General features: G+C 40.2%; 17 protein-coding genes and 1 pseudogene across 30 annotated transcripts; 9 read left to right on the top strand and 9 right to left on the bottom strand.

The window, feature by feature from the left end:
* Positions 1-642: 642 nt before the first annotated feature.
* Positions 643-67,701, top strand: AGK (acylglycerol kinase). 5 transcript variants are annotated; one of them, XM_084896772.1, is made up of 17 exons: positions 646-847; positions 1,195-1,284; positions 4,849-4,963; positions 27,961-28,000; positions 30,687-30,766; positions 38,128-38,203; positions 40,086-40,178; positions 42,449-42,481; positions 43,727-43,821; positions 46,314-46,383; positions 49,939-50,018; positions 52,531-52,588; positions 57,058-57,205; positions 57,640-57,737; positions 63,764-63,834; positions 65,606-65,690; positions 66,645-67,701. In XM_084896772.1, exons 3-17 carry the CDS (start codon positions 4,863-4,865, stop codon positions 66,780-66,782), a joined length of 1,266 nt encoding a protein of 421 aa, XP_084752898.1. In that variant the 5' UTR covers positions 646-847; positions 1,195-1,284; positions 4,849-4,862; the 3' UTR covers positions 66,783-67,701. The 5 variants fall into 5 exon arrangements, with proteins under 5 accessions (XP_084752901.1, XP_084752898.1, XP_084752899.1 ...); XM_084896773.1 differs by having other exon boundaries at positions 841-897; XM_084896771.1 differs by lacking the exon at positions 646-847 and adding an exon at positions 854-1,088.
* A 2,062-nt stretch (positions 67,702-69,763) lies between these two features.
* On the bottom strand, positions 69,764-110,984 carry DENND11 (DENN domain containing 11). 2 transcript variants are annotated; one of them, XM_084896769.1, is made up of 9 exons: positions 110,602-110,984; positions 93,562-93,661; positions 92,429-92,587; positions 81,931-82,084; positions 79,690-79,828; positions 78,662-78,793; positions 78,341-78,491; positions 77,691-77,759; positions 69,764-75,732 (listed from the first exon to the last, which is right to left on the bottom strand). In XM_084896769.1, the coding sequence occupies exons 1-9, from the start codon at positions 110,861-110,863 to the stop codon at positions 75,537-75,539; spliced, it is 1,362 nt and encodes a 453-aa protein (XP_084752895.1). In that variant the 5' UTR covers positions 110,864-110,984; the 3' UTR covers positions 69,764-75,536. The 2 variants fall into 2 exon arrangements, with proteins under 2 accessions (XP_084752895.1, XP_084752896.1); XM_084896770.1 differs by having other exon boundaries at positions 92,459-92,587.
* Positions 110,985-118,330: 7,346 nt separating this feature from the next.
* Positions 118,331-138,884, top strand: WEE2 (WEE2 oocyte meiosis inhibiting kinase; the record flags this gene model as incomplete). The annotated part of the gene is made up of 11 exons (XM_084897323.1): positions 118,331-118,699; positions 124,035-124,231; positions 126,169-126,220; positions 128,240-128,412; positions 129,823-129,944; positions 133,159-133,305; positions 133,889-133,996; positions 134,121-134,206; positions 134,816-134,986; positions 137,094-137,236; positions 138,728-138,884. The coding sequence occupies 11 exons, from the start codon at positions 118,331-118,333 to the stop codon at positions 138,882-138,884; spliced, it is 1,725 nt and encodes a 574-aa protein (XP_084753449.1).
* A 5,335-nt stretch (positions 138,885-144,219) lies between these two features.
* On the top strand, positions 144,220-160,246 carry SSBP1 (single stranded DNA binding protein 1). Of its 5 annotated transcripts, XR_014796148.1 has the most exons (9): positions 144,220-144,314; positions 145,037-145,099; positions 146,274-146,334; positions 146,891-147,031; positions 147,250-147,337; positions 148,641-148,729; positions 153,703-153,776; positions 159,170-159,321; positions 160,078-160,246. XR_014796148.1 is itself a non-coding variant. In XM_084896957.1 (8 exons), exons 2-7 carry the CDS (start codon positions 145,076-145,078, stop codon positions 153,744-153,746), a joined length of 447 nt encoding a protein of 148 aa, XP_084753083.1. In that variant the 5' UTR covers positions 144,220-144,314; positions 145,037-145,075; the 3' UTR covers positions 153,747-153,776; positions 160,078-160,246. The 5 variants fall into 5 exon arrangements, 4 of the variants coding, with proteins under 4 accessions (XP_084753083.1, XP_084753080.1, XP_084753081.1 ...); XM_084896957.1 differs by lacking the exon at positions 159,170-159,321; XM_084896954.1 differs by lacking the exons at positions 159,170-159,321; positions 160,078-160,246 and having other exon boundaries at positions 153,703-153,853.
* LOC311629116 (putative inactive serine protease 58) lies at positions 153,965-211,164 on the top strand. The gene is made up of 6 exons (XM_084896953.1): positions 153,965-157,547; positions 202,158-202,476; positions 204,461-204,602; positions 208,597-208,844; positions 210,107-210,243; positions 210,643-211,164. The coding sequence occupies exons 2-6, from the start codon at positions 202,440-202,442 to the stop codon at positions 210,790-210,792; spliced, it is 714 nt and encodes a 237-aa protein (XP_084753079.1). The 5' UTR covers positions 153,965-157,547; positions 202,158-202,439; the 3' UTR covers positions 210,793-211,164.
* On the top strand, positions 168,284-169,840 carry TAS2R3 (taste 2 receptor member 3). Its single transcript, XM_084897250.1, has one exon. The coding sequence runs from the start codon at positions 168,469-168,471 to the stop codon at positions 169,417-169,419; it is 951 nt and encodes a 316-aa protein (XP_084753376.1). The 5' UTR covers positions 168,284-168,468; the 3' UTR covers positions 169,420-169,840.
* Positions 183,877-184,338, bottom strand: LOC311628773 (large ribosomal subunit protein uL15-like; annotated as a pseudogene). Its single transcript has one exon. The product of its transcript is annotated as a large ribosomal subunit protein uL15-like (transcript).
* On the top strand, positions 185,183-186,073 carry TAS2R5 (taste 2 receptor member 5; the record flags this gene model as incomplete). The annotated part of the gene is made up of 1 exon (XM_084896289.1): positions 185,183-186,073. The coding sequence occupies one exon, from the start codon at positions 185,183-185,185 to the stop codon at positions 186,071-186,073; it is 891 nt and encodes a 296-aa protein (XP_084752415.1).
* Positions 193,891-199,262, bottom strand: PRSS37 (serine protease 37; the record flags this gene model as incomplete). The annotated part of the gene is made up of 5 exons (XM_084897322.1): positions 193,891-194,031; positions 194,582-194,718; positions 195,325-195,575; positions 197,241-197,382; positions 199,250-199,262. 5 exons carry the CDS (start codon positions 199,260-199,262, stop codon positions 193,891-193,893), a joined length of 684 nt encoding a protein of 227 aa, XP_084753448.1.
* A 10,964-nt stretch (positions 211,165-222,128) lies between the features above and the next one.
* OR9A4 (olfactory receptor family 9 subfamily A member 4) lies at positions 222,129-225,574 on the top strand. The gene has a single exon (XM_084897266.1). The coding sequence runs from the start codon at positions 224,376-224,378 to the stop codon at positions 225,318-225,320; it is 945 nt and encodes a 314-aa protein (XP_084753392.1). The 5' UTR covers positions 222,129-224,375; the 3' UTR covers positions 225,321-225,574.
* A 4,155-nt stretch (positions 225,575-229,729) lies between these two features.
* CLEC5A (C-type lectin domain containing 5A) lies at positions 229,730-242,991 on the bottom strand. Of its 4 annotated transcripts, none has more exons than XM_084896814.1 (7): positions 242,838-242,991; positions 242,240-242,340; positions 241,200-241,259; positions 239,019-239,078; positions 237,047-237,183; positions 233,810-233,916; positions 229,730-232,643 (listed from the first exon to the last, which is right to left on the bottom strand). In XM_084896814.1, exons 2-7 carry the CDS (start codon positions 242,319-242,321, stop codon positions 232,529-232,531), a joined length of 561 nt encoding a protein of 186 aa, XP_084752940.1. In that variant the 5' UTR covers positions 242,322-242,340; positions 242,838-242,991; the 3' UTR covers positions 229,730-232,528. The 4 variants fall into 4 exon arrangements, with proteins under 4 accessions (XP_084752940.1, XP_084752943.1, XP_084752941.1 ...); XM_084896817.1 differs by having other exon boundaries at positions 233,814-233,916; XM_084896815.1 differs by having other exon boundaries at positions 233,843-233,916.
* A 7,782-nt stretch (positions 242,992-250,773) lies between these two features.
* TAS2R38 (taste 2 receptor member 38) lies at positions 250,774-251,775 on the bottom strand (the record flags this gene model as incomplete). Its single annotated transcript, XM_084896438.1, has 1 exon — positions 250,774-251,775. One exon carries the CDS (start codon positions 251,773-251,775, stop codon positions 250,774-250,776), a length of 1,002 nt encoding a protein of 333 aa, XP_084752564.1.
* Positions 251,776-260,614: 8,839 nt separating this feature from the next.
* Positions 260,615-333,651, top strand: MGAM (maltase-glucoamylase). The gene is made up of 48 exons (XM_084896952.1): positions 260,615-260,639; positions 269,555-269,681; positions 271,339-271,430; positions 279,561-279,681; positions 280,604-280,713; positions 281,228-281,379; positions 281,891-282,062; positions 282,778-282,877; positions 285,102-285,214; positions 285,734-285,859; positions 287,143-287,274; positions 287,421-287,537; positions 288,384-288,497; positions 290,145-290,229; positions 291,562-291,679; positions 293,044-293,215; positions 294,438-294,554; positions 295,106-295,260; positions 296,559-296,643; positions 297,696-297,752; positions 298,230-298,354; positions 301,774-301,862; positions 302,553-302,602; positions 303,087-303,254; positions 306,277-306,429; positions 306,787-306,987; positions 309,068-309,222; positions 310,321-310,489; positions 310,739-310,835; positions 311,679-311,791; positions 312,738-312,863; positions 314,110-314,238; positions 314,475-314,585; positions 314,888-314,950; positions 316,525-316,659; positions 317,360-317,447; positions 318,256-318,394; positions 319,224-319,357; positions 319,467-319,501; positions 319,595-319,711; positions 324,671-324,819; positions 325,395-325,479; positions 326,361-326,417; positions 327,391-327,515; positions 328,515-328,603; positions 329,906-329,955; positions 330,557-330,727; positions 332,704-333,651. Exons 2-48 carry the CDS (start codon positions 269,555-269,557, stop codon positions 332,779-332,781), a joined length of 5,466 nt encoding a protein of 1,821 aa, XP_084753078.1. The 5' UTR covers positions 260,615-260,639; the 3' UTR covers positions 332,782-333,651.
* A 10,353-nt stretch (positions 333,652-344,004) lies between these two features.
* MGAM2 (maltase-glucoamylase 2 (putative)) lies at positions 344,005-424,432 on the top strand (the record flags this gene model as incomplete). Its single annotated transcript, XM_084897321.1, has 46 exons — positions 344,005-344,110; positions 346,527-346,606; positions 352,201-352,324; positions 352,943-353,052; positions 353,383-353,537; positions 354,400-354,571; positions 355,910-356,009; positions 356,726-356,838; positions 357,338-357,463; positions 360,067-360,198; positions 360,294-360,392; positions 362,519-362,632; positions 363,523-363,604; positions 365,556-365,673; positions 372,080-372,251; positions 372,772-372,888; positions 381,824-381,978; positions 382,120-382,204; positions 383,102-383,158; positions 383,655-383,779; positions 384,634-384,722; positions 385,489-385,538; positions 387,538-387,693; positions 389,137-389,292; positions 390,449-390,715; positions 392,039-392,193; positions 393,440-393,608; positions 394,762-394,858; positions 396,432-396,544; positions 397,211-397,336; positions 398,887-399,015; positions 400,529-400,636; positions 403,515-403,649; positions 404,421-404,505; positions 405,553-405,691; positions 408,545-408,678; positions 408,951-408,985; positions 409,085-409,201; positions 409,759-409,907; positions 410,015-410,099; positions 410,554-410,610; positions 411,166-411,290; positions 414,760-414,848; positions 417,546-417,595; positions 419,170-419,343; positions 421,358-424,432. 46 exons carry the CDS (start codon positions 344,005-344,007, stop codon positions 424,430-424,432), a joined length of 8,406 nt encoding a protein of 2,801 aa, XP_084753447.1.
* A 5,472-nt stretch (positions 424,433-429,904) lies between these two features.
* Positions 429,905-437,008, bottom strand: LOC311629611 (putative DBH-like monooxygenase protein 2; the record flags this gene model as incomplete). The annotated part of the gene is made up of 13 exons (XM_084897886.1): positions 429,905-430,066; positions 430,340-430,454; positions 431,180-431,310; positions 432,182-432,241; positions 432,378-432,474; positions 432,758-432,849; positions 433,155-433,321; positions 433,497-433,599; positions 433,774-433,941; positions 434,718-434,801; positions 435,048-435,209; positions 435,701-435,847; positions 436,700-437,008. The coding sequence occupies 13 exons, from the start codon at positions 437,006-437,008 to the stop codon at positions 429,905-429,907; spliced, it is 1,797 nt and encodes a 598-aa protein (XP_084754012.1).
* Positions 437,009-443,914: 6,906 nt separating this feature from the next.
* LOC311629469 (putative inactive serine protease 58) lies at positions 443,915-450,501 on the bottom strand (the record flags this gene model as incomplete). The annotated part of the gene is made up of 5 exons (XM_084897574.1): positions 443,915-444,064; positions 444,151-444,290; positions 447,541-447,797; positions 448,012-448,150; positions 450,462-450,501. 5 exons carry the CDS (start codon positions 450,499-450,501, stop codon positions 443,915-443,917), a joined length of 726 nt encoding a protein of 241 aa, XP_084753700.1.
* A 6,728-nt stretch (positions 450,502-457,229) lies between these two features.
* On the bottom strand, positions 457,230-462,366 carry LOC311629361 (serine protease 58-like; the record flags this gene model as incomplete). The annotated part of the gene is made up of 4 exons (XM_084897320.1): positions 457,230-457,379; positions 457,779-457,915; positions 460,491-460,741; positions 462,242-462,366. 4 exons carry the CDS (start codon positions 462,364-462,366, stop codon positions 457,230-457,232), a joined length of 663 nt encoding a protein of 220 aa, XP_084753446.1.
* Positions 462,367-466,551: 4,185 nt separating this feature from the next.
* LOC311628710 (cationic trypsin-3) lies at positions 466,552-471,172 on the bottom strand. Its single transcript, XM_084896201.1, has 5 exons — positions 471,021-471,172; positions 469,228-469,387; positions 468,259-468,512; positions 467,332-467,468; positions 466,552-466,800 (listed from the first exon to the last, which is right to left on the bottom strand). The coding sequence occupies exons 1-5, from the start codon at positions 471,058-471,060 to the stop codon at positions 466,651-466,653; spliced, it is 741 nt and encodes a 246-aa protein (XP_084752327.1). The 5' UTR covers positions 471,061-471,172; the 3' UTR covers positions 466,552-466,650.
* Between the last annotated feature and the right edge of the window lie 16,415 nt (positions 471,173-487,587).

Raw genomic sequence — 487,587 nt, 5'->3', positions numbered from 1 at the left:
TTGACAGAATGATGAACTGAAGGAGGCAGGAAAGAAGCCTGGACTGAATGGGTTGGTCTCCACACCACCTGGGGTTGGTGGTGGGGAGAGAAACTGAGAATTAGAGCGGCTGGTTTATGGATAACTTGTTTCCTAGAATCATTCACTATATTGTGGCCAGAGAGACGTGTAAAATGTAAACCGGATCACATCGTTCCTTGGTCTGAATGCCTTCCCATCCCATATGGGATAATGTCCAAACCCCTTACCACCTTGCCCATCTCTCCAGCTTCTTCGCTACCCTTTACCCCTAGTTCCCTTGACTTCACCCGCAATGACCCCTGACCCGCCAAACTGCCTAGGGCTTTAGAGTTTTGCTCTGGCTGTTCCCTCCCCTGAGCTCTCTGTTCCCCTGGATCTTTGTTTGACCTGCTTCTCCTCCCCTTTCAGGCTTCAGATTAATTACCCCTCACTCAGGGAGGCCTAACTTCTCCAAATTTAAAATAGTTCACCTGCACCCCGCTCCCTTTATATCACCTGGTTCCGTTTCCTTGCAGCCCTTAGCACTAACATTGCCCTGTTCATTGAGTTATTTCCTTGATGTATGCCAGGTCCTAAAATTGTGTTTGCCTTGGAAGGCTTTCCAGAAAATATCATTGAGCGACGGCTGGGTGGATGGCAGGCTGGATGGATGAATAAATAAGTGAATGAAAAATGAAGCCCCCAGGTGGTGGCCTTTGCACTCTGCACTCCTTACGCGGCAGGAGCCGCGGGCGGAACCCGAGGGCTTCGGCAGCGGTTTCCCTCAAATGAGCGGAGGGATCTGGAGGGCGCACACCGGAAGGCAGGCGCGGAGCGGACGGCGGCGGTGAGTACGGCGGGGCCGGCGCGGGAGGAGCACGGCCCTGGGGACTGGGCGTGAGCGGAGCCCGGGCGGCGGGTCGGAGTCGCGCTCGGCAGGCCGAGGGGACCCGGCTTCGGGGCCGCGGGTGCGGCGGCGCCCCGAAGGCCCAGCGCCAGTGTCGGGGGCAGGGCCCCGCGCAGATGGCGGGGTCCCCGGTGGTCACGGAGGGAGTCCGCCGGCCGGGGTTCTGGTCCCAGGGCTGTCGGTAGCTAGTGTGACCCTTACTCACTGTCTTCCTTGGGGCTTCGGCGTAGTCGTTTGCAAAATAGGGTGAATAATTTCTGATCGATTGGTTGGTTCATTCATTCCAGGTGCTTTGCTAGGTTCTGTTCGATAGAGGTGCATGGGCCAAACCAGCCTGTGTGGGGTTCACGTCTAGTGAGAGCAGCCCCGCCTTACAGGTGAGGAGGTCGAGTACAGATTTTAGCAATTTTTTTGGGGGGGGTGTGTGTGTGTGTGTGTAAAGCCCAACTCTGCTTTTCAGGCAAGGGATGTTTATCAGAACATATAACATTTAGACTTTTACTGAGACTGGAGAAGAACTGTGTTGGGTAGTTGGAAGGGGTGTACATTGCTAGCTAATATATTGCATATTGGGATGACAACATAAATGCTTATAGAAAAATATGCAGAGTGCATTCTCAGAGCCCCATCAGATGTGATCCTTACAGCCTAATTAGTTAATCAGAACAGGTGGTGTATCCTCATTTATTAATGAGGAAAGTACATTCGCAGCCCTATCAGATGCGATCCTTACAGCCTGATGAGCTCATTAGGACAGGTGGTATGTCCTCATAAGGACGTAGGGGCAGAGGCTACAGGACCCACCCAGGCTCTCACTGCCAGTAAGTGACAAAGCCTGGACTCGAATCTAGGCCTCGGGGCCCTTGAACCAGTGCTCATTACAATACCCTTGGCAGCCTTTTTGTTTCTAGTTTTTTTTTTTAATATATGAATTATTCATTGGGTTATAAATGACCTTTAAACAGTATAGGGAATCTTAGATGCTTCTCGCTTCCTAACCTCCAGATGACTTTATCTGCACTCAAATATGACCTTCATAGCCAAGAGTCCCAAATTCCTACCTTCTACCCTCCTAGCTTCGAACTGCTAAGTCCAAACCACTAATGTTTCTACTTGGATGCCCTGCAGCATCTCAAACTTAGTATGTCCTAAAGTGCACATACTACCAAATGTAAGGATTGAAATCATTATTATCCAATTAGTCACCCAGGTACGATCTTGGCTTGATTCCTCCTCTCTCACCTCTTACAATTAATCGATCACCAAGTGCTGCCAAATTCTATTTTATAAAGATTTCCTAAATCCATCCTCTACATCTGATGCTCCTTCCTTCCTTTTGGTGACTGGAGGTTATGGTAATAACTTCCTACTGGCTCTCTCTAGATTAAACTCAACCTTATCCAGTCTAGTTTCCATTCTGCTCCAAAATGATGTTTCTACAGTTCAAATATAATCATATCACTCACTTGATGAAGTCCCTTCAAGGTTTCATCATCTTCAACATAAAATTCCAAGTCCCTTGCCATGGATTCAAGGCCCTTCCTCATCTTTTCTGAACCTCCTTTATCTCTCAACCAAGTGTTTCTCAAAGTGCGGTGTGGTGCTGACTTCCCTTAGAGACTCCTGTGTACTTGTTAAAAATGACAATGATCAGCCCAACCAGAACAAATCTGGATCTCGGGGCTAATGCTCAACCATCTGCATTTTACACAAGTTCTCAGCATTTTAGCAACTTTTACACTGGCATTAGAGAGGCCTTGTTCAAAATACTCTCCCATATTTACCCTCTCCTTTATCTATACTGACTACCTATTTGTATTTCTCAGAACACACTTTGGTATTTTTTTGTGTCTTTGTGCTCATTAGGCTCTTTAACTCCTTTCGTGGTAACTCCTCCGAGACTCAGTGTGATATCATGCCTTCTGGGAAGACTTCCCTGCCATGCACCACTGTGTCACCTCCAGTCTGTTATCAGATGTGCCTTTGGGTTCCATTATGAGCTAGCCTGGACTGTGTCCCCGATTCATAGGAGGCTGTGCTTTCTGGCCTAGTCTCATTGTTTCTAGCCTAGTCTCATTCTTGCCTTCGGAGGAATTTTAACCAATGGTGAATTGGTTAAATTGGGGGGAAAAAATATTTAGTAACACTTGTTAAAGAATGGTAGGGCAGACTTTACTCAAGGGGTGCAGGGGGGGAGAGGCGTCTCCATGGAAGTAGAGAACACTGTAATGGGCATCTTGGCATAGGGGAAGAAGATCGACTCAGCTCCCACCACCGAGGATGGGTGGGGGTTGGTAGCCAAGAACCAGGTGGAGGTCAGTGAGTGAAAAATGACTTAGAATATCAGAGATAAGGGATTCTTATTACAATGACTCAACAGAATTCTTGCCTGGGTGGTCAGATACCAACGGTAGGGGTTTTTTTTGTTTTTTTTGGGGGGGGGTGGGGGGAGGTGTGCGCGCGCGCGCGCACACTAACCTAACTTAACAAAATTCTTATTCAAACTGGATTCTGTTAGGACAGAGGGAAGCCAGAGGCTGGGCCTCCTCCAGCAGAGAGCTCAGAGGAGCCTGATTAGAGTTAGGCCAAGAAGAGAGTCTTTGTCTGTGGTTAGAGGGAGTAATAAGAGAACTAGAATTTTCAGTGAAAGCAGGGTTTTTTGTTTTTTTTTTTTTACTCTTAGTTTATTTACCGCATGCACACACAGTCATAAAATTTTTTCTGCTTAAATATTTATCTGTTTAGAAAATGATTTATGTTTATTTTAGAAAACTTAGAAACACATTGCAATTTAATAAATAAAATGAATGTGGCCCATTATCCCACAAACAAGAGCAAACTACTTCAATTTTTTTGTGTTTATTTCTAATGGTATTTTTTCCATTTATATTTGTGCTTGGACGTAATTGGGATAATACCAATTATATATTGCTTTTTAGCTTGCTGCTTTTACTTAACATTGTGTTTTGAGTTCTTTCTACATCAGTAAAAATTCTTAGTGAAGAAAAATTTACTGTAGGGGAGGAAATAGTTCTACTTGACCCTCATAGGGTCCTAGCTGGGGGTCTGTAAATTCACCTGATAGATTAACAGGAGAAAAGCATGCACATTTATTAATGAGTTTTATGTGACACAGGAGCCTTCAAAAGAAATTGAACACCCAAACAGACAAACCTGAGTATTTTGTGGTAGATTTGAGAAAGAGTGGGAGATATGAACGCATAAGTAGTCTGAGGTAACTATCCTAAATCAGAAACTTAGCAGGGGCTGCTTGCTAGGATTCTTCTTGGCATCCCTTTGTCTTGGGAGAGAAGGATGCTCTTTTCCTCTAGGTAAAGAGAGGGAACCTCTCACAGGGTTTTTTGACTGGTTTCAGGCTAGTTGGTGAGGTAGGGGAGGAGGTCAGAGTGACCTTTCCACTTCTACCGTTTTCTCAGACTCCTTCAGACTCCTGCGGGATCAGGCTGAAACTGGCAGTCTGACATTCCCTAAGGGGTCCTGGATTGTGCGAAGGCTCAGGCCAGGCCTAGGGACCACACCAGTGCACAAATTCGTGCACCAGGCCTCTAGTATACATATAATAGAGTGACAGATAACTCTCACAGTGACTGTAAGAAGAAAAGAAAAACAAGAAGCCTAGAATTTCCTCCTCCTTTTTTCTGCCTCTCCTGCCTCCTAAGGTAAAAGTGATCAGAGAAGGAAACAATGTTGTTTTAGGTGAGAAGAAGTAAAGAAAGAAATTTTAAAAGGTAGGCGGGCAGATGAGGAGATGAAGACTTGTGAGACTAGATGGGAAGAGGCCAGAGAGGCTACAAGAAGGAAAAGAGCAAGGGAAGGGGGACAGGGAGAGGATGAACGAATGGAAGACTGATTCGTAGGGACTGTGCATGCTGACCTTGAATAATCATGTTTATTTTTCTTTTTCTGCCTCTGTTACCTAGCAAATCTCTAGAAGATGACTATGTTCTTTAAAAAACTTCGAAACCATTGGAAGAAAACTGTAGCTGGAATCTGCCTGCTGTCATGGGGAGGCCATTGGATGTATGAAAAACACTGGTAAATAACGGGGAGCCCCCTGCCACCCACCCCCACCTTCACCTCCCACAGCAAAACTGTCCAAAGGGCCGAAGGTTAAAATCTCATTCAGCTGGGCTTGTCTCTATAAAACATTGCGGTGTAAAAAGAAAAACAGGCGTTGAAACCACGAAGACAAAGGCTTCTTGTAACCAGTTCTATAAAATGGAACTACGTATGTGGAGCTACTAGCACTGATGCTGCAGCAGATGTAGATCATAGTTGGTAGATGGGAAGGGGAAAAACTTAAGGCCCAGCCTAGAGAGAGAAAAGTCTCCTGCCAGGTCAATAGTAGGCAGGGACTGGAACTCAGGCTCCTTGCGGTTTTACTTCTTCACTTTCTTACTATAGCCTCTGGGTCTCATCACTCTGGTTGCTGGACCGTTACTGAATCTGCTTCCTCCAACCTCAGTGACTTTCCTCATCTGTCCCTTTAGCCTGGGTTAAATTGAATGAGACAAAGACTTTCAAACCTTTTGTTTAAATAAGGAATTCTGCAGAGCCCCGGTTTTATCAGTCTTCAGGCCTAGAGGGAGGAGAAAGTGCCTGCGCTCCTCTTCTGATTTCATATGGTAATAAGATTTAAATAAACAGAGTTTTGCATAAAAAATTATGCAGGTTATTAAAAGAACCAATCAATTGACAGGCTTTTGGGGGATTAAGGGCTACATCTTAAGTACATAGCAAGTCTCTCTGCGATCCAGGTGTGTTCAGTGACTGCTTATCAAACTGAAGACAGAGCGGCGAGGCTTTGTGTTAGAAAGGAGATCCGCACTGATGCTTCTGTGAATGGTCTCCGTTCTCCACGGCAGGGATAATTTTATGATGCAGCACAGTGTCTAGTATTTTGAAGTTGTAGAGAAGATGGAACATCCCCTCCTTTCTCTCTAAGTATCCTCAGTGCTAAGCACTTGAATTCCATTAGCTAGTGTATAAAGAACAGGCCCGAGGAGCTTAAAGGTGGTAATAGATAAAAAGGAAAAGGGTGGAGGAGAGCTTTAACAATCGGAATAAGAAGCATATGGTGTTTGCCTTTTCCTCCCTTTTCTGACTACGCTTGAGTCCTCAAGGAAAGGCTCTGTTAAAAAACAAAATTCAACTGAATAAACTTGAAGATCTAATGAATTCAGAGATTCTAAGACATGCAGCAAGCACCCCATCTAGCAACGAGAAGACTGCTCTGAAGGGATGTATAAGGGGGAGGGGGGGGGGAAGCTAGTAACAAAATAAAGGATTCATTTTGCTCCAGGATGTTTTTTTGGGAAGGATAGTGGTGGAAGAGAATGGGAAGGGTTCGATCATGCCTCTTCTATGTATGGGGGATGGAGAAGGTCATGTGACAGTTAACTGGTTCTTGACCAGAAATTCTGAGTAATTTAAGATTATGTTTCTGGGCAAAGTTGAAACTGCAGTTGGAGCAGGTCTTACATTTGGATTTGGTATCTTGGGCATGAGTGACACCATTTGGGGCCTGGGGTTTTCTCCTTATCAGCTCCTTACACCTTCTGCCATGGTAGGAATTAGGGTTTCCTTTACAGGAGCACCCATTGTAGTTCTTGGCAAGCGCCATCAGGAAGAACCTCCCCCCACTGAAGTTACTGCTGTTTCTTTTACCAGGTGAATGAAGATTTGAGGAAATAACCACGTCCTCTGTTCAGGATGTCTTTTAGAGGCGCCACAGTAATTTCTTGTCAGTGTAGTCCCGTTAAGTCTCCAGCATTGGAGGCCTCATTTTTTTATTTTTATTTAAGTACCCAGTTCGGTGGTATTAGGTACATTCACAATGTTATGCAGTAAATCTCCAGAATTTGTTCATCTTGCAAAACTAAAGCTCTCTATCCAATGAACAACAACTCCTCATTTCCTCCTCCCCCAGCCCTGGCAGCCACCCTCCTGCTTTGTGTCTGTTAGTTTAACTACTTTAGAATATAAATGGGATCACATGACACTTGCTTATTTTTTTAGTGTAATATCCTTAATTTTCATCCATGTTGTGGCATATGGCAGACTTTTCCTCCCCCCCCCCCCTTTTTTTTTTTTTTTAAGGCTGACTAATAATTGTTATGCATATATTATACTACATTTTCTTTATCCATTCATCCACTGATGGATATTTGGGTTGTGACTAATGCTAATACAGTGAACTAGGGTATGCAGCTGTGTCTTTGAGATCTTGTTTTCAGTTCTTTCAGGCTTATACATATATATATGGCTAATCTGCTACGTGTTTGACCGTTTGACTGGTCGCTATGATGGTGCGCACTGGCACTGTGGACCTGGTCCCCACAAGGCAACACTCAGCTTCCCCCAAGTGGGACACAGGCCCCACCACCACCCCGGAGGGACAGCCCACCAGATTACAGCCAACACTGCCGAGACCCCACGATACAAAACGTGGCCCACGGCCCAGCCCGGAAATGGTCACTGTGGGCCCTGGGTAATAACCTCGTGTAGCAATGCCCGGCTTCCTCTCCCTAGCAATGACTAGCCTCCTTGCAATTTCTTCAGCCCAAGAACACGACTTGCTTTATAGCCAGGTGCAAACATTTCACACTTTAACCAAATGTTTTCTGTGCCTCATCTCATTTGATCCTCACAGAAGTCCTGGAGTTGGTAGATAGGAGACTGGGTGGAATCCTGTTTTCTTTTTATTAGCTGGAAAACGGAGATTTAGAAAGTTAAGAAACTTGACCCGACTGAAAAGAAGTAAAAAAATGGTGGGCCTTGAAAATGACTTCAGGTTTTCTCACTGCACAAAATATAGTCAAACACTGCTGCAGTTAAATATTTAATTAACTCTTTGCTCTCCCTGTGTGATCTACAGTAATAATTTGCGTCATATTGACATTTATTGCTGTGTTGTTGACAATTACCTGAAAGAGAAGTTGGGTTGCTTCACTAGGCTGGAAATAGTTTAGCTACATCAGAAAGCAGGTTTAATTAAGCAAGTTTATTCTATATCTATAAAAGGCTAATTTGACTTGCGCATATAAAGCTCTCACTGGAGGCAATTGCACATGTGTGTTTTGATCTGTCATTGTCGATCATAAATTTGATTGACACTTCTATTATAGAGAAAGGGTGAATAGCAATACTAAAATATTTCTTCTAATTAATTTCCTTTCAATGTGCACGAATCTGTGCACCAGGCCACTAGTATACTCAGAAGTGGGATTGCTGGATCATATGGTAATTCTATTTTTAATGTTTTTGAGGAACCTCTATACTATTTTTCATATTGGCTGTACCATTTTACATTCCTACCAACTGCACAAGGGCTCCAATTATTCCACATCCTCACCAATACTAATTTTCTGTGTGTGTGTTTTAATAGGGGCCATCCTAATATGTGAGATATGGCATCTAGCAGTTTTGATTTTCATTTCTCTAATGTTTACTGATGTTGAATATCTTGGTCATTTATCTTCTCTGGAGAAATGTCTAAGTCCTTTGACCATTTTTAAAAAAAGGCAGGATATTTGGTTTTATGTTGCTGAATTTAGGGATTGTTTAGTCCCTCATGATATATCTGACTTGCACATATTTTCTCCCATTTTATAGATTGCCTTTTCACTATGTTGATTGTAGTATTTGATGCACAGAAGTTTTTATGTTTGCTGTCATTCCATTTATCTGTTTTTGCTTTTGATGCCTCTACTTTCAGATTATCTCCAAGAAATCATTATCAAATCTAGTGTCATGAAGCTTTTCCCATGTGTTTTCAGCTAGAAGTTTTACAGTTTTAGGTTTTACATTTAGGTCTTTTTTTAAAAAAAATACTTTGATTTTTTTACAGAGAGGAAGTGAGAGGGATAGAGAGCTAGAAGCATCGATGAAAGAGAATCATCGATCAACTGCCTCCTGCACATCCCCCCGCTGGGGATGTGCCCTCAATCAATGTACATGCCCTTGACTGAAATTGAACCTGGGACCTTTCAGTCTGCAAGCAGGCCGATGCTCCATCCACGAAGCCAAACCAGTGTCGGCTACATTTAGGTCTTTAATTCATTTTGAGTCTTTCCCCAATTGTGTTATTTTGGCATCCTTATTGAAGATCATTTAATTATATATGCCTGGATTTATTTCTGGGCTCTCTATTCTGTTCCATTGTTTTACACATCTGTTTTTATGCCAATATTATTTTTTTGATTACTGTAACTTTGTAATATTTAAAATTAGAAAGTGTGAGTCTTCAAACTTTGTTATTTGGGGTCCCATGCGATTTGGATTTTAGATATAAATTTTAGGATTTTTTTTTTTTTTCCTATTTCTGCCAAAAATGCCACTGAGATTTACATAGCAATTGCATTGCATCTATAGATCACTTTGGGTAGTATGGATATTAAGTTTTCCAATTTATGAACATGGGTTATCTTTCCGTTAATGTGTGTCATCTTTAATGTCTGTCAGCAGTGTTTTGCAGTTTTTAATGTACAAGTTTTTTGCCTCCTTGGTTAAGTTATTCTTAAATAATTTATTATTTGTAATGCTATCATAAATAGGATTATTTTCTTTTTCATTTATTTAAATGAAATTTCTTTTTTATTCTCACCTAAGTAATGGTTTTACTGATTTTAGACAGAGAGGAAGGGGGTGGGGGAGAGTGAGAATCAGCGATGTGAGAGAGAAGTATTGATCAGTTGCCTCCCACCCACGCCAACCAGGGACCAAGGATCAAACAGCCACCTAGGTATGTGCCTTGATCAATAATCAAATCCACAAACTTTTGATATCTGGGACAATGCTCCAATCAACTGAACCACTCAGCCAGGGCTTATTTTCTTTTTCAGATTGTTCATTGTTAGTGTATAAACATGCATCTGATTTTGCATGTTGATTTTGTATCTGTCAACTTTGCTGAATTTATTTTAACTTTTGCTGTTATTTTGCGTGGAATCTTTAGGATTTTCTACATATAAGATCATGTTTGCAAACAGAGATAATTTCAGTTCTTGCTTTACAATTTGGCTGCCTTTATTTCTTTTCCTTGCCTAATTGCTGTGTAGGACTTCTAGTACTATGTTGAATGGAAATGGCAAGAGTGGGCATTCTTGTCTTGTTCCTGATCTTAAAGGAGAACCTTTAAATCTTTCCCTGTTGAGTGTGATGTGAGCTGTTAGCTTTGCACATTTGGTCATTATTATGTTGAGGTAATTTCCCTCTATTGTCTTTTTTAAAAAAAAATATATATATATCCCTAACTTTGTCATATAACAGTCCTCACATTCTTTCTTTATACTAATCTAGTTTCTTTTTCCCTGAGAAACTTTATTAAAAAAAAAAATATATATATATATATATATATATATATATATATATATATATATATTGATTTGAGAGAGGAAGGAGATGAAGAGAGAGAGAGATAAACATCAATGATGAGAGAGAATCATTGAGCAGCTGCCTCCTGCACACCCCCTACTGGGGATCGAGCCCACAACCCAGACATTGCCCTTGGCTGGAATCAAACCTGGGACCCTTCAGTCTGCAGGCCCACGCTCTACCATTGAGCCAAACCAACCAGGGTTTTCCTGAGAAACTTTTATCCTACAGCTCTTTTGAGTAGAAGCTCCCTGCCTCTTCTATGGGTTGGCATTCTCTTAGATCCTCAGAACCTATTCCAAATCATTCATCTTTCATCTTATAAAAATCTCTCCTCTTTTGAGGCTATATCATAAAACTGTAAACCTTCCATCTTTCTGGCATCTCACCTACATTAGGCTTAGGTGCCTGAATTATCAATGTCCTTTCTTTCTAAGTGTTGTTAGCTTCCTGGATGCCTTGAGCATTCATGTGCATGACCAATCTGACACTCTAACTTCATCTATTCTTGGGGCTCTCACTATTATTCTGCCCTATTTCAACTCTAAGCACTCTCATTGGTTGAACGCTTGCCCTTGTTCCACTTCGGAAATATGAAGCTTCAGTATCGTAGTTTCTCATATGACCTTCTATTAGTCCAGTTTTCTTCCCTTCTACTTGCAATGTTATCAAGACCTTTTGTCCCTTGGACTCTTCATTTTTGTCCAAATATATACCCTTTCATTTTCCTATCCTAGATTTCTCGATTCAGCCAACACCTCACTCCCTAACTCCATTTTTCTTTCACATGTTCTCTCGTGGCTTTTTCAGTCTCTTATTTCCTCCTCTTCTTTCATTTAAAGTTTTTGAATAGGTTTTCTCTGTTTCCCTATGCTTCTCATCATCTTCATTAGAATTATTTTCACCAGTTTTATTTTTCATTCTTTTTGCTCACGCAGTTTTAGACATAGTTGACCCTCCTTAAAACAATTTTCCTTGGCGTATAACTCCCAAATTTCTGTTTTTCCTCCTATATGTTTGGATGTTCTTTTACTCCATTTAGCACAGTGGTCGGCAAACTCATTAGTCAGTTGTGCCAAATATCAATAGTACAACGATTGAAATTTCTTTTGAGAGTCAAATTTTTTCAATTTAAACTTCTTCTAATGCCACTTCTTCAAAATAGGCTCGCCCAGGCCGTGGTATTTTGTGGAAGAGCCACACTCAAGGGGCCAAAGAGCTGCATGTGGCTCATGAGCCGCAGTTTGCCGACAACGGATCTAGCAAGTAGTAGGGAAGTGGTTATCTTGGACTCTGCCCTCAGCCCTCTTTTCCTTACATGGTCTCTTCCACTCACAATGGCTTCAATTTGGCTGTATGTAGACAAACCCCTGTTTTGAGGTCCATACCTATGTATGTATTCGACTGCTTACCTTACCTGTCTAGTTGGATGCTTCACAGGTGTTTCATCCTCATCAGACTAAAATATATAATCAAAAGCTTTCCCATTCAACCTCTTCCTTCTCAGTGATTAGTACCACTCATCACCAACTCATTTCCCAAACTAAAAATTTGAACATCATCTCCCATTTGTCCTACATACTTATTCCCCACATTCAGGTTATACATTCTAATAAATTCTGCTTTTTTTTTTTTTTTTTTTTTACATCTTTTAATTTGTTCAATTTCTTTTGTCTTCACTGTCACCATCTTTGTCCATATTACTACAATCATCTCTGGCCTGGATTCTTATTAAATGGCTCCTTACTGTTCTCCTTGCATCTACTCTTGTCTGTTTCTAATCATTTTCGCACACCATTTCTGGAACATATCAAAGGTGCAGATTGCTGTTGCCTATAGGCTCAAGTTCAAAATTCTTAGCTTCACATGAATTGGGCCCATGTGTATACATTGTAAATAGAGAACTTTCAAGTCTTGCAAAGTGACATGTTCTGTTTCAGGGTTCCTTGAAGGGACTTTGCATATGGTGTTCTCTGATGGAATTCTTTCCCGTACTCTTCCCATTTCACGTAACAGCAGTCCTCTACCATTTCTCCAGGCCTCAAATATTTATTCCCTGTCTGGGGAGACAGTGTAGGTTAGTCAGTCTTCCTACATTTTCTTCATAGCACTATGAACTTCTTCTGTGTAATGCTCATTACTATTGTAATTATTTGTTCCATTTGTTTCTTCTTTAATATCATAATATCAAAGAGCAGGGGCCCTGTTTATCTTTCTCAGTGTTGTTCCCAAGGCCCAGCACAGAGAAGGTACTTGTCATATATTTTATTTATGAGGAAGGAACAAGTATGAGAATGTAGGTCTGAGTCAGAGGGGCAAAATCCCTGGCCACTTCTGAATTTACAACCCCAGGCTGTTGGATGTTTCTGTGGAGAACTAACTGTACACGAAATCCATAGCCAGGTGACTCATTCCTTTTCCACAAATTTACTTTGGTATATTCCCAGGTTTCTTCAGTTTCCTGCTCTGCCTTCTCTGTATTCATTCTTAGACAACATTAACTCCTATTCAAGGAGAAAATAAAGAACACTGGACAGTTGCCCGTGTGCACACTTTTGTTCTTTGTCGAATTGGATGAGGTTGGTATCCTCCTGCCCAAGGCCAGCCCTGCCAGCCCTGAACTGCATCTCATTTCCCCTCTCATGGTTATCCTTTTCCTCACTGTATCCTTACCCTCATCTTTCCACTTATTCTCCCCCCCCCCCACCTTGTCAAACTTTATAGCTTATGTCATTTCCCAACTGTGTATTCCCATTTATTTACTACCCCTCTCTCTTCTGTATATACCATTTTTGAAAGTGTACTTCACACTTGCAATCTGTCTCCATTTTAGAATAAGCTTAGTATAGATTGGTTTCTATGACATCATTTGGTTGAACCTGCTCTTGACAAGGTTAGTGATAGCTTCTTAATTAATCAAGTCAATGGATACTATTTTTATTTTTTTAATTCTCACCCAAGGATATGTTTTTGTTGATTTTAGAGGGGGGGGGGATGGACGGAAGGGAGGGGGAGAGAGAGAGAGAGAGAAACATTGATGTGTGAGAGAAACATTGATCACTTGCCTCCTATACACACTCCCACTGGGGATCGAACCCACAAGCTAAGTATGTGCCCTGACCAGAAATCACATCCATGACCCTTGGTGCATGAGATGACACCCAACCAACTGAGCCACCGGCCAGGGCTCAGTGGATACTTTTCAATCCATATCTGCCACATTTTATTGGCTTTAACCATATCCTCTTCAGTTCTCTTTGGGGTGTCATTTTGCTCTGCTGGTCCCTTAAATGAAAGTTGGTGTCTCCCAGGTTCCATTCTCACTCTAACTTATTAGGTGATCATAGCCATTTTAGTGTTTTCAGGTGTGATATGTAGATTTTGGAGCCAGAATATTTCTCTAGTCCATGTCTTGTTTCTGGTGACATTCTATGTTAACTGTGTCCCTTGGAGTTGTATAGCCATCAGAATCTTTCTAACTGAGAACTCTGACCCTGTCACTCTCCCACTGACAACCCATAAAAGGCTCTCCAATATCTAGAAGATAACTACCCAGTTCCTCAGCATGGCATAAAAGGCCCTTCCTGATTCTGTCCTTGTCTTCCTCTCTGGTCTTTTCTGATCCCTTCTCATCCTCCCTCCATAACCTTAAACTCAACCTCTGTGCTCCGCAGTCTTTAAAAGAAGGCCTCTCTGCTGCTGTTCCCAGCTCTGTCTTTGTGCACGTTCTTCCCTCCACCTGGAATGCTTTGCTTCACCTGACCAATAACTCAGAAAATGTGTCACAAAACTATGTTAAGCAATGATGGCATTATTAGAATAGGAGGAAAGAAAAACAATATTTAATGAAGAATTACTTTGTATCTGGTGCTGGGCTAGTCATTTCCATGTATATGGTCTCATTTAATCCTCAAAATCACCCTGCGAGAGAGGTATTAATATTTCTATATCACCGATAAGGAAATTGAGCTTCAGAGGAATTAGTAACTGTCTGAAGTCATATGGCTACTTATTCATGACGTGGGAATTTGGACCCAGGTAAATCATGCTCCAAATCTCACATAATTTCTTTGCTTGTGACAACTTTGGAGAACAATGTTCACTTTAGTATATACACTGTGCTATTTATTGATGACATTACCTTTTAAATGCCTTTCATATAACTTTATCAGAGCTGTACTGTTTTGTTATGTTCCTGCTGCATTTTTGTTGTGGTTATTCTTAATCCTCACCAGAGGTTATTTTGTCATTGATTTTTAGAAGGAAGGGAGGGAGAGAGGAAGAGAAGGAGGGAAAGAAGGAGAGAGGGAGAGAGAAAAAGAGAGGGAGAGAGAGAGAGAAAGAGAGAGAGGGAGAGAGAAAAAGAGAGGAAGGGAGGGAGGGAGGGAGAGAGAAAGAGAGAGAGAGAGAGAGAGAGAGAGAGAGAGAGAGAGATCAATTGGTTGCCTCCCTCACATACCCCAACTAAGCTGGAGATTGAACTTGCAAACCAGGTACATGCCCTTGACCTGAATCAAATCCAAGACCCTTCTGTGCACTGGCTGATGCTCTAGCCACTTAGCACACTGGCCAGAGCCTGCTGCATTTTTAACTGCTCAGATGGAATAAAGCTCCTTTATAAAATAAAAAGCATTTATTAGCATTTAATATAGATTAGTGGTGGCAATAGGCACTTTGTCCATGGGCCAAGACACTCATTGCAAAGTGTTTAGGTTTTGCCCTAACTGATTTGGCTCAGTGGATAAAGCATTGGTCTGTGGACTGAAGGGTTCCGGGTTCGATTCCGGTCAAGGGCATGAACCTTGGTTGCGGGCACATTCACAGTTGGAGGTGTGTAGGAGGCACATCGATGTTTCTCAATGATCTTTCTAACTCTCTTTCCCTCTTCCTTCCTCTCTGTAAAAAAATCAATAAAATATATTTAAAAATATTTTTAAAAGAGTGTTTAGGTTCTTACTCCATGCCCTCAGGTTTCTGTATATGTTTTAAATTTATATTTTTGTCTGATTTTTTAATTTGTTCTCCTTTTTACTTCCACTCTGCCTTTTACTTTTTTGTCCTTTTTTTAGCTGCCTTCCCTGTTTGTCAAATATACTTCCCTGGAACAGAATCAGAAAAGCTCAGAGAACATGCATTTTAAGAACCATAACCTTTTGCTGAAACCTGTTTAGCTCAGTGGTAGAGCATCGGTCTGCGGACTGAAAGGTCCCAGGTTCGATTCCGGTCAAAGGCATGTACATTGGTTGCAGGCACATCCCCCATAGGGGGTGTGCAAGAGGCAGCTGGTTGATGTTTCTCTCTCATCGGCGTTTCTAGCTCTCTATCTCTCTCCCTTCCTCAGTGTTCCTTGGTAATCTTTGTTCCTTTCATGGATGGAGACCTGTCCTCGCTATCCTGGCTCTGGTCTCTTCCCCATGATTTTGGCTATTGAGCCTTGGTGCACACAACTCCACTAACCCTCCTGGCTCAGCAGCTAGCAGTCACAGTGCTCTTGCTTAGTTCTGGCTCCTGGTTCTCAGCTTATTCTTTCGTTTCTGCACTGCTGACACCAATTCGGCCACCCACTTTGGCCTTGACCCAGGATCCCCTCCTGCTTATTTCTGTGGTGCCTCTAGCCTTGGAGATATTTAAATGTGTAGTACCACTTGGAGATATTTAAATCCTAGCAACATCATAAATCCCTCGACATTACTAGTAAACTTGCAAAGCAAATGTGATTCTGTAGTGATGCACCTGGTTCCCAGGTCCCTAGGGCTTGTCTAATATTGGAGGTTTTTCTATCCTCTGAACATAGGAACTTGAATCTAGATTACTATGCATTGGCTTTCATAAACATTGGTGGGAGCTCACCTTTCAAATTCTTAGAAGACATACAAATAAATGGTTATGAATTTGCTGGAGGGTGGGTTCAGAGTTATTCAGTTTTATTGAGAACTTAGGAATAATGACAATAATAGCTAACAATCAGTGCTTGTCACGTGTCACCCACGACTCTAAGCACTTTACATTATTAATTCATTTGATCTTCCTAACATCTTTATAAGATGATTATTAATCTCTTAGTAGTTTGAGATTAATAGCCCTGTACTTAAGATGAAGGACAGCAAGATTAAGTCATCTGCCCAAGCTCACCCAGCGAGTAAGTGTTAGAGCCGTGATTCAAAACCAGGCAATCCTCAAAATGGCTCCGATGTTAGGTAGTGTGAGAGAAAGGAAGAAGTATAAGCGGAGTTCTTATGCCATAAGCCCCATATGGCATCGATAGATGTTTTAATATCCTGCTTCAAATCTGGGCTTCTCAGTCAGTCCGGCCTGGGCTCCAGCCTTCCCTTTGCCACCTGCTGGATGTGTGCTTTGGGCAGGTTATCCCAGCTTGCTAAACTTCACTTTTATTCACACACAGGAACTTACTATATTATTGTGACACCTAAGTGAAATAATCACTGCTCAGGGCACATGTTAAAAAAGCAGCTGCTTTTGTGATAGACCTAGAAGGCCCTCTGTGCTGTGAGTTGTTCAGTCCATGGGAGGGCTGCCTAAGGATAAAAGGATTAGTTACTTTTTTGTTATGGAAATTTTAAATATAAAGATTAGAAAAGTATAATGAATCGGCATGTTCCATCTTTAGCATATAGCAGCATTTTACTAATCTTGTTATGTTTCTACTTTTATCCTGGAATATTTCACATATTCTATCTCTTTATCATTTCATCCATAAATACTTTAGTACCTTATCTCTAATAAGTAAGGACTTAAAAATTCACAATGCCATTATCATGAACCTTACAGAATTAAAAATCTCCCATCTCACTCAATAGTCAATCTGTTTATATTTCCCCTATTGTCGCCCAGTTTGTCTGTTTTACAGTTTTGTTCACATCAATATCAAATCCAGTTTCATAGATTGCATTTGGTGTCTGTCTCATAAGCTATACCCTCCAGCCCTCCTTGTTACAGGACTGATTTGCTTTAGAAACCAGGCAGGTCTCCATTGCCCTGTAGAATTTTTTATGCTCTGCATTTGGCAGCTAACACAGTGTTCAGTGCTGTGAAGCCATACTAGAGCTTGAGACAAAAAGAAAAATCAGTGATAGTGATTGCCTTTATTTAAAACTGTGATATTGGGTGCATCTTGGGGCTTTTTGGCATTCATTTAAATTTTTGTGTTAAAGAATTTATCTCTATTACTGTGTGTGTGTGTGTGTGTGTGTGTGTGTGTGTGTGTGTGTTTGGCATTCTTTTGAATTTTGCACCTGAGGCGAGCGCCTCACTCCCCTCCTGCTAGTCCTGGCCATGAGTTAGTTGTTTATTTCTCTGTTTTATTAACTGGGAATTAGGGCCAGATTCTAGGCTTTGCTACACCAAGCATAGGTGGTAGTCCAGCAGCATAGATTGTTCCTGCGGCTTCTTAGAAATACAGAATCTCAGGCCCCACCCCAGACCTGCTGAGTCAGAATCTGCTTCAGCCAGAAGGGGTTTTAGTGCACATTGCAATTTGAGGAGCACTGCTCAGAGACATAATCAGATTCAGGTTTAATTGTTTTGGCCAGAATGCTTCGGAGCATGTGTGGATTTCTTGCTGTGTCATGTTAGTAAGTACACGGGTCTGGTTGTCCTGCTTTGGGCGATGTTGAGATTGAGCTGTGGATTCAGATGGGGTCAGCCTCATCCCCCCACTAGAAAGTTAAGAGAGGGGCTCCTGAGAGTTCACTAGAGTAACACAGTAAAGAGGAGGAGCAACTGTGTGTGTGGATTTGAAAGTGGGCTTCACACTCACCAGCTGCGCACCCTGTGGGTCAGTTCTCTGTCCGTAACAGCAGCACCCACCTCACTGGGTGGTCATGCAGGTTTCCTCATGGGCCTGGCACACAAACTCCTCTGCCAGAAGTAGCACTTTTCTTTCTCTTCTTTTGGCTTTTCCCTCCTCATCACAGAAAGTATCCTAACAAAGGTGTCTTTTGCATGGGGCCTTGAGGAGCCAATAGGACAGTGTTCTTGGTGATGTTAATGACCTGAACAATGACCAGGCAGGAAATGGAAAGGCATAGTATATCTCGGAGATTGGCAAAGAATTTGACTTCACTGTAGAGTTGCATTTTAAAACATTTTTATTGATTTCAGAAAGAGGAAGGGAAAGAGATATAGGAAAGACTGATAAAAGAGAAACATCGGTCAGCTGCCTCCTGCAGGACCCCTACTGGGTATCAAACCCACAAATCCAGGCATGTATATGCCCTGATTTCGAATGGAACCAATGATCTCCCCGTACATGGGACATCGCTCAACCAACTGAGCCACGGTCCTGGCATAGAGTTGCATATATTTTTTTTTTTCAATAGAAAGTCTAAAGGTTGAAAGGGTATCTGTAGTTTACATATGAGGTAAGGAAGGCCAGAACCAGAGTGGTGGCATTAGAAGTAGGAAAAATGGCAGGTATGAGGTTGTCATGGTGTGAATGATACCTGAGCGTGGGCAGTATATATAGGCACATACACTTCTGTTGGGCTTGGGTTTTGCTACTTTTTGGCTATGTGACCTTAACAAATTACTTAATCTTGGTAGTGGGGATGATGGGATCTGTTTAGCAGGTTGGTTAGAAAGGTTGAGTGAGATGATGCATGTTAGGTGCCTGATACTGGGCCTGGCTCATAGCTACATCTCAGTAAATGCTAGCCTTTAATATTACTAGATGACTGGATGTTTGGGTCAAGGAGAGGAAGGTAGGAAAATCACTTTTTGGTTTCAGGACTAGGATAATTGGCTAATGAGGAAAATTGCCAGGAGAACTGGTTTAAGGAGATGAAAGTATATTTCCTTTCAGAAATGTTGAGTTTGAGATCCTGATAGGATACCCAAGGGGAAATATTAGATTCCAGGGGGAAATTATGCATGCACTTACAATAACCATTAAAGTAGGGGTGGGTGGTGGGTAGAGAAAGATTGACTAGATCTGTTTTTTGTGTTGTTTTGTTTTGTTTTTGGTATAGATCATGATTTCAGTAATGTCTTGTACTTCATATGTATCTCTGGGATTTTGGGCAAAGCAGATGTTTTACGTGATGTCGGAGAATTAAGCCCCTGGCTTGGCAGTCAGGGGTCCGGGCCTGGCTCGTTCAGCCGTAGCAGAGGGCAGCCAGAGCTTCTCCCTCTCATGATTCCTCTTCATTTCAGATTTTGTTGCAATTTTAAGAAAGCAGTTTGTTTTACTTTTTAGCTGTTTCAAGTTTTGTGTGTCTCTCTGTGCGCAAGTGGATGCTGAAATTTGGGGTATTAATAGGTACTATTTAAAGAAGCCTCATTTATGCGCAATTAAATAATATGCCTATCAACCCAGATTTGATTGGGAATCAGGGAACCTTTTTTTTTTTAAGTGCAATGTAATTTCATTATGTTCCCTTTTCTTTCAGTTCTTTTGGCAGATTATTTAGAAACAGACTTTTCTTTTAAAAAAGAAATCTATATTATTTTGTTTCTTCCTCATGTTTATTGGTATTTGGCGGGGGGGGCGCTGAGATGGAAGGGCAGGGGATATATTTAAGCTATAGTTTGTTTTGTTGATGTTACAATTTTTAGTGATATTTAAATCAGCGGTTTAGCTGCTCCCAGCACTGCAGATTGAATAATCATAGCTGATGCTAAAACTGACCCCTCTCCAGGTAATAACTGATATCTCAAATATGTCATGCCATGGAACAGCACATATACCGACATTATAATTTGAGTTTATAGATCAGAAGTTGTCCAGATCTACCCTGTATCCTGGAGCCCAAAATAAATACCCCTTATGCACACTGTTTATACAGAATAACGTGTTGGGTGGGAGACAGCTTGTCTTCTTGAATAGCTGTCATAATCTCCATAGATTCGAGTACCTTGTGTATAATTGACACTCAACATATATATGTGTGTAGTTGTGTATGCAAATGTATAATGGTCAATAAAACAGAAAGAGCTAGTGTTTTGATAGCCTAGTAAAGTTAATGTTATACAGTAAGTGGAAGAAAAGTATCTGACATAGAATGTTTAAATTGAGGTGTTGAGTGAGAATGAACAAATGGGAAAAAGAATAGGAAGTAGAAGAAGTAAATGAACCATAAAAGAATACCACTGGGATACTTAGGAGAATTATATTTTTACAGAGTGCGATATGAAGATATAGGCCTTTCCACTTCCATTTTTTCTCAGTAGAATGGGGGGATAACCTACAGAATCCATTTCCATCTTTTTGGTTGAGGTGAAGTTCTGTGGAACAGACCAAAATGATTAGCTGAGTGATGTGAGAGACCCCTCAGGCAATGCTATTTTTCATTAAGTAATTTCCTATCCTGAATTGTACAGGGAGCAAATTGTTGTGGAGAAAACCCAAGAAGTTAGGAGGTACTTGAAATGCCTACAAGCAGTGGCTTATTACATTGAAGTGCATATAGGTACAGGGTGGGGCAAAAGTAGATTTACAGTTCCTTTCCCTCCCTCCCTCCCTCCCTCCCTCCCTTTCTTCCTTCCCTTCTTCCTTTGTAACCCAGCAAATTGAGTATTGGGGAAATGCTCTTGCTTGCTTTATATTATTATGGTTAAAAATACTGATTTTTGCATTGCCGAATATACCACCAAACTAAAGAAATCCATTCGGAGGTACCATTTAACCTCAAAATTCCTGAACACAAGTGTAATTACTTTTCACTGGCCCAGATGAAAGCAACGCCACACACTCATCCTTTGCATTTGATGGGAGACATTGTTAACTTGCTTTTTCTTTTGCTACACGTTTGCCATCAGCAAGAGATGATGGAGTTTTAAGGCCAGTGATGGCCTGTGGGGCTCCTATGTTCTCCCTTTTTTTTATGCACTCTAAAGGGTATTGAAATGAAGACAGTCACCACTCACTGTATGGTAATCAATAGGATTTCTTTCTGACCCTTTATACTTTCATGACATTAGGGAAGTTCTTTATCTCATTGTGCTCTGGACAGATATGAAGATATAAATTCTTAAGTAGCAGGTGACATGAAGGGAGTCCTGGGGAACAAGAGGAGACACTATCATCCTTTGGTTGGTGGAAAGACAAGACCGGGAGGCCCTAAAATCCTTGTAAAAATCATTAACATTTTTACTGCTATCTTAGAGTTTCTGACCTCTCACACTGCACATTTTCTCCTTTCCGAGGGAAGTCTTTAGGTCTAGAAGGTCAGTCATTCTTTCTTAGCATTGTCATTTTCCCCTTTGTACTTGTCTTTCTCTTGGGCAGACGTGGTCAGCATTTTCCCATGGATGCAGAGCCTCACTGCCAAACCGTCTGTGTGGGTGGGGAGCGGGTGTATGGGAAGGGGGGGGGGGGGGGGCGGGGATGTGTTGTTTGAAAAAGCTCTCCCCCTTTGCACACAAGAGCATCTCTTCTCTGAGGTTCATTTTCATCTTTGTTTCCATTTCTATCCCATTCCCGCTGTTACATGGGCAACCAGTGGGCATCGCCCATGGCAATGTAATGATTAATTATCCTGGGAGGCTTGGATAAGTGGAAGTCGTTGCTGTAAACATCGAAACTTGAAATGTGTCTTTGTGTGAAGCAAAAAGTATTTGCATACACCAAGGGAAAAGCGGTGGTAGAAATTGTGTGACCAGCCTCTGGACTGAAGCGGGAAATACTGGTTTTAGGGAGAGAGGATGGATCAATGCGATTTTTCTCTCTGTGTAAAGTTGTTATTGAAATAACAACTTATCTTATCTTGCAGTCCTAAAGTCATAAATAAGACATTTATGGCTTAGACTAAATCGAGAGCGTCTCATTTCCTGTGGAAGCAGGCATGGCCGGGTGCTTTAAAGCCTCGGGCTGAGTGACATCAGCATGCTTTTTCATTTTATAATCCAGAAGCTTCTAATTCCTCAAAAAGAAAACCCGCATTTGAGGACTGAGCAGGGCTTTGGGGACCCTTTCTGATTTGACTACATCTTGTAGCACCTCTGTGTTTAACCGCAGTTCGCCCTGGAGACAGCATGGTGCATTGCAAAGAGGAAAGAACGTGGGCTTGGAATTGATATACAGTACTTTTTTTTTTTTTTTTTTTTTTTTTTTTTTTTTTTTTTTTGTAACATGGTCTTTAGCTCACATTCAGATTCTTGACCCATGAGCAATCAAGGATTACTGTGATGACCAGACTCAGCCACGGGAACATTTCTTGTGGTTCCTTTTAGAGGATTCTAGTTCCATTACCCTCTCCCCAAACACACACTCACACACACTCACTCACACCTCTGGGTCATCTTGCTCCAATAGCACTCCTGAGACTGTTTAAGTTTTTAATCCTCTCCTGCGCTCAGCACAGTGATGCTTCCTCTTGCCTTTGGTGGTAATCACACTGAAGGACCATCCCAGTTGATCCCTTGGTCCAAGCTTGCCAAATACTAGTACTCACACAAAGAATAACCTTCAGTTTTCCCCACAGGACAAAGGCAGCCTTTCTGAGCACAGTGTATTAGTCTCTCCTGTTCAAACATTTGCCACGTATTGATTAAACGGGTATTTATTGAATCCCTTCTATCTGTGAGTCTGTGCTATAGAAGACAAAGTGGTGAATTAGCCAACCCACAACTTCAAGACACAGTTACGGAAGATAGCTAAGACAATCAGTGTTATGTGTGGTGGGGTAAGGGTGTGGGTGGTATGTGTTCGGCCTTCTATTTCTTAAAGATGGAGGGATAAAATGGTCAGTCCTTGGAGGGGTAAGTCATTGTGTCTTTTAGGAACAGCAAAACATGCAGTTTGTGAGAATAGAGGCTGCATCAAGGGGCAGATGGGAGATTAGGAAAATGTGCTTAGCCTTTTCCTCTGTTCCACCGCATTTTCCCTTTGGCTTTCAGATGAGGTGCCATGTCAGTTTACCTGGGCTTCAGTTGGTGTTTTCTGACAGCTGTCCCAATGCCCATCGAACCTCTTTCTGCTGCTTCTACTACTCACCCTATTTGTACAATCTTATCCACTCTCATCCCTCCTCTTACCATGCATATCTTTAGTCAAGATGGCAGACTGCACTTCCAGATGTGTTTCCAGCTGTACCTGGACACCTCCACTTGAAGTCTGCTCACTCTCTCAGGTCAACAGAACCAGAGCTAAACTCAGCTGCTTCCTCCTGGACCTGTGCCTACCTCCTCCTGCATTTCATCTCTGGAAAGAGCACCACCTTTGGTCAGATGGGTCAAGGCAGAAACTCGGGCACTGTCTTTGATCCCTCCCTTTCCTTTAATTTCCACAAGCCAGCTCCTAAGTTTCCCTCTTAAATACTGCTGAATCTGCCCTCTTCACGCTGTCCCTTATGCCAGGCTCCGGGTTCCAGTCATCATTGCAGTTATTACCGACCTGCAGTTCTGGAAGAACCCTCCCTACATAGCCTTCCTTTGACCATGTTCACACCTCAACCAGAATGATCCTCGGGTATGAATGTAAAGCTGATTACATCAGTTCTTAAGATCTTCCCAAGGCTTTTTGTGGTCCTTAGGATAAAATCCAAATTCCTTAAGTAGCTTAAAAGGCTCCTGACTCCTCAAACCTCTTCTCTCACTGCCCCTCCCAGGGCTGCTGCCTCTAGCTGCCCCACACTGCCTGCAGGGTCCCACATTAGTTCTGTGCTAGCTCTTGTGTGCTTTTCACCTGCTGCTTCCTCTGCCCAGATTTAAATTCCTTGCTATTTTTGCCTGGTTACTTTTGATTTTTCCCCTGGATCTCAACTTCAGGGTCACTTCCTCAAGACTAGGTTAGCTACCCTTTATAATGTGTCTCTTTTATGGAGCAGATGGAAGTCAAATCACATGATGATTGCCTGCTGAGTTGTCCTTTCTTCTAAACAGTAAGCTGTATGGAGATGGGGAATGTTGGGCTTAGTTGCCAGTATATCCCAGACACCTAGCATAGTGTCTGGCATATTATTTATCAAGAACATGCCTTTTCTAACCACTGATTTTTTACCTAAAGCTGTTCTTTGTCACTTGGTCCAGAGTTTCTTCAGGACAGGACCAAATCGTGTTTGTTGTACTGTACCTGGCACTTTGTGTTAAATGAGTTTGCTTCACCAATTACTTGGGGCAACTTTATGCACCAGAGCTTATACAAATGTTAAATAATGTATATCTAAAAGTTAGGTTAGATAAGACGATAAGTAATGTGATTAAATGAATAAATGTCCTATAAAGTATACATCCAAATGATCATTGCCCATCTGTATTGTCTGACATTATGAAGAAAATGCACTGAAGCATTTGTATCAGAGTCAGGTTGGCATGGGCTTAGATTTCAGCTCTGCCACTTAGTAACACTGTGCTCTTGGGCATGTCCCTTTCCTTCTCAGGGCCTCAACCTCTTCATCTGTTAAAATGAGAATATGATGCCTGCGGTGCCAGGTTGTTACGGAGATTCAAGGTTTATGAAACCATCTGCTGTTGGACCCAGTACATGGTAGTTGCTCTGTGAATTTTAACATACTTTCTCTTTTATTCCAACAATGCTGCTGTTACGGGAACAGTTTTGGAATTTTTTTTTCTTGAAATAGTTTTCAGAGCTTGCTACAGACCACCAGAATTATCTCAGTAGGAGAAATCTTTTTTCTTTGAGAATATGTTTGATTTTTAGAAACAACTTGGTTCACAGAGGAAGGTCAAGGTGGTTAACACTATTTTTGATGTTTAATAAAAGTATGATTTAATGAAGTTTTCTGTAGTATCTAAATTGACACATATTCTGGCTTTCTCACAGATAAGACTGACAGCATAGTCCATTTGACACATTAAAATTCAGCAAATTAACTATCAGAAAAGTCTTTTGATTTTGACAGCACTGATAAAATAAGTTGTTGGTAAGCTCAAGAGAGACATCATTAGTAATATTCTTAATTACAAGTTATCCATCAAAATTTTACTTCTAGTGAAAAAGAATTGAGGAAAACATGATCCAAGGTGCTTGCCCATATTCTTGTCAGTATTTGGGACTGTTCTCTTGCCAGCGAGGTCCACAGGAATCAGTGAGGCAGAAATACCGGGAGGAAGATGGTCTCTGCTGTGATCCCGTGGAGCGGGAACCTTCGGAGCCTGTCCCTCGGAAAAGGGAGGAGCCGGCTGGGGAAAGGACAGGGACATAGCGACAGGCATTCTCTGCTCTTATAGAAGCAGAGAGGACTTGTACAACGTAATCCTCAGGATATGTTTGTAGGATCAGAGATTGGAGGCACAGGTTAATCCCTGTACTAGAAAAGGCATCAAAGCAGGTAGGAGGAGGAGCAGTTGGCCAGGCTGGAAGCGGCATCCTCGGGAGGGGGGAAGCTGGATTGGGGATTCCAGTCCAGGGGGATCTGGTCACAGTGCTCAGGTTAGCACACGGAGCCTAGTTGTATTCTGTGATGCATGGTTGCTGAGGACTCGGTATTTTACCTTGTCATTGTATAAAAGATTATGAATGTGAGGGATCAAGTCAACTATAAAGGGTTGTGGACATGTTAATTATTTTAAAATGTGTTACTAGTTTGTACCCTGAATTTTCCTCCGTGTGTGTGTGTGTGTGTGTGTGTGTGTGTGTGTGTGTCTGTGTGTACACATATGCATATATGTACCTGTATCTGTTGATGTTAGAGTAATTCACTAAGGGCTGTGATGGAGAGGGATGAGGGTTGGAGAGAGGACTGCATGAATATCAGTGGATCTTGGGTGAGGGCGGAGAGGAAGCTTGTACAGCTAACTCCCTTTGCCACCCATAGTCGTGGAGCAGTGTCACTCAGTCAGCTGGGGACTGAGCCTGGCAATAATGGTCCCTGTGAGTGAGACTTCACAAATGGGTCCCTATGTGTCCATAGGTCTTGGTTACACAGCGTGCGCTTTGAGGTGTCATTGTGGTTTTAAGGGCACACGAATCTGAGGTTAGATGGGCAGCACTGATGCCTCCCCTTGGCTAGTGTTTCCTGATTGGAGCTGAATGCTCTCTGAAACCCGACACTGGCTCTGCAGCCAGGCTGTGGGAGAAACGTCATTGGGCAGCCTTTGACTGCACCGTAGCAAAAAGCAAGTGGTGGTTTATTTTAATGTCTTTTAGTGCATACTTAAATACCAAAAATAGATTTGAATTACTGTAAAAATGCAAAATTTGAGGACTTTGATGTTATGAAAAAGGTCTGAAAAGAGAATTTAAGTGAAATACCCATTTCTCTTAATTCTTTTCTATAAATTATTTATTGGTCACCCTTTCTGGGTACTTGTTTTCTTAACTTCAACCTAATTAAGAACAGGTATCTTAGCAGGGCCAGCAACATGTATTAGAGATGTCTCTTACAAGTGTGAGGTGATACCTCATTGTCATTTTAATTTTCATCTCTCTGATAGTGATGTTGAGCCTTTTTTTTATATGTCTCTTGGCCATCTGCAACCTTTAAATAAATAAATAAATAAATAAATAAATAAATAAATAAATAAATTATATATATATATATATATATATATATATATATATATATATAATATTGATTTCAAAGAGGAAGAAGGAGAGAGAAAAACATCAGTGATGAGAGAGAATCATTGGTTGGTTGCCTCCTGCAAGCCCCCCACAACTCAGTCATGTGCCCTTGACCGGAATTGAACCTGGGACCTTTCAGTTCACAGGCCAACACTCTATCCACTAAGCCAAACCGGCTAGGGCATCCGCAATCTTTTTGATGTAGGGATGATGCTCCAACCAACTGAGCCACCAGTGCAGCAATCAGCCATTTAAAATGCTCTTTCGATATAAATAATCACATTTTAAAGACCTTGATGTTAGATGAACATATTTTGATGGTTTTTATTTTTGCAAGCCAAAATTTTGCCCCATGCCACAATTTTCCATTTATGATTAGTGAATGTTTAACAGTGTTATATAAAAGAAAAAAAAGCGAGTTAGGTAAAACAGTAGCAGAAGCAACTAAATGTCAGATTTATTTCTGGTGAATAACCTAAGGATTTCCACTGGTAAGAAAATGCAGGGTAGGTGCAGAAGTTTTCTATGGCTGCCCTAACCAATTATGAAAGTTAGTCATTTAACCCAACACAATTTATTATTTTAACAGTTCTGTGGGTTAGAATCCAACAGGTCTCACTGGGCTCAAATCAAGGTGTTGGTAAGAGCTGCACTCCTGGAGGCTCTAGGGAGGAACCCATGTCCTTGCCCTTCCAGCTTCTAGGAGGTATCCACATCCCTGATGTCCGTCTCCAAATCCAGCAAGGTTGCCTCTCTGAACTTTGTTCCATAATCGGATTTGCTGCCCATCACAGCCAGCTGAGGTTCCGGTGATTAGCTTAGGCGCACCTTCACAATCCATAATAACCTGCCCACTCCACCCCTAAACTTAACCATATCTGTAAGGTAACATACCCCCTGGTTCTGGAGATTACGATGGATGTTTTAGGGAGCATTAACCTGCCTGCCTTATACTGAAATAATTAACACAGTGTTTCATTCGGAGAAAAGTATTTTCCATACATGGCCATGATTTGTTATAAGGTCTTGAAGAAACCTTCACTTGGGTATTTTGTAGGGAAGGTTGTACATATCTAAAAAAAAAAAAAAAAAAAAAAAAAAAGCCACAAGTTTTATTTGGATTTTGACCTACTTATTAAAGCTAACTTTCACTATCTTTTGTTTACTTTGATAGTGATAACCTGCTAAGGAGAGCAGCCTGTCAAGAAGCTCAGGTAATGCCATTTGCTGTGGAACAGTTAGAACCGCCTTGTCTCCATCGTGCAGAAAACTGGTGCTATTCAGGGCACTTGTGCAGTGCCTTGCATCTGGGAGGTCTGGCTGTTTTTCCCACCGTCGGGACGAATCAGGCTAAGAGCCAACTCTGAACAGAAGCAGCGGAAATGGACCATCTGGTGAAGAGCAGTTCTAACGCCCACCTCTTTAGACTTGTTTACTTCTGGATTAGTCCTGAGAGCACATGGGAATTGGTTCCCATCTGCAGTTGTCCTTGAGGATGGGACATCCTGAATCATCCCTGATCCGAATAACCCCCAAAAGATATCAGTTCAGAACAGGTGTTACTTCAAGTCAAACTTCATAAAACCGTTGGTTCCTATTTTTAAAGCCTTTCTCTTGTAGCCCAACTGATTCATACCATGTGCATTGTTATCCAGCCCATAGAGGGTGCCCTTAAATATTCATGCATCTCGCTGTGTTAGTTACAGTTGGCTTGTGAATCCTTCTAAGTTAAAGACCATATTTTTGGTCTTCCCTTTCCTCCAAATTTATACATTCTACCTTGCAGATGAATTTCCATGACTGAGTTGCCCTTTTGTTATATGTCATTTAAGTTTGTGATGTCAGAAATACCAAAAAAGAAACAGGAATTCAAAAAGGTATTATGCTTATAGTAGGAGACGTGGGTGGTGAGGTACTGATTGTTCCTGAAGTGTTTTCATGGATGACAGTGGCAATAGGTACTATTAGTAAACTCTCTTTAGTGGTTATCTAATTGTTCTAAATTTGTATTTCCAGAATTTGATAACTTCTTTGCTTGTTTTATCTCACATGACTCTAGTTGTTTTGGATATCAAACTTCATATTCAAGTTGAGGTGGTCCCCACCCCAAACTAATTTGCCATTAGCAATTGGAAAGTTCCTTGGGACATGGAACCTTTTTCCTCTCTAAGAAAATAGTGGTCGTAGGCTCCTCCCTTTCTTAAGGTAGATGCCTCCACCTCTGTTCTGAATTCCATCTCCTCTTACTTTTTCAGAGACTCTGTTCCTTGAGTTGTTTCCTCCCTTCATATATTTTACCCCTTCCCACTGTTCTAATTCTCCACTTCCCAGCACACTTTTAGCTCCTCTATCTGAAGTAAGTGAATTTATTCTTATAGCCGCCTGTGGTTACTTTTCCTGTTTATGTCCTTCCCTTCACAGTCTAAATTCTTTAAAAAAATATGATTCTTTTTTATCTCATAAAAACTTAGCTCACTGTAGTCTTACATAAACACATTTACCAGCTGTAAACTTGAGACTTGAGTTGCAAGTGAGAATTATAGAGACTAGTAGCCAGGACAAAGAGGAATACTCTGGAACTATAGATCTGGAGTCGTGTTGGCATGGGAACTTGGTTCATTATATTCTTTCTGGCCACATTACAGAAATAATATGGGTAGAACAAGAACAAATTATAATATTTGGAGATTTGGCAGCAAAATGTTAAGGTCTAATTCAGTAAGAGTGAGAACAGTAGAAATTATAATGTACCAGAATTTATTATTTTTAACAAAGAAATAGTATATCTTCCTGAAGTATTCAGAACAAGTTCATTTTTTTTTTAAACAGGAAATAGACATTAGTGAGAAAAAATCTCCAGTAGACTTTCAGGGTGGAGGTGGATTTAGAGACAGCTATTTAATAAAAATCTTATTAACTTTCACTTTTTTCCTATATTTACTTTGTACTTCTATAGTTGAATTCTGCCTTCTTGGCCCAGATCTGCTTCCCACCATCTAAGACTTGGAATTTTGCCCTTTGTGGTGCTTTCTTTCTCTCATTCTTTTTGTTGATCTTGTCTAACCCAGACACAATAGCAGTAGCTCCATCTAGTCCCCAGGCTTACACCTCTGCTTCTTCATTAGGCCTCATCCTCGATCTGCTCTTTAGAGTTGATAAAGCAGGAAAAGTTTGGGTTTTGGTGTTAGATAGATGTAAATTCTAGGCTGCAATTTATTAACAATGTGACTTTGAGTTAATCTTTCTGAGTCTTGTTTTTCTAATCTATAAAAATGGGAATATTTAAGACCTCTGAGGTTTCTGAGAACTAAGAATATGTGAAAGTGGCAAATACGAGGTGCTTAGTAAACATTAATTTCACATGTCCTTTCCCTGTGACAGATGATACTATTTAGTTATCATACAAGGTTATCATCCTCATCAAAGAGGATGCAGATAGCATATTAGGTTGTTTGATATATATATAAAGATATGAAGATTAATTAATAACACAAAGATTCTTCATGAATAAGCTTTAATAATAAGTTGAGGTAGGAAAAGGTTATACTCTGAAATCTAAAGACAAGTAGATTAAAATTCCCTTCTGACAGACTGATGTCTTACTCATCTTGGGTTAATAATAAACCTAACCATATCATATGGAGAAAAGAAAAGTTACTTCTAGAAGATAAAGTAGGGTTTGTTTACTACAATATAAAAGTCAGCTTATTAAATAATGGCACACGTTTGTGCTGTTGTTTATGGTGTTTTGTGAATATGAAATCATGAGAACATTTTTTTTTCTGCTGGAGTAGATATTATATCTTCTGGGAGTAAATTCTTTTGCAGCGAAAAAATATATGAGATCACTAACTGAATAAAAAGACATTGACTTACAACTTGTCTTTTTTCCCTTTTTAGGTGTTTGGCAATCAGCTCATTCCTCCCAATGCACAAGTGAAGAAGGCAACCGTCTTTCTCAACCCTGCAGCCTGCAAGGGGTGGGTAGCTTGTTACATATTCAGGCTTCATAAAGTGAAAAAATCACAGATTTTTTGGATTGTTTGGGATGGGAAGGACTAGGTTCAGTACTCTTCTAGCAACAAGAGATTTATTTATAATGGAGAAATAATGGTTAATGGGATACAACTGTAAAACTAACTGATGTTTAGCAAACTTGTCTAATTGAAGTTAGCTAATCATTCCAGAATTAACACTTGAAAATAAGTCTTCTCTGCTTGACAGTAGCCCCTTGCAAAAACTCCTGCTGCTGTGATGTAAATTATTAGACCTTCTCTCTTACGAGATGTTCAGAGATGGCCCAAGGCTCTGTGGGCTTGCAAGGTCAAACACACTCTTTCCTAAAGGAGTGATCCCTGAGCCAGGTTTTAGAGGTCAGTAGAGGGAGAACACTCACTCTTTTTGACTGAGGACATGTCCAAGGGACAGGGGCCTGGAGACAGGAGTAACTAATCATGTCTCTTGCTGTGTTACAGCATAGTCAGTGAACTGGCCTGGAATGATCATGCGAGGAAATTGTGGCAATTAAGTTGTGAAGAATATTTGGATAATACTTGGATAATAATTGTGTCCATGTTCATTTATTCTAACAAATGTCCCACATGGTGTGGGTCGTTGAAAGTGGGGTAGGCTGAGTGTATAAAGAGGCAAGGGGTTTGAGGGAACTCTTTGTACTTTAAAAAAAATTTTTTTTGGGTAACATTGACTAATAACATGTTTCAGGCATATAGTTCTGTAATACATCATCTGTATATTACATTATGTGCTCACCATCCAAAATCTAGTCTCCTCCTATCACCATTTATTCGACCTCCTTTTCCCTTTACATCCTTCTCCCCTCTCCTTTCTCTCTGTTGTCTGTTAATGAGTTTACTTTTGTTTGTTTATTTGCTGTTTTCTGTTTTATATCCCACACTAGAGGCCCAGTGCATGAATTCATGCACCAGTGGGGTCCCTCAGCCTGGCCTGCAGGATCAGGCCAAAACCAGCACTCTGACATTCCCCAAGGGATTCCAGATAGCAAGAGGGCAAAGGCCAGGCCAAGGGACCCCACTGGTGCACGATTGGGTTGGGGAGGGACGTGGGAGGTTGGCCAGCCAGAGAGGGACTGCAGGAGGGCTCCAGGGCGTGTCCAGCCTCTCTTGCTCAGTCCCAGCTGGACCCCAGCAGCAAGCTAACCTACTGGTCGGAGCATCTGCCCCCTGGTGCTCAGTGCATGTAGTAATTGAGTGGCCTTAGCATGTCATTAGCACATTACACTTTGATTGGTTGAACGGCTAATGTTCGACCCGACACTTAGCATATTAGGCTTTTATTATATAGGATATGAGTGAACTCATATGGTTCTTGTCCTTTATCATCTGACTTATTTCACTTAGCATGATACTCTTAGGATCTATCTATGTTGTCAAAAATGGCAGTATTTCATCTTTTATGTCTGAGTAGTATTCCATTATGTGTATGTACTACATCTTATTTATTCAGTCATCTGTCATAAGGTTATTTCCATGTCGTGCTATTAAGAATAATGCTGCAATGAACATATGGGTACATATATCTGTATTAATAAATGTTTTCACATTTTTCAGAAAGATACCCAAAGAGGGATTGCTGGGTCATATGATAGCTCTATTTTTAATTTTGAGGGACCTCTATACTGTTTTCCATGGTGGCTGTATACATTTATATTCCCACCAGCAAAGTCTGAGGATTCTTTCTTGCCCACATCCTCTCCAACACTTATTTCTTTGTCTTACTGATGATGACCCTTCTAACAGATGTGAACTGGTATCTCATTGTATTTTGATTTACATTTCGCTTATAGCTAATGAAGTGGAGCATTTTTTTAATGTATCTGTTGGCCATCTATATGTCTTCTTAGGAAAAGTATCTATTCAGATCCTCTGCCCTCTTTAAAATAGGATTTTTTTGTTAAGTTATATTAGTTCTTTTTATATTTTGGATATTAATATTAGCCCCTTATCAGAGGTATCATTTGCAAATATCTTCTCCCTTTCAGTTGGTTGTCTTTTGTTTTGTCGATGGTTTCATTTGCTGTGCAGAAGCCTTTTAGTTTGATGTAGTCCCATTCATTTATTTTTGGTTTTCTCATGCCTTTAGTGTCAAGTTCACAAAAACCCCTCTGAGACCACGGTCCATAAGTTTAGTTCCTATGCTTTCTTCTACATATTTTATTGTTTCAGGTGTTACGTTTAAGTCTTTAACCCATTTTGAGTTAATTTTTATGTATGGTACCTGATAGCAGTGTCTCGCTTTATTGTTTTGCATGTGGCTTTCCAATTTTTCCAACACCATTTATTGAAGAGGCTTTCCTTTCTCCATTGTATGTTTTTGGCTCCTTTTTTGAAAATTAATTGTCCATATATGTGTGGACTTGTTTCTGGGTTCTGAGTTCTGTTCTATTGGTCTGTATGTCTATTTTTGCTAACATCGTACTGGGTTTTTTTTGTTGTTGTTGTTTTTTTCTAATTTTTTTCTTTTCATTTTTTATTACGGTATTATATGTGTACATATCTTACCATTGACATCGTACTGTTTTGATTATTGTAGCTTTCTAGTATAGTTTTAATCAGGGATCATGATACCTCCTCCCATTTTGTTTTTGTTTTTTTATATCAGGGAGCATGATACCTCCCATTTTGGCTATTTGGGGTCTTTTGTGGTTCCATATGAATATTAGGATTAGTTCTAATTCTGAGAAGAATGCCATTGGTATTTTAATAGGGATTGAATTGAATCCATATGTTACTTTAAGTAGTAAGGATGGTTTAACAGTATTAATCCTTTCCATGTATGAGCAAGGTATATTCTTCCATTTATTTGTATCTTGTTTAATTTCTTTCTCCATTTTCTTATAGTTTTTGGTGTACTGGTCTTTCACCTCTTTGGTTAAATTTAGTCCTAGGTATTTTATACTTTTTAGTGCAATTGTGAATGGAATTGCTTTTCTTATTCGTTATTACCCGGTTTCCCTGAAAATAAGACAGTGTCTTATATTAATTTTTGCTCCCAAAGATGCGCTAGGTCTTATTTTCAGGGGATGTCTTATTTTTCCATGCAGAAGAATACGGTACACATTTATTGTTAAGTGAAAATAAAGGAAATTTATTACCTGTATACGGTACGGTAGTATGGTAGTTGTCAACACAAACCAGACAAACTGAATCCTACAGTATCAAGAATTTACTCATTTATTCAATGGCAATCATGTCATCATCTTCTAGAACATCATCATAACAATCCAATTCCTGAATTTCCTGGTGAATTTCTTGTGACTCCATTTCTTTCAGAATCGGTAGACCAAATCTCTCATGTTTAGCCTAGGGGGGCCTTATTTTTGGGGGATGCCTTATATTTCACTCAGAAGGAAACCTGTAAGTAGGTCTTATTTTCAGAGGATGTCTTATTTTCGGGGAAACACGGTAGTATGCAGAAATGCAGTAGGATTCAATATATTGATTTTGTATCCTACAACTTTACTAAAGCTATTTATTAGTTCTAACAGTTTTTGGGTGGAGTCTTTCAGCTTTTCTATATGTAGTATTATATAATGTCATTTGCAAATGATGAGGGTTTTACTTCTTTCCCCTTTGTATGCCTTTCATTTCTTTGTCTTGTCTGATTGCTGTGGCTTGGACTTCAGTGCTGTGCTGAATAGAAATGGTAGAAGTGGTGAGAGTGGGCATCCTTGTCTTGTTCCTGATCTTAGAGGAAAGGCTTTCTGCTTCTGAAGTAAGCCTCTCTAGTAATCTCTTAGGACAAGTCATGCCTTCTTTTAATACAGCAGTTTAAGATACTTACCTACAGATTGTTTAAATTGTCTCCATTGCTCTGCCTAATTGAACCCTATTTGCCTGGCATCGTTAAAGCCACTTCCTTCCCCCATAAACACATCAGTCATAATGCTTATGATCATTCTTCTGTAACCACATTATTACATAATACCAACAGGTGACCAGGTCATAACACAACACAACGGTAACTAAGTGGTCAGTGGTGGTCTGTGTCAGAATGCCACAGAACTCTGTGGGCTTCATAGTTGGAAGGGTTACATCTATAGACTGTTTTCTGCTGTGTGATACTATGGGAGCTACTTAATTTAAATGCTCAGCATAGTCATTTGTAAAATGGGAGAATAGCCCATCCCATATAAAATTACCATATATAATAGGTGCCTTTGGATTAAATGTGATGATCCCTTTGAGATATTTGACTTATTTACATTTCATAGTAAGCATGGATAAAAGGAATATAAGCTGCTGTTAGTGCTATTTACCAGTAAGCTGAGTTCACAACATTTCTACTTGGCTCTCCCACCTTTCCCAGAAGTTCCTGGCACCCTTCCTGCTGCCTACTTGAACTATTCTAGGTCCTATTCCTTTAGAAACCTAGTAAGTTAGCAACTTGCTAATTCTGATGAAGAAAAATATATGGCAATACATTTTTGAGCTATAGTCAGTTATTTTGAGTTTTTCTAAGAGATAAGTACATTTTTTAAAAATTAAAACTATATATGTAAAAATGAAAACATTTTACATATAAATATATTTGGATTTTTAAAGGTAGATTATTGTTTAAAAGTGTAGCATCTTTCTTTAAGGGTGAGGCTAAGGAAAGGCTTTCTCTCCTAACGTCACTGTCCCTTTAGCAGGCGAATCCCTGCACAGCCCTGGGAAGCAGCCACTCTGGAACTCTCCAGCCTCTTTCAAGCTTTCACCAAAATTGCACTCTTTGTCATCCTGACTCTGCCCTGACACACAATTAATAATTTGTTGTGTAGCTATTTCATCATGTACTAGTTTAAAAATACATCAGAGCTTTAAGAAATTAAATGGCTGTGTGTTTAGCATTAATAAATAATACATTAAGGAGTAATTATTTTTTTGTGCATGTATGAATTTAGAAATTGTTACAGATATATAAAGTTTTTATTTCCGGTGCTGTCTCACCCTTAATTGTATAATAAATAATGCATTTCTTACTGGTAGCACCTGTTTTTCAACCTTTTATATGGAACATGAGAAGGAAAAAAAAAAGTCTTCACTTTTATTTCAGAAATCTTCTGTACCCATAGCATCACACAGAAGTGTGGATAAAGTCCAAATGTTCCAGTCTTACTTCTTATGCCAACATAAAGGAGTTTACAGATTTTCTGTACGTGAATATAGCAGATTGAGACTTTCCCAGAGTCTTGCTTCTCAGAGGTAGATCCAGTCCACTTCAAGCAGATCTTATCAATCTAGTAATAAAAGCATCCCAGGAAGGAGAAATATTTGCATTATCACTGCCTCAGCCCATTATTGTCTGGTTAAGGCCCAGAAATGGTGATCTGGGAAAGAGAAACTTCTTTTTAGTTTTTCATGTTCATTCTATTAAGCATTCAGAGCAGCAGAATATAGATAGGGGGCATTTGTTTAATTTGCTTATTACCTGCTCGGCTAGGCCCTGGGTTTGAGATATTCTTTTGAATGGTTCTTGTGAACATGTATCCAAACTTCTCAATTTCCATTTAATTCATAATAGGAAATATTGTGTTCTGTCTGCATTGGTGGTGGTTCTCTTTAGTGTAGTGGGTGTGGAGTTTGGTCTATCCATGATCCTCACTGGCTATCTCTGCATCTCTTTCTAGTATAAAACGTTCTTTTTTTTAAGTGAGCTGAGAAATGTGGATGCAAAGTTAGATGTTTGGCTAGTTGACTGTTTTAAAAGTACTAATCAGTTGACCTGTCTTTTACCCAAACATTTCTCCAGGGATTTTATTCTACTTTGAGACTATGCCATTGGGGACTTTATGCAACTTCTGCATCCTTTGACTCCTAGGTGTTTTCAAATCCTTACAGGACTTGGACAAGAGTCACTATTGGAATGATGTATATGATTTCTCTTGTTAAAGACATCACAATCATGTCATTTCCTTTTCCTCAGAATTTACGGGCCTGCATTTTGGGGATGGGGTTTATTCATTCATTTGTTTATTAACTCATTAGATACTTACTAAATATGTTCTACCTGTGCCAGACATACTCCTGGAGGCTAGGGAATTCAGGACCCATAAGATTTGATGTCTGTCTGTGCAAAGCGTCAAGTCTAGTCCTGAAGATTGTCTTGCAATTCACTAGTCATTTGCTGTGAACGTTCCCAAGACAGGTGTGCACATAGTGCTGGTTAACACACAGAAGGGCCTGGTGGTGCCTGGAAGTTTGGAGCAAGCTGCTGATTATCCTGTAGTTAGATAATTTCTAACTTTTCCCTATCCCAGCAGAAATTTGGCCCTCATGGAAAAAAAATCGCTCTTCAGAGATTTTACTGCAGGTTTAAGACTTAAGAAATGGATATAGTACTTGGAATTGTTACAAATGGTGTGCTTCTTCAAACCCAAAGGTTGTGTCCACTGGGTTAGAATTAGGCAATATTCTGTTGGTTCGCTCTGTTCCCTTGGGGCATATGAAAAATGTTACAGTAAATACATTTTCTTCCTTCCACCACTGGAAGATAAATAAGCTTCTTGAGGATTTAATACATTATACTTAGGTTACAAGTATTATTGTCTGCTTTGTCATGTGGTATCTCCAGCTCCTACACATGTCTAGCACATATAGGTACTCAATAAATACTTGTTGAATGAATCAAACATTGCTTCCTGAGCGGAGCCATATCCCATGTACATTCTTCTCTAGAGCAGGGTTGGGGGACTTTTTTTTCTACCAAGGGCCATTTGGATATTTATAATATCATCTGGGGGCCATACAAAATTATCAACTTAAAGATTGGCCTATTATATTTGGTCAGACATTTAACTAACTCACCTCTAATGCCTTGGCAGAGCCAGACCAAATGGCTCATGGGCCAGACATTTCCCACCCCTGCTCTTGAGGAATAAATAAGCTTCCCAAATGGATAAGAGTTTATTGTACCAGTGTTTCCCAAAGAGTGGTACGCGTACCCCCAGGGGTACGGGAAGAGTTGGGTGGGGGTACGTGTTGCACCGGAGTTTGGTGGGGGTATGCACTGCACCGTACTTAGCTGCCTCTAATTCTACGTTCTCATGAGTATGAGGGATACTCAGCGTTACAAAAATTATAGAAGGGGTACACATATGTCAAAAGTTTGGGAAATACTGTATTAGACAAACAGTAAACTCCGAAGGCCCCTGAGTGAGAGAGTCTATGCTTCTATCTGTAAAAACTAATTTCTCAGTGTTATTTGAACAATGAGTCTTCCCTAGTCTGTCTTGTTCTACCCTAGAGAAGGTGGTTTGGCTTTCTGTTCATCCTCTTGACAGCTCATGATAAAATTTTTGTACTTTTTTCTTTGTCTACAGCAAAGCAAGGACTCTGTTTGAAAAAAATGCTGCCCCAATTTTGCACTTATCTGGCATGGATGTGACAGTCGTTAAGGTGAGACTGCCCCAGAGTGTCAACTTGATCCCATCTCCTACTCCTGGTAACATAGCCTCTTCTCCTGACTTGTTTGCAGAAATCACTTATCACTTAAGAGCAGAGCAATCAATGTTGTGTACTTGTTCTGATAATTAAGGCAATTCTGTCTTTGTAAAGCATTGTCAGCTTTTCATCTTCAGAAAAGGATTAGATGGAGGCATAAGCTTGATTTCCTTTCATGTGAAGATAGGATGTGGAATTATTGTCTCTTAGAAGATGAAAATAGTGTGTTTTTTTCCCAAAAAACAAACAAAAAAACGCTGCAAATCTGAGTAATTTAATTTTTTGCTAGTTCCACAGACAGGTAAACATTTTTTCTTTGATGAGGAATTATCTCTGGTGAGGAATTTAAATGGTAAAGCTTCAGAATTTACATGATTTAGGTAAGGAAAACAGGTGACAAAAATAAGTTTGAGGGAATTGTGTTGTCTCAGAAGATGCTTAAAGACTCTACTTTTGTTGGCTTTTTAAAGTGATATGTGTGTGGTGTGTACAAGGAGTACATATTTGAAAATCACTGTTACCATGTTGGTAAGTCTATGAACAACCTATTTTTAACATTGCACATTTTCAATAAATAACAGAGTAAAAGGTCCTTTAGTCCAATTTACCATTTCATGGTGAATTCTCTTCTCTAGGTTGTCTGCCTCCAGGATGGAGGAACGGGGAAAAGAACTAACATTTTTTTAAGTACCTGTAGTGCATACTCTGTGTATTAGAGATCATAGAATGTTTACTTAACACTACTATTACTTGTTCCTGGGATTTTTGGTTGAACTCACAAGTAAAACAATCCGGGCCTGGAGCTTTCTTTGGGGATTGATTTATTTATCACAAACCATTCTTTTAATTAGGATTGGCATATTTTTTAATGAAATATTTGAAAATATATAATTATAAAAACAGTCATTCCAATTTTTAGAATAAAGTAGGACCATTCATCATAAAATTAATCATGTTAGTTTAGGGACTTCCTTTTTCCTTTGTGTTAACTGTGATTTATTGGCTTGGGTGCTTTAGCCTATCTGAAATTCAGATCTTCAATTTTTACCTATTAGTTTAGTATAGTATCAGATGGAGGGAGTATTTCCTTATTTTAGCATTAGTTGCACTATGTCTATTAAAATTCAATGTTTGGTTTTAGAGGTGGTGGCTTAGATGGTCCATTAAGTCTATGTATGTATCTGAGATAAAATATTATCAATAAAAATGATGATGCCTAGGTGCATCTTGACTAATTTGAATCATACCTGTATTTTATGTACAATATTCCTATGTACAGTAATAACCTCCTTTGATTTAGTACAGGACCAGTTATGAGCAGTTACTTTGCTAGTTGCTTTACAATGGTATTATGGGGAAGCTATGATTATCCCCTCTCCTAACACACATACTTTCATTGATTAGGAAATTAAAATCTGAGAGTTTAAGGCTACTCAGCTAAAAAGTGGCAGCGTTGAGACTTAATCTATGTCTCTTTTCATCCCATTTGCTTCTCCTTATTTGCACTTGTACTTCCTGCTTTCAGATAAAGGCACTAGTAAATGATGTCATAGACTACACTGGACTGGAAATGGGTTCTCTGATGAGCTTATTGTTAACAGATAAATCAAGTAAGGAGCTGACTGGTTTCTGAGGTCCCTTCCAGTTCTAAAGGTATAAACTATAAAAACTGGACAGAGTTGCTTTGTTAGCTATTTAGTGTTTCATGTCTATCAATTATGTAGAATTTTTAAAAAAATACTCAATGTAAAACTTTAGAGCAAATAACCTATATTTTTTCATCTTTTACCAGTGGCCCTAGGATGATAAATTACCCAAGGCTTCCTTTGTATTTCAGACAGACTATGAGGGACAAGCCAAGAAACTCTTAGAACTGATGGAAAACACAGATGTGATCATTGTTGCCGGAGGAGATGGGACATTGCAGGAGGTATGGCTCTTTTCCTGTGTGAAACCATTTGGGTGAAGGAGATAGAAAGTTGATCTTAGAGCAGTGGCATACAGTGGGTTATAATTTAAGGAAATTATTTCTTTGTAATCCATTTTTGGGGATTGTTTCTGAAACAAGTATAGCATTACTTTTTCTTCATACACTTTTTTTTTAAAGTCTGATAAAATTGAATAAAATAGGAAATAAAATGGTGGTGGGTATGGTAAGCTTTTTATATTCTAAAGACTGTTATGACAATCATAGTTTCAATTATGAGGAAACTTTCTTATAAAAGTAACAAATACAGAATCCTTTAAGATAGGCATCTGTCCATTTTCACTTTATTTCTTTCACGTTTCATCTCCTGAGAGCACATTAGGAGGCAGAGGTCTCCATGTTCAGATGTATGCATCTACCTTTGTTCTGAAGTTCCATATCCTTAGAGCTTACTTTGGTCCAATAAGGACAGGAAGTGTATTGTCCTGAACTGCTCTTCTTTTCTGAGCAATAGCCTAGAACCTCCATTATACATTGGAAACCCCTGATGAGCCTGGCACAGGCAGCCCTTCCACTCACCTTCCCATCCTGTGTACAATTCACATCTATACCTCTTCTCTGATTGCCTTTTGTGTTGTGTTTTTTTTTTTTTAAATATATTTTATTGACTTTTCACAGAGAGGAAGAGAGAGGGATAGAGAGTTAGAAACATCGATGAGAGAGAATCATCAATCAGCTGCCTCTTGCACACCCCCCACTGGGGATGTGCCCCCAGCCAAGGTACATGCCCTTGACCGGAATCGAACCCGGGACCTTTCAGTCCGCAGGCCGACGCTTTATCCACTGAGCCAAACTGGTCCCGGCTGCCTTTTGCCTTCATTTGGTGGTTTCATCGTGTTCAGGAATCAGGAGCTCACCCCAGTCAGGGCACTGTCCTATGTGTTTGTTTTTTTAACTTTGTTTTTATTGATTTTAGAGAAAGAAGAGGGAGACGGGGGTAGAAAGAGAACATAGATCGGCTGTCTCCTGCATGCTAGCTACTGGGGATCAAGCCCACAACCCAGGCATGTGCCCTAATGGAATCAAACCCAAGACCTTTTGGTGCATGGGACAATACTCACCCACTGAGCCACACCGGCCAAAGTTATCCTATGTTTGACTTAACAATCATGTGAGCCTTAATAAGCTTCTTTTAAAAGATTGTGCTAATGATCTTGTAATTGTTTTTATGGCTTTTTAATGAAGTGTGAAAATACTGATAGCATGCCAACAAAGAATGAAGGAGACCTCTTGACAGCCCCATTTAATCCTAGAATGCAGTAAGGCAGGAGATGAAAGAAGAAGATGGGCATTAGCCTTTACTTTACAGAATCTTTTTAAGAAAGATACCAAATTGTGCATTTGGTATGATCCAGTCATAAAAATAGACCCTGATAAAAAAGGAATTTGAGGGCAATGTACCAAAATATAAATGACTAATGATAGTTATTCTTCATAGTGGGTTTATAAGGAAGTAATTTTTCTTCAGCTATTTTTCCATTTTTACAAAATATATGTACCATATTTTAAAATGAAAAATAAATTATGTAAAATTTGAAATAAAAAGTATCTTTTCATAGGGGGACTGCTGTCCCCCGTGCCTTTACCTTCATCAGTGAGAAACATTTGTGGAGAGCAGGCATCTCGGAGTGCAGCCACAGGGTGTGTTTTTCCTATATGTGCACTGCATTGTGGCAGATGAGGCTCATGTATACAATTGATGTGAGCACACATTTAGACCCATATTCAAGAACTAAAACATAATTTTGCTAATATAATGTGGAGATTTTATAGTTATTTTATCTGAGTCTGGCCAGCATGGCTCAGTGATTGAGCATCAACCTATGAACTAGGAGGTCAGAGTTTGATTCCTGATCAAGGAACATGCCTGGGTTGCAAGCTAGATCCCCAGTGTGGGCCTTGCAGGAGGCAACCAATGATTCTGTCTTGTCATTGATGTTTCTATCTCTCTTCCTCTCCCTTTCTCTCTGAAATCAATAAAGATATATTTTTAAAAATAATTATTGTATCTTAGTCTTGATTGTACTATGGACCTTCAGTCAATAAAATTTAAGTTAGCTGTGATCCTATTGGAGAATACTGTGTGCTTCCATAGCCAATGCATAGTTGACATAGTTTCTAGGAAGAAGTTTGTGGCCCATAAAAATTGTATCCAGTTCTTTTATGATAAAAGAAATACATGTTGTTCATAATTTTTTCTGTAACATCTATAGGTTGTTACTGGAGTTCTTCGAAGAGCAGATGAGGTGAGCTTTTAAGAAGAGTCATTGCATTTTAGTTTTATGTTTCTGTTTTTTTTTTTTTATATCTCTTTACTTCTTTTACCTTTCCCCCCATTTTGTATTTTAAGGCAGCACAAGTGTGGGTCCTTGGATTTTAGAAAGACACGTGGGGCTGCCAGTGTCCTTGGACACCTTTATTAGTCCGTGGCGGACTTAACTGCTCTGGGAATCCAGAGTATCCAACAGCTTTCACCAGGAGTTGTTTAAAACATACAACTTTTTATACAATCTTTTTCAGAGGATTCCTTTATAAATGAATTGTGGTATAAATATTTACATGGTGAAATCTAAAAAAAAATATTAAGTAAAAAAGGCAGGCTGCCAAAGTATATTATACATTTCTGCAGTTTGAAAATGTAGAAAAGAGAAATATGTTAGTGGGTGCCTGATGTAGTAAAAGAGCAACAACACAGCCTTGGGATAAGGCTTCCTGGGGGCGGGGAGTGGGGGGAACGGCGAGAGGGGGAGAGAGGGAGAGAGAAATAGGATGAGAAGCAACTTCAGTTATTTCTGTGTCGTTTTATTCCTTAAAACATCTGAAGCAAATACGGCAAAAAGTAACATTTGTTAAATTTGGGTGATGGGTGTATGAGTGTTCTACAGCAGTTTAAAATATTTTGCAAATAATAAGGAGACCCTTCCTTGTCCCTTTGAGGATAATAGATCATCCTCAACATAGTCTTTAGGGCCTTACTGTGTCTCTTTGTTTGTGGCATTTAATTCAGTGGCTGTGCCATTACTTTCTGCTACATAAACTTGCTGATCCCCTTTGCCCTAGTTATACTCGAGATAGTTTATAAAGCACTTTCCCTGTCATCGGATACTGTACATATGTTAGATATTTTTAGTTGAATTTTATCTGCAACTTTTTCAAATGTGACAACATAATACACTGTCACAAATGTGCATCCATTTAATATCTTTAAAACCCTCTTTTTTTTTTTTTTTTTTTTTTACTAGATTTTGTTAAAGCAATTGCTATTAATGAGCCCCAAAATATTTCTTTCAGGTTCAAAGTCCTGTCATTTTCATGGATGGCCTCCTTTTAGACATTGCGCTAGGCATGGCCCGATTGCTGGTCCAGGGCCTGGGAAGGGACACAGGGAGGTGGGCCCAGGTCACTTCAGTTACTTGTCTCATAGTGGACACATCTGTGCCTCTCTGTTCAGCCTGCTTTTCTGACCATGACTTTCCTCTTCTTTCTCCCAGGCTGCCTTCAGCAAGATTCCCATCGGATTTATCCCACTGGGGCAGACCAGTAGTTTGAGTCAGACTCTTTTTGCCGAAAGTGGAAACAAAGTCCAGTATGTTGTCACTGTGGGATGTGGCATTTGTGGCTGAGCAAGGCTGGAAATGGGTGGTTCCCCTGTGGGATATGATATTTGTGTTCAGTTTTGATAGCGTGGATCCTCAAATCATTGAGAACACCTAGATCAGAGACTAACCTGTCAGTTCATTGGGAAGTTTCCTTGTTGGGTTGTGGGACCCTGGTGATGTGACATGAAGTTTCCAGGTCAGGTATGGAGGTGAATACTGAAATCCTTTTCAGTCATAAGAATGGCCTCCCTGATTCAAACTCTTTGAATACTTTTGCATTGTAAGATTCCCTAGTGAAAACAGGTGTGCACTAATCATTTGTTTGCTTTAAAAATACCCGATGACAAATAGCAAGTCCCTTGTAAAAATGGGTCCAGTAGCCATGGCTTCATTATCTTGATTGTATAAGTAGCTAAAACAAGGAAATTCAGTCGCATCCTTTGAGGAGCGCCTGACGTGGAAGGTGTATGGATATAGCAGGCAGGATGAGCAGTGTAGCCCTGACGTCTAAATTAAATTGCTGTGAGTCTATCAGTGTCTTCAGGAGTTGGGCAAAATGTATTGTTCGTTTCCATCCAAAGCATTGTGTAGGAAAGCCCTTGTCTTCTGGGGAGATAGGAATCATGAGTTCAAGGCTTGAATTAGGGATTAACATGAACTGGAGCAGATGGTTCCCAGGCTCTCCTGGTCAGTTGCCTGACCTTTACCTAAGCTTGGTGAAACCTGCGGGACGGTCAGCTGAAGAATGTTTGTGAAATGAATTAATTAAAATCTTATGATGTTTTTGGTTATAAACCTTTAGAATCAATACCAATAATGATACGCAGGTGACTTTCTTTCATTTTCTTCCCTTCATATTTGGATTAGGCTTGTTTTGTAGATTTATTTTTGCTATTGTAATTTTAGAAGTCATCTTATATCTTTTAATCCTATACATTCTCTCTTTTTTTTTTTTTATAAAAACCTGGGTTCGCATATCAAACACTAGACATAAACATAGACATATATCAGAGCCTTCATTGAAGCGTGTCAAACCTTAACTAATAGGGAGTGTTTAGCTCCTCACAGTCATGCTGAAGCCCATTTCAGTTCTCTGTCCATTCAATCCCAGCTTAGAATTTCTGGGGCAGTAGACATGGCAATGAATGACTCGAACAGTTTTGTTTACCCAAAATAAACCCCATCTGGTTTAGGTCTTGGTTACTGTAGAGAGCTAGACTTTCCCTTTGTATCCATAGTGACTATTTGAACTGCAGAGCCAACATTCTCAAATATGTCACCGGTCAGGAGGGAGCCCATGTCCTCGGAGAACCCCTTGCCAGTTTGTGCCCAGTGTGGCCACCCTGAAAGTCTTTATAGCCTTCGGCTCTGGGGAGCTGATTTTCCCTGTAGTTATTATGTTGCTGCTTCTAGCGGTAATTTAAAGATTTAGGAAACATAATTCAGAGCACCCCCCAGGGCTCTTAGGTAATTAAGTCAGTCTGCCCAGCGTTCAGAATTGGGTGGACTCTGAACATGGCAGATGCCTGAGGCTATTGGTAAGAACAGCCTGTCAAGATTTGTACTGCTGTCAAGATTCGCTGTCCTACAATTAGTGTGGAAGGAATCTTGGATTTGAAGATTGCAGGTAAATTATCATTAAAAAAATAGCTGTAACGTGCTACGATGCTGATCTGTTTAGAACTTGACAGTTGTTGCTGGAGAATAAACTTAGGTTGGCGTTTTAGCTGTCTTCTGCCAAGCAGTTTTGAAAAAATAATAATATAAGAAGGCTTTTTATATATATATATATATATATATATATATATATATATAATAGTTGCAACATTTGTTGTTAAGGTCAGTCTCTCAGAAGCACTTCCTAAACCCTCGCAGTGTGCTAACTACTACGCAGAATACATACAGTGACTCCAACCCTTCCTACTGACTTCCTTCACAATTAACATATCACATCGGGGTCATCTAAACTTGTGGTACTGCATCTTGCTTTTTCCTAAATTGAATCTTATTTTCTAAACTGCTATCCACTTCATAGATAGTATCTGTGTTGGAAGGGAAAAATGGGGTAAAGGCACTGTGATAAAGAAATATGAGAAAGTAAAATAGGTTGTTTCTTATGTCCCAACTTGCTTACTAAGGAACCTAGAATATAATCTAAGCATTTACATTAATTGCATGTTCTTGGGTTTTAAGGTCTCTGAAGTTGTATCTAACTTTGTTAGCAATACTCAGTCAAGTGGATGTGATTCAGCCTGACCACACCGAGGGGGAGGCCTACAGGTCTTCCACTATGTTTGTGTCAGTCGTTCTTTTATACTTCTTGTTCAGTGTTCTCAGTCTTTTGAAGAAGTATGTGTTTTTTTCCTTAGCCAATTATTAGTACTGTGGGAGGGAGTGTGTGTGTGTGTGTGTGTGTGTGTGTGTTAGAGGAACTGTTGCTTATTTTTCACAATGTGACCATTTCCTTCTTATCTTCCAGGCATATTACTGATGCTACACTTGCCATTGTAAAAGGAGAGACTGTCCCACTTGATGTCTTGCAGATCAAAGTAAGTCCTTTCTTGTGTTGGAAAATATTAACAAAATAATACACATAAAGAAAACAAAATGTAACATTTCAAATGAGATAATGAAAACTGCAGGCCCTCTTCTTACCCTTTCTTACCCCAACTATAACTTCCCAGAGAAAACAATTTTTGCCTGTTTTTTCTAGTCACCACAAATAAATATGCTTATGATGCTATTTTTAAAAATTGTGCTAAAATATACATAAAATTTACCATCATAACCACTTTTAAGTGTCCAGTTCAGCACTGTTAAGTATGCAATACTAGTTTTTGACTTATAAATTTTAGACCTTATCTCTTGGTCTTTATTATACATAAGAATTGCTCTGCATCTCCTCCCAATACAGTTGTCACTATTTTTAGTTCCTTTATTGATTAACTTGGTACCTCAAGTATTTCTCTGCCTCACATGGCTGTTTTGAGTATCAAAAGAGCTAATAGCTCTGACTGGTGTGGCTCAGTTGGTTAGAGCAATGGTCAGCAAACTCATTAGTCAACAGAGCCAAATATCAACAGTACAACTATTGAAATTTCTTTTGAGAGCCAAATTTTACTAAATAGGTAGGTACATTGTTATTAACTTAATTAGGGTACTCTTAAGCTGGCCTTTGCTAAGAATTCAAGGGGCCAAAGAGCCGCATGAGGCTCACGAGCCGCAGTTTGCCAACCACTGGGTTTGAGCATCGTCCCATACCCTGAAAGGTAGTGGGTTCCAGTCCTAGTCAGGGTACATACCCAGGTTTGTGGTTAAATCCGCAGTCAAGATGTGCATGGGAGGCAACTGATCAATATTTCACTCTCACATCAATGTTTCTCTCTCTCCCTCTCTAAAATTAATTTTATTTTAAAGCATGTTCTTGGGTAAGGATGTTTTTTAAATTGAATAAAAAGAGCCATTAAATATAAAGCACTTAGGACAGGGCCTGATTTCATCTTACCTATTTGCATGGTGGCCTCCTCTTTCTCCCATGTTCTGCTGATGGTAAAATCCTTTTTTTGTTCCATCTGTCCTTTTCTGGGGCTTGTCATTCTTTGGAATTCGGGTTATTTGGTTGTCTTACAATCTCAATCTGCAGGTGGGCATAAGAAGTATTATGATTTTGTTAGATTATCTGGCTTTTCCTCATTTTGAGGACTGGAACAATGTTCTTTGTAACTTCCTATATCCTAGATGGGAGCAGAATTTCCCATTTTTCTATTGGGCTGTCTCATGCTTTCTGAGTGATTTGTAGATGAACTCATGAATTGTGTTAGAAATATATTTGCCAGCTATGCATATACACTTAGTGGTCAGATTATTATCACTGAACGCATAATAATCTGGCCACTCAGAGTGTGTGTGTGTGTGTGTGTGTGTGTGAGAGAGAGAGAGAGAGAGAGAGAGAGAGAGAGAGAGAGAGAGAGAAAGAGACAGACAAAGAATTAGGGTACTCCTAAGCTGGCCTAGTGCATGAATTCATGCATGGGTAGGGGGTCCGGGCAGCCTGGCCATGGGGAGAGGACATGGTCAGTTGGCCTACCTGCCTGCTGGTCCAACTCCTGGTTGAGAGGACAATTTGCATATTAGCCTTTTATTATATAGATATACACTGAGTGGCCAGATTATTATGCATTCAGAGATCAGAATAATCTGGCCACTCAGTGTATATTGCTTAGAACCAGTAACACCCAAAGCAATGAGCATCCTAGCACCCAGATTTTGGTCTGTAAAGCCATTCTCTAAGATGAGTTATCAGGACTCCGTGAATGGCTGGCTTTCAGAGGCAGGACAAGGAAGTACTCAGAAACTAAGAGAGGCAACACAGAAAGATATAGAAGATAGCCTTATGGTACCCAACTGGCCAATTTTGGAACATTTGGAACATTAAAAAGAAGTATAATGCAATGGATAATACATTAAGTAAAAATGAAAAATCCATAGTGATATTACAGAATAGTTGCCAGTTTGTAAATACAGAAGGAATGATAGAGTGAGAGAATTACTATTTTGTAATCACCATGAAGTCATTGATTCAGGCAGAGATCCTCAATAGCTGCTAAAACTATTAGATAAATGGTTGTTGGGGATCAAATATTCTTACAGTATCACAGATTACTTAGTAATTACAAAGGGAACATATGCCTTAATATAACTGCCATCCTAAATTTTACTATTAGCTATATAGTGTAGGCCAGTGGTAGGCAAACTCATTGGTCAACAGAGCCAAATATCAACAGTACAACGATTGAAATTTCTTTTGAGAGCCAATTTTTTTAAACTTAAAATATATAGGTAGGCACATTGTTATTAACTTAATTAGGGTACTCCTAAGTTGGCCTTTGCTAAAAACTCAAGGGGCCAAAGAGCCACATATGACTCATGAGCTGCAATTTGCCAACCACTGGTGTAGGCTGTAGGCATATTTACAATTGGTGAACCCATGAGTTTGCATTGTTCTTGGTATTTGGACTCTCCACCTCATTGGTTACAATAAACATAATTTAAGTTCCAATTGAGTCTTTGGCATATAATAAAGCTAAATTGTTCTCACAAAATGGAAGGACTGTGCTAAAATTCTAACCTAGCAAAGTTACTATAGATCAGCATCTATGAAGATATTTAAAAATATTATTACTCAAGAAGGTGAATATGGACATATCTTAATAATTGAGTGATTTAAAAGTTTGCTGCTTCAGGTTGGATCCCCAATCGAGATGTGTTTGGGAGGCAACTGATAATAGATATTTTCATTCTCATATTGATGTTTCTCTCTCTCTCCCTCTCCTTTCCTCTCTCTCTAAACTAATGTCACCTTGCACCTGCTTATCTGGTACCAAGTGTGAGGAGTAATGCATTCCAGAGTAACTAGGAATTAACTGGAAATGATTTTATTATATATCTTGGTATATATATTCATACTTTAAGGAAAGTCCATCATGGAGCATAAACTCTCAGAAGTGGCTCCATTGTGTATATTTTCTATGCATAGCTTATCTCACTGACTTACTGGAAACTTGCTGATTATAATATGTATATGCAATATTTCACCATAAAGCATTGGACCAGATTCAAATCACTTTGTGTTCTGACTTACTACAACAAGCAGCTGGCTGTATTTTCACATATTCAAGTGAACTCTTCTAGAGTGCCAGGATTCTAATCTTACTTGAGAGCCCCTGTCCTTTTAAAGGGGATGCAGGCTTAAATCCTTTGGGGCTCAAGCAGGTGTATGAGCAGAAGTTCTGGCAGATCCGACATCTAAAGGGTCCAGGAACCAGAATAGTTAGGTACGCCTTAATTTCCAGGCTGAAGTATGATAACATGTCCCCTTGCCAGCTGGTTTATGATATCTAATAGATAAAAATTAGTTTCATTTAGAGTATGGTTTATTCAAGTACTTTTCCTGAACACTCACAGAATTGATTTCTTAAATTGTGAACATCCTTTTAGAATTTGTTGGATGAAAAGTAGGCTGTGATCATTTGCAGGGTACTTACCTATAGACAGTTCCAAGTTATTGTCAGCATTATTTTAAATTACATGTGTTTTACTTCCAGGGTGAAAAGGAACAGCCCGTGTTTGCAATGACTGGCCTTCGGTGGGGATCCTTCAGAGATGCCGGTGTCAACATTAGCAAGTAAAGGATTACTGTATGGATTGTGATGACTTTTTTGAAATCTTTTTATTCTGTTCCTGTCTCTAAAGTTTCATTATACATTGATCTTCCAGGAATAGATGTGGTGGGTCTGCAGGTTGACTTACCTATGATTAATAGTCAGAGGTTTGCATCTTGTGCCCAAAGGTTGGGGGGAGTTCTGGTTTCCTCTACGCTAGGTTGGTGGTGGCCAAGGAGGAGGAGGGGACCTGTTTCTAGAGGTGCTGCTCAGGCTCACGCTAGACTGAAGGGGAACTAATGGCCTGTCACCCTGAACCTGCTTATCTGTTACCAAGTGACAGGCACTGCTGGGCCACAGCCTCGGCAGCTTCCCCAGCCCTAGCTGGAGGACTCCCTGAGAGCTCTCTTGGAAGGCTGGCAGGTTGGGAGACCACAGGCTGCCTCTTGGAAGGAAAGGTGGCTGCTTGGTTGTTGGTAAATGGAAGGAACAGACCTGTTGAGACAGTGACTAGAGGGCCGTCACTGGCTTTTAATGGGAATGGACTTAATTTTGGAAAATTCATGTGTAACATGGAACTCTTGGCTGGGAAAATGGCTGCATCCTGTCTGTTTGAGGGGGAAGGAAAGGGCAGGCAGAGGTCTCCTGAGACAGGACCCAGAGAGCCGCTGTGTGCGGCTCATGTCACACCTGGTGGGTGTTGATTTTGAGCTTTCCAAAAAACAGGCTTACAATTTCAGAATAGTTTGAATGGATTAGGATGGATCTCACACACAGCTTTATCTTTCACTTCATGGGCATTCCTGCCACAATTTCTCTGCAGATTTCTCTTGCTGTTCACTCATTATTCCTGCTAATGATGTTCCCGACACTGGAATGTCAACAGAGATGTTACTGTGTTGTTTGAATCTGCGTTATTTGATAGTTCCCATCTTTTTATTTGCAAGTCTGCTAGGAGTACCTTGTGCTTGATCTGTAATGTCAGATAATACCAGCAATTTACTGAGACGAATAGCTTAGTTTTCCCAGAAAAAGTCTGGTGAGGACAAATTGCTTTCAAGTATGTTGATCAATTGTTACACACAAGCATAGGTCAGCCCCTTTTAGAACTATCTCACTCACATGCCCATATTTTGATTGATTTCTGAACAATGGATTTTAAAATTCCACTTGTTATGTAATACCTCAACTAGGACCATCCTCACAGTTGCTCTGTGTATGAAGAAACACAGAAGGGGCAAGAAATGACTTTTAACTGGCCATGCGAGGTGACCAGCATAGTGACAAAATTTGCTCTTGGTAGATTTGAAGGGAACTACAGACATTTGGAAATAAAATGCCTTCATCGGATGTATTTCTATCTGGCTATCCAGGAGACGAAGCAAATCATAACATTAGCTGAAAAATGCTTAGCATGGCTCCCCATGGCTCCCTGGATTGTCTCCTCAGTCTTGCATTCAAGGCCCACCTTAGTCCATCACCACCCCTGATTGCAGTTATATATATTTCCTTTTAAGTTTTTGCTCTGCTCTTATCCTCAATGTTTCCTGCACCCTGGCCACTCCTTTTGCCTAGAATGAGTTCTTTCCTCCATCATGTATGTATCTAAGTCCAGTGCCTCTTTCTAAAATACACGCTATACTGTGTGCTCGTGCCATTTGTTATACATGCATGGCTGTTCCAGTGGTTTTAAGCCCTTAATGATTTCTGTCCCTTCTTGACTCTCCTTTCCAATAAATAGTAATCAGTTTATATGGTATCCTATATATTTATATAGTTGTCTACTGTTTTCTGTTACTTTTGGGGGCTATATTTTCTCAGATTATAAGCCCTCAAAGGCAGGAATTTATACTCTATATTTCTTTAGTTTTCTCCACAGCCACTAAATAAATGCATATTGATGAGAATCAAATAGGGAGCAGTTAAGATGGGCTGGTTGGAACATATAAATTTTAAGAGGAATCTAATTTTTACCACTTTTCCAATTCCAAGGAGGCACCTTTCTCTTCAGCAGCTTTTATGTATTTCGCAATATGAAGTAGACCCTCTTCACTCCCAGGTTTTATATTTGCTGTTTTAAAGTTGCATAACACGAGCAATGTGAAATTATGTTGCTTCATAAATTTTAATGGTATGTTTGTGTGAAGAAGACACATTTAGCTTGTGGGTAACACATCAGGTCACCAGCACTGCATCTCATTGTGGCTTTGTCATGCTTTACTCAGTGCTCCTTGGATGTATACTCAGCTATATTCTGTGGTTAAGGATGCATTACAGCGATACCTATGAATTTAGAGATTCAAGGAGACTCTGATTATATATCCCTCCTAAATTGCAAGGATCTATCTCCTGTGTAACTAATTGCATACTGTTTGACATGGCATTGAAATTCAGATTTAAAATGTTCCATAATACTCTTTTATGCTGAGCCATAATCCCCAGGCCTCAGCAGACACTCTTAGTAGGGGTGTAATTTCTATCATGTTGATCATTCCTTTAATATTCTAATTAGATTTTTATCTTGATCTTTCTCAGGTACTGGTATCTTGGGCCCCTAAAAACCAAAGCAGCACATTTTTTCAGCACTCTTAAGGTAAATGCAGTTTATAATTAGAAATGTTCCCTGAGTTATTTTGTTGTTATAGCAGGATGTGTATATTTGGATATTTTAAAAATTATTTGTATCTGACAGATGTATCTGACATGCTCTAGTATTAAAATGGGGGATATTTACTTACATACAAGTTTAGAAAGCATTTCTCGTGTACCAACTCATTCCTTCCATTACCATTTTCTATTAAAATTTTTTTAATACGTTTTTGTTGATTTCAGAGAGGAAGAGAGGAGAGAGGGAGAAAAAAAAAACATCAGTGAGAGAGAAGCATCGATCAGCTGCCTCCTGCACACCTGCTTCTGGGGATCAGGCTGAAACATGGGCATGTGCTCTGACTGGGAATTCAACTGGCAACTTCCTTGTGTCTGGGACAATACTTAACCAACTGAGCGACACTGTCCAGGCGTTAATTTCTTTTTTATATTTTACTTTCCTTTGTCTCTTCATTCACTCTCTCTGGTCAGACAAACCTTGAACAGAATGACCTATATCTCATCAATCATTTGCATGTCTGAATTAGTATCTAGAAATGAAGATTTGTGTCTGAATATATATTATCATACAGGTTTGATATATTTCCATGATTAAGACTCAATTAAGTTCCCACTATTGTAATATAACGGGTTTCAAACCATGCTAACCTAATAGGGGTGGTGGTTACTGTATTGGTCAATCCAGATATAGGACATTTCCATCCCCAGAGGAGGTTCTATTAGTGGTGCTGCTCTGGACTTTATACTGAAAAACGTTCACATGGAAAAAAACTGATCAGTGTATGTGAATGAAAATACTAATATGTATCATCCTTACATGTGGACTACACAGTCTTCAGCTTTTATACAAATCAAAGTAGTATATTCACAATTTGACTGGCTGATCTGAGGACAGGCAGATGAAGTGAAAGGTTTGGTTATGTTAATATTCAGATTATCATGTGGTTTTCTAATTAAGGAGGTAGTATATGTCCATTGCAAAACATTGCTCCCTTTACCTTTCAAATAAATTTCTTTTAATAAAATGCATAATTACTATTGCCCACAGGAATCATTTCATTGGTGGAATAATGAGTCCATTTAGAAAGAAATCTAGTAACTATATAGTTAAGTTGTAGAACCTGAGAGAATCAAACTATTCCAACTTATTTCTTCATCAAACAATTATTGAATATCTGTTGTGTGGCAAGCCCTTCTATGTGCTTGGAATGTAGAGTCCAATAAGATAGGTTTCTGCCTTCAAGAAGTGTGCATGTGCTGAGAGTGAAGTACAAGTAAACCAATTTGGCAAGTGTGATGAGAGAAACATAGAAGGACTAAGATGGAGGAGAGAGGAGGGTGCCTACCTCTGAGAGCAGCAGTCTTCACAGGGCACGTGCCACTTCTAAATATTGAAGTATCTGTAGGACTGGATAAGGGGCGTTCTTGGTGGGGGGCAGGAGGGAGCAGGGTGTTTGAAGTCACAGCGATGAAACCTGGTCTTTCATATGGCTGTAGCATGGCCGGAAAGGGACTTTGACATTTATTGATAAAGCACTGGTGGGGACTTATTGAGTCTTAGGGAAATAACATGAACAGATTTGCATTTTAGAGAAATCTTTTGGCAGCAATGAGGACAAGAGATTGTGTGGGTAGCTAAAGGCAAGGGCATCAGAAGATTTTTAAAGTAATCTGGGTGAGAGTGATCATGAGGTGTAGACTGAGGTGGTAACAGTGGGCATTGACAACAGAGATGGATTAAAGAGATGCTGAAGTGGAATCCTCAAAGTTGGAGAGTCTAGGATTCTTAGATTTCTGGTTTGATGGACCACAGTTTGGTAACTAAAAGCTTTCCATTAATGTTGATATTATTGGCTTAAGATCAAGTTGGTGAAGGAAGATGAAATTTTCAGTTTGGCACATACTGAGTTTAACATACCTTTCGTCAGACAAGTGGAGGTACAGTTGTGACTTAGGTATAGAATTCAGCAAAGAGATGTGGGCTGAAGAAATAATTTAAATGTCTGACACATATGAGTAGCATCAGATATTTAAATGTGGGTTTGGTGAAGTTACTATTGAGAGAATAGATGGTCAGAAATAGCCCTTAGTAACCAGGGAAGATGCCTGAGAAGTGCTCAGAGGAAGTGAAGGAGAGAATACTGATATAAGAGCCAATGGAAGAGAGACTTTCAGGAAGAAAGTGAGATTTCAAGATTCAATAGCAAAGAGTAAGTAAAGACAAAAGTATCCATTGAATTTGGTAACCTCTGAAGGTTTGGTAAGTGGAGGGGCTGAGCCATACTGAAGAAGATCAAGGAATAAACAGGAAGGTAAAGTGGAGACACCAAGGGTAGGCAACTCCTTTAAGAAGCTTGACTTTGAAGGGAAGTGAGAAAGGCAAAAGCTAGTGGGAAAAATGGGATCAAAGGAGTGTTGATTTTTTTAGATGGAAAGATATGCATGTCTTTATACCATGAAGCAACAGGGGGAAAAGCGGGGGAGGGGAAGAGGTGAATGAAAGAGAAATAGCATGACTGAGTTGGCAGAATCCGTGAGCAGGTATAAGGGCATGGGATCTAAAGTACTGGGTTAGCCTTGGACAGAGGAAGAGACACTTCTTCCTTGAGACAGGAAAGAAATGAAGGAGTGGTCCAGATGAAAACAAACAGGGAGAGTTAAGGCAGTTTTCACTGAGATCCTGGTATTCTCTCTGAAGTGTAGGAAGCAATGTGACCTATTGAAAATGAGGTGGTGATAGTGATGATGGTAGGGGGAATTTAAAGATGAAGAAAATAGAGAGGTTTAGGAGGATTATCCGGTGACATTGAAGAACTTAGACCAAAAATTGGTTGTGGCACAAATATGCTTGCTTGGGTGATTGTTTTCCCTGTGTCAATGCTTAGCAGGAATATTTTCCCCCTCCAATAATGCTGAGCCCTGATCAAGTAGTTCAGAAACCTAGTGACAAGATTGATACAGAACTGAGGCTTCTTAGAGCATGTATTGTAGAAGACTAAAGACATGAGAAGGCCAAAATGATGGAAAAAGAGCATTAAAATAATTCACTGACACTTAGGTGCTGAGGGAAAATGGTGTGGTCAGGGACTGGACTTCTCCGTGTGATAGAAAACTTGGGTGTGGGCAGGATCTTGAGGGGCGAAAAAATAACTTCCCTTCCTTCCTCTTCTGAGTTTGAACCAAGTTATAAAAACAAATACAAGAACAGGCAGATGGAGATGAAAATGTTAGCTTTAGAAATGTCAGCAGGAGTGATGTTCACAGCTGGGATGTGTGGTCACTGTCTGATTTATCAATACCCCAAACGGAATTTATCCATTCGATACATTTCCTTTAGGCAGACTGCCATAGTGAGCTCATTGAGTGACAAAGCAGCACACGTGTGAGGGGCTGGATCCATGCATTGAGGAGAAGAGGTGGAATGAGAAAAATCAGAGTTGTTTCTCTTTTGTAATTCACCCATGAAAACTTGAGAACGGGGATTCGTTGGCCCAAAAAGATATATTGGGCACAAAAGAATCAACCAGATAAGTAAATTGTGGGGTATGATTACTGGGGTATAGATGCCCAAGATGGAATAATTTTGGGTGGCAGGAAGGACCAGATGTGGCTGTGGAAATGAGCAGCTGTGGTAAGAGGTGATGTTGAGGGCTAGGCTGTTGTTTTCGTTGTCCTGTGCACACTGTTGAAACCCAGGACGACACTGGACTTGGGGTGCAGGAAGTAGAAGACAAACATCTAGAGTATGAGCATGATGGTCTTTGAAACAGGAGGAGCCTGGAACTGGCTTGCAAGGCTGGGCTGCATCATTCTGGCAGCTGTGGGGAAGATGATTCCAAAAGTGAAGAAAGTATTGATGCAACTGAATTCTTCAGTTTCTTTTATGTGTCATCATAGTATACCAAAGATAAATTTGTCCCGGGTAGATTCTATGCTCATTCTTATTGGGGTTTATGGACAAGTATAAACAATTGTTGATAATCTATTTTGATCTCCTCTATTCTCCACGTGACAGATCAGTGGAGGCAGCAGTCACTGAGTTCATGGTTTTCAAGATAGGCCTTTAATGGGAAAAGAAAACCTGAGGATTCCATACTCCAAATTAGAGACAGTTCCATCCAGTGAGAAATTGGTGCTCTGACCGAGTTGGCTCAGTGGATAGAATGTCAGCCTGAGGACTGAAGGGTCCCAGGTTCAATTTCGGTCAAGGGCATGTACCTTGGCTGCAGGCACATCCCCAGTGGGGGGTGTGCAGGAGGCAGCTGATCGATGTTTCTTTCTCATCGATGTTTCTAACTCTCTTATCTCCCTCCCTTCCTCTCTGTAAAAAAATCAATAAAATATATTTTAAAGATATTAGTTGGCTTTCTAGCAGGTGTAGGTAGAATACTAACCTTTGCATAGAGAAACTCCCATGTGTTCATGACAAATGTTTTTCTCTCTTCACTTTAAAAGGAGTGGCCTCAGATTCATCAAGCCTCTATTTCATACACGGGACCTAAAGAGAGACCTCCCAGTGAAGCAGAAGAGACCCCTCCACGGCCCTCTCTGTACCGGAGAATATTGCGAAGACTTGCATCGTACTGGGCACAACCACAGGACGGTGAGCGGGTGGTCGCAGATTGAGAGCTCTGGTCAGTTCAGGTTTGCCTAAAGCAGACTCCAAAATCAGCTTCAGGCTGACCTGGAGCAGATGCCTCTCAAGGCCATTGTAGTCAGCTTTCTGTGCGCCACACAGCAGGGCCCAAGCCAGTACAATGTCCTGTGAATGGGACACCCAGGGACATTTGAGACAAATAGTGGCTCCCTCTTTCAGGCACTGACCTTTATGTATTTCTGGCTGTGTTGGTAGGATGTTTCAGGCAGAGACTCATTCTGAGCCTGGCACGTTATCCCATGTGTAAGAAGTATGCAGTGAAGAAAAAGGTGGAGTCAGCAGACCACCGGAGGCCAGCTAGCAGCTGGCATCTGGCCGTGGGTGGTGGAAGGTGAAATGTTAATGGGAGAAATTGACCTGTGTCTAATACATTAACACAGGCATTTCCAAGGAGGTAAACCCTGAAGTCTGGAGAGATATGCAGCTGTCCACCATTGAACTGTCCATCACAACACGGAACGACCAGCTTGACCTAACGGTAAGTGTGCTTTCTGTTGGTATCTGGGAGAAGTGACAAAGGTGACATGCTCTTCCACCAATTCAGTATTTTTACTTTTACCCTGTGGTGGTAGAGAGGAAGGAAAAATAGCAGTAAGAAGGAACAACTGAGTAAAGTAGTGGCTGAAAGCTTACGAAGATTGATCACATATTCTGGGCATTGCTTAGTAGAAAGACTGAGGGCCAGAGACCTTTAGAATGAAGAGTTAGCCTGCTCTGATTTATCACAGGAATAAAAAGTCATGGAACTTTCACTTGAGTGGCTATATTAAATATGTACCTTGGTTGCAGGCACATCCCCAGTAGGGGGTGTGCAAGAGGCAGCTGATCGATGTTTCTCTCTCATTGATGTTTCTAACTCTATCCCTCTCTCTTGCTCTCTGTAAAAAATCAATAAAATATATATTTTTTAAAAAAGAATCAAATGTAAAGAACTAGAACCATTAAAGCCCTAGAGCAAAATCTAAGTGATTATCAATATAAACTTGGGGAAGACCAGGCCTTTCTGGAACCCAAGATAAAAACCATATTGATATATTTGTCATGTATTATTAAAAAGAAACGATAGACAACATGTTTAATGACAAATTGTGGGAAGTAATAGAATGTGATAGACCAGGAGTTAATAGCTTTCCTTGATAACAGACTCCTTAGGATAAATCAATAAGAAATGGACTAAAATAGACAGTAGGCAAAGGGCAAGAATAAAATAGACACTAGGCAAAGGGCAAGAATAGAAATTCACAAAATAAAGCTGGGGGAAAAAAGCATATATTTACTGAATATATACCACACGCTATGCCCCGTTTTTAGAATTTTACATATCAACCTTCATGTCTACATTAGTAGGTAGATATAACTTTTAGCTGTATTTCATAAGTAAGGAAACAGAACAGGTGCTCAACATCCAAGAAATGCAAATTGAATAGTACTATTGAACTGTCATAGATTAAAAACCATGCTAGTGTTCAGTGTTGGCGTGGCTAGGGAAATGGGCAATCTTGCATATTTCTGATGGGAACATAAATCAGAACACTCTTCCTCAGTGGCATCTTGGCTGTATATATGAAGCATCTAAAATATAATCATACCCTACATTAGTCATCAAACTAATATTTAATGTAGACAGTCCCTTATTTCTTACAGCATGGACTTCTGGAAACGTTAGTGAATGTGAATGTATTATGGCTTAAAAAGATAGGTTCTGTTCTGGAGGGATTCAAAAAAGAAAGATAAGATTTCTAATTGTACATGTCCTTTTATACCCAATCTCTGATAATATGTATTTCCAGTACTTTGTTCATGTTCTTTAACACCGTTTGTTCTTTTCTTTGATGATTGAGTTCAGTGAGTGCGATTGTGGCTCCAGATTAGCCACATGCAGCAGGCTGAGTGAGTGCTTTTATCTCTGTGGCAATTATAAAAGTATATGATACTGTGCGTCTTATCACTAGTAGCAGCACATTCATTTTTTTTTCATAACTCTGTAAAAATAAAAGCAACTGCAATAAAATATTCAGAGACAATGAAGCTGCCAAGTCATAGCTCAGAACGTTCCTTTATCATTTAAAGATGTATATTCAGAGTCTCAAAAGAAGCGTCAGGGGTGTGGAATGTGTGAAAATTAGGATCTCTTGTGCGACTAACTATGCTCTGTATAACAGCAGAACATATGAAACAAGCTAATCGGGGGACTGATTCAATCCACTTATTTAAAAGGTTGTCTCTGTATTTACTGACATGGAACGATGATCATCATGTATTGTTAAGTGAAAACCAGGTTAAATTGATTTACACCAAATGATTCCATTTTTATTTTGAAAAGAAATACTTCTCCCTATAAAGCAGTTTTGTGAATGGTAGAGGTAAGGCCCCAATTTTATATTCTTTCCATGTAGAAAGCTAGTGTTGAAGAACCACTTATTCACATGTCTACCTCACCTCACACACACACACAACACTGATTGCAAAACCTGTCAAACATTAAGTGTCTGCATAATAATAGTGGAAATGTCTGTAGTTTCTCTATTCAGTTGCTCTATTTTCCTATAGTTGCACTAGTTCTGAGCTTAATTAGTATTGTTTTACAGGTCCACTTTTTTCTTATTTTTAAAGAGTCTCCTAGCTATTCTTGACTCTTTGACTTTTATAAACCCCTTGGTTTTTATCAAGTTCCACATAAAAATCAGTTACACTGATCAGAATTACATTGAACCTGTAGATCAAATGACATTTCTACAATATTGACTCTCCTATTGACTGAATGGACATAGCTCTATATTTTAGATTTGTATTGTTTTATTGAATTTATTGGTATGACACCGGTTAACAATTATATAAGTTTCAGGTGTAAAATTCTCTGATACATCATCTGTATATTGTACTGTGTGTTCCCCACCCCAAGTCAAGTCTCCTTCCATCACCGTTTTACTCCCTTTACCCTCTCCTAGCCTCCCCCATCCCCTGCCCCTCTGGTAATCACCATACTATTGTCTGTCTCAGAGGGTTTTTGTTGTTTTTTGTTTCATGTTTCTTAATTCTTCCACCTTTTTCCCCCAGTCCCAAAACCTCCCTCCCCTCTGATAACTGTCTGTCTGTTCTGAGTCTATTTCTGTTTTGTTATTAGATTCCACATATGAGTGAAATCATACGGTACTTGTCTTTCTCTGCTTTCACTGCCTCATTTCACTTAGCATAATGCTCTCCAGGTCCATCTATGCTGTCACAAAGGGTAAGATTTCTTTCTTCTTAATGGCTTAGTATTACATTGTGTAGATTTTCAATGTCCTTCAATGAAGTATTATAGTTTTCTTTTATAACATTTTGTCTTTGCTGTGTGTGTGTGTATGGTAATCTTTTTGATATGACTGTAAACAGTATTGCCTAAAGTTTCATTTTTTAACTATCTGATTTAGTAGAATTTATAATTGATTCTTTTTGTATCGATGTTAAATCAGCAGACTAAATTCTAGTTATATTAAGTTTATGGATTCCTTTGGATTTTATATTGATTTAATTACATCATCTGCAAATAGTGCAAGTTTTGTTCTTTCCTTTCAAATACTTAGTCTTCTAATCTTATTTTACCTACCACATTGGCTAGGACCTCAGCAGAGTGTTGAATAGAAATAGTGGTAGAAGCATTACTGCCTTATTCCTGCTGCGGAGAGCAAGGTTTCATTGCTTTGTTCTTGAGTGTGATGGGTTTTTTGTAGATGCTCTTTATAAGATTAAGGAAGTTCCTACTATCCTCGTTTGCTAAGAGTTTTTGTCATGAGTGGGTATTTAACTGTGTCAGGAACTTTTCCAGCATCTATTGAGATAAGGTTTTCTCATTTATCTGTCAATGCAGAACACATTGATTTTTGTAATCACACTGTTTGCAAAGGACAAATCCTAGATTTGTATGTATAACTGTCTATGTAACCTGTCCTCTTAGATATTTAATACACATTTCGATCTCAGCATGTCCAGAACTGAGCAACTGATTCGTTCCCTGAAACCTGACTTATCCACTCTTCCCTACAGTTGTGGTTGCCTGTAATTCCAGTCTTTCATTTGTTTGGGCTAGACATCTCGGAGTCATTCCTGGCTGCTCTTTCTCTTCACATCAGTCTTTGAGGAAGTCCTGGTGGCTTCACCTAAATACTTTCAACTCTTCACTGGATCTCCCCGCTACCTGATCCAAGCCAGGCAGCAGGTCCCTACATGGTCTCCCACTTCTTCCTTCTCCTCCTTTATTCTGAACATGGTAGCCTGAGAGATCCTGTTCACATGAAGCCAGATCTTTCTCTGCTTAGAACTTTCCTGTGGCTCCCATTTCACTCTGCCTAACAGTCGATTCCATGGAATGTCTATGAGGCACTGTGCACTATTTCCAGTCTCCCCTGGCTTCACACAGGTATCCCCTCACCATCTCATCTGGCCATGCTGGCTCCTTGCTCTTCTTTCATCTTTGTGTGGATCACTCTCCCCTAGACTAGTGGTCGGCAAATCTGGGCTCTCAAGCCACATGCGGCTCTTGGCCCCCTGAGTGTTCTAACGCCACTTCTTCAAAATAGACTCATCCAGGCCAAAAACTGACTTCTACACATGGGCCATGAAGTTTCAATCACACTGTACGTATGTGCCCGCATGTGGTATTTTGTGGAAGAGCCACACTCAAGGGGCCAAAGAGCCGCATGTGGCTTGTGAGCCGCGGTTTGTCAACCCACTGCCTTAGACCTAGATTCTCTAAGTGTGGGCCTAGATCAGCAACAGCAGCTTCACTTGGGATCTTTTGTTAGAAACAAAAATTCTTGGGCCTTGCCCAGATCTACTGAACCATCAACTCTGAGCATGGGGTTAGAGTCTGCTTTTTAACAGGCCCTCCAAATGATGCTTGCTGAAGTTTGAGAACCACTGCCCTGGATATCCACACTAATTTTCTCACCTTCAGGTGTCTGCTCAAAGGCTATCTTCTCAATGAGGCCCATGTGGACCCTCTTTAAAAGTATCAGTACCACACCGTGTCACTTGGTGTTCCTTCTCTCGTTTTTCTAATAGACTCTAACACTCTGTGTTTTAATCTCTATATATAGAAGTCTAAGCAGCTGTTCTACCAATAACATGCACTGACTACCAGGGGCCAGACATTCAATGCACAGGCATGGAAACATGGAACAGACTGATGAATTTCAGAGGGAAGGGGGAAGGACAGAAAGCAATCATCCAAAGATCTTATATGCATACTAGAGGCCCAGTGCATGAATTTGCATACCTGTGGAGTCCCTCAGCCTGGCGTGGGGATCAGGTTGAAACCAGTAGTCTGACATTCCCCCGAGGGGTCCCGGGTTATGAGAAGATGCAGGCCAGGCCGAGGGACCCCAGTGGTACACGAATCCATGCACCAGGCCTCTAGTGTACTCTATAATTTACCATTTATGCCATATATATTCATTCCACAATTTACTATTTTTATACTGGTATATTCTAGCATACTTCTAATATGCTCTAGCATTTGTATTTTTAAGTTATGGTTGCTTTTTTGTTTTGTTTTTATCCTTTCCAGTCTCTCTGATAGAAAGTAAGTACTTCATAGGCAGAAATTGTTGGGGGTTTTTAGCACCTAGAGGAATTCACTCAGCAAGTCGGTTGATGCTAAATAAAAGATGAATTTAGAGCAAAGTCACCTCTATGTTTTGTAATTGCCAGTTGAGAGATAAAGTTATGCTCTCGTCTGGCTTTTAATCTTTGGCAAAAGCTATCAGAGGCCTGCGGGTTATCCTGGGGCTACAGATTTTGAACCAGTCCACAAAGAAACAAACCTCTATTTAAAGCAGACAAGGAAGGAGTGACAGGACTGAATTTCAGAGGGCCCGGTGTATACTGCTAGCCACTGACTGCTAGTAAGTTGGGGGAGTGATATTAGAACTACGTAAGTCTACTTTTATAGCCACTTCCTTGTAGCTCAGCTCTCCCAGAACTTTCTATGGTTGGAATGGAAAGTTCTTAAAGCATTACCATGTCATAAGTGGATTGCTTCTCCTAAGCTCTGGCTTCACACCAAATCTGCGTGTACAGCATTTAAAGAGAGACATGGAGCCCTACCCAGCACGCTGCTGAAGCAGGTGTGGTGTGATGCTGACATAGAATAAGACTTCGGGGATAGTGGGCTGAAAGCTTGGCCTGCAGGGAGTGAATCCTAGGGACTCTTAACAGCTTTGATTATTTGTGACAGAACTTCACAAACCTCCCACTCTTAGTTTTGACAAACCTCCAAATCTGAGTTTTTATTTATCTTGTATATGTTGCAAAAAACAGTGGAGATGAATTTTATGGTATGTAAATTATATCACAATGAAGGTCTTAATGTAAAAAGAAAAAAAGGAACCAAAAATATATTCAGGATTAAGTCTCCCTCCCACCCCCCTCCTTACACAGCTTTAAAATATGAATCTGCAGGGCTTAAGGAGGCAGCAGGTCGCGTCAGCAAGAATTCAGAATATTAATGTCTTAATCTTTCAGAGCACAGAAGACTTTATGAATATCTGCATTGAACCCGACAGTGTCAGCAAAGGAGACTTCATCACTATAGGGTAAGTAGATTGCGATTTCATAACTGGAGGTAGGTGGACTGGTTTGGAGGCAATGAGGCTGAAGTCATTTGTCTTGTATTGTGTTCAGAGTACCCTCGAAGTCTACGATAGAGACCCAGCGCGGGATTTGTTTGAGAGTGACAGCATTCTTTGTTTCACTGGGTGGACATGTCTAGTGCTCTTTTCTCTTGCCTTCCCTGTTCATTTTGGAAAGATCCGAGGATGGGAACAGTTTTGGCCTTTCAGTGAAATGAAAGAACTCAGTGTAGCATGGCACAATGTCTGGGATTTCAGCTTCTGGGTTGGAATGGCTGGATTCGGCCACTTTCTGGCCTCACGATTTGGACAAATCCTTACTTCGCTGAATCATTTTCCCTGTGTGTAGAATGGAGTAATAGAATCTCCTCGAACTCAAGAGTGTTTCTGAGTCTCAGGTGAATGTGGGCAAGCCTTTTTCATTGTGACAGACTTCACAGAATCACTGCAGTTTGTCAGTCCACTTGTCTATTCTCGGGGTGCTAATGAAAAACCTGAAAAGGTATTGAGAACTTTGGCCATGTTCCAGGTTTCCCCTTTTCCACCAGAAAACACCCTTCCAAGTCCTGTCTGATTTGTTAAGCCCTCCCTAATGCTGCCAGGGTTTTATTAAGAATGCTCGAGCCCTCCCCCATCTTCACAGCCTCTGTGCAGCGCCTGTTACCATGCCCACTGGTAATCTGCTCAGCGGTGTTTTCTGTGCTCTGGCTCAGAGCTCCCTCTCGTGCCCATTGAAGGGTTAGGCATTTCTGCTGCAGCGGCTAGGTTTCCATGGCTACCTCATTATCTGCACCGGCAGTGGCAGCACAATGTCTTTCATTGGTTTGTGGTGGTTTTGCCTTTGCTACAAATTCTTCAGATGCTGTACAGCTGTTTGTGCAGCCTTGGTTTACTTGCTGTATCTGTAGTAAAAGGAAAACCATATCCTTCTTCTACAGAGAGTGCAGAAGCCATACAGTGACTTAAGAGTCTGACCAGTGGGGCCAATTATATTCAAATCTCCTTTGGTACTGACCTCCAAAAGTAGGAAGAAAAAATGATCATTTTGCTTAAGTGAAGTCATTATGCAATAGCACAGTCTCTTGGTCTCTACGGGAAGTGAAATCGGGTAATGTCTGTTTCCTCTAGGTGTCTGAATAGGACATTGTGGAGTTGCTCTAGCAAACTGATTACTGTTGTCAGTTAATGAAAAAGAATGGACTAATTTGCTTGGATCAGGTTTTGTTCTTTTTCTACTTCCCATGTCTAGCTGTGAAGCAGGGACTATGTGTGGATAGTTATTTGGATAGTTGACTAACTCCATTTGGTGAAGGTAAAGATGTATCATGCTAAGTAGGCATGACTCAGCAGAGAGCTTACTGTAAAATGGGTGGTTTATATATGGTATATATAAGAAACATCTACCTTAAATTAAGTTTCTCCTTTAAGAGTTGACTCACAAATAACAGACATTTAGTACTTTCCCTAAATAATTTAATTTCATTCTTAATAACCCAAGAATTGGGTACACATGGACAATTTAAAATTAGGACTAACGACATGCACAGCTCTCCACAGCAAGTAAACCTTTTCAACCCAGAACGCTGAGCAAGAGTTCTCATGGAAAAAATTACAGAACTTCACGGTATTCAATGGATGAGTCCTTAATCTCATCAAAAACAGAAGGAACTTGCTACGTACCTGCATTCTACTAGTCACCAATACTAGTTTCCAAGCTTGCTTTTTCCCCTAACAGAAGTAAAAAGGTACAAGATCCCAAGCTGCGTGCTGAGGGCACCGAGTGTCTCCAAGCCAGCCAGTGCACCCTGGTCCTGCCCGAGGTAAGCGGCGTGGCTGGCCCACAGCTCTGTTTTCTTCCTCTGGGCTTTCCCTCTCCTTTAGGGACCTAGGCTGTGCGGAGCACTTTGCCAGGCTCTGGGTCATATAAGGGAGACCTGGAAGATGACAGAACCTAATGTTTTTAACCCAAGGTTCTCTGAAGTGATCACTAGGTCTCCTGAACTTTTCCCCCAATATGTAAATTATGCAAAGTGTTACTGTATTATCACACAGAGAACATTCTCAAATGTTAACTGTGATTCTACCTTCACACTTGTCATGAAGGATCTGCAAGCAGTTTTCGAAATGGCACTAAGTTTTCCTGTGCCAAGCCTAAGATTAATCTATGTAAGTGGGGGGAAAGTTGGAAATTCCATCTAAGTTCTGTTATTTTATTAGTGACATGGCAGGAGACAAGCTGCTGCAGACTGTTCTGTTTTACCCAAGAAGCACTGCAGAGCCCCACAGTTTCAAAACAGAAACGTCATTAAATGCATCGACGGAAAAGCCAGTAGACTCTGCAGTGTTGCTTGCTTCACCTTAAGTACAGAGCTAAGGAAATCCTAAAGGGAATCTTGAACAGTCAGGTGGACATGATGGCTCTCCTAGGAGAATGTGCTGTCTCGCTCACTTCTCCTTTGAGAAAGACCTGCAACGTGACTATGTTTATGAATTCCTTCCTCCGTCTTTTAATATATATTTGAAGATTGTAACCTTGCTACTCAAATCCAAAAATACTGTGGTAGGAGATAGAGATAAAAAAAAAATAATAATAATCTTTGTCATGGATGGCAGAATTGGGATATTTCCAGAACCAGCATGATGCCCATAATAGACACTAAAATATTTTCCTAAAAGAACATTAGACTAAATCCTCAGGATGAATGACTTGCTCTGGTGCTGCCAGGACTCTGCCAAGTGTGGTGTGCGATGGCTGAACAATCTCTTCCTCGCAGGGCACGGGGGGCTCCTTTAGCATCGACAATGAGGAGTACGAGGCAATGCCTGTGGAGGTGAAGCTGCTGCCCCGGAAACTGCAGTTCTTCTGTGACCCGAGGAAGAGAGAGCAGCTGCTGCCGAGCTCAGCCCCGTGAGCAGCCAGGAGACGGGGCCCCCAGGGCTGCACTGAGGCCACCAGTGGGACCAAAAGGGGACAAATGCCTCAGCTGTCCCCACAGTGTTGTCAGAGGATCCCCAGGGCATTTCCATGGCAAGTACCTCTGCCCTTCGCTCATTGCTTCCCGAAGTGTGCTCCATGCACCTGCTTTCCATTAGCGCATGCTCTCGACTCAGACAGTCCTTCCCCTAGCTAAGGTCAAGGACACTCACCCTCAGCGGCTAGAAGAGGACTAGGCTAGGCTTTGTCATCCTCCCAAGTGCAACTGCAGTGGCAAGCAGGCTCCCAGACTCCCTCCATCCGTCTGTCTTTTGGCCATCTTAGGACTTCTGCTCCCGAGTCCTGGCTGCAGGCCTCCCCTGGGCGCTGCGTGGTGAGCTCTGACCTGGCTTGTTTCAGGTTGATTCTCAACCCTAAACTGTAGGTGAGGTGTTTTCCTCTTCAGCCTGGGCTGAAATACTGTAAAATACTTTTTTTTTTAAGTAATGTTTCTTAAATGTTTTCAATGTTAGTTTGCATGACAACCAGCAGGGGTGCATGTTGAAAATTGACTTACTTAGGGTCCAACCCAAACCTACATAACTCAATCTGGATGGAGCCCAGGAATCTGCATCTTCCTAACAAGCAGCCTCCCTCCCCTCCCAGGTAACTGTATTCCAGGCCACCCCCCAGCCTCACCTGGGCAGTGTTGTAAAGCCGTGTATGTCCTAGAAGTTCTTCCAAAACCAGGTGTCCCATCCCACTTTAAGTTGATATCTAAAATTGTTCATCGGAAGTTGCCAAAGCATGTACTTTCTGCTGTCCTGTAAATATTGATATTTTGAAATAAAATCTATTACTTCACTCTTTTAAACATATCCATTTATAAAAATAAAGTTATTAGTTGAAAATTTAAATTTTTTTCTCCTTGTATATTTCCATACTACTTTTCAGCAAAGAATGCTACCATAATGCAATCTATTTTTATGCTTGAATTTTAGTTCTTAAGTGTTAACTCAGTACAGAGTAAATGTTATTTATAAAATTGATAAAAATAATTTGATAATAACTAATTTTAAGATTTAACTAACTTTATTAGAATGTTCTTTATCCTAATTATTTCATTTATCCAAGAACACATTATTTGTAGCTAAAAATGGGATAGGAATGAACACTATATTCTTTGTTCTGTTTTTCATAGATTTAAGCACATCAAAGGAATTTGAAGAGCTGCATGACACTATTATATGTCAAAAATCAGGGATCTGTTAGCAGCTTGCTGACATCTCCCTTTAGTTTGTTGAAAGCAGAGAACTAGAAACTCTTGGTCTGCTAAGGATTTGTTAGCCAGCCGTCTTCCTTTACTTTTAATCTCAACATCACCCTTGTTCAGAGCCCCCGAGTTCTGTATTCTAGAGGGCAAAACACCTCAGTAAATGGACAAGACACGCCTTCTTTTGTAAAGAGAAAGGAAAAGTGGGAGGCGGCCTGCAGGCCTTTGCCGCGGGTGGACCCACTTCGGGGCAGCATGTATGCTTGTGAGCCCCTTGCTGTCTGATGCTTTAAAGCGGGGCTGGGGACCTTTTTTCTGCCAAGGCCATTTGGATATTTATAACATCGTTCAGGGGCTGTACACAATTATCAACTTAAAAAGTATGTTGCTATGAAAAAAAAAAAAAATCCTAGATTTACTGAATTTCTAGTCCCACCTGCAATTACTTTGGCAGGGCCCGACGTCTCTCACCCTTGCCTTATAAAGCTGCTACAAAAAGCCGATGTGTGAAGAGCACAGAAAACAAGCTTACCTATGCCTTCTTCAGAGAGGTGTTGAAAGCTGTGCTTCTGCCAAAAAAAATAACAGGTGGGTCTGAAAAAGCAGAGTAAGGATCATCGACTCACACTGCCCATGGAGGGGAGGAGATGCTGTGACAGAAGGAAAAAGTTTCCATGAGCCAGAGAATTGAGCACATGATTCTAGAATACAGTATGAAGGACCAGCTGGAATCTGGTAGGCAACCAGCATGTGTGTGTCTGTGCTTCTATTCCTTCCAACGAAATGATGGAACTTAGCATTGGGGAGGATATTTAATCCAGATTCCTATTTTTAGTCACTTTAAATATAAAAATGCCCCCATCTAAACTATATCCTGTGGGACTATGGTTTCCTTATCTGCTGCCTTGTCCTTCCATATAATGTCCATGCAAAGGCCATTTCGCAGTGCAGCCAGGAGAGGGTCATCCTTGTGAGCCACACCTGGGATGCTGAGGCATCCAGAGAACGGGAGCCCCTCGCCTCCTGTTGAGTACAAACTTTCTGTCAGGCCAACTTCACTCACAAGCTAAGGGTATTTCTATTAAACAATCTAATGTAAAGCCTTTTGCACGCATGGTTATCATTACTATGTGTCTGGTGCTTTACACAAGCAACTGGTTCATTCAGTTCTCATAGCAGCCCTAGGAAGTAGGTAACATCATGGTCATTTAGCTTGGAAAATAGGAGCCTGACTTAAAAACAAATCAACAATGTTAGCAATTTTTACTGCCTTAGGTTTAAAAAATCAAACAAACTTTCGTGTCCTCATATACACCCATATCAGATATATATATATAATACATTTATATATAATACAAATATATATAATACATTTATGTGAATACATATATAATATAGAACATCTTAAAGTAACCTTTGTTACTTTGCCCTCTAGAATACAGACCTCTGTGGGGTGGTCCTCTAGAAGTCATCTGATGGGACTAGGGTTCGAGGTGCTGGCTCCTCCGGATGGCAGTTATTCCGGCTTTGGTTCCCATTGCCTGGAGAATGCCTGTCCTTGGCCTCCAGGAGGACAGGCCCCAGCTCTCGTGTTTCCCACACTGTCGTGGGAAGTGAGCTCAGCCGTGAATTCTGCACTTGCATTGGGCCGTCACTCTCTACTACAGACACATTTCTAGGGCTAGGTGAAGGACTGCACACACGTGTTCATGTTAAAATGTGAATTTTAATTGTAAAAATTATTTTCTGTAAATATAGTTATATCAACCTCTCTACACACAACTTGGTTCAGATATATACAGATAATGATATACACAGATGTTATTTGTACCACAGAACAAAATCAACTCAAGAAACACTCTGAAATTCAGGATAATCCCAACTTTCTCTGGGCCTTTAAAATTATCATTGAAAACAGAGCAAGAATAACATACCTATAAGCAGTGGTACTCAGGGTAAAATTTATCAACTGACTTACTGATATTGATGAGGTAAAGACTTGAAACAAAAGTAGACTCAGTTTCTCTTATTGCTATAACTCTTATACTGGGGTGTTAATCAAAATAGGTGACAGGGGATGCTATGCTTTTCCTAAATAGGAAAATCGTTTTTTCCAAAGCTACAACTTTTTCAGAAAAGGTTTATTTCTCAGACCCACAAAAAGTTTAGCCCACAAGCTGGGGGTAAAGAAAGGATGTTATTTTGTTTCTACGCTATACCCCTAACGGCCCCTCCCACCCTGTCTGACAAAAGCCCAGGATCTACACCTCCCCTCACCATGTCTTCCTGGGCACGCTAGACCGAAACTCTTTTTCTGACGCCACAGGAAAAAAAGTTTGTTTACATTTTTATCTTTGCTTAATTCTCCCAGAGGAAGTTTTCACTCGAATGTCAAATTAGCAGTCATCTAACTCAGTGACCTCTGTGTAGATTTGTCCTTTTTTGGATCATCTCTGGCCAATCTAATCCCCTGCCCCGCCTTCCCAGCCATCCTTAGAAAGCAAAGCAAACTGATCTTCAGGCTAACTGGGCTTTCCACAGCAAACAGGTGATTCCCACCGCCCTCCCAGTGAGTAATTACGTTTCTGAACTTAGGTCCTACTGCCTCTGAAAGCCCGTGCTGCGCTGAGCTTCTATAATAAACGGGAGAAATGAAAGCAGAGCTTTACTTCCCTGTCATTACCTATATGGCATTAGGAAATGCTGATTTCCTTTCTTAATGTGAAGCTTCGTCCAGCTGCCCCTGTTCTCCAGCTCCAAACGTGAGTTTAAGTGCCAGTTACACTAGTAAAACTGCTTTCCACAGTCAGGAGGCCTAGTCAGCATGATTTCAGTTGCCCCCTTGGTACGGGATTTTTACTTAAGGTTGGGAACTATATGTTATCCTGCCTAGATGGTCAGGATAACATATAGTTCTCTCTTATCTCCTACAGAGAGCTATTAAGATTTCACAGTGCTGCCCAGCCAGGGTGGCCCAGTGGTTGGGCATCGATCCATGAACCAAGAGGTTACAGGTTCGATTCCGGGTCGGGGCATATGTCCAGTATGGGACACACAAGGAGGCAGGTCAATGTGTCTCTCTCTGTTCCTCTCCCTTCTCTCTCTAAAATGAATAAAAACACATGTATAAGAAAAAGATTTCACAGTCCTTGTTCACTCTCCAAAACATCTTAAGTCATAAAACTTTTATGGGGTCTCAGTTGCTTCCAAATTCCCAAACTGCCCATTTCTTCTAGGTAGGATTACAGTTTGGAAATTTCCTTCCATTCTAACATCTGCATACTCATTTCATCACACAGTAATATTGATATAAAAATAAACTTCAATTTCTTATAAGAAAAACATTAACTAAATTCACAGCCTTTCCTCATAATACTCAGTACTTGCTCCTGGGAACAGAGGTATATTAGTAACACAATGGAATATTAAAAATTCACAACTAAGGAGTAAAAGGAGCTCGTAACTCCTTCTCTTCTGCGACCTGCATCAGAAAACGGTTTTCCTGAAGTGCGGGGGGCAGGCCTGCAGAAATAAGCATCTGGGTCTGCAGGAGAGCTGAGCAGAGCTGGGGAAAGCCGGGGACTGGACTTTTCTTGGACCCTCCGCCCACTAGCAAGGAACCTAACGGAGATAAAGCTGTTTATACGTGTTGGTCCCCAGATTAACTTTCTTGCTGTTTTCTGTCATCACACTATGGCAAGTTCACTGCCGATCAGAACACTGTCTTATGATTTCCTCCCCTCCTGTACCTCTGCAAGAATGAGCTGCTCTGAGCCTGGAGAAAGCATCTCAGTCCATTCACTGGGCCTTGTAGTTTTCATAAAAAACACACCAGAAAAACAAAACGGTCCCTGAGGTCCCGGCCTCTTCCTGAAGGGCTCCTATACCACCATGAGAAGGTTAATTTGTTACTGCCCTTTGCAGAAGTTTCCCTAAAGGCCTGTTTAAAGGTGAATGATCTCTCTCTATTGTGCCTGAAGGGCTCTCAGTGTATCAAGACAAATAGCTGGCTGCTCCTCCTCGCCACCAGCAGGAGAAACAGTGATTCAGCTGTGATTTAATTGAGCATCATCTTTATCCTCTAGCTAAAATATCACAGATCGTTACACTGATAAATGAATCTTCACACACCATATTTAGAATTACCTACACCCTGTGCTACACTTAAACGTGGAACCAAACAAGGTCAAGTTACAGATGCAAATTCCTATGCTAACATTTCCTCCAGTACATCGATGAATTTGGCTTCCCTGCCCCCTGCCAAATGCAAGAAGAGGGGTCGCATGGATGACGGAAATGGGAGGCACGTGCCTCCTAACTCAGGGCAGTTACAATCTACCGAGGCCCAGGGCCCCAGCTGGGGCTCCTGTGTTGGGATACATCTCCATCAGCCTGGGCAGGTCATGCTCCATGAAAGCCAAAACAAATTCTCAACAGACAACTTGGCCCGGACTTTTTAATTAGGAGGCGCTATGCCCGACCATTTCTGACTCCTTCAACAAGAGAGTCCTGACTAGAGGACAACTGGTCGCAAAGGCTGAATGCTGCCATCTGCCAAGCCTGCAAAGTTGGAAAAACCCCCGTTAACAGCAGTAAGCCCCACGCCTGGATTTAGGCCTCACCAGGATTCTCGCGACCTGGGATTTCTTCTAACGCCATCTCAGGATATCAGAGCAGCCCAGGAGTCTCAGGCCAGCAGTTCCCAGGTTGGTTCACGGCTCTCAGCACAACACAAGCTCAGGCTGAAAGATGCCCAGGGGACCGGGCAGCTGGGGCAGGAGGGCTTGCTCCAGCAACAGCACCCAATCGAGGGGCCACACCCCAGGTTAGGTTCCCAGCAGGTTCCAGAAGGTCAGTGGTCACGATAGACATCCCTGCGCCCCATCCCCCCCCCCCCCCGCTCCCCCCCAAAGCTTAAAGACTGAGAAGGCAGGACCTTGAAGGATGCTCACCAACATCTTCCAAACTATAGCGAAGGTTTCTCAGTGTTTCAACAGTGACAGAAAGCCAAACCCAGGTGGCTTCCGGCTTCTGCTGCTGCCAAGGATTCCTGCCTCAGACCTCACAAACTCAGTCCCCTTCTGGGAAACAGGCGGCGAATGATGCTGGGCTGGGCTGCCCATCCGAGACAGTGGGAGGAGACGGGGATGGCAGTCAGGTACACAGCAAGCTTTCGAAGGGGAACCTCCATATCTCAATCCAAGCAAGAACTGCTCGGGAGATGACAAACTGCGACAACAGTAATACAGAGCCAGTGCGCACCTTGGTCAGCCAAGCAGAGGTGGCACACTGACTTTCTGGCCCCATGAGGAAGCTGCAAGGAAGGCAGGCAGGGAGGGGACAGACAAGTTCTGCTTTGGGGGTCAGCTGGGCCCAGGTTCCCCTTGATCTAAGACATGACATGGCCTCATGGGTATGTTCCCCACTGGGGCACCCAGACCCCAGCCCTCTGCATGGCATGAGGGTGGATGCACGGACATGCCAGACAGATGGCTGCCCACAACAGAGGAGTTGAGCGAAGCCCAGAGCCGCTGACCCACCATTCAAAGGGGACTCCAGGAGCCTCATTTTCACCCACCACCTGAACCTCAGCACTTCCGAGCTCCGAGTTACGAGACCACAGACACAAGTGTTCGCATGCACACAGACCAGAGCCCAAGTGCTGAAAAAGCATTCTTCCAACCACTCCCCAGCTCCATGGAAACAGTGTCTGCCCGTGTCCTCCACGGGAACCTGCCCTGCCCTTCCACCCCAACCCTGCTCCAACTACCACCCCCAGCTTTGTACCCCTGAACCTCTCACATGCCACTGACATGAGAAGGCGCTCCTCTAGGAAGACGGCAGGGCAGCTTCCGCTTGCACACACGTTTCTTCTATGAACATACATACGATTGACATGACTGCAGAGAGAGAAATGGACTGCACAGACTACCTCTCAATGCCCACACTTATTTACATATTTACAGAAAAGGCACTGCCTCGATGGCTCGATGCCTGTCGGCGGTCCCAGGTGTGCATTTCTGTAGCCTGGAGTTCCTTCGTAAGGAGCCGCAGTGAAAACATTGAGCTCAGTCATGTGACTCATCCACCAGAGGGTTTTTTCTCTCTGCTGCTGTGTGCATTAGCCTGGCTGCAGCCTGGCTACACACGATACACTGACGGCTTTTCCAGTAACAGCCGGGCAGGAAGGGGGCAGGGGAAGGAATTATTTCCTTAAGTCAAAATCCTAAATTACTGCCCTCACACTACTCACAGGAGCCTGCTTCCTAGGTCACCGAAGCTGACATCCATCCAATGCCCAGCCAAAGCAAACAGGCAGGGACCGACGGGAGCTGTCTGGACTGAAACCTCTGAGAGGAAAGCAGAAACTCACCTGATACTTGGGCTCCCGACCGCTCTCCCAGGAAAGGCACTGTCATATTTGCTAACAACCTGATAGGTCCCTGTCCCCAATTACTTAGCTCAAGGACTGTCCTCTCTGCAGGAGGAGCTCTGCGGGGCTCCATGCTAGCCCACGGTCTTGCTAACGTGCTCTCAGCTCCGTGTTAACCAGCTCAGATCCCGGCTGGATCACAGCATCCAGGAGGCTCTGCTTTGACCCGTGGCTCTATTGGTCACGCCTCCAGAGGGCACAACCAGATGAAGGCACAACTTCTATCCTGCACCTCAATTCCTCCATCTTTGGGCAACAAATGCTAGTCTTTAAATATACCCAAATTATTCTAAGAGGATAGGTAGCCCTTAAAGGAGACTGAATTGGAAAATGGATTTGCCAATCCATCCCGAAAGGGGGATTCTGAGGAAGAGGAATTCTACACTGAGTGGCCGCCAAGAATTGGGAGGAGTCCCAGCTGACTAACAAGGAGCTTCTCCCTGTCGCCCTGTCCCAGAAGCTCGTGCTTGGGGTCAGACACATCCTTCTGTCCCACTTTGAGATCTCTCCTCACAGGAAGACACAGATTTGTTTTAATAAACAGGAAAATAGGTCTGGCCCTCAGACTGGACTCTCAGAAGCGATGACCTTGAAAGGTCACCTGGTCTAGCTTCCACCCCGGGACACCCACCACCACACTTAGGGAAGACGTGGTCTCATCCTTGAATCCATCTCGGGCCACAGGCCACAGAGTGTTCCGGAACAGTATATCTGTGTCTCCAGAGATCAGCCCACTCCTGGCAACACTTGGCCTTTGCCGCATCTCAGGGCATTCAACAAGGAGATGAGAGAGTTCCCGCTGATGAGAACACCCGACACCAAAGCAGGCAGCAACTCTGGGAGAAGGTGGCAGGCTGCAGTGGCCTACGGAAGCCGCACACAAAACCACGGCAGTCTCATCTTACCTCTCCAGAGCAAGGGAAGAACGGCGATTGCAAAAATTACATCAGTTGGAAAGTATAAACAATGTCCCTTTGTGTCCACTTAATAAAAAGTGAGCCCTGGGGGGCCTGGCAGAGTCCCCGCAGCAGCTCACGGGCTCTCCCCTACGGGCAGCAGGGGTTGTCGATAACCAGCATGACGTCGATGCCATAGGCCTCCAGCAGGTCCATGAGGAAACTGCGGTCGCCCTGCGGGTCCAGGCCCATGCCCCGGGCATGCTCGGCTGTCAGAGTTTTGTCTTGACTGGCAGACACCTCCAGCAGCGTCTGGAATATCCGGTTGTTTTGCTCGAGGAAAAACCTGCATTCCCAGGACCAGACACGGAAGAGGGAGGGCAGAAAAGACAAGAAGCTCACCAGGGAGTCCACGCCTGGGGAACCAGGCCACACTGTCTTGTTGAATATACCTTCCAATGGTTTCAAAAATCAGAAATCTCTTTTAAAGAAAAAAGAACCAAAGTTAAACGGAAGGTATATTCAAGTAAAACTAAGATTGGCAAAGAAAACACTGGCATCAATCCGGGTGTGAGTAGGGGAATTTCTGAGCAAGCGCTGGCCTGCTGAGAGGGGACCAGCAGGTTAACCACGGCCTGGGAGGGAGGCCCCTGTGCCATGCTCCTTTCTCTGCTTAGTCACAGGGGCGTTAAGGCAACAACTGGAGCTCCGGCTCTGAGGTCAGGACTTTCAGAGAGAAACAAGTGCACCTTCTGAGCCTGGGCTGGGTAACGGTGGCGGCAGGAGACTCTGAAACAACAGATGCCAGAGCCTCTGGAGGCCACGCTGGCGGACACGGATGCCCACATTAAAGGTGCAGCTCTGAGGAGCTGGGGCGGGCATGGGGCGCTCTGAAACCAGCAAGGCTGGGGTTGACAGGTGAGGGAGACACAGAGCGACGCTGCAGGAACCAGCACTGCCACAGCTGACCATCATCCTTGGTGTTTGCTTCTCATTAATTACTTTTTAAAAATTATTCACCGAGCATGCTCTCATGTCACTGATTGGCAGAACCACACGAGTATATGAACCGGGTCCAGGGAAGGCATTTGGTGTCTAGACTGCTCAGCTGTGTCCCACAGCACTCTCGGGCTCTACAATGGCGCCTCATGCCCAAGGACGCTGTGGACGCCCAGGAAGTCCAGGTGCCTGGAGCTGACACCCATCGAACGCCCAGCCAAGGAGACCGTTCCCAGGTACTGTGACACCTCAATAGCTTGTAAGTGGACGCTAGAAGGTTCACTTTCTCAGGATCACATCCTGCACTTTGTTGAAATGTCAATATTACATTTTCAACACCAAAGCCAGAGAGGGTTCTCGCTGCAAGCTGTTCCCCATCCGACCCAGGATGGGACACACGGAGACCACAACCCACCCAGGACCGGGCAAAGGAAGCTCCTCACTGAGCACTAGTTCAAAGCTGCTCAGGAATGAAATGGATACTCTGATGGATACAGGCTGGGGCTCCCACCCTGACTACCAACAGATCTGGGGCGGATGATTTCATTAGGTTCAAGGGTTAAGTTTTCAGAGTGTCCCATAGGATTCAGTGCAAAGACTGCTCTATCCCAAGGCAGCAGTGGAGGAGAAGTCCCTGAGTCCTGAGGGACAGATAGCTCCTATGCAGTGGGCAAACCCCAGGACCCTATTTCCTCTTACTGACCTTCCCCTGCTTCTTTCCTTAACTCCTCTGGGCCCCCCACCAACAGCATGTCAGGGTTCAGGGCTGACTGTACGGAGCAGCTCTGAGTGCCCTGGGCAGTGGGAAGGAAAAGGGGACGTACAATAAACCTGACAAGCTCGGAGGGTACGTGGCGGCCTGACAAGCTCACTGACCGAGAGTGACCCCACGAGATGGTCTGACCACCAACTGTGCAGGTCACGGCAGGCTGTCCCACCCAGGCTAGGGCTCCTCAGCAAAGGTCTGACTCTGCCTTATGTGAACTCTGCCCACTGTTGTTGTGTAACTGGGACAGCACAAAGTCAGTGCGTTCCATGCTCTGTCCTTCCGTCTCCTCCTTTGATTCGAATGCATAACATCAGCTGCAAAACTGCTATTCTCCAGAGCATTTGAGATTTTGCTTCCCAGCAATTGTCTGTTTGTCTCAAAGTCAAAAATTATCTACAGGTTTGCATGTTCCTTACATGGACAGCAGCAATGTGACACCTCCCTGGACTGCAGTGTGACCTGGGAGGGATCCGACCTACAGCGCTGGTGCTAGTGGGGCTCTCAGGGAGGTCCCACCGCCCAGCCCAGCGACTTACAGCACAAAGAGGTCCTCTTCACACGGGCCGTAGTCCCCCTCCACCTCCTGGGAGTACAGCAGCGTCTGCCTGTTGTGGGGAAGCACCATGAGACTCTGCAGGGCTGCAAGGTCTCTGTCATCGGCTAGGTCTTTGTGAGGGCATCCACAGACCGCCTCCACCCGGAAGGAGGAGGACCCAGAGCAGGCTCCCATCCAAAGGCAGGGAGAGAAGGGGCCGGACAGGAATAAATAGGGCTGGGAGTCAAACCCTGGGTCCAGGGCTGGGTCTGGTCCTGTGTCCCCTCAAGCAAGTGGCCATCTTTCCCATTTGCCCATCAGGTGGGATGCTGATGAGGCCACTGGTTTTGCAGGACAGTGAATTGTGGAGCATGATGAGGCAGCTCAGAGCTGCAGTGCACATGCCAGATGCTCCATGCCTGCCTCTGCCCTGGGCTTCACAGATTCAAGGCCATCAGAAAGTAGGCCCCCCCGCCCCCATGCGGATCTGCTATGCTATCAGGAGGCTGTGCTGGGCCCTGCTTCTTCACCGCCCACCGCCAAGGCCTGCCATGTGTTCTTAGGGGAGGGTGGGCTGGATGGGATGGCAGAGACCCCCGGCCCAGGGGTCCCACCTGGGGACATCTCCCCGAGGGCGCTGCCGGGCTCTACCTCTGCTCGTTGAGCCGCCGGTACTTCTCCCGGTCGGCGCTGTTGATCTTCAGCAGGGGCTGCAGGTGGTCGTGGTGCGTCTTCACATTCTGGTTGTCCACATAGACATCGTACAGCTCCCGCTTCTCCTCGAAAATCTTCTCTGTGGTGCCTGTGAGACCCAAGGTCAGGAGCTGGGACCTAGAGGCTGTCACCCGCTGGGGAACCGGAGCCCGGGAGCCCGGGTCCCTGAGGAGAAGAGCCTCTGGGGAGCTGGGAGGCGGTGGGAGGTACTCGGGGCGGAGGCATGTGGGCAGGAGGCGGGGAGGGCCCTGTACTCACAGGCCACATAGGACACCTCTACCTCCAGGCTCTCGATGTCGGCCACATTCACGTAGAAGAAAGGCTTAGACTCAGGGATGGTGCCCCCGAGGCCAGGCAGGGAGACGTTGGCCAGGCAGCAGCAGCAGTATACTGTGGGGACAGAGACGGTGAAGGGTAGTCTGTTGCTCCCGGTCCTTCCGCCTGCGAAGCCGGCCCTCTCTGATCCCTCAGCCTCCAAGAATGGTATGGAGGGCTTTGCTCTATGCTGCCCAGGCGCCTGAGTAGCAGGTGGTCCTGATTCCAATGAGGTGATGGGAGCCTGTTAGGTACTGCAGCAGAACTGAGTCCTCAAGGCCACACCAGTGATGGCCTACGAGACCAGTGAGTAGGTCTCAGTCTTCCCCACACTAGGGCTTGCTAAGGAGGGGCACTGCTGACCTGACTTCCTCAAAATTCCCGCCTACTAGGACCTCCACCTTCTGGCCCCTCCCTCCTGACAGTCTCATCTCAGTCTCCTCTGTCTTCCTCCTTATGATTCACCTCCTGAGCTTCTCATCCCTCCCTCTCCCCATGGTGATCAACCCAATATTCCCCAGGGTCCTGACACAATTACACCAGTGCCCGGTGGACATCTGGAGAAGGCCTCACAGCACCCACTCACCATGTCCAAAGTTCACTCTCACACCACCTCCTCCTCTGGTGGCCCCACCATCCTTGTCACCCTAGACTCTTCCACCATTACAACCTCATACACATCTGAACATTACAACCCAACCATGCACCAAATGCTGTCAAGCTTATCTCTTAACTACAATCCATCTTCTCTGCTCTAATCCAGACCCTTATCTGTCATGGCATCATTGGTACGTCACCCAGTGCATTTTCTGCATTGCCACAAGTCCACATTCTAAATCCAGATCCAACCAGATCCAAACTCTGGCCCCCTCCCTTGATAAGTTTCCTTCTGAACTTGGTCAACAATGGAAGGACTCAAGCATTTGCCCTGGGGAACTCAGGAAGAGCCTCTGACATTGGCCTTTAGTTACCTCGATAGCATACGACACCCACAGGAGGGGGAGAAAATATCAGAATGCGCTTTCTCAGTAAGGCAAATTTCCAAAGAATGAGGATCTGTTCTCCAAAGAACTTAATAAACTGAGACATGCAGCCAGCTGGGTGTGTAATCTGAAAAAATAAAAAGGGAGGGATAGCTTGTTAGAAACATCATTCAAAAAATATTCAAACAATAAAAACAATCACAATAATTCAAACACTTGTAAATAGCATGCTCATTAAACAATGAGTGGGTTACCAAAAAAGATCAAAGAAATAAAAAACATCCTGGAAACAAACGGCAATGAAAACACAACAATCCAAAATCACTGGGACACAGTGAAAGCAGTCCTGAGAGGGAAGTTCATAGCATTACAGGCCCCACCTCAAAAAACAAGAAAAACTGGTAATAAACCATCTAACTCTGCAACTTGAAAAATTAGAAAGAGAGCAACAAGAAAATCCCAATGTGAGCAGAAGGAAGTAAATAATAAAGATCAAAGCGGAAATAAATGACATAGAGACCAAAAAAAACAATACAAAATTCAATGAAACCAAGAGCTGGTTCTTTGAAAGGATAAACAAGATCGATGAGCCTCTAGCCAGGCTCACCAAGAAGCAAAGAGAGAGGACCCAAACAAACAAAATCAGAAATGAAAGAGACAGAAAAACAATAGACCCCACAGAAATACAAAAAATCATAACTCTATTCCAACAACCTGGTCAACCTAGAAGAAATGGACATATTCCTACAAAAAATATTCGATACAGGTGTGTGTGAACCCCTCTAAAATAAACACCAAGTATAACCAACAGATGCAAGGATAGTTACTTCCACATAAAGTGATAGTTTCCTCTTTCAAAGTCCCATCTTTAAATTAGATGCCTATCACTCAACAGCTCTCCTGACATACTGAAATTTGAATTCAAGGGTCATTAACTACTTTACTCAGGAGAGACAGGTGCTGGGAAAACAGGACTGAACAAAACTTCTTAAAAGTCATAAATAGAAGTATCTGATGTGACAGTACACCCCAGGGAGAATATTTGACTCACAAACATTACTGGGTGCTGGAAGGTATAAAATGATAAGCATAGGGTCCCAAATTAGGTCCCCAAATATATGGGGACCCAGCTGCTGTGCGGAATGAGGTCTCTGCGAAGCCTGCTGGCCGCCTCTGAGCCCCTCAGCCTCCAAGGATGCTATTGAGGGCTTTGCTCTGTGCTGTCCAGGTGGTCCTGCATTCTGAGCTCACCAGGAGGAGGACCCACAAGGAACAGTCCACTGGACTTCAACTGCAACCATCTCTCCTTTCATGGTAAACACAGAAGCCTGTCACTCAGTCAGTAAGGTATGGAGGCCCTCAGTCCAAAGCCCTCAAGGAACTCAATGCTCCCAACAACTATGTGAGCTCAGAAGTGGGTACACTTCCCTAGTCGAGCCTTCAGATGAGACTCAAACCCTAACTGACACCTTAACTATGGTCTCACAAGAGATCATTAAGCAGAGTACCCAGCTAAGCCGTGCCTGATTCCTGACCCACAGAAACTGTGAGATGATAAAGATACACTGGTTTAAACCATTAATTTGGCAGCCATTGTTAGCCATGCCTTCCCTCAGTTTCGAGTCAGCATCCCTCACTTTCTGCCTATCCAAACACTTCAGAGATCACCTCCTCTTCCAAAAATCCTTCCCTGATTTCTCACTTAAACTCATGATGTAATTTCTCTATTAGGAAGCTCAAGGTTTCTGATGTACCATGTGACTACCTACAGGGTCACAAGTTCATAGTCATCGTTTTCCCTCCCAACACCTAACACTTGGCCAGGTGTTTTGTTAACTGTAAACAAATATATCCCTCGTACAAAGGCACGGTACTTTGGGAAAAAACAAACAATAAAGCAACATCCAAAACACTCTAACAAAAAATATATGACTTGAAAATGTCTGAATCAATAGACTCAAACCCACCTCTTTCCCCCTAGAATCCACCCGAACTGGCCTATCAATACAATTTTGCGCAAAGATTTTGAAGGGTATAGAAAGCACAGTGTTTAAGGTAACTTGCTTTACATTTTAAAAGAACCCAAATACTAGTTAGAAATCCTACTCTATCAAAAGTGGATGTTGGGCACGAGCCCAAAACATAAATTCCTTATTAATTAAAAACACAACTAAGCACTACTGTATGCAGACACAAGCCTAGAATGTGCGAGAGTACAGCAGACCTCACCTTCATCTCCGGGTACATGTACCGGTGGATGGAAGGCAGCCAATAGACGGGGGGCAGGCTGCCGCCTCTCCCGGGACCAGCATGGAGCACCCCTTTCTTGTCCTCGTAGAAGGCAGCCAGATGGGAATAGTGTCCTGGTGTCTCCAGTTGGTGCCTGCAAACAGACACATGCAGGGTGAGATTGAGACCTGGTGGCTGCCACAGTTCTGTCCCTTACCGCTCCCCCCCTCCCCCGCCCCTTCCACATCCCTGTCCCAAGGGCTGCAACACTTGGGGCAAAGGCCCTGATAATCTGAAAGATCCCTTTTCTGAGGTTGCCCAGGACGCCCCCTCGGGGATTACAAATCCTCAGGAAAAGCTCCAGCATGGGATCCGATACTCCCCGACAGGTAGGGGACGCTTTTCCTGCTTACAGGGAACAGGCAGAATTCTCAGACTGTGAGCAATGCCTATCGTTTCTGGGCGAGGTGTGCTGACCACTGTGTGGGGCTGCCCAGAGCCTGGCTGTGGGCCTGGGAAGACCACGATCCCTGTTCTGAGCTGCTCTTTGTTGAGAAATCATGCTTGCGGCTTTGTTGTTGTGAGAGAATAAGAGGAAGCAGTGTCTCAAACAAGAGGAAACAATTATCGGATGTCACTAAGGGCTCAGAATTTCTGCACCAAGTAAATAAAAAGCTCAGAATCTCTTCCTCCCCTCCCCCTCTTTCCCTCTTGGGATGGCAGGGCCTGGTGGTGACCATCTGACCCCAAATCACGAAAGCTGCCTGGAGGCCCTGGACCACTTAGACAACAGGGATCCTGCCTTCACGGTGAATGCAGGAGTGCAGGGAGTACTATTTGGCACTATGTTTAATGGGGGTGTTAAAGGTTGAACTGTGTTTCCCCCCCAAAATATGTTGGAGTTCTAACCCCCAGCACCTCAGAATGTGACCTTATTTGGAAACTAGTGACCTTGTGCATGGATTCATGCACATTGAAAAGCAATTAATTAGAAGGTGGCCGGCAGGGCAGGACTGGGCTAGAAGGGCCAGACACGCCCTGGAGCCAACCTCCCACGGTCCCTCCCTGGCATCTGTGGAGTGAGCAGGGTCCCCTCTGGCAGGTATGGTCCCTCCACCTGGCCTGTAGGGATAGGGTAGAACAGGTTCTCTGTCATCCCCCAAGGGGACCCAGAGTACGAGAGGGCACTCTGCAAAGTGGCTGTCATACAGGGTGTAGGATGCAAACGCAAGTGTGCAGTGAACCAGATTTGAGGCTGACAGTGCCCCAGCAACAACAAAAGCCACGGCCAAAGGTGGAATCACCCAGCCCTGTGAGGAAGGCTCCCTTCTCTCTGGTTTGGGGATACGTCACCTGAGAACTGCCTAGCTTAGCAGCTCCTGCATTGAGCGTCTGCCCCCTGGTGGTCCATGTACTTTATAGCTAGGTTGGACAGACACTTACTAGTAGCATATTAGCCATTTATATAGATAGATATATAGAAAGGGTCTTTACAGATAATTAAGATGAGTCTTAACCCAATGTGACTGGGTTCCTTATAAAAAGGAGAAATTTGGACACAGCCACACACATGCAGGGAGGACGCCTGGAGAGGATGAAGGCAGAGAGCAGGAGTGATCATCTACAGGCCGTGAGGGCAAGGCCGCCAGCAAACCCCACTGCGGAGAGGCAGACACATCGCCCCTCCCTGCCTCACAGGAGTCAGCCCTGCCAGCACCCTGATTTTATTCTCTGACCTCTAGACTGTAATAAACACATTTCTGTTCTAAGTCACCCAGTTTTTGGTACTTTGTTAAGACAACCCTAGGACATAGGGAGGAATAAGAGAGGCACCTACACCTTTTTAGCTTATTTGTTCTTTCTCGGCTGCAACAAAAAAGAATCCAAATCTAGCTTTACCGAGCAAGGGGAGGCCCCTCTAATTATGGCTGGAACATCTCCCCAAACCGTCAGTGCTGCTGACCACAAATGTGACACCAACCACTAGACCCAAAACTTTCATCGTCCAACCTGCTCCCCTCCAGAGTGACTAGCACCCCAGCCTGAGGCCACGGCTGCCACTTCACCTTGAGGTCCCAGGCAAGTCACTCCACTTTTCTTTTTTCTTTTGCTTTTTTAAAAAATATATTTTACTGATTTTTAACAGAGAGGAAGGGAGAGGGATAGAGAGTAAGAAACATCGATGAGAGAGAGTCTTCGATCAGCTGCCTCCTGCACACCCCCTATTGGGGATGTGCCTGCAACCAAGGTACATGCCGTTGACCGGAATCGAACCTGTGACCCTTGAGTCCGCAGGCCGACACTTTATCCACTAAGCCAAACCAGTTAGGGCCACTCCACTTTTCAAAACCCATGATCTCTTTCCTTAAAATGCAGATGGTACATTTCAGTAGACATCGGCACCACTTAGATTACTTTGAGATGTAAATGAAATGAAGTAGAAAAGGTGCCTCACGCCATTTGTGACACGTGGGTCACACACACATCAGTCCCTGTGATCCTATAGTGGCCAGCCAGGCGCACAAGGAGGGCTCAAAACCAGGGGATGGGGAGGGTTCTGGGCAAGCCCAGGAGGAGACCTTTAGGCAAATTTACATTTTAAAAAGAAAACAACAACAACATTAACTACATTTAATGAATGATTACTAAAATAAGTACCTCCTGAGTATTAGCTCTGTAATTCGGGGGTTCCTGTACTTTCTGCTTTAAGTTTTGCCCAGGAAACTTACAGTCACTTCTCGCGCTCTTACAGAAAGGTTCCCGTGGATGGGAAACCCGCCATGACTCACTCAGTTGTGTTTGTCTATCGGAGCAGATGGCAGATTTCAGATACTCTTCAGGGCTGTGTATCAAACTGGTGCAAGTATGATTAATACAAAATAACACAAAGACGAGATTATGTTCAAGGGTGTTTTCATTAGGACCTAATTTCCCTAAAGAGAAGAGTGAGATTCATTTACTGTTTTTTTAGTACTGTATTTTCCGCATTAAAGGGGGTAATTTGTGTAACGATTTATTACTTTCTCGGTTCATTGGTGATTTGCTGCTCTGCTGACTGTCTGTTTGGCTTGGCTGCATTAAGTGCTATGCTTGAACCAAGACTCTAAAGAAAAGCTCTGAGTCAGGGTCTCTTAGACAAAAAACTGGCTTCAGAATCCTGTCCTCTGACCGCCTCAGACTCTCCCAGCTGATGGAGTGGAGTGGGCAGGAATATGAAAAGCAGAATAGAAACATCGACATCAACCCAAATTGGCAGTTCCTGCGTAACTTGTAAACAACTGTGGTATGAAAGCCTCAAAATGTAAACACTACAGATTTTGCAATAAACAAGACTGATCATCAAACCATAATGCCAAGATAAATGGAAAGGAGCTGCAACAAAGCTCAGAGCCAGAAGGTAAAGTGGCAAACAGATTATGCAGGAGACCTCTTGGTGATCTTACCTAGGAGGATGCTCAGATTAACATTACCACGTGAAAATGTAGGCCACACATCTATGCAGATGTCCAAGAGGCGTGACATGGTAAAAGCTGACGAGTAATTGACACAATACTAGTACATGCTATTGATACGAAGCTCTGGCTTCTGGACCAGATCAAGGATCCTGGCAGGACCAGAGGCACTGGCACTCTCCAGAAACACACAGCCTCCTCACGGATTCGAACGTTTATGAGACCATGCAGACTCCCACTTCGGCTCTCCCCTCCTTCCCCCACCGCACCCAGCAATAAGGCATTGGTGTAAGAACGAGAGATGCTGCTAGGCAATGACTACACCATCGCTGGGTGTGCACATTACCCTCTGAACCAGTCTGTCTCTGGCTTTGCAAGTGCAGGAAAGCATGCATTTCCACGGACTGCTGGTGCAGGTCCACATGGTACCATCTTCTGCAGGGTCACTTGCAATGTCTAGTAAATTGTACACTGTATATACCCTTGACCCTAGGGTTCCATTTCCATTTCCTAAAGAACTCCATATATGGATGTGAACAAACATTTACCTACAGGGATGCTCATTTTATACTGGTGGGGGGGAAAAGCAATCTAGAAGCCCCCAAATGGTGAAATAGTTACATAAATTGTGATCATCTATATGCTGAACTACAATGAAACCACCAAAATGATGGTGAGGATTCAGTTATTATATACTAAAAGGATAGAAAATTTAGATTTAGATAGTGAATGACTTGTGTGTTTTTTTTAATAACATATATGTATGTGCTTATTTATAAAAGGGCAAAAGACTAGAAGGATATAAATGTTAACAGTAGATATGTCCAGCTGGTGATGTCATGTTCATTTTTTCTTGGAGTTTTGTGTCTATTTTTCCAAGTTCTCTATGTTAAGTATGTGCTACTTTTATATTTAGTCTTTTTAAACATTTTGTTATGGAAATTTTGAATTATATGCAGAAAGTAGAAAGACGAAAATAATAAACCTTCTCTTCATCACTTAGCTTCAACTATGATCAATATTTTATCAATACGGTTATATCTATATCCTGTTCCCCTCCACTCTTTTTCCTGAAATGTTTTAAATATTTTATTACATTTTACCCATAAATACTTCAGTGGGCATCTCTAATGGATAAAATCTAATTTAAAAAATAGCATAACCACAATGCCATATCTCATCTATATTTATAATAATACCTTACTATAAACTAGTATCCAGTCCACATTCAAATTATACCAGCTGCCCCCAAAATGTCGTTTGAGTTGTTTGTATGAATCAAGATCTAAGCAAAGTCCCAAAATGTAGTGCCGTGTCTTAACTCTTTCACTTTACAACACTCCCTCTTCCTTTTCTCATTGTTTTATCATAAAGCAGCTCTCCAGCATCTTAGAATTATTAGGGAAGAGTCACAGAAAGGAGTTATAGATGAACCACTAATAAGTAAGTTTGGGATAAAAAAAAATAAGAATGAATATAAAACAGAGATTAGATGTTTTCAGAAATCCATTCTGGTTAGTTTATATAAATGTCATGACTACAGTTTAGTATCACCCCTGCCTAGACCCGGGCCTCCCTCATGATGCTTCTATCTTTTCCTCATAGTCTCTCCTTCAAGTCTCTTTTCTCATGTTACCTCAAGCCCTCTTCAACCACCTTTCTAGCTATAACTCAAAATCTGAAAGCCAGAAAAAAAGATTAATGATTCACCAAAGGAGAGAATCTGCATGACAAAAAAAGTAATGTTAGACAATAAATGACAAAGTGGAAAAATATTTTCAATTTATGTCACAAAGAACAAATCTCCCATTGTACAGAGAAATCTTATACATTAATTTTTAAAAGGCCAACAATCCAAAACAAATGTATGGGAACAGTTCATAGAAAAGACAAATAATTCAAACTCAACCTCACTTGTAAGAATAAAAATGCAGCCCAGGTGGTATGGCTCTATGGTTGAGCATCGACCTATGAACTAGGAGGTCACAGTTTGATTCCCAATTCCCAATACCCAGTTGGGGCACATGCCCAGGTTGCAGGCTCAATCACTAGTAGGGGGCATGCAGGAAGCAGCCTATCAATGATTCTCTCTCATCAATGAAGTTCTATCTCCCTCTCCCTTCCTCTCTGAAATCAATAGAAATATATTTTTAAAAATGCAAATTAAAACTACTCATGTACCATGTTTTACCTACCAGAATGCCCAAAATTCAAGGCTTTTATCTTTGTGTGGGCAATGTGGCGAGGAAACAGCAACCCCCTGAATTACTGTTGGGCATGCAAAATGGTACAGTCTCTACGGAAAGCAATGTAACAATCTCTCTTAACATTAGAAATACATATACCCTTTGAACTACTAGTTTTATTTCTGGGAATTGAATGAACACATATTCTGCTGACTTATGAAGTGATACTTGTTCATGGGTGTTCAGTGCAGTGTTATTTGAAATATCAAAAGACTGGAAAGAACCAAGTGCCTATCAATACAGGACTTGACAAAGAATACATGGTTCTTCTATACAGGACACATTTACAACTGTAAGAAACAAGAAAGAAACATCGTTGAAGATATGAAATATGAGAAGACCTCCCAAATATAATGTTTAATGAAAGCGGCAAGGCACAAAACATGTAGAACACGTTACCTTATATATGAAGAGGGGGAAATGAGAGTCTACATTTGCATTTGTATACACATATACACAAGGTCTAGAAAAATACATGAGAAATTGACAGTGATTACTGGGATAATTGGATGGATGTGGGAACTGTACCAACTTAATTGTTTGCTAGTGGTAGAGACTGTCATTCTCTTATTCCTTTAGTAATAGGACCTTCCAAATTTTAACTGCTCACATAGCCACCAAGTTTAAGACCACATTTCCCAGACTTTCTTGCTGTAAGGTGTGGCTAGTGATTAAGATGGGGCCAATGGAATGCGAGCAGAAGCAATGTGTTCCTGGGACGTAGGACATGTTAATGATCAGCAGGCTTCTACCATGTGGATGAAGACAATTCTCTAGCCAAAACCGGTTTGGCTCAGTGGATAGAGCTTAGGTCTGTGGCTGAAAGGTCCCAGGTTTGATTCTGATCAAAGGCATTACCTTGGTTGCAGGCATATCCCCAGTAGTGGTATGCAGGAGGCAGCTAATTGATGTTTCTCTCTCATCGATGTTTCTAACTCTCTATACCTCTCCCTTCCTTTCTGTAATAAATAAATAAATAAATAAATAAATAAATAAATAAATTATATATATATATATATATATATATATATATATATATATATATATATTTAAAGACAATTCTCTAGAAGATAAGACAGAAAGACCTGGGTCCCAGGATGACCCAGAACAGCCACCTACCATCCTGGAGGGCTTTTCCCATTTGGGACAATCATGCTAAAAAAAGAGCTGTATTTTTACTTTGTTTAATTTGCTGCATTTTGGATTTCTTTGTTAAAGCAATGTAGCCTAGCTAAAGCAAAAAAATGACATCTAGAAATGAGTAGCCACAGTGTCAAAACCACACGTGGCACTGGCTTAGCAGCTGGGAAGGGAAAGGGGTAACAAAATATTGCAGACTCAAAAGAAAGCTGGTGACCCTTATTATATTGGAACATAAAATTGCTAGCACTTCAATAACTTGGGAGGCAAGCCCTGCATCATCTGAGAGGCAGCAGTGGGAACCAGAATGTTGACTGCTCCTTGCTGTTGTTAGTGAGCTATAAATTGTCACGTGACCGGCCTATAAAAGTCTGACTTTTCAACCTTCAAAGAAACCACTAGACACCCCCAAATCTACACCAGCAGAAAAATGTGTCCTAAAACTGGCAACCTCAAGAAGTGGTTGGGAAGTGGTCATGAGGGAGGTGGACATGACCTTAGAAAGAAGCAAAGCCTAGCCATGGGCCTCCGCTCTGTTGGGACAAGGAGCCTGCAATCCTGCTCGGTGGAATCTCACTGCTGTTATGGACTAACAACTGCCTGTACTTCCTCTCTTCCCTTTCCCAAAAGGAGTTTACATGGTGGTTTCAACTCTAGCTTCTATATTGTATCTGGGAGTTGAGGAATGGGTGAATCTGCCTATTCTTTGATAGGTTTCTCCTAATGAAAAGGTCTGCCTCAGATCACATGGAAACCCTCGATCTCAGCCCGGAGGCATTAACAGAACGAGCCTCTGTGAGGTCTCTCTTGGGGTGGGAAGAAGAGCACATGAGGGTGCCCAGTGAGCTAGAGGGCCAAACAGAGGAGGGGTTGCTAATTTCCCTTCCAAATCCATTCTTTCCTCTTCCTGTTTATAACAGAAGCCCCAGAATTTTAACTGGTCTCAAGGTCACCTACCTAGCAAAGGCCCTTCCAGTCTCCCCTGCTGTGAGGTGTCTCTGTGACTGAGAACATGATAACAGAGTGGAAAGTGATGCAGGCAACTCCCAGGCCTCCCTGTCCGCTGGGCTGGATGGAGCCATAGTATTGGGAGCAGCTCTGAACACTGAGGGCCGCTCAGAACACAGAAAACCACTCTGAGAACTTGGTGGGATACTGAGAGAGAAGCAGCATGGGTCCCTGACGATCATGTGGAACGCAGGCTGCCCGCCCTCACCACCTGTCTCTCTACAGATTGTTCCATGAGAGAAGGAACCTTCTATCTTATTAGAGCCATTGTATCTCTTATCACCATTGAGCCAGGGCCCTGATATCTTTGTATAACTGTAGAAGGTACTGGCTATTTGGGAAATTAATATTTTCAAAAGGAATAATAAATTTTAAAAAGTGTCAGGATCTGCCCTAACTGGTTTGGCTCAGTGGATAGATTGTCGGCCTGCGTATTCAAGGGTCCCAGGTTTGATTCTGGTCCAAGGGCATGTATCTTGGTTGCTAGCACATCCCCAGGCGTGCAAGAGGCAGCTGATTGATGTTTCTCTCTCATCCATGTTTCTCACTCTCTATCCCTCTCTCTTCCTCTCTGTAAAAAATCAATTTTATATATATATATATATATATATATATATATATATATAGTGTCAGGATCTGATAAGAAATGTTTTTCTTTTACTCCATAATATTACTTTTGAGACTCAAAACTGAAGGAATATTTAAAATAGAGAAAAAAGATACATGCAGTGTTCACTGCAGCTCTAAAACATAGAGAAGCAGTTAAAAAAAAAAAGTTAGAAACATGCTAAATCCTCAGCCCCAGGGAATAATAAAATAAACTGTAGGCCAGCTCTAGCATTATAGAGCTATTAAAATTATCCAAATAATAATACAGAGAGAACATATGCATGACTGGTACCCCTGAAGAAGGAAAAATTGAATATTTTATTATAGAAGGAAAGATTCCTGAAATTAAAAATAAAAGACATATCTGTATATCAAAGGGGGCAAACTATCCCAGAAAAAGACAAGTTCAGAAACATCACAGATAGAGAAAGAACCTAAGGTACCGAGACAGAAACAACTTCTCCAAAACAATATTAGGAGATAGGCCAGCATCCTGAGATGAGAAAAGGAAGACTCAAGAATCTTATAACCAGTCGAGAGTACAGGTAACAGACCAATACGATTAAGCAAGTAAGACTTCAGAGAAGGCAGCACTCAATCCTTTTATGGGGGGAAAAAAGTGCTTTAGGCAAAAATCCAACCAACCAAGAAATAAATCACGTCGGAATTTAGGACTGTAGTAAGCCATGTCGAGTCCTGAAAGAGGTAAGAAATCTGCAACTGAGAGTTAAGAACTGAGGGAATTATAATTATATAACTTCATGTAATAGATCTTGCAAACTATAAAAATTGAGATGGGAAGTAGGGGAGAAGAACTGGGAAGGAGTATAAAATAATGGACTCTGTCAGCAGCTGAAATGCAATTTAAAAACCAATGACACCTATACAAAGATTTCTTCACTTTACTGTACATGTTATTCCTCAATAAAAATAAGAATGATACCGCATCTTCATGGTTTTCATCTTTTTTTCTTAACTTTGGAGGAAGAGATCAAGAAATAAGATATCTTATTGTGGAAAAAATATATATTCCCTTAAAGTCTGACAATTCCTTCAGTTTCATTTATTCTGTTCCTAATAGATACAAAATTAAATATACTTCATGAAAACAGCCTATATGATAAAATTAAATCCTTATAAAATATTAATTGCAGTTTTATAAAATTATTTCTATTTTATAATGGTATTTACTGCATATTGAAAATAGATCTCTCGCTGAGTGGGAGGATTTTACAAAATGAACATCTCTCTGAGTGTTTGGAGGATTTTAAAAATTCATTTTTATTTCCATATAAATTTTTAAATAAACAAGCCCCCCCCCCAACAATAAATTTCATGTTGTTCCAAAGATAATGATCATAAGAGATTATATAAAAAATAAAAATAATGATACATTTAAAAAGTACAGGAGATAAGTGTATGTATGTATATATATTGTATAATGACAGGGATATATTTTTTATAGTATACACACACACACACACACACACACACACGTCAGAAAGGAGGCAAATGTACTAAAATTTTAACAACATTTTAAGGATTAGGGATAGATTTCTCCCTCAAAATCTGAAATGAAATTGGAGTACTTACATAGTAAAGAAAAAAGAAAAAGTTAAGTGACCAATAGTTTTGCTACTTCTGCAAAAATTCCCTTCCTATTACCCACGTAATAATTCTCCTAAATAAATGATTAGGCTTTTAAAAAATTATGAGTTTGTTTGCCTTCCTGGGGCGAGGAGGTTATTATCATGGCTCCAGGAAACAAAGGTCATGCACATGGCAGCAAATTATTTAATCAGACAAAATGGATGACTGTTAAAATAAGGCAAAATCTACCCCAGCTTTCATTATAGTATGAAGAATTATTAGGTGATACCTTAGCTGAAACAGAAACACCACCACCTGAGGGATGAAATATGATCGAGGAGGCTCTTGGAAAGGTATCTGTTGCTTTGGCACACAACCTTCATCGCCAAGGACTCATCAAGACACCAGCTGGCAAATTCCTGCCGCCCCCTCACGTGTATCTAAGCCACGTACCGAACCTGGTTCTCCAAGAAGTGCATGTACCGGTAAAGCAGGGTGTAGGACGGAGACAGGATACCCACGGACTTCATGCGTGCTCCGCGCTCCAGCTCGCTCTCCACGGGCATGTTGGCGAAGCAGGCCAGGCCGAAGAAGGGCCCCTTCCGGAAATAGCTAAAATGGACCAAATAAGCAGTGTGGTTCAAAATCAGGGAGATTTTGTTTTGCTTTGTTTTTTGTTTTTGTTTTTTTCATTTGAGATGCAGTCCCCAAGAAAAGAACAAAACTGTGTCCAAGGCTTTTTGTAAGAAAGCTCAGCCTAAAAATAACACCTTCTTAGGATCACAAGGGAACAATTAGCCTAGGCTACTCAACCTCCGAAACAAGACACCCAAGCTCTAAAGAAATGATGGAGCTCACCAAGGGGCATCCAGCTGAAGCCAGGACTGATCTCTGGCAAGCCTGCTACCCAACTGCCCAAGACCATGAATATGTCCCTTCTCCCCTCCTGCATAATTAAGAACTTGATGGAAGACCTAAGTACATAGATTCATCTCCAGGCCTGTCTGGAACCAGCAATCCGTGTCATTAGTGTAAATAGTGTTGACTCTTTCCTCTCTTCCTGAGGCTCTGATCTAACAGACCCTGTGACCAGAGCGGCTACATTTCCTTCCTCTTTCTCACACTGCATCAGTCATGCGTTCAGCCCAAGGGGAAGGTTAAAGCAACTTCGTTACGCTAATGTTCCTTTCCCTTTGCTCCTTCTCCCAAGAACCTTAATTACACAGAATGATAACCTGGCTTGATTTAAGGCTGGAATTTCAAGCTTTAGTACATAAATATCTTGGGTTAACTGAAACAAAACCAAAACTCCATGCTTTCATTCAAGCCAAACCTTAAGTGAGGGCCAACAGTTTTTTAGAAAGGGAGAGGACCTCTACATTAAAAGCTCTTAACTTCGTTGGGTCATGAAACCCACTGAAAACTTAATGAAATGTAAGGACCTTCTTGCTAGAAAAATCATATAAATGCAAAACTATATATATTTTTTCAGGGCATTTATACGCACTATCTAAAGACCACCTTATGCTTGGGCAAAGTACAGGGTGGAAAGAAAATGGAGAATACTTACATTCAGAAGTACTTACATGAAATCAGACTGGATTTTATGGGACCCACTGGCCATAGACTTGAACTCAACGCCTTCAAGGTCAATATCTTGTGGTAAACACCATTCCACCATGTTTCCTGTGGGGAAGGGAGAACACAGTTAAAAGAAGCAAAGTCATTCAAAGAACAAGACTGAATGAGTGCAGGGCTCAGCACACCTATCCCCGCAAGAAACAAACTCAATAACTTGTTAAAGCTTTAATTTACCTAAATTCTGTACTGTGTAGGTACAGAAAAATACTATACAAAGTGCCATCATAACTATTCAGCTCAATGGGTTTTTCCCAATGTGCATACACCTGTAACTAGCACCAAGACCAAGATGCAGAACAGATCTGTATGTCACCAACCCTCTCCTGACTTCCAGCACCATGCATTAACTTTACTGTTTTTGAAATCTGTATAAATGTGATCATCATGTCTGTTCTCTTTCGCTCAATAATTTTTGCAAGATTCATTCACCTGGGTGCGTGGAGCAAGTACTTCCACCCTATGCATATAACACTGTTTATCTACTTAACTGTTGATATACATTTATGGTTAATAGCTCATTCTCAATTTAATGCCATTACAAATATCACTCCTGTAGACTATCTGGTGGATACAATTGGAGGCCAAACTCCATTTCTCAGAACTCCCTTCCCTGTGTGTTTCAGGTCCACATGGGAAAATGGAAAGGAAGCAATCAGCTGTGTTGTATTCACAACAGAAGGTGGTGCAGGAGCACGAGGCTGCTCCCGGTGTGGGGTGCGGCCACCCTCCCCTGGGTCCACCTTCTTGGATCCTCTTCCAGCTCTCTGACTCCCAAGCCAGGAGTGCCTTTAGTTCCATAATGCTGGGCATTATCTTCATCAGGACACTCACGTGCTAAAGCTGGAGGCAGCGACGGGCTGACCCAGGTTCACATTCATCCAAATCAATTCCGGCTTGTTCTCTTTCTCCCCAACTTTACCGCCTTCTTCCATAACTGCTCACTAGTACACTCCGAGCTCCATGATCACACACAAAGACGACAGCCGTACACGTATCTAACCAGCTCCCACGCTGTGCAACACCACATTCCTGAAGTAAATCCCTGTATGTATCTCCGGGTAGTTCTCTCTTGGATTAACCTCTGACTGACACAATAAACACACATTGCTGTTGACTACATCACGAGAAGAAGTGCTGTAAAAATGCTCCCATCACTGCAAACTAGAAGACATCAATAGTTCCCCAAGTAGTATTTCCCAAAGCTTAGGTGGACAGGGCTTCCGCAAAAAAAATAAAACAAGGTTTTGAAAAGGGATTTGAGCCAAATAAGTTATATAAAGATGGAGAGGACAGATTATTGCAGAACTTCTCAGAGCCTTTATATGTTACTCTGCATTGTGAATCTCTATGAAATGAATATGGTGTTTAATGTTTCCACAATTATTTGGCCAATAAACCTATTTTTAAGGGGCATCTAAGGGAAATTTTATAGACATGCTACTAGATAAGGGATAGAAAGCTGGCCCTTAGTATCCATTCTTCCTTGCTCCTAGGAAACAGACCCTTCTATGTTTAGCTTGGCACATGGCCTTCCAAATGATAATTACATTTCTCAGCACCTTCTTGCATACGGGGATGCTGTCTACGTAAATTCTAGCCATCTCATTTACTCAACCAACGAGATATAGACAGAAGTGAGGTGTGTGGTTTACAAAATGTGGCTTTATCGGCAGGAAAATGATGCCCCTTCTTCTATCCTGCTGCTGGGAATGTGGATACAAGCTTTCCTGAATTATGAGGGGGCTGGCGTCCGCCTACTTGTCATAGAGGGGATGATGGAGCAAGAGCCACTGTGAGTCTAGGTCCCTGGATGACCTCGCGGGTCTGAGCCAGCATTCCCGCCCTGGGCCAGCCATCTCCTGATACATGATAAGGAAAAACTTCCTATCTTGATCCAGCCACTCTTAATTTGGGTCTCTGGCATTCATGGCTGAACCCAAGTTTTATCTGATGCAGCTGACCTGTGGAAGTAAGCAACCATCCTCAGCCTGGTTCTCAAAGCCTCCCTCCTCATTCCTCTTGTGTTTGGTCATGCCTTCTCGTATAGAAACGGAAAGAATCAGATGGACTAATGACATCCTGTTCACATCTAGACAGACGCAAGCACGTCAGGCCTGGGCAGAAAGGCACATCAGGCTGAGGAATCAGGGTCAGAACGCAGGCTCCCAAGCAGCACTTGGAATAGTTCCTTATCCAAAGGGAGAGTATTCATGCTGACACCCTCCTGGAGTGAAGGGAGGTAGATAAAACTACTGCAGCCTCATCCCAGCCTATCACCTCTGTCTTAGATGTCTGTCTCTCCAGGAGTCTGAACTTTAAAAAAAAATGTTTTTTATTAATTTAAGAGAGAGGGAGAGAGTAACAGGATCAAATGAGCAGCCAGGGTATGTGCCCTGATTGGGAATTGAACCGGTGACCTTTTGATGCATGGGATGATGCTCAACCAACTGAGCCATACCAGCCAGGGCAGGAGAGTTATTTATCTTCACATCCCAACATAGCACAGTGATTAGTACAGAATTGGAATAAAAATCAAAAGAAAAGAAAAAAAAATCCTCAGCTTTATTGAGGGCAGGCATGTTTTCTGATAAATTAATGTTAATTACCCTGGGGTCAATAATAGTGGTTATATAGGTAAATGTCCTTCTTCCTAGGGGACTTATACACAAGTATCTAAAAGTGAAAAATCACCATTAACTTTCAAAAAGCTCAGGGGGAGAAAAGGTATATCTGTAATATAATAAGTTCTGATATAATGCTGACTTTGGGTAAAACAATTGATATTTTAGGAAGAATTTGAATAGAGGAAATTTCACATTGCTTATGCTATTGACTCAAGGCAATTTCAGTCAAAACCACAGCAAATTATTTTGTGGATATTAACAAATTAATTCTAAAGTTTATATGAAAAGGCAAAAGGTCCAAAATAGCGAGTATTATGCTTAAGAAAAACAGAGGACTGATACTATCCAATTCTACAACTTACTATAAAACCATGGTAATCAAAACAGTGTGATATACAAGGGAAACAAAAGGAAAAATAAAGATAGGGAACTACACTAAACTAAATCTTTTGTACAGCAAAGGAAATCATCAAGAAAAGGATGCCCTAACTGGTTTGGCTCAATGGATAGAGTGTCGGCCTGTGGACTCAAGGGTCGCAGGTTCGATTCTGGTCAAGGGCATGTATCTTGGTTGCGGGCGCATCCCCATTGGAGGTGGTGGGGTGCAGGAGGCAAATACATTTTTTTTTTTAAAGAAAACCGACTGAATGGGAGAATATATTTGCCAATGATTCACCTGAGAAGGGGTTAATATCCAAAATTTACAAAGAAGTCAAATCAACACCAAAAAAAACCCACCAAAAATCCAATTTAAAAAATGGGCAGAGGACCTAAATAGACACTTCTCCAAAGAGAACATACAGATGACCAATAAACATGAAAAGATGCTCAATGTCACTAATTATCAGAGATGCAAATTAAAACCACAAAAAGAGCCCCAGCCTGTTGGCTCTGTTGGTTGGAGCATCGTCCCATCTACAAAAAATTTGTAGGTTCAATTCCAGGTCACAGCATATATGTGGGTTGTGGGTTTGATCCCCAGTTGGGAGGCAACATATCCTTGGGTGAGGATTAAAAAAAACACACACAAAAAAAACTACAATGAGATATCACCTCACACCTGTCAGAATATCATCAATAAATCAACAAATAACAAATGTTAGCAAGATGTAGTGAAAAGGGGACCATTGTGCACTGCTGGTGGGAATGTAGACTGGTGCAGCCACTGTGGAGAACAGTATGAAGTTTCCTCAAAAAAATTAAAAGTGGAGCTGCTCTATGATCCAGTGATCCCACTTTTGGATATATGCACAAAGAAACCGAAACAATAATTTGAAAGAATTTGTGCACCCTTATGTGCATTGCAGTGTTTTTTACAATAACAAGATATGGGAGCAATCCAGGTACTCATCAATAGACAAGTGGATAAAAAGTGGCGCTACATTTACACTACGGAATATTATTTGGTAATAAAATCTTATCATTTGCAATAACATGGATGGAACTAGAGAGTATTACACTAAGTGAAATAAGTCACACAGAGAAAGAAATACAATATATAATTTTACTTTTATGTGGGAGCTAAAGAAGAGAAAAAACAAACAAAACTGAAGCAGACTCATAGATACTGAGAACAGTGTGATGGTTGCTACAGGGGAGTAGGGTTGCGGGACTGGATGAAATAGCTGAAGGGATTAAAAAGTACAAATAACCACAAAATAGTCACGGGGATGTAAATACAGCATAAGAAACGATGATATTGCATTAAGTGTATATGTATGGTATCAGGTGCGTGCTTTGGATAACAGGGGAGCACTCTGTAGGCTATTCCATATGACTGTCTACTAAGCTGCACTCCTGCAACTGGTACAAAATAGTACTGAATATAAATGGTAATTTTACAGCAGTCTTCTTACATGAAAATCTATTCTTTTTTTAATGCATTTTCACACACACACACACACACACACACACACACCCGTAGTTTATTCTCTTCATTTTCTAACTTATCTCATGTATCTACATAAAATATAAATGTTCTTCAAAGCCTGCTTTGCTTTATTCCTCAAATATTGCTATGTAATGTTTTCATATCATTCAGGTTTAGGTATTTTAAATTTGCATTAATTATTTAGCAATGTGGTTTTACATTTTCAAAATACATGAGGAATTTTAACAATTTATCTATTTACATTAACTTATAATTTTATTATGTGGTAGTCAAAGATAATTCCTTATAATATTTTTTAATTTTTTTATGTGTTCTCTATGACTTGTTCATATCAATTTTTATAAATGTTCCATGTATAGTTGAGGAAAATGTGTATTTTTAAGTTGTTAGATATAAAATTCTATGTATCTAAAAAAAAAAGGGGGGGGGGGAGGAATGTGGTATTGGCAAAAGATTAGACAAGATTAAACAGATCAACAGAACAGAAGAATCCAGAAGTAGACCCACAACAATAGTCAACTCATCATTGCCAAAGGAGCAAAGGCAATACAATGAAGAAAAGAGTCTTTTCAACAAACTGCTGAAAACTGGACGTCTGCATATAAAAGAATGAATCTAGACAGAGACTGCACCTTTCACAAAAATTAACTCAATATGAATAGTACAATATATCTATATATAAGATGCAAAATTATAAAACTTCTAGAAAATAATATAGGAAAAAAATCTAACAGACCTTGTGTTTGGCAATGAGTTTTTAGATATAACACCATAAGCATGATCTCTGAAGAAAATTGGTAAGTTGTACTTCATTAAAATTAAAAACTTCTGATCTATGAAAAACACTGTTAGGAAAAAAACAAAAACAAAAAACAAACAAACAAACAAACAAAAAACATGCCACAGACTGGGAGAAAATATTTTCAAAAACATATCTGATGAAGGCTTATATCCAAAATACAAAGGGATCTTAAAACCCAACATTAAGAAAACAACCCAATCTTTTAAATGGGCAAAAGATATGAACAGATATCTCACCAAAGATGATATATGGATGGCAAATGAGCATGTGTAAACATACTCAACATCATATGTCATTAGGGAAATGCAAATTCAAACACCATGATACTACTACATACCTATCGTAATAGCCAAAATCTGAAACACAGAGAATTCTAAATGCTGGTGAGGATGCGGAGCAACAGGCACTCTCAGTCTTTGCTGGTGGGAGTACAAAATGGTCTGGTCACTTGGGAAGACAGTTTGGCATTTTTTTACAAAAGTAAACATATTCTTACATATGATTCAGCAAGTGTGCCCCTTTGCATTTAACCAATGAGCAGAAAACTAATGTCCACCCAAAAGCCTTCACATGAATGTTTATGGCAGCTTTATTTATAATTGTCCCAAACTATAAGCAAGCAAGATGTCCTTCAACAGGTAAAAGGATAAACAATACATGGACTGTCTATACAATAAAATACTATTCAGTAATAAAAATAAATCAGCTATCAAGACACGAAATAACTTCAATGTATATTGTTAAGTAAAAGAAGCCAGTCTAAAGATAACCAAATATTATATGACTAGAGGCCCGGTGCATGAAATTGGTGCATTGGAAGGGGTCCTCTCAGCCCAGTCTGTGCCCTCTTGCAGTCTGGGACCTTTCAGGGAATGTCCACCTAAGCCAGCAGTTAGACATCCTTTTCACAGTCTGCTCCTTACCACCTGCCTGCTCGCTGTTCCTTACCACTTGGCTCACGGCTCCTTAGCACTGCTGCGAGGTGGGAGAGGCTCCTGCCACCATAGCTGTGCTTGCCAGCCATGAGTCCGCTTCTGCCTGAGCCGTGATCCCACAGCGCACTGACCACTATGGGGCAGCTCCTGCATTGAGCATTTTCCTCCTGGTGGTCAGTGCTCATCATAGCGACTGGTCATTCTGCCATAACAGTTGCTTAGTTTTTTATTATATACACTAGAGCACATGTGTCAAACACAAGGCCCGCGGGCCAAATCCAGCCCGCCAGGCCTTGCAATGTGGCCAGCACCGCGCTGTCATTACTGCACTCCGCTGTCAGTTTATGACATTGTCAGTTTATGACTGTTCAGTAACCATTCGGCCCGCGATTTAGGCTGGATTTTAGATTTTGGCCCCTTCTCTGATTGAGTTCGACACCCCTACACTAGAGGCTCGGTGCACGAAATTCATGCATGGGGTGGGGGAGTGTCCCTCAGCTCAGCCTGCACCCTCTCCAATCTGGGACCCCTCGAGGGATGTTCAACTGCCTGTTTAGACCCAGACATCCCTCTCACAATCCAGGACTGCTGGCTCCTAACTGCTCGCCTGCCTGCCTTCCTGATTGCCCCTAACTGCTTCTGCCTACCAGCCTGTTCACCCCCTAACCACTCCCAAGCCAGCCTGATAGATGTCTAATTGCTCCTCTGCCAGCCTGTTGGCCCTCAACTTCCCTCCTCTGCCAGCCTGGTCACCCCCAACTGCCCTCCCTTGCAGGCCTGGTGCCTCCCAACTGCCCTCTCCTGCTGGCCATCTTATGGTGGCCACCTTGTGTCCACATAGTGGCAGGATCTTTGACCAAGATGGCAGCCATCTTGTGTGTTGGAGTGATGGTCAATCTGCATATTACTCTTTTATTAGATAGTATAGAGGTCTGGTGAATGGGTGGGAGCCACCTGGTTTGCCCTGAATGGTGTCCCGGATCAGGTTGGGGGTTCCCTTGGGGCATGGGGTGGCCTGGGCAAGGGGCCTGTGGTGATTTGCAGGCCAGCCACACACACACACCCCTCCTCCCCCGGCAACCCAAGCAGAGGCCCTGGTATCCGGAATTTATTTACCTTCTACAATTGAAACTTTGTAGCCTGGAGCAGAGCCAAGCCTCCTGCTCGCTCTGTGGCTGCTGCCATTTCTGTTTGGATTTGTTTACCTTCTATAATTGAAACTTTATAGCCTTGAGTGGAGGCCTAGGCCGGCCAGGGCAGGTGGAAAGTTTTGCTTCCTCTGTTGCCCAGGGAAACCCTAGCCTGTTCTCTCCAGCTCCATGGCTGCTGCCACTTTTCTTGGGATTTATCTTCTATAATTGAAACTGTATCCTTGAATGGAGGATTAGGCCGGCCAGGGTGTGTGGAAAGCTTGGCTTCCTCTATTGCCGGGAAATTCAAACCTCTCAACTGCTCTCTGTGGCTGCAACCATCTTGGTTGGGGTTAATTTGCATACTTGCTGAGTGGCTGGTGGTCGTGGTTTGTGGGCATAGCTTGTGGATGTGGCAGAGTGATGATTAATTTGCATATTACTCTTTTATTATGTAGGACTAGAGGCTCAGTGTATGAATTTGTGCACCTTGAAAGGAACTGTGGGCCATGAGGCTACAGTTGGCACAGGGGTGGGTCTCGGCCCATATTCCTTGCCCCTGCCGGGCCCCTCCCGCCTTGGCCCCCAGTCCCCTGTCTGATGGTAGCCCCACTCCCACTGCCACCACTCCCACATACTGACAGCACCAGCCTGCTCACACCCTCTGACAGGGCAGAACAATTGGGGCTGGCACAAGCAGCAGGTGCCATCAGTTGATGAGTGGTGGCTGCTGCCCCGATTGCCCCTCAGGAGTAAGGGGGAGTTTGAGAAGCCCTCAGGGGCAATCAGGGCTAGCAGCCATCACTTGCACAGCGCCAAGTGATTGGGACTGGCACCAGGCACCAGCAGCAGGTGCAAGCAGCATCTCTGGAACTAGCGCAGGTGTGAGTGGAACCAGCACTGGCAGATGTGAGTGCTGGGAGGGATTGTGGGACGCAGGAGCAAAGACTTTTCAGTAACCACCAGAGGCTCACCCTGATGACAGTGACTGGTGCCCCGCTTTGGTCTGGCACCCCTGCTCACATGTCCCACCAGCCTGCCGCGGCCGACACCCACCACGTTCTGTGTGTGCCTCCTGGTGGCACACAGTCCACATCATAGCGACCAGTTGTTTAGTTGTTCTCCATTCGGTCTATTTGCATTTTAGAGTTTTATATATATAGATGATATAGATTCTAACTTTATAACATTCTGGAAAAGAAATATACTATAGAGATAATAAAAAGATCAGGGGAAAGAAAACATGAGTGGTTGGAGCACAGGGGATTTTGGGGCAGTAAAGCTATCCTGCATGATACTGTTATGGTGGATACATTATACATATTCAAAACCCTTAGTAAGTACAACAAAGAGTGAACCCTAATGTAAACTACTGGCTTTAGTTAATAATATATCAATATTAGTTCACCAACTGTGACAAATACACCACATTAATGCAAAATGTCAATATTAGGGGAAACAATCCTATATAATAAAAGGCCAGTGACCATAACAGTGTAATGTCCAGAACAACTGATCGACCAGTCGCTATGAGGTGCACTGACTACCTTTCAGTCCCTTTCCACAGCCCACAGGCTCAGATCACTGGATGGTGAGCGAGAATCACAGGGAACTGGGGTGGGTGGCAGTGGGACAGGACTGGGGACTGGAGAGTGGGTGGAAGGCAGACCTCTTGGTTCCTCCCTGCAGCCTGCTGGCTCTGATCACTGGATGGTGAACAGGGAACCACGGGATCTAAGGGGGGTGGCAGTGGGGTAGAACTGGGGACTGGTGAGCAGGCAGAAGATGGCCCTGATCAAGGCTAGGCCTAAAGACCCTACCCGCACACAATTTCATGGGCTGGGCCTCCAGAGGTATATAGAAACACTGTATTTTCTGCTCAGTTTTTTATAAGCCTGAAACTGCTCTAAAAATAATTTTTAAAAAAATTAATATATAAATTAACCGAGGTTAATTAAGCCTGGGCAGTAGTGACATTGTGGTTTTGCCTTATTCATAGGAAATTTATACTGCAGAATTTAGAAATGAAATGTTATGATGTCTGCAACTTACTGTCAAACAGTTCAGCAAAATAATTTTAAAAGCTTATTTATACATAGTCAGTTCTGCTATAATGCTGGCTAAGTTTGTTCCACATTAACTGATACATTAGGAACAATCAGATCACAGGGGATTTCATGTTTGGTGAGGTGTGATTTCAACCACAAGGCTCACAGTGTGAATGCAGAAAACTACATGCAGCTGAACTGAGAAACATATGAGTATACAAATGAACCTCTACCCATACAAACCTCAAACGCCTGCCTGTTGCCTCAGCTCACTGTGTGTGATGAGCCATGGCCATCACCTCTAGCGTTACCACTTTCCACCAAATTTCACATGGCTCTTCACCCACTATTTCACAATAACTCATAAGCTCAATCCCTCAACACTCACCATCATATGAAATCTCAGGTCTCTCTTAAGATCAAGTGTCATATTCTGAGTATTTGTGAGTATAACTATTGACCATATGTAAAACGGTCCTACCATTTTTATTAGATTCCATCATATTTTTAATGGGTCACTGGCGGGTTTTGAGTGTTGTGCCCCTGACCCCATTTTTCTCCTAAACCTGTGACTTTTATTGCATGATTTTCATAGTACAGTGATTCTTAGGAATGGATATTTCGCATTACAGCAGAACTGATTGCATAAGGATAAAGCAAATAAGGTAAAATGCCAACAAATGAGGACTCTCATGAAGGATATATAGGTTCTCACTGTACCATTCTTCCAGCTTCTCTGGGGTTTAAAATGTTTCAACATACACACTGGAGAACATAACTGAAATAATAGAGATGTGTAAAAACATAAGGTAAGCATAAGAGCCTTCACAAAAGTAAAAAAAATAAATAAATAATTGAGATAATGTGTTATAAACAGGGGGATGAAGAGGCATCATGACTAAAGATCATCCTTTAACAGAAATATTCCACCGTTCTCAGATATTGGAAACCAGTTTGTATAAGAAACTTGTAGAGCTTAAAGGAGAGTGATTTTTCGAGCATAGCAATCCTGGTGGCAAGCCATGTAATGCTAGGAAACCTGAACACTCCCTCTCCCAGGCTCAGTCTTCCCATGCCAAGCCCTTTGGCTCTGCAAACATGCTCACTGCACTTCCGGAGCTCTGCCAGGCACCTGGGGCCTGGATGGATTCAACAGAAGGGCTCACTCAGCGGTAGTCAATCAAAGAGAGATGCATCACGGTGATGGTGCCTTTTTTCCTTAATTCTCTCTCTTCCATCTCCACATTCACCCTTTTCTGGGCCGATGGCAGATACCTACAGACCCTGCCCAGCCTCTAGCTGCAAATAGACTTCTGAGGAGAGGTCCACATGACCGCACGAGGCTGTTCCTTTGTAAGATGACAATCTGCATTGTATACACTCAGCCTGTCATTCAGCAAATATTGGTGGAACATAACTCGTGCTCCTGCAAAAGCAAATAAGCCCTGTTTAAAGAAACGTGGACTAACAGCTTATTGGGTTGGCAGCTCAATTACGCAGGGGGCATTGCTGATCCTGGCTGAAGACGTACCTGCCACGCCACGGTCAGCCTGGCAGCTCTGTGTGAGGGCCTCCCAGGGCTGATGTGTCACAAGCTCCTACGCTAGGTCAGGTACATTCTGACTTCTCCACATACAGGGTTGCCTAACGACCACACTCAGGCATATCTGGGTTTCATCAACCACCATTTCTTTAGGGAAAGTAGATATTAGTTGTTGCTGCCTGTTAGAAAGTTCATCTCATATATTTAAAGTAGAAAAGGCAATGATATTGAACCAAAATGATCTCTTTCTAATGGGAAATATGTGACTTTCCATCCTCCTTCTCTTTTGTTGTTGGGTGTTTCCCAATCAAGAATTTCCTGTTGATGTCTTCATTTCGTAAGCAGTGGCTGCCTCAGCAGAAGGTCTGGTTACAGCTCCCTGTAGCCAGTTTTCCCCTCTCCAACATACACCTTGATTTTTACTCTTTCCACACCTTCCTCTCATTAGCATATACCCTGAGTGGCCAGATTATTCTGATCTCTGAATACATAATAATCTGGCCACTCAGTGTATATCCTACATGATAAAAAGGCTAATATGCAAATTGTCCCCTCCACCAGGAGTTCAACCAACAGGCAGGCTGGCCAACTGCCTATGTCCCCTTCCCCTGGCCAGGCTGGCCGGACCCCACCCATGCACAAATTCATGCACCAGGCCTCTAATATATATACTGACGGGCCAGATTATTATGCGTTCAGACATCATAATAATCTGGCCATTCAGTGTATACGTGCCTTAATTCCAAAGGGGAAATAGAGGAATCCTGTCTAGTGAATAAAAGCAAGAATGCATGGCCCCAACACCACATGGAAGAGACTTCAAAAGATTTGGTTCACAATCCAACACCAGAAAAGTAAGTAGCCCATATCACTTGATTTTTGTCCTTAACCAGTTTTAAATATGTAGTCTTAAAGTCACTTAGAATGAGGAGATTTCCAAAACAAAGGAAGTGGCAGTTTAAAGAAACTCGGGGCAGGGAGAAACTTGTCCTGGTGATTTTGAGTCAGCCACATGCCATCCAGGCCTGCATTCCAGTGCATTCAACTGTCATGGAAAAACCTTTCCATTTTTCAGACCCAATATCGTTTTACTCTGGGCCGGGCGGTGTGGGGAAGGAGGTCAGGCACTGGAGACAGGCTGGCCTGGATCGCTCTGTCCCTCTCCACCCCGTGAGTAAGATGACGTAGGCTCGGTTCATCAGTTTTTCTCACCATTACAGTCTAGATTAGGGGTGTCGAACTCAATCAGAGAAGGGGCCAAAATCTAAAATCCAGCCTAAATCGCGGGCCGAATGGTTTACTGAACAGTCATAAACTGACAATGTCATAAACTGACAGCGGAGTGCAGTGATGACAGCGCGGTGCGGGCCACATTGCAAGGCCTGGAGGGCTGGATTTGGCCCGCGGGCCTTGTGTTTGACACATGTGGTCTAGATTGTTGGAAGGATTAGTTCCTGACACACGGTGGGCACTCAATACCCAGTGGGCATTAGAATTCCCACTCCTGCTTTACCCTCCTTAGACTTTCAAGAGAAGCAGCAGAATTCACAGCAGATAGCCACAAACTGACTTCTCCCTGAAAACCACAGTGGCTGAGTCACCTGGGAAAGGCTCCACACTCTGGGACTAGTGAAATTAACCACAACTGTACTTCATTGGCATCAGATGGAAACTTCAGAGAAAGGACACATCAGAGTTGAATTAAGAGACCTTCCTGTTGGCTCTCAGAACTGGCCTTCTCTTGGCCTCTTTCAGCCAGCCATTGTCAGGACTGCTCTTCCTATTTCAAAGTTACACTCCAAATTTTCCATCCTCATTGCTCTTTGTCACCTTCCCACCGATGGCCGGAGCCTTGTTTGCACAAGTCAGATGACCTGGGCAGTATCCAAGTCATGTCCCAGACACCACACCTAGCCCTAATCCCAGTGCACCTCCACCAACTCCACTGTTCAAAAGAAAATCCTCATATGCTATTGACTACACAGAAAGCGCATGCAGACTACAATTTGTGCAGTGGTTCTCAACCTTTCTAATGCCTCGACCCTTTAATACGGTTCCTCATGTTGTGGTGACCCCCAATCGTAAAATTATTTTCGTTGCTACTTCATAACTGTAATGTTGCTACTGTTAATGTAAATATCTGTGTATTCTGATAGTCTTAGGCTCTACTGCAGCGGTTCTCAACCTGTGGGTCATCTAAGACCATCAGAAAACACATATATTTACATTACGATACATTAACAGTAGCAACATTACAGTTTTGAAGTAGCAACGAAAATAATGTTACGGTTGGGGGTCACCACAACATGAGGAACTGTATTAAAGGGTCGAGGCATTAGAAAGGTTGAGAACCACTGAATTAGTGTTAGTGATCTTTGTACACTCATTTGACATAAACACAGAGCATTCAGATGCACTAAACTAAATAGGTGTTTAAATGTAATTTAGGCACTGATAGAGACTGAGGGAAGACCAGGTAGCAATTCATCCTTAATCAGGAGAACAAAGGGAAAAGAAACATTTTTAAAACCTCATTGGATTCTCTTTCCCTCAGCCATCCTCCCCTCCCCCCCCCCCCCCCCCACACACACACACACACACAGTACAGAAATTTCCACACCCACACATCTACAAAATACCTCTGGGGAAAATGTAGCCATTCAAAGTGAATCTCATAAAGAAATAGCCCAATGGAGCAGATTCACAGGTGTCATGCTTTGTAGGCCCAAAGCTGTATCTGCCTCAGGCCTACCCACACACAAGTCCTCAGTCTCATGGTAAGACAGCTATGTCACTTCCATAGACAAAGAGAGGCATGATTTCCAAATGTGACAATGTCTTTTCCCTTAATTAAGCAGAGAAAAGAACATTTTACTAGAAACCCAAATTAAAACTTTAAATCAAGGCTCTAAATAAAGGGTTGAACACGTGAAAAAGCGATATTCTGGCTGCCGACCTTTCCCACCAGCTTGCATCATTAGCATCTGGGCCCAGTTTCAATAGCAGCTTTGTAGCCCAGATGGCCAGCACTGCCATTCTAGGGTCTCCCTGCTCCAGATAAAGACGGAGTGTGTGAATGTCTGTGTGTGTGTGTGTGTGTGTGTGTGTGCGCGCGCGCACACACACTCACAAGCTCCTAAGTCCTCGCATCATTTGTAGATACAACAACTATCATTTTCAACCATGAAAAGAACATCTTTTTATGTCTCTCGGATTTTTCCTACAGATGCCCAACCCAGCTTTCCAAACCTTGTATCTAAATGTATAAAGGAATTACTCTCTTCTGTAACCAGAAGAATTATACTGTCATGTGTAAACTGGGTATAAATGATCACCAAATAACAGTGGTGATTAGAATTAAATGAAACATTGTAGTAAAACGCCTGCCTATCTAGAGTAAGTGTCCAGGTATCATTTGCAATGCCTTCTTTCCACACTATCCTTGATCTGAAAACCATTACATATGCACACCTGTGTCTACATCACACAAACCCACAAACCAGGGGTCTTCAAACCACGGCCTGCGGGCCACATGCGGCCCGCAGAGGAGTCTGATCCGGCCCGCCAGGTTTTTTGGGCAGTGAGCGCAGCCGAGGTGTTACAGTAGGAATTAGTAGTTCATATAGTCCGGCCCTCCAGCTCTCTGAGGGACCGTGATCTGGCCCCCACTTTAAAAAGTTTGAGGACCCCTGCACAAAACCATGCTCACCAGCTGTGACTGACAAGGAAGGGCGGGTCCCAGCTCTGCCTTTCAATTTTATCAACTCCACCTGTGGTTAACACAGGATTTTTTCTTTTCTCTTTCCCCTCCCTCCACTCTACCATCAGAGCTACCACGGCTGAATCACTGTTAACATCCCATTTCTCCTATTACTCTTTAATACTTTCCAGAATGAATCTTACGCTCCCATCAACTGTAGGCCTCACTGAACATTGTCTCAAGGGTTGTGGAAACTGTGACTTTAAAGCAAAATGACATACAACAAAACCAATTTTACCGAAGGCTAATTGATATAAAAAAAAGAATTAAGCGTCTATCCCATATTTCTGGTAACAAAAACGTCACCAAAGTTCTAAAGACCCAAATGTTTCAAATATCAAACACTGAAATAAATGTTAGCTATACATGCATTTAGGGAAAATTAATACAAAGGGTCCAGTTAAGGGTGGCCGGTGGCTGGAGCCTCTCCCGGCAGCTCAGGGCACAGGTGAGAACCCACCATGGACAGGATGCCCTTTCATGTCAGGACACGCTAATGTCCACACACTCACACGGGGGCCATTGAGAAATGCCCTTCACTTCATGTGCGCATCTCTGGGGTAGGGTTAGGGGTGGGGGTGGGGCTGGAGTTCCTGGAGTAAACCCAGGAAGAGAGGGAGAATGTGAAAACTCCACAGATGGTGGCCCTAGTCAAGCCAAGAACTGATAACCCCCACCCCACCCCATCAACGTTATTTACCAAACTAGTTGAACGAAACAATGTTACTTGAGGTCCTGCTATATTTACTTGCAGGTGATGGGGTAGGGCATAATGAATATTATTAGTTACAAAGTTATCTGTTTTTGCCTAACAGGAAGGGTTACTTTGGTTAAAAAAAAAAAAAAAAAAAAAAAAAAAAAAAAAAAAAAGTAGTTTTTCAAACTACTGGTATCTGGAAGGCCTAACTATATGCGAATAGCACTTAAAAACATTTTATTTTTTTTTAACAAATGGAATAGGAATATGCACTACATATAGAAGGGATTGGTACTATTTCATGAAACATTTGTCTGAGTTACATATGTCTCCATATGAAAGTATTGATTGTGATGTAAAGTTAATTTCATAGGGTGGGTCATAGTAAAAAAAAAGTTTGAAAGCCATTGGGATGGGGCCAAGCAACAGTCAGAATGGCCTGGTCTCCTCCCCAAGAACTGTCACTTCCTGTGTCTTGTTGGCTGGTAACCCCTGACCAAAGTTACAGCACCCTGCCAGGACCTACCTCCTGCCTGCCTGCATCCCCACCTCAGGGTCCTTACTCATTTTTTGTCCTCTGCATGGCACCCATAAAATTCTTCCTAATAGGATCCCTGCTCATTGATGGAGGGCCAGGAGGGGGATTCCAGAAACAAGTGCTATCTATACCCTTCATTAATAGGCACTCCACTTTCCTGTAACTCCGCCGGAGTGATGGGCACAAAGACACACCTGGGCTTTCCTAGACCACAGAATCACGGCCTCCGCTCTCCTGCCTCCAATTAGTAACCACAAAGCAGCTCTCTCGGTGAGAGGCCCCTGGCGGCCAGGGCCGGCTGAGAGAGGATCTTCTATTCACTCACCCTGACCCCCCGGGAGGTCCTCCACCAGGACAGGGCACATGCACTTCCTGACTGGGTGGCCGGCTAAGGGTCATGTGCCCATACCCTTTAATCGCCAAATAACCCGGCAAGAGCCTACCAGAGTAGGCTTCCCCTTTCTTTAATCGTTCTCCGGCTCAGCCCCTCAATCCTACCCCTTAATGCCGCCGGCATTAATTCCTAAACACAATAAGGTCAGAGAAAGTAAAGTTGGCTGCTGGCAGAGTTAGGGACAGGTGGGGAGCGAGGGCGGGAAGCATAGGACGCTCAGATTCAGGAGGGACGGTCCAACTCTTAAAGGGGGAGAAAAAAATCCCTCTTCTTAGCCCAGCAAGAAAAGAAAACAAAAGCCACAAACAAGACCCTCTATCGGCGCAGCACAAACACGCAGCGAGGATGGGCGCGCGGACTGCGGGCAGCGGAGCAGCAGCCTGGCTGGGAGGAGAGGGGGTCTGGGGGCGCCGGGAACAAAGCCCCGCGTCCCGCGCCCAAACTCAGGGGGACACCCTGCCGGGGACACCCGGCTCCCTCCGCAGGAGCCCGCCGCGGGGTGCGGTGCAGGTGTGTAGGTGCGGGTGCGCGCGCAGCCAGCCCCTCCCCCGCCGCCGCCCCCCAGCCCTGGTTTGGGGGCGACACCCCCCCTCCCACCCCGGGTCTCTCGGAGAGGCTCTCACCCGAGCGGGGATCGAAGGTGACCACGAACACGGCCACCACTTGGTCCTCCTCCACGTCGCCCAGCTCCAGGCGCCCGGGCTGCAGCAGCACCTCGGGAGCGCCCAGCTCGTGGGGCTCCCGCCGCCTCGGCGCCTCCGCGGGCCCCCGGCCGCCCCCGCCCCGGCCCCGGCCCCCAGCCTGCAGCTCCGGGGCCTGCGGCGGGGAGACGGCGGGGCCCTCGGCCCAGCGCAGCAGCGGCGCCGCGTCGCCCCGCTCCACCATGGCGAAGCGAGGAGGAGCCGCGGGCGGGAGGGGCGGGCGCAGGGGCGGGCTGCTGCGGAGCTCCCCTCGCCCGCCGCCCGCGGCCCGCGCTCTCCGCCGCGCCCGCACCTGCCCCGCGGCCCCGCCCGGCCCCGCTGCCCTCCCGCGGGCGTCCCCTCCCCCAGGCTTCGCTGGACTCCGTGCCCAGGTTTGAGGGTGCACGGACGCCTACGCGCTCGGGTACAGGAAATGTGCGGTGACAGTCCGCGCATCCACCTGGATCTGGTTACCTGTGCCTGGCTTATGGCGCCTTCTTACCTACAATTCCGTGGGATAACTGTCCCACCGTGCATTTTTACAGATCACCATTGTTTTTGAAAGCCCCCTTGTCCTATGGGCCATGACAGATGTGCATTACATAATCCTGGATGTGCGGGGCCAGAGCCTCAGCTGTGCTGGGAAGTGGAGAGGGAGCACTGACAGCAGCAGGGTGCTGTGGGGCTTGGGATGGGGCTGGTTGGTGTCCTGGAGCCTGGTGCTTTGGGGTCTGGCCTGGGGTAGTGTGTCTGTAACCCAGGCTGGTGTGCCCTGGAAAGAGCCAGATAGTGTCCTGGCCCTGGCCTTCCTGGACTTTGGGGCTCCCCACCCATTTCAGACCGTTTCCACGGAGCGTGGTGGTCAGTTGTCCTGGTGGAGTGGGGGAGAGGGAGGTTAGGGGAGAGGTTGAACTAAATCTATAAATGACTAAATCAGTTGCTATTCTTTTTTGGGGGAAATGCTGCATAGATTCTTTATTGTGCTGTCATAGTTTCAGCCTGAAAGTAGCAGCCTTGGGCAGTCATTGAGTAACTCCTTGGGAAGAGGGGTGAAATCATATTATCATTGCATCTCTGGCATGTAGGACGCGAATCTTCATAAACACCCTCTGGGTAACTCAGCATGAGTCCACTGGGTCCTTCTGAGAGGGACAAGCTGCCCGCCTTCCTGAACCTTGGATGAATTAGGTATCTGAACAAGTCCCTCTCCTCACCATGGTTTTTCTCGTTATTTTAATAGCTATTCCTAGTTCTTATTTCCCCCTCCTGTAAATGAGTGATGTAGCCACCAGATTTGTCCAAGGGTTGAGACATTCAAAATGTTATTTTAAATCCAGAATAGGGGTTCTAGAAAATCCTCAAGCAATTTCCAAAGATACCAGCTGTAGGTGTGACTTTCCTCTTTCTCCCCCGAGGGACTTTCCTGATCTTTGTGTGAGCCCAGCCTCCCTGAGTTTAATATCCTCGAGCTGCATATATGCCAGGAAATAAATTCGAAATACTCATCCCAATCAATTTTCTATATAAACAGGAGGCTAAAATGTCCAAACCCTAAACCTAGAGCCTTTTATAAGAGTGTGTTTTATATAATGAAGATATATTTAGTGTAGACAGCGCCTGGGAAAGCACGTGGGCATTTCTTTAATTGTTGTCAGCTGAGTCTGAGGCGACTGGCAGAACCGCATCTCAGATACACATTCCCCAAGAAGGCGGAAAGTGTTATCAGCACTGACCTTTTACCTTTGTCCAGGTGCTGGTGGTTTCGGGTCTAGATATGTAAATCCAGTCAAGCACCAGGAATGCTAGGGCCTACTCAAGAATACAAAATAAGCTCCTTTGATCCTAAGTTTTGGTGACACTTCCTGGTATTTGGGGGTATAAAATAAATGCACTGCGTGGGCTCAGGGTCCTGTCCCTCCATCAGAGTGCAGCATCCCACCTGGCTCGCAACTTGCTTCTATTACTGCATCTTGCTTTCTTTCTTAACTAGAGGCCCGGTGCACGAAATTCGTGCACAGAGGGGGTGGGTGTCCCTCAGCCCAGCCTGCACCCTCTCCAATCTGGAACATCCCTCTCACAATCCAGGACTGCTGGCTCTCAACTGCTTGCCTACCTGCCTTCCTGATTGCCCCTAACCGCTTCTGCCTGCCAACCTGATCACCCCTAACCACTCCCCTGCCAGACTGACTGATGCCTAACTGCTCCCCTGCCAGCCTGTTTACCCTTACCCCTCTCCCCCTTGCAGGCCTGGTAACCCCTAAATGCCCTCCCCTGCAGGCCTGATTCCCCCCCAACTGCTCTCCACTGCAGTCCTGGGTCCTCCCTAACTGCCCTTCCCTGCAGGACTGGTCACACCCAATTCCCCTCCTCTGTCAACCTAATCACCCCTAATTGCCCTCCCCTGCAGACTTGATCGCCCCCAATTGCCCTCCCTTGCAGGCCTGGTCCCTCCCAAGTGCCCTCCCCTGCTGGCCATCTTGTAGTGGCCATCTTGTGTCCACCTGGGGACAGGATCTTTGACCACTTGGGGGCAGCCATCCTCTGTGTTGGAGTGATGATCAATCTGCACATTACTCTTTTATTAGATAGGATCCCCAGCTCCTCCACTCAGAACTGAACCTGTTCCTTTTCCATGCTGGACGCGGAAAGATAGAAATACCTCTACAATTTAGTATTTGGAAAGTAAAATAATTTTATTTTAAAATTTTGACATATGGGGTTCTCAAGGGCACATGCCTGGGTTGGGACTCAATTCCCAGTAGAGGGCATGGCATGCAGGAGGTATTTCTCATCACTGGTGTTTCTATCCCTTCCTCTTTGAAATCAATAAAAATATACTTAAAAATAAATAAAGTGAGCCGAAACCGGTTTGGCTCAGTGGTAGAGCGTCAGTCTGCGGACTGAAAGGTCCCAGGTTCGATTCCGGTCAAGGGCATGTACCTTGGTTACCGGCACATCCCCAGTAGGTGGTGTGCAAGAGGCAGCTGATTGATGTTTCTCTCTCATCGACGTTTCTAGCTCTCTATCTCTCTCCCTTCCTCTCTGTAAAAAATCAATAAAATAAATAAATAAATATACAAACAAACAAACAAATAAATAAATAAATAAAGTGTATATAAAATACATTACATTAAAGTACCTTTGATCTATAACCTCACCACTAATTGGCCCCTGGTAAGATTTGCTTGTCCTAGTTCATCAATTCTAGGAAGCAAAATGTTTACTTGTTCACATTGCTCTGGTGACTCGCCATTGCTGCAGGCCCCACGGAGGTCTTGGTCTCACAGAGGAGATCTGTGTTTGCCTTTGTCAGCCATCTGGAGACACCACCAAGCTGAGGCTATTTCGAGTTAAATTCTCTGCTTGAGGTTCTTTGAACCACGCTGGTAGTATAAATTTAAGATGCAAGCTAGGTTGATCCCTAGATTATATTTCAAATTCTTTTGTGGGGCAAAGTGGAGAGAAACAAGTTTCCTTGCCTGGCCCTCTCTGCAAGGGAGGTTTGTCACAGCTGTATACAGTGTATCATCTTAATTTCCCATCATGGGCATTTTTTTTTTCTTAGTGGCAGGTATATAATGGTATATCTTAGAATTGACAATAGAATTAGATATTTTTCTTTTCTATATTTACATATAGAAATCATACTGTATATCATTTGTATTTTTATTCTTTAACCTCAGGACATGACCATTTTTTAATTCTATTAGAACTTTTTATATGTATTATTTTCAAGGTTTTCATTGTATGTTTGGAAAATTTACTTAATCATTCTCACTCTTATTGTTGGAAAAATCAAGCCCTTTCCTTTGTTGTTGTTGTGCCTAAAGGGTTGGCTGAATTCCACTCTGAACTAGCACTAGATACCTATTATATGCCAAGCCCTGCAATGAAGAAGACAGACATCCCCTCTCGTCAGGCTTACAGCCTGGCAGGGAAGGCAGCTAGCAAGCAAGAAAGGAAATCTAGAATGAGGGGTGACAGGCAGGGCAAATGCAATCAACCATTGAGGTTGCTGACTATGACAGGTTGCCAGAGGTGGGAACACCGGGTTAAACTGTATTCATGTTCTTAAGGTTCTCTCTTGTACTGCCAAATTGTTGACTCACAAGTGTGTAAGGACATCAATTTAATTTCATTCCTGTCCAAGTTAGATATTGCCACTTAAAATATTTTTTGCCAATATCTCAGATGTAAATGACATTTTGCTTTGAGATAATGTTTTGTGACTGCATCTAATCCTAGTTTCCAACTATATGCTATTGACTTGTGGTTCCTCACTTATCATGTGGGGTCTTGATGCTCTTGTTATCAACTTGCATAACTTCTGTATGCACTAAGAATATTCATCTTTTGGCTGGAATAATTTTTGTTAATATCATTTCTAATTTACTGTGTAGTTTAATGCTGCTTAATTGCTTGATGAAATGTTGAAATTCTACATTTTATGTAGTCAAAGTTAGCAATTCTTTTGGTGCTGCTTTAACATTTGGGAAGTTGGTCCCCACCCAGAAATTTGATCAACATTCACTTTTATTTTCTTCTAGTTACTTATAGATTTATTTTCCACATTTGATATCTTTTTAAAATATTTTATTGATATTTAACAGGGAGAAGGATAGAGAGCTAGAAATGTTGATGAGAGAGAAACATCGACCAGCTGCCTCTTGCACACCCCCCACTGGGGATGTGCCCGCAACCAATGTACATGGGCTTGACCGGAATCCAACCTGGGACCTTTTAGTCCGCAGACCCACGCTCTACCACTGAGCCAAACCGGTTTCGACTCACATTTGATATCTTAATCTATTCATATTTATGTGATATAAAATAAGACTCTAAATTTTATTAATTGAATAGTTACCCAATAATGGCTACACCACTTATAAAAAAAACCTTCTGGGTCCTATGATTATAATTCCCTTTTAAGGTACAATATTAAGTTACTGATATTGTCCATGTATTCTTCACCATTGACCTGTCTATTCTTATACTAGCACCACACTAGGTATATGTGCATAAAATAATATAGCTGGTGTGGCTCACTGGTTGAGTGTCGACCTATGAACCAGGAGGTCGCTGTTTGATTTCTAGTCAAGGCCCATGCCCGGGTTGTGGCCTCTGGGGTGTGCAGGAGGCAGCTGATCAATGATTCTCTCTTATCATTGATGTTTCTATCTCTCTCTCCCTTTCCCTTTCTCTCTGAAATTAATAAAAATATATTTTAAAAAACAATATGCAGGTATAATTTAGTTTTATTTCTGAGAGAGGTAGTCTACTCTTTGTCTTCTGCCATTGCTTCGACAATTATTTTTCCTTGTTAGATTTAAAATCATTTTATCCATTTTCTCCCCAAAAAGTGAGCTATTTCCCCCCCCCTTCAGATAGCACAAGAATTACATATTTACTAGAGAAGAATCAACAAATTTATTCTCTCTACCAGGAGCAGACTCCCTACCAGGTGAGGTTTCTGCCCATGCATGATCAGTCTGCATAATTAGTTGACCAGGGCAAATACTACTGGTCCAGATAGGAGCTCAGACTCTGGGACAAGCTGAGGTGTAACAGGGTGAAATTAAGAAAGTGTATGAAGATGATGAAGAAAATAATCTTCCTAATGGTTTAGGGACTATCTATACCCTTATCTGTCCCAGGACACTGTGGACCCAAAGCCACCCAGAGACTTCCTGGGGTTTCTGATCTGTCTCGGATTCCCGACTTCCTAACATCTATCTCAGACCATAGTAGCTGTAATGTCAGCCCCATCTGCACTAATATTTCTCTTCAGTTCTCCCAAATCATCTGGGCTGCAGGCACTTGTTGGTGTTGAAAGAACAGTAACTCATATACCTCAGAGGCTGAGCTCAGATTGGTGTAGGAATTGATAAAATAGATTATATATTCAAAGTTACTGAGTTACTTAAATTCAACATATCCCTGCCTTTCAGGCCTCTGAAATTTGCATTGGAGTTGGAAATTAAAAATTTGAAAGCTCATAAATGATATTCCTTCAACTATAGTGTCCATCATGAGGATACAATACAATGTATAGCAGGTACCTTGATTCACAGTATATACCATGTGTCAAGCCCTATTCCAGGTAATGGAGATAGAACATCAAATAAGAATTAAGTCCCTTTCCTGATGGGATTTAGATTCTATTGGGGGTGAGACAGGGGAGACAGGATTTTTTTAAATGAACCTTTAGATATGTAATATATGATAGCCCCGAGTGCTGTGAAGAAATGTGACCCAGCATAAGGGGCCAGTGGATGGGTAATGGGGATTATGTGGGGTTTATGGGAAGACCTCTTTGAGGGGATAACTGGAGGAAGCCCAGTAGTGAGGCTTGTGGGGAAGACTGGCATCTGGAGGGACAGGAAGGAGTCTGGAGCTGAATGTGTAAGGAATCAGGCTGTGGGGTGGATCCTAAGGTCCTGTGGGCCTTGGTACCGGGTTCTGGCTGTGAATTCTGAGGAAGTATGAGGCCCCAGAGGATCTGAGAATAAATCCTTTAAAAAGGATCCCTTTGGCTACTGGGTGGAGAACCTTAAAAAATGGTATGGGTGCCGAAACCGGTTTGGCTCAGTGGATAGAGCGTCAGTCTGTGGACTGAAAGGTCCCAGGTTCGATTCCGGTCAAGGGCATGTACATTGTCTGTGGGCACATCCCCGGTAGGGGGTGTGCAGGAGGCAGCTGGTCAATGTTTCTCTCTCATCGATGTATCTAGCTCTCTATCCCTCTACCTTCCTCTCTGTGAAAAATCAATAAAATATATATTTTTTTAAAAAGTGGTATGGGTGACTTTTTTTTTTTTTCTTCAAAGAGTTTTTATACTTCCTGCGCAGGGAGGAGGGGAAGGAGAGATGGTGGAGAAGGATGGGGTGCCTCTCTGAGGAAGAAATTGAATAATGTGTGCTAAAGATTATCCAAACTGCAAGAAAACTTGTTTTACAAAATAAGGCTTTGGGGGCCTAAATAATAGCCATTTTCAAGGGATATATATCTGCTTCTCTGTGTTACTGATCGTTCTAGCTTTTCTTTTGTCAGTTTGATAAGCTGTCTGATGCCTTAAAAGTTTTAACTGTCAATACCTGGAGGTGGGAGGGTGGCTGGGGTGCTGAAATTAAGGCAGATATATCCGGCAAAGACCTAAGGTGTGTGTATCCATTTGGGAGATGAACTCCAGCCTGGAAATGTTAGAGGCTGCTTACGGATCATTATTACACCCAGGTGATGCTGAATTCTAATGAACTCCTCTTAGCCATGGGTGGGAAGTGGAAGAGAGGGGGAGGGGCGGGGGGATTGAGGGGAAATGGGAAAGGGGGAGATATAAAAGAGTGAAAATAATGTATTTCTAATAATGAGCTTGTAGCACATGGGTGCAGGGAGTCTCTGTGTGATGTCCACAAGAGTTTTAACGTAAATTGAATTTAATTACTCAAAGCGTTGCTGGCGCTTTCTTTAATCAGAATGGAAATAAGGACAAGCTGAGAGCTTAGGACACGTGGTACTTAAGGGAGAAAATGAAGGGTGTGCCTCATGCAGCGGTGAGTGAGCAGAGGAAAAGGCAGGCTTGCTGGCTTAGGCTCTCACCTCCCTACTTCTGCATCTCGATACTGTGACCCTCTGACGGGCCTTCTTGCCTACCGTGAAAAGCTCTTTGGCTGAGATGGATGACAGCAGTATTAACAGAGAACTGAAGCAGAAATTAAACTTCTCCTGTTGTGAGAAAGAGAATGAGGATGAAGAGCAGAAGGAAGCACAGGAGGGCTGCGAGGCCCAGGCCCTCACCCCAGAGCAGTCTGAACTCGAGGATTCAGAGGCCATGTCTACACCACCCAGAATACCCCTGTCTACACCACCCAGAACACCCATGAAGGATGAATGCAAACTCCGCACATTTCAGGGAAAAGGCCGAGTGACTCCAGAGCCTGTTTTGGGGACCCTGGTGTCAGAACCGCCCAAGTGGCCTACAACACCAGCCCAGCCAGATGACAGAAGCAAGCTGCTGTACTGTGAGAGTCCTGTCACTCCTAAAGTGAGTAAGTTTTGGGGAGAGGGACCCAGGTTCTTTCAGTTCAGCTATTAGGGAAAAGAGGACCGGTCCATTATGTGTTTAGGATGGATTATCCCCAATTCCGTATTTACTGGTAAAAATAAACAAGAGCTTCAAATTATCAGAAAACAGAATTAAATGTCTTGCCAGCTGACTTCCCAAAGCCACTGCTGCCAGCAATTATGTGGCGGAGGCCACAAATAAACGTTGGGTGTGGGGGAAAGTTCCTAGTTAAATAACATCGGCACTGGAAGGAATATAGAGATCTACGAGAAAATCAAGGTCAATGGCAGAGACAGGACTAGAAACCTGATTTTTTTTTTTTGTTTGTTTTTGTCTGTCTATTCTTTCCATTATACCAACTATTTTTTTAATGATTATTTACTCACATTTCCTAATATAAGAATGTTCACATTCTCTATTTGAACATATTCGTATCTCCTTGTGGCTGCTCTGCCCAGAGGGAAGTCTTCTCCCCTCCCTGGCCCTGTAGAGTTCAGGCTCTTCCATTATTATGTGAGCAAAGAGGGAACCTGTGACACTTCTGTAGAAGCCGAGGATGCCGATAAGCAAAGGTCCCGAGTAGTTGACATATTCCTCTAGTCTTGTTGTAACTGGTCTCCTGCTACATTTTTGTTGTTGTTCAAGCCAGGGCTGGGACAGGGCTACCTCTAACAGCCTGGTGCTGTGGTGTGTGAGCCTCAGGAATGGTATCAGCTCTACTTTCTGCTGGCTCAGCTTGAGGTACTTAAGTTCATCATCATAACATCTGTGCTTCTGATTGTAGCACAGTCACTGCCGGCAGGTCTCTTTAGTGCCTGCTGAGTGTGGGCACTGTTTCTACAGGAAATAACTAAGCTTCTTGTCTGAATTGTAGACAAACTACTTTGGTGTCCATCAGTGGGTTTTTCAATGGTCCCAATACCCACCAATCAATCATCCACTGATTGTTTTTTGGTATTTTTTGTTGTTGTTTTTTTTTGTTTTTTTGAGAACCTACTGTGGTCAAGGTGCATAAGACAGTCTCTGAGAAAGAGATGTGCCTATAGACACTATGTAACAGGTGCTTCAAGAGTGGTCAGAGTTCACTGAGTGGATTGCTTCTCAGTGGTGATCAGGAAAGAAAGGTGAAGGAAGCATATGAAGATCAATGAATTTGGTATGGTTTTAACATATAGAAAGTAGAGATTGGCCTGAGATGCCGAAACCGGTTTGGTTCGGTGGATGGAGCTTCGGCCTTCGGACTGAAAGGTCCCAGGTTCGATTTGGTCAAGGGCATGTATCTTGCTGCAGGCACATCCCCAGTAGGGGGTGTGCAGGAGGCAGCAGATCGATGTTTCTCTCTCATCGATGTTTCCGGCTCTCTATCCCTCTCCCTTCCTCTCTGTAAAAAAATCAATAAAATATATATATTTTTAAAAGAGTGGTCAGAGTTCACTGAGTGGATTGCTTCTCAGTGGTGATCAGGTAAGAAATAAAGGTGAAGGAAGCATATGAAGATCAATGAAGTTGGTATGGTTTTAACATACAGAAAGTAGAGAATGGCCTGAGAGAATATAGTGCTGAGAAAAAGTACACAGGTGAGAAAACATGACATGGTGTGTATATGTCATTCATTTAAAAGTGAACTGAATACGTTGATATGCTAGCTGACCCTCTGCTGTCACACCCATTTACTGCTTTCAAAGAGTGCCCACAAAATAAAGATACATACAATATCGAAACAATAATTAAAGTTCAGATGGGGTATGTTAGAGAAGTGGTACCACATGATGAGAAAAAATTAGAAGTTAAGTCTCAAGATATCAGAGAAGCCTTTACCAAGAGACCAGTGTTTGAGAGAAGTCTTAAAGAATGCGTTGGAGGTCACCAGGCAAAGAAGGAGGTCAATGAGCACTTGAGGCCAAAGCATCTACCAAATTGTCAAGGGGAGAGACCATGGAAAACTGCATGTTACTCAGTAGTGACAGGATCTGTACATGGCAGTGATGCCAAAGTTGTTAGGCAGGAGCTAGATCAAGACTTTATCCTAAGTGTGGAGAAGGCTATTAAATGGTTTTGAGCAGAGGCATCTTTGAAAAATCATGACCTTCATGTGGAGGATGGAATGGAGCAGGAGAGATCCTGGAGGCAGGGCAGTATTCACAGTGGAATTGTTGAGAAAGGAGGAGGACTTGAGTTACAACAGCAATAAATTGAGGGATGTTTAGGAATTGGTAATTGACTTGATGGAGGAGGTGATGGAAGAAGAGAGAGCTGGAGTGCAGCCAGGCTTCTTGCTTGAGTACATGGTAACTTGAATCAAGACAGGTGACACTAGAGGATGTACAGGTTTGGAAAAAGCATAGATGTCATGCAAATAATTGCATAAATGGGTCTGGAGTACAGGGAGACAATCTGAGTTGGAAATCAATATCTGGGCACCATCAGCATTTAGGGAGCTGTGGAAGCCTTGGTTGGATAAGTTCATGTCGCCTGAGTAAGGAGAGTAGTGGTTTGAGTTAGGGGTCTTGAGTAATGCCAAGATTTGAGAGGAGAGTTTGGAAGGGAAACTGGAAATTCAACTAGTAAAGTACATACTTTATAGTTTGTCTCAGGGTCAGAGGAGGGAAGCTACAGCAATATTAATTGGAGATGTTATACCGAAGTCAAGGATGATGCATAGGGAAGGAATGTTGGTTTAGTTTAGCCTTGACAAAGGATAGGGCCAGAAATCACCCAGAATGTCTTCAGCTCACTGTAGGGACTTCCTAGCAGGATGTAGAGAGATAGAAGAGCTTTCTTACAAGGTAATAAGGCCATTGTCACTGAATGACCACTTGATAGAGACGTAGGAGGGATTCAAGCATCAGGGCACTGATTATAGTGACTGGGCCTTTAAATTTTTTCCCAGTCCCAAGACACTGTGATGTTGTGCCTTAGTGGGAGGTTGCCCTCCTTCTCACACCATCTTCAGAAGTCACCCATACTTCCTTTCTTTAAATCATCTATAATGGAGCTGTTAAACTTATGGAATTAGCTCCACTTTCTGGACCATATTTATACTCTCAACCTGGTCATCTTTTCAGAAACTTTCAATCTGCTTTATTTTCATGAAATTCCTTTCATGACTCTGGTCCAAAACTATGTTCTTATAGGTTTCAAAAGGATTATTCATAATTTTGTCATTCTGGCAATACAATCTTTATTAATAGAACTAATATCCTTCCCTCTATTTTAAGTGGAGCTTGCAGAATCTACCAACCTTCACCTTTCCAAACTAGGAATTCTGACATTATCTGCCCTGAAGTGAACATTTTTCCTTCCTTTTATTTGAGAAATGTCCAGGCCCTTTTTGCTGTCCTGAGGGTTGGCAGCCAGAGCTGTGCAGCATTCTAGGTGTGGATGGCCCACTGTTTCATAGAAGATAGATGTGCTTTACTCTCCATAGATGTGCTTTACTCAGCATCACAAAAAACTTTCTCAGATAATGATTCACTATCATTCTAGGTCCATTTCCTGAATCACATTGAAAACAGAAATATTATACAGTTGTACTTCTTTTGAACCAATACTCAGCCCTATAATAAACTTACAGGAAGACTGTAATTTTGTCATTGGTGGCTTTCTCTGACAATAGCCCCAGGGTGGTTCATCCTTTGAATTCTAAGATATATAAAACCCTCGTTAAAAAATCAACTCTGGCAATGACATCTTTTTCTTCATTAAAAAAACAATAAATGTTAGTGTCCTGGCCAGTGTGGCTCAGTTGGTTGGAGCATCATCCTGTGCACTGAAAGGTGGAAGGTTCGATTTCTGGTGAGGTCACATACCCAGGTTGTGGGTTCAATCACTGGTTGGGGTACATATAGGAGGCAAGGGATATTTCTCTCTCACATTAATATTCTCTCTCTTTCTAAAATCTATTAAAAATGTTATTACGTGTGCTTCCTTCATTTCTGCTTATATCAATCACTTAGTGAATATGTATAAGTTCAATATTCATTTTTTTGTAGCCTCACATTCTTTAAATTACATTTGCATGTAGTGAATCATGTTATAACCTACCTTCTGCTTCTACATTGAAAAATCATGAGTAGAGACTATGAGATAGTAGAATTCTTTAAGAAAGAGCTCACAGTATAATGCTTATACTATAAGGTTTGTCATGGCCCCTGTGTCTACCATGTACTCCTGAAGGCCTATGACACAGGTATTCCTCTGGCCCTTGCTAGTTAGGTCATAATAGCATTCTGCTGTCTCATCAGAATTCTCTGTCTTTGACCTCTACCCTCTGCCTTTTGGTTTAGTTCTGGGTATGTTTTGGGCCTGTGTTCTCTTACTGTAACCAACTTGGAGTGGTAAGTCCTGCACATTTTCTTCTCATTGACAATTAGTTAAAGCCTTATAGCCCAAGGGTTCAGAGCAGTGGTCAGCAAACTCATTAGTCAACAGAGCCAAATATCAACAGTACAACGATTGAAATTTCTTTTGAGAGCCAAATTTTTTAAACTTAAACTTCTAACACCACTTATTCAAAATAGACTTGCGCAGGCCGTGGTATTTTGTGAAAGAGCCACACTCAAGGGGCCAAAGAGCTGCATGCGGCTCTCGAGCCGCAGTTTGCCGACCACTGGCTTAGAGCATTACTTCTCCATTTTTTAACCCCACTTCATGGAACTCTTCTCATTTGGTGCCTACATTTTAAGAGGAATTGGAAATATTTTCTTCCATGTTGAGTCTTTGAAATATTCCCCTTATAAAGTGATTATTTCTGAAACATCAATGAACAGCTACTTAATGGAGCATTTAAGAGCTAGAATTCATCTCTGCACCTCTTACAGCACCCAGCTCAGAATCAGCTACTTAGTAAGCAGCAAACAGCATGTTTCAATAAATGATGAGGAGTTAAAGTACCCCCTCTGAGACATAAGGACCAGGTCTTCTAAAATCATTTTCATTTGTCTAAGCTTAAATGTCATCCTTAAAAAGTTGGAGGTGGGACTCAATTTGGTGGTTTTCCAAGCTGGTTATCAGAAGTGCCTAGGGGAAAGAGGGGGAGTGTAATGACAGTAGATTCCTGCGTGGGTCCCATGAATCAAAATATCTAGTGATAGACTGGGAATCTGTATTTTTCACCAGAGGACCAATTATGAAGCAACTAGTTTGCTCTGAACCAGATAATGTTCAAGACCCCTTTCAGCAATAATAGTATTTGGTTCAAATATTAACTAGCTAACTGATAGGGAACTTTTATTTATTTATTTATTTATTTATTTATTTATTTATTTATTTATTTTAACTAACATCATTCTAATTTGCCTTATGTCATCCTCAGGGCCAGCCAAGCCAGTCCATGATTTCTTCAACAGGGAAGCCGCCCTCCCGAGGCTCTAAGCATTTTCGGCTCACACCTGTCTCCGTAACAGATGAAAGGACCTCATTAGCTCTGGTTAATATTAATCCCTTCACTCCAGAGTCCTATAGAAAAGAGTTCCTTCATTCCAGTGGCAAGAGGAAAACCCGAGGATATCCGTAAGTATACTGTGGCCAATGATTTCTGAGAACTGATCTTACTTAACTATGGTCAAGAGGAAGAGAGAATGTTGAAGTGAGATTAGGAGCAAGAACTCTGTTAGAATGAAACTGGCATTGGTTACATACCCCCTCCTTTCTAAATGTCAATGTTGGTTTCCCCTCGCATGGGTTGTCACAGAGATTCTAGCCTCTTTCCATTCTGGAGTGTGCTGTGAGGCGCCTTCTATAAAAGGACAGCAGACCTCTGACTTCCATTAGGAAGTTAAATGGGCTATGGAATTGCCTTCAAGGGGTCTCCTGTGGTCAGCAGAAGGCTAGCAGCTGGGGAAAGTACAGTTCACACTTCAAAGACTCTGTTACTGTTTCTAGTCCAGCTTGTCTGACTGGTGATGAGAGCTGTGGGGCAAGGATTTGAACTTCTCTGCAGGTGTTGGAAGACTGGCTGAAGAGGAGAGGAGAGTGTTGCTTTCAGTAGTGGTAAAAGGCAAACTGCACCACTGCACGAGACATAGGGACATTTCTTTACCGTGTCCCCATAAGGCTCCTTATTTATAAAAAGAAACCACCTCTAATATGAGCCAGTCTTTGTGCCTGAGAATGTACTTGGAAAAATAAATGCACAGCTAACAGTCTGAAGTTTGCAGAGCATTTAAAGTGTTACCTTGAGTTGTTTCTTTGGAGATCAGTGACTATGTATTAACCAGCATTAGGCCTAGAATAGGTTTTCTCAACACTGTCTTCCTGGATCTTAAGTAAACAGGACTTCAGCACAAGTAAACCACCCACTTTTGTTAGCAAGAATTCTGTTGATTTTAGCTGTTTAGGATTATTTATAAGTCATCAGAATTTGTGGTTTCACTTGCACTGAAGCCAGCCAGACCAGACAGTTCATCTGAATTCCTGGCAGTGAAATTGGGGATATTTTAGTAATGTTGCTTAGTGCTGAGAGGACATTTTTCTTACTTATTGTATTTAATAAAGTTTCAAATGTCATATATAATTTAGGTCACATATGTCAAGTATCAATTTATTTCCCCCACAAGTGTGATGCCTTCCATTTGTCATTAATACCCTGCACTTCTCCAGAAGAAAAATCTATAGCTTGGCTGAAAGCAGTGTAGAAACGAAAATCTTGCTTGAAGATTCAGGATGCAACTGCTCATGCCAAAGAGATTTTTTCAGAGACTTCAGCTAACCTATTAGTATTTTTATTAGCTTGGCATTACACTTATAGATGAGGAGGATTGGGATTTTTACAACTATTTTGTATTTTTGTTTATAATTTCTATTTAATCTTTGTATATTGTTTCTGATATTCTTTGTTATTTAAGGTTTCCAAATTCTGTGTAGTTAAAAAAATGTCTCTTTAAAACAGTTTTTTTTTTGTTTGTTTGTTTGTTTTTTTTTTTTTAAAGAATGGTCATGGACAATATCTTAGCCAGGGTCAGGGCTCCTTCTGCTATACTTCTGGTCTACCCAAGAAACTCATAGGTATACAGCCAGGTTCTGAGGGAGGAGGAAGGGGAATGTGTAGGTGGCAGTGAAGAGCAGACAGTTTCACTTGTGTTCTGTGTGCGTTCCTGCCTCCAGTGCTCAGCAGATGCTGTTCTATTTGCCTAAAACTCCGCTCCTTTCCTTTATGTGGTTCCGACTCATTCTTGGAAGCCTAGCTTACATATCCTCTCTTTTGGGAAATACTTTTATGCTTGAAATAATTAATTGGGTGCTGTCATATCCCTTGATATCTTGTTCTTATCCTCACCTGGGTTTTTATATTGAAATGTCTGTTTTTTTCCTGTCCCCAAATATAAATTGAAGAGGGAAAGGAATTGTCTTATTTAGTCTCATAGCCCCAGAAACCAGCATGGTACTAGGATCAATGAGTGCTAATCCTTATTATATGTTGACATTTTTTTAAAAAAATTTTTTTAAAGTGAGGAAGTTGATCCAGGGGAAGGCAAAGCAGAACAAGGACTGCCTGCCAAGGTGAGCACAGTTCTGTGGCCCAGTTGTAGTAACAGTCATTTCATTCTCTTGCCTCTGTTTCCTCCCTTTCTTTTCTGTCCTCTTCTCCCTTCCTCCCTCCTTCCTTCCTTTCTTCATTCCACCCCTAGCCCCAGCACTTCATAGCAAATTGCTTTACAGATGAATTTATTTGAACTCTCATCAGGGTCTATATTATTAGCTAGTTGTTATTTTATTTTATTTATTTCTTATAGAGGAGGGGAGAGAGAGGGAAACATTTATTAGTTCTTTCACTTATTTATGCATTCTTTTATGTGCCTCGACTGGGGATTAAACCTGCAATCTTAGCATATTGGGATGATGCTCTAACCCAGTGGTTGGCAAACTCATTAATCAACAGAGCCAAATATCAACAGTACAACAACTGAATTTCTATCGAGAGCCAAACTTTTTAAACTTCTAATGTCACTTCTTCAAAATAGACTTGCCCAGGTCATGGTATTTTGTGGAAGAGCCACACTCAAGGGGCCAAAGAGCCCCATGTGGTTCATGAGCCACAGTTTACTGATGATGGCTCTAACCAACTGAGCTACCTGGTCCGGGCTAGCTAGTTATTAACTTTACCAGACATTGTCTTATTTATGCTGAATCATTATTGCTGAATCATTAGAGTGGGTGAGCTACTGGTAGACAGCCTTGAGGCCTCTGATTAGAAGTTTGAAATCCTCGTGGAAAACAATGAGGTGTTTCCTATTCTACAGTATCATTTTGCAAAAGCAATTCTTACTGTTAGAGGACATGGATCGAGGGCTGGTTGCTACAGCAAATCTAGACATGGAGGAAACAGAGCTTGAGACTGGATAAGAGAAATGTAAAGTGTAGATCTTACTGATGAAGACTGACTGACACCGGGTGTTGAAAATGAAGAGCAAGAAAGAGTCAAGATTTTTAAATCTTTAGACTTAAAAGTTCATGCTTATGGAGACAATAGGAAAATGTTGCGTTTGTGGAGATAAGTCAGCTTGGATTGAGGTTCATATAATGTATGGAAATCAGAGCCATCATTGACTGAGAAGTTACTATGTGCTTGGCATTGTACTAAGTTACACACCACATACACACACACACACACACACACACACACACACACACACACTTTCTTGAGTAGTATTTTAAAGAACCCTGAGGAGTGGTTATTATGAACCTGCTGAGATTCATACAGACATAAAAAACGTTTAAAAATTAAATGATTTGCCTGGGGTTCTTTACTATCAATAGCTGGGCAATCGGTGATGTTGCTACTTGGCCAGTAGGGGGAGTGGTTGTTATATCTGAGCACATAATCTATAATAATAAGTGTAATATGCTAATTAGACCAGGCAGCTCCAACAAAGCTAGGGCTTCGAGGGCCAAGCCCCTTGCATGAATTTCATGCATTGGGTCTCTAGTCTGAAATAATAAATTGGAGAATTTTGTTTTCCAGACTAAGATTTTTGGTGAAGCAAATTGAACACAAGTATGTTTATTCAACATGAGATAATTAGCAGCCAGAGTGTGAGACCTGTAGATTACTGTCAAAGGGAAGTTGTTTGCTTTGTGTTTTTTCTCTAACATGTCCTGTCCTACCCAGCTCCCAGTCACTGCTTCAGCTGAGGATGGTAGGGTAGCTCTGGCTGTGAGTAGAAGTGTCTCCTCTAGGAACATACAGATAAAGAAGATTATGGCCATCCCTGACCAGTTTGGCTCAGTGGATAGAGCGTTGGCCTGCAGAGAGAAGGGTCCCTGGTTCGATTCCAGTTAAGGGCATGTACCTTGGTTGTAGGCACATCCCCATCAGGGGGTGTGCAGGAGGCAGCTGATCAATGTGTCTCTCTCATCGATGTTCCTAACTCTCTCTCCCTTCCCTTCCTCTCTGTAAAAAATCAATAACATACAATATATATGTATTATTATTATTATATATAGGAATATAATATGCCTCAACTTTATTGCTCACATGTTAGGAAGGATTATTTTAACTTTTCCATTAAAATATTTCAGAGATCTGTTCTACGAGAAACCAACATGACTTCCCGCTATGCAAAAGAATTCATGGAGTTAGAAATGATTGGGGTTGGGGAATTTGGTACAGTCTACAAGTGCATTAAGAGGCTGGATGGATGTGTTTATGCAATAAAATGCTCCACGAACTCTGTTGCAGAAGCATTAAATGAGTGAGTACCTTTGAAATGTACTAGAAACACAAACTTGGATTTGGAAAGCTTTTTCTTGTCAAAATATTTTAAATAATAGAACTGATATCATTAAAAAAAATTTTTGCTACTTTTAAAAAATCACCCCAGCCCCTCCACTGTATAGTTGTCTCACATTTATAACCTTTCTGAGTTTTCCATATTAGACGTCAGTTATTTCTTAAAATATACCATGATCATTTCGAGTCATTTTGTGTGTGTGTGTGTGTGTGTGTGTGTGTGTGGTTTTTACTACTAGTTTTACTGATTTTTAATAATTAATAAACTTATGGAATGATTGTATGGTTTCCCTTTAGTTTCATCAGAAATATTGCCAACTACAATAGTTAACTCCATGGTTTATCTCTACTTTGTATTATTAATGAATAGTCAAGTTTCAAAGACTAAAAGGAAGGAAAAATTAACAGAATTAAATTTCATTTCCAGAAGTAATTGTTCTTCAAGGATAACGAACATTTTCAGATTCAGCCAATGTTTTGTTTTTTTTTTTAAACTATGCCGAATACTTTTTAAAACTTAATGCAGAATCTGAAATTATCGAATTTAGAATCCTTCATTTTCACTTTTGTTTTTTTTAAATATATTTTATTGATTTCAGAGAAGGGAGAGGGAAAGAGAGATAGAAACCTCAATGATGAAAGAGAATCATTGATTGGCTGCCTCCTGCATGCCCCCTACTGAGGATCAAGCCCACAACCTGGCCATGTACCTTGACTAGGAATCAAACCATGACCTGGTTCATAGGTCGACACTAAATCACCAGGCCACAACAGCCAGGCTAGAATTCATCATTTTTATACTGAAACTTACTAAATACTGTAGTTTGCTTTTTTTGTGTTGGATTTCATGTTCGTATAATAAACATCTTTCCAAGAGTGTCCCTGACTGCATATTGGCAAGTTTAATATTGACTCTGACTGTCTAGCCTTCATAGATAAGATAGAAGACTCATGACAATATTCATAATCAAGTCCATGGTGGCTTCTTATGAAGCCCATCAAGATATTTTAATATAATACAGTAAAATAAAGACCCAAAGCTGTTGAGGTAGTACCACCTAAGCCTTCTCTTTACTTGTGCCATGTTTAATTTAAAAAAAAAACACATGGACTTAGGTGTCAAGATGACCAAGGTTCTCCGAGGTCTACTATTAACTTGCTTGAGTTTGGACCATTCACTGACCTTTCTACTGCTTTTATCCTTGCCACTATATCTCACTGCATCATTATGAAAATTAGGGATAAAATAATAAGCAAGTAGTGAGCATTCAATAAATGTTCTGCCATTGGTAATGAGTCATATCTTATCTTTTAAATTAAACATATGCATGCATATTATCCTGATTTTTCTCAATGGTTTTCTGTCTCTTAGGAATTCAATTTTGCATGAAGTTTATGCTCATGCAGTACTTGGTCATCATCCCCATGTGGTACGTTATTACTCTTCATGGGTAGAAGATGACCACATGATCATTCAGAATGAATACTGCAATGGTAAGTATGTGGACTAATGTCTACGGAGAGGGAGGTAAAATTTTTAAAAAATTGATTTGAGAGAAAGAGAGAGAGAGAAACATTGATTTGTTGTTCCACTTAATTTTGCATTCATTGGTTGATTCTTGTATGTGCCCTGACTGGGTATCAAACCTGCAACCTTGCAGTATGGGGACGATGCTCTAACCCATGGTCGGCAAACTGTAGCTCGCGAAGCCACATGCGGCTCTTTGGCCCCTTGAGTGTGGCTCTTCCACAAAATACCATGGTCTGGGCAAGTCTATTTTGAAGAAGTGGCATTAGAGGAACTTTAAGTTTAAAAAATTTGGCTCTCAAAAGAAATTTCAATCGTTGTACTGTTATTTGGCTCTGTTGACTAATGAGTTTGCTGACCACTGCTCTAACCAACTGAGCTACCTGGCCAGGATGGGAGATGAACTGTTAAGTCTTCAAAAAAAAAAAAAAAAAAAAAAAAAAAACCTTTACCTCTTCCTTGTAGTTTATGCTGGGTGTAGCAGAGTCATACCTAAAATGTCTGCCCTGCAATTTTGCTTAGAAGCAGAGAGCTGGAGGAAATGAGTTGAGTTGAAAAGGAATTTCAGGTTTATGCTATTACATATTTCTTTTGAAGCTGATACATAGAAGCTCTCACTCTCTTCACACTTTACTTAATTAACACCAGAGAGAGAACTTTACCCTAGTGATTTGAATGGTAAATCGCCTTTTTACCATTTGCTAGGTATTCTAAAAGATGCAAGCATAGTCCCTACAATTTTAGGGAGGGGAAAAGATGGGTGGTGGTAAATATATACAGCCAACTCCTGAGTCTGGGGATTGTTCCTGCTTCTTGCTGCTTCTTAACCTTATCGAGCCTCAGTGTTCTCACCAGAGTAAGGGCATGGGGAGGGGGCAGGGGTTGAAACACAGTGTCTCCAGATCTATTCTCCAGGGTCCTTCAGAACTCTACGTACACAGTAACCAGTAAAACTGTTGTTCTGGGTGATTTAAGTTACAGAGTTGTCTTCTGGTTTAACATACTTCTAATCCTTGACGAAAGGGTTGACATGACAGCAGTTATGTGTTGTTATGCTTGGAAATATTTTTCATCAGAAGGTTCAGCAGTAAAGTAGAAAAAGTGCTACCACATTGAATAGAAACTTGCCACCATTTGAGGAGTAGCAATTATTTGGCATTTCCTTGTTTCCTTACAGCTTGATTGGTTTGTAGCCTTAACTGTGAACTTTGAGGGGGTTTTCCTCCAACAGGCTCACCACAAATCCCTTTTTCTATGTTTCTTGAGGATAAAAAAGTGTACCCCATCTTTATCCTTAGGATTGAAAGGTAGAAACTTTTTAGTCATCTTCTTTTCCTAATTTTCTTTCATGACCTGAGATTCCTTATTCCTTTACTCCCTCTCTTTATAAGAATACTGATTTTTATTTCTATGACTTCTAGCTACTAACAAAGTTAATATCAAATAAAAATTACTCAATAAAAATTACTCAAAACAATACAGATTTCAGGCAATATAAAGATTTCAAATTTTCAAAAAGTGAAAAGAAATGGAGTGATTGTTCCCATTACAAATCACCTTTTCATTCTTTCCAACACTTAATACCTCCTACAGGACTGACAATTATTAAGCTCCATGGTAAGAAACAATGTGGAGTGAGATAAGTATTTATCTTCAAGGATCTTTATCCCACTTGGCTCTGTGACAGTGAATACACAAGAAACAATTAGCCAAAACCGGTTTGGCTCAATGGATAGAGCATCGGCCTACGGACTGAAAGGTCCCGGGTTCAATTCCGGGACTCTCTATCCCTCTCTCTTCCTTTCTGTAAAAAATCAATAAAATATATTTTAAAAAAAGAAAGAAAGAAAGAAAAGAAAGAAAAGAAAGAAAGAAAGAAAGAAAGAAAGAAAGAAAGAAAGAAAGAAAGAATTAGGTGCAGAGCCAGATGTATAACTATGGATAAAAAGGGTCCAGAGAAGAGGAAAGTGAGCAAGAGGCAGCGTGGAGTGGTACGAAGGGTCAGGGCTTTGAAGTCCGCAGACCTGGGGGTTGACACACCCAGCTCTGCTGCACACTAGTTGTAAGATCGCTGGGATATCACTTAAACTCACTGACTAGAGAGACTGCAGTAATGACTTAAGGGAGTAGTTTGAGAATTAGCAACCATCTATGTCAAATGCTGGCACAGTGACAATGCTCCATACATAGGGAGTAGTCAGTATTATTAGAGTAACCTGAGAAAATTTACAGGAGGTAAGACTTGACGGAGACCATGCAGAAGGATTAGAGTTTAGGGAAGGGAAGAATCCAGTTAGGAAAACAGCCACAAGCACAGAGCAGATGGTATTGGCAATGGGTCTAGCCTAGCAGACAGTAAGGAGACAATGGGACTGAGGGGACCCCTACAGAAGGAAAGATTAACAAAGTACTGTAAAGTGTAGGAAGTCTAGAAAGCCCCGAAAGCCAGATGGACTAGATTTGATGGATTATGGGGAATCACTGTCCATCCATCATGGCAGTCCTCTAATTTCACTGAGTACCTACCAATTAAAATGTAACTATGATTTATCAAATGTAATTCACACACTTTGAACCTTTCAAATGTGAACTAATCATAGAAAATAACGCATGCCCTTCTACCTTGTCTTGTTTGTAGTTATGGATACTTCATGTTGAGTCTTTGCCCTGCGGCTCTAAATAAAAGTTCAAAGTATCTGTAAGGTAGCAGAGTATCCAGTGGCTCATTCCACCTCCTTCCATTCTCCGCCCCCCCCCCCCCCCCCCCCACTCAGCATTCCCTACCTTCATCTTTTCCCACTCCTGCCCTGTCTGCCCACAACCACCCTTACCCTGTGCCCCCAGCATGTCAGGTCAGGTTTGAACATACAGCTATGGCTTTAACTCAGACAATAAATTAGATATGATTTAGACAACTTAGATTATAACTCCTAGAGACTAGCAGTCATCTGATTTCCCCTATTGTCCATTTGGAGCCCTGAACCAAGTAAATGTTCCCTACTACTCCCCTAACCTTGTCAAGATCCTTATAAGTTACCTTTGGGTCAGCCCCAGCAACCTGAAGGTTTTCAGTAGCAGGTTGATTCTGCAAATACCAGGATTCTATCAGGTTCAGGGCTGGATGGTGAATCTCTCCCAACAGGCAGTATTTTCTTGTGATCCTTGGTCATTCTTTCCTAGGTGGGAGCTTACAGGATGCTATATCTGAAAATACAAAGTCTGGCAATCACTTTGAAGAGCCAAAACTCAAAGACATCCTTCTGCAGGTTTCTCTTGGGCTCAAGTACATCCACAACGCGGGCATGGTGCACCTGGACATCAAACCGAGTCAGTACGCTTCCCTCTGCCCCTCCAACTGTATTTAGTTCTTTTCCCCCTCTTGTCAGAATCTGTGTCTGTCTATCACTGTCAAAGATGCTGTTAGCTGGCAAAGTCCTTTTCTTTCATTTGTTTCTCCTAAACAAATTCAATTAAACAGCTTTAACCGTTTCCTCCCTGGGCACATGGGACACAGAGAGAAAAGACTTTCTCAGATTGTGAAGCCAAAGTATGAAAATAGTTATTTAATTTACCACATAGATAAGTGACAACATATTGGCTACATCCTGACTGTGTTTACTGGTGCTAAACCCTTCCTAATTCCAATTGAAGTGAGCAGAAATGGATGCTTTGGGTCCTCATCAATATGAAACTCAAGGAACTGTCATTACTCGATTTTTGACATCAGTTTCACTTATCAATCACTGAGCTGTTCATAAGTAGTGTTAGAAATTCCAAGGAAGAAGAGGCCCTTTGTGCTGTTGTTACAGGTGCACAGAAGAGAAAGGTGGCTGCAGTGGCGGGTAAAAAAGAGTCTTCGAGATGAGAAAACATAGGAATCATTATCTATGTCGATTCTGTATTTTTGCAGGTAACATCTTCATTTGTCATCAGGCACAAAGTGACTCTTCTATAGTCCAAGATGACATTGAAAATGATGCTGATTGGTTTCTCTCTACCAATGTGATATACAAAATTGGTGAGTCTGCCTTATCCTCTGACCTGTATTCTATTATCCTATAAAATGCATACTGATGACTCCATTTACTCCCATTGTAAGCAATACATGCTTATAAGGAAGTCTTTTTTGTTTTGTTTTTTAGGAGACTTGGGTCTTGCAACATCAATAAACAAACCCAGAGTGGAAGAGGGAGATATTCACTTCCTGGCTAAAGAGATTTTGCAAGAGGTATAGATTAGGGAAACAGACTATTTTATTAATTCACTGAACCTTTTGACTCTCAAATGAAAGAAATGGAAAGTATATATTTATAATTTAAATTGATATTATCCCTTTTTTAATTCAGAATGGAGAGCAAAAATAGGAGAATTTTTCTCTAAAAAAGCATGAGAAAGATGCTCATTTATGGATTAATCAGTATTTGTAGTGTTCTTTGTAAAGGTCCCTTACTGTTTCTAGTATTTCTTAGAATTCCCAAACTCCTAGACTGCCTAGTAGGAAGAACGAATTGATTGGTCCAGCCCATCTTTATCTTACTACTCTCTTTATCTTACTACTGTTGGTAGCATACCAACTCTGGTCATTGAAATGACCTTTCCTTATTGCCTGCCTTCCAGGACATTTGTGGAGTCAGGCCTGGCACAGTGATGTTAATTGGGTGGATTTGTGCTCTATCCTCTATCTTCCTAGAGGTATAGCACTAACCATGGAGGATGTGACCTTGCCCAATGTGTCTAAGTTCACATGCATTCAAACGAACCTTTCTGACCAGTGTATTTTAGTCTAGACTCTCTTCGCTTGGCAAACAAACTGGCCTTCCTGTCTTCTGTTTTGAAGGATTATCAGCATCTCCCTAAAGGAGACATTTTTGCCTTGGGATTAACAATGGCATTGGCTGCAGGAGCAAAGTCATTACCCGGCAATGGTGATGAGTGGCATTATATCCGCGAGGGTAACCTTCCAGATATTCCTCAGGAGCTCTCAGAAGAATTTTACAATCTGATCAAGGTAATATCTCTTATGAAATGAAGAGACAATAGAAATACTGATTTTTTAAAAAATGTAATGGCAAGTGGGTGAGGAAAAGGAAAGGAGGATGTTGGCAGTGCCAATGACAGAAGGAAAAGGGAATCCGGGACCAGGAAGCCCAGCAGAGACAGAGCTGATTGAAAGCGTCTCAAGGACATTTAGAAAATATCATAAATACTTTTTATGTTATGGTTTAAATATGCTATTGCATTTTTATCATTTGCCTTTCTGAACAACTCTGTGAAGTGCATAGTTGAGGAGTCCCAGGTTCACTTGTATTCCACGTTTGGTAATTGATTAACTCCAAAATCAAACCTGTTCTTTTTGCTCCTATTTCAGGGTTTTAATTAACCATTATCAATACTAACAATGTTTTTATTAAAACACACACACCACCTGAGTTTTGAGTGTATAGAAGAAAGTATAAGCTAACTTATTAATTATTGACAATACTACCAGTCATTTGAACTGTTGGAAGAAAGGGAATGTCAATGCAGGAATCTATGTGTCACTTGTACTCAATGATATCTGTAGGAACTAGGAAAGGAAGATAGTACATTGAAACAGAGAGGTACAAAAAATCTACACTATTGAGAAGCTTAGACATATACTAAGAAAACAAAAGATATATGTAAGACTTACTTTAGGGCACATGTGTCAAACACAAGGCCCGCGGGCCAAATCCAGCCCGCCAGAACTTGCAATGTGGCCCGCACCGCGCTGTCATCACTGCACTCCGCTGTCAGTTTATGACATTGTCAGTTTATGACTGTTCAGTAAACCATTTGGCCCGCGATTTAGGCTGGATTTTAGATTTTGGCCCCTTCTCTGATTGAGTTCGACACCCCTACTTTAGGGCTTAAGGAACAGGATTTGTTAGGATCCCTAAAAGCCTTAGAAATATCTGCTCTTGGAGATTACATCTGGGCTCCACAGTTCACCTGAAAACTTCAAATTTAGTTACAAACTTGTCCTTCCTCACTTCTGCTTTCGTGAAAGGAGACAAACCCTTCCTCAGAGTGGTTTTTATTCACAGTGTAATCACCTATTTTTATGTGTAAACTGCCCTTTACTTCAGTAGATAAGTATTGAATACCTCAATGCTGGTAGTACATATATGTTAATTCATTTACTTCTCACAACAGCTGAAAGGTGAACATCGCTGTCCCACATATCAAGAAAGGGAAGCTAAATTTCAACAAAGAGACTTGCCCAGGCCCTAGCCTGTTTGGCTCAGTGGACCAAATGTCAGCCTGTGGACTGAAGTGTCCTAGGTTCAATTCCATTCGAGGGCACATGCCCAGGTTGCAGTCTTGATCCCCAGTAGGGAGCGTGCAGGAAGTAGCCAATCAATGATTTTTTTTTCTCATCATTGATGTTTCTATCTCTTTCTCCCTCTCATTTCCTCTCTGAAATCAATAATATATATATATATATATATATATATATATATATATATATATATTCACACACACACATTATGTTTTTTAAAGAGACTTGCTCAGAACTACATAGTAAACAGGAGCTGGTTTTGAACATTGCTCCCCAGATGGAGGTGAAATGTTTTCTTCATTATATGACATTGCTAATTGCTGCAGATAATTAGGCATTTTCTACTATATTGAAATCATTTTAGGTTACAGACACCCCCCACCTGAAGATAAGTGCTGTAGGAATATTGTTATGGTGTGGTATCCTTAATTAACTTAAGTGAAAAGGGAGCATATTGTAGTAAAAAGTAAACTGAAGTAAGAGTTGAGTAACCTGGATTAGTCTGGGTCTTGTCAATGAGATAGACAAGTCACTTTATTTCAGAACCTCATTTTCTTCCTCTTTAAAATGAAGAGTAATAATAAAAAAAAAGCATTAGAGTAATCATCCAACTGGCTCTAAACTATGATACTTAAAGTCAGAGGTATGGATGACTGACCTACCAGATAGGGTGGAGGTAAGTTTTCATCTATTTCTTCCCTCCACACAAAGGATAGGTAGAGTTTCACAAAACCCACAGCAGAAGCTGGTTTGGTGTGGGTTTAGGTGGGCTGATTTCCCAAACAGTGAAGCTTCTATTTCCTCACATTATCAGAGCATGATCCACCCTGATCCCAGGTGGAGACCCTCGGCAGCAGTTCTGGCCAGAAGTCGGGTTCTCCGTCCCACCCTGGGGAAAACAGAAGAGCTCCAGAAGCAACTCAACTTGGAAAGGATGAAGACAGCCACACTGGAAAGGTAGATTTTTGGATGCTGGAGTGAAGAAGTTCTTTATGTACTGCTTACGTGATATGACTGGTGTATCTGCTTTGTGGTTTCACAAGTGGAACTTGTGTCTGCAAGTGGAACCCAACATTATAATACATATGTTTCTGCCCACAAAGAGACTAGCAATATGCAGCCCTTTGTAGCACAGGCTCTGTGATTGAGACAGAAAATTCAATAAATGCAAAGGAAGCAGAGTGAAGAATGCAAGGAAATACAACCGGTAAAGAAAACTTAGTGGGATTCTGAGTGACAACAGGTGTTTAAGAAACTGGTGATCTCCCAATGCCAGGTAATCCTAGTTAAGGTGGGAAGAGACTGATTTTAGAATCCCATTAAATTTGAGGGGCAGGCAGATAATTCTCTCTTGGTACTTATTCAGAGGAAGAGTTATTTTTCCAAGCTAAAGGAAGCAGACTGATGACTTATTCATGTAAGCTTATATTCATGTGTGCATTAATTTATAAATCTATTCCTTCATTAAATACATGGGAATTAATCAGATGGGACAGGGAATTAATCACATGGGAAAGGCTGGTATAAAGGTCAGGCAGTGATGTTTGAGCAGAGTTCTGAAGGCATTTTAAAGTGATTTTTACATACACTGTGCACTATTAAAAAATAAAAGATGGGTCCATGTGTAAAATAAGCTTAGAAGTCCAACTTCTTTTGGCTACACAACCCATTGAAGAATAATTACCTTGAAAAAGCCACAACATGATGTATTGGCAATGAGTTGTGGAGACTTTAATCAGGCAATACTTCCTAATGAGCAACTTACTGTCTTTTTGCTCTAGTTTTGTTTTTAGATAGGAAAATGGCATATATATATATATATATATATATATATAGTCACAGAAATATAAGTTTTTCTTCGGGTCTAGTGTGTACATTCTGCAAAACCAGGTATGAAGGCACAAGTGACTGTCATCAGCCACTACCAGCAATGGACATCCATTAGAGATGGGGCAGATGCCTGCTTGAAATTGTCTAGACCAGGGGTTGGCAAACTTTTCCATAAAGAGCCAGATAGTAAATATTTTACACTTGGGGGCCATGTGATCTTTGCTGCAATAACTCAACATAATGTAAAAGCAGCCACAGGCAACACATAAGTGAATGGGTGTGGTTAAGTTTTCCAATAAGACTTCATCTATAAAAACAGGTGGCTGGCCAGATTTGACCCATGGCCATGGTCTCCACTACAGGGTAATCTATAGTTACCTCCTTATTTTAAAGACCACTTATACCCCAATCAATAGGATTTAGGAAACTGAACTTGCCACTGTGGGCTGGCCATTTTTTCAAGACAATCACAGGCGCAAATTTTCCGTGTATAGATAGCCTAGGCTTGTTTCTATAAATACTGAAATAAAAAGAAATCTCTAACTATATGGTAATTTTGATCATGAACATCTCTAATTTAGGTTGGAGTAACATGTGGTTTTCCTCTTTCCTTGCTAGGGAACTGAGAGAAGCCCAGAAGGCCCAGGAGCCTCGGGAAGGCCACAGTGACTCTGAGGTCTCGGGGACCTTTACAAGATCAGGAAGCACCAAAAGGCTAGTGGGAGGAAAGAGTGAAAAGTCTTCAAGCTTCACCAGTGGGGATTCTTCCCCATAAGAACTCATTTCACATCAACCCACAATATATATTGACCATGCCAAACTACCTCTTCTAAAAGGAAAGATTAACCCACTTCAATACCCAAAGATGTCGAAAGCTACTCCTAATTTAGCCTAGATACTAAAGCTATTGAGGCCTTCTATTAGCAAGGATCTCCTTTACCATAATCTCCTCTATTATTATATTCCTAATACCACCTATCCATAATTCATTTCTCACATTCATTGGACACAATGAGGAAGCATGAGCTTCTGAACAGATGGAGAGAAGGAGTCAGCCCTCAGTGTCACCCATGGACCAAGACATTGCTCTAATTACCTATGAAGGATCCCAGTGACTCTTCCTGCACATTGAAAAAAATACAATTTTGTTGGGTTGTAACAACTTACAAGAAAGTGCACCTGGGTTTCAACAAATGTTCCCTGAGTTAGCTGATGGTATTTGTAAAAGAATTTCAGCCACTTTAGTTTTCCTACTGTGTTCTCTGAATGGAGTCCATCACCACCTTTGATATTGTATTTATTTGATATAAATGATTTCACCATTATTTGAGGTGGATAGAAATAAGGTTATATATAACTTAAAATTTCTGAGCTGGCTATTAATTTATGGGATAAAAACACTGGTTAGGGTTCTGAGGGAAATTTGATATGATTGTTCTCCCTCAGTCTCTTTGCCCTGACCATGTTGTAACTGCTATGACTGGTTTTGATTTTCTGGTCTCACCAATTTCTCCTTGATTTGATCAGAATTTGGCTTTGTTTCCTGTGATTTTTATCATATTTTACCCAAATACTTTTTCCTATATATATTTTTTTTAAAGAAATAGAATATTTGTAAATAAATGTTTTTATCTTGTCCAAAGCCAAATACGGGAAAGCATTCTTCTTTGTAATATGTAACTAACAAAGAGTGAGAAATTTATGTTGGAAATGACTTCAGGAATAGATAGGTGAAACAATTTGGAAGGTTTGTACTAACAGGTCTGCTTCGAGGCTCAACTTCACAGGCCCAAAAGCTTATAATGGCCAGGCTATGACATAAAATAATATTGGTTATAAAGGCATTTGCTAATTATGTCATATTAATAAACTTAGCCTGTAAATAGTTTGTTTGTTTTTTCTGCCTTATTTTCTTTTGCCTAATTTTAAAGTTATTTTTTAACTAAATAAACCATCAGACCATTTTTTCTTCTGTCTTGGAATAGCAATTCTTTCCACGCAATTAAATGGGTATAGTGCTCCATATGGCTCATTGCCATTTTTTAAAACCAGTCTTTGTTCAAGGTTTTAAAATCAAGTTAATTTATCTCTTGCTTCTCCCAATCCAGCCATGCCCTTTGCAGTACAGTGCAAGGTCAACCACAATTTGTGAATTATAAACAGGTACATTATTAAGAGTGTGCAATGTATAGACTAGAACTTTTTAGTTTTACTTGTTTTTGTTTTCTCAGTCATCGACACCTATTACTGTGAGGGTCTTCTCCAGTCCTATGGTGACACCTGAATGCACTTGGTGTCAGACTCTTGGTTTCTCTCTCTTTTACTGGGCTCCACATGAAGTCACCAAAGGAGCAGGTAGCTGCACAGGCACTGCTGAGTATGGAAGGGACTGGGTCTGTTTTCAATTTGCATTGTGCTCTCTGCTTTTTAAAATTCATTCATTCACTCATTTTAAATAACCTTTTCAGTGCTTCTCACACCAAATTATTGATATTTGTGAACACAAAGAAAGAGGGAGAGATTAGTGGCATAATGAAGAAAGACCTTTTAAGGCCAAATGATTGGATATGGTTGGATAGATGTAGGTAATCAGGGAGAAGTTTTAAACTTAATTCCAAAGTTCAGGTCTGGGAGAATCTTGGTACCATTAACAAAGCGATGAAAGGGGGCACACTGTCTTTGAAGGGAAGGGCGCATTTAATTTTTCATTTGACTGAACCGCTGAAATGGAAGGATTTTTAAATAGGACATCATTGAAGGACACTGACAGTATTAACTTAGTAAAATGTAGAATGATTAATACCTGTGCAAGGACTGAAGGCAGTATAATAAAATGGAGTAAACAATGCTAAAGTCACTTAAAACAGTCAGGAGGCAATTAAGGAAGTGAGGCCCACCTTGTGCCACAGTTCTCAGTGCAGCTATTAAGTTGTTAAATCTGTTGCTAAACTCAGCTCAAGGCCCAGCCATAAACATCCTTTATAAACCTTGTCTTCCTTTGTTCTCTCCAGAGTGCAGTTGGGTTGCTACCTAAATCTGCCTTGTTTGGATTTGGATCCTTTAGGCCCCAAATAAACCTTTGTTTTACAGCCTCAAATCTTTATTAACAATGGCATTTCAAAAACTAAATTGTGAAGGTGGAAGTAAAACTTGAGTTAAGCATCTAGAAAAATACTGTGAATGAAAAGAGGTTGTGGCCGAAACATGTTTAGCTCAATGGATAGAGCGTCAGCTTGGGGACTGAAGGGACCCGGGTTCGATTCTGGTCAAGGGCATGTACTTTGATTGTGGGCATATCCCCAGTAGGGGGTGTGCAAGAGGCAGCTGATCGATGACTCTCTCTCATCGATGTTTCTAACTCTCTATCTCTCTCCCTCTCTGAACAAAATCAATAAAATAAATTTAAAAAAAAAAAGACTTAAAAAAAAAAAAAAGAGGTTGTGCAATAAACTTGACAAGCTTGGGTGTGGAGTGGGGGAGGGGTTGTTGGTGGTGGTGATAGTAGGGGTGGCACATGATAGGCCTGGCAAACTCAGTTGCCAAAAGTAACCCCACAGGATTGTCTGATCACAAATTCCTAACTGGGTGTCCCAGGTCTTTGGCAGAGGTCAATATTTAAGTGAGCTCTGCCTTTTCTGCTTATGCTTCTAGGATAACATACTAGTAACATTAGGGGGTAAGGACATGTAATAAGAATTTAACCACAGCTGTATAATAATTATTCACCTCACTAATGATAGATAGTTCTTACAGAGCCTGGAAACTGGAGGATGAAACAGGCCTGTAAAAGATGAGACACCTTGGAGCCAAAACGGGTCCATTACTAAAGTAAGAAACACATTTTGAGAACAGACCAAGGACTGGACACGCTTAGGTTTGGTTATTGCACCTGGACCCTGACCACCTCCGGGAGTTTTTCTCAAGAACACGGATCATTCTCTGGTCCCAGGAAGGGGCTGAGCTGTTTGTAACATCATGGAAGATTAGCCACCTTGTTAGCAGACTTTGAGCTCCTGAAGGCCGGACTGCAGACTCTCTCCTCCCCTTTCCCTGTTACACTTGTAGCTCAAAGCTGCATGTAGCTATCTTCTCCCTTGTGAGTATATAACCAGCCAACTGGCAAGGGGGTCAGAGCAGATTTTTGTGGGTGACTGAAATCTCTCCTATACTGCCGGCATTATTGGAATAAATGCTCACTTATGTTTCAACCCTGTCTCTGTTTAATTGGCTAAAGTGGTGACAGACAGCCCCGACCCCTTGGTTGTCTGGTTCCAGTACCTTTGAAATGACAGAGTAATTTCCTTTTCCTGTGCCTGGAAGACACTATCTCAGCACCAGAGCACAAGACCATCAGAGTGTGAGGTCACAGAACCACTTATCTTGTCTCCCAATACCATCTCTATGTGCTATAAATGTTACTAACTATACTTTACCCACCAATGTAAAAGTAGTACAGGGTGTCCCAAAAAAAGTGTATACCCACTTCAACAGCTGATGCTCAATTTTGAAAATGAAGTGTATTTTAATAAACACTGTCTTTATAATCATTCAGAATTTGCTCAGCACAGTTTTTTTGTTTGTTTTTTTTCCATCGATTGTGTGTGCATACAGTTTTGGGGGACACCCTATATGTTTCTCTATTTTTCCTTTTATGGAATCCTAGAGGTTTCCTGCCACCCCCTGCTTTCTTCCAGCTCCTTAACCTACCATCAGTGGATTTCATGCATCTTAAGTCTTCTCCTTTGATTCTAATATATAAAATAAGCTGCAAAACTTCCATCCTATGGAGCATTGGAGATCTTGCTCTCTGGCATATGTCGTCAGTTTGGCTCAATAAACTTTTAAAAATTCTCCACATGTTTGGTTGGACTACATTTACAATGACAATTAGTAAATCTACTTTGAGAGTGGGTTAACATGTGTCTTGGAAACCATATTTTTTCCTTCAAGGGCAAGAATAGGCATTGAAAGGTTTTCAGTTAAGTCCTGAGGAAATCTGCGTGTTAGAACGGTGTGGAGGGTCCCTTCCTTTTCTAGAAGTTGGGCAGTGCCAGGGCCAGGATAAGGGGGAGACCCTTTTCTGGCCTGAATTCTGCAATCTGTGGGGTTCCATACCCCTCTTCATTATCAGGGCCAAGATTAGGGTGTATGAGGCAAAATTTAAGGGGTGTTTAAAAACCCACTTTTAAGATTAATGATATTTTAATGCAATATTTTTAAAACATTAAAATTAACAAAAAATATTCAGTTAACAAAATACCAGAATTTTAAATAAAGACAAGACCTGTAAGCTGAAGTTAATAAAACTTATTATAAAATATTGTCACTTGTAAAAAAATGTCAGACATGGCAATTCTTGCAACTGGAAATAAGAAGTAGATATTGAAAATATTGACCATTTTATGTCCATTAAAGCCAGGAAAGTAAAATTATAATAGTTTTTGGTATAAATAAAATATTTAAACCTAAAACAATATTGTAAGTTTTAATATACCTACCTTTCAAATATTCAATATTAGTTTTTAGTATAAATAACATATTTAAACCCAAGACAATATTGTGTTTTAATACACCTATTTTTCAAATATTCAATATTTCGTCAAGTAATCTAGTGTTCTGAAAAAAATGTTTTTTAAATACATAACCTATAGGAGCACATATTTGTCCTCGCGCCTCAGAATACTTATACCTTGTATTTAAAATTTTAATTTTTTGCTCAACACGGATTTTTTTCCCCCATTGATTTGGACTTTTTAAAATATTGAGTTAAAATATTTATCTGGACTGCCAATTTTTTATGTCACCTTACTTTGCGCTCGAAGCCCTATTCCCACTCCTTTATTTGTTTTGTTTTGTTTTGTTTTCTGCATTAGGAGGTCTGGACCTTACTAGTGTTTTCCAGAGGAGGAGCTATCTTTTGTGTCACCTACCTCGCCCCCTCCTGGACCGGGTTGGGAACCTCCTCAAATAATTTCGTTTCATTATAAACTTGAAATCAGCGCCACTCACCACTTGGCGGTGTTGACCCAGAAAAAAAGCTCCCGGAACTAACGCGTTATGGGGCGTGTTTCCCGCGGCGGCGGCCGGCGGCATTTCCAGGAGGCACGCCACGGCCTTTCCGGTTACTTCTTCCTCTCGCGAGCCTTGCGTCAGAACCGCGTCGGGAAGTGTCCTCCGAACTGGGATCTGTGCGGCTGGAGCGCCGGTGAGCGCGGGCTGGAGCGTGAGCTCTGTGCTGGGTGCTCGTGCAGCCCTGCGTCGGTCGGTCGGGAGGTGGTGCTGTGCTGTCGCGGTCTGTCCCTTCTCTTTCCACGCGCGGGGAGGACTTGGCGTTTCCTCCCACTTCCCGCCCCTTTCCTTCGTTGTTTGGGAGCCGTCACGTTAGAAAGGGCACCTACCTGCCCATCCTGGCGATGAGGCCGGGAGCCCAGGACTCCCCCTTAGTCTTTACTAACAGGGATGGAGGCATTTTTTGCAGCAACAAGTTTCAGATTTAAGTCCCTTGATGACAATGTAATATTTATTGGGCCCCCCATGTGTTAGGAACTGTTTTAGGTAGGTTGGATTTGACAGTGAGTAAATCCGACAAAAATCCCTACCCTCCAGGAGTTTGCATTTAAATAAACATTTAGAAGACAATAGCATGGAAATGAGAATAACCCAGAATAGGAATTTCTTTGTATGGGTTGGAGGAGGAGGAAGTTAAAGGGGATCAAAAAGATACAAGTATAAGGTTTCCTTTGGTGGGGGTGGGGGGTGGGTGGGGGGGGACTCATCCAATGTGCAGGAATGTTGATGTGTTATGTTCATAAGATGGATTGCATAAATAGCAGGAATGTAAGTTAGAAATTTAGGATTAGTGAATTTGTGCTCTTGCTATATGATGTCATATTAATTTACCCCCCCCCCTTTTTTCTCCCCCTTCAGGAAAGGACTAAAGATTAGATTGTAGGAAAAGTAGAAGCAATGTTTCGAAGACCTGTATTGCAGGTAATCAATCACTTTTCCATAATTGTGCTGATAGATTTCTTCAGGGTTTTGACTTCAGAGGCAAAAGAGCTTTGAGCCCATCCACTTTATGTGTACTTATTTGATATGGAGGTTTGGAGATTTTACCTGTGTAAATAATGTTCACTAAAACAAAAATATTTTCTAGTTTTCCATATATATATATATATATATATATATATATATATATATAATGTGGAGTCATTACTTACTAAAACATGTTACTTACATTTAGTTCAGTTCGACAACAGTTAAAGTCTTTATTGATGCAAAGACTGAGAATCATTGTCCCAGCATTTTTTCAAAAACATAGAGTTTTTGGTTGTTGTTTTTTTTGTTTTGCTTTTTTGCAGAGAGGAAGGGAGAGGAATAGAGAGTTAGAAACATCGATGAGAGAGAAACATTGATCAGCTGCCTCCTGTACACCCCCAACTGGGGATGTGCCTGCAACCAAGGTACATGCCCTTGACCAGAATTGAACCTGGGACTCTTTAGTCTAAAAGCCAACTCTCTGTCCTCTGGGTCAAACTGTGGGGTTTGACCCAGCGTTTTTCTATAACACATGTGGTTTCTTTTCTGACCACCTACCTTTTTATTTGAAATTTTAAGAGAGTTTTTTTAAGCCAAAATGCATGCCTGTGAACAAGTACTCAGACGCTCTGGAGAATAACAGTTTTGCAGCTTCTTTCATGATGCTATTGAGATTAGGAAGGAAATTTAGGGAATATTACATGGAAGGGGAAGAAAGCAAGGTGAACAGGGAACCGAATCTGTTCATCTTAGACCTTTTTCTTGGCCTATTGAAAGCATGAGTTTTTCCAGCATATGTTGGATTTTACCATTTGTGTGCAGCCACAGAAGCATCATAAGCAGGAGGGTTATCACAAAAGAAACAGGAGAGGGCCACAAAGTAACTTTCTTGGCATGCTCTCTAGAGCCTCCTTGGTACCTTTGGGCTCGGTAGTAGGCTGCCCTTAAGTGTTGCTTGATCCTTCTGGCACCGTGTGATGGAAAACATGGGAAGCACATCTCTGTTTTTCCGTGGATGTAACCTGACTAGATGGTGATCATATGTGAGTAGGTCTTCTGTTTGCATTTGCTTTTCCCTGAAATTTCCTAAAACTTACAGCCATTTCATCCATTTGTTCTGCCTTAGGTGTTTCATAAATTTGTAAGACATGAGTCTGAAGTAGCAAGCAGCTTGGTTCTGGAAAGATGTAAGTAGTAGCTAATTTCCAAGTGTAAAGTATATTTATAGCAATGTTCTCTTAGATGTGTTGCAGGGGCGCGCTGGTGTTTTATAATCTGTTCGTCACCATGCCTTTGGCTCACATGTACCTCTTGGGTCTTGGCCTTGAATAAATTGGGCCCTTCTTCTTTATCAGTCAGAACTCACTCCCTCTTGTCACTGTTCTCCCATATAATTTCCTTGAGTCATAGTTGGCTATCTAAGTTACCCAGCGGTATGTGCTTTTTGTCTGAGACACTGAAAGTTTATGAAACCTATTGTTTGACAGAGATATTTTCTTGTATTTATATAGATTTTCAGATCTCAGGTGTTATTTTAGTGATACAGTTTTTTTTTTAAAGGTATTTTAAAGAAGAATTTAAGATAAAGAGCTTAATATTTGTTCTGTGGGCTACTCTAAGAATAGTTTCGCCTTTCTTGCCAACTTGATTTTCCTCCCAGCTTCTTCTTATTTGTTACTTCAGTTGATTTCCCTCTTCAGGACACTTCCCTCAACCGTATTTTATCTATACATTGCATTTCAGCTCTGAATCGTGTGCAGTTACTGGGGCGAGTTGGTCAGGATCCTGTCATGAGACAAGTGGAAGGAAAAAACCCAGTCACAATATTTTCTCTGGCAACAAATGAGATGTGGAAATCAGGAGACAATGAAGCATACCAAATGGGTGAGTATAAAAGACGGGTGATAATTTTATCAGCAATAAAGAGACATTGTTTAGTTTTAATTAACTAGAGATAAGTTATTTTGAGAAAAGATCGTTCTTCTCTAACTTTGTTTTGTTCTCTTTGACACTCTGATGTTGGTTTTGCCAGGCATGTTGTTCTTTGGCATTTATTTTGTCTGCTGGCATTTATCACCGTGTTTCCTATTCTTGTGATTTAGGTGACGTCAGTCAAAAGACAACATGGCACAGGATTTCAGTATTCCGACCAGGCCTCAGAGATGTGGCATATCAGTATGTGAAAAAGGGGTAAGTGGGGGCAGGAAGAATCTTACAGTTTGAATGGTTTAAAAACTGACAAAAGTGTTCTCATGAATTGTGTAACTACTTGGTTCCTGAGTACTATTAATTTATATTAACTCAGTAGATATTTATTCAGTGCTTAATAGTACATGCATGTGTTGCTCTGTGTGAAAAGGTGTATAAAAGCTGGTTTAGCATTCTAAGAACTTAAAGTTTAGGGAAAATAGAACGTGAATATAAGTAGAAGCAGATGAGGCCAGAGGGAAGGCAAAACGTACCAAGTTCCCTGTGAACAAGGCAACACACCTTGAAGGAGTTCCCAGGCTGTAACACACCTTGAAGGAGTTCCTGATGGCCAGGTTGTGCGTCTTGTCCTCATGATGGCCTTAGCAGAGGACCTGGGATGTGTGAAGTCTGTCACACTGAGGCATTATGGTCCTATTCACATCAGCTTTTTATATTTGACTTTTATATAGGCTTCGTAGGTCCCTTTTGAAATGCTTGTATTGATTATGAATAAAAAGTGCTTTTTCCAAATCCACAAAAGGGTGTATTTTACAGCAGTTGTATTCAGTTAATTAATTTCATAAAAAGTAATTTCAGCAGTGACTACAATTTCAATTTTTTCCCCATAACTGCATACCTTCTTATGTACCTCATCACATGTATGCATGTCTGAATATGTGCCTATATGCATATAAACAGATGTAGGACATTTCTAGGAAAATGTCTATGCAATTTCACCTGGTGTGTCTTCTAGCTCAGCCTTTTAGATAGTACAGAAATAGTCCTAGTAATTAACTCTGAGTGAAATACTAAGCTGAAAACCTCTATTTAGAATTCTAATTATCTAAGTCTCTTGAGGAAAACTTTAGGAATTGAAAAATAAGGGGAAATCAAATCTATTAGGGAGTCCAAAATCAAAGGTCAAGGAAAATGACACATTGGAAATCAATACTATATATTTAAAGGCTGTCACTAGATTACCCTTTAATTTTCACTATCTTTGCCTTTAGAACTTTTAAAAAAATTTTAGCTTAAGATTTTGAACAAATTTTTTTAAAGTTCCTTATGGACCACAGTCAGCTTAAGGATGAAAACATTGTCCTTTTTTACTGAGATGAGAATGTGTTTACATTCTGTTTCAGTACACTTAATTTTGAACTTTATGAAGTAGTAGCAAAAATGAGGTTATGTATGATTATATATTTCATCCTTAGTGTATTCTCATTACTGCCCCAATCTGAATCTCCCTTGTAAAGCATATTAGAATCTCCAGACTAAAAGCTGTAAATTTTATTTATTTCAGGTCTCGAATTTATGTGGAAGGGAAAGTAGATTATGGTGAATATATGGATAAAAATAATGTGAGGCGACAAGCAACAACAATCATAGCTGGTAAGCTTATGATAACAGCGGTTCTTTTCTACTCCCGCCCTTCTTTAAAAACTTGGTTGTGTTATAAGTAACGTTCACTGGGGCTGAGATACTGATGCTAGTGAGATTGTAAGGCAGCTCACTAGAAGAATGCTAAGTGCACTTTGTAGGCTTGCTGTGAGTTTCTACACTTACCTAATCCTTTAGAAAACTATCTCTCTACTCAAACAGTCTTCGTTCACAAGTAATGTTGCATAGCATATAAACGGAATTACCTGTGCCAGTTCTTATTGTTGGAGCTAGGATCTAGAGTCCTTGAAGGATATGGCCTAACCAGGGAGAAGCGTGTGGCAAGATGGAGTTACACTAATTGAGTGATATTAAACATTTGTGCAGATTTATTCAGAACCTCTTTGGTACTTAACATGATGCTTTTGCTTTAAATTCCTGTTCTTGTTAAAATAACTTAGAAAAGATGGACACACACAGAGTTTAAAGAAGGTTAAGAAGCTATCCCCTAGAGCAGTTTTCAAACTTTTTTGAAAATTCTACAAAAATTCTGAAACTATATCCCTTTGGACATCTTTAGATTGACATTAACATTTTTTTCCAATATAACATTGTTATTCTTCAATGTATTAATTGCTCTAAATATAGCAATTTGATATAAATCATCATTTTAAAAAAAATCTATGAGCAAGCTCTTCCACATTTGGAAATTTTATGGTACAGTCATGTATCGCATAATGACGTTTGGGTCAACAAAGGACCACATACATAGCAGCGGTATTATCTATATATATAAAAGTCTTAAGTGACTGTCAACAGTTGGATTAGTAGCTATGACATGCAATGACCACAAAGGGGCAGATGCTCTGGCCAGTAGCTATGATGCACACTGACCACCAGAGGGTAGATGTGAGCACAGGAGCTGCCTAGCTGTGGTGACTTGGCAGCTGTGGTTCTCAGGTGACACACCCGGAATCAGAGAGGGGGAGCCCAATTCCAGGTGTGTCACTCGAGAACCACCCTCTTCAATCCAGGACCCCTTAGAGGATGTTAGAGAGCCAGTTTCGGCCCGATCCCTGCAGGCTTGGCTGAGGGACCCGTGCACCAGGCCTCAAGTCCTATATAATAAAACCCTAATATGCAAACCAACCGATTAGTGGAATGACCAGTCTCTATGATGCACACTGACTACTAGGGGCAGACGCTCAATGCAGGAGTGCGCTCCTACAGGGGGAGTAACCACTCAGCCAGAAACCAGGCTCATGGCCGGTGGGTGCAGCAGCGGTGGTGGGAGCCACTCCTGCCTCCGTGGCAGCACTAAGGACCACTTGGCAGGCGGCGGACATCCCCCGATGAGCCCCGGACTGTGAGAGGGTGCAGGCCAGGTTTAGGGTACCCCCTCAACCCCCCCTTGCACAAATGTCAGGCACCAAGCCTCTAGTAATAAAATGGAGCTGAAAATTTCCTATCGCTTAGTGACATCATAGCCATTGTAATGTCAAGCACAGTGCATTACTCACGTGTTTTTGAGATGCTGGTGCCAAAACAAACCTATCCTGCCAGTCATATAAAAGTACAGCATATACAGTTATGTACAATATATAATACGTGATGGTAATAAATGACTTACTGGTTTATGTATTTACTTTTTATCATTATTTTAGATAGTACTCTGTCTACTTCTTAAAACAGACTTTGTTATAAACAGAATGGGTGTTACACCCAGCAGCTCTTGATTGCATCATTTTTTTTGTGTGCTTGACTTAATCTTGTGTATTTTTGTACAGTAATAGGCTGTACTGGCTTGTAGCTTAGGAGCATTAGATTATATCATACAGCCTAGATGTGTCGTAGGCTATACTGTCTAGGTTTGTGTAAGGAACTCTACAATGTTTGCACCACAATGGAACTGCCTACCAAACCAAACCTCAGAACCTATACTCATCATCAAGTGGCACATGACTGTATTCCTTTTTCTCTGAACTTGTTTTCCCATCCCATTTTCTCCTCCGAAGCATACTATCTGAATAGACTGTGTAGTTAAGAATCTTATTATTCATCCAGTTATATTTGTAAGAAAAATACGTACCGGTACATAAATAGAAATTTTAAAATATTTTTTTAAATTCTGACAGTAAGATGCTCAATGTTACATTTCTTCTTCATTGTTTTATCATTATAGTTGTTTTTAGTACGTAATTGACCAAAACAACTTTAATATTTAAGTGTAAAAACTAAAATTTTATTGGAAATGCATCTTATAATGAGATAGGTAGCTCTTTTCCCCCTCCTTATCTTCCCTCCCCCTCCCGCCCCATTCTTGGAGAAAGTGGTAAAATAAGACAGTAGTTAAGAACTAATTCTGTTCTTTTCATTTTTATGGATATAAACACTGAGAAACCTTGTTTTTATAGTTAAGTAGATGGAAATGAAAGACATTTTATTGTAGTAATAATGTCTCAATGTTTAGGATCTTCTGAATCATGCCAAAATTATTTAAAAATTAAATTTTTCATTATGGAAAATGTCACACATACAAAAGTGGAGAGAAATTTTTTTTAAAGACAATAATCATTTAGCTTCAACAATTGTCAACTTGAGAGCTGATACTACTTCATCTACACTCCCTGCCACTTTTCCTCCACCTGGGCTATTTTGACATGAATTTCAGATGTTGTATTATTTCATCCATAAATATTTCAGTAGGTATTTCTGAAAGATATGGCTCCATTTTAAAACACAGCTACAGTGTGGTTAAGAAATCATTTTTAATTTTTTTTTTTTTTACCAGTTATCACAGTGTTCATAGCTCCTTGATTGTCAATAAGTCCAAACATTATCTTACATTATTTTTATGTATCTTAAGTCTCATTTTTTAAAAAAACAACAAATTTATTTTCTTACAGTTCTGAAGATTGGACATCTGAGAACTTAAGTCTCTTTTATTAATCCTCACCAGAGGATATATTTCTATTGATTTTTTTTTTTTTTTTTTTTTTTTCCTCAGAGAGAGTAGAAGGGATAGGGAGAGAGAGAGAGAGAAAAAAAACAAAACACATCAATGTGAGAAAAACACATTGATTGGTTACCTTCCACACACACCTGACAAGGGCTAGGGATTGAGCCTGCAGCTGAGATACATGCCCTTGACCAGAATCAAACCTGGGATCATTCAACACTTTCTTTCTTTTTTTCTTTTTTTTTAATGTTTCTCTTCTTTGCTCCAAAGTTCATGTATTAACCACTATACCTTATTGATAGATTACAATTTGTTGTAAATAATTACAATATGTATTTTCTTACTGTTGTTTTTTTTTTTTTTTTTTTTTTTTTTTTTTTTTTTTAAGTATATTGACCTTAAAAGCCAACATAGGTATTTTTCTGCCTTCATTATCAGACCTTAGACAAGGTTCTTCCTGACCATTTTGTTTTTATAATTCTTGAGTGTCTTGAGAGTAAATCATTTTCTCCAGCTCCTGTTCTTTCTTTGGCAATATCCAACTGTTCACATCTTTTTTCCAGATCTCAGTATGGTATATAGATCTACACCTATAATTTCAGTAGTGGGAAAGCAAGCTTTCTAACAAAATAATAATTGACAATTTCTAATCCTCTTAACTATTTGTGAAGCATTTAACACTTTCATATTTTACTATAAACCAATGTGTGGGTTAATTTTGATTGTGTAAATTGTTATGAACTTAGCAAATGGATGCATTTCAGATTATCTGCCTTTTTGTGTTTTTCTTGTCACAAGTATTCATATAGATTTCTAGATCATAAATGCATAGGTCTTTAGTGACATTTGAATTGAAGGGAGTAGAGTTTAATTTGATTGAACTCTTTTACAGGCCATGTTTTTTCCTCTTTGAGATCATGTCTGTGACTTAAAACTAACCACCAGTAGATGGCACTCTTGTCTTTACACAGTGATGCAATTCTAACAATCTCTTCTGAAATAACCATTCTGCACCAAAATATTCCATTTTTTTTTTGAAGATTAGATAATCAATAAATATTCATTCATTATATAATAACCATTTTAAAATAATTCCAAAGGTAAAAGAATTTAGGTCTTTTGGAGTTATACAGGAAGTACTACTTAATTCTTTTCCTTTGCATGTTCTAAATCCATGGTCGGCAAACTGGCTCATGAGCCACATGCAGCTCTTTGGCCCCTTGAGTGTGGCTCTTCCACAAAATACCATGGCCTGGGCGATTCTATTTTGAAGAAGAGGAGTTAGAAGTTTAAGTTTAAAAAAATTGGCTCTCAAAAGAAATTTCAATTGTTGAACTGTTGATATTTGGCTCTGTTGACTAATGAGTTTGCCAACCACTCTCCTAAACTATGTCTGGAACAGCATTTTAAGAGTAATGTCTGATGTTCTTAGATAAAAATGCTCTCTTTGTAATATTAATTAGTAAATCTTTTCCAAAGAATGAGTATATAAAAAGTCATTTTGTTTTATTATTTATTTAAAAATAAAATGTCTCCCATGGGAATGTTCAAACTTCTTTTTAAAACATAAATAAATCAATCCCTGCCAACAAGGCCATGTGTTGAAATGAACACTGTCCGTTCCCCCCACCTCCAGCATGAGGAGTGTTCTGCCTGGTCCTTTTCTATGTGAGGATGTGCTGCCTGTTTCATGGCACCTTTCTGAGCATTGAAAGCTTTGAAATCTGTGATTTGTAGCTTGGTAGAGAGTCATTGCTGAGAAGACCTTAATTGTTCAGGAAAGACAAGAAATATGCCACCTGTTTTAACAAAGTCTGAATTGTTGACAGCTGAAGCCCAGCTTTGAGCTCTATCTTGCCAATTGTATATACCTCTAGTGAACAGCAAGAGTTGCTCAGTATTTTGAGAATTGGCATAAAAACTTTTTAGGCAATAGCACTGAAGTATGTACGCATTAGAGGGGAATGATTAAATGGGATGGGAAAAGTGTTCTGAAAATAATACTTATACTCTGGCTTCTTTACAGATAACATTATATTTCTGAGTGACCAGCCAAAAGAGAAGGCATAGAGCGGACCATTCTTCTTTGGCCAATGTTTGGTATAGTTTCATTTTCAAATCATGTATAGTCTTTATAGTTTCTAAGGACAAAAATTAAAATATTCTTTTATATAAAATGATAATATTTCTCCTTTCTCCTGACTGTTGCTCTCCACTCCCCTTTCACCATCAACCTTGGTCGTTTCTGTGTAATGCAACATTCACTAATTGTTTATTCTTTTAGAGGCGGTTTCTATGTACAAGAGTACAGAACAGTGAACTGTCAGGTTCATCTGTGCAACAGCAAAGGAATAATGTCCTTTGGGAAGACATCTTGGTTTTTGTGCGCATTTCTGTTATAGTATTGATTCAGTATTTATGGAGCATCACTATATGTTAGGCATCTATCTCCTTGCTGTAAATATTGATTTTCTTACCTGTTTGCTCTGTGTACCTGCACTTTAACCAGAGCTTGGCATAGAACAGACAGTGGATAAGTCTTGACAGATGCATATCCTAGTGGGATATTCATCTTTAGCCTAAAGTGAAAGGAGTTGCTGAGCAGGTTGGTATCTAACCTGCCTTCTTCAAATCTTTTGTTTGTGGACAGTTTCAATAGTAGCATTTATGAAGTGAAGTTACCTAGCAGTAAAGACCTGAAATATAGCTAGGGGTGAATCAGTTCATCTCCAGGGGATGATACAGGGCTCTGGTTCCGATTCTCTTTTATTTTCATCCAGAACTCTCAGGGAAGACCCCTGACCAACCTTTGACCTTGCCTCCCTAGGTTAGAGCCTCAGTATGATATTTTCCTTTTCTTTTTCCACATGGTCTGGATGCACATATACATAGAGAAACTTGTGCACACGCAGAAAATTGTGTGCTTTTATTATAAGGTTCTGGAAATTACAAAGTACTAGTAATTTACTAACAAGGATCACATGAAATGAACACAGCTTTTCAGTGCATCTTTTACTTAAAGTTTGCATCAGTCCTCCACAGGCTTGCTTCTGGTTTGCTGCCGGGTTTTAGAGGTTGGCTGCTATGGAAGTTGTTCATTCCATCTGGGTCAGGCCCAGCCTATGTATATATGCCCTGGGGCACATGTCCTCTCCCCTCTGCCTGAGAGCATGCTGCTCACTACAGCTTAGGACTTGCTGGACTTGAACAGGTTCAGAAATCACACACTGCGTATGGACTCCTAATGACCACCTGAAAGGAATTCTGAGCCCGGAGCTTGGGGGCAGAAATTGTGTCCTACAGGATCCTCATAAGCTGAGGGCCTCTTCTCCAAACTCCACCTGCAGACTTTCTGAAAGGCTCTGAGACTGGGTGGCAGAGCCTGCAGGGTCAGGTGTTCAATGCGGAGGCCGCAGATGTGCTTGTGCTGCACACCCGGCGCTTCACATCAGACAGGCTGTGGGAGCACCAGCTCTGCCCTCCCACCGAGGCAGCCCTGTCCGCTGCTCCCAACATGGTCTAGGCATAGAGGAGATGTGTGGAACCCAATAGCAATCGAGAATGTGGGGATCATCTGGTCCAAGCGTGTCCCACATTTCCCTTTCTTCAGATATAGTGTCGGATATACCTGCCGAAATCTGCCCTGTGACTGATTTTGAGATTCCATGTTAAGTGGAGAGAGGAGTATGATACATAGAACAGTGGGAGAAAAAGTATCAAACAGCATGTGTAGTGTTATCCCAGTTTCAAAAAAAAAGTTGCAATTAATATAATTATATGCTTAGAAAAGTCTAGAGGAAGCAACATTAAATGTTACAATCTCTGGATAGGGAGATTTTGTGTGATTTTTCCTTATTTCTTTAAACTTGTATATATCCTAATTTTACTTTTTAGCATTGAAAGTGTATTACTTTTATAATAAGAAAAAATAAAGCTGTTTTCCTTTGGGGGGGGAAACACCTTTCCATTATTCCCAAAGCAGGCTTGCTAAACTCATTCACCTTCAGCTAGTACCACCACTTCATGTACTGGAGGTGAAAGGTAATCAAACGTTCATGTTTTTTCCCCATCATCTGCATCTTGGCATCTCATGCCTAGACACTCACCTCTTTTATTCTTTTTTCTTCCTCTTTTTCTTTCATTTTTCTCTTAATATGTGTACACAACCCAGAGCAACCAACTTTAAAGACCAACCCACATGAGATGAACTGTTTACTGCCTATACAGTTTCAGCCAACATCCATTTATTAAATACCACCAGACAATCTAGAGATATCCAAAAATACGAAGGACATATTTCTATGGCTGTTTTGACAATTCCTTGTCATTGCCAACCGGGTTACAGCCTAACCTTTGTAGCTCAGGAGAAATTAGTAATAGTTTCTCTTTGTTCCCTAAAGAACATGCAATTTTTTTCTTTTTTTTCTTAAATATATTTTTATTGATTTCAGAGAGGAAGGGAGAGGGAGAGAGAGATGGAAACATTAATGATGAGAGAAAATCATTGATCAGCTGCCTCCTGCACAACCACTATTGGGGACTGAGCCCACTACTTGAGGATGTGCCCTGACTGGAAATCATACCATGACCTTTTGATTCATAGCTCGATGCTCAGCCACTGAGCCACACAGGCTGGGCCATGCAGTTCTTAAGGCAGGTTTGCCATTGATTCAAACTACCCTTTGCCTCCGTCTAGCTCAGCCTGGCACAGTGACATTTTAGGGCGTTAACGAATATTACTAGGTGAGTTGGAGTTCACTGAAACACCGACATGAAAATGAGGGCAGGATCACTTTACCGAGCTATTTGTCGAGGTTTGCATTGTGCCCCGTGCAGATGGGTAGGAGCAACAGCAAACAAATTTAACGTGCGAGATGATTACAGGTAATGAGTTGTAGAGAAATCTCTTACAGTAATCATACGAATGGCTGACGTTCACTGTGTGCTTACTGCCCGCCAGGCTAAGTGCTTTTATTACTCACTCATTTAACTTTGACTTAGGAAGAAGGTAGTATTTCCTCTTCCCATTTTACCTGGGAAGAGGAAACCATAAGCAGAGATTGAGCAGCATATTGAAGTAGCTTAAAAGGATTTACATGATTATTTGGTGGGGAAGTTGCTTCAGCTACCATTGTCTCAGTTAGATAGGGAGTGGTTGGCTCTGACCTTTCAGAGCTTCAAGGTTGACAGCCTTTCCGGGTTCCTTGCCCATACACTTCTAATTAGTGAGACAATGACCGGTTTCCCACACTAACCTTTGACTAGCACCCCATGCAGGGAGCATATGAATCTCACAGGGAGTTTAATACATAATAGGTCATGGGAGAATCAAACGTGAGGGAGAAATACCTCTGTCTCTTGACTACGTCTGATTTTCAGTCTGATAGCCTACAGGAAAATAAGTCTCAGCTAATTTCTCTACCAGGTTATCTTTACACATTCCTCTTTTAATCGAGCAGTGTCTCTACGGGTTAAAATAAGTTCATTGTGTCTGCTCCTCATTGTTTCCTTCCTATGGAGAGATGAAATTGTTAGGAAGATGGTTCTAGAATTCGTCAGGCTCACTGGAGAATGAGAGTTGGCAGGTATCGAAAATATTGAGCCCCCTCTTACTGCTGTATTTGCCTCTGTGCCAATATTAGGACTATGGGTGGTTTTCTCGGCTGTCAGAATCATGCAGCCACAGTAATGAAATTTCTCTTTCCTCTTCATTGTTTTGCTGTTTCCCTGACCTCTGAGTCTTGCTAGTCCATAAAGTAGTACATCTTTACATTTAAGTTTTTCTATTGCACCTGTCATTTGAGAAAAAAGTGGTCTATCATAAAGCCTGGATTTGAATCCCTGCTTCTCTCACCAGCTGAATGGTCTCTGGTGAGTTTCTTAACTTTCCTTGCCTTGGATTTTTGTTGGTTTGTTTTTCTGTGAATAAAAAGGGACAATAGTAATATTTACTTTATAGGTCTACTGTAAGAGCATAATAAATAATATATGTAGCTTAAGTGACTGGATCAAGTCCTCAACACATATGGGCTATTGTTATTACTGTAGCTATTTTAAGCAAGGCGTATCACTGAGCCACCATGCCCATCGCATCAAATCCCATAGATACTTATGAGAGCATGTTAACTTTAGTGTATTGTGCTTGACCTTTTTTTTTGTTGTTACCAACATTCATGGATTACATGAGCACATATCCCTCTTTGAAATGTTTTGTTGTTTATTTGTTTTTATTCTTTCATGGCTTTTTACAATTAATTTGGGCATCTGTTTAAACTGAAAAGTCAATTAGATACTTGCTGTATGCCATGCACTCTGCAGGCCTGATGTATGGATGTATAACAGGAGTCCTGCATTGAAGGAGCTCCTGATTTAGGCTGATGAAGATTGTCAGGGAGGACAAGTAGGAGCCTGTGTAACAATGTGTAATATGGCAGAAATAAAATCCTGTGGGGCTCAGAAGAGCATAGGTAGGTTAGTGTTTAACAGAAGAATCAGGATGGACAAAGGCCCAGAAACTTAAAAGTGTATGAAGCAGTGAGAGAGAAAACTATGGAAAGTGGGTCAGGCTAGATCAGAAAGGGCCTTGAAAGCTTGCAGAGGACTTTGGCAGTGGGAGCTCTAAAAGGTTTTAAGATGGACATCTCATCAAATGAACAATGAAGGCAGGTGAAGGGTTAGAGGGAGAAAGTCTGGAGGCAGTTAGAAAGGGACTGAACAAGCCTAGAAAGCTTGGTAGGGTAGGTAAGAGGTGATCTGAAGAGCATTTGGGGTTCACATTGATCCATTTGTTGTGTACCGGTTACGTATTAGGCTCCTTTTAGGCTCAGGGTTGGGGATACTAAGAGCATATATCCCCTCCCAGAATCTAGTGACAGAACAGATGGTAAAAGACAATAGATAATTCTGAAGCTCCTGTGTGGACAGCTGTGTGGGTAGTGGCACTTTGTTTCTGAGACTAAGGAATATGGATGTGGGAGCAGATTTGAGAAAGAGGGAAGATAATGAGTATATAGTTCAGTGTTTTGTTCTGTTTTTAATCCTCACCTGAGGATATGTTTTAGTGATTATAGAGAGAGGGAAGAAGGGAGGCGGTGGGGTGGGGGAGGGGAGACTTTTATCATCAGGGACCAAACCTGCAGCATAGGCATGTGCCCTGCCTGGGAATTAAACCAGAACCTTTCTGTGCACAGGACAATGCTCCAATCAACTGAGCCACAATGGCCAGGGCAATGAGTTTAGTTTTGAACATGTAAGTTTAAGCTTATATTTGTCAGGGTGCTGATTAATGAAAAGATAAGTTGAGACAAGCAACTTTTTTCTTCTTCTTTTAAATACATTGTAAACAGATTTTGTGAAGTAACTTTTAAATGTTGCCTGTATTCCAGCTTTCTGTTATGCAAAACTATAATGTGGAAAAGACTTGCAGTTGCCTTCTTGTTTTATAATATACCTGGGATTTGTTTTATTTTTTTAAATATTTTTATTGATTTCAGAGAGGAAGATAGGAGGAGGGAGAGAGAGAAGCATTGATGATAAGAGAGAACCATTGATCAGCTGTCTCCTGCACGCCCCTCACCAAGGATCGAACCAGCAGCCTGGGCATGTGCTCTGATCGGGAATCAAACCGTGACCTTCTGGTTCATAGGTAGGCGCTCAACCACTGAGTCACGCTGGCCTGGCTACTGGGATTTGCTTTAATTGGATATGATGGGATGACAGACATGGAGACACCTGCCTTTGAGAGAGAAGTTTCTTACATACTGTTCCCAAGAGGAGGAGCCACACCCAACCATGCAGGACCACACGGGAAGCTCCAGGGTAGGTCAGGAGACAGAAGGTGCAAGGAGGGTGTATGGGCTAGAGCTTTTACTATGTTTTTTCATGGGGAAAGGATGGGTAAGATAGGATAGGCAAGTTGAACAAGTTCAGGATTGGACCGTGGAAGTAATTTCCAGCAGGCTCTGGGCTATGTAGGCAGTCCCTGATTGTCAGGTAGAGGCCTAGAGTGATGTCAGGTGGAGGAGTAGTGTGCTGTACTGTAGAAGCCTGATAAAAAGAGGCTATTGGAGCGTATGGACTCAGGATTGCTTGGTTTGCATAACAAAGGCATGCTCATGGGCAAGTCATTTACTATGTCTAGGAATTAACTAAATCTGGGAGGGGTGGTCCCTCCTATAGCCTTGGATTAATATACTACCCAATCAATATCCATTCCCCCTTCTGCATTCACAGAACCCAGGTGTTATTGGGGGTGACAGTGTGCACAGCTGAAATACTGCATTCCTAATCTTTGCAGTTAAAGGTTACTAAGGGGGTACAAGCAGAAATCATTTGGTGGTGCTTTCAGGCAAGTTCCTTAAATGAGGTGACTGTTGGAGTCCCATACTTTGTGCTTCTCCAGACCCTCATATCTGGCTGTTTCATGTCTGAAATGAAAGCCATCTGGGACCATGAGACGATCTTCAGGATGGAAGACAGAAGAAACTGGGATCCTTGATGACTATGGAGCCATCGTCAGTCCTGGCAATCTACCTCTGGACTCCTGTGGGAGACACAAATAAAACTTGTTTAAGCCACTTCTTTGTGCATTGTAGTTAAACCCAATCCTTATGAATTTACACATTTTTACCTTTATTTCCAAATACATGATCAACTTTTTATTCTTATGTTTTCTCTTAGATGAGTTCCACTACAAGTAGAAGTATAACCTTACCTGTGCTCCCACAATCCTTCAGGCTTTTATCCGATGTCTCACTTTAAGTTTGGGGAGGGAACTTGGACATAAAATGCACACTTTAGCCTTGGCCTTAAAAAGAGTGAATATAAGTACATTAATATATATATTGTTTTCAGAGAGAAAGAGAGAAACATCAACGATGAGAGAATCATTGATGGGCTGCCTCCTGCAAGTTCCCCACTGGGGTCAAGCCCACAACTCAGGCATGTGCCTTTGACTGAAATCGAACCTGGGACCCTTCAGTCCACAGGCTGATGCTCTATCCACTGAGCCAAAACAGCTAGGACAATATAGAAGCACATTTTTTTTCATCAAATAAGTAGTTTAGTTTTGCTTGCAGTTCCTAATGAGGGCCCTTAATTAATAGCCCCTATTAAATAAAGAAGCACTTAGGTTAAGAAAAGAAATATTGCCCTAATGTTTCCCCTGGCAGAATGCAGTCTAGGTAATCTAGAGTGAGGAGGCCTCCCATTGCAAAATAACTGGATCCTAAGTAAGATATAGTTTTTATTGCATCATTGGTGTCTTAGCTCAGCCCACCACAACAAAACACCATGGACTGCTTTATAACTTGCATATATGTAGCATGTGTTTTACATATATTAAATTCTACATTAAACAAGAAGTCTAAATATGTTCCAAGTACAGGTGATGTACAGTGCAATGACCCTGTTAATGCTTATGATAATAGTAGCTAACATTTAGAGAACACTTTTGCATTATATATTTTATAGGCACTGTGTTATTTAATTACTGTAACAACTGTATAAAATAGGTACTATTATTATGCCTATTTTACAGATGAGCAAATTGAGGTTTAGAGAGATTAACTTGCCCAAGGTCACACAACTAATGAGCAGTGGCACTCAAATCCAAATCCAGATCTGACTCCAGAACCCAGGCCCTTAACCAACTAATTTATATTGACTGGTTCCTCCTCCGTTTATTTTTGAACCTAAAGGTCAGAAAGGTCAAGAAGTCTGCCTAATGTCACATAGCCTTGCTAGGACAAGGATGCCAGTATCCCAGGATACTATCTTTTGAGTTTTTCTAATTTACCATGGCAGCAGATCATTACATGATACAATGTGTTATAAAGACAAATGAGTAATGTTGAAGGCATGGTCGGGGACCCAGAGGATTATATAGGGTCTTATTAAACTGTTGGTTTGAGTTGCATCCATGATTTGAGAATTCATGGGGATTATAGCAAGTCAGAGCAGATGAAGCCCTGTGATAGAAGAGAAAGGGGATCTAAGATCTTGTCCTTGATTTGATGTTACTGCTCAAGGCCCCATTTCTTCCCTTTTATTTATTGAGATGCCATCAATAGGTGATCCCTAAGGTCTTCAGTGAAGGCAATGGATTCTGAAGCCAGGTGCCTGAGTAAGAATCCCTGCTCTGCTGCTTACTATGAAAATCTCCAAGTCTTAGTTTCCTCCCCTTAAAAATGGGGTCAATAATATTACTCACCGCCCTAACTGGTTTGGCTCAATGGATAGAGTGTCGGCCTGAGGACTGAAGAGTCCCAGGTTTGATTCCGGCTAAGGGCATATACCTTGGTTGCGGGCACATCCCCAGTGTGGGGTGTGCAGGAGGCAACTGATTGATGTTTCTCTCTCATCGATGTTTCTAGCTGTCTATCCCTCTCCCTTCCTCTCTGTAAAAATCAATAAAATGTATACTTAAAAAATGATGTAACTCACCTCATGCATTGTAAATTAAGTGACTTACTCTAGATACCTTAAAATTATACATAGCATATAATTGAGCACTATGTGTATTTGTTATTTTTCTAGCTCAGATAATGTGTGACGTTAGCAGAAAAATCATCACCCCCATTATCTCTTCTATTTATGTAGTGCATGGAATTCCCTTTCTTTACTTTGCTTGCCAGATGAACTCCCTTTCATTTTTAAAGACTTATCTCAAATATCTCTTCTTCCAAGCCTGTGACTATTTCTGGCAGAATTTGGTCCCTTCTCTGTGCCAACGAGTATTTTTTCCCCCTGTTAATTCTCACCCTAGGATATTTTCCCATTGATTTTTAGAGAGAGTGGAAGGGTGGGAGAGAGAAAGAAACATCCATGTGAGAGAGACACACATAGTTGCCTCCCATACACGCCCCAATCAGGACCTGGGATTGAGCCTACAACCAAAGTACATGCCCTTGATCAGAATCAAACTCAGGAACCTTCATTCTAAAGGCCAATGCTTAACCACTGGGCCAAGATGGCTAGGGCAACCTGTGTATTTTGTATTGGTGACATCGTTATGTAATCTTTTTCTTATATAATATCTTCCTCACTAGCCCATGATTTCCTGTATCCAGCATAGTGCCTGTCCCATAGTAAATGCTCAAGAAATGTTAGATGAATAAATGGCAGACAAAGGAATTGGATCAAACTTTCAGTTCACTTATTTTTCCCTTATGTTTCCTGAAAACTAACATTAAAAAATTGAAATAAAAGTTGAGCTAAAAACAAAAATCGAACTTCTAAAAAATTCACTTATTCAATATATATTTATTAGAGATCTGGTGCATGAAATTTGTGCATGGGTAGTGACCCTAGGCCTGGCCAGTGATCAGGGCCAATCTGCAGGGCGACTGGCAGGGTGATTGGGTGGTCTCCACTGGCACCTGCCTTGGCTGGCCTGATGCTGCCTGCTCACCAGTCTTGCCCACACCCCCTCCACCACCACCACCACCACTACAACTTGGGGCCTGCAGGCTGGAGGCAGCTCCTGGATTGAGCATCTGCCCTCCTGGTGGTCAGTGCATGTCATAGCAACTGTTGGTTCCACCAGTTGTTCCGACTTTCAGTCGATTTGCATATTAGATTTTTATTTAGGATTGAGGTTCTATGTTCCAAAGATTGAGTCTTTGGCCTGAGTATTCAGTGGGTAAAACACCAAAAGGGGCATTATTAATAATTTGGAGTGGCAGGCACATACCAGGACTGTCCTGGACAAACAGGGAAATTAGATCATCATTGTAGAAAATTTATACTACAATGAAGAAAGTTGTCCAAAAAATGACCCTGAAAGTTCAATCTAGATTGTCTAGACAACAAGCTGGGAAAAGAGAATTTCTTCCACTTCTCCCAACAAAAGGTGCTCACATAAGCTCAGTTCCCACAGAATTGGTGGCTTTCTCCTTCTAGCAGTGGGAACTATAACATCCAATGGGCTCCAAGGTCCCCAGGTGCTGGGCAGCTGGCCCTCCCAGAGAACTTCTATAATTGCTTCCCAAATCCAGATTTTCCAGAATGAAGCAGACTATTCTCCCATTGACAAAGTTACTTTCACACTTTCTGTATAAGAAGTGAGAGCAAGAGGGAGGCTCCATTGGCATATAGAAATACACTAGTAACCCAGCAATGACCTGGTCCTCTGTAATCGCTGGAGGATGGGAAGGAGCCATGCTTTCATTTCTGTTGATGTAAGTTTTATCTTACTCCAGCAAAGCCTATTCCTTAAATCATGTGATGTAAAATTTATCTTGAATCATGGTACATGCAGGAGGATGTGCAGAGGAGATTATCAGCACACTATCTAATAAAAGAGTAATATGCAAATTGACCATCACACCAAGACACAAGATGGCTGCCACCATGTGGTCAAAGATGGCAACCCCCATATGGACACAAATGGCTGTCACAAGATGCCGCCACAAGATGGCCTGCAGGGGAGGGCAGTTGTGGGAAGTTAGGGGTGACCAGGCCAGCAGAGGAGGGCAGTTGGGAGTGGCCAGGCCAACAAGGGAGGGCAGTTGGGGGGGACAGGTCTGTAGGGGAGAGCAGTTGTGAGCGATCAGGCCTGCAGGGGACGACAGGGGTGACCGGGCCGGAACAGGAGGGCAGGCCTTCAGGGGAGAGCAGTTGGGGGGGACCAGGCCTGCAGTGGAGGACAGTTCACGGGGGGGAGACCCAGGCCTGCAGGGAAAGGCAGTTGGAGGGGACCAGGTCTGCAGGGGAGGGCAGTTGTGGGTGATCAGGCCAATAGGGAGGGCAATTAGGGGTGACTGGGCCAGCAGAGGAGGGCAGTTGGGAGAGACCAGGTCAGCAGGGGAGAGCAGTTGGGGGAGAGGAGACCAGGCCTGCAGGGGAGGGCAGTTAGGGGGGACCAGGCCAGTAGGGGAAGGCAGTTGCGGGGGGGGGGAGGGGGCGCGCGGAACAGGCCTGTAGGGGAGGGCAGTTGGGAGCCAGCAGTCCTGGATTGTGAGAGGGATGTCCGACTGCCCGAGGGATTGGGCCTAAACGGGCAGTCAGACATTCCTCAAGTGGTCCCAGCTTGGAGAGGGTGAGGCTGGGCTGAGGGACACTCTCCCTCCCCCCCACCCCCGTGCACGAATTTTACACACCGGGCCTCTAGTATAATATAATGTAAGGACTTTATATTTTCTTGTAAATGGACCGGGAGCCATTGAAGTGTTTTAAGTAGTGGAGTGAAGCTTACTATGCAGGCTTACTACTTGCCATTGAGTACTCTCCAGTTAAGGGTTTTAGGGACCTGGAAGCTTGCACTCTATTTATCATTATTTTATATTTCTGATCTCTCTGCTGTGTCCATGTGACTGCTCATCAGAATAGCATTGTTAACAGGTATCCAGGACTGGTCTTGATGTCATTCTGAGTGTACTACTGACGTTTATCAGCACAATTGTCATGCAGATTAGTATCAGGAATGATGCAAAGACCTGGACCATTATGTCTAAGTCCCTGTGGAGAAAGTGCCAGGATAATGAAGGGGCAGAAGATATTGGACTACATACCTCATTAGTCTGCTGACCTGGGGTTTGAGGTCTATTCTCTCAGCTCACTCTTTTTAGGGTCACCCAATGGAAAAATCTCAACTACTGTCAGGAGGGCCCCTCCACTCTCTCTCTGCTTGGTGTGGTGGTATTATGCCCTGGAGAACTGCTCTATCAGTTTAGGGTTCCTCTATACCAGGGGTCTTCAAACTACGGCCCGCGGGCCACATGCGGCCCGCAGAGGAGTCTGATCCGGCCCGCCAGGTTTTTTGGGCAGTGAGCGCAGCCGAGGTGTTACAGTAGGAATTAGTAGTTCATATAGTCCGACCCTCCAGCTCTCTGAGGGACCGTGATCTGGCCCCCACTTTAAAAAGTTTGAGGACCCCTGCTCTATACTCTGCCTACACTCTTGTAAATATGGGCATAACTCGGAGATGCTGCAGGTTTAGTTCAGACAATCTTAATAAAGCAAATAACAAAACAGCAGGACACACAGTTTTTGTTTGTTTGTTTCCCAGTGCATAAAAGTTATGCTTACACATTCTGCAGTCTGTTGTGTGCAATAGGATTATGTCTAAAAATGTACATTCCTTAATTAAAAATACTCTATTGCTAAAAAAAATGCTAACCATCATCTGAGCTTGTTGAAAAAAAAAATGGTGCTAATACACTCACTCAACACAGGATTGCTACAAAGTTTCAATTTGAAAAAAGCAGTATATGTATGGCATAGTAAAGGAAAGCCCCAATAAAATGAGGTATACCCTTTTTAGAACTCATAGAATTATCTAGCTTGTGCCAATTGTTTCTTGTCATGGCTCTGACTGATCACTTGCTTTGATCTTTGACTCAAAAGAGCAGTTTAGAGTACAGCATGATCTCTCAGTCGTCTTTCTAGATGTTTGCAGCCTGCAGTCCAAGAGTCAAGGATCTGATACCATGGCTGTGGTATCAGATTGATCCCCCCAACAAACTTGCGTTTAAAGCTGCATGCTTTATAGAACTGGATTTGGAATGTCTATGTGATGATTTTGGTGGATCGTGGTCAACCTCCATTTTGGAAACAGCCATTATTGATGCAATGACATTTAGTCATAGTATGATAATTTTAGTATTTTTGTTAAAAATTGGAATGGTATAACTGTGGGCTTATAATTCATATCAGTAGATCCTGATGGAATAATGGCAGTGGTAGTGATGGTATCCAACAAAGTCTTTGAACTCTGATCACCAGCTAATGTGGTGCCCATTGTCCTGGGCAAGAATCAAAAGACAAGGAAGGAAAATTATATATAGTTAACCCTGAATTGCTAAAAATTGGATTATAAAAAGTTACAAGTTCTACCGTTGGAAGGGGAAAAGTAATGGGCTAGTAAAAATGTGTGATCAAACATGAAATAGTATGTGACATATAATCTAATATGTTGGATATTCTAAACCTTATTCTCATTGGTTAATTCTAACACATGAATGGGGGGATCTTAGTGTATTTCTTCTCATGAGGGGATGTAAAAGGTGTTATAATAACAAAAATCTGGATCTAAAACTGAGGCCATCAGAAAACCACAGATGGGTGGGTGGTAGGTTCGGGATAAGTCCTATAACTTTGGTCCTGTTACAGGACTCCCTGAGATAGCTGGGAGCTGGCCTCCTGATTCTGCAGCACGCAGCTCTGGGAGCACTTGGCCAGGCTGTTAAGTTAGCCGGAGAAAGCTGAGGGGGATTAAAGAGTACTGTACTTATGCCCAATTGAATTCTACAGTGTTTTGAAATCATATTGTACAACATGTGATGCCAGGATTGAGGAGGCTCACGTGGCTCAGGTGAGTGGCTCCTTGGCATTCATTCAGAAGAGGCCTTCTCATTCATTCAGACTTATCATCTGCTACTCTATGAGGTCCTTTTGAGAGACATAAAACCACAACCTGACTTTCATTGGATAATGTTGTTTGAACTCTCTGTATCTTGAATTCTCTCTGTCCTCCAGATAAATACTATGTTTTCAAACAGTATTTATCACAACCCATTGGTAGGTTGCAAAATCAAGTTTGTGATCAGCAAGCAACATTGAAGGAAGTTGAATATGAGAAAGCCACACACATAGAACAGGGAAATATGGTTTTGTGAAACCTTGGTGTTCCCAAGCACACATATATACAGTATATATTACACACTTATATTTAGATTGTGACATATATGTTTTTTATATAGTGATGTACACTTGTATATATATATCACATAAAATATTGTTAGTCATGGTCAACATTTGTAAGGCATTTCTGTAAATAAGCTGCCTTTGCTTGACAAGTGCTATCTATGTGTGATCTCTGTCAGCTTAACTACTTAACCAGTATGGGGTGGGCAAAAGTAGATTTACAGTTATTCATATGGAAAAAGACATTCAGGTTATGATAATTACAGTAGTTTTACTAATTGAAAAGGATGTCACAATGGCACAGTGCTCAGAGGTACAATCCTATTAGTGCTCGAATTGCCAGCATTCATTATTCACACGTTCTCGTAGTCTTTGAAAATCAGTAAAGGAACTTGGATTTCAGTGACCTGCCTGGGTCACCCCACTGCCTCCTGAGGTGGTTGAACTCAGAACTCCTACACAGTGGTCATGTATTCTGAAAATTTGTATTTTGAATAGCTTATATGCTGTGTTCCATTATTGCTATCATGCAGGTCTTTGGGTGACTGATATATGTTATATTTCTGATAATATGGCTCACTGGGGAGGAACTTGGGGCCCCCAAGTAAGGCACACTACAAGAGGCACAGTAGTGGCTAAACTTTTTCTATTTAGAGACTTGGCCTTCCTCCAGGGGGACTCTGGGGAGCACTTGACAGTGCCTTATGGTGGAATTCTGTGATTTCCCCTTTCTGTCCCCTCCCTGTTGATCATTTGTGTGACTCTTCCAGTGACACCCACTTTTCTGTTCTGGGTGGCTCAGAGCCCTGCTTCCCTTTGAAATTGAATCCAAGTCTTCCATCTTCTTTGTGACTCACATCTCTCTTCTCTGCGTGACACTGGACACGACTCTATTTGCATGTTGGCAACAAGCAGCTGAGTTTAGATCACAGATCCATGTTATCTGTGAAGAGGACAGACTAACCTGAAAGAGCCAGAGAGGTTTCCAGAAACTGTGCTCTACAGCAGCCTAAACGGGGAAAAGAAAAGAGACAGGTTCAGTGAAGCAGCAGGTAGAGGCAACAGGTTCACAGGGAGAAATTTCAAATCAGCAAAGCGCTTGTACAGCAACAGAAAGAACCAAGATCAGGTCAGCCTGGAAGCTGGAATGTCAGGACCCATCAAGTGGGTGCTTCTCTTTCTTTCTATCACTCAGTTTGTTCTGGGAATGCTGGCGAATGTCTTCATTGTGCTGGTCAATGGCAGCGGCTGGGTCAAGAGCAAGAAAATCTCTTTATCTGACTTCATCATCACTAACCTGGCTCTCTCCAGGATTGTTCAGCTGTGGATTCTCTTGTTTGATTGTGTAAAAGATATATTTTTTCGCGGTCTATTTAATAATGTGGCATTAATTCAAGTTATTGATATTTTCTGGACATTTACAAATCATCTGAGCATTTGGCTTGGCACCTGTCTCGGTGTCTTCTATTGCCTGAAAATCGCCAATTTCTCCCACCCCACATTCCTCTGGCTCAAGTGGAGAGTTGCCACGGTTGTCGTATGGATGCTATTGGGTGGGCTGCTCTTCTCATGTAGTGATGCTGTGTCTCTGATTCTACAGTTTAAGATGTATTATGTTCTCCAGAGAGCTGATGACTTGGGGAATGTGACTGAGCAGTTTAGAGAGCTAAAGAATGAATATGAGGTGATCCATGTTCTTGGGACACTGTGGAATCTCCCTCCCCTAATTGTGTGTTCGGCCTCCTACATCCTGCTCATCCTCTCCCTGGGGAAGCACACGCGGCAGATGCAGCAGAGCAGAACCAGCGCCAGCGACCCAAGCTCCGAGGCCCACAAGAAGGCCATCAAAATGGTCCTCTCCTTCTTCTTTCTCCTCCTGGTTTACTTCCTTGCCTATTTACTCACATCATCCCATTATTTCTTACGAGGAACTGGAATGACTAAGCTGATTTCAGAAGTAAGTACCATGTTTTATCCTGCCTGCCACTCGTGGATTCTCATTCTGGGAAACAGTAAGCTGAAGCAGACGTTTGTGGAGCTGCTCTGGTGTAAGTCTGGTCATCGGAAACCTGGATCCAAGGAGCACTTTTCCCCATAAAATGACAGAAGGGATAGGAGAGAGCTGTAGGAGAGAGACAGTAATGCTAACCTGTCCCCACTAGGACACTTCTCTTACCTCTCTTTGCATGCTTGTTTTGGAGACCGCAAAACAGTCTTTGGAAAATGTCAATATATTTAGAGCACTGTTACTATGTAGAGATAGAATTGTATTTTAATAACTATGCACTCAGCATAGTGAGCTGATACCTAGCTGTAAGGTAAAGTTTATACTGACAATGATAAACTTTTGTAAGTAAAACAGTCTAGTGGACTTGAGGGGAAGAGCAAAACCATTGCAGTCCCACAGACTTTGGTTTGAATTCTGGTTTGTCCATTTTCCAAGACTTTTGTCCTTAAGTGAGCTACTTTAATCACCTGTCTAGTCCGCTCATCCCTCATTTTAAAATGTGGACTGTGAGATCACCTTAGAGATGCATGAGACCATGTGTGCCAGCATTTTAGCACAGTATGTTGTATAAAGTGCTCAATAGGCAAAGTTCTCATTGTAACTAACCGTGAACTATGCAGCAGTTGCCACAAGATGCCAATTTCCACAAATCCACTGTGTGATGGCCAATGCTGAGGAATGGCAATCAAGACCCTTGGATCCTATTTCCAATCCAGTCTTCCAGTGATGAAGTCATTTTCCTTCTATCACAATTATCCTTGCATTCCTTTGCCATTTTGCTAAAGTAAAATTTCAAGTACTTTTATTTTTTAGATTGAGCAAAAGTCCAAGCATTTTTAAAATGACCCCAGATGGACATCTGCTTTTAAATTTTCAGAGTTTTATTTAAAAATAATGTAAGTAGTTTTTATAAGTTTAATTGAATTTATTTTACTACAATTACATAGGCATTGATTTACTTACCATTACTGAACAGTGGCTACAAGTCAATGAGAATATTATTGCTTAAGATCACGAAGAATGATCAAACTTGTGAACATATCCAAGACATATGGCAGTCCTGAATCAGGATTTTATCACTGATGGGGCTCTCGCCAGTGAAGCTATCGGAATGTGGACCCTGAGAGCCTGGGTTCCAATCCTGACCCACAGACCTTCGGAACTAGGTGACTTCGGGGAAGTTCCTTAACCTCTTTCTCTTTCCCTTTTCTTGTTTATAAAGTGGGAATGGTATTTTGTTGGTAGAATTGTTGGAAGGAATGGATGAATTAACAACATGAAAAATGCTTCGTGTCCCACATGGAATAAAAATACTCAATACATATTGCTATTATTATTGTTCTTATTTTGTTATATTTTGACATAGCATGAACGATCACCACACTACTTGCATTTGGTCATATGTAACCAGAAATCAATTTTAGGATGGTTCTTGGATGTGTATATTCATTTCTAAAATGACTGGAATAAAATGTCATTTGATCTGTTTGCTTTCAAATTAATGCTTGCCTCTTGAAACTGCTGGGAAACGTTATAATTCGAACATAACTTAAAATTCTCTTTGCAAAAGGCATCTATTGAAACTTAAAAGAATGATTTAATATTCATTCCTAATTTACCAAAATGGATTCTGAAATAGGTCTTTCTGTAATTGGTAGAAATCTTTGCTTCTCTTCAGCACAGGGCAGTTTAGCAGAGGAGATCCATGCTGTCTGGATTGGCATCTGCTTGTTCACCCTGACCTACCCCCTGCTCTTGGTTTCATTCTTACCCACTCTTGTTCACTTGTTGCTATTTTCTGTCACTTTGACATCTCTGCCTAGCTCTGACCTTCTGGTTCCCTGCCTTTCCCTTAATTCCTGATTCTGCCTTCTGCTTCAGGCATGGGATTTTCCTCTCTTTTAATGGAACATGACATTTTCCTAGAGGTTTTGGGTGCTGTTTGATTCTTGGTGCCTTTGGCTAGCTTCTGGAGCCTCCCTCCCTTCTATTTTCCTGTGGCTCCATTAAGCCCTACCCTGACCTAACAGATTTAGATATGGTGCAGTGAACATGCTGAAGTTACCACTACTGTTCATTCCACTAGAGCCTTGAGTGTGGCTGGAAACCTGGAATTCCCTGGGTGAGAGTCTGCTGTGAGAGTCCAGTTGGCTGAGCTAGCTCCTCATTGAGTCCCAGGGTATGGGGAAGAATTACCCAATTAATACCTCAGGCCCAGTTTTGAGAAATACTGGAAGGGGCCTTGTTTGTTTTGTTTTGCTCTCAGTGAATTAGCTTGAGTTGCTAAACCCCTTAAAACACTAGTTGTTTGCTGCACAAAGAACCAGAGCATGGCTTTCCTCCACTACAATGTGTCAGCAGCAGTTGTTGGAGTTTATAAGCCACTTTTGCTCTCTTAAAAAAGAGACCTTCCTAGTTTCCATCAGAACCTCTATTTTAAGTTGCATGGGATTACTTCTCATTTTTAGTACTCTCTGACCTCTCGGGCCATATTCATAGATCTTGACAATTAGTGAGTTTGGGTCTAGAAGGATTGTCAATGAAAAAGATAACAACAAAAACACATTCCAGCCGAGACCGGTTTGGCTTAGTGGATAGAACGTCGGCCTGCAGACTGAAAGGTCCCAGGTTCGATTCCTGTCAAGGGCATGTACCTTGGTTGCGGGCACATCCTCAGTAGGGGGTGTGCAAGAGGCAGCTGATCGATGATTCTCTCTCATCGATGTTTCTAACTCTCTATCCCTCTCTCCTCCTCTCTGTAAAAAATAAATAAAATATATTTAAAAAAAATACATTCCAAAATTTCTCAGTTTCAGGGCTTACCAGTGCTCTTTGCCTTATGCAATATCCCTTCTCTTTCCCAACCATTGATGAATAGGGCTAGCTAGAGCATCTTAAAGTTTTGTTTCTAATTTTCTTGAGTTTGGATAGGTGGAAAGTCAATGTTATTTGTTCCTATCCTGCAAGAAATTATTTTTTAAGAGAGCAAAAGTGGCTTATAAACTCCAACAACTGCTGCTGACAATTATAAATTATTTTCTTGTATTTCTACATTTTGCTGGACTAGAAGTATGTATAACATAGTGGCTAAGAGAGTTAGTTCTGGAATCACACACATTTGAGTTCAAATCCTGACTCCCCACCACTAATTAGATGCATGTTCTATGTCAAGTTACCAACCTCCTTGGACTTCAGTTTCATTTACTATCAAATAGGCTTACATCATAGGAATGGTGTGAGGATTATATAAAACAATGTATGGAAAGTATTTTGCCAACTGAAGCATAGTAAATGCACCACAATATTATCAGTATTTTAATCAAGGTTTGAGTCTAGAGTATGTAGCTCATGGTGTTCTACTCTTATGACAGTGAATCCGTGAACTTTCTTGTTGCTGGTGGTATAAGAGAACATGGAAGAAGCAGACCTCCCATTCCCAGGGGATGGTGGGAAAGAGAGAGGGAGAGAGAAAGGGGGTTTCAGTAGAACTGGTGAGATTCCTATTCCACCCCTCTGTGAGAACTTCCTGAAAGCTGTCTGTTGGCAGTTGGGAGGCAGGGCAAGCAGCAACCAAGGGACAAGGACCTCTTTCTGGAAGCCTGAGGAGACAAGGTTACTAAGAGAGAGGTTGGGACACTTCTCTGTCACCAGGAGGCAGAATTAATCTCGCCCTTCTCCCCATATACCTGGATCCTAATTAAAGGAGAGAAGTGTGGCACAGGAAGGATGTCTCAGAGATTTCTGATCCCACTTTTAGGATTATATCCCAAGAAGCCTAAAACACGAATCAGAAAGAACATATGCACCACTATATTCAGAGCAGCACTATTTATAATAGCTAAGATCTGGAAGTAGCCCAAGTGCCCATCAGTAAATGAGTGGATAAAATGCTGTGGTTGCCTGGGTGGCATGGCTCATTGGTTGAGTGTCAACCCATGAACCAGGAGGTCACAGTTTGATTCCCAGCCAGGGCATATACACAGGTTGCAGGATTGATCTCTAGTATGGGGAGTGCAGGATGCAGTTGATCAATGGTTCTCTCTCATCATCGATGTTTCTATCTCTCTCTTCCTATCCCTTCCTCTCTGAAATCAATAAAATATATATTATAAAAGAAAAAAAAGCTGTGGTACATCTATACCATGGAATACTATGCAGCAATAAAAAAGGATCTCTTACTGTTTGAGGCAGCATGGAGGGACCTGGAAAGTATTATGCTAAATGAAATAAACCAGTCTGGAAAAGACAAGTATCACATGATCTCACTCATATGTGGATCTAATGAACAAAGAAACTGATGAACAAAATAGATCCAGAGACATAGAAGCATGGAACAGACTGACGAATCTCAGAGGGAAGGCGGGGGTTGGTGGGAAAAGATCAACCAAAGAACTTGTATGCATATGAAGGTCTGGGGCAGGGTAGGGGGCTGGCTAGATTGCGTCAATGGGAAAAAGAGGGGGATATACGTAATGCTTTCAACAATAAAGATTTAAAAAAATAAATCTGAAGAGACTGAACATTTTTTCTGCAGACATTTTTTCACATTATCCTATTGGGTTAAACACATCCCCCGACCAGTAGGTGGGGGCTCAGGACACAAACCATATTACTTGTAGATAAAATTAAGAACCTTATGTTTTTTCTGTACATCTGAGTTTATATATTTTGTTTGACTTCACTATTATTACATTGTCATGGTGACTTGGTGGAACTGGCCAGGTGACCAGAACAATATTTCCAGGTTAACCCTGGAAAATATATTTTCAAAAGTTTATGAGTGAAGTTTCTTGGCCTTGATATCTGGTTGTTGCTTCCAGCCAGAGAGAAATATTTATGAGATGTTCGTGGCAGCTGAAGTTTGTATTCTTATTGCTCAGCGAGCAGATCTCTGTAAGAAAGGGGTGGGTCTGGCCAGTTGCTGCTTGCTGCTGTAATATTCCAGGAGCAGATACATTTCTCATCCCCTTTTGATTCTGTCTTATCTTGATTTCAGTTTACTCATTCATACCAGACATTTGTCTAACACTTTGCACCAAGCACTATGCTAGATCAGTTGCTGTTCTCAAAAACATCCTAGCTGGTGGGCAATAAAGACATCTCTGCATCATTGAAACAGGTGCTTCAGCTCTGAGGAAGGGATAATATTAGCACAGAGGGTCTGGCTCTGGTAATCTTTGTGTTTAGCTCCCTGTTGTGGAAGTAATGAAAATACAAAATTCTCTGAAATAGCCACATACTTGACAGATGGCTCCAACTGCTGAGATCCATCCCTTTGAGGCCATACTTCCTGAAGGCTGTTCTCACCTAGTGATGGAATACTGTGGGGTTACTAAGGCAGGTTAATTCTGTTGACATTGACCTCTCCCCTCACCCCCGACCTCTCCTACCTCCCAGCACATGCGCTCAAACCACACCCACCCCAGTGTCTTGTGTCCATTGGTTATGCTTATATGCATGCATTCAAGTCCTTTGGTTGGTCTCTTAATCCCTTCCCCCAACCTTTCCCTGCCTTCCCACTGTAGTTTGACAGTCTGTTTGATATTTCTTTGCCTCTGTACAGAAAATGTCCTTCTAATGGCTTGATGGGAACCTGTTCCTTTTCTGAATCTCTTAATTAAAGCCAATTAGATCTTCAAATTTTTTTTTTTTTAAAAAAGCAAGTTCCAAATAGTGAAATCAATACAAGCTGTGTGCAACTTTACAAAGGAGTGTACCACAGTATATGATGTGGAATTCAGTGGCAAGCCAAGAGGAGCCATTGGACTGATAGTGGGAGTGCCTGACTTTTGGTGACTTTATGCCACCTCTTTGTGAATTTATGCATTGATCTGTATGGCCACTGTACAGTTCTCCTGGAGAATGCTGCCTTGGTTTTTTTGTTTGTTTGTTTCATTTTTTTTCTTTGTTGGAACATCAGAATTATGGCTATAGAAGAGCAGGAATGTGAAGATGGAATATTGATCAATTTTGGAATGGGAATTGGGAAATGATCATTTATACAGACTTTTTGTGTTTATAAAATACTTATGTAATATTTTCAGACCTGAAAATATAGTCTTATTAAAATAACATTCTCTTTATTAACAACATAAAAGAGAAATCACCAAATTTTACAAATCATCTGAATTTTCTCATTTTAGCTACTAGAATCTTGACTGCAATATTTAGTAGGAATAATCCAAACCAGTTTTTTATACTACAAGACTTGGAGGTACTCATTATTTTCTAATATAAAGATTAGGAGATATAAAAGATTACTGAGTGACTAAATGCACATTATGACATAAGAACTCCAAATGAGTAGCAGGAACCCTCTTGGATCCCCAATATCTTTCCCCTCTCTATCATAGTAACAGAATTTTTAGCTAATCAAAAATTTGGCAGCTGATTACATTTTACAGATTCCTCTTATAAGTATGTGTTGCCATGTGATCAAGTTCTGCCAATAGAGTCTGAGAAGAAGTGATATATAATTTCTAGGTGATGTCCTTAGAAAGTAAGCCCTTCCTTCCCCTTTGCCTTGGCCTCTTCCTTGTGCTGGAAGATAATTTTTGGTTGTCTTGGACCATGCAGGTGAGGTGACTACCTGGGAAATATGGAACAATTATCCATCCTAGATTGGCTCCATGGTTCCTGACACTGTGGAGCTGTAACAGCAGCTCTGACTGCTTACACCTTCACTGCAGGACTGTTAGTGAGAAACAAGCATCTCCCTTCTTGTAGAACTGTAGTTTCTTGTACCTTACACAAATAACTCAGGCTCTACCATAAATGCATACAATAATATATATAGCTTCATGATGAAGTAGTTTTAGTTATGTATTCTTATAGTCAAAAAAACATTTTATTTGACCTGAGAAAATTACTCGTGATATATTACTAAGTGAAATAAAAAAAAAAATTCTGTATGATACCAATATTTGTAAAATAAAACATGTATGCCCAAAGAAAAGTACAAACAGCACTTATTTTTTAGGTGGAAAGTTTTGAGTAATTTTAAAAAGCATTTTCTAAATTTTTCATGATGAACATATGTTTCTTCTGCAATTGGAAAAAAAACTTACTTTAAAATAAGCACTGTATATAAGTATCTGTCTATTTGTCTGTCTATAGGTCTATTTAAAGGATATATAGGGTGTTCTTATGTCAACATCCAATTTCTCTTCACTGAGAAAAGCTAAGTGAATGACCTTTCCCCAGGTTAGTCTGGATTCTTTCCCTTGTATTGACAAAGTTCTGCTATTTCATTTCCCGATTGTCCTATATTATATTCATTTTTCCCCATCAGGGCTGGATGTTCTCATCATACTTTAGAACTTGTATTAGGATTTTTTATTTTTTATTTGAAGAAAGTCTTGAGTCTTTGCTTAAACACTTGCCCCAACTCCTCCTTAGGCACAATTTTAGCAATACTGTGGGGTTTAAGTTTTGCTGGTTCCAATATACTCTGCCACTAGGTGCTTATTAACTAGGAATTTAAAAAATATTTTTGGAGTTAGTTTCTTCAAGATGTGATAACTTACAGGTTCTCTAATATAAATAAACTAGAGGTCTGGTGCATGAAAATTCATGCACTAGTGGGGGTGTGTGTCCCTCAGCCTGGCCTGCCCCCTCTCACAGTCTGAGAACCCTTAGGGTAGAGAGGTGACCCAGTGATCAGGGGAAGGCAATACCCCAGCAGCATAAGCCTCAACCTGCCCTTGTTACCTGAGCCTCGAGCAGCTCTGAGTGGCTGGGCAGCCACAATCAGAGGCTTGTCTGCACCTCGGGCTGGCCCTGGGTGGCTGGGGGACTGAGGAGACTGGGGGACTCTGGAGGCAGGCATGCAGAGTGGCTGGACTCACCTTGGGGCGAGCCCAACAGTGCTGTGCACTTGCTGCCCCAGTGGGGCTGAGGGGATTGGGGGTCCCCATCTTGTGGCTGTGGGTGCCACCATCTTTTGAGGATGTGACAGTCAATTAGCATATTCCTGTCTTATTGGCTATGAGCACTGCCATCTTTGTGATGGTGTGATGGTCAATTAGCATATTCTCTCTTTATTAGATAGGATTCTATCCTGCTTCTCCTTATATTCTCTGTCTATTTGAGAAAGGGAAGGATGTTTAAAATTCTCTGTTAAGAAGAGTCTCTTTTTTTTAAAAGAAATATGTATTTTATTGATTTTTTTTTTTTTTACAGAGAGGAAGAGAGAGATAGAGAGAGTTAGAAACATCGATGAGAGAGAGACATCAGTCAGCTGCCTCTTGCACACCCCCTACTGGGGATGTGCCTGCAACCAAGGTACATGCCCTGGACTGGAATCTAACCCAGGATCTTTCAGTCCGCAGGCCAACACTCTATCCACTGAGCCAAACCGTTTTCGGCAAGAGTCATTTTTTATAAAAAAAATTTTTTTTTGTTGAATTCAGAGAGGAAGGGCAAGGGAGAGAGAGAGAAACATCAATGATGAGAATCATTAATCAACTGCCTTCTGCATGCCCCCTACTTGGGATCAAGCCTGTAATATGGGCATGTGCCTTTGACTGGAATTGATCCTGGGACCCTTCAGTCTGCAGACTAAAGAAGTGTCACTTTCTAAAATGAAGGGGGGTGTTTTTAAAGGTCTGGGCTAGTTTTCCATCTTGATTCTTGCTTTCCAGAAGTTCTGGAACCAGACAGAGTTGACCACCTTTCTTTAGAAACAGCAGCACGGTTCCTCCTGTATTTGCATCCTGTGAATTATATCAGACTTCAGATGCTTTCCTATTTTATTGAAAGGAGTGATTATGTAGAGAAACCACCAAGGAAGAAAAGAAAAGGAACATTAATTAGATAATAATATTTTCTAGACACCGGGCTGGGTAATTTCATATGTCCTTTTCCTATCACAATAGCCCTGTTAGGTGAACATGATTATAATTTCTAAAAAGAGGAATCTGAAGATCTGATAGGTTAATTGATTCCTCTAAGGACACAGCTGACTGGTTGATTTGGGAAGCAGACCTGAATCTGTCTGACATTGAAGTACATTGTCTTTCTATGAATGGCTGCAAGTGCCCCATTTATAAATCCCCTTATAAGGAGCTGGTCATGAGGTGTGTGTCTCATTGAGATCTGGGGCTTGTCTGAACCTGGGAGCACTTGGCTTTGGATGAGCAGAGATCTAAAAGCTCTGTTGGCCATCTCTTCTTAGCATGACCTTACAGTATTAGGAGAAACCCCTCAATCTCCTAAGTCTCCTCTGAAAAAAAACACAATGCTCAACTTGTTAAAATGTAATTTTCAAAATTTTCTATAATTGAGTTTTACATAACTTCTAAAAAAATAAAGCTTGAATTTCTACTTTTATTTTATTTTACAGAAAAGTTACAGGGAGTATAGAGAGATCCCTCTTGTTGTCACCCAATTTTCCTGCTGTTATTATATATTTATTATCTTATGAAATTCATGCAAAAGCAGGCCTTTCTTTCCCCAGCTGCCTGCACCAGCTTCCCTCTGACACCCAGGATCCAGGCTTCCCTCCGGCACCCAGAACCAGGGCTTCCCTCCAAGCCCCAGCTTTATATGGAAGGTCATCTGGAAGGACGTCCAATCTATTGTAATTAGCATATTAGCTTTTATTATTATAGACTAGAGGCCTGATGCACAAAATTTATGCACGGAGGGGGGTTCTCTCAGTTCTGTTTGCACCCTCTGCAATTTGGGACCCCTACACCTTTTTCTTATCTTTTTCTTATCTTAGCTGACCTCTTCACATTTAAAAAAATTAACTGAAGTATCACCTATTCTAGAAAATACTCTTTGAACAAATATCTTTACAATCTGTATTAACTATTTTCATAGTATACCATTCTTTTTCTTTAACAGCTACTTATAGTGGATGCAATGTGGTTTCCATTCTTGCATCTGAATTTTTTCTTCTTGCTCTTGTAATAGAAAAGCTTATCCAATTTACATTTGCCCTTCAAGGACTTATATTTGGTTCAGTTTCTAGTTGGCTCCTTGCTTTTTTTAAAGCAATAAATTTGGGTAGTGATAGTAAGCCTCACTTGTAATCAAGCCTGTAGGTCTCTCTATCTAAACATTTGTATAATGGCTATCATTTCAGCATACCAGAGGTTGTGTTTATTTATAGAAAATAACAATAAATGTTACCTGATAATTTGATCTTCTAGTAATATATTATAGTAAGATGTATTATTCTAGTAATTTAACTATTACAAAATGGAGACATATGGAAATAAATTACATTGAACAATAAAGAATGACTCAAATTCAAAGCATGGTACATTTAGGGCCTCCCTTGTCCTGTGCCTCAGATATCATAGCATAGTACACAGTTCACATGGAACTCAGCTTCCTTTAAAATAGGAAGGTATGCCATACTCATGAAGCAGCTACTTCCACACATTTTAAAAAACTTAATTCATAGTACATACTCTTTGTACTAATTATTGGAAAATCATCTTAGCAATTGCCTCTGTTCCTCTCTGTATTGTTGCCTTACATTCTGATGTTATTACTGCGCTTTTATCATCCACTTGCTCTAATAAGATTGTGAATTATTTAAGGGCAAAGATTATGACTTGAGCTTGTCTTTCTCTGTCATGGTATCTTGATAAATACTCAAATGCCATCCAGTCCAAATGACTGATGAGAGAGGCCCACTGTTGCTGGAGACCTCTGATTTTTATTTAAGGGCCTTACTTATTCTGCACCTTTACAAAGAGGTGAGTAGGGGCTGAGGAAATTTGAGGAAACCCAGATAGAATTCTCCTCCTAAAACATTTTGCTAAGCTGGAGACCAGGACCACTGGGCATTTGTCCAACTAAAACCCGGACACACAGCAATAACTAAGGCACTGGTCTCCTACTGCTAATGCATGGGGATCAAACCCCAGCCTGCAGGAACTCACCCCTGTAGTCAGGACCAGGCCACTGGGTAGACCTGGGCTGTTGCTCCTAAATCTGGGGAGTGTGAGACTTCCCATGGCTGCAGGCTAGAGGCCCTGGACTCCGCACCATGTGCTGTGCAGGTTGGTCAGCTGAGAGACTTCTTCACCTGGGATTGCAGGGTGGTTTGGCCAGGTTCTGTTCACCCCATGATCTCTGGTCAGCTCGGCCTGTCGCTCTGTGATTGCAGGGTGCTACTTGCCTGGGTCCAAGCCACCTGATGCTGCCTGCTTGGGTCCCCATCTCAGATTGGGTCTGCTGTCACCTGTCCAGGTTCCCGACTGCAATTTGGATCCTATCCATTGCATAGGGCCTCTGCCTGTGCTGCCTGCATATGCAAATTTACCTGACATCTTTGCTGTATTAATTTGCATATCACTCTTGATTGGCTGTGGGCATAGTGAAGGTACGGTCAATTAGCATTTTTCTCTTTTATTAGTGTAGATATAATCTAATGCATTTGTTAAAATGAAGAATCTAGCATTGATACATTCATTACCTATTCACTAAACTATAGACCTTCTCCAAATTTTACCAGTTTCTTTTCCTGGATCCAATCAAGGCTATCATGTTGCATTTCATTCTCAGTTCTTAGTGTACTCTGTAATGTTTCTCAACCTATCTCCCTTTGATTTTCATGGCCTTAACAGTTTTGGAGATTACTGTACAGGCATTTTATAAAATGTCCCTCTATCTGGGTTTGTTTGATCTTTTTTTTCATGGTCAGACTGGGATTATGGGCCTTTGGGGAGGGGAAGTGCCCTTCTCATCACATCTCCTCATGGGTAATGATATCATTATGGCTAATCACTTGTCATGTGATCCTCCATGGCTTGGTTAAGGTGGAGTCTGCTGGGTTTCTCTGATGCCTAGTGCTTTAGTTCCCTTTTCAGACTCTCTTGCTTAAAAATCTCTAAGTCCAGCTCACTCCCAAGGGAAAGGGAATGAAGCCCAGCTTCCTACAGTGGTCTCCTGAATCTTGTCTGAATCTTCATACATATGCAAACAGACAAAAAGGGCTCCTACTCTACCATCTACTGAGGCGCCCCATTCATTCACGTTCTCCATACCTGCTGGTGTTTATCATGTTTTTCCTCTAAGACCGTGATCCTTGCTGCATGAAGGCCAGGAATGATTCCTTTCCCCCTCTGAGGACCTAAATTATACAGAACCAGAGCCCCAACCCCATCTCCTCATAGGGTAGTGGGAAAGAGGCTGGAAAAATTCTGAATATATATATGCTACAGCTTTTGTTCCTGTTACACATGCTTGTTAATGATGTGCCTAGGCAGCCCAGTTTCTGAATTTCTGGACTCATTAAGAGAACTGATTTGTTTAGGTTATCAGCTGCTATAGAAGAACTGCCTTTTCGCCATCTAGTGGCAATGCAGGCACAATTCTAGGAGGCCCTGAAAAGGCTGCCTGTGCACTGGAATACACACTGCCAGTGAGATATGTCAGATTGTAGACCAGGGATGGAGCTGTACTTAGCCTTGCAACTTCATGGGTGAGGGAAATTTTTGGGTGAAAGTTTCAGACCAGAGTCCTTGAAACTGAAATCGTGTAGCTACTTCTTTCTCCTGGACTTGGCTTTTTGTGTCATGGCTATCCTCCTATCATCTCCAACTCCCCTCCCGCCACCCCCCCCCCCCTCTGTGTTTACCACTGTCCCATCTTTGAGACACACATGGTGGCCTGTACTTCTTTCTCTCCATTCTATGGTAATGGCATGAGGAATCATACTTATTGGAGAATTCTGTGGAAGGAGGGCTGGGCTTGAAGATACTAGAGGCCATGGCATGGGAAAAATATCTAGTTAGCCCTTACTCCACATAATTGCCAGCATACAATTAATTTACTGTAAAATTAAGTAAAATTTACATTTTTGTCCTCAATTCTTTGATTTTACAATAAAATAAGAGGGTAACATGAAAAACAGAGTAGAAACCAGAGCCATTGCTCTCTAAGCAATGCAAAGTACATTATTTTAATAAAACCCAGAACACAAAACTGAGTCTTCATGTTTTGCATGGGAAGTATCACATTTTCCTAAATTGCTGCAGATAATTCCATTTTCTTCACCAACACACTATGCCACCCCTGTTGAAGGAAAGTAGAAAATAGCTATTATTTTGAAATGTGTTTTTCAAAAAATACAACTCTGTACATTAATTGCTAGATAATTTTAGGCCAGCATTTTTCTTTTTTTAAAATTTTTTATTATTTTAAAAATACATGTTTTTATTGATTTCAGAAAGAGATAGGGAGAGGGAGAAAGTGATAGAAATATCACTGATGAGAGAGAATCATTGATTGGCTGCCTCCTGCACATCCACACTGGGGATTGAGCCTGCAACTTGGGCATGTGTCCTGACTTGAATCAAACCTTTTCATATGTCTACTTCAACCACGGGGCTAGGCAAGCATTTTTGTTATTGGATTTAACCAATTATATCAATTTCCTATGTGGTTTAGCCTTTTAAAAATTATTGTTAATTTATTTTTTAAAGTTTATCTTTATTGTTGAAAGTATTACAAATAACCCCCTCTATGGTTATAACCCCCATTAACCTCCTCTACCCTGAACCCACCTACCCTTCAGGCCTTTACCACACTATTGTCTGTGTCCATGGGTTATGCGATACTTGCACATAAGTTCTTTGGTAAATCTCCCCCTCCACAAGTGAGCCTTTTCCTCAGGCTTTCCCTCTGAGATTCACCAGTCTGTTCCATGCTTCTATGGCTCTGGATCTATTTCATTCATCAGTTTATTTTGTTCATTAGATTCTACATATGAGTGAGATCATGTAATACTTGTCTTTTTCTGACTGGGTTTAGCCTTGCTTAATACCAGTAATAAAGTAGCATCAATAAACCATTATATTTATGGCAATATGTATGTATGTATGCATGTGTGTATGTATGTATGTATATATGTATCTATCTACCTACCTACCTACCTATCTATTTTTTAGACCATTCTAGGCTTTCTGGATACACATCAGTCAACTACTATGCTTTGTATGATGTTCCATGGCCCAGACTCTAGAGAAGGGCAGGGCAGGGTGCGAGAGAAGAGCAGTTATATCTGCAGTCAAAAGTCACCATAAAAACCCTGCTCTTGTCTTTCTCTGACAGATTTCACTTAGCATAATGCTCTCCAGGTCCATCCATGCTGTCGCAAAAGTTAAGATTTTTTGTCTTTTTTATGGCCAAGCAGTATTCCATTGTGTGAATGTACCACAGCTTTTTTATCCTCTCATTTACCGATAGGCACTTGGGTTGTAAGTAACGCTGCAATGAATCAATGTCACCTGATAAATTCAATAAAAATGGAGAGATTCATCTCTCATCCAGGTTTTCTGGCCTGTGGCAGATTATGATCTTCCCTTCTGTGTCTCCACAGCTGTAGGCCTGAGGTCTTATAAGATGTGTTCCCTGGAAGCAGGGGTCTTGCATGCTCACTGCTGTGCTCCTGTGCCCGGTACACTCTTACCCTATCTGAATGAATGGAAATATGGTCCTAAAGTCCATTGTATTATTCTTTCTTTTTTTTCTTCTTTTTTTTCTTTCTTCTTCTTTTTTTTTACTTGTGAACATTTTCATGAATTTCCCTCCATGTAGCTTCAAGCTACCAGGACACAGGCCCCACCAACACCCTTCATCTTCTCCTCGGCTCTTCTGCTGAAGAACTTGGCCTTCACAATGACAGGCTGCTCTGGGAGCTTTCCCTTCCCCAGAACGTTATAGTAGTCTGATCGCACCACATCAATGATAGGAGCAGCTCCAGTCTTGTTGGCAGCATTTACCCGTGTCTGCTCACTGACCAGGGTCCGTTTATCAAGGTTGACAGTTGGGCAGGAGCTCTGGTTCTTTAGGTGGTAATGCCTCACACCAGCTTTCCCACAGAAACCTGGGTGATATTTGTCAAAGTTGATCCTGGGATGATGCAAGCCACCAGCATTACTGTGCTCCCCCACCCCACCCTGGGTGTTTCCTGCGCTTGCTGATACAGCCATGGCCATGGCTCAGGTGCCCCCAAAGTTTTTGGGTCTTCCTCAGTCTGGATGGCATGTTTATGGCCGAGTTGCAAGAGGGAGGATCTTGTGAAGTCTCCCACATTCCCTAAATTTTTTGATAACTGTGCTAGTCTTTTTTTTTTTTTTTTTTTTCTCATTTCTTTGAGCTCATCTTCTTCCTCATTTCCTTTCTCTAAGACCTTGATGTGAGATACATGCCAAGTCAAGTGTGTGAGGATTGTTATCATAAAGGGCAAATGACTTCAAGACCCTTATTAACAAGAATGGCTTCTCTACCTAATCTATATTTTTATTATTTGGCACTTAATATTTTGGTTCTCTGATTGATTTCTTCTCAAAACTTCCCCTACTTCTCTCTTTTATAAGGAAATATTTTGAAAATTCCTGCATTTATTCAGCTTTAATGCTTATATGTCAAAGTTCTTTATGTGAAAATAAAATTTATTTTTATACATGAGAGCTCACATTTGGCAAGGTATGGAATCAGAATGTTTTTGATCCCACCTTTCTTATTGGGAGGTCTTATCATACTATGTGCTGGTGTCTAGATGTTAGCCCGTGACCGTAGAGGAGGAAAGCTGGTGTCTGTTTTCCTGTTTCACATCTCTGAGTCTAAGGTCAGAGTTCATTCATGTGCATGCAAATACAGAGGGGATTATAACTTCTGAACTGTCTGTTCCTGGTCACAGCTGTTCAGCCTCTGCTTGAGGACAGTTTACAGAAGGGTAAAGCTAAATCCACGTTTTGTGGTGTGAAAATTTACCGTGAGTGTGGTGTCACCCTCAGGGGATCTGAAGCTCAGCCAGGAACTGAACACGTTCATCAGCAGGGAAGCAGGGCACCCCCTGAGCCTGCCGTGAGGGACTCCTTCCCCAGCCATGCATATTGCCACCCTAGGACTGCTGATGGTGGTGGCAGTGGCCGAATTTCTCATTGGCATGATTGGAAATGGAGTCCTTGTGGTCTGGAGTTTTGTAGAATGGGTAAGAAAACTCAAGGAATCCTCCTACAACCTCATTGTCCTGGGCCTGGCTGGCTGCCGACTTCTCCTGCAGTGCCTAATTATGGTGGACCTAATGCTATTTTTGATTTTCAAGAACTGGGCCCAATTTCGCTTCCTCAGTATCCTCTGGGTTGTGGTCAGCCAGGCCAGCCTGTGGTTTGCCACTTTCCTCAGTGTCTTCTACTGCAAGAAGATCACAACCTTTGAACACCCTGTCTACCTATGGCTGAAGCAGAGGGCCTATAGCCTGAGTGCCTGGTGTCTTCTGGGGTGCTTCCTGATCAATCTGATAATTATAACTAATATTGGCTTAAAGCTCCAGAGTCCTTTCCAAGGAAACCGCAGCATCCTGTACTCCCTTTCAGACTGGCAGTATCTGGATATATTACAGCTGAATGCAGGAAGTGGGTTTCCTTGCTCTGTGTTTCTAATTTCCTCTGGGATGTTAATTGTCTCTCTGTATAGACACCATAAGAAGATGAAGTTCCATACTGCTGGCCGAAATGATGCTCGAGCCAAAGCTCACATCACTGTCCTGAAGTCCTTGGTCTGCTTCCTTATACTTTACTTGGTTTACATCGTGGCCAGCCCCTACTCTATCACCTCCAACTCTTCTCCTGTTAATCTCACCACTATCTTCATCTCAGAGACACTCATGGCTGCCTATCCTTCTCTTCATTCTGTCATATTGATCATGGGGAATCCCAGGATAAAGCAGGCTTGTCAGAGAATCTTCTGGAAGACAGTGCATGCTTGGAAATCCTGAGGCTTGTGAAAGAAGTGGCCAGCCCACTAATGATTTTCTCATATCATTGATGTTTTTATCTCACTCTCCTATCTTTCTCTTTCTGAAATCAATAAAAATATATTTTAAAAAATCAAACTATTTCTCTCTTGGCAATGCAAAGTACATTATTTTAATATATTATAGAAATCAATGCTTAGGTCAGGGGCTTGGGTGGAGGTGGACAAAGGGGGAAAAATTGGGGGATATCTGCAATAGTTTCAACAATAAAAAATTTAACTAAAACAAAAAGAAAAAAATCAATACTTGGGCTTTATGTTTGGTAAGAGGATGCTCTGTTCAATATATATAGTAAGTAATTTCTTTTAAAATTACATCTATAAGTTACATTTTTTTCTAATAGAGAAAATAGAGATTAGGAATAATTAATTCAGTGATTATGAATTTTTTGAAATTTCACTATGCATTAATGTTAATTATTTTGGATAAGCTTTAAAAAAGGTGTATCCAATAATTTTCTCATTTCTTTAAGATAGTAGGTCTAGTTATCTAATAAAAAAAAGAAACAACAACAAATCATCTTTATATTTTTGAAAGGTTCTTTGAGTTGTAAAAGTCAGTTGGCTGCCATGATCTGTATTAAGCTTCAAAGTCCAAACCTGGACTGGGGCAAGACGGGTGTGAGGGGACTTGCTTCTGTTCCCAAAAAGAACACTTCTCCTTGAAGAGGTCAGGCCACATCCTCTCTGGTCATTTACCATTCACACTACCCACGCTGGCATCTCTGCAGCCTGAAGCCAGAGTCTGAGCATGCATGGCTTTGAATTGATGTAGAGTCAGCTCCGTTGCAGCAGGAACTGTGTCTATTTTTGTTTTCTTCTAGGTTCCTGATGCCTAGAACACCATCTAGACCAGTGGTCGGCAAACTCATTAGTCAACAGAGCCAAATATCAACAGTACAACGATTAAAATTTCTTTTGAGAACCAAATTTTTTAAACTTAAACTATATAGGTGGGTACATTGTTATTAACTTAATTAGGGTACTCCTAAGCTGGCCTTTGCTAAAAAACTCAAGGGGCCAAAGAAACGCATGTGGCTCTTGAGCCGAAATTTGCCCACCACTCATCTAGCCCATCATAGGCATTTAATAAATGTTCTAAATTATTGGTTTGCTGTGCTCACTAATCTTACAACTTCTCTTTCTCTTTATATTATAAAGAAACTGAGGCCCAGAGAGGGCCATGGACTGCCCTGAGGTTCCCTAGAGAGCCTATGGCAGTGCTGGGACCAGAACTTAGTGTCCTGACTGCTGGGCCAGGGCTCTTTCCTGGACATGCTATTTTTCTGAAGAGCTAGCTTTGCTTTCCCCTGAATCCAATCCCTCTTTCTATGTACTTTCTAAAAGCCACAAGTTTTAGCTTTCTTTAAACACCTGGCTTTAGGTTTAGTTCTAGGGGATCTGGAATCTAATGAACAATCCTTAATATACCTAATTTTTTTTTCACTTTTTATACACCATGCTAATCTACTTTTATTAATCTATTCTCTCCAACATGTGTCTTTTCCTTACTGAATGTTATGGACTGAGGTTCATGCTAGGCCCATGTGGATGCTAGTCATCAAGAGGGGAGCTGGCTCCGCTGATATCATTGTGAGTTGTGTGAGGTCAAGCAGCATCTTTTGTCTTCTGGGATAATTCATCCTTTCAAGTAGAGATATGCTTCTCCTTGGTTATATTTTTAGTAGCAGGACATTATATCATGGCTATGTTTATGCCGATGTCCTTTGTGACCAACTGTTGTAAAGATAAAAATAGTATCTAATATTTTTTTAGGACTTTACATTTTATCAAGTATTATATATAGTTCATAATTTTATTACGTCTTAATAGCAACTCTATGCAGTTAATGATGCTAAGCCCATTTTATAGACAAAAAACCTTGGGCTGGAGTGATGATTGGCTCAAGATAATCAACTATCAACTGGTAGAAATGCAGGTAAAACAGTCCCAGAATTTTAGACTCCAAGTTCTGTTGTGTAGTCCAGTAAATATTAAGTCCCTCTTATTCATATTTAGAAGAATTTATGCTAGCCTTTACCCTGTGGAATTCTCAAGTTTATGAGTATTATTAAACAGATGAAATAAGCAACTAATCTTGCAAGTTTGGTTTTGGCCTGGCAGTCAAGGTCAAATCATGACAGATGGACATTTTTAAGACTTGCTTTCCTAGGGATAAAAACTTGCATTTTCCCAATCACCTTTTGGGATTGGATTTCCTTCCTTTTCTGAACCTGATTTAGCTCATGATGGGTGTGAGGCTGCTTTGTGTTTTATCCAAGAAAACAAATCTGGAGGCAAATCTGTGCTCTTGACTTGATGCCTATGTAATTAAATCCTTTATAGTTTGCATTCTCAGAGCTGCGGCATGGCAGTTGGCTCCATGTGCACATGTATGTACATATTACTAGTATTCCTTTCTATCATGGGATCTGATCTGTGATGATGTGGCCCACAGGAGGACTGAAAAAGATTTAAATGATGTAGAAAGTAGAAAATGAAGTGCGACTCTTGCCCATTCTACTCTCTAGTATGTCTCACTGACCAAATATAGTCATATTTTACCACTTGCCTTAGTTCTTTCAGTGATTATTTCCACAACTCTAAATAAGATTTGCTTCTCTTACTTGGTTTTATCAACTTTGAAATCTAACTTCTGAATCCCATTCATCAAAGTTGGGGAAGTATATCCCTTAACCCCACTTCTGTTCCTCTCACCTAACTTTGATTAGTTTTATTTATTTGCCATTCTACCAATCATTCATTTTAAAACTTTAAGTACTATGTTTTTAAACTTTATTTATTTGAACCACAACTTATGATAGTATCTACAGAATCTGAATTATGTTGAAGGAAGTAATTGGTGCTTCAACTCCCCTATACTTCTCCCAGGACCCAATACATATGTTCAACTTCATATGAGATAATAAACTGTTGGAAGAGAATAGGCCATCTCAAAGAATCCATGGAAAGGTCAGAGTCAGTGTCCGTGTGGGAATTAAGAGGGTTTAAACCACTGAGAACCCAACCAAGTCACTGTACAGGACTGATACTGGCACCACCCCGCACATTGCACCTGTCTGCGTTGGGCCTGGACACTGCCAGTGCCTCTGTGAATGGGTCCAAGGTCCAAAATCCTGGCCATGGGCCTCTGGTTGGCTGACAGTAGGTTACTCTCCTGCCCTAGTGGACAGTCCTGGAGAGAGGACAAGTCTGATTCCCCTTCAGCTTCTGAATTATGTATTTTTAAATTTGATGAAAGAAAGTACTCAACAATTAGATTAAGCAGCAGATTCGACACAGCTGATGATGAATTGATGAATGGGAAGGCCAGTTCAAATAAATCTCTTAGAGGGTATTGTGAAGTAATAAAGAGATGAAACATGTAAAAGAGAAGAAAAGCTGTTTGACACACAGAAATAACAAGGTGGGGAGGAGCAGCACCTAAATCAAAGAACTTGTTTCTTTGAGCTCTTCCGGCAGAGATTCTGCCAGTGAAGGTGACAAAGTGAAAGAGGAAGAAGCACGTTACTCCAGAAAAAGCTATAAAGAAGCAAAAGACAGGTGAAACTTCAAGAGTTCTGCCATTTTCTAAGCAGAGCAGCAGCAGCAGACAGACAGGGTAACATGTCTCAGGTTGTGATAACAAGGTATGTCAGTGCTGGGGACTTTAAAGGAAAGGCCTATCTTAGAGAATACTGGGTGGATCCAGAAGGTGAACCGAACCCAGGAAGAAAAGTGTGTGTTTTTTTTAAGTGCTGAGCAATGGAGCCAGTGGAAGGAAAGGATTGTTAACTCTGACGATACAGTAAGAAACGGTGAAATCAGAGCCATACAAAATCCGCACTGTTCTAGTTGTTTTTATCTGTCTTTTTACATAGGCTCTCCCCTCCCCCCCAAACATTGTTTTCCAAGTTTTCCATTGTATGTTTGGATTGCAGAACAATTTGCAGTAATACTTTTTGTTAATGTGCTTTATTAAAAACATTCTGAGTGAAGCTAATTGTCAACTTTATTAAGGAGGATTACTTTGTGCCCACTACCTAGTGTAAAATAAAATCAAGTAATAAAAATAAAAGAAAAAACAGGATTAACGTCTGTGTAACTGGATTCCCAGAAGGAGATGTTAAAAATGAAAAGAAGGAATAAAGTATTCGAAGAATTAATGACCAAGAATTGCACTGAGTAAATAAAGATAAAACAAACAAATGAAAAAAACTAGATTGAAAAGGCTCACAGAGTGTGAAACAAGATGAATAAATTGGGACAGAACCCTTCACTCTTATGTACGTTATAGAAAAACTTAAGAATATCAAAGATTTTCTTAAGAGCTTTACAAAAGAGCATATCCAGAATCAGAGTGACCTTCTCAGCAGACTGCAGGTCAATAGATTCTGCATTACAAATGTTTTAGTAAATGTTTTATTCTTAATTTCGAATGACACCAAGAAGAAAAGTTTAGAAATATTTTTATGCCTAAAATAAAACATCTTTGGGCTTTAAAAAGTATATATATAGTGACATATGTTCATATAGTAGAATATTATTCAGCCATAAAAAAGGAAGAAGTTCTCATATAAGCTACAACATAGATACAAATTAAAAACATAATGCTAAGTGAAAAAAAGCTTGTCATAAAAGGCTATATACATATCATATGATTTCATTTACTATATGAAAGGTCCAGAATAGGAAAATCTATGGTGATTAAAAGTAGATTAGTGGTTTCCAGGGGCAAAATATAGAGAAAATGGGTAGTGATTGCTTATGTGTGTAGGGATTCTTTAGGAATCATGAAGATATTCTAAAATTAAATCGTGGTGGTAATTGCTTAACTCTATATGAAAAAAAAAACAACACTGAATTTACACTCAAAGACATATTAAAGACATAAAGATTGTTGCAATGTTTTAAAGGTAGAACTGGCAGGATTTAGCTATAGAATGGATCTGAGATATCAGAGAGGAATCAAAAGTCATTCTGTTCCATGCCTCTGGACCTATTTTGTTTGTCAGTTTATTATGTTCATTAGATTCTACTCCTAAGTAAGATCGTGTGATATTTGTCTTTTTCTTACTGGCTTATTTTACTCAATATATCTTGTAGGGTGGAGGGAGATGGGAAGGTAGTAGGAGTGTCGAACTCAATCAGAGAAGGGGCCAAAATCTAAAATCCAGCCTAAATCGCGGGCCGAATGGTTTACTGAACAGTCATAAACTGACAATGTCATAAACTGACAGCGGAGTGCAGTGATGACAGCGTGGTGCGGGCCACATTGTGGGCCTTGTGTTTGACACATGTGGATAACCAATAAATACAGACAGTAGTGTGGTAAAGGCCAGTGTGGGGCAGAGGCTGGGAGGAGAAAGGATAAAGAGGGGTATCAGGGGACATCTGTAATACTGTCGATAACAATCATAAAAAAAGGCTAATAATATTGAAAAATACATTGACAATTCTATCAGACAGTGTTATATATTTTTTTTTTCAATAGTCATACCACTTTTTAACAAATTTTCAAAGTGAGGGGAAAAAAGTGATTCTAACATTTTTGGCCTTAGTAACTTTCAGAGTTATTAGCTTATCTGGAGAAGACAGTGGGTGAAGTATATTAATCTGGGGGTAAGATTTGGAGTTTTGTTTTGGACAAGTTATATCTAAGATGTTTATTAGAGATGCTGAGTAGAGAGCTGAACATATGAGACTAGAAGTCAAGGGAAATGATCAAACTGGAGATGTACATTTGGGAGTTGTTAGATTAGATATGGTGTTTAAAATCATAAGACTGGTATAGATTAATAAGGAAGTGAGTGTATATAGATAAAAGAAGAAGTCCAAGACTAAAACTCAGGAACTCTGATGTTGGGAGATTATAGAGATATGGTGGCATCAGTAAAGGACACTGGAAATAAGTAGCTGGTGGACAAAAGATCATGATGTCCTGGGGGCCAAGTACAGGAAGAGGAAATGACTAACTTTGTCAAATGATGCTGATAATATCAAGTAAAAGGAGAGCTGAGAACTGACCTTTAGGTTTAACAATATACAAGACATTGGTGATTTAGAACGAGCAGTTTTAGAGGGGGCTGAAGTCCCTATTTCCTTGCTAGTTGGTGGCTGAGGGTCCTTCTAGTTTCTAGAGATTATTCACATTTCTTGCCTTGCAGCTTCATTCTTCCATCTTCAAAGGCTACAATGTTTGGTCAGGTCCTTCTCATGCTTTGAATCTCTGTGGCCTCTTTTTCTGTTGTCACATCTCTCTGGCCAAATATTCTGCCTTCCTCTTCTACTTTGAAGGGCCCGTGTGATTACATTGGTTTACCCAGATAATCCAGAATAATCTCCCCTTTTTAATGTCTATAAATGTCATAAGCACATCTGCAGAGTTGCATTTTTCCATGTAAGATACCTATTCATGGGTTCTGGGGGTTAGGGTGTGGACATTTTTATGCCTCACACAGAAGTCATTAAAGTATAGGTTGTACTTTAAACCTTCAGAATAGAAAATATTGCCCAAGGAAATGGTATGATTGCTTCCTGTATCTTTTTTTTTTTTTTTTTTTGAGATTATTTTACCCATACTTGTCCTATATGCCCCAATCGCTTGCGTATTTAGAATTCCAGACTTGGGATATCTGGATAGGCATTTTACCAAGTTCTCAACAAGAGGACTGGTACCCACTTTCTTGACCTTGTTAATCTCATGATCTGTGGCTAAGTCCAATTTCTACCCATCCTTCACCTTCTCTCAGTCATCTCTGCCTCTTGGGCTCTGCTGCTGCCCTGAGCATATGCTCTCCTTATATGTAGGTGACTTATTGCCCTTGCTCTGGAACTGTCAGCCTCCTTTTTTTTTTTTTTTAAATATATTTTATTGATTTTTCACAGAGAGGAAGGGAGAGGGATAGAGAGTTAGAAACATCGATGAGAGAGAATCATCAATCAGCTGCCTCTTGCACACCCCCTACTGAGGATGTGCCCGCAACCAATGTACATGCTCCTGTACCTTTCAGTCCGCAGACCGACGCTCTCTATCCACTGAGCCAAACCGGTTTTGGCTCAGCCTCCTTTTTTACTTGATTCGTAGCTGTTGACTTTCCTGGAGTTCCGTTTTTTGCTTCCTGTCCATCCATTAGCACTTTCCTGCTGCATGCTGCAGACAGTACATTAGTGGAATCAAGCATGACTCTTTGCAGGAAAGCTTACTCCAGTACCCAGGGTCTGACCCCAAGTGAGAGCTTCAAGCCCTTTGGATGATAAAAAGAAATAGCAGGAAAATAAAAGACAACATCTGTTGGATGCCACAGACTCTCCTGTAATTCTGAGGGTAAGAGCATGGGATTGAGACTCTGATACCTTGGGGTTCCACTCCAGGATCTGATATCTACCAGCTATGGACAATGTTAAGTTACCACTTTAATTCAGAATTTTCCCATTTATAATGTGGGGGATAACCTCAAAGGTTGGTTATGAGCATTAAATGAGATAGTAGATGACCTCCAATCCAGTGTAACAAGTGCTCACTTCATTTAAAAAAAAATAATTTATTGTTTAAGGTTATTACAAAAAGTAGTACATATCTCCCCCCCCCCCCCCACGCCCCATTGATCTCTCTTCATCTTTTTTCCTGGTTCTCCCCATCAAAAAAAAAACCCAAAAAACATAGGCTACTTGTGTGATGCCTCCAGATATTTTTACCTGGACACTTTTATTTTGAGTCTGGAGGAAACAGCAGAGTCCAGTGTGCAGCTGGTGGGCTGCAGAGCGAGTAGCGGGGTCTCATTTGTCTTTAGTGGTGTTCTCAATCCAGGATCTATATTTGTAAACATTGGTATAGATGCCAACATCCCCGCCCATGAAGTGTCCGACCTCGATCCCCTGGAGCTTGTTTTTGCAGATGACAGTAGCGATAGCCACTTCCTATCAGAGATGGTGCAGAGAGAGAGATGGTCAGATTTCTCCCTCAAGGAGCCCTCTAGTCCCCAACTTGGGCAAGCCCTGCCAACAAGTTGCATGCTGGGTCATCACCTGAGCACTGAATTGGGAGACAGGAAGCTCTAGACATATATCTGACTTTGCTGTTATTAATTAGCCTTCTGTGATCTTGAGAAAGAGAAAAACCTCTTTAGAACTCACATATAAAATGAGTCAAACCCCATTTATTTGAACTGTAAAGCCAGCTTCAGTTTCTGAAAAGTGTAAATTATTTTTGTCAGCAATGCCCATTTTCACGTGCAGCTATGAAAATAAAAGTATTATGAACTGCAGGCCTGAAACAAAACCCTTAAATGAATAAAGACATTTGTAAGGAGAGCCCATTACTGAAGAAACAATGGGGACTTGCTGCAGCCTTATCAGATTCTAAAAAAATTTGAGAGGATGAAAACTTTCTATTTTTTTTAAATATCAGGATTAAGTGGTTAACTAGACATGTACATATTCATGAAAGCTAAAATAAAGGAAAGATTACCCCAAATATTCGGCTGAACACTTTGACAAATTTCACACATAAGGAGTTCCTGTGGCTTTTTCCTTGCTCGGTCGTCTGGCAGTCTTTATCAGACATCACGGGGGCCTCCAGGGTCTGCCTCAGGTCCGGGTGCCTGCCTGAGGGGAGAAGGGAGAGAGAACCCTTCCTGTTCATAGCTGGTACTTAGCCCTTCCACCCTCTATTGCAACCAGAGTTCTGGTTGTGTGTTTGAGAAAAAGGAGGAGTAAGAAAAGAAGAGGAAATGATCCTGGACATTTATGAGAGTCAATCCTGAGGATTTTGAAATAGCATTTATGTCTCTGTAAGAAGCAGAGTTTTCTTTATACTCTGTGTCCAGGCTTGGAAGAATACGGGGTGACCTGACTCAGGTCCTCAGACGTCTCCTCTGCATATTAACGAGCCTGTATGAGAGGGAGGAGCACAACCCCTTTAATATGAATCCTGCTTCTGACAATCAGGACCCTTGTCTTGTGTGCAGTGAGATGGCCTGTGATCCAGCTGCTGAAGCCCTGAAGAGGCAGTGGGGCATCAGACATCCTGGCAAAGGAGGAGCTTTGGATTTCTAGGATAGGGGGTCTCTTTTTTCCAGACTGCTCCTGTAGTCTCTCCCTCCCCCCAATCCTCCCAATCTCCTCCCCTCTCTCCTCATCTCTACAGACATGAGTGATCTTCTTGAGGGATAATTGATGGCCCTGACTTGCTGTGAGAGGTGCACTCACCACTGTTGTCATGGCTCCAGTCCAGACCTGCAAGCAGACAGACGGTTCCTGGCCGGACGTTGCTAGTGGCGAGGGCGAGGGGCTGCACTTTGTGGCTGAAGTTGGCTGACTTGGCCAGCTTAATGAGCATGAGGTCATCCTGGGGGTAGCTATCAGTAAAGTTCCAGTAGCGGATAATATTGATGGGGCTAATGGTCTGCTCTGTCCCATCTTTGACTCTGATCCTGAAATTTCCCAGCAATACTTTCAGATTTCTAGAGGGAGAGGGTTTAGAAGTAATCACTGTCATCACCATCATCATCATTGTCATCATCATCATCATCACCACCACCACCACCACCACCACCACCACCATCACCATCACCAAAGCTGATATTGTATGTCACAGTGTGCCAGGTACTGTGCCAGGAACTTCATCTGGATTCTGGGTTACCTCATTTAATATTCATGACAAACCAATGAATGAATTCTATTTTTAATCTCCATTTTTCAGATGAAGTCACCCTTACTCCCACAGCCAGTGGTGGAGCATTTAACTTTTATATCTTTATGTAGTGTCCTTAATGGGGAGGAGAGGTAGATTGTGCATGGACGACTTGTATGCCTACATATAAGCATAACCAAAATGGACACAGACAGTAGGGGAGTGAAGGCCTGTGCTGGGAGGTCAATGGGAGAAAAGGGAGACATATGTATTACTTTCAACAATAAAGAATGAAAAAACAATTGCGCACAGCACAGATATATTATTTCCCTTCTTTCCAGCGCCAACCTATCCAGTTGGGCATTTCTGTTCTGGCAGAAGTAAGAGAATGGGATCTGAATGTTGGATAGCTCCTATTTGCTTCATCAAATCCACTCCCAGCCCTACTTTGTCCTGCTCTGTACCTTTGTAACATATGTTAATTTAAATAAATGGGTTTTGGCTAGTAGGAAGCACTAGAAAATAACCAGAGGAATAAGTGTGATGTTTGGAGTGTTTATCCTCCTGGTTCCTTTCCTATATGGTTGCCACAGATTGGCTGTTGGCTGTGTCTCATGACAAAAGGTTACAACTCATAAGGTGGTCTGTTTATAAAACGATTCCTTTAGCTCTCCTTTTCCTATTCCCTCCCATTCTCCTCACCCCTTTAGGTCAAGGGATAGTAACTGCAGCTTTGTTTGTTTTTTATTAATCCTCACAAGAGGATATTTTTTCTATTGATTTTTTGAGAGAGTGGAAGGAAGGTTGAGATACAGAGAGAAATATCCATGTGACAGAGACACATCGATGGGTTGCCTCCTGCACGTACCCCAACCCTGGGGAAAGGGATTGAATCTGCAACAGAGGTATATGGCCCTTTACCATAATTGAACCTGCAATCCCTTCAGTTAATGGGCCGATGCTCTGTCCACTGAGCCAAACCAACTAGGGCTGCACCTTTCAAATATTAACCATAGGAGTACTGAACTATTCTTTGTGTTTTTCCTATTTCCCTTGTTCATACCTTTGCTGTTCTTTTAAAAAATTCACCTCAATTTATCCAGTTTGAGTGCATCATAAGTTATCTGCTGGCCCTTAACTTATCAAACACACATTGTCAGTACAAAGCTTGAGAAAACTGATGAGAGATTGAGGCATAATATCTACAACAGGGTTCTTCAATGACAGCACTATTGACATTTTGGGCTAGGTAATTATGTGCTGTGGGGGCTGTCCTGTACATTGTAGACATTTAGCAGCATCCTTGCTCTGACTTCTGTTCACTAGATAGATGCCAATACCACAGCCATCCCCATCCCCAATTCCATTGTGACAACCAAAATTATCTTTGGACTTTGCCAAATATGCCCTGGTGGGAAAGTTGCCTCTATTTGAGAACCACTGATATAGAATGAGTAGTAGCTGTTTTGGAAGGGTGGGGATGCCCAACACTCACGGTAAGTAGCAGTGAGCTGGGGCCAGCACCCAGTTTTTTTTGATGAGGACACCCACACAGGGGTTGAAGTGAGACTTGAGGTATGCCAAATAGGGAGCATGGTCTTCTTTCTGCACAGACGAGTGAGTGCAGAAAAATGCTCCTGAGAAAACAAAATATCTTCATATATAAGACATTCTTATAACAAATAATATCATTGAAAGGAATATATACAGTTTTAAAGAAGTATTTGGCCAGGAAATATTTGACATTTTTTTCCTAATAAAAATGTAAATTGAAATGACATACCATTTTACATAATATTTATAATAATCATTTTTGTTTAATGTTGATAAGATTAAATCAAGGAAAGTATATTGAGAAGAACTCTCATTCACTGTTTGTAGGAATGTGAATTGATTCTTACTTTTTGAAAAATAATTTAGAAATAGGCATAAAAAATTATAAATGGTTTGTCACCTGTGATCTAATAGCTCCAGCCTCAAGAATCCATTTGACTAAAATAATCAGATGTAGACAAAATTATGAATAAATATTCTTATTTTATCACTCTTTATAGTAGCTAAACATTGGAAACATAAATGTCCAATACAGTAATGTTGGACATTGAAATGAAAAAGTACATATACAAATGGAGCATCATACATATTAAATTGTATAAATAATATTTATAAATATGAAACAGCAAAGGAAATACTGGTAACTTTTTTCAAGTTAAAAATAATTAAATCCAGTAATTCAATAGTCCAAGAAAAGAAGCAACAAATAAACCATTTAATGCAAAAAATATATAAATAAAGTCTGGAAGTAAATTCAAACTATTATCATGGAAGAGTGGGCTCAGCCTGTCCTGCGAGCCCTTGAATGGGGCATAGAAAGGGAAAACCCTAATTCTGCTATGACCCTTTCTCTTGACTCTTTTTTGCACCCTCTACACACTCTGCATCTGCCTTACTCCATCCTACATCAACCCATGTCTTTCAGGATAGATTAGAAGGTCATGGATACATACCAACAAGGACAGTCAAATAGAAGATAAATTTCATAGCAATCTAGATCTTTCCCTGTGACGTATCGGAGAAGATCAGTAGAGTATGGAACTTTTTCAGCTCAGTCTTCTCCTTGAGAACACCTGGTAGAATCAGTGGATATGGTTAGGCGTGGGGTTAGGCAATGAGATTGGAAAGCAGCTCTTGGCTTAAATGGGGACAGAAGAGGGTTCCACATAGACAGATGGAGGCCCTTCTGCACCAGGAAGGAGGGGACTATACCTCTGTTGGGGTCTTTCAGGGAAGGAAGGAAAAAGAACCTATTTCTTTAGATTTCTGGATCCAGGTTTCTCTATCTGCTGTTCCTAAAAACCCATCTGACTAAAAGTAGTTCAGCTGTCTCTGGGAAAGGGAGCTTTATACTCAGGACTTATATTCTCCATGGAGTGTCTGAGGCCAGGACTATAGGGGACAGAATTCTGCACCTTAGCTCAAGAAGACAGTGTCCCCAAATTTGCTCTGAACCCCCTAGTAGTTATTTATACTTTCCCTCAGCCCCTCCCTTCTTTATTACATTAGATTCATCTTCCTCTGGGGTTACTGTTTCATCACTCAGTCATCACCACCAACTTAGTCTGGCCATCCTGATCAACAGTTTTGAGCTAAGAAAATCCTATATAATAAAGAGGTAATATGCAAACGATCATTACGTCTTGATGGTAACAACCTAGATCAAGAGAGTGGGGCAGCAAGCTACATGTGGCAGAAACTACAGAAGGGCAGGGAAGCCAGCTGAGGCAAGTGGCAGCGAGCTACTTGCACACTGATTCATGCACAGTGTCACTAGTATAGGAATAAAAAGCATTCATAGAGCAGTTATTTTGGCATTTGGAGAATGGTCTGAATTCTAGATTACATCAGCTATAGGATCTATTGTGTGTAGATGAGAGTTAAGAAGGCAGGATCTCAAAGTGTTTTTTTTTTTTTTTAACCGAATGAAAAGGTTTCTCAGCCAATTACCTGCCTCTTTCATCTTGGAATAATTGGGACTACACTTTAACAAGAAAAAGAGCAGTAATGCTGATAGCTAACACCCATTGAATGCTTACTGAATCCTAGGCACTGAACTAAGTTCTTTAGAGACATTGTTAGTAGTGATTTTATATTAAGCTACTCTAATATGATGTAAATTACACTTTTGTATCACTATAAACCTTAAAATTTTCTTAAGCCCACAATCTCATTTCAATGTCACAGCTGGGGAAAGAGGAGTCAGGGATTGGCTAATATAATTTTTTTCTGTAGCTGTAGGTTACACCTGAAACAGGGAGAATTTAATTTTCTCAAAATCACTCAGGACTGGAAAGACTAGAAGTCAAATCTGGGTCTTACTGGATAAACACAGCTTTTCAAGAACATACTCTAGGCTGCATCTAATCAACCAGCATTCATGAATCTTGAGAAACTACACAAAGTTCCCTCACACCACGTCCCTCAAGTGTGAAATGAAAAGCAGATGTGGCACATACTTTTCTGAATCTTGCAATGAACACAGAGGTGGAGAGGGCTGCTTAAGGAAATGCAGGTGGGGCAAAAGTAGGTTTACAGTTGTGTGTACATGAAACACAGAGCTTATTCTTGTATTACTATTTATTAATTATCATATTATTTTCCATAAGGGCAATTGTAAACCGACTTTTGCCCTACCCTGGATACTGAGGTTCCAAGACAACATGGAGTTGTGGAAGGTTTTCTGTGATCTAGAATGGACTTACTTAACATAGGTGAAAAGTTGAGAAAGATATATACTTACTCTGAGGTTATTTCCCCCAGATATTTGGAAATATTATGGGCTAGGATGGGAGTGTGATTCTGGTTTGGGAGTGTGAGATCTAAGAGCAGAAAAGCAGGGTCACTATCTAGGAAAAGATCTGTAAAAAACAATAGATTTTCTGGGACCGCTTTGGCTCAGTGGATAGAGCGTTGGCCTGCGAACTGAAGGGTCCCAGGTTCGATTCTTGTCAAGGCATGTACCTTGGTTGCGGGCACATCCCCAGTGGGGGGTGTGCAAGAGGCAGCTGGTCGATGTTTCTCTCTCATCGATGTTTCTAACTCTCTGTCCCTCTCAATTCCTCTGTGTAAAATCAATAAAATATATTTAAAAAAAAAAAGATTTTTCTGGAGGAGGTTAGGACTATGACCTCTCTATGAGTTTCAAATTGGCATCTCTAGCCCAGACTTCCAATCACACATCTTCATATGCCTCTCAGAATCTATTGTTGCCCTCTTCCTTAGACCCCTGACATTTAGCATATTAAAATTACACCCCTCATTTCTCCAGCCTTTCAGATTCATTTTTTTTTAATCTGTTTTCCTTATTTTGGGAGATAAATCTACTTTCCACTTGTTTGGTTTCTCTCTTTTTCTCACCACTCAGTCCCCAAATCCTCTCTATTTTGAGGTATCCCTAAAATCCATCGATATCTTCCCATTCTCACTGCTGTCATTCTAATCTAGGTCACGTCTCCTATGAGCTAATATATGTGACCATCCATTGTTTCCCAAATTGACTTTCTCTCTGATTCAGAATTGTTTTTTCTCTAAAATCCTAATGAGGTCATATTAGTCTTCTTAAAACTTTTCAGTAGTTCCCTTCTGCTTAAAGAATAAACCCAAGCAAGGTTTAGGGAGCGCCCTTAATTCTCATCTCATTTTGTCTTTGTCAGCCTTTCTTTTCATCCCTCTTTGATACTCCTCTCCCACTTGGCCAACCTATACACCTTTTTTTTATTTTTTTAAATATATTTATTTTATTGATTTCAGAGAGGAAGGGAGAGGGAGAGAGAGACAGAAACATCAATGATGAGAGAGAATCATCAATTGGCTGCCTCCCGCACAACCTCCACTGGAGATTGAGCCCGCAACCTGGACATGTGTCCTTGGCCGGAATTGAACCCGGGACCCTTCAGTCTGCAGGCTGACACTCTATTCACTGAGCCAAACTGACTAGGGCTTTTTTTTTTTTTTTTTTTTTTTTTGAGGCCTACCAAATTGAATGTGGGTTTTCTTGTTTTAATACTAATAACTTTAGCCCTTAACTCATCCTTAAGCTTACGAATCCCATTTATTTTTCCCTTTTTGTTTTAGGTTATTGATAGTTCTTAAAGCTTCTCTTTGAAAAATTAACTTTAGAATCTTATGGATGGGTGGATGGTATGCATGTGTGAGATATTCAACATTTTCTCATATGTTTGTAAATAAGTTGTTATTAAGTTCTTTGTCTATTACTGTTATTATAGCTTCTCTGTACATATGGAGACATATCTATCCCCAGTCTTACTCCACAGAATATCCCAAGTTTGTGAGACTCTAAATCTATTATTGTTTTATTCTGCCATCTGGTTTACCATTTAAGTAATACTCTTGTCATATTTTGCCACCAAAAATAAAAATTAAAAAGGCAGATAGAAAAGAGGAGAGAGAGAGAGAGAGAGAGAGAGAGAGAGAGAGAGAGAGAGAGAGAGAGAATATGTGAGAATGCGAGAGAGCGCACAAGTGAGTGTAAGCAGGCCATGTCTGAGGAGACAGTGTGATGGGTATTGGCTGGGAACTTTTATTCAAATTGATATCTATGGTTGTGTAGTATGGATCTGTACAAGTGAAGCAGTTCTCAGCAAGGGTGGGCTGAGTGTGACATATGCATAAAGGGGAGGGGAGTCAGTGTCACACAGAGGGGTGGTGACAGCTCTGCTTCATCAGAGTAGTCCAGAATGGAAAGGGGTCAATGGGACATGTAGAGGGAGGGGTGCAAGTCACACACTGTGGGGAAGGAACTGGTGAAAAAACAGAGCCAAGGGAATGAACTTGGGATGAATTTTTAACTCTACAGAAGGTTAATTGACTCCTACTTTGGAATTCTTTTCCCTAGATGAGGTGGATAAGGCTGAAATCCTGGGAACTCATCATCCCATAGGGTGGATTTTTTACTTTGGCTGAGAAGATTTCTGTATCTACTGTCCTGTTTTACACTGAGGCTCAAGACAAGAAAGAGAGCCCTTGAGACTACAAGCTTGTACAGAGTCCTCATCTTGGTTCAGTCCCCTGCACCTCCTCCCACTGAATCCCCACGCAGGTTATAAGTTCAATCCCTGCTTTGTGCCTACGAATTTCCACTACATCCTTATCTTCAGAACAGGATTCAGGCATCAACATGAAGTGTGTCCTATTAACCTTACTGATGGTGACTGGTGAGTGACGGCCAAGTTGATTAGGACTCTGTTGGGGAGGGGGACAAGGGGTGGAATGATGATGTTTGGAGCTTGTTGGAGAGGGAGAGCTGGTGGATCAGGAACATGGAAGTTTGGGAAGTAGGTGATATACTGGTCATTTTCTGTACAGATTCAGCAATTTATTGTATTTAACTTTACCTTTTTATTATGGGCTTAAAACCTCCTCTGAATGTCTAATAACCTTCTTTGGTTGAAACATGAAGGATGTCAGAAGGGAGGATGGAGATAGGATCCTGGAAGAGGGCATATAAATTTATAAAAGAAAATAAAAAGCAAAGACAGCAGGTATTTTGCTGTGTGATTCAAAAGGAAAAAGTAGATTTTTTTGGGGTGGGGGGGTTAAAATGTGTAATAAATAATAATAGTCAAATCACCACCACCACCATAAAAGCATATCCTATATAATAAAGAGGTAATATGCAAATGATGCAAATGGTCATTACACCATGACACATTATGACCAAACAGCAGGAGGGTGGGGCAGAGAGCTTTGAGTGGCAGAGAGCTATGAGTGGTGGTGGGCTGGGTAGCCCCCTGAGGCAAGCAGCAGTGAGCTACTTGTGCATGGATTCCTGCGCAGGGCTACTAGTACTTATATAATGGACACTGCCCTGTTTTCTACATATTAACTCATTTAATTCTTATTAAAACTTTTTGAGATAAGTATTGTTCTTATTTAGTTGATAAGAAACTGAGACACAAAGAAATTATCTTGCCCATAATGAAATTAGTATGGCTCTGTAATTATCAATAATGCTCTTCTACTTAATCGTTAAGTGGTATTGGACAAATACCCTAACCTCTCTGAACCTCAGTTTTCTTATATGAAAAATGGGAAAAATAATATCTTTTAATGATATGTAATGCTTCCTAAACTTATAGTAGACTGACTGTAGTTAACCAAGTTAAGTGTAGTAGGGGGTGGGTAGGTTGTTTCATTCACACAGAGGAACCAGCAAGTGTGAAGGTCATGAAGTGGGACATACTTAGCAAAAAGACCACCCCTATTGCTGGATGCAGAGGAAAGAATAAGATTAAGAGTTATATAGGATAGAGCAGTGTTTTTCAACCTTTTTTGGGCAAAGGCACACTTGTTTCATGAAAAAAATCATGAGGCACACCACCATTAGAAAATGTTAAAAAATTTAACTCTGTGCCTATATTGACTATATATAAAGTAATTCTCTTGAATAGGAATCAAATAAACACGAAGAAAGTATTTTATAATTACTTTATTATGAAATATTAAGTAAACAAAATAGTGAAAAATTATAAAATTCTTGTCTTGTCTGCACCTACGGCACACCAGGCAACATCTCTAGTGTGCCGCGGAACAGCGGTTGAAAAACGCTGGGATAGAGGACTTTCTAGTCTTGCTTTTAGAAATGATTATCTTAGTGTCATGATGTCTGGTCCTAGAGCATCCCTACAATTGACCAGTAGGGAAAGTCAGGGAGCTTGGCTGGATAGAGCTAAGAAATAGTAAGATTTTAAGAGACTGGAAATGAACAAGGATGTCTGGAAAGAAGTAGGGAAGTCAGGTAGAGAAAAAATGCATACATCGGATTTGGAATCAGATACACTGAAGTCTGAATTCTTTAACCAACCATAGTCCACTATTTGTATGGCCTTGAGGAACTTTCCTAATGTTAAGTTCTTAATCTGTAAAGTAATATAAAATAAATCTACCCTACAAAAAAAATCTAAAAGTGCTTAGTACAGTGTTTTTATCGTATGGTTTAGTACAGTGTTTTTATGGGAGGTGCTTAGTACAGTGTTTTTATCGTATGGTTTTCTAGTACTACCATAGTATGGGGCCTATGTGATTAATAAGTGGTAAATACTGATATGGACTGACACTGGCATCCTAAAATCTCCATAACCAGTCTGTTTCCTTTAATCAGCTGGGTTATCTGTTGACTCTCTTCTCTCTGTGTCCCAGGTGTTGTTCCATTCATTAGTGAAGATGCGGGAGACTTAGGTGATATGCTGTACTTATCATATCTGAAATCTAGTTACAAGCCCTGTGTGGGGACTCTGATTGCCCCTCAGTGGGTGGTGACAGCAGCACACTGCTTCTTACCGTAAGTACTGAGGATCAGTACCCTCTGTTCTAAGGCTCCAAAGCTGGGCCTCAATACTCCTTGTGCTGGTCAGGAAATCCTAGGACTATGATGGTCCAGGAGAGCTTAGCTAATCAGATAACATTTGACCAAGGCACATCCCATATTCTTATGTTTAACATGTCCAGAAGGAAAAATAATGTGGTATAATACCTTAAAGGTATATAAAAATAATTCTTCAAATCATTCTTAATATTTTTAAGATTCATCCAAAGTGTTAGGCATGTGATTATATTTCATTTTTATTAGTTGTACATTTCAGTTCAAATGTCCCACAACTTGTTCATTCTTTTCTTAACAGACATTTGAGTTATTTCTAGTTTCTGTTATTTTGAACATTGTTACTGTAAGCATATTTGTACCATGCAGCTTAAGGAATATTCTTGTGTACATATATCTGAAATATTTATATGTGTTGGTGTGTATCCATACTGATTTATATCTGCAAGTAAACCTGTTGCATAATTCTAGAGTAAACACAGTAGTCCCCCCTTATCCATGATTTTGCTTTTCATGGTCTCAGTGACCTGTGGCCAACTGAAGCTTGAAAATTTTAAATGGGAAGTTTCAGAAATAAGCAATTCATAAGTTTTATATTGTGCACCTGTTCTGAGTAGCATGATGAAATCTGGTGCTATTCCATTTTGTCCTGCCCAGCATATATATGGCTGGGTACTATCTGCAGCTTGTCATCCACTGAAATTGCCCATGGGTAAGAGGAGACTACTATAATTAGGAGTGGAATTAGGGCCATAGAGGATGCAAATATTAGCTTTTACACATCCTCCAGTAATTTATTCTTCCAACATTGGGTATTGTCCAACTTTTGTTGTTGTTGCTGATTATCAAATATCTTTTTATGCTCCTAATTTTATTACCTTTATTAGTAATGATGATTAGCATTTTATTTCTCCTCCTCCTTCTGCCAATAATGTTTCTTTTAGGAAATATTTTTCTTTAAAATTTATCTTTGTTGTTGAAAGTTTACAGCTGTCCCCCTCTTCTCTCTTCATTGACTCCCATCTTCCCCTCATGCTGCTCACCTCCCTCAGGTCTTCACAACATTATTGTCTGTGTCTGTGGGTTGTGCATATAAGTTCTTTGGTTAATGTCTTCCCGCTCCTCCACCCCCCTTCCCTGAGATTCATCAGTCTCTTCCATATCTCTGTATCTATTGTGTGTATCAGTTTATTTTGTTTATTAGATACCACATATAAGTGAGATTATGTGATACTTGTTTTTCTCTGAGTGGCTTATTTTGCTTAGCATAATACTCTCCAGGTCTCTGCATGCTGTCTCAAAGGGTAAGAGATCTTTCTTCTTTTATACCTGCATAGTAATCCATTCTATAAATGTACCACAATGCTTTTATCCATTTATCTACTAATGGGCAATTGTTCTGTTTGAAACGACAATGAGGTATCATCTTACACCTGCCAGAATGGCTATTATAAACAAATCAACAAACAACAAACAGGGACTACTCTTTTGAATATTTGTGTATTGAATTTTTTAAAAAATTGCTTTGTAGGACTTTGACAAATGCTCTAGTTATTTCTCTTTTGACAGTTGAATATATTTTGAAATTTTCTTCTTCCAGTTTGTGGCTTAATCTTCTTTTTATGATGGATTTTGATAAATAAGAGTCTTTGATATAATTCAATTTAATATTTGAATTATCTATCTTTATTTGTGGTTCCTGGGCATTGATTGTGCTTAGTTAAAAATATTCACTATGACCTTAAGATCAGAAATATAGTTCTTTAAACTTACTTCTACAGATTTTAAAGCTTTAATTTCATATTTAAATACATCATTTGGAATTGATTTTTATGAATTGTGTGAAGTAGAAATCCAATTTTATTTTTTTTATCATAGTAAACCAAATATTCAAATATGATTTATCTAACAGTTCCCTCTTTCCTTGATGATCTGCAGTGCTGCTCCTGTATCTAATATCTAAGTGTCTGTTTCTGGGCTCTCTATGCTGTTCTATTGTTTTAGTTATTTTGGACCAATACCTCAATGCCAATAATTATATCTCTATCATAAATGTATGGCATTTGATAGGGTAGACCAGCCATCTTATTCTAAATTAGGAACACCTAGGTATTCTTTTGAATAAATTTTAAAATCAACTTGTCAAGTTAAATTAAAAATTCTGTTGGAATTTATTTAGAATCACTTTGATTCTTTACGTTACTTGGGAAGAACTTTATACATTTTAATATGAATATTTAATGTAATAAGGTCTAAAGCTAAAAAATACCCTAATGCCCTCCTCGTGTCTCTTCTCACTTATATGCCTGCCCCCCCCCCCCCCCCCTCTCTCTCTCTCTCTCTCTCTCTCTCTCTCTCTCTCTCTCTCTCTCTCTCAATTATATATATATATAATTGATTTTTTTACAGAGAGGAAGGGAGAGGGATAGAGAGTTAGAAACATCTATCAGCTGCCTCCTGCACACCCTCTACTGAGATGTGCCCACAATCAAGGTACATGCCCTTGAATTGAACCTGGGACCGCTCAGTCCCCAGGCTGACACTCTTATCTACTGAGCCAAACTGGTTAGGGCCATAGTTTAGTTTTTTATGCCACTGAGTTATTTTAAGCCCCAATTCACTCAACATAATTTACTTGAGTCATCTGTTTATCATGAATTCTCTCCAATATAAACTGTAATTACTTGCAAATATCTTTTATGGTAAATTAAAGTAGTTTCTTAAGAGAAAGTAAAAAGGGAAATTGAGGGAGAAAAATATATAAGAGGGGACCCATTTATACAGCTATTAACACTGTAAATGTGAGTGATTTTTCTTCTACAAGAAAGGAGAGTAATCTTAGAAGCAGAAAAAGCCAATTTGACAAACACAGACACAAAAGAGAGCTGCTATAGCTGATTTACACAATAAGTTGGATCTAACAATTCCATCATATGACCCAAGGAGAACTGCGATAGTCAGTAAAACAACTTGACCAAAGACCTGTCATCCCCACCTGAGGCCCAGAAAAATCCTTTACTCCAAGCAGGTGAAAATAGGACAGTATTCCTCAGGAACACAAAGAAAAGCTCTTGTAATGTACCATGTCTTGTAAAATTGACCCAAGGCAAAGTTTATCAAAAGGATGCTGCTTTGATGAGATCTTCTAAACTTGCCAGTACTCTTTGGCTCAGGACTTATCAGGCCCATTTCTATCTTATCTCTTTAGACTTTATCTTATCAACTCCCAACAAAGTTTCAAGAACAGACTGAGAGACAAATGGTATTGTTGTTAGAGGACAAAATAAACTTGACATTTGGGATTTCAACAAAAAAGTGGCGCTCAGTTACCAATGTGTTGCTTACTTTACCTTCATGGTTGGAGAGACCCGAGTGAAAGACTCAGGGAGGTATCCTGTTCTGAAACCAAGTGTTGAGCCAGGATAGTAAGTAGATTTTAAATGGATCTCAGTGGAACATCCAGGATTTTTTATATTGTTCTCCTAAAGGACCACCAGAAAACCTAGTTGATCCAGCAAAGTTTTGATTAATATGTAAAGGATAGTGTATTCAGGCGAGCCTCCCTAGCTTAAAAATATTCCAACTCTTTAAACTTTCTTTGTACAATTTCACATTTCTTGTTCCCTCCCATCAAAGGGGCTTCCCTAATAGAACCCACTACTTCCCTAATAGAACCCAACTGTATGCATCTTTCAACTTTCTTAGTCTTGAATTGGAACTACTCTCTGGAATTATGCTAAGAGTAGAGCCCAATCGCATTATAGGCTATGGAAATGGAAACTTATTGAATTTACATAATTCACAACCTTCATGTTAGCTACACATAAAAGGTCAAATGGACAAAGATGAGAAGGAAGGTGGAATGGGTGATTAAAGGAAATCTATGTATGAGTGAGAGGGAGATTAGCCTTGTGATATGTGATACTATCATTTTTTCCCCCCCTTAATTTTTTAGAGATCTCCAAGTCATCTTTTTTGGTGGTTCTCAAAGTTTTCAAGACTTTACAGGGGAGATTATACCTTATGAGAAGATCTTCATTCACCCAAACTTCAATGCCACTTCTCCTAAAAATGACCTCATGCTGATAAAGTTGTCTGTACCTTTCACCTTTGTCACTGAGTTTTTTCAGTTGCCTACTCTTGTGAATAATAAAGTTAAAGATTGCTTGATTCACACCTGGTTACAGGGTGAAGATTATTTTGGTGAGTGATTGTCAAAAGGAAGAGTTAGTTGTATTCTTGGATATAATCATACCTTCAGACCTCTGGGGAATTAGGGAAAGGAATTGGAATTTATAGCCCCAGTGCCAGATTTCTAAGCACATGTGTGAAACTAGAGCAACCATATTGACTCTCTAAATTAGAAGTGGGGTGGAATCTCCTTTAGGGCTTTGAGAATCAAATCCTAAATCAAGGGGTCACATGTATATATCATATTGGTACATGCAGTAGGGGGCTAGGATACAGTATCTATGCTTGAGTGTTGGTTCTGCCATTTATTATAGGGTTATGGATACATTATTTAATTTATATGAATCTTAACTTGAAAATGTATGAAAATCATATTTCCCTTTGTCTAACAGAGTGATATTGTTATCATTACAACATCAACAATAGATACCATTTATTGAGCACTAATTATGTGCTAGGCATAAGTCCCCTCCACATATTATTCAGTTGTCATCATACATCATGTTTTCTTAGGATTTATATCTTTTAAGTGAGAACACCAAGACTCAGGGAGATTAATTCATTGTCCATGGTAATACACTTTTAAAAAATATATATTTTATTGATTTTTTACAGAGAGGAAGGGAGAGAGATAGAGAGCTAGAAACGTCGATGAGAGAGAAACATCGACCAGCTGCCTCTCGCACACCCCCTACTGGGGATGTGCCCACAACCAATATACATGCCCTTGACCGGAATCGAACCTGGGACCTTTCAGTCCGCAGACCGACTCTCTACCACTGAGCCAAACCAGTTTCAGCATGGTAATACACTTGGTGATGGCAAAGCTTGGATTCAGATCTTGCTTGCTCATTGATGATAAACTGAGCAGGAGGGCATATTTAATCCATGATGAGTTATATCAGTTCTTCTCTGCATCTCTTTTTTTGTTGTTGTTGCCAATTTTTATCCAAGGATATTTTTTTCCCATTGATTTTTAGAGTGGAAAGGAGTGAGGGGGAGAGAGAAACATCGATGTGAGAGTTTGGTTGCCTCTCTCTCCCTTATGTGCCCCAACTGGGGCTTGGGTTTGAACCTGCAACCCAGGTACATGCCCTTGACCTGGAATTTAACCCATTATCCTTCAGAGTGCAGGCTGATGCTCTAACCACTTAGATACACCAGCCAGGACTATAGTCTATTTTAACCAAGAATAAGCCCCAAAGTAGGAGGAGGCAGGATGTGTTATGAAAATGCAGACAGGAATGGAAATCTCTCTTATTTCTTGTGCTCAGGAAATAAAGACTATCACCTGCACAACATTCGTATACAATTGAATCCTCATTTAGACTGCAAAAAATTACTGGGTAAAAAATTCCTTGAAGACATGTTCTGTATGCGAAGCAAAGTAGGAAGCCAAGAGCAATGCCAGGTAACTTTCCTTATTTCATTTTTATATATGTAGCTTTTCTTTCTGGGTGTGTGTCTCTGTTACCAATCATCCTTTGTCAAAGCTGTGGAATTTACAGTCAACCTAAGAGATCTGAGAGGAAAGAGCTAAAGAAGGATGACTCTCTATCCTCTTCCCTGTGTTAGAGGTGAAAGAAATAGATAATCTGTGAATTCAAAGCTATTTTTCCAGCTACTGCTTTGAAATTTCTGTCTCTATGAGTTACTGGGGGTAGTTAATACAGTGAAGAAAAGCCTTCAAAATATTTTCTTATATCCTTGGCTCATTTGCATGGCAAATACAGTGGCTTTCACTTTTGTTCAGGTGTTGAGGAATTCTCAGATGGGAGGGAAGTTCTGATCGCTCTACTCTGTCTGGCAGGTGGTCACAGCAGCACCAGTCATATGTGGCTATGAATTACAAGGAGTTATGTCTTGGGCAACTGGATGTATTCTGACAGGACACACTATTGTCTTCACTGACCTCTACAGCTACAGTGCATGGATCAAGAACATTATTTCTACGAAATAAGCTGATCTGGAGCTCCACTGACACCCTACATCCCAACTGACTATTGGCAACCACATTACATATCTCAGTCCCAGGCTTTCTTAGGATCTAGGCTTGGTTGAAGTTTCAAAAGAGATCAGTGATGACATCTGGGTGTTGGCATGGCTCTAGTTTCTTTCACTGCTTTCTTGCTTATCCCCAACTCATGAATACCTGCTTACAACATTGAAAACATGAATGTTGGTGTCAAGAAGTGGAGGTCACCCAAGAAGCTTTTGGATCCTACTAATAGCTACTTCTCTTAAAATACTCTTTTTTCTATCCTAAAAACCAAAAAACAAAAAAGACAAGTAGAAATGAGGGTCAATAACTACCAGGCGTTTATCCGGGCAACATATAAACCACATGCCACAGTATGTGAACAGTAATTTGCTAAAAATTGATTAGATGATTTAGCAATTCTTCTAAAGACCAACTGTCTATTGGGTCAGTGTGCGTGTGCATGTCTATGAGTGGTTGTCATTAATTTTTTTCATTAGCTACTTAAAAGATTCTAGAATTCAAGTATTGTTTAGGTTTGCTGAGGCTATGCAAAGGTCAGTATAATTTTTGGAATAAGGATTTCTTTATTTAAACAACAGCTATAATACAAATATTATGAATATCAAGGATTTAATAAATGGTAGGATGATTTTTTTCTAATACATTCTTACCCATAAGCTGAGCCTATCATGCCAAGTTGCCACACTACTTTAAAACTTATAAAAGGGCTTTTTTCCGCCCCTCTGTGGGCTTCCTGAGTGACTGTCAAGGGGTAGAAGGTACCATCAAGAATCTGAGTAATTATATCCTGTGCATGAACTTAGATCAATGAGCAATGAGACAGGATTGCTACGCAAACTCCCACTGTTCTCTCCCTGCTGGGGGCTGCCCTTAGATGTGGTCATGTCTTTCACATCTTCCTGTAGCTTTGCTTCATGTCTCTCTTTGCCTCACTCACACTTAATTCATCACCCTTACTTCCTGGGGTTTCCAACTTTCAAATTGTCTTTAATCCATATCTCTGCTTTCTGAAGAGCCATCTTTATTCTAATAAGGCATCTGAAGTCCAGAATCAGTCAGGGAGCTCCTGGATTTGTGTCTGGATCTCATACCAAGGCAGGTTGCCACAAATGTTTTTAAATATTTACTTTTTGGTTTGTAATTTTTTTTTCACAGCACAGTAGCAAACTGTTCAAGGACCAGTATTGGTCCACACACTACACATACACATACCTGATAATGCTAGTTCTACAGAAGGCTCACAGCCTCGAGTTCTGTTCTTGTTGTCATCTCCACCCCACACCTCTGTTCCGTTGGTGGACTTGAATGGTTCAGAGGATGTCAGAGGAACTTACATAACCTACCCATTTATGCATTAAGTAATTCACATTTCATTGTATTTCTTCTTTATTTGGAGATCGGATTGATGGTTTAGGACCCTGGAGCACCTGCCAGGTATTTGATATAGCATTATGTTTAATGGGGGGAAATAAAAATTTGTTTCTTAGGCATTTAGATGACTTATAGATGGCTATTATATCTATAGATATTTATAATATTTGTAGCTAGATATTATATATATATATATATATATATATATATATATATATATATTCCACATTATTATTTCTCTTAGACTCCATCCTGTCTTATTGAATTGAGGCCCAAAGCTCTGCTACTCAAAATATTTTCCAGTCTATTACACAGGAGAGGAGGTTCATTTGTAAGGGAAGTAGTAGATGTTAAGGGTTGATATGAAGCTGTAGAATCATAGAGCTCTACTTTCAAAATTCAGCCTCACTATTAATTAACTGTGTGTCTGGGGGAAAGTGAAACCTAAACCAAACTCAGTTTTGCCATTCCACAGATGGGTAAGAATAACTACTGACTAAGGAATCAGATTGTGGAGTCAGGCTGCTGGCATTTATAACCTGGCTTTATTATAACTTATGAGAATCTTGACTATGTTCCCTCATCTCTGTTTTATTTTCCTTATCTGTTAAAATGCCATAAATTGAAATCATTGTTCTATCATTATTCCCTCAGAAGAAAATCACTCTCTTTGAAAATCACAATACCTGTCTGCATTTATCAAAGAGCATTTGGCTTTTTAGTTGGCAAAACTTTTCTAGATATGAGCATCTGGGACTCCTTTATTTATTCACAAGTACATTTATTCCTCTTTTAACAAAAACTTACTGAAAACTTGCACTATATTCCATACTGCATCAGACTGTGAACACTGCAAAAATGAACCCTGTCCCTGAACCAGGAACTGTGAACTAAAAGCCATGTAACTGGGATAAGACATATCCACAAATAACGACAGTGTACTGCTGAACCTGTGAAGTTCTTGAGGAGAGGTGCCGAGTGCTTAGGAAATTCCAAGAGGAAGAGAGAACATCTATTGTAGATGGAAGAACAGCTTACTTGAGCTAGTCCATAAGCTCTGGGTAAAATATTAATGAACAAAGATGGGAAGAGAGGGCATTTCAAGAACCAGCATGAACAGGAGTCTGAATTCCGGGAGATAGGGATAGCATTTGGTAAGTAAGCAGTAGGTAAACAGTAAGTAGTCCAGAATTGGGGGGGGGGGGGGGGGGAGGGGGGGGAGAGAACAGTACAGGGTAAGTGAACACAGAAGATTAACTGGATATAAATAACCAGATGGGTAGATTATATGATAGAGTGTGATAGGTGATTATTAGGGTAGTTTCATTTACTCCCTGTCTCACTGGTTTCTAAGAGAGGTTATCTCTAAACACTTCTATCTCTTGCCCTACTCCCCCTTGTATTTCTAAAGGAAGGTGGAGGCATCTTTCTGCTTGTTGAGTTCAGGGACAGAGACCAAGCTCACTCCTTTCCCCTTCCTTTTATATGGTCCCCCTAAGAGCCAACCACCCAGCCACACCAAGCAATGGGCTTGTAGGGGCAGAGCTAGAGAAGGGCTGGGGGTGGGGGTGGAGATAAGCCTGCAGCTTAGTATCACTGTCTGAGGTGTATCTATCCCACCTATCCAAGCCTTATACTTCAGTCAACTTTTATCCATGTTAGACTATTTATTTATATATACATGTTGATCTCCATCAACTTCTCTTCCTTTTATGTGTGTTCTTGATGTTTTATTACAAGACATAATCCAAAAGTATCAGTCTCCTATTGATACAGAACAAAAATAACAGTCTCCACATTTCACAGGATGGTAGGCAGACACCCACACCCCTGCCCCATCCTTTCCCTCTGTGAGCCTCCTTGAATCTTCAAGGAGTTGGTCATCAGAAAAAGCAGTTTTCTCTGTTCTGCTTCAGTCTTCCAACTAAATCAGTTTGCCAGTCATATTTGTCTTGTGTTTGACTTCGCTCAAGGTTATTTTGACAGGCAAAAATTAAACTTTAAGACATTTTTATGTAGTCAAATCTATCATTTATTTTATGCTTCTGGGCTTTTTATCACTGAAAATATTTTTGTACTCCAAACTTTAAAGGAAATTTACCAATTCTCCTTTTTTCCATTTAAAAATTTTACATTTAGCTCTTCTATCTATTTGGAGCTTACTCTAGATTAGATGTGTGGGGAAATTTCACTGAACTTCTATTATGTGCCAAAATCAAGTGATTTCCACAGAATATTTTTGAGTCTCATAATTTCAAACTTGGTAGATTCTAAGAGATCTTCAGAGCAATTTATTATGTACAAGAAACCCTCTATAAAACAGTATTTTATATTAATAATGATCACTTGAGCAGGAATCAGGAGACCCTGATCACTGAACCCATTTTGCTATTAAATTGCTATGTGACCTTGAGTAAATCATTTGACCACATATTCTCTAATATTAGTGTTGTATTATAAATCAGCGAGCTGACATGAGACTCTTTAAAAAGCCAAATTTTGGAGTCCTTTAATACACCAGTGGGCTTAGAGGAATTGTATTCAATCTAAGCAAAAAACATGGATTTTTTTTTAATATACTTTTTTTAATCCTTTGTCTTCCAAATTTGGAATGAGACTTCTGGACCTTCTGAGAAAGAAGGCCTGTGTGCTGAGAAGGGGCCATGAAACTATTATATATCTCAGTGCCTGGTCTGGAATCAGCACTGACAACTCTGCTGGGGCAGTTTATGGCCTCTGGAATGGGAGTAATCTTATTTTTTCCATTATTTAAGCAAGCAAGCATTTACAGACGCCAAAATAGCAGGGTTAAATTTCAAACAGCAGTTTTCACATAAGATTGAGGTTACTAAACTTCATTAGATATTGACTATCCTACATATCAATTTTTTACTTATATGTATAAAAAATCAACTTGTAATTTCAAAACTTACAGCAAAGCTTCAATAATCAAAACAGTGTGTTACAAATATATTGGGTAGATATGTAGATCACTAGAATAGAATTGAAAGTCCAGAAACAAATTCATATGGCCAATTGATTTTCAACAAGTGTTCCAAAAAATATTCAACAGGAAAAGAATAATTTCAATAACAAATAGTTCTGGGAAAACTGGATTTCCACCTGTTAAAAAATAAAGTGGGACCCCTACCTCATGCCATTCATAAAAATTAACTCAAAATGGATCAGTGACCTAAATATAAGAGCTAAAATCATAAAAATCTTACAAGAAAAGATAGAGTTAAATCTTTATGACTTTGGATTTGCCAATAGATTCTCAGATATGACATCAAAAGCATGAGAAACAAAAGAGAAATAGATAAATTAGTTTATCAAAATTAAAAACTTTTATTCATCAAAAGACATTATCAAGAAAGTGAAAAGACAACCTACAAAATAGGATGAAATATTTGCAAATCAGTTATCTATAAGGTTTACTATCCAGAATACAGAGAGGATTTCTACAATTCAACAAGAAAGACATAGTTTTTATTTTCTGTACATTTATTTTTTTTAATTATATAGGAAATAAAGTGGAGTTACAAACAAAAACAACAACAACAATAAAATTGGCTTATATTAACCCTGGCTTTTATATTAATAAATATTTATATTTTCATATGGCTTCAAGTTACTGCTAGTGTATTTTCATATCAATCTGAAGGACTCTCTTTGGCATTTCACTTAGGACAAGTCTATTGGAAACAAACTTCCTCAGGTTTTGTTTATCTCAGATTGTCTTCATTATCCCTCATTTTTAAAGGAAATTTTTGCTGGAACCAGAAGTTTTGGATGACAGTTTTTCCTTTCAATACTTTTTAATTTAGTTTTTGTAAATCCTCACCCGAGGATATTTTTCTATTGATTTTTAGAGAGAGTGGAAATGAGGTGGAGAGACACACAGAGAGAAACATTGATGGGAGAGAGACACATCAAATGGTTGCCCCCCCACACACATCATGACCAGGGCCAGAGATCAAGCCTTCACCTGAGATACATGCCTTGACATGAATCAAACTTGAGACCCTTCAGTCTGAGGATGGATGCTCTATTCACTGAGCCAAACTGGCTAGGGCTCCTTTCAACACTTTAAATATGCTACATTACTGCTTTCACTGTCCTACATAATTTTTAATGAAAAATTGGCTGTTAATCTTGTGAGGATTCCTTGTACATGACAAAGTATCTTTCTCTTGCTGATCTCAAGATGGTCACTTTGTCTTTCTCTTTGACTTGACTATACTGTGCCTTCATATAGATCTCTCTGAGTTTATCCTACTTAAAGCAAAAGGTTGGTGTCTTCTCAGATTTTTTCTGAATATGCATCTTGCCCTGTACATATATATGGGGCTTTTAAATTCCCTAGTAAGTGCATATGATTTTAATTCCCCTATTTTGCCAAAGAAACTTCCCAGTTTCCCTGCTGAGGCTTTAGATGGTCTATTGTATCCTTAACAATAAATAATCTTTTGCCCCAGGTGGTTGCAGTTTTTTAGTAAACAAAAGCCCATTTGGGCAATACTCATCTCTTTTCGCCCTGAATAAGCTCTGTATAACATCAAACAAAGATTAATTTCCTGTATGAATCCATCAGGTAGCCAGACTGGTTAGAACACACACGCACAATACTTTGCATAAGGCCTCCTCTGCTCCCTCCAGAACCGGGAAATGGCGTCCCATCCTGGGAATGCTGATTGCTGTTTTCAAGATTTTTGTCCAAAAGAGTGGACAAGGAGAAGTAAAAACACCAGAAAGCTTTCCTAACATTTCTAACTTGTCTTTTTCTTGAATCAGTGTTTCCTTGGTTGCTTTAACTTTTTGAATGTTTTTAAAATTCTGACAAAGTTCTGACAGCTTCTAAAGTTTCTGTGGAAATACTTCCCACTCCACCATTTCACTCTGGTCACTTGCCCATCCCTTGCTTGTTGTTGTTGTTTTTTTTTTTTTTTTTTTTTTTTATGTGCACCTTGGAATTAATTGTGGTATCTTCTTTTTTGGGGTGTCTAAGGTTCTGTAGGGTTAAATGGGATGAGATGGATAGAGAACAGGAGGCTGGTTTGAACTTTTTTGTGGTAATTAGGACTTTGGGTTTAGGAGGAAGGCAGCTTGGCTGCTAAGACATTCTTTTTCTTTTTTTTTTTTTTAATATATTTTATTGATTTTTTATAGAGAGGAGGACAGAGGGATAGAGAGCTAGAAATGTCGATGAGAGAGAAACATCGACCAGCTGCCTCCTGCATACCCCCTACTGGGGATGTGCCCACAACCAATGTACATGCCCTTGACCGGAATAGAACCCGGGACCTTTCAGTCCACAGACCAACGCTCTACCACTGAGCCAAACCGGTTTCAGCAAGAAATTCTTGATAAGGGAGATTTCAAGTTTTTCCATAAGAAAACTTAAAAGAGTTTAACAATTTGATTTGCCTCAGGAGAGAAAGGCTGAAAGTTTCCCTGGCTTTCCCTTGATTGCATCCCTGGGGTTGCTCAGTGTTTAGCTTTCCTTAGGGACACTTTGGGGAGAAAAAGAAGGAAGGAGAAAGTCCAACAAAGTTTGGACTTCTGCAGCACTTCTCAAACTATTCCAAAAATTTGAAGAGAAGGCTCACCTGCCAAACTCATTTTATGATGCCAGCATTATCCTGGTGCCAAAACCAGACAAAGACACTACAAAAAAATAAAAATGAAATTTTTATAGGCAATGAACAGAGATGCAAAAATCCTCAACAAAATATTAGCAAACTGAATTCAGCAATACAATAAAAAAAATCATATTCCTTGATGAAATGGGATTTCTTTCTGGAATGCAAGTTTGGTTCAATATTTGTAAATCAGTTAATACAATATACCACATAAACAAAATTAAGCCTAAAAATCACATGGTCATATCAATAGAGGTCAAAAAAGCATTAGACAAAATCTAATATCTATTTATGATTTAAAAAAAAACTGTCAGAGAATAAACATGGGTTGCCAGATGGAAAGGAGACTAGGGAAATGGGTTGAAAAATGTAATAGGAATAAAGAAGCACAAATTTCCAGTTATAAAAATAGTCACGGGGAAATAAAGCACAGCATTGGAAGTATTATCAATGATATTATAACTATTCATGATGCCAAATGAATATGAGACTTCTTAGTGTGATCAATTTATAAGATATAAATATGTAATCACAATATTGCATGGCAACTATAATTGAAAAATTTAAAAAGAAAATGTATATAAAAATAAAAAATAAAAGGCTAAAAATAATTATAGGGAATGTGATCAATTAAAATAAAATTTAAAAAAATCAAATGCAATACACGAACCTTGATAGGACCTTTGAGTTTTAATAAAGCTATAAAGCTATTTGGGAAAAAATTAGAAAAATTTATTATGGACTATACATTTTATATTACTAAAGTAATGTTATTTTTCTCATGTATGATAATGTCAGAAAATATCCTTATTCAACATAAAGTATATTCTCAGTATTAGAAACATAGTAGATTCTTTATACCTCTTACTTCCTTTATGAATCAGGATGCAGATGAAGTAAGAATAAGGTAAGCATAGTTATCCACCACGCTGAATTCCTGAAAGCCATTTTGGGCCACGTTTGCAGAGGAGTAATGAGTAGTTCACATAAGCAGTCTCCCTGCTATTCTCACCCTCAATCTGTCAGATAAGAAATTGAAGTCAAGTCTCATCTTTGGATTTGAAGGCAGATGCCATAAAACTAATCTAAAGATTCCATTTCGTATGTTGGTGTATCCAATTCACATTTCACCTCCCAAACAAATGCCATCTAAGAGTTTACCCACATGACATATGCCCGTGGTCTCTGACAAATCAAGAAAAAAAAATGTAAGGGAACCAAAGTATCTAAGGATTAATCTCACTAGGACATATTTTCTCCCCGTTTTCAAGATACCCTTTTTCCCAATTCTAATGAGATTTTGGAAGCTCAATTATTTGATCTAGCTAACCTAAAAAGTGAATACAAAGCTTAAGGTTCCTGATGTTCTAACTCTCAGACTATCTTCATCAGTAAAATCTGAAAGAATAGACACTAAGGAAAAAGGTCTTTAGACAATTAATGGCAAATAACTTATAAATACTCCTTTAGTGAGATCCTTCAGGTCCAAGGTTAAGAAAATACCTGCCTAATAGTGCCATAATAGCATTTATTTTATATTAATCTCGATCTGAGACACAGTTGTTTCTATATGATTCTGATGATGATGGAGTGTTTTGTTTATCTTAAACCAATTTCCAAACCCAGAAGTCAAGAACTTTATCACTTTAGAAGAGGAGAGTAGGAATGAAAGGTTTGTGTGCTTGGCTTATGATAGGGAGGGGCCATGATTCAGAGGTTAGGAGAGTTGCAGCAAAGAATCTGTCAAGAGGAAATTCTGAATGATCTTGTGCCCTGATGTGTTAGTACAAGTCGAGTGAAAGTTCACGCTATCTAAGAAGGAGATAATTGCTTTAAGTTATTACAAAGTTTTCAAAGTGAGGAAATAATTGGTCCCTTGTGTTTCAGTGCAAAGAAACTTTGCAGGTAGAGAAAAATATTTTTCCTGATTTAGAGATGCCTCCTGATACTTAGAGATGCTCAGAGATGGAGAAATCTTTACCTATTGTCTAGTGGCAGTTGGAGATGTTAATGACGCATTGAACAGATGTATGTTAACTAGAGAGTAACCTCTGTAAATTATGTTCCTATGATTTATGCATGTGAGCACATACATGTAAGTGTAACCCACACTCCACTTCCTTGTGCAACATCAGCAGTCTTGGGTCAGAGGGAAGGCCTGCATTGAGATGTCTGTGTTACATGTTATGAAAAAAGCTTCTTCTCTAATCATAGTGTCAATGGTATTGACGTTGGACGTGAGCCACCTTGGTTCCTTGCACTATTTAGGGGCAATTTATGACTATTCCTTTTTCTACTTTCTCTGAACCTTTTGCCAGGCTCCGTCTAAACCAAGAAAAGAGGGTATTTCCCAAGTCTCTGTGACCAGAGCTATTCCTATATCCTCTCTCCATGCCTCCTTATGCACCAGAGACAGAGATCAGAGGAGGAACCTTTCCTAAAGCTATTCTTTCTTCAACCCTTTCCCATTCCTTTCCACCAAAATGCAGTTCTACTTCTCTAGTTCATAACTGGTTCTCTCCAAATGGCACTACATTCACTATATATATGCTTACCTAATAACTCCTATGTGCCCTTAGTCCATGGCTAAAACATAGGGGGTAAAGCATCAGGAGAATCAAGATTCCTGAAAATCAGAGAGTTGACCCTTCAACCAGGATGTTATAGTAAACGGGAAAAAAAAAATAAGTAACTTGACTTTCAGTTTAAAATGCTCAGTTGACCATTTATTTCTACTTGCTCCTCCAACCATACTAAAAGGCACTATAGGACCACAAAAGAAGTTAACAAGGGCAAAGACAACGGGGAGGGGGAGAGGTAAAATTGGTGATATTGCAATAATTTTTATATGGAAAACAGAGTGACCTGTTTTCCAGAAAAATAAGACTATGAAATACAAACTAAGTTTGTACAGAGGGCAAAACAAAACGAAGCAGGCCTATTCAACCGGTTGAACGATGTGGAGGTGCCAGCCACCATAGGAAGTGTGAGGGTATTGGTGAAAAGTTTGTATACAGAGCAGATAGGCACCCAGAGTCCTCTCTATTTTCTGCATAGCTAAGGAAATACCTGTTTCACAATAGGGTGATCACTTGGCCAATGATTGTCCCAATTAAAACTGAAAGTTGCACAAACTCGAAACTCCTCAGTCATCTCTCAAGCATGACGATGTTGGCTCTGTCCACATTCCACCAACCCACCACAATAGCCGGAGACAAGACTTTATTCCCTTTAAAAGCAGCACAATTACTCATGACTGAATGAAGCTTATCTGACACTTATCTAAGCTTATTTGGGAAGATATAACTATACAAATGCACAGGTTTACATGTGCAGATATTTATTGCAGCATCACTTATGTTGTGAAAAACAATGTTTATCAGCAGGCTACTCATTAAGTAAATGATGGGTTTTTCATAAGGTGAGTATTTATTTAACAATAACTTGAAATGTGAGATATAAATGGGTGCTCACATGGGAAGGATTAATGCACATGCACACATATGTATAACAAAAAAGGAAGTAACATGACAATATCACTCTAAAATTGCACGTAAAGATTATATAGAGATATGTTGTATATGTACAGAAAACTTCTGTATGAACACAACAGAAAGTCCTATTAGTGTTTACCTGTTGGAGATAGATTAGGGAAATTAGAAATGGGTGAAAGGGACATTTGCATTTTATTTAATATTCCTCTATAAAATTTTAGTTTTTAACATGAGTTGTGCTAATTTTTTATAAACTTAAAATTGTTTTTAAAAATGCAAGTATTTTAAATGTCATTTTTTTTATTTTATCTAGAGCTTTTATATACTACTTTTTGGGGTCAGTTCAGTATGTTGGTTCCTCAACCTTTTCCTCTCACTTCAAGCAGCTCAGGAAGGTGCCTGGGTTGCATCTGAAGACCTAGATGGGAAAATATGGCTGAACAGCCACAGCTGGGAATGCATGCTTGTCACAGACTCTGGAATGGCCAGAGGCCTGAGCTGCTGGAGAGGTTGGTTTGGGTGGCAGATCCTTTATTTCTCTTACCAGGTCTCCCTAACTATGGCCAGAGAGTATCTGAAAACGAAAAGCAGATCTCTGGGAAAGATGAGATGAACAATATTTTGACAGAGGATATTGGTGGCCACTGGATTTTTGGATGTGTGCTTTGGTGGTCTTCTGCTTGAGAGTCCAGTAGGCTCTGCAGGGATAAATGGCAGCAGGGAAAGTCACATCAGGCAGCAGGGGGCTGGCCATTTATCACCTGGACTGTTTGGTGAAAACCAGGATTTGGGGTTCAGGAGGAAGGCAGCCTGGGCACTGAGAAACTTCTGGCTGAGAGGCAGCAAGTTTGCCTGTTATAGAAACTTTTCCTTCTTCCAAAGTTTGATTAGCCTTGGGAGGGAGGAGTGAAAATTTCTCTGGCTTTCCCTGGACTGCATCCCCAGGGTTTCTCTGAACTTGACAAATTTAGTTCCTCATTGAGTAACTGTCCTCGGGGACAGAGAGAAAGAAAGCAGGAGGGAGAGAGATAGAGGGAGACAACTGGGATCCCCATAGCACTGTTACCACTGGATTTTCCCCAAGTGAAGACAGCAGCAGCTTGTTCTAGCCCACAGAGCAAGCTCAACAGTAGCCAGGCAGCAGGTAACCTGGGGTGATCCCTGAAGAGCCGTGGAACTTTCCAGACAAGTCCCCTTCTCTGGAGGTGAGTGTGAAGTCAGAGAAGAAGAGGCTCAGGATGGGCAATGTTCAGCACAAGGACACCTAGAGCGTGAGGCATGGACTAAAGGAGCTGCAGAGTGGATGACTGTATATGAGGTTCCTTTGCCACAGCAGAGAGCAAACTCTGCTCTTCTGAGTGCTGCTAATCAACACAGCTCTCTGCCACCACTCAGTACCTGCTCTCTCACTCCTCCCTATTGCTCTTATGTCTGCTTTTATGACTGTCATTTTGAAGGGATTTCCAGGCAGAGACCACAGATTGACCAAACAATGCCTTAGTGAGGAGTGAAAAGAGCATCCTATTTTATAACAGGAGAGAAAGCAGGTCAGGATGAATACTCTTTGTTTATCCATTGACTTGTTTGTGATTCACTCATTGATTTATTTATTGAGTAAACATGAAAAGAGTGCATAGTCTGTTCTTGGCACTGGAGATGTGACAGTGAATAGGGAAGACAAAGAAATCCCCTTAAAGTACTTCAATATCAGCTATTGACAAGAGCCAATAAGCAGAAAATGCAGCCTCATGGGAGGTAGAGTAGGAGTAAGTGCATGTGCTGTTTTAGAGAGGCTGCCTGAGGAAGTGCCCATGGATTGGAGACACTGGATCAGTGACCTGTGTGTGGTAAGGAAAGGAGTCCAGAGACCCCAAGATCGATGTGATCCATTTGGTGTTTTATGACACTTTACCTTATTTTAGGACTTTGATGAAAATGGATAAGCAGATATGTTCTATGGAGACTTTTCCAAGCTTCTCTGTGGGACTCTGGTGATCAGGACAGGCTGCCCAGGACAGGAAGCCTGTCTCCCTGCCAAAACTAGAAATTTAAGACCAGGTGAAGTGAGAAGATGTTGCTTCTAAACTCTAGCTACTTTCTTATCTCCTGCTCCAAGGATGGAGGGCATGCTGGACAGATGGGAGTTGGGGATCAAAGTCCAACCCACCTCTGCACACATCTGGACCACAAACCCCTCTGTCATCTGGTGGCAAGAAGGATTATAATCTCAGAGCTAAAGATCATCAACTGGGAGCTGGTGATTCTCTTCCTAGTTGGAGGAAACACATTCACTGAAGTGAGAGGTGAAGGATAACTTTTTACCATAAGAATAAGGAGAAGGAAGTGAATAATCCATTCCAGGGAGTCAGCTCCCCAGAAGTCAGGGCAAGTCTCAATACTTTGTCTCAAAATAATTGTTATGACAATGTCTTGAGTAGAAACCACCTCCCTGCCAGCAGCCCTACTAACAGGCAGACATGATGATAAGAGTGCAGTGAAAACATTAGGTGAACAGAGGCAAATAGAGCCTACATTTAAAGGAAACACAGGACAGAAGTAATCAAGTCTGGTGGAATTGGCTAGGAAGACTTCCTTGTCACTGCTGAGTTGTAGCAGTTTAGCAGGGCATGGACATAACAGGTGCAGAAGGGTGGCTTGGACATTCAGGATGGACGGGATGGTGGTAAAAATGAGCGTCTTATGCTTCAGTAACAAGACAGGTGGAAGGTTAGAGCAGAGTTGGAGGTAGGATGTCTAGTGAATTGAGAGACAAGGTACATATTGGGGTGGGTGGGTTTTTATGCCTGGATATGGTATTGGTGATTATTATTTATCTTCTTGGACATATACATCTGTCTTCATATATTATGTTTCTCATATAACACTTAGCATCAATCTTATGCAGAGAAAAGTAGGAGATGAGCCCACTTGATCATGGCGTGGAGCCTAAGAGCAGAGGAGATGTTTTCTGAGTTCTTTTGAAATTGTGAACGCATTTTCTCTAGATTTCACCAAGAACAACAGCACAGGACTAATGTTGAAGAATTACTCTAGCAACATTGACTTTTATATCCTTGGTTTCTATGGCTCCAGAGAACGACACAATGTCCTCTTTGCTGTCTTCTTCTTCCTCTATTCAGTGACATTAATGGGAAACATAGTCATCATTGTGACTGTCTATATTGATAAACGTCTGCAATCCCCCATGTATTTTTTCCTTGGCCACCTCTCTATCCTAGAGATCCTGGTCACATCTGTTATCATCCCCTTGATGCTCTGGGGCTTGTTGCTCCCTGGAATGCAGGCTATATCTTTGACTGCCTGTGCTGCACAACTATACTTGTACCTTTCTTTGGGTACGTCGGAGTTGATATTACTGGGAATGATGGCTGTGGACCGTTATGTGGCTGTCTGTAACCCTTTGAGGTACAACATCATTATGAGCAGCCACACCTGCATCTGGGTGGTAATTGTATCATGGGTGTTTGGGTTCCTTTTTCAAATCTGGCCAGTCTATGCCACCTTTCAGCTTACCTTCTGCAAATCAAATGTGTTAGACCATTTTTATTGTGACCGAGGGCAGCTGCTCAAACTATCCTGCGATGACAGCCTTTTCACAGAGCTTATTCTGTTTTTAATGGCTGTCTTCATTATTGTTGGTTCTTTGATCCCTACAATTGTCTCCTACACTTACATCATCTCCACCATCCTCAAGATCCCTTCAGCCTCTGGCCGGAAGAAAGCCTTCTCTACATGTGCCTCCCACTTCATCGTGGTTGTGATCGGCTATGGCACCTGCCTGTTCCTCTACGTGAAACCCAAGCAAACGCAGGCGGCTGAGTACAACAGGGTAGCATCAGTGATGGTTTTAGTATTGAATCCTTTTCTGAACCCATTTATCTTCACCCTCCGTAATGACAAATTCATCGAGGCATTTCGAGATGTCATGAAACGCTGCTGTGGACTCCTACAGGGTTAGTTCTGTCCTAAAGACAATCATGGACTCATCATCGTGGAACTGAGTAATTCAAATCTGAAATGATCCTTTTCATCACCAAATAGTCTGTAATCTACAAGGGAATTTTAAGAAAGTGGAAGTGTTCCATTTTGTAACTGGGTGGTTCCTATATGTGAGTTCACTTTGTTAATTTTTAAGTGCAATGAATACATTTATCTATACTTCTGTAGTGATATGTCTTACAATATAAATTTGACAAGTGTAAATATACAAAATGTGTGTGTGTTTTGTTTTTTTTTTTTTTTTTTTTGTAGAACAATCAGATCTTGGGGGATTAGCTAGGAAGGATTGGGGGATTAAGTAGGAATTGACTGGAAAAAGCAAGGAAAAGGATACTTCATTTTCTGCAGCTGACCTAAATGTTTGATTCTAAGTGCTAGGATCATCTTCCCCTAGATTGTCCTATGATTTCATGATCTCACTGCCTAAAGGTCCCTCTGTTACTTCCCTGCATGACCCCAAGTCCAGCCTCAGACTTCAACCAGTTCTTGAGGTTTCTTCCACAAGGTCCAACAGTGACAGTACCTCCCTGTAGATTTTCTTGATTGGCAGTAGTGAGAGTGAACTCATTCCATAACCCTGGCCTCTTACTAACCTCAGAGCTGATGATCATGCAGACACTTCTTCAGGATGTGGAGGGAAGGTCTTGAAAGAGACATTTTCTTACCTGGCATGACTCATATCATCATGCCAGCCCCAAATGTGGGATGGCAGTGGGACTGTATTCTTGGTACTAAAGTAACAAGGGAAAGTTGACCTTGCTGTGCCCCTGGCTGAGGGAAGTTGCATGGAGGGCAGAAAACAGGCAGCCTCTCACATTGTTCAACCTTACAGGGAGTATTTCATCTCCTTTCTCTGTTAGCTACATTCCTATATTTCTTTCCCTGCTCCCTTCCCTCACAAAGACCAGGTTTTCCTGTTTTCTAGCTCCAGGGTAGAGACCATACAGAACAGATGGAAGTTTTTTCTGGACCCCACTTCTCTGTTTTCATCTGGGGACCAGAGGCATCAAAATCTCAGGAGGAAATGCAAAATCTCAGAGCTTTTTTGAATGAGAGGTGGAAGATGGCTTTCATCATAACAGTAATGAAAAAAGCTGGGTATTCCACTCCAGGGAGTCAGCAAGTTAGGAAAAGACTTATTACTTTGTCTCCAAATAGCTCTTTTCTTGTGAGATGTCTTGGTTAGACCCCACTTCTTAACAACAACCCCAAACTGATAAATATAATGGGGGAGGCGGGGGCGAGGAGGGGGCGGGGAGGGAACAACCCACTTTAGAATGAATACAATGCACATAGAGCCTCCTCTTGGAGAAAACAAAGGAAAGAAATAACCATATCTGGGTGGGGTTAGTTAGGGATACTTTCTTATAATTGTTTAAAAGTATTTTGCAGAGAATAGCATAACAAGCATAGAAGTCAGTTAAGGCCAATGAGTATGGAAGGGTTGGTGGTAAAAATGAACAGGGAAGTAGACAGGATGGCAGGTCATAGCAGTTTGGGACAGGATATCCTGTGATTTGAGAGACAAGGGTGCATGCTGGGATTGGGAGGATTCTCATTCCCTAATGCTTTTACATGGGGAAGTTCTTATGAATTCTATAATAGACCGGAAAGTACTTATTTATCTTTGGAGCTGCATCTTATAATTATCAAATAGTCTGTGTGCAACTAAAGTCTTGTCTTTTAAGTCACAGCCATGGTTTTTAGCATGGTTATTTGTTAACTTGTAAACTCATTTTATTATCTTAAAAAGTTCATTCAATTATCTTAAAATTCAATTTCTTATATATACATATATAAGGTGGGGCAAAAGTAGGTTCACAATTGTTTGTATGGAAAATAATATAATAATTAGTAAATAATAATACAAGAATAAACTCTTTGTTTTGCATACTCACAACTGTAAACCTACTTTTGCTCTACCCTGTGTGTGCGTAAATACGTATGTTTTTCCAAGTTATGACGTATTTCACAGTAAAACTTTTAAAAACTAAATGTAAAAATAATATATGTAATATTTAGATTTCTAAACAGAAAAGGCTAGAAAAAATATTCTCCAACTGCAGAATTGAATGACTACTTAATTCTAGGTTTTGAATCATTTTCCCATATGTCCTGTGCTGTGTGTCCTACATGTAAAGCTCCCTATTCTTTTCTGGCTCAAATGTATTTTGTTGGTTTCCTTTCCCAAAGTTCTGTTGCCTCATTTCTTCTCTGCATAGTATAGAGAAGGAACTCATTCCACAATTCTGGGCACCTTTTCAATCCCAGGGTGGTTTGACTTTTACATACAGACACAGCTCTTAAGTTGTGGACTTTCTCAGGAAGAGCTAGGTAAGGAGGTATTCTCTCACTTGACAACCCCCAGATCAAAGGTGATGGGGCAACAGAGCTGCTGTGTGGGGCTGAAGTGACAAACCAAGCTGTCTCCCAGGCTGAGAGGAAGTTTCTTTCCCACATTCTCCAGGCCTCTCATGGTCCATGACACCACCCTCTGCTTCCTGTCCCCGTCATTTGTTGGTCCTCTTCTGCCCACGTTCTCTCCTGGTTCCTCATTGTAGGTTTTGTCTGTGGCTCTGATTTTCCACTGTATTTCTTAGTTCTCCTTTTCCTGTGCCCCTCAACCCCCCAAGTTTCCAGTGCTGTTATCCAGCTCTTCATTGAGCTGTCCTCATGCCTCATTTCCTGCATTTCCCAACCTTGCCCTCCTCCTCATCTGCCCCAGTCTGTTTCCAGCCACTGTTTCCATTGCTTATGTCATAAGCACAGTTTTATCTGCTGCAGCATTTTTGTAATATTAGTAATTGAATGGGATATCAATAAGTAGCTGGTTAAAAAAATTACGTTTATCTGTTCAATGAAATACTATTTAGCTGTGAAAAGAACAAAGAAGCCCTTTTTTTCAATGGTTAGAAATGATCTCCAAGTTATATTGATAAGTGAGAAAAGCACAGTACATTGAGTTTCAGTATTCAGCCTTTTGTGTAAGGACAGAGTAGAAATGAATGTACAATAAGTCCTCACTTAATATTGTTGGTAGTTCCTTGGAACAGTGGCAAAATAATGTAGTATAAAGCCATTTTTGCCTTAAGCGAATTGATATAAATGAGAGTTAAGTTCCTATGGCAACACTGTAACAAAATGCCCAGGACCTGCTGCATATTTATATTTATATTTGTATGTTAACAGCATGATAAAGTACTAATAGGTGGTTGCCTGTGGGATTGCGGTAGAGGGATGGGCACAAAGAATGGGGAAGGGAGCATGACTGTTCACTGCATGCCTTTTAAGTTTTTTTATTATTTGTGTAATCATATGTATTGCCTATAAAATAAAATAACTGCATTTCTTTTGTGTCTTAGGGATGTAGTAATTCAACCTCTCACCCTTTTTAATTTATATATTTCTTCTATTATACAGGAATGCCTGTTTATGTACATACACATATTTCTCTAAATGGAAGACACTTGGTAAATGGAGCTTCCTGTTAAATCAACATATCTTGGGAAATATTTTTAGTTTTTAACATAAGAGTTGCAAGCTAAGGAAGACATTGCTGTGGTACATAGATAGGAGGGACTTGCCCAAAGTTACATTATTAATATGTAGGGGCCCAGGATCCAAAACTAGGCAGTCTGGCATCAGAGTTCATCTGTTTAACTTGTGCAATGCTAATTGTATATCTTTATGTGAACTACTTGATATTCATTCTTGCATCAAGATATGATGACAAACAACCTCAAATATCTTAATAGCTCACAACAGCAAATGTTTATTCTGTTTCCAGTATTTGACTATGGGTCAGTTGTCTCTCTGCTCCTCACTGTCCTCATTATAGTCCAGGCTAATGGGACAGCCTCCAACTGGGATGGGGGCAGGGTAGAGTATGGTAAATTGTGGTCAGCTTTCATTGACCAAAGCAAGTGACAAGGCCAAGCCTGCTATCAGCAGGATGGGAAAGGAATGTCCTCTTGCAGGGAGGGACAATGAATTTGTGAACAATAGTATACCACAATGCCTAACTTCAATCCAGGGCTATAAAATTATGTTTGTCTAAGATAGGGTAGTATTACATGTAGTAATTTTATTTCATTGTTATAGTCTGTTGCTTCTGTAATCTAGATATATGCTTCTAATTACATTTAAGAAGGAAAAAATTGCATAGAACATTTTTTCAATCTTAAGAGATTAAAAATCTGGCACTTGGAGAAACTGGATATCTACATGCAAAAGAATGAATTTGGATTGTTATACCATATACAAAGGTTAACTCAATATATATCAAAGATCTAGATATAAAACCTGATGCTATAAAACTCTTAAAAGAAAACATAGGGAACAGCTTCTTGACACTGAATTTGGCAGCAATTTAATGGATATGAAACCAAAAGCACAGGTAACAAAAGGAAAAAATAGATAAATTGGACTTCATCAAAATTAAAATCTTTTGTGCAGCAAAGGACACTATAAAGAGAATGAAAAGTCAAATTGAAGAGCCAATTCTAAGGTAAAGGTTTCAACTGCAAATATTCCACTATTGGCTTCCCGTATTGTTTATCACCATTGAGACACATAGTGGGGATCTTATTTATTATATTTAAGAATTTTGTGAGAGAGATATTACTGCCTCATTTTATACATAAGGAAATTAAGACTCAGAAAGCATAAGAATTCTATCAATATACAGATTCCCATACCATATTGGAAGCAGAGTCAAAACTCTAACCCTGTGGTTTATTAGATTTTCATTGTTTGTGGGTTTGTTTTTTTTTAAGCTCTACCACAGCCCAGCTGGGTGGTCAGTTAGTTGGAGTATTGTCTTGTATACCAAAAAGGTTGTGGATTCAATTGCAGGTCAGAGCAGATACCTATATTGTGGGTTCAACCCCAGTAGAGGAGCATAGGAGAGGCAACCAATCAATGTTTTTCTTCTTCTTCTTTTCTCTCTCTCTCTCTTTCTCTCTCTCTTGTTCATTCCTCTCTCTTTAAAAATCAACAAATATATCCTCAGGTGAGGATTACAAATATATATAATAAAAAAATGAAAATCACACTGCTGCTACCCAATAAGGTGGCATTTATCTATCCTAATATCTGATCACCCCTGCCCCCAGTAATAAATTTAAATCATAGTCCTCATATTTCCCATATACTCCACACCCACACCCCAGCTCAGCTCACAGGACCATTTTTAGAACTGGGGCAGAGCACCTCCTTATCTTGGGGAAAATTTGAGCTGTCTGTCTCCTAGGAAAATCACTAGATGTCTACATTTCCGGACTCTAAAAGTTTGCAATCTCTCTTGTCATCGCATAGGAAGTGTGGCAACCACAGTTCTTCCTTCTCAAAATAGATGGTTGTGGTTTTCTCTCTGTTGTCTGAATTCTGAGGCTTAACTTTGGTTAGAATTCTGTTTATGTGTGTGTGTGTGTGTGTGTGTGTGTGTGTTTTACCACACACCTAGCCTTTTCTCCCTCTTAACTGCAGCACTGGTCTTTGGGAACACCATGAGACTACTAATGATTCCAACATCTGCTCTACCCCAAACACAAATTGTTTCTGGAAATCTCCTTCAAGCAAGTTCTAATTATCTCGTTTTTTTAGAATTATAAATGAGTGGCATGCTAATTAACCAAACACTATGAAGCTTAGTAACATAGGAGCAGAGCTCAGTGATATAATAAAAATAAAACTGACAATAATTTAATTTGACATCCATCTAATGACATTTATATTATTAGACATAAATGGTAAGCATTTTACTTAGGTGACTATAATTTCCATTTATTTTGTACAGTCTCTCATGGTTTAATTCTTGCTACTGAAAACCCACGGGTATCTCTTTTCTCTTTTCCATGCACTGAGGAGGGTCTGTAGCCTATGTTGAGTACAGAGAACAGACAGGATACCCCATAACTTTTCTACCTCTTTCTTGCCTTCCTTCCCATTGGGCCAAATGGACTCTTATTTCCTTCTGCACGACTTCCATTTGTTCCTGGTGTGCCCTTTCTTCTATATGCTCACTCCTTGCCTCCACCCAATGCTTCCTTGAGCATCCCTCCCCCTTTTCTAATTCTTGATCAGCTGGACTAGTCTGGGGTGAGTGTGATGTCAACCAGTGCAAGGCTGTACCTGGCAGGGTCACTCCAAAACTGTAAAGAGGAACATGTTGTGATCACTGGGGCCCAGGAGACTTACCTCAGTTTGTTAAAATATACTCAACAAATATGATCAGATAATCAGAATCTGTTAAAATGGAGATTCAGGCTAAGACCAAGAACATTTTTAGCTTGAGTCTCTCTTATAGCTTTGTTGAAGAACAGAGATTCAGTCAGCTTGGTCATCTTGGCTGTTGGGTTGTCTTAAAAGGTGTTTCCTAGCAGATTTCTGGCCTGCTAAGACTCCTCCTCATTCCCTGGAACAACACTCTTTCTGCTCCAAGCTCGACTCCAAGAGTCCTTCCCAGAGCCTGGCCTCAGTTCAGACCAGGAGCAGGGATGGAGGGTGTGTGGAGGGGTCTCATGGGAACAGAGATGAAAGCACAGAAGTAAACTTTATCCATCTTGCATCCTTGCTACTCTCTAAATATTGTTCACAATGCTCAGTCTACAGTTTCTCTCTGGTAGTATGGCCATGTGCTCTGAGGATCAGATAGACCCTGGCAATAGGCTTTGCCCTGTTGACCAATGAGAAATGCTCAGTTCTGCAGAAAAATACCCGTCTTTATACCACCCAAGTTGCCTCCACAAAACTGATCGTGTTTCCTGGAGATGGTTAGTATTCAGTCTCTTTTGTGGAATACAGAAGCTCATTCCCCCAAACAGCCAGGCATCTTCTAGTCTACAGATGCACGAATGGATCATTGACCACACGACCGGTTTAGATAAAAAAGAATCACAGATGCAACTCTCACAGGAAATGGGGTCTTAAGGAATTACTGGCTCAGAATGGGGAGTTTGCCTCAGTTGTGTACATGCAAGTATATCTGTAAAGGGGCCAGTGCATAAGCCCTGAGGATTGGTTAAGGAGCTCAGCCAGTAACCCATAGAAGACAGACACAGTAATTTGATATTCTCTATTTCTTGGATCAGCCCTGATTGTAATGTTCTCTTCCACTATCTTCATAAGTATGTTGGTTGTTCTTGTTAGAGACCACAGAGAGCGCTATCACTTGGCACGCTTTTCACAGATCCAGCGGTATGGGGTGTCACATGACGCAGCATCAAATGTGTTTGTTAGGCCTATGGTCACACAGTGGAAATCCTGAAGCTGATTGGTAACCCTGAATGAGAAAAGAACATGGTTAAGGCCTATCAGTTCAGCCTTGCCTTTTCCCAATGCCAGTCCCCCTCTAATCCCCAAATGCATCTCTAGTCCTGTCAACTCTCATGTGAATGTTTATGGACTCACAGTCTTGGTCTGGCTCACTCTGTGTTTGATCAGAAGCATTGCAGGGGCCATTTGTCCCATTTCCTCCTAGAAATAATGTTTTAGTACTGATGGTACTATGTGCACAGCAGGAGAACTGAGGAGGAAGATATCGATATTTCTTTTCCTAGGCAGCAGGTGGCTTTAGGAAAGAAATACTTCATTGGCCTTCTCCCACCTCTTTTTATGTCAGTCAGGCCCTTTTAGTCTGACTGGAAAGAGTCGAGCTTCATGGAAAGGCCAAGAGTTATGAAGTCAAGGGTATGTGGGATCAAAACGTGGCTCCATTAATTCCCAGCTTGGTGACATTCAACACATTTCTAAGTCACTTATCCTCCATCCTGCTGTCTGTGAAATGGGAATTAACAAAAGCTTTATTCTGTAGCATCATTGTGGATAGTGCAGGAGTGACATTTGTAAAGTCTCTGGAATTTAGTCGACAGTGAATATTAATTTCCACTCTTCTGTGGGAAGCCCAGTTATAGGCAGGGAATGGGCTTGCTTTCTATTTGACTCAGCATCTTCAGATGTACACTGATAATGTTCTCCATCAATGCTATGTCCATAGAATGAAAGACAGGAGATAGCTCCTGGGAGTTAAAGTTTATAACTTTAAGACAGAGACAAGTTGCCTATGATTATTTTTCTCTGGATAAAAAAGCTACATCTGGGAAACCTGTTAGAACTTAATAATAAAATATGATCTGTGGGTTAAAAGAGACTTAATGAGCTAGATCAAACAAATGGTATATATGTGGGTTTGTTTGGATCCTAATTTGAACAAAATAATTCATTATATGAATATTCTTTTCTCTACTTAGAAATGTTTGGTATGTTCCATAATAAAAACATTACCAAAAAAATGTATCTCTGGGAATGGACGGGTTGGAAGAAAGGAAAGAAATAGAACAGAGAAGTAGGTCTCAGCTTTGTGCTCTTCCAGGACAAGTCCACTGAATCTGACATCTGGATTCTTAAAGTGAACAAAGTTCCCTAGAAAAACGTGGGTTGTTCACATACGTGCCATTGAAAACAGAGTTGTTGATCCAGTACCAATTTTTCTTTGCATGCTGGAATAGTAAGCCAATAAAATACTTCTCAGGTCCAGTTATCTTCTGGAGGAACATCTAGAAATTAAAAAACAAGCAAACAGTTCAATAGAAGATTCTTTGTTCTTGCTTCCTGGGGTTAGTGGGCCCATGATCATATCTGATTCTGGAAACAAGGAAGGCTGGTAGAGGACTCTGCGGCTGCCACTCAATATAAATCCTAAAGAAGTAATTCTCAGTCTACACAGAGTGTCGGGACCACTTGGAGCTCTTGTTCATACAAGCTGTTGGGCTCTGGTGCAGTAGACCTCCATAGGTTTATGGTAGGGCTCTAAATATTTTTATTTCTAAGTAGTCCAAGGTTATGGAAAATGAAGGGCAGGGTACTATACTATCTCAAAAAAGGCAATTTCAAATATACCTTTATTTGATTCTCTCTGCATAGGATTGTTTTCCTTGCCAGAAATTTCATTCTCTGAATAAGGTGTTTGAGGTCAAGTGAATTCCTTGAGAAAATAGGGAGATTAAAAGTGTATTGCTAAAGGAGATAATTACATGAGAAATAATCAGTGTTTATTGAGTATTTGATAACTTGATGCTAATCCAAGACATCATAGTTAATTAATGAACAACAAATCACCCCAGCCAGAAGTCTGGGAACTCCTGACTTTATTCAAAATACTGTGCCTATGTAATGTTTCTGGGTCGAGGTGCATAGATTTCACCACAATTTTTAAAACATCAGTCATGCCAACATGTTGAAGATCCACAGGTCTAATAAGAGAAGATAATGAGTCAACTAGTATAGTGAGGTATCCCAGAAAATACATGCTAGATCTGGCACAGGCAGAAAGAAGAAGTGATCAATTCTACATGAATTTGTGGTTTTCCAGAAAGACTATAGGTGAAGTGATATATGAAATGAATTTAAGGAGATAGCTGTTTGTCAGGCAAAAACATGACAGTCTAAACACAAATTATCTTATATAATAAAAGGCTAATATGCAAAAGGATAATAGTCTACTTCTGTGCCTTATGGATTTCAGGACTTGTCCCTTTTGGAAGAGGGGGCATCAGATCACAGAAGACTGCACAGCAACCTGGAGCATTTGAGGAACTAGAGGATGTTCAATGTGACTGGTACAGAGCTAGAAGGGAAGTGGGCTGGCACACAAACCTTGGCAGAAGGCAGACGCTGTACTATATGTCATGCTATGGAAGCTGGGCTTTAACCCATTTTAATTTGGCAAATAGCACAGATAGTTAAAAGGTTTACTTATTTCAGTATATCAGATCTGTGGGGGATAGGCCAAAACTAGGGATAAAGACAGGAGTTAGAAGAATTTTGAAGAAATCCAGATGATAGGTGAATTATTGCTATCCAAATATAGAAAGAACTTGGTTAGCAACTAATTTAGGAGAGAATAGAAAAAATCAAGTTCCAGAAATTGTCAGCACTTGCTCTTGGGTGACACAATTACTTACAAGCATTTGGAATTCAAGAGGAAGAGCAGTTGGAGTAAAATATAATGACTCGCTTTGATATGGTGAGTTTGTGATGCTTTTTAAAGATCAAAGTGCATTCCCTGCACTTTAAATATATATATATATATATATCAATATATATATATATTTATATATTTATATATTTATATATTTATATATTTATATATTTATATATTTATATATTTATATATTTATATATTTATATATTTATATATTTATATATTTATATATTTTATATATGCTGTGTGGTCTCAAGAAGGCTGATTTGGAGATACACAAGAATAATCAGCAAATCACTAGTGTTATGAGCTTTTTCTGGGATTGGCATGGTGGAGAATGCCAAGTAGTAGAGAATGCCAAGGATTACACTTGAGATGCCACAAAGCATAAGGGTTAGTAGAGGCAATGAGAATATTGACTTTCTGTTCCATTCCCTTAATCTTTTTTTCTTTTCTCCCTATTCTCTTGCTCCTGGTTCTCTATGTTAAAGTATTTTTCCTTCCCATGAGAGTTCTTAACTCTTTGTTGGACATTTACCTCCCAGATTCACAAAAAACCATCTTACAAATTCTTCTCAATAACAGGATGACTTTTTAGAAGAAGGTTGAAGGGATAGAAGGAAAGAAGCACTATTACTGTATGTAGCATAATGTCTAAAACTTAGCAAGTGCTTAGGATGTGAAGAGGTAACTACAAAGTAAAATATATTAGGGTCTAAATTGAGTAGAGTGTGGGTTTTGGAGGTAGAGAGATCTCAATTCCATCTGCTGTCCTTTGGTAGGCTTTGGTCAGAGTACTTTTCTGTGCCCTAATTTCCTCATAAACTACAGCTAATAATACCTCCTCAGAATTGTTATGAGCATAAAAGGAGATACTAAAACAAATCTTTTTTTCATAGTGTTGCCTTTTTTATGATCATAATTGTATATAGCAATCCCAAGCCTATGACCTAACTAGAGGCCTGGTGCATGAAATTAGTGCACTGGGGTGGGTGTGGAATGGTTCCTCAACCCAGCCTGTGCCCTCTGACAGTCCAGGAGCCTGCAGGCCTAAGCCATCAGTTGGACATTCTTAGCATTGTTGTAGAGGTAGGAGAGGCTCCTGCCACCACCACCACCGTGCTCACCAGTTGTGAGCCCCACTTCTGGCTGAGTGGCACTCCCCATGTGGGAGCATACTGACCACCAGGGGGCAGCTCCTGCATTAAGCATCTGTCCCCTGGTGGTCAGTGTGTGTCATAGCGACTGGTCATTCCACCATTCAGTGGATTTGCATATTAGCCTTTTATTATATAGGATTATTTATGTTTTACTCATTTTGTTAATTGGCATCTTCCTTATTAATGAGGCAGACTGGGATTATACATTAATAGCTTACATCTTTGAAGTATTCTATAGTTCTTAAACAACTTTTATATACATCAGCTCATTTGGTCATTCCCTGAACTTTAAATGTCCTGACCCCTCCCCAGGAAAACAGTCTACTACTGTGCCTTATGGATTTAACTAGCTTAAATGGACCTGAGGAGAATATCCCATTGCTACACCAGCTCCAGATTCAGAACAAGGAGCTTGAGCTCCCAGACAGCCACCTCTTCATCCCCTACCTTGCCCCAGCTCAACCAGTCAAATCGTCCCACCTCTAATCCCACTAAGACTGGTGTCAGGTGGGCTGCATTCTTGTATTTTTCTCATGCTCTCACCAGTTTCTCTGGCGTGTTGACGATGGCCAAAGTTGATTCTTGCTCTTTACACATGTCCATGCTTTTGTTCCAAGACATTTCAGAGGTGGACAAAAAAAAGCATCTTCCTTGATGAAAATTCCAACTGCTGGGGCAGACTAAGGAAATCCAACAGAAGAGAGCATGACATAGTGGTTGTAGGTGAGAGCCCTGGAACTAAGTCATAATATAGTGGGGCATGGGTTTCTTTATAATAATTATATGCAAACAAATCATCCTCAATTCAGGAAGAATTTAGTTCAGTGTAATTTCAGTATCCGTATGTATGAATATAATTAATTAGGTCTTTATGGATCCCTTTGAGCAAAAATGCTTCATAAGAAAGGGGGCAATGGGAAAAGTCTTTTTATTATTATTATAATATTTTATTTTCAAAAAAGGCATCATTTGTTCCATTTTCTCTCACAGATTACATAATCAAGGCCTTTTAAATAAAACATTTATCAAGAAATCTCACTTTTTTTTAAATATATATTTTATTGATTTTTTACAGAAAGGAAGAGAATATCCACCATTCAGTGGATTTGCATATTAGCCTTTTATTATATAGGCTAAATTTAGGAAAATTTAGGAAAAGAAGAAAATTCAGATTACAGAGAGTCAGAAACATCGATGAGAGAGAGTCATCGATCAGCTGCCTCTTGCACACCCCCTACTGAGGATGTGCCTGCAACCAAGGTACATGCCCTTGACTGGAATCGAACCTGGGACCCTTCAGTCCACAGGCCAACTCTCCATCCATTGAGCCAAACCGGCTTTGGCAAGAAATCTCACTTTCATTGGCAAGTGAGGCCATGCTGTTAAAAGCAGACAAGGTTATAAGAATATAAATGTTATTAAGTCTACCAGATCTTGAGAATTATTCACCAGCATACACACACACACACACACACACAAAAAAAAAAAAAAAAAAAAAAAAAAAAAAGCAAGACTTTGCCCTTCTGAAAAGGGGTCTCTTTCTTTAGGAAACTGGTAGAGCTTCTCAAAGTCTTGACATTTGTGAGGATGCTAGCAGCCCTTACAAATGAGCATCACATGATCTGTGCCAAGGCAGCTAGGAATCAACAGGCTTGATGTCAGCAGGTAGAACATCCCTGTGGACCTTGTTGCTGTTCGTGATGACGTCTTCCCATTGCATTCTTACAATACTCCTTCACATGCGGGTATTCCCACTGATAGCACTCAAAATAAGCACACGGTACTGTAAATCACTTGTAGCAAAGAGTGTTCAAATATTTAGCCTTGAACTGTGGAACAAGGCAAAAATATGCCATCATTCCAACGAAAGGGGGGGGGGTTAACACACCATTAATTGATGTGTTTAAGTTGATTTTTAGGGAAATATTACAAAGCCCATACAAAATTTAGGAAAAGAAGAAAATTCAGATTTCAGCCACTCGTACCTCTCTAAGGGCAAACCTGGTGTCTCTGCCCTGCCACCTGGAAAGCTTACCTCCTACTCTGCCAGACACCTTCTAGTTGAGAATATAACACTCATTTCAATCACTCTTCATTTAGAATATCATTGCCCCTGACAGCCCAAATCTGGAACATTCATCATGCCTACATGGCAACACAGGGGCCATAAAAGGAGGGGATGAAAGCATCCCCTGGGAGAGAGATTGGTGAAAAGAACCCCCTTGCTCCAACCCCCTCCCCAAAGCACTGATCATAGTGGTAACTACATCCAAGGAACAAGTGGGGAAATAAGTGCCAATTGCAGAGAATCTAGCAAAGCTATCACTGCAACAAGCAGAGGAAGCAGCATTCAACTAACCCAGCTAATATGGCATATGCTTCACTCCTAAACTTCTTCCCTCAGAGGGGCCTTCTCTGCAAACAGAACTAGTTTTCCAGCTCTCTCTCTCTCTCTCTGAAATTACTACTAATAAGAACCTGGGGGTGGAGAGGAAGTTATAATGATGCTCTTTACCTGTTCCATAGCTCTCTGTGGGACTGAAGCTGTCATTACCATTCCCGAAAATTGGTGGGACTATAAGGAAAAGAAAACTTTAAGGTAGACATGTGATGAATATAACACAGAAACTCAAAGCAGCTTCAAGTCCCTGTCACTATTTGTCTCTGGACAGTGGAGATGACAAGGGGCTCTTGGTCATTCTGCACTAGAATTTTTCAGTGACTTTTTTTTCTTAGAACCTTCCATCAAACTACTACCATTATTTGTCATGTCCCACACCCCAAGTTCTAGTTCATGTCTTTGTGTGTGTGTGTGTGTGTGTGTGTGTGTGTGTGTGTGTGTGTGTGTGATAGTAGGTGTGAAATGCTGAGAGGAAGAAAAGGAGACTGGAAGAAGAATGGATGGATTTAGCATCAGAAGGAAACCTCCTGCTCCTTTTTCATGTTTAAATTTTACACTTATATCCAAAGAACTGTTTGGACCACTTCCCCTCCAGGCTCTACACAGCGTCTTTGCTGCTCTCTCCAGTTCTGGAGCCTCAAACCCTATATGAAAACTCACGATCAGCAACTTTTGGAGACTTCTTTGATAAGAACTCATCAGCGCTAAGGACTGGCTAACTGGAGCAAGTTTCAGGGCCAAGACTATGGGCAGACAAAAAGGCAGGCAAATATTTATTTGAGTATAAGTAGGGGAATTTATAGGCCTCCAAGAGGCCTTGTTTTTTCCTGGGAACACTGGCCGCCTGAGCAGGAAGCTGCAGTGATTTCAGAGGCAGTAAAATATATTTTCAATGGCCCAATTATTTGTCCATTGCAGTTGAAGACCTCTTTAATAGACCCAGACAGCTACTTACACTTATATTAATAAGGCATACAAGTTAGCACTCACTTTTTAAAAAAATATATATTTTATTGATTTTTTTACAGATAGGAAGAGAGAGGAGAGGGATAGAGAGTTAGAAATATTGATGAGAGAGAAACATCGATCAGCTGCCTCTTGCACACCCCCTACTGGGGATGTGCCCGCAACCAACGTATATGCCTTTGACCGGAATCAAACCTGGGACCCCTCAGTCCGCAGGCTGACACTCTATCCACTGAGTCAAACCGGTTTTGGCAGCACTCAGTTTTTATTTCAGTCTCCAGTTCAAAGGCTTTTTGTTTGCGCGCGGGCATGTGCGTGTGTGTGTGTGTGTGTGTGCGTGTGTGTGTGTGTGTGTGTGTGTGTTATGTAATAATCTGATTTGGGGATTGTAACTGAACAGAACTCCATAAATATTTCATGAGTATTTCCTCCATGTAATTAACTCAGTGTACTGAGTGTCTTGTTTATCTGGGGCAAATAAGAAGCAATCATTTTCTTAAAGATGTACAAAATAGTAGGTGTCTTAAGAGCGAGTGAGAGGGAGAGGTGGGTTGAGGAAGGAGAGCTGTGCTTCACCCATCTCTTTATCTTCTATAGCTCTGGCATCGTGCCTTGTGTGTTGTAGTTGATGAATATGTCCTGTTTTTATTCTTTTCTAGTTGGTCTAGTGTAGTGCTTGGCACCCAAAAAGATGTGGAATACAAATTGTTTGTGGGAATGGACTTCTCTGCAACAATTCCTTTAGGTATACAACATGTCAGAGTTTATTAAACACTTTCACATTACGTCCAGTGATTCCATACTAATTCCCCTTCTCAGACCTAGGAGGAAAACTGAGGACCAGACATCTCAGAAATAAAAGTCTTGGTTTCCCACTGTAAAAGAAAGGGACGAAATAGAAGATTTTTTGCTGATTGTGTTGCATTTATTTTTTCAGCTTTATGAGATATAATTGATATATAACACTGTGTAAGTTTAAGTTGTACAGTGTGATGATTTAATAAAAAAATACTGCAAAACCTATTACCACAATAAGATTAGCTAACACCTTCATTACTTCACAGAATTGCCCTTTTTTTTTTTTTCAATAAGAACACCTCTAAGACCTATTTTTTTTAGCAACTGACAAGTATAGAATGCAGTAGTCATCATGTTATACATTGGATGTACATCCTAATATATATATATATATATATATAGTAACTTAGCAGATATTTATGCACATTTCCTGCCAAATAACTTCTTGGGAAAAGTCCCTGAGAAAGGTTTCTAAAGAGAATTGAGCACATTAGAACATGATGGAGAAGAGATTATTGTCATGCACGTTACCTATTCCATAGCTTCCTGTGGGACTGAAGCTGTCATCATTTTTGCCAAAAATCTGTGGGACTGCAAAGAAAATCAGTTATTGGCTCAGCCCCAACTGCAGGATGAATATAACAAACAAACACTCCCACAGGGGCTGCTAGGTCACTGTGACTATTTAAAATATATATATTTTATTAATTTTTTACAGAGGAAGGGAGTAGAATAGAGTTAGAAACATCAATGAGAGAGAAACATCAATCAGCTGCCTTCTACGCACTTGGGGATGTGCCTGCAACTAAGGTACATGCCCTTGACTGGAATCGAACCTGGGACCCTTCAGTCCACAGGCCGATGCTCTATCTATTGAGCAAAACCGGTTAGGGCCACTGTGACTATTAATAGAAAATATAGAACTGTCTGACTCTGGCCCACAGAGACATGTACGTATATGTTTTTGTGTGAATATGTTCACTTATTTATATTTGTATTGTCTTCCTGCTCTTTGATGTGATACAAATTGTACCTTTGGATTGGGTCATAAGGAAGACACCTCTTACCCAACCACTGCCTCCTAAACTACATTTCCTTCCTCATTTATTTTCCCTACTGGCTTCTGGGGCTGGAGAAGATTCTACTTGCTGCGCTTGCAGTAGAATTTCTTGAGCATTTAGATGAATTCATTTCTGTGTACATAGGAGGAAATTCCTTCCTTCCGGGGGGAAAAAAAAAACATTATCTTATCTTACAGCTTTAACAATAGGATGAACTGCAGCTGAATTTTCAGATTTTAGCAACAATAGCAAGCACTGCTGAGTAATTCAGCTCAGATTACCCAACTAATGATATACGATGAAAGCTATGTGTGGGGTACTGAGTCCATTCTACATCTCCAAGGTGGAGCAAGGAACCTGGCCCTTTGTGCGTTATGGGAAGTGAGAAGGGGTATTGTCAGTTGCTTTCAGGTGGAAACACTTAACCTATACATTTAACCATGCATTCTGAGAAAAGATCCAAGAACAAGACAACATGGAGTTGGGATAAGAGATTGCTCAAATACTCACAATAAAGCAGAAATAAGGTCATTCCGACAATTTTAAGCACCACTACGATAAGCCCAGAGATGGTCATGTACCACCAGTTCATGATGATGAGATGAGGAGGCCTGTGAGGATTAGAGTACAGTACCCCCATCAGTGTCTGGGAACAAGACTTCTCTTCATTCGGATTTATGCCAGTGCCTCTCTCAGAGCACCCTTAGGAGGGGGGCTTGAAGGCAGGCATGCCATTGACAAGTACAAGGAGGAGACCCAGCACAGGCCCAAATGTGAATAGGATCTTGTGCTGGTTGGGAGCCTTTGAACTTGGCACACTCTCCTTCACCCATCTCTCAGCTCTGGGCCTCAGCCCTGTTCCCATTTGTGGCCTCCTAAATTCTGTCTAATGAACTAAATCTTTTTCTGGACTTTGAAAACCTTAAGCCTTGACATGGTTCTTGCTCCCTAGCGCCTTAGTTAGTAGTCTTGGCCAACCTGACTTCAGCTGTCAGAAACCTCAGTCTTTCAAAGACTATGTCAGGCACTGACAGATAGGACAGGTGTCCCTGAAGGTGTTGGCACTGGAGAAGAGCCAACAATCTGCGCAGAGGGGACATAGACTTACCTGCTCTCCCTGAAAAGTTGGATTGGTTTGGAGTGCAGATCTTCCTGGTGGTCTTATGCGCGGTGTGGTGGGCAGAGCCCTTTCTCAGAATACACTCCTTCTGCTCAGGCGACTTCCTTCTTCACAGTCTGTCTTGGCAGCATCCCCGAGCACACACTTCTTCCCCTTCTGTGCTCTTGGCAAAGGGAGAGGGTGGGGCAAGGAGGAGAAGGAAGCTATGGCCTTTGTGATAGGAAGGTTCCTGCCAGAGGGGTTCTGATACAGGGGAACATTTTTAGGAGAATTTGGAAAGCAAGATACCACACAGACTCACCCTTTCTCTGTATCTGACTCTCCTTGAAATACAGTGGAAAGAAAATGTAGTAAACTCTTATCAAATAGGGATTACGAGTGGGGGGTATCTGGAAATTATTTGTACTTCCCTTGCCACACTTTTGCAATTATGTCTAAGTGAAAATTTTAAGTAAAGAAATCCACCTGAAGAGAGAGAGATGGAGATGAGAGAGACAGACTGACTGTTGCCTCCTGCACATGCCCCAACCAGCGGGCTGAGGATCGAACCTGATCAAGGTACATGCCCTTAACTGGGAATTGAACCAGGGACCTTTTGGTTCATGGGCTAACGTTCTAACCACTGACCAAAACCAGCCAAGGCTTTGCCCATTTTAAAATTGGACTTTTTGTCTTCCTGGTGTTGAGTTGTATAAGCTTTTTAAAAATATATATTTTATTGATTTTTTACAGAGAGGAAGAGAGAGGGATATAGAGTTAGAAACATTGATAAAAGAGAATCGTCGATCAGCTGCTTCTTACACACCCCCTACTGGGGATGTGCCTGCAACCAAGGTACATTCCCTTGACCGGAATCAAACCTGGGACCTTTCAGTCTGCAGACTGAAGCTCTATCCACTGAGCCAAACCGTTTTCGGCATGTATAAGTTTTTTTTGTTTGTTTTTGTTTTTTTTAAAAAATATATTTTATTGATTCTTTTACAGAGAGGAAGGGAGAGAGGTAGAGAGCTAGAAACATAGATAAAAGAGAATCATCGATCAGCTGCCTCTTGCACACCCCCTACTGGGGATGTGCCTGCAACCAACGTACATGCCCTTGACCAGAATCGAACCTGGGACCTTTCAGTCCACAGACCGACGCTCTACCACTGAGCCAAACCGTTTTCGGTGGCATGTATAAGTTTTTATGTATTATGTAAATAATCCCTTATCAGATGTATTCTTGGCAAAAATGTTGTTCCATAGAGTGGGTTGTTTTGCTGAGCAGAAGCGTTTTTCCCTTTGTTTCCCTTGCTCTGGGACATATATTGGCAAAAATATTGCTACTCAAAAAGTTTGTTATTTTATTGACTGTTTTCTTCAAAAATTTTTTTATTATTTTGTGACTTATATTTAAGTCTTTTATCCATTTTGAGTTTATTCTTGTGTATGGTGTAAGTTGGTGGCTTTGTTTCATTTCTTTATATGTAACCATATAATTTTTCCAGCACCATTTATTGAAGAGACTGTTTTTACTCCGCTGTATGCTCCTTTGCCTCCTTTGTTAAATATTAATTAACCATAAAGTCTTGGGTTGATTTCTGGGCCATCTGTTCTGTTCCATTGATCTATATGCCTGTTCTTGTGACAGAACCAGGCTGTTTTGATCACAATGGCTTTGTAATATAGCTTGATATCCAGTATTATGATCCTTCCAACTTTGTCTTCTTTCCTGATTTCTGGGGCTACTCAAGGTCTTTTTGGTTTTATATAAATTTTTGATATATTTGTTTTAGATCTGTGAAATATGCCATTGGTATTTTAATAGGAATTACATCAAAACTATAGTTTTCTTTGGATAATTTAGGCATTTTAATGATGTTAATTCTATCAATTCTTCCAACCCATAAACACAGTATAAGCTTCTACATGTTTGTATCTTCCTCTATTTCTTTCTCCAATGTCCCATAGTTTTTCAAATACAGATTTTCATCTCCTTGGTTAAGTTTATTTCTAGGTACCTTATTTTTATTATTGTAATAGTAAATGGTATTTTTAAAAAATAGTTTTTCTGATAGTTATTATTGGTGCATAAAAATGCCACTGATTTTTGGATATTAATTTTGTGTATGTTACTTTGCCAAATTTACTTATTAAGTCTAGCAGTTTTTTGGTGGAGTCTTTAGGGTTTTCTATGTATAATATCATGCCATCTGCAAATAATGACGGTTTTATTTCTCCTTTCCAATTTGAATACTCTTTATTTTTTTCTTCTTGTCTGATTGCTTTAGTTAGGACTTCTAGTACTCTGTTGAATAAGAGTGGTGAAAATGAACATTCCTGTCTTGTTCCTTATCTTAAGGGAAATGCTTTTAGTTTTTGCCCACTATGTATGATGTTGGCTGTAGGTTTGCCCTATATAGCCTTTATTATGTTGAGAGATGATCCCCAGATTCCCACTTTGCTGAGAGCTTTATCATAAATTAGAGACCTGGTGCATGAAATTCATGCACTGAGGGGGGTTCCCTCAGCCCAGCCTGCACCCACTCCGATCAGGGACCCCTCAGCAGTCAGACACCCTTCTTATAATTTGGGACCACTGGCTCATAACCACTCACCTGCCTGCCTCCCTGATTGCCCCTAACCTCTCTGCTTGCCTGCCTCATCTCCCCTAACTACCTCTGCCTACCTGATTAACACTAATTGCCTCTTCCTGCCTGATCACCCCTAACTACCCTCTCTGACAGTCTGATTGAGCCCCCAACTGCTCTCTCCTGCTGGCCTGATCTCTCCCCAACTTCCTCTGCCTGCCTGATCATTCCTAACTGCCCTCCCTTGCTGGCCTGATCTTGCCCTCAACTGCCCTCCCCTGACATCCTGATCTCTCCCCCAACTGCCCTCCTCTGCCGGCCTGATCACCCCTAACTGCTTCTGCCTGCCTGATCACCCTAATTGCCCTCCCCTTGCCAGCCTGATCTTGCTCCCAACTGCCCTCCTCTGCCAGCCAATTTGGTTCTGATTGGTCATTTTTTTTGCCAAGTCAGTGTCTCTGGGCCTATCAATGGGGCCTGATCAGAAAGTGGGGCTGATCAGCAGCCTGGGTAGAGGCCTGAAGAGAAATGGAGGTGGGCTATTGGCCAGGCCAGGAGAGAAAGAAAGCTAAGTTCTGATCAATGACTGCCACAGAGGCTATGGCTCAGATTCTGCCTCTCTCTCTGCAGGCCTCTTTCTGGGTCTGATCCACACCCCTGTAGGCAGGTCAGGGCTCTGGCAGCAGCCCCAGTCAGTGCTGGGTCACCACAGCCACCCAGCACTAATGGTGGTTACCATGTTGGCTCTTTATCATATAGATGGGCACTGGATTTATTGAATGCTATTTCTGCATCTATTCCACTCTGATCTTTATTATTTCCTTCCTTCTACTTGCTTTGGGCTTTGTTTGTTTGTTTTGTAGTTCTTTTAGGTGTAGAGTTATATTGTTTATTTGAGATTTTTTTCTTGCTTCTTGAGGTAAGCCTATAATGCTATGAACTTACCTCTCAGGACTACTTTTACTCTGCCCCATAGATTTTGGGTTGTTGGGTGTTCATTTTCATTTGTTACTGGGTAATTTTTTATTTTTTCCTTGATCTCACTGGTAACCCATTCATTGTTTAATAACATTCTGTTTAGCTTCCATGTGTTTGAATGTTTGGGGATGTTTTTATTGTAGTTGGTTTCTAGTTTCATGTCATTGTGACCTAAGAAGATGCGTGGTATTATACCAATCTTCTTGAATTTGTTATAGACTTGTTCTATGTCCTAACATGTGGCCTATCTTTGAGAATGTTCCATGTACACTTGAAAATAATGTATTGCATATTCTTCTGTTTTGGGATGAAATGTTCTGTAAATATCAATTAAATCCATATGATCTAGTGTGTTGTTCAAGACCACTATTTTTATTGCTATTTTTGTCTGGAGACCTATCCAGTGATAGCAGTGGAATATTAAAGTACCCTAATATGACTGTACTGCTGTCTGTTCTCCCTTAAAGTTCTTAAGAGTTTATTTCATATATATATATATATATATATATATATATATATATATATATATATTAGGTGCATATATGTTTACTAGGGTTATATTGGATTAATCTCTTTTATATTATGTAGTGATCTTCTTTTCTCTCTTGTTATGGCATTTGTTTGGAAGTCTATTTTGTCAGATATGAATATTGCTACCCCAGCCTTTTTGTTTGTTTCCATTTGCATGGAATATTTTTTCCATCCCTCACTTTCAGTCTACATTCTCTTTTATTTATCACAAGTTTATTTCTAATCCTATCCTTTAATCTGAATTTTAATTATTTATTTTTAATAATTGGTTGGTGTTTTCCAACTAGGTGACATAATGTCAATCCAGTTGCATTAAGTTCCAAACCGCATTTACTTACCATTTTACTCAAACTCAATCCAACTTCCTTTTTCAACTTCTTTATTTTTGTTAATGATTGTATTATATTACAACACACTCACACACTAAAAGCATCCTTGATTCTTCCTTTTTTATCAACCACCATATCAAGACACTAATTGATGTTTTACAAAAGCTCTTTTATACTTTTGCCAATTCTCACTACCCCACTCAAGTCAAAATCTTTCATTGTAGCTAGAGTGCAAATGGCTCAAAACGTTTGCCTTCTCCCTTACAAATCAGTATTAGAAAAATATCAAACAAATCTTTATAGAACCACTGTCTGATCATGCCACTTCTCTATTTAAGGTTCTGTTATAACAATTAGCAATAACAAGCCTCAACTACTGAGTTTGGGGAAAAATATTTGTAAACTATATATTTGATAAGGGGTTATATACAAAATATGTAATTAACTATACAACTTTATAACAGAAACAAAATAGAATAACAATAAAAGCACACACCAAACAACCTGATTAAAAAATCGGCAGAGGACTTGAATAGGCATTTTTTCAAAGAAGACATACAAATGGCTGACAAGTACATGAAAGGGTTCTTAACATCACTATACAAGGAAATGCACATCAAAACCACAATAAGATATCATCTCATACCTGTCAGAATGACTATTATAAAAAAGACAAAAGATATCAAATGCTGATGAAGATGTGAAACCTTTGTGCACTATTAGTGAAATGTAAAATGTATGGAGGATATTAAAAACGTTAAAAATAGAACTATCATATGATTCAGCAACTTAACTTCTTGGTATATATCTGAATAAGATAAAATAACTATTTTGAATTGCTATCTATACTTCCTCTATATTCATTGCAGCATTATTCGCAATAGCTAAAAATTGGAAACAACAAAAGTGTCTATCAACAGATAAATGAGTTAAGAAAATGTGGTATATATTATTCAGACTTAAAAATGTAAAGAAACCTTGCCATTTGAGACAAGTCAGATGGACCTTGAGGGCATTGTGCTAAGTGAAATAAGTCAGACAGAGAAAGCAAAATCTCACTTATATCTGAAATCTAAAATCACTGGACTCATAGGAACAGAGAGTAGAATGGTGGTTGCCAGGGTCTGGAAGGTGAGCAAAATAGAGAAATGTTGGTCAAAGTGTACAAGCTCTCAGTTATAAGGTGAATAGATTTTAAGGAGCTAATATACAGCATGATGTCTATCATTAATAAGAATGTATTATATATATGAAAGTTGCCAAGATAGTAGAGATTTAATGTTATTACCATAACAACCACCACCAACAAAATGGTAATTATTTAAGGCAAAGGATCTGTTAACTAACCTTGTTATGGTAAACACTTCACAATCTATATGTACATCAAAACATCACATTGCACACCTTAACTTACAGGTGTTATGTCAATTATATCTCAATAAAGGTAGGGTATTGAAATAGTATATTGAAATTTGTAAGCTATTGGTAGGTATTGAAATATAGTATATTGAAATTCATAGGCTACGGGAAAATGCTTAGCAGGAAATTTAAAGCTTACAATGTTTATATTAGGACAGAAAAAAAATTTAATTATCTGATTTTCTGCCTTAAGAAGCTATATAAGGGAGACAAATTCAACTTGAGAAAGTAGAAGGAAGGAAATCATATCTAATATAGGGTAATAGGCAAATTAACTGTCACTCTGTCGCAAAGATGGTGGTGCCCATAACCATAAGATGGTGGCCACCAGTCCTCACTGGAGTCCCCCAGTCCCAGGGGTGGGGGCAGCTGCTGAAAGCGGGCAGCATAAGTGGCCTGACAGAAAGCTTGCTTCATTGCCACAGCGATGAGGTAAGCATTCTGCGTCCAGCCATGGATAGGTCATATGCCCAGGTTGTGGGCTCAATCCCCAGTGTGGGGTGTGCAAGGAGGCAGCTGGTCAATGATTCTTTTTCATCATTGATGTTTCTATTTCTCTATCCCTCTCCCTTCCTCTCTGAAATCAATAAAAAATAATTTAAAAAAAGAAGTAGAAGATTCTATGGATGTCCTGCTATGTCTTTAAAGTCTGTAAAGATCTATGTCTATGATACCTTTTTCTCTTTTGAGCCTTTAGGATCTGATTTGAGGAAAGTCTTCTGGGTTGGGTTCCTGTGCAGGCAGATAGAGAATGCTGAATTGCTATTAACATACATTTCTAGGCTATTTTGGCAGCTTCCCCAACTAGACTGACCAATGTTTGGAACCAGGCAAAGTACTTTTTTCAAGGGCCAATGCAGCAGAGCCTGAGGCGCACACAAAGCACTGGTGTCCAGGGTGCCTACTGAGTAGATGTCTGTCCCCCAGCAGGTTAAATGTACATTTCTGAGTTAATGTATTATCAGACAAAATGATCCCATCTTTTGATTCCTGTAGAAGTTTTAATGAAGTATCTCTTGAAGTGAAGTGATGAGATACTTATTCTCATAAAACTGGAGTTTGATGAGGATTCTGTAATTGCCATAGTGGTGAAAATTTTCAAACACTATACTAGCACCTGCCTTAAGAAATGGGTTTAAACCAAAGGACTTGTATGAATGCATTTAAGCATAACCAATGGATGCAAAACTGGGGGGTGAGGGCATGTATAGAAGTGGGCAGGGGCAATGGTAAGATATGTACACATATAATACCTTAATTAAAAAAAAAAGAAGAAGGAAAAAAAAAGGTTTAGCCCTAACCAGTTTGGCTCAGTGAATAGAGCATCGACCTGAGAACTGAAGGGTCCCAAGTTTGATTCTGATCAAGGATATGTACCTTTGTTGTGGGCATGTCCCCTGTGGGGAGTGGTGGTGCAGGAGGCAGCTGATCGATGTTTCTAAGTATCTCTCTCCCTTTCTCTCTGTAAAAAAAAATCAATAAACTGAAGCCTGTTTGGCTCAGTGGTAGAGCATCGGTCTGCGGACTTCAAGGTCCCGGGTTTGATTCTGGTCAAGGGCATGTACCTTGGTTGCGGGCACATCCCCGGTAGGGGGTGTGTAAGAGGCAGCTGGTCGATGTTTCTCTCTCATCGACGTATCTAGTTCTCTTATCTCTCTCCCTTCCTCTCTGTAAAAAAAATCAATAAAATATATTTTAAAAAATCAATAAAATATATTTTAAAAAGGAAAGGAAGAGATTTAGCAGTCATGTGAAAAGCTAACCATGCTATCTTGGGATTTAGATATTATTTCAAAACACCTGTTTTCTCATGGTTTGGCTCATACCATGCACTGACAAGTTATATTATACAAAGCATTTACCTTGAGTACCTCACCTTTCTATTTTATTCATTTTATCAAAACAATCCTAGGGAACCAAAGCCATTGTACTTGCCTAGGCCATATGTAGAGCTTTATTATCTTATTCTTCTATGCTTTGGGTGAGTTCATTGATGTAGATAGGAGAGAATTCTCAGTTATGATTTGTGGAAGAAGTTGGAATAGGCTTCTGAACAACTGGAGATGTATTCGTGAAGGACTCATTTCATGTCCACTCTCAACATAGACCTGGTGTCCTGGGATCTGCCTTGTGGTCTGCTGTTACCCTTCGGCTGCTCTGAACCCACAGTAGAATGCTGTCCACAGCTCTCCTCAGCTTGGCATTGCCTGAGATCAGGATGGCTGCATGCCCTGAGGGAGAGGCTGCCATTATCCCCACACAGATCATGGCCCCAATCTTGCTGTGCCACTGCAAAGGCACTGAGAGGAGGGCAGCGCATAATGACAACATAAAGAGGCAGAGAAAGGAGATGAGGGATTTGACTGCTTTGATGTGGGCCTCCAGGCTGGGGTCACAAGAGTCCATGGTCTTGGCCCTCATTGTCCTCATGTGGCGGCACAGGGAGACAATCAGCACCCCAGAAGAAACCAGAAAACACAAGAAAGGTGGGATGGACCCCAGGCTGCAGAAGAGGAAGGAATGAAAGAACTTGAGGTTTGCAGCTTGCAAATCGAATTCTGTATTGTTACTCATGAGTAACACAGTTGTGACTGTGAAGTGAGATCTACCAAAAAAGTTCCAAGAACAGATGATAGTGCATACACTGGTGAAAAGGACAGTACACAGGAGCATCCTAGAAATCTTCCTGGAGATCCAGCTGGCCAAGCAGAGCAGGAAGGAGTGAGAGAAACGGACGATCTTAGAACAGTAGAGGAGGCTGAGGCAGGTGCTGAGCCAGAGGCTGACTTGGTTTGTGATCATCCAAAGCATGATGATGGTTTGGTAGCTGAAGCTCATCAGATCGCTTATCTGCTGGGAGTGAGTAAGCTGGATGGCATCCAGAAACAGCAGCCCGTGCAGGAAAAGCCGGGTGAGGCTGAGACTCAGCAGGACAAGATCACAGGTGCTCAGGGGCTGCCTCCTTACCACATCCCGAAAATACACCAAGAAAATGAAGACATTGATCAGAATCCCCACTGCAAACTCCAGGACTGAAAGGACCATAAATACACTCTTAACTTCATAGGACACAGTTATGTTGGGAGTCAGAGTCAACATGATGTCTCTTCTTAGTTGGTTAACCTAAGACTCACATACCACCTACTAGAGGAAAGTAAGTTTATATACTGAGCTAGGCCTTTACCTCTTGCTCTAGATCTACGCCAAAATGAATGTATAGAAAGTTCTGGCAGGAAACTGAGAGGGAAATTGCTGCTATAGAATATCTCATGGATACACACAAAAGCTCATCATACGAGTAGAAGAATGAAGCTTGTGTCTTTTGGGTGATGCAGAAGCTTTTAAGAAACCCCCGTGTTTCTGTGCAACAGTCTTCACGGGGGGCCACGGCATAGCATCACAGATGCAAACAAGACATTCTCAGTTACCCAAGCCCAGTTTTGCATGCCCATCTGGACCTGCATGGGTGAGAAGAGAGTAGGATTTGCTTATGAATTTCAAGGGAACTGGCAGCAGGCAAAGCATATATCTTGATGAATATGGTTGGATATGGTGCCTCTTTCCATTTGCATGCCTTCTGTAACCTCTGAGGCATGACTTTAATCATAGACTGTTTTTAATATGGACAAGTGCACAGTTCCTTCCAGGCACTGGTGTATGACTGGTATGACTACCATTGTCAGATATTTCATTCAGCCATCATTATTATGCCAGGCACTGTGCTTGACAAGAGAAGTATTGCCATGAACAAGACCAGCACCTTGCCATGAAGGGAGAAAGCAGGGAGGAAATCTGGCTTTCATTATTGCAAAAGCTTTTTAATGCTCACTCTGCTTCCCAGCCCACTCCCTGAACCCAAAGAAACAATAGAGATCCTATGAAAATATAACTAAGACCATGCCATTGCTATGTTCAAACCTTTCAGAGCCTCCCATCTTTCTCATCATTAAAGCTAAATCCCTACAATGACTCAATAGGTATCATGTACATATTCAGGGCCTCTGTCCCTTCTCAAATGTAATCTGAGGTCATTGCTTCAAATGTGCCTCTTTCCTACTCTGCCAACTCATCAAACACCCTCCCACCTCAGGACCATTCATTTTCACGGAATGTTTTTCCTGTACATACTCCAGTGTCTCATTTTCTTCTCAAAATGTCTTCTCAAAACTCACCTTATAAGAAAGACTTTCCTTGAACATCCTATGAATGATATTCCTCACCCAGATCTTGGATGCTTCCTGTCATATGTCACCTGCTGAATATTTTGGCATATATTTAATTATTTATTGCCTAAACCCATGCCCTTGAAACATGTAAACTTTATGAAAGCACAGAGAAGGTACTGAGTTAATATTTTTACATGAATAAAATTTTCACAAATGAAGCATTGGTAGCCTACAACACTCTCAAAGATTACACCTAGGACATTTTAACATTCCTAAGGATTATATTCTAACATACTTGGCTGCAATTTCTGAAGTCTAGCTTTCCTCCATGTGAAACATTTCCAAATATTTGGTGAGTTCTGTCTCTCCAGCATCTCTAATTCTCCTCAATCTCTAAAGGAATATGGACTGATTTCATATTCACTTCTGCAAGGTCTGGGAAAAAATATGACTACTCAATAGAGACTGGATAACTGATCGTTTAGAGACTGAATGTTGCTTTATAACATTCCCCTCCTGACCCAGTGCTTCTTTTTCACTTTTTTTTTTTACAGGTATCTTAACTTTTCCAGTTCTTTTATTTTTTTGTCCTTCATGCTTCATTCACTTACTCATTTATTTTGTGGAATGAATGAAGTTGAAGGGAGAAGCTAAATGGTCTGTTGTCTGTTAACATTTCCTCTAAGAGGTGGCGCTTTCTTACTTCTGGGGAAGTGAGGGAAATGGGCAGATGTTGGTCAAAGAGTAAGAAGCTGTAATTATGTAGGATGAACAAGTTCTACAGAACTATATAATGGCTATAGTTAATACTGTATCAATTACTGGAAATTTGCTAAGAGAATAGATCTCAGGGGCTTTTAACACACACACACACACACACACACACACAATGTTGGTTTTTTCTTAATAAAATTGCATGTATTTAGCATGTACAGCAACACACACACACACACACACACACACACACACACACACACCCCTCACTGAGGACATGGATATGTTAATTAGCTTATAGTAATATATAGTAATTTTGCTATGTATATCAAAACATTATGCTATTCATGCTAAATACATGCAATTTTATTAAGAAAAACCCAACATTTATAATCCTATTCCTATACAGATAGTCCTCAGGTTACCTCATATTCAACATACATCATTTTGTGGTTACACCACCATCTCCCATTTATTTATATAAAAAAAAAAGTTTCATCATTTCAATGTATTTACATATGTATGTGCTTTATGTTTTATTTATTTATCACAAGTAAAGGTCAGGAATTGTTATCTTTCTTTTAATTTTTTTTTACTGTTTCATTTCATTACTGCTGTGTATGTGGTCCATGTGAGTGACATAGGTGCTTATGTAGGTAAGTTCCAACTTACAGTGAAAATCACATTACATCATGCCATAGGAACAGATCTCTGACATAACCTGAGGACCCACTGTATAAAAAAGCCTAATATGCTGAGCATCCAATCATCCAGTCATCTGTACAACCAATCAAAGTGTAATATGCTAATGATATGCTAAGGCAGTTGAACTGCTTGCTATGACATGCACTGACCACCAGGGGACAGACGCTCCAACCTGTGGGTCAGCTTGCTGCTGGGGTCCAGCCAATTGGGACTGAGCAAGATGGATTGGACACGTCCTGGAGCCCTCCTGTGGTCCCTCCCCAGCTGCCTAACCTCCTGTGTCTCTTCCTGGCCCTAATCATGCAATAGTGGTGTCTCTTGGCCTGGCATGTGCCCTCTTGCAATGGGACCCTCAGGGGATGTCAGAGAGCCAGTTTTGGCCCAATCCCACAGGGCAAGCTGAGGGACCCCACTGGTGCATGAATTCATGCACTGGGCCTCTAGTTATAATAAAACAATATATGATATTAAAAAGTAAATCTAAGAAAATATACAAGAAATTCTTGAAAAAATTATAGTTCATTAATAGATATTGAAGAAGCATAAGTAAATACATTATGCTTATGGATAAAAAATAATAAATGTTAGTTATTATTCCCGTCCCTTTTCCTGCATATTCCTTTAACCTAAGAGTTATCTGACTTGCCTCATTTGTTTCTGTAGATGTTTTATTTTTTATGTTTACTTTTTAAAAAAATTAAATTTAAGCCCTAGCTGGTTTGGTTCAGTGGATAGAGCATCGACCTGTGAACTAAGGGGTCTCAGGTTTGATTCTGGTCAGGGCACATGCCTGGGTTGTGGGCTCAATCCCCAGTAGGGGGCATCAGGAAGCAGCTATTGGCTGTTTCTCTCTCTATCCCTCTCCCTTTCTCTCTCTAAAAAACCAAATAAATAAAAATATATTTTAAAAAATATAAGTAATATGACTTAAATCAATAATTACTAAAATGTTTTATTAAGTATAGAGATATTCACAAGCCATTCATTGTACATGATCATATAGCATTGAAATTGTATTTAACTTCTCATATTTGTAAGCCCCCTCATTTTGACCATTCATACTTTTAGAATTCCAAATAATGAGACAGAGTTCTGTACTTTCAACTGACGCATGTTTTCCCTTTCTCTTAAGACACCAGGTGGCAGTATTGTACCAAATAAGTTTAGGAAAGGTTTTTGCTTTCCTAAAGAACCCAGATGTAAAACACTGGTTCTGTTGCACCAGCAGAGAGATGTAAACACAGAGTTAAAATCGCTTATTAAAGATTATAATCTTTTATGTAAAGAATCAATAAGATCATTGATCTAAGTGATTTATTGTGAATAGCAAATCTCACCATAATCTTTCAATATTCAATAGTTCTTTTAGAGAAAAGAAGCAAAAACCCTCACAGGTATCCCTCTCCATTTAATTTGTGTACACACGGTGTTTTTGATTATATAAAAAATCTGTGTGGATGTAATTTACGATCTGGCTGTTTTTTGAAGCTAAGAACAGCTCAATTAAGAGCAGTGGCAGGAACAAATACCTCATCACATGTGATAAAAAGTTGTAGTCATTTGAATTTTGCAAATAAATGGATGTTAAAAATTGCATAAAATATATGTTTGGACTTTTGCCATTTATTTTTTGGATATTGGAAATTAATTCTTTGGACTGATTTTTAAAAATTGCTATATTTGACGCAAAAGCATAGTTACTAGTAATTTCAAACCTTGTTCCTTTAGGATGCCTAAGTGTTTCCAATGATTTGCTTAAATATATCCAATGGATACATTAGATGTTATTTATTAAAAACATAATATATTTCAGATGTTGTGATGAGCACTGAAGACACACTGGTAAACAAGATGGTATTAGAGGAACTAAAGAGCCCAGATGTGTAGTATATACCTCAAGGTGGGGGTAGGAGGAAGCTGCCCCTTGGTACCACCTCACACGTGATAGAGTGGCTGTTATAAAAACACAAAAGAAAATAAGTGTTGGTGAGGATGTGGAAAAAAGAGTCCTAGGAGTTCCCCAGTCCAGCTCTGTCAGTCACTCCTGTTACCTGAGAAGAGCAGCAGTGAACTGGATTGCAGGGTATTATTTTATTAAAAGCTAAAGCAGTACCCAAATAAGTTGGGTTGGAACATGCAGTGGATGTAGGAAGAGTCTACACATCCGACTTGGCATTCTGTTCATGGTAAATGTTGCTAATTGCCTACACAATATCAGGTCTCTCCTTTACATTACTAACGGAACTGCATTATTCAGTAAATCATTATTCTCAGTTAATACCAAACTCACTTCTTATCTTTCTTGCAGATCAGCATGGCGAATGAGACTCAATAAGTTATTGGGTGGATTTCTTAGAAAGTCCCTGTTGCCTTTTCTTCTTTCTGTGCCCAAACTCAGATGTTATGCTGAAGCTTCACCCAGGAGGGAAAATCGAGAGAATTTCAAAGCTCTCACCCTGCCATCTTTTGGGTACTTGAAACCACACCAGCAACTCTGTGTTCCAGGAGGCTCATTATGGTTGAAAGGTAATATTTTTATATATTGAAGTCACAATGCTTGGGCCACCTATACTGGAAGCTGAATGCAATTGCTAACTGATAACTTGCTGGTAAGAAGGGCCTGAATCCATTTGCCTTTCAAAGCGTGTGATGCCAGGAAGTGGGATGGGGAGAAGGTCAGCCTGTTCTCTGTCGAGGCTTGCTTATCACGAAGAGGCAGGAAACAGAAAGTGCAGGAAAGAAAACAAAAGGAAGGTTGTATCTGCTTTCTGTGTTTTAAAGCATACTTTGTCCACTCATAATAGTCAAAAGGAGGTAGGCTTAGTGGTACTCCTCTGGGGAGATGGGATTAAAGATTATACCACACAGCTCTTCTTTCTGCCTCTCTATCCTAAGATTTTGCTGTTGCTACTAATTGATCCTGCTAATTCATCAAGGACTAATTGATCTTCTGTGACTTACATTCAGAAACGGAATCAAGCCATCTAGTGGTCACAGAGCAAGCTGCTTTGTAAGATGCAGGCCAATTTAAGGACTGGCTATCTTTGCATTAAATGCCCATCCCCAGTACAGTCAGCTTTAGAACCAACATGGAATCTTGGGATAAGGGACATCTATCAGCTCACTTTCCTCAGCAGGGACATGTAGGTAGATATTTCTTCTTAAACTGTTTTGTCTACTAACATGAATTAAGGAAGAGGAGGCTTTAAGTAAAAGCTGATAGAGCTGTAAGACATTGAACAATAACCAGTCCTGTTCTGTTTCTCTCTAACATAAAAAAAAACACAAGGGAACTTTGTACAGGACTGACACTTTGAGGTTCTCTGTCTAGCAGAGACAAGGGAGATAGTGTAGACATGGTGATTCACAGAGAGCAGAATAGACAGAGAGTAGGTTTCAGGGAGAGGCTGAGCCACAGAGGAGAGCTACCATGATAGAGTCTATCTATGGCTGTAAGACATACATAGATACTGTCAGTGCCTTGAATACATTTCCTATGGTGTTTCTTTCATATTTTCCCCCTGAAGTGGGGGATCAGGAGAAACATACTTACCAGGGGCCTATCACATGGGAAAATTTCTGTAAAATTTAGTTTTTTATTTTGAAAAAGCTCATGCAAATTTGTATGCTATTACATTATATTGCTACATTTCTCATAATTCCAAATATTGATTCAAATTACTTGCTCTTCTCCAGTGAACATGGGTTTAAATTGAACTCCCAAGAAGATGTGTTATGTACCTCTCAGTGTGTCACCATATAGCCCTAGGTTAATGTGCCTAAAACATACAATTCTATGGGGATGCCAAACAATCCAGAGACTGTGGGCATTTGAAGGTCTTGCAATTGCAAGTGACTGTAAAAGAGAGCAAAACAAAGGTCATAGGAGGATATGTGTTGCTTGTAGGTTCTGCTAGAGATTTTTGGTGATGATACTTCCACTGGACAAAGGGAGACAATGAGAGCCTATCAGAGCAGGGCTAGCATGGCTACTAGGCAGAGAAACTCACAGAAATTGGGTGACAGAAAAGATGATGACGAAGACAATGATGGTGGTGGTGGTAGTAGAGATAGTGGTGATGGTTAGTAGTAGAAGTGGTGCTGGTAGTAATGACAGGTAGTATTTTGGTCAAGAAGCAGGAATTTAAAAAATTACATGAAATTCAATTGTACAAAGGCCTTCCAGAAATGGGGAAAAAAATACTGGCAAATAGGCTCTCTGATTTTCCTTCTTTGGGTTTGAATAGTCTCTTATTTCTGCTAATTTCTACTTGTCTGTCCCATTCTCTGTTGGGAAAACAAGTATTTTCAGTAAAATTCTTTGATTTCTGCCTCTCAATACTATGACATGATCTCTGGCTGTGGAGGAGGGGAGCCATGGAGGAAACTATGGGAATCTCTAGTACACGAGTTGGGCTTAAAGAGAAGGAGCCATTGGTGAGGTGAGGATGGTAGAATATGATAACTGACAGGATCAGAGGGTTTCCACTTTGGGAGACATAGTGGAGTGTGAACTTTGAATTTTTTAAATAAATGAACAAATATTAGGCTGATAAAGCAATTTCTGGATATACTGACTTCAGGCTTCATGCACATTAGATTACTAGATTAAAATTAAATTAGTCTAAGTTTGACTCTGCCATTTTTTGAATGACCTTTAGCAAGTCATTGTTCTTAGTTTCTGTTTCCTTGTTTATACATGGGGATTAAAAATACCAGCTCTGTCACATAGGGTTGCGATTAAAGAGCTGATGTAGATTAAAATGCTCTAAGCACTGCAAGATCTTCTATAAATGTTGAGTTTTATTACCAACATGTGGATACCAGGTAATGTATTATTGCTAATAACTCTCTCCTTGGACTCACATGTGTGCCCATGTATTTCTGTCTATGGAGATTACAGGTAGGGAAGGATAGAAGGCAGTGTAAAACTGCTGAATCATACCAGATAGGTATTTCACAAGAGAAGGAAATGTTGCAATGATCAGTGTAAGTAACTTCTATTCCTACCTTCCTCTGGACATTTCTGGGCAGAAAAATTACTCCTGCCCCAAGCAACTCCATTTCTCCTTTTGCAGGTAGCCTCTGATGTGAAGGGCTTATATTTGGAAGGAAAACCAACGTGGCTGCAATAAAAAGAAAGAGGTACAATTTAAAGTTTGTAGGTTTTATGGAAACTGTTAGAGGTGATTTGTGACAGGAAGCGGAATAGACAATGTGTGTGGTGAGAGTGAAGTAGTGTGTGTGGAGTGGCAGAGAGAGAGCGTGCTAAAGAGCCACATAGAACAAAGTGATGGGCTAGGCCAGGCTTGCCTCCCTTGGCCTGTGGAATCAGCTCAGTGTAGGAAGCTCTGATGCATTCTGCTTGTCTATCAATGGCCCATGAATGGAAGAGACCACCTGCTCCAGCCCCAGCTAGTGCGGCTGTTTCTGGGAGTTGATGAACTGGAGAAACAATTCTTAACAGAAACTAAGCTAATGACATTGCTTGCTAGATTTTGTTTGACTTTATTTTGAGAAAGGACAAGTTGGGGCAGGACTGAAAACTGACTATGATGTGCATATGATCACATCCAATATATAGAGAAAGCGGCTGAGCTTCAGAAAATCTAAATGACTTGCCCAAGGCCTGTAGCAAGTAGAGACTTGGATAGCAAAGTTTAGGCGAGTTTCATTTCAAACTTGGGGGACTACTAAATCACCACCTGAAAATTTAACAGCAAAACCCACCCACAGCCTATTGCTGGTGAAGTCTAGAGGGATGAGTATGTTATTTCCTATACGGATTTTATTCAGTGCCAGGAGGATGAGAACACACTCTTCCTTCACGGCCCACTCACTGGTCAGAATAGGCTCCTCAAGGGAATCGAACCCGGAACCCTTCAGTCCACAGGCCAACACTCTAGTCACTGAGCCAAACCAGATAGGGAAATCCTTTGATATTAAAATAATTTTCATTTGAAGAGCCTATTATATTGTCATCCTTATGAATTTTGTGTTTTCTGTCATTACCTAGACTAACTTAATTCTATGTAGTATGTTTTGCCTTTATCATCTGTCTGCACATGGAGTCAGTCTGCCCTCTTTCAGGAGGCACATGGAGTGTCCTCCCAGCTGAATAGCATTCAGTGCCTGGAGGGAGTCAGGTGGCCACAGCCCTCAAGGATGTTCTCCCAGGGCTGGACCAGGATTACTAATTAACTAGTCAACCTGATCCAGGGAATGAAAGCTGTGCACTCATTTGCATTTGATACCCATTAACCAGCACAGTGACCAGTTACCAGGGCTGAGGTTGCTTTCTGTGGACTGTGTGCGCCTCTGTGATCATTGCCAGGTCACCCTTCAGACGGAGCAGGAGCTGCGCTGGGCAGTGACAAGGTGCGTTTGTAAACTGCTCACTGCGGCTGTACATGTGTGTGTGTATGTGTGTGTGTGTGTGTGTGTGTGTGGACTCGCGTTGATTTGCTTTAGTCAAAATGCCCTTGTTAATTTGTTAAATGATCAAAAAATACACCAAGTCTCAAAATTACACACACAGATATGCAAAACAGAATTCAGTGCACTCATCTTTTTTTCTTGTGGGTATCCGTGTCTGCGTGCATGCACCCTTGTATGAGTGTGTTTCTCTGGACCCAGGCTGAGTCTACAAGCTCTGTTTTAACTAAACTTCAGTGAGATCTCCCATTCCACCAAAGACATAGCATTGATAACCCAATGAGTAATGTGGTGTGTCAGCAGTTCATTCTCCTTGTCCTTGCAGATAATTTAAAACAGGCCTGTGGTCATACCTGAAGTATACCAGCTGCTTACAAATCCATTTCTAAATCCCCCAGGTGTGATGGAGAAAAATGTTACAGGAGTTTTGTTTCCTTCCCTTTCCATAGCCTTCTAACTAAATGGTTGTCTTTGGAAGGACTTAGGTATCTTTCTATTCTACGTCCTCTTAATTGAAACCTTAGTTATTTATGAATATATAGATTTTCTGCATTTGTATCACATTGTGCAAGTTGGTTGTGGATTCAGATTGCTTGTTGAAGCCTGGTTCTGAGGTCTGGACCTAGTCGTTCTAGCCTCTGTTAGGTTCACTTAACTTATTTATAAAGCAGGAAAATTGCAGTCCTGGCTTGTAAGGTGGTTATGAAGACAAAGGGAAATAATGCATGTAAGTGCTTCGCATAGTACCACACACATTCTAAGTACGTGGCTAATGATTCAGACATTTATCTAATAATAGGGTAATGTGCAAATTGGTTCATCACAGTAACGACCCATCAGCAGGGTGCATGTGCAGCAGGTGCAGGTGGGCAGGGACTTGCAGTGTCAGGGATAGGGGTGGGGACTTGCAGCATTGGGGACCCGATGGTGGCTGCCGCTTGCCCAGGGCCGACCTGTGACTCAGGCAAGCCACAGATGGCCGCTGACACTTTCCCAGGGCTGGCCCTGGTCAGGGACTTGCAGCATCAGGGACAGGATGGCAACTGCCACTTTCCCAGGGCTGGCCCCAGGCTTAGGCAAGCTGCTGATGGCTGCTGCCTCTGTGAGGGCCCGAGGCTCAGGCAATGATGGCCAGATGAGGCACAGGCAAGTCAAAGTGGCTGTGAATACTGAGCTCAGGCAGCTTCGTGGCTGTCAGTGGCAACAGCAGAGACATGATGGGGGAGTCACCTTCCCCTGATCACCAGGTTGCCTCCTAAAGAGGGAGGCCAGAGGCAACAGCATGAGAGGGTGATGGGGGTGGTGCCTTTCCTTGATCAGCTGGTCACCCCCGGCAGAGGGAGGCCTAAGCAGGCCTAAGCCATCTGTAGGACATCCACTGAGGGCTTCTGGACTGTGAGAAGGGGCTGGCTGGGCTGAGAGAACCCCCAACCCTGACAGTGCACAAATTTTGTGCACTGGACCACTAGTTATTTGATAAAACCACATCTCACAAAAACTTTATCTTGTGTACAGTGGGGACATTATAGCATAGAACAATGAGTAATAGTTAAGAGTCTGGCTGTGGAGTCACAGAGTAGGTATTCAAGTTGTGGCTTTGTTCCTTATCAACTATGTTCCTTATCATCAGAGAAGTGATCTGACCTTCCTGAAGCTTAATTCCCTCTCCTTTGAAAGCAGGGCTAGTGGCCGTAACTGGCTTGGGAATGTTATGAGGATTGCATGCAACAAATTCTGAAATTTCTTCTCACAGCCACACAAACATCATTAGTTGTGATTATCATTATCATTAATTCGCACAATTTGTATTTGTCATATGAATACCAGTAGATATTCACAGATTAATGACGATTAAGGCTTGCTATTTAAATGACTTCCTATTCTATTTGCATTTTGCCATTTTTCTTGATCTTGTAATTTGGGAAGGAAGGTCAATCAGAAGATGCTGCTGAGGGCTTTTTTCTTTTTTTTCCTTTGGCTAAGAAAATGTTTCTCTCTTATAGCTAGAAATAATGATGATTGCACCATAGAGCAGGTAACCACATTTGAATATATGATACAAAAGGACTTTTAATAAGAGGCAAACAGGTACTTTTAAATGCAATTGATATATTATTCAAAAGTCATATAGACCCAACTATGTTAATTATCTATTACTGAGTAACAAATTATCCCCAAATTTAACAACTTAAAGCAATAAACGTTTATTATCTCACAGTTTCTATGGCTTAAGAATATAGCTTAGGTAGGTGGTTCTGGGTCCAGGTCTCCTATGAGGTTGCAGCCAGGATGTTGCCTGGGCTACAGCCATGGAAGGCTTCACTGGGACTGGCAGATCCTCTTCTGAGAGGCCTCACTCATGTGGCTATTGGCTAATGGCCTCCCTTTCTTGCTGGCTGTTGGACTGTTCCACAGGCCCTTGTGTGTTATTATGACATGGCAGCTGGTTTCTCCAAGAAATAACCCAAAAAGGAGCAAGGAAGTGATCCAAGAGAAAGAAGGAGGAGGGAACTGCAATGCCTTTTCTAACGGAGTCTCGGGAGTCCCACTCCATCCTTCCACCATGCTCTGTTTGTTGGAAGTGAGCTGTGAAGTCCAGCCCACTCTCAGTGAGTGGGGAGGGGTGCTTGGCTCCCCCTCTTGAAAAGAGGAGAATCAAAGAATTTGTGGACTTTTTTATTTTAAAATCACCACATCGCGATTTTGGGTATTTTTAAATTGTGTTTTATTGCACATTTTACTCTGTTTTCACTCTATAAATATTTATACTATTTTTAATATTTTGCTATTACATGTATTATATGTCTTGCTACAATAAAAACCTTTATCTGTACATACATTGCTTCCCACATGTGTATATATGTTAATTTGCTAAATTTCTATAAATGGAATTCCAAACTGTGGGTGGAAATAATTTTAACAGTTTCTGCCAAATCTTCATTGAGCATATGGTGTTTATCATTTGGCTAGCATTGTGTGGGTGCCTTTTCTTGAGAGTGTCTAACACAGTGTGTTAACAAACACAGGAAAAAAATTTAAATAAACATTTATCTCACAGCTATTAGCAACCACCAAAGAAAAAAGAGAACACTTTGATGAGCATTCTGATACTTCTTCTTTTTTTGTGAACATCAGATCACTCTTTACTTCATAACTTAATTTAATTATATCAGACACGTATATTAAAATTCCATTGATCTTTTTGGAATTTTACATGCAATGTTAATATTGTGGGATATTTTATAAGAAGGTGAGGTACTGAAGACAGGGCAGTAAGACAAATTAGACAGAATTGGGTAGTTGATTTTAGGAAAAACAAGGCAATCCTTGTTGTTGAGAAGGGTCCAGCTCCATTTCCCTTATGGTAAGAGGGCATTCCATTGACAAACAGCAATTTTTCATCCAGAAACAAATCCACTTGTCATTGGCTCCTTGGGCAAAGGACTGAGCAAGGGTGAGAAGAATGTGGAGGTTGTGTGAGCACAAACACATCAATGAGATGGAGAATGAAGCTGTGAGAATATATCAAACAAGGTTGAGCTGCGGACTTAAGATTCTCAAGTTGGGGAGCTTTGAATTAAAACCTGAGAAAAGAAGAGAGAAGATGTGTTTTCTTGTTAGTTTGTTTTAATATATTTTTATTGATTTCAGAGAGGAAAAAGAGGCAGAGAGAGATAGAAACATCAATGATGAGAAAGAATCATTGATTGGTTGCCTCCTGCACTCCCCCTACTAAGGACCAAGCTCACAAGCCAGGCAGAATCGAACCCTTGACCAGAATTGAACCTGTGACCCTTCTGTTCACAGGCTGATGCTCTTTCCATTGAGTCCAACTGGCTAGGATAGATGTGGGTTGAGTTTTTGTGGGGTTTTTTTTGCTTGTTTGTTTTGTTTTGTTTTTTAGTAAAGATGGTGTGATTTTGCAGACAGGCTGGGAGAGGGTCAGTGGGGGGGTTGGTGGAGAAAGTGGACCTTGAATGGGCAAGACTGCTCAAGGCTCCTCCTATTTCTTCCTAGCTTTTCATTCTGTGTCTCAGATAACGTGTGACACTTGCAGTCATAAACCACTTAAGCAGATAGGAGTCCTCCCACGGGAACAGGTTCATGATGACAGCAGCCAGCAATATGCATTTGCCCTTTAAAAGTGCCGAGTCAGGTTCAGTGCCACACTCACTGAATGTGAGGTTCACGTGTTTCTTAGGAACATGCTGTTTCTTATCCAGCATCCACTATCTTCTCTATGGTACATAATAATATAATGGCACACAATACTTTATTATTTAAGTGGTTTATTTGATTTTCACAATAAAGTGACAATATGCATTAGTAACGGTAGATATTATTAATTCTCCTTTCATGAAAAAGAGAAAGCTGAAACTCTAGAGTAGTAAGTACATTCTTTTGGCCATTGCAGCAAGAAATAGGAGGGCTCAGGTCTTCTCATGCTGTACTTCACATGTTCGATGTTTTGAGAAGGAGAACATGGGAATATGATGAAGGAAAATAGTAATGAAGTGTTTGGCACAGGACTGTTTTGTGAGTTGGAGGGGTTAAAAAGCAAGCAATTTGTGTGATCCACTCATACCAGCTTTTAATATGAATTCTATAGATCTTCCAGTTCAACCTCTTTCATTTGCAAATGAGGAAACTGAGGACCAGAAACCTTAAATAAATTTCTCAAGGTCATCTGGCAGAAGGAGGAATAAAATTCAGGTCTTCTAGTTCTCAAGGAAGAGTACTCTTTCTAACTTACATCACTTTTATTGGGTAGAAGGAAATAACAGTATTGGACTTTAAGCTTACTTAAGGCAGGCATCATCATTTTATTTTCTAAAATACTTTCATGGATACTACAAGCAGGAAGTATGTAGGTAATTTGTAAATGTTTAATTGGTAAATAAAATACTAGTCAATAAGTATTGAGATACTGATAGTAGGTAGTTAGGAAGAAAATTTAGAGAAATAAGCAGGTATAACTTTTATACCATGGGAACTCACAATTTGAAATAGAAGTGAGTAAGATGTTGTAAATTAAGGAAGTAAATACACCAATGGGGAAAAAGCCTTCGGAAAATTTATTCTCGGTCACCACTGAGCCAGGCGTAGAGTAGTGAAGGTTTTAGTAGGGGTGCTTTGATGGGGTTGAAAACTTTCACAAAGGGACAATCATTCACCAACTACTCTCTCCAAATATGTTATTTTATTTTTCCTTATTATTGCCTCCTACTTCATATTCATCTCTTCTTTCATTGTCCTCAATTTACACTGGCCACTTCCCCCATAGGCTAATATCATACAATATTATCAAATGACTTGATGAACTCAAAATTCCCAAAGTGATTCTCAGATAGGAGTGGAGGGGAGTTAAATATTAAAGTCCTCTTCAGAACTTTTAAAACCTCTAGAGGAGAGTCCAAGATGGTAGAGTGATCATAGGATTTTACCTTTTTTCTTTTCCAAATTGACATTCTTATAAAGATGTAGCAAAAGAAATGTGTCTGGGGAAAAAAAATGGAAAAAGAAAAGCAGACAGGGCCATTGTGCTGGGTATATAAGAACAGAGACTGTCTGAGCTCCTCATCAGCTCGGGGAAGTGGGTCTTTACTGGAGCCAGGCACAATTCTGCCCAGAGAGGCTACTCCTGCCTACAGACTCCACTCCATCCAGAGACCACTCCATCCAGAGAGTCCACTCCTGTCTAGAGAGACCACTCATGAGCTCAGAGCAGGAGAGCTCGGGGAGTGGGTGAGGAAGGGGCCAATGTTCAGCTGTGCCTGGGCTTATGAAGGGGCTGTGGAGTGTTGTTTTCTAGAAAGTATATTTATTAGTGTATATTTTAGCTATAAAGAGATGGTTTTCAACTGCTTCTTATATGTTACAACTCGCGTAAAGGTTCACACTGATATGAATAACAGTTGCAAAGGTCCTATGGAGAGGGAGGTGGCTGTATATTCTGAAGGAAACCTCCCCGGAGATACCAATGGACCTCTTCTGGGTACTTCAAAATGATTGCTTGAAAGGAAACTCGACTTGGATCCTTTTGTAAGATAAACCCTCTAACGTACATTATTTTTTAAGTCCAAATGTTACTGTTTTTTTTTTTTTTTTTCATTTTTGCTTGTACTCTCATGGTTACTGGTGAGGGTCCTGGGATGAAGGCACAGTTTCTCATTTTATCCTTCCCTTACCTCTTGGGAAAGAGGAGTGAGATCTCAGCAGTGCATATAGGACACAAACGTGTTTGTGGAGGTGTTTCCACTCAGTCTTGCTCCCAAATCAGCAAATACTCATTTGGAGCATGAGCCAGGAGGTATTCTGTGAGGCATTGTAGAGTTCTTCCTAATACTTTTCACACTGTGAACACAACAGAAATGATGATGGCATCACTAGGCTAATTGAAAGTGGTCTGGGTTTCTAGAAGAGGCAACTCTCAGCTGGAGAAGGCACTGTGCTTTCTGCCTGGGTTCTACTGCCCAGCTGCTCACAGAGCACAGGACTCAATACCTCAGGCTCTCAGGCTAAGAGGGGTAATTCAGAGAGGGTAGGACATGCTTACTCACTGCCTTTAGTAGCTCAAAAGTTAGTTATGAATATAGATGCAGATAGCATGCCTGGGAGAAAGAGAAGGAGGGAGGCTTATTAATTAGAAGTCCTGGAGGAGATATTGTTTGACCTGAAGGAACAAAATTCTGGTAAGTGGAGATAGTGGGTGTGGGGGAGGGGTGTGTTCTGATGTGGTCATGGAAAGAAGCATGCCTTTGGAGCATAGACTGGGAGTTAACTTCAGTTCCACTATTTCTCTGTGATTACTGACAAGTTTTGTAGTTTTCTGACCTCTGTTTTCTCTTATAAAATGAAGATGAATAATGCCTGAATTTCAGGGTTGTAATGATGACTAGTAATGCTGGGAAAATACCTGGACACAGAAGCCAAAAAATTTAGCTATGATGATTATTAAGAATTAGACTGTAGAAAACACCATTTGGTATAACAAGTAATGAAGACATTACACATTTGTCAGGCTTCAAGACCAACAACTCCATTCACATAGATTGTTGTTCTACTTCTCTCTTCTCTCCACTCCTTTTCCTTCAAACGCTTCTTTATGTTTGATTCTATAGACAACTTAAGGGGATACAAGAAACTGTCAGGTCAATGAGACTCATTTTAGAAATCATTCCATTACACCACCCAACTTGACAATAGATTTATATACTTCTTCTATGTATAAGATCTTCTATGGCACTAAGAGAACTTTCTCCTTCCATTCTGATTGAGACTTGCTGTTGGCTTCACTTCCTAATGAGTGGCACGTTTCTACACTATAATATGGCTTTCTATGATTTCTCATGCTTTTGGAGAAGTGTTATGTTCATAGATATTCATTCTCACATAAAACAAGAAAGACAGAAGATCCTTAAGGTGGGAGACAGGGCCACTAATCGTCCCACGAGGTCATTAAAGCACCTCAGTCCTTTTAGGTGCACAATGGAAAACTTGAGCTTGGCTATTCTTATATCTCAGTATCTTTGAGAATATAGATGCAGTCAATGTAGGGTATTGCTATCCTAGGTAAACAGGTTATCCTGAGGTTCTTAGATCTTGGGTAAGCTAATGGCAGGGGATGTCAAGTTTTCCCTTTCAAAGATAGTAAACTTTAAAAGTGACCAAATGATATGTTTTAATTATTGTTTGAGAGAAAATATGGAATGTTGACCTGCAAAGGAAAAGCTTTGTAAAACATGACAGTAGTAGGGTCAGAGAAAGGAGGGCTAAAGGCAGTGACATTAGGGAAAACCATGGGAAGGACAGATATGAGTGAGAGGCTTGCTATTATAATACTTGCTACTGATACAGGTCAGGGCCACAACTCAGTCTAGAATCAGAACTGTCCCTAAGAAAGGACAATGTCCTAAGATGAAGGTGCTGAAGGAAATTTCTGGAAAGGACTGCATGTGAGGCATAATTCTCATAAATAAAGAATGATAGAATTACAGCACTACTATTTCACAACTCCTAATGATATAATGGATCTAAGGAATGCTCACCAATGGCTGATAACATAAAGAAAGGAGAATCTGATAGATTTTATGTCTCCTTCTGGAAGATTCTATGCCTCCTATGCATCATTCTTGCTAAAAAACCAAACCAAATATGATCAAAATTCTAGATCTAATAATTTATAAAGAAACATCTTAGCATTCATGGGGGTAGAGTTGATAAAATCCAAATTGTAGGAAAATCTACAAACCAAACACTATTAATTACAAAACACTTAAATGTAAATGAATTATAATATATAAACCTTACTTGCATCCTATGAGAATACAACAAACAAACTATAAAAAATTATTAGCCTAGCTAATGTGGCTTCAGTGGTTGAGAGTTGATCTATGAACCATTGATGTTTCTATCTTTCTCCCTCTTCCTCTCTCTGAAATCAATTAAAAAATTTAAAAAAATCAGACAATGATGGAAATGTCAACATTGACTAGATAGTTCATGATTACGGGATTATTTTAAAAATAATTTAGGTATGATATAATTTTTCTCATCTTCTGTGAAATTTCTTATTCAAGAAATAGACTTCAACATTTTCAGATGAAAAGTAATGAAATCTGAGATTTGCCTAAAAATAATGCAAGGTTAGGGAGAGAAGTAAGCTGGAATGAAGATGAGATTGGCCATGAGTTGATAATTTTTTGTTCTATGTAATGAGTACACGGGATTTGTTGTCCATCTACTTAAGAATACATTTGGGCTTTTTCATTAAAGAAAACTGACTAGCTATATCTATTAAATAAATATGGGAAATTTAAAATCCTTTTCAAATCTGAAATTGTTTTTTCCTTTTACAGATGGCAAGAACGAAGCTGAAAGATTTTACTTCGCTGGAGCTTATGCTCAGTGCTCTCCTGCTTATTGTGTTTATCATCACTATTCCAATCTTTGTGCTTTCTGCCCAAGAGTCTATGAAATCCACAGGTAAGAAGGAACTCGGGTGTGATTCCTACATGTGTTGCTCTTAACAGAGCAAAATCCTCATAAGTGGCAGGGAAGAATGCTTTGTGTTCTTTGCTGTGAGTGTGTGTGTGTGTATGAATATGTGTGAATGTGAGTGTGTGTGAATGTGTGTGAGTGTGTGTGTCTATGAATGTGTGTGAGTGTGAGTGTGTGTTGGGAAGCACCTAAGCAAACTGTGGCAGTTCAGTAGGGATTCACTGTTGGCCTAAGTTCTGGCACTTTCATTTCCCAATTAGCACAGTGCAAGATTCTACAACTGACATGAACTATATTTTCCAAATTTCATTGACTTATTTTAGGCCTGTTATTAGTAATAATGAATAATATCCTTATAGGGAAGGCAGTCAAAGAAGAAGTTAAAGTATTTCAGGCCAAAGCCTGGTTCCTTAAAAAAAATAAAATAAAAAAAAATAACAACTACAAGTGTTATTTTATTAAAAGTTTATTGTAAAGTACATGATTTTCTAACCACTTTGCTGTACACCTGAAACTAATATAGAATAATATTAAATGTAGACTATAATTGAAAAAATAAATTTAAAAGTATATTTAATTGTATTATTCTAAAAGAGAGGATGGATTGTGTTGTTATTTATGATTTCTTACCCTTCAGTCCATGAAAGGTCAGTCAGTCTGTGGCCCTTGATCTCATTCCCAGTCCTGGCAATTTCTGCTTTCATGGGGAGCTTGATGGAATAACCTCAAAATTTGTTCACTCCTTAAAATTCTGTGATTGAAGATAGAACTCAAAGTGATATGCAGAAACTGGAACAAATACAAAATTCTTTTAATCCAGCACTTTTGAATTGGAATAATGAAAACTAATTGAAAGCCTCATTGTTTTAACTTAATGTCATTATTAATTTATTGCAGTGTCTTAGAGAAATCTCACTTCCTCATACTAGAATGCATTAAATGTGCCTTTTTACATTTTACTAATTTTAAAAATCTGAATCAAAATCCTTGGGCAGATTCTAGCTGCCAGTTTCTAGATCAGTGGGCTCCCTGTAGGAGACTTTATGTTTATATAGGATGCCACTATCCTGATCTTGGGACTTGGCACCAGAAGGAACTGCCTGTTGGCTGAGCAAACAGAATTGAGGGCCAATAAATGAGGCTCGTGGCCCTCGGGCCAGAAGTTTGACATGCTTGCTCTACTGTGGGACAGGCAGTCTTCTGTCACATCTACTTCATTCTGTCACTGTAGCACAAAAACAGATATCGGCAATACATAAAAATGCTGGTGTGACTGTGTTCCAGCAATACTTTATTCAATAATCGGGCTGTGGACACACAGGCCATAGTTCATTGACCCCTGGACTAGAAGAGGAAGACTTAGTTTCTGATCAAATGCTTGAGTCAGATTCCTTGTTCTTAATGCACTGTCTCATAGGGGAGGGCCTCGGTGGTAGAAGGTGATGCAGGTGTGCATGGAGGTGGATGCAATCAGTGGGAACAAAGTGAGGCTTTATGAAGTGAATGCATTTCAAGGACATCAGAGAAAAACCTGATCAGTAGTAGAGTTCATATAACGGGAGGGGTTGTGAACTTTGGGGATATCAAATGTCTGTGATACCAAGTCTGTCTAATGGTAATTTTTTATTTGCTTTTGGGATAGTCTCAGATTCTGGAACGAGTACCCCCCCTGAGTGCCCCATGGTCAATGAATCGGAGCGGATAAACTGTATCCCGGACCAGTCGCCCACAAAGGTTTGAGTTCTGGGTCTTGTTTTCATTGAGTTTATGCTGTTAGAGAGCTTCTTTGTTTGTTTTCATAGTTTTTGTTTTCTCTTCATCATTCCCAGAGAGTTTTCAATGCAGCTCTTGGTGGCTCAGGCAAATTAAGACTCTGTCCTTGTTTGTATGATAGAACGGCTTTGGGAGAGGACGTGCTGGAAGATGCTTTTGGGTTGACAGATTCAGCAAATAAAAGTGCAGGCTTCCCACTTAAATCTGAATTTCAGATAAACAATGAATAGTATTTTAGTGTAAGTATGTCCCAGGCAAGACTTGGAACTTATACCGTAATGGTTTTGTTTCTTAGCTGGCAACACTACTTGGTTACTGGTTTTCTCTGACTCTGTTACTGCCTCTATTCTTGACCTTTCTCTATCAGTCTCCCTCCTTTCAAAATTTCAAAAGGTTATCTAGGATCTACAATAAAGTCATACACGTACATAAAACATTTAAAATAAGGACAAAGTATTAAGGGCCATACTTTGAAAGAAGAGGTAATAAGTACCAGATTAAGATAGTGTAGGCATCTGGATGTTTGCTTTAGGGCAGGGTTTCTTGATCAGGAGCTGAAGTCCAGCTGAATATAATGATTATAAAATACACCGAGTGACCAGATTATTATGATCTCTGAACACATAATAATCTGGCCACTCAGTGTGTGTGTGTGTGTGTGTGTGTGTGTGTGTGTGTGTGTGTATTAGAGGCCAGGTGCAAAATGCAGCCTTTGAGTGAAGTCCACTGAAATGGCAGAGCTGTGTCAGACACAAAGGACACTCACTACAGGTGATGTGTGGGCACATGGTATACTCTGTGACCATCCTGTTGCCAGTGGGCTGGGGCAGTCTATGCTGTGTTTGAGAGTTTATGTTTTGGCTTATCTAAAATAATGATTCTAACAGCAAAAGACATTTTCTATTTTTTCCCTATCACACTTCTGGAGGCTAGATGTCCAAAATTGAGGCATGGGTAGGGTTGGTTCCTTTAGAGGGCTCTGAGAAAGAATATGTTCCTTGATTCTCTCTTAGCTGCTGGTGATGACTGTCAGTTCTTGACATCTTGTCTCTCTTTCTCTCTCTCTCTCTCTCTCTCTCTCTCTCTCTCTCTCTCTCTCTCTCCATACATCCACATTTCCCATTTTAATAGGAGTCCACTCTATTCCTGTATGATATCATATTAACTAATTACATCTGCAACAACCCTATTTGCAAACAAGACCACATTCTGAGGTAATGAGTATTAGGACTTCAACTTATCTTTTCTGGGGATAGAATTCAGCCCATAATGTGGACAAAGTCACAGAGATGGGAACTATGGAAACTTACAATTTGAGCCTTTGGTATTGACTGAAATGGCATATATGCTGAGTCAGAGAGAACTAAGGCAGCAAAGAGAGAACAGATTAGAGATAAGACATGGGATTAGGTGGGCTGGGTCTCTGAGAAAACTGAAAGTTAAGGTGGATAAGGCAAACAGAGCCAGATAAAGAAAATGACTATGCACTGCAGATTGGAGCAGAATGATGGGACAAAATGAGTCAGGAAGCCCAGAGGCTGTGTAGAAGGCAAGAGAGATCCAATCTGATAGATAGCTAATAATCAGGAAATCCCCAGGACAGGATAAAGCAGCGCCTAGACCAGCTGTTAGGTCACAGAAGGGCAGCAAGCCTGCTATGGTAGGTGACATTCTGGTAAGACCAGTTTACTTTATCAAGACTATTATGGTGTTCACTCCTCTTCCTTCATCTGGCATCTTACCCTGACCTTGGATTAGTGTAGAGGCTTAGAGTTAGGAGGAAATGAGGCTGAATAGAAAGATGGATTTAGAATTGGAAGACCTTTGGAGTCAAGTGTCAGAGGTTGGCTTTTCATACACAGCAGCTCGGAGCAGCCATTAGAGACTGAATGAAATCATGTAATGAGAAACAGGAAAGACAAAAAGGCTTTAGAAACAAAGGAAAAAGAAGATACAAAATAGAAAGGAAAACAAAGACAGAACCACTTCAGTATGGGGCCAGATGCCACAAAGTTTAGTATTTGGGGTTATAGCTATGTTCACTTAAACATATATATGTAAAATACCAATATGCAAAGTGTCCCTTCGGGAGTTTGACCAGGAGAGTGGAAATTCAATCACTAGCTATGATGTGCACTGATCACCAGGGGGTGGCACAGAACATGGTGGGTGGCCAGTGGTGGCTGCAGGGTGCTAAGGGAGTGGGGAAAGGAGGAGGCAGGAAGGCGGGAGGTGGGAGGAACCTGATTGGCCCTGATTGCCAGCCAGACCTAGTGATTCTACCTATGCACGAATTTTGTACAACAGGCCTCTAGTATAACCACCAGGCCTCTTTTCATAGATTCTATTAGAGGATATAGGCTAAGTAAGTAAATAACTGGGAAGTGAAATAAAACTTCATACAATCTGGGGGAAAAAATACTCCTGAGATCAGAAAACAGAAGAGATTATTATCAAGGAGAAAGTGAAAGCATGTAATTAGAGATACATAGGATTTTGACAGAGATGGGAGGAATGGAAAGTGATTTCAAGATACAAGAGATGATGTAAATTAAGTGACAGAAGAGGAAATTGTGGGACACATATATGACAGTGAATGGTCCCATGTGGCCAAGATATAGGGTGGGTGCCAGAGAGGAGATAATGTTTAAGACTGAAAGGTAGATTGGAGCTTAATGATAGAGGTCCTTTATTTTTATTTTTTTGTTAATCCTGACTTAAGGATATTTTTTCCCCATTGATTTTTTTTTTTTTTTTTTGAGAGAGAGAGAGAGAGAGAGGAAGGGGTAGAGAGAGAATAGAGGTCCTTTAACATGCTGCTTTGTCAGTAGGGATGGGAAGTTGTGGTCCAGACATGTCATACCTAAACAGGATGTTTGACACACTAGGCTTGCAGCAAGTTGATCCATGCCCATTTACTTGCATTTGTCATTGTGTGTTAGGAAACGGGTTGCTCGGAAGCCCACCTAGAGGACCAATTTATCCTAAGTCTGTTCCCTCTCCCTCCATACCCCATCATGTTCCTGGCTATTGGTAAACTTCAGATGTCATTACTGTTTCAGTAATATTTCTTTAGTGTTTTATTATAGGAGCTTTTAATAAATGCAGTGAGGTATTGAACTCCTCACCAAATCTGCTCTCCCTTCTCAACTATGAGATTTCGGTTAGTAATTCCATTGTGCTTTTAGTCTCTGGGGAAGAAACAGCTGAACTTTTGCCTGGCTCTCTCCTTTATCCCTTTGACCAGTGTTACATGTATTTTAGTTAGTTTAACAATGTTGTCCAGAGCAAGCACTTGATTCCCATTCTCACGGCGATCACACTAGGCCATTGCGACTGTATGCTTGGATTGTTCCAGTAACTCTCAGCATCTCTTCTGAATCCAGTTTATCCCCATTTATTCCATTATATGCCTGACTGAAACTGCTGTCTTGAATGTCTTGCTTTTATTATATTTCTACCTAATTTGAGCACCTATTGTCTATTGGGTCACATCCAAACACTTCATTGTGTTGTCTGAGACAGATGCTAGGAGACTGGGCCTGAGTGAGTCACCAGCTTTAGCCATCAGTCCACAGAAACATAATTTATGAACACCATACCTTGAAGCAAGATGGATGATTGAAAAAGAACTAAAGTATGGGTAGCTTAAACCTGAATAGGAGAAGAAATTCTCAGCTCAATTGTAGCTGCTGATAGTGCCTAAGTCTTTACATGAGAGTCATTTTTAGGGGAACACTCTTTCTTCAGAGGATACCATTCACTACTTTTCTCAGTTTCCTTTGCATTTCTCTCTCTCTCTCTCTCTCTCTCTCTCTCTCTCTCTCTCTCTCTCTCTCTCTCTCTCTCTTCCCCACCCTTCTCTCTCCCTCTCTCTCTGCTCTCTCACCCTCTCTCTCCTAAACTGAGGTATAACTGACAGAACATTAAATTAGGTTCAGGTGTACAAAATGATGATTTAAATATTTGTATATATGGCAAAATGGTCACTACACTAAGTCTAGTTAACATCTGCCACCATACATAGTTACAAAATTTGTTTTTTACTGTGATGAGTACTTTTAAGATCTACTTTCAAATATGGAATGCATAATTTTATAACTATAGTGACTATGCTATATATTATATCCCCAATGACTTTTTCTTTTATAACTTGAAATTTGTACCTTTTAAACCACTACATGATCTTCCTTTTCTATATGACATCTAAATGTTATAACTATCTTGTCTATCCACACTCAATTTTTTGATGATTTCATGTCTATAAATAGTAACCCCTAGGTGCCTACATATCAGAGGAATGCCTCTACTCTAAATCACTTCCCTGAATTCCACATTTATCTATGCAACTGCCAATTCATCATCTCCACTAGAATTCCACATTTATCTATGCAACTGCCAATTCAGCATCTCCACTAGGATGTCTAATAAACACCTCAAAACAAACATGTCAAAATTGAACTTTTGATCTCCTACACTTGTGCACATGCCGAAACCTGCTCTTCCTGTAGCCTCACCCATCTTGATAGTGGCAACTGTTAACCTTTTGCCCCTTGCATTCAGAAAAAAATTACAACTTTAAGAAGAAAATAAAGGATCATATGTTATAAAAACATAATATGCTAAGTGTTTGTTCATTTGATCATTTGTTCAACTGTTCCACCACTCACTATGATGCACAATGACCACCAGGGGGCAGACACTTGACTACGGTAGTAGATTAGCTTGCTGCTAAGGTCCAGCCAATTGGGACTGGGCAAGATGGGCTGGACACACCCTGGAACCCTCCCTTGGTCCCTCCTCAGCCTCCATCGGCCCCGATCAGGACTGAGCAAAACAGCCCCCATCTGACCCAATCGCAGGCCAGGCTAAGGGACCTTACCGGTGCATGATTTCATGCACAGGGCCTCTAGTCTTATATAAAATAGTAATTAACTTATTTTTTTTACTTGTTTCTATAACTTTTCTTGGTTTTCTATCTAAATATTATGTCTGAAAGTAATGATAATTTGGTTTTATTTTCAGTCTATGGTAAGTTTTCTTCCTTTTCTTGTCCTATTGCATTATTAGGACCTCTAATATAGTTTTAGTTATAGGAAATCATAAACATGGGTCACATAGATTTTTCTTCTGATTTTAAAGGGAATGTTTCTAACATTTCACCATTTGATAGATACCCACTGGTCAACTAAGGAAGTTACTGTTTGTTCCCAATTTGCTAAGAATTTTATCATGATCAACTGATGCATTTTAATGATTATATGGTTTACTTCCTTTAGTAAGTTATTGTGAGGGACACACAAGAGGATTTTTTTTTTTAATATTAAAAGATCCTTGTATCTCTGGAAAAACTACTCAGTCATTATTGACTATATTGCTGATTTCTGAAAAAGCTGAGTAGTTTTTCTTTTTATCTAAGCTTTTGCATTTATGTTCATGCTAAGACTGGGCTCTAGAGTTTTCCTTTGTCTGTCATGTCTGACTTCAGCATAAAATGCTTGTTTCTTCTCCTCTCTTTTAAGTGGAAGAAGCACTGGGATTGGAGGAGTTAAGGACATGGGTCAAGCAAAGCTTGATTACATCTTAAACTGTCTTCAGGATCTGGCTTCCACCTCTGAGAGCAATTCAGTGCCTCTCTTTGTGTTTGTGCAGGAGCCTACATGTCCATTATGTGAAAAGGGAAATATCTTTACTTTTTGTCTACTTTATCAGCTACTAAGGGACCTCTTTAAAAACTATTTCATCATGTATACCATCTTTTTCAATTGTACCTTGTCAGTCTTTAAAACTTTCCTCTAAGTGCTTGTTTTGGCAGCACATATATTAACATTGGAACAATACAGAGAAGATTAGCATGGACCCTGCACAAGGATGACATGCAAATTGGTGAAGTGTTCCATATTTCAAAAAAAAATTTTTTTCTGTAAATATTTTGAGTCCTTATTATTATTTACATATAAAATTTCATGGTGAATTGAACCTTTTACCATCATATAGTGTTTCAATGTCTCTTTAATAATGAATTTTTACTTCAAGTCTATTTGTCTGATATTTCACATTTATACTAGCTATTGTTTAGCATTCTTCTCAGATATCTGTTTAATCAAACACTTTTACTCTTAGTCCTTTGGTGAGCTTAAATTTTGAGTGTGCCTCCTTACAGCAACTTAGCTAATTTAAATGCAATCAGATATTTTTTATCCTTAAAGTATTTATCTTTTAAATTAAGTATTTAAGACATGATAATTAAAAGACATTTTTTTCCAACTTAAAGGGGCATATTTGTGGCTTGTGCTTTCTGTCCAATTCAGGTTGTCATGTTTTAGAGCTTCTCTCTACAAGTACTTTCCTGGGTTTCACTTACTGATTACTCTTGTGTTTACATAAGATATGCTTGCTTCTCTTCCCACTTCTCGTAGCTGCTCAGCTCCACTACGGGAACTATGTATTCAGGTTGGCCACTCTTTGGTCTTTGTCCTTTCTACTTCAATGAAGAAATCATTGAGCTCTGGGGAACATACAGGAACTATTGTATTCAACACCCCTTTCAACACCTTCTCTTTTCCTATTATACTGAAGTTTCATCTGAGTGGGGTTTTACAGAAAAAAGCAAAAACTGCTAGTTGAAGTTGAGTTCACAGTGACACCTGACCCCACAGCAATATAAAACACAGATGGACATAGTTTTTCTATTTTTAATATTGGCTATTGGCATAAATATTAACATTTCATTACACTAAGTCTTTATATAGCTAACCATATCCTCCTGAAAATGTGTTCAGCAGATGCTCACTCCAGGCCATAGAAAAAAAGGAAATGGACAGAAGAGAATGAAGATTTGGTCCTAGCCTTCTCAGTAGTTAACTGAGTCTCCTCTGGCAGGTCCCATCACCTCTATGAACCTTTCCCTCAGGGGCCTCAGTTTCTTCATCTGTAAAATAATGTAGCAGGACGCATTTCTATTAATTATCTATTGCTGTGAGACAAAAGGTCCCAAAACTTAATGGCCTAACACAACATACATTATTTTTTCACAGTTTATGTGGTCAGAAATCTGGCCTTTGTCCAGCTGGGTGCTTTTGGCTCAGAGTCTTTCAGAAGACTGCCATCATGGTGTTGGCTGTGATTGTGGGGTGATCCTTCTCAAGCTTATTTATGCGACTGTTGCTGGGATTCAATGTGTCATAGATTGTTGGAGTGGAGACCTCAGTTTCTTGCTTGCTATTGGCCAGAGATCTCCCCCAACCCCTTGCCATGTGGGCCTGTCCACAATACATCTCACCTCTCCCAGAGTGAGGCGCCAACAGAGCCAGGGAGAGAGAGCCAGCTAGATGGGGACACCACTTTTCTGTGCTCTAATCTACTTTGATTAGTTGTTTTTGCCACATTCTATATACAAGACACTGGGTCTAGCCACATTCAAGATGAGAGGTTTCTTTGTACTTTTCCCTATGTAACCTCATTGCTTCTCCAAAATTAGGTGAGGTGAGAAGGACTGTGTTCATTTTAGTCTCTATTTGATTCGGTCATTAACTGTGGTATGAAGCAGGAAACTTGCTTAAATAAGAATTGGAATCTATTTGGATTTCAAGGAACAATTATTCTCTGCCTTGGGATGAGTGGAGAGACTAAATAAATAAATAAATGTGATGTGATATATATATATATATATATATAACTTTTAAAAGTCAAAGCAAAATTGATCTTAAAGCTTTTGAATCAAAGCCAATGCTTTGTTTTCTAAAGACCAAACCTATGTATATGGAATTCCAATTGAAAGTTTGGGTTATTGTGATGTACCAATATTTTAGTTTAGAATATTTAAATTTATCAGTTTTATTGTGATGGCAGATGTGGACTGCCTTGTGGTCCCTATATTGTTATATAATAACAGTAAGGAGGAAGAACATTGGAATGAAAGATTGGTTTTGAGTACAAGTTCTGCATGAGTGGGACATAACACAGTTTCTCCAAATATCAGCTCCCTTAATTTGTAAAACAAAGTGAATGGCATCACAAGTGCAAAATTATGTTTGTAAATGACTGTTCAAGTAACAAATGGAGTTACTGTGACTAAATCTCTTATTGCAGACCACCTGTGAACAGCGTGGCTGCTGCTGGAGACCCCAGGGACCCATCAGTGTGCCCTGGTGCTACTATTCTAAGAATCATGGCTACCAGATGGAGGGTGACCCAGTGAAGACAAATGCAGGTAAGCCAGACCAGGAGGCAGGAGCTCCAGACTCTCTGGGAATTGGCTCTGTTGGCTCCAGAGGAGAGCCTCGGCGAGAGACAGAGCTTGCTCTTCATGGCCACACTCATGCATGTGACTGAAGGTGGGCGCTGCTCTTAAACAACGACTACGATTTATTTTGGCATCAAGGAAAAATCACTCTGTCTTGGGACTTCAGAGACATACTCTGTTTGTGACTCTCCCTTCATATAGCTGCTTCCTAAACATCATCACTTCCTTGGTCCCTATTTCTAACATTTAAAGAGAGGGATTTGAACTCAGTAATCTGAGGCTACTTCTGTGATTTTTAAAATAGCCCTCCAATTTTTTCAACATATTCGGAAAGTTAGCCAACGTCAGTGTGCATGGACTAAACATCCTCTTTCCCCTCCCACCCTAAAGTATGTAGAGCATACTAATGGCCATCCCTGAGAGACTACTTTGGGGATGCTCTTAGCATAAAGGAAGAAGCATGTTCGCTAGCTAGACACTCTTGGCTTGTCAGGCTTTTCTAAGGTCTCCACTCTCATCTGGCTTATGTAACTATGGAGATGGCATCGATTATATGATCACTTGTAACATGAGAATAACTAAGAAAGAATATTGTATATATACAGATTGTGGGCCAAAAGTGTAAAGGATATGCAATTAACATGGAACGACCGATGGGCTGGTGGAATAAGAGTTAGACCTTTTTGGGGGAGGTTTCCAATCAGATTTTGTAGAAGAGAGGCATAGTTTTTGGATAAGGTAACGACGGTACCTAGCATCAGATTATATGAGTGCATGATGGGCAAAATAAAGGCTTTTCACCAGCCTTTTTACATGAATGTTAATTTTTATGTCTATTTTTATAAATGTACACAGCCAGCTTTGTAAACCTTTTTCTTCTCTATATTAGGATTCACAGCCCAGTTGAAAAGGATGCCTTCTCCATCCCTGTTTGGAAATGATATCAACAATGTCCTTCTCACAGCAGAATATCAGACATTCAATCGTTTCCACTTTAAGGTTGTGGTTTGTTTATTAAAAAAAAAAAAAATCTATTTTGAGAGGTTCTTATTTCCTACCCAAATGACTGCAGTTACTACAAAATAGAAAATGTTGCTAATTATTCATATGTAGAATATGTATATTAAAGGCATCCATAGCCTTCCTTCAGTATGATAACTTCATACTAGTATATACATTACAGTTTACTGATGAACTTTGTTTTCCATTTGTTTGCCCTTAATACCATGTGAAATGTAGTAGGGAGAGGAAAAACATTATCACTTCTTTGAAAATTCTAGAGATACTCCATCACTCAGAGTTGGAGTGTGTATTTCTACCTAAGGACTAACTTGGGCTCAAGTATTCAACATCAGAATTTGAAAATGTAATGTATACCTGCACCTTAGACATAATGCCATTTGGATCAGTGCCCGAGTTTCAGTACCAAGAGCACAGATATTGGGATGCTTTTATTTTGAGAATCCAGACAAGTTTTCATTTTGGCTTTCTTTTCCTTCATTTCTCTGGATAGTTAACTGACCCACAGGGTGGCAGGTATGAAGTGCCGCATGAACATGTCCAAGCCTTCAAAGGAAATGCTGCTTCTTCTCCGACCTATGATGTTAAAGTCTCCAAACAGCCATTTAGTATCAAAGTGATCAGAAAAAGCAACAACTCTACCCTGTAAGTTTGGAAAGCTTATCTGGGGAACAGAGAAGGAAGGGGGAGGGAGCTTTGCAAGCCTGAGGAAGGATTCATGTCAATATGTTGGAGGCCAGACTCTCCACCTCCAAATGAATATACTTTTTTCTTTGCCTACCTTCCTCTTTCCACAATAACTCCTTTTTTGTTATTACTAAGCATTTATTTTAGACCAGTCCTTTTCCTCACATCCTCCCTTTTCCACTTTCGTTTATCTAGTCACGTTCATCTACTAGTAACTGTTTATGGAACATCTACTATAATTCAGGTCATGTGGTAGAATGTCTATGGGACAAATCTAAGAAATGTACCACATGGAACATGCCCCCAAGAAGTCCTGATTTCTAGGTGTCCAAGGAAAAATGTCAGAGGAGGACAAATGGGGCTCATTAGGTAGGGGTTATTAAGTCATTGACATGGACCACTTTCTAATCAGCTGTGCTCTCTCCACCCCACTTTCACACCTGTCCCGGTGTTTTCTGTCTGTGTCTAGGTTTGACTCAAGCATTGGGCCCCTTCTGTTTGCTGATCAGTTCCTGCAGCTCTCTATCCGACTGCCCAGTGCCAACGTGTACGGTCTGGGAGAACAAGTGCATGGACAGTACCGCCATGATATGAATTGGAAGGCCTGGCCCATATTCGCTAGAGATACAACCCCTAATGGGGTAAGGTTACAGGATGGACCCTTTTCACTAAATTATTACAGTGTCATTCTTAACCCCCCAGTGTGCAGCTGAATGGCTAAGAATAAGATGCTAGGATGAGGCTGTCTGGTTCTGAATTCTGGCACTGCCAGTCACCAGTTATGTGGTTCTGGGCAAGTTACCTTTTTGTGTCTTCAGTTTTTCATCTATAAAATGGGGGCAATATATTTACCATAAGGTTGCGATGGAAATTAAATTAATTGCTATATGTAGAGTCTCTAGAAGAGTGTCTGCTACATAGAAAGTTAATATGAGCTACTTTTCTTTGTTAAGAAAATATATTTTATTGATTTTTTTTTTACAGAGAGGAAGGGAAAGGGATAGTTAGAAACATCAATGAGAGAGAAGCATAGGTCAGCTGCCTCCTGCACACTCCCCTACTGGTTGGGGATGTGCCTGCAACCAAGGGCTCTTCAGAACTCCAGATGTCTCATGCTCTCACATTCCTTTTAGATAAGTGATCATAGGTGGCTTATTCAATAAGGGAACACTTTTTTTACTTGGTTAGCATCAACTAAATATCAACCTTATATTTTCAAAGTTTAGTTATGTCTTCTTTAATCATGAGTTGCCTGTCAATTACTCACATGATTAACACTGATTTCCTAAGTCATTTCTGGCCAAGTGGAGTTTAGACTACTAGATTGTAAATTTGTTTTTAATTATCTTTCTGCAGGAAGGAAATAACTTGTATGGCACACAAACATTCTTCCTATGCCTTGAAGATGCTAGTGGATTATCCTTTGGAGTGTTTCTGATGAACAGCAATGCCATGGGTAAAGGACTAAAAGAATAGTGATGGATAAAAGAAAGCATCAGAGCAATTTTCAGTCCCTTTCTTATAGCATGATGATAAAAGGAATGGAACCCTTTAGGAATAGCTGAGCCATAGCTTAAGGCCTTGTGTGTTGACATATGGAGCGATGAGTAGAGGTTTCTCTCCTAGCTTATGACTTTCCTGAAAGTGTTTGCCTCTGTTGGAATATTTTCTATTATAGAGTTAAGACAGCAAACTATAACCTATTCAGAGACAGTTTCTACCAATTTGCTGTTCTCCTTCTTTAGACTTCCATCCAGAAGAGGGGTTGATATAAGCTCAGGTGGCAAATAGCCAGTTGTTCTTGGCCTGATGGTGAAGTAACTGGGCCTAACCAGGGAGCTACAACTGAGCAGTGAATGTCACATTTAGACACTCCAAGGGTAGCAAGGTGTAAAGGAATGGCAAGGGTCATATGGAATAAGATCAGATTGTTTAATACCAAAGAGTGTAACATTATAGGATTCTAGAAAGTAGTTTGAAGATTTTAGACTAGATCAATGATTTCAACTCTTTTTCTGCTTGCAAAAGTAACAACGGAATCTAGTGGCAAAGAATCAGTCAGCATAGGAGTAGAGTTGTATCAGACTCTTCCAGTGTTGATGGTGGGTTTAGGATATCTATCCCCACCCTCTTTTCAACTGAGGATCAAAGGACTAGATCCATGATACTCATAGTGTGGCCTGATAATACTCAAACTGACACAATTTATGAACAGATGGTTCATGAATTGTGTCAGTTCTACAGTAAGATGAGTATAAAAATCAAAAGTTAACATTGTTGTAGCATCCACATGCATGCATAAACCATTTTCTAGTAATTCATTTTCATGTTATTTTATAAAAGTATCGTTTAAAAATAATTGGAAATTTAAAAACCAAGATCTGATCCTTCAATACAGATCATTTGAAAATTCTCTCCAGGTGATCTAAGATTGTTATAAAATACCTAATAGAATTTTAGATCATTCTGAGATACCTAGTATTCTAAGAACAGATTGAACTAGTACAAGGATTATACAGTGTCAGATAGTTGAAAGGAACTAGATAATAAGGAAAGGACCACAGGATCCTAGATTCTCTGTGTGAGTTGCTCCCATGGTTGCAGAGTACATTTCAGTAGATTTTGAGGTCTTTTATCTCTAAATGCAAAACAAGGGTATGGGGAGACTCATTTCTGGGATTTGTGATAGGCACTTAAAGGGTCTGTGAATTTACAGTATCATATCTGACTTTTTTCTAGATTGGCTCTTGCTTGGGGTGAGATTCATTGAGGCTACTGCTTCAGTGTCTAGTTGGGTTATATTCCTGTAATAATGGTGGGTGCAGGGTAGGAACAGTATGTTATATAGTTGTGAATGTCAAAGAAAAAAAGTTTCTCTATCCCTTTAAGTATTTGGGGGCCTGTGAATGAAACTGACAAAGGACAGGTTAACAAGAGAAAGGATGGAGTTTATTTATACACATGCAACATGCATATGCATAAGTATGCTCAGTGGAGAGCAGCTCAAGGAAGTGTTACAATCTGGAGCTGACATATCATCCTAATAGGTAAATGTAAGGGGAGAAAGGCACTTACGATAAAAAAACTAAAAAACAAAAAACAAAACAAAACAAAAAAAAACTTAGTGGAGGTGGGAGGGATGAAAAGCACTATGGTAAAGCAAATGACTTTTCAGGAAGATAAATGAGCCCTTAGGAGAACATTCGGGAGATATGACATTCTTGTGACAAATATCCACTTGGATGTGGTGTTAATTTATTGTATCAGAGAAGATTAGGGTTGCTGCAGGGGAGGGCATTTATGACAACTGAGTACCTTTAGGAGGCTCTGCTTTTAAGTTGATAAGAAATTTCAGAAACTTGAATGTCTTCAGCCTAAAATAATTTTTATGCTACAGTGGCTTATTCTGGACCCTGGCATGAAACTGGTTGTTTTTTTCATGAGAGCTTGCATCCTGACACAGGAGTTAAGACACTCCAGTCACCAGTGATCTAAATCTGTCACAGAACCAGTGCTAAGACTCCCATGTGCTGCCAGGATGGGCTTTGATTGTCAATTTGTCCCTTTGTATACAAAATCTTAGGATTACTTTATTAATATTCAAATGGCCGCGATCATCTGATCTAAAGCTTTGTAATTATCAAGAATAAATTCTAATTTTTATTTTTTAATCTATCAAGAGGTTGCCCTCCAGCCCGCACCAGCCATCACTTACCGCACCATTGGGGGCATTCTGGACTTCTATGTATTCTTGGGAAATACTCCAGAACAAGTGGTCCAGGAGTATCTAGAGGTAAAATTATATCATATGACGACTGAGAAAGTCCTAAAGAGCACAAAGAAAATCAAGTTTACTATGCAAGTGTGATTCATGAAAATCTGCTATTATAAGTAGCTATTGTAAATCTCCTATTGCAAATTGACCCTACCCTCAATGATTTATAAAGGGACTGGAAAAATAGACTAACATTAATGAAAACATGTGTTGGAAAATGAAGTATGTTTTGTGCCCCTAAACCAACGCTTAGTAAAGGCTTTTATTAAAAACCAGAGGGCCAGCACATGATTAAATCGTGTGTATATAGGGTCCCCTAGCCTGCCATCAGAGCCATATCTTCCACCCTATAACCCCTTGCATGCTCCACCAACACTGCTGGCACCCCAGGAGTGGGGATGGGGGTGGGAGTAGGGCCTGAGAGGTGCTCCATGCACTTCCTGGTGACCAGTCATTTGGTCGTTATGGTATTACAGCCACAGGCCTTTTATAATATAGATAGAACATTTGCTATTTTTTATTTCAAATATCTTTTAGCTCATTGGACGGCCAGTCCTACCTGCATACTGGGCACTTGGATTTCAACTCAGTCGTTATGACTATGGAACTCTAGATAACTTGAAAGAAGTTGTGGAGAGAAACCGGGCAGCACAGCTCCCTTACGTAAGTAAGGTTTTAAAAATTTTTCCAAAAATAAGAGTTCCCTCGGGAAATAAAAAGAATTGTTTATAATTTCTCCACCTGAATTTAAAAAAATATATATAATGTAAAGATTTGCATATATTTAGAGTGGTAGACTTTTTAAAAATATGTATTGTATTTTTTATTGATTTCAAAGAGGAAGGGGGAGAGAGAGAGAGAGAGAGAGAGAGAGAGAGATCAATGATGAGAGAGAATTGTTGATTGTCTGCCTCCTGCACATCCCTACTGAGGATCAAACCCAAAACCCACCCATGTGTCCCTGGCCAACGCTCTAGCCACTGAACCAAACCAGTTAGGGCTAGAGTGGTAGATTTTTTTGTTGTTGTTGGACCAGACATTCCTTCAAGGACTGGTTCTTTATAGTAAGAAATATTCCTTAGTGGCCACAATTATGGGGTTAGGAGGCAATCTGTTTTTGTTTCTATTTTTTTTTCTTATCACATTTTTTATTAGTAAAATTTTACATTAGTAAAATTTTCTTATACTTACTAGATTAACTACATTTCATATAATGCATTTTATTAACACAATGCATTTAGTTCTCAAGGCTTTTCTTTTCCTAGTTTAAGTGAGCAAAAAAAGACAGTATATACATGTAACCAAATATTTTTATGTTATGAATAGATAAATTTGAATGTGTCTGTTGTATAATTTGAAGTGAGATTTTACAAGTGAAACAAAGGGAAAAATCCAATAGTCTCTGGAATAATCCTCTTCTCTCCCTTCCCCAGCCCCTTGAAGGGCAACACATGGGTCCTAGAGCAAGAGTCAATTTCTATCTGGGTCCCACTATTTTCATTCAGATCCAATTGGGGAAGGATAATCACCAAAAAAGACTTGAAGTAGAGCAGCACACAATAAAATTCAGGGTGGTATATTCTACCCCATTATCTTGCAAATGGGGTAGAATTTAGTGCCTGGCTATGTTTTTGATAGCCTTAGTGATTTGCTGTCATGGTTGAGATTTGTTTCTTAGATTGTTTTTGAATCCCAATGGCCAAGCAACAAGGTAGGATGATGTGGTGAACCTGATTCCAGGCCTTAGAGAAAGGATGTGCCATTTGTTTTGAAATTACCATTGGAAAAAGAAACATTTAGACATCAGGGACTAATTATGGACTCTGTTTAGAGCCCAGCACAGAGTCAGCGTGTATCCCGAATAATAACAATGATAATTGAACTAATTTAACAGGGAAACTCCCAGGAACTAAATGGAGGAGTATTTTGTGTGTGTGTTCTTTCAGGATGTTCAGCATGCTGATATTGATTATATGGATGCAAGGAAGGACTTCACTTATAATCCAGTAGAATTTAAAGGCTTTCCTGATTTTGCTAAGGATTTGCACAACAACGGACAAAAACTGATCATCATTGTGGTATGTGCCATCCTCATTTACTACCAAACTCTGCACTTGCACTTTCTTGTTATTACACTAAGCTCCCCTTCCTTTGTCTCCAATTCCCAAACCCCTTTAAGTGCCTCTAGTTTAAAGCTTGTCCTTCATTGTATTTTTCCCCTTAGGATCCAGCTATCTCCATCAACTCTTCTTCAAGTAATCCCTATGGCCCATATGACAGGGGTTTAGATATGAAGATATGGATCAATGCTTCAGATGGAGTGACTCCACTCATTGGGGAGGTAACTTAGTGGAAAAGTTGGGGGCTAGTGGAGGGACTGTGTGTGTGTTTGGTTCTTGTTTTCAGATGCCTTATATATGTTAGTACTAAACTTTCCCTGTTTCTTCATCCCCAAATACTTACTAGCCATCTTAGCTCTTATATTCCCTTCACAGTCAAGTCTCTTTAAACAATAGCACTTACTCATCCCCATTCACTCATCAGCTGACTGTAGTCTTCCTTTCCCCATCACTTTACTGCTACTGCTTTGGCAAATGGCACCAGTTATCCCACTAATTGGCAAATCCAATGGAATTGTTTCATCCCTTTTCTTACTTGATTTCTCTGTAGTATTTGACAAGTATGACTACTTTGTTTTATTGTCAGTTTTCCATGAAGGTTTTACTTACTGGTTCATTTTTAATAACTTCAAAGACCTATGTATCTAGTGTCTGAGGGGAAGTGGATAGGAAAGGAATAGAGAAAAGTAATTGATGGTTAGAACCCACAATTTGTAATGGACCAGTTGAAATATATATAGTCCTCCCCCTCATTTATCATTCCTAGAAGTGGGAGTAGAGAAAGTGAGAAGGAAGGGTGAACCAGAACTGAAGATTAGCAAGGACTTAAATTAAAAAAAAAAAAAAAAGTTTTCATCACATGACTGTGTTTGAGACCTCCTGACACTTATTCTAGTATTTGGTGTGCTTCACATTCCTGAGAAGAACCTGTGCCTGAGCCCCTCTGTTGCCTTAATCATATTAGGAATTTATTTTTCAAAGCACTCTCTTTTATTCTATTTCACTTCATTTACTCTGATCAATGTTTTCTTCTTTGTTCTTTTGTTTATTTTTTTCTTCTCCTGCAGGTCTGGCCTGGAAAAACTGTGTTTCCTGATTACACCAACCCTCAGTGTGCTGTTTGGTGGGCAAATGAATTTAAGCTTTTCCACAATGAAGTGGAGTTTGATGGAATTTGGATTGTGAGTTCTTAATGTTTTGATTATTTGGTGGCTAGTATTCGAACTGTGTATATCTGTATACTTGAATCATGGAGCATAGATGGGAGAGAAGGAGAGGATAGCAAGTATGGCAATAATTCTAAGCACTCCCTATTTTGTGTGTGTTTCACACTATTGAGTTGGCTCTGACTTTTAGAGGCCCTATGAATGACTGAAGTCCAGAGTGTCCTGTCCTCAAGAGCTCTGCTCAGCTCCTGCAGACTCATGCCAAAGGCTTCTTTTATGAGGCAGTCCAGCTCATACTTGATCTTCCTCTTTTCCTTTGCCTTCTATTTTTTTTTTTTTGCCCAGAATTAATATGTTTAGCAAAGAATCCTGCCTTCTGTTTTGACATTTTTGCCTCCAGTGATGTTTCAGCCTTAATTTGCTCTAGGACCCCCTTGTTCATCTTTCTGATGGTCTACAGCATCCATAGAACTCTCCTGCAGCACCATATTTCAATTGAATCAATTCTTTCCTTATCAGCCTTCTCCATTGTCCAATTTTCTCATCCATACATAGTAATAGGGAATACAAAGATATGGATAATTTTACCTTCGGTCTTTAATCCTTACTCATGATGACCTTTCTTAATTCTTCCATTGCTGTCCTTTTGAGTCTCAGCTTTCTCTTGATTTATTGGATGCAATCTTCATTTGAATTGGTGACTAAACCAAGGCAAGCACAATATATAATAATGTCAGTGTCTTCATTGTCTGTGTTAAATTGGTGTATTTCTTTTGTGGTCATACTTTTTAACTTCTTAATGTTCAAATTCCCTATTTTTCTATTCCAATAATCTTATCAAAATGTGTACCTTAGAATCAAAATGATTTCATTAGGATTTGTTTTTTCCCCAATTCAGCACTTCTTTTACAAATAAATTAAGTAGTAGGAATAGATCATACTCTTTGTATTGTCACAAGTACGTAAATTATTCAATTATCAGTTCAGGACCTTTTCATTTGAAGATATTGGATAAATTTATCAGAGCCAGAGTACCCAGGTGTATGATAAAACTGTGGCTGCAGTAAGGACAAATGTCTTATATATTATAAAATAAAACAAATGTAAAACTACAGATGTTCAGCAACATTTGGAGAGCTTTAGCATTAAAGATTTTTTCTGTTTTTAGAGAAATGTAGAAAATTCAAACAATATAGAGAGCTACAAAGATGAAAGCAAAACCCTCTAAAATGATATTGACCGAAGGCGTATTTTGGTATCAATCTTTCAGACCCTTCACTTGCATATCCATTGGCACATATTTGCTCTCTCACTCTCTTTGCTTATGTATGTTTTTTATATATGTATATTTGTGTGTGTGTGTGTGTATTCATAGCTATTTTTTGATATACATAGAATATATAAGTTTACATATGGTACTGTATAAATTAAAAATATTTTTTTCACTAATGTGTTTGGAAATTTTTTATTTTCTGTGATTATAGACAGCTATAATTTTAAAGGGATTTATAAAAACCATTTCCATGAAAATTTCAATGTATAGAGAAGATAGGAATATCTATTTTTCTCCATGTATATAAGAACCTCTTTTTAAAAGAAATATCTGGGATCATTTTTCTGATTCCTCATAAAAGGACATAACTTTTAACCTCTGTTTTGTAGGATATGAATGAGCTCTCCAACTTTGTTGATGGTTCACTTTCAGGATGTTCCACAAGTAGTCTAAATTATCCTCCATTCATTCCCAGTAAGTCTTAGTAGTTTGTCTAATTAAAGTGGCAATACATATTTGGTATTTTAATTTCATAAGGATATATATGGACAACTTGGCAAGAGATTTTGTACATAAGAGTGCATATAGAAAGGAGAATGTGGGTAATACATAAGAAAAAATGAAGAAAGAAAATAAAAACACTCCATGCTTTCCTAAAGGATGCATTAATTCAAAAAGGGGCAAACTATTCATTCTACCTATAGTCTGAACTGTTTTTAGGGGAAGGTATAGAGAAGTTGGGGTTCAGATACTAGAGGCTAGTGGTTAGTCTGTATTGTTCTAGAGTCTACTTCCAAAGGTCAGGACTTACCACAGAGAAACCAGATAATCAGGCTTGATCTTCAGATAAGGCTCAAGTGTAGTGATATTAAGAGTGTGAAGAACACACCTGAACCATAGGAGAAAACGAAGCCAGAATGAATGGCTTGGGAGGTCAAAGTCCAAGTCAATGAATATGATGCAAATGAGCTCTGATGGAACTTTGAACACCACTAACTTTGAACAGTGAGTGACCTTGAAATCACAGAATTTATTGAAGAGGCTCCCAGATAAACAGTGTCTTGATTAAGAAAGGAATGAGTTTCTAGAATTATAGCATCTTATGAAGACTTCCAGTCTGGTGGGAAAATAGGAAATTGGAGCAGTTGGTCAAAATCAAATGTTGAAGGACTTGGATAGGGGGCTAAACAGTTCACACTTTATTCTGTTTGTGAGGGAACCTGCTTATATTTTAATAAAAGGAAGTATATAATAGCCAAGTGGTTTTAGAAGTATTAACTTGGCATGAATATATACTATGGATTTGAAAATTAATAGGTCAGAAGTCAATAAGCCATTAAGAAGCTTTTGCAATAGTTAGAATTCAAAGGTCATTTGGCCCCATCAGAGAAGAAAGGAATAAATGAACAAAAGAGAGATTGGGCAATCATTCTTTATAATATCTGCTCAATGAAGAGAAGAATTGAGAAATTAGTTTATATTTTCATCCAGTATTTATATTTTTGAACCATTTAACTTAGCTGAGTTTGAAGAATTCAGATTAAATCTCAAGCCTAACTCAATCATCTTGTCCCAAATGCCTGCCTCTACTCACATGAGCACACAGGTGGGAACATGTGTATAAGCCAGCACAATTTCTTTATACATCAGAGTAATTACCCCAAAGGTGAGGAATCTGTATGATCATTTGCAGCATGGCTACAGTAAATGCTTGCCCAGTGAGAACCATGTCAGCTTCTATGACAGTCAAATAATAGGGAATGTGCAGTGTAGGTGCTCACTCTCTGATCCTTTTTTTTCTTCCAGAAATCCTGGATGGGTACCTGTTTTGTAAGACTCTTTGCATGGATGCAGTGCAGCACTGGGGCAAGCAGTATGATGTCCACAATCTGTATGGCTACTCTATGGCGATTGCCACAGCAGAGTAAGGATACTATTGCTATGAATATCAAACATGGCACATTCTTGATCTTGCTAGATACCGGGTGCCAGTGGTTTATTTTTAAGAACTTTGCAAGATAAGTATGGCTATTATTATTGAATGAATGAAGAAACTACCTAGCACATAGGGAAGAGGAATCCTATAAATATTCATGGAAAGTATGAAATGGAAGAATGCATAAATAAATGAAAAGTTGCAAGAAAAAAAGAGAAGTAACTTGACTAAGTTCAAACAGCTAATAAATTGTAAAAGCAAAATGTAAGCACATTTATGCAAGAATCCTAGCCCCACATATTTTCCTCTCTGTCACACTGTCTTGACTGGAGGATGGAGGGTTAGGTAATTCAGACTCCATGTGCTTTGGGGTTTTAGATTCTGGCTCAGCATCTTTCTGTGCTGTGTCTGCCTTTGTGTGTGGCTTCAAATTCTATAGTGAGAAAAAGGTATTGAGAATTTACTCTATTTTCTGCCAGACCAAAACCACATTCATTCATTAGCAAAGTCATGGTGTGATTTTAGCCTTCTTGAAAGTTGTTAAAAACATTGTAAAGCAAATGTTTTAAAGAATATAACAGATTTCTTATTTTAAAAATATACTAGTAGATGACATATCTATGTAATAAAAACCTAAGCGACTGTTATGGAGGAACGACCAGTATGACTGGGTGCTATAATGCACACTGACCACCAGGGGGCAGCTCCTGCATTAAGCGTCTGCCCCCCAGTGGTCAGTGCGCATCATAGCGACCAGACATTTTGGTCATTTGGCTGTAAAGGTCACTTAGGCTTTTATTATATAAATTGTGACCAAAGTGTTTCTATTTAAAAACAATTTAAGTTCCAAGAGGGGGTTCCTATGTTCATTTTTGTGTATGTCTAAAATCACACCCTGTGAAAGACCAATGTACAGGTTGGGATAAAACTACGTCTACAGTTGTTCATATGAAAAATAATACAATAAATAAATAATAATACAAGAATAAATCTGTGTTTTGTATGCTCACAACTGTAAGCCTACTTTTCCCCCACCCTGTTTATACAAAGCTATGTAAAGTTAAATTTGCCTTTGTTCCATAAAACTTGTATGCTCTAGTTACTACCCTTTTCAAGACTGCTTTGGAAAGTCTTGAAAATTATGGATTTATTGATGAACACAAGAAAACACCTTAAAATAAAAAAAGGAACATAAATATCCTTAATAATTCAGTCTGCCCCATCAGCAACTCTAACTACTGGCAGAGAACTAGAAGAAGTGGATGGGTATAGACTTCTGAGGCCTTTGGTATATGTTGCTGGGCTGAGACACACTAAGGTTGTGCATTGACTCCTACTCTCTCTCTTTCTAGGGCTGTCAAGACTGTGTTCCCTAATAAGAGAAGCTTCATTATAACCCGTTCCACCTTTGCGGGATCTGGCAAGTTTGCAGCTCATTGGTTAGGAGATAATGCAGCCACTTGGGATGACCTTCGATGGTCCATTCCTGGCATGCTTGAGTTCAATCTTTTTGGAATCCCAATGGTGAGTCCACATCCCAAATTTTCTTACGAACCTCAATTTCCAGAAAGCCTCATTTTAGAAAGTTTTCAAATCGTAAGACTCCCCTCCCTTCTCTCCATGGCCCAGGGATTTCATATCTTGAGAATATGTGTTTCATCTACACAGTATGGCTCTGATCCTACCACATTCTTCCTTGCATTGTCTTATAAAGATAGAAAGTTCAACCTTGAAGTTATATCATTGGAAAATTTCTTTCTATTAGAGTATAATATACACACACAAAAGTGCACATATCCTTAAGTATAGAGTTGATGAATTTCACAAACTGAATATATTCATGTATCCAGCACCCAGGTGAGGAAACATAACATTACCAGCACTTTGGCATTTTTTAGTTAAATTCAACATATATATTTATTGAGCTCCTACTATATGTAAGGTACTGAGTTAGGTATGCATGGTGAGGGCAGAGAAAAACATAAATATAGTAACAGAAATGCCTTCTCTTTCCCCAAAGAGTTTATAATTTAGTAAGAGGAGATATATATAAACAAATTATGACAAGCTGGGGTAAACATGCCAACAGGGACATATACATCAACCGTTAAGGGAAATCCTGAGAAAGGTCTTACCAAGATTACAAGGAACAAAGTGAGTCGAGAGAAACTTCATGGGAAAATAGCACTTGAGTTTATCTTTGAAAAGTGGATATATTTTTTCTGACTCACGTGGGAGGTCATTTTGAAGAGTCTGTGAGAGTTAGTGTGTAGGACTAGAATGGTAAGTGATGCTGGAAAGGTGGGTTGGAGCCAGGTTTTGTGGCGCTAATAGGATAAGCTGCAAGGAGACTCTGGGAATTTTTGAATTGGTGAGTAACAATATCAGGTTTAGGTGTTGGAAAATTAACTCCAATAACAGTGTGGTCAAAATAATAATATAAACAACATTTCTAGTAACTATTCATCAAAAAGTTATTGTGTGTGTTTTACTTATTTCACTTAGTAAAACCCTCTGTGGCTAATTAATGCCTACTTTACTGGTAACAAAGTGAGGAAACTGAGGCACAAGAGGATTAAGTACGTTACTCAAAGACCCTAAAAGTAGAATGGACACTGGATATAAACCAATTCAATCATACCATATTAGTCTTTTCAGTAAGAGGTTAGCAATGTTTAGTTTGGAGGTCCCTGGTAGAAAGCAAAGGGGGATGTACTCCCTTTGAGCTGCCTGTGTGTCCTTCCAGGTGGGTGCTGACATATGTGGCTTTGCACTGGATGCCCCTGAGGAGCTCTGCAGGCGGTGGATGCAGCTGGGAGCTTTCTACCCATTTGCCAGGAATCACAATGGCCAAGGCTTCAAGGTAAGTCTCCCAGGAGATAGGATCTAAATAAGTTTGGCATCCTTTATGACCACATCTATGGGCATCTAAGGAATGTGTTGAGTCATCCTCCTACATGGTGCTCCATCAGGCAAATTTGCACCACTGTTTGCAATTAACCAGGACCTGTGATGCACCATTAAAATGCCCTGTGCCACAGCCTCTGCTATGTCTATGCTTCAGTCAAGAAAATGGCAAGTCTGTGAAGGTTTTTGTCAAACCTCTGTATACTTTATCGACGTTGCTCATATTGTTATGATACTCAAATGAGGAAATGCTTTAAAATTATTGAACTGGCAGTGTCTCTAGAGATCACCCCTAAAGAGTGAGTGAAGGGAGCTGAGTTTCAAGGTGAAGAATGGCTACTAACTTGGTGAAATGATTTCTCTTTGCCCAACTGTACTGATCTGAGGCCAAGCTTCCAGGTGTTTCAGGAAGTAAACTCTCGGTTGTGATGAATGGTGTCTGGAATTCTCCAGATATTTCTGTTGTGCATGGCCAGCTGACAACTGCAACATCTTCCTTCCTTCCAGGACCAGGATCCTGCCTCCTTTGGAGCCAACTCTCTGCTGTTGAATTCCGCCAGGCACTACCTTACCATCCGCTACACTCTACTGCCCTATCTCTACACTCTCCTTTATCGTGCTCATAGGTGGGGGGACACCGTGGCCAGGCCCCTTCTGCATGAGTAAGTCCACTTAACCCAAAGGCCTTTTGTTAATGCAATTAATTACATTAACTATATCATCATATACAAGAGTGACAATTGAAGCAATTCAAACCCAGTTGGTATTTGCAAGGCTATTGTTGCCTAGATACTATTTAAGTATGACAGCCTGTTCTCTTTTGGGAAGGAAGCTAGTCTAAATGTCCTGGGATGGGGATCTTTGTTCTGTCACCAACTAACTCTTTATCTGAGACAAAGCATTGTAATGCTTTTATCCTTAGTTTCTTTAATCTTAATTTAAAGGATTTGGTAGCTTGAACTTGGTCTCTGTTGTAGTACACTAAGGCTCTAGGATAGGGGTGTCGAACTCAATCAGAGAAGGGGCCAAAATCTAAAATCCAGCCTAAATCGCGGGCCAAATGGTTTACTGAACAGTCATAAACTGACAATGTCATAAACTGACAGCGGAGTGCAGTGATGACAGCGCGGTGCAGGCCACATTGCAAGGCCTGGCGGGCTGGATTTGGCCCGCGGGCCTTGTGTTTGACATATGTGCTCTAGGACTTAAGAGGCTTTTCTTATCAAAATACAGTTAATGTCCTTATGTGTCTGACATTTTAGGCCCTCAGGCACATATCTACTCTATTATATAGTCAAATTCGTGCAAGAATAGGCCTTCCTTCCCGGAGCTGCTGGAACTGGCTTCCCTCTGGCTCCTGGGACCTGGGCTTCCCTCTGGCATCCAGGACCCAGGTTTCTCTCTGGCCGCCAGCAGGCATCCAAGAGCCAGGCTTCCCTTGCAGCCCTGGCTTCATCCAGAAGTTCATCTGGTCTAATTAGCTTATTACACTTTTATTATAGATTATTTGGGGTAAGTTTTTACCATCTCCTGGAATTCTCTGTTAAAAGGCAGCTAACATAAGAAAGAAAAGGAGTAAAGTTGTAAATTATCTTCTATTTTTTGTGATCAGATCCAGTTTCTTCTTGATGGTCAGTTGAACTTTTAAAATGTACAACTTACTTTACTTATTTCTTCATAAGGGAGATATGGCAATTAGAATTCAGCCTTGAACCTGCCTATGCCTAGCATAGATACTGGAACAGGAACTTCTGTCTAACCAGGGGAGAGATTAGGAGGGTACATGGGCTAGAGGAAGCAGATCTCTCTGCAGGATTGGGGAGGTGGGAGTTGAATAGGCATCATAGAAAAATTTGGGGAGTTTCTCCCTGTGGAGAACCTGTGTGTTTTAGACAGGCTGCAGGAAGAGCTTCCAGGAAGCATTGGCCCACATCTCAGCAAATGTCTCTCCAATCTCCAGGTTCTATGGAGACAACAACACTTGGGATGTGCACAGACAATTTCTATGGGGGCCTGGCCTCCTCATCACTCCAGTTCTGGATGAGGTATGTGTTCCCACAGAGACACACTGGTGGTGTCTGCTTCTGTTCTTATAGTCCTCTCCTTGGAACCATTTCTCTAATCTTTATTCCAAACCCATTTCCAAACTGTGTGGCTGAGTAAGGCTTGACGACAATGTGCTGGGGGTTGGGAATGTTGGATATCTGATTCTTTCACATTTTCTTTCTTCTATAAGTCTTTTTTTTTTTTTTTTTTTTTTTTTTCTGACCAAGTTCTCAACCAGTGTAGAAGCATCTACTGGGAACTCTGCGTTTAAGAATGGTCCTATTTGTTGTCAGAGACTCAGAGCATATCAGTACTTGTTCTGTGAAGTAGAAGCAGAAGGGAGAAATGAACAAGGATCACTCTTAAGTCAGGCTTGGGGGGCCGGGGTGGGGCCACAGGGTATAGTAGGTCAATGGTGGAAGGGGTGTACATTTGTAATAATTTTAACAATAAAGATTAAAAAATAAAGTTAGGCTGATCAAGATGAGATTGTTGCCTGTGCCACTTAGTACCAATGTGATCTAGATATAAGTCATCATGCTAGTTCCTTAGCTGTAAAGGTGAGAAAATAATAATCTCCATCACTGGGGACTATTGTGAAGTATGAATGAGATAACCAATGTGAAGCTAGAATTTTCATCACAACATATTTGATTATTGTCATTTTTTCTTAATGTGGTTCCACTTAGGATTTTTTGTTGTTGCTAAGTTATTACCTTTATTATTCCCATTAGAAGAAAGGCATGATTCAATACAAGGCCAAGAAATATCATTTACACACTCTCAATATATGGTAAAGAAGTCCCCTAGTGCAGTGGTTGGCAAACTCATTAGTCAACAGAGCTGAATATCAATAGTACAAGGATTGAAATTTCTTTTGAGAGACAAATTTTTAATGATATATTTGTGGAAGAGCCACATTCAAAGGGCCAAAGAGCCACATGTGGCTTGAGAGCCAGTTTACCGACCAGTGCCCTAGGGAATGCTAGGAAATGTATGTGATCCCTTTCAGATGCTGGGCCATGAAGAAGTATATTTGTTTTCATTTCAGGGTGCAGAAAAAGTGATGGCCTATGTGCCTGATGCTGTCTGGTATGATTATGAGACTGTAAGTAGCACTGACTTTTCTTAAACTCTTCAAGACCACAGCTGCAGCTTTGTAGACAAGAGAGAAGTGTTCCTTTAGTGTCTTCCATAATTTCAGCCAAGTCAATGAGTCAATGAAATGAGCCTAAGTCACTTAATGTTAGTCACGATGAAATCTGATAAAGACTCAAGTAAAATGTCTCATGGGCAAATGCTGGAGGGGCAATTTAAGCTTAGTCATGAGTTAGAAATATCTGTTCATATAAAATATATCAAATAGCCTCAGCATGTAGATGCCTCAACCAGTGTAGAAGCTCCTAAACCTAATTTATGACAAAACTTGTTCTTGATTTTCCCCCTTCTCTTGTTTGATTGTCTGACTAGACAGTAATTCAGGTAGGTGGTAAAGGGGAGAGTCACAGATAATTCAACACAGGGATGAAAGCTGGAGGTGAATGTCCCATCATGCCAATGTGATTGATTTGTCTTCATGTTTCAGGGGAGCCGACTAAGATGGAGGAAGCAGAAAGTGGAAATGCAACTTCCAGGAGACAAAATTGGACTTCACCTTCGAGGAGGCTACATCTTCCCCATCCAACAGCCAGCCACAACCACTGTTGCCAGGTACAGCATGGCTGAGTTTCCGTTAAGGGGAAGGTTGACAAAACTGGTCATTTCTTTGCCCATCTGTTCCCATGCAGAAGATGCTAACACATCACATTGAGGATGAGGAGTGGGGAGAAGGAGATGCTCTAGTGTGTGTGGTGTATGTACGTGTGATTGGTCATTAAATTCTGCCCCTAGGCCTCTTCTTAGGAAGCTGTGATTTAGAACTGCATCCAGACAGATTTTGAAAGACCTTAAACCCTGATCTTCCTGAACCCCTTTGAGAGGGGGTATTTTTTTTTTTTTAAATCCTCTAGCCATCATTCTGTAGGTTTTAATTTATATTTCCAAAGTGACAATCTCAATCAGTTGCTCCCCTGCTTTGAGCAAATTCTTTTATTATTAGGGCATTCAAGGCGAGTCACAAGCTGGTTCCAAGTTACTTAATAAATGTGCCTCACTGTGCACATTAGCGCATACCTGTAGACTACCATCCTGAAAATCTTGCTATTCTCCAAACATACCCTTCTATTTTCCTGAATTTGGGCTTAAGCACTTATTATCTTTTCCAACATTCTTTGCCTGGTTTGTTCTCCCCGCCACAAAAAAAATTAAATGTATTGGGTGACATTGGTTAATAAAATTATATAAGTTTTAAATGTACCACTCTTTGATATATCATCTGTATATTGTATTGTGTGTTCACCACCCCAAGTCAAATTTTCCATCACCATACACTCAACCCACTCTACCCTTCATAACCTCTCCTTTCCCCTTTCCTCTAGGAACCACTATAGTGTTATCTGTGTCTGTGAGTTTTTGCTTGTCTTGTGTGTTCACTTGTTGCTTTCAGTTTTATATCCCACATTTGAGTGAAATCATATAATTCTTGATTTTTTCTATCTGACTTATTTCACTTAGGATGATATTCTCAAGATCCAAACATTCTTTGTCTGGTGTGTTCTTAATAATCCTTCAAATTAAACTCAGACTTTATCTGCAGGAAATGTTTCCCAACTCTTCCAGCAAAGGGAGTGCTGCCACTTCCAATTTTCTGGTCATATTATACTTTTTTGTTGTTTAGCTGATTTTTTCCCCTTTTCTCCTTAATATTGTTAAATGTGCCAGTAATAGTTATTTTATACTTTTTTACTTGAAAATCCAATTATTTAAAGTCCTTAGTGCAATCAAAATCAATAGTTGTTTTTGCCAACTTTCTTTTATGCTGGCGTATTATCTTGTATGATTAGTAGTTTTTGTTTTTCAAATGTGATCTTTAAGTTTCAAATGTGGGTCTCATTCTTCCAGAGATGATTTGCTTTCTCTTTGATTGCAAGCCAGGACTGCTGTCCTGGATCACATTAGCTCCCTGCAGGGACCATGTGTTATATTTTATTTAGGATCAAGTAGTATTTTAGTGGGTGGGTCCTTCAGAATGTCTGGTGTCCTCTAGAATATCTAATCTGCCACACTGCTAGAAGTGTCATTTTGGACTTCTACAATATAAATATTTTAACTTTTGTGTCACACTGTGAGGTCAGTGAGGGATGCAACATGATCAGAAAATTGGAAGGTAGACTATGTCCATTTATTCCACCAACTTACTGAGTAGTGTTTTGTGTTTCTTATTCATAATTATAAAGCAGATAATTGGAAGTTTTCAAAACAAACTAATAATCCGAATATATAAAATCCTTGGTCTGTCACAACCAGAGGCTTAACCAACTAGGAGTCAGTCCTGCAGTCAGCTCTGGATTGCCATGGTGACCCAGCACTGACTGCTGTGGCTACAAGTGAGGTGACCCAGCACTGACTGCTCAGGGGGCTGCGAATCAGGCCCAGAAAGAGGCCTGAAGAGAGAAGCAGGGTCAGATCCATACCCTCTGTGGCAGCTGTTGATCAGCACTTGCCTCTCTCTCTCTATCAGCTGTGCTTCCATTTCTCTCCAGGCCTCCACTGGGGTTGCTGATCAGCCCTGCCATTCTGATCAGGCTCCATTGATAGGCCAAGAGATGCTGACTGGCATAGAAACTGACCAATTAGTATCCAGGTGAACTGTGAGGAGCCAATGGCTTGCCTAAAAAGTGGAGCTTTTGATGCTGACTGGCATAGAAACTGACCAATCAGAACCAAACCTGGGAGAACTGTGAAGAGCCAATGACTGCTTAGGAGGTGGAGCTTTTGACACTGACTGGCATAGAAACTGACCAATTAGAACCAAATTGGCCAGCAGATGAAGGCAGTTGGGGCTGAGACTAGGCCTTCAGGGGAGGGCAGTTGGGGGTGAGATCAGGCCTTCAGGGGAGAGCAGTTAGGGGTGAGATCAGACTTAGAGGGCAGTTGGGGGCAACAAGGCCAGCAGGTTAAGGCAGTTGGGGGGACCAGGCCTGCAGGGGAGAGCAGTTGGGGCCCATCAGGCCAGCATGGGAAGGCAGTTGGGAATGACCAGGACAGCAGGGAAGGGTAGTTGGGGGCCATCAGGCCAGCATGGGAGGGCAGTTGGGAGTGACCAGGCCAGTAGGGGAGGGCAGTTGGGGGTGACCAGGCCAGCAGGGGAGGGCAATTGGGGACTATCAGGCTGGCAGGGGAGGGAAGTTGGGGGTGAGATCAAGCCAGTAGGGGAGGGCAATTGGGGGTGAGATCAGACTGGCAGGAGAGGGCAGTTGGGGGTGAGATCAGGCCAGCAGGGGAGGGCAGTTGAGGGTAATCAGGCTGGCAGGAGAGCAGTTATGTGTTAATCAGGCAGGCAGGGGAGCAGTTAGGGGTTGATCAGGCTGTTAGGCAGAAGCGGTTAGGGGCAATCAGGCAGGCAGGCAGGTGAGCAGTTAGGAGCCAGCAGACCTGGATTGTGAGAGGGATGTCTGACTGCCTATGCGATCAGGACTAAACTGGCAGTTGGACATCTCCTGAGGAGTCCCAGATTGGAGAGTATGCACCCCTCTCCCAGTGCACAAGTTTTGTGCACTGGGCCTCTAGTAAGTAATAACATTAGGAAAGGTAGACCTTATTGTGTTTTATTGCTTTGAAAGTCAAAATGGTTTTCTGGCAGGGAAAAAATATATCCCCAGCCACAGTTAATACTTCTGCATGTAACATCTCCTAAGTGATTAGGCTGAACCAGTTATCTAGGATTGCTCTGTTTTCTAATAGTTTGTATTCTAAATAATAGTTGCATCAGTAGTTTATATTGTAGTTACTGTGTGATTCTGGTGCTTAAATGTTTTGCCTCCTACATAGCTGTTTATTGCTAATGTTTGGGGTAATGATTCTAGAGAAAGATGCACCTGTTGATTTTGTCTTTGTGCCTGAAGAAAAGCAGGGCAGTCTGATGCCAGGATCCTTTTCCATCTGAATCTGATAGAGTTATCCTCAGTTTATTTAACAAAATTCTTTAAGTTTTAAGTCTTTATCTCTTATATAAATATCTTCTCCTACAGTCGACGGAACCCTCTTGGTCTTATCATTGCCCTAGATGACAATAAAGAAGCAAAAGGCGAACTTTTCTGGGATGATGGGGAAACAAAAGGTGAGCATTGTCATGACAATGTCACTATTTATGAACCTGCATATTTGAGCTACCCCCCTGGTCTTTCACCTAGGGAAGATATCTCACCAGGCACAGTAGCATTCATCATTGGAGAGAAGAGTTTTATTTTAATAGCACTGTTTATGGGTAGTGGTAGGTGGACCACTGATGGAGGAAAAACATATTTCTACCTCATATAATTTTCCCATTGGCCAGCAATATTCATAGGCTCTCATTTTATTGTCAATGGTAACCTGGAAGAGATGTTTTAAGACCATTCCTTCCATTTAATGTAGACACCTTCTCCCAAAACACTACTGAACAAATGTCGATTCTATGAAAAACATAAGCAGTGAAAAGGCAGTAAAAATCTAGCAACGTGTCTATATCTAGTTTCTTAGCCCATTTTTTTTTTTTTTTTTTTTTTTTTTTTGTCTCCAATATACTAATGACTCTTGTGGCTTGAACTTAGGAAATAGACTCATTTGAGGCATATTCCTTGGAAGTCCCCGAAAGGGAACCTTTTCAAGGTTAAAGGAGAAAGGAAAAGGGAAAACAGTGGCTTGGCCTGGGAGACTCTGTCTATAATCTTGTTCTTCTGAAGATGTAGCTTCAAAGACAGCCAGAGTCAAAACTGTTCTCCTGTGCTGGGCAGATTAGAGTCTGACTTGTTTACTCTTTTACTTTCAGATACTGTGGCCAATAATGTTTATCTCTTATGTGAGTTTTCCGTCACCCAAGTAAGTAGCATATTTTGTGAATCTTAAGTGTGGGCTTTCGTTGGTCCACAAGACTCATGTGTATTTGTGTAGTATGTGTAATTATATTTGTAGTTTCATATGCATTTATGGTATAGATGAGCACATTCTCCTAATAACTGACTCGACCAGGTTAGTTAGAAGGAGGCAATGAAATGAATAAATCAAAGCAGTCAGTTATTTAATTGTAGTTATTTAAAATCCCTCTCTCTCTCTCTCTCTCTCTCTCTCTCTCTCTCTCTCTCTCTATATATATATATATATATATATATATATATATATATATATATATATATCTTCCCTGCTCAGGGAGTATCAAAATACATTTGTAGTAATGAAGTACAAATGAGTAGACAGCTAAGAGGCATTCAAACCTGTTTTGGGTATCTGATCTAGGATGGAATATTTGATGACTTGAGAAACTGTGTTTTATAGTTAAAATCTTTGTGCTTAAATTGTTTTGCAGAACCGCTTGGATGTGAAGATTTTGCAGTCAACCTACAAAGACCCTAATAATTTAATATTTAAAGAGATTAAAATCCTTGGGACTCAAAAACCTAACAACATTATAGTGAAACGCAATGGTGTGCAAAGTCAGGTTTCTCCTAACGTCACTTATGATCCTAACCGACAGGTAAGAATCCCTTTGGTTGAGATAGTTTATCCAAGAATTCTTCACAGCTCATGGTGTTCCTTTTTACCAAGGTTGCATGGGTCCTAAATGACCAAAGTACACTGAGGCCTGGAGTGGAAAGTCAGAGGGTGAGGAGAGAAAAAAAAATGAGGAGTGGGCTAGCACTAGAATGGATGAGGGAGTTGCTGGGAAATGGGGATAAAGGCAAATAGTCTTTTTTTTTTTTTTTAATATGTTTTATTGATTTTTTACAGAGAGGAGGGAGAGGGATAGAGTCAGAAACATCGATGAGAGAGAAACATCTATCATCTGCCTCCACACCTCCTACTGGGGATGTGCCTGCAACCAAGGTACATGCCTTTGACTGGAAACGAACCTGAGACCCTTCAGTCCTCAGGCAGACGCTCTATCCACTGAGCCAAACCGGTTTTGGCAAGGCAAATAATCTTTTCATCCTTACTCCCCCACTGACCCTAGATTTCTGTTCTTTCTGGGACAGAGGAAGTGTGGGAAAAGTAGAGGAATAGAGGAAAAGTAGATCTAAAACCTGCTGGCTGATGCTAGAAAGATAGAGGTATTATTATTATTTTAGTAAAAAATTTGAAGAGTGTTTTGTTTTTTTTAACTGTATTGAATATACTAGTATAAATTCTCACTACAACACATACATTTTTAGAAAAAATTTTAAGTCAAAGAATTTGACAAGTGTAGGTAATTAATGGCCATTTATTTGGTTAGATGATAATAAAATAACTTTTCATCAACTGTGATAAGATATGATGCTCTTGAGTAGATTGTAATCAGATCCTCTGATATTTAAACATTATGAGGGACCCTCTCCTCAAAAACTTTTTACTACAGGAATGATCTGGGATGGGGAGCTACTTGGTTATCATGCTTTCTGAGGGAACTTCCAAATTTGGAGAAAATAAGTAAATTTAGTTTTCTACTATAATGATTTATCAGTGACATTTGACATTTTGTCCCAATAATATCCATTGAGGATGCATACATCATAAATTTAGAAGTAGTGTTACATTTTTGTTGATGAGTACAGCAAAGTTTGACAGATTCACATATGAAAACAAATTCAATACGGGTTTGTTAAATAGATTAATTAATATAAGACCAAAGGGACTCTGTTTCAATTTGAGTTGTGGGGAGACACAATTTATACATATGAAACTATTGGGAAGGGTATAGGCAACCCAAACCAATATATGGAAAGTGTTAACTTATTCTAATTCAGTGCTCAAAGCTTAGTGGAATATTGAACAAAGTCCTTGCATAATATAGGGCTGGAGCTGGACTTTGAAAGATGATGCATCAGCTAGAGATTCATTTGGCTGCAAGTGACTGGAGACTCAGCCAAACGGTGGTTTAAACAAATTTGATTTTTTTCCTTATACAATAAGAACTTTAGGAAGAGGTCAATTGCTGGCATTTATTCAGTGGCTCAAGGTTGTCAAGGTTGAGATTTTTTCTTCTCTTGTAATTGGAAGTACCTCCTTCTTAATTCCAGTCACTATGGCCTTGCTTTAGTATGAATAAAAAGAGGAAGCAGGAAATAAAGAAGCAGGCCCTTAAATCAAGAAACAAAAGCATGGCTCAAAATTTACCTATTCATGACCACAACTGTGTTACATAGATTAAATTTTTAATTCTTAAGTGGGAATTTTAGTATTCTAAACTGAAATAGTAAGAGGATAACTTTTTATAGGGCAGGCAACTAGCAGTGTATTCCACAGACAAGCATTTTGGGAATAAAGCAATCAAGGTTGAGATGTCAGAATGAGCCAATCTAAGGATGGCCTTGTATTAGTAAGAGATTAGCCTTTCATTCATCTGTGAATATTGTATAACTAGAATAGGAAGGATTCACTTTTGGAAGGAGATCAGTTTGGACAGTTAACTAATGGTCAGATTTTGGAAGGTCTTAGTACCAAAATGAGAAGGATCTTATCTGATGTCAAAGGGTCACTTATTGACCATCAAATCAATGTTGTAAGAGCATTGTTATGAATAGGGATGGGATTCATAGTACAGGGAAATGCAAAATGAATTTAGACTGAGAAGAGACTGGAACAAGGATGTAATTTTTAGTATGTAATTTTATAGCTCTAGATAAATGTGAACTTTTTCTAAGGAAATTGCTAAAGAAGAGACAACATAACACTATATAGAAAAATATTAGATATTTGAATTAGAAAGTGAGATTTTTAAAAGTTTTCAAGTTGTGAGGCTTTGGCCTACAGAAAAGAAGAGGCTCGGGTGTTAGAAATAGAAAGAAATGGAATGATTTTGCCAATTCACCAATTTTCCAATTGATGAAACAGACTCAGGGAATTGAAATACTTTGTCTAAATTTCCACAGCAGAATGGAGATGAGAACTCAGGCCATATTATTCTTATTCCTTTGTTCTTGCCATCAATCTAGACCAATGGATGATACTGGTTTGGGGGAAAGAGGGCTAGAAGATACACTAAATTTGGAATGACACCCTGTGCTTGGGTGTCTAAACTGAAATAGTAAGAGGATAACTTTTATGTAGGGCAGGCAACTATCGGTGTATTCCACAGACAAGCATTTGTAGGGAGAAAGTATTCAAGGTTGAGATGTCTGAATGAGCCAATTTAAGGATGGCCTTGTATTAGTAAGAGATTAGCCTTTCATTAGTTTAATGAAAGGGGAAGTGCAGAAGGGAGGCTTCCTGACAAAAAAAGGAAGAGGAAGCAGGTGAGAAGGAAAGAAAGGAGTGAGTAAAGAATATTTTATTTTTACAAAATTCTTTTAAAAATGTTATATACAAGATTGACATAGAGTTATGACATCTACCCTGTTGCCATTGGGCAGTTCCTACCCCCATTCCTCATAGAGTCCTCTCCATTGAGGTTCCAGTGGTATGTCACTTGGATTATTCAGTCTGGTATGATTTCTATTCCTCTCCCCAAAGAATTTTCAGATTTTGCAAGGCCTGTTGTCATGAGAGTAAAGTTCTTTGTCATTTCCCCATTCCCACAGGTTGCCCTTATCACAGGGCTTGATCTTGTCCTGGGAGAAGCATACACTGTGGAATGGGACCTGATAACGGAAGATATAGAAAAAATAGACTGTTATCCTGATCAGAATGGTGCTTCTAAAGAAAATTGTATTGCCCGTGGCTGTGCCTGGGAGGTAAAAATACTGATGATGTTATCATAATTAAATTTCTCTACCCTTAACCTACAATTCCATGAGCATAGCACCAGTACCATTGTGATTACTTAAAATCCACACAAAGAAAGGACTTCCAAAGGAAACTGGGTTTTTATCTGGATATGAAGAGTAAGTAGGGGCAGGAATGAAAATTATTTTTTAAAAAAATATGTCACATAGAGACCAGGAATTTAAACTTGTGTCACAACCAAAGAGCACATAGGGAAATAAGTGATAGTCTCTGGCTGTATCTCCCTGTAAATTACCTTTTCCAACCCCTCTGTATTTGATAAGCCCAGGACCACATGCTGAGCTGACTTTGGCTTTACTTCTCAGGAAACCACTTCCCCAGGAGTCCCTTTTTGCTATTTCACCAATGATCTATATTCGGTTGATGATGTTCAGTATGACTCATATGGAGCCACAGCTGTTATCTCCTTAAAGTCTCCTCTTTATGCCAATGCTTTGCCCTCAACACCCGTGAACACCCTCCATGTGAAGGTGACCTACCACAAGAATGACATGCTGCAGTTTAAGGTACGTGTTCACGGACTGTGTATCAGGTACTGACTAGCACTTTTCAATTCCATTGGTTTTTTGCTAATCAAGGTTACAGAACCCTAAAATAAATTCACTCTTCTAAGTTAACTATGCTATCTTATACTAGGTCATTATCCTAAGAGCAGTGAGAAACCAGTGATGGCACAGGGAAACCTGTTCTAATTTACATTTTGAAAAGATTGCTGTCTCTACTGAAAGAATAAGAGTGGAAAGGAAAGACAACCTAGAAGGCTACCAGTTAGGTATCCAGATGAGGGCTGGAGCTTGGTCATAGCACAGGAAGGAGATGGGGAACAGTGGACATCTTTGAGAGATGAGAAAGTAGTGTTACAGGATCTGGTGATGATTGCAAGAAGGTAATGACAAGAGGGAAGAACCAAGAATGATTAGCATGTTGCTAGCCTGCATCTCTATATAGAGTATGACAATATGAACCATAGTGGAAACACTGAAAAGGTTTGAGCTTGGGCAAAATTGGATATTAAATTTGGAATATCTGAAATAGCCATGAAAATGAAGTGATCTCTCTTTTCTATGATTTATTGCATCTAAGGATTAGTGATGGACGATTTTATGTATATTTCTATATTGAATTTGAGTGTCTGAAAGACAGGAAATTGTCCTTTTATCTTTGTGTTCCTGAAATCTAACACGGAGCTCGGTAGGTAGTTAGCACTTAGATGTTTATTGAGATAATAAATGGAAAACATCAGGCTTCACCTGGCAGGCTGTTCTAATATCAATCTAATATCAACCTGGCCTATGCGTTCTTGTACATCTTATAATATAAGGGCGAGGCTCTTATATTCCTGTCCTCACCATACACCTGATGGCATGTGATAGGCACCTAATGGGTTTGAAATAAATGAACTTAAAAAGTTTCCAGCTTTAACTCTTTGACCGTCTACTTCCTGATCACACAGTAACTCTCTCCAAAACATTTGCCTATTTCTCCAAAACATTTGACCCTGCTTTAATACTCTTATTACTCTACCAGAAATGACTTGATCTCCTCTATGTGTTGGCTATAAAGCTTAATGGCTATAAAGCTTTTAAGATTCAGTTTTTTATTTTCCCTGTGAAATCTGCTCAGTCTCCCTGAAAATGTTAGGTATTTCCTTCCCTCCAGTGTCACAACACTTCTGAAAAGCTCTACATTACCATATATTACCCAAGTGTTGTAGGTACATCTCTTTTACCTTCCACTAGCATGTGAATTTCTTTCTTTTTTCAAATTTATCTTTATGGTTGAAAGTATTACAGACATCCCCCCTTTTTTTTTTTTACCTCATTGACCCCCTTCACTCCTTCCTGCCTCCTGCACCCCGCCTTCACCACACTATTGTCTGCACCCATGGTTTATGCATACATGTGTATAAGTTCTTTGATTAATCTCTTCCTCCCCACTTTCCTCTGAGATTCTGTTCCATGTCTTTGGATCTGTTTTGTTTGTCAGTTATTTTGTTCATTAGATCCCATATCATAAAAGTGAGATGGTGAGATAATGGTCTTTCTCTGACTGGCTTAGCATATGAATTTCTTAAAAAAAAAATAATGTGTCTTATGTGGTTAGGTTATTCCTAGTATCTACTACAGTATAAGCATATATATAATAGAGATAATATATTTAGATAAAATTAGAATCAATTTTTAGCAAGGATATCTGTTTTATTTAACTAAGTAGAGTTTACATTTTTGGGGGGTGGTTCAGTTCAGAAAAGTTCTCAGGTATTCACATAGACTCATACCCCTACACATAAACTAATAAATAAATATTAATAAACCACATTGATTCTAAACTGATTTTCCAGGATAGCACCAATGTCAAAGTGAATATGTTATTATAATAGAAGCCTTAAGTGAGATATGACAGTCTAAAAAAGAAAGTTAAATCTGAAATGGTTCTTTCATATGTTAATAAAATCCAGAGTATTATGAGCTTAGAGACAAAGAAATATAGCATTCAGACTCTTTGTCAAGGTCATCAAGGTTTTAACTAAGGTTATGGGCTTTAAGGGTGCTATAGTTACCTAAAATCAATTTTCTCTGTCCCTAGATTTATGATCCCAACAACAATCGATATGAAGTCCCAGTCCCTCTCAATAAACCCACGGTTCCATCCAGCACCCCCGAGAATCAACTCTATAATGTCTTCATTAAGAAGAATCCATTTGGAATTGAAATTCAACGCAAGAGTACAGGCACTGTGATGTAAATGGCTCCTAGTCTGATTTGGAATTGAAAGTTACCTGCACATTCATTGCTCAGTCCATTGTCCTTGGAGATATCCTGCTCAAAGCACCAGACTACACATTTCCAGTTTCATGAATAAGTTATTTCCTTTGGGTCTGTTCTTATGAGAAAACCCTCTGGAAATAATTACAGAGGCAGTTACATGCACTTAGGCATTCATTCAACAAATGTTCATGGAGTGCCTTAATATTTTGTAGTTATAGAAGATAAGACCTCTCTTTTTATGATAAAAATAATAAGTAAATTACAATAATAAGATAATTCAAGTTAAAATATAAATAAAGATGTTTAGGTAGTGACAACTGCTATGTAGGAAAAGAACAGGATGATTGAGGGCTGTAGGAGGTTACTGCTTTGGGTACTGTGGTCAGAGTGAATCCCTTCAAGGAGCTGATATTGGAAAGAGGACCTGGGTGAGGAGAAGGAGCCACCCATGTGGAAATCAGAGGGGTTGGGAAGAACAATTTAGACCAATGGACTGGAGTATACACAGGCCATGAAACAGGAGTAAACTTGGCATATTAGGGGGAAAATGTCCAATATGGTTGGAGCAATTTAGTAGGTAGAGAGGTAAATGCTGGCAGATGAAGCTGGAGTTTATGTGGGTTTCTGATTAGGTATGCCCTTGAATACTTCATAAAATCTTGTAATGGAAATCACTGAAGAATTGTAAACAGGGAAGTGAAGTGATGTGAGATACTTTGAAAAAATTTGGATACTTCATAGCAAATGAAGGGAGCAGGGGTGGAAGCTGGGATTGGTATGGAACCATAGCAACTGAGTTGGAGAATGCTATTAGATAGGCATTCTGAAAGAAGAACTGAAAGGAGATAGTGATAGAAGAAAATAAAGAATGAAGCTAGCTCCTGGGATTTTAGCAAAGGCATCTATGATTATTTTAATCAAGTAGATTTTGGTTTGGTTTAGTTTGGGAGATTAATAGGATTTTGGATGGGAGAGGAGGGAATTAAGAGTTTAGTTGTCCTTGAAAAATTAGCTGCTTGAAGACAATATAACAGCCTGTTTCTTTCCCAAATATACTCCTTTGTGTTGCAGTTGGGACTCTCAGCTTCTTGGCTTCACCTTCAATGACATGTTCATCCGCATCTCCACTCGCCTTCCCTCCAAGTATCTTTATGGCTTTGGAGAAAATGAGCACCCAACCTATCGGATGGACTTGAATTGGCACACATGGGGGATGTTTTCCCGAGATGAACCCCCAGGGGTAAGAGCAGAGTTTTGGGATCTGGGTCTCTGCATCTTTCCACCCACATGTGTACACTTCATGTTTCATCTTCCCAGACTCAACTTGGATGGTCACATTCTGTTTTTAGGCAAATGGACCAATTCCAGGCTCCTTTGTTTCTTATACATTTTATTTATTTCAGAGAAGACTAGACACACCTTACCAATCAATTTTTGTTGAGTTTCTTTTTTAGCCACCACTTCTCACTTTTTCATATGATTCTTCCAGTACAAGAAGAATTCCTATGGAGTTCAACCCTACTACATGGCACTGGAGGAGGATGGAAGTGCCCATGGAGTGCTTTTGCTAAACAGCAATGCCATGGGTAAGATGATGCCAGCATCTCACCTTATTTTTTATGAACCAGTCATTCTTGAGGAAGTTTAGAATGTGTTTGACCTAGCTGCCCCACCCCCACCCCCGAAGTCAAAATCATTATCATGTGACCAGTTTTGTTTCCTCTTAGCCTTTCTGTTTATTTTCAGCTCAGTAATATGTATTAACAAGAATTAACTAAACTCTTATTTGGAAAAAGTCATGTAAGAAGGGATAGCAACACTAAGCAAGTCCCAAATATCCTGGAGGTCAGCTAGTGGAAGCCATCTGTATAATTGAATTAGTGAAGAAGCTATGGGTAGAGCACTCTCTCTGGGGGTATGAAGATGTGAAGAAATTTTATACTATATATTGGAAAGAGGTGGAAAAGCAGGAGGTGGAGGGGAAAGCGTGCATGTGAAAAGTGGTGAAATCTGAATAAGGTCTATGTCTGAGCTAATAGTATTATGTCTATGTCAGTTTCCTGGTTTTGATAATGTGCAATGGTCATGTAAGATATTATTATTGGGAAAATGGGGGGAAGCCTATAAGGGAATACTTGGTACTATTTTTGCAACTTATAAGTCATAAACTATTCTAAAATAAAATTATAATAATTTAAAAGAGCAGAATGACAAAACATATAATAAGATATCAAAGAACACCAAAGAGAAAAAAATATAGAGATGGGACCCTGTAGGCTTTTGCTTAACTTCTTCAGTGCTGTGTAAGTACAGCACAAGCATTTTCTCACAATACAGAGGCATCAGAAAAGGGAAAAGTTATGCATTTCAAGGGATAGTTAATCACATGGAAGGTTTTCAGATTGACTTGTACTTTCCTACATTTTCAGATGTGACATTCCAACCCCTGCCTGCCTTGACATACCGTACCACAGGAGGAATTCTGGACTTTTATGTGGTTTTGGGGCCAACTCCAGAGCTTGTCACTAAGCAGTACACTGAGGTAGGAGGGAATTCTATTGATTATCAAGTATTTAAACAGTATATTTTGTGTTCCAAAACCTACATTCATTAGTATAGTTCTCAGATAATAACTGGGTTTATTGGTCTTATTGGGAGACAGATTATAAAATAAATAAAAATATATACATCTTAATAATCATTAAATTCCTAGCCTCTCAAAGCATTGCAGAGGAGTAAAATTAATAGTGCTAGGGGTGGTTGGGGAGGTGGCAATAGTGGTAGTGAGGGTGATGATGGTGGTGCTGTTGCTGGTGATGTGATGGTGATGATAGTGTACAAGTGGTGATGATGGTGGTTCTGAGTGATGGTGGTGGTGAATGTGATGGTGTGCATGATGGTGGAAGTGTGATGTGATGATGATTGTAGTGTAATGATGGTGAAGGTGGTCATAGTGGTAATAACAGTTATTTTGGCAGCAGCAACAAACATATAAAAAACTATGTCACTGATATGTGTCAGAACAATTTACATTGATGTATTAACTCATTCAATCCTCACACACACACAAAAAAACCCCAATAATAATACTGAAGCAAATACTATTTTAATCCCCAATTTAAAAGTGAATAAACTGATACACAAGAGGTTATTTAGCATTTGTCCAGGGTCACATAGTCAGCAGGGATTAGAACCAGTACGATGACCTTGGCATTTTGCCTCTGGATTATGTGTTCTTAACCAGTAGGCTAGACTACTCCTAAGAATCAGAGTAAGATCAGATTTTCTAAAATTCCTGGTCAGGAAGATCCAGTCTAGCAGCAGGCTTTCTCCAGGGTACCCCAGTGGCTGTGCAGCTTCTCAGTTTCTCTCTGGACTTGAATTTGTTGATCATCTAACTTGGGGCACTATAAAAATATTCTTATTTCTTTGTGTACAACTTCAATTCAGAGTCTCATTAAAAACTAATATTTTCTGTCTGTTTTTAGTTGATTGGTCGGCCAGTGATGGTTCCTTACTGGTCCCTGGGATTTCAGCTGTGTCGCTATGGATACCAGAACGACTCTGAGATTGCCAGCTTGTATGATGAGATGGTGGCTGCCCAGATCCCCTATGTATGTTCTCAATCTGTGGTCTACTTGCTCTGGGTCCTCACAGCCAACCCCAATTGTCTCCATAGCTGGATTCTTTGGCCTTATTTTTACGGGGTTCTGTAAAGTTAAAGGTGCTTTCTCATACATCACACTGAGCCTCACCCCAATCCAATAATACAGGTGGGGATCATGGGCCTCACCTTAGAGTCACAGTGATTTACCAGAGGAGACGGAGATAGGCCCAGCTTTTTGCTAAATCATATTTCCATTTCTGTTATTGAATTCAAAATATTTAGTCACAAAAGCATCCTTGGTTCCATAAGAATAAAAGAACCCCCCCAACAGTAATATTGTTTAATATAAAAAACTCAACCCAAATTCAGTCAGATCATTGCATGTGTAGATAGAATCACTGTTCCAACACTGTGCCAGGCTGGAGCACAGTGTTTCCTTAGTTTTGAGTTAATCTTGGGTTGAACTGACTTCCAGAGGAAATACATGTGGAATAAAACTCTTTCACTTTAGGACAAGAGGGGTCCAATAATCAGATAATTGGTTCCATGAGCCAATTACATACAGTGGTCATCAAAAGTAGGTTTACAGTTGTGAGTCTATGAAACACAGGGTTTATTCTTGTATTATTATTTATTAATTATGGTATTTTTCATACAAACAACTATAAACCTACTTTTGCCAACCCCTGTATTTAATTGTATCCTATTTATTGTTTACAGCTGTTTCTAGTAATAGGAAGTGCAGCATTCACTATTTTATTCTTAATGAGAAAGCTGTGTTTAGCTTAGCAACCCCTAGGATTGGCTATTCCAAAGCAATTACAGGTTTTGTTTTTGATAGATTTACCATCCATGTTGTATTCCTACTGGGTCATTGACATTGTGTTATTTTCTCTGAACTGGAACCATTAGTAATACCAGAGCAGCTCTTGGGGAAAGTAGCAACAATCACACCTTATATTGGTTATATACAAGGCACTTCCGCATCCACTGTTTTCATTTATTCGCAAAATCATCCCTGCCCAGTAGTCGTTATTATCCTATATTTTGCTAATTTAGTTTTTAAAAATTATTTTACAAAGAAAAATTAGACGGTTAAGTAGATTACCCAGACCCTAGTACCTGACAAATGACAGATCTGGGATTTGAAAGAATCCAAAAAACTCCCTCTGAAATTCCCTACCCATTGGGTTAGTGGAGGTCTGTTATCACCTGGAACCAGCAGCCACTGAGTTCCCTTGTGTGTCCCCCAGGATGTGCAGTACTCGGACATCGACTACATGGAGCGGCAGCTGGACTTCACCCTCAGCCCCAAGTTTGCTGGGTTTCCAGCTCTGATCAATCGCATGAAGGCCGACGGGATGCGAGTCATCCTCATTCTGGTTCGTCTCTCTGTGAATGGGAGGAGTCTTTTGGGAGCATGAATAAGCTTTGGTGGAGAAAACTTTACACATACTGTGTTTCCTTCCATGTTATATGCAGAGAAGTTCAGGGTCAAAGAGAAGCTCTACAGTTCAGGTGGAAGGTAGTGCCTTCCCTTCGGAGGAGTTTTTCTCTTTTCTGTCCCCAGTCATTCTCTGGCTTTGAGTTTCTCATCTGACCTGTGTACTGATTGTAGGACCCAGCCATTTCTGGCAATGAGACCCAGGAGTATCCTGCATACAATCGAGGTGTAGCCAATGATGTCTTCATCAAAGCTCCAAACGGTGGAGACATTGTCTGGGGAAAGGTATGATTTTTATGGTGACCCAGGTGAAGGGTGGATCACTGTTAATTTTGTTTGTGCCTGTTGTTTAACCTTTTCCATTTGGGCTTTGAGGTCAGAAGTTCTCATTTTGTTAATATCTGTCAGCACAGCTAAGGAATTTTTAAGGAATGTATATACACTGTGAGATGCACTTCTCTCAAATCAATCCTATGTGAAAAATCCAACTATTATCACCTGTAGAACCATGGTTTATTATTACTTAGGAAATGCTATATAAAAGAAGTTATCTCCTGCATTGCTTTTAAATGTTTTTCTCTCCACAGGTCTGGCCTGATTTGCCCAATGTCGTTATAAACAGCTCTCTAGACTGGGACAGTCAAGTGGAGGTAAAGGGCCCTTTGTGGATATTGGGTGAAGTCAGGGCTGCCAGGAAGATCTATCTTTTAATCGATTTATTTATTTTTTTTAGAAATGACTCAGACATGGCTGGCATTAATCTTTATTCTAGTCCTCTATCACCCTGCCTATCTACCATGTTTTCCAACCTGCCTGAGCTGGAGCTCTCTGTTTTTGGTGAAAGATTCTCTACTGGTTCCATGTTTCTACTGCTATTTTCTCACAAAAAGGCATTGCTGGCTTGCCTCCCTCTCTGAGCCTCTCAGTGAAGTGGTTCCCTACTCTCTCATGTTACTGTGAGCTAGATCCTTGTATACTGATCTGTTTCTGTTTTTTACTTTGTGTTCCTTTTATTTTCTTTTACCTTTTATCTAGACATATGGGTTCCTACTTGCCTTTTGTCCACTGTGTATAAAAGCTGGAAGTTCCCATGACCAAGTCTTTCTGTCGCTCCCCCTACCTTTACTACTAGCATTATTGAGTTTGTCAACTCTTAAAATCATTGGTGAACATAGAGGAACCCATTTCCTGAGACATACAAAGGACCATAAAGTTCCATAGCAAGCAACCTGACCTATATAAACATGTATAAATATTTGCTGCTACTCAGTGGTATGAATTCACAATTAGGCACTGAGCATTTATTTTACTTCGAGTTCTAAGCTAAGCACTGTGGGGGAATGCAAAGATCAATCAGAAGAAAATAAAACAAGGTCCTTACTCTCAAAGATCTTACAGTATAGTTAAGGAGTTAAACCTTGGGTCTAGTTTCCAAGTTAAAATGAAAACATGGCTTTTATTATTTGAGGCAATTAAGAGGAAGGTGCACCTTTCTCCTTAATCTTCCCAATTTACTTGACACACAAGAGCTGTTTTCAAGTGCTTCTGAAACTAGAGAAAACACAGGCGCATAATAGTTAAATGATCTAATGTAATGGAATGCAATCTTACCTCTCACCCCTTTCCTTAGTGGGAATGAGACGCAAGGGGATCAACTGGATGTTTCTTTCCAACCTGTTGACAAGGCACCTGATGTCTGCCCTTTTTGGGCTGCAGGCCCTCCCTGGCTCATGAGTTGTCTTTAAAAAATACGTACTTAGGAAATTGCAGGACAAATATTGAGGGTTGGGCATCTAATAAACGAGATAGTGAGTCCAGGGGTTGATTGCTACTATTCATGTTGATACAGAGGGGAAATCAGTCTATGGAAGCTTTCCAAATGCTAAGGTGGGGCCTAATTGTGCTAAAGTTTCCTTTGTACTATTGTATTTGAAACTAGAGGCTCAATGCACAAAATTTGTGCAAGGGGCTCGGCCCTTGCAATTGTGGTGGCTTGCAGCCCTGGCTTCATCCAGAAGATTGTCTGGAAGTTTGTTTGGCTGTTTGGTCTAATTAGCATATTACACTTTTATTATATTTGAAATAAGCAAAGAATGTTACTTAGGCTCTGTTGGGATTATCTGTCACCATGTAGTAGAAGACTGTACATGAGTTAAACTCTTATTAAATGCCTGTTTGCTATCTAATATGTTTGGGACAAGTAAATTATATTTAATTTTTACAGCTATACCGAGCTTACGTGGCCTTCCCAGATTTTTTCCGTAATTCAACTGCCACCTGGTGGAAGAATGAGTTGAAAGAACTACACACCAATTCACGGAATCCAGAGAAGAGTTTGAAGTTCGATGGCATGTGGATTGTGAGTGTTTGTGTCTGTATATATTTGGATAGGGTTGTATTTATCTCTGTGTGTCTAAGTGTATCTATCACTGACCTTTATTCAAGAAGGATAATGATCACCCCAGAGAGCTTTGGACATATCAGACTTTAGTTCCTCCAATTGGGAGTGGAACATCCTGATAGTCCTCAGACCTTGTACCTTGCCACACGTTCCTGCTGTAAAATTCCAAGGTCATTGCTAGGAATTGCTTAGAACTGCAACTTGCTTCACACCCTGAGGGAGAATTAAAAAAAAAAATCCTTTTAAAAAATTATTTTAAAAAGCCAGCCATTTTGTAGGGCTTAATTGATCTTTTTAGTCAACTCTCAGCCGAATTTAATGATTATTGGATGGTGAATGATTTATTCACTACTTCTTTCCATTGAACTGAGAGCATGTAACTATTTTTAAAAATATGTTTATATTGATTTCAGAGAGGAAGGGAGAGGGAGAGAAAGATAGAAACATCAATAATGAGAAAGAATCATCAATCAGCTGCCTCTTGCACACCCCTCCCCATTATTGGGGATTGAGCCCACAACCTGGGAATGTGCCTTGACTGGGAATTGAACTGAAACCTCCTGGTACGTGGGTTGATGTTTAACCACTAAGCCACACTGGCAGGGCCAGCATGTAACTATTTTAAAAAATAATATATATCTGTGTTTAACTTTTCTAGGATATGAATGAACCATCAAGCTTTGTGAATGGGGCAGTTCCTCCAGGTTGCCAGAATGCCATTCTGAACCACCCTCCCTATATGCCGTGTAAGGACTCCCTGGGCCTCCTCTGTTTGCACAGCCATGGCCACAAAGAGTGACCCCTGCAAGAATTCAGCAGCCAGGGGCTTATCCTGAGTGCTCAGGGCATATCTCAGTGGTGCTTTGGTTTTGGGGAGCCAGCAACAGACACACTTCAATCACTTTACCCAGTTGGGTGTGTGCAAGTTACTAACTCCATTGAGTGAAGTTTTAAGTTTGTTCAGAAAACACTTAACAGTAGTTATGTCTCCAAAGGATCCTATAGCTACAGCTTCTTTCAGGCTCAAGTTAATTACTCCATAAGAATTTGTTATGCCATCGGTGGGTGGAAAGTAGTAGCTTCCCCTTATCATGGAGTTGATGAACTTTGGTATTACACTTGTGTTCATATCTTGGCCCCAGAAATTATCTCTGTGAGTTGTATGATTTTCAACAGATTCCTAGATGTTTCCCAGCCTCAGTTTTGTTTTTTTGTATGGCAAAAGAAGGATACTGATATCCTTTCCATAGAATTAAGATAAGAATGACATGAAATAATTATCATGTTAAAAGCCTAGATTGAAGCCTGCCCCACAGCATTTGACAACTCTGTTCTTCCCCATGGCCTTGGCTTTCTCCTGGAGACCTCTCCAGAAGACTTGATGTTGAAGGGCCTACAGGCACCATTGCAGCTCCCAGAGCTAAACAGGTTCCTGTTCCCGTGTCTCTGGGATGGAGAGTGCCCCATGCAGAATGAGAGTTTAGTCCCTTGAAGAGAAGTTAGTGATCAACAGGATCAGAGGTGGCTTTTCCATCACTAGCTTTTTCTCCTCAGATTTGGAGTCCAGAGACAGGGGTCTTAGCAGCAAGACCCTGTGCATGGAGAGTGAGCAGATCCTGCCTGATGGCTCCCGGGTGCGGCACTATGACGTGCACAGCCTGTACGGGTGGTCCCAGACCAGACCCACATATGAGTGAGTCATCATCTTCCTTCTCTCACAACCTACAGGAGCAGCCAGTGACAGATGAACTACCTGAAGTTTCCTCTCATTCCCTCTTCCAGTGGGGTTAAAATGATTTTAATTACAACTATGTAGCCATTCTTACTTTTTGGACAAATATTAATGAGCATGGAGCCAGGCCCTGTGATCATAGTTAACAGGACAGTTTTAAATAAGGGCTGGTCCTGCCAGTGAGAGACCACAGTCCTAGTGGAGATGGCATAGGCCATCATCACACAGTGCAGCTAATGCTGTAACAATATGAGATATAAGAAGCAAAGAGAATCTAGAGGATCAGATAGGTCATTTATTTCAAAAGTCACTTACCTCTTTTGGGATTTTTTTGGGGGTCATTCATGTTGGGATAGCCAACTAGTGCTCTATTAAACTAGCCTTGTCCAATTTTGTGAGTTCGGTCCTTGAATAATAAGGAAATTTCCTTTATAAGGAAATCTTTATAAAGGAATTTACCTTCTTCTTCCCCAAATATAGAAAATGAAGTACCGAGTAAATAAATAGTAAGATTTGGTGATTGCTTATTGTTTTTAGGTGATCCAGTGAGTTTTTTACATAGTGAAGTCCTTTGTAAAACACTGTAAATACTCTACAGGTATTTGTGTTATTCTCTCCATCCACCTGGGATCAGTCAATGGGAACCTCACTGTAGCTCAGATTTCCCTATTTCCTCCAGTAACAGGAAGCATGTTGTCACCATGGCCTGTGGTCAGAAGTTCTAGGAGGAGAAGCTTTGTGGTCTTTCCCTGTTCTGATCTCAATCATCTCTTTGTTCCCTTCCAACCAGAGGTGTACAAGAGGTGACAGGAGAAAGAGGGATCGTCATTACCCGCTCCACGTTCCCCTCTTCTGGCCGCTGGGCAGGACACTGGCTAGGAGACAACACGGCTGCATGGGACCAGCTGAAGAAGTCTATTATTGGTGTGTGGTGGGGAGAGGAGGTGGGATCCTTGCTAAAGGATTCTCTGAACAGTGGGTAGGAAGCGGGTTGGGAGTGGTGTATCTGACACAGCTGTGGTTCTCATTACAGGCATGATGGAGTTCAGCCTCTTTGGCATATCCTATGTAAGTCTCCTTTGGATCACCCCTAATCCCCAAGAAGGTGATTACGTCTTTCAGAAATCATGAACAGGCTTATTTTATGCCATCTTGTCTCAGACAGGAGCAGATATCTGTGGGTTCTTTGAAGATGCTAACTATGAGATGTGTGCTCGCTGGATGCAACTGGGGGCCTTTTATCCCTTTTCAAGGAACCACAACACCATCGGGAGAAGGGTAGGATGAGGGTATCACTAGAGACACAGGTCTCATTTTGAGTTGGTTATATTCCCCACCGATATCTTTAAACCCATTAAACCCTCATGTTTCTTTTCTTTTTTGATACATGTATATGTTGTGAAATGATTACCACACTTGGGTTAGTTAACACCTTCCTCACCTCAGATGATTTCCATTTCTTTTTTGTAACGAGGACATTTAACATCTATTCTCTTAGCAACTTTTAAATACATGACAATATTTTTAACTGTATTCACTTTACATCCCCAGAAAATGCAGCAGGAGACAAAAGTTGGTTTACAGTTGTGAGTATGCAAAAACACAGAGTTTATTCTTGTATTATGATTTAATATTTATTGTATTATTTTCCATGTGAACAACTATAAACCTACTTTTGCCCCGCCATGTATTTATTTTATAACTGGAAATTTTTATCCATTAGACGGACATTTCTCTATTTTCCCCAACACTTAGCCTCTGATTACCACCATTCTACGCTGTTTTTATGAGTTATACTTATTAAGATTCTCTTTTAGATTCCTATATTTTAGATAAGTTTTATCACACAGTAGTTATCTTTCTGTGTCTGACTTATATCACCTAGCATTATGCCATAAAGATCCATATATGTTGCTGCAAATGGCAGGATATCCTTCTTTCTTGTGGTTGGATAATATTCCATTGTGTACATGTCACATCTTCTTTATCCACTCATCCATCAATGGTCATTTAGGTTATTTTCATATCTTGGCTATCTTTAATAGCACAGCAATGGGAGTACAGATAGCTCTTCAATTTCAGATAGTTGGATTATGTGGTAGTCTTTTTTTTTTTTTTTTTTAATTTTCTAAGGAACCTCCATGCTATTTTCCATAGTAGCTGTACCAGTTTAAATTCCCACCAACACTGCACCAATGGTTTCCTTTTCTCCACATCCTTACCAACACTGAGTTTCTTTTGTCTTTTTGATAATAACCATTCTAACATGTGGGAGGTAATATTTCATTGTGATTTTGATTTCTGTTTTCCTGATGATTAGTGATGTTGGGCATTTTTTCATGCATCTGTTGGCCACTTGAATGTCTTCTTTGGAAACTAGAAATCAATCATAGAAAAAAACCCTAAAAAATTAACAAATATGTGCAAATTAAAAAACCAATGGGTGAAAAGAGAAATCATAAGATAAATAAAAAATATTTTGAAACAAATGAAAATGGAAAAACAGATACTAAAACTTACGAAATGTAACAAAAGCAGTTCCAGGAGAAAGTTTATAGTAATAAACTTCCACATTCATAAAAAGGAAGTCCTCAAGTAAACAACCTAACTTTATATCTCAAACAAGACGAAAAAGAACAAAGTTAACAGAAGAAAGAAAATAACAAATATCAGAACAGAAATAAATGAAATAGACATTTATTAGAAAAGAACAGTAATAGAAAAGAACAGCAAAACTAAGCTGTTTCTTTGAAAAGAAATAAAATTGACAAACCATTAGCTGGACTTCCTATGAAAAAAGAAAGAAATCTCTAATAAATAAAATTATAAATGAAAAAGGGACACTACAATGGATACCACAGAAATGCCACGGATTATAAGAGACTATAGGCCAACAAGTTGGGCAACCTAGAAAAAATGCACAAATTTCTGGAAACATAAGCATGGGGCAAAAACTATTAAAATACAACCTACCGAGACTAAATCATCAAAAAATAGGGAATCTGAACAGACCAATAATGAGTAAGTAGATTGAATCAGTAATAAAAAAAATCTCCCAACAAAGAAAAGCCAGATGTTTTCCCTGGAGAATTCTATTATATATTTAAAGAAGAATTAATGCCAATCTTTCTCAAACTCTTTCCCAAAATTGAAGAGGACTTAATACTCCTAAACACTTTTTACAAGATCAGAATTACCTTGATACTAAAGCCAGATAAGGGCTCTATGAGAAAACTACAGACCAAAAGAAGACATATGTGAAACTTTAGACAAAAAAAAAAAAAAGAAGAAAAAAGAAAACTACAGACCAATATCCCTGATGAATATAAATCCAGAAATTAGCACACCAATTTTCATGGCACATTGAAAGATTCACACAACATGCTCAAGTGGGGTTTAACCTTTGTGTGTAAAGATGGTTCCACATATACAAATCAATAAATGCTTTTTATCTTCCATTCTACCACATTAGTAGAATGGAAGATAAAAAGCATATGATTATTTCAATAGGTACAGGAAAAAAACACCTGGCATTTGACAAAATACAGTATTGATAAAAACTTTTAAAAAATTGATATAAGAAGAATGTACTTCAATAGAATGAAGTAAGAGAAGCCCACAATTTACATCATACTCAGTAGTGGAAGTTTAAAATCTTTTCTATAAGATCATGAACAAGACAAAGTCCCCACTCTCACTATTCCTATTCAACATCATACTGCAAGTCCTAGCCAGAACAATCAGATGAGAAAAAGGAACAAAAGGCATTTAAATCAGAAAAAAAGAAGTAAATTGTCTGTTTTCAGCTAATATGATCTTATATAGAGAGCATATGAAATATGTTACAAAAAACTATTAAAATTATCAATAAATTCAGTAAAATTGCAGAATACGCAATCAACATACAGAAATTTTATTTATATATGGCAACAATAAAACACATGTAAAGAAAACAATTCCATTCACAACAGCATCAGCAATAAGCAATACTTAGGAATACATTTAACCAATGAGGTGAAAGGTCTGTATACTAAAAACTACAAGTTATTGATTAAAGAAATGGAAAAGATACAAACAAATGGAAAGATCTCATGTATATGGATCAGAATAATTAATATTATTAAAATGTCTGCATACCCCAAACCATCTATAGATTTAGTGCAATCCCTATCAAAATCCCAATGGAATTTTTCACAATAAATATAGAAAAAAATTTTCTCCAATAGGTATAGAAAAAAACTTAAAATACTTGTAAAACCAAAAAGACCCCTAATAGCCAAAGCAATCTGAGAAAGAACAAATTTGGAGGCATCATGCTTTCTGATATCAAATTATATTACAAAACTATAGTAATCAAAATAGTATAGTATTGGCTTAAAAATAGAAACACAGATTACTGAAACCGGTTTGGATCAGTGGATAGAGCATCGGCCTGCGGACTCAAGGGTCCCGGGTTCGATTCCGGTCAAGGGCATGTACTTTGGTTGCGGGCACATCCCCAGTGGGGGGTGTGCAAGAGGCAGCTGATCGATGATTCTCACTCATCGATGTTTCTAGCTCTCTTCCTCTCTGTAAAAATCAATAAAATATATATATAAAAAAAAATAGAAACACAGATCAATACAACAGAAAACTAGAGCCCAGAAATAAAACCTTGCTCTATCTATCTATCTATCTATCTACCCTGTTTCCCCGAAAATAAGACAGTGTCTTATATTAATTTTTTCTCCCAAAGTTGCGCTAGGTCTTATTTTCAGGGGATGTCTTATTTTTGGGAAAACACGGGTATCTATCTATCTATCATCTATCTATCTATCAAGAAATAATATGCATATTTGGCTGGGACTCCATAACAGATCATGACCAGATAGGAGGAGATTGTGCACGCAGGTGAAGCCCAGAGCAGAGATGGAGACAGAGGCAGGGGGCCCTGCCCGAGCCAGCGTGGCAGCTCCAGTGGCCCTGGAGTGGACACAGGCAGCGGGGCCAGGGGACACTGTGAGTCAGATGTGGATCCCGGCCCCTCTGTGGTGCTGGTCCAGCCTCCCATGGCATTGGTCAAGCATGACTCCTTCAATGGCCAGTGCTGCACGAGTCAAGCATGTTTCTCAGTCCCCATGGGGTGCCTCCTCGCATGGTGGGAGGTGGGGCACCTCCTCTCACAATTTCAATTGCGTGCTGGGACTCTAGTCAACTAATATTTTACCAGGGAGCCAAGAATACTCATTAATAAAGGATAGTGTCTTCAATAAATGGTGTTCAGAAATTGGTTTCCTATCTTGCATCTTTCACAAAATTAACTCAGAATGGTTTAATGATTCAGTCATAAAACTTGAAACCATATAACTCCTAAAAGAAAATATTAGAAAATTTTTTCCTTGACATTGGCCTTGGAAATGATTTTGGAAATGGGACTCCAAAAGAACAAACAACAAAAATAAATAAATAGGAAACATAAAATTTAAAAGCTGCTGCACAGCCAAAGAGACAATTTTAAAAAATGAAAAGGCAACCTACAGAACTGAAGAAAATATTTGCAACCTACAGAACTGAAGAAAATATTTGCAAATCATACATCTGATAAGGGTTTAATATTCAAAATATGGAAGGCACTCACACAACTCAACAACAACAACAACAAAATCCAAGTAATCTGGTTAAAAAATGGGTAGGGGAACTGAATAGACATTTTTCTGCCGGGACCGGTTTGGCTCAGTGGATAGAGTGTCGGCCTGCGGACTAAAAGGTCCCGGGTTCGATTCCGGTCAAGGGCATGTACCTTGGTTGTGGGCACATCCCCAGTAGGGGGTGTGCAAGAGGCAGCTGATCGATGATTCTCTCTCATCGATGTTTCTAACTCTCTCCCTCTCTCTTCCTCTCTGTGAAAAATCAATAAAATATATTTTTTTTTAAAAAGATTTTGAATAGACATTTTTCCAAAGGAGACATACAAATGGCCAATAGCTACATGAAAAAATCCTTTGGTTCAATGAGCCATCTTCTCCTGTGTTCTTTAGATTATTCTTTTCGTTTGGGCAGCATTGTAGCAAATATATCCCCAAAAAAAGAATGTCTTATGGGAAAAGGAGAGCTTTAGTGACCCCTAATATTCTGTGCATTTTATCTATAATCATCTTTGATTTAGTTAATTGTGATTTTCATTTGTAATAAATGTTGTGACTTCAAGTTCCCTAGCTCCCCTACGGTGACTCTAAAACTCCTCCTTTCGTCCTTTAGAGGCAAGACCCTGTAGCCTGGAATGATACATTTGTGAATATCTCCAAAAGTGTCCTGGAGACCAGATACACGCTCTTGCCATATCTTTACACCCTGATGCACCAGGCCCACACAGAGGGCAGTACTGTCGTGCGGCCTCTTCTCCATGAGTGAGTGTTTATCTGGAATCCCAATGACTAAGGGATAATTTTATTCTATGTGTTATCAGTTGAAGAAAACAGTTCTTCCAAACTAAATTAAAGTCATGATTATCTTTTGCCATAAGCTTTCTAGGCACATGAATATGTTATCTAGCATGATGTCATTGATACATTGGATCTTTAATAAGATACTATTGAATTTATTTTTTCAAAATGATACAACACAGAATGATTTCTATCTAGATTAAGCATATGTAGACCCACCTATCTTTTATAAAAGCTCAGGTCATATGGCATTCCAGGGGGAGAGTTGAGGAATGAAGGCCATTCTTGCATTTAGGATGTGCCATGGTTAAGAAACATGGAGATATCTGTAGGTGAGAACATGTCTAAGTCTAATCATGACTGAGTTTGAAGAATATAACATGCAGAAAGTGAACATATATCTGATTAAGGTAGAAAAAAATAATGTAAGATAGAGAAGCTGGATTTCTGACTTGGGTTTGAACTTGAGGAGTTTCTTCAAGGCCTTGGCTGGAGCCCTGTTGGCACCCTGATTATGGTACCTTGGTTTACCTTCCCAGGTTTGTGTCAGACCGGGTGACCTGGGACATAGATGAACAGTTCCTGCTGGGCCCAGCCTTCCTGGTCAGCCCCGTCCTGGTGTCTGTAAGTATGGAGGCCTCTGATAAGCAGAGGTCCCAGTTACGAAGCCTAGTGAATGGGAGAAGGAGAAGAGGCCTCATCTGGTGGGGCTCCTAAGTGGTGGCTTCTTATTCTACCTCTGTCTCTTCCTCTCTCTCTGCACTGAAGCCCATCACTGGTCCTTAGGGGTTCTGGTCCTTAGCTCCCTCATCTTTAAAATCATCATACCAGATTCTGATTCATAGGACAAATAGAGAAGGAAGAAACTTTATGATATATTTGAAGATATACTAATTTCTTCATTAACTGAAGTATGGAGTGTGATCAGGTGGGGGCAGTACTGTAAAGATTCATTACAGTCCTCTGTCATCATTAAAGCAAAACTTTTCATAAGGATCATTTCAAACAACATGTATAATCTTACTGTTGAGGGCTAGGCCTTTCCTTCTTTCTATAGGAGGTCTTTAAGTAGCAAAAGCCATTTTCTTACCTTTATTGTTGATGATTAAGCTCTGATCAAAACATCAATTAATTGCACCTTCTTCAAAATTTAGTGCACTAATCAGAATCTCTGAAGTATTGGCATGTAAAACTACAAAGTTTTCTTCTGCCTCAGACCCAACTTATTTGTTTCTTTCAAGAGGGTGTATGTGGGTTAAGTCTACAAGTAGATAATAATAATTCTCCAAAATCCTGGATCCCCAAGGACTTTACAGAAGCCAGAAGTGTGGGGCAGGCAAATCTCCCATTTGAAGTAAGGAGAGAAGGAAGGCTTTCCCATAGTCCTGGCCTCTAGAGAGAGGAAGAGTGTGGGTCAAAAGCCATTACTATTATTTTGACCAACTTGGTTAGTCTGCCTTAATAACTGAGCCTACTGCCCATGACTTGTTTGTGTTTGATTTTAGAATGCAAGAGATGTCAAGGCATATTTCCCTAGAGCCCGCTGGTATGATTACTATACGGTAAGTTTTTCTGACTGTTTATACAGCCCAGGAAAATGGGAGCGTAGTGTGCACAGGCTTCAGAATCTGACAGACCTCCGCTCACATTGTGGCCCTGTAACTCACCGGATGTTAATCTTGCACAGGTCACCTTTAACCTTGTAGCCTCCATTTTCTCACCTCCAAGTCAGGGAGAACACTTCCTTCACAGAATTGTGAAATAACACATAAAGTATCTCGCTTATTCCCTGGACTTCGTGGGTGTTCTTTATGTGTTAGTTTTTATCTTTCCATTTAGCACTACTATTCGCAATGGTGGCAACACTAGTAAACACAGGAAATTATTCTGTAAACTATAGTTTTTTGTTTAATTTCCCCCCACTGGATTGTAAGTTCATAAGTACAACGGCTTTTTCCTCTCTTTTTATTCCACATCTCCTTCTATAATATAGATGCTCAAAGAGGAGTAGTTAAACATAATTCCTCCAAGGAAAAAAAGGTCTCAGGCCATCTGTAAAATGCACACTTGTGCACTGGAGCAATGCAGTTGCATTTGGAAATGCAGGGTGAACACATTCTCTGTTGTAGAATGTTTCTAGGCTTTTCTGAGCCCAGAAACTCATCTGGAAAAAAATGGGGTCTTCTAGAGCCACTTCAAGGCAACATTTTTATTATTAAATGTATGGGGTGACATTGGTTAAAAAAAATTATATATTTCAAGTTTGCAGTCCTATAATTGTATATTGCATTGTGTGCCCACCACCCAAAGTCAAATCTTCTTCCATCACCATATGTTTGACCCCCTTTACCTCTTACTCCCCCCTCACTCCCTTCCCTTTCATAATTACCATACTGCTGGGTGAATGAAAATGTGTAACAGGTATGTGTGGAAGGATCATGAACAGGCAGCAAGTTTGGAAAAGTGTATGTCTGATAAATCCACTGTTCAGAGGTGTGTTGTCTCTGTCATCTCTGACCTTCTTCTGGCCCTCAGGGTGTGGACATTAAAGCAAGGGGAGAGTGGAAGACTTTGCCAGCCCCTCTTGACTACATTAATCTCCATGTCCGTGGGGGCTACATCCTGCCCTGGCAGGAGCCTGCACAGAACACCCACTTAAGGTGAGTGATGGGACCAGTTAGTCCAGATCTTGGTGGAGCCCACTGTAAGCAGTACTCTTGGGCCCAAAAGCAATTGTACTGAACATTTTTGTTAGTTGGTTTGTGTTTTTGTTTCTCTGCTCTTTGAACAATTATCAACAACTATTTTAGATCCAAGTGGGTGAAATGCTAGGTTTAATTAGTGATAATTGAAATGGAAGAAACTATTGTTAAAAAATGGTATAAGCCATAATGCAGCTAATGCCTGAGATTCCTCATACACGGATTAAAAAATTCTAGACCTAAGTCTATACAATAAATAATAGCTAACAGCAAATGAATACTTTCTGTGTACCCAGAACTGAAATAGTATGGAAATTTCTATTCTTTTTCTTAAAAAATAAACACCATAGTATAAGTACTGTTATTATCCTCAGTTTATAGAAAAGCAAAGAGGCTTCATTGAGATCTGGGAAGCAGGCATTAATTAATTCAGAGTCACATATAAGTAGTTGAAGATGGACTACAATCTATATCTGTCTGATATCAAACTAAAATTCTTAGAGCCCTACTAATTTAAGTCCAAAAATTTAGTTAAAAACTGAATGAACTGAAGACAGAACTCACTATATATGTATTTAAAAAGTTAGGTCATAAAAAAGGAAAGATCACATCAGATCCTTCCTCACAATGGGAGAGGGAAGGAATCCAATGAGTTTGTTTGTAACGTCTGGTGGAGCTTATAGACCCTCGAGGAAAACTCACCTTGCTTCATTCATTCATTCATTCATTCATTCATTCATTCATTCCTGGTATGTAGTCATAGAGCAAATGGAGACAAAACTAGAAGTTTTTCAAGGTCACAAGTCTCTTGAAATCTAGCTCTCAGTCTTTATAGCATGGACTTTTTTTTTAAACACTTAAAACTTTGTTTTTTAAACTTACTTTGTTTTTTAAATACTCTTGATTTGAGACTGTGGCTTGGTTTTTAACTAATGCCTCTCTCCCACTTCACTATAGCCGCCAGAAATTCCTAGGCTTCAAAGTTGCCTTGAACGATAACAAGACTGCTGAAGGTTGGCTCTTCTGGGATGATGGGCAAAGCATTGGTGAGTAAGGGTTGCCTCAGATTTTTGTTTCTACCATTGACTGGGCTCCTGGATATATTATAGGACTGCTTGTCATTTTTCATGTTAAAGCAGTTTTGCATTTTTTATATATAGCTGTTACTTTGAAGTAGTACATAGTGTGCTTGATCCTCGTGCTGCATGTAAATGAAGCTTAGCTGGAAATCTCTCACTATTATCCACTGTCCTAATCCACTATGGAAGATAGCTGTATCAGAGCCAAAGTGAAAATTTCTTTGAAGCAATTGAAATATACTTCGGTATGGTTTAATTTCAAAAGCACATTCCCTAATTGCATGATTTATTGTCCCAGTAAGAGTGACAATGCCTCTATGAACTGTGTTATTTATTTGAGGGGGTTTTTCATTAGGAGTTGCAGGAATTGGTGAACTTTTAGAAGGATGGTTCAATTATCTTAGCTATTTCTAGATCAGTGCTGTCTAACCCAACTTTTTGCAGTGAGGGAAATGTTCTGTATCTCTGTTGCCCAAGGTGATCCATTAGGCATAGGTGGCTATTGAGCACTTGAAATGTGACAAGTGTATCTGAGGAATTGAACTTTTAATTTTATTTAATTTTAATTCATTGTAATTTAAAGAGCTACATTTTGTCAGAGGCTACCTTGGAAAGCACAATTCTTGAGGCTAGCCAATGCCCTCTGAGTGAGCAGTAAGCAGATTAGAAAGAGATGATGAGCACATGGGACAAGTGAGAAAGCCACAGGGTAGGAAGTAGGGTGGGAATACCTGTAATAAGACTCTGTAAAGTCCACCTTCACTGGATATGCTGAGCTTCATATTTTCCCTGGACTTGTGGCAAAAATGAGGATAAAAGGTCAAAGAAGGCTTTTCTTTGGGTTTCTTGGTTCTCTGGAGGTTACAGTTAAGAAATTGCCTGATATCTCTTAAGACAAACTGACCAAGACACCATTCTTGGTGAATGTGGTATGTGTCTACATCATGTATGTTCACATATGCGTACTTCTAGCAGAAGGAACTGGGAAGTTCTGAGGTGACCAGGAAAATGTTGGGAGTGGTAAATAACAAGGGAGAGAAGTACACTAAAGGGAAACCGCATCATGAAAAGTGCCTTTGCCAGACTGCCGTGTCTACACACACCCATTTCAAATATCTTGTGCAAATTGAGGGTGGGGGCAGAGTCTGATTAGTCTCCATATATAGGTCTTAAATTACAAAATGGAAGTCAGCAAAGAAAAATAAAGACAAGTAGGCAATGAGACATCTAAGCATGACTCCAGATCATGTTTACCTTGTTTGTTTGCAGACACCTATGAAAAAGGACTCTATTACCTGGCCCACTTTTCTGCCGCTCAGGTGAGTGTGACTGATACTATGAAGGGGCACTAGAGTCCTACTGGCTTAGTAGGATGCTGCAGATCATAAGGGCATAAAGTACCACCTAGAATTCCTTCACTGCCTACCTTGCTAATTTGTTTCCTTTCTCTGTCTGGACTATAGATAGATTCAGTATGCTCCCAGAAGTTTTGCTGTGACTTAGGCCCATTCATGTTTTATCAGTAACTTATTCCAGTTTAGTGAGGCAGAGATGGACAAGCTATTTTGATATTATCTAGCCTTTGTTCCTATATTGTCTTGGAATGTTCTACACATTTTCTGACTTCTCCACAGATAGAAAGTAAGGTTCCTGATAGCTGAGATCCTTTATCTCCTTGGACTTTAGGGCAATTCTGGAGACCCTGCAGGTGCTTTTTAGTCAATGAAAATGTAGATGGTAGTTGGAACAGGTGATAAAGTCCTGAAATCATGGTCTCCATTATAAGGACACAAGGTGGTAACTCTGAAGTTTTCTTAACTTCATGACCTGCATTTGTGCCTAAAAAGAGGTGGGAAAATTTTTGAACAAATTTTGCTTTATTTTTTTTTTTTCTGGTTTCTTTTATCTCTAATTTGACAGAATACAATGACGAGTCATGTAATTCTCAACAAATACATCACGGATACAAACCCTTTGAATCTGGGCTACATTGAGATCTGGGGAGTGGGCAGTTCCTCCATTTCCAGTGTCAGCATCTCTGTGAATGGCACGGATATAACACCCACCTTCACCTACACTGCTACATCAGAGGTTTGTGACCAGTGAAAAATCTGAATGGTATTTCTCAACCCTGAGATGCAATGTGAAATGCCTGCCTCTTTCTTTCTAATGACAGCCTCTCCTGCAAAGCTTCTGTTTTAAGTATGTCAACATGGACAGCATAGTGATGGAGGGGAAATAAGCCTTTATCATTTGGGATTGAGGGTCTGGGTCCTTAACTTTCTTATTTATTTATTTATTTATTTATTTATTTATTTATTTATTTATTGCTTAATCCATTCAACTTTTTCAAGGAATTTATTTATTTATTGTTTTAAAATCTTTATTGTTGAAAATATTACCTATGTCCCCCTTCTCCCTCACCCCCACCATTGATCTCTTCTAGTCTGTCCCTTTCCTCCCCTCACCAGGACTTCACCACTCTATTATCTGTGTCCATGGACTATGCATATATGCATGCAAGCTATTTGGTTGATCACTTCCCACTCACCCACCTTTCCTCTGAGTGGTCCTTGCTTTCTATGCATGTCTGCTTGTCTGCAAAGCTATGTAAAATCCTGTATTTTATTTCTCATTTCTGCCTCAGAGATCTACTTGATAGCTTGAATTACCATATTTTATCAGTTGTAAGATACCATTAGTTACAAGTTACCACATTATTTCATGTGCCATAAAGACAAAAAAAAGGGACAAGAATATAATACTTAAAATTCTATTTTGAACTTACAGTTTTGTAAAACTCTTTTAGACATTGATTTTTATCATTTAAATATGTTAAGTGATAATAACGGGAAGAGTTGGGTAGTGATACCTGGGCATTGATAATTCTGCCATCAAGGTGACTTAGAAGGGGTAGATTCTGAATTTGAAGAAATATTAGAAATGCCTTAACCAATGTATATCACATAATTTTCTATTTGTTATTTAACTATTTAAATCTCAGTATTTTATTTATTATTGAAAAGATAACTGCATGGCACTAATGGAGTAAGGCATTTCCTGGATACTATCCCAGGTGGTGGTGCTATAAAATTTCATAAAACTCTTCTACTATTGTCTATGAGATTTTCTCCCAAGCCACTAACATGTTTATACAAGTGTTTATCTTAGCATTTTTTATCTTATTGTCAGCCAGGAGTTATATTCCTTCCTAAAATGACCCTTAAGTGGTTTGCAATTCATCCATTCAGAATACCAATAATAGCAAAGATGTCCATATTTGCACAGATAATAACAATAGTCATGAGTGCTGCTTGGCTCACAGTGATTCTGAGGCTGTTGATTGCAAGACACATTATGATTTCATGAATGTTAAATATGTGAAAACACTGCCTTGGGATTAATGAAGTGGTTCTAACATCTCTCCTCATGGTAAATAGGATCTTTCCTTGTGTGCTTACTCCTCGCTTTCTCTGAACTATTTTTTTTTCCATAATCCTCTCTGATTACAAAACCTGCAATAAGTTTTCCTTCAGTTTTGTATTTCTTTTTATTTCCTCATATTTGTGGTTTTCTTATCAACCAATTTCCCTAATCTTTACCATGAGCTCATAAAGGACTTTACCTGTTTTTGTTGCTGACCAACTCATGGACTGCACATATGGTGAAACTTTATGGAAAGTATTTGCCTAGAAAAAAGTTGGAATATTGGACTCCCATTGGCAGTCATCCAGGCACTCTGAGGGATGAGCAGAGGAGGAAATAAAAGGGGTTCTCTGAAGGAAATCAACACTCCAAATGAATAGAAATAAGGACATTTTCTCCAATTTGTCTGTGGGATTGTGTCTCTATTGTAGCTGCATATTGCATTATTTTGAAGCTTGTTGTCTTGTCACTATCACTGAATGATCTTTGTCTTATAAAGAATTATGAAAGACACTCGTCATCTGAAAATTTGAGATCATCCGGAAACTATGCAATGAATTGTGAAAGTATCAGTGTGTTATGTAGACCATTGGCTCATCTCTGTCATCTAATGCCCAATACTTTTCCTTGGTTCCCAACAGGTGTTACATATTGATGTGAGAAGCAAAAGCATCAGCCTACATAATTTCACTTCTTTGACATGGAAAAGCACTCTGTGAATTTTAAGAGCAAGATTCTATGAATGACTTTGAAACTACTTATACTTCATGCTTATAAAATTATTGTGTGTTACTAATTGATTCATGCCCACTATGGATAAAATCTTTCATTAATTTTGTTATATGTTTTGACTATGCCTTAACCCTATGGGATAGGCAATAGGGAGGTGTTGAAAATCAATGGGTTGTCTTAATGTCTCTATGTGATTAGTATGGTATCTATTGTTCATCATTCAACATTTACTGAAGATGAACTGGGTCCATGGTGTGTGAAGTGTGTGTGTACATGTGAATCTGTGTGTAACCAGGAAATAGGTCCCACTCTCTTACTAAGTAGACAAGAAAAAGCTTGCCAGGACAGTTTTAGGCCCTGGAGGGAAATTCCAAGAAAGTACCCAGAAAGCCAGAACTCATAAAGGATATCTGTTGGTTGGTTTCAGGCAAAGAGGAACATTATGTTGACAGCAGGATAGAAGGGAAAGAAAAGGCAAACACAGGGAAAGATAAACAGGAAATATGAGTGGAAACAGATTGTGATAAAAGTGATAATGACAAATGAGAAGACAATTTTAAAATATCAAGAAGATTAGTCTCAATGGGAGGAGAAAGGAAGAACCAACTCACTTGAAAGCAAGAAGAAGGGTTAGGGGAAACCCTTAACATATGGAAGAAGGGGTGAAGATGAAATTTAAGCAGGCAAAACTGAAGGAAGGAGTTTGAGTGTAAAATATAACTTATTTTTGCAGTGGTATGCTTTAAATTTTGTAAATTTTCTTCTCTATTCTGTGCCTAATGTATATAACCACAATTTACACACGTGCATATAACTTCCATGCCAGAGCCAAATAAAATAAGCATATTTACAAGAGATTTTGAATTTTGTGATATTTTGATCATGGTGATGTCAATTCAAATTAAGACTATCTTGTTCAGCAAACTTTTGTAAACTGATCTTGTTCTCTTTGGCCGCAGAGACCCTACAGTCCAATCCACCAACAGAATGGTTAGCTTTTGAAGGATCCACCCTTTTCCTTACACCCGTGGCATGTCTTTTTTAAGATTTAGGCTATGGCCCTAACCAGTTTGGTTCAATGGATAGATCATCAGCCTCCAGACTGAAGGGTCCCAGGTTCAATTTCGGTCAAGGACATGTATCTTGGTTGTGGGCACATCCCCAGTAGGGAGTGTGCAGGAGGCAGCTGAATCTGTGTTTCTCTCTCATCAATGTTTCTAACTTTCTATCCCTTTCCCTCTCTCTTCCTTTCTGTAAAAAAATAAATAAAAATAAATAAATAAAATATATTTAAAAAAATATTTAGGCTGTGTGTGTGTATGTGTGTGTGTGTTGGGGGGCATTCTTGTCTTTTTTTGGTATCAGGATAATGCTGGCTTTGTGAAATGAGTTTGGAATCATTTTGTATTCTTTTAATTTTTGGAAGAGTTTGAGAAGCATTGATATTAATTTTTCTTTAAATGTTTGATATATTTCATCAGTGAAGCATTGATTCTGGGCTTTTGTTTGTTGCGGGGTTTCTGATTACTGATTTAATCTCCTTATAGTAACTAGTTTGTTCAGATTTTCAAGTTTATTTAGTTTTGTTAAGTTATATGTTTTAAGGAATATATCCATTTTTTCTAAATTTGTTAGTGTTTAATTAATTGTTCATAGTAATCTCTTCTAATTCTTTGTATTTCTAAGATATCAGTTGTAACATCTCTTCTTTCATTTCTGATTTTATTTATTTGAGTCCTACCTCCTTTTTCCTTTGGCAAATCTAACTAAAGGTTGTTGATTTTATTTCTCTTAAAAAAACAAACAAACAAAAAAACAGATCTTAGTTTCATCTATCTTTTCTATTGTCTTTTTAGTCTCTGTTTTATTTACCTATGTTTGAATCTTTGTTACTTCCTTCCTTTTACTCACTTTGTTTTTTGTTTTTGTTTTTTTTTTTTTCTTTCTAGTTTCTTAAGGTGTAAAGTTAGGCTGTTTCTTTTCTTGTCTCTTACCTCCGAAATATTTCTGTTACATTTTCATTGGTCAACACAAGCATCTGACTCAATATCTTCTAGTTGCCACTTAGCAAGAAGGGATGGCAAAGTTAGCTATTTTCTGTTCTTTAAAAAGCAGGTTATAGCTGGGATTGTCAGTGAGCATTGTAATGTGAACATTGTCACAAATGAGCATGGAATGTAGGGAATTAAGAGTAAAGTATCACACAAAGAGAAGAAAGATTTTATGTACTAGAGAAAAACACAATGGCGGCATAAGTAAACAATCTGTCGCCTCGCACAACAATTTCAAAACTATTGTACATCTAAAAGACAAAACGTCTGTCAATCATAACCACGGGAAAGCTGACTAAAAGAGAAAGGACACAAGTGCTGAAAAGCTAAAAAGCCTAGGTACGAAGGCATGTGAATCAGGCTGGTGGCGGGCGACTGGGTACAAGGCTTTTTTTCAGCCTGAAGGGAAACAAGCTTCCTCTCACTTTGAAATCCAGTTTCTGGGGTCATGTGAGGGATGCAGACGCCCACGGAGAGAAGCTGGTCTGTTGGCCATCGGGTCCGAAAGTGAGAGTGACTTTTTTGCAGAGGTGTGCACAGCAATCATTGTTTACTGTGCTGGAGCGAGGGGGATGTGGGGACTTGGAAATGCAGAAAGGCAGAGACAGCTGATGGCAGCCATCACTGTTTGCCATGCCCCAGCCTAGTGACATCCTGAGATCCCACCTCATCCTGAGGCCCCGCCCTACACATTCTACAAACCCACCCAGGCTCCACACAGCTTATTTTGCATATAAATGGCCTGTATTATGGCAGCTTAACAAAATAAACTGTAGCTCCCGCTCCCAAACTGCCAAATCCCAAGCAAGGAGGATAAAACTGTAGTTCTTGCAGTAGCTCCTGCTGGATGGCCTCAGACTGTAGCTGAACTACACCCCATTGGAGATCCAGAAACTAGTGTATCTAGTGGTCGGTATGAGATGACACCAGATTTTAACTACTCTCATAACGGACACATTCAAGAGACAGTCTCAGTGAGCACCAAAGCCCTATAGGAACAAGTCCTCCCCCATAAACGTGTCTCCAGCACAGCAATTCTTCTGTTATAGACACAGCAGGTCCTCACAGCCAATTGTCCTGGAGGTCAATTCCTCCCAGTGACATCAAGAACAATCAATACTTAACTACAACAAGGGTGTACACACAGTTTACAAAGGGGTGCACCAAGAGTGTCCACATCAGGCAACTGGGAGACTGACCCATTGAACCATATAGGACACCTAGGCCCACAAAGCTACTAACTCAGGGAAGCAGCAAAAATGCCGAGAAAATGAAGGAGATCTCAAAAGAAATGGAGGAGAACAAAACACTGGATATAGAGTTCAAAACCATGGTTATAAGGTTTTTCAAGAATTTCCTAAAAAAGGCCAATAAATTTAACGAGACCCTCAAGAATATGAAAAAGGACCAACTAGAACTTAAACATACATTGACTGAAATAAAAAATATTATACAGACACTCAACAGCAGACTAGAAGAATGCAAGAATCAAGTCAAAGATTTAAAATACAAAGAGGCAAAAAGACACTCTTCCAGAGAAACAAGAAGAGAAGAGAATCCAGAAAATTGAAGATAGTGTAAGAAGCCTCTGAGACAACTTCAAGCATACCAACATCAGAATTATGGGGGTGCCAGAAAAAGAGAGAGAGCAAGACACTGAAAAACTATTTAAAGAAATAATGACAGAAAACTTCCCCCACCTGGTGAAAGAAATAGACTGACAAGTCTAGGAAGCACGCAGAACCCCAAACAAAAGGAATTCAAAGAAGACCACACCAAGACACATCATAATTAAAATGCCAAGAGCAAAAGACAAAGAGAGAATCTTATAAGCAGCAAGAGAAAAACAGTTAGTTACATACAAGGGAGCACCCATACTATTATCAGCTGATTTCTCAACAGAAACTATGCAGGCCAGATAGGAGTGGCAAGAAATATTCAAAGTGATGAATAGCAGGAACCTACAACCAAGATTACTCTACCCAGCAAAGTTATCATTCAAAATTGAAGGGCAGATAAAAAACTTCACAGATAAGAAAAAACTAAAGGAGTTCATCACCCCCAAACCAGTATTATATGAAATGCTAAAAGGTGTTTTTTAATAAGAGGAAGAAGAAAAAAGTAAAGATAAAAATTATGAACAATAAATACATATCTATCAACAAGTGAATCTAAAAATCAAGTGAATTAAAAATCTGAGGAACAGAATAAACTGGTGAATATAATAGAATCAGGGGCATAGAATGGGAGGGGACTGATAATTCTCAGGGGGAAAGGGGGTTTGTGTGGGGGGTACATGAAGAGACTGGACAAAAATCATATACCTATGGATGAGGATAGCGGAGGAGGGAAGTGGGGAGAGGAGGTAAGGGTAGAGAGTGGGGTGGGGACCAGGTGGAGGGGAGCTATGGAGGGGGAAAAAGGAGAAACAATTGTAATAATCTGAATAAAGATTTATTTAAATAAAATAAAATAAAAATAAAAAACCTAGAAGAATTCTTAAAAAGAAAGAAAGATTTTATGTACTAATAAGTCTCCTTGATATCACCCACTTTGAAATGAGATCCAAGTGCATTTTTCCCTCTAACAAAGGCTCTCTTGTCCTGGCACAAAGATAAGGTGAGCAGTCCATAAAGGCAGGAACCAAGTTTGTGTGTGAGCGTGTCTTTGTGTGTATACTTGCCACACACTGAACATTTGAAGTGAATATGGACTATATTTACTTAGATGCCATCAGAAGATGCCATTAGAAGTTGGCATGCCTGCATATATAAAATATGCAACATCTTATATATACTACTAGGATCCCAGTGCATGATTTGAAATCACATGGCACTGCTCACCCTCAAGTCACTGCTCTGGCCCTCTCTTGCTCCTTGGGCCCATTGTGGCTGTGGTTGTTGCTGGTCTGGCCCCACCTCCCTATCCAGCCTTTAAAGCAGCCATGGCCACTGCTGATCAGGCCCTCCCCCAGCACAGGTGGGTGAAGGCCCCTGCCACCCCACCCCCAATGCTGCACAAGCAACCTCCTCTTGTCTGGTTGTCCTGTTATGATGTCCTGGTTAATTAGCATATTTCTCTATTATACATATATAGAGATAATGACCTCATATATTATTGGTGGGAATGTAAACTGTTGCCACCACTTTGGAAAACCGTTCTCCAGTTCTTCAAAATGTCAAAGATAGAGTTACCATAGGACCCAAAAATTCTACTTCTAGGTATATCCTCAAGAGAACTGAAAATATATGTTTACACAAAAAAGGTACATGAATGTTTATGGCAAGATTGCTCATTATAGACAAAAAGTATGAACAACCCAAATGTACATCAACCAATGAGTGGATAAACACAATGGGGATATATTAATATAATGAATGTCATCCATCCATAAAAAGAAATAAAGTATTGATACCTGCAGATGCCTGATACCTGCAACAACATGGATGAACTTTGAAAACATTATGCCAGGTGAAAGAAGCCAGGCACAAATGGCCACACGTTATATGATTCTAATTATATGAAATGTTCAGAATAGACAAATCCATAAAGTCAAACAATAGATTAGTGGTTGCAGGGGTGGGAGAGAGGGAATGGGAAGTAACCACTAATGAATACATGTTTATTTTGCAAGATGATAAAAATGTTCTGGAATTAGATGGTGATGATGGTTGGACAACTTTTTGAATATACTAAATTTTTGAATATATTGAAATTTTTGAATATCTGAATTGTACATTTTAAAAGGTTGAATTGAATGTCATGTTATGTGAATTATATCTCAAGTTTTTTTTAAAAAAAAAACACAAAACAGCACTTTTTCCTCAGCTAACCTAAGAAGAAAATAAATTTTTAATATGTTGGTGACTCACTAAAACTCCAGGGGGAGTAGTGTCAGGTTTGTTGACTATGGCTAGGGACAATAGCCCAATTACCATGAGGCAGCTACCGCTGCCATTGCCCTTAGCACATGTGTGGCAGCTTGCACCCTCCCCCCAGCACTGAGTGTGGGGTGCAATAGGTCCTCAGTCCATGTTGCCTCTGAAATGATATCTCGTCACCATCCTGGATTCTCCACTTTTTCTGGGTCACAGGAACATCTCATCAATTGAGCACACTTTGTCTGAAAGGGAACCTGTGAAAGAGAATTTCTAGCCCCTTCCCTGGGGAGGCAGAACTCCCAAAGTGGCAAGTTCCTTAAGTATTAGAGGCTTTTTCAAAGGTGCTGATCAGTCAAAGAGCATGACAAATTTCCAGCAGAGTTGTCTTCCCACTTTAAAGTGATATAATTTCTATTTTAATGGTGCTTCACTTATTTAGAATAATTGGTGAGAAGGCTGCTTGTTTAAATTAATGAAGAGAACTTTGGGAGACAAAAATGGAGAAGGTAACAATGTGATAAACCAAGAGCTATTCACTCTTTCACTTAACTTATTCAACAAGTATCTATTTATTTAAAAATATGTATGGGTATTGGGCCAAGGGCTTCACGTAGGAGATACAAGAGTGAAGAAAGCTGGTAAGACCTTAGTTCCTGGGCTCTTTAGGCTCATGGTCAGGCAAGCAAGAATAATGTTGTGTGACAAGCAAAGTTATTGGATACGAAACAGAAACACAGAAGAGGCTGAACTAAGAGATGAAAACTCCACCTTCCCCTTTCATTAACAAATGAAGGTTCCTCCATATCACAGGGAAACAAGGGCCTTTTATGGTCTATAGGAAAATCCAGTCCTCTCCTCCAATTGCCACCAGCTTTACAGGGCAATAAATCAATCCTGGCAGAAGATGGTTATGCCAGTGCAGTCACCTTTGTCCAGTGCTCCTTAAGAACCACTGAGGGATAGACACAGCAAATAAGATACGGCTATGAGGTGAGTACTTTTTCCCATGCAGGAGGTGCTTTGAACAAGTCTTGTCCCTTTGTTCTTGTAAATGTCCCTGTTTCCTTCTCTGCTGAGTGATCTGGACAGCCCATGCTTTTCTTCTGTGCCTGATGTTTTCACATACACTATGAGGAAAGCTAGCTGACAGTGGCCTAGACTGAGTCATGTGAAGGTATTTTTTGAGGCAGAGAAGGAAGTGGCTACACAATTATTAAGGTTATTAGTAATAACCTGGGTTTAAATTAATTCTAAAATGTTGTTTGATACTGAAAAATGGCTTTGGGCAAGGAGGGTTTCTAAGTAAGAAAGAGTTTCTACCTTTAGGAATCTCTACTCCTATCTTCTGCCTGGATGATAACAGTTCCTATGGTAGGAAAATGCCTGGGATTGTCCCAGGGTCTTGAGCTTCAGGTGCTGAACCTGCTCCCCCAGGAGGATTAAAGAGCTGTGGAAAAGGTGCCTTGCTTGTGGTTTGTTGAGGCTACAAAGAAAAGTCTCCCCATGGGAGTCTAACGGACAGACAATATGTTGTCTGTGTTGATGAGTCATGGGTTCTAAGCATAAGAAACTAAATTGGATATTGAGAGCATGTGCGGTTGGTCTCTGAGACTTCTTTCACGATCTGAAATTCCACCTTTAGCGATTCAGCCTCTAGATCTTTAAGCTCTGCAGTCTAGATAACTGAATGGAGATAGTCTTCAAATTTAATAAGCAGGGATCTAAAAAAAAAACAAAGAACAATCAACTGACTAACAAAATAGATCCAGAGATATGGGTGCATGGAGCAGACTGACAGATCTCAGAGGGGAGGAAGGTTGGGGGAGGGGAGTGGGAAGAGATGAACCAAAGAAATTATATGCATATATGCATAGCCCAGGGACACAGACAATAGAATGGTGAAGGTCTGGGGTGGGGTGGGAGGGGGAAGTGAGGGGAAATAGGAGATATCTGTAATAATGTAAACAATGCAACAAAACAAAATAAAAACAATTTTTTTTTAAAGCAGGGTTAGTTTGTTTTTGCCTCAGTTCTACTACTAACTGTGGTTAGACAAAATTCCTTAGCATTTATTTATAAGATGGGAATCTTGATGCCTGCCTTATCCTAAAAATAAAAAGTCAAAGTGAGAAGCAACAAGCATTTCTTGAAGATCACAGAATTACAATTGGGGAGCACAGGTTCAAGCAGAAGCCCAAATTGTGTCCCAATTGCAGGAGAGTTTTATGGGAAAAGGAGGGGCTATTATTATATGAAACAAGGAAAGAACTTTCTATTGTTGTTAGCAAATGAGTTAGTTTTTAGCTATACATGCAGATTACTAATTCTAAAGTATGTCAGTCCTTGTGGTTAGGGTGTCTGCTTTCCTGCTAGCTTACAGTTGTTTGCAAAACAATGTGGCTACGACTCAGCCCAAAGATTATTCTGTCCAGTTCAAACATTTCAAAGGTGTAAGGGCAAGATGTAAGGCAGTTCCTCTGGAGTGGCTTTTCTGGCTCCATTTTAAAATGGTACCACTCATGTCAACTTTCACACCTGCCTGATCAATTTTGATATAGGAATTTTATGGGAATATAATAATATGAAATATATATTATGGGCCTTAGAGTAAACCTTTGAATAATTTTGACTAGAGGAGAGACACCTCATTGATAGATTTAGGCTAATAAGAAGGAGCAGTTAATATACAGAAATGATGGCCTGGCTACAGCACTTCCAGAACAGGTGGAGAGAAAGGAACAGAGTTGACAGGTATTGGAAAATTAGTCTGACTTAGCTGGTAACTGGTTGTGAGAACTAACAGACAGAGAGGAGGCAAAAAAGTTACCCAGGTTTTTAAAGAAATTGTGATTTTTCTGTTCCTCAAGATATGAGTTATTTGAGAAGCAGCCAATTTGGCAGGATTAGTAGAAGTTGGGAACAGGATATTGTTGGGAGAGATGATTTCATGTTTAAAATCTGTTGAATTTGGTTAAGACCGTGGGCCATCCAAGTGAGATATCCAATAAGCAATCACCTATATGAATCTAAATTTCTGAGCTAGAAACTCAGGTTGGATTGACCTTTGTGAAGTCATATGAGTGGTGAAGATTGCTCAAGAGAGTGAGGATTGTTATGAAAGTAACACAGGGAATATCAACAGTTATGAGGAACCAGAAAAGTAGATGGAAACCACCGAGATAGAATGATATTGAGTAATCCAAAGGTGGAAAATTTGCAAGAGGAGGGTGTGGTAGATATGCTAGATGACTTAGACAGTGCCCATTGTATTCCGAGGCTAAATCGCTGGTGACTTTGGCAAGAGCAGTTTCAGTGAAATGCAAGAAACAAAAGCTACGCCAGTAACATGAGGAAGCTAACACAGACAGGGTGGAATTATCTTTTTGGAAAGATAGCTATATTAGGAGAAAGGAAGTTAGGGAACCTAGAGCAGAACACTAAGTCATCAAGAGTTTAGGGTGGTTTGGGGTGATATATTTATGAGAGGAAAGAGTGACTTCAGAGGGAGAGTTTGGTAACTCAAGAAAGAGGAAGGGTAATTGGACCAAGATTTTTTAATGCTAATAATTTTATATTTTATATTTATTTTTATTTAAGTATAGTTGGCATATAATTTTATGTTGGTTATATTAGTTTCAGATGAACAATTTAGAAATTCAACATTTTTATACCTTAAATGTAATCACCCCACTAATTCTAGTAATCATCTGTCACCAGGTAAACGTATCACAATATTATTGAACATGATTTTTGAGAAATCCAAAGGCTATGAGTGCTAAAGAATAGTAACAAGGATCATGCTTAGACAAGAGAAGGGGAAAACTTTTCCACTGAGAGGGAAAGTATGAGAATTTACCTAGGTGTAAAAAATTTTTATGGAAAAACACTGGTTGAGAAGAAGGGAGATGCAATCATTTCTGCAAAATAGTTTCTGTTTGTGATGTTGAAGATGATATTGGCTGAAGGTGCGAGTGCAGGTGACAGAGGTTGGGGCTTGAAAAGAAAAAGCATGTTAGAAATTTATGCTGTGAAAAATGAGAGGCAAGAATGTCAACTAGCATGCCAGAATATTTGGGAGAGTATGAACCCAGTGGCATTTACACAGGGCTAAGTGCATGAACCAAGGACAGATATTTGGATGGATAGTTTCATTGGATAGATTTAGGTAGCAGACAAAGTAGCAAGGAAGATAAGAGAAATAGATATTGAGGCCTACATCACTTGGGGAGAAAAACCAGGAAGGGCTAAGAGACTAAAAAGAAATAAAAGAGAATAGAAGCCTCAATATGGTCAAAGGATAGGATAACAATGCAATGAGAGTAAAAGGATATGAGCTTCTGACCAGTAAATAGGAAGCAGAGGTTAAGAGTTCAAAGTGGAACTGGAGGGTGATAAATTCCAGGACATAGCCAACATTTGGGTTGATGGCAATAGAGTGGTGATGTGAGCCGCTGAAGTTAAAATGTATCATTTGATATAATTAGCATACAAGAATGGGAATACCTCCTGAATCTGAGCACATTTTGTAGATAAAGACACACATATCCAAATAGCTAAAATATCCATCTGTTAGTAAAAAAAACAGGCCAAGAATTGAAGCCCTTTGATTTCCCTCCAATACAACAAATACTTAAAAACTTGAACCTATGCATGGTCTTCAGGGCTTCTGTGAACCACCAAATTTATATGGGTATATGTTATAAATATATAATCAAGCATTATATTGGTGATCAAGATTAGGTGGGTTTTTGTTACCAGATTATAAAAAAGGATTAGTGGCCTTTAAACAGTTCAACACCTCAACATCATGGCATGGGAATTATTAAAAGAAGAATTGGATTCAGGTTTTGCTGCTATTTTTGTCCCTGACTGTACTCTCCTCTCTACTGCCCAGGGTGGTTGTGGAGATCAAAGTGGTATCTGGAAGGGCTTTTCTGAACCATATCAACCCCTCATCTATCTTTCTCCTGGACTTCATTCCTCTTCTTCCTCTCTCCCTCTCATTCTTCCTGTCTGATGTATTTTTTTCCTTGGGCAATACCCAATTTCTCTGCAGACAAAAAGGCAAGAGCCATAGTAGTGTTAGATGCATAGATTAGACTTAGATGGAGACACTGTGATGACTGGAAAAATATATTCTCTAGATTATTTAAAGAGAAATGCCAAAAATCTAGTCATTTTATAAAAGAATTCCCATTCTAATCATAATGCCTAGGTATTCTTTTGGATTAATGTGACTTTACGGTTTGTTTTAATCCTGTTATCTGTGTCCATCTAGATGGCGAGGAAGCTCAGTGTGTTGGAAGTCTTTCTGTTCATCTGCTTCCTAATTGTATTTGCCGCGGATATCTTATTGGTGTTACTGATGAATAAGAATCCTCCAGGTAAGCAAGGAAGTCCCTTCAGGATGCCAAAAAAATATCATCTTATTCCTTTACTCCTCAGAATGCCACCAGACTGCATTATTTATAACTCACATCCAGAGCTAATTTAAGTCACTCTCCAAAAGCTGTGTTCTTTTTCTGCAACTAAACCTTGATTGCTTATGATATTCAGGGTCTCACAAGTATCATTTGAAACAGATTTAACAAGATGCACAATGAGGCCCATCAAATGCTTGTTTTTCAACCTAAAGTCATGAGGTAATAGAACCTTCAAGGAAGAACAGTTGAGGTACCTGTGCCCAATCTCATTACATGATTATGGCAAAGGACATTAGGTTACAGGGAAGGGGAGGGCTGATACACTTGGCTTACATATATCAATTATAATTAGCCTCCAGCCCATATTCTGACTGGAATAGCTATGGTTTCTTCATAGATGTCTTTGAAACTGTTTTCTCTCTCACACAGAAGCATCCAATCTCTTCACCACTCTCCACAGTAAATTGACACTTTCTAGAAACAATTATGACTTTGAAAGATGATTTGAAAACCATTGATAAAAACTGTCTTTGACCTATTACTGCTTTTACCCTATAAATAGTTTTGGGGTCACAAGTCCTGTGAGAATACTGTCCAGTGTATATAAATAAGTAGTTTCTTTTATTTAACATAAAATTAGATCTTTGAACCTGCATTTATTCTAAACAACATTCTAATTCATGCAGAATGCTTCAAATTTTAAATGTTTTACATAGTGGACTTGCCCTGAGGTGTTTTTCCAAGAAGTTTCCATGAATTGAAAAGTTTTCATTTCATTTTATTTTAATGTGGTAAGAACACTTAAAGTGAAATTTACCCTCTTAACAGGTTTTTCAATGTATAATACAGCATTGTTATCTATAGGTTCAGTTTTGTACATTATATCTATAGAATTTATTCATCTTGCATAACTGAAATTTTATACATTATTTAGCAACACTCATATTGTCCCCTCCCCCTAGCCCATGGCAACTATCATTCTGTTCTTTGCTTTAGTGACTTTTGACTGTTTTTGATACATCACATAGGTAGAGTCATACACTGTTGGTCCTCTGTGCCTGGCTTATTTCACTTAGCATAACATTTTCCAGCTTCATCTAAATTGTTGCAAACGACGAGATTCTTTTTCTTTTTTAAGGCTGGATAGTATTCCATTTCATGTAATAATAATATTCCATGTATATAGCATACTTTCTTACCCATTTGTCCATCAATGGACATTTGTGTTGGGTTTACATCTTGGCTGTTGTGAATAGTGCTGTAATGACATGGGGATGCTATTATGTATTTGAAATTCTGACTTCAATTCTTTTGGATAAATACCAAAAAAGTAGGCTTGCTGGATTGTATGGTAGTTCTATTTAAAAAATTTTTAGGAACCTCTATAATGTTTTCCATAGTGGCTGCATCAATTTGCAGCATTCCCACTAGTAGCATTCATGGGTTCCAGTTTCTCCACATCCTCACCCATTCTTCTTTTTTTTGTAATAGCCATTCTTACAGCTGAGCTGTTCTCTCATTGTAGCTTTGATTTGAATTCCCCTGATGATTAGCAACATTAAGTATCTTTTCATATACCTGTTGGACATTTGCATGTCTTCTTTGATAAAATGTCAATTCAAGTCCTTAACCCAGTTTTAAAGCAGGTTATTAATTTATGTTTGTTTATTTGTTTTGTTTTTGCTATTGAGTTGTAGGAGTTCCTTATATATTTTAGAAATTGCCCCTTTTTGGATACATGGTTTACAAATATTTTCTCCCATTCATTATGCTGCCTTTTCACTCCATTAATTGGGTTTTTGTTGTTGTTGCTGTTTTGTATGCAGAATCTTTTAGTTTGTTTTAGTGTGGTTGTCAGGAATTGGATGGTAGTGATTCGTTGCACAATTTTATAAAATACCAAAACCAACATTGAGTTGTAAACTTTAAAAAGGTGAATTTTATGGCCTGTGAATTGCATATCAATAAAAACCAACCAAACAGAAAGCAAATGATCCTGATGAACTTGTGCTAAAGAACCAAGATTTTCTCTCTGAGTAGTTTCTACGAGAATAACAAAATACTCGTCAATTCTATACCTTTTCCAAATGAGAATGGGGCAGAAACATAATTTATATGTGTGGAGGATAAATGAATATAAATAAATATAGAATAAATATAAATATATTTTTTTGCATTTTTAAATTAAAAAATCTGTATAAGTTCATTCTTTTAATATATTTTAAAAGCAAATGTTTTTAACACTTCGAAAATGCATACAAATGTAGATTGCAGCTATTAGTGTTGACTCTGAAAGTCTGACATTGACTGCTTCATTCCCCGAACTGGGATTATGCTACATGCAGGTTTTTAACTTTGTTCTTTAATTTTTACGCAGATACTCCATTTACTCCACAGTGCGATGCAATCCCTGAATCACAAAGGATAGACTGTACGCCTGGCATCGGGGTGACAGAGGTCAGAGAAATGGATGACCTTCCATTGACTTGCTGGGTTTTAGTTAAAAGAAATGAGTGTGTGAAGTGGGGAGAGGGTGGTGGTGGAGTGGGTTATGGAACTCTATTTGTTTGGAGTTACTATTTCTTTCTTGTCTTATTGAAATCAACAGTACTAAAGAAGTGAGGGAATAGAATAGTGTAAAGATAAGAGGAGTAGGAAATAATAAGAGTGTTGGCCCATAGGGTTTGAAATCCAGAGTGGAGGGAAAGTTCCTAGTGGAGGGTTAGTCCTAGGGCAGCCATAGAAAGATATTTTTAGGGTTAGGCCATGTACCCCTTGAGAACAGAACCCATCAAGCACATATGGTTGACTGAGTCACTTGGTTAATTCAGGTGAGTTATTATAACAAAAGTCTTCTGGAATCATATTATTGGCAAGAGATCCTGATGTACTTGTGCTAAAGAACCTAGATTTTCTCTCTGAGATTTAAACTATTTGAACCCTGCTAGTTTTGATTAAAAACTATAAAATAAAGGTTGTATACACTTAGGTTTTATTGCTTTACTTCATATTTTATATACTATATCCCATAATATCCTAGCGGGATGTTAATAAGTACTACATTTGAGTTTTAGGTTAAAATTTGGCAATATTGACATTTCAACAGTTTTGAATCATCCCATTTTAAAAACATAAAAGTATTTCCATTTTAACTCTTGTTTTTCTTAATATGTATTGTATTACATATGCATTAGGAAGGTTTTTTTCCCTAGATTTTTCATATGCATAGTTTCTATTGTAAATACAATCCATTATATTTTCTAAGTGATACTAATCTGTTATTGTAATGATATTGAAAATGAGACAACCAGCTGTGTGTCTCAGTGGTTGAGCATAGACTTATGAACCAGGAGATCATAGTTGGATTCCTGGTCAGGGCACATACCTGGGGTTGCAGCCTCGATCCCCAGTAGGGGACCCACAGGAGGCAGGCAATCAATAGCTCTCTATCATCATTGGTGTTTCTATCTCTTCCTCTCACTTTGTCTCTGAAATTCATATATATATATATATATATATATATATATATATATGAATGGAAATATTTATATTTATATTTATATTTATATTTATATTTATATTTATATTTATATTTATATTTATATTTATATTTATATTTATATTTATATTTATATTTATATTTTTATATATTTCCATAAGAACATATATATTCTTATGGAAAATATCAAATAAGCTTTGTAACAAATAATACAAATAAGCTTTATTTCATGTATCCACAACTGTAAATCTACCTTTGTTCCACCCTGTATATCTCTTAAACATCTGACCTTTGGTTTCTGTGGTACTGATAATGGCTTAAAACTGAAATAAGGATGATAGGGCAGACAGCATGCACAAAAAATTTTGTTTACCTAAATGTAGTAGATTTCTTATTGATTTTTATAGAGGTCAGTGGACTTTGGAACAATTTATGGCAATGAAACTAACCTTCTGTACTTTACAGACCTCAGTTTCAGAGGCAGCAGAAGTACTTAATGTCTGCTTCAAACTTAGGAAAAATCAGTTATCTAGTGGTTATCCAGCACCCCCAAACTCTTTTACCACTGACCCCGCCCCCCGACTTTTGTTATCTGAAGAGGATGGGTCAGGAACATAATTTACATGTAGGAGGAATAAATTAATACATTAAAGAAATTTTTCTAGTTATAAAATAGAATACTGCTCTATTTTTCACCTCTCTAACCCCTCCTGGTGCATTAGGACTGAGCTTACTTTGTTTATAATAAGCATGGTGAACATTGATGGAAGATATATTCTTGTGGTTTTTAGAGCAATTACAATATATCAGATGTCAGCATCTAAAATACTTGTCAGTATATACCTTTTCCAAATGAGTAGTGTTATGACATATTCTTTTGGTATTTTTAAATAACAAAATCTATAAATACATTCTTTTAATAAGAAATATTCAGATATTATAGTGGTGTACAGAATAAAATGGGAAAGTCTTACTCATTCATTAAGCTTCCTCTCTACCTCCAAATGCCTTCCCCAGAATCAATTAATAGCTTGGTGTGTATTTTTCCCTTGGTCTTTCTATGCTTTTGAATATATTTATATATTTTGCACATATATTTATGTATTTTTTTGTTTTGTTTTAACACAGATTTAATTATACTGTGTATGTTATATAATTTGCTGTTTAATTTTAGGTTATTTAAATGTATCACATTATTCTATTTTAAAAATAGTTTGCATCTGTTGAGATGGCCATATGATTTTTTATTTTGTCAGTGTTGCTTAATTAATTTTGAACCATTCCAGCTTTCTCTTGATAACCCTTACTTGGCCAGTATGTATTAAATTTTAATGCACTAATAAATTAAAATATAACATCTAATTAAAATTTTATACATCATGTTTTTAAGTGAAATAAGCTCAGTATATATTTTTGGTTAATTATTTATTTGGACTTTTCTTGCTAGTTTGTAGTCAAAATTATTCTAGTTTAATAAAATGAGTCAGGAAAGTTTCCACCTTTTCCTATGTTCTAAAAATATATTGATATAGAATATGAGAATAGTCTATTTCCCAAATTATCTGGGCAAGATGTCATTTTTTGGGGGGGGTAGGGATCTTTGACTATTTATAGTTTCCCATGGCTACTGGTCCTTTTAAGGTTTTCTATTTATTCCCACCTAGTTTTTATTATTTAATATTATACTATTTAAAGATTCAGATTACAGTTTCACATTTATTGGCATATATATATATATATATATATATATATATATATATATATAAATAGTTGTCTCATAATTTTTTTATTTGTGTTAAAAAGCCATATGTATCTGTGGTCATTCCCATTTTTGTTTTAAATCATGTTTGTCTCCCTCTCTTTTTGTTAAAGGAGAATTTGATAAGAAATAATTGTATTTCTTTTTTTAAAATATATTTTATTGATTTTTTACAGAGAGGAAGGGAGAGAGATAGAGAGTTAGAATCATCGATGAGAGAGAGAGTCATCGATCAGCTGCCTCTTGCACACCCTCTATTGGGGATATGCCCGCAACCAAGGTACATGCCCTTGACCGGAATCGAACCCGGAACCCTTCAGTCCCCAAGCCGACGCTCTGTCCATTGAGCCAAACTGGTCTTGGCAGAAATAATTGTATTTCTTTGATCTTTTCAAAGAGTCTCCTTTATATTTATTGATCTGCTAAACTAAAAGCAAAACATATCCTGACACTATAGTAATTATCAGTGTGGAATCATTGCAGGAATTGATACATATGCCACTGGAACATAATAAAACATCTCAAAATATATATTCATATTCTCATATATGTTCAATTAAACTTAGTTTATTGTAAAAATGGCATTTCAAATCAGTAGTGGAAATAAGGTCTATTTAATTAACGGTGGTATCTGTCTCATTTACTATGCTTGCTGACAGCACTGTGTCATATGACCTATCTAATAAAAGAGTAATATGCAAATTGACTATCATTCCAACACACAAGATGGCTGCCTCCATGTGGTCAAAGATGGCTGCCCCAATGTGGACATAAGATGGCCAATGCAAGATGGCCAGCAGGAAAGGGCAGTTGGAAGGGACAGGCCTGCAACGGAGGGCAGTTGGGGGTGACCATGCCTGTAGAGGAGGACAGTTAGGCCAAACAGGCTGGCAGGGGAGCAGTTAAGCATCAATGCTAACTGCTTTGATGCCTAACTGCTCAGGGGAGTGGTTAGGGGGTGATCAGGATAGTATGCAAAAGTGGTTAGGGGCAATCAGCAAGGCAGGCAGATGAGTAGTTGGGAGCCAGCAGTCCTGGATTGTGAGAGGCATGTCAAACATCCATTGAGGGGTCCCAGATTAGAGAGGGTGGAGGCTGGGCTGAGGTACATACACCCCCCATACACGAATCTTGTGCACTGGGCCTCTAGTACTTATATAAATACCTGAACAGAGCAGGCACTCATTTCATATTTATTTATGTATTTATTTATTTTTAATATATTTTATTGATTTCAAAGAGGGAAAGAGAGAAACATCAATGATGAGAGAGAATTAATTATCTATCTGCTGCTTCCTGCATGCCCCCTACTGGGGAATCTATCCTGCAACCAGGGCATGTGCCCAAACCAGAAATTGAACCATGACCTCCTGGCTCATAGGTTGATGCTCAACCACTGAGCCACAACAGGCCTGGCTCATTTCATTTTTAATCTCTATACTGACTTGGTTTAGAGCACTTCTTTTTCTCTACTTGTGTTTTAGACTATGAATATAGTTTCTACCAGAGTTGATAACATTATTTTCTATATTTCATGAATTTCATAACATCAGGTCTGCCATATTGTATATTTTGCTGTTTTATAGTGAATTTTTTTTTCCTTAATGGTATTTCTATCACTTTATGTAAGTTTACTTGGGTGAAGAGATGAGAGCCTGTGTTCAGTCCAACACTTTGAACAGTTTGCCACCTATTTAATCCTCTCTAATAAAAGAGAAACATGCAAATTGACTGTACCTTTGCTACACCCACAAGCCACACTCACTAACTAATCAGGGTGAGTATGCAAATCAACCCAACCAAGATGGTGGTTAATTTGCATACCCAGGCCAGAGTAAAGACTGAACGAAGACAGCGAAGACAGCAAAAACAGCGTAGAAAGAAGCCAAGTGCTGTAGAAGGGAGTGAAGCTGTGGAGAAGCAAGCAGGCGGGGCGGTGTAGAAGGAAGGGAAACAGGCAGAGTCGGGGAAAAGGGAGAGAAACAGGCAGGCAGCGGAGACCGCAGCAGAAAACCCTATTGCAGGAATCTTCCTTCAAGGGGCCTCTAGTTTATTATAACAAAACAAATTTTTAAGTAAGTTCATCTGAAAATTGTAGGACCTTTAGAAAAGAAACCACTCTGAGAAGCCACATGTGATATTTTTAATGTCACCCTCTGTCCTAGTTCTACCTTAAGTGTTTCTATTTTCCTTTGCTTTACTTTTCTTACTTTTTAAATACCATTAAGGAAATAGCCATGTCCATGCCTCTTCCTCCTGAGAAAGCCCAATCCATTTGGTCCACATCCAAATCACCTCTGAGTGTGGTGTGTCTTTGGCTCATTTCTCATACTCAGTGTTCTCAGCCCAATGGACTGGTGGCTTCTCTGGGTCTGTCATGCATGGCTGTTTTGTTGGCTTAGAATACTGCTCTATTTTTCACTTCACTAAGCCCTCCTGGTGCATTAGGGCTGAGCTTACCTTCTACTTACCCGGAAGCCCTCCTACTCCACTGGTAGGTAGCCTTTTAGCTGGGTAAGAGGCCTGGTGTGATTCCCTTAGCCCCTGTGAAGACCTGTGTATTCCCAGACAAACACTGTGTCTTATCTATCTCAATTCTTATTTCCTTGTCTGATAGGAAGTAAGTGCATATTGGATGGCTGGCTAAGTGTATAAATAAAAGAATAAATAAATGACTGAAAGTAATTATGAGCGATCTTAAATTCTTCTTGGGAAAACTGGTTATAAATAAACAGACATATAATACTTTCCTTCCTTCATTCCATATAATGCTAATTCTGTGCCTTGTTACAGGAAATCTGCAGCTGGAAATATAATTGCTGCTGGAACCCTGTGTCAGACATCAGAGTCCCCACCTGCTTCTTCCCCAGGAACTGGGGCTATGAAGTCAAAGACGGCCCTAACAATGAAATCACAGGTGAGCACTGTGTTCCCCAGCAGCTCTTTTTTATAGTTGTATAATTCAATACTATTGTTATTTATATCCAAAGCACTTCTTTTTATTTATTTTTTTATTGAATTTATTAGGGTGACATTAATTAATAAAATAATATAGGTTTCAGGGATACAATTCTATAATACATCATCTGTATATTGTATTGTGTGTTCACCGTCTCAAGTCAAGTCTCCTTCTGTCACCATTTACCCCTCCTCTTTACCTTTTTCTATCTCCTCCCACCCCCTTTCCCTCTTATAATCATCATACTGCTATCTATGCCAATGAGGTGTGTTATGTTTTGTTTTTGTTTTTGTCTTTGCTTAATCCCTTCACCTTTCCTACCTGGCCCCCAACCCCCTTCCCTTCTGACAGCTACAACTCTTTATAGCCAGATAGGTTAACTGCAAAATAAATGGTAAATCTCTCTCTCTCTCTCTCTCTCTCTCTCTCTCTCTCTCTCTCTCTCTCTCTCTCTCTCTCTCTCTCTCTCTCTCTCTCTCTCTCTCTCTCTCTCTCTCTCTCTCTCTCTCTCTCTCTCTCTCTCTCTCCTCTCTCTGTCCTCTCTCCTCTCTCCTCTTTCTGTCCCCCCAACTGCAGGGTTAACTGCCATGTTGAAAAAGTTGAAAACCTCAGATCGGTTTGAATATGATGTCGAACAGGCCTGCTTCACAGCTGAGTATCAGACACCCAGGCGTCTTCATTTTAAGGTCAGTTTGGTAGTTATCGTTGAATATAACTCCGAAGAGCGCAGGGCTCAGCTTATTCTCCTTTATGCACTGCATAAAAGTGTGGAAGCAGATGTACCTCTGTTTCTCTCTGCAAAGAATCTCCAGATCTGATGGGCAGGCTCATTTTATTTTTTATTTTTATGGGGGAACAAATGATTGGGGGGGGGGGTTCTTCTTACAAGTCAGGAAGCATAGGGTTAAGAATGGGAAGCTATTCTCTTTGGGGGCTAAGTGGGAGTGAGAATACTTTGTAGCTCTAAAGGGAAGTTTTGTGTTCCTGAGCTGCCCCTTCTGTTTTTCTCCTGACAGATCACTGATCCCTATAACAAACGCTATGAAGTCTCCCATGAGCATGTTCAGCTGTTTAATAGGACTGCTGGTTCCACCAACCTGAGCTATCACATCGAGCTCATAAAGAAACCCTTTGGCATCAAAATAATGAGGATGAGCAACAAAAAAGTCTTGTGAGCGTTTCAACACTCTTTGCATATCTTTGAATATACAGTTCCAAAGTCATTCACTCTGACTTCCTGTGGGCGGGTGATCAGCTCAGTATATTTGGGAAAATGTTTGAATCTCAGAAAAAGTCAAAGCTTTCAAGTAAAAATCATTAATGCTGTGAATATGTAATGACGACAGACCAATAAAACTAAAACTAAAATGTGATGTGCTGGTTTGCTGAGTCATATAAATACCCTTGTGGTTCATAGATATGATGAAATAGGGAATTTTATTATTTTGGATTACCATTCACAATGGAAATCACCTTCACTGTTTAGCATTTCAAATTATGACTTCCTGAGAAAATTACCATCCAGCCCCTAATGAGAACCTAAACTTAAGTCATAAATTGTACTGGAGGACATAAAAGAATTAACATCAGGAAAAGCTGGATTCAAATCCCAGTACTAGTAGGTCACCAGTCAGCTATGTGATATGAGGCCTAGGACCTCACCTGCTCAGTCTGTTTCCTTGTCCATAGAAAGGGAATCAAAACGTCTGCCATTGCTACATGTACTGAGGCCATGTTCATAAAGCACCCAGTGTAGCACATGCATGAAATAGATGCACAGAAAATCTGAGGTCATGTTTGCTCAGCCCATAATCATCCCACTTGAGTTTTTGGTATCAAATCTCCAATGCTGTGCTCTTCTGGAAAGAATCAGAGACACCCTAGAAAGGTCTTCTCCAAAAGCATGAACATGGATGGTAAGACCTGAAACAACTGTGTTCTAGAAGTGTACAGGGCAGGGAGCAGACCACATTTCCTGGCAGAGAGAGCTGCTTGCTGATTTGGTGACTCTCGCTCTTCCTCCAATGGCCCAGGTTGGACACGAGCATCGGGCCCCTCGTGTTTGCGGAGCAGTACCTGCAGCTGTCCTTCCTGCTGCCCAGCGCCAATGTGTATGGGCTGGGAGAACACGTGCACCAGCAGTACCGGCACGACATGGGCTGGAAGACCTGGCCCATCTTCACCCGGGATGCTCCCCCCACCAACGTGAGAGGCCCTTTCTCCTGATCTCTCACAGTGAGGGATACCCTCTCTCCTTTTCAGAAAGGAACTTACAGACTGAGGAAAACTGTAAAGTAACCTACAGAGTTTGCCTCTTTACTATGGTGCCCAATTTATGTTCGAGACTATGCACTTGTTCTTGAGGTTTATAAACTCACAGTACTAACATGTCAATGTTTCAAAACAGTTCACCTTAAAAATATATATAATTTAATGACTATGCTTACCTCCCTTCCTTCTTTTCTTTCTCCTTTCCTTTCCTCCGCCTCTCCTTCTTTCTTCTTAGCATTTTAGGTAGAGTTTGTATTCTAACCATGGGCTGATGCCATAACTCTTCCTGGCTATTACTTTAAATCTGGCCTAATTTTGCATAGGTGTGCTAGTATTCCCTACTTTACATATCATGCTGATTCTGTTCTCTTCTCCTGGAATTTACTGTAATCAGTACAATTGCCCTATATGCCAAGGGCTAATTTTGCACCATCACATAAGGAGTTCCTGTAAAGCTTTCCATATGTCACAGTCTCATATATTCTATTCTTACATCCATTACAATTATTCACATTGTCTCTCTTTATATCAGTGCTCTCATCAGAGCCCTGTGACAAGTTCAATATGTTTTAATTTTTTTTAATTTTAAACTTATTATTACTTAAGTATTATATGTTAATTGTAGAGAGACCAGAAAATGCCGTTATGCATAAAGAAGACATTAAAAATTTCTCACAATACTGTCATTTCTGCTAACATTTTATTATGTCATTACAAATATTTTCTAATTTTTAATAAATAAATTGGTTGAGGTATAATTATAGACCATAAAATCCACTTGGTTAAAGTGTACAATGCAATGGTTTTAGTACATTTACTGGGTTGTGCTGTCATTAACATAATCCAGTTTCAGAACATTTTCATCACTCCAAAACCTTTTACACTTAATTCCTATTTTCATCCCAGTGCTGACTCCTGTCTCAGGCTATCACTAATCTTTCCATCTCTAGAGGCCTGACTTCTCTGTACATTTTATAAGGGAATCATGGCCTATTGAATTTGTGTCTGTTTCTTTTACTTCGCATAACATTGATGAGACTTACTCATGTTGTAATATGTGCTGGCACCTCACTTCTTATTGCATAGAGTATCCCATTGTGTAGATATATCATATACACATGTTGATGTTACCGTTTTAATATCTTTTGGGCACAATACTAACTACAACATGTGTGGACCAAATACATATTGCGAATGGCTTTTGATGATATTTTGGGGTGAATAAAAGCATTTTACATATGTGCTATTATTTCTTTTCATTTTTGTTGACAGCAAATGACCAACTTGTATGGAGCTCACACGTTCTTCTTGTGCCTTGAAGACACCAGCGGCTCCTCCTTTGGGGTCTTTCTGCTGAACAGCAATGCTATGGGTAGGAAGCATCACTTTACCTTGGCAGGAATATTTTTGGGGATGCCGCTTTTATAAAAATGACACGCATGGTAGATCACAGTTTAACAGGAGGCATATTGGACCTACTATGCTTCATCAGAAACTGGAAACAGAAGTAGTTTAACCTGTCTAAAAATCCATGCTGAAAGCTATTTTTATTGAAAACTGCCTTAGAGGTCTCTTTTTGTGTAATCTTTCCCATGATATTTTGAAGATGATAGGATTCACTGTTAGACCCATTCCGAGGACACCTGTAGGTTTCAACATGTAAACATACTGTCCGTCTGTAGCTGTTTCTCATAGCCCACCCTTTCCCCAGTCCAAAATCTTCCTCCTGTAACTTCTGGACGAGAGTTTACTTTTATTTTTAATTGTAGGTAAAATGATCTAATAAGGTTTTAAACATTCTTCTTTTCTATGAAATAACTAGCAAATCCCAGACATTTGTATTTTTATATGGTCAGATTAAAATAGAATTTGTGTTTCATTCTCCTAAAAAAGTCAATTAATTTCTCAAAGGTGCTGTACTCATTTAATATGTGATAAGCTTCAGCAATCATCTAAAGGAACAGGTGTTATTTTCATCTCTTTCAAAATGAGACAGACTGTTTTGGGTAGCTCACCCATTTAAATTCTGCAGAAGAATATATATTTTCAACCACAAAATTCTAATGACTCTTATTTTAATTCTTGCAGAGGTCACCCTTCAGCCGGCTCCTGCAGTCACTTACCGCACCATCGGGGGCATTTTTGACTTTTATGTGTTCCTGGGAGACACTCCAGAACAAGTGGTTCAGGAATACCTGGAGGTATGGCTTTGTAGTTAGTCATTCTTTATTGCTGCTATCTCATACACTCATTGTAAATTAGCCTGGGAAAAATAAAACTTATGGGTAAACTATGGTTCATATATGTTGGGGTTGTGAGTCTTCCATTCATCATATGTTTATTCTGATGCAAATTTATTGAGTGCCTTCTGTGTGCTGAGAGACACTGTGCAAGGCTTGAGAAATGTAAAAATAAGTCACCTAATGAGGTTTTAAACAGATGCAGTGCTGTTTTCAAGGAACTCATGGTCCAACCATGCATGATCAGTCATTCCGAAGACCTGAGGCTATAAATCAGTAAAGTTCACTCATTCAGTAAATAAAAATTTAGTCAAAAGAAATTATGTACAAGAAATTGGCTCTGATATTTTAGATCTGAGAACTTAACAGAAAATGAAATGGAGACAAAGTTGTCTATATTGGACATGTTGCTACAAACAGTGTTTATTCTAAATGCCTGGACACTTCTTTATTTTTCTAGCTCATTGGACGGCCATTCATGCCTTCCTACTGGAATCTTGGTTTCCACCTTAGTCGCAGGAATTATAATAACATCGAGGGATTGAAAGAGGTTGTAAACCGAACTCGTAAAGCTAGGATCCCATATGTAAGTTGGAACTTATCTTATCATGAACAAGATGCCATTTCCTATCTTTTATTTCTTTGTACCTAATTCAATTTACTAGGAAAAATACAGTTGGATAAATTGGTACATGGATGGATAGATTATAGATATACAGATGATGATAAATGATAATAGATAAATAGATAGATAGATAGACACATCTACTGTCATAAATTTGCAAACTAAATTACCTATGTCATCATGGGAAGAGCACAGCTGTGAAGTCAGAAGGATATGATTTTGAATTTTAGCTTTTCCTCTTTGTAGCTCTATGCAATGTTGGGCTAGTTAATTACTACCTCTGTGTTTTAGTTACCTTATTTATAAAATGAAAATTTATTCTGGTGGGCTGTTTGTGAAGAATGCCTAAAACTGTGCATGTAAAACATGTAACACAAAGGATGAACTCCATCAAAGTTGGTTGCTATTTCATAAGAGAAAGCAACACCTGATTAACACGTGCTCTGATTATTATAATGGTGACTCAAAGTGAGTTTCTCAAAGTAACCTTGTATATTCTTTCGAGATATAACATACTTATTTTGAAAGTTCTGTGGTTGTAAAGTATTTATGATGACCAATGTCCACTAGTAAATAAAAAGATCATTATTTAGTGTATAATATTTGAAAAGTTTCTCCCTGGAGATGCATGACATGTGGTTAATGAAGTTATCAAAACAATTAATTTTGGGCTCAAACTTTGAAACTGTGATACAAACATATATTTGGTTAATACCTGAAGGAAGATATTATGGATGGAAATGACTTTGGCCTGATCTCAGAAGTTTTCAGTCTCCTCTCAGAGTAGCAATAAGGGCAGGCCATGAGATGAATTTTTCTTGTGAGAAAACCTGCTCATTGTGTGGTTTTGTTGTTAAGGGGAAATGGTTATGTATTTGATTTTACTTCTCCCATATCTGGTATCTGCAAACACCCAATTCCAGGAGAAATCAGGCCAAATCTTGCCACATCATTATTTTACAAAGTGCTTTCGCATTCATGGTTGACCCTCCCTTAATTGGTATTTTGCAAATGAGGAAATGCAGACATTGCAATGTCAATCACTTTCCTGAGGTCACTCCAGCTAGCACAATGACAGGCCCAGGATTCAAAAGTGGTTCTTTTGGCTCCACATGGTATTGGTTTCAATCTCCCCCCAGGCCTCTGAAGGGAAGAGCCTTTTGAGGTCTTGCTGGTTCAGAAACAGATGAGCTTTCTTCCATGGATTAGATCTTTCCCATCAGGCAACTCTGGAGGACACCTGGGTCCTACATGACTGTCTGGTGTTAGAACAGCTGGTGCTGCATTGGCTACAGGCCACAGCCACATTTCCCTTCAGGTTTGTAAGTTGCAGCCTCTGACACATGACCGGACCACCAACCGCAGAATGAACAATTGCTTAGAAGACCTTCAGATGTCTTTGAAGTATGTGGCAATTGGAACAAAAAAGCATATGGAGTCAAAGGGTCTATCAACAAAGCCCTAATTAACCCCCCACCTAATCTTGCATCTGACCTTGGGAAATGTCACTTAGCCCTTATACATTTCAATCTTCCGCTAAAAATCTGCTCCTCATAGGTTGGTATGCAAACACAAAAATAATGTGTGTATGAGAATTTGGTTAATTAAAGCTTTGTCCCTTTGTCATTTACCTTTGTTAATTATTACCCTACATGTTTTATAAGACAAGCAGGCTATTTTTCTTCTCTTGTGATATGTCTAACTTGATGTCTAGGGTCCAGGTTAGTACATGGTAATAACAATACTCATGGGTTCATTCAAACAAATATTTAAAGAGCACCTGTTTTATTTCAAGCATTTAAGTTCTCAAATTACAGGGATGAACAAGACGCAGTCCTTATTTTCTTTTTTTTCTTTTTTTTTTTTAAATATATTTTATTGATTTTGTGCAGAGAGGAAGGGAGAGAGATAGAGAGTTAGAAACATCGATGAGAGAGAGTCATCGATCAGTTGCCTCTTGCACACCCCCCACTGGGGATATGCCCGCAACCAAAGTACATGCCCTTGACCGGAATCGAACTTGGGACCCTTCAGTCCCCAAGCCGACGCTCTATCCACTGAGCCAAACCGGTCCCGGCAGTCCTTATTTTCAAGTTCCTCCCAATATGTTATGGCAGGCGTCTATCAAGGCAAAGAGATAAAACTAAAACCTAAGAGTGTCCGAATCTTTCAAAAAAAGGGTTTATTTACTCCTAGGAAGTAGCCAAGTCCTGGAAATTCCAGAATCATTAAGAAATATGGCTTGCCCTAGCTAGTATTGGACTCAATGGATAGAGCATTGGCCTGTGGACTAAAGGGTCCCAGGTTTGATTCCAATCCAGGGCACATGCCCCGGGTTGAGAGCTTCATCCCCCATAGGGGGCATGCAGGAGGCAGCCAATAAATGATTCTCTCTCATCATTGGTGTTTCTATCTCTCTCTCTCCCTCTCCCTTCTTCTCTGAAATCAATAAAAATATATTTAAAAAAGAAAAAGAAAAATGGCTTCAGTTTTAATGACGAAGAATCAGAGTTATCAGCATGGTGATATTGCCTCAGGTCTAATTGGCCAGCCCTGTCTTCCAGGATGTCCAGTACTCTGACATAGACTACATGGATGGAAAAAAGGACTTTACTATCGATGAAAAGGCTTTCCCTGGTCTCTCAGATTTTGCCAAGGATTTACAAGAACATGGACAGAAATATGTAATTATTATGGTATGCTCAAACACTTATTCCATGGCCTAGTATTCCCTTTAAAAATGCAAAAGACATTTACAAAAATAATATTTGTTTTCATATATATTTACTAGAATCCTGGCATCTTAAATAATTCTGACTACCAGCCCTATACGAATGGAAGCAAAAAGAGAGCGTGGATCATGGGGAATAAAGGCTTTTTCGTTGGAGAGGTAATTTCTAAAACTAAATCAGAGTATATTACAGTCATTTGGGGGAAGTTTGTGCTTTTGGTACAACAATGAATAGAAGGCAATTTACAGTATTATTGCTGTTTTCTTGGCATTAGAGGTTTCTGCTATTATTTTTAAAACAGTAAATGTTATAATAGAATGATTAAAATTTTTAGAATTTGTTTTTTAGTTGAAATATATTTGACATATAACATTGTATAAATTTAAGGTGTATAGCATATTGATCTAATAATTTGATTATTCAATATGATTGCCATTGTAGTGATGGCACCTCTATCATATTACATATTTTCATTTTTTTGTGTGTGTGGTGAAATAATTAAGATTTAGTCTCTAAAAAGCTAACCCTAACCTTAGAATAATACAGATAGTTGAAAAACAATATACTATTAGAAGAAAGTTAATTTATTCTTAAAGTTCTTCTGCCTTCCAATTTCTATTTTTCCCCCCAGACAATAAATTCAACTATGGTAATGGAGCAAGATGCTCATAGCCTAATGTGAAACCAACCTCAGCTAATATATTTTTAATTTACATGAGACTTATAGATAGACCCCAGCCTTATTCTAAGGTAGCAATTTTAGGCATTTGAATAAGCTGCTTAGGAACCTATTTTCAGGTCACCTGAGCTTTTGAGAATATTTTAAATCAAATCCTGTAGTCAGCTTTCTTTCCCAATTATGTGTGGGGTCAGCCGCAGATGATTGGATAATGGGAGATTTACTAAAACTGGTACTTCATCTAAAAGTTCACGTGGCCTCATTTCCTGTTGCTCCCGGGAAATTAATTTTGCAAAACTTGTCTTTTTAGGATTATCAATGAACCCTTACCTAACTTCTCACTTACTTCCCATTATTGACTTTGCCTATGATAGTTTTTACTATTTGCTTTCTTTTTCATTGATTCTAACTTTTCATGAAATAGTAGTTTCCTTCCTTCTCCAAACCAATTTGTTACTTTTACTGTTTTGTTTGATGTGAATTTCTAAAATATCAGATAGACTGATATTCATATATAAGTACAAAATCAGAGGCCGTGGTCACATAAAAATTGTTTTGTTTACCAGAAAAGTAGATTATCAGACTTATGAGTTATTTCAATAGTACTCATATTTGAGTGGTATGTAATTAGGAATTTGCATATAACCACAAAAACTTAATTACTTACCTCCATTGACTAATAAATAACAGAAATCATTTGATCTAAGATGTTGGCAGATGTAGTAGTGCTGGAGTTAATTGTAAAGGAATTTGGTTAGAATGAATGCTCCTGGGCTTGCTCTAGGGACAGTGTCACATATTCCTTTGTCATACCACCTTTTCCCTGAGGTTCAAAGTTACTTATTATTATTATTATACAGTGACCCATCACCTAAAACAAAAAACTCAGATACAGCTAAGCTATTCATTACACTGACTGAGCATAAAGTTGTTCCTAAATGACAACCTAGAAATTTGTTGGGAAAATAAGCAAGAATGTATGTGTCTTGTGTCTTGTCAATTTAGAATTTTCACTAATTTGGCTATGATTATATCTTTGTGTTATTTGTGGACAATGTTAAAAATGAATGTTTGATAGGGATATATAAGAAGAAAAGATAGAATAAGATAAATTTGACCTGAGTAAGAAGCACAAAATTCATTAAACCATTTCAATAAAAATGTTTCTATGCCCAACCCAACATATTATCTATAAATGGCATTATTCAAGTCAGGTTTTAGATGATCTTCAATTAACAGCACATTAAACAAATTCATTCTCTTCTAAAATATCATCTAGTTAAGCTTTACATATTTTAAACATGTCAATTGGCCTGACATATGAAATTTTACTACTTCTTCTTCTTCTTCTTCTTCTTCTTCTTCTTCTTTTTTTTAAATAAGAGAAAAGAGACATTTGCTGGCTTCTCGTCTCTATAATAAGTTGTTTTTCCTTTTCTTTTTTCTCCCTTTGGTTCCTTTCATCTATTTTAACATTTAGTTTTAGGAGGACAGCCACAAATTTTAATTCTAAAATTTGGGCCTTCTGGGAGAAGAGATAGTAGCCAGCAATAAATGCATGCGTGAATCATCAGACAAACCACCACAACTTTCCTTGTTTTTTAGGGATATCCTGGAAAGGTAGTCTTTCCTGCTTATGATAAGCCAAGTTGTACTCAATGGTGGACAGAAGAGCTTCATGAATTTCATAAAAAATTGGAGTTTGATGGAGTGTGGCTTGTAAGTGTTATTCCAGGATCAAACATATTTTGGAGACAGATATTTCTAATTTTAAGATGAATTTTAACTCTAATCTCTAAAAAAAAAAATGGTTTACTTGACATAGTGATATTTAAAATCCCTTTACTTAATGTTTGAGCTTATAACATATAATAAAATAGATGACTCAACCCCCTGAATTTTAATTCTCAATCTGCTACCTACTGGTTACTTATTTTTAGGAAAATCTTTTGCTTTCTCATGGACTCCGCTTTTTCCTTCATTAACTGTATTTTAGCTTTAAAAATATTATTTTATTAGAAACTACAGGTGCTATTATTTGTAGCAACGATTTATTGAAATTTAAAGTGAATAATTAAAGAATAATTTAATGGTCCTCTTATTTTTTAGAGGATAACAGGTGAAAAATTTATTTGAAATTTGAAAAATTATCTTTTTGTTGGCAAGATTACACATCATCTATTTGCAAGCTCTTTTAAATGAATGGATTTTATCTCAATTCTATATTCTTATGCCCTGCACTAAGTAGAACAACAGAATGGGAAAATTATGAAATAGAATATTACTCTATCTTAAATTCTTTAAAACAATACCAGCAACAATAAAATCTCATAAAGCATGAATTAGCCTTTGAAATAGTATTTCTTAATTAACTAATTGAAATCAAAGTATAAAAGGTTAAATGGATCTGATATGATTTAGAGTTGGAAGGTACTGTAGATACAATCTAATCCAAAGGATAAAACCGAGGTCAGAAATTTTAAGATTGCTTAAGATCCCAAAATCAATAAGAGACCTCAGCTATCCAGCTTCTAGTTTAGTAAACATTCTTTAACAACTAACTGTATATCAATAATTTTTTCCACTTTGTGTATTTCATGTCTCTGAAGGAAATGGAGGAAGTATCTAACTTGCTCTCAGATTCTGATGAGTGTGAAAAGAATATCTGGAACTATCCTCCTTTCACTCCCCGTAAGTTTTTACCTGTTTGTAATAATGTAGGCAGGAGACATTTAAAACAACCTGTAGCCAAAAGCAAGTTCACTTTCCAAAGGTTCTTTTGTTTTGTTTTGTCTGTTTTTATTATCTTAGTAGAGGCCCCATGCATGAAATCCATGCACTGGGGGGAAGGGGTTCCTCAGCCTGCACCCTCTCACAGACTAGGACTCCTTGCTCCTTGCCATGGCTCATTGCTTGTTAGCGCTGCCGCGGAGGTGGGTTTCTGCTGCTGTGCTCGCCAGCCATGAGCCTGGCCTTTGACTGAGCTGCTCTGCCCCTGTGGGAGTGCACTGACCACCAGGGGGCAGCTCCTGCATTGAGCGCCTGCCCTCTGGTGGTCAATGCGCATCATAGCGACCAGTCATTCTACCATTCAGTCGTTTTGCATAATAACCTTTTATTTTATAGGATTATTATTATTTTTTAAAATATATTTTATTGATTTTTTTATAGAGAGGAAGGGAGAGAGATGGAGAGTTAGAAACATAGATCAGCTTCCTCCTGCATACTTCCTTCTGGGTAGGTGCCTGCAACCAAGGTACATGCCCTTGACCAGAATCAAATTATTTCCATTGCCTGGTTCTCCTATCTTGGAGCCCTTTGTTTCCAGCTTCCTAGGTGAAAGAGAAATAGAAGGGTAGAGGAGATTTATGGGCAAGACTGAAAGTGGGCTGTGTTCAATTTGTTTACAGAATCCCATCTCATAGTCTTTACTAAACTTTTAAGAGAAAACATGAAATATAATCTTACTAGAGGCCCAATGCACAAAATTCATTCTCCCTGCATGATCTACAATAATAATCTGCTTCATGTTGATATTTACTGCTGTGTTGCTCACAATTACCTGAAAGAGAAGTTGGGGTGCTTCACTGGTTTGGGAAAAGTTTAGCTAAATCAGAAAGCAGGTCTAAATAAGTAAGTTTATTCTCTCTCTATAAAAGGCTAAATTGACTCTTGCTGGCACCAATTGCATGCATGTGTGTTTTGATCTGTCACTGTTGATCATGAATTGGTTGACACTACTATAATAGAGAAAGGGCGAATAATGATATTAAAATATTTTTTCTAATTTATTTCCTTTCAATGTGCACGAATAATTAAACTAGTTGTAAATCTCAGGCCACAAGCTGAGTCATGCCAGAAATATAATTGTCTTTATATTTTATAATTAAACATAATTTCAATCCCTGATTCTGCTGGGCTGGCTAGAAAAACTCAACCTCAGTCTTTCCTGGCCCTACCACTCTCTGAAATTGTGCCTCAGAGCCTATGAATAGGTAAGGCTTCATGAAGTAGGGGAGGAAGTATGATCCCCTGGTACTGGTCTATAAGGAGAAGGGGAAGAATGATATTGCAGGCCACAAGACAGAAAGTGCTGACCATTTTAGGCATAAGAAAGGGGAAATACAATGACTATGCTGATTTATAAAGGCAGGATCTAAGTTCTCATTCATGAAACCACCCAAATATCTCATCTTTTAAAAAGTATAACTGAGGTGTGAATGCTTGTAATTTTAGAGTGAATATGTTCCCTTTTCACTGCCCTCCTGTTTTTCTTCATATATTCAATTCTCATTGATTAAATATCTGTAGTAATGTGTGTGTACTTTATTTATATTTTGTCTCAGATAAACTTCCCATTGCTCCAAGTTTTTGTTTGTTTTTTTATGTTGCCATCACTTAGTACCACTCTTTGTGAGCTCAAGAGAATGCAAATTAATTTTAATGATTTATCTTGGTGAGGGGCTTAGAATATGTCCCAGTTAGGAAGAGACATTGGGATAGGATTTGAAATCTGAAAAGAGTTTTGTCAAGTAGAGATTGGTGGAGAAGGTATAGGAACCTGGAAGCAATTAGATTAAGTGATTATTTTGTTAGAGCTTGTTGACATGGAAGTGGCTCACCAATGGATATTTCCCCACAGGAGTTCTGGGCGGCTCGCTTTTTGCAAGAACCCTCTGCATGGACGCTGAGGTTTACCAGGAGCTTCACTATAATGTCCACAGCTTGTATGGCTACTCCATGGCAAGAGCCACAGACTCGTAAGCACTAGGTTTTCCTCCTACTTGAGATTTGGGGAGCTGGGAGATAGAGGGTTTCTCTTGTCATCTATGGGTATGTTTTTAAAATATAATTTTTTGGTTATGTGGATCTAGAAACTCAGATCTTATAGCCTACTTAAGAGGTCTAATTCCTTGGCTTCTGTGCAGGATTATTGCTTATTGGCTTGTGACTAAGGACTTGATACTATAAGCAATAATGTGCAAGGTATTTAGAACCCCCAATTGGAAGCCAGCTCTTGCTTGGGTTCCATTACTGAATGTGCTATGGTCACCACACAAGAACTGCCTGATTTAGCAAATAAAAATACAAGACACACAGTCAAGTTTGCAATATACATATGTATACTAAAAATTATTCATTGTTTATATGTAATTCAAGTTTATTGAGTGTTCTGTATTTACATGGCAATATTATAGCACTCCCTCCTGGCTTTCTTCTCTACTGTCTTCCCCAGTCACCTTCTCAACTCTCTCTTCTGCCCCAAGACATATCCTGTACCATTATCACCATGATTACTACCATTACCACCATCTACATCACCATCACCACTACCACCACCACCACCACTCAATATGAAAGTCTAACAAAGAGACAGATACTTTCTGCAAAAAATTCAGTCCTTTACATACTTTGTCACATTAATATTTCGCTGCTGACTTTGTAAATTGAGGAAAAGTTCTCTGCAAAATCTCCCCCTCCCCACACCAAGGTGATAAATTACAATCATTATACCTAAGAGAGCAAGAAATTAGGGACTAAACTTAAGAAGATTTTAATTTAAATTTATAAAACAGACAGGGAAACTAAAGTCTTTGAAGATTTGTTGGGGACCTTCAAGTGGCTCAGGAAAGAATGTCTTAGTTTTTCTCTGCTTATATCCTTTTACTTTGGTATTTCTGGAACATCATAGTAGGTATAGGAGCAGGGAGACTTTGATTTCTAATGGAACTTTTCTCATTCCTTTTATTTGACTTCTCTAGTGTACATAACATCACTGACAACTCCTTTGAAGTTTGGTTCCTTTAGTTCTAAGACACCACTCTCTCTGGGCACACCTGCTCTTTTTCCAGCTGTCCCTTCTTAACCTCTGTTCCTTCTTGACCGCTGGATCTTTTTCATGTATTCTCTCACGATTGATAAATCTTAGGGGTCAACCCCTAGACTTCATTTTTTATTTTCTGTCAAGTACAAAAATAACTTATTCCTTCTTAGTTTTTACTGTAATTTATTCTGATAATTTTAAAATTTATAATTTTATAAATCTGTAGCTTAGATCTCTCCCTGGTTTTCAGGCCCACATATCCAATATTACCTTCTGATCTTCTCTACTTGGATGTCTTATAGTACCTCCAATGGCATTCACCTTACTGTTACCTGTTTATGCCTTAGCTCCACAGTCTAATCATTTTTGAAACTGCTCAATTTCCTATCTTGGTTGGTAGCAACACCATCACTATCTCCCAGACTCCCAAGTGAGAAACTTGGTACCATCCTCTAGTTATTTCTTTCCATCACATCCACTTCTACAATCAGGCTTTAGATCTTTCGATCCTAAAACATGTCTATAATCATCTCCTTTTTTCCTCCACTGACACTTTTTTAATGAATGCCATCGTCATTGCTCAAGTAAATTTACATGAGTCCCATGACTACTAGTCTCCCTTCCCTGACTGTAGCTTTATCTCCTATTCATCTATCCCTACTCTTGCTATTCAAAATGTGGTCCAAGGACTAGCAATATTAGCATCATCTGGAAACATATTAGAAATGTAGCACGTTGGCCCTCACCCTACACCTTGGAAATGATAATATTAGTTTTAACAAGGTTCCCAGGGGTATTGAATGTATGTTAAATGTTAAAAAAATCTACTCTACTACTGATGAAATTACCTCCTGAATCACACATCTGCTCTTTTCTTTCCCTGGTGAAAATCTGCTCACTTCTTTCCCAGGTGAAAAATTATCTTTGGCTTTGTATCTTCTATACAATAAAGTCCAGTCACTCCAGCCTAACCTGTAAAGTACTTCATAACTTAATTATTTATTAGTATTTTTCTTTCATCCCTGCTACTCTTATATTTTACGCTCTTGTAAAAACATAACTGCCCTTGCTCCCGAATCCAAATGCTATTTCATTCTCCCATGTCTTAGAATGTATTGCTCTCCTTGCATGGAATGCCCTTTCCCTGCCCTGTCCATTTTTCAAATATGTACTTACCTTTAAAACCTCCCCTCAGATATTAAACCTTCCTGACAGTCCTAGGAAAAGATTACCCCTACACCCACCCCACATTTTGTGTTACCTTTGTTCATATTGTACTATGCCTAATATTCAAGCACCTTGTATTACAGTTTTTAGGTATTTACTTTTTGTCTTGCTGGACTATCAATTTCTTGAGAGCATAGTCACCCCATATTTCCTTAGCCTGTGGAATCATATGTATACTAAAGGCATGGCTGTTGAGTAAATAGCTGGTTTGAGAAAGAGAAGAATGGCAGGATGAGCCCAAATGGGACCTGATGAATTAGAGGCACAAACTGGACCTATGTTGTTTTCCCACACCATTTTGTCTTCATGACTTAATATTATTCTGGATTGTCTATGAGAGAGTCCTTATCCACTAACTGCAAAAGTTTTTATTTCAATAAATGAAAAACTTCAAAAAAAAAAAAAAAAGGGATACACATTTCTCATTTCATTATCTACCCTTTTCTGACTTTTTTCTCTGTCACTCAACCTTTCTGGGAAGTAAACTAGATGAATAAGATGTTACCGAAGACCAAAGAAACACTAAGCATGCTTCGTAGAGAAAGGAAGGGACCCCATTTATTAACACTAGTGGACTCCGGGAATAATTTCCAAATCAGAGTGAAGAAATATGCAGAGAGCCTGTGTGTGTGTGTGTGTGTGTGTGTGTGTGTGTATATATATATAGATAGATATATATATATCTTGCTGGGGTCTTTGTCTTGCAGATATGCCCCCTGCCCCCTTTTTGGCCCTGCAGGAAGACCCCCAGGTGTTAGGGCACATCCTATAGTCAGTCCTGGCACTAGCATAACAATCCCCAGGGAAGTGCATTCTTCACAGTTCTATGGCCTCTGCATTTAGATAACAAGTTTTGCAAGACCAGTTTCCTCCTCAAAGACAGTTTCCTCATCTTTAAAATGAAAATCTTGGACTGGTGTTTCCCATTGTAGCATCCATCTTATATGAAAACTGCTGTTTGAAATTTTAACCCTGCTATTTGGCTTCTGTGGATTTAACCTCCCCCAGACAAGGTCATCAGTGCTGGCGCCAGGTCAGGCCTCTGGTTGAGGTCTCGGGGCCCCAGTACATACTTAAGAACTTGCAAGAGGGGGCTGGAAACACTCCATATTTGGGAGACAAAGAGGGTAGGATCATATAAATAGGGAGAATTCCTGCATATTGGGGCCCAGAATTTGAGATACATTTTCCTCTGGACCCGCGCCGTAATAAATATAACTCCATCTCTCTAAGTATTGCTTTGTTCTTTGATTTTCTGTAACATCATATCCCTTCTTGCTCTGATCTATTTTGACTCACGATGCTTCTAGGAGTTGAAGGTATGGGGAGAGTGGATAAATGGACAGGGCAAGAAAGAGAAAGTAAGGAAAGGCAAGAAGAAGGAAAGAGAGTTTCAAATTGCTTCATTGTTCAAATCTCCATATGATAAAAGTACTATAAAATCACATTGAGATTGGTTAATATGTTCTGAAGCTATGTCAATAATGGTTAATAGTTAAAAGGTCAAAGTTCCCAGAGAACAATGGAGATAAGTGCAATTTAGCTTTCAGGCATCAGACAGAGTTGGTTAAAAATCAGGTAAGATTTTCATTCACTTGGATCTGGGCATCAGGAGAATTTAAATCACGGATCTAATGAACATTTAGCTTAATCTTTGCTGGAAGTATAGTTTGGGGACAGTAGTTACTGGTCTACCAAAGAATAAAGTTCACTTTCCTCTGGCCTGAAAGTAGGAAGAAACCAGAACCTCTCAGATATCAAGACCTGACCATAAGTAGGCCCAAACTGAGTGATGCAAAATAGAGACTTAGGGATCTCTGGGTAAATATTTCCCCTAAGCTGGAAAAAAAAATGTTACCTAATCATATTTGTGGTACTATAATGGGCTGACTCTAAATGAACACTAGATTCACTTAACTTCATTTCCTGTTTCAATTTCATTTTACATAACTTGAATGTGTTTCTTTAATGACTGAGGATTGCAGGATGCAGGAAACCCTCTAGCCAGTGGTAACAAACACCAAACATTGCCAGTCCTTATAAAAGGAGAAATGAGGACAGGAGTTGGAAAGTGACTCCTTTCCATTCTACCCCCATTTTTGGATCATTTAATTGTCAGAATGGGGAACTTCATTTTCTTAAACTAGTATTCTATTTCAGAATTTTCTTTCTTTTTTCATTATAAGTTGTTCTGCATGTGTACACTCCTCATAGCATCCTTAGGAATGCAAAGAGGAAAAGCATTAGTGGTTGTGATAGTGCCTATGAGGAATTGCCCAGTGTCTGGTACACTGGTCTCCGACCATGTATTGTAAAGAAAGATAGTAGAGCTTGCCTGCAAAGAGGTAGAAGCAACTGTGGCTCAGGTATCACCATCCAATAGTTGTATTATTGTGCAATTTTAAAACACTAAAGGTAAGTGTGAACTGTTTAGGAGAGGAGAGAACAGGGAGAGTCCTAAGCAAAATAGTGTTCTGAATAAAAGCTAGGAAAACAGCCTATATCTTACTTCATGTTATCCCATCCAGATGCCCACTTCCAGTCTCAATTTCTTATCTTTAATTTTTTTGTTTTACTTTTTATATAGTTTTAACTTGATATATAATATTTTATAAGTAATACAATGAAAATATTTATATTTTAGTTACTTTTAACTTCATTAAGAGTGCCATATGCCATCTTTTGAGACTTACTTCAAGTAATACTGAAACAGGAATTTAAGGGGTAAAACAGGAATCTAAGGGGTAAAATAGGTTTAGGCAATTTTAGAAATTTTGGAAATTAAGGGGACCATGGAGGAAGCACAGGGCTGCAGAGCAGCAGAAGGTATATTTCCATAGAATAGGGCAGTGGTTGGCAAACTCATTAGTCAACAGAGCCAAATATCAACAGTACAACGATTGAAATTTCTTTTGAGAGTCGAAAACCGGCTTCTGCAAATGGGCCAAGAAGTTTCAATTGCACTGTACGTGTGCGCCCACAAGTGATATTTTGTGGAAGAGCTGCATGTGGCTTGTTAGCTGCAGTTTGCTGACCACTGGAATAGGGGAAGTTGAGGAGCTGCAACTTCCAACTGAAATAGGTACATTTCCATAGAATGAGGAAGCTGGAGACAGCAAAAGATTTATATTTACAAAACAAAGAGAAGAAAGACCTTCATCCAGAGGAGAAGAAGAAAGCCCAAAGGGAATAGGAAAACAATAAGGAAGGAGGGGAGGAGAACCTCGCCAGTCCTGTGAAGTTTGACATTTGAGCCCAGGAGTTACTATAGTGACCAGTCTAAGGGAATAGTGACCAATCAGAGGGGATATCAAGGCATCTGTAGCCTTTATAAGCCTTAGGGAAAAATAACTCAGTGGGAACCCTTTCCCCCTCCCTACCTGGGAGTCCATTCTGTAGGACTGTTTCCCTCTCTCCATGTTGGAGTCTGTACTTGTTCTTCAATAAATCTCCACCTTTGCTATACCACTTTCTGTCTGTGCATTCATTCTTTGATTCTGGTGGACAAAGAATCCAGGTTCCAGTCCAAAGATTCCATTTCAATACTAGCTTGCATAGATTAAGATATTTTAACATTGGGGATTGCTAATAACAAACTCTGAAGCTTTAGAGGAACCCAGGTTCCTGGAGCCCAGACTGTACACAAAATCTCCTCTTAGGCAAAGAGCAGGTAAAGAGTTCTGACCTGAGCTGGTGTTGTGCTAAACAAGATTATGAATAACAGCAAGGCATGGAACCCAGGTACACTGGAAAAACTTTTTCTAGAGGAAGAAGATAGTGCCAATAGCCCCTCATTCCAATGTATCATCATCAACCAAAAGGGCCAGAGCACAACCAGATAGAAGATGGAGGAAACATAATCAGGAGTCCAGGAGCCTAGAGTAATTCCTTGAGGGTACTGACTTAGAGATTTTTATTGTCTTACATGAGGTTTGCAACCTTACCTAGCAATAAGAAAGAAGCTCTCAGAAACACTAATCCAGTTTGCTCTCTTTCATGATACACTAATGTTTTTCTCTAAGTTTGCTTGGAAAGTCCATTGCTGCCTTTGGTATAGGTTAAATCCTTGACATTCACAGTTAATTTCACATTCAGTTGACTGTATTCCTTTTCAGGGCCTTGAATACTGTCTTCCCCAATAAGAGGAACTTCATCTTATCCCGTTCTACTTTTGCTGGGTCTGGCAAGTTTGCAGCTCATTGGTTGGGGGACAATGCGGCTACATGGAATGATCTCCAATGGTCCATCCCTAGTATCCTTGAGTTCAACCTATTTGGCATCCCCATGGTGAGTTTCACTCTCAATCAAGGAGCTTTGACATTCTTTCCATTCCATTACCAAACTTTGAGGGGTCTGAAAACCAATGAGCATATGACTCACTTTGATATGTATTAGAAAAATCATGTGTTGTGTGAGCTGCCTTCTGATGATAGGGTGGTAACACTTTATAATTGGTATCCATGGATTCTCTGAAGTTAGAAAGGAGACTCCAGGAGTAAAATGTATCAGTATCACATAAAAATTCCATCAAAAGCATCAATGATAGCAAAGCATGAAATTGGGAACTGAATATTGAGAGTGAGCCCTTAATAAAACATGCAACAGTCTTTTTCTCATCAGTCAGTCCATGATTGCATACTTTCCTTATTCTCCAATTTGGCTGGGGGATTGCCATGAAAGCTCAGGACCTCTTTAAGCATGGAGTGATGGGAATGAGAGATTCTTATTTCCCTTATCACGTAGGTATACAGTCAATGCTTTCTCTTCTCTCACTGACCACTGAGCTGTATGTATGCCTATTCTCCAGGTCGGTGCCAATATCTGTGGTTATACGAATGATACCACAGAGGAGCTCTGCAGAAGATGGATGCAGCTTGGAGCATTTTATCCACTATCCAGGAATCACAATGGGCCTGAGTTCAGGGTAAGGTCCCTAAGAGAAGTCATGGAAACTTTTTGGGTTATCTAATCCAGTGTTTTTCAACCTTTTTTGGGCAAAGGCACACTTGTTTCATGAAAAAAATCACGAGGCACACCACCATTAGAAAATGTTAAAAAATTTAACTCTGTGCCTACATTGACTATATATAAAGTAATTCTCTTGAATATGAATCAAATAAACACAAAGAAAGTATTTTATAATTACTTTATTATGAAATATTAAGTAAACAAAATAGTGAAAAATTATAAAATTCTTGTCTTGTCTGCACCTACGGCACACCAGGCAACATCTCGCGGCACACTAGTGTGCCGCGGAACAGCGGTTGAAAAACGCTGATCTAATCTACCTGTTCTCAAAGAGGAAATAAGAAAATACTTCCAGGTTGGCTCTAAGTGCAGGAGCAGAATAGACAAATTTTCAGTGATTGACTAAAAAGTAGGGGGGTGATGATGATGATGATGATGATGATGTGTGTGTGTGTGTGTGTGTGTGTGTGTGTGTGTGGAAAAAAATAATATATTTATACAAACACACACACACATACTAGTGGCCCAGTGCATAAAATTTATACAGGGGGTGGGGGTCCCTCAGCCCAGCCTGCACTTTCTCCAATCTGGGACCCCTCGGGGGATGTCCAACTGCCAGTTTAGGCCCAAACCCTGTCAGACATCCCTCTTGCAATCTGGGACCGCTGGCTCCTAACCACTCACCTGCCTGCCTGCCCGATCACCCCTAACCACTCTGCCTGTCAGCCTTCTTGCCCCCAACTGTCCTCCCCAGCCAGCCTCATGGCTTCCAACTGCCCTTTCATTAATGGTGATATAGAGTGGTTCTATTTGGAAGGGGGAAATAGGCAATTTGGGGAACAGAAGAAAGGAATAAATTTAGATAATATTTTCTAGAATTCAGTTCCAGTAATACTATACAGGATGACAAGTTAAAATATGATATGTACATCTTTCAAAGAACAAGGTAAATGAACAATAAACAAAATGCGTGTCCATCATTGATGGAAAATTTGTTTCTGGGTCCTAAGAGAATTAGATTTCCCTCATAAAGTGTTCTTTCTTTGCTCTTAGATAAAACCTGCTAAAAACTGTCTTCCTGATTTCTTTGTACTTTGTGTATTGAAGAATAAATAGAGGTCACTGTCTTTCGGACAGAGAAAATAAAACAAATTTTGATGCTGAAAACATTATAAATAAAACTACATATGCATTTTAAAATTGCAAATTTATAAAAGTGCATAAGAAAAAAAGATGGATTATAGGTCATCGTGGTTTAAGGCACTGGATTTCAATTAAAAAATATTTTTATTGATTTCAGAGATGAAGTGAGAGGGAGAGATAGAAACATCAATGATGAAAGATAATCATTGATCAGTTGCCTCCTGCACACTCCCCATTGGGGATCAAGCCCGCAACCCAGGTACTTGCCCTGACCGGGAATTGAACTGGTAACTTCTTGGTTCCTGGGTTGTCCCTCAAGCACTGAGCCCCACGAGCTAAAAAAAAAAAAAAATTTAAAATAATATATTTTATTGTTTTTTTACAGAGAGGAAGGCAGAGGGATAGAGAGTTAGAAACATCAATGAGAGAGAAACATCGATCAGCTGCCTCCTGCATAACCCCCTATTGGGGATGTGCCCACAACCAATGTACATGTCCTTGACCAGAATCGAACCTGGGACCCTTCAGTCCACAGACGGACACTCTATCCATTGAGTCAAACCAGTTTTGGCTCGAAGTTCTTTTTAGTGGTAGTATGATTTTATTATTATTATTTGCCAAATGAAGTATCATGAGAAATGTCAAATTATGAAATGAATTAGAGCAGCTCTGAGGGAGCAGGGCCTAATATAGGCCCTTTATCTTTTAGCTATCTCTGTAGGTTTATTATCTTGAGGAAGTCATGAATCAATGTCAGAAGACATGTGTCAAATTTAAACTCTGTCACTTGCTTGCAATTTTACACCACATTTTTTATTTTTATTTTTTTTATTTTATTTTTTTTTAATATATTTTATTGATTTTTTTTTTTGCCCCCCACCCTCCCTCCCACACATCCCCTCCCTCCCCAGAGTTTTGTGTCCATTGGTTATACTTATATGCATGTATAAAAGTCCTTCGGTTGATCTATTATCTCCCCCAGATCTTCCTCCCCTCCCCGCTGTAATTTGACAGTCTACTTGTTGATTTACTGTCTCTATATCTATCTTTTGGTTCATCAGTTTATAATGCTCTTTGTTATCCACAAATGAGTGAGGTCATGTGGTGTTTCTCTTTCATTGATTGGCTTATTTCACTCAGCATGATGTTCTCCAGTTCCATCCAGTTTGCTGCAAATGATGAGAATTCCTTATTTTTTATGGCCGCATAGTATTTCATTGTGTAGATGTACCAAAGTTTTTGGATCCAATCATCTGCTGACGGACACTTAGGCTGTTTCCAAATTCTGGCTATTGTAGATTGTGCTGCTATGAACATAGGGGTGCATATATCCTTTCTGATTGGTGTTTCTAGTTTCTTGGGATATATTCCTAGAAGTGGGATTACTGGGTCAAATGGGAGTTCCATTTTCAGTTTTTTGAGGAAACTCCACACTGTTCTCCACAGTGGTTGCACCAGTCTACATTCCCACCAGCAGTGCACGAGGGTTCCTTTTTCTCCGCAACCTCGCCAACACTTGTCGTTTGTTGATTTGTTGATGTTGGCCATTCTGACAGGTGTGAGATGGTACCGCATTGTTGTTTTGATTTGCATCTCTCGGACAATTAGTGACTTTGAGCATGTTTTCATGTGCCTTTTGGCCTTCCTTCTGTCTTCTTTTGAAAATGTTCTATTTAGGTCCATTGCCCATTTTTTAATTGGATTATTTATCTTCCTTTTATTTAGTTGTATAAGCTGTTTGTAGATGTTGGAGATTAAACCTTTATCAGTGGTATCATTTGCAAATATGTTCTCCCACACTGTGGGCTTTCTTGTTGTTTTGTTGATGGTTTCTTTTGCTGTAAAAAAGCTTTTTATTTTGATGTAGTCCCATTTGTTTATTTTCTCTTTAGCTTCCATTGCCCTAGGGGTAGTATCAGTGAAGAAGTTCTTTTGGCATACGTCTGAGATTTTGCTGCCTGTGGATGCTTCTAGTATTTTTATGGTTTCCCGTCTGATGTTTAAGTCCTGTATCCATTTTGAGTTTATTTTTGTGAATGGTGTAAGTTGGTGATCTAGTTTCATTCTTTTGCATGTGTCTGTCCAATTTTCCCAACACCATTTATTGAAGAAACTGTCTTGACTCCATTGTATATTCGTGCCTCCTTTGTCAAATATTAGTTGAGCATAGTGATTTGGGTTGATATCTGGGTTCTCAATTCGATTCCATTGATCTATATGTCTGTTCTTGTGCCAGTACCAGGCTGTTTTAAGAACAGTGGCTTTGTAATATAGTTTGAAGTCTGGTATTGAGATCCCTCCTACTTTACTCTTCTTTCTCAGGATTGCTGTGGCTATTCGGGGTCTTTTATTGTTCCAAATGAACTTTTGGAGAGTTCTTTCTAGGTCGGTGAAATATGTCGTTGGTATTTTAATGGGGAGTGCATTGAACCTATAGATTGCTTTAGGAAGTATGGACATTTTGATGATGTTGATCCTACCAATCCATGAACATGGTATGTTCTTCCATCTCCTTACATCTTCCTCTATCTCTTTTTTCAGTGTCGTGTAGTTTTCCCCATATAGGTCCTTTACTTCCTTAGTTAAAGTTATTCCTAGGTATCTTAATTTTTTTGGTGCGATGGTAAATGGAATTGCTTTTTTAGTCTCTGTTTCTGCAGTTTCTCTGTTGGTGTATAGAAAAGCCATGGATTTCTTGGCATTAATTTTGTATCCTGCTACATTACCAAATTCATTTATTAAGTCAATTAGTTTTTTAATGGAGTCTTTTGGGTTTTTTATGTACAATATCATGTCATCGGCAAATAAGGATAACTTTACTTCTTCTTTTCCAATTTGGATGCCTTTTATTTCCTCCTCTTGTCTAATTGCAATGGCTAGTACTTCCAGTACTATGTCAAACAGGAGTGGCGAGAGTGGGCATCCCTGTCTTGTTCCTGTTCTTAGAGGGAATGGTTTTAGTTTTTGCCCATTGAGTATAATGTTGGCTGTGGGTTTATCATATATAGCTTTTATTATGTTGAGGTATGATCCTTGTACTCCCACCTTGTTAAGAGTTTTTATCAGAAAAGGGTGTTGGATTTTATCGAATGCTTTTTCTGCATCAATTGATATGACTATATGATTTTTATCTTTCAATTTGTTTATGTGATGTATCACGTTTATTGATTTGCGGATATTGTACCATCCTTGCATTCCTGGAATAAATCCTACTTGGTCGTGGTGTATGATCTTTGTGATGCTCTTCTGGAGTCGATTTGCTAGAATTTTGTTGAGGATTTTAGCATCTATGTTCATGAGGGATATTGGTCTGTAATTCTCTTTCATTGAGTTGTCTTTATCTGGTTTTGGTATTAGGGTGATGCTGGCTTCATAGAAGGAATTTGGAAGTGTTCCTTCCTCTTGGATTTTTTGGAATAGTCTGAGGAGGATAGTTTTTAGTTCTTCCTTGAATGTTTGGTAAAACTCTCCTGTGAAGCCATCTGGCCCTGGGCTTTTGTTTGCTGGAAGCTTTTTGATGACTGTTTCAATTTCTTCCCAAGTCACTGGTTTATTGAGATTTTTAGATTCTTCCTGATTGAGTTTTGGAAGATTATATTTTTCTAGGAATATGTCCATTTCCTCCAGGTTGTTCAGTTTGTTGGAGTAGAGTTGTTCATAGTATTTTGTAACAATCCGTTGTATTTCGGTGGGGTCTGTTATTTCACCTCTTTCATTTCTGATTTTGTTTATTTGGGTCCTCTCTCTTTGTTTCTTGGTTAGTCTGGCTAGAGGTCCATCTATCTTGTTTATCCTTTCAAAGAACCAGCTCTTGGTTTTGTTGATCTTATGTATTGTTTCTTTGGTCTCTATGTCGTTTATCTGTGCTCTGATTTTTGTTATTTCCTTCCTTCTACTTACACTGGGCTTTTCTTGTTGCTCTTTTTCTAACTCTTTGAGTTGTAGAGTTAGATCATTTGTTACACTTTTTTCTAGTTTTTTGCAATAGGCTTGTAAGGATATGAACTTCCCTCTCAAAACTGCTTTTGCTGTGTCCCATAGATTTTGGATTGTTGTGTTTTCATTGTCATTTGTTTCCAGGATGTTTTTAATTTCTTCCTTGATTTCTCTGGTAACCCAGTCCTTGTTTAATAGCATGCTGTTTAGTCTCCATGTGTTTGATTTCTTTGGATTATTTTTATTGTAGTTAATTTCCAGTTTTATGCCATTATGGTCTGAGAAGATGCTTGATATGATTTCTATCTTCTTGAATTTGAAGAGACTTTGCCTATGTCCCAAAATGTGGTCTATCTTTGAGAATGTCCCATGTGCATTTGAGAAGAATGTATATTCTGTGGCTTTGGGGTGGAATGTTCTGAAGATGTCAATTAATTCCATCTGGTCTAGTTAGTCATTTAGGATTGATATTTCTTTGCTGATTTTTTGTTTGGATGATTTGTCGAAGGGTGACAGTGGGGTATTAAAATCTCCTACTATGATTGTATTGCTGTTAATCTCTCCCTTAATGTCCTCCAGCAGTTTTTTTTATGTATTTGGGTGCTCCCGTATTGGGTGCATATATATTTACCAGGGTTATTTCTTCTTGTTTGATTGCTCCCTTTAGTATTATGAAGTGGCCTTCATTGTCTCTTGTTATGTCCTTCACTCTGAGATCTAATTTGTCAGATATAAGTATTGCTACCCCAGCTTTCTTTTCATTTCCATTTGCCTGGAAAACCTTTTTCCATCCCTTCACCCTCAGTCTGTGTGCATCTCTTTTGCTGAGGTGGGTTTCTTGTAGACAACAGATGTATGGGTCTTGTTTTCTTATCCAATCTGTTACCCTATGTCTTTTGATTGGAGCATTTAAACCATTTACATTTAATGTTATTAATGATAGGTACTCATTTGATGCTATTTTTATTCTATACCCCTGTGTTCCTTCTTCGCTTCCTATTTATTTATTTTTACAGTAGACCTTTGAGCATTTCTTGCATTGCTGGTTTGGTGGAGATAAATTCCTTTAGTCTTTTTTTGTCTGTGAAGCTCCTGATTTCCCCTTCAATTTTGATTGATAGTCTTGCTGGGTACAGTATTCTTGGATTCAGACCCTTTCTTTGCATGACTTTGTATATTTCATCCCATTCCCTTCTGGCCTGATAAGTTTCTGTTGAGAAATCAGTTGTTAGTCTGATGGGGGTTCCTTTATATGTAACTTTCTGTCTCTCTCTGGCTGCTTTTAAGATTCTAACTTTGTCATTGGTGTTTGCCAATTTAATTATAATATGTCTTGGCGTCGGTCTTCTGGGATCCATTTTGCTTGGGACTCTGCGAGCATCTTGGATTTGTGTGGGTTTTTTCTTCTCTATCTCAGGAAAATTTTCTGTCATTATTTCTTGAAATACATTTTCCATGTCTACCTCGGTTTTCTTTCCTTCCGGAACCCCTATTATTCGAATATTGTTTTGTTTTGCATTGTCCCAAAGCTCCCGTAGGCTCTCCTCCTGCTTTTTAATTTTTTTTTCTAGAAGCTGCTCTAATTGGGTATTTTTTTCCATCTTGTCTTCTAGCTCACTGATGCGATCCTCTGCTTCTTCTAGTCTGCTCTTGATGCTATCTATTGAGTTCTTCATAGTAGCGATGTCATTTTTCATTTCATCTTGAGTCATCTTCATTTCCTCTTGGGTTTTTTTCATTTCCTCTTGGGTCTTACTCAAATTGTCAAATTTGTCTTCCATTCTTTTTAGCCATCTTAAGATCGTTACTCTGAATTCTTGCTCTGGTAGGTTGCTTGCCTCTATATCGTTTACTTCCTTTTCTGGTGAAGCCTGCTTTTCTTTCATATGCGGGCTGTTTTTTGGTCTCCCCATGATCTATGATGTCTGGTTGTGTAGTTCTCTCTCTCCTGCTTTGATTTAAAGGCACAAAATACAACACAACCAGGTACAACACACAAGGCACTGAATCGAAATGTGTTTGCGATATTAATAACCACCAATAAGGGTGACTAGAACCCAGCTAACAAAAGCATGCAATCAAACAAAAAGCATAGGCAAATCAATCTTATAAAAGAAAAGCATACAACTTCAGTAAAGTTAACATTCAACATACAACTTCAGAGTTAGAGAGTAAGACTGTTTTGTTTTTTTTGTTTTTTTTGTTTGTTTTTAGGACAACTGCGAGGGAGGTGTGAATGGGTTTGGAGCAGGTAGTTGGAAATTAGATATATACAAGTAGGGTGAAATTTTAGGAGGGGGTAGACAGATGGAATGGGGGAAATCTAGAGCAGGAAAGGGTTAAGATAAACAGGGTATCAAAGGAAAAGATTGGAAAGAGGGTGAGGGCATAAAGGTAGGGTTGAGATAGAATAAAGCGTTGGAGAAAGAAGGATAGATAAAGACTGTAGAACAGTAATCCTGAAATTAAAAAATTAAAAAAAATATATATATATATATATATATATATATATATATATATATAATCAAATGGAATAAAAATAATAAAAATAAACAAAAGAAAATAAGATGAAAAAGGTAAATTAGTAGTAGTAATAATGTTGATTACATATACAATGTAATAATTATCAAGATAAAATCAAGTGAGGAAAAAGAAAAAAAATAGTTTCTTGAGTAAACGTTGCAAATAATGAAAACAAAAGTAAAAAACAAAAATTTAAAAATTAAAAAAAATAATAATAAAATTTTAAAAATTTAATTAAAATTAGCAGTAATGAAGGTCATTCGCTTCCTCTATTGTTATGATCCAGTCCTGATTTTTAGGCAGGTTTTGCTTTGTTTTTATTACACTAGAGTCAATTTGTGAATTAGCCTCTGGGGGCAGTGTTTCTAGGTTGACTTCCCAGACTCTAAAGCCTCTCCAGCTTTTTTTTTTTTTTCCGTCCTCTCTGAAGCTGGAACTATGGAGGGGGGGAGGGGGCAGGTCCTAGCAACTGCAATCTCCCGCAACTCTCCGATATCCCTCCGAGCCGGATCCAAATGTGTTGCTCTTTAGATATCTCCCCTGTTAGGAGCCCCGTCCACTTTCAAGGGTGACAACCGCCCAACAGCGGGGGCTTCTACTTGTAATCACCACCCCTGTCCTCCAGCTTCCGGGAGCGCGCTCTGTGCGCACAGGCTTTTTGTTTTCGCCGCGAGCGCTCTCCACCCTCTCCCCGCGAAATCTGACCTTTTCGCTGAGCAGTGGGGCAATCCTGTGAGGGCAAGTGTTCGCGCCGCTTGGGATCCGCGTTCTGGGGGTCACAGATGCTTGGTGGTCGCTGCGGCTGTGGATATTCAGGCCTCTGACACGATCCTATCTTCCTCTCAAGATGGCGAGGTTTCCCCGTCCAAGCTGGTAGGTAGCTCCGGGCAGGGACACAGCCCGCGTGGGTGCTTCCCTGTGAGGGGCACCTCTGTCAGCAGCCCCCCAGCAGTTTCTTCTGGTGTTCGCTGTCTCCCAGCTTGCCAATAAACACTCACAGCACAAGACCCTCAGTTGCTCTCTCTTTCTGCTTCGGGAGAGGGCTCAGAATCCGCCCATCTATTCTTCCGCCATCTTACCTCCAATTAGGATCTACACCACATTTTTTATATGGTTTTCTCTTCTATAAAATCAAGGAGCAGGTAGGTCCCAGATTCTTTCAGTTCTGGAAATGCTTTCACATCTTCAAGTTGGAGAACATAGCTGTTTTCATTTGAGAAAACTTCTTATCAAAGGGGACTTTTAAACTATGATGAAAATGGTTAGTAATCACTTATGTTTCCTTCTAGGACCAGGACCCTGCTGCCTTTGGTGAAGACTCTCAGCTGTTGAGTTCCTCCAGGCATTATCTGAACATCCGCTATACCCTGTTGCCCTATCTCTACACCCTCTTCTACCGAGCTCATACCCTGGGGGAGACTGTAGCGAGGCCCCTGGTCCATGAGTGAGTTTCCTTACCCGCAAAGACGTTCTTTCAGATCATAAGGTCACTTCCCTTGTTAGTAGTAACAAGTTAGGACCTTGTTTTCATATAATGAGCTGCTCTCCTATGTTGGAGGCTTCACCTGCCTTCTCTATTTTCCAGATTCTACCAGGACAGTGCTACGTGGGAGGTGCACAAGCAGTTCTTATGGGGACCTGGACTCCTCATCACGCCTGTGTTACGTGAAGTGTGTTTATAATCTAAGCAGAGGGGTGGGATATCAACACTAGTCCTCATGTCTCTATAGCTGAATAAGTCAGAGGCTGAATATCTTTGGCTCCATTTAAATATAAATATGAATATAAATGAGAGACTGGGAAAATTTGGAAATTAGAAAAATAGTAATTCTTGGTCCCACTGCCTCACCAAGCAAAAACAGTTCCCATTTGGCAAGCTTACATCAAAGCCTGTGTCCTTAAGCATATGGACATTGACAGGGACATCAAATGCCTGGGGCTGGCCATCTGTCTGTGTTTCCCTTTGACCAGAGGGGATGTGCTCTTGGGATTAGAAAGAGAGAAGAGGTGAAAAGAGGAGTAGGGAGGGAGAGAGGAATGCTGGGCAAGGGGAGGTTGTTACTGTGGAGTCCACATATGAAGTGTGATTTGGGGCAGCAGTGATTGGGGAAGTGCAGGGAAAGAAAGGGGGGACCAGGATTATGCTGGCCAGTTTGTAAACATGGAAGATCACCAATATACTCGTATAAAAGGCCCTTGGAGCTGGTGTGTTAGCCACACCATCTCATGGCATGTCCTGCTACAGTGATGCTGCTGGAAGGCTCTCCAGGGTGCCTGACCGTTTAAATTTCCCACCTCCCAGATTACACAAGTAACTCAATAAATGAACTTTCTCAGCTTCTCTTAGAAAGTTCAGGAACTTCAAGCAAAACCAACTTAATTTCTGGTACAGCTCTGTTTTGGGTAAACTGCCCGACCTCTCTAAGTATCTGTATTTTCACTGGTAGAATGGCAGAATCCCAACTATTTCTCAGGATTGTTTGAGAAACACATGCAGTCATAGGTGGGGGTGTTGTGCAAACTGTAAAAGGATATGCTAATGTCGCTCATTATTGTTGTTTCCCTAGAATGCGGACCGAGTGCAAGCATACATACCAGATGCCATCTGGTACGACTATGAGACAGTAAGTGAGGGATCCCTCTTGGCTCAGGGACCTGCCTCTAGCAGTGTTAGACAGTTCTAAGGCAGCAGCATTGTTGGGAGCTTAGTAGGTAGGATGACAGTATGAGGCTTTACATTTAGTTGGTTGTGGGTACTTTCCCATGTGGAAGGCCTTTCCCAATATACCATGAAACAACTTGAATCACTGGGGTAGGTTGATGGGAATTTTCATTATGTCAACCTGGCCACTATGTGGCTGTCAGGATTTAGGCTGTGATAACCTAGAGAATTAAAGCCTGGTTATGGAATCATAGCAGGGCGCGATACAATGACATAAGGTGGGTTGGAGTCTCAGCTTTGCTATCTACTTACTATCTTTATGCCTTGGACAAGTCACCTTTCCTTTTGGGAGGTCTCTGGTTTCCTCTTATCTAAAATGAGGTAGCAAAAGTAGAAGATCTCCAAGATTCCTTCTAGCCGAAACAGCCTATTATCTGATTTGTTTTCTTTTGTTGTAGGGAATAGCCATCCAATGGAGGAAACAATTTGTGGAGATGCTACTGCCCCCTGATAAGATAGGACTCCACCTTCGAGGAGGCTACATATTTCCCACCCAGCAGCCAAACACAACCACAGAGGCCAGGTAAGCTGTAAGCTCCTCACTTTTCTAAGGTGTAACTGCTCTCATGCTCCAAGGGGCAGGGCATTATGGGAAAGGCAAATAGAGGGACTAAAATGGATAAACCCAAGGAAGACATCTTTAGTCAGTGATCTTTCTCCATTCCTTTCAAGATTTGCCCCAAATTGGCATCTTAGTCTTAATTTAGGAGGTAAATGAAGCCTCTGTTCCTTTACATTTCCACAGTCTTTTACTTCTGTATTGAATCCAATTATAAGGATAGTTAATGATCTAATTGACTCATGATTGAATAAGATAATGAAGTAAAGAACTTGTTCTTTTCTTTATGGTCAAAAATTGTCCTCAAGGAGATTCAGTTAGGAGATCAAAGTCAAAATAACTTCAAGGTCAAGAGCCAGAAATTTTGGGTTCAAGTCCCAGTTCTACGATATACCAGATGTATTGTTATAGCAACTTGCTCTCGCTATTTCTGCTTATCATTTGTAAACTAGGGATAATAATAATTTGACTTTTTAGAGTCATTCTAAGGTTTGAATGAAATAATATAAATAATTTAATGTACATGAAATACTTAGGAGAATTCCTGGCACATGGTAAGCAGTGCTAATTATTAGTGCTAATTATTAGTGTTATCACAAACCCAGTTTTCATCTCCTTTGACTATTCTTCTCATGCTCATTCACTACTAACCTCTTTTGTCTACCATACCTAGCTTCTGTGTTTCCATTCAAGGTCATGATCTACTCACTTTCTAGGATAAACTCTAAAATTATCTGTCTATGGGGCACGAAGGGGGCTTATTTAACACAGTTCTATCTCTTCTTCATTCTCTGAAACTGAGAATTGCTCTTTTACAGTCGGAAGAATGCTCTGGGACTCATTATTGCCTTGGACTACAAGAGAGAAGCAAAGGGAGAGCTGTACTGGGATGATGGTGTATCTGCAGGTAGACTTTCCTTATGGCATGACCACTGCAATGCTCAGTGAGATTAGTCATTACAAGCTGCCCAATACAGTGCTCACTCTGTTATCATTGATGTTTATTTCTGTAGCTTAAAATCAACTTATTCTGAAGTTTGACAATTAAAATGGACTTCAGATGAGCAAGTCATATATTATGGACTCTACCAAAGCAACAAACATTATTGGTTTAGTTTAATTATTCTTTCCTCTACGTATCATTATTAATACCAAATAATAATTTTTGCTCATGGATTTGCAAAATGCTTCTTTGGTTACTAATGAAAGGAGTATATAATTTATGTAGTATGTTTTTTCCACTGTAGGATTTCCATATAAGTACCTCACACAAACTTATGGTCTGTGATGATATAAAAATCCTGCCCTGCTCAGAATTAGCATTTGTTAATATTTATTGGCTATTTATGATTGCATTGCATGCAGGGGACATAAAGATGAATAAGACATTGACATTGCACTTGAGGAACTCCTGGTGCAGGAGGATAGATTCATTGTGTATGTTGGTACCTATAATGCAAGTCAAAATGTTGTAAATGCCAGCAAAACATAGAGGCCAGGGAGTTCGGAGGATGAAATAGTTACTGCAGGTTGTAGTGGCCAGGAAATCTCTGTGGAGATTTGACAAAAATGGGTAAAACGTCACTAAGCAGAATCAGATGGCAAAGGTATTTGTACTGAAAGAAGTACCTCTACTTTCTATGTGATGGGGACCCTCTGTCCTTCTCTTTCAGATGCTGTAACAAAAAAGAACTATATTTTGTATGAGTTTTCTGTTACCTCGGTAAGTACTGAGGAACATACAGTATACATTCTTCTCTTTGACTGCTTTGTTTTGCTATAGATGTTGTGGTGTAACCCCCATCTTACAAAGGATGCCTCAAAACATCAAATTATCGAGTCATTTATTAAAAGCTGGTGGTTACGAGGGGGCAAAAGCGCTCCAGACCTCGCAGTACTAAACAGTTTACCACATCTGGCTTATATTGGCAGAATATCATAAAAGTATCAATAACATCTTTGGTTCTGGAATGAGGAACCTGTTTCATGAGCAAGTTAGTTATCTACGAATCACTGAATCAACAGAAACACATTATGTGGGACCACCTGGGCAATTTAGAATAATTGTGCTGTCCAGATTCTGGGATCACTGAGTCAACAGGAGTGCACTATCTGTAGCTACTGAGACAATTTAGGATAATTGTGCTATTCTGATTCTGGGAAGATTATGCTTCAGTAACCGGTGAGATCACAATCAATGGGATATTCAAACCACCATTAATGGATTGGGATAGCATACATAAGTTCAGAAAATCAAAATAACTTTATATTGTTTTAGCAAACAAAAAAAGCAAAAAAAAAAAAAAAAAAAAAAAAAGTACAGAACCCAAACAGTAGTTTCTACCTGAGATGATTGGTACCATATATATATATATATATATATATATATATATATATATATATATATATATATATAATTTTTTATTTTTTTAGAAACCAGTTCTTTGTTGGATTTATGGTTTGTAAATATTTTCTTTCCATCTGCAGATGTCTCTCTTGATCCTCAAAGTCTTTCACAGAGCAAACATTTTTTTTATTTTTATTGGCCTAACTTATCTTTTTGTTCTTTTGTAGATCATGCTTTTTGGTGTCTAGTATAAGAACTCTTCCTAGCCCTAGATCTTGAATATTATCTCCTAAACTTTATATATATATATATATATATATATATATATATATATAATTTTTATATTAGATGTGACATTTAGGTTGAGGTTCAACTTTTTGCCTGTGTACATCCAGTTAGCCCTGCACCATCTGTTGAAAAGCTATTCTTTTTCCATTGTGTTGCTCTTGCACCTTTGCAGAAATCAGTTGGGCATATTTGTGGGATACCTAGTCTTTCTAAACATCAAAGTGTTCCTTTTTCCCCCCTTAATCTTCAGCTCAACTTTCTTTGTCATAGCTTAACTTTGTCACCTTTGAACTGTGGTTCCCTGAATAAGATATCTAATTTCTCTGGGTTTCACTCTCTTCCTCTGAAAAAGTTGAGATAATTAGAGCTTCAACCTCATAGTTTGCTATGAGACTTGATTGAGATAATACATGTAAAATGTTTAGTACAGTGCCTGGCACATAGTAAGCATTTATGCAATTAGGCTCTTATCAGCATTATAATTAGAATGCAAAGAATAATCATGTGGGCACTATTTTGTGTGTATGCATAAGTCCACACCTTTGTGTGTCAAAGGGTCTCTTGTTTTCTGTCTTGGTTTCTGTCTTTTTGTTTTCTTTGTTGGTATCCATCACATTTGCTTGAAAAATCCATATTAGGAACATATTTTCTGAATAATGGAATCAATAAATAACCAGAGAACCAAAGCAAACATAAAATATTACTAGAGCCTTAGGACTGTTAAATGTCTGGGTTAACATATCTCCTGGGGAACATTAGCAGACACTATCTAGAACAGGGGTCCTCAAACTTTTTAAAGTGGGGGCCAGATCACGGTCCCTCAGAGAGCTGGAGGGCCGGACTATATGAACTACTAATTCCTACTGTAACACCTCGGCTGCGCTCACTGCCCAAAAAACCTGGCGGGCCGGATCAGACTCCTCTGCGGGCCGCATGTGGCCCGCGGGCCGTAGTTTGAAGACCCCTGATAGAACCTCAGAGATAAAGGAATATAACTTAGATCTCAGAACAAAAGGTGTTGAGTGGCATTTGGGCACAGTTAGTATGTGATATACTTGGTTTCTAAACTGACTTTTTCTTTTTTCAGAACCATCTACAAGCAAAGATTACAAATAATAATTATACAGACCCTGACAACCTCAGGTTTACAGATATCACAATCTTGGGAATGGACAAAGAACCTACTAATTTTGTCATTAATGATACTGACCCTTCAAACTTTAGCTACAATGCGTCAACCAAGGTGGGCAATTGTTCAAGCCTGCCATCCTGCCGGGCCCCTGATGGAAGCTGTCAGCCCTGAGATTCCTACAGCCAGCTCTCTCTTGCTCTATTTAGTTTGGAGGGGCACAGGAACACTGGCATGCTGGGAAATCGACTACACCCTAGGGAGGATACAGATGGAGAAACGTGTACTTGCTAAACATGAACCCCTGAACTTTGTCCCAGTGGGACTCTGAAAAAGACAGTTCTTTCAGTGAGTCTCTGGAAGAAGGCAGTTCTTCTCTGGGCAAACTTAAAACTAGATATTCAGATACCACATGTGATGCAGTTCCATACATTATTATTCAAACTATATTATTTGATTCATTAGCCTCATTCTGGCCAATTTACACACTCACCCTCTCATTGAGTTAAAGACCCCTTTGAGACACAGCTGATATTTTTGTTAGTGTTTTAAGCAATTTTCATGTCATTATAGAAAATAGGAGTTAAATAAAACAGCAGGGGTAATCAGTTTTTATCCTTGTTTAAAACTATATTTCTATTGATTTTAGAGAGGAAAGGAGAGAGAGAAAGATAGAAACATTGAATTGGTTGCCTCCTTCATGCCCCACATTGAGGATATGGGCACTGGAAATTGAACTGTGACCTCCTGGCATATAGGTTGATGCTCAATTATTGAGCCAAGCTGGTTGGGTGGTTTTGTCCTTATTGAATGAGTCCCTTACATGGTAATCTCAGATAAAAGATCCCAACTATTAGTTGAGTATTTTATGTGCTGGGGAATTCCCTATTTCATAGGGAGGCCTCCTTCCATTCAGACAACACATATACCCAAGGATAGGAGCTTGAGTTCTAAAGTTAGGCTGAATGGAATTCCAATCCTAGCTCTACCATCCCTTAGCTGTAAGACCTTGGACAAAGCATTAAATCTCTGTGAACATTAGTTTTCTATTTTGTGAAATGGAGATAGCCATATTTTCTTGCAGCATAGGATTGCTTTAGAGCATTAATACAGGGAATGCATATAAAGTAGTTATCACAGTGCCTGGTCCTTATACATGCTTAATAAAGCTTAGCTATTGTTATAATTGCCATCATTATTAAAATGCACAGGCATCACTCCCAGAAGGCAATTGCCCAGCAATGACAGCTCTCCCTGTGATTAGTACTCCATGATGGAAGCCTTTCCCATTCAGTATTCTATTCAGTGGGAATAAGCCAAGTGCATTTTCCTGGCAGGGAGGTCAAAAGTCCCAGAGGAGAAACAATAATATTCCAACGATCCCATAATAAAGCGGTATTGGATGAAGGCTATCTTATGGCAAAGTGACGTTAAATGAAGGATATCACATGGCAAAGTGGGATTGGATAGAAGGCTTCCCAACCATCAGGGAAGGACATTATCCGGGTGTCTCTATCCCTCCTCATTTGTCACTGTGGCCACCTTTCTTTTCCTCAGGTGGTGAAAATCACTGATCTCCAGGGACTGGTACTGGGACAAGAATTCTCTATTAGGTGGAATTTTTTGGTCAATGACATAGAAAAGTTCAACTGCTACCCTGAGGATCCCACTGCCTCCTCTGAGAAGTGCACGAATCGAGGGTGCCTTTGGGAGGTAAGGATGAGGAGCAGGTTAACGCAGTGAGCAGGAAGTTGTAAAAAATGACCCAGGAGTGATTATGCACCTAGAAACATTTCCCAAACATTGCTGGGTTGAATGGGAATCATTCTTCAGAAAGAAAACAGTACTGTGCCAACAGATGCACTGTTTTGTCAGTGCTGAGTGGCAGGCAATCAGTATTTTCCTCAGATATCCTATATAAGAAGCAACTCATTGCTACCCTGGCTCTCTCTTTTCTCTAACCTTCTTATTTTAAACCCCACTTTTAATGTCAACATAGCAATAATACATTGTGCATTGAGTATTGTAACTGATTTTTTAAACCAATTAGAGTTAAGGCAGGAAGGTAAGGTCTGAGTCTTCCTCTCCATTTGAAAAATAGAGAGAATGAAAGCCAAAGAAAGAGAAAATAAATGATTTCCTTAATGTCACAATGGGGGCAACTCTCCCATGGCAAAGTGGTATAGGTTGGGGACCTTGGGAGCAGAAACCTGCCTTAGGATTCCAGTCTGCAGATCAAGCTACCTGCTGACCTGACCCTTCACTACTCAACTGTTACAAACATACAGGTGTTCCCACAAAATATATACACACTTTGAATAATTATTCATTCCAATGGGTTAAATCTGAAAAGAAGGAAACATTGGAATGAATAATTATTCTAAGTGTGTACATATTTTTTGGGACACCCTATATTATTTCAGTGCTTTAAGAGCTGAAGTTCAAAATCAAGGTGTTAGCAGGGTTGGTTCCTTTTGAGGGCTGTAAGGGACAATTGGTTCCATGTCTCTCTCCTAACTTCTGGTGGTTTCCTGGCAATCATTGGTATTCCTTGGCTTATAAACATGTCACCCCAATTTCTACCTTCATCTTTCTCTGGCACATATCTATCTCTGTGTCTACATTTCCCAATTTAATAAGGACACCAGTTAATATTGGATTAGGCCCACCCTAATAACATCATTTAACTAGGTGATTTGCAAAGATTCTATATCCAAATAAGGTACCAGGTGTTAGGACTTAACATCTTTTTTTTGGGGGGGGGAACATAATTGAACCCATAATAATGAGACTTACCCTGTGTTAACCAAGTTTTTTAGGAACCAGAGTGTGGTGTTGGAGGCTGACTGAGAATTCCTTCTCATTGCAGGACACAGATGTTCCTGGCGTGCCCACCTGTTTCTATGACACCATCCCTAAGTATGCTGCCAGTAGTATTGAGTATTTTCCCAATGGCATCACCACAGACCTTACCCACCTGACGGTCCCTGAGTCAGCGCGAGCAGCAGCACCATCACCAAGGAGTGCACGACCTCCACCTGCAGCAGCAGCCACCACCTCTGACCCTCTCTCTGCAGCTATCAGCCATCTTAGGCTCAGCGTGACTTACCACACAGAAAGCATGCTGCAGTTCAAGGTAATGCCTGTGTTGTAGATTCCGGTCCTCAGTATCGAGTTCTTGTGAGATGGAAATTACTGAAACATCTTTTAGTCCAAATCCCTCATTTTAGAGTTGAGAATGCTGAAGTCCAGAGAGGTAAAGGCCAGAAGGTCAGGAGATAATAGAGTTGGGTATGGCCTTAGATCCACCAGGGTTGTCCATGACCTATAGTGAAGGGTTCTCTAAGTCAGAAAGATACTCAAAGGATCACTCCTTAGCCCTGAGAACAATGCGTCTGCTTATTGGTAAACTCATATGGGTGCCATTGACTTATTTTGAACATTACAATTATTTTTCTAGCAGTTGATACTTCAACTTAACATGCATCAGAATCACTTGTAGCTCTTGTAAAAAGACATTTCTGGGTCTCATGCCCAGGGTTTCCAAGAATTTGTATTTCTAATGAATTACCAAGTGATGCTGGCACTGCAAATTAAGAGGCCACACTTTGAGAATCACCACTCTGCTAAAATAGAAATAAGATGTGATCCATATATGTTTTCTAATAACTGTATTTTTAAAAAATACTTTGAAAAAATAAGGTGAAATGGATTTTAATAGCATTTTATTTTACCAAGGTGCTCAAATGTCATCAGCTCATCATGTAATCCAAATACAATTATTGAGACACTTTAGAATATTATGGTCAGATTAAATCTTCAAATTTTGGTGTGTATTTTGCATTTATAGTGAGTTTCAGCTCAGATTAGCACATTTCAAGGCTTAACGGCCACACATGGTTAGTGGGTACGACCTTAGACACCTCACTCTAGATATTACTTTTCACATTTCAATGTTGGTGGATCACCATAGCAACCTGTTAAGTGGTTGAAATGAGTGGTTTGTACAAAGGACAGTTTTAGGATTGAAAAAGCTGAGCAGCAACTGAAAGCTCAACTATAATAGTAAATAGATCTCATAGTTCATATGAAAACTCAGTTCTCTAATTTATAACATACATACACATGCTCACACATAGTTTTACACAGTTATGTGCACATACTGTTCACATACCGCACTCATAAACACACAGGCACAGGTTCTGTCTATGAGATTCTATACCCTTAAATTACAAATTGCTTAGCGGTAGTGCCCTCCTTGGCTTTGATGGGTATTGCTGAGGGTTTGTTTTTTTTTCTTCCAGTTCAGATTCTGTGTTGGGCATACAGGGTGGGTAAGCCTCACATCTATTTGCTTTGGGATATTTGATGCTTCCTGATCAGAACTGAATTTTGAACTGGTATGAGAGGTTTTAGGTTTGAGATTTCATCAGAAAGTTTCCTTGTTTCTTATTGTCAGATCTATGATCCCACTAATAAAAGGTACGAGGTCCCCGTGCCTCTGAACATCCCTTCCTCTCCTGTTGGCTCATCTGAAAACCGTCTGTATGATGTCAGGATTCAAAGCAATCCTTTTGGGATCCAGATTCAACGAAAAAGCTCCAGCACTGTGATGTAAGCACTATTTATTTGGTCCTAATTAGAGTGGTTCTAGGTCTAATTACAGGTTCTAATGAATACAAATGAAATATTAACCTTTGACACCCTACATGTTTGTTTGTGTTTGTTTGTTTTTAGACAAAGATGATATCTATCCCCCCTCCCCCCTCCCCCCCACACACTTCAATGGGGATTTCATTTCATTTATTTAAAAAAATATATTTTATTCATTTTTTTACAGAGAGGAAGGGAGAGGGATAGTTAGAAACATCGATGAAAGAAACATCGATGAGCTTCCTCCTGCACACCCCCTACTGGGGATGTGCCCGCAACCAAGGTACATGCCCTTGACTGGAATCAAATCTGGGACCTTTCAGTCTGCAGGCCAAAGCTCTATGCACTGAGCCAAACCAGTTAGGGCAGGGATTTTATTTCTTATTGGTCATTAGCTCAGCAAGAACAATTAATCAAAGGCTTAAAAATACTAAGTATTGCTTGATTTCAGAAAAAGAAAAATACATATTTTACGCATTAATCTTATTAAATAGATCAGAAAACTCTATATGCTTCATTAAGAAATAATAACAGAAGATCCAGGAGAGAGGAGCAAGGGGTAGTAAGGAGAGAGAATAGTGTCTTCAAGTTTTCACTGCTATTGACACTATAGACTACAGCCTTTTCATAACGTTAAGCATGAAAGGAACTGGCACCTCTCATCCCTGACCTGCTGCTGCATGACATGAATTGCAGGTCTGGATTTGCCTGGGGCTGAAGCCTCCCCATCCTATTGGAAGCTGTCACCTGTATGTGCACATATGGACAGCCTTCGGCTCTCTTTGACTATGTGTCTGACTTTCTGTCTGTGGGCTTCTTTGTAAGAAGTTCTTTGGCCAATCCAAAAAAGTAATTCTGAGTTTCACACTTTTCTATTAGAAAATTTGTTCAGATCTTATTCATTAGTTCAGGCTGAGGTACCACGCAACAAGAACTAGAAATAAAGAGATGAGTGGGACTCTTAAGGGCCAATTAATCAGAAAAGGAGTTGCCAGTCTTGCAATCCATAGAATAAAAATGCAAACACAGAGCTGTGGTAGTGAGTGATGGCCATTCTTATGACCTGGGTCATCACACAGTATTTGAACCTGGATCCAGGCGTGCAATCATTCAGGAGGGTTCTCAATCAACTAGACATCCGAACTGTATTCCCTGTTTGCTCCGGCCTGTGCTCAACTCTGCTCAAAGGTATGCCTCTGTGTTGCAGTTGGGATTCTCAGCTCCCGGGCTTCACCTTCAACGACATGTTCCTTTCCATTTCTACTCGCCTCCCATCTGAGAACATCTATGGCTTCGGGGAAACTGAGCACACAACTTTCAGAAGAAACATTAGCTGGAACACGTGGGGAATATTTGCTCGAGATGAGCCACCAGGGGTAAGCACAGAAGAGTAAGATTATCCTTCAGTTGCTCTCTGTATAAATTTATTTTAATTCACATATTTACCCTATTCATCAACTTCAGCTTATGTTGATAAATTATGCTCTCAAATGAAATAGGCCACATGTTATATAATGTCCTTCTGTCCCTAAATATCTTTTAATCTTTTAGAAAATATATATAGGGTGGGGCAAAGTAGGTTTACAGGTGAGTTATATATAAAATAATACAATATTAATAAATAATAATACAAGTGTAAACTCTGTGTTTACATGCTCACAACTGTAAATCTACTTTTGCCCCACTCGTGTGTGTGTGTATGTATGTAATATATATATATATATATATATATATATATATATATATATATATATTACACACATAAATTCCATGTGTACTATGAATTTTATTTATTTTGTAAATTTTTATTTAATATACTCTATGTGTCAGCATGCATAGAATAAGACACTGTCTTATTTAATAAAACACTGTCTTTGTCCTCTAGAGGCTTGTAGATTAATGAAAGAGATGCAGAAATAATGATAACAATGCAGTCAGTGCTATCTTAGAATTATCTATATATATAAAAGCCCAGTGACTGAACGGCAGAATGGCTGGAACGACCGGATGCTATGACAGACACTGCGGCAGTCAACTGGCCTGATCCAGGCCCCAATCGGCCCCCAAACCTCCTGCATCCTCTCCCCCAAGCTGACCTCACCCCCAATTGGGCCCCCCACCCCGACTGGGAGTGGCTGACCAATTGCCCACAGCCCTTCTTCCCCCATCCAGCTTCCCCCATAGGCCCCAATAGGGGCTGGCTGGCCAACCTCCCAGGGTACCTCCCCCCCAGCTAGCCAGCCCCTCAATAGGCCTCGATCACCGGCCATGCTGAGAGACCTCACCCATGCTCAAATTCGTGCATTGAGCCTCTAGTGTAATAATAAACAAGGAGGATATGAAGCAGGATGGCACTTAGCTTTTTACTTGGGGTTGAAGGAAGGGTCAAGGAAGGTTTCATAAAGGATATGACATTGTGCTAAATCTTCAGTGTTGAGTAGAAGTTGGCTGTTTGAGTTATAATGTGGACAGAATTTCTTGGATTTTCTCTTTTTGTTACTCATCTACTCTCCCCCATGACTCTCCCAGAACAAGAAGAATTCCTATGGTGTCCACCCCTACTACATGGGACTGGAGGAGGATGGCAATGCACATGGAGTGCTTCTGCTAAACAGTAATGCCATGGGTAAGATAAAGACAGTTTTCCTGCAACCACTTTATCAGAATCTGGAACAGAAATAGAGGCTCGGTGCATGAAATTCATGCACAGGAGCATGGGGGTTGTCTCTCAGCCCAGCCTGCACCTTCTCCAATCTGGGATCCCTCGAGGGATGTCTGAGGGATTGGGCCTAAACGGGCAGTCAGACATTCCTCACAATCCAAAATTGCTGGCTCCCAACTGCTCGCCTGCCTGCCTTCCTGATTGCCCCTAACTGCTTCTGCCTGGTAGCCTGATCATCCCCTAACCACTCCCATGCCAGCCTGATTGTCTAACTGCTCCCCTGCCAGCCTGTTTGCCCCCAACTTCCTTCCTCTGTCGGCCTGGTCACCCCTAACTGCTCTCCCCTGCAGGGTTGATCGCCTCCAACTGCCCTCCCTTGCAGGCCTGGTGCCTGGTGCCTCCCAACTGTCCTCCCCTGCTGACCATCTTGTGGTGGCCATCTTGTGTCCATAAGGGGGCAGGATCTTTTACCACATGGGGACAGCCATATTGTGTGTTAGAATGATGGTCAATCTGCATATTTCTCTTTTATTAGATAGGATAGAGGCCTGGTGCATGGATGGGGCCCAGCTGGTTTACCCTGAAGGGTGTCCCAGATTAGGATGGGGGTTCCTTTGGGGCATGAGGTGTCCTGGGGGAGGGGTCTGTGATGGTTTGCAGGCCGGCCACAGCCTCTGGCGACCCAAACAGAAGCCCTGGTATCTGGAATTTATTTACTTTCTACAATTGAAACTTTGTAGCCTGGAGTGGAGGCCTGGGCCAGCCAGGATGTGTGGAAAGCTTTGCTTCTTCCATTGCTATGGGCAACCCTAACCTCCAGCTCTTTCCAGCTCTGTGGCTGCCACCATGTCTGTTTGAATTTGTTTTCCTTCTATAATTGAAACTTTGTAGCCTTGAGTGGAGGCTTTAGGCTGGCAATGGCAGTCAGAAAGCTTGTCTTCCTCCATTGCCTGGGAAACCCAAGCCTCCCTTCTGCTCTCTGTGGCTATAGCCATCTTGGTTGGGTTTATTTGCATACTCGCTCTGATTGGCTGGTGGGTGTGATTGGTAGGCATAGCTTGTGGCTGTAGCGGAGTGATGGTTAATTTGCATATTACTCTTTTATTAGGTAGGATAAGAAAATTTAATGGTCAGGAAAATGGGACACATAACCCAACCCCTTTCATTTATTCATCTATCCATGATTTATTAAAATCTCTAGGCCAGGTATTGAGAGTAAAATTTTGACTTAACATGGTTGCTACTTTGGTATGACCTTGTTTGACTGTGCCACTTTAATTACTTTTCACAGAATGTTAAAAAAGGTTGAGATTGAGATTATGTTTGGGGTACCTGAAAATCCATCTCTGATTTCACAGCATGAAATAAGACTTTCCAGGGGAGGTGGGCATTAAAGGAAGAGAGTGAAAATAGCAAATATTAGGGCAGAGTCCCTGTCTGGGTAAATAATAGTTCTCAAGATGTTCCTCATGTTTGTGTGTATGTATGTGTGTATATGTGTGTGTGTATGTGTGTTTTGTTGTTGTTTTTTTTACAGATGTGACATTCCAGCCTACTCCTGCCCTAACATACCGCACCACAGGAGGGATTTTGGACTTTTATGTAGTTTTGGGGCCAACTCCTGAGCTTGTAACTCAGCAATACACTGAGGTCAGAATTTATTGTATTCATTAATTACCCATTCAAGGCTTACTGGATATTGCACATTCTTAGCAGTGAGAAAGGCCAATTTTATTTTTACTAGAGGCCTAGTGCAAAAAATTCATGCTCTGGTAGGGTCCTTAGCGACTGCTGGCTGCCATCCTCCTCATCTGGCTCCCTGCCTCTGCCACCACCACTGCCGGCTGGGGCCACCCTCCCTACTTTCCCCCAGACAGCCCCGCCCCTTGGTCAAATTCCCAGACAACGCCTGGTCAAGGGGACAATTTCCATACTATGCTTTTATTATATAGGATGTCCCTTTAGTATCCCTACTACATTAGCACTATCTTTTCTGAGAGTAGAGTTTTAGTGTTAAGGGATATTCATATCCCATATGTCTTTTAATTAAACCTTTCTCAGAATCTCTAATCATTAATAACCACTGAATTTTCAGATTTCTTAGGGTGGAAGCTCTAGAATATAGAGAGACTTTCTATTATTCTTCAACCCCATCATTTTTCTACACTTACTTGACTTTCTTATTTTTCTTGAATGAGACCTCTTAGATCAGACAGGCTGTAAGTAGAAGTGCTGAAATTGCTTTAAGCATAAGGCAACAATCTTTTTTTTTCACTCTAATAATCTACTTGGATCCATTTTTCTTTTTTATTCTAGTTGATTGGTCGGCCAGCAATGGTTTCATACTGGGCCTTGGGATTCCATCTGAGTCGCTATGGATACCAGAATGCTGCTGAAATCTCCGATTTGTATGATGAAATGGTGGCAGCCCAGATTCCCTATGTATGAAGCATTCACCCTGCCTGTGTTTTAATTAGTAATGGGAATTTATAAATTTAAAACATCTTTATAGATATTACTGATGACTACTTCAGTACAAAGAAAATGTAGCTATGGAGCTAATCTTATGTGGAAACATTGATTTTTAAATTTATGTCATGGTACCCTTTTCAAATCAGGGGTTAAAAACTGAGGGGCATGAATTCATCAGAAGTTAGCAGAGGATATTGTTACTTACTACTTCTTGTCAGAAATATCCTACAGTAGTCATGGTTTGTTGTAAGCCATGACTTTGGAGACTTCTAAGAGAGAATCATATCAAGATTATGACAATTTTAGGAGACTAATTGTGATGGTTTTTGGAGAGGGTGGATATAAAGTGACAATATGAAAAAAAGGAGTTAAATTCAAGCCTTCACTTTGACTTAAATACAAATACTCATATATGCGTTTACCACAATGAAATGTAGCCAAAGAAGTGCAGTCAATTACTGTCAACAAACAGAATTCCACACATAGCATACTCATTCTTTCTTATAATAGTCAAGTTCTCATTATACATTTTCTTTCTCTGCTTTTAACTCACCTCCTGAGATTTGGAGGACAATTAATGATTAGAAGATGAGAATAAATTATTATAATGTCTTCACTATAATTTGAAACATTCACCCAGACTTATTTTTTTCTTTTTAGATACTATTATGCTATATATTACTAAATATAAATTAGAAAAGATAGGAAAATGAAAAGATGAAAAAATTCCATAGATGTATCTTCCAATGCAACCAATGTTAATAATATATTGGTTTATTCTTTTCTAAGTTTTGGCTTATGCATAAATCTCTGCTCCCTCAAACAAGTTTTGTCTAGAGTTTTAAGACAATACAGGTAATTATCAACTTTAGGCTAAAGAGAAACATCTCTTGTTTCAACCGAATATTAACCATATAGGAATCATTCAACAATCTTGAATTGTGTACATATCATGTGCAGAAACCTAGGTTGGTTGGCATTGTGTTGAGAAAAGGGAAGACAAGGTTTTCATCTCAAAGATAATCCAGACAATTGGGGATGGTGGAAATAGTATATTTTAGAATGCTATAAAATAATGTAGTTCTTAAATGTGAATAAATTCAGTCAGGTTTACTGGAGGAAAAAAGGGAAAACAGGTATACAATCTTTTTTTTCGTCAGGGAAGTCTGCTTTCTATTCTTGAACATTTAACCAGCATTTTTTTTTGATAGGCTCACCATGTTTGAGATTTGAAGAGTGGAAAAGACATGAATTGAGGGAAGGAAAGGGGAAAGAATTCCAGTGTGTATGTGTGGGAGAAGTAGAAACAAAAGGAATAGGAGCATGTGATCTGTATGCAGGGACCAGATAGCAAATTTAATCAGCAGAGTTGACAAGTGGGTGTAGGGGAGTAATGAGGTAAGTTTGGAAGGACTTGGACTGAAGTCTACAAGCAGCAGACCTGGAGCCTGGCAGAGCAGTATGTGTGCCCTGAGGTTTCTGTTGCAAGATCCCTAACACCTTGCTTGTCCTTCCTATAGGATGTTCAGCATGTAGACATTGATTACATGGACCGGAAGCTGGATTTCACCCTCAGCACCAACTTTCAAGACCTTAGTCTGCTGATGGAGCGAATGAAGAAAAATGGCATGAGATTTGTCCTCGTTCTGGTAGGTACTTACAAATATTAAATCTCATTCTTTTGTGTTTATGTTTTAAAAATAGCACCATTGAAGGAAATGAGATGAAGAGTATAGGACAATTCCCTGTATAATTTTTGCCTGTGGATCTATAATTATTTTTTTTTAAGTTTGAAAAAGCAAATAAAGGAGGAAAAAACCCCAAAGAGGCTTTTTAAAGGATGATGCTTTACAATATTTATTTTTTATGACTGAGTATAATTTATTGTTACTGTTCTCTTGGTAGAATTAGAAGAACTGTGGGATAAAACACTGAATATAGCAACAACAAAAAGTCTCACTATTTCAGGCTATGCTTTAGAATAGCTGTGTCTTAGTCTTGTCTTTACTGTGGGGTTTTCAAAAACCTGTTTTGTCATCATTCAGCAATGGTGAAGCTCAGGGGACTTATTTCTTCTTAATTAAACTCACAAACAACCTAGTGAAGATCCAGGAGACTGATTTATTATTTTGCATTGGAAGTTATATTTTGATTATCGATAAACACAGAAATAGTTACCTGCAAATGATCCTCTCTTATAGCTTCCAAAAATTAGAGCATTATTTGATGACTTCCGTTTGTTGGTTCATTCATTCATTCATTCATTTATTCAAGTATTTGATAAGCCCTGGGTCTTTGAAAATTACCATTATAAAAGGTTTGTGTGTGTGTGTGCTTGCAATTTAAATTCATTAGGGAGATAATGTCTTTATAGGGATTATATATACTATAGGCCTGGTGCATGAAATTTGTGGATGGGTAGGGTCCCTAAGCCTGTCTAGTGATCAAGGCCAATCTGCAGGGTGACCAGCAGGGTGATGGGGGGGAAACCTCATGACACCCATCTTGGTTGGCCTGGGGCCTACAGGCTGGGGGCAGCTCCTGCATTGAGCATCTGTCCCCTAGTGGTCAGTGCACATCATAGTGACCAGTCATTCCACTGTTCGGTTGATTTGCATATTAGGCTTTTATTATAGAGTGTTAGAGGAATACAACCAATTAATAAACATTAAAAATATAATTTTGGGTAATAATGATTTATATGACAGTTGTGAAATAGGATACTATTGTAGAAAGTAATTGGGGTAGGAAAAGAATGAGGTTAATGGGAAGGCCACTTTAGATGGGCAGTCTAGCCACAGAGTAGAAGAAAGAAATTTCACATTCTTAGAGAATATTGCTATGACACTGTTGAAATACAGTAAATTGCCTTTCTCTATGTGAGGGTAATGTCTTGCTAACCTAGTTTCTCTCCAGGATTTTTTCCCCCCCAAACATTAGCATACTTTTTTTTCCCCTTGGGAATTTTATAGAGAAACATCAATATATTCTTTTACTCTCAACTACCCAATAGACATAGGCAAATTATCCTGGGTTGTATTTTTGTTTGTCTATTTTAAAGTTCACCATTTCTTTCTGTACCATGAATTGTTAACATTTTGGAGATCATTTTTCTTGGAAATATTTTTCTCATGTTTTCTCTTTTAAACCTTTTTGTTGCAGAATCCAGCCATTTCTGGCAATGAGACTGATTATCTCCCATTCATAACAGGGCAGAAAAACAATGTATTCATCAAATGGCCTGACAGCAATGACATTGTCTTGGGAGAGGTAAGGATTGGGAGGAGATGCCTGTAATTAATCAGCATTTCAATTGATTGAAAGAGGCTCTTCATAAATCTTGGCAAAATGTATTGGGCAATTTATATTATGAATGAGTAGAAATCTGTTTGATACTGGTTACTTAATGAATATTCATGAGACCAAGGTCAAAGGTCTAATCCTTTATCAGTGAGTTTTGTTATATTGCCTGGAAATATTCTGGTGTCCCACTCCTTATGTATGCCAGCTGGTCATTTAGCACACATAAATAATCCCTTTGAGAATGGTTCTGAAATCTGTGTCTCCCAGTAACCCATTTCTAAGCTGTGTACTCATCTTTGGCCTATGATGCTTAATCAGCCATTATATTTAAATGAATCACTAGATCTTATGTATTTTCCTCCTTTTGTCTCCTTTTTGGGGTCCCCATTGTTTGTTTTATGGAAACAAGATTCAAGGTGAACTTCCTGACTCCAGGTGACAGGAACTCTCATCCAGGATTCAGACTCTGTTCTATAATTACACTGTGCTACTTTCTCTTGCTCTGTGCAGTGCTCACTGTGCCTTCTCAGCTCACCCAAATAGTGAGGCCAGCTCAAACATTGCCTCTTGTGAAGCATTCAATACCAAGTTTAACTCTCGCTGTTCCTTCCTTTTCCATATTACTCCCTGTAGAGGAAACACCATACAACTTAGCACTCATGGTCCATCTCTGAACTCTTAGAAAATAAGGACTGTTTCTTATTTAAATCCAAGTGGATATAATCCATAAAAGAGTGCTTGGCACAAAGAAGTGCTCAATAAATGTTTCCCAAATGAATGAGTTAATATATATATATATATATATATATATATATATAGTTAATGTCCTTCTAATCATAGATAAAAGTGGTTGATAATATATTTCTTTTTTATTGTTATCTAACATTTTTAAATAATATGTATTTCTTAATACTACATACACTTTTGATTCTCAATAAGTCATGATGCTGCTTAAAAGTATTGAGGCTAAGTTAATGGGATGAGAATGAAAATTGATCTTATTTCTCTAGAGTCAGATTTCACATTTGTTATTTATAAAAGGAATTTTGTATAGGTCCAGGGCAAACATATCAGAGAGCTGAGTAATCATTTGAAAGATGATTGATCATTAAGTTCAAAAATGAAATTTTGATAACTTACGAAATGTGTCAAGAGACCCAGCCTACTTCCACCTAACAGAATTTCATACATTCAGAAGTTAGAATTTAATGGCAATGGTCCCCAAGAGTTTTATGGAGATGTGTGTCATCAGAATCTAACATGTGAAGCAGCTCATTGCCTACATGTGATACCGTAAAGGTTTTACGTTTTTATTTAATTTTATGTTAATAGTTGACAGTATAATGGATATCCTCCCTCCCCTACAAAGCTCCCCTCCTCTCTGCCCAGCCCCACATCAGTCCTCCCCTACACTATTTGTTGAATGTGTCCATAGGTTATGCATATATGTTCTTTGGTTAATCTCTTCCTGTCCCCCCACCTCTCCCTCCTCTGAGATCTGTCAGTCTATTCCATGCATCCATGTCTCTGGATCTATTTTTTTTTTTATCAGTTTATTTTGTTTGTTAGATTTCATTGATAAATGAGTTCATGCGATACTTGCCTTTCTCTGACTGGCTTATTTCTCTTAACATAATAATCTTCAGGTTCATTCATGCTGTTGCAAATGGTGAGAGATCCTTCTTTTTTTCAGCCACATAGTATTCCGTTGTGTAGATGTACCACTGTTTTTTAATCCACTCATCTGCTGATGGGCACTTAGGCTGTTTCCAAATCTTAGCTATGGTGAATTGGGCTGCAATGAACTAGAGTTGCATATTTTCTTTCTGATTGGTGTTTCAGGATTCTTAGGATATATTCCCAGAAATGGGATCATTAGGTCAAAAGGCAGTTCCATTTTTAATTTTTTGAGACACTACATGCTGTTTTCCACAGTGACTGCACAAGTCTGCATTCCCATCAGCAGTGTACTAAGGTTTCTTTCCCTCATATCCTCACCAGCATTTGTTGTTTGTTGATTTATTGATTATAGCCATCCTGGCAGGTGTGAAGTGATACCTCATTGTAGTTTTAATTTGCATCTCTCTGGTGGTTAGTGATATCAAGCATTTTTTTCATATTCTATTGTAATTGGTTAAGTTGAGTGTGTTTGTCACCTGGTAATTTCTTGGCAGAAAAAAAAAGATCCTCAAATGGAAACTTCAATAAGCAACTAAACTAGAAATGTGTAGGAGGGAACCGAAAGTGAAATACCTGTATGTGTATGCCTTCAATGGGTTGCTTTGTTTGAATCTCATGTTGCTTGAAAAATAACAAGAGTCTAGAATATTTTCACTGAAAAGGTTATGAACAGACTGAGTTTCAATGAATTGTCCACATGTAAACCAGTTAAAAGGAGTAATGTCTTTCATCTCCACACTTGATGACACATCAGCTTATTTATAGCTCACTCTGTAGCTCACTTTTCCTTGGATGGCTGGTCTCCTTAATTTGACCAATGTAGAAAAAACATCTGCAGCTCTGAAATTTCATAGTTAGAGACTGACAGTTAACTTTCCAGTTCATATGATTAAATGCCCAGTCATAAAATGAACCCCTGGTTTAAAAAAAAACAAACACTTAAGACTAGCCTTCTAGGCAAATGAAGATTGAAATCAGCCTCCCCTGATCTCTTTGTGTCCACAGTAAATTCTGTGAAGCAGCAGCAGAAGTGGCTTAGGTCTCACAGTGTGTGTGTGTGGGAGAGTACTTTGCACAAGAACCCGCTCACCCGCTCTTCCTGGTTCCCACACTCCCGTCCTGAACAGGCTAAGACCCAATATGAGAGTCTGTGTTATTTTTCCAGCTGTACAAATACCACATGGCTTATCCTGACTTCCTGCGTAACAGCACAGCTGCTTGGTGGAAGGAGAAAATAAAAGAGCTCTACACAAACCCTCAAGAGCCAATGAAGAGGTTGAAGTTCGATGGATTGTGGATTGTAAGTGCATCATTAGTGTGTTTTCTTTGGAAATGCTGGAAGTACAAGCACGAGGAGGCAATTCAGAAACTGGCAAAGCAGGTAGCCAGGGCTGGAGGAGTAAAAGGGAGGGATGCTGGTACAGAATGGAGATGCTCAGACCACCGAGAGGAGCAGAGGGAGTTGTGGGTCTGCCCAGGGACATATTGGGTAAGGGAAGTTGGAGATTAATGGGGAGATGTGCCACCACTGGAGATAATGCCAGATCAAAAGGCACAAATATCCTGTCTTCTCTTAGCTCCCATCCTCTAGTCTCTTGCCACTGCCTTCCATTGGCCAAATCTCCCCTGAAGCCTACAGTAAGGGAGCCTGAGAGACCACCCGTGATACAGCAGACCTGGAGGCGAGAAGGCCTGAACCTGAGATGAAACAGATGCTCACCACAGTGCTGATAGAGAGTCCTCTGAGGAAAAGGCTCCATAGGCCTGTTCAGATGTTTGTTACACATACCTGTTACACATATCTGTTAGGCATAAGAGCAGGGCTTCCTGAGATGTCTCTGGGACGTGTGTTCAAAGGCTCTTCTATTTGTGTGTCTTGAGAGATGGGAAGCATAGCAGCATCCCAGTTTTCTTCCCCACAGAATCAATGAAGCAGCCAGCTGTGTGAGAGTTTAAATAAGACCCTTTTGGCTGTGACAGGAGCCAGTCTCTAGGAGGTCAGTGTTCTCCCAAGCCAAGGCCACTCTGTCTCCTCTGACATCACGGAATCTGTTCTGCTAATTTATTTCAGGACAAGAATGAGCCATCAAACTCTGTGGATGGATCTGTCAACGGCTGCAGGGATGAAATTCTTAATAAGCCACCTTATATGCCATGTATGTAAAGGATTGCTTCCTTAAATTACTGCCCTGCTTAAAATGCTGAAAGTTTTCCTCTTGTTGTCAAAGTGAAGCCTCATATTGGAGAGAGAAAACATTCTTAAACATGAGCTAAAATTCCAAATAGAATACCTTGAATAAGTACAAATAAATAAATTATGGATCAAGCATAGAAATAATGACTTGATGTGGTATGAAAGAATGCAAGCAATGAATGCTGCATCTAATTACATTTATAACTATGAACTGATTGCTAAAACTTTAGGTAACACCCTACACACACACACACACACACACACACACACGCACACGCGCACGCACGCACGCACGCACACACTCTTTTGATTAGAGAATGAAACTCTAGTCCCTGCACTTTCTCTGCCTGTGTTCACAGACACTGATGAAGGGCATGCCCAGATTGTCCTATGGTACAAACAGCAATAGAGACTACAGGACCTGGGGATCAAAGGAATCTGAGAGTTGAACTCTCTCACCTTACAGAAACATGAGAAGGAAGTGACTCACCTTCCTACAAGCACTATACCAGGAACTTGTGGGATGAAGCCTGGAATCAAAGCTTTTTAATGTCTACATCATTGTTATGTTTCCTATTGTTTGGTGATTCCCTTTCTCTTCACTTAAGGTAATATTTGTGTATCAGACAAGTATTGACAAATCAGAATGATTTAGCAACATTAATACAAAGTTGGTTGAAACAAGATTCATTCCCTTGAGAACATTTCCATCTAGTGGAAGACACACTCATACAACAAAGGAGTGTATGATGCTGATAAAGGGGCATAGGTCTTACTCTATAAATGTTTGAGTTGGAGCCTTTACCAGCTCTATTCCCTGCCCTTACTCTTCATTAGTTACAAGGTCACAGAACATTGTTGTTTTTATTAGACAAAAGAAATTCTTGAAATTGGAGCTGCTACTGGTGATAAAGGTGTTGTTTGAAATAGATCAATGCCAAGATGATGGGCATTTCTAACGAATGTGCAGATCAAGTTGTTCGGAACATAACTTGGCATTTCCTCTTAGATTTGGAGTCCAGGGACAGGGGTCTCAGCAGCAAGACCCTGTGCATGGAGAGTGAGCAGACCCTGCATGATGGCTCCCGGGTGCGGCACTACGACGTCCACAGTCTGTACGGGTGGTCCCAGACCAGACCCACATACGAGTGAGTGTGCTTAGTTACTGGCAGCAAGGGTCATTTTTCACACTGCTACTTAAATATATATATATTTATGTGTGTATATATATATATATATATTATATATTTACTAAAGGCCTGGTGCATGAAAATTCATGCATTAGAGGTGGGTCCCTCAGCCTTCCTTGCCCCCCCTCACAGCCTGGGAGCCCTTGGGGGTGGGAGGCCACCCAGCAATCAGGGGAAGGAGATGCCCCCATCACACCTCTGCTGCTGCCATTGCTGGCAGCACAAGCCTTGAATAGCGCTGGCTAACTGAGTCTTAGGCAGCCTTGGGTGGTTGGACAGTTGCCATTTGAGGCTTGCCTGCATCTTGGGCCTGCCCTGGGTGGCTGGGGGCTGAGAGGACTGGGGGACTCCAGAGGCAGGCATGGGGAGCAGCCGGACCCACCTGGAGAGAGAGTAGAAGAGAGGGAGAGAGAGAAACTCCAATGTGAGAGCAGATCATTGATCTGCTGCCTCCTGCATGCCCACTACTGGGATTGTGTCTGGACCAGCAATCCTTCAGTGCATGGGAAGATGCCTAACCAATTAAGCCACACACCCCAGGGCATTTTTAAAGAATTTTTTAATTGAAGGTCTTAGAGTTCTTGACGGCTGGCGGCTGGCGTGGGGCATTCATAGGCCTCCTGTGTTTGCTAATTAGCCTTACTCCAAGGAAAAGTTAATTTAACCTGTTGTCAAGGTCTGGTTCCAGAGTCAAGAAAGCCTGTCTAAGGTTTAGTCAAGGTCAACAAAACGTTAAAGCCATCTCAGTCACCTTAAATGCCTCTATGTCTTTTATCCCTTTTGCCAAGGACATAAGCATATAAGGCACCACTTTAGGCTTCAGGCAGTTTGTAAGACAGCCTTACCTTTCACTGCCTGTTTGAATGCAGCCAGAAGTTAAGTCACTGGGAGGGACCTTCTCTTTTCCTGGTTCTTTCTTGGGCATGCGCTGTGCAGTCTTTTCGATCTCCAGGAACATGGAGGGACTTTACAAAGTTCTCTGTGGTGGTGGTGGACATGCTGTCTTCTCCATCCAGCTCTGCTGCTGACGATGTAGGCTGATCCTCAGGACCTCATCCTTCTTCTGGCTGACATATGGCTCAATAAACACCTTTTTTCTTTTTTTTTCTTTTCAGAAAAGCTTTTGTCTGCGAACGTGATTTTTGTTTTGTTTTGTTTGTTTTTAAACAGTTTCTAATTCTCCAGGATTTACTTTTAAATTACCAGCCAAGCTTTTATTTTCCCCAACTAAAACCAGAGCCTGAGCACCTGTGAATCTGCCAGAAAATGGTTATTGTTTTAGTAATTCCCTGTATGTGGGTATTTTCTCTCTCTGCTGAGTTGAGCTGTGAGTCTAATCAAATAGCCACCATCCCTGGGAATGGAGATTTTTCCAGGAGACTGGGAGTTAGAAATAAACATTGTATCGTGCTGTGGGGATGGAGCTTTTAACAAAGCTTCAAAAAGGTCAGACCTCTCATTTTGCAGCAAGTCTGCTGGCTTTTGGTGCCAAGTGAGCTAGGGAAGGCTTGGGCTAGAAATAGACCAAGTTAAAATCCCATATAATGCACTGTCTTGCCAAGATTTAGTAGTTTCTCCTGGAGAAACTGTTTTTCACTTCTTTCTGTGGCTGGTTAATTTCTAGAGTTCTGAAATGGTCAATAGCAGAGTTCTTCATATCACCCACATCCATCCATTTTTACTCTACATCCCTGCCTCATGTCAGGCCTTTATTATCTCTCACTCAGACGTGTATACGCACGCACACACAATCTCCATCCATTTTGGGATTTACTGTGGTGTGAAACATTGGACCTCCTAAATGGGCCCGTTTCCACTACAATAGCTGGCTTCTTTTCCTAACATCATTTATTGAATAAGTCATCTGTGTCTATTGATTTGTAGCGCTGCATTTAACAAATATTTGGATTGCCTCATATGCTAGCATCTAATTGACTGTCTCTTTTGTTCCACTGATTTTTCTCTCATACAATTGTTTATATTTTCTGCCCGAGGCTGCAGGCAAAGATCCTCCTTCAATCAAGAAATACTTAAAAAACTTTTCTATTTATTTGCTTTTGTGTGCAAAATTGATTCTGCTTTTTGAGGAGTTGCATGGAAGAGTGAATATTACCAAAAAAACTATAGTCATATATGCTTTTATTTAGATCCCAAATCTGCCTTCTTGTTGTTTAAGTGACTTTTGATTAATTATCTAACTTCTCTGAGCCTCAGTTTCCAAACAGTACAGAATGGTAAAAGGAACCTTTTGTGAGGTTGTGAGACAGTATGCATGAAAGTAACCAATACAATACCTGGAATAGAGTAATTGTTCCCTAAATACATAGGTCCTATCCCCTCTTCCTATCCCCATATGGACAGCTAGTTAACTAGATTTTTAAAAGATTTTTTAAAATTGATTTTTGGATGGAGAGGAAGGGAACAAAACATTTATTGACTGCCTCCTGCATGCCTTCTACTGGGAATTGAGGCCAAAACCCAGGCATGGAATTGATAAGGCAACCTCTCAGTGCATGGATGATGCCCAACCAGCACACTGGCCAGTGCTAGATTTTTTTTTTTTTTTTTTTTTTTTTTTTAAGAAAGGAAATTTATATTTTAGGTGATGCTGTATCTCCAGTTATCTGGTTCTGATGGGCCTCTTAACGTCACTTTTAAACAGCAGATGCTTTCAGGGAAGAAGCTCTCTGGCTAAAATTGAGCCCCATTGCCGCCTCATGCTCTGGGCTGAAGCTAGGCTCCTTAATGAAGTTCCGTGGATGTCAATCCTCAAATTCACCCTCTTCCCCTTCCTTGTTCCCTTCTAACCAGAGCTGTGCAGGAGGTGACGGATCAGCGAGGGGTCGTCATTACCCGCTCCACGTTCCCCTCTTCTGGCCGCTGGGCAGGACACTGGCTGGGAGACAACAAGGCTGCCTGGGACCAGCTGAGGAAGTCTATCATTGGTATGTGGCTTATCCCAGGGGCCTCTGCTGGCAGGGAGGAGCCTGAGATGTTTGCTTCTCATCTGCATGGGTTGTGTCTAATTGTCATGCTTGTAGGCAGTGTAATCAACAGGTGCTGAGTTCTCTCTTGGTGTGCATTTTAATCAATACCCATCTTTTTATTTGTCCATCATGACTAGCCCAAGGCTTTCAAATGGGGGACAGAAAAGACAGGGCAAACTAACCTCCCAAAAGGTTGCTTTCTCCAACACAGCTATATCTTCTCATTGCAGGCATGATGGAGTTCAGTCTCTTTGGAATACCTTATGTAAGTCATTTCGGGGGCCATTACTAATGAACCAGTCAGATTCAGTGTGTCTGCACATACAAAAGTCCCACCTCTTGCCCTGATTTTGCATCTTCTCAGACAGGAGCAAATATTTGTGGATTCCTTGAAGATGCTGAATATGAGATGTGTCTTCGCTGGATGCAACTGGGGGCGTTTTATCCATTTTCCAGGAACCACAACACCATTGGGACAAGGGTGAGGCAGCAGTTTATGCCCCAGGTGTTTTGTGTCCTCAAGTTACAATTTTCTTTTTAATGCTCAAAAGTATCATAACTATTTGTTAGAAGACTCATAAAAATCAGCAGAATCTCCATTTCTTAAGAAAACACACAGCATTAAAACAAACAAACAAACAGTGATTAACAATGATTTTCAAGAATATACTTTTCCTCATCTTTTGGTGGAATAGTTGATAGTGCCCTGTGGGGCTGAAATAAAAGTAACTTCCTTTACCTTTAAAAATAGTGAGTATGCATTTTGCTCAAATCCATCCAAGATAGGTTAGTGCCTCATAGAGCTCTATCTCTCTACGCATGTGCAGGGTCAAGACTAGACCTGAGCAGGGGACTACGGAGCCCATGATAGAAAGGAGGAAGCAAGAGTGGTGAGAGTGGGGGAAAGGATAGGCTAGAAATGAAAGGAGAAATGGTGTGTAGCCTAACCATGGGACATGTGCCTTCAGGTACTTTTTTGATACCATTAGGAAAAAGTAAAAAAGAGGTGATCTGTGATATGCTCCTTTATTCCCTTAGAGACAAGATCCTGTGGCCTGGGATTCAACCTTCAAGACATACTCAAGGAAAGTCCTCCAGACCAGATACACCCTGCTGCCTTACCTCTATACTCTGATGCACAAAGCTCATGTTGAGGGCAGCACTGTTGTCCGCCCCCTCTTCCATGAGTGAGTAGAACCTATTTCCCCATGCAGCGGGACTGGGTATGTTGTATGAATAACCCTCTGCAACAGTTATAACAGTCTGAGTAGACGTTTTATGCCTGTTTTTTAAGGTTTAGAGAGGACAGGACAACGTGGAATATAGACGATCAGTTCATGTTGGGCCCTGCCATCTTAATCAGCCCCGTGCTAACAAGTGTGAGTTCTCATCGTAGATCATAAACCCTCTAATCACATATAGGGAACAGGAAGGGCATTTGACAAATCATCTTGTTCAGCTCACTACTTCTAGAATATTTCAGGGATTTCTTTTTTTCTTTTTGAGGTCTTTGTTAATGAAAACAACTTCAATTAATTCCTTGTTTTAATGTCTTGTCACCTTGCATCCTTATAAAGTTAACCTTTTTTAAAAAAAAAATAAAATATATATATATATATATATATATATATATATATATATATATATATATATATTTTTTTTTTTTTCTTTTTTCTGTGTGTTTGAAATGAATTTCCCAGGATCTTTCTTAATAAAATTACCCAAACTCTTAAAAATCATTAATGAAATTCTCATTTTTATGTTAATCCTACAGAATTTTAAAAATTGACATTATTGAGATATTCATAATGACCTATTGGTTTTCTGTTTCAGAACACTTTTAAAGTCCGTGCTTATTTCCCCAGAGCCCGTTGGTATGACTATAGCACGGTAAGAACTAACATGCTTTGTGAAGAACCAGGTTGGTCTATGCAGGGCAGGAAGTTGTTTTTATAAAGCAATAATTTTTAACTTCTCATTCCTGCAAGGTTTCTTTAGATAAAAGTATCCATAAAATGCTCTGGCAGGTGTGAGTCAGTTGGTTGGATAGTGTCCCATCTGCCAAAAAGTTTCTTGTTCAATTCCTGGTCAGAGCACATGCCCAAGTAGAGGGCTCCATCCCTGGTTGGGGGTGTATAGGAGGCAGCCAATCAATGTTCCTCTCTCACATTGATGTTTCTTGCTCTCAAAAAAATAAAAAATGTATCTATAGAAGTATAAGTAGGCAAAATCTGATACCCATATCACACTGAGTTCTCCCCTACCCCCTACTTTTTCTGGAGAATAAAAAGAAAAGACTAGATTTCTAAAGTTTTCAACAAAGCTGAAAATTAAAGATTTTTTTCTAGTGTTTTGATAACTTCATTGGGAAGGAAGGACTTGTTGTATAACATGCATTTATTTCATCCATCTGTTGTGGATGCTTGCCTGCATGCTCCATTCTAGGAAACTGGCAATACATCAACAGGTGAGTGGAGAACCCTGGAGGCTCCCCTTGACCACATCAACCTTCATATCAGAGGAGGCTACATCTTACCTTGGCAGGAAGCTGCAATGAACACTTACTCCAGGTAAGAGAGGGAGAGGCAGTGTCTGATGGCCTCGCTTTGACACAGTGAGACAGCCTCATGGGGGCTGCCCACCTCAACTGGGGTTCTGTGGATAAAATTGAAATCACAGGTAGTTTCACTGTTCTGGTTCTGTGAGTGCCTTCTGAGTGGAACCTGGGGTAGGATGAGTTCATGAAGTCAGGCTTGGGGAGATTATTTATCTGTAGAGTTACATCAGAGGTCTAGGACAAAAAATTTCCTGAGGCAGCAGCATATACTTCTTTCTATACTATTAAAAAATTGAGAAATATTGATGAGCTCTTTGATTTGTGATGGCTATACAGGGATTTCGTGCTCACTCCCATTCAGCTTGGATTGACCCAGGAGAGATTATATATATATCTATATCTCTCTCTATATATATATCTATAAATAACTATCTTTGTCTATGTCTATGTCTATGTTTATGTCTATGTATCTATGTATCTATGTATCATCTATCTATCTATCTATCATCTATCTATCATCTATCTATCTATCTATCTATCTATCTATCTATCTATCTATCTATCTATCTCTATCTATACTAAAGGCCTGATGCATGAAATTCATCTGCAGGTATGGTCCCTAGGCCTGGCCTGCAATCAGGGCTATCTTATTTAGCTGCCCGCAGCTGGCCCTGACCCCCCCCCCCCAACCCACCCCCTGTACCCCATTTGCCGTCAGATGATCAGTGCCTGACAGCTGGGGGAAGGGACCGAGAGTTGGTCACTGCACCTCATAGTGACTGGTCCAGTGTTTGTTCCGGTCATTTTGCCATTAGGGTCAATTTGCATATTGCCCTTTTATTATATAGGATATATATGTGTGTATAAATAAAATAATAAAAGCATAATATGCTAATTAGACTGGACAGCCGAACGACCTTTCAGACATCATTCTAAACATCCTACCAGGTGAAGCCATGGAGGCAGGTCTGAGGCAGAGGCACTTAGGGGCAATCAGGCAGGCAGGTGAGTGGTTATGGGGTGAGGAGGCATGCAGGCAGTGGTGGTTAGGAGCGATGAGGCAGGCAGGTGAACAGTTAGGGGTGATCAGGCAGGCAGGCAGGCAAGTGGTTGGGGTGATCAGGGAGGCAGGTGAGTGGTTAGGAGCCAATGGTCCTGTATTGCAAGAGGGATGTCCAACCCCCCAAGGGGTCCCAGATTGTGAGAGGGTGCAGGCTGGACTGAGGAAACCCCCAACCCCCCATACACAAATTTCGTACACCAGGCCTCTTCCTCTAGAGTGTGTGTGTGTATGTGTGTGTGTGCGCGCGTGTGTGCGTGTGTGTGTGTGTGTGTGTGTGTGTGTGTGTGTGTGTACTAGACGCCCAGTGCAAAAATTTGTGCATGGGGGTGTGTGTCCCTCAGCCCAGCCTGCACCCTCTCTAACCTGGGACCCCTAGAGGGATTTCTGACTGCCTGTTTAAGCCTGATCCTGGTAGGATCAGGCTTAAACAGGCAGTCGGACATCCCTCTTACAACCAAGGACTGCTGGCTCCCAACTGCTTGCCTGCCTGCCTGCCTGCCTGATTGCCACTAACCACTTCTGCCTGCCAGCCTGATCACCCCTTAACCATTCCCCTGCCAGCTTGATTAATGCCTAACTGCTCCCTTGCCAGCCTGTTTGCCCCTAACTGCCCTCCCCTGCAGGCCTGGTCATGCCTAACTGCCCTCCCCTAAAGGCCTGGGTACCCCTAACTGCCCTTCCCTGTAGGTCTGGTTGCCTCCAACTGCCCTCTGTTGTAGGCCTGGTCCCTCCCAACTGCCCTCCCCTGCTGGCCATCTTGTGTCCATATGGAGGCAGCCATCTTGTATGTTGGGAGTGACTGTCATATTACTCTTTTATTAGATAGTATATCTACACACACACACACACACACACACACACACTGAGTGGCCAGAGTGCATTCAAAGATCATAATAATTTGGCCACTCAGTGTATCCTATATAATAGAGAAGTAATATGCAAATTGACTATCACTCCAATACACAAGATGGCTGCCACAAGAAGGCCGGCAGGGGAGGGCAGTTGTGGGCGATCAGGCTAGTAGGGGAGGGCAGTTAAGGGTAACCAGGCCTTCAGGAAAGACCAGACCTGCAGGGGAGAATAGTTTGGAGTGACCAGGCCTGCAGAGGAGGGAAGTTGGGAAGACCAGGCCTGCAGGGAGGAGATGGGGAGGCAATTGGGAGGACCAGGCCAACAGGGGAGGGCAGTTACGGACAATCGGGCTGGTAGGGGAGCAGTTAGGCATCGATCAGGCTGGCAGGAGAGTGGTTAGGGGGTGATCAGGCTGGCAGGCAAAAGCAGTTAGGGGCAATCAGGCAGGCAGGCAGGTGAGCAGTTGGGAGCCAGCAGTCCTTGGTTGCAAGAGGGATGTCCAACTCCCGTTTAGGCCCAATCTGACATCCCTCTAGGGGTCTCAGATTGGAGAGGGTTCAGGCTAGGCTGAGGGACACACATCACTGCATGCATGAATTTCATGCACTGGGCCTCTAACACACACACACACACACACACACACACACGCACACTAGAGGCCCAGTGCATGAATTCATGCATGGGTGGTGGGTCCAGCCAGCCTGGCCAGGGGGAGGGGACATGGGCGGTTGGCCGCCCTGCTGCTGGTTGAATTCCTGGTTAAGGGGAGAACTTGCTTGTTATTATATAGGATATACACTGAGTGGCCATATTATTATGTGTTCAGAGATTATAATAATCTGGTCACTCAGTGTATATACACACAATATAAACACATATTATATCTTATTAAGAGGACCTGTTTTATCAAGAGAGACAACTCAAAAGAAGAGAAGTTAATTGTTAGTCTTGTGCAAAGCATGATTTTAAATGAAAGAGGGCTTTGAGCTGAGTTTGGATAATAAATAGGATTTGAGTGTTTGAAAAAGAATGAGATATTCTGAGAGAATTAAAGAACCAAAGGTGAAACATGAGTTGGATTTGGAGAATAGTAAACCATTCAGCTTAACTGGAGCAGAGGAATAAAATAAAAATACATAAAATTCAAACAGGTTAGGATGAGGTCATGGAGAATTATAAATGCTAGGGTAAGTATGCTGCATTTTATTCTGTAGCAATCTGGAAGATACTGAAGGATGTGTTTTGTTTTTATTTTATTTGGGACAGGGTATCTTCTTTCTATAAAGAAGTTTCTTATCATATTATTTATATGTATATTCTAGTAAGTAAAGGATGTGTATTTAATTTTTGAAAGTTGATGTTTTGCCAAATATTTCATTAAATTTTAAATATTTTCCCATTAGTTTTTAATTATCTTGTATTTTATCTCATATTACATATTTATGGAACTTTATGTGCATTTATAATCTATTCCCTTTTTTTTCCTGGATGAATAGTATTTTCAATAGGAGCTGTTGTTCATTTGTACAACTTACAATCTAGAGAAAAATAACTCTTTTTTTCATAGTCGACAACTATTTATGGGATTGACTGTTGCTTTGGATGACAATGGGAAAGCTGAAGGTCAGATGTTCTGGGATGATGGACAAAGCATTGGTGAGTGTAGACTTTCCAAGGTCCCCATATAGCATTCATAAAAATCACATTCTAGAGCACATGTGTCAAACACAAGGCCCGCGGGCCAAATCCAGCCCGCCAGACCTTGCAATGTGGCCCGCACCGCGCTGTCATCACTGCACTCCGCTGTCAGTTTATAACATTGTCAGTTTATGACTGTTCAGTAAACCATTCGGCCCACGATTTAGGCTGGATTTTAGATTTTGGCCCCTTCTCTGATTGAGTTCGACACCCCTATTCTAGAGTCTCAGGATATAATTGGCATTAACTAAAAAGCTATCTTATTTTTGCTAGTTAGTAAAATAATGGTATTGCTTGTGCTTTTTGTGTTATAATAAAAAATATTGCTAAATCTAAGGTCACAAAGGTTTATTCTTTTTTGTGTTCAAATAGTGTCATATTTTAAGCTCTTATATTTAGGTCCTTGAACCATTTTGTATTAATTTTTGTATGTGGTCTGAGGCAGGGGCTGTTCTTTGCATGTGGATATTAAGTTATCCCAATCTTTTTGGGAAAAGATGGTTCTTTCATTATTGAATTCTTTTGGTACCCTTGTTGAAAACCAATTGACTTTAAATGTGAAGGTATATTTACATAATTGAGGACACAGGGGAAAAAACCCTTCCCATTTAATAGATATATAATCTTTTTCATTCATTCATTCTTATGCTAGTACTTCTCTGTTTTGAGACAGTTACTTTGAAATAAGTTTGAAATCAGGAAATAAACTTGCCTCTTTTTCAAGAAAATGTTTTTTAAAAACAGGTTTCCTCAACCTCAGTAGTATTGGCATTTTAAACTATATAATTTGTTGTTGCTGGTGGTGGCTGGGCTGTTACTTTAATATGTTTAGCAGCACACCCCTCCCCCTGTACTCACTAGATGCCAAAAGCACTCCACTCTTGTAACAACCAAACATGTCCCTAGATATTGCCAAATGTTCCACCAGCAAAAATCACTGCTATTTGAAACCAGTGTATTATGAGAATCTGGAGTCTTTTTCTACAGCTTAGCTGATTAGAACTAGATGATGACATAGTGGGTGAATAACAATATAGTTGGGGTGTGAAATCAGCCCCCTATGGGCAATATATTTCAAAAGTTTAAGAGAAAAATCAAATTTTATATAAAATTTTTGGTTTCTACAACAAATAGGTTTCAATCTCAAGGTTAAAAATCACTAGTTCCTGCAAGTTTTAAACTTTTCAACTTCTATAGAGAAACTCTTTGCTTCACCAGACTTCTAAAATTCAAATTTAAAGTACCAAAATACAGTGTAAGTATACATTTGATTGAAATTTTCTGTTAACAGGTTTGTAACTATTTGTTAAACGTTTTCTTACATAAAACTTAATAGCTAGTTCAAGGTTCATTTTAAGCCCCTATATTAACAGAATCTCATACTTTAAAAAGTATTTAAAACTGCTACAAGAGGCTATAGTATTTACTTAGGGTACATTTTCTAGCCAAGACCAAATTTAAAAATATGGTTTCATAATTGTTTGTTCCCATAAGAGTCAGGGTAATTTAGAAAACAAAGAAGAGGCTTTGTCGGTTCAGGGAAAGAATATGTTGTAATAAAGGTAAGAGATGGAATCTTGAGAAGGGCCAAGACAAGAATATGATTTGAAATTGACTTTTACAAAATAGGAGGTATAGAAGCCACATGATGAGAATGAGTAAAGTGGACATCAACTGGGAAGTATTTCAAGGAAATGTGTGGGCAAGAGATCTAAAGATCCCGAACATCATGAAGAAATATTTAGTTTTGATATACCATGTCACTATCACTGGTGACTTTGAAGAGCCAATTCAGTGAAAAAAGGAAATGAGAGCTGAAGTGTAGGAGATGTAGGATTGGATTATGAGTTGAGTAAACAGACATAACAAGCAAAGGCTACATTTTTTGAGACATATGGCACTAAGAAAGAGATATGGTAACTTAATGTACAAAGAATCAAGTTGAGGATTTGTCAGAATGAAGTGCTTTGGAGCATAATTAGTTTGGAGGAGCAAGAAGGATATGGACAAGAATAGATGGAGTAAGTCTTGGGAGGCAAGAGGGCTTGGGATGTAGAATGCTTTGGAAGTATGAGCTAAGTAGAGATAGAATATTAAAGATGAAAATTACAATAATTTTGATGATGATGTTGAAAAAAATTTTGAACACTTATTCTGCACAAGCAACATGTTCTGTACTTTATTGCCATGAGTTAGTCCTATTTTTTTTCTTCATTTTATGGATGATAAAATGTTAAGTGACTTGCCTGAGATTACACAACTACCAAGTGCAAGAGTGGGGATTTGAACCCATGCCAATCTGACGTGAGAGTCAGAATCCCTAACTTCTCTCCTTTAATTGTATCATCATATCCATGTGAGCTCTCATAGCTATGTGCTTGCTATGTTGGCACAGAAAATAACTGATCAGTAACCTTCACACTTCTTCACCTATGATAGGAGACCTTAGTCCTCTGGTCTTTTAACCTCCTGACCCTTACCTCAAAACACTCTCTTCCATTTTCCCTCAGCTCCTGTCTTTAGTGTTCTTCAGAGAAGTCAATATTGTATTGATCGGTAATTGTGATCCCATTGAGGCATTTTCTGAGTCCGTGTAAGATTATCTGTTGTAGTTGAAGTAACGAATAATTGCTTTATCTATTTTCTTGGTTTCAGATACCTTTGAAAATGGAAAATATTTTTTGGCAAACTTTACAGCAAGTCAGGTAAGACTTTTAAAATTGAATTTTATAAATCCTCTACCAGTTAGCTACAGGTTAAGCATTATTCATTAACTGTATAGATGTAATATCCTATGTCTTAATAGGAAGACCTCCCTTCCTTTGTAAATCATGTTTGTTGACATTAAAATAAGGAAGAAACAGTCCTTATTTTGATAATTATCCAATTTACTATCAATCTATAAAAAGAAACTTGTCGTTCATATTATACTATGGGGAGGAGGGGAATAAATCCTTATATGTATAACATGTTTTCTGGGATTAAGACAGCATTTTCTAGCTGATAAAGTTTTGAAGAATAGATGCTACATCTGCTACTCATTGCACAACAAACAACTGAAAAAATTGAGCAGTATGTAACAATAAACACTTATTTAGCTCATGAGTTTACATTGTTCAGTTGATCTGGGCTAGAGTTGGCTGATCTTGGCTGGCTTACCTATATCTGCAATCAATTGGGGTATGGTTAGGCTGCTTGGATGATTCTGGCTGTTTTCACTCACATACCTTGGGTCATATGGCTCTTGAGTGATTAAGATGGCCTTATGGGTAAGTCTGGGCATGACTTTTTCAGGATTGTAGAAAAGGGGAAAAACAGAAATATAAATGCCTGAGAACTTCTTATAATCCCCATTTGCATCAAGTTGACTAATATCCCATTAGTACGTCACATGGCCAAGTCCAAAAACAAAGGTGGGATGGAATGCCCCATCCAGCACCAGAGCAGGAGGGTATTTAAAAATTACATAAAAAAGGATATAGATAAGGAGGAGTAAATAATTTGAGACAGCGATTCAATCAATCTGTCATGCATGTTTTGTGATTCCATGGATAACCTACAAAATTCTAATTAGAGTAGGAAGATCATTTTATGTCACACCCGGAACCTTCTTTCATTTCCACCCCCATTGATTTGAACTAAGGAAGAGTATAACAGAAACTTATTGTGTCTTTTATACATAATTAGAGGCTTAATGCACAAAATTCATGGAAGAGTAGGCCTCCTTCCCCTGGCTGCTGGCACTGGCTTCCCTCTGGCACCTGGGACACAGCATTCCCTCTGGCACCTGGGACCTGGGCTTCCCTTGCAGCTCCAGAAGGACTTCCAGAAGGATGTCCAATCTAATTAGCATATTATGCTTTTATTATTATAGATAGTGCTTCAAGTATGTGACAATGTCTGTCATATTTCCTTTCTGTTCTCTCTTCTCAGAATCATAACCTCCAGGGAAACTTCCTCTGTTTTGTGTTTAAACTAGTTTTCAGATCTGATTATTCTATTGGACTGCAATTAATATTATAGATTTGTTTTAAAACATGGTACCCAGGATGGAGAGAATATCTTAGAGTTGCACTATCCAATATGATGGCTACAATAATATTGGGTATCATCAAATTTACTGTAGCTGGTACTCAGAAAGTAGTCTTCATGAAGTGTTTAATTAAGAATAAACAGCAAACCAGTACAACAATAGTAATTTGAGGCATAACATTTTAATGTAGAATATAGGCAATCCACAGATATATTATATATTTTTATCTTTATACTTTATTTATAGGACACATTACAAATCCAGACCATGCACAATAAGTATCTGAATGGCTCAAATGAACTGAAAGTTGGATATATTAAAATCTGGGGGATCCTCTCTACTTATGTGACACAAGTTAATGTCACCTATAACCACAAGCAATTCACGACAACAAATTTCATGAGTGACCCCTACAATCAGGTATGTCTCAAAGGGATGTTGTTATGTCATGAATTAATTTTATTCAGCAAAGTTACCACCACTATTATCATCACTGTTATATTTACTTATATTTGAAAGATTATAGATATATACAATAGGTATGTTCCAGAAAGGTTGTGACTATTAAATTATATTGTAAAATACAAAATATTAGTGGTCTTCCCCAGTATAATCAAGGGAGCAATGATCAATGGTGTGATGAAATCCTTTCTATCTGTTTCCTAAAGAAACTGTGCTATGTGTTAAGTTTGGTCTCCCAGGCCAGTATAACAAAACTTAATGTATGTGACAGATGCTCAAACAAAGGAAAACATTTCCTAATAAAATTGTTATTGGAGATTTTTCTCCCTTCTTCCTGAAATTACTCACCTCATGGTCAAATCAGTATATCTTATAGGTTGGTAAAAAAAATTGGCAGAAAATTGGTGGTAATTATAAAAATGAATATATGCTACCTGTGATGTGAGTTCACTGATTTGGTTAGTGGCCATAGCCAAGTAATTGAAGACTAATTTCAAGTAGAGTTATCAAGAGTAACAGCAGAAGGAAAAGTATCCCACTTTTGAACACTAGATCTATCATAAATATGGATTCAGTAACTCACAGGGAGTGGTTTGGAGGGTAAAAATGGATAAGTATAATTCTTGTTTTCTAAAAGATTAAAAAAAAACTGTCCTGTTGGTACTTGAATTTTGGACAATGACCCTCTGAACATTCAAACAAATCCTCTCTCTCCAATTTTGTTAAATTTTTTAAGTTACTGAGAACTGATTTTTAAAATAATTTTGTTTATTTTTATTTATATTTGACATACATTATTTTATTAGTTTCGTATGTTCATTTTAGTGATTAGACATTTCATAACTTAGTAAGTGATCATTCCAATAATCTGACGCCCATCTAACACCATACACAGTCATTATTAACTATATTCCCTATGCTATATTTCATATCATTTAGTTCTCTACTTCAGAACATTTTTCCTGAACTATTGAGCTAAAAACCACCCTTTGCAAGTAAATACTCCCAGTTAAGACTGATACAGAAGATTTTTGAACACTTCCTTTTGGGGGAAGTTTGTAGCATATCAGATGCCCATATGTTTTGTGCTGGTCTCAACCTATCAATAACCAAAGTAGTGGCTGGACCAGCTCATGTGGTTCTTATTATGGGTAAAATATGTTTTTCAGTAATAACCATCAGGAAATAGAAAAGATACAGGCTTATAACTTATAAGTCATGGAAATTTCACAGCACACCTGGGCCATACAAGGAGGTCCTGGGTGGTGGTGGGTGGGGGGAGAGAATGGGCAAAAGCCTAGGGTTCAGCTTTTTTTGTTGGGAAGGAATCTAGGGCTTCCAGGGCTCATTCTTTATTGTTGAATTTGACACATGGTGAATTTCAAACTTAAGAAGAGAAACAAACTACGGGGCTAAGTTGATTAGTTATTGAAATCAACCAAGATCTGAAAAACAAAGGAGCCTCAGTGGGCTGGAAATAGATGCCTTTTTGAAATGGACAGATCTGTCAGTTGAAGCTTAAGTGAGGCACTTGCCTTACACAAAAGAAACAAAAAAAGAAGAGATGGAGGGAAAAAAAAGAAATCCAAATCTCAATGTTTACACTACATTATTATGTGCCAGGAAGTATACTATGTGTTGGGGATGGTAAAAACATGAAACCAGCCTGCCTTTAGGAGTTTAAAATCTAGTGCCAAAACAAAGATACTTTTATGAGTGTTGGTTTTAATCAAAGATACCAATTCTTGTGAGCAGTGTAGTTCTGACTAAATGAAGTAGAAAGACACATTTCCTGCACAGGGATTATGCCCACAGCACATCTCTCTATATTCATCTGTCTGGAATCAATGTGACCTGAAAAGGAACCTTCTGTTACTCTCTGGGGGGGAAAAAACATGAACATTATTTGTGTTGTTAAATGTGATGTTCATGATGTCCTAAAATACCAATGTTATCTCTTCTTTTTTGGCAGACACTAACTATTCAATTGACTTATGGGAATTTCAGTCTGGAAAATTTAACTGAGGTCACTTGGAGTCATAGTCCCGACGTTTCTACTACACCTATGACCAGTACCTTCTCATCAACATCTCCAGATTCTATATCAACTATTAATGCTACCATTACTGAGTCTATTGTTACTAGTTTTGCTTCAAGTACTACTTCTGCTAACCTTAGTACTGCCTTTCCTACTATAAGCACTTCTTACCCAACAAGTACTATTGAAGTTACACCAAGTACTATTGTTCCTACTACTCCTTTTCCTACAAATGCTACTACTGCTAGCACTGATACTGCCTTTCCTAACACAACCACTAATACAACTACTCCTTTCCCTACAAATACCGCTACTGATAGCACTGATACTGCCGTTCCTAACACAACCACTAATACAACTACTCCTTTCCCTACAAATACCGCTACTGATAGCACTGATACTGCCGTTCCTAACACAACCACTTATACAACTACTCCTTTCCCTACAAATGCTACTACTGCTAGCACTGATACTGCCTTTCCTAACACAACCACTAATACAACTACTCCTTTCCCTACAAATACCGCTACTGATAGCACTGATACTGCCGTTCCTAACACAACCACTAATACAACTACTCCTTTCCCTACAAATACCGCTACTGATAGCACTGATACTGCCGTTCCTAACACAACCACTTATACAACTACTCCTTTCCCTACAAATACCGCTACTGATAGCACTGATACTGCCGTTCCTAACACAACCACTAATACAACTACTCCTTTCCCTACAAATGCTACTACTGCTAGCACTGGTACTGCCTTTCCTACCACAACTACTTCTTTCCCAACAAGTACTATTGAAGTTACACCTAGTACTATTGTTCCTAATACTTCTTTCCCTACAAATGCTACTACTGCTAGCACTGGTACTGCCTTTCCTACCACAACTACTTCTTTCCCAACAAGTACTATTGAAGTTACACCTAGTACTATTGTTCCTAATACTTCTTTCCCTACAAATGCTACTACTGCTAGCACTGGTACTGCCTTTCCTACCATAACCACTACTACATTTACTCCTTTCCCTACAAGTCCTACTACTGCTAGCACTGGTACTGCATTTCCTACCACAACTACTTCTTTCCCAACAAGTACTATTGAAGTTACACCTAGTACTATTGTTCCTAATACTTCTTTCCCTACAAATGCTACTACTGCTAGCACTGGTACTGCCTTTCCTACCATAACCACTACTACATTTACTCCTTTCCCTACAAGTCCTACTACTGCTAGCACTGGTACTGCCTTTCCTACCACAACTACTTCTTTCCCAACAAGTACTATTGAAGTTACACCTAGTACTATTGTTCCTAATACTTCTTTCCCTACAAATGCTACTACTGCTAGCACTGGTACTGCCTTTCCTACCATAACCACTACTACATTTACTCCTTTCCCTACAAGTCCTACTACTGCTAGCACTGGTACTGCATTTCCTACCACAACTACTTCTTTCCCAACAAGTACTATTGAAGTTACACCTAGTACTATTGTTCCTAATACTCCTTTCCCTACAAATGCTACTACTGCTAGCACTGGTACTGCCTTTCCTACCACAACCACTACTACAATTACTCCTTTCCCTACAAGTGCTACTACTGCTAGCACCGGTACTACCTTTCCTACCACAACTACTTCTTTCCCAACAAGTACTATTGAAGTTACACCTAGTACTATTGTTCCTAATACTTCTTTCCCTACAAATGCTACTACTGCTAGCACTGGTACTGCCTTTCCTACCATAACCACTACTACATTTACTCCTTTCCCTACAAGTGCTACTACTGCTAGCACTGGTACCACCTTTCCTACCACAACTACTTCTTTCCCAACAAGTACTATTGAAGTTACACCCAGTACTATTGTTCCTAATACTTCTTTCCCTACAAATGCTACTACTGCTAGCACTGGTACTGCCTTTCCTACCACAACCACTACTACAATTACTCCTTTCCCTACAAGTGCTACTACTGCTAGCACTGGTACTGCCTCTCCTATCACAACCACTACTACAACTACTCCTTCCCCTACAAATACTACTACTACTAGCACTGGTACTGCCTTTCCTACCACAACCACTACTACTACTACTCCTTTCCCTACACATACTACTACTGCTAGCACTGGTACTGCCATTCCTATCACAACCACTACTACAATTACTCCTTCCCCTACAAATACTACTACTATTAGCACTGGTACTTCCTTTCCTATCATAACTACTTCTTTCCCAACAAGTACTATTGAAGTTACAAGTCATACCACTATTCCTAATGCTACTACCCTTTCCCCAGCAAATACTACTACTGCTAGCACTTACGTTACATTTCCCACCACAACCACTCTTTTCCCAACAAGTACTACTAATACTACAACTGCTCTTTCCCCAACCAGTACCAGTACTACTAGCACTAATAATACGCGTCCGATTACAACTATTTCTCCTCTTACAAATACTAAGACTGATACTACTAGCATGCATTCAGTTACTACAATTATTTTAAATACTACCACTCCTAGAAACACAAAAACAACTACAGGTATCACCACAGTTACTTTGATTACAAATGCTACTTCTGAACAAACTACTACTCAGATCATGTCAACTCTACCTCCTACCAGCACCCCTGGTGTCACCACCACAGATAATGCCCTGACCAGAATCAGTACCACTACTTATCCTCCACCTACCTCTACCCATGCTTTAAATACCACATCCAGGAGCACTCAAAGCACCACCAATAGAAATACTACCAGTATGACAACTCGTGTTACTGACATAAATACTACCACTAGAAACAGCCCAGCTACTAATGGTATAATAATTACTAGTACTCAAAATATTGCCACTTCCTCACATACAAACACTACAGGTATTAAATCTACTACTAAAGTTAGTGGAAATGCCACCACAGCATATACTACAACCATCACTACATCTGTTTTTAGCACAAAAACTACAAAATCAAACACTACTTCTGACACTGCCCTTACAAACACTTAAATTCCAAGTAACACAGTTATTCCCACCACCAATACTATGAAGAGTACAGAGCATTCAGTAAATATTGCTGATGCAGATAACTCCAGGAGTGTTTTTATTCCAAATACTGCAATAGCCTCAGATTCCTTGATGTCTTTTCTAGATACCACAGCTATTACAAATGTTACCATGTATGCTTCAAATACTATTTAAAAAAACGCTACTGATACTCTTACTACAGATTTGAGAAGTACTTGTATAAGACATTAAAAGTACTTCCAGGAAAAATTAATCTTACTTATGATATAATCTTATACCCTTGCTGTTACCACTAATGGCTGGATTCACTTACTAAGATCTAACTCTTTTATAGACCAGAAATCACCCAGATGGAGTTAAATCTGTAAAGATATGGCATAGAGGAGGAGACAGTTTCTGTCCTGGTATCAGAGTTCATAATCTTATTTGCGTTTTATTTTATTCACCAACTTTTGTTTTATTATTTTACTGCCCAGACTCTCCTTCAAGGGGTTAGGACTACCAGTATGTTCTTTGTCTTTCATATCCAAATTCACGATCTTTGATCTATTACTGTACTTTCTTCTATCACCCAGACTCCCTTGAATAGACTCATGTTTGAGTGCTATTAAGGGATTAACTCTAGTATAGTATTTTCAAAATGTAGTTTGGGGACCCATTGAAGTCCCCAAAACTCTTCCTGAGGCCCACAAGGGCCCATCTATTTTCATAATATTATATTTGTTATGTGCCTTTTTCACTTTCATTATGGCATTTTATAGAGATTCTATGCTGTGTGCTGTCACCATAGATGAATACAGAGACAGATATAAGAATCTAGCTTTCTTCTGTTCAAGCAGGCACTAAACATGTTTACAAAATATAAAATCATGTCATTCTTCTCACTCACTTTCTTGCTTTGGAAAATATAGTTGTTTTTCACAAAAAGTTATTTATGGTAACATAGAGTTGATATATTATTATTTTGAATGAATGAAAAAAATAAAATATTTTACAAAATATTGTACAAACGAGTCCATTTTAATTTATAGTGCAGTAAATATAAATAGATATAACCCAGGGACTATTACTTCAGGTGGATACTCCTTTACTTACCTTTCCTTGTCTCAGTTTGCTCATATGTAGGATGGAGTAAACATTGGAGCTACAATGTTTATAGAAATGCATTTTCAGTCTGTAAAGGTCCATGCAATGTTTATTATGACCATTATGTAAACCTCCAAGTGTTCTTATGTCTACTAGTATTTAAACCTTTTCTTTATTCTTCCCTGTGGCTTTCCTGATAGTAAAACTGGTCCTTAGTGCTGGTCCTTTATAATAAGGTTGCTTTGAGTCCCCTGGTTTTTAAACAAGTTTTGTAAAAGAAACTATTCTCTGGAGGTGACTGTAGTGTCTCAAATTGCCTTTTGGGGAAAAGGTTGTTTTTGCTTTGTTTTGAGATGAAAAAAATATTTCCATTATATCTTTCTCTTTTTTTATTAATTTTTATTGTTGAAAGTATTTTAAATGTCCCATTTCCTCTATTCACTCCTTCCACCCTTCCCCCATACCCTATAGTATTTTTCTTAAGCTTTTTATACTTGCTACTATTCATATGTTGCCATCTAGAGAGATCCACTGAGAACAAAATGTATAAACAAATAACAGAGAATAAAAATTTTGAAATAGCCATTAGAGTTCATATGGACTGTGTGTATGTGTGTTCATGTACATTATATTATATGGCAAATATATTTTCTGCCAGTAAAATGTTCTGTGGTTTGTGTGATGAAATTAAACTTATCAGTGTTTCATAGTTTTCTTCAAAAAGCACTACTATTTGATGGTGATTCACTGAAGGAATGTGAGCATTATTGCATAGTGAGTCCTTGGTTTAGTGTTGCCTCTGAGTGAGATGTTGAGATTTACAGTATTCTCCCAAAGGTGACTTGGGTTCACCTTGCTCTGAGGTGTGGCTTGGAGGATAGTTATTCCCTCAGTTTATCTGCCTGTGGTTATGCTTCTGTTCACATATGTTTTGTCTAAATAGGGTATAAATATTTAAATACACACACGTGTTACAATCACAACATGGTGAAGAGGTTGTGAGGCGAGGTTGATTGGTACTATGTTGGGAGGATCCAACAGCAGGTGTTTTGTGGCTGGAGGTGTTTTAATGACACTTGGTGATGGAAAAACTTCAGAGAAGTTGACCTTAACCCAGGCAGGGTTGCATATTTGAGCACAAGATGCCTAAAGATCTTTGGGAAACTACCCAGGCTATAAGTTGTCATATGATAATTACCAAGAGTAAATCAAGGTATACTAACTTCAAATTAGACCACAGATTTTAGTTTCTGGCAAGTTATAATTTTAAAAAATATATATTTTATTGATTTTTTACAGAGAGGAAGGGAGAGGGATAGAGAGTCAGAAACATCGATGAGAGAGAAACATCAACCAGCTGCCTCCTGCAGACTCCCTGCTGGGTATGTGCACGCAACCAAGGTACATGCCCTTGACTGGAATCAAACCTGGGACCCTTGAGTTCGCAGGCCAACGATCTATCCACTGAGCCAAACCAGTTAGGGCTGGCAAGTTATAATTTACTAGAGGCCTGGGTGCATGAAATTCATGCACTTGGGGAGGGGGATCCCTTAGCCTAGCTTGCCCCCTCTTGCAGTCCAGGAGCCTTCGGGGGATGTCTGACTGATGTAGAGGTGGGAGAGTCTCCCGCCACTGCCACTGTGCTCGCCAGCTGTGAGGCCAGCTTCTGGTTGAACACTGCTCCCGCTTGCTTTGGGAGCGCACTGACCTCCAGGGGACAGCTCCTGCATTGAGCGTCTGCCCCCTGGTGGTCAGTGTGCATCACAGTGGTCATCAGCTGTCTGGCTGAAACTGGTTCTCCAACATTTCCGGGGGTCCAGAAAGGCACAGGCCAGGCAGAGGAACCCCACCAGTGCAGGATCAAGGTCAGGGAGGGGTGTGGAAGGTTGGCCAGCTGTAAGGCTCCAGGGGTTGTCCAGCCCTACTCGCTCAGTCCTGATCAGCTGGACCCCAGCAGCAAGCTCACCTACCAGTCCGAGCATCTGCCCCCTGGTAGTCAGTGCGCGTCATAGTGAGCAGTTGAGCAGCCTTAGCATATCATTAGCATATTACACTTCGTTTGGTTGAATGGCCAACTGAACGACCAGACACTTAGCATATTAAGCTTTTATTATATAGGATGATTATAACGAGTCCTACAACCTTCATGGAGATTTATATTTCTAATTCCAGCTTTAGTTAGAGAAATAATCAGAGAGAAGTTGGTAATATAGATGGCAGACAGTGTTATGGATGCACACAAGTTTACTTCCAAATCTATGACTAAATAAAAGCATGACTAAATTGGAACAGACTTTAGAACCTATATAGCTTTAAATTTCCAAATCATAAAATTCTGTTTAAATCATATCTTTCTAATCTTTATCAGCATCCACATGCTTCTCCATAAGCTTACCTATTGAATTTTTGGGCAGAATTAATTTCAAAACATTTTCTTGATGTGGAGATAACTCGTGACTTCTCAGAATTCTACTCATAAGCTTAAATTTTTCATTTTAAACCATCTCTCTGTTAACCTTCACCTTTTCAAAGGTGGCTACTATTTTCCTAATAATTATCTTGATTAAATTCCCTGTTTCTCAAACATCCCTCTCATGACCTATGTTAAAAAATTTAAAACAGACTTGTTGACTTTTATTAAATGCAGATAATTAAAAAAGCTATTTAAATAATTGTCTATATAAATCTAGTGATTTTCATTTGTTATGCTTGACAGTGAAATGAATCCAAGGGTATATAGTATAGCATGCAAACTGGAAGGTCTCTGCTCAGCGTAGTCAAAAACTCTTATTTGGAATTTTTTTTCTAAAAGGAAAACCTCCATTTTCCTTGAGTGATGACAACAAAGTTGCTACAAAGTAAGCACAGACAATCCTCTCGTTTTCAGGGAGCCTAGTTTTTCCTATAATTATAAACTTCAGAAAACTTGATTTAAAGACAGCAAGTCCCTCTGCTTATACGTCATGATGCCCCAAAGTGACTTTAAGCATTGCAAATATCCAACTGAGATGGAAGGAGTTATTTAAGTGGGAACACTGAAGGTTTTGTGGAATCTCTGAAGGGATCATCCAGAATTCTTCAGAAGAAATGACAGTGAAGGTCATGGACTTGGTACCTTCTATGCACCTCACCACTCCCAGAGGAAGGGTGTTGCTCTGTCAGGAAGCAGGGCTCTGATATTAGACCAAGGCTCAGCTTTCAAGCAGTGGTCTCCAAGAAAGAAGAGCCAGAGTAGGGATTCCTTCCAGAGGACATGAATAACAAGCAGAACAACTCATAGATAAACACGGTGACATTAAAGCTCAAAGGATAGGGTGGCACAGAGTTTCTCAAGCTTAGAAGACAGAATGCCCCATAGAACTCTCAGAGCAGCAGCCACCACTGGTCGGTCAACTATGGTTGCAAACTGCAGGCTTTGTCCATGTGAACCTCCTTGACATGTTCTGGGCTCCAGAACCAAGGACTACCTCTCTCCACCTTACCCTTGACCTGTCCTCAGAGCCCAATTCAACTGGCGTGGCCAGTTAAGGCTCTTCACACCTGTTAATCTGAATGTTGAGAATGTGACATTTGATGGGATAAATAAAGATCATCCAATAGTAGAGGCATGGTGAGGAGAGCAAGACTGCATTGTATGTGGCATTTGGGGCAGCCAGGTAAAAGAGATGCCTTCTACTGAGCAATTTAAGAGACTCCCCAGCTGTTTCTCCTGGACTAAAGACTCAAAGGAAAAAGATGGTAATATGAAGCAAGTTTAGTTCTATGTAATCTGATACCTTAAGCTTTGTCCCTTATAAACACAACTCTCTCTTTACCACATTTCATACACATGGTTTGCTGCCTCTGCCTTATGGGGAGGGTTGGACAAAATGTCAGAAGAGAGAAGCAGGAGGCCCCTCTTGGGCCAGCATGGGAGGAGGGGGTTCCAGGGTTCTTCATCTGCTTTCAAGCCCCTTCTTCCCATATGGAATGCCCTTGAGTGAGCTGGAGCATCAGACTTCTCAATGAGTGATCCATTACCTCACACCCAAACTTAGATCCAGATTTTGTCAGAAAACCTGAAGTCCCACTGGTGCTACTGAAGCTTTCAAGGATGAATTACATAGCTTGTCATGAAAAAACCTTATGGAGCATTACAGTGGCCAGGCTTGCCAGTGTCCTGACTTGGGCCATGGGAATAGACACAGATGGGGGACATTTTGGGAGCCAAGAGAGGGGAGTTTCTGTGTTTGATGACCAGGGGACTGAGCAAAGAAGTGGATTAGGTATTTGACATGAGTAGAGAGTGTCAGATTTCAGCCTGCAGGGTAGCAAGGAGCCAAAAGAAGGCCCCCTGCCCAAACAAGAGGGTAGCCATTGGGAGTTGCCTCAGGGTAGCATTGCCCGAGGCCAAGAGGGCCATTGGTGCACCCTGAAACCTGCAGGGGTCTCATCCTGGGGCTCCACTTTGCCTCCTGATGACTCCAAACAGGGCCCCCTAGGTGTGGGGATGATTTCTGGAATCCAGCCTGTTGTGTTTCCCACTACTTCCTGCAGAAGGGGAAAAATGGACAAAGGTAGAAGCTTCCCCACCTTGATTTCTTTCTTTGGACCTTAGTTAGTTATCCCAGTCCTTGTAGCCTCGCAGACTAACTGGGAGACCCCCAACCCAGAGTTGCATAAGTCGAACTTTCTGCTGCATCAGCCTTTTCTTCCTTGACCTAGTGTTCCTATTATTCTCATTCACCTCCCTCATTCTTTTCTAATGCTGGCTTCTCCCAATACCACCCCATATCCCTCCATACTTAACTCTAAGACACTTACGTCAATGGTCTTTATTACGACGGTTTGCTGGGACTCCTTACAGGCTTTCTCAGCCTTCTTAATGTTCTCTAGGGTCCACTCAACATTGTTCATGGCCATCATGCCCTCCATGGAACTTCAAGGGCAGGGGTAGGGTGGAAGACAGACAATAGTTTAGGGTCAACTTAAAGCCTTGACAATGGTGTATGAAATATCCTCACTTTTGTGAGCACCAGTTTCATGTCAGCATAAACTGTAAGAAGTTTCTTATAAATCAACTAGAGGCCTGGTGCACAAAATGGTACATAGGTGGGGTCTGGCCAGCTGCCTGATTGGGGTGATAAGGCCGGGTCTGCTGGGGGGAGGGGATGCAGGAAGTTGAATAGCCAGCCATGTCCTCTGTTCGAACTCCCGGTGAAAGGGACAATTTGCATATTAGCCTTTTATTATATAGGATGAAATAATCATAAGTTTTGCAGAAAGAGAATTATCATTAGGACTTAGAGATAGGATTTTTAAGAGTAAAAAAAAGAGAAACATCTGATTCTTTAAAGAAGTGGTTCTTAATCTGAGGGCCATGAAGTCTAAGGATGTTCATGGAGTAACTTTAGGGAACCTGTAAATGCCCTAAAATTATATGTGAAATGGGGTGTATCTGCACAGATGTGCATTCTTAGAAAGAAGTCTCAGAGAGAATCCTTACCTCTAACTAATGAAGGGCCTCTACCTGAAAGTAAGCACAGTCTGACTAAATCAGGTAGTACACGGAAAAAAAGGCAGACAAAGAATTTGTACATAAGTGATCAGTGATCTCACTTCTAGAGATCACACTTGAGGATTTTATGGTCCAGGATGACTCACTCTGATACCTCCTCCCCCAGCTCATGGGCCACATAGATGATGTCAGGGTACCCCATGCAGCTAGAGATGTTGTTCCGGGGATAGTAGAAGAGGAAGATGAGGCACATCTCATTAATGGTGCTGGGACCCCCCTGGAAAAGAAGAGGGAGACAGATGGAGAGATAAAGATACAGAGGCATGCAGAGAGAACAAGGCAGGCAGAAATGGTTTAAGTAGCCATTCTACCAATGAACCTGTTTTCCTTTCTCCTTAACCTCCAGCTAATTCACTGATCCTTACCACTCTTCATCACAACTCTTCCTTACTCCTCTATTTCCAGTTGTTGGACAGTTATTCATGTCATTTCCAAAGAAATATTTCACATATCTTTCAATTCCTCTATATTTCCATTGCCACTGTCTTGGTTTGAGAAGATAAGACAAAATATTGAATTTCTTTAAAGCCACTCCCTCAGGAGCTTCTTCAGAATTTCCCATCAGTGCACATATAATTCAGGACCCACTCAAATATGTCACATGTTCTCATCACTGTAGGGAGACCTTATGGTTTTCCCTATGAATTTCCCTAGTACATTATCTCCATTCTATTCTAATGATGCGTATCACTTTCTACCTTGTATTAGAATCATTTTAAGAGCAGTGTTTTCTTCCTCAGTAGCAAGCAACTCCTTTTGAATCTGACAAACTTGGAACCATTCCTGACACACAATATGGGTGAGGTTCCTTGTGACCATAATAACAATAGCTGACTCTAATTAAGCATCTGCTACATGTCAGGCAGTGACATAGATGCTTTACATGTATTAATCAACTCTCACAACACTTATGCAATAGATAACATTGTTGATTCTTTTATAAACCAGAAAATTAAGACACAAAGAACTTGAATAACTTGTCTACAGTTAGAAAGCTACAAATAATTGTGTTGGCTTTCAAAGCCAGGCAATGAGAATTCAACTCCATGCGTTTGTCATGGTAACTAAGTGGGGAGAGAGCTACTTACAAAAGTCACGAAGTCTCGGTCCAGTGTCTGGTAGTGACATTCTATTAGCAACTCATCTCCCTATTTAGAGTGAAACACAGAGGCCAAAAGTGAGACACAGAGAGACTGGACCAGTCTTAGAACTATCCTGGCTAACACTAATGTGCCCTGAGCCTGCCTGTCCCCAACACCAGTCATGCCTCCCCTGGGGTCCCACCGGCTTGATCTCCACCCGATGAGGTAAATCTCGAGTCTCCTGCAGATTGAAGTCATAGGAGTCATCTTTACAGATTGTTCGGAGTTGTGTTCCATTTCTGGAGAGAAAGGAAGGGGGAAGATAGGAATAAGGTGAGGAGGATGAAGTGGGGAGGGTGTCTATCAATAAAGAAGCTGTGTGGGGAATCACTCTGTGGGTATAGATTGTTCATAAAACAAGAAAGCTCCTCCTTCCCCAGTCTTCCTCAAGGCTTCTCTGCTCTGTGGATGATTCTGTTTCCTCCTTACTTCTAAACTTATACTGCAGAATAAATAACTGTTTCTAAGATTTATTCCCACATGCACAAAGGAAAGCTTCAAATCCATGCCTTCTTCCCTTACCTATATTGCACAGCCTGCAGAGCCCGCCCAGCCAGGTGAGTGTGGAGCAGGTAGCTATATACCTGTATGTCAGGCACGGGAGCCCCATTCATCTGTGACAGGAAGGAGAGATGGCTGGTTAGTTATGAACTCTCATCTTGCCCTGCCTCTTAATTCTCCATCCTTAATATTTAACACCTTCTCTCATAACTGACATGAACCCCTCTAGTGTTTACCTGGCTTCAATCCCTGCCCCACTCCCCCTATCCCTAAAGCTCTGACTCCTTCCACCCGTTGCATAATCCCAGCTAGTGATTTTCCTGAAGAACCAGGTTGTAGTCATTGTCCAAGTGTTGGGTGCAGGCTGTGTGTGCTGTAGATCAGACCAGATATGTGATAGGGAACCTCCCAGCCTCACCTCTTCAAACTTCTCTGTCTTACACAGCCCATAGGACATGAAGGACTCAGCACCAGGGGGGATGAAGTGGATGGGGAATGTAAGGAAGCCCAGCTGCATGACTCCCATGTCGTATTTGCGCAGGTGTGCTGTGTAGTACAATCGAATCCCCGAGGTGTCGTGTACACCTGGTGCAGAAAGGCAAACCACAGAAGGCAGGAGGGGAGTTCACAATGTGGGGAGAAAGAGGCCCAGGAAAGCTGTTAGCAAAAGGAGTCAGCACACATCCCAAGACACCTTCCCAATTCCTAGAGGCATCAGACATCCTGCCCAGCCCTTTTCTCTAAATGCTCAGATGCTCACCGGGAAGGTTGTGAAAATTGCTGTAATGAATCTCCAGTCGGATCCATTGGGGATCCAAAGGGGTCCCAATAGAGTAGCCCACGTCATCTGGAAACTGATAACTCTGTTGAATGAAGGGAATTGGGCAGCAAGAAAGACTGTAGCTAGGTGCAGGCTGGGAGCTAGGTGCAGGGACCCATCCCAGACCTCCCTATCTCCCAGTCTTCATCAGCCCAGCAATCCCAGTTCCCAACAGCATGCACCCCTTAGCCACCTAGCTCCTCATCACAGGACTCACTGTGCCCCCGACAGCCCAGCCCACGATGACCTGGGAGCAGAGGGAGAAGGCGGGGTCAGCCCCATAGCAGTCGCTGATTCCCCTGGGCAGAACACTGGCATTGCCACAGGCGTACACAAGGATGTGATGCACCATCGTCTCGTTGTGGTAAACAAACTTGGGCTCAAACTGGGGTGGGGGGGGGGGTAAAGCATAGTCATGATCCTCTATGTCAAGTCTTATTCTCCATGTTCCCCTTCCCCAAATAAAACTGCACCCATTCCCTGCTTCTCTCCTATTTTCATTCTCTTCCATTTCTTCTGATATTTTTCCTTCCTAACTTGTCATTCCCCCCTCAACTCTGACTCATCTCTTGCCTCCACTCTTTTAAAACCTCTCTGAGAGCACAACATCCTAACACCCACGCCTTCAGCCTTTCCCTTACTGACCTCATTAGTCTGTGATATCTGAACGTGAAACCATTTCTTATTGGATTCTCTAAAAGAAAATATGGCTCCCACACTTTTGCCACTTACTATAAGATCATACTTTTATTTATTTAATCAAAATTGGAACCACCCAAATGTGGAATCAGGTGACCAAGTTTGCATTCCCTCTAGCTTTTGGCCATGCTTCTCCCAGCCAACACTTCCTCCTAGGCTAACAGTACAATTCTGAGGCTGGGGTGGGGCTTACATTTTGTTCTTTGCAAACTTATGAATTCATGAACTTCATCAAAATTTCAGATGCATCGTGGGGCTGGAGTGGAACAGTGCTGGTAGGTATAGTTCTGGGCTCAGGAAATCATGAAACTACCATTTCCACCAAACCTAGCCTGGCCCCATGTTAGCCCTACTGCTTCCCTTCTGCTTTCTTCCAGCAATTGTCTGATTGACAGCATCCCCTCCCAATTCACTGAGCTGCTCAACTGTCTTGACAGTGTCCCATTGTCTGTTTCACCATACCTTGTAGATGTGATGCTTCTGATTGACGATGGGGAGAGGGAGAAAGGTGCAGGCATACGTGGTATCATCCTCTGGGATAAGGAACTGGAGAGAAAGACACACAGGCTAGGGTGGGGTGGGAGTGAGGCTCCCAGAGAATCGAGGAAAGGGACAGAGCATGGAAGAGTGTCCACTTTAAAATCAGTTTGGCCATCCTCCAGGGACTGAGAGAAGTCAAAGAAACTTCAATTCTAGGAATGTACTGAGTGTTGGGTATAAGAAGAGGGTGTGGATTGACTGGGAAGATGGGAAGGGGGCTGGAGGAGGCTGGGTATGATGGAGGGATCTTACATCAGTGATCTCCAAGTCATGGATGATTGTGTCCTTAGGTACATCAAGATCATCTGGGTGGAATATTTGTAGCAGGAAGATGGAATTGACAAAAGTACGTTCCGGGTCCAGCTTCAGCATGTCATCCAGGCCATAGGCGGCCAGCACCCTCACCGTGTCACTCTGTGGGAGTCAGGGGCATTGAGATGCTACACCCATGAGAAACACTTTGGACACACTCAAGGACCAATACAAACCACTTGCTCATGTCTACACAGTGGTATGAAAAGAGCTTCAGATTCAGGGGTGAGAGCTAGTGAGGTTATAGTTCTGCCTCTGAGGCCAACTTGTTGGAAACGTTGAGCAAGGCACATGCCCTCTCTTATTCCCTCTCTATGCCTGTGTCCACATCTAGTAAATGACACTCTAAAGTTCAGTGACAGGGTACTTCACAAGAGGAATGCTGAGGAAGGAGGGCTGCTGAATCAGTGGGAAGTCATGCTATAGAGGGCTGGTGGCTTTTAAGAGTAGGCAAAATTGAAATGAAGATAGAAGTCCTAGGAACTGTGACTGGCCACCTGAAATGCTTAGACATTTCAGCATAAGGGTGACTATATCTTCCCAGAAGAAAAAGCAGTCTGTGCTCAAATACTTTTCTCCCCTCCTTAATTTACCGTAATGTCTTTGTCATGAGGGTCGCAGGAGCGGAAGGGCCTGGAGAAAAGCATGGTGGTATAGACATCATCTTCTGTTAGCTTCAGCAGCTTAGCATCCTGACTCCTGTCTTCCTCCAAGGTGTCTTCATCCACCAGGTGCTGATCCTGGGGTCCAATGAAGGTCAAGGATAAGAACCAGGAGTCCTGAGAGCAGCCAGTATCCCTTTGGCTGCCCTAAGATACTAGTTTAGCAGAACCAATGGCTTCTTTATTATGTACTTTGCTCCTAGAACAGAGCAGGGCATTGAGGGTGGAACCTTGGGGCAGAGGAATGAATAATGTCTGATGCGAGTTTTACCACCTTGCTTGACTTCAGTTTCAAATCTCACCTGCATCAATCCTAATATTCCTGTATCTCTAACCCTTGAAAGCTCACTTACTCTCTGAACTCTCTAGGTCATCCATCCTGTCCTGTGGCTCCCCTATATCAGTGTGGGAGATGGATGAGCTGCTTCTTTGTCTGTAAAATGGGATAATAATCACCCACCTCATAGTGATGCTGTGAGGTTTAACATGCAAAGAATTTGGAGCAATGCCTGGTTGCTCAAAAGTACAATACATAACAATTTTAAGCTAAAAATGCTTCTGTGGCTGTTATGACTAGACTATTTTGTGTTGTGGTGTACCTGATGGAGCTGGAAGGAAATTGAGGAGGAAGACTGTCTCAAACAGCTGTGACTCTCCCCTGTGACCTGTATTAAGTGGGCTATTAGCAGACAGGTGGGACAGGACTCTCTCAGTCCAGTGGTCCATTCCTTACCACCTAGGGACATGGAGTCCAAAGATGTAAACTGAATCTCTCCAATGGCCATTTCTGTAGGGAGAGGTCAGCAGCCAGCTGGTGTTCTGGGAGTGCGCCTGCATGTTTGGAAAAGGTGGATCTTTCCTGGACTCAAAGCCATCATGAACCCCAGCAAGAGACCCTCATCCTTGGAAGAAAGTCACCCTCCAACTTACCGAGAAATACACATTGCCTTCAGGCAAGACTCCTCCAACAACCAGATCGCCTCCCGCGAAGGTAGAGCCATTTGTGACTCCCAAGCCCACCCAGCCAGCTGTTCGGACCTGGAGCTCAAAAGTGATCATCTCAGCCTCAAGGTCAAAGTCCCAGCGCAGGAAAACGACATTGGAAGGGTCTAGGAACCTGGAATAACGCAATCGAGATGTGGGGCCAAGGCGGTTGCCTTGGGAGGGGGCTGCCAGAACCATAAGTAGAAGGAGCCTGAAGAGAAGGTCACAGGCCATGGCTCCTGGGGTCTGGAGCATCTCTGCTGTAGGTGAACACTCCATAAGTGTGGACTTATATGTGTTTTCCCTGTGCTGGGCACCATGCCATAGGGGAGGGACAGACTGGGCTTCTTTTGATCTGATCATCCCCTGGGCTCAGAGTGGTGCCACTTACATAACCTTGGAGGGATGAGGTGTCCAGAGAGGGTACAGAGCAGAATGCTCTTGCCCTGGACTGGGGACTTATTATGAAATTCTCAGGAGTAAATCTTTGAGCCTCTTCCACCCAACCTCATGCTAGTGTCCTGACAATGGAGACCTTACAGAATCAAGGGAGGTTTAGTTACTCTCCTCTGTTCTTTTCTTCTCTCCTCTCCTCCCCTCCATTTTTTCTCCCCCTCTTCACATACCTGGATCCTTGGATGTCCTTACTGAGCACTCCATCCTCTGGCGTATGTCCCCCACCCAGTTTTCATGGGCATTTTCTATATATAGAAATGGGCATGAGCAGAAGTGTGGTGGGAGTGCCTTTGAACCTGCCTCCCAGTGCAGCAGGAAAGAGAGCAGTTGTTGGGAGGGGGTTAGGGGAAGGCTACGATTTCTATCTCCTGTGGGAGTCTTTTGCTGCTAATCCCTGGAAGGACATGTAGAGGTGAAGGAGCCATAATCAGCTTTCAGGTGGGCGAGTCTGGGCAGCTTTGAGTTTTTGCACATTCCCGGGGAGGAGCAAGGAGGAGGAGGAGGAGGAGGAGGTGAAGGGAAGCAGAGGGAGAGAATAGGGATAAACATGAACTTGCCTCTGAGAAGCTTCGTGCTTTACCTTTCCTCCCAGGGAACCTACAGGGACTTCCACTGAAGGCTTGGCCCAGCATCCCCACTGGTGTTGTGCAAATAATAAACGGCCAGAAAAAAATCTTAGAATATTAGAATACAAGAGTAAAAAGTGATATTAGATCCACTAAAATTTTTCAATCCACTTAATTTTTAGATGAGGAAACAGAAACACCAAGGGTAACATGAATAGTGCATGTGCCTGGTCACTGTGCAGGCAGAGCTACCAGGACACAGGGCCCTGCCTCCAGGCCAGTGCTCTCTCCAGCAGTCCCTTAAGTCACAAACACCAACAAGGCACCTGCTCTCACTGTACATTTCCACCATGGTTCATCCTGGATGTAGTTGGTGTCATCACTGACTGCTTCTTTGGGAGGGGCCCAAATGCTCACCCTTATACCAAAGTTCTTTCTGTCCAGGGTGAGACACAGGTGATCTGGAGCAGGAAACCACCTCATTGACCTCTTCCCATCCAGTGTCCTTCCTCCATTAAACAATGGACAGGCTCCTCCCCATAGGATTGCAGTCAAATGAAGGTGGCAAGGAGCTGGAACACCTGTTTATGCCTTCATTCAGAGCATGCATATTCTTCTTCTCTCCTCCCTTCTACGAGGGCAACCATAACACCAAACTCGGAGAATGGGAGAAGGTAGATAGCTAGGCAGCCACCTGGAAGAAAGAGGTTTACCTTGGCCTAGGTTGGGAGCCAGGCCAAAATCAGAGGAGGAGCTTGGGGAGGCAATGACCTTGAGGAGCAGGAATTCAGGTAGGAGATAACAGGAGTATCGGAGACACTCTGATCCCAATCACATTTGGGGATTAAGGCAAAGGGAGGAGATGGCAGGGAGACAGGACAGCCAGCCTAGTAAACTGAGATGTGCCCAGGATCCCTTATCCTGCAATCTGTCCAGCTCAGCCTCAATGCTGGCTTCAGGAGGAGGAAGAGTTATGGAAAAGAGCTGGAGTCAGCCATTGCTAGCCAGAGAATCTATGTCTGGGCACCTTCTGGCTTCCCAGGGGGCTTTCCCTTTCCTCCTTTGTTCCCCAGTTACACTTTCCCCACACCCCCCCCCCTTTTTTTTTTTTTTTTTTTTTTTACCATCTAATCCCCAAAGAGACTTTCTCGACAGAGAGCTCAGAATTAAATGCACGTGGCTTGCTGGGTGAGGACACCTCTCTTGGTCCATGCATTTTTCTGTCATTCAGGATATGTGATTTGGACACTGCTTCCTGGAGCTTCATCCCTTTCCATCTCTGGGGTAACAAGATGGGAACCGGTAATGGAACAAAAGGCAAAAGTGAATCAGCACAGGAGTATTTAGAAAGTAGTGCAATTGACAGTTTGTGCACAATTAGATTTGAAATAGGGCGATGCAAAAAAAAAAATTATACACAAAATTGTATAATGAAAATCTATTTTTCTTAAATCAAGAGAAACACAGCTTCAAAGTTAGCAAGACAAGTGAATTATAAATTGTATTATGCTGCCACCAAATGGATCCTTTGTCAAAATCATGGGAACTCTATTGCATGTATTACAACTTCTGAAGATTAAAAAAAAAATAGTGAATGTGGGAGGTGCAAACCTCCAGGTGCCAGCTGTTGCTGGGCCCTGATGTGGGGACTTTCCAGGGACATGGGTCTGCAGATTTGCCCTGCTCTGGTTCCCTCCATCATTTATCAAGTGTCTGTGATGGGCAGACACCCACTTGGAACATTGACTTGAATATTGTGCAGTTTCAAGTCTTAAAATAGTGAGGTTCAACTGCTAAACCCCTCTGCTTCTCCATACTGTTGTCTGTAAAATGCTGAGGTGGGAGAGATGGTAGATATGGGGCCTTATTTTAAAGCGAATTTGCCAGATCACTGGTTTCTAAACTTTCTGGATAAAAGAGACCTCTTAATGCAAAAAGTTAGGAGAATTTATGATTTTAATCTCTGGTGGTTAAGTGATAGACGTTTAGAGAAAGATAAAAACTATTATTAATTCTATCATATTTTAATTGAATTTGAAATTTGCCATTGCATAAAAGTTCACTTTACAAAGGGCTTACCCTGTGCCAACCTTTGCTCTAAGAACTTTTCACGTATTAGTCCATTTATCCCTATGAAATAACTTCCATTATTATCTCCATTTTACAGATAGAGAAACTGAGGCCCAAAGTCACACCACTAGATAATGGCAGCACTATGAATCATTGGGGGAAATATAACTAAAGATAAAAATCTCCTCCCAATTCAGAATCTTGTCACAAAGGCAGAAGAGAGAGAAAACACATTTATTGTTGAATAAGCTTTAAACTAGAAGGTGACCCATCCCAGGCATTTCTTTCAGAGATCAAGACAAAGAAGTCTAAGCCTTTTCTAGAGGCTAGCAGAACCCATTACACACATGTTCTTAAGAGAAGCAACGACTGGCCCTCAAATGAGAGGACTTGACAGGACCCTTTGCTAATCCATAGTTCATCCTAGTGTCCCTTGGTAACCAGGATGTCCCTCTGTGTTTGCTAAACGCCTTTATCTAAAGAAAAAATAAACTTGGCATATCTTTACAACAGTTATTTGCAGCTTTCAGTGCAACTTCTGCTCTAAATTGAGTTTCAGTTCATTCTCCTTGATGGTTATAGTTCAAAGAGTTGCTTGCAGGTCTTTGATAAAGACATCTCTGGGTCTTGACCCTGGCAAGAATTGTTTAGCTTTTAAAAAGATTTATGTACTGGTACATTTCAAAGAGGCGGAGAAAGAACTTACAAGTTTTCTAAAGTAAATGTTCTCAGAAAATGGAAGAGAGGGAAGTCTCTTTCGTTACTTTTAACCAGGAGAATTAAGCTCTGCTGTTGAGTTTGTATTCCCCCTTCCAGAGGGAAACACCGGTAACTGGAGATGTGTATTTCAGGTGCCAATGCGAGCTTCGTGGAGCAAAGGCCCAGGTGGGCCCTGGTACGTCGGGGACAGGCTGAAACCCTGAGCTGCTTCTTGAAGGATGCCCAGTACCCCTTTATGAGCTGGTACCAACAGGATCTCCAGGGGCAACTCCAAGTGCTGGTGGCCAATCTGCGGTTTTCTGGGGACAAGGAGGTCAAATCCCTTCCTGGAGCAGATTACCAGGCCACCCGGATTGATGACAAGGAGCTGAGGCTGCATGTGGCCAATGTGACCCAGGGCGGAACCCTGTACTGCACCTGCAGCAAAGACACAGTGAGAAACCCTCCTTGGACAGATGAATAAAAACCATGTTCAGTTCCCACCCACGGACCCAAGCTCCTCCTCCTCTGCCCGACAGCACCTCAAGCCTGCTTGTCCCCGCCCCAGATCCTCCCTTTTGGCCTCTTTACCGCAGGTGAATGCAGCCTGCATAGCACAGCGATGGACCACAGGTCTGGACCACCTGCAGACCGTGGCTCTGCCACCTGTGAGCTGCGGGGAAGCCTGCATCTCATCTCCCTGAAGGGCAGTTTCTGTGTCTGTAAAGTACAGACAGCAACTCTACTCAGCTCAGAGGACCCCTGCAAGGATTAAGCATAAGGTACTGATACACTGGAGGGGGGGGGGGGGCGGAGGAGGGGGGCGGAGGGGGGGACGGAGGGGGGGGCGGGGGGGCTATGATCAGTCACAGGTGTTGTTTGTCTTCTCTCAGCCTCTCTCAGGTGTTGTGGTGAAAACCTGCTCAGCTCTAGAGCAGTGTTTCCCAAACTTCTCTCATGTTGAGAATCACCTGGCGGAGTTGTTAAAATACAGATTCCTGAATCCCAATTCTAGTTTAGTACTTCTTAGTTGGGATTCAGGAATCTGTATTTTAACAACTCCGCCAGGTGATTCTCATCATGAGAGAAGTTTGGGAAACACTGCTCTAGAGGAAGACAGTAATGGGAGGCAGTCTAGAGCCCAACGCAGAGCCGGGCCCAGAGTCCTGGACACATTGTGATACCTGTGTCCTCTCAGCCCTCCAGGAAGGGTACCCCTGTTTGAGAACACGGTCACTGGGAGGTCCTTGGCCACCAAGAAGCTATTAAATACAGAGCAGATGGCAGGCCCTGGGCAACCAGCTTTTAAAGGTAAGCTGAGGCCCTCTGCTGGAGTGATGGAAGCCACCACTGATCTGATGGGTTACCTTTTACCTCAGTCACTGAGACCTACTTGGAGATTTCCTAGATGCAGTTCCGCTCATTTGTACCATAAACTGAGATTAATGTCATTGCCAAGGCCCTAGGTGCTTAAACTAGCCCTCCTAGACTGATGGATGCTAGGGGTTCAAACAATACTTTTTGTTGTTTTACTGATGTACCTTTTAATCCATTGTTTATCACTTTGTAATCCAATCTGAGAATGTTTTGTTTTGTTTTTAAAATTTCTTTAATTTTTTTTTCAATTGGAATTGGCATTTAATATTATTATATATTTAACAAACAATACTTGCTTTGTGATTGAGTGGATTATGTTATTCCCTCAGTGAACTGAAAAGACTTCGCCTCGTTTATGCATGGTTCTGTTTAATATGTTGCTACCAACTGCATGTGTACTTCTGTTGTATTAAGATCTCTCAGAGGGTTGCCCTAAAGAAAATAAGAGAACAGAAATCTTCTCAGGAGAGAGAAATTTAATCAACATATCTAGTAGTTCTCTTTCTTGAAGCCATACGTATATGCCTTTCTTGGGAGTGGCAGGTGCTCAGAAGGAGCATGATGGCGGAAATGCTTGAGAAATAATTATGTAGTATGGATTTTCAGGGTCAGCTTGAGCAGGAGGATAATTTTATCCAATGGGATTTCTCACCAGAATTCTCTCACTTGCAAAGACTTTCATAATCAGATGGGCGAGGTGGTCTGCTCTGAAATTCTTTCTCATTCTTCCAAGTGTTTTTCTAAATACCTTTATAAACTAAGGAAACAATGGGACCACAAGGGACATATGCAGGGACTTCTTGCCTGGCTCTTACCTGGTTACCACTACTGCTGAAGACCCCATTGGCCATATCAGTAGACCAACCTCAGCCCTGATCTATTACTGTACTCCAGGTATCCCAACAGCCAGGTGGTAGTAAGTGGGCCCCCTGCATTATACTCTTTGTCCATACTGAAAATGCCATATTCTAGATTTGGAATTTTTTTTCCCTTATCATCACTCCCAGTTCCACCATCCTTGAATACACATAGTCCACACACAAAAAAAGGAATGTATTTTTCAACTGAGGAAGTCACCTTATAATGACAGTGATCATACAGCAAGCTGATGCCCATGGAATTCAGTGCCCTTTACATATGCTTCATCATCTAGAATCATCTGAACTTATAAGACATCAGTATGACCTATTGAAATCTTAGCACCATTTCAAGCTGGAAGAAATCTCTAGTTGCCTGCAAAAACCATCTATTTCTACCAAATCTAAAGTTTCAGTTAATAACGTATACAAAGGTGAAGCTCTCACAATTGCACCTAATAATCCACATAAAAATGTTACTTTTCAACAAGCTATGCTTCTCTGCTTCAGATGTTTTAGAAACTTAGAGAGGACAAGATTTACTGATGTAACTTATTATGTCATAAGCCCCCATTCAGCCTTTGCGTTAACCTCTCATGACTCAAGTCCATACGTAGAATCCTGCAGAATGAATGACCAGAATCTGTGCCTGGTGTTGAGAATTGGATGGATGAGGAGAAACAAAGTGCAATACCTCCCAGAGCCTCCTTCCTTACACTCTTTCCTTTGACCTAGACTTCTATTTAGCCCACTTCTTGTCAAACTTTCTTTTCCCAATGTCATATGTAAGTTGCACATGTTTAATTCCATGCAAGTAGTAGGCATTTTGTCACTCCACATGGCTATCGAGTGGCTTTTTCCCTCCACAATAAGTCAACTTGTTAGAAAGAACACTATCCCCATTTCATAAACTTTAACTGTCTAAGGGGAACTGAGTTTGCCATCTTCATTGACAGGGGAAATCGGAGGATTGTCGCATATAGTCACAGTACAGGTATGTACAAGTCACCTTCTCTGTTGTACAGAAATGAGACAGGTAAGCAGGATGGAACCCAAGAAGTCTATTTAGAGTTGCTTGTGAGGCTGGACATGGGTACAGGCTGTGTCAAATGGTCCAGAATTCCTGCAAAGGGAGCTCAGTTGTTTCTGATTGTATTTTCAATCCAGGGTACATAGTTAAAGATTCTGGTATAGATGCCAACATCAGCTCTCAAAACACATCCATCAGTAAAAGCAAGGATTCCTTGAAGTATCCCATTGCAGACTGCTGGGGCAGCTGAGACTTCCTGCCAAGAAAAAGGAAACTGGGTTATCTTTCTGGCAAAAGGCACTGGACCAAAATGGGAACAGGAAGATATTGAGAGTAGCTTACCTTGCAGGACCGCCTTCTTCCTGGCACAATGCCCAAACACAACATACTTTGTGTGATGTCATAACTTTTATAGGCGTTGCGGCAATCAGTCTTGGAGATAACAGAGATGTTCACATTCTGCAGTGAGTCAGGGTCCTGGGCTATAGGAAAGAGAGAAGTAAAATGTCCTCAGATATCAAACCTTCTCTTTTTTTCCCTCTTCTTCAGCATATTTCCTCTTCTCCCAGCAGAAAGGAAAAGAGGCCAAATATTGAGAGAAATCAGAACTGTGGCAGCTAGGACAACAGGAAAGTATCAAATTAATAATTTCTCATGATACAAATGTCTATCTCCTTACAAAACAGATTAAACTCTTGGAAGCTGATCTCTACAATGAAATGAAACAAATTACTTTAAAAAAAATTTCTGGAAAATTTAGAGAGAGTCCTGTGAAATGAAGTTTTATTTATTTATTTATTTAGCTTTCATATTTTTTATTTGTCCCATATTTTAAATTTATCACTGACTCCTTTTTAAAAAATACTTTATTGATTTTTTTTTTTAGAGAGAGGAAAGGAGAGGGGTAGAGAGTTAGAAACATCAATGAGAAAGATCTATCAGCTGCCTCTTGCACACCCCCTACTGGGGCTGTGCCTGCAACCAAGGTACATGACCCTTGACCGCAATCGAACCTGGGACTTTTAGGTTAATGTTCTATTCACTATGCCAAACTGTTTAGGGCCACTGACTCCTTTTTAATTTATTGAAATATATTTGACTTGCAATGTTGTGTACATTTAAGGTGTACATGCTGATTTGATATGTTTATAGTGTAATATGATTGCCATTGTGGCAATAGTTAGAATCAATATCATGTCGCATAATTATAATTTCTTTTTTTGTGGTGGAAATAATTAAGATGTAGTCTCTTAGCTAGTTGGATTATAATACAAAATAATCCATACAGTGCATTAGATTTCCAGGACTTGTTTATCTACTAATTGCACGTTTGTACCCTTAAAGTTCTATATGTCTATTTTGAGCTTAAAGGAATTTAGAGAGCTCTATACTTAGTTTTTCATTTGTCAGATTTAAAAAATCCAGTATATGCTCACAAAATTAACTCAAAAAATGATTTTTTTAAACCCATAACATGAGAATTTAAAAGTTCTTTAAAGAACTTAAAAGTTGGTCTCTTGATTTCTAATTCAAGTTATTTCCTTTATATCAATGTTTTGCAAATACTTTAGACTGTGAAGACTCATGGCAAAGTTTTTGTGTGTTTTTTATTTCAGTGCAACAGAATGAGATAAACAAAAATAAAGTAATATTAATATTTATGTTAGGTATTCTTGCCAAGGAGTTTTCATTGGGAAAATAGTTTATTTTGTTTTTCTAATAGGATTATGTTTATTTGAATTTCTTTATCTGGAAATGGTATATTTATTCTTACAAATAAAATTTTTGATGTTCTTTGTTTTATTTTCCAGTCCAGCAATAATGGTATGGCTCAGCATTTCTTCTGGGAATGCATTTAAAAATATATATATAAATAATATTTTTAATTGCAGATGAAAATAAATATTATTTTGTATTAGTTTCAAGATGTACAGCATATTTCATAAATGGAAAAGAATTTTTAAGAAATGCTTACTTCACTACTTCATGAGGCAGATAAAAATAAACTGCACTTTTTTTTTGTAAGTCACTTATCTTTGGCAACCAAAACGAATCAGACATACTGATTGCCTGATGGACGTTTGCCTGTTTTCAGAACTCAAATTGACTCTCAAAAGACAAAGAATTTTTATTTGTCTAGACAGGACATTATAATAACATAATAAGCTAGACACAGAAATCCAAATACTATATGATCATCCCTAAGTGTGGAATCTAAACAAGCTGAACTCATGGAAATAGACTAGAATGGCAGTTGCTGATGCTTCAGGTGGGGTATATGGAGGTATGTTGACCTAAGGGTATAAACTTTCAGTTATAAGATGAAGAAGTTCTGAGGGATTAATGCACAGCATGGTGAATATAGTATATAATATTATATTTTTGTGTATTTGAAATTGTCTAAGAGCATAGATATTAAATGTTCTCAACACACACACACAAACAGAGCAAATATGTAAGGTACTGCATAGTTAGCTTGATTGGGGCATCACATCACTGTATTTATATAATACATATAAATGGTATTATACACCTTCAATATATGAGGTGTTTATCTGTCAATTATACCTCAATAAAGCTGGGGAAATAAGAATTTCTACATTAAAATATATATTTTTTAAATGTAGCCCAAGGTGTGAAGGTATTGACTGAAGAACAGTTGAAAAAGGTTGCAGTGATGGCGGGATTACTAGGATAAGTGTATAGCCACCTCTTGCTTCTAGAAAAAAGAGTAGCAGTGGGAGGATGAAAGTAATTTGACAGGCTTGTTGAAAATGACTCTCCTTCTATACTATGGTTTCTAGTATCTGATGTATATTAAATATATTCAAATAAGTTACCCATGAGTAAAATTCAATCAATAGTTTTTCCTAAGAGACAATATCATAGTGCTATTTTTCTTATACTTGATCAGTTTTCACACTTCCCCAGTACTCACTATCTTGGTTCACAGCTACAAACAGTTGATAAAATTTGAATGAAATTTTTGGAATGAGATAGGCAGTAGACAGGCACAAAACTTAGCCAAGAGAAAGCTGTATTAGTGTATTCAAAGTTGTGTGTGTATGTATTTTTTTAATGGAATCTAAAAAGTGTGACATAGAAGAAAGTTGAGTTAGAACATGCAGTTTGGTGGTTTCAAATTACAGATAGAGACTTTTACTGATAAAATTATGAGAGTCATTTTTTGCTGAATACATGAGAGAATATTCAGAATATCACCAGTTCAAAATGTTTCAGAAATATTTTTCTTAAACTTTTCACTATTTATGTCTATCACAATCTTGCATCAGGAAGGTCTGCCTGACTAAGCACAATATCAGGAATGCACCTTATGTTTAATACGTAAGCATTATTTCATGATATTTAAAGGTAATTTTCTTGATTGCCTAGAATAGTTTGAAAACATCTAATATAGGTTAAACCACATTTTAGAGTTAAGAGGGTCCATGGTGAAGTGGCCCATTATCCCACAGCAAAATAGGACCAGAATACAAATGTCTTCTTTCCACCAACACTACTTCTATTTTATATGAAAGCAAAATTTATAGAAAGATACAGTAGAGGAAAAGGCTTGAGGGACTCCCTAAGTGAGGTTTAGGGAGAGGGTAAAGGAGATAAAACAGATGAATAAAGAGATTAAAAGAAAGAACTGGGAAAATTGTAGAAGCCAAGAGTAGAGAAGAGATAGAAGCATGTCTGATTCTGAGAGAGGATCTTGGGGTCACTCACAGATGTCACAGATGTTGTAAGCCCAGGTGGAGACCCTGCACATGGTGTTTTCACTGGGAGGTTCTTGGGGCAGGCTGACCAGTTTCACGTAGTCATTGACTTCAATGTATCTTTCCAACTTGATCAACATCAGGTTATTCTCAATAGAAGTTATTGAGAAGTACGGGTGATTAATCATCTTCGAGTAGCCAACCACTTGTACATCTTCTTCAGTGGGGTTTGATGGTTTTGTAACCCCCAATACCACCTTAAGATTCCTGGAACAATATGCGTGTTCTTGAGAAGACTTAACAGAGATGGCTTATCCATCCTTCTGGCCCTTTATTAGCTCGTCCCCACAGGCTTATTTCTCTATTACTGAACATCCCCAGAGGCATCCCTAAATCCTATTTAACTAATCAGTCCCATGCAGGGGTCTGTTCCCAACCTAAGCACCCCAAGAATAGAGGGGCATTGGGGCTTATTACTCACAGTAAGTTGCAGGTTGAAGCTGTAATCACCCATAGGGGGTGGATCAGGACTCCAGTGCAGGGCAAGTAATTAGATTTCAAATAGACCAAATACGGGGGAGTCATGTCATGTATGTAATTTGGGTCATAGGCCAAAGCACCTGGAAAGAGAAGCATAGACAGGAAATTCTGAGGGTTGTTTTTTTCAGAGATCACTTGAAAAAAACGAGGAAATTTACTTAATAGACCCAAATCTCCCTATTTTCTCTCCAATATCTTCAACTGCAAGCTGAATTTGTAATCTGGCTTACTTTGTTTAAAATATTAAGAAAACTAGAGGCCCAGTGCATAAAATTCATTCAGGGGTGTGTGTGGGGGATGGGAGGTTGTCTTTAAGCCTGCCCTGCACCCTCTCTCAATCTGGAACCCCTTGGGTATGGTCCCTAGGCCTGGCTAGTGATCAGGCCCTATTAGGGCTATCCTTCCCCTGGCTGATCAGGCTCCATCAGGGCTTTCCTTCCCCTGGCTGCCCGTAGCTGGCCCCTCCCCTGCCACTGCCATTGCTTGCCATCTGTGCAGCACTGCTCCCCCGCCCACCATTCCGCCACCAGTCACCTCCCACTGCGGGTGACAGACATGGGGTGCTATCGCTTGGCTGGCCCTGCACACCTGCCACAGTGTAGCTGTCTAGTGGCCTAGTCCCCCACTTTGTGGGATGATGGATCGACCCCTGCAGAAGGAGGCCCCACCCACACACTGCAGCACTGCCAGCTGAGTGGCCTGGGCAGCCCTCAGCAGGGCAATTGATCACAGGGCTCTGTGAATGATAGCTTTGTAGAGGGAGGCCCTTCCCACCAGGCCAGGGCTCCACAATCGATTTCCATGCAGAGGGTGGCCTGGGCCTCCCTCTTTGGGGCAATCGTAGGGCGATTGCAGGGCCCCCTTGACCAATTGCATTGCATTTGCCTTTGCTGGCCTGGTGCCAGTGCATGTCATAGGGTGGTTGTCTGCAAGGTCATCTGGAGGGTCATTCTGCTGTTCCATTGTTTGGTTGATTTGCATATTATGCTTTTATTATTATAGATAATAGAAACATATGTATTTCAAAATATAAAAAGTGTTTTCCCTTTCAGTCATCAATATGTATTGTTCCAATGAAAACACAAGCTTTCTCAAATACCTTTCACAATTTAGTGGACATGTGTTAAATTAACGCTTGAAGAACTTCACTATTTTTATCAGTTTTAGAATGCTTTGACCAATCTCATCCCGTCCTCCCAACAGCAATGTAAGGAAGAACGATATGTGCCATTAAAAGAACAGACCAAATACTAACAGAGTCTAAGGAGGGGAAATCACCCATTCATTCAAAATGAAAGCATTGAGTATCTAGTGGTACCAGGCTGTTCGAGGTGCTTGGGCTATATAGTGAAAAATACAGAGACATATCTCTGTTCTCATACATTCTAATGAGTGGAGACATTCAGTAATAACAAACATAATCCACGAGTAATTGAGACAGTATGTTAGATGATGATTAGTGTTTTGGAACAAAAGTAGAACAAGGAAAGAGGGGAAGGAAGTAGCAGGATTGTGTGTGTGGGGGGGGGTGGTGCACTGTGCAAAATTACATTGGTAATCAGGGTAAATATCGTGGACATGAGGGATGAATGGTAGAAAGAAGCTGGGGAAAGGAGATAATTAGATACCTGGGTAACGGGATTTAGGCAGAGGAAACAGCTGGAGAAGAGTCCTAATGCCTGTTTAAGGAATAGCAACAGAGGCCAATGTGGCTGGCATGGTGAGTGAGAGGGAGAAGAGCGGGAAAGGAGAGAGGCCAAAGAAGTGATACAGAGCTTTATAGGACGTGGGCTTGTCTCTGAGTGAAATGGGATGTGTGATGTGTGATGAATGAGTGATGATAATTTCCTTATGGAGAAGTGTTGAATATACAGTTGAGTATAAGAGTATAAAGCAGAGAGGCCTGTTAGAATCATTTAAGCCAAGCAGAAATGGTGGCTTGGCTCATGGTGAGCAGTGGAGGTGATAAGATATTATTGGATTCAGATTTATTTAGAATATGTATTCAACAAAATTTCCAAACAAATTGAATGTGGCGTGTGAGAGAAAGGAGATTTATGATTACCTCCAGGGGTTTGCCTGAATATTGGAACCATGCCCCAACAAGACCTCATACCAAATTCAATCCTGTTCTAAACTGGCTCAGGGTCAGCTCTCACTCTTCCTTAGGAACAGGTCTGGTATTGAGGTTCCTATTTCCATTCCTCCCCCAAAAGCATACACCTGTTAGCTTGAGGTGAGGCAGACAGTAGGAAACCTGGTGGGGATGGTGGCAGCAGTGAGGGAGAGGGAATCAAACCTACACTTGTAGTCTGAAATGCTGTTCCTATCTTTATCCACCTTTCATGCTTCTGGGATTTATCTTAACAAGAAAAATGTGCCAACACTCACAGGGCAGATTCAAGATCACCCAGAAGAGGATAAACTTCATAATGATGTCAAAAACCTTTTCAAAGGATGAAGTTCAACTCAGAGTCTCTGGAAAGGATGAAGAGAAGAGAAAAAGAGAGAGAAAAGGATTAATTAAGATAAGGCAAGAAAGGGCTGGGAAAAATTATCATCTTAATTCTTTCAATGGCAGGATTCAGCTCCAGAAGAAGTGCTTATCAGTCAGAGTAGGTGGTAGTATCAAGTGTCAGAAGAAGAACAGAGATCAGGTGACTTGGTCCTTGACATAGTAGAGAATAGATCAGTGTTTGCTCCCCATCACATTAAAAAGTACCTAACCTGAGAGATGTTGAAGTTTACAGTGTGTCCATAGCCTCCTTTTCTCTGGTCCCTCCTTTGTGAAACTCTGAAATCATATCCCTCTGTGAACTGCATGAAGGATACTGGCCCCACCCATCTATGTGATGCTACCACCTGTTTATGTGCCATTGACATTTATCTCCAGTGGCTATAACCCAGCACTTGTGCTGACCTCAACCCCTCTGCCTGACATTAAATACCTACCTCCTCAGATATATCAGCCCTTTCCTTCATGTCACTACTCTCCCATTTATTTAGTCAACCAGCCAGCCCATAATTTATATTGTGCATCTGACTCGGGCTAGGCTCTGTGCTTACTATTGAATTTGCCTAAATGGGAAGACACTTTCTGCCTTCAAAGAGCTTATAGCCTAGGTCAGTGGTCGGCAAACTCATTAGACTACAGAACCAAATATCAACAGTACAATGATTGAAATTTCTTTTGAGAGCCACATTTTTTAAACTTAAACTTCTTCTAAGGCCACTTCTTCAAAATAGACTTGCCATGGTATTTTGTGGGAGAATCACACTCATGTGGCTCATGAGCCACAGTTTTCTGATCATGGGCCTAGTGGAATGATAGGGACATTAAAAGGCAATTACAAAACAATGTATTCAGAGCTAAAAATCTATACCACTGTCTAGGTGGGAAAATTTGCAAAACACCTATCTGTTAAATCATTCATGTCAAATATATAAGGAAATCTTAAAACTCAACAATAAGGAAACAAACTGCCTGATTAAAAAGGGGATCAAATATCTGAACAGACACCTTACCAAATGTCTGCTCAGGCTGCCATAACAAAATACTACAGACTGTGTGATTTAAACAACAGACATTTATTTTCTCACAGCTCTGGAGACTAGAAGTCCATGATTAAATTGCCAGCAAGTTAATGTCTGGTGAGAGCTCTCTTCTTAGCTTATGTACAGAAGCCTTTTCACTGTGGCCTTTGCACAGAGGGAGAAATTCTGAGCCATCTCTCTGGTTGTTTCGTTTTATATCAGATTAGTGCCTGCTCCCTTATGACCTCATTTCACTTTAATTCGTTCCTGTAGCCCCTATCTTCTAAAAACAGTCACACTGGGGTTTTGAGACTTCAACAGTACAATTTGGGATGACACAATTCAGTCAATAACAACAAAGAAGATACACAGATAGCACATAGCATATGAAAATATTCTCAACATATCATTCGGGACTTACAAATTAAAACAATAATGAGATACTACTACATACCTCACAGAATGGCTAAAATCCAAAATACTAAAAACACCAAGTGTTGGTGAGAATTAGAGCAAAAGGAACTTTCATTCATTGCTGGGGGAATGCAAATGGTACAGCCACTTTAGGAGATAGTTTGGCAGTTTCAAACCTTGGAAGCCACCAAGAGTTCCTTAAATACTTGAATGAACAAAGTGTGGTTTGTTCATATAGTTCATACAATGGAATATTTATTTGGTGATTCTTAAGAAATGAGCTACCAAGTGATGAAAGACATAATAAATGCATACTACCAAGTGATAGAAGCCAGTCTAAAAATATACCTCGTGTGATTCAAATTTATGACATTTTAGAAAAGGCAAACTATGGAGACAGTAAAAATATCAGTGTTTGACTGAGTTTGAGGAGAAAGGGAGAGGGATGAACAGGTGGAGCACAGGGCATTTTTAGGGCAGTAAAATTATTCTGTATGGTGCTCTAATTGTGGATACATGACACTGTGCCTTTTAAAAATTGATTAAGGTATTACAAATGTGTGGTTATTCCCCCAGTGCCCCCCCAATCCTGCCCTCACTCTTACCCTCTGTTGTCTGCATCTATTGATTATGTTTATATGCATGCATATAAGTCTCTTGGTTGATCTCTCCCCCTTTCCCCTCCCTCCCCTACCTTCCCTCTGAGGTTTGAGCATCTGATCAATGCTTCTCTGTCTCTGGATATGTTTTTGTTCATCGGTTTATGTTGTTCATTATAATCCACAAATGCGTGAGATCATGTGATATTTAACTTTCTCTGGCTGACTTATTTCACTTAGCATAATGCTCTCCAGCTCCATTCATGCTGCTGCAAATGGTAGGAGTTCCTTCTTTTTTATGGCAGCATAGTATTCCATTGTGTAGATGTGCCACGGTTTTTTAATCCACTCATCTGCTGACGGGCACTTAGGCTGTTTCCAAACCTTAGCTATGGTGAATTGTGCTGCTATGAACATAGGGGTGCATATATCCTTTCTGATTCATTTTTCTAGTTTCTTGGGATATATTCATAGGAGTAGGGTTGCTGGGTCAAATGGGAGTTCCATTTTTAGTTTTTTGAGGAAATTCCATACTTTTCTCTAACCCATAGCAATCTATAATAAGAAAATCACAATATGCTAATTAGACCAGATGTCCTTCCGGACAAAGCTGGGGCTGCATGGGAAGCCTGGTCCCAGATGCCTGCTGGCAACGGGAGGGAAGGAAGGCCTAATCTTGCATGAATTTCATGCATTGAGCCTCTGTGGCGAGCCGGCACAGCCATGGTATACTCAGCCACAGGGCGCCTTCTGTGCCGCGCCAGCTTCGCCATGTTCGGTGACCCTGAGTGGGGGCAGCTGAAAGGCTTAGAAAAGACAGAAAAGAGAAGGAAAGCTGGGTCTTGGTGGGAGACTGCTTCCCTGATGGGGAGACAGTACCACAGACTACAAGCTGTGTCTTTATTTTATAGCCAGATGCCACGAGGCAAAGTAAGGGCGTGGTCAAGATGTTTACAGCATTCTTGTTAGTTTTGATCCTACTCAATTTCATGCACCTGATCAAGCTTTGTTTACTTGCAGCCTTTATCACTTAGGCACGTGGGGCTACGTGTTCGGACCATAGTTTCAAATTTACAACTACAGCTGTGCGGGGAGGGCTCCGCCTTCCACACTAGAACTTGCATGTGGCCATGAGAGGACTGTGCCCTCTCATCAGTCCAAGGCTTGAACCTGTCCAAACACTGTAGCTGCACCCCACAGGCCTCTAGTGTATAAAATAAAGAGCAAACCCTAATGTATAAACTATTGATTTTAGTTAATAATAATATATCAATATTGATTTATCAGTTGTTTTGAACCAAAGTAAGATGTTAATAACAATAGGATTTCTCAATGTTAGAATTCAGGTGGTGGGTATATAAGTAAAAACTGTAAAATTCTTTCATCTTTGTTGTATATTTAACATTTTTCATAGCGACATTTGGGAGAAATTTTTTAAATGGAAGTAGATGCCTTGGAGCACAATGCTAAGGACACCTCTTCAACCCACAATGTGTGTAAGAAAACAACCGAGAGTTACACTTGGGGCTTAGAGAAAGGGAAGGAACTTATCTGAAATCAAAAGAAGAGAAAAATAATTCAAAAAGAAGAGAGGCTTCTGTAAAGGCATGAACGTGTGAAATAACATGGAGAGTTTGTGGAACTATGAGTGTTATATGGAGAGTGTGAAGAGCTGGATGGAGAGACAAGCAAGGATTCAATCCTGAAAAGCCTTATTAAATAAGCCTTGCATATTTAAGACATCCGAAGTCTTTAGCTAGTTCCTACATTAAATTATTTAACAAATACATTGTTATTTAGTCAATACATTCATTATTTAATGAAGTTCTATTGAATGTTGTAGAAGACAGACCTGAAGGTCCATGCATGTTCATGCCCTGCATAATGCCTCCCCTTGAGTGTAGATAGTACCTATTACTTGCTTCTAACAAATAGAATATGACAGAAATTAGGTGATGTCATCCCCATGATCATGCTTATATATATTTCTTCACCTTGATAATATGCTTGAGAGAGATTCTTCCCACTTGAAGCAAGCAGCCATGCTGAGAAAGCCCACTTGGCAAAAAATTGTGTGTGGGTGGCCTCTTTGTACTAAGGACCATCTTAAGGGCTTGAGGGCAGCATTCAGCTGATAGCCAGTAAAAAACGGAGGTCCTGTGTCAGAGGACCACAAGGAATGGATTCTGCCAACCACCTGAATAAGCTTAGAAACAAATTCTTCCCTGGAACCTTCCTAGACCTAAAGAAAAGACCCAGCTAAGATATACCTGGACTCTTGACTTAAAGAAACTGTGAGATAATGTTTTGAGCTGTTCAATTTGTGGTAAGGCTTTTATGCAGCAATAGAAAACTAACACATATGGATATTGTGTGCTGGTATTTTATTAGATATTGATGATTTAATGGTGAGAGAGATGAGAATTGTATCCTCATCAACCATAAAGACTAATAGGGGAAACAGGTGTGATAAGACTTGCCACTGAATGTCACAATGAGGAAAGTAAAGAGAGTTAGAGAAACACATAGAAGTTTTCCCATGTAAGGTTAAGAAGAAGACCTCCTTAAGGAAGTGATGCTTGAGGCTTGAAGAATGAGTAGAAGTTAACCAAAGGAAGACATACTGGGAAGATGAACCAGGGCTCATAAGAAAGCAAAGCATATATATATATATATATATATATATATATATATATATATATATATATATGAATATATGAGTATGAATAGAGAGAGAGAAGAATTTTATAAAACATAACTTTCAGTAATTGTCAAGAACTTTCTATGAAGAAGACAGAGGAGGCAATGATAGAGTAGATCAAGGGAGAATGTCCTTGGGCTCTGTAATTTAGATGGATGAGGCTTTATCTTGCTTAGTAGATGGCAACCGAAGAAGTCAATAGATTGAGAGAGTTGAAAAATGAGGTAAAGGAGAGATAATCAATAAAGCAAGTCCATGAGGAAGTCAGATTTCAAAGCTGGAGATGGAAGCTAAAACTAGTGGGCCTCACTTCCAGGAAGGCTCACTTCCAGGAAGGATGGGGTGGGGGTGGGGGGAAGGAATGAATAAGAAAAAAAAATTGCAAGTTGGGTGGTGGGAAGTTGCTTGAGGTATTTTTTATGGTTTCCCCAGCCCTCTACTCCCAGAGATCATCTGCTGACGGTGAGCACTGAGGCTAGAGGAGAGAGGAGGATGACCATTATGGAGAATTACACAGACAATGTACTTGGGAAATATAGGATTGCCAATAAGCATTGAAGACATATTTCAGAGTTGTAAAAAGTGATCAGAGAAGGAAGTGTTGGACAGAGAATCAGAGGCAGGAGGCATGGAACAACTAGAAATGAGGCTGCTAGAGAAGGATTATAAAATAAACAAAGTTGAATGAAATGGTCTAGTGTCCAAATTTGAGATAATTTTTGTGTGAGAGGATAAAGCTGTGGGTCTTAGTCAAAACCCAGATCTATTTTGGGGAGAACTTTGGTAAGGGATTAAAAGCATCCAGGCTCTTGCTGAAACCGGTTTGGCTCAGTGGATAGAGCATCAGCCTGAGGACTGAAAGGTCCCAGGTTCAATTCTGGTTAAGAGTATGTACCTTGGTTGCAGGCGCATCCCCAGTTGGGGGTGTACAAGAGACAGCTGATTGATGATTCTCTCTCATTGATGTTTATAACTCTCTATCCCTCTCTCTTCCTCTCTGTAAAAAAATCAATAAAATATATATATTTTTAAAAGCATCCAGGCTCAGAGTATATCAATGTTCAAGAACTAACCTACCATTGCAATCCATACTGGCACACAGACTCACTGTCTCCCTCATAAGATGGCTCTCTAAACCTTTTTTCTATACAGAGCATCTTTCCAATGGCATGATTCTCTCTACCCCCATATCACTGACTCTGTTTCTCTTTACCTATGTCACATTGCCCCCTCCCTCCCCACATGTAACTCCATGGCCTCTCAAAAAGCGCTCTGAACCTCAAATTTTGTGTTATTTGGAATCCTCTCAATTCTGATTTATTAGGTATCTTGGTCAATGGGTCTGCTATGCTGTACATATCCCCAGTATATGCCACTATGAGAGGACTAAGCACCTATCAGAACTCTTCATAATATTACAAAACTCTATCAAAGTCTGCAGCTGTTACCCATAAATATAGGCCTCCCTAGCTTTCATTGTCCAGATGCCATTTGAGATCCAGAGCTTTGTCTCCAGCTGTCTGTTAGAAATGGTGGTCTACATGTCCTTCAAGGATGCCAAAATAACATGCCTCATCTCTCCCAATTCATGTCCATGCTCCTGATCCTTTTTACATAAAAGCATTGGTTCTGTTTGTATTATCGTTGAGAACCACCACCTACCCAGTTGTCCAAGTCAGAAATTTGGGTGTTAACCCAGACACTTCCTTCTTTTTTCTACTCACAGTCAGTACATCCACAGATGTATTGTATAGAGGTCAGGGATCACAGCATGAGTTTCTAATGCCATTTTTTAAATTGGATGCTTTTTATTTGGATTCTGTTCAAGAATAAGAAAGCTCAAAGGAGTTGGGGATCCAGTGTAGAAATCATGAAGATGTTGTACTGAGGGGGTAAAGGAACAGAGGAGCCTTAATAGCTGTTTATGATTTTTAGGATCCATCTTGCATAGGGATGAATTTTTGTGAAGAATCCTTCACTTCCCATAGTGACACTTCCTTTTGCCCAGGACAAGATTCCAAACAATCTCCCACTGCAGATGGCTGGAGCGGCTGAAACTTCCTGCCAGGGAGAGGAATAGGAGGTCAATGTTGCTTAGTCCTCATGGAACAAGAATAAACCCCAAGAAGCAGGGACATTTGAGGGGATGGACTCATTTTTCTTGAGAAGTGACAACCCTCTCTTAATATCCACATAGGTTTCATCTCTCTTGGGTCAAGTTTGGTCCAACCTGAGAGCAAGCAGGTGAAGAAAGGACAAATGGTTCTTCCCAGAACTTCTTGTACTCTAAAAGACAGGAAGGGGGACTCATGACAAACCCAGAAACTGAGTGTGTGTTTGTGTGTGTGGGGGGGGGACTTTAGGCCTTTTGGATGAGTACCATTTACAATACTTTCTCACAATCACCTCTTCTCATCACAGACCCCTTTCTGTCTTCCTGCCTGGATAAAGTAAAGATACCTTAATTTCAGTCATGATATTCAGAGGTTGTCCCACACACATGATGTTGACGATCATTCTGTCACCAAGCATAAAGTTACACTTCTGGAAGGGAAGAGAATGTTGATTTGTCCAAGTCAGGATATCAGGGTCACTCGCTGTGGGAAAGAGAAGAGAAATCAAGTCCAGTGTTACTGTCCTTATCATATATACTCTTGTGATCATCCTCAATTTTGTAAATGCATTGATCCCTGAGAATATTCATTGCCAGTAGTGAACATTCCATCCTTTATAGCATTCCTTGTTCAGTATCTCTGTGTTAGACCAGTGGATTCAGGACATTAAATCCTACTTACATCAGGTCTGTGGTTCTCTCTCTACTGTGAATACATTATAAACCTTTGAAAACTCATGAGAAAATTATGTGACCATGAGAAGAGATGGACACAAAAACTGTCTCCAAGAAAACTTGCTTTTTGGCACCTGCTTCATCATCTTTAAATTTAGTCATAAAGGGAGGAAATTATTTTTAATATGTTTAAAACCATTTTTTATATTTTATTGATTTTTTACAGAGAGGAAGAGGGATATAGAATTAGAAACATCAATGAGAGAGAATCATCGATCAACTGCCTCTTGCACACTCCCTACTGGGGATGTGCCCACAACCAAGGTACATGCCCTTGGCCGGAATCGAACGTAGGATCTTTCAGTCCGCAGGCCAACAGTCTATTCACTGAGCCAAACTGGTTTCGGTTAAAACCGTTTTTTTAAATGTTTATTTATAAATGGATTATTTATGTGTATGTGTGTATATGTGTAAAATATATACACATATCTCCCCTAAGTAGTTATATTATTCATCTCTACTACAGCAATTGTTACTATCCTGCCAAACTCAGGATGCAAAGATTCTAACCAAGATATTATATAATTTTAATCTTTGGTAGTGAATAGCAAGGGGAAAAGAAAAATTGACCAAACATTTTTCAAGCAAAGCCTAATGTTATTTATAGAGCAGGATTTTCCTCAGGAGTGTAATGTCGTAAAGTATTAGACCAGAAAGTGTTGGGTCAGAAGAGAGAGGATTTATGTTCAGTTTTAAATTTTAATGGGAATTGAATTGCAATATGTAGAACAAACGAGATGAGAGTAATCTTATTACTTAAAACAATGAATAACTATTGGGAGCCTTGCATCAGAGAGTTTATAGAATTCGTTTGTCATCGTGATCCTGACCTGCAGAGCCTATGTGGTAAAACCTTTGCATAGTTATATTTTGTTTTCAAATGGTATGTAATAAATTGCTTGTGTAAAATTGATATAATTACTTTGAATAAGACTTATAAAGTCAAAGATTAAAATCATAATTTTTTATTTGTTCAGAAAATATATTTACTTAGATTCCCAGGAATGTTGCTTCTAAATTGAAAATGAAGATGTCAAATATGATAAATATAAAAGTTCCTACTTTTGTTTTTATAAAAACAGAATGATTTTTAAAGTTCCCACTTTTTGTTTTTACAGAACAGATGGATTGTTCTGTAGCCACCAGTGAGGTTTAAACCTGATTAATATCCATGACAATTTGCCTCAGTGGACACAGCTTTGGCAAGCTAATCAATCAGTGTCACTTTTAAAATCAGCCAATCAGAGCCCCCTCCAAAAGACATGCCTCAGAGTGCCAATCAACAACCTCACCCAAGTAAGCATGCCTCTACAGATGATGTCAACTCTCTTTAGCCTCTGAAAATCTTCCAATCCCTGTCCAGAAAGCTTCCAACAAACCCCCCAAAAGCCCAGTACTCCACTCTGCTCAGTATTGCTCTTCCTTACTATAATAAGCCATAAATTTAGCTTTATCATTTCATTTTAGATATTGAATATTGATTCCATTATCCATTGACAATACTTAAAAGAGAACAGAATGGTTGTGAGCAACCATATGAAATAAAGACCACCAAGGACCAACAAAGGTGTAAGAAAACAACTTTATAAAATGCCCTTGATGTGATCCTGCAGAGCTCAGAGGGGAGAGGAATGTGTGCCTGCAACATGGGTTCTGGCAATTCTTCTAATGCATGCCAGGCCAGGGAGACACTCAGAGACACAACCAGAGATGTCATAATAACTCCTATGTACCCTACTAGTCCCCACCCCTATGTGGGAACTATTAGATGGAGCAGTAGGTCTAAGAGTAGCACTGTCTTCATGGAAACAGCCACAGTATCAGGAGAGGGTTCTCTCAACCACTACTTCTCTCTTCAGGTCCACTTAAGTGAATCACCATCAAGATAGGTTGGTTGTCCGTGGTTGGGGGTGGGAAACATTTTTGGTTGCTTTCCTATAGCACATGTTCTGTATGGTTTTCCCACTGCTGTGTCATTAATTGCTTGGTGGACTTTTAGTAGCTGTCCATGAGACAGCAAGCCACCCTCTTACAATGTGCCTTGATATTGTCTTTAGAGTAATATACTAACCCATCTTTGTTTAGATTCAGTTCCTGGGATCTTGGTTCTACAGATGTAGTAATAACTGCCTGCTTCATTTGTTAATGTCTCATTGGCCCTATATCAGTCTCTTTGATTTTTATCTTTTGGCCTCTAATCCTGGTATTATTAGATCCTGAAAGCAATCTCTCTAAGATTAAGAACCTTAACTCATATCCCCTATTTTCTTTAAATATATCCCTCTATGTTTTCCCCAGCTCAAAGAACACAGTCAAACACTTACAGTTTTTATAGTCATTCCAACTCCAGGTTGGGATAAAGCAGGAATCATTAGAAGATAAAGATTCCAAAGCTATGGCTATGGTTCCCACATAGGTGTTGAGCACAGCAGCCTGGGACAGTTTTATCATCATCAGGTCATTTTCCAAAGTTTTTGCATTGAATTCAGGGTAAGGAATGGTCAATGTGTTATTCCGAATCTGCTCTTTCTTATGTTTGATGCTGGGTTGATTAACTCCCAGTCGAATTTTAACTCTTTGGAAGAAAGAGGGCAGAGAGATGGAAAAGAACAGGGTCACAGAATGTCAGAACTGCAAGAAATGTTAGAGGTGACTTTCTACAATCATCTTAATTTTACCTCTTAGACCTGAGAACTGAAGTGACCTGTCTTGGACTGTAAAATAGTGATAACAATAGTTTACAGGATTGCCATTTTAGAGTCAATGTATATTATACCATATAATAAATGCATGGTATCTGCCACCTAAACCATGCCTGTATAGTCTAGTTGTTGTGATGATGATGATGATGATGATGATGATGATGATTATTTGGATCATCTGAATGATCAGGTAATAGAGTTGGCAACACAGTCCATCTGTCCCAAGCAACTCTTGAGCAAGCATATCGCACCCTTTGTTTCTAGATATTCTTAGTCTCCTCCCCAGCTCCACTCACACATATCATTATATTTACCATGTGCCACCTACATTGACCATAGACTCTTTGTAGGCTATTAGGATTCCCATTTATCATTTTCCATTATACACCCTGGACTAACTCAAACCTACTCTCTTGCATTGCCAGAAATCTAGTCATGCACCAGATACAAAAGCCATTCCCTACTAAGGACACTTCATGCATTAGATGTGGCTGAGGAAAAAAAAACAAAACAGAATTTCCAACTTCAGTTCTTAAAGGAGATGAACTGTCTTTATTTCCTTTGTATTTCTTATAAATTTCAGATCAAGGGTTCAATCTGTGTTCTAGTGAATCATTTTAAATAACCAGGTGGCTAAGAATTCTGAGTTTGAAATGACCCTTGTATACCCATGAAAATCTGAATAGGTCCAAATCACACAATACATTCTGAACCAATTACAACAGAGATTCTGAGAATTGCAAGGAATATCATTATTTTGTGCAGTGCACTCTTGCCCTTTTCCTGTATCACATGGCCTGCCTAGCACATTACTCTCATTCTTTGAACATCCCCTGTCCTCATTACACTCAACCAATACCTCTGCTACATCAGACACTCTACTTCCCACGCTTTATTTACTTGGCTGCCTCCTCTTCATCCTGTGGGTCTCATCTCTTGAAAGAGGCCTCACATGACCACCTAACTAAAGCATTCTTGCTTCTTAAAGCTTGCCATTCTTTTTATGTTTTCTTTTTGGCCATCTATTTATTTTGGCTTACTTTCTCTACCAGAATGTAAGATCTATGAGGGAAAATTTATTTCCATCTTATTCCCTTCCAGTTTTCTCAGTGCATTAAGCAGTCCCAGGCATATGGTAAATATTCAATAAATACATTGAATGAAAGCATATTATTTACTCTCCATGGGAAAGAGTCTTTTGACACCTTTCTATTGACCTCCTCTTACGATTTTCCCCATTGGGAAGATCTTTCCTCTTCCTGGGTTCCTCTAAATTCCCCCAGAATGCCATTAAAACTGGTTGGGATGCCTCATCAAACCTACTTTTGTTTAAATATATCCCTCATGGCTTCCAAGAGCTAAAGGATACTTACGGTAAGGGGCAGTGAGCAGCGGTCAAGACCCACTCTGGGTGAATGAGAGACCCCACACAGGGCTCTGGGCTGGACTTCAGATAGACCATGTAAGGAATAGTAAAATCTTCTGGTAAGTGTGACATTTCAGTTTTAGAATATTTGACCAGAATAAATCCTAAATAATTAATGGAGAAAGAGAGACAAAGAGGTTGAGAAGTGAGGATTCGCTAGGGCAGTGATCGGCAAACCGCGGCTCGCAAGCCACATGAGTCTCTTTGACCCCTTGAGTGTTCTAACTCCACTTCTTCAAAATAGACTCGCCCAGGCTGAAAACCGACTTCTGCGCATGCGCCACGAAGTTTCAATTGCACTGTACGTGAGCGCCCGCACATGGTATTTTGTGGAAGAGCCACACTCAAGGGGCCAAAGAGCGGCATGTGGCTCTCGAGCCATGGTTTGCCAACCACTGGGCTAGGGTAATGTTTCTCAGCCTAAGATTTTTCAAAGATAAAATCAAGGTCTTCAAATTATATTAAATATATATATTTTAAATCAGGGGAAATCAACCATATCACTCAAGTTATGCTCATTAAAGAAACTAACACATGTCTTTGTCAGGCATGGAAGTAAAAAATGAAATACTCCCTGACTTTGCTGGTGAAAGGAATGGAAAAGCTTAGGGTAGGGCCAGGAGCCTTCCAGAGCCTTTGATAGTTCCACATTTCTTTCCTGTGCTCACTCTTCTAAAGTCCATCTGCCCAGATAAAGGGAAGACATACTTTTCCTGTGGCTGTCCAGGAAACGTGGCAATCTAGGAAATCAGACTCAAGACTAGGGCACTTATTAGTTACATGCCCTACCATGCTCCCAGGCCTCAGAGGGTTTGGGGAGAGCATTGACGGGATGAGCTGTGCATGAGAATTGGTTCCTTTTGTTCCTTTAACAGTTCATTGAAAGAAATGCCCTCAGCTTCCTATCTCTTCAGTGTGGCTAGCGACTTACCTTTCCAACACTTCCCTACACCACCCCATCTCTCCCAAGGTTGCAACAAGGGCCCAGACTCTCACCAGCTACACTCAGGAGAGTGAAGATGAGACAGCACTTCATGGTGGGTCACGATGTCACCAGGAGCAGACAAGTTGGATCAAACTGGAAATGATCCCAACCTTCAGTCTAAGTGGCCCTGTCAAGAACAATTGGGGAAGGGATGGACATTAATTTGGGGTTAGGGGGGAGAAGCAAGGATCTTATAGTAGTGTTCAAAATAGTCTTTATCAAAGCTGAGAGCTGTCTCTGCTGAGAGTAACAGAGAGGAAGGAGCCGACCCAGTCAAGATCCTGGTGCCTCTTCTCTGACCCTAAAAATCTCAGGAGTCACGAGTTGTCATTCCCCCACCCCTCTCTATGACATAGCCCTTCTATGTTGGCCCCTCCTCTCTTTGTGATCTCCAACCTCTCTCCCTGCCCTCACTTGTCATCTCCTCGTTTCCAGATTCCCTCTTAGAGCCATTCTCATAGATTCATCAAACACTGGGGTAGGAAACATGTTTAAGAAATCATTCCCCCTGCCTGATTTTAGAGATGAGGGGGCTGTGGTCTTCATGGAAGTAAGTGGCAAAGTCAGGTCTTGAAATTGGGTCTACAGATTTCCTCTGACAGATTGAACTTTATCTGAGCCCTGTGCTCTCAGAATACAGCAGTAGGAATCTTGTATTTTGGGAAATGCTATCCTTCCCCATTTGAGTTAGAAGAGACTTTCTCATGGCACCCATAGTCTATGGATGACTCCCTGGTTACCTGTGACAAGGTCAAGTGCAGACCTTTCCCCTTTTGCCTAAACCAGACACTGACCCTCCAACTCCCCATTATGAGCTTAAAAAGTGTTTCCCCCTTGAAACTAGCTAAACTGAAACAGTTGACCAAGAAGTCCCCCAACAGCAAATCAGCCTCACTGTAAATCTCCCCACCTGTAACCTTTCTAGTCCTATCAGTAACAATCTAAGGCAAAACAATCCTGCTGAGACACTGATTTTCGAGTCTGGGATGTCTTCTTATTGCAGTAGTCTGAATAAAATTCAATCTCCTTACCTTTCAGGTGTTTTTGACACTACTCTTTCCTATGTACCACATTCCTTTTCATAAGTTAGCCTTATATAAAAGCCTTTCAGTTGTTCCCAGAAATAAGTAATAAATAGTGGGTTCTATTGTCTATAGTTTTCTTTACTTATAGTGTTCTTTGGCCTTGGTATCAGTTTTTAAATATAATCATATATAATTAAAGGCTAATATGCAAATTATCCCCTCGACTGGGAGTTCGACCAGGAGTTCAACCAGGGGACAGGGCTGGCCAACTGCCTGCGGCCCCTTCCCTCAGCCAGCCTGGCCCTATTGCCCCTGATTAGGTGGGCCAGCTGGCCCCCACCCATGCACAAATTTGTAAGTGATATAAAGCGACAAGATGTGCTGAAAAGAAACTTTGGGATGGCATGAAAAAAATTGTTTGTCTTTTCAACTTTCTCTTTGCCCACCCTGATCTTTCATCTCTTATATATTTCACTTATTTTGTCAGGCCTCTAAATCTTCCCTCTACCTGAGGTGGTTAGGTGAGTAGGTGTATGTTGATGGTGGTGATGAGGTGGGGTAGAAAAACATTTCGGAGGGAACGGGAATCTTTCAACTTATTTGTTCCCGAAGAGAAGCCTGATATGCTTCATTAAGTAGATCTAAGGCTACTTATTTAACAAAGAAAAGTTATATATAAAATGAATTTAGGCTATACACAAACATAAACGCAACTCAATGAGAACTAAGGAAATAAGACAGACACATTAATTATGACCAACTAGTTAAGAGCCTTGAATGCTAAGCTCAGGAATTTGGACTTTTATCCTCCTGGCAGCAATAGGTGATATTAAGGGCTCTACAAATGTATTATCCAGAGTTACAAAGGAATAGAAAATTCATAATTGGGGCATATATCTTTCTATGCTCTCCTCCACCAAGATACCTATTATAGACTACATGTTTGTGTCTCCAATGCATATATTCAAGTCCTAACTCCAAAAGGGATGGTAGTAAGAGTTTTGTCTTTTGGGAGGTAATTAGGTTTAGATGAGGTCATGAGTGTGGAATACCCATGATGGGATTAGTGTACCTATAAGAAGAAGACAATACAATGAGCTCTCTCAGCCATGTGAGGATAAATGAGATGTTAGCTCTATATAAGGAAGCTCTGACCATTTCCTGCTGGTACTTTATCTTGCACTTCCCAACCTCTAGAACTGTGAAAAATTATTGTTCAAGCCACAAAGTCTATAGATCTTTGGTTATAGCAGCCCAACCCAATTAAGACATATCTCTCATTCAACTGTTCACTGGGACCACGAACATTTTCCTCTTTTAAACCTCTTCCATCTCCAATATTTCCATGCTCAGACCTACTTGGGTCTTTTTCCTTTGACCATACCAGATTTGCATAGAAATCATGTGTTTGGAATTATACTCTAATCCATCCTCTGGATGATCATGGAAGAGACTAAAGCTGAGGGAAGGTGTTGAGAAGCTAACCAGGGTGGCCATGCTGCCTTTCTAGAAGGGCTGAAGAGAACAAATAACTCCTCAATAGCCAAGACTTTTATGACCTCAAAGTAATAGATCTATGTTCTTTAAACTTATCTGCATTGACACTTTTTTTTTGCTTACAATTCAAAATAGTACATAATTTGGGCTGGGGTTTTGGAGGGCCAGATGGTGGAATAGGTCCACAGATTATCTTTGGCATAATGGCTACAATAGCAATAAAATACCAATTGGAAAATAAGAAAGATCTTGAACAACTGGCATATGGTTAGGTGGAACCTTGAATAATACAGGACATCTGTGATTTTTAAAACTTCCTCTTTCTAGAGGTTTCAATTTTTCTAGCCTCACAGAGTTTCAGAGAGATTAGAGACGAAAGGGAGAGCATATTGTCAAGCAATAGTGGTGCTTTGGGAATAAGGACAGCCAGTGCATTTCCCAGCTTTCCTATGAGCTAGTTGAATAACTTTGGGAAATTGATTTTAACTTTCTGTAAATTAGTGTCATTATCTGTTTAAAAATGTGATGGTAACAGTTATCCCTAGCCTTATTAATCTTTATATCCTCACTGCCCTACACAGTCTGGCACATAGTAGGTGATCAGTGAATTTACTTTGATTAGGTGAATAACCAAATAAACTTCCAAATTCTACCCTGATATGAGAATTCAAGTCAATTTCCACCTTCTTACTCAGAGCCTGTTTCCATAGAAAGTTTATGACTACCAAATAAGGAGAGTTCTTAGACATATTTAATGCAGGACAAATATTTTTATTTAGGTACAGTTCTTAGGTATAGGAAGAAGGTGAAGTTGTCTAACAGGGATGGGTCAGGAGACGATAAATGTGCTTAGTTGGAAGCCATGGTGTCCTGGATCCATCTCACGTAGTTGCAGACCTTGGTGTAGACACCAGGTTTGCCCTTCATGGCACAGCCATAGCCCCAGGAGACAATGCCCTGGAGTTGTCCATTGCAGACCACAGGGCCACCAGAGTCACCCTAAACAAGAGGGAAAAGCCATTTAGAACTTTCAGCCACACTCAGATAGGATAAGGGCTCAAAAATGTTACTCCATTATACTGAGGCCATCTTCCCAGGCTGCTGCTGATCCTCCATGAAGCCCCTTCAACCCTCAGTCTCCACATAACATCCCCATTCTTCCTTCCCTCTCCTTATAGATACTTTTCTTTCCTTAGTTACAAGCATATAGGGCCAAGAAGAGGTGGTAATGGCAGAGTGTAAGGCTTCTCAGCTAGCCCTGCTCTTTTAGAGTGTTCTGCTATAATAGATCCAATCAGAAGCGTATCTTAGCTGTGCTATTAGCACACCATCTTCTATGTATCTTTTTACCCTTAATTCTAACCACTCATATGGCAAAAAGAAAAATGATCATTTATCCCAAATCTGTCCCTCACTCCTCATGATCAGTTCCAGAAAAAGCCTTTTAATTTTTTATATTTAAGAAAAGGGGAGATTTGGTGGAGATGCATGAGATGGAGCTTGAAAGAAAAGGGGTGCAAAGAACCTCACCTGGCAAGAGTCCTTTCCACCCTCCAGGAAGCCCAGACACATCATGTTGTTGGTGATCTGGCCTGGGTAGGCTTTGCGGCAAACACTGTCAGAGAGGACGGGAGCATCCAGGCACTGCAGGAGCTCAGGGTAGTTACCTGTTGGGTGCAGGAGTAAAACATGGAAGAAGTTTATTTGTTGAATCTAATGAGTAGAATGAACTGACCAACCAAATAAGACCCAGAGCATGGAGGCATGGAACTGACTGCCATACCTCAATGTGGGGTTGGAGGGATGAGAATAAATAAACCAAAGAACTTATATGCTTATCAATAGGGTAGTGAAGACATGGGGAAGTAAGGGCTGGGAGGATGGGAATAAAAGGGGGGAGGGGAAAATCTGTAATAACATCAACAGTATATATATATTTAATGATTGAAGAAGGTTACTCATAGGATTTCTAAAACATTTTTTTCCATGATTTCTTCCTGCCCTTCCCAATACCCCCCCTCTTTCATTCAGATTATTAGTAACTTCTACTTTTTAAGAACAACTTTTATTTGGAAGGCCTTCCAAAGAGTTTTAATCAACAAGTTGTTCTCTGAGACTAGCATCAGCGACCACAGACTTCAAATTTAGAGACTTTATTTCTCAGGCAGTCCCTAATTCCTTAGTCTAGGTTCTATTTACCACTCAGTTCCTAGTTCTCTGTAAATCACTAATCACTTCTGTTGAATACCTGGCAACTTTATCATAATTCATTATAATGCTCTAACTTCCGACAAAGGAATCTTCCTCATTTCCATTCCCATAATCTAAGGCTCCATATATCCACAGACTACCTCTGTGAACCTTGTCTTGAGTGACAGTTTTGACTAATTGGCTCTCCACATGCCTTTTGCCTCTAGGATTCTCAGACTTGGTGCCTGTGTTTCAGGTGACACTTACTGCCAATGCTCTGGGTGTTGCCCCAGCCAGAGATGAGACACTGGGTACCAACATCTGCACAAGTTCTTGGCAGAGAGACAGTGGAGACTCGAGAGCTGATGGTGGCAGGTGAGCTCAGCTTAATCAGCATGATGTCATTATCGATGGTGCTGGGATTGTATTTGGGGTGACGGATGATCTTGGCTGAATTAATGAATTGCTCATTGCCCTCGACGACTTCAATGTTGTGCTCTCCCAGACGCACCTGGATTCGACTGGATTAAAGGATTAAAAATTCTCTATTTAACTTGAACTTTCCCCCTTAAAGGTATACCCAGTCATGAGCATAAGCACAGGCATCATCCCCTTCAAGCATTCACACACACAGGCAATTGTACTTAAGGGTACAGTTAGAGGAGTCCTTAGGTAGGTGTCACTACAGGCACAGACTGACAGCTCACCTTCAAGTTGGAGTAGTAAATCATGAGAATTGGAACCAAATGACACCAATAAAACAATGAGGGTAAAAGGGGAATTAGTGGCAATTAAGCAGCATCTGCTTTTCTCCTTTGGTTGGGATTACAAATTATTTTAGAGAGATGCAGCAGCAATCAGAGACATGACAAGATATTAAGGCATGGAATGAGTTGTGCTTATTTTCAATGCACTGGAAATTTCATCTATTTTATTACCTCCATGTGGCATTCTTTTCTGGTTGAGCTATTTAATAATTAATGCTTTGAAGCTAGTTCTAAGTATATACTTCATCACTCACTATTTCCCCTTCATGTCTTTATTTGGAAGGATATCAGGGAACTCTTAGGACACCATGAGAAAGTCCCTCAATGAGTCATTCAATGCCTGGAAGAATAATGAGGCCCTTAGAACCTGAATGCTCACCCTTAAATCATAACTCTGTTATTTATCCTGTTTGTGCTTTGGAAGGGCTAGGGAATGAGTTGATCAGGGATGTGAGTACTGGTTACTTACGACTTGTAGCAGTGAGCAGCGGACACCACCCACTGGTCGTTGATGAGGGCACCACCACAGAAGTGGTAGCCAGCGTTCAGGGACACCTGGTAGGGGATGGAATTCTTTCGGCAGGTGTAGCCCCCGACGATCTTGTCATCGTCATCTTCGGGGAAAGCAACTGACAGAGAAAAATTGGAAACTATCTGTTAAACAGATCCATCTTGGGATGTTGACTCACCACCAAGTTTTTGTAGATTAACCAGAAAAGCTCAGATAATGTTTTCCTGTCACACATAATCAGAAAATGGTGATATTTAATGTAATTTTTTTTACTTTTAGTTTTTTTAAATATATACTTTATTATTTTTTTTAACAGAGAGGAAGGGAGAGAGAGAGTTAGAAACATCGATGAGAGAGAAACATCGGTCAGCTGCCTCCTGCACACCTCCTATTGGGGTGTGCTCGCAACCAAGGTACATACCCGTAACTAGAATTGAACCTGGGACATTTCAGTCCACAGGCCAATGCTCTATCCACTGAGCCAAACCAGTTAGGGCTAATGTAAAATTTTAAAAACCTAGCTTTTCTATACCTCTAACAGATTCCCTACTTATACCATGATAAGTATCTAATATTTAATTTATGCTTTAAATTTGATAAATATACAGTTTTTTATATATGTGATGCTACCCCCTTATACACACAGATAAAGACTTTACATAATAAATGTCCTGAACACCAACCATTATCTAAGAACATGAACAATACTTTTTACATAAAACTGTGCTGAGAAACCATGCAAATAGGTTTTCAGTAAAGCTTTGTGATACTCAGGGTTATGTTTATTTGAGGTGGTTGGTATAGGATAGATCACCTCAGGTGGTTAACCTAAAGAAAGCTTTTAGAAGCTACCTGAGAATGTTCTAGCTTGGAAGAAAATGGAAATTTTGTACTACCCACACCCTGAAATTTCTCTTCTTGGCCTTTATCTTCACAAAATAATTTCATAGAACATTATAAGGTTTCTGATTCCAACCTTCCCCCTTATCCCAATTATCTTTCCAACATTTTTCAATTTATTCAGATATACTAAGATTTCTTATGGCTCCAGAGTCTTTCATTACATTATATGTGTTCTATTGTTCAAGTATTTTAAAGTAATTTTGGGAAAGTCATTTCCAGGTATGCAGACAGCTGTATTGAATTTAAACTTGCCCAATTTTGGAAAATGTAATTTTGGTAGTAAGTTTTCGTAGTGTAAAAGTATTCATTTCTCTATCTCTTTTGATGATTTACACTGGTGAGATTTTGTTAGCTAAGTGGTTGTAAAACCCAGCTCATAGCTTTTATTCATGAGAAAGAAAATATATTTGCCTGCTATGATCCCTGCTAAGATGCCCTTCAGTCTAGAAGAGACTCAGGCTCTGACCCTCATAGCCTCTGCAAGGAGCAAACGATTAGTCGTTCGTCCTAGGTATTAACTCCAAATCCTTAGAAAGGTCAAAGCAACATTTCTTTACTGTTGACTGTCCTTTCCTTTTCTCTCTTCTTTATAGATTTTACCTTGAATTTGAGGTCAGATTCTGCTTCTTTGTACCTAATCTATACTGATCACTCCTGTTTAGTGATCTTTCCCCAATAAATGAGATTTATTTATCTATAGACACAGGTACTATGCACTGTTGCCTCAACTTTTTAAGCTTCTTGAGTACAGAGATATATTCAACATTCATTGTTATCTCTCAAAGTACAAAATGCAAACTTACATACATGCTAGATACCTACAGATTCATTTAGTAAGAGAGACTCACCAGCAGCTCCCAGGAGAGCAAGGAAGATGAGGGCCTTCATGGTTGCTCACTGGATCTGGTGGGCAATGGAATGAAGGGTTCTATCCACTGCTATTTATACCTCCAGGTTTGCCATCGACACCTATAGTCACAGGTGCCAGAAAAAGTGACTTCACTGGAAACACACAAATCCAAATTTAGAATTCATTTTTGTGCCAAATTGAAGATAATTCAGCCTCAAATTTAAACATCAAACACTTTTCCAGAAGGTCATGGGAATGAGAGTAATGACCCCACCTGCTGGGAACTGTTCCCCATAATAGAAAAGTAAGTTGGAATAAGGTCACAGAACAGAGCTACAGGTGTCCTGATTCCCAAACAAAAATCTTAGGTACTTGGTCGTTCCAACTGTAAACTTTTATCCTGAAGACTACCTTGAATTTCATACCCTTGATGTTTAATTAACACTGGTTCTTTCACAATTATATAATTTTTCTGTGGTAACTCTGGTCTTGTGTATACATGTTAATTTTCATTATGAATAGAAATAACTTGTTCCCCTGAGACGAGATAGATTATTCTGATTTAAAATAGGAGAGTGAAAATTATAACTTATATTTATCCAGAACTTACTATATATCAGGACTTTTCTAAGTACTTTGCCTATATTAATTTAGTAATTCTCATAAGAACCCTATCACATACCCATTATTATCTCCTCTTTACAGATGGGTAAACGGAGATGCATAAAAGTATGTGACACTTGACCAAAATCATGCAACAAATACATGCTAGGGTCAGGATTCCAACCTAGGAACTTCAAAGTCTATACAGTACTTCCCTAAAAAATTCACCAAAATCTTTTTTTTTTAATATATTTTATTGATTTTTCACAGAGAGGAAGGTTCACCAAAATCTTAAGACCAAGATAATACAGAATTCTTGGCCAATGATAAGACAATTGAAATTTGGGTTGTTCTTACTATGCATCAAGCACTGTGGAGAGAATCTACATACATCAACTCACCCAATCCTCACCAACAACTTTAGGACTTATTGCTATAAATTTTACCATTCTGTAGATGAGGGTAAAGCTTAGAGAAGTTTTTGTTTTGCGGAAAGTTTTATAGCTATTAAGTGGTTTGTATAGGTTTCAAACTCAAACAGCCTCAATTTAAGGTTCATGTCTTCTACTGTGATACCATGAAAATGAGCAAAGAGAACAATCTGAGCTCTATCAAATTAAGGGATGACTCTGGAGCATATAGGATTCTGAAAAATTCAAGAATGGGGTCCAGAACAGGATTTATCATCATAATGGGCCATAGAAGAAGTATCCAGAATATGTGGCTCTCAGTGAGAACTAACCTCCAGCTTCTACACCCACACATAGCCAGTTTCTACATCCATGCAATACACCTGAGTGGCCTACCAGCATGCTATTTCTGCTTTAATAAATCATCCCTGTGGCAGTAGTTTATGTTTTTTTGTTTTGTTTTTTTACATTTGAAATTTTGCTAATACAAAGATGATTTACTAGAAGTGTTAGGCCAGACAATTCCTTTTTGTGGGGAATGCCCTGCACACTGTAACATATTTATCAGCATCCCTGGCCTCTGGTTACAAGTGGCACTAACCCCTCCTCCCAGTTATGACAACTTCTAAATTTCCCCTTAAAGATCAAAATCATCTCCAGCTGAGAATGACTGATCTAAGGAGAAAGGGTGGACAAGGTAACTTCTCAGGTCATATGGGAAAGTGCTTTTAGTTTTAGGACAGTATAGGTATTGGGTAACTACTGAATGAATGGTTCATAAGGCAGCAAGTTGCTTTTCATTGGCCCCTAACAATCAGGAAATACTAAGGAGTAAGAGAATGGTCAGGCCCAGAAAGGGGAGTCTTCTCATCCTGTTCAATCACGTCCCACTGATGACACCACCACAGTATGGGGAGTTGTATGATTCTACATCACCCTGAAACTTCTCCTGAACCTCACAAGACTTACTTCTTGGACCATATGAGAAACACAACATCTTAGAGCAGAGCTTTCACAATAGTTGGAGTGTGTGCTGCTATGTCCTAGAAAGTTCTCTCCTATGTGTCCTGGGCTTTACTGCTTGAACTTCTTCTATCAGGAAGAGTGGAGATTGCCAGATAAAGGGAGTTAGCTAGGATTGATTTCAAATTCCCAAGTAAATACCTGGAGATAAAGGAATGTGGGCTTGTCTGGCTGCAGTGGAATGATTCAGTCATCTAAAGCAGTAGTGGGGATGTGGGGGGAGATGCCAAGTGATGGGTTCCAGACTGGTTCTTCTCACACATGGAACATGGAATCCACTTAGCAAAGTGCCTGTAATGTAAGTGACATTTTGATATTTAAATGGACTGGGGGTTTTCCCCCAGTGTCTCTTCTTGAGCAAAGACATTGATATTTTGTGTGCTGGTGAATTTATATGGTCATTTGTGCACTATCTAAAATCATGTTAAAAACTACTAGTGGTATGCACACCAAACATTAGGTAGATGGTTGAACAAAAAAAAAAAGAGGAAAAAATCAAAGATCGCTGGTGGTAGCTGTGGTGGAAGGAGGATGAAGCAAAGTAGATCTGAATATTAGGTCTACTAATTGGGTCTAAGTGATTAATATTCTAAGTGAAAGTGACTAGGACAAAGCTCCCTTCTGAAGGGGCCAGGCAAATACTGAATCAGCATGAGTCTCTCTCTCTCTCTCTCTCTCTTTCTTTCTCCATATATATGTATGTATATATATGTATGTATATATATATATATATATATATATATATATATATATATTCACACACACATATACACGTACACACATATATATACATACATATATATGCAGTTTGTCATTGATGTAAACTGGGTGAACATATCTAAGGAGATATCCTTGCATGATTGTAAAGGATCTTAGATATACAAAGTGCCTTTTCCTTCTGAAATACTGTAAATCATTCTGTGAAATTTGACCCTGCAAAATTCCAAAATATTCTTGCCTGTACTTGATGTGGGCTAAACTTCTGTTCTCAATAACATCAATGAATTTTCATTTACAATCATTGTATGTGGGTCTTCTTCCTCAGTCCACACAAAACAGAGCTACCAGCTGTGGGGTTGAGGGGGGTGTCCATATCCACATATGCAGAGTATGTTGGTAACTATACTTCTCTTCCTAACTTCAAGCACAGGGTGGCCGAGGAGCATGTGTCTGTATTTAATTAATCTGTATTTGTCACCTCTCTTTCCCAGGCACATTGCTTAGTGGCCTTGGAGGACTGTTGTAAACTTGTGTGTGAACTGCAATCTGATTGGGCTCCAGCAAATCTATCGACTTTTACATTGGCAGAAGCAGGAGTCACCAGCCTCAAATGGAAATTTTATGCTCTTTTCCTTGAGGGAGTCTGTTTTTCTCTTTCCATAGCTTCTCCAGCCACTTTCCCAGTTCCTGCAGCTCTATTCATGGAGGCCATGCTGGCTCTTTATGATGCAAAGTGACGGAAAATTTTTAAAATAAGAATTCCACTCTTTGAAAAATGAACTACTAAAGAAACTTACTAAAAATCTGAGGTAAGCCCTATCCAGTTTGGCTCAGTGGATAGAGCATCAGCCTGCAAACTGAAAGGTTCCAGGTTCAATTCCAGTCAAGGGCATGTACCTTGGTTGTGGGCACATCCCCAGTAGGAGGTGTGTAGGAGGCAGCTGATCAATGTTTCTCTCTCATCGATCTTTCTAACTCTCTATCCCTCTCCCTTTCTCTCTGTAAAAAATTAATAAAATATATTTTAAAAAATCTGAGGTAAACAGGGCAGCAAAATTACAACAACAAAACCAACGTACAAAGTATATGTTTGTGTAATAATGTTGATGCTAACCTGAGCGTCTAAGTTGTATTTATAATCTTCATCATATATAGAAAATCAGTGACTAGAATGATCTTTCTGGGTAAAGTGAATCCTGGAACCAGACCTGGGTTTCCCTGAGAATCCTGCTTGAGAATGGTATTCGTTTGGGGGTCATTTCTACTCTAGCTACAGGTGATCCTCTCCATAAAATTGTTAGCAGGGGTCAGCAAACTTTTTCTGTAGAAGGCCAGAGAGTGAATCATTTTGGCTTTGGCTTTGCAGGCAGCCTGGTCCCTGTTATAGCTTCTCTGCTGTTGTGGCATGAAAGCAGCTGAGGACACTATGCAAATGAGTGAGTGCAGCCTGGTTCTGTGAAACTTCATTCACTGAAGCAGGCTGTAGACCAGACCTGTTCTCAAAGATAGAGGTGAAACCATTTACATGCCCCGTATCTGGACTTGAAATTGAATGGTGGGTCCATTTCAATAATCAGATCTGTCTTGAAGTAAAATTAGTAATCTTAAAATAAGTATCTCACAATTGCCTTTACTTCAAATTATGTTTTAGAGTAAAAGGAAGAAGAGAGGTGGTAATGGGTTTAGCACTGGAATACTATAGTCACAGAGGACAGTACAGGGAAAAGGAGAGAATGATAGGCAGAAAATTGTAACCAGGTATGAGAAGTCATAAAATTGATGTGCGGACAACATTTAGGCATAATTTTATGCATTGGTATGAACAGAATGCTGAGACATCTCTAGAGCTCATGTTTTGGTACAACAATAAGCCTCATCCTGGTTGAGACTTCACTCTGAGATGGGCGGGCTAGGGCCTAATTACAGCCCTCTGATTGCATGTCCTTCTCTCTCAGACCTGTACTGCCTTACTGTCTCTGTGGGAGAATTGGGTCCTGGCACAGGGCTTCTCTTTGGCCACAAGGAGGAGCTATGACTCTACTGAGATGCAGGGAGCTCTGAGGGAGGGTTGAGGAAACTCCCTGGATATGAGAGGGTTAAGGGCAAAACTGGTTTTGTGTACAACACGGAAGAATGGAGTTGGCAGAGGTTGGGAGTCAGTGCTGATATGTGAGGGGTTAAATACAGAGTGTTCTGCTCTGTGTTGATCTGCAGGTGTTTCTGTCCCAGCCTGTACCTCCAGACCAGTTGCACAGCAGCCTGCAGGAAGTTAGAAGGAAGAAGGGTTTGAGGTGGGGACAGTGGAGCCCACAGGCAGATGCAGGTGGAGGATATTCCTGAGACAACAAGAAGGCTGGGACTAGGGTTGGGGCTCAACATTCTGTTCATACCAATGCATAAAATTATACCTAAATGCTGTCCACCTCCTCTCAGCTCAGTCCAGCCTGCTGGGATGGGAGCTCCTGGACTCAGGCACTGAGAGGCCAGAAGTCTCTTGGGATCTTGCAGAGATTACAATAATTTAGGGATGTCTATTTATTGGCCAGAGGAGCCCTAGAGCCACACGTCCCTCACTCCAGAGTATAGGAACAGTTTTATTCTTGTCCCTCTGCCTGGTGGTCTTCTGAGTTCTGGAGCAGGAAATGATAGGAAGCCCTTCTGGGTCTGATGAAATGGTTCTATCAAAATACCATCAACAAATTTTCTTCTGGTCCATATCTCCAATCCAATGACCCATGGCAGCTAGAATTGTCCAGACTCAAGAACACTTGATACCACAATACCTAGAGATAGAAAAGACACACATTCACATCCCAGATCTGAAAGGAGCTTCTCATTTGCTTTCACTCAAGGCTCCTGATGTTTTTTTGTTTTTGTTTTTTAACTTTTGGAATTTTCCTTATTTCTTAAAAATCTTGGCAGTCCACAAAATTATATTTTATGTCAACTCTCGCTGTATGTAGAGGAAGGAAGTTTCAGAATATCTATTCTACCCAACTGTCCAAAAGTGAAAGTCTAGCTCACAAGCAGTTTAACAGAAAAATGACTAGTCCTTTTGTGAAAATTGATTTTGTAATTCGTCTTAGAATGAATCCGCTAAAGACAACAAACTCATTTGCCTATGCTTGGATAGAAATTATTTAACTTTCTGTATTATGAGCAACTGTCAACATCTGTAGAAAGTTATAAACATTAGAAACTGCAGGAAAACACACTTCACACTTCTAAAGTCAATATTGAATATTCTTTGTGAATAACTTTAACTCAAGGCTTGAGAATTCAGTATCCTCCTGGACCTCTCTCACTCCACAAAACATCTACAGCTTCTTCCAAATAATAAAAATAAGGTGACACATAATCACATTTGAAAGATAATAAATAATGCCCACATACCATAGTATTGCATTTAATTTTTGTTAATTATTGCTCATATTACTTTCAAATAACTTGAAGATTAAATATTTATAATTCATACAATAATAGAAATAGTAAGCATAAATATTTTGACTGGCTAAATGAAATTTCAATAGCTAAACAGGCCAATAGCATGAACTGATGATTTATGAAGGTGAATGACCTGTGGGAGCAGACGGTCCCATCTGGTTTTGATCTGGATTTTCATTTGGAAAACTGATTGCCATTGGTCCACCTGAGGCATATGACCTCAAGAGTCAATGTGTGCCCAGCTGGTGCAGCTCATGTCAGAGCACTGAGCCAGGAACCAAGAGGTCACTAGTTTGATTCTCAGTCAGGGCACATGCCTGAGTTGCGGGCTCAATCCCCTATGAGGGGTGTGCAGGAGGCAGCTGATAGATGATGTTTTTCATTGATGTTCCCATCTCTCTATCACTCTATCTTAAAAAATTCAATAAAATATATATATATATATATATATATATATATATATATATATATATATATTTTTTTTTTTTTTTTAAAAGAGCCAATGCCCATGCTTACTTTGTATTTTTATCAGAAAGAAAAGGGACTTTTTCAAGGTCAGAGCCATCAATAACTAAGAGCCAGTTGAGCAGAATGGAAGGGGAGTCATGGCCCTTGTCCCCTAGCAGACCCTAGAAATCAGTTCTGAGCACCAGTGAAAAGAGAGACTAAGTCTGATGTAATTTTAATCTTCACGGAGCTCTATGTCCAGGTAACTAAATTTGACAGAATTAGACACAAGACATTTTCCTTCTCTGCCCTTATCCCAGACTATACAGCCTGGTCTTCCCGCTGAGTTCTTGGGGAACTGGTGGATGGAGAAAGCTCTGCCAAGTGGAGTTGTGTCCTTGTTAAAGTCACAAAAAGCGGAGGCAATGATGGAGGTCTTGCTTCTAGAATGAAAAGAAGATTCAACTTTTAAAGATCCCAACATACACATCTTTTCTCATGAATACCCAAACTGTTGGGAGCTGTTCAAATATAAGCAGGAGTTTAATATTGGACAACCCCAACTATGACCAATGTTCACAATAGGCATCCTGCTATCATCCAGCCCACTCTCCCTTTGTTCCAGTTCTTCTTGTACCTTATCCCCACAGGCTGTAGGACTCCCTACCTTTCTGTGAATGAAGTTATTTTCATGCTAAATTTATTGCATATTTCTTCCCTTTTTAACTTTTGTGCTGCAATCAAACCCAACATTTCCCAAGCACCCAGTGACAGTTCTTTCTGTGGAGGCTTCCCCTGCAAAAAGGGGCAGAGAATCCATTTCTTTATGTCATCCTATCCTTTGGACAATTCTTAATAGGCAACAAAAAATTCTTGTTTTCTACCTTTCCTGTTGAAAATGTAAGTCAACAACCATGACTAACCCTATGCCATGTGGCACATGTTTCTTTATAGCAGTTTCATCTGCATCCTGTTGGCCTATGTGCAGCTGATTTTTTAAGAGCATTTGCAAAAAACACTTAAGTAAATAATTCATCTGAAATCTACTCATTGACCATAGTCACGCCTTCTTATGTGCAGAATTAGTATTATATGTAGCCCCTTATCCATGTTTTTTACTATTGGTTTCCTCCCTCCCTCTCTCCCTCGCTCTACTCCCCTCTCTCCCTTTCTTTGGAAAGCTGCACATATAAGCTATGTGGTACAATGAAGTAGGTTCTTGGGACACTGGATGCCCAGTTTTATACCCATGGCAACATCTAGGGGTATCTCTGGTTGGGGTCATACAACTTTAAAACTGGACAGAGACTGGGAAACTATGTGTGTCAGCCCATTGTTTTATAGATGAGGAAATGAGACACCATGCGAAGGACATTATTTAACTGTGTTAATATTGATTACACTCCTAACCTCCATATGGCACCTGTTTTATATTTCTAGTCTAGGGGAATCTCTGAGTTTTTTTTTTTTTAATCAGAATATAAGCATCATGAGAGTGAGCATATTGTCTTATACATGATTTGCACTAAGAAGCCATTCAATGACCACCAACAAATCAAGCATGCTAGACATTCCAGCAAGGATGGTGGTGATTTCTGATTTGTTCACTACTGTATCTCTAGTGCTTGTTTTGCGTTCAGTTAAAAAAAAAAAAAAAAAAAAAAAAAGAACACCACAGGGGAGCTGTTTTTGAAGGGGTTTTACAAGGAATTGACAGTATTTCCAAACAGTGTTTGTGTGAGAGAGACAGAAACAGAAAGAGAGAGAGGGAGAGGGGGAGAGAAGTAGAGGGAGGGGGTGGGAAGGAGAGAGAGAGAGAGAGAGAGAGAGAGAGAGAGAGAGAGAGAGAGAGAGAGAAACCAACCTATGTGGCTCTGTGGCAGTCCTGGTTCCCTGGCCTTACCCCAGTCCTTGCTGACTTGGGTTTATTAAAGGCTGAGAACTGTGCCTTGTTGACCACTAGGAGGTGCTGTGGCCCCACCAAAACTTTCGAGGTTGGTCAAGGACAGGTAGAAAGAATAAAGGAGAAGCTGGGCTTCAAGAAGGGTACAATTTGGCAATATCTGGAGATATTTTTGCTTGTCATAACTGGGAGGGGGGGGCAGTGCTATTGGCATGCAGTTCATAGAGACCATTCTGTCTTCACAGGACAGCCCCCACAACAAAGGATTATCCTGTGCAATATGTCAGTAGTGCTGAGGCTGAGAAACCCTAAGTTAGACACTGAGTTGTAAACTGTTACCAAAAGAGAAGGTGACTTGTAGACAATTCAAGGACAGTCAAATCAATCCACTTACATTTCTGCAACTCCATGCTGTTATTCGCCTCTATCACTTCTTTACTCATATCACATCTGACTTTTAACTCCCTAGCAGCCCCTTATTCCCCACATGGCTCTGGTCCCTGGACAGATAAGAATATCACAGGGAGCAGGGCTGCAGTTTGTCCCCTTCAATAAACTCAAGGACTCATTGACTGGATTTGCTCCTAACTAGCATCAATCCAGGCAATGAGAAATGGCCTATAGCTGGTTCTAAGGGGGCACCTCATAGGCAGTGTCCCACAACTGACACAATGTCTGAGTGTAAGTCAGATATGCAGAGGAGGCAAGATGTGGGTGGTATCATTCTGCATTATTGTGAAGGAGTCCAGGCAGGGGGCGTAAGAGGGAGAGGAAGAGAGGAAGTGGCCAGATGCTAAGGCAGGGACAGGAGAGGGAGGCAGCTGTTGGCATAAGGATGATGGCAGAGAAACATCCTTGAGGCAACATGCCCACCCACTCAAACTGTCCCTAGAAATCCCAAATTCCTTTGAAAGGAGCAAGTGTAGGAGGTGAAAAAGGAAGAGAACGGGTGTGAGGAGAGCTCGAGAATTGGGAAATCATTCTAGGTTGTGACGTTTCAGCAACGCACCTCTCAGGGCTTGGAGCACTGTAGCCTGGTCTTCTTACCACCGGAGAGCAGAATCCTGGGCTAAGGCCTTGCCTGTATGCCCCGAATCCACCATGGGCTCCAGGCTCCTGTGCTATGTGGCCCTCTGCTTCCTGCGAGCAGGTAAGTGAGGGGCCCAGGTGGCACGATCCACTCTGAGTCTCTACGTCCTTTCACATCTCCAGCAACAGGCTACCTCCTAGGACTTGTCTGAATTCTGTTTCTTTTCTCAGGTTCCCTGGACACAGCAGTTTTCCAGACTCCAAAATACCTCATTGCACGGGTAGGGGATAAGAAGTCCCTAAATTGTGAACAAAAGCTGAACCATGATGCTATGTACTGGTATAAGCAGGACTCCAAGAAATTGCTGAAGATTATGTTTTCCTACAATAATAAGGCGTTCATTCTAAATGAGACAGTTCCAAGTCGTTTCTTACCTAAATCTTCCGACAAAGCTCATTTGAAACTTCAGATCGGCTCCTTGGAGCCAGGTGACTCTGCAGTGTATCTCTGTGCTAGCAGCCAAGACACAGCCCTGCAAAGTCACTGCCTCCCTGTGCACAAACCTGCTGGCCCGGCCAGGAAGCTGTGGGAACAACATGTTCACCCAACACATCCTGCTGGGAGACCCCTGCCTGGAGTTTCATCTGTAGTATAGCTCACAGTGCCTAATAGTGTAGTTCTCAGTTTGTATGCTCAAAAGTCTTCCCAATTCTGCTCATCAGCTTGAGCAGGGAATTGCTAATAAATTTACTGAAGTACTCAGGACTCTTCAAACAAGTAATGGCCCTGTCACAGGCACTGAAGATCTTAACGGATGGAAAAAGCTATTCCTTTCTTTGCTCTATACATCTTATACATGATATGCATATTATACATAAGAATATTATTTTTAAAAAAACACACTTCTGGTGAAAAATGTTTGATGAGTGAAAACTAAAAGGAGAGGTGAAGTTTCTAAGACCAAAAGGAAATTTAGATTATCAGTGAGTTCCCTGATTAATATAAAAAAATATTTGAAGAAGCATGAAATCCATGGCAATAGATAAACTAGAAAGCAAGGCTAAGGCAGAAGAGCCACTAGAGGTACACTTGTGCATTACAGACTCTCTTTCAGAAGGATGACCAGTATGTTTGTTCCTAATTCTGATTGTCGTCTCAGAAGTGTCCTCCAGAGAAGACAGTAGCCAGATGATAGAGAATATTATGAGACATGTGAAGAAAAAAAATGGGCACAAATCTCTAGGCAGCAGCTAAGCTAGTCTTTGATCCTACCTTAAGTGAGATAACATGATAAATTTTTATTTTGGTACAATAACAATGGTAGCGGTATGGGTCAAAAGGGGAATAGATTTTGGGTGGAATGAACTACTAAAGAGACTCCTAAATTTTCTACATGAAAGATTATAAAGGGATTTATGTGGGACATTGTGGGTGATCTAGAATAGAGACTGGATTATGTTATCCTATATAATAAAAGCCAAATATGCAAATCAACCGAACAGCATAATGACCAGTCGTTATGATGCACACTGACCACCAGGGGGAAGACACTCAATGTAGGAGCTGCCCCCAACCTACAGGCCCCAGGCCAGCCAAGGTGGAGGCCAGTGGATATCCCCCACTTGCCCCTCCATCATCCCACAGATCATCCCTGATCGCCAGCCAGGCCTAGGGACCCTAACTGTGCATGAATTTCATACACTGGGCCTCTAGTGTTCTTATAAAGAGTGTTAGGATTTATCCTGGCAGGTTTAAATGCTGGGTTTATTTTAGTTTGTCCCTTCTTTTTTTTCTTCTTTTTTTTCTTTTTTTTGGGGGAGTGGGGGGGCGGGTCTGGCATCTGTCCTTATTACTAGTGCATGGCCTTTCTGGGGTCTCAGTGGGAATCACAGCATATTTGCCAATGTGACTATCTTCTGAAATCTCAGCTCTCCAGCCTTTTACCACCTGTTTTCCCCTGAGCCTTCTGGGGTCCATCATGTGCATATACATTAGAAACTGGCCAAGGAAAAGGGATTTCCTTACATGTATTCTTGGGGCTCCTTTTCAGTACTCTATACCCCAAATCTGAGATGTCTTGGAATCAGTTATGTCTTTCATAATTACTTGCAAGCAACATATGCCATTACTATTTTAAATAAACAATGTTTGCTTGAATATACTTCTCTATTAACTATTCACCTTTTCACTATTCCTTCATGCAATTGAGACCACCCTTAGATTATTTTCTTTCTTCAGGCACATTCCCTAATTCAAATAACTTAAACTTACTTTTCATCTACCACTTGTTTTGGGAAATATTTATTTTAGTTAATGTTTCAGGGCAACAGAGCTTTTCACTTTCGTTGTTTGAGGTTTCAATTTAAATTCTGTGTTTGTTTGTTTTTTGTCATCCTTGGAATTTTTCTTATTTATTGGAAGCCAAACAATGCAATGAAATTCTATTTATTCAGACTTTTGTTGTTTCATGTAGAGGGACCAATTGGAGTGTCTTCTTGTTATAATTGTAATAACAATAATTTTACATTTTAATGAGGGCTAATTTTAGGTTCTTATTTGAGAATGGAATATCTCCAACTGTAGTGGATTGGAGGCCCATTATACTAGTATACACAACATTCTCAGGGGGAGAATGTCCTACCCCCTTTGCATTTTTTACAGGCCACATTAAAAATCTCATAAAATTTGTCACATTATAAAAATGCTAATATTTTCCTTCTGACCCAGCACATCTCTAAGCTAAAAGGAATTTAATCATCAACTCTTGACTTAAAGCATGTATAACTACCCTCCTTCCCTCCAACATAGATAGATATAAATTCTTGTTACTCTAGCTTGGTAATAAATACCTAACATAATAATAAATGGTAAAAATCATTTAGCAGTTATAGATAATTTCATTTTCATGTTTATTCATACATTTACATTTTCTAAAATAAAAATTCAATGTTGGCAAAATGGTACATATAAAAAATAGGTGATATTCCAATAACTAATCATATAAAAAGCACAAACAGATAATTTGTTTAGTGAAGCAAAAATGGCTCACAGTAGGTCATCCTAGCTAGCCCCAAATTGGAAAGCCATCTTATAGAAATGATGGGCCTGATTTTATTTCTAACATTTTAGCAGTGGACAGGTCGCTGGGGGTCATATCATTGCAGTTCCTGTTATGTAATAGTTGAATAGAATGTCACACATATAAAGTAATTTAATCACTTGAATGCAGAATACATTTCTCAAACATCATATGATATGTTTTATTCCCTGGTCATTATCTGTGAGTGTGTTTGATGACCTCACTGCAATAGAGTTGTGTGGGTGAATATGACATTTTGTGCTTGTTCCTAGCACTTTCTCAGTGAGCATTTGTTGAACCAGTCAAGCTGGCCTATAAGCTCCATATAGCCTAGGATGGCATCTGCAGGGCTGTGTTTTGTTTATTACTAAGAACCCAGACATAGCCGATCTCTGTTGAGCAGACATTGACTGTCCTAGGTGGATGAGTGGTACTGTTGCCAACTATTTTTGTTATTTTAGATGTTTCTTTCCTCATCAAACTTTCCTAGATTTTCATATCCAGCCTATGGAATGAGGAATTGGTCTGGATTGTGGATTCTGGGCTGGCCAGAGGTCTGAGATCTGGGGAATATGCTGCTTTGGCCACAAGGAGGAGCTGTGGTTCTATTGAAACCTCTGAAATGGGGTGAAGGGAAGGGACTGGGAGTCAGTGGAGGGGTGGGATGAGGAGGGAAGCTAGGCTTTGAGATTCCATCTTTATGTCCTATGGGGGCATCAGTTGCAGACATCCCAACAATATTAAACTAAAATCTTTTTCAAATTGATTTCCCTTTGTTTTGCAGCAATTCCTGTGTTCTCTTTTAGCAACCTGTTTGCTCTAAGCCCAGCCAAGCCTTGTACCCTCAATACAGAGACAGACACTGGTTGTCCCTTGTATGGTTCCCTCAGCACCCTTCCCAGTGTCTGGCTCTGGGCCTGCATCACAATCATGCACTTTAAATGATGGGCACTATTCCATCCAATCTACCTCCCTCTGAGCAGTTGGGCAAAGGCCTCCAATGAGCCCAGACACTGAGGGGAAATTTTGAGTGATGTCCTGCCTGACTGAGCAGGGAAGGAAGGAGGAAATGGTCTGTGGCTGAGAGGAGTCCTGGAAGGGAGGAGGATAAACTGTGTAAGAGGAAGGCAGCTAATAGGAAAAGAGCAGCTGCCAGAGGAATAACTCATTCTGGTCCATTGAAATCCATCCTTTATCAGAATCTATATAAGGCATGAAAGGGGAAGGCAGGACTGTCCCCTGTGGCAAGGGAAACTGTCAGGGACAATGACATCATAGGCAGAAGCACCAACCAAGGCCAAAGAAACCAGAGCCCAGCCCCCCTGCCAGAATATCCCAGTTAGAAGATGCCACTCATTCTGATTCCACCATGGGCTGCAAGCTGCTCTGCTGTGTGGCCTTCTGTCTCCTGAGAACAGGTGAGTGCTGGGCTCAAATGGCTGTCCTTGGGTTCCAAGCCATTCCCCTGTGGCTGCAGCAAAACCCTTCTTTCTGGGCTTTGTCTGAATTTTGTCCCTTTCCCCCCAACAGTCCTCATGGACACTGGAATTACTCAGACGCCAAGACACCTGGTCATGGGAATGAGAAATAAGAAGACTTTGGAATGCAAACAAAATCTGGGACATAATTCTTTGTATTGGTATAAACAGAGTGCTCAGAAGCCACTGGAGCTCATGTTTATATGCAACTATAAGGAAATCGTTGAAAATAACACTGTCCCAAGACGCTTCTTACCCAACTGCTCAGACAGCTCTCAGTTATACCTTTACGTGGATGCCCTGAAGCCAGAAGACTCCGCCGTGTACTTCTGTGCTAGCAGCAAGGACACAGCCTTGCAGAGTCACCTTCTGCCTGTGCAGAAACCTCCTGGGTCCAGTCAGGAAACTGTGGTCAACCAAGGCTCAGCTCAGCATTTCCCATGAGAGCCCAGACAGAAATCTCCGAGTACAGTTCTGCCTGTCACTTCACTGGCTATGGCAATGTTAAATCCCGTGCAAACACCAACAGCCTGCGGTTGGCCTTGTCTTGAACATGACTATGCCTGGACAGAAAGGTTCAAGTTCTTCATTTTCTTCCTATCAGCTTGTTCCCTGGGAAATCTTTCATGAGGCACTTCATACCCTGGTCACAGCTGGCCTACCAAGCCTGCTTCAAATAGATATCTTTCCCTGACTGCTCTTTCCAACCAAGTTAGGCCAAGACCACAGCCCTGATCCCAGCTCCAGATGTGCTCAGACCTTTTCCAAAACACCTCCTTCCCACTGCTGAGGGTAATAGTTTCCTCGTCCAGTGTGGTTGTTTTTCCCTTCAGTCCCTTGATCAGAACTGTGAGTCACAGAGTCCATGCCTCTAGATCGTGGCTCTGAATTGGCTGTTGGTGAAGACAGTGGATCCTGCTTGTGTGTTCAGTCAGGTCTTCACACCCAGCCTAGCTGTCCTAAAGGCCACATTCTCCAAGGACCCTTCTGCAGCTACAGTATTTCACTTAAGGCCTGTGGGCCAGCATGCTCCAGGACACATGGGGCTGAGCCAGGGCATCACGTGTCTGCACAGGCAGTAAGGCTCAGGGTGCCAGCCCTTACCTAAGAACACCAAAGCATTGAGCTGGGGAACACCCCCACTCCCCAATCTGCCATGTGCACCGGCTGCTCTGTGTTGTGGCCTTGGGAGCCACTGAGTCCAAGAAACAGAAGGAGACTTTGGATGTAGGCTTTGCAATTCCAGATCCTTAGTATTTCCTTCACCTGGACAATGAACAGAAACCATGAATGTGCAAGTTAAGCAGATGCCAAGATCCCTATTGTAGAGATAAAAACGAAGCTGGTCATTGAATGTTCTTAGAAAGTGAACCACTTGCCAATGTACTGGTGTCAACAAAACCCAGGACCAGGCCTAAGACTGATCTATTGGCCAGTGTTGAATTTATAGGCAAAGGAGATGTGCTTAAGGGTACCTGTCTCAGAAAAACAAAGTTACCATTAAAAATTCCCTCTAATAGAGTGTAAGCAAGCTAGACTTGACCCTTTACCCTGGATTGGGTATTTGTCCTCTACTTTCAGTAACAGGGGTGCACAGCTATAGTCACTCGTGGTCCATGCACTCTCTCCATCACCGACTCCAGCTCCTGGGAGTCTTTCTGTGCATCCTGGTTCTGCAGTTGAATCCTTATCAGATTCTGTTTTCCCAAGTCCCTTTGTTTATTTTTTATTTATTCAGACTGGCCACTACCTCCTAGCAGACTAAATAGGGAGGGCTAGAATATTTTATTTTCTACTTGGGCATCAGAGAACAACTTAGAGAAAATTAGTTACATACACATGCATGCTCACATCTGGGGAAATGGGCATTATATTATTATCAATGAACAGAGGCAAGAGAGGATTTCTGAAAAGAGAGTAGAAAAAAAATTCTCCATCAGTATGGGAACAACTAATATTATTTTTTAAGTTGGGGAGGGGGGGTTTGCAAGTGCCCCACATTGGGCTGCCAGTTGCAAGTGTCCCCCCCACAACCTGCGCATGGTTCAGGGTTCAGGTTCAGAGTTCGGGCTCTGGAGGAGGCAGCACACAAATGAAAAAGACTAGACAAGAAAATACTAATTTGGGAATTGGGGGTCAGGTGGAAGCCCAAAAGAGGACTTCGGTTTGCTCCGTCCTTTTGATCCCTTTTATTCAGGTTTGGGATCCACCTATAGCCCTTAGGCAGTTAATTCCAGTAATAGCTCCATGATAGCCCCTCAGCAAGGATTTACATAAGACTAAAAGGTGGAAGTTGCTTCAGCTCCCTTTGTCTACAAGAGACAATGGGTATATGGCTCTGACCCTTGCCAGAGCCTCAAAGTTGACCAGCCTTCCAGGTTCCTTGTCTACTCCTCTCTGCTAGTGAAGGTAATGGGCAGCTTTCAAC

The sequence above is a fragment of the Pipistrellus hanaki genome, assembly GCF_964339955.1.
Source record: "Pipistrellus hanaki genome assembly, chromosome: 10".
Classification (NCBI taxonomy): Eukaryota; Metazoa; Chordata; class Mammalia; order Chiroptera; family Vespertilionidae; genus Pipistrellus; species Pipistrellus hanaki.
Note: the sequence above shows the minus strand (reverse complement) of the source record. Positions and strands in the feature narration are given on the sequence as shown.

Coding starts and splice junctions, on each gene's coding strand:
- AGK (XM_084896775.1), top strand. CDS start 4,863: ATGACTATGTTCTTTAAAAAACTTCGAAACCATTGGAAGAAAACTGTA. Junction 40,179..42,448: donor GAGATGGGACATTGCAGGAG/GTATGGCTCTTT, acceptor TAACATCTATAG/GTTGTTACTGGAGTTCTTCG. Junction 65,691..66,644: donor GCACCCTGGTCCTGCCCGAG/GTAAGCGGCGTG, acceptor TCTTCCTCGCAG/GGCACGGGGGGCTCCTTTAG.
- DENND11 (XM_084896769.1), bottom strand. CDS start 110,863: ATGGTGGAGCGGGGCGACGCGGCGCCGCTGCTGCGCTGGGCCGAGGGC. Junction 82,085..92,428: donor TTCTTGGAGAACCAGGTTCG/GTACGTGGCTTA, acceptor GTCTGTTTGCAG/GCACCAACTGGAGACACCAG. Junction 77,760..78,340: donor CGGCGGCTCAACGAGCAGAG/GTAGAGCCCGGC, acceptor TCCCCACAACAG/GCAGACGCTGCTGTACTCCC.
- SSBP1 (XM_084896957.1), top strand. CDS start 145,076: ATGTTTCGAAGACCTGTATTGCAG. Junction 145,100..146,273: donor TTCGAAGACCTGTATTGCAG/GTAATCAATCAC, acceptor GTTCTGCCTTAG/GTGTTTCATAAATTTGTAAG. Junction 147,338..148,640: donor TATCAGTATGTGAAAAAGGG/GTAAGTGGGGGC, acceptor TATTTATTTCAG/GTCTCGAATTTATGTGGAAG.
- TAS2R3 (XM_084897250.1), top strand. CDS start 168,469: ATGTCAGGACCCATCAAGTGGGTGCTTCTCTTTCTTTCTATCACTCAG.
- LOC311629116 (XM_084896953.1), top strand. CDS start 202,440: ATGAAGTGTGTCCTATTAACCTTACTGATGGTGACTG. Junction 202,477..204,460: donor AACCTTACTGATGGTGACTG/GTGAGTGACGGC, acceptor TCTGTGTCCCAG/GTGTTGTTCCATTCATTAGT. Junction 208,845..210,106: donor ACAGGGTGAAGATTATTTTG/GTGAGTGATTGT, acceptor TCTTGTGCTCAG/GAAATAAAGACTATCACCTG.
- OR9A4 (XM_084897266.1), top strand. CDS start 224,376: ATGTTGAAGAATTACTCTAGCAACATTGACTTTTATATCCTTGGTTTC.
- CLEC5A (XM_084896814.1), bottom strand. CDS start 242,321: ATGAACTGGTGGTACATGACCATCTCTGGGCTTATCGTAGTGGTGCTT. Junction 237,184..239,018: donor CACAGAGAGCTATGGAACAG/GTAAAGAGCATC, acceptor GGATTTCCTTAG/TCTGCCCCAGCAGTTGGAAT. Junction 232,644..233,809: donor AACTCTGTTTTCAATGGCAC/GTATGTGAACAA, acceptor TTTCTCATTCAG/GGTTACCAATCAGCTTCAGG.
- MGAM (XM_084896952.1), top strand. CDS start 269,555: ATGGCAAGAACGAAGCTGAAAGATTTTACTTCGCTGGAGCTTATGCTC. Junction 294,555..295,105: donor ACAATGGCCAAGGCTTCAAG/GTAAGTCTCCCA, acceptor CCTTCCTTCCAG/GACCAGGATCCTGCCTCCTT. Junction 318,395..319,223: donor CAGACCAGACCCACATATGA/GTGAGTCATCAT, acceptor CCTTCCAACCAG/AGGTGTACAAGAGGTGACAG.
- LOC311628710 (XM_084896201.1), bottom strand. CDS start 471,060: ATGAAGGCCCTCATCTTCCTTGCTCTCCTGGGAGCTGCTG. Junction 469,388..471,020: donor TGCTCTCCTGGGAGCTGCTG/GTGAGTCTCTCT, acceptor TTTCTCTGTCAG/TTGCTTTCCCCGAAGATGAC. Junction 468,513..469,227: donor GCTGCTCACTGCTACAAGTC/GTAAGTAACCAG, acceptor CCTTTAATCCAG/TCGAATCCAGGTGCGTCTGG.